Source organism: Apiospora marii, assembly GCF_038362585.1.
Source record: "Apiospora marii strain CBS 49790 chromosome Unknown utg000005l_segment0_segment0, whole genome shotgun sequence".
In the NCBI taxonomy this organism is placed as follows: domain Eukaryota; kingdom Fungi; phylum Ascomycota; class Sordariomycetes; order Amphisphaeriales; family Apiosporaceae; genus Apiospora; species Apiospora marii.
Window position 1 is genome coordinate 1 of NW_027117377.1, and position 526,812 is coordinate 526,812.

Genomic DNA, 526,812 nt, shown 5'->3' on the forward strand with positions numbered 1-526,812 from the left:
ACCCTAACCCTAACCCTAACCCTAACCCTAACCCTAACCCTAACCCTAACCCTAACCCTGACCCTAACCCTAACCCTTCACCGCCACCTCTCCACCATCGCCGCACTTCCTCCTGCTCCCGCCCTAGCGGTTAGCGTGACGGGTTAGCGGCGGGGTGTGTCGCGACGGGTCCGGGCGTGGGGTTGGGCGAGGTTGGGCGCCGTCGGTGGTGGAAGCGGAAGTCCGTCGCAAGTGCGGGTTGATGGGCTGCCTGAATGGCATGGAGTGCGGTCGATGCAGCAGCGTCGAGCGGTCCAGTCGGGCTTCGGCGGGTGTGGCGGCAAACCGCACTTGTCGGTCGTCTCGAGTGGTCAGCGCCGTGTTGGTGCTGGGACGGGTCCAAGGAAGGGGTTGGGCATGTGTGGTGGAGGGCTTCTCGTCGCAATCCCAGCTGTCGATGTGGAAGTTGGGTCGCAAGTGGTTGGTGCATCGGTGGATGGCGTTCGGTCGGTGGCATGTCTGGCAGTTGGTGCAGGAATCGGTTCGCGTGTCTGGTAATTGAAGCGGGAGCCGATTCGCGTGTCAGCTTGGTGGCGGCTCGCACGAGTCAATCGGCCGCAATTGTGGTGGTGTGCAACAGCGCTTGAAGTGGTGCGCGCGATCTCCCGTCGGCTGCTGGTGCCCTCTCGCTTTCGCCAAAATCGCGCATCGGTGTCGGGGCGGGAACAGCAGCTGTCGCGGTTCTGCAATCGTGATCCTGCATTGTCTGTCAATCGAGTCGTCGCGTCAACAGCAAAGTGCATTCCGGCGAGGGGATGGGACGGCTTGTCGTGTCCGTCGACGTGGCCGGCATGCTGAATCCCGCGGACGGCTTCTTGATGGGTCAGCCAGTCGGTCGGTGCATCTTGCGTTGTTGGTGTGCTCTGAGTTGGTTGCGCAGAGCTGTCCTTGTCGCATTGACTTGGGCTGACACTTCGGGAAATGGTTGTTGCGGCGATCTCCAACCCCTGCTGGTTTGCCCCCAGTTCCGCATCCACTGCATGGCCTGGGCTGTCCTCCGACCTCTCCAGCTTCGTCCTTCTGCCCACATGTAGCTCAACATGCCTTTCAAGTAGATGGACGAATCGCTTTGGCCGGAAGTGGCATGTCCCTCTTACCGGTCCACTGGGTGACTGTGTTGGTGGTCTCTCTGGTCGATGGCAATTCCGGCTGACCTTGGTCATGGGTGAGACTGCCAGTTGCTCCACATGCGACAAGGTCCAAATCGGAAATGGCGGCGATGCCATCCCTTGAGCAAATCCGTGAAGACATGCACCCGTTCGAAGTGACGCCCACGTTTGCCATCGTGAGCCGGCCATGCACCGACGAGACACCGACGGCTTGCCTTGTACTAGCCCCTGCAAGCCCAATCTACCGGCTGTCAGTGATGTCCTCATGTCCAAGCCGAAGACCGTAAACCACATGCTCCACGATGATGGCAATAGCCACGAACTGCATGCATGGGAACGCGTCGAGGGACGATGGCTGGGGAACACGGCAGTGTTTCTCTTCTCCAGCGCCGTATCCCCCAATCTGCCAACGTCTAGTGCTGCTTTCGTGTCCATCGTGAAGACCGTAGACCACATGCTCCACGATGATCGCAGTCTGGTAGCGGCACTGTGTGAGGAAAGCTGCGAGTGTCTCTCCCCCTGTGCTCTCTTCCCTGCAATCACGGCAACTTCGGTTCAAGGCGTTGCCAGATGTCCCCATTGGCTGGCACACCTTCGTTGAAAGAGTGTCATCCGTTCGTGGCACGGTCCCATAGGCCTGCATCACTGCCACGAATCTCCGGTGAGCGTCAGCATGGCGCAATGCTCAAAGCTGCCGACAGACGACTTGCTTCATCCCCAAACTCGGTTCACCGCATAGTGTAGCATTTGTGCTGCCCAGTAAAGCGAGATCCACTCCATCAGTGGCACATTGCCTGCTTTCTGAGTGGCACCCCTGACAAGCAATCACCATCCGGCGTCTGCACTCTTGTTCGCGGGCATCGAGTTCAAGCTCCAATCACATCACTCAAGGCCACATCTGAGGTGAGTGGTGCCTCGCAGGTCATGAGTGTCAATCGTCTCCAGTTGCAGTGACTCCTGCTTCAGACTCTCATGAAGCCAACACTGGACAAGCGACACCGCAATAGGCGAGGGGAACACTGCATGCAGGCGGTAGAAGTCGAGGTAGCCGGGCTTGCTGTGAAAAAGGTGGCACTTGGGATGTGATAAGTAGACCTCCAGCTGCGATTTCACTGTGGTGTTCCTCAATTCGAGGAGTGCCCCCGGATTCACTTGAGACAGCATGCTCTACGCTTCGCCCTGAATGGAGACCTGCATGAACATAGGAGAGGTGTTCGACACCAACAGTTGCATTGGGGTCGTCAATGTCGGCAATGACCAGGTTCCAGTCGTCAATGTGCCGAAGACTGTCGCTGTCGAACAGCCTCTAGGCGATCTCGGCCTCGAAAAAGGAAGCGAATGCCGACCTTGGTAGAGCGTATGCCCGTGAGTTGAGACCTGACTATGTGCAAAGGGGAATTTCAGACAGCCCTGCAATGCGAAGTCGAGTCTAGGACAGGCTGTAGCACGTGTGATGCCCAGTCAAGCAAGACCCATTTCATCAGCAGCAGCACATTGCCTGCTATCTGAATGACACCCCTGCGATGTCAGGACTCCTGCTAGCAGGCATCAACTCCAGACTCCCATGTCTGCTGCTTGGCCAGACAAGTGTGCTTGCCCCCAATAGCAGTGACTTTTGCTGCATAACTGGCTCCCGGTCTATGCTCCTTGCTCTCTCTCTAAGTCGTACACTCGCTGTGGACTCCCTGTCACGTCGAGGAGTGCCCTTCTTTCACTTGCGACGGCATCTCCTGTGCTTCGACCTGAACGGAGACGCACATGGTCAGAGCAGAAGTGCTTGCAACTCGACAGCAACAGTTGCAGCACGCCTTCTCCAAACTTGCAGTCTTGGTGTCGATCATAGCAGAGTGCAAGATGCCCCTAGGTCGAGACCTGCCAATGCACCGAGCAAACGTCAGCCAGCCGTGCAATGGAGGAGAAGTCGAGTCCATAGCGGCTCCGTGCCACTGCAGAAGCACCCCTCTTGGTCGAGTTGTCACATCCCCATGTTCCATCTAGGAGTCGTATCTGGAGGGCCCATCTGGCTACAAAGGATATCCGGTCCCAGTGCGCTGCCAGTGTCCTCGTCCGGGACTCGTTTGCCAAACACCGAGGTTGTCTGGGGTGGCGCAGAGTGATCGATCTGGGTTGCATTGTTGCCACCTGAGCAGAATGCAGCCGACCATCATGCCGCCAGCGTGTTGGAGGAGCGTGAATGAGTGGATCTCCAGACAGAGAACCGCCCAGAAAGCCTGTTTCCTCACGGTGAGGGTCGACTGACTGCCAGATTCAGAGGAAAGCGAACGCGGGCCACCAGCTGACTCGCTGCTTCAAGGGACTGGCGGTCTTTGCACTTGGCAGTGAAGCAGAAAATGGGAAGAGCGCTGGCTTCAAGGTCAGACAAGTCAGATCAAGCCATACCAGCCAAAAGTGAAGTTCGGGTGCAAGTATGAGGTTTCGTGCTGCGTCTCAGGTGAGTAGGCGAGACCGAGACTTCCCCATCTCCATCCGATGCAGTCCGGTCCCAGTGGTTGCCAGATCGGCAAGAAGGAAGGCAGCCAAGCGTGATCTCGGTGCAGACGTTCTTGCGGCGTCGAGCCGTCACGGGCGGGAGGACATCACGCGGGGGCGCCATCTTGGTGATGGTTCGTTGGGACGACGTGCCCCTTCTCATGAGGTCTGGCAGTCTCATCTTTGATGCCTCGCAATTGGATCGTGTCTTGCACTGACTGACTTAGACACCAGGAAAGCAGCTTCAGCAGCAAGAGCACCCCAACCCCAGCCGTACCTGGCGACTATAGCGGAACATTGCAAGGTGAAAAGGGGGCAGCATCTTGTGGGGTTTTCGACCGAGGATGGCTTGACAAACTAGAACAGCACTTCTGACATAGCCGCAGGTAGGATCTCCTGGTTGGACATGAGTGGCATTTGGACTTGCGGGATTGAATGGTCCCCCGTGCCTGGATCTCAGTCATCCTCCAGAGCACAATCGGACTGCCACAAATGCCAGTTTGCCAGCAACCGGCATCTACGGACTCACATTTCTGCTAGAGTTGACCTGGCGAACTAAAACAGCGCTCGCCGTCCATTGCCCGATGCTCCAGACTCCATGGCAGAGATGCATGCGATGTTGCATGCTGTGCAATCTACCAGAAACAAGCAAGCTGCCTTGGCTCGGGAAACACCCATCCCGGTCTCTTCTACTGGAGATCTGGCTGTCGACATCATGGTCCATGTGGCCGGACTCGAAAGCGTCTGGATGGAGGCGGGGAAAGGCTTCACGACAGAGATATAGGCACAGTCACATTTCCCCATGGCGCTACAACTGAGGTGGAAGGATCACTCGACAAGGGTTTCGCGCAACCTCTTGCCAGGATAGCAAACTCTAGATCAAGGAATCCCGGCTTGACGCAAACGCTGCCTTCAGTCAGCGTTTCTGGAAAAGGCTCACCTCGGCGGCACCCCGCTTCTGGCCTTGCACTATGTAGAACACAGCGATCCTCTTTGCGTATACCAGATGGTACACATCTCGAGAGAAGTCCGGTGGCTGCCGAGGGTCCATGCCCAACCACTCGAGACCTGTGGCTGCCGATTGAATCGGTGTGGGAGCCCAAGGTCTCTCATCTGGGCCAGATCAGTGCATGCCCCATTCCTAATTGCCATATCCAATCTCATCAGCTTGAGGCGCAATTGGCGGTACATCTCAACACTGGTGACCTGATCGTGCAGCTTGAAGTGCTGCAGGAAGTATGCCGTGTCGCCCTTGATAGGAGAATGCCCAAGTCTTGGCTGACGCAGAAAGCCCCTGAGAAATCCGCAACCACGATTTGGGAGTTGCCCAATAGACCACCCAAGCCTCTTCCATTCGCACGTCTATCCAGCTCCTCTAGTCACACTCTCTGTTGGTCGTTTTCTGCTCTCGAATCCTCCAGTCCTAACTTCTGCTCGGATATCGCGCCCGGACGCATACTCGCGGAAGGGACGGCCTCAGTCGATCGGGAACTGTGGATCGAGGTCGCCTGTCCAAACCAGCTCCAATGACCGGGATCCTTTCTCAGCGCCTTCTTGTCGGTGGCGAGGTGCTGTTGCGGTCGTTCATGAGAGTTGGGCTGACAGCTGTCGAAGGTAGTCCGCACACTGGATCGTGTGGAACGCAGCAATCCCGAGTCTTGGCCGCAGCAACAAAAAGCCGCTGAGAAGCATGCAAGCACGATGTAGGAGCTACCCCACAGACCACTAACTCCAGGCTTCTACATCCATCCTGCTCTTCTAGCACAATCCATGCTGATAGGTCCTGCTCTCGTTGCCGAGTACTCGCTATTCCAGATTGTGCTCGCAAATCCCGCATCACGGCACTCGACTTCGACGGACGGCAACAGACTGGGCGGCTCCGGAGTTGGGGAATGGGGATTGGGTCGAGGTCATCTCTCCAAACCAGCTCAAGTGTCTGTGACCCCATTCCAGCTCCTTGTCGGTGACGGGATGCAGTTGCAGGCGTTCTAGAAACGAAGTCGGTTGCAGGATGGAAGAGGTGGACGGCTGTCGAAGGTGGTCCGCACACTGGATCGTGGGATACGGGGACGCGAGTGTCGGCTTGAAATGATCATGGCCTTGGTGGGAAGCACACCTGGCCGGATCACTGTACTTGTGCCTCCTTGTTTCGACAAGGTGGGCGTTCGCTCTGCTTCTCCATGGGATGGCCCTGATGTAGAGGCTTGGCGAGATTGAGGAACTGCCAATAGTGACTTGCCCCCGGGAAATGGCAAGCGAACGGGGAACCCCATCTCCTGTCTGGATGAGCTCATGTCGAATTCCAAGGGGCAGACATCAGTGTTGGCATTCGCAGTGACGAGAGCTGACAACTCAAAGTGAAAGTCGCAGGCACTGGACATCCAGGGGATTGGGGGCCGCACCAGCAACACGCCAGGAAGCCAATATGCCACGGCAAACTCGAGACATGGTAGCATGGGCAACCGGAAGAGGCCGGAGATGGTCTGGGAGAATCAGGGCACATCCACTGGAGGATTGGTCTCGTCCATCAACCCTAGCTATTCGGCGGCGACAGCTTCACTTTCACGAAACACTCCGCCATTGCGATTAACGGGCCGACCATTGGCAAGCTGCACCGGCATGCTATCAGGCGACTCTACTTGTCACCTTGTCGTACATCTGGAGTCCCTACAACCAGGCCCCGTCCCTTGCCCCCTGTTTTCCCCTGCCCCTGCTCACACGATGCCACGCCGACTCATCCGACGACGGCTGAAACCAGTCCCAGTGTCTTCAATGCGGCATCTCCTGTGCTAGAGTTGCAGTTGGCTGCCTTTGCCACCTCACCCATCATCCTCGTCCCCACAGACTTCAACCTCCCTGCTATCCATGCCAAATCCACCCGCCCCCTCCAAAATCCACAAGCCCACGAAGAGCTTGCTGGTCCAGGGCAGCATGACAGGCGGCCCATGCTTGTGGAGGCATACCCAATTAGCGAGCCAAGGACTTTCGACTGTGGCGATGCAGTGCTGAGTTTGCCCAGTCAGCATTGGAAGGAGAGCACTTTGAACTGCGTGGTTGAGGAGGGGCAAGAGTGGATGTGGCGAGTGTGTGTCTTTGGCATGGGTTTCAAAAGGGTTTGGCTCAGGCACAGGCTTCGGAGGGTCTCGCCTGAGTGGATCAGCAGACTGACGCGACGGTGTCACGCAGCTGCCACAACAAGGGCTCGGCTTTCCAAATCCAAGTTTGGCAGGATGACCCTGTCGCCGAGATGCACAGTGACACGAGTTTGCTACAGCCTCGCAACGGAGTGGTGCCAAAGTGCATGTCCATTTTCGGGATGGACCCATGTGTTGGAACCTGTGGTGGTCGAGGCCATCTGGGGATTCGCAAGGGGTTTCCTCATCAAAGGGGTAGCAGTCTCCCAAGGGTCAAGCAGGTTGCAGTCAAACAGGTTTCAGTCAGGCATATCGCAGTCAAAGTTGCAAGCAATGCAGGGAATTCCAAGGCGATATGCCCATTCAGTGTGTCATCCCACGGTGAGCATCGCGCCCAGCTCTTATCATGGCTAAGCGGCAGTAGGGAATGCAACAAAGCTTGCCGCATTCCGAGGCAGTCTTCATCCCTCTACAGGCGAGTAAAGTGGCAAGTTCTTCTCGATTGCCACCGATTCCAGCTGGGGAAAGACTGCATTCCATCAACGCCTCCATTCTCCATGGGATTTGGGCGTCTTTGCCAGAGAAGGCCGATCTCACGGGCTTTGTGTTAGCCCGCCGGTCTACTCCTCTTGCTACGGACGGCTTTTGTGCTAAGACACTGTCACGGGAGCGAGATCGAGAGCCGTCAGTTTGAGTGTGCATGGGAGACGAGGGGATACGGCAGCACTTAAGTCCATGGACTGGGTTGCTGCCGAATCTGGAACTCAGCGGAACGTCGCCAGCTGGAGGAATTCGGGCAAAGGAGGTCTCTCAGGATGCACGACGTCGCTGGTGTGGCATCGATCGTCGTGCGCAAGCCGCGATGTCCCCTCTCCCTATTTGCCAATGTCTTGATGCAACGAGCTGTCTGCCTGGCTTCTGCGACGCAGGAACTCGGCGCTACGGTGTTCCAACTGTTGGGGCAGCTTAGCCTTGTATTCGGGCTGGGGTGGTTTGCCCATGAAGCGGCAGGATTGCCAAGCCAAACTGCGTTGTGCCTACCTGGCCTTCTTGTTCACCTGGAGCTCGATGCTACCGGCTTTGCCTGTCCCTCAGATGTGTTATTCGTCAACTGAAAAGCCCAGCGCTCATTGGCAGCTGGTCCCAGTCGAGGGCATCTTGCATCACTCTCCCAACTGAGCCGGATGTACAAGTTGACGATGCTCCAATTGGCTTCGGACTTCGAGAGCACAGATAGGTCGCCTGCAAAGGGGGTTTGGCGAGCTTCTATCGGTAGAGGTCTACCTACACTAGAGCAGCTATCCGGTGCAACTTGTCCAACATGGATCAGTTGACCCTCTCAGTAGTACTGCCACCTAATTCACAGACTTGACCATGGCAGATCTAGACGGAGTGACAATTGATCGTAGCTTGGCGGATCTCGCTCAACTGCCTGCCCAATGCCAATACATGCCACTTTCCTGTGCTATCGGTTCACCAGCTCCCTTGCGAGCAGACGACAGCACCCGGATCAATTTCATGCCCCTTTTGGCTCCCTTCAGAGCTACCCCACCAACACCGACGATTGCGGGGTTGCACTAGCTCACCCGACGCCCTGCGTCTGTTGGGTAACAGCGAGACCGCTGATGAGAACCGTGCATGCTATTGTGGGCTTGCCCCTAGGTTGCCGCTTGTCAGCAGCTTTCCCCTTCGCCGCGGCATGATCAGGTTTGCAATCGAATGCAGCAGATTGGCGCAGCTATTCTGCAGCAAGACGTTGAAATAGAAGTGCGCCCGAGCGTCCGGAGCGAGCGCGATGACGCAATGGCGGAGACCGCGGTGGCCATAGCTTCGCAGCCCTGCCAGCCACAGCAGCCAACCCCGGTCAAGCAATGCACTCAAATTGAGCTGGTCGTCGAGAAACAGTGCCGCCAATGACTTCTTCATAGAGGGGATGGCCACCAGCTCTATGCCTTGGGCGGAGCCACGTCCAAGTTGGCGTTGTGAGGAGTCGCATGGGTAGTTCCCCTCGTTTTGCTGAGAGCCCATGAAGGTGGTGCCGCGATTGTCATCGAAGTCGTATTGCACAATAGCCGAGGAAGGCATGCTCACCTGCACCACTCTCCCATGCCCGGGGGACCTTCGCGGTGGACTAGAAGGTGACTAGCGCTGCTGAGACTCGTGGCCTCGGAGAACAGCTGCTGAAGCGAAGTACGGCTTTGAAGTCATCTTCTCATGCCCATACTCGGCGTCATGGTCGTCGACTACCGGATTCCCCGTCGCTGGAACGTGTACACCAAGGAACCGGCGAGGCCTTCACCGTGCACGGCATCGCGGGGTCTCTTGATCCAGCAAGTACATGTACCAGCTCGGCCTCCTGCTCTCCTTCTTCAGGGCGCCGGGGCGTATTACAGGTTGAGACCTGTCTGGTCGGTGTCCGGCTGGCTTTCTTCTGGTCGCGGCGTGGTCTTCAAATAGCCCAGCATCTTCTGTCTTGCTGTCTCACCTCACCCAGCATTTAGAAGCGGCGGACGTCAGTGTTGCATGCGAATTGACTTGCCCGATTTCCACCCAGTGCTTGTAGAGCAGACAGAGACCGAGTTACTGGAAGTCACACTCCCTCCATGCGCCTTGCCACTTCCACAGACGTTGCCGTCGTCGCAAATACCTCGGCCTTCTTCGCCCTGGTGAGCAAAGCAAGCACCACTGCAGAGATGGCGGAGAAGCCGAGAACAGGCCGGTTCTGAGTTGCTGCAGGTGTTCCCCAGCAAGAATGGCTGCAACCAAAAGCCCGGCGGTGAGTGCGAGCTGGTAGGGCCGCAGCAGTTGTTGATGTCGCACTTGAGCGAGACGCCGACATTGCTGTTGTCAGTGCTCATGCGGTTGACCTCGTCGCCCGCCACCAAGCCCCGTCGCCGTGAAGATGGCGGCGCCGCTATGACACCATGAATGCGCTGAACCACTCTCGTTGTAGTACCTGGCCGTTTTGGCGTGGCCCCTGCCTTTGGACTAGAGTATGTCAGCAGCTGGGAAGACGGGTTCCACTCTGCCACAAGAAGCCCCAAAGCGCGCTGCATAGACCAACCCCGGCACCACTCCACCATGGCTCCCTCCCCGAGGTTGACATGCCTGGCTGAAACCAGTGATCAGCCCCTGACGGCGGGGAAGCCGTCCGGGTAGTCCTTCACCCAGGCCGTTCCCCTACCCCGGGTTGGCGGGGGAAAGGACGTCTCCTCTTGTCTTCCCCAGCCCGAGCCTGAGAAATCCGACATCTGTAGGCTCGACCATTCAGCACCATGTGCCAATGTGTCGTGGAGCCTAGTCTTCAGCATGGTCCAAGTCAGCTCCACAGCGATGGAGTTCACGTTCCAGGTTCATTACGGTGCTTCGCCACAGCCTAGAGACACATAGCAAAACAGGAAGAGTAGATGCACTTAAACGCTGAAAGGCAGCCTCGAGAGCGGCAACAAGACTTCAGCCATCAGCTCAAACAGCCACGTCTTCCGGGGTGGCGACTCCTACCGCACAGGCACGACTTTCGACTTTGGGAAGGCAGGCTGACCGAATGAGAGACAGAGGGGCCTTTAGCAGCAGGCCTTCCCCAAATCCCACATTGACAGCTGAGGATGAGACGAGCAGCCACGTGGTGCATGCCTTCAACTGCCGGAGATGGTGCAGACTCATGATGTAAAGAGGGGTGAGTGATACCCAGAAGTCTCGGGGATGTCCGGATATAGCCCTCGAGATTGCCGAATTCCATGTGCAGACTTGTGGTCATCGTGCACTAAAACAATCGCCATCGGGTAGTACGCAGTAAGTGCTCGCCGACCACATCTCTCATGTGCCCCGGCCTAAGCAGCAGCTGGAAATGCCACTGCAGCCCCAGCACCTCCAGAGCTTGCAGCAACTCCGACAATCACAGCAACACTAAGCCGGCCCGACGATCAGCCGCAGCGCAGCGAACCATGGTGGTCGCTGGGAGTTGCTCCTTTTTCCTTCACGGCGGACTGCACAAGCATGCAATCTGCATCCCATCAGCCTATGCTCTCACCACGTCTCCTGACCAGCCAATGGACTTCCTGCTTCATCTGCTTCAGTCTGGCTTTGAAGGTCCATCTGCATTACCCGATGTCGAGGACGAGCCGGGCAACTCACATGAATCCGAGGCTCGCACGGCCAGTGGCTGAATGCCTTGACAAGATCCTCCTCCTTGCCGCCCGCCGCAGCCGGCAACTCCTCCACCTAGCCGGCCAGCTGTAGCTCGACGACACGAGGGCTAACAAGAAGAGCGGCTTATGCCAGTCCCGCGTGCCAAGTGTCTCGCCCACCACCCCGTCGTCTTCATCCTTCGTGGTGAGCGCCTTCTGGAGCTGGTTGCAGGCCGTCGGACTGGCGGAGGATGGCAGCCAAGAACTGGGCTCGGAACAAGAGGGGCAACTCGGGTGGTTGCCATGCAAGGTTGACGAGGGTCCACAAACAGCCGTAGCTAAAGGGCCGGGGAGCGGTGGACTGGCCAGGGTGTCTTGCAAAGAGCCCTTCCCACAGAAGGAACAACTTCTAGACTCGCTTCTGCAGCGCGTCGGGCTGGTTCAGTGGAGTGCAGCTCAGCTCCGGCCAGTCGCCCATGGGGCTCGCCTAGCCGTTGTCGGCCCAGACCTTCGAGAAGCTCGTCATGTAGTCGGCGTTGAACACCCCTCGTGGCTTGCCGAAGTTGGACATGAGCGTCTACTCCTGGGCAGTGAGCATGGGGTCATCTCACCTGGGACCCAGCCCCACGTCCCTGTAAAGCATCTAGGTATCCGCGTGGGAACCTTGGCGAACTTGCCGCCGGGCCTCTCTGAGCAGTACCCCAGCTGCCACTGCGACAGGTTCTGCGGGCGCCTGTTAAGCCGGGCTACGAAGGACTCGCGCAGGACATGCAAGACGGGGTGGGTGAGGGCCGCGTGCAACTGGCAGGGGTGGTCCTAGTGGAGTCCGTTGGAGAACTCGGGGGCGACATCGGCTTGTTAGTTGTCGTTGTGGTCGAGAAGCGGGTCTCGACAGGCAGCCTCGCGACCGCCGTTGCCCGCCGTTGCCCGCCGTTGCCCGCCGTTGCCCGCCGTTGCCCGCCGTTGCCCGCCATGCTTCACGCTGCCCGAGGACGAGGTGGTCCAGGCGCCGGTAAAAGTCCCCGTTGGAGCAGTCGTGCTCGATGATCTTGCGGGTGTGAGCTTCGACCTGGCGGTGTAGGTTGCCGGGCGACATGGCGGTCGACTGCCTCTTGCGGGAGGTCCCGAAGCGGCCCTTGACGAGTGTCAAGGAAGTCGTCGCCCCCACGGCCAAGGTACAAGGCAATGTGAATGGCAATCGGGTATGCCGGGCAGCCCAGGGTGACTTTGCCCCAGTCCCTCTCCGTGCCCTTGGCCACGAAAAAGTAAGTCGCTCCATCACGCCTCGAAGAGCAGGAGCAGGTGCAGGCGCAGGAACATCGAGAAGAAGGCACAGGCATTCTCATCGCCTTGAGCATCGGTGTAGGCCACCTTAGCTCCACCAAACTCCCACCAGAGCTCATGTGCGGAGTTGAACTGGCACTCGGCGAAGTTGCTGGTCCGACGACACCAGCTGCACCTCATCGTTGTGCGGGGCGGTGACACGGCAATGAAACCTTCTCTGATGCTGATGCGGCCACCAAGCCGAGCGGGGCCGCCTGCGACGTGTTGGGCACGTTGCAAGACTTGGAACCCATGGAGGGCAGCTGAGGCGCAGGCGCCGCCCCCGAGGAGCCAGTCGAGAAAGTCGTCGAGGTGACGGTTCCCCACTCCCGATCGTGGCCGGCGTGGTACATGAACATGACTCGCTCCAGGACGTTCTTGAGGGGCATTTGCCGATGCAGGAACATTAGCATGGACGCACAGGCGTTCTGGTCGCCGAGAGCATCGATGTAGGCCACCCTAAGCCCAAGTTCCTGTGCACAGTTGAACTGGCACTTGGCAAAGTTGCTGAACCCCTTGTGGCAGTGGAAGGCGGGGCTGAGGTCCGACGACGCCGGCAGCGACGGGGGGATGAGTCTTCCTCCTCGTTGATGGGCCCGCGATCGGTCTGTCCGAGTCGATTCAGCTTCGATCGTCCACCGAGCCGACCACCACCGCTTGCGACGTGTCGGGCACGTTGCGCGGCTTGGGCGCCATGGAGGGCAGCTGAGGCGTGGCCCATTCTGGGGGCAGACGTCGGGGCAGAGGTGGGGAGGATGGCTGGTGCCCCTGTGGTACAGACGCGGGGTTGGGGCTGCCCACCTCGGCGGGCGCGGCAGGCGAGGGTGGCACGTACAAGGGCTTCATGGTCGCGAGCGCATTGACGCGGCCCGACTGGAGCGGCTTGTCGACGGCCTCAGCGGCCAGCTCGAGCGTCTCGTCGATAGACTGGGTGGGGAAGAGGCTCACTGGCAGACTGATGTGAGGCATGTCCCTGTGGGCGGGCAGGGCCCGGGACGAACGGAGACAGAAGACCTCGTCGTTGGGGGTGCGTGGCATGGAGAAGGAAGGGCGGTAAGGCATGGCGCTGTTGACAAAGGTCCGCTGGAGGTCCTGCTTCGTCACACCCGGCGGGATCTCGTCTCGGACATCGCCCTGAGCCGCTTCTCGATCTGCGTGGTGAACTGCTCGATTACCGAGAGCACGCTGTTGCTGGCATGGAGGGCTTGGCATGTGAACTGGTTTTTGCCCGGGCGGGTCGAGGCGCGGCGGTACTCCTGGTGGGCATGTCACTCCCGGACGCACTCCGGGACGGCATTGCAGTTGTCAGAGGAACCGGGGATTACCGAGCACAGTGGGTTGATGGGGAGATCCAGAGTCCCCATCAGCAGCACGACCTTGAGATACACCGTGCCTCGTTCTCTCGGGCCTGGTGCTACAAGTGGGGTGCATCAGGGGCAAGGTGTTGAGGAGAAGCAGCCGTCTCAAGAGGGGGATCATCAGCCGGGGGCTTTGGAGGCAAGGGCGGGTGCTGACGTGAGAGGCTTGCTGGCAGCATTGAACTCTGCAGCGGTGCTTGGGTTTCTCCTTGGGTGGGAGCTTTGTTGCCGCGGCAGGTGCCGGGACCTCGTCCGAGGAATCCGGGAACTCCGAGGACTCGACGTCGGAGGAAATCCGGACTGGTTCCGTGACCGGCTGACGAGGGGACTTTGGAGCAGAGGTACCGGCACGGAGACCCGAGTCCTGCCACGGCCACCATGATGAACCTGGGCAAGGGGGCTACCGCCAGACTGAAAAAGCGTTGTTGAGTTGGCCACCCCTCAATGGCCGTTACAGTGCATACAGCTACATTGGCTTTACCTCGTCTATGATCAGTCAATGACACTCCAATGCAATGCTCCATAGCCAGTTCCTGGCCATATTGCGGCGAGAGACCAGATGGCAAGGCAGTGACACTTCCACATCAGGTGGATTGGCTTCAGCTCAGCCTTGGCCAGGGAAGGATCCATATCCACCTTCCCGGGGAGCACGCCCTTGCGCATGCTCTTCTCGGGCTTCTCATCCCCGTCTGAACAGTGCGCCTGCGTGCTACAAGGGAAGTGTAGTCTGATCTTCCCATAGCAGATTCTTGCCCGCTATGTAGGAATGGCATACCGCATCTTTCAGCCAGACTTCAGGGATATACATCGCCTAGTCGGTAGCGGAGAGGCAGCAACGTTTAGCAGTGTCGGACTTGGGGCTGTTTCACGACTTGATGGGAGCTTGGCAGCCCATGAAGCAATGACATGTTGCCAGCAGACAGGAGTAGATGCGCCGTGCTCTGAAGGACCTTGAGCACCTGCAGGGGTCGGAACAGCTCCAGCTAAGCACATGGTTCGGGGATGCCGAGTTCCCCATGCAAGTATAGGGTCAAGTGAGGGAGAGCAGAAGGGGCCCATGTTGGAGGCGGCGTCTCGGAAGCCGTGTGTAGATGTCGACTCCAAGACCAACCGTGTGCTGATCCATCCACGAATGTCAACTGTCACGCCCTTCCAGATCTACGATTCAGCCTGCCAGCACTCGGCCTGCTATGGTCGATCACGGATTTCTCTCGAGGGAGCTGCTGGACTACCAGAGAAACTCTCAAGTGCGTTCATCCTACGTGGAGATGCATGACCTGTCGTTGAAATCCCTCCAGCTTCCCAATCTACCCTGCCACCATGACCAAAGGAGCTCCAGGGTGTTTCTGACACATGGAGAATCTGTCTATGGGATCCGCACCTCTTGCTCCCCTTTCTCACTCCACATCCTGCCGCAGCTGAGTCGGTCTGCTCACTTTTTCTTGGCATTCGACTTTTGGGAGGCCAGCAGCTTTGTAGGACGGAGAAAGGGGTCAACGAATCCTTCAGCCGTGTCCAACAGGCTCTCGGAGCATTTAGGGCACCACCTGCCTTACAAAGCGGCGAGACACTCTGCTTAAGGCGACTGAAATAGGGCCGGTATCTCCTTGCAGGCAAGTCCATAGTCGGTTTGGATGCCGGGACCAACAACTGCTCGAGGCGTGATTCAATGCGTTCACTGTTGGGTGGTATTTCGGCATCAGAATCCCGGAAGCAGTGCCGTGCATCAACTCTGTAGAGCTTGCCTGCCTGTAGTTGCTACATCTGAGTGAGTGCCTTGCTGTCGGCAACCACGACCTCTCTCATGTCAAAATGTACGGGTCACTCACACTGTGGCGGATGGATGCAGGCCTTTGAGGTGTTGCACTTCTCTCATGCATCCCCCTCGATGCAGTTGTGAACGTGATAGCTGCCACGGTTCGCGCGAAGAGTTAGCCAAAACCCCAGCCCGGAAAAGCGGCAGCCAACGAATTCGACGAATTTCAAGCAGCGTCTACAACCACAGACAAGCACGCTCGGACATAGAAGATTCTCCAGGGTTTCCAAAATTGCCAGCCGCGTTGCTCTACGCCCCGTGGTCGACGAGATATGGCCGAGTCCCAGATGCAGATGCACGGTAGCGAGTGACACTGGAACATATCTCGACAACCAGAGATCAGGTGAAGACGGGACTACGGGCATTGGGACCGGATGAGAAAGAGCATCCTCGGAGTGTGCCGCACGTAGTACTCTGCCGTTATCGTGTGTTCGCCCTATTCCGATCAGACCCGGCGCGGCCCGGCATCAACTCCGGCGACAACTCCGAACAACGTCGCCAATCAAGCAGACTACACGTGCTCTTTGGGAACACCCGAGAAGAGGCGATGTACTAGAACGCTGCATTCGAATTTGATGGAGTCTTTGATGTCCATTTCGGCTTGCCTGGTTGGTGTTCTCAGGTCACCGAGTGGCGACCAGAAGACTTACATGTTCATGTCGATGTAGTCCTGCCGAAGAGGTCCTACCTGTGGTCTTGCTCAGACTCGGTAGTACTCCAATCACTCGAGGATTCTGGTGCCCCTCGGCCAATTCGCCTCGCTCACTTTGCCTTTCGGGGACTGACTGCGGTGAGGTTGACTGAGGTTCTGGGTTCGACACAAATACAGCTTTGGCCGACTGGTTCAGGTAGCATCTCCATTCGTGCTTTTGTCACTGGTAGTCCTTCCTCTCCCGAAGTCTTCACATCGTATATGCACTTGGTCGGGTCGATGCCCCCACGCACCATCACCAAAGGGATGGACCGGAAGATGCGTGTACTTGTATGCCTGTATATGGGCACCTGCGAAGTGGCCAGCTCATCAGGACAGCTCGAGGCGGGTCGATTTGCTTGGCCCTGATGCGCACCAGTTGACCATCTGTTTCTGGTGGACTTGCTCCGGCCGGCCAAGGCCAGGCTTTACGGTCCTGCTTGGTGACGTCGGGCTACGGGCTACGGGCTACTGGCTGCAAGACGGTCAGTAGAAAGTGGTGGGCTTTCATTAGAGGAGACGAGAGCAATGCCACAGAAGCATATATCTACACTGCTCGAGGGAGGGAGGTGAGAGATAGGAGAGACGACATCACAGCACATCAGGCAGACAGACAGCCTAGGCATTGGCATTTGGACGATGATACAGTAGGAGTACGGCAAAGCTGGTCACAGTAAAAGGAAGCATAGCAAGCCATTTTGTGCTACAGAGCAGTGTGTTCATCCAGATGATGCACAAGTCGAGTTTTCGCATTGGAGATCGTAGGCACAATTGAAGAACGCGCATGATGCATGGCAAGCTGCCTACAGTCCACACTGAAATGGGCGACACCCAAGTGCACTGGCAATTGAACTGCTGCTCACTGTACCCATAGCAGCGATTGTAGCTGTTGAACTCGCAATTGAATGCCCCCATTCTCAGGTCTCCTGCCGCCAATTGCCAGTGGAACCAAACAACCACAACAACACAGGCAGCACAACGCGTTCTGCCAATCTTGGCCAAACCTACCAAAATCGAATGCGATTGAACAGCAAACTGCATCGACTCCTACCACGCTGCGATCAACTCCTACCAAATTCTCGCGCCATCTGCCGCCAACTCCTACCAATTCTCGCGACTGCCACCAACCAACTGCCACTGCCGCCGCCACCACCACCATGTCCCACGAAAACGAATCCGACGTGGGCAGCCTCAGCGACCCCGAGCGCCTACAGCTCCTGCGCGCCCGCTGGCCCGTCTTCGAGAACGAGCCCGAGCCTGCCCCCGGCTACGACGCCTTCCTGGTGGTGCTACGCCACATCTACAGCTTCGTGCCGACCGACGTCCTCCCCCAGTACGGAGAGGAGTCCCTCCAGGTCCTGCAAGTGGCCCGCAAACCCGTCCTCGACGCCAACGCCGGCCTCGTCAAGGAGAGCAAACGCTCCTCCCTCTTTGAGCTCATCGACGAGCCCCAGAGCCACCCAGACCGCCTGCGCTTCCAAAGCCTGGCTCAAAACCCGAACCTCGTGGCCAGATTTTGGTCCCGCTACTACTTCCGGTTGTACAGCCCCACCGTGCTCGCCTTGGCCCCCGGCAGCCAGGACTGGGTTCTCGACGAGCCCTACGAGGCGCAGAAGATCGCCCTCGAAAGCCTATACCGCTGGGACGGCACCCGGCCCCTGGGCGAATCCCTGGGCGCGCTGTTTGGTGTCTTCCGCCACCCCCCGACCGGCTGGCGCTACCTCCGCCTGCCCGGCATGCCGACCATCCTCCGCGTCCTGTACAACCCGAACGGCGACCAACTCATGATCGGACCCGAGTTCCACCAAATCCGCCGCTTCGACCTCGCGGCCAAGGACTGCGAGCCCACCGACGGCGAGAACCAGAGCTTCGAGCTCAAGCAGGTCAAGTGCCAGTACCGACTCGTCGCCGCCGTCGACTTGACCAACGATACCGTCCGCCTCTACGGCATCGACGGCGCCTATATCCGGGCGCCGCCAGACCACGGCCACCTCGTCGACGTCCGAGGAAGCATCGGCGATATCGACCGCCCGTACATGCTCTTCTTCGCCCGCACCGCCGACGACGCGCCGCCGCAAGTGCCGGAAACGCCGGAAATCGTGCTGCCACCCTTCTTGCCCGAAGAAGGTGGGTTTGCACCGACCATGGAGGCCGACGACCCCAATGAAGGTTTCGACGACGACCCCAACGCAGGTTTCGACGACGACCCCAACGCAGGTTTCGACGACGACGCCGAAGACGACGAGCCCCGAGACGATGGCGAAGCTCAGCTGCCCAAACAGCCCGAGGATATTCCCGAAGTCGAAGCTCCGACTTTCACCATGGGCGTTTTCCACCAGTCCGCCCCTGCTTTGGACCTCGAAGACGAGTCCCTCAACATCGCCCTCGGCAACCTACCGGCGCCCGCCAAGTCCATCGCTGCCAACCAGTACGGCGACTCAGACGACGACGAATCCGAGCCCGAGCCCGAACCCGAGCCCGAACCCCAGCCCGAGGCCCAAGATATCGAGATGGGCAACGTCCATCCCGACCGACGCAGCGCAACTGCTCGTCCGCCGTCGCCATCGCACGATAACCGTCGCGATGATCGCCGACCCCGTGAGCGGTCTTGGTCGCCACGCCGCCCATCGCGCCGCCCGTCACCACGTCGACGGTCGCCTTCACCACGACGACGGTCGCCATACCGCGAGGGACCGTCACCATACCGACGAGGACCATCGCCATACCGCCGAGGTCCGTCGCCAACCCCGCCTCCTCAAAGGGCGGATCGCTACCGGCCTGAGCCGCGCCGGCCTGACAACACCCGGTCCAGGCCAATGTACGACTACCGAAACGAGTACCGCGACGACTTCGGACCTCCAAGCGGCCGATACCCCCGGGGCGAGTCGTACGACGATGCATGGGACAACCGCGAGCCCTACCGAGACCGTGGCCCCCCGCCCGAATATCGCGACCCTCGACGTTACCACACTCCGAGATCGTCCGACAACCGCCGCCGCTCCCGCTCACCATCGCGGGACTACAACAGCTACTACTAGAACCAGAGCAATTAAAATCTGTTTGCAACTAATTGTGTTTCTCCCTGTGACATGTTCTTCCACTTGTGCACGTTGTCAATTGTAGATGTGAATGCAGGTAGATGGTGGATGCATGTAAGCTGTGTTGGGCCATAGGCCCTGGGACGTGTAAGTCGACACCAGTTTTGCTGTGCACCGCTTTTTGGTGGTGCACCAGGAGTCGGTGCACCACCAAAATCGGGTTGCCAATTGAGCCGCCAGTGCACCACCGCAACTCTGCCCCAAATGAGATCGCAACCATCATTGGCGACGAGCATGCGACCTTCTCTGAGGTGATTTGGTACGGGCAATTGAATACGACATGGGAAAACACATTTGCATCGAGTGCGACACGGCCGGCAGTAGTGGAAGGGAGATGCGCCGGGATGCATTGGTGGAAGAGTGTGTGGAAAAGTCTGTGAAGGCGGTTTTGGTGGTGCACAACGAGTTTGTGCACCACCTACAGGTGTCGCAAGTCTGTGCAGGTCAATTGGGTGGGCAGGCCCAGTCTGTGCACCACCATAAATCTGGGTGGGGCGCTGCCAATTGGCACCCATTTGTCTGTGAACCCGCATTTGGTGGTGCAACTCGAGTTTGTGCACCACTGCAGTTGTAGGTGGGGACTGCCAATTGCGCCCGCCAACCGCCCAACCAGTCTGTGAAGGTGCTTTTGGTGGTGCACAACGAGTCTGTGAACCACCCAACCCAGCGCCCCGCCTGCCGGGAGTCTGTGAAGGCCAATTCGCAGGTGCACCAACAGTCTGTGAACCACCGCAATTGCAGCGCACTTCTACATATCGCCAATTCAATTGCGCACCCAGCACAAGCTGATGCGACACCGTGGAATCAATTGCATCTCGCATACAGGACCATCGCAAGCACTCAATAAGTAGAAGTAGACCGCAAATGAAGAGACGCATTGGCAAGTAGTGCTGTCAGAGTGTGCGCGACACTGCGACATACCGGTGCAGGCGGTTTTGGTGTCGCAGGTGATGCAGCAATTGAGGTGAACCTGTATTTGGTGGTGCACCTTGAGCCTGTGCACCACCAATTGATTAGGTGCAGCAATTGGGTGCGGCAATTGGGGGTGCAGCAATTGTGTGAACCTGTATTGGGTGGTGCACCAAGAGTCTGTGAACCACCAATTGGCTGGGTGGTGCAGCAATTGGGTGCTGCAATTGAGGTGTACCTGTTTTTGGTGGTGCACCTGAAGTCTGTGAACCACCTATCTGATGTGGGGGTTGGAGCTGGTGCTGCAGCAAGTCTGTGAACCTGCTTTTGGTGGTGCACCAGCAGTCTGTGCACCACCTATTGGAGGCGGGGTGGGGCCGGCGGCGCGCCTAGTCTGTGAAGGCCTTTTTGGTGGTGCACCTCGAGTCTGTGAACCACCAATTCCGGGGGTGGGCCACAGCCATAGTCTGTGAACCTGCTTTTGGTGGCCCTGGCGAGTCTGTGCACCACCCAAATCGGGGGCCCAATCTGTGCACCACCTATTGGGCCTCCCTGCCATGCAAACATCTGCTTCCCCGTCGCGATTGACGATGCTGTGCCCAGAGGCATCGCTAACAGCGGCTGTTCAATTGCAGGCAGCATGGCAAGGTATGCACACATGGTATAGGCCAGGTTCGTGTTCCTAGCGATCATCCCTCTCTGAGATCATGCAATGGCACCAGGAGGCCGAGAGCTGTTCCTCTGGAGTTGCTCAACTTCGGGTGAGCAATGCGCTAGTGTGTTGTTTCGGCCAGTAGCAAGTCGCTGAGCGGTCGGCATGAAGTGCGCCCCTTGTAGGTCTCCTGGCAGACAAGCAACATCCGCAACGATGGGTGTGGCGAAGGTTCGCAGGCCGGCGCCTGATCACCCTGAGGAGCAAGTCGATGAGGAAGAGGATGAAGAAGTTGAGCCACAGACCCATGGTAGACAGACGTCGTATCCCTTCAAGGAGCAACAGATGCCATGTGGGTGTTGCAGATCCGGATGTCAGATAGCTGCTGGAGAACTTGCCAGGTGAACCTGCTGTGGAAGAGATATGCATACCGCTGTTGATGCAAGGGGATGGTCAAGCCCTTTTCTGACGTCCCTTGAACTTGTGTAGCAATGTGCATTCAGCTGTCTCGAGTGAAAGAGGATTCTGCGCGACATCCGACTGGATCTCCGAGCCAGTGATGGTAGTTCCCGAAACAGTGAGTGAACCGAGTAGTCCTTGGGTCGCTACGAACAGCTACTACCCAAAAGGTAGAATCGTCTCTCTTGCAGTGTGACTGGCAGAGCCAAACGTTCAGGGCAAGTCTCGTCTTGCCTCTTTGCCGCCAACACCACCGCCAGCACCACCGCCAACCGCATTCATCAGGAAGTTGCTGAGATAGCTTCGCCACCAATGCAAAGCAAGTACACCAGCTCCATGACCATCCCTGTCAAGGTGCTCTCTCCGTACTTCAAACGGCCGCGAAGGGGAAATGCTGTCCGACCTACATGTGTGCTTCTGGCCCTGCGCCTGGAGAAGACGGGCACTCGGAGCCATTGTGGCATACTACCGACGAGATGGATATGCCAGTGCTCAGGGGCGCACCCTACTCTCACGCCATCGAAGGGTGACTTTCCATTGCAGAAGATCGCCGTATATCGAGAGGCGCATGCTTCCCGTCTGTGCTGAGAAACCGAGCAATTACATATTCGTGGACTGCGATCAAATCCGCGGCACTCCTTGGCTTGACCATGGCTTCAGTTTCTGAGATGGGCACCAAGCGTGGGCTGGTTGCGTCGATGCTGCCCAGGGGCATTGCAACTTCCCCGCCCAAAGGCGACTTGTCACCCCTTCCCGGGCCGAACTGCACGTCACTCGATCGCTGCTGGTTGATGCATCTGACATACTTGTCTTCGTGTCGGAGAAGATCAAGCCTAGCAGCCTTGCCAGGACAGCCCTGCATCATCAGTGCAGAGCCCTACCACTTTTCCCTTTCCGCGCCAAGTCGAGGTTTCGGGTTCGTCCGGGCCGGGCGAGAGGTCCACCAACTTGGAGCATTGCCGGGACTGGTTCAAGAACTGCTAGTATGTCTGGCTCGGCTCTCTCACTCCAATGAACACGGCCATCTTGCGCTTTGGTGACAAAGGGGCACTTCTGATGTCTGTGGTTGCTGAGCCCTATCTCCATCATCGTTCGCTCAAGTCCACTGGCCGTTGCCGAGTTCCTCTCGACAGGCTCCCTGTCTTGGTGACCGCCACTGGGAAGTTTGTGTGGTCCCGGCGTATCTGCAGGGACATCAATGCTGCTCCTGCTTTGCTCTGGTGTCTCGGTCCCCGTCGATGTATGTCCTTCTTGCTGTCAGGTGTGTGCTGTTGACGGATTCGATTGATCGGGCCTGCCCAGGTACGAGTGACTGCCGAAAGGTCGGTGCCGCTACGTCGACTGTCAAGTAAGGGTTGAACACCTTCTGGACGGTCAGACACCATTTCAAAATAATGCAAAGACCCTTGCACCCGCCAGCGACATAGGTGAAGCCGCACCTGCATGCTTCCAGTACAGCGGCAGTGACATGTTGGACGCCATCACGCCCATGAAGTAGTCGGAGAACCCCGCTCAGCTTCGGACACTCAATCCCCGGTGCCCCTTCCATTCCTTGAACTAGTGCGCCGTGGGGGCGTGCGAGGTCGTTGGATCGCCTCTTCAGTGGTGCGGCTCTCATGCTTTCGGACCATGATCCGGAACACAAGCAATCCACTTGACTCAAAAACACTGCTTCCACTCGCCATGGCTGATCCGGCGACGGGGATCCCGGTCGAGGTTTTGGTCGATCCCCTTGGAGTGATCCGGATGACGTACTCTCGGTGTCAACTCTCCTGCCTTCCCTGGCCTTGCTTGGTCTGCATGAGCAGATCTCGAGCTCGAGATCCGATCTCAGAACGTTGGCCACCGTCTTCCGTGGGGCTGCAGTGACCTCTGAAGCTCCTGCACCAACTCGCGATGGTTGCTCTGCGATGCTGGCTGTGCTAGAGGCGGGAGTACTGGTTGTGGGCAGTGAGGTTTGGCCGATGAGCGCAAGGGGTTGAGTCAAAGTTGCCCGAGTGCATGAACCGCCGTGCCCCAGGATGATCATAGAAGAAAGTGCAAAGCCTCGACCCTTGCTCATGCAGCATCGGGCTACCTGCTCTACATGCAAAGCAGTCACTGTGATGCTATGCCACGGGAATAGCCCTTCGTTGGGGATGGGGGAACATACCTCGAGACGGGGAACCGAGTGTGCTGCCTAGCTTCCCTAGCCCTAGGGCTGCAGAGGTTCTTGAGATGTCGTAGTAGTTCTTCGCCGGCCTGGGAGAGGCAGTGAGCCCGGCTCACCAAAGCTCCAGCATGAACCATTTGGCCAGACGCTCTCCATGTTCAGCGTGGCCCCAAATATGCCATCTTCAGGCTGGCAGATAGCCCTGTCGTTCTTGTCACGGTCCAGCACACCAGGAACACCAGGGCCACGATCTGGGACGCAAGTTCAGGAATAGCCAGAACCGGCAACCCGTGAAATGGGCAGCAAAAGACACGTGCAAAGCTGTCACGAAGCCGAAGCTGCATGGGCATGAGTCGACACAGAGGCATGCAAGAGTTTCTCATCTACCCAGCCTTACAACTCGGCGTACCGAGAATCGTCGCAGAGAAATGTGCAGGCGTCTGGCAGCGAGACAATGAGGGAAACAGGTCTCAGGAGAAATGCGAGAAGCAGACGACTAGATGCAGACGATTAAAAGCAGATGACGACAAGTTCCAGGTTTTAGTCGAAGATGCATGTGCATGATGCCGAGACGAAGACAGGCAAGACGCCCCCAGCAGCTCCGAGACTCAGTTCGGAAGACAGGAAAATGCGGCAAAACCGCCCGTGGAGGAACCTGGAGGTGTATTCGGCGGTGAAACAGACGAGAGAAGCAGGTCTCGCATACTCAAAGCAGATGACGAGACATCTCAGGCTGAACCGCGAAGACATTGGGGAATGAGCCATCAACGGCAAAATGGGGATGACGCAAATGCTTCTCAAGAGGCCACGGGGGTCTGGCCTCCTTGTGAGTTTGTTGCAGACGATCCCTGCCTTGATTTTGCATCGTCAGGAGGGTACGGATCAGCGGCCACTCCAGCGCAAAGTTACCGTTTACACACTTACGCGCCCGCAATGCCAGCGTTTCACCCGACGTGACCACGCTCATGACGTTTCCCGTTTATCACTTTCAAGCAGGGGCAAGCCGACATCTAGCCCGTCACCCAGGACGGCAGCCAGAACACCTTGAATCACCAGATCTACTTGCTTGCACTCCATGGGAGGGGACCCGAGAGTCTAACATGGGCTACAGCCGCGGAAGACATGAGTAAGAAATCCAGGCCGTGTAGAGCCCACTTTGAGACACCCGCCAAGACAGTCTAAGGGCTCAAGGCTGACATGGTCTAGTTGGTTTAGCAAGAATGGACAGGGATGCCAGCAAGATCTAGATTGCGGTCCTGAGAGATCTGTAGCAGACCGCGCCTGCTCTATCGACGATTGCAAGTGGGGGAACGATCAACGCAACCAGGCTGCGGATATGGCAGACTGGACAAGACTCCCCATGTGCATATGGCAACCCGTTGCGCCAAGTGAAAGATGGAGCTTCCCCGGATCGCAAAGCACCAGTACGTCCGGATGTCGTTCACACCGACCAGAGATAGACCAGCGAACCAAATGCACGGCTACTATCTGCCGTGTATGTTGCGGTGGGATTGTGCCAAGAGTGATCAATTCCACGAACCCCCTCGTGGCCAGTTTGTCCAGTGCAACAGTGGGCTGGACCTCAGCAATGGCAGAGCTCCATGTTGACACGCCCATCAACCGGTTCCGGTAGCTCTTCTCGACATCAGTGCCATGCCGACGCAGTAGATCCCAGTCTTGTGCACGACCATTGAGCTCGCTTGCTAAACCCCCTGATACGCTGCATCCTGGAATCCCGCAACAGTCCATCGATGCTGATCCCGGCTCCCTGCTGCTAAGTTTGTTCTGTGGGAAAAGTAGCTGCCTCTCCGTATGGCTATTTCACAAGTTGGAGGCTGGTGTGTGGAGGGATAACCAGCCGTCGCATTCAGAAGTGAGCTCTTGGACAGGAGGTGTCTCATGAGAAGTGTTGCTGCTGCAAAGAGGGTAGCCCCGACAGAGCTGGGTGGTGCCGCTCCAAGGCTTGAGTGCACCGGGCTAGTCCAAGAGAGTGCAGACCAGCCCAGGCCAGTCGCACATGGGGTTCGCTTACCATCATCTACCCAGGCCACCAAGACGCCTTCCTGTACTCGAACATCCCTATATTGGATGGCATCCCCTAGACCACGGCCTCCTGGTCCAGGATGACTTGAGATGGGAAGCTTGGGACTTGGCGTTGAGAACCATTTGCCTCATCTTAGACCACAGGGCTTTGTCGTTGCCGTAGTGAAGAGTCCCGTCAGCCTCAAGGGGTGCCAAGGCCTATGGTAGGAAGAGTGGTCCAAGTAGTATCAGAGTCTCAGTCACAAGGAGGGAAATGCCGGCCGAAAAGAGACCAAGCGGAACATGGCAAATGGGATGAGTGAAAGCTCATCAGAGCCGGCAGGGGTATTAGTTGTGGTGCTAGTTGGTGCAGAGTTCCGGCTGACTTGGCATCCTCGGCCCCCTCACAGTCAAAGATGGCTAGGTTGAGCATCACGTAGGCCAGACAGACTTTCGTGTCCGGCTTGCCATGGACGAGGTACCCCAGACGAGGACATGAGTCGAAATGACCAGAGCTGGCCCGAAGCATCCATTGCGAAATCCGGGTCCACGCAACAAACACTCGGGGTCGAGGGCGAAGGCGAGGTCGAGGTCGTGGTCGAGTTGGTTCACTTTGCTTGGAAGGGCTACTGGTACCAGTCCGATTTGGTGGTGCTGTTTGGTCGCCGACAGCGAAGTTCAACTAACGGCAATTCCGAACCCCCTCCATGCCGCCCTGGATGTACTGGTCCCGGAGACCGTCAATGTTCCCGCCCAAAAGTGGTGAAACTGCCGGACTAGCAACAGATGCACACCGCCGACTTCATCCGCCAGTGCATCTGCTTGAAGAACCGCCCAAGCTCAAGTGATGCCGAGACTGACATTGATCACTGGGTAGGTGAAGGGTGTCTTCGATGCCTTGGTTCCTTGAAACCATATCCCCCTGCCCCTGAGCTTTGTCGTACCGTCATCAAATGCGCCCCTCTGAGAGCCAGGATCCTGAGACAACCTGTTCGCCGGAGCCCAACAAGCTGTTTGAGCTCGAGCTAAGACAGCTCTCAGATAGAAGGCTCGGGATAGGAAGTGGCTACCTCCTGATTGGTCTGCTTCAGAAACATCAAAAGCCAATAGCTGGACGGCATGGTAGGACCTGGCCACCCGCCCTTTTTAGGTGCGGATTGGCGTTTGTTTGGCTAAGTGGGCAAGCGTCTCTTCTTCTGTCGCGGCGATGAAACCGGTGCTCTGAAAAGCAGATTGCAATGACCTCGACAGTAGTGAGAACAGTGCCTCAAACACGGACCATGTATGATGTGGTATCCCATGACGACCTACGGCAACTCTACGACATGCATTTCAGCAAGCAAGGCGATCACGGCAAGGCACGACGAAGGCACACAAACAGTGTATGAATTTGGCTCTATTTGATCTACTGGGGGTCGACGATGTCGTCAATGTCGGCAATGACCAGGTTCCAGTCGTCAATGTGGCGCAGACTGTCGCTGCCGAACAGGCGCTGGGCAATCTCCGCCTCGAAAAAGGCAGCCATCTCGACGTCGGCACAGTCGGAGGAGACGAGCTCTTGGAGCCACTGGGTCAGCATGAACCAGCCGTCGCGCATGGACTTGACCACCACGATGTCGGCGAGGTTGGTGTTGGGGCGGGCCACGGAGAGGGTGAGGCAGCGGCCGCGGCGCTGGCCGTGCTGGTCGATGCGGTCGCCCCAGACGAGGTGGACGAAGCGGTTGTCGAGGAGCTCGTTGATGCGCCGGATGTCCTTGGCGACGCAGCGCTTGAAGTCCCGGCGCGGCGGGAACAGCATCATGAAGGCTTCGCAGCCTCGGAATTTGTGGACGCCGGGGAAGAGGCGGCGCCATAGCTCATCTCGAGAAACGGCGGGCATGACGTACAGGGACCGGGGGCCTCGGCTGTATACGAACGTGTACTTACCTGCATCGACAGGCACAGGCCTGGGTGGCTCCTTGGGAGTTGCCACCTTGGGAGATTTGGGGGTCACATTCTTGGCAGACTTGGGAATATCTCCCTGGACTGGCTCAGGAGCAGCGTCACTTTGTTGAGCCGCCTCGCTTGGACGGCTCGGGGGTTCAGTTGCAGTAGGGGCTGCGTCCTCGGTTTGGAGGGTGGTCTTGTTCAGGTCATCGGCGATCTCGTCGACCGGATCGGATGGGCCCGGGGCGGGCGCGGGCTCGATTCTGCGGTCATCGGGGACAACTCGAGGGGGCTCGGGGGGACTGCGCTGGTGATCATCGTAGACGGCCTGCCACTCGACCGAGTAGGGTTGCTTGTTCAACTCGGGGCGCACGTACTGGAACGGGCGGTGCCGAATGACGTACTCGAACATGGTGCGGTCAATGTGCCACTGGTAAAAGTCGACGCCGACGTTGCGGGGCGGCAGTGCTGCTTCTTGGCGCCACTTCTCTTGCACAGCTTTGCGCGCCGTCTCGACCAAGGTGTTGAGGGTGGCGGCCTGGTTGTACTTGGCATCGTGGTTCTTGATCTCGGTGCAGACGTTCTTGCGGCGACGAGCCGTCACGGGCGGGAGGACATCACGCGTGGGCGCCATCTTGGTGGTTCGTGTGCGAGAGTTGTCGGACGGCAGGTTTGACGCTTTTTGCAAAAGGACGATTGGCAAGCTTGGGGCGCGGCAGAGGCAGACACGCTCAAGTCAAAAGGCAGCTGTTTATTGTTGATTGTCCACCCCACCTATTGTTCACCGCGGATGGGGGCCGCCTACGAGGCCTGTGGAATCAGGGCACCTTTCCGCAATTGAGGCGACATTGAACACGCATTCAGAAGGTAGCTATCTGCTAGCAATTGCTTAGTCCCCAGGTGATGCAGTGCCGTTGAACACGTCTACGAAGACTGCTGCAATTGAGGGAGCTTCACCCCACCAGGTCGGCAAGACCCAACACAACAGCAAGTTCATCTCCATAGTTAGCTAGCGATCATGCAAGCCAAAATGCGCAGGATCAATGTAGACCACCAAGTGTAGGCTATCAGGTCCGAAAATGCTGAATGGATCGCATCGGTATCACAAGACTCGCGGAGATGTACTTGATCGACTTGGTCATTTCTGGGGCCCAGCCCAAATGCTCGCCTAGAGCGTCTGTAGTCTCCGTCTGACAGACTTTCATCTCCAGTATCTCGTCTCCTTCTGATCGGCCCCGGATGAGGTTGACCATCAATGTAGAATGCCATTTTCATTCGGGGTTTGGGGAAACGGTTCGGGCCCGGCACTCATCTCCACCCTCAGGCCGTCCAAGTCTTGGTGGGAGTCCTTCAATTCCGATTCCCCCGGCTTCTGGCCCTGCTCATTCACGTAGGGTATCCTGTGACTGGAGATCTCCCTATGCCGAGACGTACTTGGAAACTGCCAAACGTCAAGGCACGACGCCCCAACGCCACCGGTGTTCGAGTCGACAACGACTCACTGTGGGCTGGCCTCGAATTTATACGTCTTACATGACTCTCTCGCACATAGCATCGCTCAATAGATAGCACAGATTTGACGACCTCCAGCTATTGCACTTAGCTTGTCAGAGGAACTGTCCAGCAGAAGAAGGGAAGCTGTTTCGGCTGTGTAAAGGCTATCCGTGAATTAGGCGGCGGATGTGCACACTCATGCTCGAGATAGACACTCCTTTTCAATGCATGCAATTACCATCTTGCCTCCAATTGATGCCCCTGCTATTGGCGTCTGTGGACTCTGAGTCCGCCGTCCCATTCCACCAAGGCAAGCCATGTGGTGAGGTTCGGCCCCATACGAGTCACAATTGCTTGTCCCACCATACCAGTCTCAACTGACCCCCACCGATTGTTCACGACCGATTCTGCCGGCCCAACCCACCATCAATCGGCAAACGCGACCTGCTCAATTTCTGTTCCTCGCAACCTCTTGCGAAACCGAGCGCAGAACACCAACCAACCATCGCAAGAACATTCCAGCGACACCACCGCCATCATGGCCGAACAAGCTGAAAAGGAACGCGTATTTGACATCGCCGCCACTGCCGCCAACCTAAAGCGCGCCACCGCCGCCGCCAACAAGATCGTGCGCGACGAGTATCCTCCCCTTGACGCCAACGACCTGCAACAGTTGGTGCGCCCGCCCACCCTGGATCCCATCCACTGGACCCCGGCCCATCTGGCCGCATCACAAGCCGCATGGCAGGCAGACCCCATGAGACCAGCAATTCTGGATCTCCACGGCAACAACAGCATAGCGCCGCTCTGGCGCTACACCATGCGCTTTTTCCGCAAGTTCCCCGATGAGATCATCGGCGACAACGACCTGGTCTACGACGACTCGTCCAACAGCACCGTGTCTGTCAACGGCCAGGACGTCCGGAGGCCCAACTGGTCGGCCCCGTTTGCCAAGGCCCTCCTCACCCTCCTCTGCCACGATATGTGGCAGGACAACCCCGACGCCGCCGCCATCGCCCTGCAGTACGTCATCAAGTGCCACAACAACGACCAGCGCACCATGCAATGGCCCAAGCTCGGCACCACCATCGACTCCTCCTTTCTCGGCCAGTTCCGCGTCACCATGGCCCTGTCCCCCGGCAACGTCGAGTTGCCCGAGATCCACCGCCAAGTCGACCAGCGCATCGGCAACCGATCCGTGTGGTCCAAGCTGTTCTCGGAGATCGAGGCCCTCGCGTTCCGGGCCGCACCGGCGCGGGCCCCCCTGCGAAGCGCCCCCCTGACCGGCAACGATGTCGGCACGTATACGGTGGCCACGAGTCACCTCAACATCCTGATCAACGCCCTGGACGCCATCAAGGACCGCCACGGCATGAATCTGTTCCGAAGGGCGGAGTTTTTCCACCGCACCGCCGACGCCGCCATGAAGTCCAACGACTTGCCCTCCAAGGCCAACTTCCCCGCCTACAGAGAGCAGGCCCTCGTCGCCATGCGTCACCGCAAGGCCAAGGCCGCCAACGTGGCAGCCGTGCCCGCAGCAGCACCGGCAGCACCGGCAGCAACAACGGCACCCAGCACCGGGGCACCAGCGGCCTCTGCTTCGACCTCAGCAACCGCAGCAACAACGGCGCCCCCTGCCCCTCCCAAGGACCGCCCCACCATCACCGGCGGCGAACCCGAACCCGACGATACCGAGGTTCCCCAGACCATCACCCTTTCCGCGCCCAACTACGCGCTCCCTGCTCGCGGCACCCACGAGGTGTCTGCTGAATTTGCCTCTTTGGACCTGGAATAAGTGGCACATTAGTCCACTAGTTGAATTGATTTTTTCCCATGCTGAAATCCGTTCTGTGTCTGTTTCTCGTAAGCTGAATCGTGTTCTCGTGAACTTCTAAGCGCGTAGTTCCATATAAGAGCAAGCCCATTAGGGGGCTCGGTTGCACTCAATGCTTGGCGATGCCTTGGCATATTTCCACAAAAGCCTCGGGCCGTCCCTCTGTCGCGCACAAGGTAGAGCCCATAAGCACATTCAACAGACGCCATGTGGCGCGCGACGACCTCCTCGGCGATTCGATAGTAGATGAGGGGTATGAGATAACATATCGACGTTACCACCCACCGGGAGAAGTGGCGGAACCCCGGGTCACTTGGAGTTGTCGAAGCGCTATCGTCTGCCACTGTTCTGTAGCACTGAGTGGAGGAAGCAAACAGTCGTTTGGGATGAATCCCGAGATCAGGATTTCAGAAGTCCCGGACCCATACTTGGGATCAACAAATGCTCTCACCAGACTCAACGGACACTTCACATGAAGACACATAGAACACGAGAACAGATGTGACGGCTTCCCGATTTTGGGGAAGCCTAGGTCTTGTATTGCATGTCTACGACTGCTGCATCTATATAAGGCATATTCGAAAGGGGGTGTTTGGCCGGACTATGCCAGCGGACGGCTGTGTCGTCTCCCTCGGGACCGGGATCGGTGTTTCGGGGGCGAGAGTTCGCGGGACCGGACCCGGATACTGTCGAGCTCGTCGCGGAGGCGGTCTCTTTCACGCTGGCACTCGTCCCGCTGGGCCTTGGCTTGTTCAAACCGCTTATAGGTGTTGCGCTGGAGGGACTTTTCTGCCTCGTACCTGCCGGCGAGGTCTCGGTTGATCTCGGAGAACTCGTCCAGCTCGGCGTCGGCCAGCGCCTGCATCGTCCTCAGGCGGTTGATCTTGCAGCGGTCCTTGGCCTTCTCGTCGACGGCGAGGTTGGTCAGCTGGCTGATCTGGATGGCCAGTTCCGCGTGGTGCTCGGTCTGGGTCCTGGCGTGCTCCTCCAGTGACACTGTGAGCTTGGCAATGGCACTTACCTGATCCCCTGGGTCCGTTTGCTGGGTGGTCTGGCTCAACTTCTGGTCAAGACTAGCCACATTTAAGTCGACCTGCTTCATGGTGTCAGCCAGCTCGTTCATCTTGCTTGCTTGCGCAGTTTGCGCAGCCGCGGTCCTCTGGTCTTGTTCATGGTCACTTTTGAGCGACCTCAGGTCTTGGAGTTCTTGGGCGACTGTTGCCCGTTCGAGTACCAACGCATTGCGTTCTTTGGCGGCAATCTGGCGATCGTTGGTCGCGGCCCGGCGTTCATCGGCGGCTTTCTGACGGTCTGCTTTCGCTGCCGCCAGTTCTTGCTTGAGCTGCTGCTCGAGCTGCTCCATGTTGGTGCACATGGAGGCGAAGAAGGTGAGGAGGTTCTTGCCGCACCGTGCGTCGACGGGCATGTCCACCTTGATCTCGCTCAGGTATCGCAGCTTGGTCTCGGCCAGCCGGCGCATCTCGGCGTAGGGGAGTGCGGACGTCATCTTGGTCTCGGTGTCCATGTTGGCGGTTGGTCGAGCTGCAGCGGCGTTTGCAGGTTGGATGGCATCGTGTAGAACTGAAAGCGAGGCTGCAAACGCTTCCTAGACATGCATGTCAGTCGCACCTTCCTCGTCGTATACAGGGAAGGAGCAAATGTCGGGCGCATCGGCGTTTGTCGGCTATACCCGGCATTAGTTGGGTCCGTGCTTTACCCCTGAATGGGTTGACACTGCAAGTCAGCCGCATCAGCCGCGCTGACTTTCACATTTGCAGGCAGTAATGTGCAGTGCCCGCCAAGTTATCCGAGCTGGTACTGCCCTGCCTGATGTCCGTTGGCCCCATTGGCCGTGCCCCCGCGAGGGACCTGAGCATCTTCACGAGCCTCAGTCCAGGAGCACTGATCTTGAAATGCGCAGCTATCGTGGAAACGTGGTGATATAGAGAGTCCTGCAAATGGTGACGACAGCATGAGAGCTCTCCGTCTTTGGCATCATCGAAGGCCAAACTTCGCTAGTTGCAAATCCAGCGGTTTTCCGTACGTGTCACGACCTGAGGACTAGATGCTCGATCTGGGGTCTTGCATCCGGCGGCAGCGGACCGTCACTGCCCCGTTCATGTGACTTGGGCTGCGCCTGGCTGAATTCTGCAGACATCTCATCTTGTTGCCGGTTTGCCAAAGATTGTCTCCTACTATGTCGTGCAGATGGCTGCACTCTATGCTGGCGGGCCCTTTTCAGGGCTTGGCAAAGACTTGGCGCCGATGCGATTGGCAAATTTCTCATCGGCACCACCCTCGATGACACCGGAATCCGTGCAGATACCCACGGTCCGGTAGCCTGCAAAAACAAAATGAGGCCTGATCACTGGCATGCAGGATAGCCCGGCTTTCTACTGTTGCAATGGCATTAACGACCTAGCACTTCACATTTGGAAAACCAGACATTCGAAATCTCTATGCTTGTAGATACGTGTGTCCAGACTGCGAACCTGCGGACCTGCAACTCCTGGCTGACAGCTTGTCAGTCAGTTCAAGAAGGCCATGGCGACCAGGAGGCTTCATAAATCAAGCCCAAGTCGCCGGGAAAGACTGAGCAGCTGTCTCTGCATTAGGATCAACATTGTGAGCGGAAAGAGTCACAGTCGAGCGTGGGCGCGGCATCCAATTTACCGAGTACATCACTCCCTGCCAGTCAACCGTGCTTGGGATTGGGTTTGTCCTGGCATGTGGGGCCGAGACGGGTGAGAGATGGGTTGCAGAGGGGCAATGCAAGGTGCTCCCAGTTCAGCTGCTCACGGTCAGCGCTATCAACCACCCAAGCGTCGGTCCGCCAAGGTTAACTGGGCGATCTCTGAGTAGCCACACTTGTGGAGCTGAGCTGCATCAGAGCAGAATCAGCGGGGGGTTTACAGGGCTGTGGTCATATTTGTGAGATCCCTGCGCTAGCCGACGACGACGAGCAAATCGAGGTTGTGGGCTGTTAAACGAGAAGAAAGAGACCTCTTCGCCGCCAACAGCGCCCTGACACGTGTGCAGTTCAATGCCTGCGCATCGTCCCACGTTGTCTCGCGTCAACCTAACAAGTGGCAAGCATATGGCAGTGGCATCTTCGACGTAGCATCTAGTCACCCGAAATCGAATCCACACTGGACTGACAGGAAAAGGGGCACGAATTCGAAATTCAGTCTGGCTGGGTCTTTGCATGTATCACCTTTAGGCCTACGTGCGGCGCTCTGGTTTCTGCAATGGTGAGCAATGAGTTAACTGAAGAACGAAAGAAGCGACTCTGAGATGTGTCTGGACCTCTCTCCTACGCCGGACCCTAGAGCACCCCCAACTACTGGCCATGGCAGCTTTGATGTTTGAGTGAGGATGCTATAGCTCCCGTTTGCTGCGTGCTCAAAGGCTCTCCCTCGTAGAGCCTGGGCTGGCTGAGCTGCAGGGATCCCGGTACTGTCCCCTGTTCCATTGACTGCCATCGCTCGAAGTGTCATCCTGCCTACTGAGCGTTTGTCGCTCTGTCACCCTCGTTCCCGTCTGAGAAGAACCCAAGATAAAGCCTCACACAGGCTCAGCTAAATGGCACGCCTCGATAGTGCTCGACCATGTTCACGAGACCGGCGCTCCCCTGATGAGACGCAACCTCAGACCGACTTACCACCACGATAGAGCTGCCGCTGCGTTTCTGTCAAGGCACAACCATCGACAGGCCAGTTTTCGGGTTTCCCGGAGAGACGGCGATCCACCCATGACCATGTCGGTTCAGCTTCATGGGCCATCCTGAGAGTGGGGTTCCAAGAGATTCACAATGAGGGGTTTGCAGAAAGGTGTACAATGACTTGCTGGATTGTAGGCAGAAAAGAAGTGATGCTAGACGCATAGGATGACTGCTGTGGCAGCTTCAATGGCTGGGAGGCGGTAACCAATGAAAGTGAAACAGTCGGTGAAACACCAGCCGAAGACAGCTCGAGATCTTCCGAGAAAGACAAGTGAGGCTGTAGATCACGAGCCAGCATGCCCTATGCAGTGCTGCATTCATGACCTACAGTTGCGCCGGTTCCTATGAGTAAGCCGCCGAGAAGTCAATGGGACACGGCAAATCAAGTTGGCGCCGAGACAGCAGAGCCTGACAGGCACAAAGGGCGAAAACGACATCGTGGCAACTGCAGTGACGATGCAACAGTTGCTGGTGACACCAAGTGTTCCACCTTCACTTTCCCAGTCAGTCCCACTCGAGCACCACGCCATCGAAGATTTGACTGAGTAACAAGAAGTCGACATGCTGTGCCATCTCAACGAGTAAAAGAAGCACCTCCTCAGCCAGGGAAGCAGTGTCCACACTCCTCTGGGGCCTAAGTGCAAGCCTAGGAGGAAGCACCCAGACAAGAAAGCTAAAGTCATTGATCGCTTGGTCTATTCGAAAGCCCTCGAGCTTCGATTTCCCCAAGGGGGCCGCCGATGCTAACAGCAATGTTAGAAGCTATTGATCCAGTTTGTCTCGCAACTAGATCTGGCCTTCTCGCACATATCGCCACAGCATGTTCAGACCCCGACCCTCCAGCCTCCAGGTGATCCTCCTGACCCGAGACACATTGCTGAATGAAGAGGGGACGCACTTTGACTGAGTCGCATGAAAAACACTGCAACCCGGAAGGGGGAGCCGAAGAAGAAGAAGAAGGGCAGGGTCTAAGAGCATCTCGAGAAAGGGAAGAAGCAAGAGGACGCGAAAAAGGAGGAAAAGCAAAAGCATGAGCAGAATCGGAAGTCGCAGCAACAGCATGCCCGAAGGTCCTCCGCTCGCTTGCCATCTGTAAAAACGAAGACGGGTCGAGATTGCTCCATGGTGACCATTTGTCGGACGGTGCTGCTTCTTTCATCTCAGAAGCGGTTGATTGCGGCCTTATAGGCACTACTTGTCTTGACAGACCGTTCCTCAGTGGCTCTCCGGGAAGCTGCTTGGACAGTGAGCATCGACTTGGGGGCTGAGGGGCGCGCTACGGGGACTTCTTGCCAGTGCAGTGCTGACTGGTTATCGTGCCATACCTCATCCGTTGTGTTGTGCAGTGAGGTCAGCTTTGCGAAGCTCCTCAGCGCTTTTCTTAGCCAAGCTTCTGCTACTCGCACTCTGTATCTGTCAGGTTCTGGCTTTCCACCCACGAGAAACAGTCCATTACCATGCACGAAATCCCCCAAGACCCCTAGCGAGCAGGCACCACGATGTCGGCTGATTGAAGAACCGAGAGATCCAGGCAGTAGATGCCGAGTCCAATGGGCATACTTGGGCATACCCGTCTTCTTGGCAGCGTATCCAGCACCTAAAGCCTTCGAGACTGTCGCTGTCACCCCTTCCATGCCCGAGGCGTGGGATCTGAGCAGGTGTATCCAGCAGTTGAGGAGACTAAAGCCAGAAGAACATCACACCGCGGGCTCATGCGCTGAACATGGAGTCTGTGTGCCGGTCAGGCCCAAGAGCTTCTCATCTTTTCGAACACCCAATCATCCTTTGCGCTGGGAATCCAGCGGCAGTGACCAAATAAACACCAGACGGCCCCCGGCCATCCACGCAGAGGTCTACAACCTAGCATCGGTCACGGGAGCTGGCGCAACTGTCAGAGAAAGTTGAGAACCTCGCCGACTATTGCCTTCAACGCAGACACTGCTCTCGCGAACTGACGATCCATCCATGCCTGTCTATTGCACTTCAAATGCGTCCGTCGCCAGATTTCCACGTCGGAAGAGCAGCCGTACTCCATACGGACTGATCCAGAGATTCGTGGTGATGTTTGGCACCAGCCGCGACACTGCAATCTGACAATGACTGTCACTCAGGCGGCCCCTTTGGAGTGCTGTCTGGTAAAGGCTGTTTGCCGGGAAGGAGCAACATCGTTGAAGGGCCCTCTGAACGTGATAGTCTGGGGTGTGGTCGGAGACAGATAATATGCCACAATTCTCGCGTGAATGGGAAGTAGGGACAGCTCATTCATCTGCTAAGCCATTCTCCATGCCCTTCTCCGTAGTCTTGGCGCCAAGCCGCTATACAGGGCTATCCCGGCTGTCAGGGCAAGGCTACCAGCACCCAGGATCTAACATCGTCTATCCAGGACTCAGTCTACTTCCAACCTTTACCACCGACAAGAACCATCTCAGTCCCACCCATCTCAACGCACAACCATGGGCACGGCTGCGGATCAACCCCAGTGGCGACGCTCTCTTCTATGACGCATTTTTGGGGCTGCAAGGTAGCTGTGGGGAAGTGCAGTGACATGAAAGAGGGACCCCCTGAGCTCAGCACCAAGTTTTCGGCTTGCACTCCCCGAAGCGATGGCGTCAGGGCTTCACAGAAGAATTCCGAGCCCTCAGTCTGCTAGAACTGGGCGCTGACCAGCGGCAACGTGGGAACTCGGAGATATACACCCAGCCTTTCGTTGGGAATAGCCCGTCTCGACAATGCAGTCAGCGGAACACGTGCCAGGCCTTTGGTCTATCCTAGAAATGGCTGACATTTGTCCGGCGCCACGAGTCTCTGCTCCTGCCAAGGTAGACACCCGTTTAGCCTGTACCGACTCCCGGCAGAGATGAATGGTTGCGTACACCCAACGGTGAGTTACCGCCGCCGGCACCTGCTCCCCGGCCTGCACCACTCGCGACTTGACAAGTTCCCAGCGCCCTTCTGCCCCAACTCCCACCGGAAGAACCCTGTAAGCATCTGAGCAGTCCACTTTGTTGTCCCCAAGAACCGACAAACCTGCCCCCCTACTTCTGCAAGAACGCCAACTGGCAGTCGGTCTGTCTCACCGCGATCACCCTTGGGAAGCTTCCAATCCGTTCCCCTCGTATGGCCCTCAAGCACGCGATGGATGGACCTGGGCCTGTACAGTCTCTCCCAGTAGCAGCCCATCCCGGTGTTTCGGTTACACGAGACGCTGTCTCCCTTGGACATCCGCCACAAATGAGTCTTGGCCAGACTCCAACCGATAGCGACACTTTAGGACCCAGCTTTAGTCTAGGCGCAAGTGGCGCAGGCGGAATTTCGAGCGTCCTGAAGGCACAGAGTGCTGGCAATGCCCAACAACTAGAAGGGATTGCAGCGTTGGCCAAGGGACAGATTGGTACATAGTTGCCTGTCGAGAAGCAATGGCCCCTCGAACCATGAGTGGTTTTCTGCCATGACGGCCACTGACTTCACATCAGCCCAGCCCCTGGTTCGATCATTGCACGCCCAAGCCCCGCCCGCAGTCACGAGAGATGACGGCAGGTTAGGGCTGAACGTGACCCTTAAGCCAAACGTCCCAGGCAGTAGTCCCAGAGTCCAAAAGGTGCAAAGCGCTGTTGAGAGCCATTACCTGAAACCCAACGTCGGTCAAGGGATACCGTGATACACAGATCCAGGCCGAATAGTAATGTCATCTCGACCAACGAGAAGCCTTCTCCACTGCGGCCATTGCCTTCCCATCCTTCGATCAGCCAGGGTTTCAGCCGAATGGAAGCGACATACACATGCAAATTGGCCGACATCAGACTCCCACGAAGGCAAGGGCAAGGGCGATTTTCCAGTCCCCAACACGTTAGTAGATGCCAATACCACCAGCCCTTGAAGTACTGTGGCCTAGACTGAGTCCCGGGGGGCTGGGAAAATGTTCTTGGGAATTGTTCACTGTTGTTAGGGTGTCTAGTCCTTGCAATAACTTGTCTGCCCAGTGTCCTGGCAGTTACCCAGAAGAATGTCATCGATTAGGGCTTTCAAGCGGCGTTCGAAAGCCTAATGACAACGGCTAGTCTCACGGTAAGGAGGACTGGTGAGGATGACTTTCCGTCCAAGATGCCTTGTCCTTTTGCCTTTCCAAAACGGCATACTGGTCCAGTCAAAGTGCCACCATCTAGGAGGGACTACAGAGGTTTGGCAGACAAGTGGTTGACCTTCTCACCGCGGACAGGGGGCATCGAAATCCCACGCTTCTTCAGTCGAGCAGGAGCAGGAGGTACGCTCTACAAACATGGCTGCTGGCGAAGTCTAGCTGTTGCACATCTGTTGGTAGCCCGCCAAACCGATTTAGTTGATCTCATCACGTTCCATTGTGTATAGGTGCCACTGCATCAGGACTGTGGAATGCTGCCGTCGTCCTTTGTGCTTAAGAAAATGTGTTTCCATTTCATGGAAGTATGACAGGACTTCCTTGCTGGACATGCAGTCGAGCCCCTGTTCCTGACGATCTCTACAGCCTTACCAGTAGCCGTGGTTTCATCCTAGGTAAAGTCCACATACATGGGCTGTTGGGTGGTGCATGCAGACTTTGACTACGGGAGTCTCAACCTACATTGAACGATGACCACCGCTTGGCAAGTGTCATGCTTGGTCAGGAAAAACGAGAGGAGGCGATTATTGGTCGACGATTACAGTATGGCGGTGCAGGGATGCTGCTCCCCTCTCCCGACATGAAGACGCGTGTCTTTCCCGCCACGGCAATGGAGGCTGAGGTTTGGCCCCCTTTCGAATGCAACTTCGGCACTGCGTATTTTATGGCTGTCGAGGAATCTCGGCGTCTGCATTCGGGCCTGCATACAGCCTTTTGAGCTTCGAGGCTCAAGAACACGGAGCTCTGGCAATTCTTCCCTTCGGCAGGGACGATGTTAGGGACAGCGAGATCCTCCATGGACTCATATTCTTCTTGGCAGCGTTTTCACTTGTCACCATGGCTTCAGGCACATCCGGCGCCTCTCGGCAGTGAGATCCGTGAGACGATGATGCAGAGCTCGTTGTCTTGAGCAATGTTGCTGCTACGAGGAATTGTCTCCAACTAGACGTCTCAAGGTTCGATAGCTGATTTCACAGCGGCTTGGCCTCTCGGTTTCCAAGTCCAGACTAAGGCACCCAAGCTCCATAGCTGTTCACTGTTGCCCAGATGTTGCCGGTGGCGCTTGGTCAGGGTGAACGACTACGCATATCAGGAACTCGGGGCCATTTCCGGTTCAATCAAGTCGCCTTCCAGATTTCTGCCCCAATTCTACCAGCGTAGGAGGATCCAAGGGCTGCCTGAAATGGCACTGACCTTGATGCAATCGCATCCATGGGAAGTGAGCAGCAACTTCTTGCTCAAGGCCCCTGCTCTGTTCTTGCTCACCGGCTTTGCCGTGGTTGCTTGGCATAACTCAGTCAAGTGTGCGGGACAACACGAGTGAGAATGGCCAAATCACAACATCATCATGCCTTTTGACTCCCAACTAGAACACATCGCAGCCGCGTACATGCACACGAACCGGACGTCCGGCATTCGGTCCGTGGCGGCCGACATCCGCAGACTTCATTTCTGTCGGGGGATGCGGCCATCACGGGAGACGGCTTCAGGCATCTTCTTCTCGCAGGATTGCTTGCGCAAACAGCTGAAATCGAATCCCTCCGCTCCAGGCGACATCGGTGGTGACCGGGGTTGGTAGATGGCGTGGCAAGACGGGGCCTTCTCAGTCGAGGGATGCCATGTCAGAGGATGCATTTTTCCATGCAATACGGTAGCCCAAGATGGGTTTGCATTTGGCCCATAACTAAGCTTTCGCAGGGGGCACTGTTTGGGGCTGCGCGTGACCAACAACTTTCTACCTCGGCGATCAATGCAGGGGTTGACCCACGCGTAGCCTGGATGGTGTCAGACATGAGGGCAACGGCATTGATCATTCGTGCATAGGACTGCACAGACAGATGGCAGGTGTAACTCGGCAAGTAGCAACTCCAAACCATGGCGGATCTCCAACAAGTAGCCAGGGAAGGCAGCAGCAAGTCTCAGTATAGAGAGGTTGACAGTCATCCCCCCCAGCGTAGAGTCCTCTTCCGACTACACGTTCATCTGCTACTTAGGAAGCTTTCCACTGTCAGAACCCGACTTGTCGCCATTGGAGTCCTATTTCGGTCCTTCTCCCCTAAGGCCCCTCCAGGCACAAAGCCATACGATGTGGAGCCAAGTAACGCTTGCAAATGCCGAAACAGGAAGGGGGAGGGCCGAGCTGCCGTCAAGTTGTATGTGGGTGACCATGAGAGGGAGATGCAGGTATTTGGAAGGGCGATTGTGGTCGCCGATGGAGACGGCGTATCGGCACTTGATCATCGGGACCTAGTAGCTCTGCTTCCTAGACACCAAGTTCCCCCGACGTGTACTGGCGTTGGCACGAAACCGTGGACTTGACAGGGCTGCCCAGTAGCTGGATGATTGGCTGATAAACGCTGAGTCCAGTCACCGCCAGCGACGGATGCCTTCCTCCGTGAGGCCGAAGAGCGAAAGTTACACGCGGAGAAAGGCAAGAACGTCGGCTGAGGGATCACAGCGGGCATCTAGAACCATGATGCGTCATGGATCACTGTCGACTAGCAAGACAGAACCAAGCATTGGATGGCTTCCCTATTGGTCAAGCAACGATTAGCCGAGCACTCGGTAGTTGGGGGAACTAATTCGCAGTACGAGGAGGGATTGCTAACCGTCAGCATCACCAACCATCCGGATGGTGGCTTGCTCGCAAGGCTCCAGCGCTGAAACCACTCGAAGAGGGCCAGATGCTGGGGCAGCAAGTGGCGCTCGACTGCTCCGGAGTATCCTATCTTGCTGGATGACCCGCCGAGGAGACGAAGAATCGCCGCGGCACCCGGTATGCCTTCTTGTATCTCGAGGCATTGAGATGATTGTGGCCGAGGGAGCCTGATGGAGATTTCCTTGTACTAGGCCACTATTGGTAAGGCTGGGTCGGATCGTGTAGAGTAAGTTTGACGTCTTGCACTTGTGACACTGCAGCGGCGGCAGGTGCAGGATGTGCTATAGAGGAGGGGAAAACGACAGCGCAAAGAGAGCATCATCTTTCTTCGCTCGGGGGATCGCGGAGTCGTGCTTGTGAAAGGGGGCGGCCACTTGAGGTTCCGGGATACCGTCGAAGCATTCGGAAGGGGGTTGGTTGGAAAAGATGATCAAGGCTTCGGTCTGTTCCATCTCTCGTTGCAGGATTGTGAGTTTGGAAACCAGGTGCCAGCATCGTTGTTGAAGAAACGGTGGCTCACCCTGGGAGGTCGATTTAAGTGGCGACATCGACCTTCCAGTGGGATCGAAAGCTTGCCTCGTTTCCTCTGCGAACCCGAGACTAGGCTTGAAGCGGACTTTGTCTCCCACGCACTGCATCACGACGTGATCTGCGGAGGATCGTCCCACCTGTACACGCAACTGCAATAGAAAAGAGCCAAGGTCAACGTTCTGGGTATCAGGTTCATATTCCACAAGAGCTGGGCTATGGCAGGCCCGGAGAGAAAGTGTACATGGTTTCCCACCCAAGAGGAAGACCCACAACCTCTACTCCCCTGCCAACTTCCGGCAGAAATGGCCTGCCACGTGGGCATGACTTGGGGAAACAGAGGCTTCTCCGACATAAAGATGAAGACCAGCAAAGAACCGCGTGCCTAGGGGCCTTTTGATGGCGAGCCTTCTGAAGCGTGGCGACTATAGTGTGATGAGAACAGCTGACCACTTGCTGGGAAAGGATCTAGTTGGGGTCAGCGCCTCACGATGCAAGTCTCCATTTGTACGAAAAGTCACTAGCCAAACGAACACAGCAGCTCCTACCCCGATACCCTTGCATATGGAAGTGAAAGGGAAGTGGAAGTCTTTAGACCGATGCACCTGCCAGTGATGGGGAAAGGCCGGCGAAACAGGGCTGAGCCCAACACTTTGGATATCACATTTCCGATCCCCCAAGAACTGGATCATGAGAGGCCATGAGACGGCTGTCAGCAGAGACAACCGTGTAATTGGAGTGTCACAGCGTTTATTCGTCAAGCAAATTCACTCACTCGAATGATGAGAGAAGACAAGGCAAGATCGTAATCTTTTTGACTGTCGTGTCCCATGGTCGAACTGGGCTCTGGCTTTCGTCTCATCTCAGGTTTCTCACTTGGATCAAATCAGGAAGCGCAAGTTGTCATGGTACTAGTGCCAGGGATGAGGCGCCAAGGGAAGTTTGACCAATGGCCTACACACTACGCAACGAACAAGGATATAGATGGCAATGGCTACAGTCTCAAGAAGCACCCTACAGTTGAAAGTCACAAGTCACAAGTCACAACGGTCATCATGGAGAAAGCAGCAGCAGTAGATGGGTCTAGTTGTAGTATTAGTCATGACATATCTAAACCCCAGCTTTCAGGGCTCGGTCTGGACTTCGCCGGCGTACTGGAGCCACCAGGCGAGGGCTTCGGGCCCGTCGATGGGCATGGTGATGCCGTTGTGGCCCGTCGGCGTCTTGACACAGCCATTCAGGTCGCTCAGCACGAGGAGATCGGCGTCGACGAGCCGCAGCGTCTGGGCGGCGTGGTCCACCAGGAGGATCCGGTCGTCTGCATCCACGTCTACGAGGCTGTGATTTCCATGGTGCACGCCGACATCGCGGCACAGCCGTCGTACTTGGGCGGCGTCGTTGGTGTCGATCGAGTCCCAGATGCGATGGGGGCGCCGGGAGTTGCGCACCAGCTCTCGCAGTTGCGGGAGCGCGACGAACCGCTGGTGGTAGCGGCGCTCGACGAGGGACGCGAGCTGGATGAGACCGACGCAGAAGAGCTGCGTGTCGAGGTCGTTGGGCACCGTCGGGGAGACGCCGATGGCGCAGCCTAGGAGCAGGTTCACGAGCAGGGGATACACGGACGGGGCCTCTTTGGACAGCTCCTGCATCAGCAGTTCCAGCAAGAGAAACGAGCCTCTCGTCAGCATTCGTTGCGAGATGCGCTCGTACAGGCGGACGGCCAGGTTCGTGGCGCCCATTTCTGCGGTAAAGGGGTAGTGGCGACGGGCGCCGTGATGGGGGCCCCAGGGCTGCTGCACAGTCCACATGGCAGGGACCTCGTCCGTCGTGGGGTAGACCGGGTCGCCGAGCTTGAGCACTCGGAGCAGGTCGTCGGCGTGTGCCGCGCCGAGGTTCGGAACATCGCAGACGTCCACTATAAAGGTGCGCAGGGCGTTGTTGCATTGACTAAGCTCCTTTTTGACGGTGACGGCCTCGGCTTCGAGGGCGTTCGATCGGATCTGGAGGTTGCTATTCTGTCCTGTCAGCGCGGAAACGTTGGCTCGCAGGGCCTCGAGGGTCTGGCCAGCGTTGGTTAGCAGGGTCAGGGCATAGCGATGGGACGTTGAAAGGCGCATGATCTGCTCCTTTTGCTCCTGAATGACGAAGTTCCGGCCAAAGAGATCGGATTCGAGGTCGATGACGCGGTCGTAAACGGCGCGGCGCGAGGCGTCGAGCATGTCGTACTCCACGTGGAGGATGTTGTGCTGCTCCAGCAGAGAAGATCTTTCCTCTTGCAGTTCTCGGATCTCGACGTCGAGCATGGCTCGTTGGTGTAGCAGGGAAGAGCTCTCCTCCTCAAGGGTCTGGATCTGCGTGGTCGAGGCGGCATACTGGGCGCCGAGGTTGGTTTGCTTCTCGAGCAGAGAAGACCTCTCTTCTTGGAGGCTTCGGATTTGTGCGATCGAGGCGTTGTGCTCGACGGTGAGGGTGGTATGTTGTTCGAGGAGGGAAGACTTCTCGTCCTGCAAGCTCCGGATCTGTACGGTCGAGGCGTCTTGTTCGACTTTAAGGGTGTTTTGCTGCTCGAGCAGGGAAGACCTTTCCTCCTGAAGGCTTCGGATCTGTGCGGCGGCAGCATCGTGCTCAACGCTGAGGGTGTTTTGCTTCTCAAGCAGAGAAGACCTTTCCTCTTCCAGGTTCCGGACTTGTGCGATCGAGGCGTTGTGCTCGACGCTGAGAGTGTTTCGTTGCTCGAGCAGAGAGGACTTCTCAGTCTCGAGGCTCTGGATCTGTACGGCCGAGGCATCGAGCTCGACTCTGAGCATGTTTTGCTGCTCTAGCAGAGAAGACCTCTCCTTTTGGAGGGCTCGGGTCTGTTCGGTGGAGGCGTTATACTCCACGGTGAGGGCGGTTTGTTGCTGGAGCAGAGATGACTTCTCTCCCTCAAAACTCCGGATTTGTGCGGTCGACGCGTTGTGCTCGACGTTCAGGGTGTCTAGCTTCTCAAGCAGAGACGATTTCTCCTCTTCGAGGCTTCGGGTCTGGCCGTCCTTGGCTTGGTTCAGCAGCTCTTTCTGCGTGAAGAGCTCGTTGTACTGGTTCGAGAGGGCGTTGTTGACAAACTTCAGGCTATCGATCTCGCTCTTTCCTTGCTTGACCTGGATGCGGCACGTCTCGAGCTCGAGGTTCGCCTTCTGGAGGGTGGTGTAAACGCCATCGTGCATGGCCTTCATCTTGCTCGAGGCTTCCGATTCGGCCTCGACTTGCTTCTGGCAGACGAGCAGCTGGGTTTCCAGCTCCTGGATCTTGTTGTCCCGCTCACGGATGGTGTCGTCCTGGGCCTGTTGGCGGATCCGGCATTCCTCGAGCTCTAGCTCGGCGTTGTCGAGGCCGACTTGGGCATCGTCACGATCGTGGCCGATCTGGGACTGGGCGTCGACCTATAAGCGGCGTTAGTATGCAAAGCTGTTGAATAAGCGGTTACTCCATCTCCTATAAGAAATCGGAATAACATGAACGTGGAGTAAACAGAAAGCCACTTACCAGGTTTTCGTTGCGTGTCTTCAACGCTGTGAGCTGGACCTGCATGTCATCACACTGTCTCTTATAGACATCGCATTCCGCTTCGCTCTCATGCAGGAATTCCCGCAGACGCTCTTGGGCGTTGTCCCGTTCACGCAGCTCCTCTTGGTGAGCAGCTCGTGTGGCGTCTCGCTCGCGTTCGTAGCGCTGTTGGGCGTCCTCGAGGTCCTTCTGGAGGGTCACGACCTTGGCGTCGTTGACGTCGGCCTGCTCTTCCAGTTCGGCGATGCGGTTAGCGCCAGCATTGGTTTCCTCACGCTTCTTCTCAAAGGCCTTCTCCGCAGCCGATCTGGCGAGCTCACTGGCTTCCAGCTTCTTTCGAGCCTCCTCCAGCTCTTGGGTGGGCACCAGGTCCCGTTGGGCCTCGAGAGCGTCGTAGCGCCTCTGGAGAGCAGAGAGCTCCTTGTTGTACAGCAGCACCTTGTGCTCGTCACTCAGGTCACGGATGAGGTTCATGTCCCCGAAGAGGGCGAGGTACGATGGCAGCAGCCGCTTGGCCACGGGCGCTACGGTGGCGGCCCAGTTGTCCAGGTATTGGGGATCGGCAGCTTGGGCCTCCTGGGCGGTTTTGTCAGCACGGGTCATGGTTTCGAGCTTGGCCTTGAGGTCATCATCGAGGCGCTGGTGCAGCGTGCGGCCAACGGAGATGCGGGCGGCCAGGTCGGCAACCTGGTTCTGGACATCGGCATTGGAGCCGAGCCGGGCGGCAATGTCACGAACGCCGTCTTGGCAGCTGTTCAGTTCACGAGTCACGGTTTCAATCTTGGCATTCACGGTCTGGAGCCATTGCGGCAGGTTGGCGGCATTGGGCCGGTTGCGCTGGAACATGAAGGCAGTAGACATTGTGAGGATATCTAGATCTATCAATCTATGGACGGGTAGTCGGCGTGTGGGTGTATTGGCTGTAGGCGATGGACAATGGTGTCTGGTATATGCGCGCGCGTGCCTGGGTGGTTGCGTGGGTGGTCTGGCGAATTGTTTGGTCGGTCAGATCGAATGCTGGTCAGATTGGACTTTGGCAGAATCTTGACTTTGGCTGGCTGGGTTGACTTGGTGTCGGAAGAATTGTGGTTCCGATCCCAGCCTGGCCCGTGCGCGCGGGCCTCATGCCTAACCGCCAAAGGCCTTGGCCAATTGGCGACTCAAATATACCAGATGAGAAGGCAGTTGGTTGACGGCAGTGCACTCCAATCTCTGCTCACCAGAATTGCACTGCATCTAGTCTCTTACATAAAGGGGCTCATGACTGTTGATTTACTATGTCTTGCTGAATGAAGTAAACTGCAAGCTGTCACGTTTCGCCCTCTTCTCTGTGTACTGGGCTGCATCGCAGCAAACTGAGAAAGGATTCCCTCCAGTTGCCTCTTTCGGAAGTCAAGGTGGGATTGAACCAATCGCATTCAAGCTCTGTTTGCCAGCGAAGCCGGGCCCTTGTTGCAAGGAACCTGGAACCCATACCCCCTGAAGGCGAAAGCGCTGCTCTTTGTAGATCCCACCGCTGTCTACAGGGGTCTAAGTGTCTAAAAGGAGAGACAGTTCCGACTTGAGGGACTATCAGATCAATGCATTGTCATTGTAGGGCTTGGAGAGCCGATGCAGCACATGGTGATGCGAAGAGTCAATTGCGGTGGTAAGAGCTTGGGTTCGGGCGCAATTTGGTGGTGCAGTGACGCAGTGGGCCAATTGGTTTAGCAGGCCAGCCTGTGCACCCATTTTCTGTGGTGCACCATGAGTCTTTGCACCACCAATTGAGGCTACTGTCAGCCATAGCAATGCCTGCGCACCAGCAACTCCAGCCCGGATGTCGCATCCAGGTATGCACTCTTTGAAATGGCTTCTTGGCCGAAGATTTCCAATTGGCCCTTGACTGATCATATGTGTAATTGGCTGCTGCTCTTTAAGGTCAATTGGTGTGGGATGCGCAGCCAGCAACAGCAACAGCCAGCATGGGGACTCATGCACAACAATAGATATACCGATAGCTCTGATTGCTCTGCCTGGCATGATGGACTGAATAGTAGCTGGAGATACCCTCAATTGAAACTGTCGCGATAGAAGAGAAGGCCATGACAGATCAGATTGAGTTGCTGCAATTGAAGACTGATGGGCTGGTGGTAGTGCACAGAATGGCTGGGACACTGCCAAAAGAGGTGCACAGGCGTTGGTGGGGATATGCGACAGTTTTGTATGGTGCAAAGACTGGGCTTGCACCACCAAATTGTGGTATACAGGCTGATGCCCACCCAAGCTGGTAGCTACAACCAATTTAGGTGGTGCACAGACTCGTTGTGCACCACCAAAAAGGCATGCACCGGGAGACCGGATGGCCCCAGCACCTATGCCCCACACATGGATTTGGTGGTGCACAAACTGCCCTGCGACACACTGAATGGATGCACAAACTCTCGGCGCCAATTGCTGGCAGCGCACCCAGCTTCAGGTGGTGCACAGACTCGAGGTGCACCACCCAATTGACATGCACACCCTTTTGGCTGTGCGCCAGCATACACTCAGAGCATTGCATCCAGGGCACTAATAGCAAATAAACCATTTGTTGGCAATCCATCTGCTGGATTGCTCTAATAGAAATCTTGTGAGTAAAAATACCTGCAGCATAGCACTGACAGGATCCTGCTTTTCGCATATACACAGTGGCTTAGAGGCGAGTTCGCGGAGATGGGTCAGGTGTATCATAGAATGATTCGACATCTCGAACTTCGCATTGCACAGCTCCCTGTTACTGCCAAAGGCAATTGGCTGGTGATGGAGAAGCATCGGTACCGTCAAAGGGCCGCGGCAGATTGAAGCATGAAGATCACTGCACAAGGACATCCATCCAGAGGATTTGACCCGCTGCATGTGACAGCAAGGGCTTCAAGCGGTGATTGAAGAGGATATGCTGATTGCTAGTACTAGGTTGCAAGTGTCTATCTACACCGCAGTGAGGTCTAGTTCAGCGAACCACCGGGGACCTGGCAAATGGAATTGGAAACACTCTCCCAGAAGCCACCTCGTTCAACTTCATGGCAAAGGGGGCGCAATGGCGAAGAAGCCGTTCCCAAACTCCAACTAACAGACTTCGGACTCCGCAGAGTCCTGGTCCTATCTTCGTTCTCAGACCGTGCATGCGGGAGGCCGAACCCTGTTGGATGCTACAATAGCAAGAGCCAGAGTCTACCTCATGGACCACCCAAGCAGTCTTCGCCGGCCAGAGTGGTACACTCAGCGAGACCAGAGTTTGACGGGCGTCACAGTGGCAATGCAGATGTGTTGTGAAAAAAGGCAGCTGAAGTAGAGCGAATGAAGCAGCACCACCCGTCTCCCTCAAATCACTGCTACGTCTTGTAGGGCTGCGTGTGGATGACGGAAAAGAGAAGCTACTGCAGCCCCAGTAACACCCAGACTTGCATGATGTCATGGTTGGGAGAGGACCAGGAAGTGAGAGATGCCTAGGGAAGATAGATCACTCCTCGCTGGAACAACGTGACGGTGGAAGTCGCTGGTGATAGAAATCGAAGAGAAATCGTGTAGGCTCGTGTTCGACCTAATATGGTCAACTGAAGGTGGCTGAGAGCAGACAAGCCCAAGGGTTGCAGCATATCAGTCCTTGGATTCTGTATCTGGACAGGCCCCACAAACGTGCAGCAGGCATGGTCTTGGAGAGATGCAAGCGCCGAAGTTGGAGACGCGGAATGTGGAAGGAATGGTCCATCCTTGCCGTTGTTTCCAAGACTTCCCACACATATGAATCAAGCGATCTCTCACTACCGACTTCTACTGGAGAGGCCAAGATGTATCTGTCCGAATAGGGCCTATTCTTGGACAGCTACACTGGAATGAGGCATGTCAGTAAAGCCACGAACTAATTGAGGTTGGATGGAACATTAGGAGCATAAGTTCTTCCTTCGTCAGATGATTTGTCTCATGCCAAGTGTCTGCTCAACTATGCGCTATTCCAGGCACAAGAAACACGAGTTTTGGAATAGCTGAGTCGTAGAAAGGAAAGCGAACTAGGACCACTCGTAGCTGGGACTTGATACGATTGCATGTTCCTCATTACGCCAATTATAGACAGGGAAGATCTACATGTCACACAAGCAGTCACGAAAAGAAGGAGCACACCAGGACAATGTGACTAACAAATGTATTAGCCTATCTATGTCCGTTGCAATGCGTTTCCATTGCTGTCAGTAATGGCTCAAAGTTGAGCCGTGGTCCAAAATTAAAAAACGGGGAGCAGGGGTCGCTCAGGAGCCGTCTAGGATCCAGGGTTGGTAGGGCCGGGAGGGGGCGGATGGTGAACTTGGTGGTATCAATGTTCGGGAGAGCCGGCTTGGGCTTCTGCTTGGCCGCCTCCTTATGCTTCTGGCTCCAGTACGTGAAGGAGCCGTTCGGCGGGTTGTCGGACTCGAGGACCGCGTGGTAACTGGCCCAGCTGTCCTGGGCGTGACCCAGTTTGGCTTTGGCGCCGGTGTAGTCGATCGTCGACAAAGCTTCCTTGCCGCCGGCGAGGATGCGGAGGGCGCCTTCTCGGGTCCACGGGAAAGCGAAGTCCTTGGGGAAATGCTCCGGGTTGTTATGGTGTACCTCGCGGGCGAGAAGGTACACGTCGGTATTGGTCCGGATCATGGGCTTTCCGGCGCGGCGGCTGCACAGAATGTTGAATATGGCTGTGGGGTTGAGGTAGTCCATATTCTCACAATCGTCAAAAGTGTGACGACGCGTGTTGCATATGGGGCAACCAAAAATATCGCCGTGCTTCTCGTGGGGCATGCAGCAGTCGATGAGTCTGTGACCAAACCGGCCACAGTTGGCGCACTGTTCGGCCTCCTTGGGAGTTTTGCTTCTGGCGGGGGCGGACCAGGCGCTGTCATGGTTGTGTGGCAGCATCGGCAGGGTCAGGGAGCTGCCATCGGGAGGGGCGGGGACTTCGCCCTCGCTGTGTTCCATGACGAGAACGGTGTACTTGGTATCTTTCTCCCAAGTGTTTTCGATCTCGGTGCTGAGCGTCGAGATGCCCGCGGTGTGGTCAAAGGTCGCCAGAACTCGGCGAGGGACCGTGGGGGTTCGGGGCTGCCAGAGGGCCCGGTTAGGCAGGACAAACTTACCTGACTTGTTCTTGATGACAATGTTGCCATGCTGGTCTTTATCGACCCGCGATTCTGCGGGCCCGACGGTCTGAATGCGTTTAGTGTGCCACGGCTGGGCACCATCAGCGCGCTGGCGCTTGGCAGGTCGTTCATGCTCACCCGGATTGTAGGTGGCATTGGTGTACTCAATTACCGGGAGATTACTCGCATTCTGCGAGAAGATTTGGTTGGCAAGTTGCCCTTGCATAGTGGGCTGGGGCTGGGGCTCGGGCTGGAGCTTGGCCGCAGCCGACGAACTGGCGTCGTCCATGGTCTGATCGTCAGCCATGGTGGCGAACTACACGAAATATGGCGTAGATCGAGCGGTTTGGTAGGTAGGTAGGTAGGCAGGTATGCAGGTATGCAGGTAGGTTTATTGGTACGATGCGTGCGGTTTGCGTGCGGTTTGGTAGGCTGGCTGCTGGCGAATTTGTCGTCAAGTCGGTCGGCGATCGTGTGTTTGCGGATGGCGAGGAACACAAGATTGCGCGTGGGCGCGTGGGCGGGGGAAATTTGTTTTGACCAGCTACTGGGCGGTGAGGGACTACAGGTACTTGGGTACATGCAATTGATGGACTTTTGGCAATTCAGTTCAATTGTTTGCTGCCCTACCTGCGATGCTATTCACTGAGGCCTCACTTTAGGGGGGGCCATCACCACTGTAGTGGGCGTTTTTAGGTGGGGCGCGTGCCAGCGACAGCGAGCTCACAGCACTGTACTGGCCCTTACCCGCTGTACCGGCAGAATAATTGCGATGGATGCCTTGGAATTGTGTTTGGCACTTTCAATTGATGGACTTGTACATATGCGCGTGCTTGAGGCATGGTGATCTCAGACTTCGTGGCCCTCACCCCTTGCATGTCTCCTAATCTCTCTAGGGGCATCGTAGATAGGAAGCCGACAGGGCCCAATGGACGTCGTCCAAAGCTTTCAACTACAAGTTGATGGGGGAGGCTTTTGGCGAGTGCACCTTGATTTTGGACTGCATGACCTACCTGCTCACATATGGCCCAGCTTGTCATATCACCTGGTAGGTCGTGTCTGTATCTCGAGATTCGAGATAGCCACTGGGCATTAAATCATGTATGCAAAGCAAGATGGCATTTCTACTGACTGTGATCGTGTTGGATGACGGCAAAGAGGAAGGCAATGCTTATTGCATGTGACGCTGATGAGACTTTCCTGGCATATACTGACCAAGGTTCGGCCACTGCTTGAGCAGGGACTTCTTATCCTGGGAGACCTTTAGTAAGTTCCATTGAGCAAGTCTCACATATCACATATATATCAGCACCGCTGATGCCATGTCTGCTTGCCGAACTGATTCGAGGAAGCCAACTTGTCCCGGGATGATGAGTGTGTCTTGTGATAGCGAAACGCAGTCTACCATGCGTTTACGTTGCAACTTTCATCTGTTGGAACCTCCCCCAGGGATCATCGTGAGATACCAAGTGCTATGATAGATCCTCGCCGTGGTTGATTTACTGTCCTACTCTATGAACTCGAAGTGTGTGGTCGTGGGCCACATATTGGAAACAAGTGCGCCCTTGAAGCTGTCGCGCCAGCAAGAATGGCAGGATAGATGTGCTACTCTGATGACACGGTTGAACCATGTCTTTCTAAAATAGGGGGTTGAATCACTCGAATGGCATGCTTGAAGCCTGATATATGGCCAAATAGCATGACAGGCAATTCGCACACATGAGGAAGGCGTGCCTGACTTGAGCGCGACCCTTCTCCACTTCTGGCCCCAAACCCATCTCATCGTCGACAACTTCTGCCAAAGAAGCGCCCTCAAAGTCCGAAAACTGCGTGCCCGAAATCGATTGCACAGCAAGAACTGCAATATCTGCACCATCGTCAGCACCGCCGCCATGTCCAACGACGGACTCCCCGACGTGCCGCTCCCCGACGCGCAGCGCGTGCCTCTGATGAGCGGCGCCCGACTCGACATGTACCGCGCTCTGCACTGCGACAGCTACTACCAGCTGCTGCTCCTCATGAACAAACACTCTGCCACCCTGGAGAAGAACCCTGCTAACCTCCAATTCGTCCAGGCTGCCGCCGGCAAGATCCAGAAGGACCGTCTCAACAAGCGCGCGCTCGCCATGCTGCTGCTGTGCATCCCGCCCGCGCTACTCAAGAGCATAGTCACCGGCACCTTTGCCTACGACGTCCTGAACCCCGCTGGGTCCAGACCCTTCACCTACCAGCTTGACAACATGGGCACGTACATCTACGGCCTCGCCATCCAGGGCCGCAACGGCCAGTTTCTGAGCATCTCAGAAATCGAGAGACTGATCACGGCTCTCAACAAGTACTGCAGCGGCTACGTCCGGCAGAAGGCTCACGGCGGCAACCCCACCACCCCTCAAGACAACGTCCTGGCGAGATGGGCCAGCGACATCGATTCGGCCTACGGCTCGCGCCCGGCCAACGCGCCCAACAAGCTCCGGTTCATCGCCAACGACGACGCCCTCAAGCGGGTGGGCGCCTTCATCCAGGGCCTCCAGCGCCGATGCGACGCCATCGCCGCCGCAGGTAAGTCGAAGTCGGTCTTCCTGACCCAAGCCCCCCTGGGCGTAGGATGCTCCGGGAACCTGCCGCACCGTGTGCCCCAGCACCACCCGCACGACTCGGGCCTCCGCCACAGCACCTACACCTGGAGCCTCACCCTCTGCCTCATCAAGAAGGAGCTGTCGCTGACGCCCAAGACGGTCGTCCTGCCGGTCCTCCAGGTCTGGGACAACGACCACCTCCCCCAGTCCGAGATCCTCGTCTCGGCCCTGGCCAGCTCCTACTGCTTCCAGGACGGCTTCAACGTCTGCGGCGCCGGCGGCCAGAACGGCGCCCTCCCCGAGCCTAAGTTGCTCGAGATCAAGCGGTACATGCTTTCGGTGCAGCCGTATTTCGGCCGGAACAGCGACGCGCTGCTCCTGGAGCTCCAGAGGCGCAAGGACTGGGTGACCGACTTCTCCTGCGCCGACGGCTTCGGCAAGCCCGGCGAGGCGATCAAGCACCAGGCCCTCTTGAACATGCAGCAGGAGGCCACCTTTCTCGCCGAGCGTCTTCACAAGTTCATCGCCTACGCCCACGAGCACAAAGACAGAACCATGGCCGCCAAGCTGGACCTGCCCATGGGATCCCGCATGGCGTCCCTCGCCACCGACCTCCTCAATGCCGTGATTGACCCGAGCACTATCGACGAGTTGCCGATCGTGGCTAACACGAAGCCGGAGCCTCCTAAGTAGGAGAGCTAGATACGTAGTGAATAATGCACTGTTATTGACCCAGTTGATGCTTGCCATGACGTGACTTGTTTTGATCTGACTTTGATCTCTGTGATTCGTGTCCGAAGGCATAATGCCATCGTGTAGCCTCCAGAGACTGGTAGGTTGTGACTTGGACAACTCATGTAGGTACTACTGTGCCTGTTTTCAGAAAGGGGTTTGACACTAGCGGCGTCTCAGCCAATTTGAACGTTGATGCTGCGTCTGCCCTGGCTTCGCCTAGCGGGTATGTCGAAGCACGCCTATGTGTTGCACCATCTCGAAAGCGGATGTCTACCCGGCATACCTTGTCCTTCCAAGCTAAGAGTCTGGGAGAGGTACAACTACGGACGCACACCTCTGCTGGTCTTCTAAACGCCATCGAAAGTGTGACAAAGCTTGGCAACTTGCTCTATCCTGCGCACATGGGGCATCGGGTATTGGTTTGGTGGCGGGCAAGCATGATTCGTCAAGGAGGCTGGACTCCCTCATCCGATTTCTTATCCCTCTTCTTCTTGGACTTCATGCCCGCAGGACTGTTGTGACCACTTACTGACAGCAAGTCATGGGTCCGAAAGTAGCATCAGCTCCCAGAGAAGCTCCCAATGCCCAACTCCTGACAACATCCACAGGCATTGGAAAGCCGTAGTCGAACCCCATAGCTGGACCCAGTCAGCGAAACTCGGGGCTGAGACCCGGTCACAGCACGAGAGTACGGGAACCATGATCGTAGTTGGCGTCAAAGTGTTGCTTTGACGTTTCACTTGGAGCTGCTCCCCAGAACACCCTCAAACAAGCCGGTTTAGCTGATCAAGGTGGCCGTCACCATCCTCCGGTGTATCAGCTGAAAATTCAGCTTTGAAAAGTACAGCCGAGGAAACGCAAGTGCAACAAGCCAACAATTCGAACCTCTGAGACTTCGTCCCTTTTCTTCCAATCGATTGATCAGGACTCGGGATAGTCTCGCGTAGACAAGACAATATTAGGATCCGTCTCTGAAGCGGATGTGGACAGTCAACTATAAATGTACGGTGGGGGATTCCCTGAGCTGGCGCGAGGACTATGTATCCTGAAAGGGGGTTACAGTTGTTTGCCAGTTCCCTGGGGATGGTGACACTTTGACTCGACCAGTACGCGCTTCTGTCATTGGACTGAAAGGGTATGGCTTCCTAAACAGAAAGCTCTCGTGGTCCCCTTTCCCGTTTTGGTATCAACCTTCATCCCCTGGCGTGGACTTCCTCATGAGATTTCTTGCACCTTGCGGCGTCCCGATCCTGCAGGCTGCCAGTTGCCTTGGTCCTATCGCAGATATTTCTGCTGCTAAACTGTCTAGTTGCTTGCCTATCGCCCCTCCAGCTGCCAACACATCATCAGCAAACAAGGCTTGCGCCCCCGGCTTATATGGTTCTCTCTTCGCGGGTTACAAGTTCTCCTTCAGTGCATTTTCACAAACACGGGTCCGTTGGTCTTCGGGCGTCACTGTAGGGCAGGCAGTATGGTACTATTAGCTTACGATGGGTTTAGTGCCCTAGGCCACACATCTCGTGATATACTGGCCTGCAGGCAGGATTCGGTATCAGCGCTTGTCCTCGGGTCTAAATGGGGACAAGCCAACAGAATGAATGACGCAAGGAAATCTATTACCAGAGGAAACCCCTCCTCGAAAGTATCAATGTCTATAAACCTAGTAAACACACAGAGCGCGTCCTGTTCGCACTCGCTTCCAGATGCCAAACTTCCTCCACCGCCGGCCTGGTGTATCAGCTTTAATCACGCCGATAGTTGTTGTCCTGCCAATTTACTGCGACGATCTGCTGCAGCAACTTGGCAAACATCGCCCGGAGCACTTGGTAGCTCGTCTCAGGATGTCGGGCGGCGTAGGCCCGTGAGTCGAACGGCTGATCGCCGCTTCCGACGATTGCCTTGGCCAACATGACGACTTCCATGCCAAGGTCGCAGGGTGCAGGGACCCGGACGTCGTAGGGGGCAGGGCCGAACCTCGCGATCCTGTCCTCGCCAAACACCGCCTCAGCAAAGGCTCGGAAGATTTGGACTCTTTGTCGGCGGGCAGGGCCGTCACCCTCGTCAAGGGCGTCGTACATGTCGACATTCACCCTGTGGTTGTCGTTTTCGTCGGGCGTGACGACGAGAAGGCACCACAGACGCTCCTCGGCTGAATCGACGACGGGGATCAAGAATCTGTCTCCGGTCAGATCCTCCATGACGTCGACCCCTCGGTCCAGCAGGGCCGGGCCGGTGACGAAGTTCCAGGGGCCTTTCACAAAACACATCATCAACGACATGACGGCATCCGAGTCTAGGAACCTGCCGGGCTTGAGTGTGTCAATAGCGTTTGAGCTATTGACGGGGCACTGGAGATCCCCGATCCTGGTTCGGTATCCCTTGGGCAGGGCCGCTCTGTTGGCCAGCCAGGAGTCGCCCTTCATGGCGTCCCAGTCGGCTTTGGTGACCTGGGGGAACGAGTAGGGGTTGGTGGCGCGCAGGACACCCGGGACGAAAGCCTGCAGCCGGGGACCGAGACGCAGTTCGATCTGCGCTCGCTGGTTTGCCGGCATGTTGGCCTCGTAGACGAGTCTCAACAGGTCCTCGCCCACCCGCTCCGAAAACTCCAACAAGAAGTTATGGTGCGTATCCGAGAGACGCAGGATTTCAAGGAACGACGCAAGCATGGGCGTATCGAACCTACGCTCCGAGTCGCCGCCGCCCATGACGCCGCGAATCTCGTGGAAAGGGAAAACGGCCAAGATGCCTTTCCCGTAGACGCTGACCAGCATGTCCAGCCGCTCACCCAGGCCGCGAATCGTCTTCCACTTTTCGTGGCGCCTGGGAGTCAGGCCTCCCTGTTCGTGCGTCGCGAACATGTCGATGGCCTTGGACAGCCGTATCTGCTCGGGCTGGCCCTGGCCCAAGTCGAATTCTTCGGGGTTGTTCTCCATCTCGACGACCAGATCGGCCATGCGGACAAAGGCCGAGTGGGCCACGAAAAAGCGGACGACAATGGCCTCGATGCCCCGTTCCGAGAGGCTGTTGTAGGCGACGACCAGTTCCGCCTCGCGTGTTTGGGTCGCGGTAGGACCGCGAGCCATGGGGTAATTCAGCATGTATTGCGCCCGCGCCAGGAGGAACCCAAAGTCCAGCAGTTTCACGGCCGCGAAGAGGCCGCCCTGCATCGTCAACGTCGAACGGCGGCCGCGGAGACGCTTGTAAATCTCGGCTCGGCCGTTACCTCGAAGGATGGCGCCGCAGTCCCGCTCGCTGAGGGTTTGTAGCGTCAGTGTATCGATTTGGTGCTGCTGAGCCGCATTCTCTCCCAACACCATCGCAACGTTGTGCTGAACGGACTGGACATGGCGTTGGTGGCGAACGGAATCGGTGTAGGGGGTGCCGAGGGGTTCCAGTTCCTCTTCTTGGCGGGGCTGCCCGTCAGCGTCATTGGCAACGGCCTCGTCGTCCTGTTGTTGGACGTCTCCGCCAGGGGCGGCGCCCAGGCCTGCTTGTGCAACCGGCCGCATCCAGCCCTCGTCGCAGAGGAATTGAACCACCTGCTCCATGCGCTCGGGGGTGGATCCGGCTCTGATGGCATCTATCATGCCCTCTATGGTGAGGCCTGGATCCTCCAGCTCCTCGATCAACGCGGAGATATCGTGATCTGCCATTGTGGAACCTGGAATAGCGACGTGCGGCACGTCAGTAAACGGGTCTCGAATTGGAAGAAGCAGTGACTTGAGATGCGATGGAAATGAAGTGTGACTCGGAGTGGAAGGGACGAGGAAGTCACGTACCTTGTTCAACGGGAAAAGAGCGACGATTGGATCGACGTTCCTAGGAATTGTAAGAGAGTCACACGTAGATTGTAAAGGAAAAAGAAGAGAAGTTGAATAAACATCGGGAAAAAAGAGCATACCTTGTAAAGAATCTCAAGCGATCAAGCCAAGAATAGCCGCAATCTTACACCTTCGAAAGCAGAACTGCGTACTGGGAGGGGAGGCGTCGTGACTTATCAGAATTGGAAATAGTCAACTGTGAAAGGGAACGAAATGCGCTGGGCGTGGGTTTACCCTCTGCTGGGAGAAGACAAGAGGCGAGGGGAAGGGTGCTTTGTTGACGTGAAGAGGCAGCCAAAGATGCCACAACCTGCGGGGGATGGAAGTTGCAGTGAAGATACTACAACTTGCGGTATCTTGGGTAAGTGTGTCAAATTTGCCAACTGGGCCGCAAATTGGAAAGGCCCTGCCTGGGAGATTGGAGCACTGGAGGGAATGGGTTGCAGGGCTTGAGCTGGCAGGGCGTATTGCTTCCAAGGCGAATTGCTTCCGGGGCTTTGCAAGCAGTTTAGCTCTGGCGGGGCAAAGGAAAAGCAGCTGGTACAACCAGTCTATGAGCATTCCAGCAGGGCATTCGCGACAGCATCGCCGCCAATTAAGTCACTAGCACGAAGATCTTGGGCGTCTCTTGCGCAGACAGGTGGCAGCGAAAGGCAATTGATTGTTTATAACCATGCTAATTAACTATGCTGCTTCACGGGATAGCTGCCTCTCCGTCGGGACACACAGTCATTCCCGGAATGCGTATGTTGTCGTTGCTAGGCTCTTCCGTGTAAGTGAGGCCCGGCCAATTGCTGGCCGGCAATTGGCCCGCCTCAGCGGCGTGGTGGGTTGATCTTATCTTATCTAATCCATCGCCCCACCACCAATGCGGCCAATCAGTGTAAGCGCTGGGCAGATCTCGCTGCAGGCGGCGCTTTGGGGTTTTACGTTTGCGCAATGCATGCGATGCCAAAACGTCGTCGCGTAACGGGGATCATTGAAATGCAACACAAAAGGCCCAATAGAAGAAAATCCCATTGCCTCGAGATAGTTTCAATTGATTGGCGATGCCCTGCCTGCGGTGCATGCATTTTTCATTCGGTGAACAAGAAACGGAGTCGCTACAAAAGCGTGGCTTGACTTCCCGTACTGCCGGGGCAAATGCAATGTCAGAATGACAAAGACGCAGGAAACCGGTTTCTTGAGTGACTGTCTGCATTGACTCATTCGCCTGTCGCCAGCAAGCGTCGGCATTGCTGTTCCCGTGTCGCCGAATCTATGGGAAGAGATTTGGGTGCCCGACTGGAACTGCCCGGCTTGCGGGTGCATATGTGGCGAAACCTGGCGACGGCGGCGCCTGCACGGTTCCTGTCATGAGAAATGGGATCCGGCATCCTGATTTACTATTTGCGAAGAGGGGGAGTCCACACAGCGGGATTTGCGGTCAAATGAACGGGCAGTGGCGAAATCCGAACTGTCCGCATTCCCAGTCGTTCAACACCGGTTTGACACTCGGAATTCCCTTACATCAAGCTCCCCGCTGTTGTCGTACCCTCTGAGCTTCATGGAAAAGAGGCCAGGAACGTTGGAACCCGAAGAACCAATGTGAAAGCGTCTATCTATAGTTGGAAAATTACATATACTTTGGCGGCGTTTTCTCCAGTCAAAACTCGACTGGCTGCATTTCCCATGTGCTCTCACGTCTCTGCGTCCTCTCTGCCCTTGGAAATATACGCCAGCAACCCGTGGTGGCATAAAAGGGCTCGGATTTACTCCGATTCAAGTTGCGGCGATTGCTGGCGGCGATGGCCGGACACTCGATGTTTCCCGATACCGCCACTGTTTTCGGCCGTACTTTCCAGTGTCAGCGGCCGCCGGGCATGGTTGATTACATTGACCCGAGTTACAACTAGCTCCGAGTCGGAATCTTCTTCGCGAAACAGCCGTCCCGGACCGGGCACGTTTTCGGGCACAGGTCGAGCAAAAGACGGACAATGCGCAATCTCAAGCCACCACCAATCATTTCCAATGCCACTCGCTGCTCAGGGACTTCCCGTTTGCCTGGAATGGAGTGGCAAACCATATTTCCCATCCCCAAAGTCCAATTTCGCCAAAACTGCAACGACACATTTCCCAACCTTTCCAGTCTTCCTTCTCTTGTCTGTTGGCTGTCCCTTCACGGCTGGAGTCGTTTGAATGCTATATCGGAACCGAAATGCCATCTGCTCATGTCCGAAAACGCCAAATGGCCGCGGCTCAGAAAAGACATTGAAAAACACGGGGGGCACCGTTTTCTTTATTCTGGCGCCCACAGCGGGTAAAGCAAAGCGGCAATCAGACCAAACGCTAGTGCCAGTCCACTTTCATCCTGTCCTGTAGCCAATTTCTGCGCAAAACGCTGGCGGGAACGAACCTCGCGATGGCGAGGCGGAATCTTTCACGGGCGATCCTGGCTTTGGCAGGAACCAAAACAAAGGCCCCTGTCACTTAAATTGGCCTTCCTGCTTCCTCTGGGCTGGCTTTCATGTTCATTCTGTCTTGACGCGATGCAATTCCGTACCGTTTTGACAAAACTGCAAAGTTTCAAAATCTAGCAACCTCGCCGGGTACAAACACGCGAACCTTTGCCAGACACCGGCCCCGGTCGAACTGCACACTGTCACACAGCCGGAATCTGCTTACGAAGTAGGCAGAAGGCGATATTGTGGCGGCGAGCTGAAGTTCTCAGGCAGAAAGCAAATTCGTGACGGCAAGACTGAATTTTCCCCGGGGGCGATCATGGCTTCAACACCCACCAAAACAAATTTCCGGCGCCGCAATAACCTCGTATTTCGACTCTGCATTACCCCAACTCAACTGCTCATGAGCCTGCCTCAGTCTGAAGTGATTTGGTTTCATTTCGCCCTTACTGCAAAGTTTCGAATTCGGAGCTACAGTCGGGCGGAAATTCAGCCTTGCAAAGCTGCCAACCGTTTGGAAATCACACAGACTCACTCAGCACGGCATTTGGACGCTCCCATGAAGATAAGAAGAAACTTTGACGGCCTGGGGTCCCGGGATTCATTGCGCCGTTGCAGAAAAAGGAGCAGACCCATACGGTCCGTTTTGTATACCGACAGCGCGATTGAAGACGCCACCAGCCTACGGCGGCTTCAATCTATGTTCCCGGCATATCTGCGCCTCTTTGTCTGTGTCAGGGCTATCAGGAATAAAGCCGGAACCATCCCGCGGCCGGTACTAATGTACAAACTCCGCATCATCGAATCCCGCCTTCGCGGTACCATTTCGCCCGGTGCCGGCGCTATTTCGAGAGCAGGTGGATTGCAGGCCTCCTAGTAACGCGGTAGAAGCCCTGTAAATGGGTTTGGCACCGTCCCATGTGGTTGTTGTGCGTCCACGATTGGTCAGACCTTTTGGAAATCGAACGCCCAGTTCCAGGGACTACCATTTGGTGAAACTGACGTATTGTGGATAAAATTCGACTTCCTACGGGATAACAAGCCTTTGATTGGCCACAAACCACTTGTCTCGGATGAATCTGGCCGCCTTTCGATCCGGAAATGCCGCAACTGAGAAAAGGGGTGGCGGCGACAAATTCTGCAACGACGAGCTCCCCCGGGCTGGAATAACTAATGGACACCCGTCAAGGCAATGAGAAATCCCCACAAATGCCCAAACTGTATGCCTCGGGCCATTCTTATCTCGTTTGGGTGGGCGTTTGGTTTTGGGCAGTCAGCCGCGCCGGCGCGCATGCGTTTCTTGTTTTCTTAGATCTAATGGGAACCCTAAAACAACTGCTCTGGCTTGTTTCTTATGCCAAATGAAGAAGATTTGCCATGGTGGAATAGCGGAAAAGGGAATTCTGGCGGAGAGATTTTAGTATTTTCGCTTTCGGAAGCCTATCGAAACACCACGACGGCGACGACGACGACGACGATTGGCAACACATCAGTGATCCCCGGACCGCGATATGGGGCCATTGCAACTACTGGGGAAGGGACGAAGCCATAGGTACCGGGGCTTTCCAGAAAACCCGGAGTCCCGGCGACGCGACCCGGCAGTGTACCAGCAGTGTACCGGCGCTGCACCACCATTTCCATGACAATTGACGATAAACCGACTGACCCCAGACAGAGACAATTGGCCTTTCCAGGTACTCCAGAAACAATGAAGCCGTAGCTGTCGGGGTTTCCCGGAAAGCTCGGGGTCCCGGCAGTGCGCCCGCCAGTGTACCGGCGCTGCACCGGCGCTGCACAGGCGTTTTGACGGCAGCTGACAACATACCGACTGGCCCAGGACCGAGTTTATGGGCCATTTCAGCTACCTCAGAGACAATGAAGCCATATCTATCTGGGTTTCCCAGAAATCATGGAGTCCCCGCGGTATGACCGGCGCCATACCGGGGCCGCACCGGCGTTTCCGGGCGTTCCACGGGTCCATTCACGAAATCACATAGAGAGAAAGCTCTCTCAACCGTTCCGGATACTCAGGAATCTCCAGTTTCAAGGGAGAGACTGCCCGTTTTATTTTGACTTGCCGTCCGCCCAGAAACCGCAAATGACTCGATTTCACGATCGCCACTCCATCCTTTCTCGGTCTGCTCGTCAGGTACCCTGAAACTCACAACATGGACAGTCTCAGATGATTCAAATCCATCTTCAGTTTGCCATTGCGGGCGTCTTCTTTGCCTGGCTATGGAATTACATTCCCACAGTAGCCGCGTACCCCCAGTACAGACACCCATTTCGCAGGCTCAGTGGACGTATGGCGGGTCCCGGCGCCGCCGCCAACATATAGCAATGGATTCACGGTACCCTGGCCATTCCTCTATTGTTTTCACTCGATGGAAATGAAACGGGCGGGCGGTTCGTTGGGAATTGGTCAAGAATGCAAATAGTTTCAACTGAAACACATCCGCGTCGACGCCGCATCAATTGAGCCAAAGCCTAGATTAATTATGGTCTGGCTCAATTGTTCTGGCCAATTTCACTGCTTTCCAACAATTGGGCGTCCGCAATTGCGATCGCGTATTTGGGGCTGCGGTTGGGCTGCGGTTTTGGAGTCCGGACACGAGAAACGCCGGGCGCTAGGGCCACGCCCGAAAACCAGGCAATGGCGTTGCACTACAGCGATATTCCGTGTACGCCGACATTGACGGTGTGATCTTGGACCATTAACGGAATTGGTGATACAATGACAATAAGAATATGAAAGCTTGGGACTGGGACCAATTGAGATTATCCTGGCACTGTTCTGAATGCGTCAGAAACCCGAGGGCCGTCTCCAGTGTGCCGAGGGCGCGAAAGCCAGTTCCAAATACAAAAACTATGAAACCATGCCCAAAATAAGATCATTGCGAGACGGCGGCAAGAAAAGCTCGCTTTCTGTTCAAGCGCATTGAAAAATACGTGGGATCCCATGATCAGCTGGAGGATTGGCCCATTCGTTGCCCAAGAATATACCCGGCCATGTACGGACATTCAGTCGCGGACAAGATTTCTGCTGGCCCGGGAAACAAAGTCATCATCGAAAGCTTGAAGATGTGAGCCAATAAACCCCTTTTTATGCGTAGAATCGCCAGCCGCAATGATGCCCGAGCCGTCCCGGCATTGGCATTGACGGCGGAGGGCGATTCGATCACGGTATATCTTGTGTCACAAAAGGAAGGCTTTCTGCGGACTTGAGATGAAAAGAAGCAGTATTTGGGTCTTTTCCCATGGCCTTGGAGGATAGTCCGATCCGGAAAAGCGAGCGGTAATGGCTGGCAAGTCGTGACGTCGAGTTCTCCGGGCAGCGATGGCCAAACGCTCATGTGCATTATCAGCTTGCGGGTGAGCCTTGCCGCTGTACATGTACCGGAAATGAGAAACTCTCATCTTGAAATATCCTGGAACACCGTTTCCTTGGGCTGCAGTCATGTTTTCGTCTTGTCACGCCGGCGCTTGGGGGAAGTTCGCCAAACTCGCCACAGGAGGACATTTCGTGATATGGACACCGAGAAACCCCGAAACTGGACTACGACAGGACAGAATCGCACTAGGGCATGTGGGGGACGGCCAAAGCCCCCTTGGTATCATCGTATATCGCGTCACCGGCGCTCCGGTCGCAAAACGGGTGATACTTCTGTATCGAACTTGCACCGCACGACTGCATTTCCGCAGGCCGGGTTACAAGCCACTGGCTTCGGTTCTCACTCATTGAGGCTTTCTGCCTGTTCAAAAGGTTCACTGAGTGGTAAATCCCCGCAGATTCATTCGTTTCCGGTCGGAAACAAAGTCTCAGCCCCGGCATTTCGTTTCACCCCCAAACCGTCAAATTCTCATTGGGCGTCACTCGTTCCGCTTCACCGGGTTTCTTGTGTCGCATATCTACATAGATTGTCGTTCTTTTGATTATAGACGTCCCCCAATCCGCATTTGCCGCCCGGTCAAACCAAAACATGCCCATGGAATCTGCCGGTCCGAACACCGTTCGGCGCCGACGCCGCGTCTACGCCGCGCCCTGACCGCGGCCCTCAGTCGTCCGTGGTATGAAGCAAGGGCCAATCCTGCCCAGGATTGAGTATTATATCAAGCTGGATAGCGTCCTGCAGTTGGGAAACCCCCCTTCCCCGGGCGTGCTGAGAAACTGCATATACACCGCTAAAGATCACGACACAACGCCCCAGCGCCACCAAATGGCGCTTTGTCCGGGCTTCCAAGATTCGAATATCGACTGGCATCAAGATCCAATCCCCTGGTTGAGTTTTCGTCGAGTTAACCCGATATGACGCCAGATACGGCTTCACATGTACCCCCTATGGGACGAGTTCTTCTCTGATTGCATCGCCGCTGCCTTTTCCGGCAAGCATCCATGTGTATTATTATTGAAATATATGTGGAAGATCCTTCACGGCCGGCCGTTGCCGAGAAGTTGGCGACAGGGTGATGCGAAAACGCAGTTTTGAAAGTCTGCAATACCGACCCTTCTGCGGCCATGGATTTGACGCCGCTTCTAGCCGCGGCTTTCCATTTTGTCCGCGCCGGAATCGTGATGACTCCAATGCCAAATTTCCACGAAAGAGGAAACCGGGCCGCCAGCGGACATGTGAACATTCGTCCGGCATCTCAGAGCCCGGAGAATCGACATGTTGCAGCCTTGGCTGATAGAACGGCGAGATCACGAAGTTCCGTCAGAACCCAAGATTCGCCAAATCCGGGTTTGCCGTTTTGTCCACAACCAGTCCATGCCCATGGAACAAGACATGATGAGCAGCACTGTACCCGCAGAGTATGTGCCCGGCCGCGGAATGGGCGTCGCCGTCTCCGAATTGCGGCCGGACCCGCGGTTCACCGTTTCACACCCGACACCGAGTCACCCCCGTTGCAATGCGAACCAAGCCCGACAGCGCTTCCCCAACATAAATTCCTGCCAAATCCAGGCTTCCTGTCTCTGCTGCATCAATTTCAAGTGCTGCTTGCCGCGATATCATGTCATACTTGCCGTCAAAATGCACCGTAGACTCGAGGTTTCCGGTGAAGGTTTGCAGTGCAACTAGATGCTTTGAAAGCCCGGGGGATATACAGAAAGAGTCCCCGTCCCTTAAATGGTCGTTTCCCCGTCGCCTGACTGGCCGGGGAGCCATACCGCCTCTCATAAAAGAACAAATCTACCGCGCGATTTGCCGCAGATTGCATTTGCGGAAATTGAACAACTGCGTTTCCCGGACACCGCTGACAATCAACATCAGACTGGTCCGTACGAGTAGAAGTATCGTTGACCCTAAAGAGAAGAGCATAGGTCTCCTCCCCAGCCCGGAACTCCGGCGCCCGTCCGGGGCTGTCCGATTCCGGGAATCGCACAACTACATTCCCCGAACGCCGCCGACAGTCAGCAACTGTCAGAGGCTGTTTCTCATGAGTTCAATCACCTGTGGCCCAAAAAGGAAGAGTGTAGGACCCCTCCCCAGCCTGTTATCCCTTCGCCCGGCCGGGGATGTCCGATCACGGGAACTGCACAACTACATTCTCCGAGCGCTGCCAACAGCCAGTATCTGTGGAGGGCTGTTCTCCGGGGTTCGAACTACATGTGGCCCCAAGAGAAAGAGTGTAGGACTTCTCCTCGACCAGCAATCCCGGCGCCCGGTCGGAGGTGCCCGATCGCCCTGATGCGCCATAGCAATAGCGCAAAACCGTTTCTCGGGAAGCGGTAAGTTGCAATCGATAGTCCATCTCTTTCTGTACCCATGTGGGTGGTTTTCATTGTTTCTAGGCCACTGCAGGCGTTTGTACTTCCGGCGGGACGAATGGCTCGCCGGCTGAGGGGGCGCGTATGCCAAACCAAACGGCGGACCCAAAGCTCAACTTTGATGGACAACGTAATCCACAGCAAGCATGATCTCCTGTCCAAGGATCTAGACCGCTGCGGCAAAGGCGGCGAAATGACGTTGGGGAATGCATCCGTCTGCCAAATCGCATCGTGGCGTTTGGCGGTGGAAACGCCGTTTGCCCTTGGGAAATTCGCCATTCCGATGCTCTCTCCAGTAGAAACGGCAGAATTGGGACCAGGGAACACTGTTTTGGTGCTATTCCGTCGAGATTTCGTGTTTGCCGCATTTGCACTTTCGCACTCGGCTTTCCGCACCGGAATTGAAACTGAACGAAAACCCACCACAGGCCAGGCCAATTGACACCAGTCTGCTCTTTCAAGGACTCCCGGAGATGGAGATACTCTTGAAAGTACGCACTAGGCAGGAGCGGGTCTTTGAAGTTCGGTTTGCCGTACCGGAATATTCGCATACGGCTTTTCACGCGATATCGAAACTCGGCGAAATCTTTCTACAAAGCAGGCCGATTGTCAACATACTGGGTCTATATGACCCATTTTGGTCCAGAGACCCTCACGCATCATCGGGTATGGCCAGAATCTGACTTTGAAATCTCGCGTTTGCCGCCCCGAACTTGTGTACTGCGGATCGAAACACTGCGAAATCTCGCGACAACGCAGGCCAATCAACACCAATCTGGATATTCAAGGCCTCTCGGGGCTGAAGAACGTCATGAAAGTACGTTTGTGGCAAGGGGATGTCTTTGGAGTTTCGTGTCCGCCGTACTGGAACGGTTGCATATACGGGTTTCGACAGTTGGTTGAGACTCGCCTAGAACTCGCGACTGGGTAGGCCGATTGACACAATTTTGAGTAAAGTTGCTCTTCCAGAGCCGGGGATACTCGGGGCGTATCTGTTTTTCTTCAGAGACTAGCTGCGGCGTTTCTTATCTGGATTCTGCTACCGGTGTACAGCCCGGGTTTCTACCCCTGATGGGAGTCGAACTGAATATCGGGACGGCGCATTTCGATTGGCACCATTTTGGGAATGTATATACTGTGGCCGACACTGGCCACTTTGAAGTATCGCTGGATACCAGGGAGTTGCTGTAGGGCTTCATATCTGTGTTCTGCTTCGGGGATATAAATCGGGTTCGTACACCAGATCAGAACTAGGCTGAGAAACAAGACTGCGCACTTCAACCCGCGCCATATTGCGTCTGGATGTACTGTCTGGGTTCATATCCATCCTACAGTATCGATGTTTGCCGGGAGTGGCTGTAGAGCCTCATGTTTTGATTCTGCTGCGTTAGTACAAACCCGGTTTCTACACCGGGTCGGAACAGGGTAATATTTCGCGGCTGGGGATATAGAATCGCACGGTTATGAGATTGAAGGCTCTCCAGTGATCAATGATTGTTATGCAATATTGTTTGTTGCCAGCAGGTGTCTCTGAAATCCCGCATTTGGGTTCCAAAACAGTCACAGAAACCGCGGATGTACAGCAGACCGAAACTGGACCGAATCTCCCCACTGGGCATTCCGATCAACCCAATTTCAGCTCTGCGTATTTCTTGCGGACCCCTCCCACAGTTCATTGCACTTTGCCAAGCCACGGTTAACCGGCTCGCCCGCGTCCGCGCGGCATGTCATGTTCTCATCCGCATCCTTGGGCCGGAGAGTTCCCTCGCGAGTTCGAGCCGCGCGTGCGTCAAAGGCGGAAGTTGACCTAGTACTTCTTTTCCAGGCTGCCCTAGCATTCCATTTTGGTCAATGAGCCGAGCGTGGCGGGGTTCTCAACGCCCGGCCGCGAAGGGGTACACTCCGTCTCTTGGTTGCGGAATGCCGTCTCCATTTCCTGGTAGGATAACTCAGGAGTGGATTTGACGTTATCCAGGTCCTGGAAATTGGCGCTGAGAGCTTTGTGCAAAAGCTTTTGCGGCCAGCATCCAGTTTGAAATGCCGCTTTCCGAATTCTGCAGCGCTGGCCCAAAGCGCACATGGGGCCGAAACTGCGCTGAATATCGCGACTGGGCATGTTTATCGACGCCATTTTGGCTCTGTATGTACTCTCGAGGCTGCAGATCCTTGTGCCACAGTCGGTTTGTCCAGAGATTGTCTCTGGAACCGCGTATGTAGGGTTTGCTGCGTTGGTCGAAACCGCGTATGGGGGCGAAACCGAGCGAAATCCTACGGATAAGTCCGCCAATTGACACCGTCTCAGTTTTGCATGTTCATCCAGGGCTGGAGATACGTTTGGGACAGCGTTTCTGGCCCGTCCACCCGTTTGAAAGTTCGTATGGGGAATCAGCCGCGGTGGCCGAAACCGCATAGAATCGAAACCTCGCTGGATATCGTGACTCAGTGACTCAATCAACATCAAACTACGGCAGAATGCTCTTTCGGACCTTGCAATGCTCATACAAGTTCTATTATAGCCAGGGAGCAGCTTTGAAATTTTATATTTGGATGCAACTCGCTGGCGAAAACCGTCGTCGGTTTCTCGGGGGCGAATATCTCTTGACCGGATTGACCGATCCAGTTGATTTCAGGGCCGGATACTCTCTCGAGGCTGCAGATGCTCCGGCAACATCGTTTGTCGCCAGGGAGTCTCTTGTTTTGGGTTTGCTGTGGTGACAGAAACGGCGCTCTAATTAGTCAGGGGGCGTGGATCTCGGTATTGACTGGCCCGATTGACTTAATTTAAACGATTCACAGTTTTTGGATCATGGACAAGCCGTTCGCAGTTTTTTGCGGCCCAGGGAGTTATGGTTTATCTGATACTTGGGGTGGCTATATGTTGAAACCTCCGCCCCAAACTATCGTGACTTGAAATCTCGTAATGGGACGGGCCGATCCGCGCCATTTTGGGGCTGCGTCATCACATGATCAAGGAGGCTTGCTGGAAACAAAGTCTGGGGCGGGGGTTGTCCGGAAAGTTATGTTTCTGGGCCCAGCCGCGCTTGATGATATTTCGCCCCGGCATTTCTCGGCCGGGATTGCGGCAGGCTTTGTGCTGGAGCCTTTCGGCGCGGGTTAGGTTGGACAGGCAAACGCAGGCTATCCGTGGCCGCAGTCTCGTATCCGGGCTACCCGGGGTTAGTTTCCTAACAAGCCGAAACGATTCCAGTGACGTGTTTTGCGGGCGTGGGTTTGCGTCTGTATTTCAGTTCTCCGGCCCTGGTTCTATGTGTTTCTGCTTCTTGTCCGCCATGACTGCTTCATTGCCAGGCATCCCTCGTCGACTTCTGAGCGGTTGGGGCTGGGGAAATCTCGTGGCACCCGGAACGGGGGATGGGCCATGACAGGCGTTATGGCACGCCAGCAAGGTATCTTTCGGCGGTTCGGTATCAATCAGCAGCTCGCCAGTCGACAGCTAACTAGAAATAGCCAGTTTGGACGGCGTTTCCTCCAAATATGCAAAATAAGATTGCGTCAGATTTCGATTTTCGTATACGATGAAGACAAACACAGAATATCATCCAATCCAAATACTACCACGAATGATGCATAACCTCTAGTGGTTGAACCTTCCCTTGAGGTTCTACGAGTCCAGGCTTCCGGAACTCCCGTGGGTGCTGCAGATATATCGCAATTGCCATCTCCAGTCATCCCGGCGCCAGCCGTTTCCCACATCATGTGACGGGGTTGAAATATGCGCCAGAGCCGGCCACACCTCGTGGAATGAAACCCCAGTCGTGTCAGACCCGTTTGTCCTGATTCTATGCTTCATTTCTGTTATAGGCATTGACTTTGTCGCGGAGCTTGGGCTCGACATTGGAAATACCATGCGGAATCACACTCATTGACCGGTCGAGGGGAAACGCATTTCAGGGGAAATCCGCGGATCACTGGGCTCACTGATAACCGGGTCTCTTTCCGCGTGAAGGTAATGTTGAGCCTCGATGTCTTTTCGCGCCGTGCTTTGAGATAGGCACAGGAAATAACGAGGCTGCGATGCGGGAGGAGTTCCGAAATGCCCACGCCCATTTTCACCAACATACATTCGTCAAGTTCGCACAAACCCACCCGAGCACCCCAATGACAGCACAATCCCACCACCATCCGGGTTTCAACAGCCTGTAATCCACGTGGGCAGTTCTTTCACGCCGGGATGATGCCCCGGGAAAATCAGTTGGTGCCGACGGTTTTCGGTGACAGCAAACTTGAGGATTTAAATTCCCACTCGCACTGGCGAATTCCGGCAACAATTATCCCCATGGCTCCTTTCCTCTTCTCTGGGGGCCCTCAGTTTTGGGTTCATGTCCCACGTTTGAATTTTGGATATATATCTACTTACCTTCAGTGATCGGGCGAAACTTGCCAACAAAGAAAGGTAGGCAGCAATCTCAATCCAGGGGTTTTGCCGCGAGAAATACCATCGGCCCAGTTCCATGCGCCGTTTCCTAGACCCGGGAAACGCCTGGTATCCGAAAAGGAGCAGCAACCCAGAGATTTCGTCTACCCCTGAAGACTTTGGCCTCATGCGGCCCGAAAAGCCCGTACCACGCAAACCCCGCTACCCCTTTGCCGTGCCATGACCGGAAAAGTCGGGATGACACCTGTGGCCCCAAGATGATTTCCAAACCGAAGTTCTGGTATTCGTTCCAATCCATCGATGGGACCAAAGATTCCCCTACAGCGACAACGCCAATTCCCGACCGAAACGGTCGCCCATTCCGCAATATCACGACAAATGCAGGTTGCAATTGGGAAATGCAAACCCCAGTGGCAACAGTGCACATATAGAAAGCCTATGGCCATGGGAACACTGTCACTGCATTGCATTGAGCATTGACTTGCACAGCAGCCCAACTCAATGGCCCGGGCGCCAGGTAAGCCCCAATTGCCCTTTGCTTGATTCGGACTGACTTCTGCCGCAGGATCCTCGACTTTGCCTGCTTTCAACAGAGGTCAGTCCCCCCATCTACTGTTTTGACTTATCACTGACTGCATCACAGCGGCGTCCCTTTCGCATTTCAATTCATAGACAGCCGAGTTCCCTTGCCCATTGACTATTACTTGATCTTGACTGACTTCTGTGGCAGGTTTTCCGACTTTGACCTTCCCCCTCCCCAGCACAGGTACGTTTTCCCTCCACCATTTCGACTTGGCCACAACAGCATGACAGCCGGGCCTTTTCGCAGAACTGTTCACATGTAGGTAAGTTCCCAAGCCCATTGCGAGCACGAACGAATACAACACATGGAGGAGGGGACATTCAATCAAGCTTCTGGTCTTGTAGATCTCCAGCCCGTTGGTCGACGGGAAGGGCGGTCGGTTCTTGGTCGGGAGACTCCCTCTCTGGAATCGTGTTTCCACCCCAAGGCATGGTCGGCCGGTTGCGATAGGCGTATATAGCCCCGTAGAAGAACCACGGAAGCGGTTTCAACTCTTGTACTACCCGAACTGTCGGGTTGCTGCTATTTGATGATTATCCTCTTGTCTCTGGTGCGCGAGAATGTGGAATTTGCGCAGATAGCTTCGCCCATGGCCAGCCCAGCCTCTCCCTCGTGCGTTTAGGCCTAGAGTCGTCGGATAGCCTTCGGCTTATAAGAAAGGCGTAACTTGCTCGGGCTTCTATTGTCGGCGACGACGATCATGCTGGAGCGAATACTGTGTGTTGGGTCTGGAAAAACACTGGCCCTCGCCATCTTCAAGTGTTGGGCATTGATATCCGCCGAGGGGTCTTGGATCTGGAGACGCTGTACTGGCCCTCGCCATCTCCGCCGAGGGGTCTTGGGCATGCTCGACCCGTTGTTCCATCTTTGCTTCCACGTTCCTGTAGCTGACGACTTGCCACCTGTGCAGTTTCCGTTCCCTTTGCGTTTCTGTTATTGGATTTGCTATACCGTCATTCGCGTTCCTCTCACGATGGCCGCGCTCTTTCGCCTTTGCTCTGTAGGTAATCTCCTGCCTTCTCGCATCGTAGACTATTTGACAGTACTGGGTGGCAGATTCCCAGTCCCGCCTTTCTGACGGGGACGCGGGCGGTGCCTATGGACATTCGGAGTTATCACTTGTCATCCGCCAGACCGTCTGGCCCTGCTTCTGCCTTCTTGTGAACATCCCCTCGCGTCAATTAACGTCATCACCAGACTGGCTATTCCATCTACGCAATCTCGAGAGGTGTTACGCACCAAGGTAGGCTCATATCTTGGAACGGACTGGCCCTGCTCCCAGCTCCTTTCTTTCCGGTTCTTCCGATATATACAGCTAGTCGACGGTGTCTTCCCCTTTCTGACGTATCTCTCCCAAAGGCCTTCTCGAGTTCTTTGTACTTTATGTTCGGAAACCTTGGTCTTAAGAGGAATAGGCCCAGACTTTCGACTAGCATTTGCTACGACTTAAGTAGGTGAGTGCTTGAGATTGACACTCGCTTCGCTTCCGTGTATCCCGTTTCCCCGTCCGGGCCATCACTCGCCCGAGCCTTCCCCAGGCGTAATGTATGTTTGTAAACAAGCTGGCCACGGAAGACGAGTAGCATAGCATATCCCTATGCCTCCTGGGGCTGGGAGTTGTCCGCCTTTGCGGTTGTTCCCCTGTCGTTAGGCAGTAAAACAACAGCAACAGCACCACCTTCCCAGGGGCATTGCTATGGCGCCACGGCCGGTGCTCTACCGACCGGTTAACCCTGTCGCGTAGTCAAAGGGACGACGCTGTCGAATCAGAGTCACGGCTGTCGACTGAAGCTTATCACGACCCCCTTGCAAGTGCTTCGTTTTCCATCCTGGCTTTAGCTTGGCCACGCTTTTCTGTCCCTTGGCGGAATTCGAAATACCACGACCTACTTTGAATGTGGATGTCCTTCATGGGTTTCTGGCAACAGGGAGTCATGGGGAATTTCAATTCCCAAATGTTCAAGTCATTGCATCGAGAAGTATAGTAAAAGGGGCATCCCGAAATGCGGTATCTCGGTTGGACTATCGGGCGCCAGCCACTTCAGGGTTCGTTTATCCGTAGCCAGTCAACGGTGGTGCTGCTTTGGCCTGGTAGGTCTGCAGACTCCCTCCATGGGTTGCTGACTCTACCTCCCAGGCTATCGTCGGCGGTTGCGACGGGTGTAGGTAGTTCTGTAAAAGAGCCTCGGCGGCGAATTGACTATTTATGCCAGTTGGAATATCCGATGGATACTTACTGTTGTTTCGCGGTTTTGGGGCTATTCGTTTATGGGGTTTCTGGTGCTTAACCATATACAATTTCGCAGACCGGTTTCCTTAAAGCCAGCATAACCTCTCCCTCGTGTGATTTGACCTGACGTCGCTGTAGGGTCTTTGGGTGGGCGGTACCAAGAGATTTGCCACCTTCTCGTGTGTCTCTTACCGACTACAGCGATCATGGTAGGGTCAAGACCTGTGATGTGCATACTCGACCCGTCGTTCTCTCTTTGCTTCTAGAATCCTCGACTTGAAATGTTGCCACCCTTGTCGTTTATTTAGCCTTCTCGCTTTTGGTGTCGGAATCCCCGTGCCGGGATTGGCACTTGTCTCCATGTCCATGGCCGTATCGGCTTTTGCCTATGCTATGTAAGCAATCTCCTGCTTTCTCGCCTCGCGGTCCATCCGTATGAGTGTGGTGCGGCAGACCTGCACTCTCGCCCTTATCCGAATCGGACACTGGTGCCCTGGTTCGGCTGCGCACGTCGGGTCAGAACAGCTACCTGTTGTCCCGTTGGCGTCGACTCGCCCGCTGTTTGGGACATCGTCGCCTAGCTGCCGTGCTCTTCTCGTCACCCCTATTTGTCCCGTGTACATATTCTTTTCCGGGCTCCGCGGGACCTCGGCCGTCCGTTCACGAGGAGATTTGACGCCATAATTCGGCCATTGACAATCCGAGGCCACGGGCGGCGCAGGGAAATCCAAAATGCTCATTCGATATCAGCTAGACTGCCTGTGGCCCTGCATATGCTTGCTTCTGTACCGCCCTTCGGAGTCAGTACCAGACCAGCCACTCCATCCACATCATTTCGTAAGACAGCATCTCGAGAAGGGATCGTCGCCAGGGGAGATTCCGCGCCCCGTAAATCCCGGTCAACCTTGGAGTGCCTTACTTTTCGTCTCCCTCGGCCATTACAGCCCGTTACCAGTCTTGTGTTTCAGTAGGATCTTTTCTTTCCGCACGTCGTCGCTCGTTCTCTCCGCATCTTGTTCCATAGCCGAATGGCTGCAGACGTTCAGTATGCCGTTTCACACTCGAGGCGATCGCGCGCTGAGGCCATTCTCGGTATCCCCCCTCTCCATTGCTGTCCATCCCTTTTGGGTCGTATATTCATCGCCTCTCAGAGAAGGGTTCCCCCTCCCACGTAGACGGAGGCTTTCCCCTTCTACAGAAGAAGAAAACGTGGTAATATACGTGTACGTAGAGTCATACCTGTGCTAGCCTTTCAGTCAAATACCACAAGAGATAGCGCCGTTGCATCAGCCGAATAGAAGAAGCATATGTTGCTGCTCATGTGTCGCCAAACTCTCCCTGCTCCTAGGCCAGATCGAATATGTCACGGTGTGCTTCCGACGTCTGGTGGCCCTTTTCATGGGCGCCGGCGAGCCGGGAATCGCGGGCGGTTTCAAGCCCCAAATGTCCGAGCCAGCGGATGGGGCAATGGGGCAAAAGGGTCACCCCGAAGTGCCGTATTTCGGCTGGACTAACAGCCGCCAGCCACCTGTCGGACGTGTCATGATAATGCACTCCCGGGTTGACTTACTCGACCATTCGGACAAGGCATTACCTTGCTAGCAGGCTCCTTGCAGGATGGATACCGGTTTTGAGAAAAGAAGACGCTATTCAAAGGTATAGTGCCGATGCTTGCGTCGGACTTGGTCATGTTCTCGGCAGTGATCTAGGCTCTGTAGCAAGCCAAGTGAAACAATACCAAAACCTAGCTGGCTCACGGTCGCGGATGGAAAGCGAGTGCAGTTAGGCTGGGGTGGTTAGAGGAATAGAACAGTTGAGCAAACGAAACGAGGTTCAGTACTTATAACCGACGCGACAGCAACTGGAGCGGTGATGTTGCAGTTGCAGTACGCCGTGTGCTCAGTCCAGGATTCTATACAAGAAGGTCAATGCCCCCTTTCGCTATCTGATAGCACGGGAAACCGCCTGTGATACTCTCACTGAAACCGCATTCGGCATCAAAGGGCTTGATTCCCGGGCACGCCACGGTGCGTAGCTACCAGTAGCAGATGTTGGGTATGACCTCGCCGTCGGGAATACACCCCATCCTATTCGGTGCCAATCGCCTACCCAAGAAACAGGAATAACCAACTCCGACTGAAATGGCGGGAGTGAATGCTGCGGATGACTTTCATTTTCAGCAATGTTGGAACATTTCCGTTTCGGGCATACAAACAAACGCAGACACAATGTATGCTATCCCCAGTCACGATGACCGAATTTGAAGCCTAGCAACAGCGAACGCCAGTATTGGTTTCTGCTGCTGTCGTTGAAAAGCAGGGATAGGAGTATTGTCGATTTCCAGCCAGTTGACGATGACAAAGGAGGCCACATGCGCATATGCCATTGGGACATTGAACGACTCAGAATTCGAGGGCTCTTGCCTATCGCGCCGTCTGTCAGCCCGTCAGGGCGCATTGGTAAGGGGTCTATCCCAACTGCGAGGCTGGTCTTTTTCTCGAACAACACTCGGGTATGTACGGGGTTGCGGCGGGTTTCCAGACCTTGCCAGTGCACGGCGGTGTAACTAGGGCGCAGTATAACTGGAAACCGCCGTGGTGTCGTCATTGTATGCTTTCTTTCCAGGTCTGGTCTGCCGCGAACCGTTCTCTGTAGCATCTCCAGAGGGGCTCAAGAAATCAAGATCGGCTCTAGAGCTTCGTCGGCATGCAACATTTGAGCCATCAACGCGGTCGAGCGGATTATCCGAGACCACCAAGCTCTTCGACGCCGGCCCCAACGAGGGCGCGTCGGCTCGAGAACTGTATAGCCGGCACCAGCGGCATCGTGCCGAGCGCCGTCGCCGGGCAAGCTTCGCCCGCGCCGCGGTATTCCGACTGGCCCCCAACGAAGTGGACACAAATGCACAATCTCTGACTGGCCCCCATCTGCATCGAGCCGGAAAAGCCAAAGGGGCACCCGGCTGGAAGCGCGAGGGCGGGCTGAAGGGGTTCCGAGGCTGGGATAGGACAGGCGTGGCGGCTGGGAGGTTTTAGCGGGCGTCGGCCTCTTGGAGGCTCGACTTGACAAGGCTTGTGGTGCGTCTGGTGTTTCTGCGAATAGTACATATGGCCCTTTGGTTGGAATCTCATGTATTCTCTTCAATATGAAGTCGGCCATTGTAATCACGCAACCGACCAGCGGCACGAGTTTCTCAACCAACTACTGGTCGAAGAGTTGGTTGATTGACGAAACTGGCTGTTGTACAGCCAGTGCGTCAACTAAATACACCGATCTGTGTGTAAACAATGAAAAGCAACTATTGGTAGGGTGGTTGGTTGCCCAACACTGACTGGCAACGGCTTCCCGTCCTTCGACTCCGAAAGCGGCATCGTCGTGGAAAGCGCCCCTCGCTCCAGGGAGCAGCAGCCCCTTCGAGCGCAGCAAGCGCCGCAAAGACCACGCCTGGGGCCGCGTCCCCGAAACCCACCCTTGGCGCCCGGATATTGGCGCTCCCCGAGCGAGACCTAGGCTCGAACAAGCGGTTCTCGAACGAGCTCTCTCCCCAAGAGAAGCTCGAGTACGGCCAACGGGCCTGGATCGGCCGGGGCAAGTACCCATGCCGCCAACAGCTGTGGTATACCCCTTGATCCGCCAACAGATGCAGCAAGCGAAGAGGGCCCGCCGCGGCCACGGCTTCGCCACGCCCACCTGGAGAAGGGATGCGGCACCCACGAGACCGTAGTCCAACACGGAGGCGTCGCCAACCGCCTCATTTTCTTACTGCTCTCCAACATTTCGAGTGCAGCATTCTCCACATTAGCCGAGGCCACGCGCGCCCCTGAGACAACCATACATATGTCGGCAACGAAAGCAACGCTTTCCGCCAAATTTCAACACAGACACCCATGACAGGCCGCCCCGTAACCACATCGAACAGTCCCTGCCAGGGAACCAAGCCTTGGCCTGCAAGAGGGCCCGCTGTCCGTCGTTTCCATGATACCTAGGTTGGAGTTTTGGGGATTGCAAGCAGTGTTCGTGAAGTATTTGCGAGAATGCGTCCAGATTCACCCGGCTTGTATGTGTAGTTGTTATCGTCAATGCTACACAGAAAAGCAAGAGTTGGGAGTAGTATTGTTTTTGACAAGAACAGCACTCGATTTGGCGTCTTGAAAGAGTCTGCAATATGGAATTGAGTATCTATTACTTCTGGCTTCTCATGACCCCTATCTTCACTGGGCTCTCGGATAAAAGAAACAGTCAATAGCGTGACGTACAACAACAAGAGCGCTCGGAAAGGCCGGACGTCCTCCACCACCTCGCGCCGAGTACTGGGAACACTCCTGCTCGTTCGGCAGCGACGGCAACATCGACGACGAAGGATTTACCGGAGGGGGAGACTAGCCCCCTTGTCGGCATAGGTGGCGGCCGCGGCGTAGCTCTGGTCACCCAGGCGTTCCCTCTGACTAGCCTACTCCTAGATGAGCAGATCGGCTTTTGCTCGGTGATCCGGTAGGCGGCGACTGCGACGGCGGCGGTTGCGGCGAGCTTGTAGTAGGTTAGAAGGAGGCGGCATTCGCCGGAGTCGGGGGGCGGGATGACGTCATCCTTGTAAAACCGGACGGCGCTGGTAATCTGGCGTCCCCATCCATGAAACAGGAAGACGCGACAGAAAAAGCCTTGAAGGTTCGTGCAGAGTTACGGCGAAGAAACGCAAAGGGCACGCAAGCCGGTTAGCCTTGACGAGATACAGACACTGAAAGGCAATGAGAAAACGAGTCATCGACAGCAGCACATTTGAATTGGAGGTCAACGCAAACTTGGGAAAACAATCGTCTCCTTTCCAAATGACGGCGGGTTCTACTCTCGTGTTTTTCAAAAACCGGACCAGGGAACATTACTTCAGCGGGAAAAGTCGCCAAATTACACCTGACGAACTCAGTGACATCAACGGTGTGCCCTCCATACCCAACAAAATAGGCAGATACTGAGGGCAATTCTTTACCTGCCCAAATCACAGCCTATCTGGGAGCGAAGAAGTTGGAAAGCAAGCCAAAACTCCACAGATTCATCACGAGCACATCACAAGCAGGGGCACAGAACACAAAGTAGTTCTCAATTGACGAATCTCATTCATTTAGGCCATGCCAGTCCCTTATATGCTCTCTTCAGTGGAGAGCAAGTGTCTGGATTCTCAAAAGTGTCTTCCCTAAACCGTGTTTATCAACCCCGACGGCGACCGAGGACGGTGGCCACAACGTTGGCGATGACTTCGTAGAGGTCCTCGACAGCGTCGTGGAGACGCTCGCCGACATTGATGACCATCTCCTGGACCCTATTGACACGGTCCTGGACTGCGAGCATGCGTTCCATGACATTCACTCCCTCCTGAGTGGCATCGATGCGACGGTGCTGCTGGACTCCTAGTCCGGCATCGGCTCACCGTCCTTGTCTGCCTTCCTTCTCCCAGCGTCGAAGGTAGTAGCAGCTGCCGAAGATCCCGGCCGCCAGCGGCGTTGTCCCACTGGGGTTGGTAGCCAGCAGATTCTCGATTCTGTCCACAAGGCGGATGATGGCGGCGTCGTTTCTCCGCACACGAGTCAGCTCGGACGTTGGGGTGGTCCTGCTTGGTAATCTTCAGGCGGCCAAGACACAGCATGCTCCAGTAGGCGACGCTGCCCTCAAACTGCCAGTTGGCAGACTTGGACGAGACGGTGCTGAACTCGTAGTCAGGCATCGGCTCGCCAGCCTGCTCGGCTTGCTCCCAACATCGAGATTAAAAGACTTCGATAGTTATCTCGGCGTGCCGGCGTAGATCGGATCCCCAGTCCACGTTCAACAACAGCATTGTTGAGGCAGCGCATCAGGTTGCCGCCTCCCCTGGCCCCATGGACCTCGAAGAAAGGGAAGACCGCGATGATTCCCTCGCCGTATACCTCGACGAGTTGGGATATCTAAGTTGGGATATTCCCTCGCCAGCGGATCGGATATCCTTCCATTTCAGGTGCTGGTTGCCGCCCGTATCCAAGAGGGCGAACTGACGGATCGCGTTACTCTTACGCTTCTGATCCTGCTGGCCGGAACCGGGGATGCGGTCAGGGTGTGCGGCACGGTCCAAGGCAATCAGCTCCTGAATACGCTCGAACACCTTGACGGCCAGGTACAGGCGCTTGATGATGTACATGAATCGCGTATTATCAGAGATGTTCATGATGGCGTTGTACTGTTTGACCAAGCGGTGCTGGGGTCGGCGGAAGCGGCAGCCACCGCAGGGGCATTATTACCGGATAGGAAGGCCCGACTCATACTACATCGGGTCGAGGAGAGGAAGTGAGCTCTTCAATCCGGCACGCAGCGCCTTCGTATGGTTGCGGGTGCCTGCGGCTCGGTCCACATTGCTGTCTGTGTATGCCCTCAAGATTCTTGCACAGTTCTTCAAACTCAGCGCATGAATCGGCAGGTGGTGCTGCCACACCGTATCCAGGTTGTCAGACCACAGCTCGCCGTTGTTGGGCAGGCCTCGTATCGCGAGATACTCTCCAACGTTCTGTACATGTCTCTGATGCGCCTCCGTCTCCTCGAATGGCGGGAGCCGCTGTGCGTTTGTCAGAGCACTCGCATCGGACTCGAATGAATTGTGCACAACATTAATAGGGTCCTCTGGCGGGGGGTTTGTATCCTCGGGGACGGGGAGGTGACAGAACTCTGTGGAACGGGGGGGACGGGATTCTGAGGAATGTGGTCGTCCTCGTCGTCGCTAATCTCCATGATGTCGCCTCGCCGGGCATCCTGGGCTTGCTCTCGCGCCCGGGCTTGTTGGTGGGGAGGGCTTGCCGGGCCTGAGGCCGAGGGATTCTCGCCATGGTTGGGCGACGCGGTCCTCGAGCGATGGCTTGGACTTCGGTTTCGACCGCTGTTCTGTGCCCGTGCTCGATCCTGCATATCACTATGATTAGTTAAGCTTCTTCGCTGGCTGGACAGATGGAATCGATAATTACATTGTCTCCACCGACAGGATCGTTCCCCGCGTCGCGACGGTCAACTACTTCCTGCAGAATACCGACGGCGAAGTCGCCGGGGGAATGCTCAACGAACAGTTGAGCCCATTCGACTCGCGTCAGAGGCGGATCGTGGCCGTCTCCAAACGTAAGTTCAATGAACTTCTGCTGCTGTGCGAGAGTCGGCATGATGACTGTGCTGATTAATTGGAGAGTAGTTAGAAACTGAAACGGCGAAAGCGCGAAGCAAAGAGAGGGAAAAGAAACATACCTTGAACTTCCTCAAAATAGAGAAAAGAATGATTCCTTCGTCAATAAGAAGACGGTTGACCAGAGGGCGGGAATGACGTCGCCAAGATGCTGCGTACTGGCTACATCGCGTTAAGAAAGAGGTGCAACGCTTAGAGATGGTGGATGGGAATGGAAGGAATGTGCCACGCCAGATAACAGACGGTGAAATGTGCGTAGACAGGGTAGGTTATAATCAAATTAACCTTGGGTTTCTGGCAAGATAGAAATAAATCGTTATCGCGAAAAAGTTGGAGGAAAAGAGAGAATGCTTACCAGTGTGCTGCAGATAACTATTAATCGTCGAGATGATCTTCTCGAATTGCTGTCACGCACCTAGGCGAATGGAGGAAAGAAGGTTGCTGTGCAACCATAGGTGCCATTGTGGGGGAAGGGAGATGGAGGAAGGAGGATGGAGATGAGTTTTTTTTCGGTAATGGAAGACGGGGGGAGAGACTTATTCATACATTTCCAGGAAATAGGAACTGTGGCACTAACTTATGTAACAATTAGCGATTGTACTGCCGGGAAACGATTAATACCTAGAAAGTTGCTAACTGCTTCCTTACTTGCGCTTCACGTACATTTCACCAGATCGGTTTTGGGGCTATAAAGAACAATTCTCCATAGGCATTGTCGGCGCGAGGTTCATTTAAGTGAGGGCCGGCAATTGGTCGGCAATTGATGATGGCGTCCGCTGTAGTGGGGTAGCTCCGGCGGCAGCTCGCTTGGCGGGGTAGCTCCAGCGGGCATCGAGATAGCTGCAGCTCCCGACTTCAATTCATTCCAGCGAGCGCATGTTCCATGGGGCATTGTTAAAGACCGAAGCTCTGACCAGATTCTGTTCTCACATGCCTCTAGCGGTCGAAGCCATATCCGGTCATGATGACCACGAAGAGTACGACAGTAGATGATAGATGAAGAGAATGCTACTCTGCATATGATGACACACCAATACCTGGACTTGCTTGCTTCTCGTGATGTTGCCAATTGCCTGTGACTTGACTTTTCTGCCGCTTGACTCGGTGCTTGTAGCCAGATTCTCCCGGGATGCGTTCGACCATCTTTCGTCTCAAGGCAGATGGCATCCTTACTAGATGACCAACAGGTATGCAATCCAAGAAGAAGGGCTCGCGCGCCAGGATACCTCCCTGGAAAGGCGTGCCCCTCTGATAAAGCCAAACAGGGTGGTTCCTACTGCCTTGCCGCTGGGTCCTGACTTTCCTAGCTGAGATTCAATCCCGAAGAAAGCTTCGTCAGCAGTCAGGGGCTTTAGCTGTTTATATCAGTTGGGGACACGTTGGCTACCTAGCATAGTAAAAGGGGGCGGCAGTTTGCGGGCGTTTCCATAGCTTGTGAAACCCAAACTCCCTGTGACTTGATATTTTGATAATTCCGTAGGTGGGCGGTGATGGTGCCTCGATTCGCAGGGATGAATGGTTTACAGGGGTCTATGTAGGCAAGGAGGGGGCTGTAACATCACTTGTAGCCCAAGCTTCGCAATATTTTGGAAATACTCATCCGCAAGCGTCAGCCGGCAAGAAGAAAGTAGAAGGACAGCGCGTACCTCATAAGGATGCTGCCGCATGTAAGGACTCCATTTTCGCGCGCTGTCCCTTGCGAAGATGCCTGCGGCTGTGGATTTACCAAGAAGAATGCAGCTTTTCTCCAACAGGAGACAGTGATCCCCTTTTCTACTGGACATCTCACTGCCCTGAGGTAAGTACACCCTGACGAACCTTGGCAAGCACATGACTACCATTTTACTCCTCGTGCTGCTACATTGGATCTTGTGACGCATAGCCGCGTCGTCTGTCTGGAACATTGTTACTACCCAAGCGAATTGCTTCTTAGCACCCTGTTGCGAGAGCAAAGCGCGGCTGAAAGAAGAATGGCATGGCACGACGGCTAGGGTACGGAATTGAGCCAGCCCTTCTGGAAAGTAAACACATGCCTTGCCCTGAGCCCGCGATCATGCAGAAACAGAGTCCTCCATCCTGCAAGCCCTCGCCCAACAGACCGCACCTGTTCCAAGCCTCCTGTATTCTTGTGTCCTGCTCTTGCTGCCGCCTCCTTGTTATTCGAGACCCCTGATACTGTATCCACATCCCCGGTATTCTCAACTTGTGCTCATCTACCGCGCCCGAAGGCGTACTCGGTTTCGGCGGACGGCAGAGGAGGGGGCGGCGTCCATCGAGCGGAAACGGCTTGTCGGAGTCGAGGAATGGCGTCTGAATCGAGTTCGTGCCCCCAAAGCATCGGCTTGTGGTCCTTCTTGTCGTTATTGGGTCGCTCGCCCCCTGAAAATGACTCGGTGGCAGGATAGGGGGGAGTCTTGTCGGCTGTCAAAGGTGGTCCGTGCGCTGGATCGTGGGCTAGGGGGGTGGGAGTGTCGGCTCGAAAAAGCGAACATTCTGGTTTGGATTGCTCATGTCAGTACCGAGAGAAGTTCGCGGTGGGATCGCGAACATGGGCAAAAGCGTACCTGGCAAGACTCGGGTGCTTGTCACTCCTGGTGTGAACAAGTCCGGCGTTTTCTCTACTTCTCTGGGATCGCGACGGTTTCGAGGCCTGGCAACAGTCAGAAACTGTCAATGGGGCTGGGTAGCATAGGAAACCGCGAGCGAACCGCCTTGTGTGAGGATGAAAACAGGCGGTTGGAGAAGTTCAACTTTTGGCTGGGTTGATATGGCCATCAAAGCAGAAGGCAGTGGATTGGCAATTGATGCGACAAGGGATTGCAAAACCCAGGTAAACGGCGGTTTCGTAAGGGGACTTAGTGGTCGGTTCCAGAGGGGTGGGGGCCAAACAAGCAACACACCCGGGAGCTCAGATGCCATAGCAAGATCGAGACATGACAAAACCGCCAGATGGCAGACTCTTCAGTGATCGACGAGAGGAAGGTCAATCTGCAGGACTGGCGGAGAAGAAGATCAAACTGAACGATTCGCGGAGAAGAAGACCAATTTGCACCAACTGATCGAACATCGCCTCTGGAAATTCGGACTGCAACCTCCATCTTACTGTACAGCACTGTCCCTAAGCAGCCTCACTGGCGCCGTCCGCGTCCAACAGCCGCTCGCCCCTCCTCAACTCACCGGGCGACGGCGAGTCCCGATATGCCAGAAGATGCCACGAAGCGGATTATCTATCTACCTGGCTTACCGCACCTACGGCGTTGGCGCCAAAGGGATGGAATGATCCTCTACCTCCCTCGTCTACTCTGCTTCTCAAACCCAACAACACCCCAGAACTATGCCACGAGCCGGAATACGACCTGAACAGGGCAAGGCGCCGACGATGGCGGTTATCTGCCCCATCACCTCTACATACTGGCATGCCTACTTTGCAGACAGACGGCGGTCTCTGCGACTGGAGGCGGCCCCGAACGTGAGCTCCCCGTTTCCTACAGTCTTTACTTGGCGGTGCTGACTCCCTTCTCTCCAATCCTAGTATCTTGCCACTCAATAGCGACTGATCGACCTGGCCGAAGCCTGATTCTCTCCAACCGACTTTTCAACTCAACGCCGCGCCAGGGCCCCCGAGCCCCAAGCGGCGATCCTCTTGGACTAAGACGATACACCGACCTCTGGAGCGAAGGTGCCCTGTGCTACCCTATCGCCACCAAACCTTCTTGACCCCATTCTGCACCCGCTGCAGCGCGCCACGAGTACAAGACTTGAGGCCTGGTCTACACGATTCCGCCGCGCAGCCGCTACCAATAAGCAACCTTCTGGCTGCCTCTTGCCCTACAGCGCCCCAGTACAACAGTTGCTGCGCTCGGCTTCCTGGACGACACCGCCGGCGCCTCCTACTACATGTGGCATACCAGACCGAGGCGTTTTGCTTCACTTTCCTTCGCCGACCCCCAAGCGGGGTGCAACAATCCACAGCAATCGAGCTCTACTTCTTGCAACCCTACATTCGGATCCCTCGCAAGAGCGACAGCGCTGGCGCTATTGACCAGGCCGCTACCCAAATAGTTGGTGATACCGACGGCTGGCAACCCCCTGTGAGCTGTCTCCCTCTCTCGCTGCCACGTGCTCGGCTAACCATTGCTTGACCCTTAGGAAACCCTCCATACTTCCTTTCTTTTTCCCCAGAGACCAGTTCAATTTGCCGCCACCGTCTGCTGTGACCCCTGGGCTGACTTTCTCGCCGTCTTGGCGACCACCTTCCGCTTGGAAAATTCGGCAACTCGTGAAGGAAGATGTTGGTTTCGGTCTTGATCAGACGATGTAAGAATTGGAAGGTGTTTGATGGTCGGCACCCAGCATGCTTCTTCCTTAAGTACCTGCATCACAAAAGCCGCCAAGCCTTCCTTCCTGGACGCCGAGTCTTGTCGGTTGGTACTCACCTTAGCAAGAAACCGCAGGGTCGACAGCATTGCCCAGTAGCTGGGAGAGTGGCTGAGAAGGCTGGCTCTAGATATCCACGGCGACTCCTACATCGTCCGACTGCATAGCATTAAGACTGACTCCTACACCGTTATGCCCGCCACCTCTGCCGGGATCGACACCTGTCTTTGACAAGAACTGTCCAACACCCGTCCCGCCTCTCCGCCCATGTGGCCATGCCACATGGATTGTGGTGGCAACTCAGCCCGTCGGTCCATTCATGTGCCGGCATCTTACTGCGACCCTTGACCGTACATTGGAAGACCTTTTGCTGGAGGTGCCTTGGGGGAGGATGACGGAAATGAGGACTCCAATACCTACAAATCAGCCTCTACGGAGAAGCTTCCTACGCAGCACAAGAGCACGCGGAAAGGAGGGGAATCTTCGCTTAGGAATTGGCCCGTCATCCTCTAGGCAATAACACTTACTGTTACCTTCCCAGCTATTGACTGAGGATATACCATAGTCTGTAGTTGCTACTTTCCCAGTACATACTTGATTAACTGTGCCATCTTCTGCGTCGAATGCCTAGTGCTCTTGCCTTTCCCAAGTATATCACCATCTAGATCTCGAATGTACACCTGCGATCATCAATGGCGTCAAAATTCTTGCTCACGCGCCGCCCAAGGTGAGTCGCTTACAGATGTCAGTGGTGAAATATCCAAACATCTCGGAATCCTTCTTCTGCCTAAACGCATAACCGGAAACAACACTTCCGTGTATGGATCTAGGCGTATACGGTATGATCCCATGCCGATCTGCTTGGACCTTACTGGGGCCGTGGCTAAGACGCCTTTGACGGATGTCTCCCATCCTCGGTATTGCGGTTGCCTGGGCTGCGCATGTGGCTATTTTCCAGATAGAAGACAGGACTGGCAATCGATGGCATTCTTCCCGGCAACCCATGGCTTCTACCTGTTCTTCGTCCACACCTTCCGGGACCAATACGAATACCAGGAGCTTCTCATATACGAGCACTCAGTAAACAAAAGTAAGCAGCAGGATACTGTTACCCATCGGTATCTGGTCGTTATGGACCCAGCTGCCAGAAACCATCTTGGCTCCAGCTACCGACCCTCAGATCAACCAAAGCGACTGGTCGTGTCGAGGATGTTGGGGTTTAAGGCTACACCTTTCAGGCCACCAAGGCCAAGCAGAAGCACCAGAAGATCATTGGGTCGAGCCGGCGGCCGCCAAGATCTCTCGTTTAGTTGTTGAGGTCGGCGAGATCAAGGTCGAGATTTACCGCAACGACGGGATTGATGAGCCGTCGCATGGTAAGCACAATCTCGATGAATATCTCCTTATTTGCCACCCCAGCCGCGCCAAGAATGGAACCAATACAGACAACCTTTTGGCTCCTCTTCGGCTGGTCACCCCGTCTTGTCATATCCTCGTGTTGACGTTAGACCCCGGCTGAGACTAGTTACTGTGGCCATCGTAACCTGCTTCCGTCGTGACAGGACTCTGGAAGACAATGTCCTTGAACCTGACGCGGCCCCTGATTTCCTGCTCATGCGAATAAACATGCTGCATTCCGACGAGACACCTAGGTCCAGAGCCTTGGAGTATTGCTTTCGTTCCCGCAATGAGCAATCAAACGAGTTCAACCCCTGAATAAACACCTCAGCCCCTGAATAAACACCTCAGCCCCTGAATAAACGCCATTGGGTATTATACGAGCAATAACGCCGGATACTGCTCGGGGCTCGAGGGTCAAGTGAGTCCTGAAGACTAAGAACTGTGAAGCTGGACTGTGGTGAGCCGTATAGTAAGAACAACAAGCCATGGTGTTCTAATACACGTCTCCAAATCACTTTATGCTCAGGGGTTTCTATTTATAGAAGCTGTTTTATAGTAGCAAGGCCTTTGAAGATACAGGGCTATGTAGCGACTTCCTTCGAGTTCCAGTCATAAGACTGTCCGTATACGATAAAACTGCCCGGGACCATCACAAGTGAAACTTGACCGTCTCTTGAACAAAGAACCGCCGTACGAGAGAAGAAGGGACTGTGGGAACTTCCCAGTCTTCATCACTGTCCCTGCCCAAGTTTGGGACCGAAGAACGCCCAATTCTCACCTTTCGTTATGGGTATTCGGCTTGGGAGCCTAGAGGGCTCGTAGACAGTATGCAAGCCCGAATGCAGTGACCGGGGCTCATATAACGCATTCGTGAAGTGAGGCTTCATTCTCTCTGGTACCCGTTCGGACACTGGCGGTTGTACTAGGGGCTTGGACGAGTGACCGAACCGCGGCCTCTGTCGGCGTAGCGGGAAAGGTGTGTCAAGCGAGGTAGCAATATTCCTACAAGGCATACCTCTATCTTCGACGAGCCGGCCCCCTTGTTTATTCTATATACTGTATGACCTGGCTTGGCATCCGAGAAGGGCAGAAAGCCTTGCCAAGAATATGGCATTACTGTTCAACTGTGATATGGGAACGGATGCTGGGGGTCGGCTATGCTAGGTTCGCGGGACTAGTGTGTGCCGCTAAAGTGGTACAGTTGTCTGTCAGTTCCCTGGAGATGGTGGCACTTCGACTCGGTCAGTATCCGTTTCTACCATTGAATCGAGGTAGGTATGGCCTTTTGAATGGAAAGCTTTCGCAGATTACTTTCCAGTTTTGGTTTACCAGGGGCTGTTATTGGATTTGCGAAAGCCTAGCTGATGAAGTTCTTAGGAAAGATGTAAAAGACTAGAAAACCACCGTCAACAGCTGTGCGTTAAACAGGGAGTCTCTAGGACGATATACCATGAGAATATTTTTACAGACGTCGATCCCGTCAGTCCTTGTGTACTGCGAGCTTGGCTTCACCTTGCCCCAGTGTAAGTGCTACGGCTTGGGGCGCGATTAACTACCGGGCGTCCGAATGATGTTGAGGCAATGCTAGTTGGGCATGAAGTCATTGCTGTATTGCACTGTCTTCCTGGTATTTGCTCTAGGCAGAAGCTTTCGCGACTATATAAACCCCTGGCGCCAAAGTTTTCAGTGCTTCTCAAGTCTCTATGTACTGAGAATGTTTTCGGGGCAAACGGCACTCACACTGCGGCCAGGCCCAGATGTCGCCACTCCGCCCCTTGGTTGGATTTGCGATTTCGCGACGACTCATTCCTGGTATGCTCTGGAAGGTAGCTTTTGTTGCTACCTTGGCCTAAGTCGAAGCCTTCGCGTACTTGAGGACCAGGCCAGGTGAAAAGGGGGGTAATGAAAGCTTGCCAGTGAGAGCGATTGGGAGCCTTGCTGGTGAAACTCCTTATGAAGAGTTTCATCGCTTACTGACATGCTGCCAACAATGTGGACTCCAGGAGTCCCGTCTATGGCGCGCGTCAGCAGCCCTGCTTATAAAGCGACGGAGTCTTTGGAGAGAAGAGCGCGGGCAGTATTTTGGGCAGCCCATTGCTTGTAAGACACAAAAGCTTCGGGAAAAGGGGCCGCCGTCCTGGGATAAAGCTGTCTCCTACTAAACAATGCCTTGGAAGTGATGCGCGTTCCTCCAGAAGGCATGGAGAGAATGGTGCATTTGTGTTGGTGCATTTGTGGCAGCCCACCATAACACAGCGTCGAGCAAGCCACTTGAACCCCTGTCTTAGCAACGACAAATTACTATTCTGACGATGGATCCCGGTCAGAGGTGATAGGGGCCAGCAGTTGAGTCCTTGTAGTCCATGGTAGTCAGAGGAGTAGCCTTGACTCGGAAACGGCACCGGGCCGTTTTCCCTAGACTCTGAGGGCTTCGTCGTCGACCAGAGGCCACTGGGCGGGCGTGACGCGTCAGCGGAATCAATACCCATCCAGGGGCGGCTGGGCTGTCGCCTTGTGCGCCCTACCGCAGCCCGCGATTGCGGAAATTTCGGGGTTTATTAACAAGAAGACGGCGGTCGTGGGCATCTGTTGGCCCATGACGTCGAGCTTGAACGTCCCGGGCTGGAGCTAGCGTGCTTGGGTATTTACAAATCTAGCGCTCTCCATGCAGTACTCCTCGTAAGTCTATTGGCTTCAGATGGGCATTGTGCCTCGGACCGGGCAGCCCCTAGTCTATTCATTCCATACTGCCAGCCGTGCAAGCAACAATTATCACGGCTTGTCATGGAATCACAATGGGAAGAAGCCAACAGCGCGGATGACGGAATCAATTATCAGAGGAAACCCCTCGAAAGAAGCAATGTTTCTAAGCTTGGTACATAACATCCACACCCCTGAATTTCAATCGCTCGTCTGTATCTAGTTGAAGACGCCCACACGTCCAGCATCCCCCATGTTGCTAATCCATCCGCCGAGAAAGGCGGTGCCGGCGGGAATGTGCCCAGACTGGCTCATCTGCTTGCCAACCTCGCGCTTGGTCGGGCAGACGTGGCGGTCGCCCACGACGAACAGCATGCGAGAGGCGCGGGTGACTGCTACGTTGTGACGTCTGGAATGATGACTTGCAGGTTTCGTCCGTCCTCGTCCTTGATTGGGACATAGCCGAGCATCAAAAGAACCCAGTATGCGGCGCTGCCACGAAACTCCCAGTTGGCTGCTTTTGCAGAGTCGGTACTGAACTCCTAGTCTAGAGGCCGATTGCCATCAGCAGCCCGGCACTTGATGTGCGCCGCCATCTCGTTTGGCCGGGTGGTGGCATGTTGGAAGAGTACCGAAATCGGCACCTTCACCCCCTCTCGGAGCTTGGAAACTTGCGCTTTAGACCCGTAATGGTGTCGGTGGCGGACATTTTGGCGCCAGCAAAAATGTCGACGTCGGCGTGGGGAGTGCCCTTCGTCCAATCGCGTGTGACACATCATTCTTTTGGCAGGCTGTGACCAGTCATGACCGCACCCCGAGCTCTCTGTCTTGCTCGTTGCAGATGTGTTCCTTGGATGGGTGCTTGTAGAACGGGTCGGCAGCGGTCAGCTCGTGCGGGTGCGCCTCCTTCTGCTGCTTCTCATGTTCGACTTCCACAGGGTGGTTGCCGTCGGGCAGCTCGACGCCAGCGAGACCCAGATGGCTACGGAGCGCCGTGAACTGGTCCCTCGAGTTCGACGAGATGTCACCGAGATATCAATGTATACGGGAATGTACTTTGATTCACCGTGTAAAGTGGTGTTGGAAGGGATGCCATATGTGGCCATCTCCTTACGCGGGCGACCTGTTTCTGGGTTGGGACGGAACATTTCTGAGAAGGGAACGTTAGTGAGCAACAACGGTAGATGGGAGAGGTGGGAAAGAACTTACTGATCAGTAGCCAATTGAACTCGTAGGCCTCCTTGTCTTCACGAAACATGATGGGTACATCGACCGACAAGATCTCACCAAAGAAGTACTTGAAGTCTGGACCCTCGCTTAGCTTGGTCGCGAAGAAGATCTTCACGTCGCGGCCCGCCTTAAGCTCTTTACTGAATAAGGCAACACTGGTGTGCGGGTTCACCTTGACGTACAGTATGTAAGCGTTGCAAGGCGAGCGCCCCGGCTCGGTCGGATCGTCAATCGGCCATGGCTATAAAGGTCGTTCTTTGCCTACTTGCTCTTCAAAGATATTCTTCCAGAAATGTAGCGATGTTGTTACTCCAGGTAGTAACGGAACAGAATGGCGAAGCCATTGCCGAACATCTGCAGGCCGCCGAAGATGCCACGCATGGCGATCTGGAAGATGGTCTCGCGCTTTTGCATGTCGTCGACGCGCTCCTCCAAGGTGGCAACGCGCTTGCCAAGCTCCTCGATGACGCGCTCGGCGGTCATGAGGCGCTTGTGCTGCCATTCAAAGTCAGTCTCTTGTTGATTGGAATAGAGGAGGGCGGGGGCTTGGGAGGAAATACATACCACCGCGTCAAGATCATCGACCTCCGCAAGCTGGGGTCGAACGCGAGGTCGGTTCTCGCGCTGGACGTTGCGGGCAGGGCGAGCACGAGGGTTGCGTGGGTCGTAACGCATGCCAACGCGCTGGTGGGCAACTGCAGGCAGGTCAGTAAGGTACTGTAGGCGCGGCTGGGGATCATTGGAATTGACTTACGCTCGAATTCTTCGTCCAACTGCGCGTCGCTGACGACAGGAACAGCGGCCTCTCGGTCACTGTCGTAACCAGCAAGGTCGGCGAGGGGGCTGTTGTCTGACGGCAGCATCATCCGGTGAGCCAACCAGTGGTTGACTCGAAGTTCGTCCCAGTCGGACTCCTGTACCCGGGGGAACTCGTACGGGTTTGTGGTGCCCAGCACCGGCGGAAGGTGGGCCTGGAGTCTAGGCCTAATGATGCCCTTTATCCGGACCCGCTCCCGGCCTGGCATGTCGGGTTCGAACATTAACTTCATCAGCTCCTTGCCGACGTCCCTCGAAAAACTCAGGAAGAATTTGTGGTGGGTCTCCGATATTCGAATGACCTCCATAAACGAATCGACCATTGGAGCGTCGAACATTCTCTCGGAGTTGCCCGTATGCTTCGTAGCTTGAGAGCTTCGGGACATCAAACTTGATGTTGCAGGAAGAAATGATTAACTGGATGCTTCCAAGGGACAAGGGAGACGAAGGATGATGATGAACTTACTGTGCCATGCTGAGACCAAACTCGTCAATCATTGGCTGGTATGGCGTGGCAGGACCCCTCTCGGCTGCCTCGCGGAGAGACTTGCGCGGGCGAGCCATCTGACCCATCTCGACGGCCATGACGACGGAGGGTGCCTTGAGGATGGCGTCAATGACCAGATCTGCGTCCGGGATGTCGCGAGGTGCCGGCTAAGTGTGCGCATAGGACGCATGAGGCCATAGTTCTGTACCTCAATTGTTCGGTATGGCTTGCCGCCAAGGGCAGCACCCAGCTTCGGCGGGAAGTCTTGATTGCCTTGGTCGATTACGCGGTAGAATGGAGCAGACCAGACAACGTCGATGATGGCCTCCGTGGTGTACTTGCCCACCGCACGATCGGACTTGCAATATAGGTACGGCTTTCCGCTGTCGTTCACCAGGAAGCTGAAACGAAGTTTGACGAAGGTTCTGGTTTCTTTTTACAAAAACAAGTTAAAGTCATCGCACTTTTCCAGAGAAAGAAAAAGAAAAGAAGTTTAAGTGAACGGGGGGCATTTGCGATATACAAAGGCAAGGCAAAGGAAAACTCACGTATGACCCAGCACTGGTGGCTATCACCTGGGTTGACAGCCAGGAACGCCTCGGGTGTGTCCAGCGACACAGTCTCGCCCTTGAAGTAGAGAATATCCGGCTCCTCGGACTGTGGCAAGGGTGCTTCGCCAAAGAAGATGAAGACATCCTCCCCCAGTTTCAACTGGTTGGTGTACAGCGACAACTGGAGTCGCTGCAGACATGCGGATGAAGAAGTGGTACGCGTCCATCGGGTCACGTCCCTCGGGACCTGCTTCAACAATCCAAGCCTGGTGGTCGACGTCGCGAAAGTAGACGGCATCGATGAAGTACCAAGCAGAATCGCCCACATGTGCCGTGACGGTGACGCCAGCGAGCTCTGGAGCTCGCCGGTATTCCTGGAGATGAATGTGGTCGCGCGGAGAGCGGTCACCACCCAGGTTGATCGATGGATCTTGTGGGTCATTCAGGTTCCCAGGGACCATGATACGACCGAAGGCGGCTGGGTTGAATACCAAACTGGAGTTCGAATGTTAGCGACATACAATGGAGAAAGGGCAAGAAGAAAAGGCAAGAAGAGGAAATGACAAAAGAAAAGAGGCAAAACTTACTCGGCCATACTGGGTCGGAACTCATCTTGGATGAGTTGGAAGCGCTGGGCAGGGCCGACCTCCACAGCAAGTCGAAGAACACGACGCAAATGGCCCATGTGACGACGATCGACCAGGAGGTTGACAGTGGGGGCGTCTCGAATCGCGGGCACAACAAGATCTGACTTGGGACAGTTGCGCAGCATCGGCCAACCAAAGGTGATAGGCTTGTGGTCGACACGGTTCAGGATCTCGCAGTGGACACATGGACGTCCTGCACCGGCTTCCTCGAGAGAGAGAGGCAACTTGACCTCGTCCCAGGCGAGGACTTGAAAGAAGGGCGCTTCCCAAGTAATATTGACAATGCCAGTGGTGGTTGGTTTATTGCCGGTTCTGGGACCCAAATAAGTATATGGATGGCCATCGTCGTTGGCCTGAAACTCAAAACGCAACACGAGATCGTTGGTCTGATCGAGGCGGCGAGGCACGGTGTTCTGCAGCAGTAGGAGTCAGTTATGCTTCATGTTGAAAGGCATGATGGATTGACTTACATTGACACGCATGGTGGCTCTGAGCGAGGTAAGAGACTGACGACCGGTGGAAGGGAAGTGGTGTATGCGAAAGATCTTGATGTTGATCTCTCAGGTTCAAAAGGTGCAGGGCTTGTTGCAAAAAGTTTGCAAGCTTAAATGAATTGAAAAGATGAAATTGTTGAGGAAGCAAGATGTGCTATGGTATTTTTTATATAGCTTGAAAAATGAATTGTGTAGGCACATAATAGGTGATAATAAGAAGGAATGTATCAATTGCAGCCCTTACAAACCCTTGACGTACAGCCGGTTCAGCATTGTTTTATAACTAGTGCTATTGTGGTGTGTGTTGGAGGTGAGGTGGTGGTACTGTGAAGCTTTTGGTGCTGCAAGCTGAATTATTTATGCCTGGGCCAGCTCAACCAGTGCCTTTCCACTTTGGGTACTTGATCACTATGTTTGATGGCGAGACACTCACCGGTGCATCTCAGTCAGGTATGCTTGCTAGCTGCCTAGTAATATGGCACTATTGTCCACTATCACTGGGCTGTTTTGGCTTCAGTGAGTCAATAGCTCACCAAATAGCTACCTCTAGCCGTTGGTTTCGATGCTCCCGGCGGGGTGTTTCCAGTAATAATAGCTGCTTAACGACTGGACGTATCCTGCGGACTCACCTGGCCGTCACCGGTCTGATGTACGCAGCTCAGAAATGGCATCTTAGCTGTACTCCTAATCGTTTCTGCTCAGTGCACTTTGCAGTCAGGCCCTGTTACGTGAAGTTTGCGCATATATTGTGGGCAGTTGGTGCCGGCCTATTGTTCCTTTCAGCCCCAAACCACTCTGGTGAATTGTACGTGAAGCGCAAGTAAAAAGAACAACTGGTAACTTTCCAGGCATCGATTGCTCTCTGGTAGTACAATTGCCGGTTGTTGGGCATGTTGGCACTGCAGGTTCTGTTTCGTGGAAACGTAGAAATAGGCCTCTTGTCCCCCCATCCTCCATCCCCGAAGCACCTCTCCCCCTCCATCCTCCCATTATCCTTCTTCCCCATGATCGCGCTTATGATCGCACTACAACTGCCCTTCTCCCTCCCTCGCCTGCTGGGTGCATAACAGCAACTCGAGCAGATCATCTCCAAGATTGACAATTATCTGCAGCATACGGGTAAGCAATCTCTCATTTCTCCCAACTGTTTACTCTGGTGTGTCATACGTCCTTCCTTCAACTTTATATACCATTCCCAAATATTCTTACATTTTTCTAACTTTATTAAGGTACGAAGTAATATTTTATTGCTGTTTGTCCTATTATCTACCTACTCGTCTTTATATTGATAAACGTATCAACCCCTTCTCTTTTTTCATCGCAGTCCCTCAGTTACTAACCACTCCTCATTTGATCAGCCGCCATCATGCCGACCGAACGGCAGACCGAGATGTTTTGGGGGCTATTCTATGGCGATAACGATACTCCCGGCCTTACTATGCCGGAATGGGCCGATTTACTTTTCTCGGCTGCATCGAATGCAGAAGGAATCGATCTGGCACAGGGCATGATCGATCTACGCCTTATAGACCATGATGAGTTGTACCCATGGGACGTAAGTAGTGATCTCAGCCATCTAGCTCGCAGAAGAGCGCAGCTAACCATAATGATATGCAGGACCACAATTGAGGGGAGTCCAACAGCCCCTCCCCCTCACCGTCGACCGCCAGCGACGCCCGGAGCCATCGTTCCGAGACCATGGTATCTGGCAACGGTGGGGGCAACGGTGGTGGTGGAGGAGGCAGCCAGTCGTCAGGCGCCAGCAGCAGTAGAAGAAGCTCCTCGTCGTCCAGCGGCAGCCACAATATACGAAGGACAACGTTGATGTGGCGAGCGGCCTTCGCAACCACACCCTGCCACTGCGCGCCGTGGTATCAAACTATCTTTGGCCTTGTTCGATCCAGTCTTCATTATCAGTCAAGCCGCCTTGGCCATCTCCACGGGGAGGGGGGATGGGAGCCAGCATGAAAAGTGGAAGCTTGTCAGAGGGATGGGCGAGGCTCTCAAGTAGCTCGTCGACGAGTATGGCTTCGGAATCCTCGCCATCTTCCCTTTCTATGAGATGCATGGCGCCATAGGGGGTGGCGACTTCGCCCGATGCTTCAACAAGAAGATTACCTGTTCCATTCGGGACATTATCTCCATGCCAACCCTTCTTCACAGTAATGGGCAGGAATGTCGGCGAACATTTGGTGAAGATGTTCACCAGCGACGACATGACGCAGCAGCAGAAGGACGAGCATATTGCCAACATGCGCGTGGTCTTGCAGACTCAGGCTCAGAAGTTCCTCGCCCTGGTAGCGCGAGGAACTACGCATCCCCCGCCCCACCCTGGCAGAGATCAAGGATGTTACTTCCAACAGCTTCCTCGCCCATCGCCTTTATCTACCTCTTGGGTTCCTCGCCCCCTTCAGCGGCGGCGGCGAACAGCGTGTCGAGTTCCCCTGTCATATCATGGACTACCTAGTAAAGATCTCAAGGCGGGCAAGCACCTCAAAGTCTTCTTCGCGACGAAACCGAACGAGCGCCCTAACTTGAAGTATTTTTTAACTGGGTTTCGCAAAAAAAGAAATAGAACCCTTTTCAAACTTCGTTTCACCTTTAAAACGAACGACGTAAAATAATCACACTTCCGAGGACGATGATATACAACTACTTCCTCCTGCCATTCCCGCTAAGCGACGACAAACTGCCGTCACTACAGCAGTCGGTCTGGGTCCTGACGTCAATCCGTCGTAACCAAAACCCCCTCCGGTACGATGTCGCCATATTCGACGCCGTCCACAGAACCGGCACTCGTGCTCGACGGGCAGCATACAAAGCCGAGCGCCGTCGACAAGTGGAAGAACGATTTCAGCAATGGTTCGGCGATGAGAACGTCGAGTTCACTGAACCCGAGTATGTCCATACTAAAGTGGTTGAATGTGACCTCGGAGTGGAAGTGATCAACTTGGGATGGTTTCTTCTCTTGGATCCCGAATGGGGCTACAACCCCCGCAACTACGCCCAGACCCTTGGCCGCGTGTCCCACACGATGTTGCGGGCACACATCATGAAGACACTTCAGGCCCATTTCGCTTCCCACTACTTCACCCGTCGGGCTTAGTAAAGGATCTTGCGGCACCTGGCAAATTGATGAGGTTTCTGGTTCTGGTCTGAGCAATGTGTTATTTGGCGACATGGGAATCGCCTGGCATTTCTGATAGAGGTTGGGGCCCTGGTTCTGGGCATTGGTAATAAATTGCTTCTTTCTTTGCGAACTCGCGTACTTTTCTTGAGATGTGAACACAATGCTTCGTCACTTGGTTTCTCGCTGTGAAAGGACTGCTCCTACTTCCCCGGGAGAGCAGACTATGCACATCTTCGCCTGCCACGGGATAGGATGCTGCTAATGAGAAGCAGCGGCAGAACGGCGGGAAACACCACAGAAGAAAATGCGAAGATGCTGAACTTTGGTAGGTGGCGAGTCTCGGAGCTCATTGCTTCGCCAAGATGACGATAGAACCAATCGGCGGATCTTTGAGCCCTTCTCGTTGCTTTCACTAACCATGCCCTGTACCAGCCGTTCCTACGGTGGAATATTACTAATTGTTCCATTCAAGTGCTATAAACATGGGCGAGTAGCCTGGTTATTCCGGTGTCTATTTGATGTCACTTCTGCCTAGATCTTCTTCGCCCCCGTGACGGCACCCCAGATGTACGCGGTCCAGCCTCCCAGCAACAGACCGATCAGCAAGCCGAAGCAAGCCCGGGAGACGAGTCGATTCCTAGCGGCGTTGGCCCCGTAAAACGCTTGCTTCATCTCCAGCAGCCGCTCGGTCCGTCCGTTGCGCTGCTTCCGGCTCCACTGCAGCGAGCCCATGTCGACGGAGAAGTACGCCAGGAGCACCAGCATGATGGAGACGAAGAGGGAGCAGCCCGCAAGCGCCAAGTAGAGAATGACGACCTTGTCGTAGGAGTTGTGGTCGGCGTCCTGGATGCGGCCAGCCAGGATGCGCACGATGATGTTGATACTGTTGTTCATCATGATCTTCAGCGAGTAGGCGCTGCCGAAGTCGGTCTGGTGGAACAGCGAGGTCCGCATGCTGTCGATGATGACGGTGGGGCTGTACGACGAGACGATGGCGTAGATGCCGAAGCCCGCCGCCGTGCCCTGGACCGCGCCGGCCCACTGCACGAGAGCCATGGCTATGAACGAGCCCACGCCGCCGATGACCACTAAGAAGAAGATTCGTAAGCATGATGCATTTGCTGTTTCAAGAGGGGGTTCACCTACTCAACGTAACGCGCTGTCCGAAAAAGTCGATGAGAACGGCGACGACGGGGACGATGAAGAAGCCGGCGTACTGCAGCAGGGCCGAGTACCAGCCCGCGGTGACGGCGCTGACCTTGAAGCGCTGCTCGGCCATCTCGGTGGCGTTCTGTTTGAAGACGACGGCGGTGCTGGTGGTGAAGAGCGAGTACGCCATGATGGCCCAGAAGGACCAGGGCAGCCGCAGCACCTTGCCGGCCTCGAGCTTCTTGGCCTTCTGTTTCAGCTTCTCGCCCGTCGCCGGGTCGACGACGTTGCCGAACTGGCCGGCCGAGCGGCGCACGAACCACAGGTAGGCGGCGCAGACGACGTTGGTGAAGAGGTTGATGAAGACGGCGATCCAGTAGACCCAGGCGAAGTCGCCGGTGCGGACGGCGATGACGTTGGCCGAGCCCGTGCCGGCGAGGGCGCCCATCTTCTGGATCATGAGCTCGAGCCCCAGCGTCGACGCGAAGCCGCTGCTGGGCGCGAACCACGACGAGAAGACCTGGTACTGCGCGATCTGGGTCGAGATGTCGCCGAGGGCCAGCACGACGCGCCCGCCGATCATGAAGGGGAAGGAGCGCGCCTGGGCCGCGCCCGCCACGAGGACGGACCCCAGCGAGTAGACGAGGTTGCCCCAGAAGAGGGCGCCGGCGCCGCCGGTGCGGTCCGTCAGCAGCCCCGTGGCCAGGATCAGCAGCGTCGTCATGAAGTCCTCGCTGGCCTCGAGCAGGGCGTAGCGCTGGTTGTTGATGTGCAGCTCCCGCTTCAGCGTCGACTTCATGGCCCCCGTGATGCCGTTGCTCCAGCTGCCGCCGAACCGGATCAGGCTCACCAGCACAATGGCCGTCACCTTCCAGCTCCACGGCGGCGGGGGTTTCGCGTCCTCGGGGGAGGCGGTGGCGGCGGGATCGTCTCGGCCGGCTTCAGAGCCCGAGTCCACCGCGACGGACACGTCGGCAAATTTGCCATGCTTTTCGATATCAGTGCCGGGGCCAATCATGGTGCTTTTCGGTGGGCGAGGTGTGGTTCGGATAGATCAGCCGAAGAGTCCCTGGAAGAGTTGGGAGGGGACCTTGTTGCATACATATATACCTAGCTGGGCCGCCGGGGCTCGGGAAACCGCGGGCGCGTGGCCATGGGGGCACTCGGGCCATTAGCGGCGAAGTTTTTGATCTGATAAGATTGTCAACAGCTGATGATTGATTAGATACCCTGCGGGTGCTCCACCCTGGGCGGTGTCAAAACCTGAATGAGGCCTAGTCTTCTCCACTCGCGGCGACCTTCACGATGATTTCATTGTGGGTTTCCGGGCGCCAGGCTCTTGGTATTTGAACCGAGCTGAAAAGACGGGACTGGCCGGGTTTGGGACGCAAGGGTCCCTGGAAATCGTCCAGCTCTCGGATATCTGTCCTCTGGTGTTTGCGCTTTCTGCGCCAATACTTTGGGTAGGAAAAACTGGTCTGATCTCCGTCATGTCATCTTGAACCACTCGTCATGAGCGTCGCTTTTGCTTCCGCGTACGGCTTGGTCCAATGCCCCCGTCATGTGCCCATTAATGTAGCATGCTCCCAGCAGCTTAAACGGGTTGTCGTTCTCACTGTAATGCATGGCGTAGGGTGCGCCATCGCGATCTACCGAAAGCGAATGCTTCCTCTTAGGACAGTTATTTATCGACTTCTTTAGCTGATCGCGAAAAGTTTGCCTCTACCGCTACTACATCGTTCTAGGAGTTTAATGCAAGGTCTATTAAGAAGGTTTTTAACCATCCTAGAACAATTTTAATCTATACAATGTTCCCATTATCGACTACTGAACCCGGAAACTTTTGAAATGACTACATCATGTACAGTCGGATCGAGAAAGGCTTCTCAGCGGTCCCCAAATTTCCAACACGGTCGAAATCCCTCGTGTCTTCTGCTTTGAGAACGCAGACACCAATGCGTTCTGGGATGAACACCTCGAGCAACTTCCGAAAAGATTCGAATCTTCCCGGAAGCGCAGCGAGATTCTGTGTATCGAACGTGTGTTCCCCTTACTCACGCCAGTTCGGGAAACCCGGGGCCAGCTAGATGCTCAACGTGCATGCCTAGCTCGATGGGCTAGCTGAAGCAGGCGCGTAGAGTGTATGTCCAGCTTCCGAATCATCGTGTTCAGCTTGCATGTAGCGCTCTGATTGGACATAAGAGGGGGTTGCTTCGAGTAGACGGGGACGCTGTTGGGAAAAGAAGCCATCCGACACAGTAAAGCAAGATAAGATAGCATGACGGTAGTTTACGCTTAGGCTGTCTATGGCCATAGGTATCGTGAACTGTATCACACTGGCTAATCTGGTTTTGAAATTCACACCACCAAACTTTGGCTAAACGCAAATTGATGACTCTTTCTCCGGTTGGCTTGTATTTATGTCATAACATGACCCGCATGCATAAGCATATGTCTGTACATTCTATCACTCGACACAGAAGCAATACACCATATATACAAAACAACAATAACACGACATCCTCCGAAGCATTCAACAATGAACGATCAAAAGACCGAAGACCAAGCATTTAACCAAGAGAGTCTCTCCACCCAGCCCTACCGCCGTATCGGCCAGGGCTTCTGCGGCAGCGTCTGGAGCTGCCCGCAGTCTCCATCGGCATCCGGCGACTCGAACGCAACGACTGCAATAAAGCGCGAGGATGGCGGCCCGGGACGATCCCTCCGAAACGACTATGACATGCACCAGCTGATCCTGCGGTCCCTTGAGCAATGCCCGGAGGAGCTGCGCGTCTTCACCGTGCCCCAATGTCACGCCTTCATCCCCCAGAGCCACCCCGGATGGGACGACGGCCGCGTGTTGTCCCGGTTCCCCGCCGGATACACCCCTGCAACATCCTCATCTCGGAACGCATCCCGCCCATGCCGGAACCGATCCGCAACCTGCTCGTCGACAAGTTCTGCCCCAAGACGCCCGAGTCGCTGCCGGCGCAGATCCGCGCCGACGAGCAGAACCAAGACTGCCTTATCCGACCCTACCTCGGCCGCACCAAGCACGGCCGCGGAAGATCCCGGGTCTCTTTCTTCAGCCTGCGCAACTTCCCGCTCCATCTCGACCAGATGCCCGAGCTGGGCCTGTCGCCTCTCGTCCGGGACTACGCCGCAGCCATGGCGAAAGCCCTGGCGTTCCTGCACTGGTGCGCCGGGATCGACGCGAACGACGTCGAGTTCGTCCTGGCGCCGCCGCCACTTCCGCCGTCGAACGGAAATCAATCTACACACCATGATACTAGCCGTGCTTTCACATTTTCCTCGCCGGTCCTGGGGCCCCACTGCCTTTGGATCCTGGACTTCGACTGCTGCCGCGCCATGGGCCGGGACGAGGGCGGGGTCGAGCAGGCGGCGCGGGCGTTTCTTCGGAACGATCCGTTTTATCCGCGTCCGGGGCGGGACGGTGATGAGGAGAAGGAGCTCTGGCGGCACTTCCGGTTGACCTTCTTGGAAGCGAGCGAGAGTATCATTGTCAAGGGCGCCGGGAATTGTGTTCAGCTGCGAGATTTGCCGATAAAGTTGATGGACAGGATTGAGGAGCTTGTTGCTGCCAAGAGTGCTTAGTTCTGCATCGTTTCGGGGACTGCTGCGGTTCTAGGGGTGGTGGGAATCAGTGAACTCATCTTGTGTCATCGTTCGATCCTTTGGCTACTTGTGAACTTCCATTGGACGGCCGGCTACTGAGTCAGGGGCTTCTATGGAAAAGGATTGGGAATGTGCATAAGAAGCAATTGAGCAGCGTCTTGGAATTAGCCGAATAACGTTCGCAGTCTATACGTGTCCGCGAGGCGGACTGGGCTGAGAGCTAAGCACGCCAGCCAGTAATCAAGTTGTATTTGCCTGATAGGAACGGGAAAGGGGCAGCCAAACCCCACCAGGCAAGGCGGGCACATCTGGTTGGGCCGAGGGGGCAGCCGAGGTCAAGTTTATAACAGCTAGGCTTCCTTGAATTTCGATACGAATTGTTACTTTGGCCTCTGGCCACGCGTTTTGTGGTAGCCACGCTCGATTGTTGTCAATGGTTTCGCGTCGAAACGGAGATTCGCCTGACAGCGTTGCCCCGGAAGAATTTCCGATGCGGTGAACTTCTTCTGGATTTACAGTACTTACATCCGACCGAATGCCAATCACTGTTGATGAACCCTGCGCCGGGCATCCACTTCCTCGCTTCCGCTGCGGGCGTCGTGCAGACCCCGCGCTATGCCGCAAGAGGCAGCTTGGTTCGGAGTTCGATTTCGGAGTAACGCGACCCAGCCCTTGCCGCGCCACTTTGAATTGATAAAAGCCGAAATATCATCTTTGCTGCACTGTCCGCCATCAATTCCGCACACAGAACCATGAAGGTGCAGCGACTCGTTCTCGGCGGCCTTTTGGGTTTCGCCTGCGCCCAGTTTCCCCCCAAGCGGGAGGGCGTCAAGTGGCTGAAGTCCAAGTTCCACGAAAACGTGACGATTTCATACAAAGAGGTACGAGTAATGCGGCCTCCCTCCTCAAAGAATCTCCTATTGACTGAGGACCCCCACAGCCTGGAATATGCGAGACTACGCCCGGTGTCAAGTCTTACTCCGGTTACGTTCACCTGCCGCCCGGCCTGCTTGACGATGGGAGCGGCGAGGCGCAAAACTACCCCATCAACACGTGAGCCCGCCGGAGCGCTTTTTTATATCTCGTACTCACGGCATTAGGTTCTTCTGGTTCTTTGAGGCGCGCAATGATCCGGCCAATTCGCCACTGGCCATCTGGCTGAACGGCGGCCCCGGCGGTTCATCAATGATGGGACTTCTCGAAGGTAACAATCCTGAGCCAATTGAGAAGCATAATCGCCCGCAGCTAACTTCGCCGCAGAGAACGGGCCTTGTCGAGTGGCCAACGACACCCAGACGACTTACCTGAACCCCTGGAGCTGGAACAACGAGGTCAACATGCTCTACCTGGACCAGCCGAACCAAGTGGGCTTCTCGTACGACGTCCCGACCAACGGCACCTGGGAGCTGGACGAGTACGACGGGGGCTTCCTGGTGGTGCCGGCCAACTTTACCGAAGACGGGCTGCCCGAGGCGAACCTGACCAGCCACTACGGCACCTTTGCCAGCCAGGACCGCGCCCAGACGGCCAACAGCACGGCCCACGCCGCCCATGCGCTGTGGCACTTTGCCCAGACCTGGTTCTTCGAGTTCCCGCACTACAGGCCCGCCAACGACCGCGTCAGTCTGTGGACGGAGAGCTACGGCGGGCACTACGGGCCGGGGATCATGAGGTAGTCTCTGCGCCCAATAGCGATATCACCGCGACACTGACATGATCTCTTGGACAGTTTCTTCCAGCAGCAGAACGAGAAGATTGCCAACGGGAGCTCGGATGAACAGGGGGCGCAGTACATCCACTTGGATACGCTTGGAATCATCAACGGCTTGCTGTGGTGGTTCAAGGAGAAACGAACATCGAGTTTGCGTACAACAACGTGAGATCGCATAACCCCTGGGATAGCAGTTGGCTAATAACGTGGCCTTAGACGTACGGGATCGAGGCATTCAACCAGAGCACCTACGACGAGCTCATGCACAATTGGACCAAGCCCGGCGGCTGCAAGCAACGGGTGTCGGCATGCCAATTCGCCCTCAAGGATCATGACGCCGGAGTTTTGAGCGAAACTGCAGCTGGGAAAAAGACGAACCTCACCGAGATCTGCGGCGGCGTCGAGGACGACTGCTGGGTCGCCACGATCCGGCGCTACTACGCCGAGGACCGGGGCTTCTACGACATCGCGCACCCGCTGCGCGACCCCTTCCCGCCGCCGCACCTGTACGGCTACCTGGCGTCGGCGCCCGTGCTGGCGGCGCTGGGCGCGCCCGTCAACTACTCGGAGCACTCGGCCGCCGTGAGCGGCGACTTTTCGGAAACCTACGACATGCTGCGCGGCGGTTTCCTCGACGCGGCCGGCGCGCTGCTCGACGCGGGCGTGAAGGTGCACTTGGTCTACGGCGACCGCGACTACGCCTGCAACTGGGTGGGCGGCGAGCGGGCGAGCCTCGCGGTGCCGTATGCGCGGGCGGGGGAGTTCGCGGCGGCGGGGTACGAGGCGTTTCTGGCTCCTCCTGTGCCTGACTCTGTGCCGGACAAGGGCAAGGACGACACGGACGAAGAAGGGGTCGTCGCGGGGATGACGCGGCAGGTGGGCAACTACAGCTTCACGCGCGTGTTCCAGGCGGGCCACGAGGTGCCGAGCTACCAGCCGGCGGCCGCCTACGCCGCCTTCACGCGCGCCATGTTCGACCGCGACATCCCGACGGGGTTACGGCGCGTCACGGGCGACTTGGCCACCGTGGGGCCCGCGGACACGTGGCACATTAAGAACGTGCCGCCGCCGTGGCCGGAGGCGAGGTGCTACATCCTCAAGCCGGCGACGTGCACGCCCGGGGTCTGGGATAAGGTGAAAAGGGGGAGGTGGTGGTGGAGGACTACTATGTTGTGGAAATCCTTGACGATGACGACAGCGACGACAACGAAGATGAGGGTGGGCTAGAGGAGGTTCCATTGGATGACGATGTGGAGGGTCGGGAAGTTTTCGGTGAGCTGAGGTGAGATCTGAGGATGAGTGAGATGATCTACTGCCGCCATGGCCTGCCGCCATGGCCAGCCGCCAATCATGTTTGGGGCATGCAAGAGTCGAGTAAATCCAAGCCCTGCCGCTGACGCCAAGCCGGCTTTTGACAGTTGACCTGGAAAAGAACTTAGCCGTGGTATGGAAGCAGTAGAGTCACAGATTGCGCATGGACATTTGCAATGGCAATACATCTTCAATTTCAGTAAATCTCGAGGTTCAATGAGGAGATGACTTCACCAATTATCCCTGACCAGGCCAAGGAACCTTAATTCCGGGATTTGGGCCCTTGCAGCGACCCTGGCTCGAGCTTAGCCGAGGGGTGTAAGCGCTTCGGTTCCGTACCTGGGAAAATGTCCACCGACATCGCCCAATTGTGAACTGCGTCAGAGGCGCAGAGTCATCAATTCTCACCGCATTGGGGCATGCAAATGCTAAACATCCAACAGTCTATCGGCAGTCAATTCAATTGAACCCCCTGGAAATGTGCAGCCGAATCTTAGGGGCAGGCTAAGTCTTTGCCAGGATCTTGGATGCGATGCTAATGCCACTTGCCATACTGATCGCCTGCTTCCGAATCGCGGGGCACAATGACTACGTCGAGCCTTCTCAAAAAATCAATCGGCCACCCCACTGTAATTATCGCCGCTGGGCCCCGCCTTCCCTCGCTCGCATACTCCTACCCATAAAGAAGGAAGCCAAGCGGCATCTTACCTGCCGCCATAATTCGTGACTCAACGACACTTGGTCATTCCTTTTGACAGCTCGGTATAAAGTCAACTCGAGTTCATATCCAAAAAGAGACGCAAGATACGTCTTCCCCAACACCAATTGCTGCTGTACCAAAGCAAGCCTCTATCCTACTTTCCACAACAGCCAGAGTCACCACCAACATCATGGCCGACCACCTCAAGCAGACGTTCCAGCGCTGCAAGGCCCAGAACCGGGTATGCTTTGGGATTCTTCATGCCATTGCCAACCCCAGCTAATCGTTGATAGGCCGCCCTGGTGACATATGTCACGGCCGGATATCCCACTCCCGAGGTCATGCCCGACGTCATGCTCGGTATGCAAAAGGGTGGCGCTGGTATGTTTCTGGATCTATGCTACCTAATCGTGCTGCCGTACTGACAAGCCCAGACATCATCGAGCTCGGAATCCCCTTCACCGACCCCATCGCCGACGGCCCCACGATCCAGACCTCCAACACAGTCGCCCTCAAGCACGGCGTCACCATCGCCTCCACCCTCCAGATGGTCCGCGACGCCCGGAAACAGGGCCTGACGACGCCCGTCCTGTTGATGGGCTACTACAACCCGCTGCTGGCGTACGGCGAGGAGAACCTGCTGAACGACTGCAAGTCGGCCGGCGTCAACGGCTTCATCATCTGCGACCTGCCCCCCGAGGAGGCCGTCTCTTTCCGCAAGTTCTGCAGCAGCGGCGGCCTCTCGTACGTGCCCCTCATCGCCCCCTCCACCACCGAGGCCCGCATGCGCATCCTCTGCTCCCTCGCCGACAGCTTCATCTACGTCGTCTCGCGCATGGGCGTGACGGGCGCCCTCGGCACCCTGAACGCCGGCCTGCCCCAGCTGCTCGAGCGCGTCAAGAAGTACAGTGGCAACAAGCCCGCCGCCGTCGGTTTTGGTGTGTCCACCCGCGAGCACTTCCAGAGCGTCGCCGCCATCGCCGACGGCGTCGTCATCGGCTCCCAGATCGTCACCACCCTCATGAAGGCCGACGAGGGCCAGGGCCCCAAGGCCGTCCAGGACTACTGCGCCTACGTCAGCGGCCGCACGAGCGACCCCCAGACGGAGCTGACGCGCGAGGTGGGCATGGTCGAGGCCATGTCGGGCGCCCAGGAACCCAGCGGCGACAACGTGACGGTCAGCGGCGTCATCACCGAGCACGCCGACAACGCCGACCTCATGGCCCAGCTCGAGGCCATGCACGGCAAGATCCCCGACCGCTTCGGCGAGTTCGGCGGCCAGTTCGTGCCCGAGTCCCTCATGACCTGCCTGGCCGAGCTCGAGGACGGCTTCAACAACATCAAGGACAGCCCCGAGTTCTGGGAGGAGTTCCGCTCCTACTACCCCTGGATCGGCCGCCCCGGCCACCTGCAGCTGGCCGAGCGCCTGACGGAGCACGCCGGCGGCGCCAACATCTGGCTGAAGCGCGAGGACCTCAACCACACGGGCTCCCACAAGATCAACAACGCCCTCGGCCAGATCCTGCTGGCGCGGCGGCTGGGCAAGAAGAAGATCATTGCCGAGACGGGCGCCGGCCAGCACGGCGTCGCCACCGCCACCGTCTGCGCCAAGTTCGGCATGGAGTGCACCGTCTACATGGGTGCTGAGGATGTTCGCCGCCAGGCCCTCAACGTCTTCCGCATGCGCCTGCTGGGTGCTAAGGTCATCGCCGTCGAGGCCGGCTGCAAGACGCTGCGCGACGCCGTCAACGAGGCGCTGCGGTCCTGGGTCGTCAACCTCGACGACACGCACTACATCATCGGCTCCGCCATCGGCCCCCACCCCTTCCCGACCATCGTGCGCACCTTCCAGTCCGTCATCGGCGACGAGACCAAGAAGCAGCTGCAGGAGAAGCGCGGCAAGCTGCCCGACGCCGTCGTCGCCTGCGTCGGCGGCGGCTCCAACGCCGCCGGCATGTTCTACCCCTTCAGCAAGGACCCCAGCGTCAAGCTGCTCGGCGTCGAGGCCGGCGGCGACGGCATCGACACGCCCCGCCACTCGGCCACGCTGTCGGCCGGCAGCAAGGGCGTCCTGCACGGCGTCCGCACCTACGTGCTCCAGAACAGCGCCGGCCAGATCCAGGACACGCACTCGGTCTCGGCGGGCCTGGACTACCCCGGCGTCGGCCCCGAGCTGTCGTCGTGGAAGGACTCGGACCGCGCCCAGTACGTGGTGGCGACGGACTCGCAGGCGTTCGAGGCGTTCCGGCTCATCAGCCAGCTCGAGGGTATTATTCCCGCGCTCGAGAGCGCGCACGGCGTCTGGGGCGCGCTGGAGCTGGCCAAGACGATGCCCAAGGATTCCGATCTGGTGATTTGCCTGAGCGGCCGCGGCGACAAGGACGTGCAGAGCGTGGCGGACGAGCTGCCGACCATCGGGCCCAAGATCGGCTGGGATCTGCGGTTCTAGATGAGTCCGGACCTGGGCTATCTGGAGAGCGATGCGCAGTGGTTTGAAAAGGGGGCATAGAAGCACGTAGAAGCAAAGCACGTAAAAGTGTAGATGAAAGCATTGTCAATAGCACTTGGGAGTTTCAGGCTTGCACGATTCTCGGGAGGCATCGTGTCGGATGCCGGTTTGTACAAGAGTAAAAATATAGTAGTAGTACAATTGCCTCGACTTGATTGCCTTGACTTGACATCCGTCTTTTTGTCTAGTGTTCGCTCTCTACATGCATCTCTGCCGTGTGGTTTGAGAAGTTATATACCAAGTATAAACAGCCTATGCCGTCTTTGCCGGCTCCTCCTTGCCATTGAGGACCACCTCGCCGCCGTCGGTCTCCTCGCCAATCACAAACTCCTCCTCCTGCGCCAGCATGCGGTCCATCTCGCCCATGAGCTCCGCGCTCGGGGCCTCGCCGCCCAACTCGGCCACCAGCAGGTCGTGCGCCTTGGGGGGCAGGCCCAGCGCCTCGCGCTCGCGGGCCCAGCGCTCCTGGACGGGGGCCGACTGCATGACCTTCCAGCGCAGCCGCCAGCCCGCGGGTCCCAGCTCCTTGAGGCGGCGGGCCTTGGCGCCGAGCAGGTAGTTGTCGATGCCGCCGAGCTTGTCGACGGTCCTCAGGACGCCTGTCGTCAGGCGGGTGCGGACGAACATGTGCAGCGAGGGGGACCAGAGGCGCTTGGTGTGGCGGTTGGGCTTCCAGTGGGTGGCGGCCTTGATGTGCCATTTGGCGCTGACGGTGTTGCCGAAGCGGATCTTGGACGTGCCGTACAGGCCGGCGTTGCGCTGCTTGTAGGTGCGGAAGGGGCCGTAGGGGTAGTCGGGGATCTGCTCCTTGGGCACGGTCAGGTGCGTCGGGGTCTGGCGCTGGGCCGGGGGCGTGGTGGTGAAGGTGCGTCGGGAGGATGCGACGACGGCTGTGGCGGCGACTGTGGAGGGTTTGGATGAGGCTGCGGCGAACAGGCATCGCGACGTTATGGGGCGTAGGGACGCCATGGTTGCGGCGGTTTGTTGGAGTGTGTCAATTGGCACGGCGTCGCTGTCTTGTTATCGCGAGGGTCGATCGAGTGTTGGTCGGTCGGGGGGTCTGGCTGCGGCGACGACACACAAGCAACGACTCGATTCGGAATCAATTGCAAGCTCCCCAAAATCTTCAGAGGGATCAATTGGATTGGAATCAAGGACGGCCCGTCAAGCTTTAGGTGGGTCCAGTTCACTTCTACTGAAAGTCCCCCGCCAACCCGCTAAGCTGGAGGGTCTGGGGCCAATCACAATCACCTGACCTGGCGACTCGTTCGTGCCTGGGCTTCAACAATTCATTAACCTACTTCACCGACAAAGAAAGGAAGGGAAATCGAATTGAGAAGCAGATTGAATTTGGCTCTTGATTGAGCTGGATATTGGTCGTCGGAAAAATCCCAGTCAGCGATTTTCGCCATGTTGCCGCCGGTGGACGAGTCGGTCCTGACTGACAACCCGGAGTTCGAGAAACTGTACAAGTCGCTCTCTACCGACATCCTCCATCCCGACGGGTCCACCAAGAAGGACGCCGCCGCCGAGGAGCGCGATGCCGTTCGGCAGGTGAGTAAATGGAACCAGTGGCTTTTTGCCTCTTTGCCTCTTGATGTTGGCATGCACTAACAACTATCACAGGAACTGAAGGAGTACCGCCTGCGGGCAACGCGGCAGCATCTGCTCAAGCAGGCCATCGCCACCGCGACTCCCGAGTCGGCCGCCTCGCAGCCAGTCGCACCCAAGCAGATCCCGCAGCACCAGCGGACGCGGTCGCACCTCACCCGGGCCTCTTCCAATCCGGTTGCCACGGGCGAAGGAGAAGCCGGATCCTCATCTCAGAAGCAACTCCCCCCCTGAGCTGGTCGACCTCCTGCTGCTCCCTACCAGATTTCCTCGAGAAAGCCCCCCGGCAACTTCTCCCGCAGCAGACCCTGCGCCTCCTCCTCAGCACGCCCCCCTTCTCCGACTTCCCCCAGCACCTCGGCCCCCTAACCGCCCTGCTCTCGACCCACCTGACCGCCCAGTCCGTCAGCCTGACCCGGGTCCTGCACCCCACCACCAACGCCTCCTTCCTGCACCGGCACACCGTCAACCTCCCCGTCAGCACCGCCCACCTGACGCAGCAGCTCGCCACCGCCCGCCGCGACCTGACCGACGCCCGCCTCCGCACCACCACCGCCCTCCTCGAGCACCTGGACCAGCACGCCCGCGCCCTCGCGATCCTCGTCCGCGCCCTCGAGGCCAAGCACGGCCCCGCCGCCCACTCCACCGCCCTCCGCAGCCAGCGGTCCTGCCTCGAGGCCGCCCTCTGGGCCGCCAGCCTCCGTCTCCTGCTCGTCGAAACGAAAGGGCGCGTCTACCCCCGCGGCGCCGGCGGCGCCCTCCGGAACTACCGCCGTCACCTCCGCGACGCCCAGATGCGGCTCGAGGACGCCTCGCGGGTGCGAGAGCGCGAGCTGGAGGACTACGGCGTTCGGCCTGGTAACGAAGAAGAAGGTAGTGACGACGAGAACGAAATGTCGGTCAAGGAACGAAGGATGCGGGAGATGGCGCGGATCTGGCACGAGATGGAAAGGAGGCTCGTGGAAATCCAGGCAGACCTGGACAGATTGGGGCGGAGCTGAGTATTTCATGAGTGTACCTGATTTGATTTGCACGAAGAGCGAGCCTTGATACCTTGTACTTATAATTTGCTCATAGCAGAAGGCAATGCCTCGCAATACGAACCACATGATAGAAAGTCACAAGCACAGCCAATTTTGGGAAAGAGATCTTGATTATTGGTACATCGAGGATGATCGCAAGGAGGCCGATTTCTATCTAACCGTCTAGCATGATGAATGGTTCCTGATCCAATGCAGCAGATCCGAATCTAGTAGCATTTCCAGTCTCGTCTCTTTTCCTTGTCTCTTCCCAAACCCGAAACCGAGTATACAGGTACAAAAGATCGCCGTTTCTGTGATGTCGGGGGTATCGTCACACATGATCGGTCGATCGAAAAGAAAACGCCGCCCCTTTTTAAAAGTGACTTCATATATGACATCTCTCATTGGCAAAGGTTCTGATTTCTTGGCAGATCAGCGCTTAACCCTTGACCTTGTAGATGGCCTCGGCGAGACGGCCGACGTTGCCAGTAGTGATACCGGCGACGCTGATGCGGCCGTCCTTGGTGGCGTAGACGCTGTGCTCCTTGGCGAGGGCGTCCATCTGCTCGGGGGTGAGGCCGGTGTAGGCGAACATGCCGATCTGGCTGGTGATGTGGCTCCAGTCGTGCTTGCTACCGAGCTTCTCGAGGTTGTCCTTGAGCAGGGCGCGCATGGTGATGATGCGGTCGGCCATCTCCTTGACCTCGGCCAGCCACTGGTTGTAGAGGGCGGGGTCGTTGAGGATCTCGGCGGCGATGCGGGCGCCGTGGATCGGGGGGTTCGAGTACAGGGGGCGCACGAGGATCTTGACCTGCGAGTCGATGCGCTTCTTCTCCTCGGCGTTCTCAGCAACAATGGAGAAGGCACCGACACGCTCGCCGTACAGGCCCATGTTCTTGGCGAAGGACTGGGCCAGGCAGATGTTGTGGCCCTCGGCGACGAAGTGGCGGACGGCGAAGGCGTCCTTGTTGGTGTCGCCCGATGCAAAGCCCTGGTAGGCCATGTCGAAGAAGGCGTAGTGGCCGGCGGCCTTGACGGCGGCGCTGATCTCCTTCCACTGCTCGGCGGTGGGGTCGACGCCGGTGGGGTTGTGGGCGCAGGCGTGGAAGAGGAAGATGCTGCCCTTGGGGGCGGCCTTGATGTCGGCGACCATGCCCTCAAAGTCGAGGCCGATGGTGTCCTTGTTGTAGTAGCGGTACTTCTCGACCTCGAGGCCGGCGTCCTTGAAGACGGCGCCGTGGTTGGCCCACGACGGGTTGGGGATGTAGATCTTCTTGGCACCGGGGTAGAAGCGCTCGAGGAAGGCGGCGCCGATGCGCAGGGCGCCCGTGCCCGAGATGGTCTGGGTGATGACGAGGCGGTCGAGGGCGGACGAGTCCTTACCGTAGGCGAGCGTGGCGGCCGACTTGGTGAACTCGGGCACGCCCGTGATGCCGGCGTACTCCTTGTTCAGGTTGTTGGACACGATCTTCTGCTCGGCGGCGCGGACGGAGGGGAGGACGTAGGGCTTGCCCTGGTCATCGCGGTAGGCACCGACACCTGGCCATGTCAGTCTCGAGATGTAAACAGCAGGGGAGGGGATGGCTTACCCAGGTTGATCTTCTCCTTGAAGGAGTCGGCCTTGAAAGCCTCGGTGATACCTGTTGTAGCTGTTAGCTTGTGTGGAGAAGGCGAGCTTGCCTGAGCAGGTTGTCTTACCCAAGATGGCCTTTGGGGCGCAGGAAAGTTCAGGTTAGCCATGGTCGGGAAGTGTTTGGTAAGTTGCAATTGAGTTGGAAGCTTACATCCTACAAGCAAATCATGTCAGCGCAACTCAGCACAAGTATATCAAACCCAGCGAATGACGACTCACGGGAGGGCCCTGGGGCACATTGGCCCAGGTCGAGGCGGCGCGGGCGGCCTGGAAGCGGAAGGCAGTGGCAGAGGCAGCGGCCCGGCGGGCAACGACGGCACCGCGGGTTGCGACGCGCAGAGTGGAGAGCATCGTGACGAGGGAGGAGCAGAGTCAATGTGGGATGATGGATGGACAGATGCAAGAAAAAGGATGCAGGTGTATTCTTATAATTTGTCGTGCAATCGTATGACTTGACCGACTAACGGGAGCGAAAGCGGGCTGGGTCAGGACTCAATGGGCCAGATCGGAAGCTCCAGAATAATTAATTCCTCACTTTCGCAGCTCCCATCGAACCATGACAGCACAATTGCCCGCAGGGATCTGCCTTGCAGGGAGCAGAGCTTCCTCTAGCCCGGTCGGGATAGCGTTGATCCGCGCCGTCTCCAGACTCGCGCACAGGTTCTCATTGGCGCGGGTGTTCTCGGGCCCACAGCTTAACCGATCTGCCCCCCAAGAAAAGGCTTGTACCCCGCGGCGTCAATGGCTTATCGCTTATCGCTGCCTGTGAAAGTGGCATTCGATGTTTGACGGCGTGCTACGACTTCACTCTCTGTTACCACCAATATTGGGATGGGTTGTACGGCAATAGTTTTCAATTGACTCTTCCACTTATCTACCTATGAAACTTTCTTGCTCCAGTGTGTTCGAGTTGTCGTTATCGGTTCTTTGAAGGTCGATTCTACTGGGAAGGCCGTCAAAGCATATCTGTTTCTGGGTATCCCTTTGACGACAATACGACTGCTCTAAGTGTACTTACCGTGAATGACCGGCCGGCCGATGTTTGATTTACTACTATGTCTTCTAGTATATCTTTTATGTCAGCAGCATCAACTGGTCCCTAGCAAGTTTGAGTTGAAGGCCGGAATACTCACCTTATTCCCGTCCTCACTTGCTCAAAAGGCGTTTCACCCACATGCTCTCGCCTTACTCCTCGTCGTCCGACTCATGGTCTTCGCCAAAAGGTAAATACTTGAACTTTTCCCGGGGCGCAGGGTAAGGCGAGTCCTCCACCTCCGCGACCAACTCGAGAAGGTCCCCCAGCTTCCGCACGAGCGCAACCACGGACTCCTCCAGCTCCTCGACAAAGGATATCCGCGCGTCGTCGCCGCCGGGCATCGCCACGGGATCCACCAGCTCGCGGACCGGCAGGCTGCGCCGCAGCTTCCCCACGCCCCCCAGCGCCTCGTGCGCGTGCCGGTCGCAGTCCAGGCACTGCTTGCGCAGCCGCCCCAGCGCCGCCGCGAACGGCGCGGGCGCCAGGTACGGCTGGCCGTGCGGGTAGAGGTCGCTGTGGGCGCGGCCCACCAGGAGGGCCGTCTGGGCGAAGGCGTCGAAGGCGTCGGCCAGGGCCCCGTAGAGCCGGTTCAGCTCGTACAGCGAGATGCGGAAGGTCGGGTCGTCCTCGCCCCGCTCGAGCAGCCGGTCCTGCTCCTCGATCATGCGCAGGAGGTGGCCCGCCTCGGTGTCGAGCATTAGCAGGTACCCGGTCCGCACGGGCAGGAGCGCGTTGCGGAAGGCCCAGTACTTCAGCCCGCGGTACAGGGCCGTGTGCGACAGCGACGTGAGGCCGTAGACCGCCCCGGCCGCCGTCATCAGGTGCGTTCGCAAGGGGCCGAAGAGGTGGCATTCGGCGCCCAGGCGGGCCAGGTTCGCCTCCGTCTCGGGCAGCTCTGGATGCTGCTCCGAGTAAGCCACGACCCATGCCATTTCGGCCATTTTGGTGCGCTGGTCTAGATCGTTACCTCCGGGTCGGCCGTGAGCCACAATCCAAGAATTTATCGTGCCGCCGGCCTCGTCCCCGGCGCAGCGCGAGCATGGCAGTCTGGACGCAACGCGCATCACCGGAGGCAAGGCGCGTTGCCTCTGTAGCCGTTTCCACAGCGCGTGGGGCTCCTCGCTCTCCTCATCGTGGCCGCAGTGGGTGGAGTGAAACTTCATGGACGTTTCTTCTTGGGCACGGTACGGAGGCGGAGGGGGCGACCCCGAAGCGTCACTCCCGTCCTCATCACGGTCCGTGGTACGGGGGCGGAGACTATGTGACAGCGGCATTGTGTGAGGAATCCAATCAGAGTCGACAATGTGTTCAACTTCTGCAGGCAAAGACCATGATGGGCAAGCCGATGAGGATTTTTCTGCTTTAAATATCATCCCGGGAGCTATGTTCAGCCAACACAAGCTCTTTCGATGACACCATGGCTTTGTTCATATTCGAAGCACGAGGTGTGCAATACAAAGGACCCCTCCATGCCAGCCTATATTTAGAAACGGAACAATAGTCTTGTTATTCCAGAAAGAACTTGGTTGGAGGCTGCGTAAACGTATTATTCGGCAGTAGATGGAGGCATTGAGGTTATTCCCCTTTCCTCGGCGAGACAGGTAGATGTAAATAACGAAACGAGAGCATGGAGACAACCAACAACCCACTGTCGCTGGCAATATCATGCGAGGCAAAGAGCCTTTTCACTATTACTGTCTGAATGCATACATCTTCTCTCCCGCCCTACATCTTCTTCCAACGCCCCTTCATCTTTTCCCGTACTTGAAATTCAACCCACGATAAACAAATCCGTGATACATTTCCTTTCTCGTTCCATCTTCCGAGCTGCGTTCGTCATCCTGCTGCGTCGTAGGCTCCGTGAGTATATGGCTAGTACTTGTCAGTTACATGGCTCCATATAGAATGCCTGATGCGGTATTCGGACTCACCCATGGCCGGAGGATTGTTAGACCGCCACCGCGTGCATGACATATCCTTCCTTGTCCGTAGCGATATGGGTCTAGGCGTGAGGAATGTGGGACTCAGTCTGAGTGACCTCGGCATGGCCCATACCCTTGATCTTGGGGTCGCGCTTGGCGTGAGGAATGGGAGACTCGATTTGAGTCTCCTCCGTCTGGGCCATAGGCGGCTCGTCACGCTTGGCGTGCGGAATGGGCGATTCGATCTGAGTGACGTCGGCGTTGACGATGGGCGGCTCTCCGCGCTTGCCGTTGGGGTTAGGGTTCCAGTAGCTCTGCTGGACATCGACCTCGACAGTACGCTTTCTGTTCCAGGGGTTGGGGTTGTAGTTGCTCTGCTGGACGTCGACCTCGACGGTTCGCTTGGCGTGGGGGATGGGGGATTCAATTTAAGTCTCCTCGGTCTGGGCCATGGGCGGCTCCTCACGCTTTCGGTTCCAGGGGTTGGGGTTGTAAGTGCTCTGCTGAACATCGACCTCGACAGTACGCTTGTTCCATGGGTTCGGGTTGTAGTTGCTCTGCTGGACGTCGACCTCGACGGTGGGCTTGGACAGGTCGGCCGGCGCCTCGGCCGGGGCGTCCTTCTTGCAGTGAAAGCCGCACCCGGGCCCGTGGATGACCTGAGTAGACTGCGAAGGGGACACCTTCGGGCGGTTCTGCCTTGGGTCTAGGTCGACAGGGAGAGCGGCAGCCGACGCAAAAGCGAGGACCTGGAGGGCGATGGCGGCGGTGAACTGCATTTTGAGGGTGAGGAAGGCTTGGTGGGTGGCTGAAAAGAGTGAGCTGTGGTAGGGACTGAGAAGGATGTTGTGGTGAGTGAGTGCGAGTGTGGGTATTACATTTGGCTTGGGGATGCCTCTTATATAGACCTGAGCAGCTGAGAATGGGCCAATACCATGACTATTTCTTGCTGTTGACGACATGGCAAGACTTCACCGTTTTTCAGACGTGTGAATAGAGGCCGCGTTTGCGTACAGGACTTTCCTCCCTATAGCGTGGTACTGAAAGCCCTCCCATCGCCCTTATCTTGCTACTATAGCAGGGTTTGACAGCTGGTACCATGGAAAGGCTGTTATTACGCGGCATATGCCTTTTGCCTTACAAGCTGTTCGCGCAAGAAAGTTTGTCGCTTGCCCGGTTGTCAATTGCCTCAGCGCGGCGGCGCCACGCTTGCCGAGTTGCATCGGAGTGGGAATTGAGCCTCATCTTCGACCAAATGTGGCGAGTCATTCCGACCAAAGAGGTAAGTGTTTTGAAACGCGGTGAGGTCTATACTACGCGGCTGTATACCCCTGGCCCGTCACCGAGTGCCGAGTCCCCGGTTGCCAGAGCGGACCTCGCGCCGCAACCCCGGACACCCCTTTTGACCCACCCCACCGAGGCTGGTACGCCGGAGCCAAGTCATGACTCGACACGGATTCTAGAACTTCTTTTCAACAACCACTCAATTGCCACGCATACAAGAATGGAGTTGTTATGGGGGGGCCTGGTCAAAAGGGGTTTGACCGCTCCCCCTGGATCACCTGATCAAGGAGGCTTCTGCCATCCAGCCGAGAGCCCATTATCGCGTCTCTCTAGGAGGCATCCTGCAAGTTCCGCAAGATTCTGATAGCGAGAGCCGTAGCCAACCCTCGATTCCCGATGCGCGCGCGCGTCCGGCCGTAGCAGCAAAAGTGCCCAGCCGGCCACCCGCCATCCGCCTGCTGCAGGCCCTTGAACTCGTCCAAGTCCTTCTGGTATAAGCTGGGCTCCATCCCCGCGAACTGACAAGCCGCGATGCGCAGCGCCAGAGCCAAGGGGTTGACGCTGACGCCCACCCGCGCCAGCAACTCTTGCTTAACAACGTCGAGCCTGTCCCGTAGTCGAACGTTCCCGTCGGGGCCACCGCACTCGTCGTACAGCCGCGCGACGAAGTAGAGAAAACTCTCCGGGGTCGTGTAGTGCCGGCTCCCGTACAGGCAGGCGCGGTTCTCGAGGCAGCTGACGACGTAGTCCTCCGTCTTGCGGACGCGGGGGTCCGACTCCAAGCGGCCGAGGCGGTGGAACAGGCGCAGCATATTGCAGCAGACGTCGGGCACCGTGCGCGGCCGGTCGGCGGCGAAGTAGGTCTGCATGATGCCGTCGGGGTCCAGGTTCGTGGCCATGACGTCGAGGACTCGCTCGGCGGTGGCTTGGTGCTGGACCAGGCGCGCGGCGGGTAGGCTGAGGTAGGCCGTGGCCGTGGTGTCGGCGTCGGGCGGGAACGACTTGGTGGTGAAGGAGGGGGCTTCGCAGAAGTAGTTCCAGAGGCCTTTTGACATCAAGCCGTGACCGTGGCCGTCTTGGGAATTTCCAGTGCCGTTGCTTCCAGCGCCGTTGATGCCATTCCCGTTCATTCCATCCCCGGTGGTTCCATGCACCTTGCGAGCGGGATCCTGCAGGACCCCCGACGGATACCGGAGATACACAAGGTCTTCGTCTCCCGTGAGCTCCCAGATCATCAGCTGGGCGAAGTTATCCCGGAGCCGCAGGTCTTGGCCTTCAATCACACTGTCATGGTGCCCGGCATTCGCCTTCATGAATTGTTCGGCGCGCTCGAGGGAGTCTGGCCGCACGAGACCCCAGAGCTCACCGTCGGGAATCCCTTCCTTGTCGTCCATGAGGACTCCTTGAATGCCAAGGGACCGGGCCGCGCAGATGTTCTCCACCGAGTCGTCGACGAAGATCATCTCTCTGGGGTCGTCCCCGATCTCGCGGACAACGTGCTGGAAGAAGGCCAGGTCCGGTTTTCGCATCCCCTCATAGCCTGACGCGAAGCATTTCGTGAAGAGATGCCAGGACAGATCGACCTTTTCCCGGGCAATTTCAAAGTGCTCCTGCAGATACGGTTAGCTGTGTTCCCGGTTTGCCGTCTCGTCAACACACCTTGGAGATATTCGACATGACATAGAGATTGAGATTGGGGTCTTCGGCCTTTAGGTTATGCATGAGCTGAAGCATCCTGTGGTTGGCTACCAGTGATAGTTGCGCCTCGACGAGTGCATTTTCGACGAGGGACGGTGCAAAGTCTAGCATCTGGCCGAATTTCTGACGCCGGGGTCAGCATGTTCTTGTTTCCGCCCGTCGAGGACTTACAACACAAGCCTCTTTGACAGAGAGCTCTCCCCGGTCGAGATCATGCCAGGCAGTCGAGTTCAGTAGGACCGTGAACTGAGCAGCGGACAGGTCGTTGACGCTGGACTTGTCCCACTGTAGCAAGACGCCCCCGAGGTCGAAAATGATCGACGTGTATTTGCGAGGCATGGTGGGCTTTTCCAACAGAATTTGGGAGTTTGTTATGGATAAATCGTGACGAGTTAGCTGCAATGGCTACCTGACTGGCTGTCAATGTTGAGAAACGCTGAAAGTTTCTGGGACACAAGCTACTATAACAGCACACATGTTTGACCGCTATTACATGCGCCTATCGAGTACTTCGGAAAGCAGCTCTTCCAGTCGGATGGCGATCGCCTCTTCGGCCGTAGCAAACACCTCGCGGCCCGTCCTCCGCTTACGGATCATTCCCCTCTTCGCCAGCAAACATCGTGGGATCCAGCCCTTGCTGATAACATACGATAGCTGCAGATGTTTGCAAGGATGCATATGTACCGTTATCCGATAGATACATCCGTAGGAACGGCAGCCTGGCTTTGTCGACCCGTTTGGGCAAAGTGCGTCCGACCGTTTCAGGGGCCCCTGTAGCCCTCGGGCTTCCGCATGCTGTATTAAAAAAAGCAGGCTCTTTCACTATATATGATGTGATCTTAGGTAAGGGCTGATTTAAGCGGTCTAGCCTCGTACGCTAGGGCCAGTCAGCACTAAAGCTTGGATTAGGAAGGAGATGCCAATACCTATATACGAGCCTTGCTTTTAGTGTCGAGTTGCACACATTGACTCGAGCGGCTATCGGCATAGTTGGGGTCTTGGAATGCCCTGTCCCAACTGTACCAAGCACTCGGGCTCGAACTATTGGCAAAGCTGACGGACAAGCTCGTGGCTGACATAAGACGGGTTTGGTTGGACTGGGTCGATTCCAGCCCATTGGGAACGCACGTCAGAGATAAAGGCCAGAGACGCTATAGGTTAACTCCCCGAATACCACCCTGTGGGAGTACCGAGCCTCGTCCTTCCAACTGGGCCAAGCTCAGAGTCCGCGGCGGTGGTGACGCTTGTTCGGGAGCATCGGCTGCGGATGATGATACGACCCTCATCCAATGTCCACCTAGGATAATGATGTGGTAATAACCGGTTACTCCATGGCAGTTTTCATTATCTCAGTGACCTCTTTTTCGTAGAGAGCAAACTTGCCGTCCTCCAGGGTCAACCTGGTGCTACGGGTGCGGATCACTGCATTGTGGCGGGTTGATTTGCCAAGAAGATGAAGAACCAAGCATTCAACGAAGAGAGCCTTGGTGATTTATATTACAGCAATGTCATAAATGGAAATCCACCAGCCATTTCTTAGCGTATGGCCCCCTGCTTGCCTGACCAGACTCTATTTGGGCTGAACATCAGCAGTGAAGCTGACACTCTGGCTCTTCTTCCCCTTGTTGGCCTGATCGAGCTTGACCTGGAAGACAATCGAAATTAGCACGCTTCTACCGACTAGAGCGAAATCACGTCAAACTCACGTTGGCCGCCAGCTTCTTCTGGATATCCGCCAGCTGCGCGTCCTTGTCCGTCGACCCGCGCGCCTGCTGCACCTGGACGAGCATCTCGAACGTGCGGAGCTTGAGGACCTTGTTCTTGGTCTTGCCCACGTCGAGGGCCTGGGCGGCGGCGCCCGACGCGGCGGCGACGGCGCTGTTGAAGGCGGCCTCGGCGTTCTCGGCCGTCTGGCGGGCGGCCACGAGCACGGCCAGGTCGGCCTTGGAGACGGCGCCCGGGTTGCGCATGTCGACGGGGAAGGCCTGGTTCGTCTCGGCCAGCGCGTTGCCGCCGACGCCGCCCGAGATCTGGAACGTGTTGTACTTGCGGAAGGCCAGGGCGCGCTTGTCCAGGGAAGGGGCGGACTCGGCGGGCATGGGAGCGGCGAGGGCCGACGCCGCGAGGGAGAAGAGGACGGCGAAGCTGGAGAACTGCATGGTGGCGATGGAGTGGCAGGAAAAGTCGGTCTAGAAGCGAATAAAGTCGGTACGAGCGAATGGAATCACAGCACAGCTGTTGGAGAAGAGAAACGTCAAGATTAAGCGAAGAAGAAATACCAGTCAAAGCCATCAACATCAGACGAACGCCGAAGATCTTGAAGATCTTATATGCTGTCAAGTTGCGGCGCTAGCATTCTGACAGAGTGGTTCTAGGGGTGGTGGGCCCCGGATGCGACGTTCCAGCAGGGGGCTGAGACGAGCCCCCTTCCCACCTTTTGCAAAGCTTGGCGTGTCTCCCGACGCGCTTAATACGACATCACAGCAGCTCAACCGGGCTCTGCCCATCGCTCTGATGGATCCGAGAATGAAGCTTGAAGACAAGGTTCTTTTTAGAGGAGGAGCTAGACTCAAGACGGGCATTCTTCCTTTCCTGTGGTGTGGAGTCAAGCCGACCCCGGTCTCTACCCGTTCGCCGAATCCCCACCCTTCTGGGCAGCTTCAACATCACAGTTTGCTCCGAATCGTGTATCGCTTCAATCGTGGGTTCGTGAATTCGTAGGGGCTTGCGGGCAGAGTCGGGTTATTGTAGAACCAAGATAGTGGACGGGGTGGCAAAGACGATGTCATGACACGAGGCATATTTCTGCTCCGCTGCTGAACGAGTTGGATCTTCAGTGCCTGGTGCGTCTGCAGCGAATTTTCCGACAGCTGGCCGCTTTTTGCAGCGCCTTGGAATTCAGGGGTTGGCCCTGTGTTGGGCGCCGAGGGTTGCTCGTAGACCATTTCTTCGCTGTTGTCGTCCGGCGGGCAGTTTGCTTGAAGCGTCTTCGCGTGCTTGTCGACGGTACGGGAGAGCTAGTAATGCTTCGGTTCGTCTTGATTGTCCCCGTCAACACGAGCCGACGAGTGATGCAGGCGACGGGTCGGCACAGAGGCTTGGGGAACTCGACGTCGGGATCTCACTGAGAATGCCGTGCCAGTACTGACAGAAGAGAATGAGCCGGCCCTAGAAGACTTTTTACCGGGCTAGTTGATAAAGGCGAGAGAAATAGGTAGGCTTGAGGCTGAACCAAAGTGAGATAGGGGTTCAGCATGGACAGCTGAAGGAAGCATTTATAGAACGAAACCAGAAAGTGGCGGCCAGAGTGTGCCTAATGCAATGCAGCGATTTGTCGAGACTGAGTGTGTGATCTCTTGCTTCGGTTAATCAAACATTCATGTAGCACACTGCGTCCTGTTATCTCGCGCCTGATCCTGACTGGCTGTTCTACTGCAAGCAAACCTCTGCTGTGCCACAGGACTGTCGAACAAGGGGCAATTGGTACCGCCCGCGTGATACAAGGCCCAGTCGTGTTAGGGGAAGGCAAAAGGCAGCGGTATCACAGTTGCAAAGCAAACCACGGAATGAAATGGTTCCAATGTAGCATTCCGTCTTGCTCCGCGGCTTTCAACGGTACTAAGGACTCCGGCGGCCCCAAAGACTCCGGTATCATCATCGACTCCATAGGTTCCATATGCTTCAACGGCATCAAAAGCATAAGCAGTATCAAGGGGCTCCAGTGACATGAGCGGCAGCGGCGGAACCTGCAGCGTGGTGATCAAGCGTGACTAGAACAGACGGAGAAGAAACAGGCCCTTTGGAGCGTCCAGCCCTGTACGGGGTTTGGCCATTCCTGGATAAGAAAAGAACATCAGATCAGGTGTAGAACTTGCTACAACAGCCGCGTGGTGGCCTAGCGCGAACCGAAAGGAAGAAACAGGCCACAAACGTCACCACGCGGCGTCATCCGACGACGACGACGCACGCAGGCCTCTTCCGCAGCATCTTCGCCTGGCCTTGCTGGCAATTTGGACTTCTCTCCTCCTAAGGCCTCTCTGGCGGGGGGAGGGGGCAACCCGAGTCCAGTGCTGTCAGTCGCCAAAACGGGCCAAAGGCCATCTCATCCCCCTGAAATAGAGTAGATAAATACACGCGAGCAGCCACTCTTGAAGGCCTCGAGTCTCTGCCAATACAGTGCTATTCCGAACTCACGTACCCGTATCCGAAGCGAGAAAGAGCAAGCGGGCCGGAGTATCATTGCATCAAGAAAGGCTACTTGCATGTGTAGAAAGAAAAGAAATTGGAAGAGTGCGGGCAGAGGGCGGCTACTTGTACTCGCCAGCCTGGCTTGGAGTTAGACTTTTCCGCCCTCGCTATCTTGCGCGTATCCAGCATTTGGGACGGGGTGGATTCCAACAGACAAAGTTTTCATGAGCACATTTGCTAGGAGCTAACGTTGAGCAAGATACGTCTATTTCCACCTCCCGTCCATAGAATTGCTCAATATCCCTGGCCAAAGACTCACGCAGAGCAGGTTACCCCATTGCATATATTACAAGTGAGGCCAATATACCCAACAAACACACTTGACTCGACGCCTGATTCCCCAAGAGTTCTCTCGCTCTTCTTTCCCATATCGAACAATTGTCGAATTCTACAGGTTGATACCGTGAATCTGACTTACTGCTCCTCTGCAAAAACTTCAGATCAATCATACCGATTCTCCGTATTAGCCCAGCGAGATACCGCCTCCAGCTCCAGAAAGTCCCGCCATGACTTCACACCCCGTCATCCAAAGCCCGAACCCCACCCGGAGCCGTCTTTGCCTTGTACTGGCGACCGTTGTGTACACCAGTCTTCTCGTGGCTTGGTGCTGCCGTGACGACGCCTTCGTCCCCTTTCTTGGGCTTACAACAATCAAATTCTACCTCGACTGGTACCTCGAGCAGTCTTATGACACCAAAGCACACTTGTACGGTTTCTTCTGGGCCGTCATCGTCAACGTTGGCGCCTCGGCGGTCCTGCTCGGCGTGCATTCCCGGATGCGTTTCGAAGACCAGCCGGGAAAATGGGAAATCTGTTGCCCCGACCCAGACCACAGGAGAAGGGGCGGGTATAACGACAAGCGCTTCGGGAAATTCTACCGTGCTTCATGCCTTTGTGCAGGAGCGATGAGTGTCTGTGCAATGGCCCTGTACTGTCTGCTACGGAGCCAGCAGGGTGCCACCCAGTACTTCTTCGCTTGCCAGGGCTTGATGGCCTTCTGGACAGGGTACTGGGTGGAGTGGTGGACCGCTGCTCTGGGAAACCGACTTGCTGCATACGGCTGCTGAGCGTGTCGGACTGTCACAGGCAACGCACGTAGGACGAACCCAGTTTGTTTCTTAGTCAACAAGAGCTGACAGTGGGCTGATAGACCAAGAATGAAGCAGTCGTCAAAGGATACTACCTGTTTTCAAGGTTGGGAGGAAAAAGGAGAGGCGGCAGTTATTCAACTGGCATAAACATGAATCAAGTCACGTAAGCACCCGACGCGAGACACGGGCACCATATGACTATATAAAAGTCAATTTATGGCTGATATCTGATTACATACAAATTAGAATTAGATTTGACCACAAGCCCACCACTTGCTACGAATGGATTCAGGAGTCAAACCCAAACCACCGCGCCCGATGAGCCCGAAGCCCACAGCCCTAGCAAAGTCCCGTCCCCTCAAAGCAGCGAAGGCAGGATCCGCTGCTCCGTGAAAGCCCACAGCAAAGACGAGTAGTCCGTCGCCCACGCGTTGCCGGTGTACCAAGTGCTGCGCTTGCCCTGACAGGCGTAAAGCTGCTGATAGAACCCCCCCGCCAGCGCGGCGGGCGAGACATGCAGCTGCAGGTTGTCGTGCTCCGCCCAGCGGACGAACTCGGTTTGGGTACTGTCGGTCTGGAGCGAGCGGTCGAGGCGGGCGACGGCGTCGGTGACCAGGCGCTGCGCGGCCTGCGACGAGGCCTCGCCGATGACCTTGGTGATCTGGTAGCCGGGCACGCCGACCGTCTCGATCCGCCAGACCAGCGGGGTGCGCGGCAGGGTGTCGGGCGACGAAAGGTTGGCGTTGAGGAAGCTGGTCCGGTCCGTCAGGCCCGTCTTGGTCAGCACGCCGATGTAGTAGGGCACGTTGGCCCACTGCCCGAACAGGCTCTTCTCGGCGGCGTCGAGGTCGAACTGGCCGAGGTTGCCGAGCGTGGGCGGGACGGTGACGAGCAGCTTCTTGGCCTGGACCAGCTTGGGGCCGTCGGCGGTCTTGATGACGGCCGTGACGCCGTCGTCGCCGCGCGCCAGCTTCAGGACGGTGCTGTTGTAGAGCACGGCTCCGACGCCCAGGAAGGCGGCCGCCTTGTCGTAGACGACCTGGTTGCCCTGCTGCGCGACGAGGAAGCCGGACTGGAGGGCCAGCACGTGGGACAGGCCAAAGTTCTGGAGCACGTAGAGGGTGGTGGCCTCGAGCAGGTTGCCGACGCCCTGGGCAAAGGTCCACACGACGGGAACGGTGTCGAGGAGGTCGTACTTAGCCGCGAAGGCGCCAAAGGGGATCAGCAGGTCCTCGGGCACGGGCGCGGGCAGGTCGTAGGCGCCCTGGGCCAGGTAGGGGAAGTGCTGGGCGAGGACGGCGGCGTACTTGGCCAGCAGGGGCGCCATGGCGGCCAGGTCCGGGGCGGTGGCGTTGGGCACGATGAAGCCGCTGCTGAAGTCGGCGATCTTCTGGGGAAAAGGCGACGAGGCCGCGTTGGTCAGCGGGACGCCGAACTTGCCGAAGAAGTACTGGGTCTGGTTGTTGTCGAAGTAGCCCTGCACGCCGTAGTCGACCGGGTAGCCCGAGGCCGGGTCGTAGAAGGTGTCGACGTGGCCGCCGAGCTGGGCGTCGCGCTCCACCACGGCCACGCTCTTGCCGGCGTCCTTGAGCTTGACGGCCGCGAAGGTGCCCGTGGCGCCGCCGCCTACCACCAGCACGTCGCGCTGCAGGATGTCGGCCTCGGCGAACTGGTGCTTGGACCAGCAGCCGGGCGCCGACGGGTAGGCGTAGGCCAGCGAGGTGCTGAGCACCAGCGTTGTGAGGGAGCGCATTATGAGATTAGGGGGTAAGTAGGTTAAAAGAGTGACAGGTTAAGAATGACTTAAGTTGGGAGGGTGTTGGTGGGAGCTAAGGAGCGCAGGATGCCATGTTTTATGTAGGACGCAGAAGATGCAGTCCCAATCGACGCAAGGGGGCGACAGGGATGGTCGCGTCTAGATCGCTCAAGTCTTGGCCTGGATTCTCGAATCTAGCTGGGAGCTGAAGGACTCCCGACGGGTTGGCTCGTCGCTGAAGGTTTGGCGCAATCTCTTTTTCCGGGATGACCGTTATACAGCAATCATCGGGCTTGTCACTGGGATATGCCAAGTAGTAGCACTGCATTTATTCGTTGTCACCTCGATTGCAGGGAAGTTCCGCGCAGTGTTGGCAAACCTAAAACACGAGTCTTGGCCCACGGCCGCCCGCATGCCAAGAGCTGCAAGTCGAGCACTTTAGACAAGCAGAGGCAATCTGCACCCAATGCAAGGGAATGCAAGTTGTCAGCTGAGGTTCGAAAGGCTAGCAATCGATTGGCCTTAGCAAACACCGGAGTCGTGGAAGGGCTGAGCCGGCGCCCCGACTAGTCGGCGTCGAGACCCCTGAAGGCCCCCATTGTCGGGAACTAGCGTCTTTTGCCATGACTCGGTGTCCGGGGAGAGCTGGGTTGCCATCGCCAAGTCTGGCAATTGAACTTAAAAGTCTCAAGGTTTGACTGCCAATATCCTATAGCCATTCTGCCTCCCGCATGATTGGGCCAAATTTCGTCTCATGTCGATATGCTTTTGAAGAGAGTGGTATTGAACTCAGTCAAGATTGTAGCACTATATGATCATCGTTCGCGATAGACACCAAACCTCACATTGTTCCAATCATCGGTACTCTCAACTTCCATCTCCGTCCTCCATCTGGTCCCTGTCGCCTGGCCCACTTCCTCCCACAGCTCCGCCCACGCCCCCGGGTCCAAGACGTACTTCTCCCATCCCTCAACCTTGGGCCCCTGGTTCTGTCCAAAAATCATGACATCCGGGCTATCCGCCCGGAGGAAGCCGACCATGCGTTTCGCCGCCTTGAGCTGGCCCTCGCGCTCGAACAGGTGGAAGAAGGCCGAGGCGTAAATGATGTCGATCTTGCCCCTGAGCACGTCGAGGCGCGCGTCGTTCTCGTCCAGCATGTCGCCCGCCACGTAGGTTGCCCGGCTCCGATCGCGGTCCCCGAAGAGCTCGTGCCCCAGCTCCAGGAACCCGGCGTGCAAGTCGGTCCCGTAGAGCCGGTCGTCCGGTACGCCCTGGCTGGCGAGCTGGCGCACCACGGGGCCGAGGCAGCACCCCACGTCCAGGAACGTGTCCGCAGCTTCCGGTGCCCGCAGTCGCTCGAGGGCGACTTGGTAGCGGGGGTCCTCGAGGGTGGGGACCAGGTTCAGAAACCAGAAGGATTTGAAGCAGCCGTAGTGGAAGATGGCTAACGCTCTGGCTTGCTACTCGCTCTCTCGTGGTCAGCTTGTTCTTGGGAGCTCACGCGCCATGAACGGGGAACACACGATCCTACCGACGAGCTCGGGGATTTGCTCAGGTCTGACGCCGCTGTATTGTTGGAGGAGGCGAAGCGCTGGTTCAGTTTCTGGCGGAAATCTTATTGCTTGAGACATCTGATACTGCGTCGCTTCTGCTTTGTGATCGGGGTTTTCCTGGGAGGTCTGCATGCTGGAATAGTTGAATGCTTTGGCACAAATGGGCCTCGAAGGCGTAACAGGAATGTCAGCATTTGACACGAGGATGCGGGGCTGATGTGAGGGGGTGCTATTCCGTTGCTTACGGCATATAACCCCATGTCAAGCTACAGCCCCTTCTATGCCAACGAGCATTATCGGATGTTTGAAAAGGATAAGTCAGAAATCACTCTTCTCATGCGAAAACAACCTGGTCCTGAGCTACGCCTGTGTAGTAAGCACTTGATCGACCCCAAATGCCTTACTTTACCAGCTTGAGTCGACAGCGAAAGGGTGAGGCTTCGGCGACCCAGCCAAATCCCCAAACCCTCGCCCTTAACTGCCCAAGTAGACCGGACGACTAGGGTTGGGGATCCATCTGGTTCTTCTTACTAGAGGCGGTGATGTGCGTCTTTTGTTCGGAAGTAGGGAGGATTTGTCCTCGTAATGCTGCTACCAGTGTCGAGCAAGCTTTGGCAAGCGTTTCTGGGGAAGCAAGCAGACAGGGGCCGAAGGAGGCGTTGCCAATATAGAGTGCAGGAAGCGAAACCGGATCAAGGTGATCTTTGTAATACCTGAGCCTCACAATCAAATCACCCGTGGAAATACACAGCTACCTACACAGTAAGCAGATGTTGGAATCTGCCCACAGGGAGGTGGAGCGGGAGGGAGGATGCGAGGATGAGGAAGGAGAGAGGAAAGGATTTGCGGGAGGGTGGGAGAGATGGGGTATTTATATGTTTTTTTCCGCAGACGGGCGATGTGGGAATGTGGCCTAATAGCAGTGAATGCAACAAGCCCTAATTAGGTATCTACTGGTGCTGTATTCACTGTTTCCAGGCATCCAGGGCATTCCGGTAGTTAGGGGCCCGGGCGCTGGGAATGGTTCGTGATGGAGGCAAACGGCAGGTCGAGTGGGGTAGGGCCGACCAGGGCAGCTGTTTCCCAGCCGATACTAGGGCAAAGGAAGGCAGCAGTGAAAGGCAGAAGTGGCAGGCAGAAATAGCAGGCAGAAGTAGCAGACAAGCACATGCATCATCACATTGTCACAAGCATGCAAGCACCGAGGTTTCCGTGTCTATAGTTCAGTTCAAGTTCAGTTCAATTGATCTTTGTTGTCACGACAGGAGACCTCGCGAGCCTCGTTGCCCGCTTTGTCCTAACGCTTGCCGAGGAAGAGGTGATCCAGGCGGCGGCACCAGGCTCCGTTCGAGCAGGTGTGCTTGAGGATCTTCCTGTAACCTTCGTTCGCAAAGCGGGTGAGGTCGGCCGGCGACATGCGCGTCCACTCGACCGTCTGGCGTATGCGGAAGGCCTCAACACCGCCTTTAAAGCGCCAGTCCAAGAAGTCGTCCATGTTTCTTCCCAGGAATAAAGCCTTGTGTAACGCGATTCTATGCGTGTGCTTGGGGCAGCCGAGAGTGACACGCTCCGGCACGTTCTTGAGAGGCATGTGGCGGTGCAGGAACAGCATGAGGCTGGCACAGGCGTTCTCGTCATCCAGAGCATCGGTGTAGGCCTCCTAGGCGGGGCCGATCTTCAGCCAGAGTTCCCGTGCGCTGTTGTACTGACACTCGACAAAGTTGTTGAACCCGTGGTCGCACTGGAAAATCGGGCTGAGGTCATCCGAGTCGAGGTCGTCAGAGACCGGAAGCGGCCCGAACAGGACAGCTTGCGACGTGCGGGGCAAGGTGCGCCGAAGGGCCGAGTTGCCAGGCAAGGGAGGCAACTGAGGGGTGACCGGTTCTTGGCGCAGGCATCGCGGCACGGGTGAGGAAGATTGTTGTGCCTGTCGCGAGACGACCGCAGGGGCCGGGTCAGCATCCTCGATGGGAGCCTCAGTCGCAGGTTTGTCTGGGACCGAAGGCTGCTTCTGACGCTTGGCCTCAGCAGAGGAAGCAGCCTTGTCGACGGCCTTTCGCTTGGTGGATGGCTTGGAGGTGCACAGCTGACGATTGTGGTCACTGGCATCAACAGGTGGGACCTGGGCAGCAGAGGTGTTCTCGTGCGGTAGGGAGGCGTCAGGCTGACGCTGGGCTGTGTCCTGGGCAGGGGCAATAGTCGAGGTAGAGGCTGCGGCCTTGGCTTGTGCAGAAGCAGTGCTGTCTGGGGCAGAGCGAGAGGCATGGGAAGATCTGTGCGGCTTCTTGTGACGATGACAACGATGACGAGCGTCCAGGTTCTCGCTGCTTGGTTGGGGATGGGGGGCACCTGGATTGGTCTGTGAAACACGGTGCTTCGCCCGGGAGCGTGAGACACGTTCGTACTGGGGGGGAAGGGGAGTGAGCCCGCCACCAAAGGCGGCACGCCTGCTATGAGATGAGGCGGGATAGAGCTGAGGATGTCAGGACAGAGATTGGAAACCAGAGGGCAGAGGGCCACTTACCAGAACGGGCGATGGAGGCACAGGATATCCTTGCACCATGGAAGCTGGCGATGAAAGCTGGGGCAGACGGTAATCAGAGCCTGACATCGAGTACGGACAAGGGAGACTTACCAATTCTGAGTAACGCTGATCGTTGACCGCCGTGGCAGAAGAGCGCGGGATCTGGGCTGCAAACGGGCTGGGGTGCAAGGCATTCATGTTGAAACCAGAGCCAAAGGAAGCGGCATAGCCGTGGGGGATACCGTGTGCAAATCGGGGATCCATGGCCGGGCTGCCTATCATGGTGTTCTGTCCGTAGCCAGGCATGTTCTATCCGTAGCCAGGGTGATAGCCAAAGGTGCCCGGCATGGGAGCTCCATATTGGAGGCCACCGCTAGGGTACATGAAGACTGGCCCAGGGCCGTGTGCCATGTTGGGATTGTAGGGGGGGAAGCCAAAGGCCGCCGCCGAAGCGTGGTCGTGGGGGACTCGGGCAGGCGGGGGGGCCTGGGGGAATAGACCTGGGTGTGGTTCGTGACCAAGCCTCGAAGAGGGATCGCCGTGGGAAGTGCCGTGGGGAGCATTGGACTGTGCAAAACCAGGCATTAGAAAGGCGAGAAGAGACCAGCGAAGAAGAACGGGTGCACATACCTGGAGAGCGAGTCCTGGGCCAACTGGATTGCCGTTGTACATGGCAGCATCGCTGGAGCTGGAAGATGGGGCAGTGATCTGGCGGAAAACAACAGGGAGCGCAGGTCAGCATCGTGGGCTACAGGAACAGAGAGAGAGGGTAAACTCACGGTCAGGCTATCTTGAGACGCCCCCATGGCATACGAGCTGCGCTGAGAACTGGCCTCGACAGTCTGGCTGGTAGTGCCGGCTGAATCGACAACCTCGCTGTCTGGTGCATCGGACTCCCCCGAGCCCTTGAAGCCCGAGAAGATCTTGGACCACATGAGGAGTGCGGCAGAGAGGGTGGAAAGATGGTATGGTCAACAGAGAGGGTGGAAAGTTGGTATGGATGGTGATACACCGTGCAATACGGGATGAGATAGTCAAGGCTGGATAACGAGAGTATGTTATGCCTGATCTACCTCAAAAAGTTGAGGAGATGTGGAGGGAGATGGAGTTGAGAGAGGGAGGAGAGAAACAGGCGTCGAGGATGCGGGACATGCACTGGTTCTGCTGACATACATTCACAGGGTCTACATGGAGGCAGGCAGGCACAGGAGAGAATGGGCACCTTGACGGCTCACGGCAGCGTAGCGAGGGAAGGAGGGCAGGGTCACAAATCAATTCAGCACACAGAGGCCTCGTACTAGCTATTTGTCGGCAGGTTGAAGAGGAAGCGACGCCCAAACTGGTGCGGGGCGGCGACGTCATTGAAGCCGCTGCGGGTTGGGCGTCCCAAAGATAGGGAAGGCGCCTGTATGACTTTCGCAGACCTGAGAAACCTGATGACGCTTTTCACCCCACTGGCATGGCTGCCACGGAAAGACCCGGCAAAGCATTTGGCAAAGCACACCCGCCAATTGCTCTCCCAGACTGGAACCGCCTGCCTGCGCCTGCCCACGCATCAATAAAATCTGAGGCGGCGTCTGCCTGCCCAGTATTGACTCATCCACCAAAGTAAAGTGACATTGCGTTATCGGAGTGCACAGGGCCCAGGCAGACAAGCAGGAAGGCAGTCCTTCTTCCCACTGGTAGGCAAGTATACTGGTAGACTTGATGTTTGGGATGGCGGGCGTCATGTGACTGGTGAACCAATGGGTGCAACCCACTCTGCGTGCACGGCAAGCCCTGACTTGGGCCTGGCCGACATATTCGTGAGATGCCGCCCCAATTGCCCCAAGCATTCCCCATACTCTGGTGTTGTAGCAGCGGCGAAGGCCATCGTAGACTTTTGACATTGTACCCCATGTGAAATGTGATCATTTGCTCTCCCGGTCATGCAAAAAGTATGCCCCACGCGGTGCAGGCGGCGTAGGGGCCGACATGCAGACAGGGAGCCGTTGCTATGCATCGCCTGGACCAATATTTGGTCGCCGGGCTAGAAATTGGTAGTGCTATCAATAGGCGGCATTGAATTTCCCTGGCCAGGCCGAGATTCGATTGTTCTCTGTGACTATGGCATGGGGCCGGCGGGATAGGGGCAAGGGGGGTTTGCAGATTTCCGGGTCCCGGCCAAAGTGCGCCGAAGCCCACCGGCTACGGCGGCCAGCTATAGCTTATCTAGTACCATTTCCGTGGAGATATTCCCAGTCTATAAGCAAGATCAGCTATGCCAGGCCTCTGCAATCCGATTAGTTCTCTACCGAGACCCTCGGGATTGGGGTGAGATACTTGGCATAGGATACCGTGAAGGGCCGAGCCCGTTGCTAGAAGCGATAGGCTAGGGCAAGGCGACAGGCCTCCAAGCGTCCTGGATCCGACCGCCACGCGCTGAACAAGGCCGAGACTGCTTTCCATGCAGTCGCCGCTGCTTGAGAAGGCACCTATTGGCATGTACATACGGCGCAGAGCCCAGTACGGCAGGCTAACAAAAACGAGACAGTTTCCAAGGTGACGTTGTCATTTCGGCAAGGGACAACAGTACGAAAGGTGAGAAAGAAGCAAGTATGCGATCAGCTGTTTTATCATGAGTGATAGTCAAACGGCTTCTAAATAAGTACACTGGGTCGCGCGTCGACGCAGCAAGACACCGCAAGTCCCAAACCAAGATGCCACGCCAGGAGATCGTGTACTGAACAGCTCCGCGCTTGAAAATGCAACCAGGAAACGCCACCCATGTGTAAAGCCGACTCCTGCTTACCAAGTTTCTGAAAGTAGTGTCCGCTCCCAAGGCGTCATGCAACCGGCGACAGACTCCCACCCAGCGGTTCTTCGGCAGATTGCCAGAGCAAAACGCGGGATATGGCTTCTCGGTAGACAGAGACGATTGCGGTAGAGCTAGTACCCCGTGAGCCACAAGGGCCTATGTCCAGTTGTCGCCGCGACATGTAATGTGCAAGGTTCCTGGTGTATCCGACGGGTAACAGAGTCGTGCAGGCAGTGAGGGACTCGGCCGTGTCAGAATTGACCTGGAGCCGCCTTGTCAGGCCCTGGTCAGCTGTCGATGGACTATGGATGCATGGGGCGCCGCCGCATAGTCCCCATCGCAGATTGAATCTTGACCTGGAGCACGGCCAAAGAGATGCCAATGCTGGGTGTATGCGCCGGGCTGGGCAGTTAAATTGCTCGGTGGCTTGCCAATTGAGCGGCACTGGCTGGGAAAAAGGAAAGAAGGTATTCTCTTGTTCCAATTGGCGTCGCCAGGAACTGATGCTTCTTCATGGCATTGCCCAGCGCTTCATTTGTACAATATATGATTGCCAGAGCCCTGCTACCTCAAACTTTCTCTGCTCCGATCTGTACACAAGGGCTTGAGACCGATGCTATTATAGCCGGACACGAGGGTTCTCTCCCGAGCGAAGGCATGCTAGTTCGGACTTGAAATACTTTTTCTTAGCAGTGATCTGCTTCAAAAAGAATGTGTTTACCGTTCTGGGAACCCAGTTGACTCCGAAACCAAAAGGGGCAAACCCCCCAAAAAAGAAAGTAGTGATGAGAGTGGGATTCGAACCCACGCGGATTGCTCCACCAGGATGAAGATATTAAGGTGACCTTAACCTGACGCCATAACCAACTCGGCCATCTCACCCTATTGCGGTGATATCGTGGTCGGTTACGAGACACTATAATCGCGATTCCAAGAGGGTGGAGCGGAAGATGAAGCGGAGGGCGACGACATCTTCCTATCAATCTGTACCCAACTTTAACGGATAGATACATATTTGTAAGAAATACGATCCCGGTATACATCCTAATTCCCTATTATCAAGCAAAGTCTTCTTCTTCATACCAAGCCCCTGGGATATCCGGAGGCCGATCCTCCACTAAAGCCCAGAAGTCCTCGACGAAATCATCTGTCGGTTCGTTCCAAAGTATGTCCCACTGCAAGAGAAATAGTTAACTGGCAATTCCCTGGGAATGGGCATAAGCGTTTTCACAAGAGTCCAGCACAAAATGACTCGGAACCAAGGACTGTTTCCCGAAGAATTTTGTGGTACGACTCCGGTTAACGTCAAGATAGGAAACGGCGTAGTTGGGATTTTACTTACCTCTTCTACATTTGACCCGATCTTGAACCCATAAAGATACCACCTAAGCTGGTAATGCATTGAACGCCACTTCGAAACTTTGCTATCGCCGTCACTCATCAGCACGCCTGACCGGTGCCAGAGGAAAATGGTTCGAGCAGTCCAGAACGGATTCTTGAGCAGCGCGTTTTCTTTTCGCCCGTACTTGCAAAGGTCGACACCTGCATCCTTGACTATTTGAAGCCACTGGCGCAGGCCTGATCTAGTCGTTGCCTCGAGTTTCAATCTCTTGATATCATACTTCCAATTTTGCAAGTCGAAGACAAGGTGGATCAACGGCGAACCCCAGCCTCTTGGGATGTATACTGTTTGAGATGCCGCGCTTCCACGGCTCAAAAGGGACTGGATGTGAATATTTCTTGTTCTCCGAACAACCTCAGTTGCAAAAGAGGCACAGCTGTGAAGCTGGTGAAATGTTTTCCTATTTGGCGGATAAGAAAAAAGGAATGAGCGATGGGCAACAATCTGGGCCATCGAATGCATCAGGTGGTATCTTGACTTTGACATTTCGCCAACTTGGTTGCATAGCCTGTCAGGGTCCTCTCTCCAGTCCGTGCCGAGAATGCTTTCGATGACACGCACGTCGGGGTATAATAGGGATCTAACCCTGATGAGTCTTGATGTCGCCGACGTTCTTTGATGTCCCGGGCAAGAAAGAGGCTGTAACAATTGGAACAGATGCCAGGATGATGTCAGAGGACAGTTGCAGCAACTGCTCGGGTTTGACAACTCAGGGTCTGGAAGGAGCCCTCCGCGGCTAAGCAATTCCATAAATTGCGAATGAGTCGAGTGTAATTTGTCGTCGTTTCTTGGGTAAGTGCCGATTGATGAAAACAAAGAACTAGTTCAGGATCAGGTAACGATTCCTAGGGATGCGTACAGAACTAGGATTCTTACCATCCTTGGCCGTCCGATTCGTCAATGGAAAGACCCATGTCTATCACAAGCTTCAGAGTTTCCACGGAAGCGCCCATGACACCGTACTGCGTCGAAGAGAGTCAGTCAAGCCAAAGCCCCCAGGCATAGTGTTGTAGACGGATATCTCGGATACTTCGACTACTTACGTGGGCTATGGTGGCACCTTCGACAGTTCGGTCGAATGGCGAAGCCAGGCCGCTGTCAAACAGCCTTCGGAGTGTTCTCACGTCCCCTCTTTGGGCCGCTGTGAAAACGGACGAGTGACGCGACCGCAGGCAGGAGACACGGAAGTTGAACTTCCATCCGCTGTATGACCTCTCGGCACAAAGTTCCCAGGCTTGCCTCTTACCGAGGAGCCACTGCGGCACTTGAAAGCTTGTAGCCCAGCCCTTCGACGGGCGACTGGAATCGAGCGATTTGCATTGGTAGCTCGTAATAACGTCTTCGGCTGCATGATCCCGTCCACTGTCCATTTTGGCAACTGGCTGGTTTTCTTGCGGCGAGGCCATCAGTGAAGTGGCCGGTGGAGATGACTGGGACTGGGCAAAGGCCTTTGCTACAATAATATCCGGTTGTAGTTTCAGCAGGGTTCTGAATCCGCGTCAGCACATGAGTCTACACCGTTAGATCACTGCTTACATCATGTAGCCGTTTTGGGCCGACTGAAGCATCCTCACGGCGGTTTCTAGACGTTTCTCTAGCGATCGAAGCTCATCCTTCTTCAGCATAACCTTCAGATAGGCTAGCTTTCGGCTTGTTCGCCTCGTAGAATTGATTTGGATGGACAAATCGTCCACGAGATCGGTCAGTTTCTGGAGAGCGGTGCGACAGCACTGTGCGCTTTTTCTTGCGGCCGTATCGTTCCACAACAACGGGGGCAGTGCGGATTGGAAGTGCGTCTCGGCTTCCCATATGGCAGGATCCAGACACTCGATTTGCATCATCAGGTCGGCGATGGTCTCCGGGACGTTGTTGATTTCTTCCCAGAGCTTTTTGAGCTTCAAGACTGCTCCGCCTGCCTTCCCCGCGACTTCTGCCAAAGCAATGCTACTGGCAACAGCGCCAAGGACTTCCGCCATTTTGGTTGCTTTCTCGCCTGTTGTTCCACAAAATGCAGCGTAGCAACCGAGGTTTGGGAATGGTGTCGTCGATTCAAGGTCAGCACATGGGATAAGCAGAAGGTGAATTCCGACCGGCCCCTCCGTGCTTAATGAGGAGATATGTTGGATGAGGCCTCCCACGAGGGCGGGGTCAGCCAGGGACGTTCGGGATCGCCGCTTCCATGCATAATCTTCAGTTATCCATTGGCTCGCGTAGCGCCAATGTAACCCAGTAAGGGCGACTCTGGTAGAAGGCGTTGACAGCAACGCTTCGGTCCGTGATTGAAAAGATGCGACCTTCCTGGTGTGACGAACCCCTTTCCCACTTTTACTCTTGGTGCTACCAATCACTAGCCTACGTTGGGCAGGATCCCGCTTCGTACTGCATTGCAGACTATACTGCATCTTGTCGAGTCCCCGATTTAGCTACTAATGTATTGCCCCTTTCTGACTTCGAAGAAAAGAGTTGATAATTTGGTAGTCGTAGAAGCCGACATGGCGTGATAGGTAGCATTATTGTCCCGCCATCCCCGGCCCTAACCGGGTACGTAGAGTTTGCTTTGGGCCTGCGCCGCGATTAGCTCCGGCAGTCCTGGGCAGCAGGCAATGCCGAAGACGACGGCGAAGCCCAGTTGGCCAATCCCGCCAGCGGCACTGATCAAGGCCGTCCCAAAAGTCAAACGATGACAGACGACGCTAATCCCCTGATGGCTACCCGTATTACGAATTCGGGGCAACTCCAACTGTAGTTGACAATAAAAGGCAACGCTTCTGCCGATCGCAAACATCAGCCGAACGACTGCGGGGGCAGCGAACTCTCTTTATGTAAAAAAGGCGATGAATGCCCCTGTACTCTTCAGGTTTTGAACACAAGCCTGACGAACTTGCTGCATCGGACTCAAGTGCAGCAAACCGATATCTCAGAACAAAGGCCATATCACAAATTATTCTGCATGGCTGCTATCCCCGTTCTCCGTGGACAGTTCACACTGACCACACCAGCCGCATCATCAGCAGTAGGCGGGACCGGCATCGTCGTCGCAAGGGACCCCCAGGGTATTCCACCGATCCCGGCGCCTCCTCCAGCAATCATCCCGCCGGTACCGATGCCAGACATCCCGCCCCCTGTTATCCCTACTCCCCCGCCAAGTGTTGCTTCTCCCGGCATCCCCCCACCAAGCATCCCTACGATTACCGGTCCCACGGCGAGTATCTCATCGCTGAACGCGCCGTCAGTCAACACCCCCGCAGCGTCGGTCCAGGCGCCGAACATCCCGAGTCCGCCTACCTCTAGCGGTCCCACTCCGGTTCCGCTTCTGCCGCCGCCACCGCCGGTGGGTAGCGCATCGGAGCTGAGCGCCAGTGCCGCCGCAGTCTGGGCCCTGATCGCCGCGGCGGTGGTTGCTGGCTTGTGGGCTTTATAAAGGGGCGTACCTCCCTGTCATCAACTTTGGGCCTGTAACTAGTCAAGAAGAAACAGACGAATGCTTTTTCGGTGTGAAGAAATGACTCTGGGGTTAGTTCTACAAAATGAGATCATGAGGGTTGGTGTTGGTCACGGGACTGCACCAGGATTATCGGCGGCAATAACAATGGCGTTGTTTTCTCTGATACTTACTTGTAACTATCATAAGCAGTGTTCTCTTATTTTCATTCATGCCACGTCTGATATGTGTCGCCTTGGGTCGAGACCTGTTCGAATTCCGGCTTACTCATCTGGCGGGTAAGCGGCCACCTGTCATTCGTGCTTGGCGGCGGATGGCCCCACCAACGAAGCTATTCTCGATGGTGCGGCACGTCATCCCCTGCCAGGCAGCATCAATTGTAAACACCAAGCCATATGTGTCCAAAGTCGCATTACCATGAGATCTGGCTTTTCTGCCGGTGATATATATGAACCGTATGTACGGCATGGGACCGGAAACAGTCTCTACCCCTTTTCATAAAAGCCACATTGTTTCGTCTTTCCCAGCTGATCAGGAGCAAGATAATCACACCATGCTGCGACCGTTGGCCGAGGAGAAAAGCCCGCCAACCAGAGGTGGGACTCCCGTGCAATCTCCCAGAGTGGGCACTGTACAGCGAGTAAAGTTCTGGGGCACTCTTTTGATCATCCTCGCCAGTCTCGCGACAGTCACCTTTTGGATCCGCTCACGACAATCCCGGGTCTGGACCAACGACGCTGGGTTTGGTCCCGTCATTGGCATAGTATGTGAATCTGAATTTAACCGGTTCTTCTTTCTTCGAAGGAGAAGAAGAAAAGAACTTACCCGTGTGTGAATGGTGAAATTCGAGAGAAGGCACTGACGTTACATAGGATATCGGAAATGTAAGACAAGACGAACATTTATCAATCCCAGAGCTTACATCAACGCGGACAGACATACGCCCGGGTCGGCTACACGACAGGCGACTTTACAAACGTCAAGGTTTTTCAAGACAGCCACGGGAACACGTCCATCCCTACCTGCGTCGCCTTTACCGACACCGAAATACTAGTAGGGCACGGTGCGTATCATCCCTGACCTGCCAAACGAAGAAGTACAGCTGACACACCTTACACCAAAGATGCCCTACAGCAAGCCCGTCTCAATCCGGAACGAACGGTGTGCAACGTCCAGAAGTACTTGTACTTTCCCTGGTCCAGCCGCGAAGTGCAGCTGCTCCTTCCCAACCTACCGTATCCGATATTCGAGGGCGAAAACGGGGGCGTGGCGGTGCAAATGACCATTGCCGGCAAGGTCCAGACGTACAAGCCCACGGAGCTGGTCGGCATCCTGCTGGGGCGGCTCCGAAACCTGGCCGAGACGGCCCTGGGCGAGAAGGTCACAAATGCCGTCCTCACGGTACCCGCAGATCTCGATATGGAAGCCCACACCCCCTTGAAAGCCGCCGCGGCCCTGGCGGGGCTCTCGGTCCCGCGGATCGTCCGGGAGCCCGTCACTGTCGCGATGGCGTACGGCGTGGACCGGACGTACGGCGAGAGGAAGATTGTGGTTTTGGACATGGGTGGCGAGAGCTTGCAGGTCAGCGCCTGGGAGATCGACGACGGCGTTTTCGACATGCTGAGTGTAGTGACCCGTCCCGTCGGCGGATGGCATTTCAACGAGCGCGTGGTGGAACAGTAAGCAGTCATTATCCCGCCGTATCCCTGGAAACCCTGGAATGCAGTCAACCTTTTCTGACCACGCCTTGTCTACCTAGTCTATGGAAGAAATTCAGTCGGAAGAACGGCATCACGGTCCCTGATATCACGGAAGACTCGCCAGGCAAACTCTTCGATGCAGTGGAGATGGCAAAACGGCGGTTGAGCACCAGCATGTCCACCCGAATCGAAATCCCGGACTTCTACAAGTCCCTTTCCCTCAACGAGACGCTCACACGAGCTAAGTTCGAAGAACTCAACAAAGACTTATTTGAGTCGACATTGGAGGCTCTCCAGACATCGCTGGGTAAGTCCCGACAAGGCTGACACGATTGTGTGATGGCTGACTGACGGGGGTTTCAATCAGACAAGACCAAACTAAAGCCAAACGAGATTGACGATGTCATTTTTAGCGGAGGCTCAAGTTTCATTCCCAAGGTAGGTACCCTTTTGATTGTGGTTATACCATTTGGTTGTGGTTATGCCATTTGATTCTGGTTTCAACACTGCTGACCATCCTTCCAGATGAGGTTTGATCTCGAGATGTTTTTCAACAAGAAACACCAGTGGAAGATCGCCGACGAAGCTGTTGTCACCGGGGCGGCTATATATGGCGCACTTCTATCCGGCCATGAAGACAGCGGGGGCTGCCCGGTGGACGTACATCCCTTGAGCATCGGAATAGTATTGACCCCTTCCCCGTGGGCCCCGTTCGGGAATTGCGGACCAGACACTGACCGACTGTGCCCGGATATAGGAGACGGCCGACGGGGTAACTTTTCGGGTCATACCCAAGTTCACCGCGATCCCGACCCGAAAGAGTGTCAAGATCATGGCCCCAAGGCGCCAGGGCGAGGAGTCCAAGGTGATCGTCAATGTGATCGAAGGCGAGCGGTTTTATGCCAGGAACAATCGCCTTTTGGGGGAACTCGATATCACCAGCATCCTGTCGCCGACCGACTCGGCCGAACCAGCCGACGTTTTGAGCCTGGCCATGGAATTAGATGTGAGTGGACTACATTTGAGACCCAAAGGCGTCAGACTAACCAAAACCGGCGGAAACAGGCCAACGGAATACTGGAGGTCATTGCCTTGAACCCGGGTACGTACTCTCGTGAGTGGCGACAGGGCGCCACGTACCCCCGTAGCTAACTTGGACGCAGCGACCAAGAAAGAGACGCGAAGTAAGATCGTAGGTAACCCATGGCGGCCCCCTCGATCTACCCTATTCGTTGCTGACAGGAAGGCGCGCATCCCAGACCCGAGCTTACGATGACGCGCGCGACAACCAACTGGTCGAGTCCATGCTTTCGGACGGCGAGTAAGTTGATTCGTCACAATCGCCACCCAGTATGGGCTTTACTGACCACGCTTGCTCGCACGCTTTGCAGGAAACATGCGGACGTCGAGTATCCCCTCATGCAACAGTACACGAAGATTGTCGATCTCCAGAGCTTCGCGCTGGCTGTGAAGAAAGAGGTCCTGGCGAAGACGGTCTTGCCCGAAGCCGCACGGGAAAATGGCTCGATGAGGTATTCTCTATTCCAGTGCTTGATTTCCCCTTTCATGTGCGGCCTCAGCGCATACGTCTAGACGGGTATCGACTGACACCAAATGGCATTGAATAGGCAAGTTTTGAAAGCGGCGGAGGCGGCTCTGGCCTGGAGGCTGGACAAAGAGTCTATCGTGTCTCCCCTTGATCAAATCGAGGAAGCCAAGTTCACCGTGGAAAGAATGTGAGTTCGCCTGCCCGGCGTGCCCAAGACTTCAGCACGTATTGACCTAATCATCCCTGCAGCGTGGAGAATTTGTTGATTCACGACTTGTCGTATTTCCAATACGATCAGGTTCACAGGATCGGGGGTTCTTCGACAGTTTCTGCGGCAGATACGCGGGATGAGCTCTAGCATGCAAGCAGGGGATTTTGCCAGTTAACAACACAAAGTATTCTTTTAGGTCCAGGCTATTTTTGGATTAAGGGGGCAACTCAAAAGTACAAAGCGACAGGGGGGTTATTGTATTCGAGGGGCCCTATTAAGGATTTCCACATTGTCTCTCATTCATCATTGTTCTCTTCTACTCGCACGAACGCCCTGTTTTACCGTACAAATAGACCATGAGTCCCATTCTCGCCATCTAGTGAGTTCTTGCAGTAACGCGCCGAATGTCCGTCGGTATTGGGCTCCTTGACTCCTCGTACTCGAAGCAAGATCAGCCCCGAAACCATCTTACCTAGCACACCATGGCTGAAAAGCCAAAACAAGAGGCACGGGAGCCACAGTACAGCGCCATGTTCGAAGCCCTGGCGACGACGAGCTTCGAACACGACGAGATCTGCAGCTTGCTGCCGAGCCAGCAACATCTGCCGGGATCCTCCTCTTCGACGGCAAACAGCGGCAGCGCCAACACCACCGGCGGCAACGACGCCTCCAACGGTACAGAGGACTTGCCTTACTCGGACCGCCTCGTAAAGACGGGCAACGAGGACGAGGCGTCGGTGCCGGTCGTCAAGAGCTGGTGGGGCGTTGCAATGAAGTGGGCCCGCTGGGACCGGAAACCCAACGTGTATCGTGCGGTTCGTCAGTAATTCCGGTTATCCTGATCGTCCGGAATACTCACCAGCGTTTATTCACATGCATTGATTATGAAGTGATATTATGCAACCGGAATAGATAGAATAATCAAACCATATTCCACTGCCACTGTGGCTTCGCTCAATGATCATGATACGTTTCCAAGCGACCCCTACTCAAGCCGTTATCCCCGTTTGTCTTACTTCGGTTCAGGATCTTTGCCCAGCGAATTCAGGCCACTCCCCATGACCGCACCCGCATCCTGTATATGAAGACATGGAGTCAGAAAGATGTATCAAGAAGTGACAGCAGCTGCCAGTAGACTCAGTCCGCATTATTAACTCACCATAGCCGCCTGATCCCACCCCGCCGGCACCGTCGTCCCTTTCACCAGCTCCGCGTTGGTCCCGTACCAGAACCGCCCCTGGGTACGCCGCGAGATGATCTCGTCGGCGACGGCATTGGCGTACTCCATGGTGTCCATGCGGGGGATCCCGTCGCCGCCCTGCACGAAGTTCCGGATGGCGGGCTCGATGGGCTTGTAGAGCGAGCCGGCGGGCAGGGCGTAGTCGTCGAAGCCGGCCTGGCCGTTGGACCGCACGGCGCCCGTCACGATCTCCATGACGTCGACGCCGAAGGGGCGCATCTCCTGGCGCAGGGTCTCGGCCATGATCTCGGTGGCGCTTTTGAGGCCGGCGTAGGTACCTAGAGGGTAATAGTCACTAAGTATTGGTAAATTCGCTCAGGGAACGGAAGTAAAGGGAAAGGATAGCAAAGTCTCAGCTACTAACTCATCCACGGAATGTTGAGGTGCCCCGCAAGAGAGGTAATATACACCGCCACCCCCCTCGCCTTGATCAGCGCCGGCGCGAACGCCTGGGTGACAGCCAGCGGGCCCAAGTAATTGACCTCAAACGTCCGCCGCACATGATCCAGGTCCTCGTCGAGCACGGGGCCGAAATGGGCCTGCCCGGCGTTGTTGATCAGCACGTCGAGCCCCCGGTCGCCCAGGACCCGGACGGCGTCCTGAATGTCGCCGGGCTTTGTCACGTCGAGCGTCAGCATGCAGACGTCGGCCCAGGAGCCGACGGCCTGCATCTTGCCCGTCTCGCGCGCCGTCGCGAAGACGTAGTAGTTGCGGTGCCAGAAGGCCTGGGCCAAGGCCGAGCCGAGGCCGCCGTCGCTGCAGCCCGTGATGAGCACCGTCCGCTTGTCGCCGCTCTTGACGTAGCCGGGCGCCTTCGGGTCCCACCTCGGGTCGTATTCGTAGTCATCATCGTTGTTATGTTCGCGCCTAGTGTTGTCTCTTTCACTGGCGAATGGCCATGGGTCGGGAGAAGGCGCATCCGGAGAAGGCGCGTCCGTAGTTTGCGTGGATTCGGGATCCGTCTGGCTCATCTTGTTGATGCGATAGGAGGGGGCTCACGGAGAGGGAAAGGATTGAATGCGGCAAGACAATTGGGCTTAGATAGTTATGTGCGAATGGAAAGATGCGATTTCCGAATGGTATAAGGGCGGCGACAACCCCGCGGCTATTAAAATCGTGTTGGTCCACGTTGGATGCGCCCATGTAAGGGGGTGGTGCAGTCTCCCTGGAACCAAACCCACGAGAAGACCGTGGCCTATGGGAAGGCAGACGGCGCATCTGCCTGGATGGACCCCGCTTCTCCACCAGTGATGCCTGTCGGATGGGGTGTATGGGCACCGCCAAGCAACCAAATCGCCGAAGCGTCAGCACTAGACGTACTAGAGACGATCAGCAATCAACCCAAGTGCGGTAACGACATTGATGTTCGTATACGTTTATATAGCGGTACCATCTACAACCTACAGACTACCATGAAAAGACTGATGTCAACTTACGTTATTCTCCAATACCATCCAGCAACAGTAGCCACGCCAGGCGACACTCACACGAAACCCGAAACCTCCCGCGCCGGAACCGCACTAATCCGCGCCACCAGCTCCCGGAACGGCCTCCCAAGCGCCTCGACCACGACCCCCGCATCCGGCTCCCGCGGCGCCTTGGGCCTATCACCACCACCACCACTACTCCCAGACGACCCCTGCGACGACGACGGCACCAACGAAACCGTATCCTCCCACCCCCCTCCCTCCTCGCTCCCGCTCTCGCTCTCCGTCCCCCCTCCCCGGCCGCCCCCTTCATCCCCGTCTTCCCTGACGCCTTGTTCCCTTTCACGTCGCGCCCGAACCTTACCGGCACCCCCCTCCCGGGCGCCGCCGGCGTGATGACCGTCGAATCCAGCAGGGCGTGCCAGCGCGCCAGGTAGACGCCGGGCCCCTGCATGCTGCGCCGCACCGCCGACTCGCGCACGCCCGCCAGCCGGTCCACGATCTGCTGCAGGTTCCGGCGCGAGGCCGCGTGCAGCGAGCCGAGGTAGTCGGCGTGCAGGTCCAGCACCATCGCGACCTGGTGCTGCGTGTCGCGCGGGAGCGCCGCGTACAGGGCCTGCAGGTTGCCGCTGAGGGCGCCCGCGCCGCCGCCGCCGCCGGACCCGACCGCGCTGTCGACGGCGTGGCCGTTGCTGCCGTTGCTGTGGACGCTGCGGGACCGTGACGGCTTCTCGGGCTTTTGCTGGCACAAAGATAAAGAAGGAACGCCGTACTCGGCCGACGGCGGGCGCCGGAAGCTGGTCGAGGCCTCCTTGACCCAATCGAGGAACAGCTTCTGGATCTCGGGGCAGCAGCTCGAGACCTCGTGCAGGAACTTAAACAGGGAGGGCTTGTGCTTGCGGAGGAGGACGACGTAGTCTTCCACCGAGGGCGGGTTGCGGGTTTTGGACTTGGGGCTCTTTTCTCCCTTGCTCGTCTGGAGAAGATCGCCGACGAACTTCTGGATCAGCGGGACGTATTTGTGCAGGGCTACGCGCGCATGGACTGCCCGGATGATGGGTTCCACTGGTTTCGAGAGGTTAGCATCTCTGTGGAAAGCAATCTTGGCCTGTGACTCACTTGAACCTGACGAGTCCTTCATAATCGAGGTAAAGTAGTCGGGAGTGGAACGGCAAAAGACTTTGATGATCTGTTCTCGATCCCGGGCCGATAAACGCGCCGAGTAGTACTCCTGAAGAAGTGAGTGGTGGGCATGGGTCAGGCCCGCGACGAGGACGGGATCCTTGGCCATGAGGATGGCCGTGATGATGGACTCGTGGTCCATCATGCTGGTCGCACGCATCGACTCGTGCAAGTCGCGCGAGCTGTTGACAAGTTCGTCAATGGCGGCAAAGTGCTTATCACTGGGACGACCCTTAGTCTTCTTGATGGCCTCGGCCGCCTTGCGGAAGTCGCTGGCATCGTAGTCCACAATGATGGAGAGCATCCTTTCAAAATGTCAGTGAGGGAATTTGTCTGGGGGGGCGGTTGAGCGGCATCTACCTTTGCATCAAGTTCATTCCGTCGGCGGCGCCCTGGGTGATGCCCATCCAATTCGTGATGCCCCCTACCGTCATCTTGGAGAGAAACAGCTTGTTCATGGCGTTGATCATAGTCGCGGCATTGCCGAGCCGCAGGGTCTGGGCCACCATGGTGTAAGGATATCTAGCGATAGCGTAGTAAGCGACGACGGCGTATGACGGAAGCAGGGTGCACCATATAAGACAAGAGATAGCATCCAGTGGTCTGCTAGAAGTATCGCGACTCACAGTTTACTGAAACTCTCAATCAGCTTCAACAGATAAGGCCCCTCTGGCGAAACGACAAGAATGTAATGAAGAAACGTGGCCATGTGAATCACAATGTACTCGATCGAGTCCCCAATCTGCTGCGAGAACCGGTCAAAGTCCTGCGACTGCCGGGCAAAGTGAAACAAACGCTCGAGAAGATCCCCGTAGACGGCGTCCCGGAGGCAAAAGTCGAGCGAGGCCTCCAGTTCCGCGGCCGACGTGTGGTCCGGGTCCCAGCGCCGCCCGGGGGGCGCCGCAGCATCAGCATCCGGCAGGGGCACACCGCCGAGCATGCCGCGGGTGACGGCCTCGTGGAAGGCCGAGGCGGCGGTGGCGAGGGTCTTGCGGGTGCCGAGGGCGGCCTTGTCGTAGCTCTCGGACAGGTCGGCCTCGCCGAGCCGCTGCATAACGGCGCGGAACTTGACATTAAAAAAGTCGGGCGGGAAGCCGGCCATGCCCGGCATGGGCAGCACGAGCCGGGTCAGCAGCAGCTGCAGCAGCGGGGTGGCCGACGCCGGGCCGCCGCCCTCGGTGCTGGCGGAGAAGGGGTAGCCGTACCGGGCGATGGCGGTCGGGGTCTTGAAGCTCTCGACCTCCCGGTACGTCTCGTGGTGGGTCAGGATGTCGAACAGGGCCTGCAGCTGGGGGCCGCTGAGCTGGGGGGATTCCGACATGGTGGCGGGCGGCAGATGGTGGCGAGTATCAGTAATCTCAGTGTTTCAACACGAGCGTCGATGCGGTGTGATCGCGTGGCCAGGATCTTAGGTAAGAAGGCGGCATCCCGTGGCTCTCACTTTATACCGGAACAAGGGCCCATGGCGAAATCGGATTCGCTATTGTTTCGAGCGTATTCGCGGAGTGCACATGGCGGACCTGACGTAAGTGCCGGCGTCAACAGGGCGCCACCTGGGCGAATGGCCGTCGAGTTGGGACGGACGATGACGCCGAGTCGGATGCTGAAACGTGAGGCTGTGTGCGACAGGATAAGTTTATTTACCAAGGATAAGAATAGAAGACGGCGAGGGAACGAATCCGATCGAGGCTGCGGTGGCAGTGGTATTTGGATATCCGATGTCAAATGCCAAATGAGATGCAGGGTGAAAACGCCATGGAACGCGCAGCGCAACTGACAAAAGAAAGACCTGTCAAGCCTGACCGTTAACCGTCGACCGTTTCTGGTCCGAAACACTTTTCTAGAACAATGATGCAGTGGACTTGTGACTGCCCCGCAGCGCCCTTAGTGGTGCAACATGCCATGCACAACACTCTGCAGCTCTTCCCACCTGACTGCCCTCGGCGAATATCCATGACGCCTGGCGATTGGCGCCCGCCACTAAAACGCTGGCTCCAATTTCAAGAGACCGGCACCTCACTGCTAAATCCCGGCATTGCAACCCTCTCAGTCCGCTACCAACTGCCAACCGCGTAACGGTCGCTCAACTGCTAATCGGACCCGGCCTTTTCGAGTTCTTATTTACCCGTGGGGAGTTTAGATGCAGCTAGCTAAGTAGGAATACCACCGGCCGCCCGCGGACTCCCGAGGGCCCCTTTTTTCCACCTGTGAGAAACTGCGGCTGGCAGAAGCCCCCCTAGCGGAACGAAAACGAGGTCGCGGCATGCAGTAGGCAAACCACCATCACCGTTACGGTCGGCCAAAGTAGCAGACTTGTCCAAAAGGGGACTGCGAGCGTCGCCCAAAACTGAGAATCAGGAGACGTTCTCTGGTTTATACTGCGCTAGTGGCTGAAGACGATGTCGAATCTGGAATTGCGAACGCGCCACCATTCGGGGTGCTGCCATGTGGAAAAGGGGCGGAAGACCCAGTAGCTTAATTCGACGACGAAAAGATCTAGAAAAAGCAAAGCTTCATATCAGCGTCGAAAGTCCCCGTCAACTGCCCCCTTTCGGCACAGGACCTAGGAATCGCCGTTGATTAGCTGCCAAGTCGAAAGTTCCCGGTATCGCCAACGGCGTTAATAATCACGATTCTTGTCTCCGTACCGATATCCAAGCTTCATATCCCATCATTTCCCAAAAAGAACCAATGAAGAAGTGAAGCAGCACAGCCTGAACATGGCGCACATTCGCCCTGGCTCGCCATTGGCCCGTTGCACAGAAATAGAGTTGGGGGTCCGAGACCCTTTGAAATGGGATAAGGAGAGTTCGAAACGGAACAAACCATGAGGCCGCACGGAGATATTTCTGCTACATCCGCAAAATTCGGATGTCTGGTTCAGCCACGGGGATGGGAGACTGGGAACGAAGTAACAAAGGCACGAGTTAGCCAGGCCGTGGCTGCGCACTCTGTGTGAACGCGTGTGTCGGTGGCCAGCAGAAGTCGCAAGCCCCTTTTAGCCAAGGAACGACACGCCTGTGAGTCCTGAAGAAGGAAGTGACGCAGCCGCGTACGAACATCGTTACGCGTAGACGACGACGAGTACCGCCGGCCAGCGTCGGCTGTGATGCTTTTCAGCTGCATATCATCACAGGCACGGATGCGGAACTCGGCAACTTGTGAATGGCTGGCCAGCTGAATATGCAAACCCCGACGGGAATGACCGCGCCCCTTCTTCACCCCCTTAAGTACTCCGCAGGTTCCTGCGCCCGAGGATAGGGAGGAGCTGTCAGTTGCGTCATAAGTATACCTCCATCCCATAATTATTCCCATGAGACCGTTGACACCCAAACTGAACTTTTTTCTGATACCGCGTCCCGTTTCCACGGCCACGATGATGACAGAATAGAAGCCCCGTCGTCACAAAGCAAAACGAAGCAAAGATAAGGCTGGAGTTTGACATGAGCTCACAGTCGAGCATTTGTTACTATTGCTTCTCTCCCCATCGCCGATGTCTTGTCTGATGGTCAAGAACCGCCCAGTTTTCATCTCCTGTATCTTCAGCCAAAACGCCACCTTCGTAACTTTTGGGAATTTCGAATTGGCGTTTTCTTCTTTTCCAAAATCACCGCCGACGAGAGGCTGATGATTTCGTCATGAGCCGTACCGGTATCACAGCCTCTATCGCCTAACATACCCACATCCGAGAAAAGTAAAGACGAAAGAAGACGAAAGAAGGCGGAAAAGAAAAAGAGAAAGAAAGCAAAACCACGATGCGCTTCCCCCCGCCCTCGGTCATCGCGACCTGGCCGCGGCCCAACTACACCGACCCGCCGACGCGGGGCCCCGAACTGCTCATCACGGAAGTCACGACGCTGACGCTGGCACTACTGTGCCTAGCGCTGCGGCTCTGGGTCCGGGTGCGCCAACTCCATAAAGCCTGGTGGGACGACTGGGTCATGGTGGTCGCGGGCGTCTGCTGTGCCGGCACGACCCTCGACGTGATCTTGGGTGAGTTTCAGCTCTCTCATTTTACATACATCTCGTCTTAGAAGGAGTGGGGGAGCTGGAATAAGAGGACGAACGAGAACATCTCTGTGACATGACCCACGGCTGATCACCACCCGGACAACCCCGACCACAGCCACCAAGCTCTACGGCTGGGACCGCCACATCTGGGATGTGCCCTACCGGATGCTCGTGCAGGGCCGCAAAGTGTCGGCGGCGGGCCAGGCCTTTTTTGTGTTTGCCTCGGGGCTCGGCAAGCTGTCCATCCTCATCAGCTACCTGCGCATCGCCCTCAAGGGCACCCTCTTCCTGCGCCTGACCTGGACCGTCATCGTCGTCAACACCGTCTCCATGCTGGCCTTCTTCGTCCTGCTTTGGGCTCAGTGCAGGTGAGTACAAGAGTGGCATGCCTCAAGTCCGCCGCCATCAGCTGTTTCCCCCTTACTGCGATTTACAATCGGGTTTCAACGATACCGAGTTGCACCGTCAAGCACCGATACTAACCCCCATCCGTACCAACCAGCCCCCCCTCCAGCTACTGGAACCTCAACCGCACCGAGCGCGACTGCATCTCCGAAGTCCCCGGCCTCATGACCCAAACCATAATCACCGTCCTCATCGACCTCGCCGTCTACATCCTGCCCCTACCGACACTCTACCGCCTCTCCCTCCCCCTCCATCAACGCATCGGGCTAATGGTCCTCTTCGGCCTGGGCGCCGTCGTCGTCGCCGCGGGCTGCATGCGCACCTACTGGGTCCACCACGTCGAGCTCGAGACCTACGACGTCACCTGGGAGGGCTACGAGCTCTGGATCTGGGCCGCCGTCGAGGCCAACCTCGGCGTCATCTGCGGCTGCGCCCCCATCCTGCGCTCTCTTGTTTCTGACGGCGGCGAGCGCTACCTCCGCACCCAGGCCAACAAGGACTCGGCCGGCGGCTGGTCCGGGCGCACTGCCGCGGCGGCGGCGGCGGCAGCCAACAACAGTAACCAACGAGGCTGGCTGTTTACCGGCGCCGCTGCCGCTGGGGGTGGTTCACGAAAGCGGGGAGGGGGAGGAGGACCCGGTGCAAGTACGAGCCTCGGTTCCGCGTCCTCGGGCATGGTGGTCAGCCGACCCTACTTCGAAATGGTGCGCATGGAGACGGGGACGTCAGTGCGGAACTCGGAGGCGCTCACTGATGAGCCTGGGCACCCGGGGCCCATTCGGTACATGTACGATTACGAGGAGCAGGACGATACCAGCCAAGAGTCGCTCCACCTGCCGCGACAGCTGCCCGACGAACAGTATGCAGGCACAGAGAGCCCCGAGCTGGCGAGGCCTTCCGAAATATGGCGGCACATTGCATTGGAATATCAAACTGTGGACCCAGAGAGTCCGCAGGTGGAGAGGCATTCGGCAAACTGGCCGCTGGGCCCGCTTCCGTTCGAGCGAAGGGGATCGTGGCAGACGTATTTAGCTTGAAGTGTTTCATTGTTCTTTGTCTATGTAACTGTACATGCAAATAGTACTTTATCCAACCTTGATCCGCTTGCACCAGTCCCGCCCCTGGTGGACCTGGTAATTGCACAGCCAGGGCTCGATGCTCATGCCTACGAAGCCCGCGAGGCAGATGCCCGCGCTGTCACTTACGCTGGTGGCGCCGAGGCTGAACTCGCGCTCCGACGTCGGCACGTTCTCCATGATCTCGGCAAACGTATTGACGTAGACCGCCCCGCCCAGCAGGCCCTCCCAGAAGATCACGAGAAACACGAGGTAGACACTAGGGATGAAGAAGAAGAGCGCATGCAGAGTCAGAAGCACGAGGTTGGCGATCTGCAGGACAGAGGGCAGGTACAGATGGGGAATGCGGATGAAGGCAATGGACGACCGCGAGATGAAGACGCCGAGCTGGTAGAGGAACCCGTAGAAGGGATAGAACGCCCGAAACTCGCTGAACGGCGTTCCCTGCAGCGGGAACAGCAAGGTCGGCGCAACACCCTGGTTGATGCTGTACTCGGCCACGTAGACCAGCAGCAAGGGCAGCATGTACGGAAAGAACAAGGCCTTTGCGCGGCGCAAGTTGGCGTTGAACCTCGCCGCCGCATTGTCCGGTGTACCCGAGAACGCCGTGGCCGCGACCGCCGGCCCCGGAGCCAGCAGGCCAGACGCCGCGTTGTCGGCGGGCAATTCCTCCACGTCTTCCTGCTCCAAGTCCTGCTCGGGCAGGGTCTGGTAATCCTTCCTCGCCTGGCCCTCGCGCAGCGGGCCCCGCGGCAGAATCACGAAGAAGCTGACGAGCATGATGACGGGCAGGAACGCCGACGCCAGCAGGCTGTTGCGGACGCTGAAGGCGAACCAGTCGGTGAGGGCGACGTAGAGCCCCGCGCCCACGAGGCCGGCCGCGCCCGTGCCGCTGCCCCAGGCCGCGAGGCTCATGTGCCCGTAGTAGTGCGTCAGCCCCAGGAAGCTGAGCTCGCCGCCGCCGCTCGTCAGGCTCGCCACCACGACGCCCGCCATCTTGATGCCGACGGACCGGTCGGGCGGCGTGAGGGCGATGAGCAGCATGCCCGCCGAGGAGCCGGCGACGAAGCAGAGGATGCGGACGGCGTAGGGGACGCGGTGGATGAAGTAGGGCGCGATCAGCTTCGTGAAGAAGGACGGGAGGACATCGGCGAGGAGGACGACTCCCTTCGGCACGTCGGAGCCGACGAGGTCTTGGGCGGCGGACAGGATGATGACATAGAGGACATTGTTAATCAGGCCTAGATTGGAGGGAACGCTCGTTAGCAAAGATGCCTCCCGCATTGAATCAAACTGTAGTGTCGCCGTACCAAATAGCCAAAAGGCGATCAGAACCGACGTGTCGGATTTGCGAAAGATGGCACCCAGGCGGGCCCGGTACAAGGCCCAGGAGGAGGACGGCGAGCCAGGCATTGGTAGGAGTCCAGACGATGCCGGAGACCGACTCATTCTGGATGGCGGTGTCGTCGTGCGCAGCCCACCTCTTTCAATCCCAGTTCGTCTGCCGTGGGAAATGAGTGTATCGTCGCAGTGCTGGGAGTCGGAGGATATGGTGTCGCCTAGATAACCACGCGACCGAGAACCGGCAGCGTTTGGGGGTGCATGTGGTGCTTATCAGGAGGTCAGGATGTCGGAAGCACGCGACGCTGATGCATGTGCGTAATGCCACAGGTCCCATGTCATTTAGGTTAGGCCTGTGGGGCCCAGCTGCTCAGTTGCTTCTCGCCCTATTTTTAGGGGCATGCAGCCTTGTGGGCGCTTTGGCGGGGGAGCTGGCGGGCTGAGCCGACTGTCCGCTAAGAAATCAGATGTGAGCTCCTTGTAAACGCAGATGTAGTGGTTTGGAAATCATCGAAATATCATTGCTGTTTTCTTATCTCCTTATCTAACGCAGTAATGCCAATGCAGGTGGAATCCCTCTGGATTGCATATCGTGTGCCGGCAGCACGTCATCATGTTACATTAGCATAGACTGGTCGGACTGTCACATGTCGGTACGGGATTCGTTCATGTCACTATATACATATATACGTAGAAATGTGAGCCCCTGATGAACGTCATGTCGTATGCCTCTGGAATAAGCCGACGGCCGCCACCTGTTCCCCCCGAACGCTAAACGCCAAACGCCCTGCTTCGACTCCGCAAGCCACCAGCCCCTGGCAATAAACGCAGCACAGGATCACCTAGGATTCCGAAGCAATCGTGTTCGCGATGATGGCATTGCACTCGGCCGCCGTCTCAAACACGTGCCACCGTTCTTTCGGGACGTGCTTGAACGCCTTCTCGAACCGTTTCGGCTCGTTCTTGCTCTCGATGCCCAGGGCAGCAATGTCTGTCACCTTGCGGATGAGGATGAGCTTGACCCAGCCCGGGAACTTCCGGTAACTTCACATTGCTGTCAGTTTATCTGCGTCACCGAAAAATGGAAGGGGAACGTACATGTTGCCGTAGGATTCGGGATCCGCTTGTGTCGAGTCTGTCGCACATTGTTAGTAACTGCTCAGAATCTGTCGTGACTTGAGGTAAAGCGAGCTTCTCTCACCGCCAATGCAAATCATCTTCCTCTTGGGCAGCCACTCGTGGATCTTCTTCATCCGGTCCGTCTTGTACTGCTCGGTTCCCAAGGTAATGCTCGACAACAGCCCAGGGATGGACATCCAGCTCGAGTCCCGCAGCACGATGGTGCCGTGGGGGTAGTACTTCTGGCGGAAGTCGCGCAGGAACGGGTAGAGGTTGTAGGGCGACGCGGACAGGTAGAAGAATGGCGCCGCCGGCCCAATCAACGACGCGATGTTCTGGTAGAGCTCGGGCATGCCGGGGCACGGCTGGGGGGTGTCGGTGAAGGTGGATTTGAGAATGCCGATCGGGTCGCTCGTCATCGTAATCTTGATCGTGTCATCGATGTCTGGCGGGTCGCTGGTTAGTCTCAACGAAACTTGAACAACTGCGTTTTGCGCTCGGCCGACTCACCCGATATCACGCTCCAGCCCTCGGGCTCGGCATAGAACGTCTTCATCTCGAGGACGCCATTAGCGCCGTAGGGAACCTCCGCGGTTGCCTTGGCGATCTGCGGGTTCCCCTGCCCCTCCCGCACGGGTTTCGTATCAGTACTGATGCCGTTGCGGCCGCCGGGGCCCAGCTCCAGACGGTCCGCGCCGGCATGGATGGCCTTGACCTTGGTGCCTGGGCGGATGTCTTGGATGAAAGGCAGGACGCGCTCCTCGATCGTGGGGTAGTTCGGGTCGTTGTCGTTGAGGCCGATCTTGTGGGCGACGGCGGTGACGGCTTCGAGGACGGTGCAGGACGGCTGCTGCGCGAAGACGGCCGAGACGAACTCGACCTCCCACTTGCCCGTCTCTGTGTTCTTGTAGGCCGTGTTGTCCAGCAGCCACACGGTGTCGTTGGCCGCCACGTTGCGGTATAAGGGACTGTTGGAGCCGAAGTAGGAGGTGACGTCCATCATCTTCTCCTTGACACCATCGGTGGAAAGGGTGGGCGATCGCGCCTTGACATTTTTCGCGTAGCTGGGCAGGTCGGCCTCGGCCTGATCGAAGCCGCACTGTTTTCGCGTGCGCCGCTGCATGTCGTCGGTGAGGGAGAATTCGGACAACATATCGACTGATTCGAACGGTGGTGATGCTGTAAATGTGGTTATATAGACGCGCCAAGCTAGGTGGCAACTGGAAGGCGAGGTCAGGAAGTGATGTCTCGAGGGGGCGTGACCAGGTCAAGAGTCGCAAATGTAGGCAAGATCACAGGACACAAGAATAGGCAAACAAACGGGTGGAAAAGGGTCTTGGTTATATGGTATTGTAGCGCGCAGCCAACTGAAACAAGAGGGGGACGACTCCATTCAGCCCTGCCCTGCAGGCAGCTGGTCCTGGTCGTTACATCACCACGCCTGTCAGCCAGCGCGGGTCTCGGCCGCGCTCCCCGCTGAATGGTGAGCTCCATCCGTCTAGCAGCTTTTCAGCTCCGCGATCAGCGATCAGCAAGTAGTGGCGGTGCCTGGGGGCCACCCGACTGAACAGGCAGGTTCTGGGCGAGGAATGACTCCATCGCCAAGGGCTTGGTATTGTCTGTGGTGGTGGTGATAATTATGTCATCCGGCATGAGGCCAGCCTGCGATAGGACAGCCTGGCGGCGCTGCAGGAACTTGGGCTCGTTGGGGTGTTTGGGGAGTGGGAATCAATCAAATGCCATCTGCCGCGATTGATGATGATGAAACAGAGATGGTGCACTTTTTAGCGACCAAGATCTCCACAGGGGCCTGAACCGCCTAAACTTGACCACAGGGCCCACCAACCTCCCTGGGCCGAGTCGCTGTGGCGCTGTGGCTTTGTTCTTCGCCATTCGTCAGCGCCGAGTCGTAGCGCTCAAGCCGATGACCTCCTACCTCGTCCATAGCAGCGGCAATATCACCCTTTCGCCATGCACACAAGACACCGTACGGATCTTATCTCATGGTGAGGATCTGGCTTTTCGTCGCGGCCTCTGTACAGAGCCTCTTTCGCTGATATCATTTTGGACAAACCTGTCAGCTTCTGTGTCGCAGCACGCGAGCTCCGACGATGCCGGTGAGGCCCAAAATAATGAGATAAACAGCTTGTTACACATGTTTTTCGTGTAACGTACAGACTAAGCTTCTGCCTATCTCAGCTGGAGTCGATTGCGAGTTGCGTACTCCCCGAATATGACAACGTCCCCTATCTCGAAATGGGAAATCCGGAGAACCATTTCAACGCCACACCAACTGCATATAACACTCCGGCAAGGGATATCTGGGCGAGAGGAGTTATTGATACTAATGCCATGGCCCTTTGACCCCGCATGGTGTTTGCTTCCATCATGTTACACCGAACGTATGGTGAACCGGAGTGATTCGTCGATCGGCGCCATTCTCCCCGAATCTGCATCTTGATCTTACGCCCAGCCAACATGAATGCAAGCCGGCATACAGCCGACATGACCCCTCATTCTCGTAGTAACATTCATCGCCCTTTCCTGGGAACATCGTGCCGTCTTGTGGTTTTGTTGTAGACACTTGCAACTGAAGAACACGTTCTGTGGCACTGATTCATCGAAGTGCCTGTTCAATATCGTGATCCTCAACCAGACATTCTTGACTCGCCGCCATGTCGACCACAGAGATCACCGTGAAAGCCCCGAACGGGAAGGAAATCTCCTTCGACACCGGGCTGTTCATCAACAACGAGTTTGTCAAGGGCAGTTCCTCGGAAACCTTGACCAGCATCGACCCTGCGTAAGTTGCATTCATCCTGAGCAAGTTTCGACAACATAGCTGACTCCCACCAGCACCGAAGAGCCAATCTGCTCCGTAGAGGTCGCCACCGCCGCCGACGTCGACGCCGCCGTCGCCGCCGCCCGCGCCGCCTTCGCCAACCCAGCCTGGCGCGACCAGACCCCCGAGCAGCGCGCCCGTCTCCTCCACAAGGCCGCCGACCTGGTCGAGGCCCACACGGAGGCCCTCTTCACCCTGCAGGCCCTCGACGTCGGCAAGCCGTTCCCGAGCTCGATGGCGCAGGAGGGCCCGCACACGGTCGGCTGCCTGCGCTACTACGCCGGCTGGGCCGACAAGCTGCACGGGCAGGCCGTCCCCGTCAGCAAGAACAAGTTCGGCTACACGCTGCGGCAGCCGCTGGGCGTCTGCGCCGCCGTCACGCCCTGGAACTACCCCGTCACCAACGCGGTCTGGAAGCTGGGCCCCGCCCTCGCCACCGGCAACTGCGTCATCATGAAGCCGTCCGAGTACACGCCCCTGTCGGCGCTCTACCTCGCCCGCCTGTTCCGCGAGGCCGGGTACCCGCCGGGCGTCGTGCAGGTGCTCAACGGCTCCGGCCGGTCGACGGGGGAGGCGCTCGTGGCGCACCCGGGCGTGGACAAGGTCGCCTTCACGGGGTCCACCGCGACGGGGCGGCGCATCCTCCAGTCGGCGGCCGGCCAGATGAAGAAGACGAGCATCGAGGCCGGCGGCAAGTCGGCCTTCCTTGTCTTCGACGACGCCAACCTCGAGCAGGCGGCGAAATGGGCCATCGTCGGCGGCTTCAGCAACGCGGGCCAGGTCTGCAGCGCCAACTCGCGCATACTCGTCCAAAAGGGCGTGCAGCAGCAGTTCCTCGACATCTTCGCCCGCATGGCCCAGGCCTCCAAGGTCGGCCGGCCCTTTGACGCGTCCACCACCCAGGGCCCGCAGGCCTCCAAGATGCAGTACGACAAGATCATGGGGTACATTGAGAGCGCCAAAAGCGACGGCGCCGAACTCGTCTTGGGCGGGGGCCGGTTCGAAGGTGTCGGAGATAAGGGCTACTTCATTCAGCCGACCATTTTCAAGGGCGTCACCCGCGACATGAAGATCTTCAACGAGGAGATCTTCGGGCCCGTGCTTGCGGTGACAACCTTCGAGACTGAGGAAGAAGCGGTGGCTCTGGCGAACGACTCCACCTACGGTCTGGCCGCCATGGTATTCACCGAGAATATCAAGGTGGCCCACCGCACGGCAGCCCGCCTCCAGTCCGGCATGGTGTACATCAACGAGAGCAACAATGTGGATTACAAGCTGTCATTCCGGGGGTCCAAGCAGAGCGGGTTGGGCAGCGAGCTGGGCCAGAGCGGCCTGGACGCCTATCTGGAGGAGAAGGTCATCCACGTCAATCTGGGTTTGGAGATCTAGTGTCCTGAGCGCTATGCTTTGATTATTAGATGCTTGGCTGGTATGTATTGGCTTTTGTCCAACTCTGGCGTCATGGACTGAGCCCACGAGATATGACCGTGTTCTATTCCTTCCTTCCACCGATTGTTACTCGTTGACCGCTGTATTTCCAATGACAAATACCACCCCTAAGACCAATGCCATCATAGTCCCTTATTCTTCTCTTTTTCCGCATTCATGTGAAGCAGGTATTCCCTCGACGAACCTATCGGTTCCAATGCTTTCCGAGTAGTATAATGTTGGAATAAACGGGCAGTCGACCACTGAGACACTGGCATAATCGACGTGAGACACTGGGTTGGGGGAAATCTCAATTTGGGGAAAGGGCGGTTTATTCGCCCCTTTTAACGATACTGCGAACAAGAATGCTGCTAATCGTGTACTCAACTGCGCCAAGTGGCTTTCAGTCCTCTCAATATTGTTCATGGACACTCTGAAATCTCATCATTTCATCGTGTGCTCCCAGTTCTGGTGTTTGAGTTAACCATGGGATGGTAAGTTTCATAGTTTTATGGAACAAGCCAACTGTACGAGTGCCAACCAACACCACTGAAAAAACTTACTTCATTTCTCCTTTTCAAATTCCTGAAAACGTACGACCATCAACGTCAAGCGGGTAGAGATTGAAAAGAGAACACTTCCAGCCTCCTACAAGTTCTGAAACCCAAAAAGTCCGCCCTACTTCGAAACTAGTCTCCCATTTCGCCGCCTTCCAAACCATCCACCCAGTCAACAGCTCGTCATTTGAATCCCACGAGACTTCTTCTCCCCGGCGCATTTTAACCGGATTGAAACTCACACGATGGCAGACAAATCAAGCAGGACCGAGGTCCCCTGGGCCGCTAAGCACCACTGTTCCTGCGATCACGATCCGCTTCCCCGCCGCGAAGATTCGCTTCTTCGTAGCGAAGACCCCCGGCTGCCGCAATGGCGCTTCATGCGGCTCCCCGAGTGCTACAAGGGGCTCGGTGCGGTCAAGGCCAACAACCCGGACTTCTTCATCACCTACCCCGTCGGCGCAATCACCCAGCCCCCGCCAGTAGAGTGGAGCAAGGCATATTGCACCATCGAGAAGACCGAGTTCACAGGCGCCCTTCTTCGTGCGGAAGCAGATTACATCGTCGTCCGCCCTACCCGTCGAGTCAATGAGGCCGTGCAGAGGGCCGCCAACCCAAGCATCTTTCAGTGGTTGCTGGCACCGCTCATCGAAGCTTGGGAGCTGTGGAAGGACTTTCGGGTGGCCACAGAAGGCCGGAGGGAGGTGCGCCGGGTCCTCGCCCACGAGGCGCAGCTGGATTACCCGAGACGCCCGGATAGCAAGCTGAAGTACTACGCCTGGTTCCGCCGCGACCTGCCCGGCACCGACAGGGCTATGATTGTGAGCTGGCAGCAGGTCCAGAACCCGTCGGAGTTCCACACGGAAGTGAAAGCAGAAGACAGGATTTCTGATATGCCGCGGAAGCTATGACCGAATGGCATAGTTGGGCAGCAGAATACTGCGTGAGACATTCACTCTGTCACGGCGGGCGACCGGTGCTCTGTCCAACTGCACCAGACCCCTCCCCAGTTGGAAAAGGACGGCATTGCCAAGTCAGAGTCATGGCCCTCTGCTTGGGCGTATCGCCGATCACAACACACTCCACCGGATCTGCTGCAACGTTCAAATAGCTGGGACGCTCCCTGGTGATGTTTTTGGCGACCACAGATGTAATCAAGTTGATCTGGGCATGTGCAATAGATATTACCATTTTTGTCCATTCCTCTCATGTGCTTGTGAACGCTTGAACAACAGCGTCTATGAACCGTGTTTCCTTAGCATTTAGATGTCCGAAATGAACTCAAAGAACGCCCGTGCAAGTGAGTAATGACGCGAAACGCGTAGTTATTTGCCAGTTGATGCCCTCTTCTGGATCTGGCTGCTTATTCACTGAAGGGGCTTAGGTACTTATTGGAGTCTAACAAGATTTCTGCCATCCAGCGAAAACCAGATTCGTCACAAGGCTTGTGTAGTGTAGTGGCTATCACTCCAGATTCTGATTAACCATCAATATTCTGGCAACCCCTGTTCGATCCAGGGCACGAGCTAGTTTTTTTGCGCTTTTTTTGTTGGTTGAGAATAGGTAGTGTCGCTCAATTGCATTATTATCATAGGCGTGTTTTTCGTTCTCATTTTTCGCTGCTGCAATTGCGAGTAAGATGCCGGACACTCAATTGTTCAAGGCCAATTCTCATTTGCTCTACGGTGTAGCTCGGTGACAGCTGGTGTGACCCCGCAAAAGCCCCAGTCACCGAGCTCCCAGGTTTCGGGCATCAACACCGCTTCAGCGGCCTCTTGACTTGAGATCAACTCCAGTTTTCAACACAACTTCATGATGGCAAGATTTAGACACGATCCCTTCTCAGAGCTGTCTGTCAGCGGCTCCGACTCCGAGAACGAGGAGCCTGTCGGAGCTGCCCCTGCCAAAAAGCAGGCGACAGTGCAGAGCGCCGATGCGACGTCATCGTCGAGGGGTAACGTCACTGTCAGCAATGCCCTGCCGATTGTGTTACCTTGCTTTTGGGAACCTGCTGACCAATTTCGCAATTGACCACAGCAGTCTCCAAAGGAACCACCGCGCATCTCAGCCTCTGCCGCCAGAGCTTCGAGTGCATGGATAAAGAACTGGCAGGACGCGGGGTACCCCAAGGCGCTGCTCCAGCAGGTCAGCCAATCCCGCAACAACCCGGCGTCGAGCTCCGCCGGCGCCATCGCCGGCCTGGAGAACATTCCCATTCCCAACGCCGTGCACAAGGCCATGGCCCTGGCGACCGGCGGCGGATCCGGTAGCAACGGTGCCGGCCCAGCATCACCCGGGTCGCGCCCCGTCTACCTGGTCACTTATATTCAGCACGGCCAGTACGTCGACTTTGAGCACAAGGTCCTGGGCGCCTACAGCAACATTGCGGCGGCGACGGACCATTTGCTGGGGTACATTCCCTCTTACAACGGCATGACCCACATTCTGGAGATGAAGGACTGGCAGCGCGGCCTGGATACGCATTCCTACCACGGCGGGGTCTTTTGGGATGTGAGTACAGATGGCTGCTTGACCATCGTCCTCAAGGAAGAAAAGGGGACGCAGCGGATCGACTGCATACCCCAGGAAATCCGAGACATGCCGCCACCCACTTTGGAGAAGCCAGTGAGGGGAGGCACTTCTGTGCTTTACCCCGATGTGCCGGACGACTGGGTTTGCGAGTTTTGAGTCAATTCGAATGCATTGCCTACTCTATTAAAAACCCAAAGCGATCAGACGTCAATAGATAGACTATATACTGTCTTTTTCATTCATCACGGTGATCGAATCGTGTCAGAACGAGTGTTGATGCTGTTCGAGGGGCTTCGGGCTTTCGGCAGGCCGCCCGCAGCCCGTGTCGAGACGACAACCCCACCATCAGCCGACTGCCCCTCATCCCGCAATAAAGTGCCATGCAGGTACTACTTTTCCCGGGCCAGCTATGATGTAAAGGATGAGACAGGTTGCAACATTCGTCTCCTCCGACGTTTGCCCAATTACTTCCCGTTCTTTTCTCTCAAGTTTTCCAGAAACCCGTTCATGTTCTCATGCAGATTCTTTTCCCCAGCCCCAACTAAAGCAATTGCAGCGTTCAATTCACTTCCCAAGCCAGTCTCCACCACTTACCGGAGTTTCCGGCCAACTTCAGCAGTCACACCCCGCACCTTCACTTCACCCTTCACCACCACCACCATGTCGGCCGCCAAGCGCCAGAAGACCTCCAAGGACGGCGTTCCTTACGAGCTCATCTACTGGCCCGGCATCCCCGGCCGCGGCGAGCACATCCGCCTCGCTCTCGAGGAGGGCGGCGCCACCTACACCGACACCGCCCAGCCCGGCCAGGGAGGCGCCGACCCGGTGCTGTCCATGATCGGCGAATCCAACAAAGGCGACGACGCGAACCCGCCGTACCTGGCGCCGCCCATGCTGCGCCACGGCGACCTGGTCATCAGTCAGACGCCCAACATCCTCATGTACCTAGCGCCGCGCCTGGGCCTGGCCCCTTCTGCCGACGAAGACGAGGACGCCATCTACCGGCTCAACGCCCTCGTGCTGACCGCCCTCGACGGCCTCTCCAACGAGGCCCACGACTGCCACCACCCCATCGCCGTGGGGCTCTACTACGAGGACCAGAAGGAGGAGAGCCTGCGCCGGACCCGGGACTACGTCGCGAACCGCCTGCCCAAGTTCCTGGGGTACTTTGAGAGGGTCCTCCAGGGCCAGGCCAGCGGCGAGGGGCCCTGGCTGTACGGGGGCCGCCTGACGTACGCAGATCTGGTTCTGTTCCATGTGAGTTGACCTACTACCCTGTTTGGAATGACTCGAGAACCCATGACGGGCTAACAAAACGTGTCTAGTGCGTCGACGGCCTCAAGTTCATGTTCCCCAAGGCCATGAAGCTCATGGAGAAGGAGCACAAGGGCGTGTTTGCGCTGTACGAGGCGGTCAAGGCGCGGCCCAAGATCCAGGCGTACCTCGCCAGCGACCGCAGGCAGCCGTACTCACAGGGTATCTACCGACACTACGACGAGCTGGATGTCACTGAGTAGGTGCGTCGCGCATGTGTAAGTAGATAGTAAATATGAAGACCGTCAATCCTTTCCCAATAGAACAGATGTTCAGCAGCTGCCCGGTGTATCGGGATCGAGAGGGACCATCTGGGGCGGTAGTGGGGTAGTTGTCGATGTCGTGAACGGACGATTGAACCCCCGTCCTCCACCGCGTTGTAGAGAGGGGCTGCGTGGCAATCAATTGCAACCCACCTTTGGCTCGCGACACGCGTTGAGCGGCCATTCTGGAAGTCACATTCGCCATCCATGCGACTCCAGGCATTCCCAATCAACTCAACTACTACCATTATCTGTCGCTGTCTCCTTTTTATTTCCCCTCTCTTTCTGGACAATACCTTTTGGCTACTCCGTACTGAGCTTCGCATTTCAGCAAGGCGCGATGGACCTCCAGCGGATGCCGAATGAAGTTCTCCGTATGATCGTTAGCCAGGTAATGGCTCGTCCGAATCCATTCAATGCGACAAGTTACCCCGGCTAACACAGTACGCGATCTAGCTGACGAGCAAGAGAGACCTCACGACCCTTTGCCTGGTGTCAAAAACCATCAACGCTGCGGCGTGGCCTATTCTGTATCAATCTATCAGCCTCGGCCCCGAGGGAATTTTGTATCCCGACGATGTCTCTCACCCAATTCTAGCATGTTTCGACCCAGGAAGACTCATCCAAGCTTGTGTGAGGGGTCGCCTCCATGCTACCCAGTCTTTGGTCATCAGAGCTCCATTCTGTGAAGATAGCCATCGTGGTGCGTCTGAACGCTGCTATCACATTTTGGGGGCGCAGGGGCAGCGTATCGAAAACCAGATAGCGATCAATCTCCTCACGGTGCTCCAAGCTTGCCAAAAGAACCGGTTACGGAGTTTCAGGTGGGCAGCCCGATAACCACTCGACTTGTCTGCTTGTTGTTTGACTCACTATTATCGCAGTTGGGAAGCGGGCGTCTGCCCTCCTCAGGCCATCCTCGGCCCCTTGGGTTACCTGGCTGAAAACCAACAGGAGCTTGCATCCATCCGACTCATCACGTACGGGAACTGTACCAAGACACTGGGCGAGGATATGGTGCATCACCCTGGCGTCCCCTCCCTTGCGCTCCGGAGCTTTCCGGCCCTAAAGGAGCTTTCCTGGGCTGGCCTGTCTACGCATGAGTACGATTCTTTGGCGCCAGCGCTTCGGCAGTGCGCACCCCGACTTACGAAGCTGGAGCTCGACCCGGAGTGGCATGAGTATCTGACCGAGGATTATATGATAGGGTCTAGACCTCGCAGGACTCTACCATTCTTCTCCAAGAAAGTGCTTCGGCTGCACCGTCCGGGGAGCCTCGTGTTTCCTGCTCTCAAGACCCTTTCTCTATCCAACGTCGACCTCAATTCACACAATTTCGCCATCGCTCGCTCCATCGACTTTGCCAACCTCGAGAATCTCCAGTTGCGCTTCTGCCCCGGCACCGAGCGCGTCCTCCAGCATCTGGCCGCGTCTGGATCCAGCAAGCTGCGAACTTTGGAGATCAATCTTGTTTATTCTTATTCGCCACTCCCTGCAAAGGAGCAACAGACGATCTGGATCGCCTTCCTGGAGAGTTTCGAGGGCCTGGAGGAGCTGTACATCAACATTTCGAATGAGGCCGCCGGGCTGACGACGGGCGTCTGGCGTGCTGTAGGTCGCCATCGCAAGACGCTCCGGCAGTTCGGTTACCACCAACGACAACACTTCACGGGTGCATACGGGAATGGGGAATTGCAAGAGGAAGCGTTTGGAGAGAATGGCGTTTCTGCCGTCGACGCTTTGAACGTGGGATTGTCCGAGACGGCCGATCTTGAGGGCGATGGGTCGAACAACCCCCTTTGCCAGTTGGACCTTCGCGGTTTGGGCCTGGGGTGCTCGCCCAAGTTGATGGTAAGCGTTTGAAGCATACCCCCAACCCCTCACGCTCACTTGTCTAACGTGCCGTCACAGATGCCGATAGTCTCCCCCTTCTGCCATAAGAGCTCGCTGCAACTGCTGCATATGAGACGCTCGGGTCTTGACTCCATTCTCGAAGATCCCGATGACAGCCCCATCCCTCTGCCCATCTATAAGACCGAGGACGTCATTCGCTCGGAGCTGCATCCCTTTTTGCAATGGGTCTTTGGACCGCGCGGCATCCGCTCCCTACAATTATTCGTCTACGGCGACTTCTCCCATGGAGGCCGCTATCGGCGATACTGGAAGGTCATGTGCCGCAATGAGACGCCCGAGGCGGCGGCGGCGGCTGGAGACGCGGAAACTCGATTCTATCGCGAGGTGACGGAGGACGACCAAGGCCTTTGGGGTTTACTGAAAGAACATGAGGGACTCGTCTCGGCATTGCCAAATGATGGCCTGTTCGGCGGATACCACCCAGACCCTGGTGGCGCCCAATGACTGCGCACCGAGTCGGCAAAGGTCTTGATGGTGGCAAAGTGTGTATATAACTATCACAGGCTAAGGCAATCAAGGATGTTCACTTTTCGAGGAGACCATTGAAAATACAATATTGAAGCCAAGAGGATGGAGCGAGAACACTTTCTTCTTATATATCTGTCTTTCTTTCTTGTAATAGCGCGAACGAGCAAGTTCTAAATGTGCTTCTTTACCCAAACAATGCAAAACAAAAAACAAGACAAAAACACTTACCCTACAGTATACGAAAAAGGACTTACTCACTTAGGAGGCTTGTGAGGCTCAGGCTGGGCGTCGCACAAGCAGTCCATGTCCCTGAAATAATCGGCACCGTACGAGATGAAGATCTGCTCGCCGGGGCCGATCTCCCGGGCCGTCTGGAAGCGCAGCACGCGCCGGCCCCCGATGACGACGGCCATGCACTTGGCGTTGGGCCGGCAGTGGTGGTTGACGAAGCGGGTGTGGTTGCCCGCGAGGCGCGCGTCGACCCGCATGACGCCGTCCCACCCGAAGACGTACGTCGGGTCCTCGATGGCGCTCCCCCGGCCCTCGTAGGGGACGAGCTCGCCGAGGTACTCGCCCAGGCAGCACAGGGTGGGGAGCGTCTTGCCCGGCCGCACGTAGAGGCCGAGGCCCATGGCGTCGCCGGTCTCCCGGATCTCGACGCGATCCTCCGACTCCTTCGCGTAGGTCCTCCGCCACTCCTTGTAGCAATACTCCCCCCTGCACCGTTCGGGCCAAGAGCCGCAGACTTGGCACAAGTCTCCCGCGTCTTCCGTGAGGCCGTTGCCCAGCACCGCCGCAATGGCCAGTTCGTCCTCGGTAGGCGGCGGCGGCGCCGGCTCGTCATCGTCCGGTATGGCCACCGCGGCCGCCTTCTCCTGCCTCCTGGCCTCCTCGGCCGCCGCCTTCTCCTGCAGCGCCTTGATGCGGCTCGATCGTCGCACGGCCGGGGCGGGCGGCGGCGGCGGCGGCGCGGGCGGAGTAGGCCGGCGCAGCTTTCGGGCTGCCCATCGCGTCCGCTTAATGGTGTGCTCCGTGACGAACCGGGGCGGTTGTTTGTCGCGGGCGCCCACCTTCACGTTTCGGCGCTGCGCGTCCTTGTACCAGAAGTAGGTTGGGTCGAGTTCTGGGGTCTTGGGCCGGCTGCTTCCTTCTCCATTGTCGGGCGCCTCCGGCTGGACGGGAGCGGGCTGGGCGGACGTGGATTGTACTGGCGGAGGCGGGGTTTGTACGGGAGGGGTCTGTACGGGAGGGGATTGTACAGGAGGGGATTGTACGGGAGGGGATTGTACGGGAGGGGATTTTACGGGAGGGGACTGTACAACTGGGGCCTTTACGGGCGGGAGTTGCACGACCGGGGCCTGTACGGGTGGGACCTGAGCGGGCTTGGGATGCACGGGGGGGCGCGGGATGTACAGGTGCGGGCTGTACGGGAGGGGCCTGTACGGGCTTGGGAAGCAAGGGCGTGGGCAGTGCGGCTGCAGCCGTGGGAAGTAGGGGTACGGGCCAAGGTAGTTCAGGCGAGGGCTGTCCGAGAGAGGGCTGCTTAGGCGCGGGCTGCTTGGCCGCGGGCCGTTTGGCTGCGGGCTGTCCGGGAGGCTGTCCAGCCGCGGGCCTTTTGGCCGAGGAGCTTTTGCCTGGGGTTTTAGGAGGTCCCGCCATTGTTTTGATGGTTTCTTGTACACACTTTATGTGTTCCTTTGCGTCTGGGCAGTAAGATACCTGGAACCGAACCGAGTTCCAATGTCGTAGCTGCGAAAAAGGGGTATCAAATCGTGTGTCAACTTCTTACCTGTTCGATACTTTCAAATTGTCAAAGCTGATGCCTGGTTTGACGAATGCAACGGAGAGATTGGACTTCTTATAGTAAACCCCTACTCGCTATTGCTTCTGAAACTATCACTTTGAGCATCGTCGACAATGCCTCGACAGACAATGGCTTGTGTTGCAATTGAAACGTATAACAATATGGTGAGTGGGGTTTACCTAAACAAGGCCATTGTGAATAGCAAGCCATGCTTTGGTCAATAGGGCTTATAGTCTGGAGATAAAGGAGCCTAGTCGCGCTTCTTGTCCCTCGCCCTTTGACTAATTCAACAATGAAAACAAGCGCTGCAAGAAATCACCGTGTCTGCCAAGTCCTAGGATGCAGGGAACCATGAAGCAGCCAACGTCTAGCCAATGCCAATACCGCTCAGATAAATGCCATCGAGACACGTCAGGAAACATAGGTGTAAGTTTTCGTATGACCGGACGGCATAATCTGGTGGGAGCAGCGTTTTCGCCATCAAGGGAATAGGTATATGAGACGTGGATAAGTTGCCTGACACCCAAGAACAGAGCAAGACTAGGAGCAGCTAATAAGCTTCCTTTCAGTACAATACACAGTGTTTTCGTGGGATGAGAGCTTTCGCTATCAAGTGGTCATATAGAGGGAAAGGCTACTAGGGTATCGAGTTCATCTACAAACCCGGCCAATGAGACCATAAATATCTTATATTGTATCTCTTTTATTACCAACTAAACACTAAAAAACAAGATAAAACAGTTACGCTATACTCTATACGAAAAGGCCCTGACTTACCTTACAGGCCTGTGAGGCCCCGCCTCGGCGTCGCACAGGCACCTTCTATTCTGAAAGTAGCCGGCGCCGTACGAGACGAAGATCTGCTCCCCGGCGCGCAGCTGGCGGCGCGCCCGGAAGATGACCATGTGCCGGCGGCCGATGACGACGTGGCGGGCGATGGCGTTGGGCCGGCAGTGGTGGTTAACGAAGCGCGTGTAGTTGCCATGGACGCGCGCGTCGATCTGCGCAATCGCCGCGTACCTGCTGTTGTTGGCGTCGTTGGCGCTCTTGTTGGCCGCCGCCTTCTTTGCGTTGTTGGGCGGGCTCTCGCCGCCCAGGTTGAACGTGTACGACGGGTCGGGGATGCCGCTGCCGCGGCCCGACGCCGGGACCAGCTCGCCCAGGTACTCGCCCAGGCACTCGCCGGGGTCCAGCGTGTGGCCCGGCTTCACGTACAGGCCGAAGCCCATGGGGCCGAGGGTCTGGCGCACCTCGACGCTGCGCGCGGCGTCCCGGGCGTCGGTGCGCAGGAACTCGGCGTAGCACGCCTCCCCGTCGCACTGGTCGGGGAACAGCTGGCAGACCTCGCACGTGAACCCGTCTATGTTGTAGCTGAGCACGGCCTGGACGTCGAGCGTGGACTGGCTGGGGAGTACCGGGCCCGCCGGGACCGGCACCAGGGCCGCCTGGGCCGCCTGTATCTGGGCCGCTTGCTGCTGGCCCGCCGCGAACACCTGCGCTTGGGCCGCTTGGCCCTGCGCCGCCTGGGCTACCTGTGCTTGGGCCGCCGCGTGGCCCGCCTGGGCCACCGCCGCCGCGGGCGCACCGACTGCTTGCGCGGCGACGCGCGCCGACCGCCGGGGCGCACTTCCGTCGGCTTGGAGGGGCGCAGGCCGAGGAGGCGGCGGGGGCCGGTACAGTCGATATCCGGGCCACCTACCCCGTGAGATAACGTGGTCCGTGACAAATATCGGCTTTTCCGAGTTGGCTCCCGTATTTCTGCCCACCAACTTCTTCTTGCGATTCGCGAGCCTGTACTCAAATCGCCTCTTGAGGCCGACCGGATGGGGGTTAATGGGAGCCCTGAGGTTGTTCATTGTCTCTAGTTGTTCGCTTACACAAGTCTCTAGGTAATACTTTACCCAGCACCGAGCCAAACGATCGAGTAAAAGGGGTACCGGCTCGTTTGCTTACCTCTCTCTTTTTCTGGTGACAAGCTGTTCGAGCCAATGCCTGCCTTGGGCAATATGGATGACAGGGTGCTTTTCTTCTTATAAACAGTCCCTGCTCACAATTGTTTCACTAGCTATATTTTGACCGGTCTCGGCATTGAGCCGAAAGGGTTTGAGTCGTAACTAAAACTACTTAAACAAGGCCATTGTGAACAGCGGGCCATAAAGAAGAACAATACTGCTTCGTATCTCTCTCCCTTTGATATGTTCCAACAATGAAACATAAAACATCAACAAGATAATATTCTGGCTAGTCACTCGTTTCGGTCATACAAATTGATATTGGAGAGCACACTGTTCTTGAAAGTCAGCATCTGACTTAAATCGCCCCTGAAGGAAGTAACATCAGCTTTTGATTGAACTGGCACCAATACGACTACTTAGTGAAAACGTAAATACAATTTCGCGCCTGACTGGTTCTGAAATCTACCCAGCGACGTTTGCTGGAGAAACGTTACACAGACGTACCAACCCATATTTAAACACTCGTTTCCGTTTGCAGAAAATATTTCCTACCAGCCCTCCCACCCCGTCGACATTTTGCATTGCAGTTCCCACCAGTCGTTGATGCAAACTCATACAAGAAACCCCCAGTCATGGCTACTCCATTTGATCCGGAGAAACAGCTGGGGAGGGTCTTGAGCTACTATGAGGCGAAATCAATGGCCAACGACCCCTACTACTCCGTCGTCGTGGCCGTCGACGGCGCCTGCCGCAACAACGGCCAACCTAGCGCGCGAGCGGCCCTCGGCGTCTTCTTTCGCAGATGCCGCCAGTGGAACAAGTCCGAGATCCTCCCAAGAGCCGACGCGACCTCCCAGCGGGCGGAGCTGTGCGCGGCCCTGCGCGCCCTCCAGACTGTCCGTGACGTCGTCGCCCACGAGCCCGACTACTCCGTATTAAAGCGGGTCATCCTCAAGACCGACTCGAACTACCTGGTATCCAATATGACTCAGTGGACCCTCCGCTGGTATGACAACGGATTCACGACGGCGCGAGGACTACCGGTGGCAAACCGAGACTTGTTCGAACAACTTGCCGCCTGCATCCTCCATCTGGAAACGAACAAGGGCATCGAAGTCCTGTTCTGGCACGTCCGCCGCGAGCAAAACCGAGACGCCGACCGGTTGGCGAACGTGGCTCTCGACGCCGGCCCCGATGCCTCGTCCATCTGGGACTTTCGAATCGAGCCGCAGCCACGTCGACAGGATGCGGAAGAGTGCTCATTGATACTCAACGATCTGCGAGTCGCGCTCGAAAGAGTGACGTGCCTCGATGTTATGGACGTTCAGATCAAGGCGGAGATTGACAGGGATTAGAGGGATGCTCGACGTGTTGAAAACATTGATATCGATGGCATTAGAACGAGAAGAAGTTTTATTGAATCGGGATTGGTTTTTGTTTGTGATGAGAAAAGGGGTAATTACTGAGCTGGATCTGCGTACTTGAACTCGGTCACTCGTTTATTGGACTACTTTTCCCCAACACGCGCCCTGTTTCTTAGGAGCGGTTGGGTTTCTGTGCACCAAAAAGAGTGTCGACAGGGCATGCCGTGACAAAGTCATGTTCCTCTTCCAGCAAGTTCAGAACATCCCGATCCTCCTTGGTCACTTCCCGATAATACAGCCGGGGCTCCGTTTCCCGCCCACCATCCCCATCTTGTTCTTGTTCTTGTTCTTCCGGGGTCTCGTTCCGGCAAATGATCCTGCAGTGGTCCTTGAACCGCCCGTCGAAGGAGAAGTCGCCGTAGTGAAAGAGGCGGAGGGAGCGGACGCCCCGCGGCCCAAACACCCACTGCAGGAACTTGTGCAAGTCCTCTTCGAACCGGACATAGTCGGCCTGGATCTGCCCCAGCTTCCCAGGGCGATCATACAGGTCCACCAACGGCTCTGACTCGGCCAGATCATTCTTCCAGATATTTTTATTCGCTGCGTCATTGTCCCAAGCGGAATGACCGGACAGCGGCGGCGGCCTGCCGAATCCGAATGGATCCGGCATGAGACAAACCCCTTTCATAGAAGGGACAAAATCTGCCGCAGTAAAAGACCCGCTCGGCCCTTTTCCATCGTCAGACTGGCCTGCATGCTCCCCTCACTACCACTGGATTCGTCGGACTGCTCGTCGTCAAACTCCCAATCGGATTCAGAGCCGCAAAGATCCAAGGGCATCTGCTCCTGGCGCTCGGATGGCGATCCTTTCTTGTCGGAACACGCATCCTTCCAGATCTGCGCCATCCGCGCAAACTCGGGTCCCGACCGTCTCATATGCAGGAGTTGAAGCGAAGACTTCTTGCAATAGGACGCAACGATCCGTTTCTGTCAAATTTGGGCGCGTCAGTCAAATCAGCCATAGACTCACTCAGCCGACTGTCTTTGTGATACGCCGGGGAAACAAAGGCTCACCATCCATTTCGGCGAGCATCCGAGACCGAGAGACTGAAGATCCAGTCTTCCAAGCGGATTTCCTCCCGATTCCTTCCCCAAGTCGGACCGGCGCAAACAGAGGTCGGGCTGATCCCACGGCTTCCACCTCCCCGGCGCCTCTCCCACCTCCCCGTCCTTGGACCTCTGGTGATAGACAAGCCGCCGTAGCGACTGGCGGTGGTGCGCGGCGGCGGCGCGCCAGATCTGCGCCGTCGCGTCCCCGGTCCGCGGCATGGCGAGGGACAGGTCCCGCAGCCCTGCGAAGCTCTGCAGGAAGGGGACGACGCACGTCGAAAGTGCGACGTCGTGCATTTGCAGCGTGAAGGACCGCAGGTTCGCGAGCCGGCGGGGAGAGGAGGAGGAGGAGGAGGCGGCCAGGCGGGCCAGGAGCAGATCGCTGTTGGGGCACGACCGGAGCTCGAGGCGTTCGAGGCGGGCAAGGTCGACGGAGGCCAGGAGCCCCTGCACGTCGCGAGGAGCCTGGAAGTCGACTTCGCACAGTCGGAGGTCGCGGAGGGCGGGGAGCGACAGCGGCACCGGCCGCTGCAGCCTGAACAGCTTGGACAAGAGGGAGTGGTATTGGGATTCATCGTCAGAATCATCCTGACTCAGGCCGGGGTTGGTCGGAGCCCGCGGCAGATTGTAATAAGTGAAGTCGAGATCCAGCATCTCCATTTGGGGAGCTACGCCGGCCAGCGCATCGCTCAGGCTGTACACGTCATCGCCAATTACGCCCGCCCACGAAAGCTGTTTCAGGTTGGCAAAGGCTTGCAGGTCGAGCCCGTCAAACGTGGCCCCGTGCTTTGTTCTGTTGCAACGGGGATCCGTAAAGAGCCGGATGGATTCGAGGCTTTTCTGGTGAGTGTTCAGATGGCCTTCCTTGCCGAGTATCGTAGCTGGCACGCATGCCATCGAGTCCCAACTGCCGAGAGTCAGTTTCTTTGAACTATGGGTTTTCGATTCGTCGTCCAGGCAGCACTGACGTGAACTCGAGCAATTTCCCGTCCGGGCACGCCGCGATGATCGGTAGAACATTGCCGGCTACGCCATCCTCAAGAGCCTTGGCTTTGTTCTTATTGAACGGCAAGGCGACATGAAAACAGCCATTGCCCAGCCCCGCCTTGGACGCCAGAGACCGGGTGTGGCAAAGGTTCCCCTTTTCGCGCGCCGTGTCGATCTCTTTGGCAACGTAGTCCGTGAGGGTGATGGATCTGTATAGCGCAGGCAGCCCCGCGGCGTGGAACCGTTTCGAGACCAAGCCGAAGCTAGTCAAGTCCTTTTGGCTCGTCAACTAGATATAGGCGTTAGCAATCTTGGCTCCTCCAAACGGAGAGCTTGGAAGAAAAGCCGGAGACCTCACCCCATCGGCAACCCTGGCGAGAAGCTCGTGTGGCAGTTCCTGGAAACCCATCTTGGGTCGGGTTTGAAGAATCTCATTTTTACCCACTGTTCCAAAAGAGACGAGCTGGGCCAAAATACAGGAAATCGGTGACTCGAGATATTAAAAAGTAGCCCTATTTCTGCTGGGATCATGACTCGTAGCGAGTACCGCTCTGGTGGGCCCGCCGTGTCGGAACATTTTCGGTCCATCCCGTCCGAGTGGCCCCTTTTACCAGGATGAGAGTGGCAATCTACGGCCTTTGCGAGTAACGAATTTGCTTATTGCTGTCTAATATTCTAAGAGGCTAGTTGATTTGTTACTGAGGAGAGGAAACAGCCTCGGGCAGTTTTTGTTTAGTCATTGGAGACGCCAGTCCCGGATCAACACAGCTAGGTACACATTTTTGAGGAATATCGCGTCTTGGGTAGTTTCTCATAGTAAACTTCCACTTGAGTCCAGCTTGAAATGGTTCAAACGCCAAGCGGCCGTGTGAACAAACCGCCTTGACTATTCCATTTCCCCCAGGGAATAACAACGGAATTAGCTTATTCTACTGGCATAATAGGTGTTCTGTAGACCTGATTGTTCTTCAGGAGACTTCACCGGTGAATTCTCGCAGGAGTTTGACGCTAGCTGCGAGTGTAAAAGGTTGATTCGACGTCTGGACTCGCTACACAAGTCAGGTGATTCGAGTCGGCCGCACGCGTGGTGCGTAAACGCCACCCGGGCACCACAGATGTACCCCTGATACAGCATGGACTGCCGCCCCGGTTGCGATCCCACCTCCAGTTCCCCCAACCCAAAGGCGAGCCAATGCAGATATCGGCTTGGACCCGATGCCGATGAAAAGCGATACAAACCGCCCCGATGTATCATGCGGCGATGATCAAGCCTGCCAGAGAGATTGCTTCACCGAAAAGCCCTCTTCCGATGAATAGCAATCATTGGGCAAACAGTCGGATGCGGGATCCGACACGAGTGGACCAGCGTGTTTTCTGACAGGTAACATAAGCTATCTGTCAAATGTCTCGGAAAGGAGTCGAACATCATTGCTAGACTCTACCATCATGCTTTTGTTTTCTTTTTTTTTCCTTATGTCATGTTTTCTCTGGACAATACCTGCGACTCGGGCGAGATAAGGCTCTCATGCACGCCCGTCCCGCTTCTGCAGACGATGTAACACAGGGTACACCCGCCAAAACGGAAAGGCGGGGTCGGTAATTGCAGGTCAGCCTATGTGACGAGTCAACCCATGGTCAGGCTCCCAGGTCCCCGCGAGAGTGGCCGGTTGGGCCGCCAGGACTGTTGCTGGGTTCGTGCAGGCATTTATGCACATTGATCGCAGAAAGAAGCTGCAACTATAACATCTCGCATTAATCTCCCTTTTTGATACCAAGAACCCGGATCCTGGGTTAGATTTACCCATGCCGAGCGGGTACTGACAGGTTCCCGGACGAGAACTGAGGGGAAGCGGGTGCACTTGCCCATTGATAGGCCCCTTCGATGCTACGTTCTGCCAATCCCTCGACTCCGACAAATTGGTTGAAGACACACACGACAGCGCGATTGGCCATCCTTGTGTGTCCGATAACAATGGCTTCGCAACTAGAGATATCATAAATCGCCGTAGCACGAAAAAGCAAAGTCTGAGTTGCCCTGTCAAATTTGACCAGGGCAATGGCCACGTGCCCAAAAACCCTCCCGTATTCTGTTCAATCGCTCTACATGCTATTCCGGGAGTCTATGTTGCCTGCCGGGAATAACCACTGCGTAATTTCGAGTAAGACGCGGGTCGCCCGTGGCAGCCAGCTATGGGGTGGTAATTGCGACATCAGACCAGGATGGCTACCCGGCACATGTACGCCCCGTATCTAAAGGCGCATACTGCTACCCATCCAGTGGTAAGCCAAAGTCACAAAACCCGAAGTGATGGTTCGGTGAGGCGTGCAAGTGCATGCAGCGTTGCGTCGCGTCTCCAAAAGTGCGACAAGTCCCCCACACTGGGACATGTGCATGGAGAAGAACCAACAGATACGACGTGAGCACTCTACTGGCAATTTCAAGCCGTGAAGAAGTAGCTGAGGAAACTGACAGCTCAAAACTTCAAGGAATGGAACGGCATCGACCTTGAGATGAAGGCTAGGGCTCGGTTTCATGGCGATCGAATGCCGAAACCACTCCAGGTCTATAAAAGGGGCGAGATGGACTCCTGTACCCCGAAATAGATTTGGGGCAAGCTACGCCACAGGTTCTCGTACCTCCGCGCTTTCTTATCAGTTAGAAAACTACGAGATGTCAGAAAGAGCGGTATGTTGGCTCACTGTCTTGCATGCAACCCACCGTTACTAACCAAGCCTGTCTTGAAGAACTCCCGAGACAGACACTCCCGGCGTCACCAACGACACCGGCCAAGACACCATACCAACACCAGAACTGCATCGGGTTCCCAGAATGCCGTGGCCAATGACCAGGCGGTCCAAAATCAAGCCAACATTGCGAGTTCGAACGACGCGTCCGCTGCGCACACTTCCATGCCACAGACCCCTTCCAACCTTTCCTACTCCACAACAGCCCCTTGGATGGTGGACCCGGCGATTACGAACAACGGCCTTGGCTCCCAACACGCTTCGAGTCTACAGTACTTGTCGGCGCCAGATGGGAACTCAAACGTGTGGACAGATGCCACAGCGGACCCCAATCATCAAATCGGTTACAGCTACGGACAGAATGATCAGGCCCAGTGGTCCGCCCTCAACAACTACGCCAACGCACCCCCCAGGGATGACGCATGGTCGCCCTGGGTCATAACGGTTCAAGATGAGGGCGGGAACAGGGGAGTGGGAGAAGGCGAAGACGATAATGGCAAGGAACACGAAGGCTCAAGTCAAAATGGTGTTTAAAAAGGTTTCTTTCAAGTTATAGCCTCAGCAGTAGGATTCAAAAGAAGCGAGTTTTCCATGTTCCCAAAATGTACCTACCCAGTCCCTAAATTTTCAATATTACATGTACGGCAATTATATTACCATAGCCTGAGTCCACTGTTACCCAGGTCACCTGAACTCCTCAAACCGTCTCCGAACCTCCTCATCCCCACCGCTCAAGAACCCCACCGTCCACCGCCAAAGATCCTCCTGCTTCTCAACACCATAACTATCCCGACTGGACCGAATCTCCCGGCGCCCCTCAAAGTACTTCCCCGACACGCCCCGAATCACCCCCTCGCCGTCGTCGTCGTCCCCGACCGCGAGCCACGCCAGCGCCGCCCCCGACACCGCCGGCGGGTGGACATTGGGCGTGCGCGCCAGCACGCGCAGCAGCGGGATCGCGTGCGGCAGGACCCGCGTGAACAGGAACCGCGCCGCCGCGCCCGCCTCGCGCCCCAGCCCCGTCCCCGGCATCAGCCCGGGGTCCATGGCCGTCACCGTGATTCCCCGCTCGGGAACTCGCTCGGCCAGGCGCCGCGCCAGGGCGTAGGTCCAGAGCACGTTGCACAGCTTGCTGGTCGCGTAGCGCTGGCGGCCGCTGTGCGACGCGGCGAGCTCGGGGGTCGGGTGGGCGAGGGCGGCGGCGGTGTCGTAGAGGGGTGGGGGCATGCCGGTGAGCTGCTCCGGGTCGTCTGCGGGTTCGGAAGGTTAGTCGGGGGTCTTGATAAAAGGGTGTATAGAGTAAGCGAATACTGATGCGATACTTACGGGTCCCGCTGGATGTAACCACAACCCGCGCCCCGTCTGCCAAGTACGGAAACAGCAAATGAAACAACAACGCATGCCCGACGTGGTTGATGCCAAACGTGGCCTCGAGGCCGTCTACCGTCGTCTTCACCTCGCCGGGGAACTGCAGGCCCGCGTTCAGCACGAGCGCCCGGATGGGCGGGCGCTGTGCCTCCGCAAAGTCCTCGGCATAGGTGCGGACCTTGGCCAGATCCCCGAGATCGAGGGCCGTGTAAACGACGTTGGACTGGCCCAGCGCCTGGTTGATGGAGGCCGCGGCCTGCTCCTTGTCGGAGCGCGACGAGATGATGACCTGGCTGTCCGGGCACGCGCGCGCGATATCGAGGGCGGCGTGATAGCCCAGGCCCGAGGTGCCGCCAGTGACGATGATGGTGCTCTTGTAAGCCATTGAGGCCAGGGGGCAAATATCTGCTGAGGCGTGTTGGTGATTGAACGGGGAGTCTGCAATGGTGGAATATTCTAAAAGTGGCCAAAAGCAATCGGGACTTCTCATATTATGTTCTTCTCGGTATGGTCATAGGTAAAAGGCCAAGCTCTACAGGTGGTCTATCTTTTCTTATATAATAGTTGCGGACATTGTCTTAACCGCTTGAGTCATAGACCCAGACGGGCGTTTTCCACAGGCGGGCGAAGAACTTCGGCATATTCAAATTTGTGCGAGGGAATCCCAAACGGAGTTAACACGTTCAATCTCCGGCGTGAAATCTTCAACTGTATAGTTGTTCCGAATAGCATGGGTGATCGCGGCACGGGTGTGTTATGTATCCAAAGGTTAGCCCGCATCCCGATTCGGCCGCTGACGGGAACGGCCGCGCGGCAACCCGCGGAACCCGTTCAGGGGTTCCACTAAAGAACAAAGCCACGAAATCGCAGTCAACCACACAGCAAAGCCGACTATACATGCGAATACACTGCAAGTCTAATTTGTGTATGCAAGTCTCTTTCTGACTGAAAAGAGGAGTATTAGACTGCTCTCGGTTTCTCTTCTCTTATCCGCTCGAATTGGCTGTCAATGTCGGGACAACAGGGCGACTGAGTAACCTCTTTTCTCCAAAAGGGCAAAGGAATTGGGATCAATGTCTATTGGCCTGAGAGGTGTCGTTAGATATTTTCCCATATCTGAGTTTGCTTATACTAAAGAATCAACTTTAGTGCAGTCTTTTCTTCTTCCCCTTTTGCTGAGCCTTCCTGGCAGAAACAAAAGTTCGCAGAGAACAGGATTCCCTCAAATGCAGCTTTCCATTTTACGAGAGCGGTCTTGTCCCGCTTAAAGTACAGTAATCCAATTTAAGGTAAGTAACTTTCGGTGTTTATTCATTCCTATTCTAGCGTTTATTCACGTTATCCCGGTGTCTTATCCCAAACGGGCAATGTCGAGCGCGGTTATTAGGGAAAAATAACCGTTTACCCGGGAAATTCTTATTATTCCCTCTTGGGAGATCTTGTTCGTTCCAAAAGAGTGAATGTTTACATCGAGAGTCGATAGCCCAACGTATCGCATTCTAACTGAAGTCCAGATCAATCGGATTCTCGCGGGACGACGCCGGGAAGTTCCAGAACCCCCTAAACGACGGAACCGCACGCTGATTCGCATCCACGCACAAAAACGCCGGACGAGTCTCCGAAACGAGAATGACATCGCCACCGCCGATCCCATCAATTTCCATAGGGTCGTCGTCTTTGTCGTCATCTTCTTCCTCGTCGTCTTTCCACTCAACAACAGGAAGAGCAGAGGGCTGTCTCTTCCGAAACTGCCGACCCGCAAACACGACTTCATCATCGACAGCATCCCCACCACCATCCCACTCCGGCCATGCGCGAGTTCTACCCCCTCCCCCAACGCCCTCTTCTTCATCCGAAACCTCGTCCCCGTCCCCAAACACCACCCCCTGTGGATCCCCCGGGTTCCCCACCACCGTTTCCGCATCCGCCCTCTCCAGCCAGCGGCGCAGGTGCAGGTACAGACACCGCGTGAACCGCGCGGGGAACGCGTTGCCGATCTGGCGCTGGTAGTTGCACCCGCGGAACTCGTACCGGCGGGGGAACCCGTTGAGCGTCGCGTACTCGCGGCGCGTGAAGTCGCGCTCGCCGCTCCAGTGGTGGTTGCCGTAGCCGCCGTTGCAGGTGATGGCACGCAATAACAAACCGGCGTCCGGGTCCCAGGGGACGTCGTCGCGGGTCTTGTGGAAGCGGTGCAGGGGGTCGGACCAGCAGGTGGTGGTGGTGTTGTTGTTGGGGCCGTTGTTATCGTCGCTGTCGAGATCGATGATGTCGATGCTGTGGTTGGGCGGCGGCAGGCCCCGGAGCGACTCGTAGACGGTGCGGTAGGGCTTGGTGACGCCGGGGACGGGGTCCTGGGCGTGGGTGGGCGGTGGGTAGTCCGGAAGGGCCTCCCCGGGACACGCGCCGAGCATGATGAGGCGCTTGCGCGGCGACGGCAGGCCCCAGTTCTCGAGCCGCAGGATCCGCCAGCGCACCGAGTAGCCGTGCTGCGTGAAGCCGAGGAGCAGCGCGTTGAAGTAGTACTCGAAGCGCGGGTCGAGGATGCCGAACGTCTGCTCCAGCGTGAAGAGGCGGGGGCGGAACTTGTGGATGAGCCGATGGCACGACATTAATGCGGCGATGTTCTGCTCGTCGTTCTTGCCGGCGACCGTGTGCGCGGGGGACCAGAACTGGCAGGGGGGCGACAGGTGCAGGACGTCGACGTGCAGCTCAGGCCCGTCGGGGATCTCCGACAGCAGCTCGAAGACGTCCTTGCCGTGCAGCTCCGTCTCGGGGAAGTTGTGGCGGTAGGTCTCGAGCGCGTCCTTCCAGTGGTCGCAGGCGGTCCGGATGTGGAAGCCGGCACATCTGGCCCCGTACGACGCACCCCCGGCGCCGGAGAACATGTCGCCAAATGTATAGCGCTGGCCGACCGGCTTCGCAGGCGGGATTCCTGGGGTTTGCTGAAATCCGAGACCCTCGTCATCGTCTAGCGTCATGGTATCTCGAACCGCGAGGTCCACGCCTCTCACCTTGTCGTACGAGCCCCCCTCGACTTTCCCGCCACGCCACTGATTCATCAGAACCGAGTCACTAACCCGGAACCTGGCCTTTACTTCATCGCCAGAATTGACATGAGCCAGCATAAACTCGGTGGGAACGGCTTTGGGCTTCAAGCGCGCCGCCGCGTCCTTGTACAAAAGACGGTATTTCCACCGGCAGGTCAAGGGTGCACATCGTTCAACGTCGGCCGCGGTACTGTACGTGCCATCGAATCGGTGGTGTGGGAACCTCGCATTGGTAAAGTGGAACTGACGCGTTCCCATCACGTATCGAAGTGGGATATCGATGGCAGCCTGGACGTGGTCGGGCCGGTCGTCATCTGCATCAACCTGCAGGATGAGACAGACCTCGTTGCGGTGCCGGGGCAACTTACCGCGGAGGCAGCGGGTACGGGTGAACGGTAGGCCCCGGAGCATCAATCCATCATCAATGTTGTCGTCACCGGGTCGATACACCTCCTGGACGAGCAGAAACGTCGTATCCCAGAGATCGGGCAAAACCGCTTCGAGCTCAACGAAGTGACCAGGCTTCACCAAGCAGTCCCCGTCGTCAACACGAGAATGCGGGTCGATGGGCTCATTCCGGCGGGTTAACACCTTGGGGGTTCTCTTGGGCGTTGCCCATCTGGATGATCGGGTCACGGGTTCGTCTCCAGTCAAGTTAATCACCTCGGCCACGGCATCCCATAGCTCTGAGGAATCATCCAGATCCGCGCCGAAATCCTCCGTCTTGACTGTTCCCACTGAAGCTGCCCCATTGGACGACTCTCTGGTAGATCTCGGTTGACACTGGTAGTGGGTGGGGTGAAGTATCCTCTGCTCTATGTTGAACTGCTCAGAGTTGAGGGGAGACGACTCGTCCCTGGATTCATCCGGGCGTTCCATTGCCTCAACATGGGCTGACCGCGGATCTTTTGACGAACCGGATGGCGAGAGACTAGAGCACGAGTAAGTGGATTTTGGTATTTTGCGTCAGTCGGAACGGTCGGTGACAGGGCAACAGCAGTAACGGGATAGGTAGCAATGAAATTGATGCTGTGATTGAACCCAGGGAAGACTACGGTTTCATATATAGCTCCAGAAACCAGGACAAACAGTATTGCATTTTAATCAGCACAATGGCTGCTTGGACGGCTGCATCAAAGCGTTGGCATGCATTATGCGCGAATGGCAAGCAAACCTGATGGCAAAGGGCTACGACAGAGTATTCACCGAAACGAATGGGCTCACGTCCATTGGAGAAGACCAAGAGATCAAAGAGAGACCAGCGTTTGCCAAAGAATCCGTGTTGCCTTAATTGGAGCTGTGATGAGGATAATCCATCGCCCAGTTTGACATACTGGCGAACATATTCCCTAAGACCCATCACATAGGTTGATCACAAAACATGATTCATTGTTGATCGCCATCCAGATGCAGGGGCGGATAGTAGACCTTCCAGCACGACTCCGTAAAGCCGGCAGGCGAGGACTTGCACTGATCGCCACCGTAGGTCAGGTTCATATTGTTCCTGTCGGCGTAAGCGTCCCTGGCCTTGTTCACCCACAAAGCCGCGTCTCGGTTGCCGATGCTGGAGGCAGGCGCCCACGATTTAGTATAATTACCGCGTAATACCATCAACGGGATAGGGACCAGGCTAAAAAGGGGGAGAAACGCACAAGAATTGGTTGCGTATACCGCCGTCTGGGCGTGCGGCGCAGAGACCGCAGGTTCTGTGGATGGCGAGTACGGCGCATTCCTCGTCATTGACACAGCTGTTCCATGCCTGAAGGGTCCAGTATCCGTTGTTGGTGAGGAAGTAATCAATGAGCACGTTGCAGTCGGCCTTGGTGATGTCCGGATCATCTGGCGACATCCAGTCGATAATAGGTGCGGCGCAATATCGTTGAAAGTCATCGGTAGCTTTCCAACTGGTGGTGCCGGCAAGGGCGGGCTCGACGTGGGGCACGACGCTGACGGGCGACTCGGTGGGGGTGAAGTTGCCGTAGACGACGACGCCGGCGGCGAGCCAGGCACTGGCCAGGATGCTGACGATGAAGGCAAGGTACTGCATTGTAGGCGACGGGATGGGGATGGGAGTAGACTGGACTGATAGGCTGTTGATGCTGTGGGAATAGAGGAAGGCAGATGGTGTGTTGTGGTTTCTCCAGACCTGAGGACGAACTGTCTCTTTTATAGTAGGCATGGAATATATTTAAAACCTAGTCCGCTCATGTTGGACAAGCATTATCAGTAACAGGTCATGTTAAATAACCCGTCCCAGTCGAGACTCATGTTGAATCAGCCGCGATAGTAACCGCTCATGTTAAAATAGCAGTGATCATTCTGCGCAAATAGTCATGTGCATGACACAAGGCGAACCTAGCGTAATGCCGATGAATCACCTAGACAGGCCGGCTCTGTCCCATCCCAACTGCTATACCAATCTGCCCAAGTAATCCGATCATCACCTAGTCTTGAAGCTCAATCTCCCTCTCGCGCTCGTCGAAGAGCACGTATCTGCCAACGGAAGTAATGTCAGCCTTCGTTCCTAATGATTCTCGTTCGTGACTTGCCGCCCCTCCTCGGCCTCCTTCTACCTCTATACATTGGACGGGCGTACAGTCACAAATTTGGCGGATGCGTCAGTGTAAACTTACTTTGGCTTCCTCTCATCGCTCTCATCCCCACCCTCCAGGTGGACCTCGAACTTGCAGTTGCCGTCACGGCACTGGTACTTGGGCCAAGGACAGGTATGGGGCAGGTAGCAGCTCAGGTCGCGGCAGCGGACGCCCTTGTTGCACTTCCACCGCCTACAGGCCAAGAACCGGAGGACGCCCTTCTCCTTGTCGGTAAGCGCCACGTCGTGGGTGAGGTCGCAAGCTCCAGCGGGCCGTTTGCACCGCCCGGCCAGGTAGTAGTCGTTGCAGAAGCCTCTGCCGTTGCGGCTCTCCCTCTTGTTCCGGAGACTGACCTGATGGGGCGCGTCGTAATCGCCGGGGCCCTCCAGGATGGCGTCGATGCGCACGCGGTTCCGGTTGTAGTAGATTCGGGCGCGGCGCCTATCTTTAAGCAGTTCCCTGACATTCGGGGTCTGGTCTTCTAACGCGGGGCTCGTTATTTCTTTCAAACCTGCGTAGTTGCTGTTGACCGCATCCGCGTTCTCGTGTGGCCCATCCTGAGCCATCTGCAGCGGTGGTAGGGGCTGCTGTTCCTGGGACTGTCTTCTGGGCTGGGCGGTCCCGTGACTCGGCAGCATTTGGGTCCGAAAGACGCCAGGAAACGACGTGATGGGCAACCCGAGCCGAGTGAAGTCGGGACGGGCCTTGTACGACTCGACGAGCGTAATGCGTTCGCCTTGGTCGTCCTTGAAAGGTTTCAGGTCATTGACGTAACCGTCGTCGTGGCTCACTCCGGCCAGGAAGATCCTCCGACACTGCTTGTTCTTAAGGTAATGTTTGAATATAGCTTCATGCAGTATAGACGTTAGCTTACGGTTCCTGGGTGTTCAACATCCGCCAGTTACTGTATTTGGACACGAATGTACGTTTCGACTTACTCCGAATCTTGGAATCTGCCGCCTCTTTGTTCCTCCCAACGTCGATAAAGTCGAAAGAGTCGCACTCAAAATTGAATCGCGACGGGAATTCCACCATTTTGGTGTGAGAAATAATGCCATTGGCACTAATCGTCTTGGCCAGCCCTTGCAAGTTGGCATAAATACGGACCACAATAGGAATGTTAAGAGGCAGCGAGGTCATCTCCCGGAGTTGGGCCCGGATCGCGTCCTTCAGCCTGTCGGCTGCCAGAATAGGGTCGTTAAGTAGTTCGTCGGTGAATATGGCGCCGTCGCCGTCGACCACAACGGCGACGAAGGGGTCGTCGATATAATCATCGTTTAGACAGTTAAGCTACCAGGATGAGGGTGCTGGTCAGTATCCTAGGTAACCTCTCGCTACCAGCGCTCATGCGAAGATTTTGGCAACGTACAAGTTCTTTATTTTCGTCCTGGAGCTTGGATCTTTCGTTTTCGAGAGCATGTAGTCTCTCAAGCTGGGACTTGGCCTCAATTTGAAACTGAGATAGTTTAAAGTTGTCCTTTTCGGACTTGTCGTTAAGTGTTTTGATGTTGTCTTCTAGGCCTTGAATCTTGACGATGTAGTTGTCCAGGTGCTGGATTAAAGACTATAACGACATGAGATCAATCTTTTGTGCTTGCCCAGAAAGGAAACAAGATATGGACGCCCTCCAGACGACAACTGAAAAGAGCAATTTGACATACGGTAATAAATTCGTTGCGAGACTTGTCCAGGTTAAGATAGTCGTTATACTTAGCTTGGACAGCCAATGGGTCATAGCCAGTGGCGACATCCATTGACATTTCCACGTCTGTCATGATGACGGCGAGTATAAAGCTGTTAAATATTTAAAATGTTTTGTTTTAAAAGTTGTCGAGATAAAATGGTATCGAAGGTGTTAGATTCAATTGCCGGGACTTTTCAAATTGTGCTTGTGGTGTTCGTATAGGTATACTGCTGTACGCAATATAGTGTATAAAAAATAAGAAAAAGATGGTCAAATGACTTAAAAATAAAAAGGGGTACAGATTTAGAGTCAAGTCAAGTGGAAAAGGCGGGCTACTTATAGTTGTGCCAAGACTTCTAAGTAAGATTAGACGTTTCATAACATACGACTATAACCGAGAAAACGCAGGGGTCAGGGGTTGTGACGCTTCATGCGTGTCCCACGCTAACGCTATTTGACCGCTATGGTATATCCGTGTCCGGCGACGGATATGAAGAGTTACCTTTCGTCAACTCATCGATGATTCGCCAAGCGTATGTAGTAGGCTCAAAAGGAAATGACCAGTGACTGGAGGTTGGCCATCCCGCAGCCACGCTGCTCTGTCAAATTCATCCCCAATCATCAACCCAGAACCAACCACGTCGCTGCATGTGTCACTGCCTAGGCTGCAGATATTGGCTCGCCAAAGACTCTCATCATTTTCGAAATCGCAGATGTCGTCTTCAGTCTCCGGCTTGATTGACGAAAAGTCCACGTTGAGACCACGACTGCAGAAGGCAGCAACCCCCATCCTTTTCCTACAGACATGGATATTTAATTAGACACGTTGTGGTTGAGAGTATTCTGTTTACTTACGCATCAGACAGTCCCAAATCCATCAGGTCAGAATCAGAGCCGGGAAACTGGAGCAGCTGGTCATTGAACTCCTTCATAATATCATCTTCAGACCCCCCTCCTTCTAGATCCTTCCTACGGCCATATGCGTTGTAATAGGTCGCCCGAGAGCAGTAGCCCCAGTTGGACATGGACCACCGGCGTATTCCCTTGACTCTCTCCTCGCCGCTGCGATCGGCGGACGGCAAGGAGATCCAGCGCCGCATGTCGTCCTCATTGAAATGCTCGAAGTCGAACAAGATGTTGGACAGGTCGATCGAGTTCAGCAGGGGCATTACCTCGGCGTGTACTGTCCGGCAAACGCACGACATGGCCCAGGGACTGTGCCCATCGGGCGCGGAGAAATATGGCTTCCCCTCCCGGGAATGTTGAACCAGGGCACCCTCACCATCTTCACCATAGCCGTCCGCACCGGGCGGGCCTGTCCCAATGAGGTGCAGACGTATGGCGGGCGGCCTGTTGTATTGGTTTTCGTTCCAGCGGACGTCGAAGTCGCAGTACAAGGATGCGATTACTAGTTTATATATCATCAAACGAAGCTCGATGGGAAGACCCAGAAACGAAGCGTCCTTTCTGCCAGTAAAACGCGTCATTGGAGTTATGGTGAGGGAGATGGGAAAAGAGAAAGAAGGTTCTCACACAATGCTTGATCAGATTGGTAGAAGGAATGCAGCAAAATTGTTCAGACCAATGTCTTCTTATATAGCCCCTTGCATTGCCCTTGTCCGTGTTGGTTCCATGATGGGATGCGGGCCGGAATCCCTACCTGTTGGTGGTAGTGTCTGCAGTTGGTTCATTGTAGCCTACGCCCATATTGCTGGCCCCAACTGTGCCAGTGCAACAGTACCCTCCTTGCATGACACCTACCTGTCAAAGCCAGAAAGACTGGCCTCTACTGGCTACCTACATGTGAAGGATGGTAAGCGGAAATAGACCAAAGGGGTCATAGGGGCCAAAAGGGCCAAAAGAGGCGAAATGGCTGGCTATATGGCCAGCATTAAACATGTTGGCGCCATACCCCGGATTGGAGGCTAAATGAACCAGCGTCCAAAGTCGCGGGGGCCAAACTCATCGCGGCATCGAGAGGGCTGAACACAACGGCATGCCAACCGAAGAGTATCAGACCCTCATCGCTGCGCGTGTACCCAATAATAACTGGCACCATCTCAACAAGGATATCACAGTGTTTACAATCTATGTAAGTGTATCACTCAAGTAACAAGTCGAACTCTGGTCAAACACAATCTTGTGGCCCGGAGCTGAGACGGGATGTTCAATTAACTAAACGCCCCAGAAGTTCCAGCCACAGCAGCAGCAGCAGCAGCAGCCCAGCTCGAAAGCTACCCCGCTACCCCACCATCCAAATGGCCCTCAACACCAGCAACAATTTTGTCCAGACATCACCACCACCAACGTCACAACAGCCTCTCTGTCAATTCCTCTTCTCCCGCAAATTCCAACACCCATTCTGGTTTCGACCCCTCTCCCCTCTCACAGTCATCATCGTCGCCTCTTGTCAACCTTACCGCCTAGGAAACCGCGCGCTCATCGAACCCGCGATTGGCAATGCCGACCCTGCAAACCCACTCCGAGGCACCGCACAGCGACCCCTTCACCTTCGCCACCGATCTCCCCCTCGCCGCCGAAGACGAAGCCACCCTAACGACGGCCGACAAGTCCGCCTACCTCGCCCGCCTCCGCGCCGCCGTCGCCGACCACCAGGCGCGCGTCAACGAGGCCCTGACGGCGCGCATGGAGGCCGACAAGATCCGGGACCCCAGCTCCGCGCCCGCGGCCACGACGGAGCCCACCTCGAGCAAGAACAAGAAGCGCAAGAAGAACAACGGCACCGAGACGCCCCAGCAGGGCAAAACGATGGTAGCGGACGAGGACGCCGAGGAACAGAACTATGGGGAGGAGGACGTGGACGAGGACGACGAGGTGTGAAGCTACCCACCCATTCGACCGCGACTTCTTGATAAGAGAGAGAGAGAGAGATAGAGCGATTAGAGTATTTGGCTCACCAATATCCGTTCGGTACTACAGGAAGGAAGCAACAAGAAGAAGAAGGAGAGAAAGACAGCATCGTGATGCCGAGAGCGGAGGCAACATTTGGACACGCGACTCGAGTAGCAAATGTCGCAGGCCGTTGAGTTTCGAGACATCCTGGAAGAACGTTGTTTGGGTATTGTTGAACAACATGGTCGGCGGCATCTCGCCCGGTTTGCGAAGCAGCAGCCATGCCTCACCGCGGCTCGAAACTCGACATCACATCAGCCATCGGCGCACTTCAGAGGACGCCAGCTTTCGTTACTCGCCTTGCCTAATACCCCTGTTGCTCCAGGATACCTGAAGCAAGCAACATTCGCCTTAGTTCTTTGGACGTCGGGGGCGGCCGGAATGTCTCCAGTCGTTCGGTGTCGTTTCGTTATGTTGGTCATAGATAACGTGGCCACCCTCCCTGCCCAATTGAAGCCCCGATGGCTGCTACACGAGAAGATACTTCTACTTGACAGGCATGACGGGGAAAGCGATGGCGATGGACTTCCATTAATGGGCGGGAGAGCGAGAATCCAGCCTCTGATTGGGAGTAAACAGGAACAGTTGCAGTACTGGGACTTGATCGGGGTATGCGGTGTCCAGCCATACGAAGATTACCTGTAGGGTTCTCTACCATGACAAGCTCTACCCATGCTCAATGAACGAAAGAACCATGCTGAAGGAGGAGGCACCGTAACTTGTACTCTAGCCCCTTATTGATACCTTCAAATAGAATGGACGTCATCCTCTGCTGTTATCCAACCATGTGTCCAGCACATACTACCAACCACAAAAACAGTACTCTCCATAAGCTGAACAGAAAAAGACCGGTCCCAGTAGGAAGTCAGGTTGTACACGTATCGTATGTAGACAGATCGGATTGCGTACGGAAACAGAACCAATAACTTCACATTCTCTATACGGGTATTTCCAAATTCCACTCCCACCACCATCACCAACCAATAAATAGGACTTCACCATCCCCCGACCGAACCGTCCTTGCTGCAATATTTACAGAGAGCAGCATCCCCTTAGCCCTGACAAGATGCGAAAACACCAAGAGAACTCGTGAACTCGTCCCACATTCATGCATATAACAACAACCTCCTACTAAGGCCCACCGCGGCTCGCCTATACACCTACACGCCTTGCCCGCTCTTCCGTTTCCTCCACGACCGCTCACTGTCGACTTAATCGTGCCAATGACACCTAGTGTCCCAATCTCAGCAAAAGCTTAAACGCGCAGGAAACAATGCAGATGCAATCCTATTGTTACACCCTTTCCTTCTTCAGGGGAGAGCGACTTTCTTCAAGAACTCCTCCCCCAAGACCCCGCCACCGTCCCCTTCCCCTTAAAACTCCCCCCAGCCGGGCCAACCCCGCCGCCCCCAGTCCGCCCCAGGCAGCCGTAGTGCACGACGGCATTGTCGGGCATCACAGCCACGACGCTGTTGCCGAGCCGCTTGTGGCAGACGCCGCAGACCTTCTCCTCGCCCACCACGACGCGGCGGTTGCGTCCGCCGCCGCCGCTCACGCTACTGCCACCCGGGACGCTATCCTCGCCGAGCAGCAGCGTCGCCTGCGTGTCGACCAGGAGCGTCTTGCGCAACCCCTCCACGATGCGCGACTCGGCCAACCGCGAGTTGGCGGCCCGGATCCGCCCGCTAAAGTACGACTCGAGTCGGTTGGCGGCAAGGTCGTCCGGGATAAGCGACAGCGTCGACGCCGCGGGCAGCCGCGAGCCGTGCTTGGAGAGCAGGTCCAGCGCCGGCTCCAGGTTCGGCTTGTGCGGCGGGGCCGGGGTGAGATAGAGGCCGAGCAGGGTGTGGTAGATGGACGGCGCTCCATCCGGGTCGTCCTGTTGCTGAGGATCTTGCGACGGAGGCAGACCGGAGAATGCCGGGTTGGCTGAAGATGGACGTGAGTTCCGGCGTGCCGAGGGCGAGGATGGCCGGCTGGGCTCGGTTTGAATTTTGTGTATACGATTGCAATACCTAGACACACACATTTGTCAGTTTTCCGGTTCGTCGTGGTTTCTTCAGATGATCCAACTCACTCTTCAGCTTTGGCGTAGTCCTGCATTTTGAAGACGTATATATCCAAGGCCTGCTTATGGGAGCCCATGTTGGAGAGGATCACAGCCTGCGCCTCGTAGAAAGCCGAATCTGTCGCGAACGTTAGTGTCCAGCCTCGACAACGTCAACGCCTTTTGAATACTCACCATCTCTGGGGATAATGCCGTAAGCCCGACTAAGGCTGTACTGCCTGCTTTCCCGCAGGAACTTGACCAGCCGCTCCATCATCGGCGCCTTCTCGCCCTCGTTGCCACCGTGTTCGTCGCCGCCTCCAGCCCGCAGCACATTGATGAAAAGTTCGGCCAGCCTATTGTGGAAGTCCGGCGTCGCGTCGCCTAGCTCGCCGATGATGTGTTCGAGATACCGGATTTCGAGGAGCTCGTCGATGTTGCCCAAATAGTTTACGACCCGTTCGCGGGGCAGCGTCTCGGCATTTTCGGAATCGGCCAAGAACACGTCCATGCCCAGGTTGGGGTCTCGCCGGAGTACCCAATCGGCAAACTCCAGTATCAGATCGATCAGATCTGGGGGAAGAGCCTGCAGGTACATGACCGTCCGTTGAGGGCCGCGCAGTTGACGCGGAATCTCCGAGGGGTTGATGGGTATCGCCAGAGGGTCGTCTGGCTGAGCCACGTTGACGTTGATATCGTTTGCCTTCGCGGCAGACTTCTCGTCTTGGTCATTGGGGTCCTCCGATGCTGTCCCAAACCGCCGCAGCAAAGTGAGGGCTTCGCGATGCAGCTTCTTGCCGTTGAAGAACTCCACCAGGTCGTTGTAGCGGTGGCTTTCGAGAAGTTTCTCGTTCACGACCTTCGGGTCGCAGAAGTTGGCAATGCGGAAGAGAGACGAAGCCAACGCCGGCGTGCTGTACATGTAAGCCCGGAATAGCGCTGTATCAACAATGCTGAAGGTGGTTCGTAACGTTTCGGCTAGTTGTTGGTCGGACTCGGGATCCGCTGACCCTGCCAGTAGTGTGGTAAAAGGATCCTCGGCGGAGCTGACCGAGGGTTCTGTCGAGGAAGAGGTCTGGCGCTTCAGCTTGCCCGTGACGGGGTCGATGTAGCGCTGCAGACGGGCACGCGTGCCGGCAAGATACGACCTGAGCTCGCCCACGGCCGACTTCAGGTCGTCGCCAGACAGGGGCCCATCGTCCCTGGCATTTGCGATTGAGGCAACGTCCGACCCTTTGATGCTGGCAGCATCGTCGTCCTTCAGGTTGGAGGCTGGGCCCTTCTTGAACGACATTATGGAAGCACCATCAGAGTCTGTCTTCTTGTGTCCTCCTCCGCCGCCAAGGGGCCAGTACTTGGAGAAGGCGCCCGCACCCGCTTTCGATGGGGACGCAGCATCAATGGGCTCATCCTTACCCTCACCTCCGTTCACTTTGTTGTCCTCCGTCGGGCCGTCTTCCTCATGCGGGTCGGTGTCGGTTGCCGACGCCGTCGCCACCGTTTCGTCGTCCGCCTGTGCTTCCCACGACATGTCGCCAGCAATCATCCGCGGGAACAGCTTCAAGACTCGCTCGGGCGGTGCGCGCACTTCGTCTTCGTTGAAGAGATCCATGCTCTCCCGGTACCGCTTGGCCTTGAACAGCACCTCGGCTTTGCGCATCTTGACTTCGCGCATGGTCCCGGTCTTATCCTTGAGCAGCGCGTCTTCCAGCATCCCCAGGACACTGATGGCCTCGTCGAGCAAGCCCTGCTGGATGAGGTCCGTGACCTGGGCGTCGTAGTCGGTGGCGTCCATCTTCCATACGCAGCGGTCGCTGCTGATGTGGAAGCCCTTGCCGGCATGGGCCAAGCTGTAGGTCGGCGGCGGAAAGTGCAGCTGGGCAGCACCGGGCAGGTTGATGTTCTGCAGGAGACTAAGGGTGTCGGGATTCCGAACTTCGAGAGCGCCCTTGCTGGGCGGCTGCAGGGCCAGTATGTAGGGATAGCTGTAGCCGATGTTGTCGGGTGCATTTTGCCAGGGGATCTGGCGCTTTTCGATGGGCTTGCCCTCGGCATCGATGAAGAGTGTGTTGATGTCCTTGGCCAGCAGCATCCCGCCGTCCGCCAGCTTGGCAGCCAGCGGCTTGGGCATGTATCCGCCGAGACCCATGTAGCCCATGCTGGCGGCCCCGAATCGGCTCGCCTGCCCCGCAGCGGCAGTGGCGGCGGCAGCGATCTCGGTCGTGGTGGAGGTCTCGACGTCGACGAGGACGAAGCCGGCGTTCATGCCGCAGACGATCTTGGTGGCCGTGGCCCAGGTAACGCTTCGTATGGCTTCGGGGAGGACGATCTCGGTGACGTCGTCGCCCAGCTCGCTCTCGTGCCAGCTCCACAGCAGCAGCCTCCTCTTGACGGCCACGGCGAGCCGGGAGATGATCTCGGGGATGCCCGTGGCGCCATCTTTGACAATGTTGCTGGTGACGGCGAAACAGCTGGCGTTCTTGGTGCGTTGGATGGTCTCGATGAGCTCGTAGGTCTGGAGGTCGTGGAGGGAGACGTGGTAGTTGGAGAGGGAGATGAGGGTGTTGGCTTCTTTGATGATGGCCAGCTGCTCGACGGCGCGCGTGGAGAACTTCTCGACCTCGCGCAGGAGGTCGGTGGGCTTCGAGGACGGCGGGCCGGCTTTGGAGGTCGGAGGGCTCAAGGCGTCGGGGAGGCTGCCGGGCTGGGAGGAGGTGCCGTTGTTGGCATGGCCGTTGTTGTTGGCGGTGTTGTTATTGCCATTGGAGAGGGAGATGTTGTTGAGTCGGTAAACCCGTAGAGAGCCGGTGTTCAAGCCCACAAGCACGCGATCGCCTGAGACAATCGGTAGCACTTCATCAGTAGACGCTCACAAAGAAAAGGAACCAGAGGGCAGCAGCACATACCATTTGCGAGGATGGTCTCGATCTTGGACTTATCCCGCGGCTTGAGCTCGATGATGGGGCGAGCGGTAAAGGCAGAAAGCATGGCGGCGGCACACTTTGCCTCCAGAAGGCTAGGTGGGGATGCACATTAGAGGGAGAATCTCGGGGTTGAACGCATCTCTACCACATCATGCCCATCTGCAATTAATCGGATTGGCAGGTAGGTGTGGTGGTTACAAAAGTCGTGGTTCTTCTGCTTGGGCCTTTGCTGTTTGGTCATCGGGCGGGAGCTGGGTGCATGGATTCAATGTCAGTTGACCTAATCAGAAGCCGAGCCGCTCGAGCTGCGTGGGGAACGGACCCCTGCTGCTTGGACTGGAATGATGATGGCATTAATGCTCCAACCTCCAAGCTTGCATCGCAGCTTTTGATTGGTCTGGTAGCGGAAATGTCAATAACAACAGAATATCAAAAATGAAATATTCCCAAGCATTGGTTTGGCAGTTGGACTAGTAGTGTGCATCTGTCTCATTTTAAGTGCCTGCATGAGGTGTGTCACCGAGCATGTCAAACAGAAAAGTTCCTGCAGCCCTAAAGAGCTACCTCGAGATGCAAATCAATTGATTTATTTTGGCCTGGCAAGCAAAACATTACGCTACCCATCCAAGTCGGTATATTAACCACCAATACGCCTGGAACGCCGTTCTAATTCCAAATCACCAGAAGCTCTATGCCCAGTCTAGTTTCCCAATCTAATGACCTCCAGTCGTCGGGAGCTGTAAAGTGTTAGCTATGCTATGATGCAATGGGGTTTCAAGATCGGGTCAACTTACTCCGAGACCGACCTTGAACGAGTCGTAGATCAACCACTGGAACGCCGTCAGGGTGCCAATCATCACAATGCGGACGGGCAGGCCGTTCCAGAGCCCCTTGAAGCCGATGTTCTGGTAGATCCTGCCGACGGCGGTCATGGCGCCCTCGCCGGGCTTGCGGTCCGCGTTCAGCTTCGAGACCATGACGTCGGCCGGGTGGCTCACCACGGCGCACCCGATGCCGGCAATGTAGCCGCCCAGGAACGAGACGCCGGTCTGCTGCAGCGTGGTGTAGGCCTCCTTGGGCTTGCCGAGTTGCTTGTAGATCAACTCGACCGTCTTCTCGAAGCTGGCGAACTTAACCATCGTATATGGAATCTGTCGGCCCCAGAGCGGGTAGAGCCCCTTGTACAGGCCCGCCACGCCCTCCTTCTGCGTCACCTTGCCCCAGCCCTCGCGCAGCGTGCGGGCGTAGGGCGGGATCGTGGTCTGCATGCGCACCTTGATCGACTCCCAGGGGCACAGGGCGATGTCGGCCAGGAACTCGGCTGAGGCGCTGGCGCCCAGGTAGACGAGCGTCTTGGGCGCGTTCGGGAACAGCTTCTCGCCGTAGTAGTACTTGAAGACCTCGTAGAAGCCGTACTTGCCCGCGCCCTGGAAGGAGTAGCCGACGTACGTGGGCGCCCAGCCCGTGAAGATGCCCCGCAGCCCCTCGGTCGCGTAGATCTTGCGGTACGCCTGCACGTTGGACTTGTAGATGGACGAGTCGACCTGGCGGCGGCACTTGACGAGGTCGAGCGGCGTGACCGAGGTGTGTGTCGGACCGCAGGCTGTTGTTCACGCGCACCCGTCAGCAAATGCCATTCCGTTATCCTGCAACAATCTCAGGCGATGCGACGTACCAATGATACCGCCCAGAGTGCACGCCGCGAAGTAGGTCGGCGAGTACAACTCAATAGTGGACTTGGGCTTCTGCTGGGTTTTCGACATTTTGGCGGAGAATTACGTATTATATCTAAAGAAAACCAGCGTGCGGCGACAATTATGGTGGAGGGGAGGGATTCAGTGTACAACGCGGGAACGACGAGAAGTTAGGCAAGTCGGGACAGGACGAGTCTGGAGAACGGATTGGGTTGTTCTTATATGTGAGAAGAAGGAAATCTATCAAGTTCAGTGTTTGGTGTCCGAAGCATCCGTCACACTGATAGCATGCGGCCGTCCTTGTTCTCAATTGCAGGTCTAGCCAGGCACAACGACGTAACCGCTCGCTCGTTCGCTCTCTGTCGCGGGACGACCAGGGCGGGCTGGGAGCTTGGGAGCTGCGGAGGAAGAGCTACGGTTCGTGGGGCCGCAATGATGAGGTCATAGGTTCGTAGCTGGTGTTGCCGAAACCCCAGACTTGGCAGAACAGACAGCCATCTTTACTGGTTTCAGTGGAGTTCTGGAAAAGAGCCAAACAGCTTCTCGGGGCTGGTTCTTCTCTTCTTCAGCATCCATTTCCATCGCCAAGAAGATTACCGGCTAGAGATTCGCTATTTTAGGATTCGGCAATCATTTGAGCTGATGCCCGGCCGAGTCGGGTCGCGATCGATTATCGCGACCTCCAAAATACAGTGGGTCGGGCCAATGCTAGTGGACGGAATTAGATCCGCCTAAGAGACTGAAATGCCCTGAGATGCCTGTACTGAATGTCCGACTGTGCGATATAAGAATTGTGCAAGCTTGCAAAACCGTCACCCTCAGCAGGCACATAGCTTTTGGGGGACTTGCCAGCGAATGATAAACCCATTGCACCCAATACGATGTTGTAGCAGACGTTGAGAAATCATTGTGGAATGGAAGTCGGCCCATGATTGCTGTCAAACTCGCAGAATATCATCAAAGGTAAAATATCGGGATGCGTGCATGATTGCTTAATATGCAAATGCAGTGGGAGGAGATGGTGCCGAGATAGCGGCTGGCCATCCCCAGATCCCGTCTCACTCGGCCTTCGCATATCCACTAGCCAAAATGCCGTACCAACCCCGACTGGACATTCCCCAATCCATTCAGATTGGTCGATGGGTTGAAAAGGCTGAAATGGATACCCATTGTACTAATTTTCGATGTTATTTAACCGAAATGGTCCACTCGGTAGTCGGCGATTGATGGAGTCGAGAGCATCGTCCGTTTTAGTATACACCCTCGGGGAGCTTTCCGGTCGTGGGGGAGAGGGGAATGGCGTGATCGGAGCAATCCCGAACCAGCAGTGAGCCAACTTACACTTATAAAACATCGTGAACGTGGTTTCTGCATACTCAGAGCGAGCACTCATCTCTTGCCTTACAAACTGGGGTGTCGAGATATTGCCGTCTCGCCAAAATCACCCAAACTCCCCCGTCTCCCAAGATGTCGGCGCCGCCCCCGCACAAGCTCGCCCCCAAGCCCCTGCCGCTGGCGGTCGACTCGCCCAACGGCGGCAAGCGGCCGAACCTGGTCATCTTCATGCCGGACCAGCTGCGGTTCGACTCGCTGGGCTGCACGAGCCCGGCGGGCCACCCGGTGCAGACCCCGCACATCGACGCCTTCGCCCGGCGCGGCACCCTCTTCACCAACTGCTTCACCCAGGCCTCGGTCTGCTCCCAGTCGCGCTGCAGCATGTTCACGGGCGCCTACCCCCACGTCAGCGGCCACCGCAGCCTGCACAACCTCATCAAGCCGTGGGAGCCGAACCTGTTCCGCAGCCTGAAGGAGTCCGGCTACCACGTCGCCTGCCTGGCGCCCCGCGGCGACACCTTCGCGCCCGCGGTGACGGAACTGAGCCTCGACGAGTACGGCTTCCTCGAGACCCCCGAGTTCGTGCCCAAGTTCGGCAAGCGCGAACCCGGCGCGCCCCCGCCCGAAAAGGACGAGAGCATCTGGGGCCGCCTGTTCTACCGCGGCCTCCGCAACGCCCACCAGGCCATGGACTACGACGACGCCGTCGTGCGGAGCGCCCTGACTTGGCTTGAGTGTCCTCCCGCCGACAAGCCGTGGGTTTTGTTCATGCCGCTGCTCTTCCCGCACTGCCCATTCCAGGTCGAGGAGCCCTACTTCTCGCAGTACGCGCGCGACGCCATGCCGCCGATCGCGAAACCAGAGGACAAGACGGGCTACGAGCCCGGGTACATGCGCAACATCCGCGAGCGCTACGGCACCGACCGCGCCACGCCCGAGATCTGGGCCGAGATCAAGGCGACGTACTACGGCATGATCTCGCGCCTCGACGACCAGTTCGGGCGCATCGTCGCCGCGCTGGACGAGTCCGGCCGGTGGAAGGACACCGTTTCCATGTTCTTCACGGACCACGGCGAGTACCTGGGCGACTACGGCCTGATCGAGAAGTGGCCGTCGGGGCTTTCCGACGTGCTGGTCCACGAGCCCCTCATCATCGCGGGCGCCGGGCTCCCCGCCGGCCAGACGTCGGCCGCCATGGCCGAGATGGTGGACCTGATCCCGACAGTCTTCGAGCTGTGCGGCGTCGGGCAAGACTTCCCCCACAACGGCCGGTCCCTCGTGCCCGTTTTGATGGATGGCGCGGCCGAGCACAAGCGGTACGCCTACTCCGAGGGCGGCTTACTCAAGAGCGAGGAGCCCCTGCTCGAGCAGTCGCCCTACCCCTACGACCTCAAGGCCGCGCTGCAGCACGAGGACGCCGCCGTCTGGGTCGGCAAGGCGCTGGCCATCCGCGACCCGACCTGGACGTACGTCTACCGCCTGTACGAGCCGTGCGAGCTGTACCACCGCCGGGACGACCCGCACGAGATGCACAACCTGGCGGAGAAGGCCGAGGTGGCGGACGTGGTCCAGGAGTTCGAGCGGGAGGCGCTGCGGTGGATGGTGGATAGCTCCGACTTTGTGCCGTGGGCGCAGGATAACCGGTTCCCCGAGGTCAACCTGGTCTCGCCGCGGGAGCAGCTCGAGGCGCGGCAGAAGGCGGCTGCTGGTGGTGATGGCAAGTAAAGTTGCCGTATAGTACCGGGCTGGTACCTCGTGAGAATAACCAATATCCAATGATGCGAAGCTAAAAGCACGCCCAAATTAATTCTGCCTTTTGAATCCCAGTTCGCATTGTTTAGTGATTAATTGGCTTGGGTTGGTCGAATGCAGCAGGCTGGTCCAGGAGCACAGCTCAGTGCGAACCATAGGTATTTGCCAGAGTTCGCAAGTCGAAGTCTCGATGAAGGCCTGGCGATTGGTAGAGTAGCAGGAAAACCACCGGGTCCATGACGATCTCAAATGGAAACCTTCGCCAAGCTATTAATTGTAGATTCAGTTCACCCCAGAATTCGACAATACCTGGGGCCCTCTACCATACTCACATCATTGAACCCTGGGTGGAGTTTATCGTAAACTCTCCACCAATTAGCAACAACAAATAAACAGCTAGTTCCCCAATTCAACAGCGAGCATCTCATACGCGTCCAATCACCCTGCGACCCCGCCTTCCCCAGATTCCCAATTCCTCCGGCTTCTTGGTGGCCAGCTACCCCTTTTCAGTCGTAAACGCGACAGGCAAAAGAAGAACAAGAAAGAACAACGGCATCCCACTTCGAAACCGCAATCCAGTACTGCCTGGGAGTCTCAGCGCCCCAGACCCAGTCGGACCATGCCGTCATCGCGGGTTCCTGCTCCAGCAAAACACCCGCCGAGCCCCAGCGCCAGCCGCCCGGCGAAACGCCGCAAGGTGACGGTGGCCTGCCAAGAATGCCGGGACAAGAAGACCAAGTGCGACAGCGCGCGCCCGGTCTGCGGGCCCTGCGCGCGGAAACGGCGGCCCGAGGCGCAGTGCGTCTACCCGGACACCCCGCAGCAGCAGTCGAGGGTCGACATGGTGGAACTCCAGCTGCTGAGGTCGGAGGTGCAGGATTTGCGGCAGATCTTGAGCCAGACTCCATCGGCTCTGGCAGTTGGACCAAATGGAGGTGACCCGAGCAGCGCCGCTGCTCTGCCTGCTAATACTGCACTTCGGAACGGCGCTACCGCTGCCAATGGAGTCCAGTCTTCCACAATGGCGATACCAGTCACGCCATCGCCCGCACCACCGCCACCAGCGACAGTCCCGACCAGTTGGAACGCCACACCCCGCACGACGCCGCTGCCGGGTAGTGGGGACTCCCGCCAGTCCCAGGAATTCGGGACTCCTTTGTCCAGTGGCGTGGGCGACAGCGGGACGACACGCCCACAAGATACACAGGGGCCGGGCGGTTTCATGGGTGCATCGGAAACCTCACCCGACGAGCCTGGGCCTGTCGTGTTCCTCGGCCCGTCCAGCGCGGCCCAGTTCATGCGGGAGGTGCAGGATGTGTCCGCCAAGGAGCGGCGCCACAGCAACTACCGAGCTGTCAACGCCGCCGCTGCCAGCTCTTCCTCATCGTCAATGCCGGCGTCCGTTGCGCAGAGGAAGGCTCTGGGACTGATCCTCGAGTTTCTGGACGCCCAGGTCCTCCCGGCCCCCAAAACGGCGGACAGTCATCTGGCGAAGTACTGGAGTTATGCACAGCCCTTGCATCCAATCCTGCACAGGCCAACATTCATGAAGAAGTGAGAAAGAGTCCCCAGCCACCAAACCCCGTCGCATGTTCGCGCATTTCGCCGATTGACCAAGGGACCTTGCTGATCAAAACTTCGATGGCAGGTATGATTATATCTTTGGGAAAAGCGAAATCCAAGATGGAGATACTCATGGCCAATCTGGCTTCAATACCATCCACGAGGCAAGGGCTTTCCACGTCACCCTGAACCTGGTATTCGCGCTCGGCTGCACCTACCATTTCGCCAGCGGCGGCCCTGTCTCATTCAAGGAGAACGCCTTGGTCTTCTTCAACAGATCGCAAGAATTGCTGAAGGATGCCGATCTGGACCACGGCTCCCTCTCCCTCGTCCAGGCTTTCCTCCTAACGGCACATTATCTCCAGAGCACCGACAAGATCAACAAGTGCTGGCTGACGGCGGGGACAGCTATTCGGCTGGCTCAAGGGATCGGCATTCAACTCGACATGGCTTCCGAGAGCCAAGCCGAGCGTCAGGAGAGAAGGCGGACGTGGTGGGGCTGCATTCTTATGGACAGGTACTTACGTTCACCATTTCATGTTAGAAACAGAGCCGCGCTTACTGACTGACTATCATCCGTGCAGGGTTCTTAGCATGACCTATGGTCGACCGCCGATGGTAATTTGGCCGACGTCGGTACCGCTGCCAGAGTCAATTGACGATGCGCTCCTGCTGCCAGAACCGGGCAGCTGCTCGCAGCCACTTCGGGAGTGTGCCAAATCAGAAGTGGCATTCTTCGTCCAGGCTCTGAAGCTTAGTGACAGTTTGATTGAAGTTCTCAAGTAAGATATCACATTTCTGTACTCCTTCTTACTTTATCCATCAAAATTCGGTTGACTGACCTTCAATATTTGGGTTGACTCCAGGAGTCTATACCGACCCCCAGCTGAGGCATCGACCGAGATAGCTGAAAACATCTCCGAAGGCAAAGACTTTGGAGCCCTGACCTTCATCCTGAAGATTGACGCCAACCTGGCTCGATGGCGGCGTCAGTTGCCCGAACATCTGATTTATCGAGACGACTTTGCTGCAAACTCGGATCCGATCCAAATACGGCAATCATCGTCGCTACACTGCAGGTAAGCGACCCATGTTTCCCCTCTTTTCACGTACCCTGAGCCACGGGCTGACGATCGTACAAAAGATACCTGCATCAGCGGATCCTGCTATTCCGCCCCATCACGATAGACCTGGCCCAGGGTGCATTCCTGCAACCCGAGGGCCTCCGGCACCTCACGGACTTCCAGCTGAGTATGCTGACCGGCTGCATCATGGCCTGCTTGCGCGCTGCCCAGGAATTGGTCAACCTGCTTTCCAAGGGGAACGCCAGCCAGGTGCCTCCGTGGTGGTATTCCATATTCTGTAAGTGCGCTCGGGCCGTATCTTCCCCTAATCGTGTGGCTACTAATCCCACCATGCATGCAGATCTCTACACGGCGGGCACGGTCTTGCTGGCAGTGCTGACCTCACCCACCCTGCGGAAAGTTCAGACCGCCAACATAGACGAGCTCAAGGAAACCTGGGCCCGTTGCATGAAAGGGCTGGCACGTTATGACGACTACGGAAGCGGATTCTCGCGGCGGTGCCGCCATGTCCTGCAGAAGGTCTACGCCGAGCGGTCGGGGGAGCAGTGTTCTGATGTTCACCAGAGTAAGCAAGAATGCAAATTAAACCAAGTTCTTCAGCCACAAATCCTGACTTCCCATTCAGATAGTGACCATGAAAACTCCCACACCAAGGCCCCAGATCAAACTCGGCAACCTGAAGTCGCGCCTGACCTTCTTAACGACGGAAGCTTCGGAGATGTTTGGTTGCCTGTCGGCGGTTACGACTGGCTGAGCAGCCTCGCGGAAGAGGGTTACAGTCACGATCTCGGTCCTTTGAATGGGAATTTCGTTTGACTTTTAGTAATTACCTAATTTGTCTACAAAATCGCAATGCCTCATCACGAAGAAGCCCTACCCCAACGTCCCAAGAACTCCTCCCCCTCCCGCCGATACATCCCCAAATTCTTCAGCAGCGGCAAATCATTCACCGCGAAAAGATAGCAATCCTCCCCTCCGGCCGCCTCGTGCACCCGCTCCGTCCAAGCCGGCACCGCAAACGTGTCGCCGCGCCTCCACTCGACCTCTTCGGTCGTCGTCCCGTCGGCGAGCGTCAGCCGCGTCTTGCCGGCGCCCTCGAAGCAGTGGTACACGAACGAGCAGGACTCCCGCAGGGGCGCACTGGAAGTGCCGGCCCGGACGCGCTCGGCTTGCCCCCCGATGGTGAGGGAGAGCGGGATCTTGGAGGGCGTGGTGGAGGGGGAGATGAGGTTGGTGGGGAGGGTGTAGTGCCAGAGGGCGTGGGGGCCGGGTTCCGCGTCCAGCTGGGCCTGGGCTTGGGACCAGGGGATCTTGAGGTGGGAAATGTCTTCCGAGGGTCTGGGGAGGGGATGTTAACCACTGCTCTTCTGTTCATGGTTTGATGTGTACTTACTCGCTGGGATACCGGCTCTCGGCGTACATCTCGGCAAAGTTGGTGGGGAAGGCCTGGTACAACGGCAGATCCAGCCCGTCGAGCCAAATCATGGGGCCGTCGCCTATTTTATTCATGTCAGCATTAGTAGTAGGCAGCATCCCCATTCCACGACCACTACCCACCTTCGTGCCCGTGGTCATGCCAATCCCAACTCGGCGTCAAAATCACATCCCCCCGGCTCATGTACACCTTCCGCCCCCCCACCGCCGTGAACCCCCGCTCCCCTCGACGATGAACCGCAGCGCGAACGCCGTGTGCCGGTGCGCCGGCGCCGTCTCCCCGGGCAGGATCAGCTGCAGGCCCGCGTACAGGGTGTCGGTCGTGTAGGGCGCGCGCAGGGCCGGGTTGACGAGCATGAGGACGCGGCGCTCGGCCTCGTGCGCGTCGACGACGTCGCCCGCCTGCAGCAGCAGCGGGCGGGCCTCGTCGTACTTCCACGCCGTCACGGCGGCCTTGGGGGCCGGGCGGGGAGGGACCATGGCGCCCATGACGGTCCAGAGCGGGGCTAGGTTCTTGGAGGGGAGGGTTTGGAGGTAGGCCGCTTTGACTTCTTCGCGGGAGCCGCCGCCGGCGCCGGAAGCGGCGTTGGGATCGGCTTGGGAAGACGCCATGATATTTTAGATAGGCTTCACGGGTTGTTGTGGGTTTCCAGGATCTTGGGGCTGATCAATCACGAATACGTCTTGCGTAGGAGAGAGATGCTTGCAAATGAGAAACCTCAACGAATAGGTTGGAGATCAGTAGCGTATGAATGTAGTACTGTTGATTATGTTCTATAGTTTGAAGAGGCGCTTTCTCGGCTACCTTGGCGCGGCAAACTAGCGGCATTAACCAGGATGATACGATCCAACGGTATCCATTCCTCTGAGGAACTAGAATTGCCGAGGAAGCCATCCGCGTAACGGCCCCCCGCTCCTTTGGCCCGTTGGAACAATGGGGGGTTCAATATTGACGATCATTTCTGGGGTAGTGGGGAGAGGGGCCAGGGGCGAGTTCGGAACGCTCCCCGAGGACCCCACGTCCCGCGCTCGGAACCGTCCCGAGCTGTACTCGGAATCATTCCGAGACTTGAAATGCATCAAGTGTGATTCCTCCACAGGGACAATGTGACGATGTTGCGGCGGGATTTCAAGAGCGACCAATGTGCTTCGAACCGATTGATTACCATCGAGACCCTGACAACTAGTCCAACACCGGTTTCATGAAGATGTCTCTTTCCGACTTATACCGGGCAAGACTTTTCGACGACGGTTCGAAGATTAGCCGTCATGCTGTCAAATACAAGAATGGAAAGGGAAACCAAAACATACCCATTATCAAGAAGACTAGTCCGAATCATGCGAATCATGCCGCCGTACTTCCTCGGCACCGTCCAGAGAGTGCAGCCGCAATTCCCACAAAAGTGTTTCTCTTTGGGAAACCCGCTCTGTGTGCCCTCGGTGATCGTGTATATCTTGACATTTTTGTCCGGATCGGAAATGACCATGTTTCTCGATAGGAACAATGCCATCTTTCTGACGTCTTAGTCACACTAAACCTCAACGGTGAGGGTTGAATCGTGGGGGTGGGGGCAGACGTACGATTTGAAACGGGGCGCCGGCGTTCTTTGTACAGTCGGAGCAGAAGCACCTAAGCACCTTCTCCGATCTCCCGATCACCTGGAACTTGATGCTGCCGCATAGGCAGGCGCCCTGGTTAATCTCTGATCCCATGGTGATCGGGAAGGATAGATGAGGCCTCTGAGTACATGAGAATATCGGAAAACGTGACAGTGGTTCAAGGCGATTGCATTATATGCTGGTCAAAGCACAGACTGCCTACGAGAAAGGGGTAAGAAGTTATCCAAAAACCGAGTTTTATGCACGCCGGTAGACTAGTGAAGCTATGACCGTGCCACGAACACGCCCGAAATGGTAAATTGCTGGTGTGGCCCGGTACTACTTGGGACTCCTGACCATTCCCTTCGCGACAATGAAGAATGGCAGTCTGCTTATTCATTGCGGAAGGCATGATGTTCAAATATAGTTGCGTATCTTAGACATCGAACACTCCTCCGACCGGCTAGGACTGGAAAGCCATTTTGTTGCGCAGCTTGCCCAGCTCTTCAATCTCCACTTCGACTACATCTCCGTCCTGGAGATACTTTGGCTCTTTCATCCCCATGGCGACACCAGCCGGCGTCCCAGTCATGATGACGGTTCCCTGCTCGAGCGTGGTGCCCTGACTGACGAAAGCGACTATCTCCTTGACCCCGAACAGCAAGTCGCTGGTGTCCGAGTTCTGCCTCAGCTCGCCGTTGATCCATGTTCGCAGAGCCAGCTTCTCGGCAGCTCCCACAACCTAGACGATTGACTGCGTTAGCTCTGCGTATCTCCAGAAAAAAACCAGACCGGGGAATTGACAATTCGCGACAGTGCATACCTTGGGAGAAACCAGCATCGGGCCCATGGGACACCACTTATCAAACCCCTTGGAGAAGCACCACTGCGGCACCCCGCCGGCGTAGGCGGGGTCGCGCTGCCACCTCCGCGACGAGACGTCGTTGCCGGTCGCGTACCCCGCGACGTGGTCCAGGGCCTGGTCCTTGGGGATATCCTTGCCGGCCTTGCCGATCACGATGCAGAGCTCGCCCTCGTAGTCGACCTGGCCGTCTTCCTGGACCACGACTTTGGGGATGGGGATATCCTCGCCATGGTCTGCCACGGACGCAGACGGCTTGATGAAGACGGAGGGGTACGGCGGTGGTTTCCGGCCGCCCTCTTGGACTGGGGAGGGACAGAGCTATCAGCGTCGCGCGCGCTTTCGGCAGATACGGACGACTTACTGTGCTTGATGTAGTTCAGTCCGATGCACCGAACAATCGGGACATCTGCCGGAGTCAAAGGGCCGAGCAGAGACTTGACTTTCAGTTCCTTCCCGGTAGGGCTGCCTTCGAATGGGCCGGAACCCGAAACTTCGGTCGCAAACAGTTCTCCCTTCTCGAGAAGAGACTGGAGGTCTGCGGCCGCGGTGATCTTTGGTTCACCGTAATGCACTTGGTCGTCGTCGCCAACGAACCGGATAAGTCTGCTCCACGACATGTTTGGACTGGCGACAGCTGTCTCGGTGACAGGAATAGGGCACGACAAAAGACAATTGAAGGTATTCTTTACGACCGCTTCACGACTTGACTTGGCCAGAACCACTGTCCTATATTCCTGTGCCAATTGAATACAAGATCCCACAATCTTAAGTCGCCCAGGAGTGCGGTGCCAATTCCGGCGGGGTCTTGGGTCGCTGCCTCGGAATGCTCCCCGAGGGGCAGATTTATGGGGCGACCAGCTTCCGAGGTCGCATATTTCCGACGCAAGCCCGACCCAAATAAGTCCAGACATTGGCCACCCACGATATGGCACTTGCTTTTCATCCGGATCCGAGTATTGAACACACTATCGAAACCATGGCGGGCCCGTTCGACGTCGAGGATCTCATCTCCAAGCTCACCCCCGACGAGAAGATCAGCCTGCTTTCCGGTGCGTCAGCATCCCTCCCTCCTATCAGCCGATCGTGACGATCTACCTGTATAGCAAAAGATAGAGGTAGGATCTAACCACGGCCCACAGGCAAGGACTTCTGGCAAACCCGGGACATCCCCCGCCTCCAGATCCCCAGCCTCCGCACCAGCGATGGCCCGAACGGCATCCGCGGCCAGCGCTTCTTCAACGGCACGCCCTCGAGCTGCCTGCCCTGCGGCACCGGCCTCGCCGCGTCCTGGGACCGCTCCCTCCTGAAGCGCGCGGGCGCGATGCTGGGCCGCGAGTGCGCCGCCAAGGGCGCCCACGTCTGGCTGGGCCCGACGGTCAACATGCTGCGGTCGCCGCTGGGCGGGCGCGGCTTCGAGAGCTACAGCGAGGACCCCTTCCTCTCCGGGGCCCTGGCGGCCGCCATCGTCGCCGGCGTGCAGAGTAGTGCCGGGGTGGCGGCGTGCATCAAGCACTTCGTCTGCAACGACCAGGAGCACGAGCGGCAGGCCGTCAACTGCGTCGTGAGCGAGCGGGCGCTGCGCGAGATCTACCTGATGCCCTTCATGCTGGCGCAGCGGGACGCGAAGCCGCTGTGCTACATGACGAGCTACAACCGGTTGAACGGGGTGCACGTGAGCGAGAACGCGCGGATGATGCAGGACGTGCTGAGAGGGGAATGGGGATTCGACGGGCTCATCATGAGCGATTGGTACGTTGCCATTGGCATCCCTCCCCGAATAAGTACTATCGAGCTAATGACATCATCCCAGGTTCGGCACGTACTCGGCCGCCGAGTCGACCAACGCCGGCTTGGACCTGGAGATGCCAGGCCCGCCCCGGATGCGCGGCCCGAACCTGCTGGTGTCCATGGGGAACCGCAAAGTCTCGCAGCACGCCCTCAACGACCGCGTCCGCCAACTGCTGCGGCTCGCGAACCGGGTAGCCCCCGTCGGGTTCCGCGACGACGCGCCCGAGGAGGCCGTCCACGACACGCCCGAGACCCGGGCGCTCCTGCGCGAGCTCGCCGTCGCCGGCATCGTCCTGCTCAAGAACGACAATGCGGTGCTGCCGCTGGACAAGACCAAGTCGGTCGCCGTGATGGGGCCCAACGCCCAGCTCGCCGCCTACGCGGGCGGCGGGTCGGCGTCCCTGCGGCCGACCTACACCACCACGCCGTACGAGGGCATCCGCCAGCACGCTTCTGATGTAAGGTACACGCTCGGCGCGCACGGCTACAAGCAGCTGCCGGCCCTCAGCCGGATGAGCACGCGCGAGGACGGCGCGCCGGGCATGACGTGTCGGTTCTACAACGAGCCGCCCGAGGTCGCGGGGCGGGTGTGCTGCGATGTAGTGCAAACCGACCTGTCCGACATGCTGCTCGTCGACTACAGCCATCCGGATATCCGCCAGGACGTCTGGTAAGCGACTTTCGGTGCTTATTTCACGTTATCACAGTGTCTCACTACTTAGGGAAAGAGGAACTGTTTATTCGATCGAGAAATTTCCATTCTTCTCTCTTGAGACATACTGTTCACCCCAAGAAGATCAAATGCTGACACCGAATTGATAGGTACATGGCCATGTCCGGCACCATCACCCCCGCCGAGAGCGGCGACTACCTCTTCGGCTGCTCGGTGCGCGGCACGGCGCAAGTCTTCGTTGACGGCGAGCTGGTGGTCGACAACGCGACGGCGCAGCGGCAGGGGGCGACGTTCATGGGGGCCGGCACGCTCGAGGAGCGCGGCGTCAAGGCGCTCGAGGCGGGCCGGACGTACGCGGTGGTGCTGCAGTTCGGGTCGAGCCCGACGCAGAAGGTGCGCAAGGTGGGCGCGACGGCCATGCGCGGCGGCGGGGTGCGGCTGGGGTGCGCCAAGGTCGTCGACGCCGACGAGGAGATCGCCAAGGCGGTGGCGCTGGCGAAGGAGGTGGAGCAGGTGGTTATCTGCGCGGGGCTGACGGTAAGTATCGACCCCGACAGATCAAGGAACGGGTGAATGAGAAGCTGACACCTCACAGGCGGAGTGGGAGTCGGAAGGCTTCGACCGATCCGACATGTCCCTGCCCGGCCGCACCAACGACCTGATCCGCGCCGTCTCGGCCGCCAACCCGCGCACCGTCGTCTTGATGCAGTCCGGGACGCCCGTCGAGATGCCCTGGGCCGCATCCGATGGCCTGGTGCCGGCCCTGGTGCAGTCGTCGTACGGCGGCAACGAGGGCGGGAACGCGATCGGCGACGTCCTCTTCGGCGCGGCCTGTCCCGCCGGCAAGCTGGTCTACACCATCCCCAAGCGCCTCGAGGACAACCCGGCCTTCCTCAACTTCGGGTCCGAGAACGGGCGCGTCCTCTACGGCGAGGACGTCTACGTCGGGTACCGGTTCTACGAGAAGGCCAAGACGGCGCCGCTGTTTCCGTTCGGGCACGGGTTGTCCTACACCTCATTCGAGCTCGGCGACTTCCAAGTCACTCAGCCGCAGCAGACGCACGACGGGGATAACACCAGCCGTGTGCAAGTGACCCTCAGCGTCAGGAACGCGGGCAAGGTCGCGGGCGCGGCCGTGGTGCAGGTTTACGTTTCCCAGCAAAAGCCGTCCATCAACCGGCCGCCCAAGGAGCTCAAGGGGTTCGAGAAGATCCACCTGGAGCCGGCAAGTACGGGTCAGGTGACGGTGGATATACCGTTGAAGTATGCCGCGAGCTACTGGGACGAGGAGGCGGACAAATGGGTCATGGAGGCCGGGACGTACGACGTCTTGGTCGGGCAGAGCAGTGTGGACGTGGCGTTGGCGGGCAATTTCACGGTGGAGAAGACGAGCTGGTGGTTGGGACTGTGATAGCAAAAGCACCTTATGTAACGTCTGCCTTCCAATTGGAATGACAGTGTGTGTGAAGAAGAATAACTGAACCGGCCTCATGGGATGGAACATCTGATTACTCGGGAGAATCAAAAATGTCTAGTACACATAAAAGCTCACAGGCCACTCGGTGCTAGGGAAATCGTGCAATTGCATTTGGAAGACCGAGAACCTAGCATCTAGGAATTTGGGCATTCATTCATGGTCAAAGTGACAGTAGCTTTCACGATCTAGAATTCACATATAAAGTACCAGCTAAGTCTTCTGGATCGGCACCATCGGCGCATCCCCCACTGTCACCCGCGCATCGTACATGCCCGTATCCTGCACGTACCGCGCCCAGTCCTCCAGCAGCCCCTGCAGCACCTTTGGGAACTGTTTCGCCAGGTTGTCGTTCTCGCCCGGGTCCTTGCTGATGTCGAACAGCTCCCACTCGTCGGACCCCTGCGGCGCCGGGATGAAGAGCGCCTTGTAGTCGCCCCGCCGGATGGCCCGCCGCCCGAACAGCTCCCAGCCCGTCGCGATCTTGTCCTCCGGGTGCACCTTGTCGGCGCCGCCGTCCAGGTACGGCACCCACGAGCGCCCGCGCATAGGCACGATCTCCCGCCCGCGGAAGTTAGGGGCGGGATGGGTGGCTCCGGCCATGTCCAGCATCGTCGGCAGGATGTCCATGCACGTCGTGAACTCGTGCGAGATGGCCCCCGACCCCCCGCGGCGCAGCTTCGGGTACCGCACCACGCACGGGCAGCGGATGCCGCCCTCGAACGTGTACGTCTTGAAGGCGCGCGAGGGCGCCGTGGCGGCCGCTGCCCAGCGCGCGCCGTACCAGACGAAGGAGTCGGCGTTGCCGATGTTGGCGAGGCTGTTGTCGTAGTAGCGGGCGACGACGTCGTCGAGGGGCGACCCGTTGAGGATGGGCAGGGCCTCGAGCGCTTTCCCCTCGGCGCCGTTGTCGGACATGAACAATACAAACGTGTTGTCCAGCTCGCCCGTGGATTCGAGGTGGGCCACCACCCGCGCCAGCTGCTCGTCGATGGTCTGCACCATGGCCGCGTACGTCTCCATCCGCCGCGCCGACAGGGTCCTTTCCTCGTCCGTCTTGGCGGACCACTCCTTGTACTCGCGGCCGAACATGGGGGCCGGCACCACGTCGGGCCCGATGATGCCGCGCTTCGCCATGCTTTCCAGCCGTTGTTTGCGCAGGGCTTCGGGGCCCTGGTCGTACACGCGGCGGTACTCGGCGATGGTCTCCTGGGGCGCCTGCAGGGGCCAGTGCGGGGCGGTGTAGGCCAGGTACCCGAAGAACGGCTTGGCGGCGGCCTCCTCGTCGCGGTCCTTCAGGATGTCGATGAACTTGTCGGTGAAGGTCCGGGTGGAGTAGAAGTCCTTGGGCACCTCCGTCTTGCGGTCGAGGAAGACGCCGTTCTCCATCCAGAGCCCGTCGCTGTTGATGGGCGGCAGCTTGACCTCGCCCGCGTCGAGCTGGGGCTCGTTGTTGAAGTGGTTGCCGCAGCCGGCCAGGTACGAGAAGTCCTTCTCGAACCCGCGCGCCGACGGGCACGTCTCCTTGGTCAGTCCGAGATGCCTGTGATTTTACGTGATTAGGAATGCTAAGTATGTTATACTGCCAATTTGGTCAGTCAGGATACTCACCACTTGCCCGAGATGGCCGTGAAGTACCCGGCATCACGCAGGACCTCGGCGGCCGACGCGACGCGGAAGTTGAGGTAGCCCTCGTACCCCGGCCGGCCCCGGAACTCGGGGTGGTTGCGCATGAACTCGGCCATCTGACCCAGGCCGGCAATGTGGTTACTGCCACCAGCATGTCAGCAGAGATCTTCAATAGACTATGTCGATAACAACTGGATTGACTGACTCTGTGCCCGATAACAGCATCGCCCTCGTCGGGGAGCAGGCCGAGGCCGTGTGGAACCCCGTCAGGGTGAGCCCTTCCTGGGCCAGCTTGTCCAGGCATGGCGTCTTGATCTCGCCGCCGTACGGGCCAACGTCGCTGAAGCCCAGGTCGTCGGCCACGACAATCAGAAAGTTGGGGCGTTTGGACATGGTTGGCAGGGGCTTAGTTTCCGGCGAAATGGTAGCAACTCAAGCTTAGACCCAAAATCCAGCCTCTGCCTGCCCTTGGTAATATAAAGGGACGCGTGATATAGAATGGATCGCCGATAGGTCCAGCGAAGCGCGGCGAGGTGCTGGACTTCCGATTTCCGATTCCCTGTAAATAGCCTATTTCGTAGGCGAGATGGTGCCATTGGTCCAGGGTATGTAGTTAATGGCGGTTTGTTACCCGATCAGCGGACGAGGGTTTTTATCGCCGACTACCGGATCCCAACCCCGCTAGTACGGAATCGTCGCCCGATGCTCCCCAATGGACGGGGTGCGTTCGCCGAGTACCGCGCCAAGAGATGGCATCATCGCAAAAAAGGTGGGAGCTTGGGGGGCCAACCCCGGTCAGACAGCCAGATACTGAGCAGTTCCCTACCATGCGGACCCCATTGTTGACGTTGACGACTGTTACCCCGGATTTTCAACCGCGAGCATGCGTTTTGGTCCACGAATTGCGTGCTTGACGACATTGCTGGGTTAGGTGAGTTGGGATGGCTTGAACCCGGCCGACCAGGTCTAAAGACAGCTAAATGGATCCCAGGTCCTCGGGAGTACCAACTGCTCTCCAGCCCAATATCGCATCGAGTCTCGAGCGAAGCTTTGACACATTGTTTCCAAGGTTGTCTTTGCTCGGATACACCCATTGGCCTCATTGTCGTCGTGCCGTTATTGTAGCTGCTTGCCCCTTGGGCGATTTACCGCCAAGATGGGCAACTTTCTGCGCGACCACAACTACAAGGCGACCAAGCATGTCTCGACCAACCTGGTCCTGGCCACCATGGTCTTGATGACCAGCGTCTTCGCCTACGGCTTCGAGAACTCGGTGCTCTCGACGGTCCAGGCCATGAACGGTAAGTCCCCTAACTTAACATCGTGATTGAAGAAAACAGCAGCAGGCTAACTAACTCGGCGATCAACACAGCCTACGAGCGCATCTTCGGCGAGTACAACGCCAAGACCAAGAAGTACGAATTCACCGTCGACCACCTCGCCTACCTCAACGCGTTCCCCCTGGTCGCCTACGCGTTCGGCGTCATCGTCTTCTCGCAGATCGGCGAGCGCTTCGGCCGCCGGGCCGTGTTCTACAGCATGAACTGCATCTGCATCATCGGCGTCGCCATCTGCTACGCCGGCCGGTCCTACGCCTGGGCCTTGACCGGTCGGATCATCATCAACCTCCACGTCGGGGCCGAGGCCTGGCTGGTGCCCATGTGGCTGGCCGAGATCGTACCGGCCGCCGTTCGCGGTTCCAGTGAGTCGACCAGCTTTCTGATACACACTCACCCCCCAGAACTGACACTGACATTCGCACAGTGGTCGCCATCTACGCCTTCAGCCACGTACTCGCCGGCTTCATCGCCGCCGTCATCACCGACCGAACCAGCAAGATGCCCGGGGACGACAGCTGGAAGATCCCCATCGCCATCATGTTCGCCTTCCCGGGCCTGGCGCTGAGCCTGGCCTGGCTGTTGCCCGAGTCGCCGCGCTGGCTGCTGCGGCAGGGCAAGTTCGAGCTGGCCGTCGCGAGCCTGTACTACATCAACGGCGCCGACAAGGACTACCCCGCGGAGCAGGAGGCGCTGCTCATCAAGGACATGATGGACAATGCGCCGACCAAGGGCAGCTGGGGCGAGCTGTTCAGGGGCACTAACAAGGTAAGCATATGCCCTGACTTAACACGCCTTACCGAGATGCATTCTAACTAACCCCGTTTCCAGCGCCGCACTCTTGGTGGCCTTGTCGCGGCCGGCGCCAACCAGCTGACGGGCCAGGCGTTCGCCTCGACGTATGGCACCGTCTTCCTCAAGCAGATCAACGTCATGGACCCCTTCACGGGCACGCTGATCAAGCGGGCGGGCCTGCTGGGCGGCTGCATCTTCGTCATCACCCTGGTCGAGAGGATCGGCCGCCGCCGCGTCTCGCTCACGGTCGGCACCATGACGGCCGCCGTCCTCATGATCATGGGCGGGCTCGGCACCGTCGCGCGGCCCGCCCGGTCGGTGCAGAACGGGATCCTGGCCATGTCCATCATCTTCCCCTGCGTGTACATGATTGCTTTTGGTTCGACGTGAGTGATTTCGCCCCCTGACCCCCTTGCAGAAACGCTGACCCCTTTGTTGCAGCATGACTGTCGTCAAGGCCGAGATTCCCCACACGTCACTGCGCGACAAGTCCAACATGCTTTTCTGGACGGTCTCCAACCTCTGCAACATCCTGGTCACCTTCACCCTCCCTTACCTGCTCAAGGCGCCGTATGCCGCCCTTGGATCCAAGGTCGGCTTCGTCTTTGGCTGCATTTCTGTGGTCTTTTTGGTCCTGACTTTCTTCCTGGTGCCGGAGATGACTGGAAAGTCAGTACCCCTATCCCACCCCCCAAGGCCCATGTTGAAAACGCAGATGCTAACTCTCTCGCCCAACAGGTCTCTCGAGGAAGTCGACGAGATGTTCGAGAAGCGAGTTCCCGCGTGGAGAAGCAGAGGTAAGACACTCGAGAGGCTGCACTCGGAAGATTGATAATACCCCAAAATGAGTACACACACATACTTACCTCTGGCGCTTCATTAGGTTTCCGGGCCACTGGTCTCGCCGCGGCCGTGACCGACCTGGAGAACGAACACGGTACCGACTCGGTCGTCGATGGCAAGATGGGGTCTGCCGAGCGGATTGATGACTCGCGGTCTGTTCATAAGGGGTCGCCCTGATCTGTCCGCCAAATTTGCCATAGTGATTTAAGCAAGCGACGAGTTTCCTTCCAACATATCCCGGCGAGATGCGCTGCTCGAGCGCTAGGAGCTGGGCATTATTTCATTTCCCATATCTTTACTCGTAGATTCTATCTTTTCTTGGGTAATCATACACGGCCCGCTCTTTACACGGGCATGAAGCCTTCTGTGTCTTATGTGTCAGACCGACTATTGAATCCGGCCCTTTGCTTGCCTGTGATCACTCCAGAGCCAGGCAGTTCTTTGGACAAGAGCCTCGAGAGGGGCCATGCTTTCCCGTAAAGACTGTATTATTCCCAGTGGTGACAACAGGCTGAAACACGTCGGTCGGTAGTCGGTGACAGGGTCAATACCACCCTCCCCTCTCAAAAATGAATGCCTTGGCAGTGTTGCATTGGCATCCCCTGGCCCCTGCCTTTGAACCCCGCAACTACGGAGTCGCCCAAAGCTCCAAGTGGATCACCGACTACCGGCCCTCTTTCCAATCTTCCACTAAACAACGGTTTGCCAAGGTGGGCCTTTTGCTAGCTTCGTTTCTTTGCTGGCCCAACTTGTCGGCCGCGAACCCAAGGACCTGGGAGCAAGCAGCAAGAATGCAGCCTGGCGGCTGGGAGTGGAAGCCGCAACTAAGTTAGACAACGGAAGATCGACCGAGTTGGTCCCGTCGTGGGCCCCCTCTTTTCCCTCCGCACACGGTTTATTTCTGGTCGGTCGGGCGAAAGCCGACTACCTAGACGGCGACGACAAAACCCCCCCCTGCAAGCGCTATGATACGGCTTTTGCTTAGCGGAGGCAACGGGGTCCAGGGGCGGTCAGGGGTAACATGATGCCATATTCTACTGGACTCTTGGGCGTTTACCTCCGGATTATGTAATTCCCGACACGAAGAATTCTCCGGTGGCAGTTTTTATAAGACGACGGCATATAGAGCCACTGAACTTCTGCCAAGCTCGTGCTAGAAGGTTTATTACCGCGTTCGACTGAGCCTGCCGCGACCATGCACGTCACGATCCCCTCCCTCGTCACGCTGGCCTTGACCGGCTCGGCCCTGGCTGCGAAGGATGGCCAGAAGAAGCCCAATGTGGTCATCGTCATGTCCGACGACCAGGACCGGCTGCTGGGGTCCCTGGACTACATGCCAGCGGTGCAGAAGATGATGGGCGACGGTGTCGAGTTCGAGAACCACTACGGCACCATCAGCAACTGCTGCCCCTCGCGCGCCACGTTCCTGCGGGGGCAGGCGGCGCACTCGACCAACATCACACATGTCCGCCCGCCCGGGTAAGTCGCCATCGTTTCTCCGCCGTGCAGCAGATGTGGTGCAGTTTGTTGACAAAAGTTGCGGTCAAAGAGGAAACTACGACAAGTGGCGGATCGCCGGGGAGGACAAGAATTACTTGCCCCATTGGATCAAGAAGGCTGGCTACAAAGCCGAATGTATGTCAGGTTTGTTGACTCTGGGGGCATGAAGTTGACATTTCTCACAGACGTCGGCAAATTCCTCAACGGATATAGCCAAGCAAACTACCACATTCCGCCAAAAGGCTGGGATCACGTGGATGCGCTGGTAAGTAGTTGCAGAGGTTCAAAATCGTTCCAGGACGGCAATACTCACTGCCGAACCAGATCGAGCCGTACATCAACGACTACAACAATGTCGTCATGTCCCAGAACGGGGAGCGCCCGGTCCAGTACCGAGGATTCCACAGCAACGATGTTGTGAGGATCAAGGCGTAAGTCTCGATCAACCTACCAGGGTTTTTCATCTGTTGGCTAACCCGAAGAACAGTCTGGATCGCCTGGATCAACTCCTGACCGCCGAAGATCCCTTCTTCATTGCCATCATGCCTTACGCGCCGCATGTGGCCGGCCAGCAGCCGCCGACGCCCCAGGCTCGCCATGCTGACAAGTTCGCCGACGCCAGCGCCCCGCGATTCGCCAACTGGAACCCGTCCGACGAGATCCAGAAGACCAAGAGTGTTTTTCTGAAAGACCTCAAGCTCATGGACAGCGAGGCGGAGGCTTCGGCGGATCGGCTCTTCCGGGGACGGATCCGGGCTATTCAGGGAGTGGATGAAATCATCGAGGACGTGCTGGCCAAGCTGGAGGAGAAGGGTCAGCTGGACAACACCTATGGTACGCTCTCTACCCGTGGAATAACCGAGAGAGCTTGCTAATCTCAGCCCCTTAGTGATCTTCACGACCGACAACGGGTACCACATCGGAGCCCACCGCCTGCCCGGCGGCAAGGCGCTCCCCTACATCCAGGACACCAACCTGCCCCTGGTCGTCCGCGGGCCCGGCATCCCGGGCGGGGTCAAGTCTAAAGTGGCCAGCGCCCACCTGGACTTTGCGCCGACCTTCCTGGACATCATGGGCCTGGACAAGAGCGAGTGGCCCGAGCTCCTCGACGGCCGCAGCCTGCTGGCCGAGTGGAAGGACCCGGTCCCCGAGGTCAAGCCCGAGGTCGGCTCGGCCAAGGAGATCATCAACATCGAGTTCTGGGGCGACAAGATCGTCGAGATCCCCGAGTACGCGGGCATGAAGCTGGAGAACAACAGCTACAAGACGCTGCGTATCGTCTCCGAGGAGAGCTCGTGGATGTTCCTCAACTGGTGCACCAACGAGATGGAGCTGTACAACATCACGGCCGACCCCTGGGAGGTCAACAACCTGGCCCGCGGCGACGTGACGGCCGAGCACCAGCGCCTCATCAACCGCCTCAACTCGATTCTCATGGTGACCAAGTCGTGCACCAAAGACAGCTGCCGGGACCCCTGGTCGGCCCTGCAGCCGCCCGAGGCCGCGGCCCCGATTAAGTCGTTGACGGCCGCCATGGCGCCCGAGTACGACGCCTTCTACGCGGCGTTCCCCAAGGTGCACTTCGGCAAGTGCATGCAGTACCAGGACGAGGCCAACGAGCAGCCCTTCTGGCCGGCGGGCGCCGAGGACGACCTGGGCAAGGCGTACCGGCAGCCCACCGACAACTGGGTCTCGTCCGACAAGGGCAAGCCGGGGGTCCCGCCCAACCCCGAGCCGGCGGGCGGGGAGGAGCAGCGGCACGCTACCCTGGAGCAGCTGATGGCGGACACGCACGTCTTGACGGATGAGGAGACCGGGCCGCTGGTTCCGGCCGAGGAGGACTGATTGTTTTCTCTTAGAATTGAGCCATAAATAGACGATGTAGACATCTGGAGCCATTGAAGGCCTGTTATCTAGAAGAAGGGCCGAGATTTGGACCAATCAGATGGGGCGCATCTTGCGTGCTGATCTGGTACGTAGCACGCGATGGCGACCTGGCCAATCAGATGTAACGGGCCCGACCCGCTTTCGCTGGCGTGCTCAGCATCAGAGAAGATGGATTCGAGATGGGTTTTCGCCCTTGGTGTGGCACTCTATGTTTGGGCCTGGTATACTTTAACGAGCACCCTGGTGATGATCAAACGATTCTCACGAAGCCTTTGGATATCCCCAAAACTAGCCAGTAACCAATAAAACACTTCTTAACCTCCCGATCTGCAATCCCCAATCCCCACTTTCCCCGCGTTTTCATCCGGGGCTAGGGGATGAAACGCTCCGACGAATTATACTTGGCCAAGTCTTAATGGTCACTAAGATCCTCACAAACCCCTGTTGACCCCGAAAACTCTATCCTCCTGTTATTTTCCAGCAAGGGACGACACCGGGAAGCTGAAACGGCGACATGCCGCCTCCCCGATCGGCCGGCACCTGCGTCCAATGCCGCACCCGTAAAGTGAGAGAGCCTTCCCATAGCGACATATTACCGCCCCCCAAAGCTGACAAGGTGACGTCAAGGTTCGCTGCAGCGGAGGGGGCCCCTGCTGTTCCAACTGCGAGCGCCTGGAGTACACCTGCTCGTTTGCGGTAGCGGCCCAGAGCCAAAGAGGGGATGCCGATGGCAGCTCCCCGTCATCCACGAAGCTGGAGAAGAGGCGGAGGCCTTTGGCCTGCGTGGCGTGCCGGTCTACCAAGTCCAAGTGCACGGGCGAGCGGCCGTCGTGCGAGCCGTGTCGGACGCGCTCGAGGGATTGCGTCTATCCCGATTCGAAGAGGCGAAAGTCTTCAGTCGGGTCCGAGCCTGCGGGCTCGTCTAGCACTATGTCAACGTCAGGGTCTGACACCAATACCCTGCGGCAAAGTCCCCGGACACCACGAGAGAGGCCGGATTGCTCCGACGGAGCACAACTCCCATACTTTACACAGCCGCCCATGGAATCCATACCGGAGACTATTGCTACGTCCGAGCTGTATGCCGAAAGCTACTCCACAGAGGCCATTTCGCCGTCCGCCAGCTCGTTTACAGGGGGAAACAATACTATAGCAACGGGAGGACCTACCACGGAGTCATGCCAAGGCTCGGCGTCGACTTTCGGTGTCGATAGCCCGGGCCCGACCACCACTGACTTCCCCAGAGTCCACGAACAGCTCCAGATTATCAACGACTATTTCCGGCACATCTACGCCCACCCTGGCTCGGCCTTCCTCTCCGAGGTTTCCGTGACCAAGCGTTGCCTCGAAGGATCCATCGATGAGGCTCTATTGCTGGCCATCTGCGCCTACACCGCGAGCGTGCTCCGGTATCCGAGGTACTATCCCGCCCACAGCGCCTCTTGGGTCCAAAAGGCCGAAAACCTCCTGTGGAGCAGCATGGAGAGCCCGACAGTTTTCAGGACGCAAGCACTCCTGCTCGCGGTCTTGTGCCGCGTGGAGACGGGAAACTTCAAGAGGGGTTACATGCTTCTCTCCATGGCATCACGATCCGCCAGTGCGATGAGACTGCAGTACGAGCGGCTCGATCTGGACCATCACAGCCAGGAGGTACGGAGGCGTTTGACTTGGTCCATTATGCTGATCGATAACTACTTCTCCGTCGGCCTGCCGGAATCTGGGACCTGTCCTCCTGACTTCATCTATCTGAAGATGCCGTGCCCTGAGGAAAACTTTCACGGTGACGATATCAACGGAACGGCGCCCGCTTCTCTCGACGGCGTCTCCGAAGGCGGCCTCTTGCAACTCTATATACGCTTGAGCATCATCAGGCGGGACATCCTACGACTCACTCGAAACCTTTCCCTTCAAGTAAATGCGACGCCCCAGATAACAGGGCTGGTCGAGGGCATGCTGAAGTCGCTCCAAGGCGCAGAACCGCCGCCATACAGCGCCGAGGAGCTCAAGAGGTATGCCAGCTCGCGGTGGTTTGTGCGGTACACCGCGGTGCAGATCGGCTGGCATCAGTCGCACTGCGACATATACCGCATTTTTCTGTCCGGATATCGAGAAGCAGCCCCGGTCGATGTGATCCGGGCCTGCGCACCCGACTACGTGGCACAGGCGGCAGCGGCCTGCTTGCGACACGCACGAGCGATTATCGACATCATTCATGCCGTACATAGCCTGCGGTTACCGCTCGTTTTCCCTCCCCGGGACATCTGCATCGGCGGCTACCACGCGTCGCGGCTGCTCCTGTTTTTTAGCGGCTCGGAACTCATACCGAAAGACCAGAATACCACGGCCCAGAGGGCGACTACGCTGGCCAGAGAGACGCTCGCAATCCTGCAACCTCTGTTTGGCTCGTCTGCCATGCTAGGGAAAACGGTCCAGGAATTGGACCGGATCATCACGGCGCACGTCTCGGGTGCACCCGTCTATCCCGGGGAGACATCCGAGCAAGACTCGGGAGGTACCCGAAGGGGTCATCCCCAATACGCCATGACGATCCAAATGCACACGAGCTTAGGGGTTCACAGTGCTTTCAGACAGGCGCAGTTCCACGAAGACGACGAAGATGCCCGTGGAATAGGAACCGGGGCGAACAACATGCACCCCGGGTCCAGCAGTTCGGCGACTATTACTGCTACTACAATCCATCCCAAGGTACCGCCGGGTTATGCCGAGCCCCAAGGAGCGCTGTCTTCCGAACATAGCCAGGAGGGCGTCGGCCTCAGTACGGCAAGCGGCCAGGCGGTTGTTGCCGCCGAGGGTGATTCCGGGGAGATGTCCGCCTTCGGGATCACTCCCGAATCCATGGATTCAAGCTCTCTGAACCTTAACATCTGGGCCGCGAGGGGCTGGCAGCACGATTTCTCTCCCGGGTCGTCGCACGACTGCATTTGACAGAGTACCAAAATGGAAATTTCCTACCCGCCGGATCCTGAACCTAGAATTACGTGATTCGGCTCTTCTGCCAGAATAAAGCCGGCGGCGATGATCTTGATCTTCCAAGTTCGAAGATCTGGACTGCTAGTGGGACGTTCGCCGACTACCGGGGCTAAACCGGAACAAGCTGTCGGATCCACTGGCTGGCAACAGGGGGGCAAAGTAGGTGTTCTTGGCAGTTCAGGGTACTCCACCCTCAACTCCGACCCCGCGGGCTCGACTCCCCGGATCACATGATCCCAGGCTCCTAAGCCGGAGGAGCCTCGTTGGTATTAACCATGAAGATCGCATCGTTTGGGAGAAACCAGCTAGTCTTCGTGACAGAACTCAGCTTTTCCGCGAAGCCCGTGGACTTATACCAGTCATCGTGCTGTAAAACCTTGCAACGGAAACTCAGGTGAACTGTGTTGGCCTGCGCGAGACCCCTGGACCCAAAGACAAGATGGAGTCCAAGCCGCCCCCCAACATCCTGTTCATCATGGCCGACGACCACGCCGCCAAGTCCATCTCGTGCTACGGCGCGGGCATCAACTCGACGCCGCACCTGGACCGGCTGGCCCAGGAGGGCATGCGCTTCAACCACTGCTACGTCACCAACAGCATCTGCACGCCGTCCCGGGCCGCCATCCTGTGCGGGACGCACAACCACGTCAACGGCGTCGTCACGCTCGACTCCAAGATCAACAAGCGCCTGCCCAACGTCGCCAAGCAGCTGCGGGCCGCCACTTTACCATCCACGCAGGGAGGAGACGCGGCGAAAACAGACAACAAGGGCAAAGGCAAGGGCTACCAGACGGCCATGATCGGCAAGTGGCACCTGGGCGAGGGCCGCGACCACGAGCCGACGGGCTTCGACTACTGGAGCGTCGTGCCCGGGCAGGGCGAGTACTGGGACCCGCAGTTCCTGGAGCCGGGCGGCCGGACGACGCGGGTGCCCGGGTACGCGACCGACATCATCACGGACAAGACGCTCGACTTCATCCGGCAGCGAGACAAGTCGCGGCCCTTCTTCGCCATGTGCCACCACAAGGCGCCGCACCGGTCGTGGGAGTACGACGCCAAGCACAAGGATTTGTATCAAGACCCCGTGCGGCTGCCCGACACGTTTACGGATGACTACAAGCACCGGGCCAACGCGGCGAAAGTCGCCAAGATGCGCGTCGCCGAGGACCTGACCTACACGGACCTGGGGCTCGTGCAGCCCGAGGGCCCGGCGGCCGAGGTGGGCGTCAAGATGATCGACCGCTGGAACTGGGTCGACCGCAAGGTGCCCGCGCCCGCCGACCCGCGGGGGATGCGGCCCCTGGTCTGCAAGGAGACGGGCCGGTCTTTCACCTTCGAGACGCCCGCGGAGCTGGCCGAGTTCAAGTTCCAGCGCTACATGCAGCGGTACCTGCGGACGATCCAGAGCATCGACGACAACGTCGGCCGGCTGCTCGACTTCCTCGACGAGGAAGGGCTGGCCGAGGATACCGTCGTCATCTACACTTCGGACCAGGGGTTTTTCTTAGGCGAGCACGGCTGGTTCGACAAGCGGTTCATGTACGAGGAGAGCTTCCAGATGCCGTTCCTGGTGCGGTACCCGCGCGAGATCAAGGCGGGCAGCGTCTGCGACGACATCATCAGCAACGTCGACTTCGCGCCCACTTTCCTGGATCTGGCGGGGGTGCGGGTCCCGACCTACATGCAGGGGTACTCGTTCCGGGCGCTGCTCCAGGAACGACACCAAAGGACTGGCAGCAGGTGGCGTACCACCGCTACTGGATGCACAACGACGTGATCCACCACGCGTACGCGCACTACGGCGTCCGGGACCGGCGGTACAAGCTGATCTACTGGTACTGCGAGGACCTGGGGCTCGAGGGGGCGCGGCCCAGCCCCGGGGGCGAGGAGGGGAGGGATAAGGAGTGGGAGCTGTTCGATTGCGAGAAGGATCCGCTGGAGCTGTTCAACGTGTACCACGACCCGGGGTACGAGGAGGTGGTGGCGATGATGACGCGGAAGCTCGAGGAGAAGATGGCGGAGATTGGTGATGAGCCGGTGCATGACGAGCGGCAGCTGGAGGGATGTCGGAAGGAATGCAATTAAGAAGGTGACTGGCGCGGGTTTGAGAGAGGATTAGGGGTGCGGTGGCTTCGGGTGTTCGGTTGCCGCAGAGAAGGAAGTAAGCAGTACTAACTTACTGGAAGCGACTGTGAAGAAACTCAGGGTGGGGAACCGCCATGTCAAGACATGTCAGCAACGCACAACCCGCTGTTTACCCTGATAACCTGCTATGTTTGTGCATATGTAGCCGGTTGCAAAATCAGTCTCATGGCTTCAGCAGGTATGGTCTTTGACTTCAAGCGTGGTTTGCGCAGTTTGTAACGAGTATCTATCCGCGTTGAAGCATCTTCAACAAGTCTAACCCTATCGCAACACAACATGATGGTATCATCTATCCCCACCACGAGCATTGCTCCAACAGCGCAACTTAAGATAGATATTGATGTTTGCTGCTGCTTTCCCGCGTCACCATGAGTCTGCCATTGGAAATAGCCAAGTCACGTAGAGTGAAACCAGCACATCAGACTGACAAAAGCGCCGGATCGGTTGTGGAGGTTGCCAAAGCATTGAATACAGGCACAAGACGCCAGGCGGGTATAAATACTGACTTTGCTCTTAGCAACTTATCTCGAGACTACTCAACCAAAGACCTAAGCGATCGCAACACTAAGAAAAAGGATACAAACAGCAATCGATAGCAAAGCTCAAGCTTCACCTGCAGTGCAACGACAATATTCTCATATACACGTCTCTTTACTAACTCATCAACATGGCTGGAAACTGCTCCAAGCACGGTGCCTACAGCGGCAATGTTTGTACCTTCTGCGTTAAGGCTAAGAACTAAGTCGGCTCGGCTAGTCAACACTAAACAAGACTGAGTGGTGGGAGTACTAGGGGCGAATTTTGGAGGATCATGCATGACTGTGATCGTGAAGACTCGGTAGAACAACAGGGAATAGTTGATCTAGTGGAACAGAAGGGCGCTTCATCCGATAACGTTTTCTGATAGATCGTGAAATCTTGCCATGGCCGTGAACTTCTAATGACAGGGGTGACCTGAAGAGCTGTTGTATTCCTTCTCTTTCTCCTTCAAGCTCCTCGTTCAGGGGGTGAACAGATAACCGGGGCCTCCGAACCACAAGGGCTATTGCATCTTGGGAAATGAATCGGATTGCAGCAGGCGCCAACCGACGTACATAACACCCCAAAGATTTTGTTTGGCCAACATATGAAGCAAGCCGATACCTGCAAACCTACATGTGCATATTGGGTCTTCGATTGCATGATGTCCCGGCTAGGACCTTAATGGGATTGGTATGGGTTGGTATACGCGGGTCTGGCTTCATAGCAAAGTCTCGGGGCTGAAGGGGTTGAGCTGAGGCTTAGCCGACTCACTGACATTGGCCCTTTCTGCCCTAAGTATCTACCCTATCTGCCCTGCCGCGTCATTCCTGGTTTCCGAACCTGCCACAGCTTCACCCAACTGTTTTGCTCCAGCTCGGATGGCTCTCGGAATTAGTTGTCAACTAATTGATGAAAAACAACCTTCAAGTCCTGCTATCCTCCTATATAACAGTATCCTCGATTGCTGTCTGATTCCCGCACAATCCTTGCCCAGACGGGAGAAACGCTCAACGCCCAACGCCCACCGCCCAAGACTCATGCCCCACTCGTCTGCTTCTGAATCCCCGCCTAATAGAGAATCGTAAATGACAAACAACGACTCGGAGGAGAGCATCAACGACTGGAGTAAACGTCAGTTGACACTGGAATCAACAGTTATTCCAGTGTCAAAACAACAAAAGCGTTGAGGATTACTCCACCGCTGATGTAAACAAACCCCAACGGCAACTTACCAGAACCTCCACTGCATTCAATTCACTTCCACTCCATCATCTCTTCATCATCATTGGATTTTACCATCATGGCATCATTTCCATCGACAACGTGCATCGTCTGCCTCAACCCCAACGCAGCTCTCTGCGCACGCTGCAAGGACGCCAATTACTGCTCCCCGGCTTGTCAAAGGGCCGACTACCCTGTGCACAAGGTCTTCTGCCGTGATTTTCCCAACCATCCCCGCGACCCCAAGAAGCACCGGGCCTTCGTGTTCGAACCGGTCAAGGATGCGCCCCGTATCGTCAACCATTCCTGCGATTACCCGATCCCCACGGGCGACAACTACAACGGCGGGCCCCACTCCGATCTGGCCTTCAAGCGCGTCGCCCGCGTCATCGGCAGCGCCTACCTGAGACTCCCGGCCGACCAATACGATACGCTCGACTACTTCATCTTCACCACCAACGTCCGCACCGGCCTGAAGCTCAAGCACACCCTGGTCCTCTTCTCCCGGAAAGATGGGGGCCTCCAATACGCAGACCGCGGCGGCAAGACCATCGACCCCGGCGTTGATATTCGAATGGGATTCCGGTGCTGGACCTTGAGCAATCTCGTCAGCAAAGCCTACGACCAGACCGAGTACGACCTCTTCGGCCCCTTTATGCTCTGCTCCTTTGGTGCTGACGGTGCGCCGCGGGACACCACCCTCGAGGATCTACGGCATCTCGTCGACTACCTCGGCTTGTGTGAACAGACCAGGGCCGAGGAATGGGCCCAGCACCACCACGCGTTGTGGTTGTCCATGCACGGCGATAAACGAGTCGACCGCTTGATCGAGGGCCGCGTATTTGTGCCCACCCGCGCACACCCCGAGATCGGCTACCCGGACTCTGCCAACATGGGCGGACTGGAGCTGCACTGCGCCAACGACATGATCGTCCACAAGCTCCCAGCCATGACGCCCATCGGCGTCACCCCCGACAGCCCCTTGTGGAAGTCGCAGTCGTGCGGCAGCGTCTCCCCCTTGTCGGTAATGGCCGGAATGCCTGTCCGCCTGGAGCCGAACTGGCGGGGTCCCCAGCACAAGCACCTGTGCACCTCGCCCAACTACTACGCCGCGGCCCTCATGATGCGGCTCGAGCCACACTGGAGCGACGAGGCCTAGGGGACCGTGCCGGAGGAGTGGGCCGTCAGCGCCTCGGTGGGCAACGTCACCCTGATACACCACGATGGCGTCACGCCGGACTTCTGGGGCACCAGCGACCTGATGGGCCTGTGCGCCTTTGCGCTGGCCGAGGTGCAGCCGCGCGTTCAAGACGCCCGGAGGATCGGGACCTCCGAGGCTCGCGCCGCGGTTATGGAATTCATCAAGCCCGCCAACTTTTCACGATATTTCGCCCAGTGGAACTACAAACATGGAAGTAGGGTTGAGACGGTACTGCGGGAATTCGTGGAGCAGGAGCGTCGGGAATGAACGGTTTACTAGAGTAGTAGAGTCAGAGGAACAAACACCAGAAGTATACTTATTATACGAGTGGAATAAACTGATTACTACCAACTCCGAATTACGCCGTTAGAAAATTATCGTGATGGTGATAAGTAACAAGAGTATTTTTGTTTATTCATTAAATACAATATACCGTTCACACTGCAATTTTGCTCCAGCAAGATGCAGCTGTCTCCTATTCTGCTTATCCATATCCTGGGACCAGGTACTTGCCGACCAAACAACAAGGACGACAAAGTTCTTAGCGGTTGAGGAAAACTTGAGTGATATTACCGCTGCTAGCTCTGGCCGCCTGATTGGGGTTTTCGGTGTTGTCGTTTCATTATGTGCACCATTCGGCTTTCACCGTAAAGAAATACCACGATAGTGACCTGGCTCATACGCAACCCATAAGACCTTCGTATCCTCAGTGGTGCTACCGCTTTCGTGTCGCCTTGAATGGCCTGTTCTGGTGTCCAAGATACCAAGGATCATGTCGATGCCGACCGATCCCGCCCACATTTTGAATAAGGCTGCCAGGTGATCTTGCAGGAACCAGCTTTTGTTATCGTGTGAATCATTTACCCATGAGAGTACCATCTTTATTCCTTTCGCTTCTTCCGAGTCCGAGTTCAACACCTCCAGTAGCTGGGCCATAGTGGGAGCTGTTTCATGTGGGAACTGGGCTCGCATGCTTGCAATGACAGCGCTGAAGCCACAAAGCCCTGCCGCCTTCTCGAGTCCTTCGTTTCTTTCGAATGCCTGTTTTCCTTTAATCGTATCAATTTCAGCGTCCTGAATTATACTGTGCGGGGTTAATTGAGCGTTGCTCATTTCTTTTGGAACAGTGGTGGCCACACCAGAGCCGCCAGCACCAGCACCAGCACACGTAGGGCCGGGAGGGACAGGGGCATCGGAGGTAGCAGCAGCGAGAGCAGTGGGCGGTTGGACCGTATTTGGTTGAGCGTTGACTAGATGATGATTGGACAGGGTAATAGATGGCTTGGTCCGGCGCCGAGATTCTTCATACCATCTTGACTCCTTTTCTCCCAGCCTGGTCAGGATATCGTGTTTCTTCTCGTTCCAGTACTCCTCGTCCTTATCCCTCGGACGTCCCGGGAAGAAAATAGGGCGCAGTGAACAGCCAGCACTGGGAATTTCATTTTCCAACTCCTTCAGGACCTTCATGGCTTTGATCCGCTTTCCAAGCTTAGTCCCGCGCCCGAATTCGTGGGCTTTCTGTTCACCGATAGTCAGCTCTTCCATTGGAAGGCCGTGCTCTTCTGCCGTGCACGTCTTGCTCGAAACAAAGAGATTGTGGATCATGCCGACCAGTCCCACCAGCAGGAGATAGCCGGTGTCCCCTTGCAAGCCGGCTACCGACAGCAAAAGGAACACCCAGGCAATCGCGGCGATGGTCGCGAGGGCCCGAGTTGTGTTGTCCGCCATGGCCAGATTCGTCGACATGTCCTCGAGATGGGGAAGAGAGGACGACTCCTTTATGAGGGTGTCTGGCATGATGATGAATACATGCCGGTGCCCATTGCCTCGTGTGAGAGCGTACATTTCGGTGGATTTGTCATCTCGCATGGAGAACTTGGGCCGGTGCATGGAAGTGATAGCGGCAGTCGCCATAGCAAGTCCGTTGCCTATCAGGGTAATGGCAAACACGTACCAGCTTTCCGTACCTTTAACCTTGGCGTTGCGGTCTGCTGATGTCAAAAGGACGGGAATGGCGGCCACGAAGCCTTGTACTAGCATAACAACAGCCCATAGTACCCACAACTTCCTCCTATCCGGATTCAGCATGCCATCTTTTTTGACTTTGTAGACGGTGACCAGTAAACCGGAATTGAGCTTGTCTTTGTTGTTCTTGTCCCTCTCGACTCTCATTTCAAGGTCTCTCATTAACCTCCCAAGCAGCCAGGATTGATTAGAACGCGAGTCGCCGGAGTTGAGAGTAATCACAAAGCCGGAGGTGTCAGCTTTTGGCAGGAAGATACCGTCGCCGAGGGCAGCGACAACTGAGTTGGCGGCGTACGAGACCCAACCGAAACTGAAAGCCACCGGGGTGAAGCGCGACCAACTGGAATCGCATCCTCCAATGGACTGGGCAATTGCTTTTTGCACCACGTCTGAACCCACGAGTAGGAGAACAGCTAAAATGCCTTGCGGGTTTAGGATTTGATTGCGCAGGTCAATAACGTCGTTCTTGGTGTGGGCAAATGGGCCAGGCTCTTCAGCCGAGGCCCGTGGGAGTAATGGGAAAACAGGCCATGCGGATATTGGCGATGCGATGATCAGAAGGACGAGATTCCAGAGGTGAAATGAGCTGGAAGAACGCCCCATGGTTGCTGGCGATCAACCATCTATGGCCCTGCTTAGCTCAGGTGGTGGCTTCGTGCAGCCAATAAGGGCATACAATTGCAACGCCCCTTCTTAGCCACAGTATCCAATGGACCCGGTAGCTGAAAACAATTTCTCCCGCCAAAACCACTGCGGCTGTACTGTGAGAAGTCGTGCGGTAAACAATGGGTTGTTTTGGTGGCCGAGATCGACTGATGTCAATCTCAAGCGGTCGTGACCAGCCGAATGGAGTCGTATTTTGCCTTGGAACCGCGTTAAAACGGATGTGTCGTGGTATGGGAGCGGCAATCGTCTTCGGTATACTATCCTTCCAGTTCAATACGGTATCAACGTCGTCTGGCATGGAATGCAGTATTCGAAATCGCCCTTTGGTAAGTAACAACGAGTGAATCTGGACACAGAACTGTCCAAGTGTTTACTGGGGAAATTCATCTGCCCAGAAATGGGTTGACACGTCACACTCTTATATGCTTGGAAGTCCAGCCTGCCTCCGGACCCAGGAGGCTGCATAACCGAGGGGCGCGTCCCGACCCTGTGCCGCGACCCAATGTAACCTAACAATCTCTCTGTCCATGAATCTCAGCCTGAGTCCAAGACCTTCTATGAGAATATAGTCTTGGGAGGTGATTGGTGGACGAGTGTCGGTGGCTTGTTGGAGACGCGGTAGGTTACTCGCTGATCTCACTCCTGGAGTTGGACCGTGCGCATCCTGCCAGCTGCAATCGGAGTTTGGCGGATTACGAGAGGCAAAGGGCCTCCTCTAGCCGATCTCCCCAATCGAGAATTTTATGGTGCGGATTCTCCTGCAGTTCTTGTGCTTAGAAGTTTGTTCATGCCAGCTTGTCACGACCGTTCCACACTATGTCGAAGTCTTGACCAACTTGGACCTTTCACCATCCGGGGTTCTCTACTACGAAGGCAGTAGCGATTGTATGTGCGAGGGCCACTACAATGCACTCGATTTTATGGGGTTGGCAGACTGTGATGCCACCGAAATCGACCTACTCGCCTCTGAAGAGTCTTCTCACTCCTCTATCGAGCATCCTGAAATATTTCTTCGGCTACGGTTCAAGATCCAGAGGCCAGGAGCATCTGCTGGAGGCAAACCAGGAGTGCCTAGGGGGCAAACATAAACCCCTCAATCAAGCCCCATTGGTGCCTGTACACGTCGAAATGGAGTGCGCTTGCCAGTTCCTTTCGACTTCAGCAATTCTAGAAAAAACTTCATTCGCCGAGAAAGTTGTGTTGGTCCGCCTTCCGACAGATCCAAATGCGTCGTGCCCTCCTGAAACTAGGGAGGTCAAGCTGGGCGAAGGCGGTGACGCGCCGCCGTTTGTCGCAATCAGTCACGTCAGAGCGGCTGGCATCGGGAATAGCCTTGACAACTCAATACCGCGATGTCAAGCTGCCAAGATTCAATCCCTCGCCAGCCAAGCGGCAGGGACAGGAGAACCTGGCGGGACATTCATCTGGCTCGACACTTTTTGTGTCCCGATTGAGAGACAATCTCGAAAACGAGCACTGCGCTCTGTATGGGACATATTCTCGCAATCAGACGCAGTGATCGTCTTGGACCCCACACTACAAGAAAACAACTTCGTGACATCCCGAGAGGCGCTGAGTCGCATCCGGGCCTCGAGATGGAAGAGCCGGCTCTGGACGCTCAAAGAAGGATTCGTTGCGAAGAGGCTCCTTTTCCGATTTGGTACGGACTTCACGTCGCTTGATGAATTATTGAGCCGGATTAGGCAATTTCCCGGCCACGATGACGCTGTGACGGGGTTTTCTTTCTACCCTAGCAAACGAAGCCCTTTGGGACTCGAGGCACATTTACAGCCATACCACATGAAGCGGTTTGAAGATGACATAATGGAATGGAAGAGGACCTGCACATCAGCCGACGTACCTCATGCCATTGAGTCGGATCAGGCACAGCTGTACAGGCTTCTGCGCCTGGGGTTCCTCTCGGCGGCCAAGTTCCGGTGTTTTCTCGACGCCGAGGAAGCTAGAGATATACCCCGTGTCTGCGAAGCTGTAGCAAGGGTATACGGCAAAGAATATCCACAACAATATATAGGAGGCGGTGCTGGTCCCCAGGCCATACGATCTCGATTGGAACAGATGCACGACCTGACGGAGGAGCTTTGGCGCTAAAGAGGGGGGGAGTGGGGGAGGGAGGTTATTTTTTCTCTTTCTTTTTTCTTTTTTATTGATCTCTACCTGCGTAAGACTCATAAACTCTCAACTCTCAATGGTCATATGGGCCGACTCTTGAATACATGAAACTCTATGCCTCCCGGTAAGTGAGAGAAGGGGAAAGCCCCCTAACTCACCCCGGATACAAGGGGGATTGCAGTAAACGAGGAACTCTTTCCGTTTTTACCAAGTAGAAGGTTATTAGACAAGCAGATTCCTAGGTTACGATAGACAGAATCTGATATCTTCTCGTCACCTCTTGAATCGTAGCGTCACTGTAATCTGTGACTCGTCCGGAAGACCCGCCGCGTCCAACATGGCGCCTTCAAACGAGTGACACACCATAGCCTTGAGTGCCTCGTGAGCAAGTAACCGAAAACTCCACGCCCGCTGCAGGGGGCGTCCTACTATCGCCGCCTTGCGACTCCGGGGGAATTTGTGCTCGGCCTCCGTTATCTCCGTCGGGGATTACCATCATGTCACCACTCGAGCTGTCGAGGCCGTTGGTCGCCACCTCGAGCCCCAGCCAATCCAGACAAGACATGGAATGACCTGGTTCTTCGTCATGCAGCGGAGAGTGATCGCGAATGCGAGAAGAGTGACATGGGGGATTTAAAAAGGGTTCAATACCAATCGTTGATTGAAAGGAGCCTTGGCCGCGCCCAATCGTTCGTCCACGGTGGGCGACCAAGTGCCTGTGTTGGAAGAACGAGCGGGCGTCGCGGGGCTCGGCACAACAACTTGATGGGGACTGGAACACAAGGAGCCGCCAGGAGAGTGCTCTATCTGAGTTGTTGACATTGGAGTGCTGGGAGTCAACCCATACAACAGCATGCAACGGGCATGGTCTCACGGGAGTTCAAATTCGACAGAGTGAATATTACGAACGGAGAGTAACAAGAAACGAAGAGAGCCCCGGGGCGCGGCTTTCGGGACAATCTGCCAACGCCTGCATACATGTACATGTCGGACGATCAGACAGGGTCTCCAGGAGTTGACTCGAGTGGGTCCATGGAATAAACAGGGGTTCGGACGATTTGTAATGAACGGTTATTCAGGTGCCGCATGTTCGTGGTAGGGTATCCTTCCACAGGACTTTGTCAAATACATATATCATCTGAACTTCGTCTCTGTCATGGCCCTTCTCACTCTGGGGGTCGAGAAAGCCACTTCCAGTGAGGAAGATCATATTAAGTCTAGTCGCCCCCAATCCAGTCATTTCGCCAGTACCGCCGCATTCGTGCCGCAGTCGAGCAGGATCACGCCCAGAGCAAGCGTTGTTCAGCAACAGCCATCAACGTAGAGCCGCCCAACGACGACAGCACCACAAGTACCCCAGAAATCCCGAGAACGAGGGGAAGCCATCCCTAGATCTCCCCCAACTGCCGGGCGTGACAGCAACCCGGCCGGCCGAAGACGATGGCGGCGTAGCGTACATCGCGGGCTGGAAGGACGACGACCCGCTCAACCCGCATAACTGGACCCTCTGCAGGAAGTGTACCGTCGCCTTCGCCTTGTGCCTACTGACCGTGGCCAATACCCTCGTCTCGTCCGTCGACGCCCCCGAGTACGGCGGCGCCATCGTCGTCCGCTTCCTGACGGGCTTGTTCGGGTCTACGCCCATGACGGCCGCCGGCGGCACCATGGCCGACGTGTGGGGCCCGCTGCAAATGGTCTACGCCATCCCCCTGATGGCCATGACGTCGTACGCCGAGCCCCTCCTCGGGCTCATCGTGGGGGCCTACCTGCCCGTCCTCGGCTTCCGCTGGGCCGACTGGATCTCCTTGATCTTCGCTGGCACCGTCCTGGTCTACGTGTTCCTGTTGCAGCCCGAGACATATCACCTTGTCCTGTTGGAGTAGCGAGCGAAGCACATCCGCAGCCTGAAGAGCGACGGTCGATATCGGGCCGGGGAGCACGCCACGGCGCACACGCTGGGCCGGAGGCTGCTCGTCAACATCTACCGGCCGTTCCTGCTGGTGTCCACGGAGCCCGTCATACTCATCTTCACCTTCTACCTGACCGTCGTCTATTTCGTGCTGTTCACCTTCCTCAATGGATATCCCTTCATCTTGCAGCCTCTGACTTTCATTATTAGGACCGCGCTCCTGGTGGGAGATCTGCTAGCGCTGCCGCTGATCCCGCTTATATACATCTGATCGAAGAAGGCCGCGGCCGCCGGGATGATGACACCAGAGATATGCCTGTGGTACAAGATGCTGGGCGGCTCCCTTGCCCTCCCCGTGTCAATATGGTGGATGGCCTGGACATGCTACGTAAGTCCAGAACCAACGCGCAGTTCTGTTTCTTCTTTCGCTAATCCTCCTCTTCTTCTTCTTCTCCTTAGCCGTCTATCGACATCTGGGTCCCCAACGTCGGGTCCGCCTTCTTCGGGTACGGCCTCGTCACCATCTTCACCACCACCTTCCTCTACACCGTCTTCGTCTACCAGCGGCACACCGCCTCCGCCCTGGCGTTCATGACGTGCGTGCGGTACGTCTTCGAGGGCGCGCTCACCCCTACCTCGGTCCCCATGTACGAGCGGCTGGGCCCGCACAAGGCTCTCACCATCACCGCCGTGCTTGCGACGATTATGGCTCCCGTTTTTGTTGTACAGGTACGGCGCCAGGATACGTCGCATGAGTAGGATTGCGCCGTACTGAGGAGTTGCAGTGTGTTGGGTGGCGTTGGGCTGGGTACAAGGTGCTGATCCTGCTGCTGAAAATGGATTATCACTGGAACTGTGCTGGGGAAACCGCGGCTTCACTTTGTATACATTGCCAGATAGATGCATCTCTGTTACACACGACTGACTCTAGAACGTGTAGATGGTTAAAATACGTGGTAGTCAGAGATCATGCCCCTCCAATCAGGATGTGTCACCTTAAGTAGGTACGGTGAGCTGTATGTGATTGTTCCAGCAATTGTGATTGTACCAGCTTCAGCAATCAAGTGGCCCTAGCTCCCCCAAGCCAAGCTCTGAATTGGTGCAGCACCCTATTCATAGTACCTAATTGAACACAATTCTTTCAATAGTCCCGAGCAGAGTTCTTGACATGTCTGGTCCAGTTGGATGAGCGCGAGTCTTGAATTTGTTGGTGATGACGGACTCCCATGGCTCCCGGAGGAGAGTAGGCGTGCATCCATAGGTGATTCCTATGCAAGGGCATCTGAGGCCTGGATTCGTTCCCCCCTCAACAGACGGCTTGGTGTTCGTAGAAAACTCTGGGGCCTGACGCTGGCCAGCAATTTTTTTTTTTCCCTTATTCTTTCCCCCAGTTGCTCGCTGGCTTCAATATTTGTAATTATTTCACTTATACCATTTGGCAACTTCTGGGCAAAGGCTTTCTATTCCGTGTAGGATGTTTGGTTTGTGATATTGAAGCAGACCCTGGATTCGAATACCACTTTGAACATTGCCAATTGCAATTGCACACCATCCTTACTTGAATTTCCTGATCACCACGTTTCATTTGAACTCCTTTGATTTGCAAATCAGAAGCTGTTGACTCAGGCATGCCAACGCGAAGTTTTTACAATGCCGATCTGCCCACGTATTTCTCGAATTTTCGAATTGTCAAATTGCTGGAAAGATTTCTCTTGGCTTTAGTACTCTGGAAACCACGATAATTAATTGTATGTGGCCTAATCAGCAGCGTTGCCTGTTTGTAGGGACGAAAATAAAATTCTTCCATGTCCGAGTCGGCGTTCAGTCATTTGGCAGTTTCACGCAGTCACAGTTCTCAAAATGTATTGTTTGAGGCCTCCAAAGGGGTATGGGCCTTTGATCATATTCCTTGGGTATCCCAGGATCTACGGAATGGGTATCATGTCGTTTCTATCACAAGTGTGTGGTTCCTTCCCCAACGCTCTCGCTCCCAAAGCAAAAGAAAAACACACAAAGCCTCCTCTCTTTCCGCTTCCCACCAGCACCATAAGGTGCCCTCCAAATGCTCAATCCCAAGCAAACTGGCAAACGTACGCGGTATCTGGAATCAGGTGACTCAATTGTGATTGTTGTAGCCTCAACAATCAAGCGGTCATAGCTCCCAAAGCTCTGAACTGGTACATCAGTAGCAACACCCTATTCATAATTGCTAATTGCAGATTATTCTACCAATAGTCCCGAGCAAACCTTGGCACGTCTGGTCCAGTTGGAAAAGTGCGAGTCTTGGAAATACTAGTCAATTGTGATGACGGACTCCCCGCTTCCCTGAGCAGAGTAGGTGTTCACTCTTGAAAGGGCCCCGGAGGCTTGCGGACTCGTCCAAACCCTCAACCGGCTTGCCTGGTGTTCATAGAAAACTTTGGGATGCACCGCTGCGGCGATCTTTTTTTCCCCCCTTCTGCTATTTTACTTCCATCGTCTAACCATTCTCTTCTTTTTGAAACCTGTTCCTACACTGAGTTTCGTTGGCTTCTGCGCCTGGAATCAACATCGCCTTTGGTTTTTGGTAGATTTTCGAGCTCCAAATTCGAAACACTCCGCGAGCGGCAACGACTGCGCACAGAGATGAAGATATCCAATGTGTTCTACGTCGAAAACTCATGAGCACTACATAGAAAACTAGTAATTGAAGTTGAACTTGGCTTGTTTCGCGTTGAACGGGTACTGTAGTAATTTGCCAGCAGCGGTGACGATTGACACAGCAAATCAATGCCAAATAAAAAGAATTAGCCCACAGCTGTATTCGAACCCTTGACCAGACAACCATCCATACTAAGTTTATGTACTCTCCATTGTCTGACCTGGATTCCATATCATGTCCCGATGCTTGCAAAACACATCGACACCAACGAATCCTGGCATTGCGAGAAATATCGAGGCGAGGCTGCAGATAATTTGCGGTCTCGCCTCGTCAAGAAAGCCCTGGAGAAATCACTGGCCGACAATGCACAGAAAGTCTGCCTCATTGAACCAAAACTGCGAAAAAGCGCCTAGGAAATGGCAATGTTCATCCCCTTGCCGGCCACCTGTGAAACAAGTACCCTGCCGCCTTTCGGTCCTGCCCCTCCTCAACAACATCATCCACCTCAGTTTCTCATGATGATGCCGACTCATCAGACCATGAAGGCCTCGCCTCGCCAAAGAGGCTCTGGGGAAGATTTCTGACCGAGCTGGGCTTCACCTGGGCCATGAATGCCTCATCCATCGCTTCACATCATTGTCATTCAGGCACAGACATTCACAAGCCGCGGAATATTATATAAAAGTCACTTTCACTCAGAAGCACGTGCGATTACTGGTTCATTCAGTCGAATTCATCGCGTGTGCCAGTGAAGGCCATTGGGTATCATATCGCATCTAACGCGCCCATCCACCACGTGAAATCATCATCTCGTCAATCGTCATTATTCATCCTCCCCCAAGCGAAAGCAAGCCTTTGCTCAGGCATCCCAGTCAATCTCGCGAACGCCGATATTTCGGAAGCCTCGCGTGCTCAAACTCTGAGCGTCGGTCGCGAGGCTGTCGGGGTCCTCAGTCAGCTCCGAGATCAGGGCGGACGAAAGCTCGACCGAGTCGGGCTGCACACCGCGCGCAGCAATCGTCGCTGCGTCAATGCTGCTGCCGTCGTTGTCGCCGTCGGGCTTCAGGGTGCCGCCGATCCAGCGGCCGGAGACGGGGCGCAGGGTGCCGGCGATGTCCGCGAACAGCTGGTCGACGAACTGGTCGCGCTTCTCGTTGCGGATCGGGCCCGAGGGCGCGGCACGCGGGTACCGCGGGGCCTGCGGCTGGAAGACTACGACCTGGTACTTCCAGGCCCGGCCGTTCTCGGTCTTCTCGTGCTTGTCGACGATGATGGCCATGCCGGAGCGGAAGCACATCTGCTCCCAGGTGACAGGCAGGGCGAGGTGGCCGTTGGAGAGGGCCATGACGTCGCCGGTCTCGTAGAACCAAGGGGTAAGCAGGCCGAGGACCCGCTGGGTGGCCTCGTGGCGGAGCGCCTGCTTGGCGTAGTCCAGGAACTCGGCCAGGGTGCTGTAGAAGCGGGACTGGTGGCCGGTGACCTTGTACCAGTCCCCGCGGCTCTGGTCGGCGAGGAAGGCCACCGGGGCCGGGTACAGAGCCCAGGACGAGCTCGGCTTGCTCTTGGTGAGCGTTTCGTACGAGAGGAAGCGGCGTACGGTGATGGGGCCGGATTGGTCCGTGGGGTACGTAGGTGCCGTGCCGAGGTTCTGGGGGGTGATGCCGTAGAGGTCCTTGTGGACATCGTGTTGGCAGAGATGAGCGATATTGACGCTGCTCAAATGCACAGGGGGCCAAATGGTGTTCTTGGCGACTCGGATGCCGCTGTTGGTGCTAGGTCCGCTCAGCATCGATCGGCGGCTGGATGGCTGCGGCTTGAGGGTGATCGTGTGATCGTCCCGTTCGAGGGCATTGTCGTTCTCAAGATAACCCAAAAGGTCGTCCAGAGCAAGCATCAGCTTGGACTTTGGGAGGGTTCCGGCAATCTGCATGTCCGAATAATCTCGCTGGCGGGCCTCCTCCAGCGACAGGAGGATGGACTGGACGTCGGCAGCCGAAAGGGGAAGAGAGCGGGTTCATCTCGAGGGCAATGTAAACATAGAAGGCCGAATGTCCACGGAGTCGCGTAAAGACATCATGGCCCCGGGTAGCGTGGGTGACCAGGGTGAACAGTCGTTCCTCGAGAGCGGCAGTGATCTCGTCTAGTGTCATGCCCTGGATTCCCTCATCGTCGTCGTCGCCTACGAGAGCGGCGAAGACGACCTTTGGGTTGTTGAATGCTCTGCCGCGGCCGAAATTCAAGCCGCGAACCTGCTTGGCAGCGTTGTTGATTGCGGTAGAGGTGTCCATGTTGGTGCTATTTCTGTTGGCGATCTCAGATTCTGGTGGCGGTTCTGAGATGTGGGCTGCAATAATTCCTCTGCAGGTTGCATGAAAAAGGTCAAGAAACAGAGAGCATCTAGATTTAGCTGAGCTAGAATTTATTCTGTTCAGGTAACGAGTGGTGTTCGATTGAATGTTTGAGTACCGTTGAATGCAAGCTCTGTCTGCATAGCAACAATCATTGCTGCTAAGACAAATCTCGGGTGCAGAGTGCTATCCAAGGCACTGAAGTCGGTAGCTAGCAGCAGTGCTTATCTACAATAATGCCCTGAATGCTGCTATTCATCCTTCTAGTTACAGGGCATCAGGTACGAGGTTGAAGGGCAGCTCACCCCAATTTCACGCGTAGGCCATGCCACTACTATTCTCAAGTGACGTTCTCATAGAATCCTATAACAGTGCACTTTCAAGGCCTGAGCGTCGCACCAAGCAAGGAGAGCACATTTTCTGTCTATTAATTTATACAGGCTTGAGAGGTCATGGTATCAGGTGAATATCAACTCATGATCTCTATGTTTGCGATTGTGTATCTGTTTTCCTAATTTGATAGAGCCCTTGACTCAGCTCAGCAGTCACAACTCCACGATTGCATGATGCTTTCACGCAGGTATCATATCGGTTTGTTTTCACTGGACAAGTTCCATTTCATTGCAATATAGCCCAACCAGTGCTTTCAATAACCGCCAGAGCTGTGACAGTTTATGCATGATAACGGCAAACACGAATTGCACCCAAACGTCCCACGGAATAGACCCATCGCCATAAAGGACGCGCACTCTGATGGCCTCCTCAGTCATTTCATGCCCCGGGAAGGGATACGGTTTGCTGTGGTCCTCTCCCTGCTGCATCCAGAGCTTCTTCAGGTCGAATCCCTCCTGGCGCGTGAGGGGCTAGAAGTGGATGTACGCATTGTAAGCGAACCGGACCTGCGAGTAGTACTGGTTAGTACTTTGAAACATGTAATAGTACAACGTCAATGTGGAAAATCTCACCCTCAAACGCCCCTCGTAGCCGTCGAAATCCCGTCGTACCCCATACCCCCCAAAGAGAGGCGCCCAATCAGCGTCGTAAACCCAGACCCCCGGCAGCGCGACGCGGTTGGTGAAGACGACGGCGTCCACGGGCGGGAACCCGGCCTTGTCCATGACAAGGAAGTACCGCGGGTGCAGCCCCCGGTCCCACCCGTAGGCTCTGCCGTCCGGCGGTAGGGCTCGGCGGCGTCGGTGCTCCGCGCGGAACGCCGCCGCGCCCTCGGCGGTTTCCGGCGCCAGGAAGGGCGACTGATAACACAGGGTCAGACGTTCCGCCGGGTGCCTCCCGCTGGCGGCCCCCGTCAGGGCCTGGTGCATGATCTCGAGCTCGCACTCGCCGTCGCGGTGGCCGCCGAAGATGCTTTGCTTCAGGAAACGCTTCCAGAGCGGCCGGAAGGACTTGAGAAACGGTGAATCGTCTATCAACTTCTTTCTCGAGGCCGGAGTGTTGCACTCCTTGAGCAGGTAGTCCTCAAGGACCGAGGGCAGCTCGGCCGTCTTGTAATTACAGCACTAACCCGAACTTCTCGCGAATAAAGATGGCGTCGCTTTCTGCCTGCTTGTCGGAGATAGGCGGCGGTTCCTTCCACTCCTCGACGACGACGGAGGTTCGCCTGGTATCCGCGGCAAATGCTTTCACGGGTTCCCCATGTCCCGTCCTCGAGTGTCTTCTCAGGCGGGCCTCGGCGGCTGCTCGACATCTTTCCGCCAGAGCGCTGGCCTCGCCCCAATTGGGAGACGGCTCGCTGGTGGTGGGTTGATGTATTGGTAAGGGAGGCAGAGCTGGGGTCACGGCTCGGTTAGCATGCAAAAGGCAACGAGTAGAGAGTTGACTACTGTTCCATTGCGGTGCGAAATTATCTCCCTAAGTAGAGCTGTCTGCTTAGAATACCATCTCTGCGATTTCCCTGATACCGAAATGCTGCCGCATCCATCTCCGCCAATTCCTGCATCTGGCTATCTCGACCAGCAGTCAATCCTCGCCTTAAGCGAGAAATCCAAGATGGTTATCTATGGTTATCTAGGGACATGAATGCAATGTTGAAGCAAGTAACATAGATCTGCAGTATGTATTCCCGGGTACGTGCAGGATGCAGGACGCAGCCCGACATAAAGCTTCTTTGATGGGTACCAACATGCCTAAACAACAGCCCCTACAGCAAGAGCAGACATGAGTCAATTGGATCCTGGAAAACCGCCAAAGATAGAACCGGTTCCACTGTTTGGTACGGCGACGGTATCCACAGAGGCTAGCTGGATGCGAGGACGTTCCGTCGGTCAGTCATCCAAAAGAAAAGTCGGTCACTTTAGCCCCCAAACTAGGCCTTTTAGCACCCGTAACGCCACCGTAAGTAGCAAGCGGCTACAGAGTCAAGATGGCATCAATTGACTTGGCCACTCCCCGTCGCGTAGTCGCGTAGGAAAAGAGAGTACCTATGTTTTGGAAAACAAGTTCTATTCTTTCATTCGCTGTCTATATGTATCTGCATTTCAATCGTAACTGGAATCCCACGCGATGCCGGCTATCAACACCACTGGCCTTCCCTTCCATCCCAACTCCGTAGCAATGCAATTTGATCGCCGACACTCAATTTAGGCCGCCGCCTTCTGGCTTTGCAGGAACTCCGCGCTGAAAGGGTAGTCGAGGTACCCCTTCTCCTCGCCGGCGTTGTAGAACGTGTCGCGGTCGTACGGCGTCAGCTCGATGCCCTTCTGCACGCGGAACGGCAGGTCGGGCGTCGAGATGAAGTAGCGCCCGAACACGACAACCACTTCATAGTCCTTGTACTCCTCGTCGACGACGGCGCGCGCGCTGGCGGGCGTGAAGCCGCCCGCGATGAAGACGGGGCTGGTGCGGTCCCAAGCCTTGACCGCGAACTCGACCTTCTCGGCCGAGCTGGTGTCGGCCACGTCGAGGTTGCCGCCGACGCGCGACTCGACGACGTGCAGGTACGCCAGCTTGAGCTTCCGCAGGTTCTCGATCAGGTACGTGAACTGGGGGACCGGGTCCGCCATCTTCATGCCCTGGAAGGGGCTCCAGGGCGAGAGCCGGATGCCGACGCGCTCGGGGCCGACGCCGGGCGCTTCCACGACGGCCTTGGCTACCTCGAGGGCGAAGCGGGCGCGGTTCTCGACGGAGCCGCCGTAGGCGTCGGTGCGCTGGTTGCTGACGTCCTGGGTGAACTGGTCGACGAGGTAGCCGTTGGCGCCGTGGATCTCGACGCCGTCGAAGCCGGCGAGCTCGCAGGCGTTGCGGGCGGCCTGGGCGTAGTCCCGGACAAACTCCTGGATTTCTTGGGTGGTCATCTCCTCGGGCACCGTCTTGCCCTCGGCCTCGGGCAGGGGGCTGGCGCCCTTGACCTTGAAGCTCGGGTTTTCGGCCTTGAGGGCGTCGGGGCTGGCGACCCTACCGAGGGCCCAGAGCTGGACCCAGATGAAGCTGCCCTTGGCGTGGACGGCGTCGGTCACGTCCTTCCAGGCGCGGATCTGCTCGGGCGTGTAGATGCCGGGCACGTTGGGGTAGCCGCCGGCCTGGGGCGAGATGAAGGTGGCCTCGGTCACCAGCAGGGTCCCCGGCACCGAGGCGCGCTGCTCGTAGTAGTCCTTGACCATGGGCAGCGGCACGTGGTTGGCGTCGGCGCGGAACCGCGTCAGGGGCGCCATGGCCAGGCGGTGCTGCAGCGTGTTGTTGCCCACCTGGAGGGGCTGGAAGAGCTTGGAGGATTCGGCCATGGTGGATGTGGTGAAGAAGGGGTATCTGGTAAAAGTTCACACGAAGTACTTGCTAAAAATAGAAACAAGAAGAAAGTCGAATGACGTTGTTGGTATAATTGAGTTTCTCTAAACGTGCAGCCAGCGACGGGATCCGGCCGCCTACTTATATATCCGTGGCCAAGTCTTCCAGAAGCTGCGTCGCGGTCCAGTATTCTTTCGAGAAAGTCCCCTTGATTACACAAGCAAGCTCCAGCAAACAGGTCACCGCCCCAGAAGAGAGACCCAGAAGGGGGGCCAGGGGGGATAGTAGAGCCACTGGCCACGCCGCCCCAGTGTCCTACTTAAAGCCGAATTTCTAATCGGAACCAGTGGTGGCCGAGCAAGGCACCGCGGATCCCCACTTCCCACGTCCTCTCCATAACTTAGAGTAGTAGCGAGCGGGATAAATCCCGCAGCAGAGGGGGCTGGAGACTGAAGAGGAAGACACAGGGCTGGCTTGGCACCCAATATCCCAATTGCTTCCCCGCTTGCGCATTTATCCAGCTCGCAAAAGAGTTTCTACTTCAGTCTGTCCAAGCTGCGTGTCCCGTCGCCTCGTTTTCAATACCCACCGCGGAAGCTGTGCTGTGTTGGTTTTTTCAATGGGGAAAATATCGGGGCCGCTAAGAGATCAGATCTGTTGCGCGACTCGCACACACGCAAGAGGCGGACGGGGCGGCGGCACGGCGGGCCAATGACTTACTTGTACAGGCGACGAACAACGAACAAAGCCCGCATTGCCGAACTGACAGGTTGTTCGTTTCAGATATAAGGTTGAGGGAAGCTGCCGTCAATCCCATTAGAAACATAAAAGACAGATGGACGGACTCGTGTCACCGAGATAAGCTCCTATCGCCAATGCCCGCGCATGAGGGGAAAAAAAGTAAAACACGTACATGATGCGGACGCCGAGTGCGGACTTAGTAATAACGACGCGCCCACCACCATCACATCATCTGAAGATGGGGTACATGCCGGATGCAGCTGCAGCCACTGCCGGGGCTGGGCGCAACTCGGAACCGCCCCCAAGACAAATGACTGGCTCCCGAGACAGGTCCGACCGAGATTATTACCTCAGCAAGGCGAAGACGACATCACGCATAGCAAAGGAAGCAAAGGTCCAATGTCACTGAAAGGAACTGGTGACATTCTATATTCCCACGATCAGATAGTACATACTTACACACCCACCTGCAATGTAAAAATCGCACCCCTACACTCCCGCACCCCCAAGCAAGCGATCCCAAGCAAAACCAACCACCCAAACCCCAAATCTCACGCCCGCATCCCTCCCCCATCTGTCTATCTTGCGTCCGGCAATAAATCGACCACGCGCCCAACGATGCAACAACCCACAGTGGAATGCTTGTAGCTTCAAGGAGCAAAGCCATCCCATCAATAACTTTTTAAATCATTAGAACAGAACAAACAGGTCCAAAAAAGCAATCCCGGAGGTCGCGTGTAGTACAAAGAAAAAATAAGAAAAAGACGAGCAAATTTAAAATAATCTTACATGCCCATGACACGCATGGCTCCGTATCCCAAAGTGACGACGACACACAGGGTCATGATACTGGCGGGGATACCGCGGCTGATGAAGTGGTTCACCGTCAGGTACCGCTGGCCCGTAGCATCTTCCTTCATAATGGCGGCTGTACAAGCAGGTAGCGATTCAGTAAGACGTTTCGATTCAAGTAGGCGCACTTCGGGAATAGAAAAGACTTACTGATGTTGGGGAAACTGGTCGTGGGCAGCGCCATGGCGCCCGAGCACATCAAGGCGCAGGTCATAACTAGAATGTTAGGGTGGGGCTCGTCCATGGCCCGGCCAATCTCGGCCACGAGCGGCAGGATGATGAAGGCGGCGACACTGTGGCTGATGAAGGTGGCAAACACCATGGTTAGCGAGGCGAAGACCAGCACGATCGAGTACAGCTCCAGGCCGTCGGTGCCCTCCGAGATGTCCACGGCCACGGTGTGGAGCAGGCCCGACGACTTGACCGACTTGCCGAGCGACAGGCCACCGGCGGCCAGGATGATGATGGTCCAGGGGAAGTTGTTGAAGTCGTCCTTGCTGAGGATGCCGGTGCCGAAGAAGATGACCATGGGGATGATGGCAATCACGCCCATGTCGCCAAACGTCTCCTCGAGCGAGTGGCTCGCGCACCAGAGCGAAATCGTCACGATGCACATGGCCACCGTGAACCACTGCTTGAGCGTGAACTTCTCGCGCACGACCCGCACCGGCATGATGGTGCATCCCTTGCCCGGGTTGAAGGTCACGAGGAGCAGCATCCAGATGCAGAGAAGGGAGACGGTGCCGACAGGGATGACGACAAAGAACCAAGTGCCCCACGACGGTTGGGGGGTCATGTTGTCTAGAGCAATGATGTTCTGCGGGGACGAGATGGGTGACAGCATGCCACCGATGTTGGACGACAGGGCAATACCGATGATGATGGCCTTGGCCATGTTGGAGCCCTGGGGCAGGTTGCGGAGGATGGGCTCGAGGATGGAGAAGCAGAGGACCGGGGCGGCCACGTTGCTAACCCACATACTGGCGAACCCGGCAGTGAACATGCTGACCACCAGAACCGTACGGGGCCGGGTCCCGGCCTTGGCCAGAACAAAGGTCGCCACGCGCTTGTCGATGCTCATCTTGCTGACGGCCGCCGCGATGGTGAAACCACCCAGAAGAAGCATGATGACCGGGGTCCACATGGCGGCAAAGATGTAGGCGGTGGCCTCCTTGGAGTCCAGGCGTTTGTGCGGCTCCTCGTCGGCGCGCGGGATGTTGAGGACGACGGCGAGGAAGGGGATCATGAGGGCCGTCACGAACAGCGGGATCGCCTCGGTCGCCCAAAGCAGACTGGTGAAGGCCAGCATGGCGGCGCAGTTCTGCTGTTCGGGGCTCTCCATCAAGGGCACGTAGAGCAGGGCGATGAAGATGGCGATGACGATCAGGAGGGTGATGACGGGCTTGCCGTAGATCCACGTCGGCACATTGATCCGGCCAATGGGCGTGTGGAACTCCTTGGTGGGCGACATGGGCGGGTCGTCGCCCTGCAGCCGCGACTGGCTCTCGTTGACGCCGCCCAGCAGCCCATGGCCGAGGGTGGCGGCCTCGGAGCGCCGCTCGAGGCCGATCAGCTCGCGCCAGACCGTGTTGCGCTCCCAGACGACGTGCTCACGGAGGTGGGAGCGCAGGTCCTTCTTGGCGAGCTCGAGGTCGCCCTGGGTGGCGGTGTCGGCGTACGTCTGCTCGAGGCGGCCGATGTAGTCCTCGATCTGGGCCATGGTCTCGCCGCGAAAGGGGTAGGCGGGCTCCACGGTGCCGGCCATGTACTTGGCGCGCAGGTCGAGGTCGACAATCTTGTCGAACTTCTTGAGGATCTTGCGGAAGCCCGTGTGGTTCAGCTGGACGTACGACTTGAGCTCGCAGAGCTGCACGTAGAGGCCAATGATGCGCTTCTTGAGCATGATGGACGACGTGTACATCTCCTCGATCTCGGCGTAGTCGGTGAAGCCGCCGGCGATGCTCGTCCGCCGCGTCGACCGGCCCATGTCGGTCGAGGCGCCCAGGTCCGTCGACGCGTCCATGGCCCGGGGGATGGACCGGCGGCGGCCGCCGTGCTGGCTCGAGGTGGGCCGCTTGTTGAGGGCGGCCGTCTCGTCGTCTTCGTCGCTGTCGCTGTCGCCCCCCTGCGTGGAGCGGGCGCCGTGCGAGGACCGCCGGTCGCGGGCCAGCTTGCGGATGTTATCGGCGTCGGACCGGGACATGTTCCGGATGGCGTTGGCGCCGCCGTTCTCGTCGCGCAGGTCGCGCAGCAGGCCCTCCACATCCTCGAGGATTTCCTTCTCCTTGAGCTGGAAGAAGGACGTGATCTTCTCTAGCTCTACATCTAACGCTCGCGAAAAGATGGTCTGGGGGTCGTCCTCGCGGAGGAGCGGTCGTGTCTCGACATCGTTGCCTTGCTGGGGTATGGTCTTCTCTAAGGTGTAGATGCTAGGGGGTATTACGTTAGCTTAGTGACCAGGGCAAACATGTCACGTAAGTGACGTCGGCTTACAGCTTCTTCAAGTTGCTGTAGGCAATGTAGTGGCTGCTCCAATCCGGAACAGCATTGAACTGGATGCTGTGGGAGAACTTCATCTCGTCTTGTTCGTCGAGCCAGCGGCGTTTCCGGTCTCGCTTGGCTAGTCTCCTGGCGTCCCTGTCCGCCCGGTCCTTTTCCTCTTGGCTGCTGGTGACGACGAGGGTGTCTAGCTCGTAGGAGTCGGTATCGTCGGCGGCGGTGAGCGAGGAGGAGGATGCAACAGCAGTAGTAGTAGTACTGGTAGTAGTGGTAGCTTCGTTCCCCCCTCTATGGACGGATGTGCTGATGGACCGAGTCAGTGGGTTGGCGGATTCAGCTCGGTGCGCAGGATAGGTGTCGCGGGAAGAGGAGGGGTCCGGAGTAGACTTTGATGGTGGAATGGTGGCTTTTATCCAAATGGACAGGCGAGAAAAAAAGTCAATCAGAGGTGGTATCGATTCGGAATTGATGTATGCAGACTGGATTGGGTCGTAGGGCCTCTTGGGTCGGTCACAAGTTCAGTCAGTCAGTACACTTAGTTTCTTGGGGCGGCGAAAGGAAGCTAGCTAGCTGTTCCCCAGTCATGTCATGGCAATCAATAGTGAGAATCCGGCTATGATGGAAAAAAAGGGACCGCCCCCATCGGTTCTGCTGGTTGCTGGGTTTAGTGAGTGGAGGATATGAGGCAGCTTAGGTTCCATCCCCGTCAGAAGAGGAAATCGCCAGCTGCAGCGTCCGGCGTTGCAGCAGCAGAGGCAGAGGGCGGTCCAAGAGCTTGTGCGTTGCTTGTGCCACCGTCAGGTGCTGCTTGTGCTTGCTGCTTGCATTGGCGACAGGCGGCCACAGCTTGGCCCATCTCCACCCTTGGCCAGGCTTGGCCAGCCTGGAAGCTTCAGGCCTTCTGGGCGTGGGACCGACCGACAGCCTTAGCCTTCTCCAACCCACCTCGTCCAACCACGACAAAACGTGAACTGTACCTACACGTAGACTTTTGACATCTAACTCAATAAGCCTTATTGAATGGGGATCATTTATTCCGTTCCCCTTCCCGCCCCTTCTCGTTTCCATCATTTTGTTCGTCGGTTGAACGATTTGTGTTCTTTTTCCTGCCCAGGCAGTCCAGACTCCCGAACGACTGACTTGTGATTTGATGGACAATGTGCCCTGAGGGTAGCAGTTAAGGGGCGGTTTGATAATGGCCTGATGAATGCGCTGCGTCTGGCGATTCAGGCCATCTGCAGAGCCTGTTGCACAACCTCCCCCCACACTTTGCACTTGGAGACTCTGGTGCCACTCAGAACGCGTGTGCCCGGCGCCCGCTCTGGCCGCTCTGACAGTGACCGAATCTTGTGGTCGGCGGGTTGTGCCAATGTCACCTCAATTAATCCCATCATGCCCCGTCCATCAAATCAGGGACGGCTGAAGCATATGTCAAAGTATATCATTACCTGACCCGGAGGTTGGTTCGAATCTTCCAACTGATGATGCGCATCGCGGCAGTTCCCGCCGGGGCCATCTTGCATCAAAAATTCGCATATCTCCCTGGGACCGGTCAGGCCTGGCTCGCTTACAGTACATGCCTGCCAACCGCTTCGAAGTTAGCAGGCCTCCAAAATCGATCGACCACCACCCCCCGGAATAATTCTCGTAAGATGACGTAGAGTGCTTGCACAAATACCGAACTCGCAGACCAGGTTGTACGCATCGACCTGCCAGAAACATAAATCTACATAACCGCGTTTGGCCACCGAATAAAAAATAAAATAAAATTCTCCGGGAATCGGCTGCAATATGTGCGTGCAGCCCCGTTTCAGCACACGAAATAGATTGAATCAGTCTTTTTTCAGTTACCGTCAACGGTCATGACGGGGATCCGGGGAGGCAAGCCTGCAGCATCTCATATGCAGACACTGCATCTCGTGTGGGGATGAAACTGGAGAACGGCAGACGGGCGCATCCTCCTTGCTCCATCTCCAGGCCGGTCGCCTGCGTTTCCTTTCCCCCCTCGACTAAGATCATGGTCCAACGACGGGAGCAAGATCTTGATCTCTTCATCTTGACTACGCAGCACCAACCTGCAGGCGTGCATGACTACTTCCCACTAACTTCGAATCGGGCCCCAAGCGTTTGGGCCTCTTGCCTTGACTAAGTAAGGAGGCTCGTCCAAATTTGAGATGGCCAACCGTCACGCATCATGTAAGCGAACTCGGTACTTGCGTTTCAAAAAGCACATGCCGACCGGCCGAGACCGCAACGCCGCAGCATTATTCCCGTCTGCCCGCGATTCCGCCCTCACGAGAAGCGTAAATGTGTAGATGTGTCTTCTTTACTTGTGGTATCATGTTTCAAGGTTGCTAGTAAACAAAAAAAAAACCTCTCGCTGGTAAATCAAAGAGTCAACGTGGCCAGATGCCTCTCGATCTCATAGTCGCTCTGCCGGACCGCCTCGTCGGCCGCCGCCGCGTCCCCCATCTCGCGGTGCCACGCCTCGAGCGCCTTCAGATCCTCGAACCGCTCGCCGTGCTCGCGCTGCTCCGCCGTCCCTGTGATAAAATCCATGGCCTGCCGCCGGAGCGCGATGGCGAGGCCCAGCCGCGCGTTGCTGTACTCGTTGTTGTCGTATCCCCCTGGTTTCTGTCCCGCCCTCTCCCTCTCCCTCTCCAACTCCCAGAAACTCTGATGTATGTTCGCCTGAATAATCAGCAGCAACCGCCTCTGCAAATCATCCATCGGCTTCTCCCCCCTCGCCTTGTCCCTTCCCTCCTCCCGCTCCAGCTCCCGCACCCCGTTCAGAATATGTTCCCCATCTTGCCACCAGTTCCCCATCTCGTCGGCCCTCTTGAAAGCGTGGAAGATAGCCAGGTCCAGTCGCACCTCCTTCGGCAGCGCCGCGCTGATATCCTCGCACACGTGCCACCGTTGTTCGGGCTCTCCCCTGCTCGCGATCTCGCGCTCCAGCACTTCGAGCAGCTCCCGCACCAGCAGCTCGCTGTTGTAGGTGTACCGCCTCAGCGGCCCCGACAGCGACTGCCGGTGCGACGTCGCCAGCAGCAGCCGGCGCAGCATATCGCGCAATTTGCGCGTCGGCGTCCAGGGCGGGGCATTATCTTCGGGGGTGGACGGTGGTGGTGGCGGCAGCATGGCTTCGAGTCGCGGCAGCATGTTGATGACCAAATCCACAAACGGCGAGGAGGCGCAGCTGCCGGGCGGGTACGAACCGATCAGCCGGTCCATGTTCTGGCAGAGCTCGTACAGCCCCGGCACGGAGCAGGAGCGCAGCTGCGGCGAGTTGGCAATGTAGCGCCAGACGATGGGCAGCTGGGTGTTGGGCCCGGCGTACATGGTCAACTGGAGCAGGCGTAACAGGCCGAACATGGACGGGTTCCGCAGGAAATTGCTGACCGACTGGTAACCCGGCCGCATCACCGCGGCGCCGTGACAGGGCGGCGTCTCGTCGGTCACGGTGCTGATGTAGTCGCGCACGTCGAAGAGGCGCACCAGGCGGCGGTGCACCTCGGGCGTCACGTACATGATCTTGTTGGTGTCTCCCTGTCGCACCTCGCCCGTGGCCCAAGCTTTCGCGGCCATGCCATCAAAGCACCGCAGCAGCTGGTCCTGCACCAGGTAGGTGTCCGGCAGTTGTGGCCGGTTATCGTAGAGGGCGTCCTGGAAGTACGCCAGCGGTAAACTCCTCTCGGCCACCGGATGGCTCAGTAGTAATAGTTGTTGGTGCTGCTGCCTGTAGTCTCGGGGTGGCGCGGCCGTCGTCGTTCCCAAAAATTGCGCGTAGCAATCCTGTGCATGCATCATCCCACCGCCGACCGCCGTCCGGACGGAACTGCCACTGCTGCTACCGCGATAATGGTGAGTCGTGTGCTGCATCATACTGCCTTTACTGTTGCTAGTCCCTTCGGCCCGTTCCCTGGTCAATGTACGCCTGTTCTTGCGAAATCCCCATTTGGAGAAGCGGTCCTTGTACATCTTGTCGCTTGCGCCAGCGTTAGTCGGACCCCCGTGTTCAGGCGCGTGTGGCAGTGGGTAGGATGAATGAGGCTTGGTTCTGCTAACCTTGCGTTGAAGCCCCGCTGGGCCATTATCTGCTGAATCTGCTTCAGCGACTTGCCCTGCTGAATGTACAGGTGGTGGAGGTGGGCCTTGTGCGTCTCCCAGATCTCGGCCGGGTACTGCTGGATCGGTCTCCGGGCGGCGGCGGCGGCGGCGGCGGCGGCGGCGGCGGCGGCGGGCGTGGCGCACGGCAGGGCTGCGGCAGGACCCGTAGGTCTTAGTAGCGGGTGGTGGCGTTGCGGCAGGTCTTGCTGCTGCTGCTGCTCATGCTGTGGCCGGCTATACCGGACATCGTACGAGCCGCCGGCATTTTCGGAATAAGGGTATTCCTCTTGCTTCACCGTAGTAATTGGCCTCTTGGCAAAACGCGCCGCCTCATCATCATCCCCCACCCCTCCTCCTCCTCCTTCATGACGCTGAGAATTAGCATTACTACTGCCGTCGTCTGATTTGACATGGTGATCTCCTGCGCCGGCGCGGAAACCCAAACCAGCAGACGACGACGACGATGACGACGGTCTAGGCTCGTCTGCGTTCAGTACAGATCGCCAAAATAGAGACGAAACGGGCTTGGAGTCTGCATCCGAGTCGGACACAGACTTGGCCATGTTCCACGGGAAAGGAAAGCCTTGGCCCTGGCGGCGGTGCTGACATGCGCAAAGCGGGTGTGGGTATCTGCGTGTGGGTGAGGCGAACGCGTTTAGTCAGGGCAGCAGCCGAGATTTGTCAAATGGCGCAACTCGAAAAAAGGAACCTGCCTGCACTTGCCAGGTAACGATTAGTGCTGCAGTAGGAGGAGGATCTAGGCGGATAAAGGATGAAGAGAGTGGTGAGATGATGATACGAAGCAAAGAGTACAGATGAATGGGCTGCGACGGGGTTACATAAGATCAGGGGGGGGGTTCCCAACTATCCCCGCATGCTCCGGGGGTGCACCGTACACCGTCAGACCAGGGTGCCAGCAGGCCACGCTCTCTTAGCAGCAGCAAAAGCCGGCCGCATAAGACGCCAGTTTCCCTCCTAAACTCCTAGTGCCGTCGTGTCTTGGCTGTCGCTAACGGCGTAACCGGGTTCTTCTCGTGGGCTCCTTGCTTGCTCCTTTGTTTACGGCGCAGCAGTGTCAACAATCGGTCTCGCTCGGCCCGTCCAGAGAAGACTGGAGAATGGCTGTATCGGGCAGGTCTGGCGATGATTATGCATGCGACGCAATGACGCCAAGTTGGGCGCAGTGTATATGAATGCATGCGCGGGTAATCGGATTCATAACGTTGTCTTCTTTTCGCATTGGCTTGTGGATTTGGCATGGCAAGTCGACCTCAAAGGATGCTGCAAGTACAGTGGTAGGCAGAGCCTGGTAGGGCCTGGGCAGTGGACAGGAAAGGGCCTGGACAGCGGGGGTTGTCAGAGCCACGCCCACTGAAAGTACCTTGCAAGCTCGTGGTTAGTGGGGCCATTATCAGCCACCTGCAATCTGCCGAGTGGGCGAGGCTAATGTTGTCAAGAAAAGTACTGCGCAGGCAGCAGAAAAGTACGAAAAGTACGGGCTAACGGGGCACATCAGACGGGGGTCAACCGTACCGAAGCAGCGCAGCGAAGACGATTGGAAGGCGTGGCCGGAAACGTGCCTAGGGACATGCCCAGAGCCATGGCCCCCGGGAATACGGATTACCGCTCTTTTGTTAGTGTCTTCATCGCCTACAATGCATATAACGCCTTGCACGCATTCAATCATTCCACGTTGCACTAAAAAGGTCCTCTGCATGGTACCGTACATGCATGCATCGCAGGTTGCACTCTCCCGACGGGAGCTACTTACCGAAAAGTACGGCGGCTTTCCCTTCTTGTCCATGCCATGGGGAAGACACAGCTTGCAACGCCCGGAGTTGCGGAGTTCGCCCGGAAATGCTGGCACACATTAGACTGTCGGCCGATTACCGACGGGCATGACTGTATTGATTCCGTGTTATCCTCAATCCCAATTGGTGTCCTCCTAACCTAACTCATTCGAATGACCGTCCGCCATGAGAAGGTAAGAGGAGAGAGCGCCATGCATACCGGCTTCTGCAGCGGCCGCCAACCATATGCAAGAGTCTCCTTCTGGAATGCCCATTCGCTCCTGTTTTCGCGACTATCTCTGCCTCGGGATAATGTAGACCCCGGCTGATAAATCGTTCATTGAGGGGCATCTACCTGGCTCCCGTTTCGTCTGTGCCAATCCAAGGCCGAACAGCAGTCGGGGCCGTCGTGTTCAGCCAGCCTCTCAAAGTCACTGATTTCCCTATCTGGCCATGCGACGCCGCCGCCGCCATCGCCCGGGATCCCCACATCCTGCAGCTGCGAATGGACGCCTCCTGTGGGGGAGAGAGAAAGACGACCCCAACTTGATCCTTCTGCAGCTGCCGGTACTTGCATGTGGCTTGCTCCTTCGCACGTACTCCCCTCCCTTCTCTGTCACTTATCATATGCATATGGACAGCAAGCAGCGCAGGTCTGCCGTCCAGTCCCTTTCGTTTGCCTGGATGAAGACTTCAGGTTGCACACCGCCTCTCCCAAGATGCCGGCCGGGAGAATCATAGGGATCACCACCAGACTTTGCGCAGAGCCTTATATGACATCCGGCGGTAAGTGTACGCGTGCGGTTGAAGTTGATGGCTGGGATGGAGGGGGGCGCTGACGTTAAGCGAGCTTACGGGCATACTGCAAGAAGCTTAGGCGAAGGAGCCGCTTCCCTGCTGTTGCTGACCCCCTCAACGCCGTATGACTGCCTTGTGAAGGCTGCCAATCAGTGGTCTTTCGCTCGTCAGACATCGCAGCTGTGTCAGTTTCGTTGTTTGGGGTAAAGACCATAGAACTTTTGGCTTGCTGCATCCTGCCATCTGACCGTGCCGGGTAGAAGTTGCTCGTTGTAACAAAGTGAATACGCTGCCTGGCTTCTGGGAATATCTGAACCAAGGGTATATAACTAACTGTGTAAAACCAAAACTCCCAACGTACCCTGCGCTGATTTTTTTTTTTTTTTTCTTCTCCTTTTTCTTATGCATTTTCTTTATTAATCCCTCTCTTTCCCCATTGATACCAGCCCACCTACATGCTCCCGTCCCGGTTCTGGTACGTGACCGTCATGGTCCGCGTCTGGAAGATGGCCTTCTCCGAGTCGCCGTCGCTCTTGTTGGGCCGCGCGTCCCACATGCGGCTGCAGCGGCTGTTGGTGCCCGCGCGCGTCTCGACCGTCTGGACCTGGTCGGGCCGCAGCGCCACGTCCCGCAGCGACCCCATCGGGTAGTCGCGGAACCGGTCGCTGACCCGGTTGTACCACCGGAGGTGCCGGTGTCGCAGCCGGCCCGGGCCCGGGCTCGGGCTCGGCGACAGCCGTTCGCGGTCCCCCTCGTAGTAGGAATCGTAGTCGCCCGTCAGCCGGGGGGCTACGTGGTGGAGGAAGCGCCGGAGCGTCGGGAGGCTGGCGCAGATGATGAGGAGGTTGGCTTCGAGGCAGAGCCACTTTTGCGCACGATCCCGGGTTAGTATATCGATGATCCCTCGGTTGGATATCCGTGTCGGGAACTAGAAGTACGTAGATACGGGACTCACCATAGAAGGGCTCGCCATAGCCCAGGTCTGATCTCGGTCCGCCAAGGCCGGCAGCAGGACGAGGAAGCACATGACCGAGACAGCCACCGTCCCGGCCCCGATCAGGAACATGACGAGCAAGCCCAGCTTCTGCCGCTTCGGCATGACGAATCCCGCCACCACCGGGATGGGGAGGGCGAGCATGACGCCGTCGGTGGCGATGTTGAGGATCGCCGTGGCGAAGTGCAGGGCGTCGTGGTCGATGCAGGTCCCGCCGGCGACGGTGCTGTCCCAGCTCTTGGCGATGGGGTGGCAGCCGAAGATCAGGGCGAAGGCGGTGCCGAGCGTGTAGCCGGCCACAACGAGCATCGTCACGATGACGAACCGGCGGAACCACGGGCCGAGGCCGAGTCGGCGGTAGTAGAACAAAAGAGAGAGTTTCGCCGAGCCGGCGCAAGGGGTGTAGATGACCGGTATCACTAGCCTCATCTGCGTGCGCCGTGGCGGGTTTGGTCAGTAAGTAGGCACCAACAGGGCGATCCCGAGTCTGGGGGGTGCAAGAGGGTGACTCACCATGCTGTAGAAGCGGTGATGCCTGGCGGAGACTTCCCATGTGCGGGCTCCCAGAACCCCAATGGCAAACAAGTAGACCAGCAGAGCCTGTGTGCTTACTGAGGTGATCTATTTGACCGCGTCAGTATTATTACGCCAGCACTTGGATGCAAATTCGGGTCGGGATCGTCTTACCCACGCGAGCACCAAGAATCCTACGCAGGGTCCAGTTAGTCAGTCGAAAATTCATGCGAGGGTGTCAATGGACCTACCATCTTCCAACCGAAACTCCTTCAACAGCACCGATTTCGTAAAGAGCCGCTGCGACATGAACAGCAGAGCCAGGACGTTACCCGCGCCAACGATCCAGTAGGTGGCGACATCTGCATGGCCTTTGGGGTGGTCGAGGTCGACGACGTAGCCCCCGGGGGTGGGCAATACTGTGGCTACTCTATTGGCAATCGACATCTCCTCGTGGGAAACGTGCGTTTCGAGGGCAGTCCGATGGACGTTATTGTCTTCGCTTATAACACAGCCTCGACTGTATTATAAGGCAAGGGACATCCTATTCTCGGGACTAAGGACTAGGGGCGATCGGTAGCTTTCCCAAGAGGGCGGGCGCCGGTGTTATATCCTATCCCGGTGGAGTGATGGCTAGCCCAGTAAGGTCTGCGTGTCCAGGGGGTGGAGGCAGGTCTTGGCCCAAAGCAGAAAGGCTGGAAGAGCCACCAAGAGATTGCAATGAGGACAGCAGTCTCCTCTTAAAGTCTAGACCGGAATCGCTGGCCGAAGTCAAATGAGGCGGCCGTCACTCTTATCAAGTTTCCTCTCCGTGGCACCCCGGGCTCTCGACAATCACGACGCATTGCGACGTTGGCATTTGGGGTTTGCACAAAAAGCCCTCAGAGGCAGTATCACTTATAGTAAACATGAAACTTGTTTATCTAGAATGGGAAACATGGTACTCTGGGGGACTCCGAAATGCGACTCCGAATCGTGCAGCAAGCACGATTGTGGGGTTTCGGTTACATCGATCGCGACTTCACTCCACAATGGGGGAGCACCCTCGCGTGTCGCAACAATGAAACCAGGTCATTGTCCTGCTGGGTGCCATCGCGGGAAATTCTAAAAGGGCAGGTTGCGAGCACACTGCAGGGGGTCTGGACCTGGAAAGCGAGTCTGTATGTCCAACGAGGGGAGAGATCGACAGCAAGAACCGAAATGTCCGCAGACCCTACGGCCAAGATGACGGCATCCACTGGCGACTGGGCTGAAACACGGCCTTGGGGTATTAGGCCAAAGTCAATGTCGCTGGTCACGGGAGGATGCGTTAGGCCGCCTTTAGTCTTTGGCCGGCCCAGGTCGTCGGGTGGTGACACCAAAGCTGTCGTTGAAACCCGAGGCTATCAGGCGCTGTCGGCATATTACCTATTTGCACTGCATATTACACCATTGAGGCTCGGAATCTAGCCCTTTTGCCGGGAAACGTTGGAAAATGTGACGTGGGAGACCCCTGTTCGCAATGATCTCGAATCCCCCCGGCTTTGAGGGAAGTCTCTGACAGGACCAGGGTGGTTGACAAGATTTGCAGCGGGACTTTCTTCACATCTACCATCACCCCTAAAAACAGAACAGGCTCATCAGCCTCGGAGCTGCTGCCTCTCTCATCTTATGTGACACATACAGAGCTTACTTGCTAACACGAATATGGTTAACCATGATTACCGCTTCTAGTTAACCTGCGGATGCAGAGAGGACGGAGGCCAGGGCGGGAAAAGGCTAGCCTTACAGCTGTATGAACGAATTGCCGTATGGAATCATGTTCAATCTCACCCTAGCCGTATTCGGGCTCTTCGAGATTGATGTGGATCGCCCAAGATTCCATAGTGGAGGTCCAGTGGAACATCATAAGTCAGCACCGGAGAGTACTCCGGCCAATTCGACCATCATTGCTCGCCGACCGGGGAATTTCGAGATGGCTGCTGCGACGCTGCATCGTACCCCGGCTGGCAGATCTCGATGCACTCGTCCAACGGCAGGTGGTACTACGTGCTTCAGTGTAACCGCACTTCACATTGCTCACATGTGGCCCTTGCTCGCGACAAATGGTGATGGCCAAGCCAGCGCCGGCAACTTCCACGTTCTACCCACATGGCAATACAGCAACTGTCTTGGCGCCGTCTGGGGTCAAGCGGTGGGCGCTTTTCTGTTTTCTGTGCCAGCATCAGGTCACCAACAGCCCATTTTACATAGTACAGATAGGATGACGAAGCTTTTCGCCAAGGTGGTATTTCCAGCTTTCTGTTACCATAGCAGCACTGTTCTCCCTGTGCATGAATCGTATATAGTCGGTGTGAAGCTGACGGGCTTGCAGCAACCCATTGTCACATATTTCGGTCCAAGCCCCGAAATGCATCAAAGCCGAAACCCCAAGAGACTTGGCTATCTATTTAGCAGACTTCTGTTTGCTACTCCAGTCGTGCGTCCGATCCACCCAGAAAGCCACACTCGTGACACGGCGACTAGTTTTGTCGTTGGCACGATGATGTTGCAATGGCATTAGAGCTCACCAGCCACACAAGTCATGACTGAGTTCTTGGCACGCGAATTGGGACGTGGAAGAAGTGGATTCTATCGCCGCATTTTCATACGACCGAATGCCGCCTCTCGGTGACCCCTTTTCCGTAGTGCCCACGTCAAGAGCTCGGCATTAGCAAAGAAGGTCCTCCACGCTTATACCTCCATGAGCATATATAAAAGCTTGAATTACGACCATGAATCACCATCGTAGTACTGGACCAAAACCCAATTGGTATCATGAAATTGGTATCATGACACGAAATCTCAGTTAATTAAGGGTTTGACCCGGATACTTCATACGCATCTGTCTTAAGTTAGAGATAGCTTTAGTAACCGTTTATGACATTTGCCGTTTAAGCTAGTGGCTGTTAGGCTAGTGGGAGTTTCCGAATAATATGCATATAATAGGTCCATAACCGCGGCTACTGCCTCGTTGGCCAATGCTATCGGCCGGTTGCTTTCGATAAGCATGGCGGTATGCGAAGCCTCGTTGGATGGCCCAGCGGATTATTGTAATACATTGCCTGGCTACATCGATTATCGGGCTTGAATCACGATCGATCTCATTCCTAACTGTTCCAACACAGCGAATTGAGTCCTAGATGGTTCGGGACCCTCGGAATTTACATTTGCCAGAAGCCCACTCAGAGTGGACTATCGGCGCCTCAACTACAACACCAATGCGTTGTATAGCCTGCTCTGAGCCGCAAAGGTCTGCCTCGTTGTCAAATGGAATGGCAGGCGAACACGACACAGCCAAGTGGAGCTCTGGTTGGGAGTCGTACCTCGCGGGTGCCCCCCACCACCGCCCACAGAGGAGTAAACAGCAATCTCTTTAAGACACAAAGAACTCCATCGTTTGGTGGCGGTATAGCCTGCTTGAACTGAATGTGACTACGACCGTGGCGTTCTCAAAGTGACGCTATCTTATGTGATTTGTTACACAGCTCCGCCCATGTTTTACATTTGGTTTTGGGTAGTTACCTGTCATCATTTTATCATACTAGGAAAATATATCTGTATGGTCTTCTCTGCTCTACAGTATATCTAAGTCTCTCATTCATACTCTCGAAAACCTATCGCTTCATTCGCATACACTGAGGCGACAACATAACGAAACTGGACGGCTCTTTTAGAAACCACCACTGGGAGACTTTCCACCGCCCAGGTATGATGTAGAGCGACTGCCGGAGGATGGCCCGATATCTACAAAGGGCAGAGCCTTTATTCTATTCACCGCTTGCCAGTGGGAGAAAGTATTTGGCTGATCACAATCAAGCCCGACTTCTGAATACGGCCTTTTGTTCATTCAAGATGATATGAAAAGATATTAGAACTATGCTCTATATGATACAAGCAACAACTTCAGAGCCAACAATCTTGCCATGGTTAACGTATCTTGAATGGTAAATGAAAGCAAGGAAATCACTTCCCCGTGTCTTTTCTCTTCCTGAACTGAATCACCGGCCCGTCTTGCATGCTCACCATGCAGTCCTTCAACTGGAACTCATCCGCTCTGTCGCGGCCCTCGCATCCCTCTCCGGTGCCCTCTCCTACTCTCCGACGATGGGGATCCAGCCGCATGTCGAATTGCCATATTAGCCGAGCCAGTATATACATCATTTCTTGATACGCCAAGTGCTTCCCGATGCAGCTGCTCCGACCTGCGCCAAAGGGCGTGAATGACGGGGCCTGCCCAGCACCAGCTGCCATGCTCTGGTGGTCCGCCCCACCCTCAATACTGGAGCCCGTGCCATCGCTTGTAAGCCAGCGCTCGGGACGGTAGGAAAGCGGGTCGGGGAAGTATTTGGGATCCCGGTGGAGGCTGTAGTGATTGATGGCAATGTCTATGCCTTCGGGGATGTGTTCTCCGTCGACCAATATCCCTCCGGGGCCCGCCACGCGGGGTAGAGTACTGGGAACCGACGGACTGAGACGCATGGATTCGTCGATGCACGCCGGCAGATACGCGATCCGCTGCAGCTCTCGGCTGGCGAAACGGATGGGGCAGCCCATGTCCTCCGAAGCCAAGGGAAACGCCGACCGGATTTCTCGAGTCAGAAAATCGAGCTTGTCCGGGTTGTGTAGGAGATAGAACAGCGTGCCTGTGGTAGCCGTAATCATACCGTCCGTCCCACCAATGACGAAGAGCGTCGCCTCGGAGATGAGCTCACCGATGGAGAACCCCTCCCCGGTCTGGGGGTGGCGAGAAGCCAGCAGGTGCTGCCAAACGTCCCCTCCGAGGGCCTCCTTATTATTATGTCGCTGGAGAGCCAAGGATCGGCTCAGATCCATCAACTGTTTGACTCCGTCGCTTAGCTCGCGAAACAACACCTGGTGCATGTTGCCGACGAAGAGGCTCTGCATGTGCCCGACGAGATGCATCCCCGCGACGCCCTTGGGTAGATCATGTACCAAATGCCGTCTCTGGGGATTGCGTTGCACGTCCCAGAAGTTACTGAAGATCGCATCCCCCATAATGTCGGCGATGCAATATGCTAGCACGGATGACATGTCCATGCCACCGCTCCAGCCGCCGCTCTCGTCGCTCCTGTTGATGTCCCCACGTATCATGCCCACCAGGTAGTCCACGTGCGGCGTCACTCGATCTTCCAGCGTCTTTACCGTCACCGGAGTCATGGCTCTTGCGTTCACTCGTCGACGAAAAGCATGAATCTTGTGGTCAACGGTTGTCAAAGACATCTCGGCGCCGAAGAAGCGTTTGAAAGCGCTGTAAACCGGCGATTTGAAGGTATTGGAGTTTGTATCGTGCAGGTCCATTGAGGCCCGTGCAGACTTGAACGAGATGCGACTCGGGCCATATCGCACACATTTCCCTGCACGTCGAATTATCAGTGCTCATTCCATTCTTCGGGACCATGCTTCAGGTCTTACCGTGCGTTTGGTGTTGTTTGTGTAGCTCAAGGTGTCGATCTCCGCTTGCGATCCAATACACGATGTACCAATCTGTACAGGCTGCCAGCAGTGGCCCTGGGTATTTGGCAAGCGGATGAAGAACGAGTCTGTAGAGCAGCCGGAGACATATCTACTCAGAACATTGTATCAGTACCATCCATCACTAGGCGACCGGTCTGTGATTGCTCACCATTTCGACCCCCAGCAACGATAACACGCCTACACCCATGGTGATGCTGGGCGGCTCTCTTGACTGAAGAAACAATAGGTAGATAAAGAGTGCTGCAACGGCACTGATGTTGGCGGCGGATAGAGCATGATAAACGGCCATCTTGACGGTACGGCCTGTACGCACTTTGTGGTCGAAAGGTGGGAATGCACGTGAGGGAGAGCGAAGTTAGGACTGGGGATCAGGCGATAGCCTGATAGCCACGGGATGCACGACTTCAAACCCGCGGTCAACAGAGGTGATCGCACTTACCATTCCGACGTTATTGAGTGAGTCAAGTATCCCATGGAGGAAATGATCTGCTCCGGAAGCAACATGTTTTGTGAAGTATATTGTATATTCCTAGGACTCCACTTTCCGATGGTAAGCAATGCTTTTAGTATCCGTCTCGAATAATCTTTGAGTCGGTCTCCATTTCTTGGCATGAGTCCGGGTGCCATAAGCAACAGTGCATGTTTCTCTTTGGGCACGTCTTCGGAGGCTTGGGGTTGTTGCCACTGGCCAGTCTGCTCTGAGACTGACAGTGCTACGCAATTCTGGTGTCACAGCCCACCTTTGTGGTACCCCAGACTGTTACATTGCCTCGTTCAATAAAAATATGGCCTTTGGAGGCCTTCTTGGCTCGGAAGCTGCGGCATAACAAAACACGTCTTGGTGCTACTTGGGATGACGGCTCTGTCGTAGGCTAGAGTCTTGAGGGGGGAAAGGTCTCCGCCCTACAAATGCCTCCGCGTAGCATGCTTATGGAATCTCTAGATACCTGGAATGGACCAGATGATGACGGCTCCAGGAGCGATCAAACGACCTACATGAAGTAGCTTCTATTGGATACTGTCCCTGACAGAAACAAAAGAATCACATAGACCAGCCTATTCCCAAAACCGACCCAGCTGCAGCCGAGACTCGTTCCGTAGATATTACATCATACCATGCCGTTCACCGAAAAGAAAAGTAATATACTATTGCTATCCGTATGTATATAATAACAACCGGATTCATCGTCGGTTCTGCTTTGCCTCACTCAGGCGATCCCGGTCAGCAAACCACTGTTCAACTTTTGAGATACTGGTCGGCGTTCGTCACTGAAGCGTGTTGAGAATTCCGCGTTGCCACACAGGAGCACTATGCACAAACAAAACACTATCCAACGTGCCAAATGCCAAGGTGGCATTCAACAGACTGAGTCGGATGGGCATGTCACTGTAAGTAGCCGAAAGCATTCGCGTCGCTCAGGGCAGAGCTTTGCACGCTTACTTCAAGTCTAGACTCAACAAGGCCAGCGAACGATCTGGTTTCACGCGAAGACAACGTTTCTCTTCACCAAAGGCGACTTCAAATCTGTCGTCTGGCCCCAGAGTCTGTTTGCTTATTCGGTAGCCGTGGCTAGTGGTGGCCGGGAAGGATTGTGGTCCAGAGTGCCACTCATGCTGTTGTGGCTTTGGATCCACCTGCTCGTCGAGGATATCTCTAATCAGCGATTGCCCAAGTCGATTCTGGAGGACAGAGTCAACAAGCCGTGGAGGCCTATACCAGCTGGTCGACTGAGTCCCGCCGAAGCTCAGCAAGCACTGCAGGCAGTCGTACCGTTGACTATGTGTCTCAGCACACTTCTCGGGAGCCTGGCGCCTAGCACAGCACTGCTGAGTCTGATTTGGTTGTACAACGACCTCGATGTCAGCAGCACGGGCCCTTTGATACGCAATTCGGTGAATGCCTTGGGGCTGGGATGTTTCGGCTGGGGCGCAGTCTCTGTGTTGCTTGGTGAGCAGGGTGTTGACGGGGACTCCCAGCAATGTTGGGTTCTTTTGACCACTTTGGCAGTGGCAACGACGATTCATGCGCAGGACTTACCCGATATGGCCGGGGACGCAATGCGGGGGCGCCGAACCGTCCCCCTTGTTCACGGAGAATCGGCGGCAAGGTGCAGTGTATCTATACTTGTGCCTGTCTGGACGGTGGTCTGTCTTATCTTCTGGGATGGTGGATACTGGGCCCGGTGGGTGGCTTTCCCGGTGTCTATTGTGGTGTCTCTGGTCGTCATGACCCAGAGGGGTGTGCAATGCGGCGCCATGGCTTGGCAGCTGTGGTGTATCTGGATCACCACCATCTACGCTATTCCTTTGCTGGCCAAGGTCGCTTAGCAAACACATGCGACAAGGTCATGATCCCTGCACCAGACTCTTCTGGGCAGCACTATAGATACAATTACTGCAACATTATTGGAACGAGACAAATCTATACTTTGCCTAGATCGTACGATGATTGTGAGTTGCGTACCACACAATTTTGGTCAAAATGTGAATGTGGTTGTACGAAGGACTCAAAGGGCAAAGCTCAGCACCGCATCGCCGCAATCCTCTTTGTCCTACGGCCGAAATAGGTCATAATTGAAGCTTGGGAATTTCCACCGCATATATTGATTGACTCTGCAGATAAGCAAAGCCGCAGCCGAGATGTTCGGATAGGGTCCTTGCTATGTGGCGTGGCGGGGTTGATCCGTTTTGGAACCAACAGCACTACCAACAGCGTGTTTGTGATACCCACTCTGGTGTAGCACAGCAGCGAAGGCGTAGTTTCCTACATGTCAGCGCCGCGCTCGTAAGCGCTAACCCAAGCGATCGGCGACTGGTCTCCTCGCTAGGTCCGTCTGGCCTGGTGGGGGTTTGTTGAACCCACGTTGAGCGGCACAGCATCAGCTTCTGATCCAGGCGTTCTTGTGCGTGCTTATTTGCGGCATTACATTAAACCTCGCGCTTTTCATCTAGACGTTGCGTTCGCTCACCATTGCTTTCCCCCATCACGCGACGATTCCCCCCGCTCAGCAAACATGGCGCAAACGAACAAGACCTGGCTGATTACGGGCTGTTCCAGCGGATTCGGCGAGCTGTTTGTTCGGAAGTTGCGGGCTGCGGGCGACAACGTGATTGCCACCGGGCGCAACGCCAAGGTCAGGCTAGCTCACCTCGAGTACACCGGCGCCACGATTCTAGAGCTGGATGTCGCAGCTCCGGTGGATAAAATCGAATCTGTCATGACGGAGGCCTGGGGCCTCTACCCGAACGGCATCGACGTCGTCGTGAACAATGCCGGCTACATCTTGACCGGTCTTTTCGAAGAACTTAAGTTAGTGCACCTGGTGACTGCCCTTCTTTCTCGATTCCCTCGGCTTACAAGTCTACTGCTAGGCAAAAGGAATTGGATGACATTTTCAAGACCAATTTCCACGGTCCTCTCAATATCACCAGAGCTCTACTCCCCAAGTTCCGTGCCAGGGGAAGCGGTACCTTGCTTTACCTCAGCTCCCAGGCTGGTTGGCATGCGGATGCTACTGCGACCGGCTACTGCGCTACCAAGCATGCGCTGGAAGGTATGTTACTCGCGGTTCCTACACGTTTATGGACGACTGGTGTCTTCACGGCTGTATATGTGCTGACTCGGACCGTCAAGCCGCGGTTGAGTGTATGAGTCTGGAATTGGCCACCTTCGCGCCGGGAATCAAGGTTCTCCTGGTAGAGCCCGGGTACTTCCGGACACGAGCGTTTGGGAACATCAACTACGTGCCGACTCGTAACTCGGACTTTGGCGAATATAACGCCGCGGTGCGAGCGGGCGTGGAAAGTCAGCTGGGCAAGGAACCCGGTGACCCTGACAAGGCCGTCAACATCATGATCGACCTCGTCAATGGCACCGGAGTAGCGGCTGGGAAGGAGGTACCGCTGCGGGTGCCGCTTGGCAGTGATGGCTGGGGCAGAATCAAGGCCAAGTGTGAAAACATGCTGGTAACGTGTCAGGCGTGGGAAGAGGTCGCCAAAAGCACCGATCACTCCTAAGGACTTTCACCACGATTAGCAATGGTTGGGGCCTCTTATTCCCCTGATTATGAGAACGCTGCTCTTTGTAAGTCTTTCGTTTCTGTCTGTGGGGCTTATTATGAAGCAAAAAGGAGAGAGAAACATTTCTTCCAATGAAGGATCGATAGCCGAATTTATCCAACCAGGTATCATACAATTCGTGATAATCACTATACCAATAGCAATACGTGATCCTTGATATGTACAGTACGGCATAAACTTGTGGGAGCAACACTTTCAACATCAAGGGGATACCCATGATATTACGTAGACAATGTTGACGAAATTGGCGATCCTAGGATAAATTCTAGTTGCATACTCTTATTTGATCATTGCTCAATGCGACAGCCCTCCCGAAGCTCCTTCAAGACTTGATCAACCACCCCGTCAACAAACTGCCGCTCGTAGTAACTCTGGTTGAAGCAAGCCGACAACGTCAGCTGGCCATTCCAGGTCCAGACATGAAATTGGATATTTCGGCCCAACATCTCCGTCCCGATCCAAAAGTTCTTCACTTGCAATTTGCTCGTTGCATGGGAGCCATACTCCGGCTGAATGCGGGAGTCGATGACACCAAGGCTGCTGAGGTCGGGTGTCTGCGCTGGCGGCCACCCCTCCGGTACCGGTGCTTGGACGATTGCGGAAACCCGACTTGTCAGAGCCTCTTCTAGGTCCAGCAAGCTTATCGTTGCATCCTCGCCTTGACCGTCTTTTGTGCTCCAAAAGTGGGCTGGGTCACGCCGATAAGTGTCGCAGAGGTGATTCGCAATGCCGGCGAAGTCTTTGGTGGTGACGTCGTCAATGCGCACGGGGGGGCCAAGCAAGTACAGGCCACACACTGGTAGCGCTACGTCGGAAGAAGAGGCAGCTGAGATGGTGGGCCGCAGATCAAAAGGGGTGAAGGCTGCGTACGACTTGCAGAGGGGATGCTGCGGAAAGGTCGCAGTGACACGTATAATTGCGGCATGGACCGCGCTTGTCACCGTGTAACCGTTTGTCTTGCATGCCGTAAGCACTTGGGCAGTCGTTTGCATATCCAAACGACCAATCGCGAACCCGGTCCGGTCAGGGATGGCCGCCTCGGAGTGGGGGAGGGCGGGCAATCCGATACTGGGCTGGCCTTGCAGGAAGTCGGCAATTAGGGTGTCGGCTGCCTTAGACACTGCGGGGTCATGTTCCCTCTCCCGAATTGCGGGTCGTCTCGATGAGAACTGGACAATCGACTCCAGGCTGGGGGCAAGAAGACGGTCTTGGGGGAGGAGCAAGGGAGAGGTACTGATCCAGAGCAGGTTTGGGCCCGTGCTCCAACACCATGGTCAACGCTGCCAAGAGCTCGTGGCCTAGCATCACCATGCCCGACCCGTCGACCCGCCAATGGTCGGAGCGGAGGAGAAGTTGCGACGATGACGGGACCCAGTAACAAGTAGCTGTATCCTGCGGGCCGAGGCCGGAGAGCAGTTGATCCATGCTGCATTCTTGGTCGCATACCGTGAACGTCGTTTTAGCCCATTCGTCGAGGTCTAAGCCTCCCAACACCAGGCGGCCAGGTGGTGATTCCTGGTTAGTTTCCGTAGAGTGTGTCACAACAGCACCCAGATGGGGGTGTGCAATTCGGAGGGCCTGCCACGCACTTCGAAGGTGAAGAGCGGGGTCAGCAATGGACTGGGGAATGGCGAGATCCAGAATGAGATGGATGGTCCAGTGACCGCGGTTCAATGGTCTTCCTTGGTCTGCAAGCCATTTGAAGAAGTTCTCCAGTGTACCCAATGGTCGACTTTCGGTCACATTGGGATGGGCAGTTGTTTGCGGCATGGTGCTTCTCGATGGGAAAGACGGATGATTTGAAATGCTATGACGCAAACGCAAGGCTGCAATGCAACGAAGAAGAGGGTCGATGTGCATGTAGTATACATGAAGGAATCAATCATGAATGCATTTTCTGTGTGGCTTTTATATTACTCGTCTCATCTCGCAACGGGGCTGTGGCCTTTGGGGTGGAACTATGATCTGCAGTTTGGAACTGTCTGGTACCATGCAATGCTTACATTAATTTGTTGGATGTGAGGTCAATTCTCAAGGTACTTACTTATTTTGAGGCGGGAATGGTGTGTTGCACAGTATCCTATTTTTGGCCTTCTCGGACTTGGCAAATTGCCGAGAGATTGTCCCCCTACTTCATTTATCGTGGGCAAGCGTTTTCGTTTCCATTGGCCAAGAGAAGAAAAGCTCTCGTCAGCGAAGAGTACTTGAAGATCAGTTAGGATCACGCGGCAGCCCATAAGCCATGTTCAACCTCACCTTCGACCTTTCCAATCACCCTGTGTTGCTGAATCCGACCCCCAATCTTTCCGTTCGGACCTTCACCCTTTCTTCTTCAATGTCGCTGAGATGGCGGCCACTCCCAGTGCAGAGCAGATAGCCTACTGGAAGGCTCATCCTGAGGAGACCAAGGTCCCAGGTATCATTGCTTGCGCTTCCGTAGGCGCGGCTCTCTCAACGGTGTTTGTAGCCCTGCGGCTTGTGTCGCAGAGCTTACTCCAGAGGCGCCTGTGGCTGAGACTCAGCGATTGGTTCATAATCGCAGCTTGGGTAGGTAGACAATTCAACCGAAAGTCTAATGGGCATCGTTATCAGCAAAAGCCTGACCTTTAAATAGGTAGTCTTCGTGGTATTTTGCATCACATTTGCCATGACCACAAAGTACGGAGAAGGCCGACATGTCTTGTATGTGACGGACCTTCACGCACTGCAAATTGTTCGTTCACCCAGTTCCAATGACAGCCGCAATACATGCTTGGCATGGCTCATTTGAAGTTAGGCGACAATCATCGACGAGGTCACTTACTGCTACACCATGGCCTTCATCAAGCTCAGTATCCTTGCTCTGTATGGCACCATCTTCCCATCGCGAAAGTTCCGATACATTCTTTGGTTCATTGGTTGTGTTGTCGTTTGCTGGGCGATTACATTTTCCTTCGCCGGTATTTTTCAATGTATACCCATATCTTATCTATGGGACCAGAACACCGGAGCCTTTTGCATCAAATACGGCGTGTGCTCTCTGGTCGCCGCCATAATCAATATCATCACCGACTTCACTATCCTGGGTCTTCCGATTCCGTTGGTGTGGCGGCTTCATACTCCCCGAAGCAAGAAGATACTACTCACGATTACCTTCGTGGTGGGTGGAAGCGCATGCATTGTCAGCATTGTGCGTCTCCAGTCCACTCTTCAGATAGGATCCACAACCGACGGAAGCTGTGAGTGATTACAGCCCTCAAGAACTCCACGGGCTTCTCTAACATTTTGGAACAGGGGATAACGTATATCCAGGATACCTTTCTGTGATTGAGTTGGCTGTCGGGATCCTTGCCGTGTCGATTCCGACCTATCGGCCCCTTTACAGGCTCGTCGTATATGGTCCGGACGTACCGGGTCAACCGTCAAGGCCACATCAAACATCTAAGGCCACAGGAAGTAGCCAGAACAACCAATCTTTCCAACACCAAAACCCAAGCCGAGGAGTAACCATTTCATCCGACCATTCTCGATTAGATAGTTCTCCTGGTGTGCATGTCACGAACCAAATTGAGCTTGTGACCCATGCTAGAAGGAATGGCAACTGGGTCAAGGTTCCTGGGGAGGAAGCCACTGTCATGGCATGATCACTAGAAAGGGGAAACAAGTGGAGTAGATATGAGTGTAGCAGCCGTCTACGTATTCTGACTATGGGGCGATGAATTTCTGTAAGATAGAGACATTCAAGAGTTTAGGAGGAAGGCATTTGGAATACTTCGTTGCCAATTGTTGCTTGATTTGGTGTAGGCTCAGTTGGGCTTGGCGCTTGCGATTTGCCTATGCAGTAGGAATGTCAACACACTTAGTCCAGAATGATTGTGATTATAGGCTTGTTCCCAAAAGATAAACCCCGCCGTGCTAAGCTTCGTCATCCCTCGCTTCCGCAAAATCAAACAATGCGCACAAGGGCGACCGTGCCGCTAGTTTCTTTTTTTTTTTAGCCCCTTCCAGCGGCGCATCCTCCCGCTAGAACTTGAAACCTCACCACCATAACACAAGGCGGGCATCCCTTCTTTCGGTACATCCTCTTCTTCGAGAGACCCCCGATTCCTCTACTATCATGTTGGTCTACATTGTCGTCTACTTGGTATTGGCCTACGCCGGCTAGACGCTAGTCTACTTGGAGGCCAACGTCCGCCAAGCCCGCGGCCTGGGCGTGCCGGTCGTGCGGCTCCCCGTCGACGTCAACAACCTGCTCTGGATCCTCGTCCAGCCGCACGTCTGGAAGGTGCTCGACCGCCTCCCCGTCCCGTGGTCCGCGTATCCGACCTGCGTCCGCTACGCGCGGCGCGGGTGGTACATGCCCGCCAGGGCCGAGGCGCACGTGCGGCTGGGCCCGGTCTGGGCGCTGGTGACGCCGGTGCAGATCTGCGTGCACGTCGCCGACCCCGACGCCATCCTCGACATGGTGACGCGCCGCGGGGACTTCCAGCGGCCCGGTCCGGAGCTAAGTGAGGCTGCCCCATGTTTTTTTTTCGGGAGAAACGCTCGTGAACTGACAAAACGCCGTAGAACTCCTAGAGCTGTACGGGCCATGCATTTCGACCGCCTCCTGGGAGGAGTGGCCGAGGCACCGAAAACCCGTAGCCACGCCCTTCAACGAGACCCTCCGTCAGGCGCAAGTCATGCTGGCTTTCTGGACCGCGAAATCTGAAGATGGCGGCGGTATCCCGAGCTACCAGGCCGATACCCAAATGCTCTCACTGAATGTGCTCGCCTCCATCGGTTTCGGGTCTCACTACGACTTCCGGGGCTCGGACGAGCCCGCGGTGGACGGCGAGATAGGAGACTACCGTGATTCCCTCATGACGGTCCTCGACAACATCATCCTTCTCATGCTCGTGCCATTCCACGTTCTCACCAAGCTGCCGGGAAAATACGCCTGGATCGGCAACGCCGGGATCGCGTTCAAGAAGCACCTGATCAAGCTACTGGGCGACGAGACGGCAGCGCTCAATGAGGGACGGCCCAGCTCCGGCGCCATCATGCCATCATTTGTGCGCGCCGCCGAGCGACACCATCGCGAGCAACCGTCCAGCAGCTCTATATCATCAGGCGACGGGAAGACTACTGCCAAAGCAAGAGGACTGTCGGCGGAAGAAATCTTTGGGGATCTCTTCGTCATCGACTTCGCGGGTCACGACTCGACGGCCAACATGTCGGCCTTCGCCATCCTGCTCCTGGCGGCGCACCCCGACGTCCAGGCCTGGGTGGCGGAGGAGGTCGAGCACGCGACCCGGGAATACGCCGCGGTCGAGGACTGGGACTACAAGACGCTCTACCCGCGGCTCAAGCGCTGTCGCGCGGTCGTTTACGAGACCCTGCGGCTGTACCCGCCGGTACCGGCCCTGCCATCCGTCACGCGCAACCACCCGCAATCGCTGCGTGTCGGAGACCGGACGCTAACCGTGCCCGTCGGGATCAATTTCGCGGTTAACCTCCGCGCTGTGCAGACGCACCCGGACTTCTGGTCGGACGCGGACGAGTGGCGGCCGTCTCGCTGGATTGCGAGTCCAGAAACGGCCGGGCCCAGAAGTGCAGGAGAAGAAGAGCTGATCACCCCGAGCAAGACCGTGTTTATCCCGTGGGGCGAGGGGCCACAGGCCTGTCCTGGAAGGAAGGTGGCCGAAGTGGAAGAGGTGGCCGTGCTGGCCTGTCTGTTGAAGTCGCACCGGCTGGCGATCAAGAAGAAGTATGATGGGGAGAGTGAAGAAGCGGTGTACAAGAGATTCGAGAAATGCGTCAACGACGTTGATTGCGAAATGTTGGTGAGGCTGAGGGATGGAGACCAGATTACGCTTACATGCACCAAGGCCTGATGATCCTGTACGTTTATCCCATTACACAATATTATTACATATGGATACAGCCTAGGGTGATGTATATTGTCCACTTGCATAACCATGTACCAACACAAACTATTACCCCTTATAAGATGTTTCCAACTTGGTATAAGCACCAGGTGAAGATCTCGCACTAGTAACATCAAAGGTTCTTTGGACATACACTGATTCGGGTGGCGTAATGAGGTGCCCGGGGGTACCATCAGCTAAACCATCGGGATCGTGGGCACATTGCTGGTACAGATACTCGTTCTTGCCCTTTTCGGGCAAAAGACGGCTTAATCCGAGGCCTTGCAGGAAGCTTCGATGGCCATTGGGTGTCCTTTGGGTCTGCTGCTTCTCGTTGAAGACGAAGAGCTGTCGAAAGGATGCAGTGCAGGCGATAATAATTGCTTTGGGGTCCGAGTTAGTCAACACGCTCTGAAGGAAACCCTGGTAAAAAAAAGGAAACACCACTACTCACCCACGGCCATCTCCACATAAGACCAGAGGAACAGCCACTCCGTAGTAGCGGTCTGCTCTCCCAACCCAACACCGAATCCTCGGATAAAGGCGACGCGGATGACGGCGACAACCATGATGATAATGGTCAAGGAGAAAACTCCCAACAGCGCGACCTTTTTATGCAAAGGGATCCGAACATTCCAGAACATCCGGAAAGGTATGGATAGAATGAGCAAATCGGTAATGATATCGATGACCAAGTTGACATAAATGCCCACATCCTGATACCGGACATGCTCCTTTCTGGGGCATTGGCCTGCTCAAGTGGGTCAGTTAGCAGCGGCAATTTCCTCTTTGGGGGGGGGGGCAAACGGCTCACTCATGATATACGTAATGTCGGCCAGCGTGCAGCGAAAGTCAATATCAGCAATGCTGACGACCCAGCCGCACGCGGTGACGGCGAAGACGGACCACCACCAGCCCTTGTTCTGGTTCACCTTAAAGCCGAGCCGGCGGAAGAAGACGAGGAAGGAGAACTTGACGGCCCAGAGGCACGAGGGGTAGAGCGCGCTCCAGACGAAGACGAGGGGCATGAAGGTGGCGTAGGCCGGCACGAAGTCGGCCGAGGGCGGGCGCCGGCCGTACTGCACGTCGTACATCCAGTAGAGGAGGCCGCCCTTGATCTCCCACAGCACGGCCGACAGCAGGAGCATCAGCCAGGCCGCGAGGACGAGGTAGTCGTCCAGACGGAGTCGAGAGTCGGATTTGAGGCGGATCCACACCCGGGCAATCAGGAAGGTCGCGGAGACCGCCGTCACTGCCCAGGTGGTAGCCTTTGAGGATCAGTAAGACGGTCATTTTGGTTACTCATTGGAACCTAAACTTACAAGAAACGTTGCCTGGTCCACCTTCTCCTCGGAGGGGAGCGCATATTCAGCATCAGCCATGCTTGGTAGCTGGAGTAGGTGGATATCAGTGTGTTCGTATATGCTTATATAGCTACTTGGGATCCGATGAGGAAATATTTGAATATGGATGGATGGTGTCACCAAAACCACAATTAGCGAGTGAGAACCGGGCGTCGCCAGGAACTGATGAGATGATGGGTAACAGGGAGTACTTATCTACGCTATCTTGATCTAATGTGTGGCAGTTGCATGTTTGAATGGTTCCATTTGCGCCGTAGTTTTCCATCAATTCGTGGCGGTTGGAGTCACATTTAGACGCCTGGTGCGCCGTGATGGAAAAGGCTTGGGTTGCATTACTGGCAGGATCAAGGTAGATGTTGGTGCAGAGACGAATGCCTTTTCACATTAACCCCACAAGTCTTTCCTGTTGAGATTCTGGGAGTGAGTGATCTCTGGGCTGATCTACTGTGCCTTATGGGCTCATCGCCGAGAACATTTTGCGGATACCGATGCAGAACAGACCCGATATAGCTCAACCGGTAGGGGGCGTGATTGGATCCAGCTGCACGCCTTACGCGCCGTTGCAGATCACAAATATAACACAGGGCTTTCAAAGGCGGAATAGAGATGCAACGTGCGGTGAGGCACAGTGAGCTTAAAGGTAACGCTAATACTGATTGTGGCATAATCCGTGCTGATGCCGGTTTATGACATTGCCCTAACCTAAGAGAGACTCCTGGAGTAAACATAATAGGAAATCCCCAGTGAGTCCCCAGCCCACACAGCAAATGTTCCATACTGGATTTTCCGCGTGGATATCGGCCTGCAGTGATTGCGCTGCTTGATCGTGACAAAGGCGCGGTTGGTAGTTGGAGATGTTGGTTCGATATGTTCTGTTGGTTGCCTGGTTTATTGCGCCCCTTGTCTTGACCCACCTCCATTACGACCCATCCAGCGGCGCACCCCTGAGCCCCAAGCAAGAGGTACAGACTGGGATCTCGTCTGTCGCACTGTACGCAAACATATCCGGAACAATGTACAATATTTGCTTCAGCCTTTATCTCCTTAAGCAACCAGCATTGCTCAAGGACGCGAGAGGTAATGTATCTAGCAATGGATCGGCATGATTATGATTTCTGTGTAGCCTGTTACTTCTTCTCCTTCTCCTTCTTCTTGGCTTCATGCTGCTCAATCAGAGACAACCCCGTGAAGTCCCCATGGGCCGTCGGAAACGTGACCACGTGAAGGCCCGGTCGTCCCAGGCGATACGCAACGGCCCAAACGGCTCGATAGACGCTGTAAGTGCCGGGCCGGTCCTGGCGAAACAACTTGCCCTTTTCCTGATTAAAATACCACTTGGCGGGCCGTTGCTGCACCACACCCTTCCCCGTCAAAAGCGAGGTCCACTTGGGATCGAACCGGTCGACACCATGCCCCAGGTCCCGGTACGCAGTAAAGCGGACGTGCAGATCGCGGCCCCGGATCTCCAGGCTCTGCTCCAGGTCGCAGTGGCAGTGCCTGCAGATTAGGATCTGTGCCAGCTGGCCCCCGCTCGTAATGCTGTTCCAGGCGAGTCCCCGGTCGCCGCGGTAGCGAGCCGGCTGGTAGGAAAGACGTGCTGATGCCTTGAGCCCCCCATCTTCATCTTTTTCTACTCTGAGATTCACCAGGGATATCGTCTGGTGGGGACACATGGTGATGGTCATGTCCTCGGCATTGGTGGTCCCTCGCGCATCTACGCGGTAGCTGATCTCTTGCTTTTGCAGGAAGGTGCGCCAGAAGTACATCTCACTGGACCATGTGTAGTTGTGACTGCTCCGGGTAGTATGGACTTCGCCGCTACAGATGTACGACGGGAGGCTCACTGGCTGGTTGGATGGCCGGCCCTGCCACTCGAGACGCCGGCGGGCCTCGTCCAAATGGTAAAAAGCGAGGTGGAAAGGCATGGATGGGTGCATAGGCTTCAGTGCACCGAACGATCCCGCATCAAAAGGCAGCCGAGTTGCATAAGCGGACTTCAACTCTTCAGGCCACGTCTGAGTGTCACCTGTGACCGCTTGCCCTGGGTAGTAGGCTATATGGGGCAGGAGTGTAGTAACCGCCGAGTACGGCGGTGGTGGAGGTAATAATTGGGAGCTGGGTTCGTCCTGAGCGGCATCTGGCGATTGGTCGGTTGACTTTTTGTCCCTGGGCCAGCATTTTGCGAACAGCTTCTGGAAGAAGCCGGTACGTTTTACCGGCGGACGAGACGCTGCGGGCCGCGGGCGGGGCGTAGACGGTGCGTTTTTCGAATCCGCAATGTACTTCTTGCCTCCATCTTCCATCACCTTCATAGGCGGGCTTGGGGGAAGGAGTGGGTTGTAAAAGGCTTTCGGATTTGCCGCCCTGTGAGCTTCGCAGCCCCTCTGGGACCGGCAAACACAGGGCAGATGGCCATACCAGCTGCCATCTGAGAAGAACGGGCTCGCGCTCGCCCCTCCTTCTTGTCCTGACTGGTCATGTGTTTTCGGCGACGGCATGGTCAATTTATTACTCGAGGCCAGCTCATGCTATTTGGTAAAGCCTGTGTAGACGTATAAAATATTCGAATTGATTGTGAAGGCCAAACAGAGGTCTCAAAGAATTCCCGGAGACAAACATGTCGCTCAGTAGAAACTTGCTCACCCATACGGGAAACAAACCTTGCTGTGTTCAAACCTGGCTAGCCCTGAAGGCTAATGCCACAACATGTCCATTACCTTCTCTACACTTGCTCTAGAACATTCTAGTCTCGGTTATTTCCTGGCTAGCATGCATCACTGAACTTCAAACCCGGCCGTTCCCAACTCCTGACCATTGCGCAGGAGTTTCAAGACCAAACGGCCACTGTCGTCCGCGAACCCCATACGCACGGTGGCGTCGAAACGGTAGAAGATGCTTCGGTTGTCGCTGGCGTATCTCCTGGGGATCTCGCCCCAATTCACCCCTTTCAAGTCGACTCGGAGGTCTCCCACGTGCTCGACCCCTGAATTCATCAGCACGGTGTTTCTCATGTCTCCATTTCTTTATGGTGTAATGAGTGGGCTGTTTGAGGGGGTTGAAGGACGGCTTACCGTCATCCTTGATGGTGCCAGCGGCCTCATCGTTACCACAAGCGTAAAGCGCCACGGTCACCGTGTCCCATCGCTTCGCTGAACAGTTGTCGAGGGTCCAACTCACGGGGTAGTCAACATATTCGCCCTCGTCCATTTCGGATCCCTGAAGGATGCTGTGAATCAGCTTGAACTTCCTTTGACTCGATGCGACTATTCTGCGGAGTAAAGATTGGCTGGAATAATACCTTTGCCATCTGCCAGTGGGTCAACCCATGCTGGTACTCTTGATTATCCCACTTGTCGACTGATCGGTGCATGCCAGGCTTGGTGGCATCTATGTGTCCGTGTTTCTCGGGGTCCAGACGCTCGGGCATGCTGAAGCCGTAGTGATTTCGACACTTGACGGGTTCAGGGTCGATGGCCACGATATCCACCATCGTTTGAGGCTTGGGCTTTGCCGACAAGAATATCGACATGTCGTTGCGTTGCACTTCCATGATGGAGGCTCGGTCCATAATCGACTAAGTAGTAAAGGGGGCGACCGAGTAAAACGAGTGTGTGTCGGACAAACAAAAAATGAGACTAGTTGATGAGAAAAATGCAGGCTTAATACGAGCCTGCAAGTCGGCATGAACCGGATCGCCAGCCCCCCTTGGCAAAATCCGGAGGCTCTGCAGGGTGGGCCGGACTCTCGTACGATAGGTGAGACATAAGGGTCCGAAAGGTGGGAACTTTTCCCTGCATGAGGCCTGCAGGAAGCTGAACGGGCAGGTCGGGTCATACTGCAGAAAGCACCCTTGCCGCTTTTAGCCATGTAAGCCTGGGTTTCGGGCTCGAAGCAGGCCCTGCTAACGCGGTGCAGAAACCAGAACAGTCCATAGCAGGAGGTCGACTGAAATAGGGACTAGTGCGGCATCAACAACTTTCGGAAAAGGCGGGCGGCAAGTGATAGGCGGTCTTTGAGACTAATGGTACAGATGCCTTCTCGTCCAAGACGGGATTCTAGACTCTTGGCAAAGAGACGAACCAGGTAGGCGCCATGATCTCGCAACCTCCTTCAACATTTATTGATTCCCATTTCAGGCGGCCGGGGAGGCAAAGATGACATGGAGGGAGAGAACTGTCGAGGATTGGTGCTCGGCCTAGATACCAAGGTAAGCTGCCAATGCTGTGGCGTCACCAAGCCATTGTGGCTTTTCCTGACCGGTAAAAGCAGCATGCCCCTCTTGGCTGTCGCTTATTTGCTTTTCGATTTTGTCTTGGTTGTTTTCATTCCATATAGCGGCCAACATGATGGATGGGCGCCGTTTTCTAACTGAGCCCATTGCGACGCAAGCTGGGTATTGTCGGGATGTGGATAAGACCCTTCATGTCGAATAATTATGTCACGCAATAAGATCACCAGTTATGGTTCATCACTCCACATGTCTTACTACCGGGTACTGGGTGTATACCTGTCCCCCAATAGTTCCTGAATTCGTAACCAATGAGAGCCGGCCGAGCGAGTTCCCCTTGTCCCCCTTTCAAACCCTCCTCTCGATCTCCACGGCCCCCACCCGCGCCCCCTCCACCTTCTCCTCCTCCGGCAGCCCTTGCACGAGCCCCACCCGCGCCGCCATCTCAAAGAGCCGCGCCTTCTCCTCGTGCGCGGCCGCGTCGCCGAACACGGCGTCCATGTCCTCGAGGCTCTTGCCGCGCGTCTCGGGGATGACAAAGTACGTAAACACGAGCGCGAGCAGCGCGAAGGCGGCGAAGAAGACGTAGGTGCCCCAGCCGAGGCGGTCGAGCATGCCGGGCGTCACGAGCCCGATGACGAAGTTGCACATCCAGGTGGTGCTGGTGGTGACGGCCATGGCCTTGGACCGGTTCCCCAGGTTGAAAATCTCGGACGGCAGGACCCAGCCGATGGGGGCGAAGGAGTAGGAGAAGTTGACGTCGTAGATGTAGACGAAGGCAACGCCGGCCCAGCCCGCGGCCGGGTGGGAGGGCAGGCTGGCGCCGTACCCGCCCAGGATGCCGCCGACGATGACGAGGGAGAAGCAGGTGCCCGCGGCGCCGCACATGAGCAGGGGGCGCCGCCCGACCTTGTCGATGAGGAACAGGGCCGGCAGGGTCGAGAGGGTGTTGACGATGCCGTAGACGCCCGTGGCCAGCAGGCCCGTCGTGCCGCCGCTCAGGCCGAGCTGGGAGAAGATCTGGGGCGCGTAGTATATGATGGCGTTGCAGCCGATGAACCTGGGGAAGTTGCGTTAGTTGTTACTGTGAAGTTGAGAGTCAAAGCACTCACTGCTGGAAGAACATGATGCAGCACCCGATCGCGAGCCGCTTAAACGAGGGCCAGCTGGACACGAGGTCGGCGTACTGCGCCACGTACAGCGCCGCCCCGCCCTTGCCGGGGTGCCGGTCGCGGGCGATGGACTCGTCGAACAGGACCTCGGCCTTGATGGCGAGGTACTCGTCGCGCAGCCACTCGGTGTCCGGGTGGCAGCGGCGCAGCTGCGCGAGGGCCTTCAGGGCTTTTTCTTCTTGGCGGCTCATCAGGCAGTACCGCGGCGACTCCGGGAAGAAGAGCATGCCGATGCCCAAGACCAGAGCCGGGATGATCTGCACCGCGAAGGGGATCCGCCACGCCGCCGGCGACTGGCCCGTGCAGCCGTCGGGCCCGACGTCGCGGAGGGGGTCGAAGGCGGGCTTGGCCGGGGTGCCGCCCGAGTAGGGGATGTCCGGGGCGCACCGGTGGCCGCCGATGTACTGCGTGCCGTACTCGAGCCAGTAGCTGACGAGGATTCCCAGCGTGATGCTGAGCTGCTGCAGGACTACGAGAGTGCCGCGGACCGTGGGGGTCGAGACCTCGGCTGTGTGGATTTGACGACACGTAAGGACTTATTTCACTTTCAAAGGGAGACAAGTGACTTACACATATACTGCGGCACCACCATGGTCAACATCCCCACCGCGAACCCCGCCACCGCGCGCCCGGCGAAGAGGGTCTCGATGTCAGCGCCGCCGGCCTGGAGCGCGGCGCCCACAACAAACACGACGACGGCCAGGAGCATGCTGCCCTTGCGGCCCAGCTTGTCGGAGACGGGCCCGTTGACCAGGGACCCCAGCCAGGCCAACAACAATAACGTCGAGACGAACCAGCCCTTGTAGCCGGCATCTAAATAAACGCGGGGGAACTGCGCCGCGAAGCTCTCCATGGTCAGGACCCCGCTGACGACGCCCTGGTCGTAGCCGAAGAGGAAGCCGCCGAGGGAGGCGAACTGCGATGGGAGTCAGGTCAGCGAAGGGATCCAGTATGGCCACCACGATATAGAGAAGGCGAACTTACGGCGGAGAGGCCCAGGATGTACGGGTTCGCCCGCAGTTGGCGCCAGACGTCCTTGTCCTTGCCGGACGCGCCATTCACGTCGGTCGCCATGGCTGACAAGTATTACTCTACAAGAAGGGAACTAGAAGTGGGCATGGGAATCTAGACCATTGAAACTGTAGGTTCCTGCGCAATCTCCGATTTGAAAAGGAGTGCGCCCGGTATTTATGCATGCAGCCCAATTGTATCAGCATCCAATGCATCTCCTCACGCGATGGCGAGAGTGAGTGAGGGGGGGCTGGGAAATCGCAGTAGGTCACGACTCGCACCCCAGGTTGCAGGGTAAACGCTTTCCCCATTGGACCATTGCTTTCGCCGTCACCCCACGGGGAAGCATCCTGACCCGATAAAACAGCAGGTTGTGCGCCGGGGAAAGTGGAAGCCCTCGCACGATTGCGGAGTAAACTTGCCCAAACAGCGGAGTCGTGATGCGGAGCCAGTGTGCCCGCACGACTGTCGTCCGAGCCAATGGTGCTTGCCCGCTTTCGGGGCGACGCCAAGCCCACCGCGTCGCGCACACCGGCACACGGCAGGACACAGGCACCAAACCAAGGATAAGATCTGAGTGCCAGGTAAAGTCCCACAGCATCTAGCATTGGCGCTTGGGGCTTAGCTTCCGTCGTCATACACGGCATCAGGGCGGTCGGCTCATCCCTAGAGTCGGGCGACGTCAACGGGCTGCTGTTGTCCGTCCATGTTCAACTTAGATGTTTCCTGGCTATACTAGCTAAAAGAGAGCGATCGACTACGATGATTGCTACCACATACTACTTGCACTATTCAGGTGATTGATTGGCGACGATGGCTTCTTCAATGGTAATGGACTTGGAAGCGAACGTCGCGACCTTGCAAGGCCGGATAGATCGCCTACTCGAGCAGCAGAAGTCAGATGGGCGTGGACGAATCCTAGTGGCCCTCGCGGGCGTGCCCGGCTCCGGCAAGACGACGGTATCCTCAGCCTTGCTGGCGTCGCTATCCAAGAACGGCAGAAATCGAGAAGATGTAGTGGTCGTGCCTATGGTATGTTATATGAATTGACTAATCGAGTGAAACGGGGCCCCCATGTTGTTTTTTGCCCTCCTCTTCCTGCTCCATAAGCTGAGATCTGAGCCTCCCCAGGACGGCTTCCACCACACCAAAGCCACCCTAGCCAGCTTCAGCGACCCGGACATGGCCTTCCGGCGACGCGGCGCCCCCTTCACCTTCGACGCCGACGGGCTGCTGGACCTGATCGCCTCGCTCAAGGCGGGGCCGCTGACCGGGCCGGGCGCGGACTCGGAGTTCGTCTTCACCGCGCCCAGTTTCGACCACGCGGTGCAGGACCCCGTCGCGGACGACGTCCGCATCTCGTCCCGGAGCAAAGTGGTCATCATCGAGGGCAACTACACCCTGCTCAACGAGAGCCCCTGGAGCAAGATCGCGGAGCTGGTCGATGAGAGGTGAGTGACCGCTAGCTACTCTCTGGTCCTATTCTATGTATTGCGCGACAGCCAGTTGACTGAGCATTCGGGGCAGATGGTTCGTCGACGTGCCGCCCGAAGTGGCCAAGGAACGCTTGGTCCTGAGGCATCTCGCCGCCGGTATTGAGACGTCGCGGGAAGCAGCCGCCCACCGGGCCGAGGAAAACGATCTGCCAAACGGCAACCTGATAAGATCAAACCTCATTGAGCCCGATGTCCGGATCGTGAACTGAGCCGGAGATGAACCAATTGGCAGAGACCTCAAAGGTTCGGGTCGGGTTCCGGCCAATTGAACGAGTTGAGCAGATCCGCCGACTCGGCCGTCCAGAGCGAAAAGTCCATCGTCGTGGGGTCGAATTGGTTCATGGTCTCGAACGGCATCATCATGTTGTCGGGTTCGAGGGGCAGGAGGTGGTCGAGGATGTCGGCGCAGCGGTTGGCCAGCGGGTTGTCGGCGAGGAGCCGGCGCAGGACGTCGCGGACGAGGTCGATGTCGCTCTGCCACTTGGGCAGTTCGGGCGACTCCTTGTCGCCCAGGATGGCGAGCGCGATGACGAGCGAGGCGTGGAAGATGAAGTAGCTGGGGGGCGCTGTGTCAATAACATGAAACTGTACACGGTAGCTGTCTGCAGAACTTACACTGAATACCAACTCACAAGCCGCGTGTGGATGCAGTTGTTCAGATATTGGTGGATCGACACTACTGTGGAATGGGCAGCATCGACGCCGATGTCGCGGCATAGGCTGTCCTGGTTATTGGGCGCATAGGTAGAGGCAGGCCCTTGATGGCGTTCAATCGCGCGCTTCAGCACTATCTGCCGGAACAGGATGATCTTCAGGTTCCACAGTCGCCACCAAAGCCGGGGCTTGGCAAATAGGTACCACTCCTCAAGACAGGGCACATCTCGGTCAGGTTGAAAGTATGGCGGCAGAGTTTTGGACCAGGCATCCAGGGTGTTGTTGTGTATGAGAGCCTCCTCGACGGAGACGCCCGTAGAAAGAAGGAGTCGGTTCGAGATGTGATTGGAGTGCAGGTGGAAGTCGCTCTGGGCCTTGAGGCCCGAGTAGATGGTCGGCATCTCCGACTCGTCGGGCAATGTGGTCGTCCGAGGAGTCAGCATCTTCTGGGTGTTAGCCATATATCGTAAAGTCGATGTCATTGGATAGACACATAGCACTTACATCGTCACTGATATTGAGCACCGGCTTGGTATCCATGGACTCGCGACCAGGCAGCAGGATTGGTCTGCCAAATGTTGTCGAGGCACCAGAGTCCATCAGGTACAGACCCCACCAGACCCGTCGGCGCATCTCCCGTTGGAGCAGCGTGATCTTCCAATTGGGCAGTTCCCGGTGCAGACCGAGACTGAGAGCCATGCGTATAGCCAAGCCGAGGAAATTCGATCCAGTGTTTGGTTTGTTGCGTTTCTGACTAAGGTTGCTCAGCAGCACCAAGGCTTGAACCAGGGTCAGGTTTGCGCTCTCAAATAGGGACTCGTCTTCGCCGAACGAGAGCGCTTGGTGGTACAGATCGTCATGCAGGCCGTCCTGGTCGTGGTCGAGGCACCAGGCGCCGAGAGCCAAGACGGTGCACTGGAGCATCTGCCAAGAACGCTGAGAGGGCCGCGGGATAATCTCGTGATACTGGGCTCTGAAAGTGGCTTCGTGGATGAACGGGTACGACAGGTGATAGACAGAGAAGTAGGACTCCATGAGTCTCGTCATGACCTGGGTTGAGGCCAGCGATTGCGAGAGTCGCGAGGAAGCGAGCCCAGGGTCGGATAGTCCGGGCGACTCCGGCAGCAATAGAGCAGGGTTGCCCATCCAAAACAGTAGGGACCGCAGGAAGAAGACTCCAGCAGTCGAACCTATAGTTGCGCGTTAGAGAGAGTATTTGGGCAAGGTCTCATCGGACCTACCTAGGTAGCCAGCCCCTTTGGGCTCGACGGACAGTGCAGCCATGCCGTCAGCGATCTCATTGGCGTCTTCTTGCCAATCAAAGCCATCGGCCTCGTCGGGCACCGCTTCCGAGATTTTGGCCGCGCCATCGTCGGGTCCAGGTGTAGTGGTGGGAGCGAAAGGGGTCTGGCCCACGGAGGGCGACTGGGCTGCCGCTGACGGGCTGGCTGAACCTGTGCCGACGGACGCCAAGGCTTCCTCGATGTTGAGGTCCGGCAGTCGTTGCGCAACCAGCTGTTCAAGCTTGTTCATGCGACGCTCGACGCTGGTGAGGTATCTTGAAGAGATATATCAGCATGGGCAAGTCTGAGAGTGTGAGTGGGCAGTCACCCAACTTACACGCGTGTCAGTGGGGACCGGAGTATCCGGCCGCTGTAGTGGCATGCCCTCCGGGTTTGGAGGCACGCGCCGCACGTCGGGCGCTCTCTAGAACACTATACATCACAAATATGAGTATCAGAAATAGTATGTGTTGATGGCAGTCAGTGCGTGCATACCTTGAGTTTCTTTGCGCGGCATGTGTCGCACTGTTCGGGTTCTCGTCAGCAATGCGCGGGTGAAGGCAGCCAAGGGTTCCGGCGGCATGAATCAGGGACTGACCGCTAAGGGGCTCAACGGTGGTGGGGTTGCTGCAGCGTCCATGTTCGCGCCCAGCACCGCTCGCTGTCATCCGCGCTACCTCGACCTCGACGCGAATTGGGTCGGAATCATCCAAAAACAATCGAATCCCCGGGGATCTAAGTACGACACGTGCCCATGCTGGCGGGAGAGACTGTCGGTGTTGATGCAGCAGCAGTCCCAGAGTCTGGCTGGTGGTCTGGTCTTTGGGGGGGGTAATTGAAAAGGGCCTAGATTGTGGACATTGTGGACACCATCCGACTAAGTTTTGGAGGGGTTTTCCAAAGACGTGCACTAGATGTTCTTCCTGCCCACTCACGTGACCCACGGTCGCAACATCACATCATCGGCTCACTCAACGCAGATGTAAGCATGTCGTCCAATTATTCGATCGCATTGGATACGATCTTACTTCCAGTTCTTCGTGGGCTATGTTTTCCTCCAACACAGGCACGACTCGAATCAGGCGACAATTAATCAGGGGCAGCGTCACAAAGGTCAATCCAGATGGAGTCGATAGGGACGATTGTAGGTAAATCTTTTTATACAAATACATATATCAATGCACAGCATCATGATTGGAATGAAACAGATTCCGATGATACATTCGCAGTGATGTCTCCGTCGTCGGCTCTTCAAACCTTCAAATGACGAGCATGGTGTCGCTTGCCGAAGCCCTGGAAGGGGTTTCCGCCTTGAAGACCGTTGGTCGCACCTTGAAATGGATTGCCGCCCTGGAAGCCGCCTTGGTTGCCTCCTTGGAAAGGGTTACCGCCGTTTCCACCCTGGAAGCCACCGTTACCCCCTTGGAAAGGATTACCGCCCTGGTTGCCGCCATTGCCTCCTTGGTTGCCCCCTTGGCTACCGCCCTGGTTCGGGTTACCACCTTGGTTCCCGCCATTACCACTACCCTGGTTCCCACCGTTGCCGTTCTGGTTGCCATTACCAGCGCCGGCGCCATTCCCGGCACCGCTTCCAGTGCCAGATCCCGATCCAGACCCAGACCCAGACCCATTGCCCGCTCCAGCACCACCGCCGCCCCCAGATCCAGAGCCCGCGCCCGCGGCAAAGAGGGCCGGGCCGGGGATCTTGTAGGTAGGGCTCTGCTCGTCGTTGTAGATGTTGTACTTGAGCCCCTCGTCGCTAGCCTTGTACAGCGCCGTCCCGGCCACTCCCGCGGGTGACTCGGTGCCCGACCCCGAGATCTCGAGGTTGACGCACTGCGGGTACATCTGCGCCTTGCCGTCCTGCATGCCCTCGTGCAGGGCGATGAGCTCGTGCCGCAGGACATAGTTGCCCGGCTTGATGCTCGCCGGGATCTCGACGGTCCACTTCAGCCCATTGTCGATGAGCTCGTCGTCGGCCCAGCGGCCGAGCTGCCCGCCGCCCGCGCCCAAGCTCAGCTGCCCGCCCTCGGCGATCTTGAAGAACTTGAGGGTCGTCTTGTCGACGGTGGCGCAGTCGCCGCCGCAGTCGGCGAGATAATCAATGACGGGGCCCTTGTGGGACTCGAGCCACTGGTTCCAGGTCAGCTCGACGGACTCGCCGGCCGCGACGGGGACGCTGAGCTTCGCGTTGGCGGCGTCGAGGTGGCAGATGATGTCCGGGTCGTTGACGGCCGAGGACAGGACGAAGCCGTTGTCCGTGGCGCCGTTGGACCAGGTCACGCTGTCGGGCTGGGGGCCGAAGGGGGCCGCGGTCGGGTCGAAGCCCTTGAAGGTCTGGCCGCCGGCCGTGACGCTCGAGATGTGGCCGTGGGCGGCGACGGAGGCGGCGCCGGCTAGGGCGGTGAGGACGGTTTTTCTGGGGATGGAAGACATGGTGCAGACGCAAAGAGTGAGAGTGTGTAGTTCTGCAGGGGTAGAAAACGTGAAGAGGTATGAGTATCAACTCGAAAATGTGTGGAGATGACCGACTTGCGGGTAAGAGCGAAAGTGACCTCAAGTCAGGAACGAAGGAAGGTAGTCAAAAGAGTGACTAGAAAGAATGCAGATGACTAGTGATAAGTCTGAAGAACAAGAGGATGGACAACATCTCGTGCCAGATGTGGGCGGCTATATAGGCAAAGATCAAAGCATGATACCGGCAGGCCATGGTGGGTGGACAGCCCCGTTCGTCCCACGTAGAGCCTCAAATCCCTTGGGTCACCACTCGGGTAGCATTGTTCTTGCCTTGGCAACGGCATAACCGCCAAATGAGCCATCCAGGACGGTAACATCATGGGGTTGCCAAGAGCAGATGGAGCCTTGGGTCGACAGGCCCATCGAGCCGAGTCAACCGCAAAAAAGGAGTCAGATACGATAATACCATGGCAAAATCGCGACTGGAATGCAAGCGAGCCTCCAATGTCGGTTGGCTGAGCCGCTTCTCAGATAGATGCAGGAGAACCCGTTACCCCGGCACGCCAAGAAAGTTGAGGTAGGTTGAGCCGCGCCTTTGGGGGACCCCTCTCATTTATCTGATGTTCTTGAGCCGCCAAGCGCAACCACCATGCTCAATGCGTTACCCGTAAGCGGTTCGGCAAATTCATCCTTGCTTCAATCATCGCTCGGGTGTGCAACGATTTCCCTCTAGTCGCCAAAAAAAACGACCATATTGGAATAATCGCCGCCGGGATCTGGCAGAAGTGTGCCGTCCCGCCAAGCCGTCCGCCAAGCTGATCCACCCGTTTGAAAGTGCCCCTTACAGGAATAACAGCGTTTCGGCACGTTGCCGTGTCCCGTGCTTTCGCTTCCAAGGACCACCAATGTCAAGTGCCAACTTCATGGGTTTTGATGCTCTAGACATTTGGACGCTCTGCGTTGGGATCTGATGACAAGGTGTCATATATGAGCAGGTACAACCGAACCGATGAGCAGGATCCCAGGCCCGGCGAGGGGTTGGACGACGGGCACTATGCAACGGTATGGGATGAACGCCCAGTCCGTTCTAGGTTTTAGAATATACGACGTCGTATGTCCATGTCATATGACTACTACCCAAACGCCCGTAGGGACAAATCGTCTCGATGTTTCCACTTACTCCAGGTTACAACAGTGGAATTAACGGATACTGCCGGAATAGCACTGTCATTTGGCAAGAACTACTAACATACTAAACAATAGGAAGTGAACTTACGAGAAACATGGTATTCATGAAATCATCACCACCAACGAACACTTTGGTGCAGTGGTAGCACACTTGAATCTATGTAATTCGCTACATGGATGATAGAGACTGGGGTTCGAATCCCCAACGTGTTTGATGTTTTTTGATCCTTGCTACTACTTTAGTGGTTCTTTTGCTGTTATTTTTTCCCCGCGGGTAATCGATAGTGAACTTTGGCTTCTTATTTCGATGCTGTGAAGTGCTGAGCGACTCGACCGAAATCGGAAGCCCTTAGCCTCACACAGCCTTGGTCGCGGTCGTATCTACAGTCTTGTTCTCCGACTCCATCGGAGCCGTACTGTTGTCAACTATCTCGACACCCTTCGGCTCGTCGTGGTAGGTCTTGCGCTCGACGACGGCCTGGATCTCGGCGGTAAGACGAGACTCGCCCTTGCGCGTCTTCCAGGGGACGGGTCCGTCTTTGGCGAACATGAGCTCGACCTCTTCCAGCGTCTTACCGCAGGTCTCGGGGTAGAAAGCGAAGAACCTAAGAAGTAAGTCAGGATATGATGGAACGCAATTCCAGAGGGAAGGAGGAAAAAGTGAAGAGATGCGGGTTTGGGTTTTGACTTACCATGCCGCTGCACCCATGCAAAGCACGCCAAACACGATGAAGATGCGCCACTGGATATTGGCAAAGGCCGGGGGCAGGAACATGCCCAGCGCGAAGTTGAAGACCCAGTTAGACAGGGCGGCCATGGACATGCCGGTGGCGCGGGTGCCGAGAGACCAGACCTCGGCGGCGTAAATCCAGCAGCCCGGCGCGAGGGAGAGGGCATAAACCACAATGAGCAGGTAGGAAAAAGTGATGACGGTGTTGGCGGCGTTGCCCGAGGTGACCTTGAAGATGACGTTGGGGTTGCCGCCGATGCCCTCGGGCACGGGCACGTAGTTGGTGGCCATGGCGGCCCCGACGGCGAAGTGGCAGATGCCCATGCCGATGGCGCCGTAGATGAGCAGGGGCCGCCGGCCCGTCTTGTCGATGAAGAGCCACATGACGCCCGTGAAGATGATGAAGACGGCGTACTGCACGCCCGACGTGATCATGGCCACGTCGCCCGTCAGGCCCGCCATGCTGGCGATGTAGGTCAGGTAGTACACGATGGTGTTGGCGCCGGCGAGCTGCTGCCACGCCTGCACCGACACGCCCGCCATGGTGCGCTTCCACATGCCGTTGCGGAAGAACTTGCGGAGCCCCGGCCCCGCCTCGCGCTCGGCCTGCAGCGTCGTCTCGATCTCCTCGAGCTCGGCGACGACGAGGGGGTCCGCCACGTTGCCGCCGGCCTGGATGCGGGCCAGGACCTCGATGGCCTCGTCGCGGCGGCCGACCTTGGCCAGCCAGCGCGGGGAGCGGGGCAGGAAGGGCAGGCCGATCATCAGGAAGACGCAGGGGATGAACTGGGTGCCCCAGGCGGTGCGGAAGGAGGCGTCGCCGGGGATCTTGGAGCAGGCATACCCGATAAAGTACATGATGAGGATGCCAAACTCGATGGCGAGCTGCTGGATGATGACAATGGACCCGCGCTTCTCGGCCTGGGCGATCTCGGCCAGGTAGACGGGCACCTGGGCCGAGGTGATGCCCACCGTGAAGCCGTTGATGACGCGGCCGGCGATCAGGGTGCCCGCGTCGCGGCAGGCCACCTGCACGGCCGTGCCGACCAGCCAGAAGAGGCAGGCGAACATGACCGAGTCGCGGCGGCCGATCTTGTCCGAGATGGGGCCCGCGACCGCCGAGCCCAGCACCGAGCCCGCCGCCAGGGCCGACCCGATGGCGCCCTGCAGGGCCCCGGCCGGCTTGTGGAAGTAGTCGAGGTACTGGTCGGTGATGACGATGGCGGACATGGACGAGATATCGAAGCCGAAGCTAGAGGTGGTTGGGTCAGCACTGAGGCTTTCGATTTGTCTCCCTCGCCATCGTAGGAAGTGGCAGTGCGAGGGTAGAGAGGAGAAGAACCTGGGTTTACTTACAGCATGCCACCCAACGTGGCAATGATGGCCACGAAGTGGATGTTGTAGATCTTGGGAAAGGTAGGGAGCTTCATCTTGACTGTGTGGCCCGGCAAGAGCGCGCAGATATCGAACTGTTTCCTCTGGACGGGAAACAATACAGATGAAGAAGGGGGACAAGGAAAGTAGCAGCGACACCCTCTCCAGCAGCCGGGTGTCCCCTCTTCATTTATGGCTCAGCTCGGCGCGCGCCATCCCCATCCTCATTCGCTTTCCATCCCATCTCTGCAGCCAAGGGGTGGCAGTCATGAAATATCGACATCTGATTGACGGAGCTGCTGTCTTCGTATACCAAGAGCCAGGGATGCCTCACTTGGCAATACCGCGAGAATGGGAGTCGAGGCCATTCGATTCAAGGCGACGCTCGCGCTGACCTGCTGATACTGATCTCGCAGCAAACGCCAATGCTTCGTCTTCCCATGCCCAGACTCCGGTTGAAGTCGTACCTCATCTCAGCCAGCGCGCCAACTGTTACCCAATGCTTACACCAGCACCCCAGGAAACCCCAGGTCTTGGAGTCTTGGAGTCTTGGAGTCTTGGGGTAGTGAGGGCTAGAATGACTCTAGATAGTCGTCCGAGGCCAATCCCAAAGCGGGAAAAGCTGACTTCACGAATCATGCCGTCTAATGGCTTGGGATTTCTCGGCTCTGCGGGGCATACGGGGATCTGATAGGTGCGTTTAAGTAGAAAACGGCAAGATCCCCTTCAAGTATAGTCGCTCATCTGGTGAATTGAACCTGACGACCAATTCCACATGTTGTCGGTGCACCCTCCAAGCCGCCAGTCCATTGTGGTGTTCTGGGGAAAGGGAAATGGGGATGGTGCTCTGGAGCGTGGGCCAGGCACGTTCCTCACGGCCAGGCAATAGACGAGATGCAAGTCCCTGTGAGAATAGACCGGGTCAGTCTACATATCGAAGAGCTGGCATTCCGGTGCAGTGGCCACGAGTATGCGTCAGAGATAATATCGAATTGGAACAGCGATTGTTTTATAAGTTCCAATTTGTTTATTCCACTGCTGTGATCTGAACAAGTTTCCCTCGTTTGGCAAGCAGAGATCTTGGACGAACGACCCAAGACCTGCTAGCTACTTGGCGAAGATGTGGTGAGCGAGACACATCAATCGTCTCGCCGTCTTGGACCATGCTTTGCATGGATGGGAAAAGTAAAAGTTGACCGCTTATGAAACCGAGGGTATCAAACTGATCGGCATGTTCAATTACAGCCTAAATGACGATGCCAGTTTCAATCTGATATTAGTTCCATGTTGCAGGGGTCCTGGACTCCTGGGTACACCTGTGAGTCCCCCACTCAATTTGGGGAGTAATTGGGACGCCCGCCTACCCTGTAATCACAAGAAACGAGGGCGTGGTGCAGTATGAATCTTGAAATACGTAGGTGGACTGACTGCCCAGGTGTAAGAACTGTATATCGAGCCTTTGACCCGACAAGATGGAAACATCCCACAAAGTTGCGGCGCAGTACATGGATTGTTTATGTACATGTAGGTACCTATGATCGGTTGGCTGTGGAGATATATTCGATGGGTAACAACACACCCTCGCTTGTTACTTACGACTACATTCCTTCAAACCTTATTCTGATGTCGAGAAACGACCAGCCACATATCGAGTCGTATGGGCGGCTTGGAGCCAGCGCAATCAATATAAACAATCTGTTTTGGGGGCCCTTTGCTAGGGCAATGCGAAATGGAACACGAAAGGAGTTCCAGGCACTTGCACCTGCTACTGTTTCGGCTCTGGTCTGCTGAACCGCTCAGAGATTCGGACAGCCTATTGTACACGAACAGCCGGTATTTGAGGAGGCTAACGACTGATGCGGGAGACACCCAAGGCGTGCTTCAAGTGTCAAGCCTTAGTGGCCAGTAATTGGCAAGAAAGGCTCGCCGACGGATGGGAAGCATGATCGCATGTTGTTCTTGCTCCCGTCGAATACAGACCACAACTTGAGTTCAATGCCTCAACTAACAAGACCGGCGAAAGGCGACGAGCAAGATATCGCCATGTAACGTTGTATGTCTTGAGGCACTTGGAGGTTTTTGCCTCACGTGACAGGCAATAAGGGCCTGTTGCCCGTCAACCTTGGCAGCTCGGGTTGCCCATGACACGCGAAATAGCCTCAAGGTTAATGCGGCAAATGAATGCTGGAGTGGATGCCCCTGCTCGTACTTGGCCGAGTCATGGGAGACAAGAGAAGCAAGAAAACAAAAGCAATGGGTTTGTTGGAGATTGCCATGTTTTGTTTTCTTGCCTACTTGTCTCTGTTGTTCGCCCGCCACAAGCCAGCTGGGCCATGGCCATTGGTGGTTGGTTGGTTCAGGCCCGGGACACAGGCGCGGGGCACCAAAAAGCCAGCCAGCCAGCCAGATTTGGATCGAAGGAGGCGTAATCGTTTTCAATCAGCCAATACTTCCCAAACATTCCCGTTGATTGATCCCAAAAGACTTTATCCTTTCTTCTCGTAGTTTCGTATTCTTAGTTTTAACAGGCTTTCAAGCATCCTCGCATTCTTTTCCCTTCCGAGTGACCAACTTTTTCCCATCGTTTCTCCCCATAAGTTGGCAGTGTTTGGCTGACGTCGTCCAAGATGTAACAGTGACCAGCGCTGGTGGACCCTGTTACGTTCTAGTATCAAATGCCCATTGCGAGAGCATTTGCGCCACCAAAGGCCGTCGACAAAAAACCCGGCTCTGTTTTTTTTACATCGACCTCGTCGTCTGCCTTTCGACTTGTTCAGAGGGGTTTTGTAGTAGATAGAAAAGTAGTAGGCAGTCGAAGATGCAGTCGGGTCGCTCACAGCAGCGGGCGCCAGGGAGCTTCTCGCCGCTACCCAACAGCTTCTCCTCCTCAGCCGCTGCGGCGGCGGCTGCGGCATCGGGGAGGGAGCGAGAACGAGAACGAGATGGCCGGCCACCGTCTTCTTCCTCCCAACGCAACCAACTCACGCCCGCCTCGTCTTCGAGCCGACCCCAGATCCGCCGCATCGACACGTCCCCGGGCGACGACAGCACGTCGGCCACCTCGTCGTCTACCTATTTCAATCTGCCTGCGGCTAAAGTACGCAGCCCACAGACCCCAGTGGACGTCACGAGCCCTTCACTCCCCGGTTTCACCGCGCATTCAAACGGTAGCGCCTCTAGTCTGCAAAGCCCCCAGAACTTCTCCCGACCCAACCGAGATACCCTCCCGCCCGGCGCCCGCAATGCCTCGCCTCTGACCCTCCCCTCGTCGACGACCCGCATCGGCCACCATTCCCGCAAGCATTCCCAAACCCAAGGCATGTTCGACACCACCCTGCCCTCGACGAGCTCCTCCAACCTCGCCCAAATCACCACCATGTCACAGGGAAACATACCGCCCGCCCCCGCCTCGGCCGGCTTGTCTGCAAGTCAAATAGCGGCCCAGGCGGCCATGCAGCACCAGTCTCTCGCCGCCCACCAGCATCACAGTCGCAACCGATCGCAAACCGTGCCCTTTCAGGGCAGCGGCGACAACCACGAACCCCAGAAGCGACAGGTCTCGAGGTCTAACGGCCCGACCGCCATCTCGGGAGGGCCACTGAGCCCACCCGCCCTGAGCCTCACCGAAGCGAGTGTGCCCCGAGACGCCCACCTTAATAATACTTCTCACGCTGCCGCCGAAGCAAGATATCACAATGGCCTGCTGGGAAACCAGGCCGCAACTACCGCCGCCAACGTCGCTTTTCCCCGATCCTCGCCGCAGACTTCGCCAGCCTTAGCATCCGAAGAGTACCGGCAACCTGTCCTTCCGGCGCCGATTACGATTCCCGAAAAGCCCCTCAAGCTCGAGAAGTCCAAGGTCAAGCTATTTTCACGGCCCAAGAAAATCGACACCAAGGGTGAAGCGAGCGTCAAACCTCTGCCCAGCCCCAGCAAAATCGGCTCGGCACTCGCCTCTCTACAACGCGGCAATTTCAGTACGACGAGCCTGGCCGAGACGCAGTCTCTCTACAGTCTAAATAACTCCTCCTCGGCCACGATCCGCGCCCTCGACGCCCCGCTGGACAAGGAGGGCGGGGGCAAAGAGAAGGAAAAAAGAAAAGGAGAAAAAACACCATTTTCTCTCGCGATCCAAGCACAAGCTCAAGGATAATGACTACCACCTGCCCCTGTCGTCGGCGGCGAGCAATTCGCGCCCCGTCGACCCCAACGCACCGTCCAGTCTCTACAACTTCAACGTGCCGCCAAGTCCCGGCCCAAACACGTCGAGTTTCGGAAAATCCGTGTCAGGGCTCGACCTCCGACACGGCGGCCGGGCCCTGCGCGAGAAGAGGAAGGAAGAAAAGCAGCAGCTCGGCATGGCCCACGACAACGAGTCCGCCTTCACCTTAAACCCTACAAGTTCGACCTCCGAATGGGCGGGTCCCTCCAGTCTTGGCACCAATATATCCCTGACCCAATCCAACCTCAACTTCTTCGACCCCGTCGACAGCTCCAAATACGGACTTAACAGCATGACTCTCGACGACGCCTGGCCCTACCTCAAGGCCAAACTCCTCGCCATCTTCGAGGGCGAGGACCTGCGCCTGCCCATCGAGGACTTCAATCGCGTCGTCACCATGCACATTCAATTCGCCATCCAGCGACGCTCTGCCCACATCATCGTCGAGGACGTGCGGGAGCTGCTCTCGACCGGCTTCCTGTCGCTCGACTTCGCTCTGCGCCGCACGCCCGAAGACCGACTCATTCCCGCCCTCGCCGAACTATGGGTCTTCACCTTCACCTCCATTCTGCCCTACATGCAGGCCGTCTTCCTGCCGCTCGATCTCGAATTCTCGGGCACCGGCCCCTTGATGACGGCCGACCAAGCCCGCGATTTCTGGGGCGCCATCCTGCCCAACACGAGCAACGACGCGCCGCCACCATACCCCACCGCCACGACAACCCCGGCCACGCCGCCGACCCTCGACATCCGACGACTCGTCCTGCTCTCTTACCGCGACACCCTGATCCTCCCGCGCTACGACAAATTGAAGATGATCTTCTCGCGACTGTCCCTCGAACACCTACCATCGAGCCTCGCAAGCCTCGCGCTGGCCTCACCCCCGCCGCCGAGCGACGCCATCCTCAGCACCAGTCTGCCCCGCGACATGGAGTTCCAGCCTCTTCAACAGCAGCAATCCCAATCTACACCGCAGTCCCAACGACCCGGCACCGCCATGAGCCTCGACCCGTCCGTCGCCTCGTACAATTCGAACGGCTCGACGCTCCTCAACAACATCAACAACGCGGACAACAGCAGCAACCCGTCGCGCTCGCGCGCCATCTCCAACGTCTCGTTCGGCAGCGGGTCCGAGGGCGCGCCGTCGAGCATGCTGCGGCCCTTCACGCCGGCCATCCGCGAGGGCCGCGACCGCAACAACTCGGGCAGCAACGCGAGCCTGCGGGAGATTGCGCAGCGCGACCAGAACGTCGAGCTGGGCGGCAAGCAGGTCACGGACATGGTGGGCCGGATGCTGCAGTGCCTGAGCGTGCTGGCGAGCGTGCAGACGGGCGGGCTGGCGCCCTTCGAGGCCAACGTGGCGTCGTCGTCGGCGGCGCAGGGGGCGGCGGCGGCGAATGCGGCGGCGGCCGCTGCTGCGGCGCAGGGCAGTGGCGCGGGGGGCGGGAACGATGAGGGGAGGAATATGGTCACCGAGCTGGGACGGCTGCTGAAGCTGAACTGGCTCGGCCGCGGGCGCACCGGCAGGAACCGCCGCGGTATTGTTGGGGGGCGCATTAAGCGGGATAACAGCGATATCATGACGGGTGGTGGTGGCGGCGGTGGTGGCTCGTCCATCATCTCGGCGCGTAGCAGTCATAGCGGGCTGAGCGGGCTGGCGATTCAGCATCAGCAGTCGCAGCAGCCGCAGCCGCAGGTGTTGCGGGAGGGCGTGGGGGCGGCTGGTTAGATAGAGAGAGACGTCCTTTTCCTTTGTCTTACTACCGGCGGCTGGTGTTTTCTTACGACTGTTTTACAAATCATGGTTCTGGAGTTTGGGGGACGGGATGGGCATTACTGGACTTCCGAATCACTGGGCGAACGAGCAAAACAGGTGAGCCAGCACTTACTTGGTGGCGACGACGGAACAGTACCAGGAGTCTCTTTTTATTTTGGTCTCTCTCCCAGATTTGCTTACTTGACTTGCACTGGGCGTTGGGGGATGGGGGCAAATAAAATTGTGTCGTTTTGCTACGTATGAAGTACATGATCTTGTTGCGATCACAATCGAATGGAGAAGAGAGAAAGGGCAACAGGGACGACAACAACATCAACACAGCAGCAATTGGATGATTCGAGTTCCGTCATGTCTTTGGGTTTTCGTTGCAGTTTTGTTCAGGGTATTTGGGAGTTTCTATAGATGGGCAATTGATACCCTTACGAGATGCGATTTGAGCATTGGGTGTGACAGCAACGTGCGTGATCATTGGCCATGCCTTCGACAAGGTGACGGACCGTCATTCGTGGGATATGTGATGGAAGGCATTACAAGTAGGCCACTTTGGCGAGCGAGCTCTCAGCAGTGGTATACTGTTACGATACTCGGATAGGGCAGGCGCAAGCGTGAAAGGTAACGTAAAACGCATGATTCAGCAGAAGTTGTAGTGGTAATCGTGATATTTATTATTCTTGCTATTGAAGGATGGCCGCGAAGCCATCGTATCGACCGAAGCAATGAGCTTGTGTAAAAGACCTAGTAAAATCTTGTGAACGTTAGCCAGGTGGTCTGGGAAGAAGCTGGGCAACATGAATAATCGTAAATGATTGATGTCCATCATACATCCAAGGTAAGGACTTGCAACCGTCATTTGCTCTCTATAGGCTCGAAACTGGCGAGAGCTCGAGTGGAAACTGCGAATTAGGTGGAATATTGAATCATATGGACTCGGGTGAGGTGTGCTTGAGAAAGAAAATATCGGCTTACCATTTGTGTCACGACTGAAGGGAAGCGCTGAGACTACAAGGTTAGTGGTGAGTTCAGTTGGTTGCGATGAATGCAAGATTGCTAAACTTCCGAAATGGTCAGTTGGGACTGTCAAACGGATGTTGAGTGTGTGAAGTGTGAGGGTGATCCTCCCTCCGCAACCTGATCGCATGCCAGAGAAGGCAAAGCGAAAAGGCCGTGGATTGAATCAGACAAAATATACTGGCAAGTAACAGGGGCCGCTGTCGCGACGCACCCGAAAATGTAGCTTCGTTCATGGTCGATTCTAGCTGGGAAAAGAAGACATGTTTCTTTGGTTGTCATCAGATGAGGATGTTGGGGGTGGGATGTGTTGGTTGCGCAAAGGCAGGCAGGGGAGAGAAAAAGTCTTACCATTTCAATGACGCGCCGCAGATGGATTGTGCCGTGTCGTGTCGAGAAAGTGCGCCCATGGAATAATCAGGCAAGTCAAATCGATCAATCGACCGATACGGACAATCCGATCTGCGGCAGTCAAGGGACCAGCTCAGTTCAGCGTATGTTGCATGACTGAGTGGTTGGTTGGCGAAGAAGAGAACTGAGGATGTGATCTTGGAGGGGACCTGGTCGGCATTTTGTAGTTGCCTTTGGAGGCTCTGGCAGAGAAAGCAGAAAAAAATTAAAGGTGGGGAGGTCGTGCAAAAGCTTGGGAAAGTGGGAACGTGCGGGTCTCTGGTTTTTCCGATAAGCGAGGAAAACGTGACCGCCTGCCCGGAATGGTTTAGACTCGGTTCTTCCTGAGGGTCTCTGGCACGTCTGTACCTGATGGACACCAACCTCGATGGGGTTTTCGAAGGAGCAGAACGCTCTCGAACGGCCAGGAACCGTCATTCTGGAGATTGTGTAGTTACGTCAGATCTCAATTGGTTCATATAGACACTACCTAGTTTGGTGGCTTACACTGCGAAAAGGTCAGGAAGTCATGCTGGATCTGCATTCGAATCAAGTTTTCGGGAAGAGCTGAGCGGCTTCATACTGCAGCAAGCATTGATGAAGCTGAGGGATTGTCACCTTCCAGACTTATGGTTCATTTGGTTCTCGTTCGATCTTTGATGGTGATTGTATCGAGCTGGAGCACACGCTTCGGCGTTGAGCCTTAACTCCGTTCCTTGCCAACTGCGAACCCAAGTCACCTAACCCAGAGCTGATAACGACCTCAAAGTACCATCCCAGCTTACTAGGGTAGGCCAAACGGATATGCAGGGTTTAATTTGGCTTTCAACGACGGTATGTGATGAAAACCATGTTTTCTCGGTTTCAAATGTGCCATTCCCTTATATCCAGGGGTCTACTTTTGATCATTTGGTGGGTTATCTATGTACTTTTACTTCAAGAGCACGCCATGAGACTCTCACAGTATGGTTGGTCTTAAATCTGTTTCATGATACACGCTCCAAGGTGTCAGCATACAATCATCACTCGAGGTCATGGACGAAAGGTATGTTGAACTTTGGCGACATTTGGTTCGGGCGAAATCAACCTGGCTACCTCGCAGGAGAGCATCAACTGGAGTCGAAAATATCCGTGGTTGGATAACCTATTCTACTGGGAGATCTAAATCGATCATTCCTGTTCGTATCAAGGGGCTCATGTGGTTCCAAATGGTTACTTGCCAACTGGAATGAGGTTCTGATTCGATGGCACACCCTTTGAGATCGGGTTTCTAGAGTTGTCAATGCTGAAATACTATTCATGCATCTGGGACTGTGTGCAGTATGTCAAATTCCCGGATTGCATTAGGTAGTATAAAACGAGACAACCTGGCTGTGGATATCTTCAATGCTCGGTATAGATGGGTGATCTGGGTTGACAATGCTGAAGATCGATTTGATACTGGCTCCCATCCTCGTACTCACTTACATATTCATCGTTAATACCTAGCAGGTAAAGTATGTAACTGGAGAGACACCAAGACAGATATGGGTAAAAGTAGTAGGGTAATATCCTAGGGGAGAGAAGGTCGAGGTAGTGGCTAGGAAACTGTGCGAGTATTTCGTTGGGCGATATGCGTACTTTGGTTGTCCACCGTTGGTTATATTAACATGCTTGAGAATGGGACTTACTGGGACGCAGGTAATGCTATTATATGTATGTACAAAGAGGCCGAGTCACGTGTGTGTCAGTATCTTGATCGTTATCTTGACGTCTTGTGACACAAAAGTTGGATTAGTATGGACGAAGACTTGATGCCTGAGATAGCTCCACAGAAATCAGCGGTTCGATATGGCGAGTACCCGCGCTCTCATTTACCTTTAAGGGTAATATCATGTAGTTAACGGGTTTTGAAACACAAGTTCACTTCAGTTACGGTCCATTGTGCGTGTCGGAAGCTTCTTACAGCACGATCACCATGGCGGAGCCAGCGCGGAATTCTCAAAAACGGGACTGAATAGCATGACCGAGCAAAATGAAAGCGATGTGCCTGGCTGCCGATCAAGATGAACTGGGTAGAATGGACGAATAAAAACCTATACAACTTATCTTCGCCGTAGTATTCGTTGGCTAGGTGGGTAAAGGACGTAGGTAGGCCAATCTAAAGGATGACTTGGTTCTTCAGGTCGCCAGCTACATTTGAACTCGTTCCTGCAATAAAGTGTTTGAGAATAGGAAAGTGATGTTAATCAGACAAGTTGAATACTCGTCTTTCTGTTTGGGTAGTCCTAGACGTGTAGTTGGAGGACTACTCCGCCTCGCAGGTCGAACCGTGACAGGCTAAAAATAGACGGAGCGCCGCCATTGGGGACCAAATCGGCCTGTGCTTGCGAGACTGGCCCGGGAACAGCATCTTGTCTTCACCGAACTCTTCAGCCCAGATCAGCTGCCACCTCTCCAGGCTTCCAGATAACAGAAAAAAGAAGAGCCTGATGCTGCAGAGTTTTCATGCATTATATAAATAGCAGCTCCCGAGTTTCAACTTTAGGGGGGAGGACACATAGCAACACAACCCACCCTTCCCCGTTCACGCGTCTTCTGAAACGGACTCTTCCTCAAGCACGAACCCCCGCGTGGAATCTCCCATAGTCTCGCGTATTCTCTGCCCCGGCGAGTAATGCACGTTGTCCAGCGACCACTACCATACCCAATTATCAACAATCACTGCGGTCCGGCCATACATGGGCCGACGGCCTTTCGGGAACAGCCAGCACTGGACAGGCACAGGGTCTTCCTGATGAGGTGGACTGCAAAGTCGCCCGCTTCTTCCCGCCAGTGGTGCACCTGGCTTTGGCCAACCTACCGCAGGCGGACAACACTTCTTGTTGATTGAAGCCAGCAGCAAGCAACCCAGCGCCCGTCCGGGTGGCGCCCCGCAATTTGGCGCTTCCGCCTGGGGGTGAGGAAGAAGTTTATGCGATCCCTGCTCTGCTTGTACGCGATACTTGCATAGTGCCCGGTCACTGCCGCGCGCTCTGCCGATCCCTTTGAACTGCATCGCACCGCATGGGATCGAAGCTGCCCGTCGCTACATCGTTCGATTCCCGGCCGGTTTACAAGTGATTGCCAAAGAAACCCAACGCTCCGATCGGCTCGATCGCGAAAAATCCCGGAAAAGTCGGGCTTCTGGGCTCGCAGCATCGCGTTGTTTCCATGCCATGAGAGCGAGCTTGGAGAAGGCCTAGCCCACTTGAGGTTAAATATCTCTCTAAGTGCATAACTGCATCAGATTGGTCCATCCTTTTTATCTGCAAGACGGCCTGTCACGCCATCCAAGCTTCCTGAGATTTGATACTCGCCGGCCTGGCCTGCAAATCGGTCGCATAGAACATACGCACATTGCTCCTTACTACCTCTACTATACAGGAAGCTATAGTGGACGTCTCTGTATTACCCCGACACTTCATTGATGCAAATGAAAAACTGGTTGGCGTCCGAATGTATGAGATTCCTTCCAACTGCTTGATATCATATGCGCTTAAAAGCTAGAAGCCTGCATCGGGAATCGGGAAAACAATAATTCTGCCTATCAAAGTGCCGGAAACCGGTATCGGTGTGGAGAGGAATTTCACTCGGGCTGGGGGTCTGACAGTCTGCCCACCCACTTTTCATTCATCACTCGGGTTTGTCATATTCCCACACTTGCAATCAAGAACCCCCCCAGTCGCACTCTCGCATCAGGGCGGACTGGACCCTCCATGCCCCAGTCGCCTTTCCGAGCCGGCCAGTTCCAGTTCCAGTCCCAGTTCTAGTCGTCTCCTCTTCTACGCCAGGCACGCCTGTTACGTGCAGTGGGAGTAGTGGCAGCAGTTGAAGCCAGACAGACCCGATAGACAGATTCCAGATATCGGGAGTACCGTCAGCCCACATCACCAGCTGAGCTGATTGGTCGCTTGGCTTGGGTGATTCTGCAATTGGCGCATGCCTGCCTCATATCTTTTTGCCGACAATATCCATCATTGGAGAAGCCTCAAGACCAGTTGGCGACGGGTACCTACTTTACCTACCTTGCCGGGGCGTTGCTGACACTTGGGCACCGATATATGCATATCTGCTTAACCTAGATAGCGTGGGTGTGTGTGTGGGCGGGCGAAGACAGCGAGAGAGAGAGAGAGGAAAAAAAAAGCAGCCCAATATCTGACACGACCACGCCCTATTTTTTTTTCTCCTGCGATCACCGCCCGCTTTTCTTGCGCCGGTACTGGGCGCATCCAACCCACTCCAGGAACCCAGACACTCTCCCAGACTCCCAGACTCGCTCGCAAGTCCCAGTCAGTCTGCCAGTTCTCGCAGAGATCCCAGCCCGCGAGCCAGACTAGACTCCCAGACCCCCGTCGCTCGTACCTAATCGCTTGACTGCTGCCGCCAATTCCCCCCAAATTGTCTCTCTTCCACTCTGATCCCGTCGGATTCCCTCACCTCACCCTCTCAATCAGCCACTCCAAATCAATCGTCCAATTCGGTCGGGCCCAACATCCCTCACCCACCACCACCACCACCATCCCCCCCAGCCTTTGCCCAGTTGACTCTGCGCAATACTCCCACTCCAAGGGGGACATCATAACAAAATATCATTATCGTTATTGGCAAATCTGATTTTCTGGAGATTGCATCGCAGAATAGTCCTGTCTTTTTCTCGCAATCCCGATCCCGCCTTCTCTCCTGTCGGTCGGGCTTATTCGCACGTACATCAATCCCTTTGCGGTCTAGGCTGGCTGTCGAAACAAGCAGCCCTGCCTGGCGTGTTCTGTAATCGCGCGCCTCCCCAAACCACACAAACCAGCCCAGCCAGCATCACGCATCACCTCTTCCTGGCTCCTCCCGGCTTTCCTTGCCTTTGTTGTCTCCGCCTGGCTACCGTTTGCTTCGCGTCATCCAAGGCAACACCAAGTCTGCCCGCCCCGACTCCCAACGTCGTCCACGCCGACCCTGTTTTGCCCCCAATTCTGCCGTCTTATGCATCAACCCCCCGATCTTGCTGTCGATTACTACTCTCTGTGGACATCCGCGATCACCACCACCCAAAGGATCGGCGTCGCGAAGCCGTTCGTGGCTTGACCCGCGCTCTCGTGTTTTCTGTGTGTTCGCGGCAATAAAGGGACCGCCGTCGCGACAACGCATCTTCCCGACAAATCCTCGAATCCGGGCGACGATTATTGGAGCTGTCTTTGGCGCGTGTCGGTCTTCCCTCCACCACACCCACCGCCGACCTCGACCCCCGAGGGCCTTGCAGACCGTATCATTGGATTGTTATATGAAATAGCGCGGAGGTCTAGGCGTCGGTATCCACGTCGGTGGATAGTCGACGACAAGACACTGTAGAATACGGACCATGATGGCCAGTATGGGACCTGGTGGCGGCTTCCATCCCGGAATGCAGCAACATCCAGGCGTTCATCCAGGGCACCCCATGGCCCCCGGCATGGCTCATAACCCGAGCCAGCCAGGAGCCCAGCCGGGTATGCCTCCGCAGATGGCCGGCCACGGCATGGTCTCTGCGCCTGGCGGTCAGCCCAACCCGGCCGCCTTTATGGGAGGCATGCAGCCCCAGGGCGCCCAGGCGCATGCCTTGCAACACCTCAACCCCAACCAGCAGTTCCAACTTCAGCACCAGATGGCCAGTAAGTTTGCGCCCTCCTCGCCCCCCTCCTTCCTCCTTGCTCTTGTGATTTGTGCCGCCCGCCACTGAATTTGAGCGTAAGTCTTTCCGCCGCGGACACCGGTATGCTAATGGAGGTTCGACTGCCAGTAAATCAAGGGAATCCCGCGCTCGCCGCCCAGATGCAACAGCAGCAGCTCCTGCGACAGCAGCAGCAGCGACAGGCCATGCTGCAGGCAGGTATGTACGGTGGTATGAACCCGCAAAACATGCCCATGGGCATGCCGATGAACCAGATGAACGCGGCGCAATTTGCGGCCATGAGGAGCGGAAACATGCGACCGGTCGGTGTTCCCCCTCACCTGCAGCAGCAGCATCTCGCTCAACAATTACAACAGGGCGGCGGGAATCCCCAGCAGGCACAAGTAAGTTGCAACAGTTTTCCTCGTTATTTTCGACTATTTCCTTCTTGGGTCTCATACGTGGTGTCCGTTTTCTAGATGCTTGCCCAACAAATCGCCATGCAACAAGCTGCAAACCAACAGATGCAACAACATGGTCATCAACCTGGTCATCCTGGGCCTATGAATACTCAATTGATGGCACAACAGCAGCAGATGCTTCAGGCAGCGCAGCAGCAAGCCCAGAACCAGCAACAACATCAACAGCAACACCAGCAGCAACACCAGCAGCAGCACCAGCAGCAGCAACACCAGCAGCAAGCCCAACAGCAGCAGCAGCAGGCTCAGCAACAGCAACAGCAGCAGGCCCAGCAGCAACAAGCCCAGCAGGCCCAGCAGCAGGCCCAGCAGCAACAGCAGCAGCAGGCCCAACAACAACAGCAGCAGCAGGCCCAGCAACAGCAGCAGCAACAGGCCCAGCAACAGCAGCAGCAGCAAGCCCAACAGCAGCAGCAGCAGCAGCAACAACAACAGGCTCAGCAACAACAGCAGCAACAGGCCCAGCAGCAGGCCCAGCAGCAGGCTCAGCAACAGGCTCAGGGCCAAGCCCAGAACCAACCCCCAAACCAGGGGCAACCTCAGCCGCAACAAGGGGGCCCGCAGTCCCAACCCACTTCGCAACCACCGAATTCAACGCCCACCCCGTCGGGAGGACAACCCAGTCAGCCTCCCAGCCAGCCGCCGAATGCCGGGCCGCAGCCCAACCAGCAGCAGCAGCAGGGCCAAGCTCAAGCTCAGGGCCAAGGCCAGCCCGGCCCCCAGCAGAACGCCCAACCTAACCAGCCTCAGGGACCTACGCCGCAGATGCTCCAAGCCGCTCAGGCGCAGCATCAGGCTCAGGCCCAGCACCTGGCCAACAACCTGCAGCAACTCCAGCAGCAGCAGGTGATGAAGAACGAAGGCGCCATGAAGGGGCATTACTTGTTGAAGCTCCAGCAGTTCTGCGAGCATCTCAGTGGCTTCCAGGTACGACCTTACGGCCCTTGAACTGTATATGGCAGAACTCTGCAACTAATGATTGATGTAGGGCGGTGATAACGAAGAGGCCTTGATGTACTGGTCAAACTTCGTCCGGCAGTTCTTCAGCCCCACGGGTGTCTTTCAGCTCAGCTTGTTCATCATCGACAACTCGAATAGCGAGGAATCGACCGAGAAGCCGTACGAGATCCACGTGCCGGCCCTGCCCAGGTTTTTCCACGCACACTTCCAGAGCGGGGTGAAGAAGCTGCAGCTGAACCTGGGCAACGGCACCCGCGATCGGGGCATCGGCGCCACACACGTAGTCGAGAACGAGAACGCCAGCTTTACCTACTGGTACGAGAGCTCCCATGTGGTGTGGACCGGCAAGCTGCGGGCGCAGTTCGACGCGGAGCAGAAGCTCGCGTTGCTGGAGTTCACGACGACGTCGCACGACGAGTTCATCTCGAGGAAGATGGCTATAGACGCCGCCAAGCCCAACCACAACTGGATCAAGGACTGGCACCGGCTGAACTCGTCGGACGCCAAGCAGTCGCCCGAGATGAGCAAAAAGGGCAAGGCGAAACAGATGAAGTCGCCCATGACGGCGCCGCCGGACATCAGCCTTCCCGACTCGGCCGTCAAATCCAACATGGGCATCACGGAGCACGTCTTCCAGTATCTCGAGCTGGCCGAGGTGATTGGCATCATGCAGCCGTTGATGAGCTATTCCGTCGCCAACCCCCAATACGGCCCCTACGCTGCTCTGGAGATGTACAACAACAACAATGCCACGGGCCCCCAGATCGTCATGAACGGTCAGCAGCCGGGCAACGTGCCTGGCGGTCCGGGTCCAGGCCCCCGGACGCCCAGCTTTGGCCAATTCCAGATGGGCGCGTCTCCAGCCGCCGCCCACCATGCACTTCCCGGGTCACCGCATATGGGCAGCCCGGCGACAGGGCATATGCAGGCACCCGGCATGGCGCTGCAGCAGAGCCAGCAGGGAACAAGCTCGAGTGGCCCGAGCGCCAACACCAGCCCTGCCAGCAACAAGCGGAGGAGGCCGTCCACGGTGAAGACGGAGGACGAGAGCGGAGCGCCAACGCCTGCCAGCATGGGTCCGGCCGCGCAGTTGAACGGTGTCATGGGCGGCGCCAAGAAGCCACCGACCCCACGCATGCAGAACCAGAAGCGCCTGAAGACCAACAACTCGTGAAAATGGCCGTCGCAGCAGGTCGAACACCTTGCCGACGAAACCTAGCGGCGGCAACGCCATGGCGGTTCTCTCGGGCAAGCGCACCGCTCGTGGCCGGGGAGAACTGCCATGGGTAAAACCTTTGGACTTTACGTTTTTGCGCTTCTTGTTGTCATTGCATCACGGAGTTTTCTCTTCACCGCCGGGGTGGCCTGGAATTGCTTGCATTGTCCCATGACGGCGCTTGGATCGAGCGTTGGACCGGCGCTGTTCATCTTTTCAACTTGGCGCGTTGTCATCTTGGGGCCTCTTCCTGGTCTTGCAAATGAGAGGACGCGCCACGAAGGTTCCGTTAATACTTGGCGACGTGGGGGCCCGCTGTTCCTGGAAAAGAAGAACCGCGGGCCTCGATCGCCCTGTGTACGATATATCAAGACGGGGGGTTTGGCTCGGCGCACCGGTGTTCCTCAATTTTGGATATTTCTCATCGTACTACTGCTATTCACTACTACTACTACTACTACTACTTACTACCCTGTGTGCCACCTCATTGTCTTCTGCATTGTTTGCGCGCGAGAGAAAGAGAAAGATGAGAGAGCGGGTAGGAGTTGAACCCCCCCGGACGAAAAGTTGCTCGTGAGCGACATAAGAGGCATTTGGCGCGTGGGGATGGGGGCAGACGAGAACGAAGGGCTGTTTTCACATAGGCCAGGTATCTATCTATCTGGGATTTTGGGACATTTACTTTTGGATATATCGTTGTGCATACCCTTTCCATGTATTCAAAAATGATTCTACCTGGGATGCCGCCCCCTGCTTCGTGATCTTCCCCGATAATGATTTGTAGAGTCTGGCGACGGTGAACCTGAATAAATGCCCAGTGAATCGTGCGGGTTATCGTCACCGTCGACGTCACTGCCCTCTGCCTCTGACTCTTCATCGTCGTCGGCGGCGTCTGTCGCGTCACTGTGGAAGACAGCTGGCCGCAACAGCACGATGACCTCGGCGACCCCGCGGTTCTGCGCGACGTCGAGCAGGACGCCGCGGAACTCGTCCTCACCCAGCGTGCTCAGGGGCCGCATCCAGGACGTGCAGAGGGACAGGGGCCCGAAGACGGTGGGTTGCGGCGGCTGGCGCAGGTTGATCCGGATGTCGCAGGCGGCGATGTCTGTCGACGCCAGGGACTCGGCGTCTTCGGGGCTGCCGCTGTCATAGGAGGTAGGGGAAAAGTCGCGTTGGTTGAGGTGGGTGTCGTGGTAGGGGTAGCGGTGCCTCGCCACGGCCGAGGAGAGGGCGCGCTGGAGGAAGGCGGTCGGGCTGTGGTGGTGGCCTGGCGGGAGGGAGGGGGGGATGTGGAGGTAGAGGTGGTCGAGGATTTGGAGTTGGGGGTGGTAGTAGTAGGGTTGTTCTTCCAAGGGGGTGGAGAAGGTGGTGATGGTGGAGGATGCCGATGTCGAGGAGGGGGACGGCGGCGGGGGCTGGGGGCGGCAGATGTAGGCGAGGATGCGGGCTGGGCCGGGGGAGCGGATGGGGGGGAGGAGGGCTTGGAGACGGTCGGTGGTGGAAGGCATTGCTGGTGGATGTCTGAGGCTTTTCGCAATTTCTTGGTGGATCGGTCAGGAGTGCTGTAGTTGGAAGAGAGGCCGTGTTTTCCTTTCTCTCTTGAGGGTCGCAGGACTGGAGTTCGCGACTCGCCCAACGAAGCATGTTACGTTTTGTATGTATGTAGCAGCGATGTCTTTTCACGTTTATTTAAATGTGCAATTGGCTTATGGTTATTAATGGCACTGGATGACTTTGCATCCGAACTTGGTGACTCTGCTTGATAGTTGAATCATCTTGAGTTTTCCTCGGTAGCACCGACGATTTTCTATGTGCGACTGAGATAAGGAAGCGGATATCCAATCCTATTGAATATATCAAATTTGGGCTCCTGTGGTTAGATGGCGAGGTATTTTCCTGCCTGCCTGCCTGTCAACAGCAGGAATAGCATTTGCACCGAGTGAAGAAGCCATCGAAACAGCCAAGACCACCACTACCCTGAACGTCCTGCATCCCCTCAACTTCCCACAAGCCTGCTTGGTTCCTTTCCAACGTTCCTCCAACCCGGGGACGAACACAGCAGCAACAGCCGCATGCAAACCCTACATCCTCGGGTGGGACGCAGTCTGGGGGGGCGTGACCCGGATCTGCGGCAGCGGCGATCGGGCCCGGCAGGGCGACGTCTGCTGCCCCGGAGCCATCAGGGGGTGGCTGCCCAGCGGGTTGGGGGCTTTGTTGAGGGGCGTCATGGGCTGCGGCTGGGACAGCAGACGGTAGGGGAAGAGTGCGAGGCATTCTGAACTCGTTAAGGTTGCCTTTTGTTTTTCTTGTTTGGGTGTGATGGACGGCGATCTCTGCTAATTGCTTAACGGCAAATACACAAGCTTTCAATGTGCGATGTTCAAAATATTGTGCAGTAGAATGGCACAATTGCTGCGTAGTGTTGTATTTTGTTGATATCCGTACTCGAGACTGGCTCTGATGATGCTGGTCGGCTCGAGAGCTTAACGAATGGAAGAAAACGAGCTGAGGGCGATGCTAGCTCGCGTGGCCGGGGCCGTTGAAGGAGTGGTTTGAAGAAAAGGAGCGTGGATTCCCAGGCTCGGGAGTGAAGAGCGAATATGTGAAGAGAAAGTAAGAGGCAGACACTGGTAGACTTGCAGATGCGAGGAGCAGAGAAAAACTCTCCAGTAAGACGTGTGCGAGACGCCTGGCAATATATGCCCCAACGAGTCCCCGGGTGTCCCGTCGTGTTTGCTCAAGGTTACTACTATGATTGGATTGGAATCGCCCAAGCCAGCTAGCCCCTGGCGCGGTTCCTGAGTTGAAACACGTGGATCGGCACAGGGGCCATCCAAGCCGCGGAAGATAGGCTTTACTAGGCCGGCCAGCAATCCGTGCCAGGAGACAGGAAAGACTTTATGCTACTTGCAGTCTGACAGGATCATCGCTGACTAGCCGATGGGGCTTGGACATGGGCTTGCATGGCCTACTGGGCTGAGGCGCTGCTAGCTGGCTAGTCTGCTGCGCTGGACCCGACGCCGGCGCCCAGCTAGGGACGGGCTATCTGACGTCTTGGCTCCCGGGCCGTCAACTCCTGCATATTATATACACTCATTATCCATAAACACAAGTCAGGCGCTTACTGTAGGTGGAGTTGCGTGCATGAGCAATGCCGGTGGGAATGCAGATACCCAACGTTATTCGCTCGTCGTATCATTCCCATTGGGCTCTATGAACCAAGGTGCATGGAATATACGTGGCGGACGGTCTCTAGTATTAAATCGAAGAAGATGCAAAGAGCATGTGATTATTATGTCGAGATGCAAATGGCTTGATGTCCAAGCCAACCCACTTAACCTTCAAATGTTTGATTACTACGATACGACCAAGCCACCACCAACATCAAACTACCCACGCACACACAGTAAGATTCTTATCAGGAATATCAGAGAGGAGAGGAAAGTAAAAATAACCAACAGCTTTGGCTGATTATCTCAGAACTAGCACGACCGTGGGCGTTGCTGCGGTACGCGGGGGCTGGCTGTCACTGTTTCGTCATCCTTAGCGATGACGCGGATCTCGATTTCGCAGGATATTGTTTTTGATACGCCAACAGTAAGTAGTCTAGCAGGTATCCGCGTCTCCGAAATTAGCGATCGGTGCCTGAAAATGAATCGCCGTGGGCAGGTATTTTCTGGATACGACAACTCATAACTGGGGACCATGACTCGATTTCGATCCAACAGGGCACATACAACCGCCCGATACCCTCGAATCACCCAAATACGTAGAAAATGAGAGCAGCATACACGGCATGGAAACTACTCTGAGAGAACCCCGATTGGAAAACACGCTCTACGTGGATTGACGCAAGTCGCCAACTATCGCGGTCGTACTGTTTGGTGTTGTTTTGATCGAGAACTAAACACCACAGCCCTTTTTCGTTTTGAATGCATCATTATGCATTATTTCGCGGAACGGCTTCGTTGCTTGAATCCTCGATCATACGCATACGCTGTCCTCGGCAAGGCTTTCAACGGAGCATTCCCTGCAACGGGATGCTCGGCGTAAAAGGGTCTAGGATTTCTCGGCGGGACACTGGGGACCGAAACTCTTACCGACTCGATTCAGCACCCGGAGGATCCCCCTTTTCCAAACTCTGCCTGGCCTGGGCGAGAAATGCATTTGTGGCGTTCAATGCGTCCTTGATGGCGACGCCGGCATCAAAATGTCTTGATCACGGCAGAGGCAGTGTTGGCCATGGCCCATGGGCCACGTGCGTGCTGAGGTCTAGGAGTGTGCCACTCAGTTAACTGATCCTTCTTGTGCTGTTTGATCTCGACCTTGCCCTGCTGAAACGTGTTCTTTCCAATTCTTTCAAGACCTTCGGTCCTTCCCGTGTAGGAGCAGATGGTGCTGAAGACGCCAACCAGAACTGTACTTTCTACTGATATCGACATTGTGGTCGTGGGGGTTCTCGGGCACGGGCGTCATGGTGGGCAGATGGCGGGAGATGATCTTGGGGCAGAAAGGAGCAGACAAGAAACGAGTAGCGAGCAGAGCGGGTAGCGGGCAGCGAACAGACAGCAGAGGGTACGATCACGGGCGGCTGAGGTCGAGAAGAGAGAGAAGGGGAAATGGCACTGAAGGGATCCAAACAAAGCGGGCAGCGGGCAGTGGTCATACAGCAGAGGATACGATCAAGGGCGGCTTGAACTATTAGCAGCGCGCTGGCGACCTGATTTGGTCGATCCAAGCCGGGGCTGGGACCGGGCCTGGCGCTCTTCTCATGGGACGGGACAGCGGCTGGGGATTAGAACCTTTGTATCATGATAGCTTCAACATTTCCAAAACGAGCTTCAGTCACCCAAGAAACTAGATAATCTTTCTCATGATAAGCATCAGGTTCATTCTCAGATTGCAAAGACGGGGACTGGCTATTTGCGTTTGTGGGTGCCTCTTTTCTCCCCTTTTACTTGGTGAACACGAGGTTCAAGAGACTTTGCACCCCCAGCCAGCCAGCCAACCAGCCAGCCAGCCAGCCAACCAGCAAGCCAGCAAGCCAAACAAACAAACAAACAGACAGACAGGCAGACAGACAGACAGCCAGACACCATGAGCCTGTCGCACGTCGTCCCGGTGTATACCACCGTCACAGCCACCCCCACCATCAACATCTGCCCCGCCCCCGTCACCGTCACCGTCACCGTCACTCCTACGTGAGAAGCTTCGACCGGCCCCTGCGGGACCCCCTCCTGGTGGCAATCTCGTTCTCCGAGATCACGCAGTGTGGCTGATTCCCTCGGTGTCGTCATCCGCGGTCAAGTCAATAGGGTCATCAACAGAGGAGTTCTGTGATGGAGACGAAGCTGGCGGTGTGGCCGGCTGCTCTGCGTGGTCTAACAGGGGAAGGAGGTATGAGAATGAGATATTCATAGATACGTGTGATTATTCCACCGCCAGAAAGGGTGGAACCAACATTTTCAAGAGTGACCACAGGCCAGTTGAGTTGTAACGACTCACTGCTCTTCTCGATGTAAATGGCCAGTGTCATCCGATGATACTCCATCAGAGGAGTGATGAGACGACGAAACTGGAGCACGCCCAGCCCTGAACACTTAAGGAATTGCCCATGCATGTCCTTCAAGGACCAAGGCATAACTTGAGATATCTATTACGGCTTGAAGTGTCTAATTATCAGCATTCGCCACCCGTCACCAACTCATCGGCACGACGTATTTCTTCCAGTACCACCACGTATCCGCATCCCGCCACTTTTGCATGCCGCCCAGCACCCCGTCCGGCCCGACCTTCCAGGCGCCGCTCTCGACCAGCCGGACCCAGACCCAAAGCACCTGTACGAGGCGCACCTCGTGGTCGGCCCCGAACGGCTGGTACCCGAGCTGGAAGAGCGCGTCGTGCCGGTCGCGCCCCTCGATGGCGCCGTGCCTCTGCTCCGTGTTCTCGCCGAACAGGGCCCCGTCCGCCGTGCGGGCATAGCCCCTACTCCCGATGCCGAACGGCAGCACGAGTTTGACGCCGTCCTCGAACGTGTGCCAGTGGCCCTGGTCCGTCTCGGTGAAGTAGAGCCCCGCCTGGTACGAGGGGACGTCGCTCCAAGGCCTGCCGAAGGGCGGCGGGGGCGTGGCGTGGCGGTCCAGGTAGGGGCTCTTGTTGGACGGGGGCGCGTCGTAGGTCAGCTCCTCGGACGAGTCGAAGAGCAGGACCGGGAACTGGATCTTGGGGCTCCCGGGTACTCGGGGCGGCCGTACGGGAACCCCGCGAGCGGGACGTGGCGGAAGGGCTGCTGGAAGGCCATGGGCTCGGCGTCGCGGAGGCGGAGGCCCGGGGCGATGTGGCGGAAGGCCGGGCGGCGGGCCTTGGTCAGGAACTCGGATACGAAGCCGGGGAGCACGCCGGCGGCCTCGAGGTCGATCTCGTCGTCGTCGAAGAGCGTCCTGGTGGAATTGACGTCGGAGGGCGCAAAGCCGGGGATGCGCGCTTCGATGGCGCTCACGAGCTGCTCCCAGACCTCCAGGGTCTCTTCGAGCTGGCGCTCGCTGTAGCCCACCATGGTCCAGGGCCCGATCTTCTCCGAGCGCGTGCGGGTGCCGTCGGGGACGGCCTGGATTTTGCCGACGTCGATCATGTCGAGCCATTGGGCGAGGACGACCTCGAGGGGGTACCACTTCTGCCGCCCGTTCTGGGTGGTGAAGGAGTCCATGATGTCCATCTGCATGATGGCCAGGCTTTTCTTCTGGTCGAAGCTATAAATCACCTTTTGGTAAGCGCAATCCTCGTGCTAACGTAGGTATTCTGGCAGTGGGAACTCACATTAAACCGTCCGGGTGGTGGGTGAATTGGTAGCCGGCCATGTACAGCGTCACGTAGCGGAACCTATCTTTTGGATCCTGCGCCCACCCCGCCTGGGCCCCGAACAGGTAGTCCGGGGACGCGAGCCCGCCGACGTAGTAGAAGAAGTGGTGCCCGTCGTCGAGCGGGTCCCCGGCCCGTTCCAGGAAGGCCGCCAGGTCCGGCGACATCCACGGGCGCATGGCCTCGGCCCGTTTCCCCCAGCGCTCGAACCAGTTGGGGTGCTTGAGCACGGGGGGCGCCGGCTTCTTGAACAGGTGCCACGGGCTGGCGAAGTTGCTGTTGGTGTGGTGGCGGCCGCCGTCGCCCAGGGTGAGCTGCTTCCGGGTCCCGAGGTCGAGAATCCGGTTGTGCAGCTCGGCGCAGCGCTCGTAGTCCATGGGCACCACCTCGTTCTTCCAGTGGTTGCGCCATGTCGCGCAGTACCAGGCGAAGATGATGGCCCAGAACCAGGGGGACCTGGAAAAGTTCGGGAGGGGCGCCATTCGGGTCGGGCCTTAGAGAGAGTGCATGCAGTGTGCCTGAGTAGTAAGCCGACCCAGGGGCAGGCCAATAAGGGACTGGAGGGTATATAAGCGCAGAAAAACGGGCGAGGGTGGATAGCGCCGAGCCCCCCTACTGCTGCCTAGTTTCTGTCCCACCCGGCGGCTCAATTGTTGTTCCGGGCTAGTCGGCCCGGCCACCAGCTCGGGCATCGTCTAAGACGGCACAACCGTCCGTGGAATCAGTTTATGCCGCGGCGACCGGTTTTCTTCTCGATGTTAGATAGTAAGGTGGTAGGTTTACTTACTTTTGGTATTACAGTTCCCCGTTCGAGGGTATTGGATGTGTTAGGGGGCAGGGATACCGTGAAGAGAAAGAAGAAAACAAGATACCGTGAGCACAAGCTTGATTTACGCTGACGACTACTGCGAGGCTGTAGTTATTATTTATTATGGCGACCGGATCAAAAATAAAAATAAAAGGAGGAAGCAGATCACCAACGAAATCAAATTGCCGTCAAAAGGCATTGCAAATGCGTCTCCTATGGTAGGTGTAGTCCAATGGTCAAGAGCTTTAAGGGTTAGTCAGCGTATGTTCCCTGTGGTCGATGGCCCTGTACAGCTTGGCAGACTGCTATCGGCTTCGAGTTGGATAGGTCTTTGAGCAGAGCCCTCGACAATCTATTGTTTATTTTCATTAAGATGGTTTGGCATGAAACTCGTTTTGTTGCTTTTTCTAGAAAAGAAGAAGAGAACCGAGCCAGCGACATGTATTAAGCAAACTCCATCAACTTGTCTGCCAGGAGGACAATATACATTAAACAAGCAGCATGCCCAGCTGTGCCGACGCTTCCTCGCTCTCCCACTGACCAATCCTCCTGTTCTTACTCTCGCATCTAGCGCGCCACCAAGGCCTCCATGGCCTCTCGTTGCGGCGCCGAGAGCAGCGCCCACCGGATCGGGTGGTCTTGGTTCTCGTTCGGCCCAAAGTAACTCTCGTCCAGGAACTTCCACTAGATGAAGTCGAACGCCCAGCTATCCCGGGCCGCGTAGTTGACCATCCATGTCCGCTTCTCCCAGCTCTCGCGCATGCGCTGCGAGAGCAACTGCGGGTTTGCCTCGCCATCATCGTCTACTTGCCTGTTGCTGTTGCTGCTACTCTCCTTTCCCTCCATCTTCTGTTCTTCCCGCTCCAGCACGCGCAGAAAGGTCTGCAGGCGCAGTTCATAAGCGTCCATGAAGGGCCGATATCCACCGGGCCAGTCCTCCGGTTCCCGTACGAGCAGCCACTAGGGCGGGTCGTAGCTGAATTGGGCGGGGCCGCGTAGACGGACTCCCAGCCGATGACGCCCACCACGCGGAGGTCTTTGTCGAGGAGGACGTTGGCCGGCCTCAGGTCCTCGGAGAAGAGTCGGACCCTCTTTGGTGTTGTTTAAACGGTCTGTTGGGCCTCGAAAAAGGCAGTTCTCAGCGGCAAGGTTGGAAGAACTGGCGAGCGACGTATTTGTCGCGGGCATCGTCCTCGTCTAATACGGCGTCGTTGTGCTGCAGGACCAGTTGGGCCATGTGCAAATCAGCTAGCGCACGGTACCACTCGTCCGAGGAGGTGTAGGTTTTAGTTGGCAGGATGCTCATCTGGCCGTATAACAGCTCCGATTTCACCTCGCTAACGTTTGGATCTAAAATAGGCCGCTCTTCGTCGCGTTCTGGGTCCAGGAGCTCTCGGGACATGTTCTGGTGATGGTCGATGTGGACCATGATGATAAAAGGGCCAAGTCCTGAGGGAAACGCGGCGGCCGTGCCGTGATGGTAAACATGCGGAACCGGAATGGTGGTGTGGGCGGCAACGTACCGCATCGTAGCAACTTCATAGCGAATCTTCTCCTCCGGGAACGGAACTACGCCTGCGCCGACTAGTTAATAACTTGGTAGTGCTGAGAGACATCATCATACCTACCTGGGATGGGGACCCTCATCAGAGCAGAGGACCCATCTTCGTACTTCAGGCGATATACGAAGTTATAGGTACCCTTCACCGGTTCATGCAATCCTCGGGCTTCACCCGGTCTGTATTGCAGGATGAGCCTTTTGACCTCTTTACACGTCGTAGCTTTGCGCAGGGTTTGTTCACACTGCTCCACTGCCTCATCGAGCTTCTCCCATATCATGTCATCCTTGTCCATGCAGACATGTCTCAGCTTGGAAGGCATCTTGCATAACGAGGAAAAGTTGCGGCATAGAGTGAAATGAACGGTTGTGGGGGGAACACTAAGGGGTGAGTTAAGTAAGTATCAATGGAAATGCGGCGAGCATGCTTTTTGTCCGAGTCCGCCCTTGCTCAAGTACGTGTGCCTTGGCATTACTACATAGCCGCAGCATCCCCCCTTACCTTGGCTACCTATCACGCAGACCATTCTCCGCTTCTGTACAGCGTTGCGTCGTTGGGTCCCCCCGACTCTCGAGGATCTGGGGTCACCATTTGTTTGAGGGGGCCTCTATTTTCCTCGCAGCTATCCCAAATTTTCTCGCTGAGTCAGAAAGCCACCCCAATTTATTCGCGCTTAATTCATACTATCGCTAATTTCCATGACACCTTTGCCCCATCTCCTCCATCTGCCTCGTCATGGCCCACGCCGCCACCAGCCCGTCCATGGCCGAGCTGTGCGGGCTCGCATGCGCCGGCCCGTAAAAGGGACCGTTCCAATCCGGCCCCAGCTCGACGCCGCCCACGCCCTGAGCCGTTTTTCGTGTGCTGGTGGCTCATTCAGACGCCGGCGATAGAAAACAAAGCAATGTTATTCCACTCGAATGTGACATTGGAAATGTTGACTTAGTGTGACTACTATAGCATCGGCTTGAATCATGACATTGCCTGCAATGCAGTTGTGAGTTTTCTTGAATCATCCAGTGGCTGCTTCCTCAACGGGCTTCCCTTGTAATGTCTCGCCAAATCTCCTGACTTCCCTTAATGCCCAATTTCGGGTCCAATCTTCCCGGTAAACCCAACTAGAAATTCATCATCTTTCAAAATCATTTCATCGATTCAAGTTCATCATGATGATCGTTGCCTCTATCGTCGCTCTCATCAGCGCCAGCGGCCTTGTTGCCGCCGCGGATGGCCCTGTCTGGCCGGACTGCTCAGATGTGAAGCTGTGGAACCCCGGCCCATGGGAGTGGTTTCTCAAAGCAAATTGCCCGGATAACGCCAACAACGTCGTCTGTAGCGAACTGCCGCTCGATGCGTACGTATTTGAACCATCCCCTTGCACGTCCACTCGGGAACGTGGTTCAGTCGGCAGAAATTGACAGTAGAGGGCAGCTGCTTCACCGACATCAACGGCCAGCTCCAGCCTTCAGAAAACGGGGCCGGCCTCCGGAACTGCCAGGGCTGCACTCTTCAGGGGTCCAGCATGTACTGCCAATGCAGAGACCGCGCCAACAACTACCAGGGCACCACGACTGATCTAAGTAAGTCGATCTACCGATCAATCTTGCCGGACATCTAGAGCAGCAAACAACAATATTGAACTCTGCCTATGCTAATCGATAATAACTCGTAACAGACGATACTGTGACGGTCACCGGGGGCGCGTTGAGTTGCTTCGGTCTAACTGCACCATATCTGTGCTAGACACCCCAACAACTAACCGTGGGCTCACCAGTGGTTTGCTGGTTCATACCCGGGAATATGAGTGGCTGCCACGTTGTTGCCGACTGGTCTCCTCGTATGCTCCGTTGAAGGATCTGACATTTTGTAAAAGGAGATCATAGCAGACTTGCCTAGGGATAGTAATAGAAAATATGCATAAGCTGTCTCACCATGTTTCTTGCGAAGTTATTAAGTCTAAACTGCGTTAGGACTTTATATGTGGTCCATATCGAAAGGGTATGAAAACAATGTGTCAGGATAGGTCGGAGTTGATGCTGCAATCATTATACGCCAACAGGATCGTTATCTGGGTGTTTACTTAACTAGTCATCATTGGGTAACAAGAGAGTACGATTGGAATTACGTCAATCTGATTGAATACAAGTTGTGCGTAAAGATGTGCGTATGCAGTGCCATGTTAATTCAATGTGACTGCCTCCCTAGTATTCAACGAGCCTCATAGATGTACATTATTCAATGCAGTTACAACTTCTATTTAGTCAATTAACAATTCCTTACCCGGTGCCACTCTTCTTTTCCTTTACATCCACGTGTTCCGACAGCTTCGACTCAACATCATCTCCGAACCCTTCCACTATACTCTGCCCTCACCACCAAATCTTCTCTCAATCACCATGAAGATCTTCGCTTCCATCCTCGCCTTCACCGTTGGCTTCGCCTTCGCCGACGGCCCCATCGAGAGCACGTGCTCGGAGTGGGAGCTCTGGAACCCCCAGCCCCAGGTTCGGTATCTCCAGGGTCACTGCCTCGACAACAACGGCAAGAGTGTCTGCAGCCATGCCTCTCTGGATGCGTAAGTTCCCCTCCATCAACAGTCTCTGCCTGGGGGTTTCACGTCAAAATGAACACAAGAGAAACTGACAATCATATCTAGCTGCTACGGCGTCGACGACAGCGGCGCCCTCCAGCCCGAGCAGTGGGGCCAGGGCCTCGTCAAGTGCAAGAACTGCAACACCGACCAGCTCCGCCTGACCTGCGACTGCAAGGACAAGAATGGCAACTACGTCACCACCGAGCGTGGCCTGGGTAAGTCGAATGACCCTTCTGCTGTCGAATAACCCTTCTGCTGTCGAATAACCCTTCTGCTGTCGAATAACCCTTCTGCTGTCGAATAAACCTTCTGCTATCCGCAAATAACTGCTTGCTTATGCTAACGAAACCTCTATCAGACGATGCCATGACGAACCACAACGGCTACCTGAGCTGCTTCGGCCTGGACGGCGTCCAGTGCCCCGACTCCAAGTAAGGAAATGCAACCGATTTCCTTCATCGGCTACCGACACTCAGCTAAACAGCATGATGCCATCGAGCGGCTTCTCTCTCTCGTGAATCGGCAGTAACGAGAGCCTGGCACCGTCCGGGAACAGAAAAAGGTCGATTATGAGGCCTAGTAGTGAAGAAAGACCGGCATGAAATACTTTACTGGCATAATTCTCGCGAAATAAAAATCTAAAAATGATGTTCCTCCCGTGACTGACCAGCGATGAGCCTCATAACCAATTGCATGATCATTCTGTTGTTTTTCCTCATTTCATTTTAAACCCGGAGACATAAAACGCAACGCCGCGCGCCGGAACCCACACCCTAAACAATCTGAAATGCTGCCCTGTTTCCTTTTCCTATTTGAACCCATTGTTCGCAATCAAGTTGGTCGTGTTATGCGTGTTCTCCCTCACCGACGCCCCCGTGTCCTCGGCCATGCTGCGGATCCGCGACGCGATGTCGTCGGGGTCCTGCATGCCCTCGCCGCTCATCAGCAGGGCGATGATGCCCGCGACGTGCGGCGCGGCCTGGCTGGTGCCGCTGTAGGTGCTCGTGCCGCCGTTTTTCGACAGGCTGATGACGCTCACGCCCGGCGCGAAGATGTCGACGTCGGCGCCGTAGTCGGAGAAGCTGGCCTTCTTGTCGTCGCTGTCGATGGCGCCGACGGTGATGGCGGAGGGGGCCGACGCGGGCGAGACGGAGGAGGCGTCTTTCTGTATTTTCAGTTAGCCAGTGTCCTTGTTGTTTCTTCTATGGGTTGGTTCTTACGTTGTAGTTGCCCGCGCAGACGACGACGGGAATGCCGTCGTCGTGGATGGCGTCGAGCATGTCGTTCATGGCGTCGACGCGGTCGCTCTGGATGGACATGTTGATGACGGCGCGGCCGACGTTGCGGCGGCGGTACTTGGCGTCGTCGGCCGCCCACTGCATGCCGTCGATGATGCCGGACCAGGAGCCCCAGCTCTCCTTGTCCAGCACTTTCACCGCCACGATCTCGGCCTTCTTGGCCACGCCGTACGTCGCGCTGCCCACGATGCCCGCCACGTTGGTGCCGTGGCCGTTGTCGTCTTCCGAGTTGGACTGTAGACACGTTGGTCAGTTTTTTTTCCCTATGACTTTTCTTCTTCTTTCGCGGTGGCATAGTAACTCACATTCCGATCAATGGCGTTGTACCCGTGGTGCGCCCGCCCCTGAAACTCCGGGTGGTCGACGTAGATGCCCGAGTCGATGACATACACAGTCACCCCCTCGCCGGCCGAGCTGTCGTACCGGTAGTCCCCCTCCTTGCTATCGAGGGGCTGCGACTGCGAGATACGGGCGAGGCTGGCGACGGCGCCCGACTGGCGGACGGCCTCGCTGTTGTCGCCGGCGTGCGTGACGTACGTGTCGTACAGGACGTACTCGACGGCCGGGTCCTGGGCGATGCGGCGGACGGTGGGGTGGTCGGCGCGGACGTGGACGCCGTAGAAGCTGCTGCTGATGTTGAAGAAGTTGAGCAGGAAGTTGGGGTCGGCGCCCGTCACGGCCGAGGCGGTAGAAAGTATAGGGACGGCGGCGGCGCCCACCACCCGGTCGGGGTCCAGGCCCAGCAGGTCGGCGGCCGACTGGTGGCTCTGCCGGATGACCTCGTGGCTGAGGCCCTGCTTGTACTTGATGATGTAGCTGTCGGGCACGATGTGGGTGGCGTCCGGGTTGGCGACGAAGGACAGGCCCGGCGTGGGCGCGGCCTGGACGCCAAGTGGCAGCGACAGGGGCGGCGAGGCGGACAGGAGCAGCAGCAGTGACGCCGCGGCCGTCAGAGTGGACCGGAAGAGGGAGGAAGCCATGGCTGGAACGGTTCGGTGAAGGTTGCAGTTTCAGGAAGGCAAGAGCCGAGATCTCTTGGTGCTGGGCGGGCTGGCTCTCCGGAACAAGAGATTGGAAGATATATAGTGGACAGCCACCGCAGTTAAATCTTCTCAAGATGTATTGCCTTTCTTTTCCCTCCCACGCCCAGTTTTTGTAACAAGAGCCCCCTCCTTCTCCTACCCCATCCTCCTTAGGGACGCGGAAGCCGAAGTATTACGGGGGCGACGGGTAGCAACGTCGCGTCCCTCCCCTCACGGTGTCGATAAGTCCCATAACGCCTCCCAGAAAAAGGCCAAGAACCATCGGCAGTCAGTGTCCCGTGCGGGTTAACCTCAGGTGAGGGTTCCGGGGTAAGAAACCTTCCTTCTACCGGGATACTGACTTGTGTAGATGCTAGAGGAGGAAGAGTGGACCAATAAATGAGGATGGCCAGATTCGGTCGGCTACATGGCACCCCTTGTGCACATCACGGATCAGGGTATATAGCATCACAGTTCACTCGTCCGTCGTTTGTGGTCGGATCCCGCCTGGAGACGCTCGGGATCCAGCTCAATGCAACGTCAGGACCTCTTGACCGGTGTGCATTGCAGGGGAGAGATCATAAGCTGACGTTGTGTAAGATTTGACCCGAAGGATTTCTAGTGGCGAAGCGTAGCACAAGCAGTTATGCTGGTTCCATCGCACCAGAGCAGAGTCGCTTATCTCGTCACCTGCTGCGAAAGGCACAAGAGACAGAGACGGGCGTGCGGGATCCCCCACATTTATAGGACCCCAGGCCCCTGACAGTTGAACAGATTAGTGGGAGCTAATCTGGCAATCGTCCCTCACTAATCAGACCCTGGCCACCCAAGTGCTTGGTACGGGCAACGTCACTGCCTGGCCCCCACGCGCGATTGGCTGGTTCAGGGAGGGGGGGTTCATTTCTGGTCATTTAGCCAGATGGGAAAGTAGTCGGCCTCCCGTTCCGGGTCAGGTCGACGTAGATCACCACCCTGGGCCTGGTGACAAGTGACTGGATATCCACGACCGCCCACTTATCTGGCTACTAATAAGCTTCGTTGCTGCCCAATCAGAGTGGTTTGCTTCTGGTCTCCCGCTCTTGTCGCGAGTTGTGTAGTCTGATGAATGGGCTGGGCTCTCTGCATAAGTAACTGGATGCCGGGCAATCCGTCATATCCAACCGCCTCGAACGGCTGGATGCAGAGCATCGCATCTCGCTGAGTAGACGACACAATGAAGTGACCGGGTCGGCCGAACTGCTGCATGGCAAGAGTTGTAGAGTGTAACCCCAGACCAGGAACAGAAGCGATCGCTGTTGCCGAGCACGTGGTGGGCTCGAGGTTGAAGAAGCTTAGGGCGGTTAATAGGGATTGGCGATTTCTACCCACCGCGATGCACCTGTCCGGGGTGACTGTCGGCGGCTCGGTCAGGGTCAGGGGAGATGAGCGAGTGAGAGAATGAGAGAAAAAAACAAGCACCTACATGGACATGGGCCCCCCTAGAATTTGAAGACCACTTATTACCAGACTCCAATCTTCTGAACGAGACGGCAAAGGCCGGGCGGCGACTCATGCTCGCCATATGCCGGCTTTGGACAGAAAATTCGGCATGTTGACCTCCGTATGGCCATTGAGTTCGTAAAATCTATGAAGAAAAGAAGATTGGCGATCTCAGTATCCCCGATGACGAACATTTTGCTGACTTGCTTTTGTTGTTGATCGTTTTAAGATTACCTGACGGGACTTTCGGGCCATATTGACGATGTTCAGCAGATCCTGCCAATATTCGATGGCGTTGGCGGTGAATCAGACAGAGCATCGAATTATTGGCCAGCCTAGGCCCCAGAAGTCTAGTCTACAGGGGCTCCCGCCAGGGGTTTGGCGGGGGCACTGGCACTGGCAGGTCTTGGCTCTACCGTACTCCACAGCCCGTAGTGGCTGATAATTCAGTGGCTCCAGGCCTAAAAGTGGCCTAAGGTGGCTCACCAGCCAGCAGCGCTTAGCAGGCAATCAGGCTAGACCTGCTTCGGGGTGGCATGTTTGTCGTCACGTCGCATCCAAACCTGGATTCTTGCGCATGCATCCTGCCTTGATTTTGGGCGCCAGCCATGGACCGGGCAATGCCAACTTTTGGCGCACTCCGTGTGTAACTGCCATGGGAATCCCTTCACTTCCCTTTCCCTTCTCATGACCAGACGGCAACCCCAATTGCGAACTGCCGCCCCTTCAATATAACAGTCGATCCGCGCAGTGCATCAACATGACCGAGCCTCAGCCGTCGCAGCAGCAGCCCGTCTACCAGACGCCCGATTGGGAGACACCCAGCCACCCGCCTCGGGCCTCGTTTCTGGACCGACTCAAGGAATTGCCGCGCCGCAAGAATGCGCCTCTGTTCGTTCGTGCCCCCAGCGACGGAACCCAGCATGCGCCCGCCAAAGAAGAAGGGATAGCGCCAGCATCCTCGCAGGCCCCGCAACCGCGATCCGCCCTGCAGCGACGCCTCGACGCCGTCCTGCCCCCGCACCGCACGTACCTAGGCGGCCGCTCGCGCCGGTTCCTCCTGCTCTGCCTCGCGGCCGTCCTGCTCCTCGTCTTCATACTCGCCCTGGCCGTCGGTCTCGGCGTCGGACTGTCCCACAACAAGAACTCGACCAAGAACCTGCCGCTGCCCTCCAACCACGGCGTCTTCACCGGCGACCTAACCTACTACGGCCCGGGGCTGGGCGCCTGCGGCATCACGTCGAGCGACGGCGACGCCATCGCTGCCGTCAGCCACATCACCTTTGACGCCGCGGGCGCGAACCGCGGGGCCGGCGGCAACTCGAATGCGAACCCGCTCTGCGGCAAGAAGATCCGCATCCAGCGGGACTACAAGGAGGGCTCAGGAGGAGGGAACCGTTCTGTCGATGTCACGGTGGTGGACCGCTGCACGGGGTGCCAGCCGACGGATCTGGACGTGACTATCAGCGTGTTCACGCAGTTGGCGCCTGAGGACAGCGGGCGGGTGTTGATGAGTTGGGCTTGGCTGGAGTGAGCCGACCGTTGTTGACGATTTAATGATGTTGATGTTGCTTGATGCGATTATTTGTTTGCGCTTGGTCAGCAGAAGCTACGGCAGCCCGGCAGACTGCCTATTGGCTGCCGGGGGACGGTGCCTTGGCTGGCTGACATTTGGATGATGCTTGATGATACCCACACTGTACACGATAGTTGGTCTAATGATACCATTTGCATTTGCACATTTCCTGGCAAATTCCCCATTGCCCAAGGTGAAAGAACCCGAGATACTTCGGGGATCAATGCATTGAGAAGCCGAAGTAACGGCAGTCTGTCTCTGATCTACTTATGAGATGCTTGTAATCACCCTTCGTTACATCATATGATGCCACCTCGCAGGCACTGATCTATGTTCTCTCCATCCTTGTAACCACATTTCCCTTCTCCCGTGTCCTTTGGTATCTCGGTCCGGCATCTCAAGGCCACAGCGTCGGGAGGTAGTTGATCTGGCCCGCAACGGCCGGCTTGGGAGGCTTGCCACGGAAGCCGCAGTAAGGGCCACCCCACCACTCGCCGCAGCAAATGCGATCATTGTCCCAGTCGACTCGGAGGTCGTCGTCTGCAGTTTCGCCCGCGTTAGTGTCAATCCGTACAAAGGGTGGGCGCCGCGATCAAAGTGGCATTGAAGCTTGTTGAAAAGGGTGATTGATGGATGGAATACACACCCAGATCCTTGATGGCCCAATGTTTGTAACTGCCGTCCTTGACAGAACAGCTGCACATCATGCAGACGTCATCCTCGAGGAAGGTGCAGCGGCTGCAGCGGTCACATCGCTTGTCCATGCCACCGCTGTCGTCGCCAGCAGTCAGCATGAGATCCGGCAAGGCAGAAAGAACATCGTCAATAGCACTTACACTCGTCCATTATCGACAGACAGGAATCCGTCGTCGGTGACGGTGTAGCACCCGGTGAGGTCGATGGAGAGCCAGTCGCGCTTCGCCTCGGGATGGGTGACGTTGCATTTGCCGGTAAAGTAGTAAGGGGCATGATGGCCCAGTCGTCGTCGCAGTAGTCGTACAGCCAGCCGATGCCTCGCTTCGCCAGGGCGGCGTCCTGGGCGGCGGCGGCGACGGGCGTAGCGGCGAGGGCGAGCATGGCTACCATGGCCATCATGGCCGCGATGGCGTTGGCGACGATGGGGTTCGACGGGGTCATGATGAAGACGAAGGCTGGCTCTTTTGGAATCCCGGGATTATCGTGTTTATGGGGGGATTGTAGATGGTGAGAAGATGGATGGTTCGTTTGGGTCAGAGGATGGGAATGAATTGAGGCGAGGGACAGAAACTGCAAGTCGGTGATTATTCGACTGGGCCATCTCTGAACAGTAGGCTCCCGAAGGTAGTGTACGCGTGGTTATTCCAACTGCGTAATACTGAAGCGTCTAGTGTAACTGGTTATTCCAAACGTATTTGGGATTACTTATTCCACACGTATGATCTATTTAGGATTACTCATACTGACACACAAGCAGCTTGACAGCACAGAGTCACTTGTCAACAAGTACCCAGATCAATGCACATAAGGATGATGGGAAACCGACTCGGAGAAGTCCATCATCGGTATTCCTGGCTGGGTGCTTGTCTTGGTCTACGAATTCAGCCTCTATGGGAGAGGTCCTCAAGACAAGTGACGATTTTTCTCAGCCAGTCACTCCCAAGACTGCTGACTCTAAAACAGAATATAAAGCCCGTCAAGCACCACGAACCATTGGACTTCATTGTTGAGAAGGGGGACAATAAAGCGTAGTACCTGTCACGGTGCTGTAACCGGTGCTCTAACCAACCGGCCAACCCGGCCCTCTAAAGGACGACGTTGTCAAGTCAGCGTCTTGACAGTTTATTGAGCTTACCACCACCCCTTACAGTACCGGCGACAAACATTGCGAAACACAAGCGCTCACTTAGTCTTCAGGAAGGTAATTACAAGATCATTATGTGGGCGTAATTATTTGCGTATTAAGTGAACATTTTCATTCTACATCGCCAACCATCGCTAAACTAGGAAAGAAGGATGGTAGGAGGTAATCATCAGGCTGGATTGCCTATCGGGGGGTATCGGACGTGGTAAGCAAATAGGAGAAGTATGTTGGTGTTGAGTCTGTTTTGTTTTTCTACTAGAGCGAGCCGAATTTATGGGATTCGGATTCGACCCGACTCTTTCTGGTCTACCAAAACAAAACACAGTCCCTCCCGACTCTAGAGCATGACGGCGCCCGCGACGGCAACGGCGAAGGCGGCGGTGATGACGCCGCTCAGGGCGTCGAGGGCGGCGGGGGCGGCCGACTTCTTGTCGTCCTTGGCGGCGCCGGTGGCGCCCTGGGCCTGGGCCTGGGTGAGGGTCTTGCAGGTGTCCATGAGGGTCGAGTTCTTCATCATGGCGTCGAGCTGGGCCTGGCCCTTGGCGGCCTTGTCCTGGAAGGCCTTGATCTTGGTCTCGTCGCCCTTGAACTTGGCGTCGAGCCAGGTCTGGTTCTTGGCCATGGCCTCCTGCTTCTGCATCGAGGCCATCTTGCGGCACTCCTGCTTGGTGTCCTGGACGGAGCAGAAGCTGGTCAGGGTGGCGTTGCCCTGCATGGCGGCCAGGTCGGCCTTGGCGGCGGTGGCCTTGGTCTTGAAGTCGTCGATCTTGGTTTGGTTGTTCTGTTTACATCATTAGCATGGAGATATATTGATAGGCTACTGAGATTGGGCTGAGGCTCACCTTGAACTTGGCCTGCAGCATGGTGTCGTTGCCGGCCATGGCGATCATCTTCTCGGCGAACTTCATCTTGCCGCACTCGCCCTTCTCGCGGGCCTCGGCGTTGATGGTGGCGCACTCGCCGACGAGGGTGGCGTTGGCCATCATGGCCTTGAGCTTGGTGTCGACGTCGGCGGCCTTCTTCTTGAAGGCGTCGATCTGGGTCTGGTTGCTGTGGAACTTGGCGGCCAGGGCCGTGTCGTTGGCCGACAGCGCCGTCATCATCTCCCACTTGGCCATCTGGAAACACTGCTTGCCCACGCTCTGCTGGCCGTCGCCCTTCTTGCCGGAGTCCTTGTTGTCGCCGTCGGCGGCGGAGACGGACAGGGCCAGGAGGGCCGAGACGAAGAGGTTGGAGAGCTGCATCTTGATGGAAGGGGGTTGTAGTTGGTAACGGGAAAATAGTCAACAAGGTATATACAGACAAAAAAGTGAGTCGGACCGGCGACGAAGAAGTGAAGATAAAAATAAAAAAAGGTGGTGAAGAATGTAAGAGTCGATAGGATCCTGGGCTAGCCGATGAACTATCAAGGGAAAACCCCAAGCCAAGAAAAGGACGGACGAAGTCGTCTTATATGCAATTGGGCGGTCCGTCTATCGGCTGAGGCTCACCTCATTGTCACTGCGCCTGCCCGCTCAGCCCGCGACTAACCTACTAGCTACATAGCAACCCATGCGGAAGCCCGTTCGTCTCGGAAACGTTTCCCTCGCGCAATCGGTTGACAGGTGGTTTCAGCGCGCCCATGGGTGCCAGTCACCGTCGTCGTCGTCGTCGGCGTTTTGTCTTGGCGCCCCGCCCGCCCCGATGTGGCGGTCCAGCCAAGAGGGATCCCCCAAAATAGTCGCATCGGCGCGACGTGAACAGGGCCATCCCTGCCGTCTTGGCGCAACTACCGAAACATCGGGGGGCAGAGCAGGCACAGGGGGGGAGAGGCAAGCGAACGCGACTCGGCGATGGCATCTTACGGGTTTTATTCACCAGACGATGCGACGAAGAACGAGCGAAGAACAAAGAGGCGGACCAATCAGGGGCGGCGGTGGTGCGTGGAAGTGGCCTTGTTTCGCGATGAAACACCTCAGCACCGACCCCTGGGCAAACCTCGCAACCACCCCCTCAAAGCCAAAAGCCAAAAAGATGGGAAATCCTTGCCTGCCAACGAGCCAATGCGCAAGTGGAAGCGAGCGCCGGCGCACTGCAACGCATGATGGCGACATGGGAAAGCGAGGGAGCTCACGCGATGTTGGCCAGACTCGGGGATCGGCGCGGATCTCCCATTGGCCCAAGAACCTGACGAGATCTGGGGGGCCAACATCACCGCACCAGGATCCGGGATGGGTCGCACACTGATGAGGCGTCTGATTTGCTTCCAGGTTATTGTTTCCTTCTCTTTCTGATCTCGCATCTGGATGGAGGAGGTGCGGCCGCCGTTGGTAATTTGCACCTTATGCCTACTTTATCGATATCGATCAACTGACCTAAGTAACTTGTGGCCTAGCCTCTCAGGCCGGTAGTAGCAGCAGCACCACCACCAATGCGACACCGTTGCACAACGGGCCCGCAGGCCGCGACTCCGGCCCTTCCCAACGAGCCAATGGCCGACCAGCGGTGTCACGAGTTGTCGCTCCCTCCCAATCATCCGAAGAGACCGCCCAGGACTCCTTGGCATTGGAAACGGTGTAAACGTAAGCAAAGAAAAAAGAAGAGAAAAAGCAAATCCAAATGGGTATCCCCAGAAGTTTCACGCACCCAGGGCTCCAACGAGTAAGCATATACTTGTGGTAAAAGCATAACCGCCGGGGACGCGACAACATCTCGCGTGTCGGATCCTGCGGGAAAACCCGAGAATTGTTTACTGTACAGTCAGGCTGGGGCTCCAGCCGACGGTCAAGCCCCCCGACTGTTCCTGGGTTTCAGACCATCCATCGCCAGCGGCTACTGCGGCATCGTGCCATCATGCGAGGCGTGCTTGGAATGGCCTGATGTCTAATTGGCGGGTGGGATATATACCATTGGCCCTGTCCGACCGGTATGGCCTACTCGGGATATTCTATCTCGCTTTGCAGTTCTTCTAGGCCAGGACTTGATCGACGGCAGCTATCATGACTGGTGCATCATTCACAAGCTCGTCAGTGACGATTCTTTTTGCCTCTGCACAGAGGGCTCGCTGAGATGCAGTCAAGAGCCTGCTAGCCATACCAGGACGCCTTCCGGCACAACCCCTTCACTTCAAACTCCCGTCCACGTCATCTCGGGGCTATTCACTAACGGCAACAGCCACCTGCGCATCACGGGGGTCGGCGTCAGAGTGACTCTTCTATGAATAGACGGTCACAGGTGCCTCTAGACCTTCTAGTCTTAAGTAGTACTATTCGGATGCATCCGAGCTTATCTAAAGCTCCTCCTTTGGATGAGCCGGTCGTCCTCTGGCGCTTCCCCGTCCAGACCCCGTCGGTGATGGATCTCTTGCAACTCCTGGGGTACCCCAGAGCGTTGCCCCCCGCGTCTCTTCATATCTTGCAGGGGTACCAGCGTCGGGGGATCGTAGACAAGGTACGCCCCGACGTCCGCGTCATCAACGACCCCACGTGCCTCGTGCTGGGAAGATGGCGGCGACGAGCTGGTATAGCAACGGGTCACTCCGGACCATGATGGATGGAACCGAAGCCGCGTCATTGGGGTTAGGTCGTTCTCGTTGCTGGTGGCATCCCACCGCCGGCTACTCCAAATGTTGCGACAACAAGACTATACGCTCCGATAAGTCACTGTCTGTCCGTTCGTCGGCCATTGCCACGGAGGCGCTGGCCAGCACGACTTCAAACTCCATGACCTTGTCACGAACCCAGCCTGGGGTTTGCGAGGAAAAAAAAGATACCGCCTTCCGATGGGGGATTGCAGTCGGCTCTGACGATGTTATATCAGGGTTTCAGGGGGTGAAAGTGGAAGTGGAATTGCCCAAAAATCACGAATCACCGAGAATCGTAGCCCCTTTTGAAGCACTTACGAAACCTCATTTAGTCGCTAGTCATGTCGGCATCGCGGCCATCGCGGGTTTCGCGACTGCACTCAGTCACTCTCGTGGTATACAGTGAAAGTGGACTTAGGATTGATGAACTCGAGAACCAAAGATCTTGTCTATCCCCTGGCGCCGGTCGAGAGCATCGACCCTGACAACTCACGGTATTGGCCACGGCCTGCAGTCCACCGGTCTGTTCGAACATCTCCTCCAACAGGGTGTGATATTATTGTTCTTGGGCGTCATTTCGAGTAGGTGCCTGTTGACACTAGTTATCTACCTTTTCTTCTCTCTTTCCCTAATCATTCTTTCCCCCAACTCATACCATCCAACTAGGTCACCGTGAAGCATAAGAGCAGACAGACACGCGAAAACCACCAAGCGAACGGTGAAACGTCAAAAATATATTATTCGTCATTGTTATAAATAGTAGTCTCTTTTGGAAGATAGCTGTTGTAAAAGTAAACGCCCACGCTATGCTGAATGACCCGTTGGAAATTGAACCATCCAGTCCAGCCTGTGACTAAGGTATCTCTCGCGAAACGAAAAAGCAACAGCAACAACAACCAACTCAAAACGTTGATGGCGATGATGATGGGAGTCTTGAGAGACCTCATAAAGCAGATCCAAGATACGTCGTAAAACCCATCTCCATCTGTCCCGGTCCGGTCCGCCCATTCCCTATTTCGTGCCCGTAGTAGATGAGACTACTATCGGTAGATCATCACCACCCAAGAAATCGTCTGTTTTCATGTGACGTCGTATATATACACACCTTCTCTGTCTCATTCTCTCTTTCATGTCGATGAGTCCGGCGACAGGTTGCTCAGGCGGCCTTGGCAGTTTCGGCAGTCTGCACATCTTCCATCTTGGAAGGCCCTTCCTCATTGCTGCTGGGTTCCCGGACTTCATCGTCACTGGCCTTCTCAGCCGCGGGTGACGCTTTCGTGTCGATGCCATTGCTGCCATTGATGGCAATCGTAGGCTGACTGTTCTCCTTATCGCCATCGACGCTGCCAGTCTTGGTAACCGAGGAGGCCACCGCAGTCGCCGACCCCGAATTCGACTTCCTCTTCTTGGAGTCGCCAATGTCGAGCACGTGGGCGCGCTGGACCTCGCTCATGGCCTTCCGGATGCGCTCGCGCCGGGCCTTCCCTCTAAGCCGGCTCTGGGGCGCCGCGCCGTCAACCCAGCGAATGGCCGTGATCATGAAGCTGATGCCGTCGTGGCTGCTCTTGCGCCCGTTGTAGGTGCCCCCGAACTCGCGGCTCTGAATGCCGAACCGGGTCGAGCTCGTGTACTTCTCGAGCGAAGGCAGGATGAGAAGCGTGACGTGCAAGTCGCGGTGATGAGGTACCTGTACCGGTCCCGTGGCCGGCGGCGACGTGAGAACCTCCTGGGGGCCATTGTCCGTAGGAGCAGGCGCCGCGGCGTTGCGGCCTTTGCCTTTCGCCGGTTGCACCCGCAGATCCAGCAGGTCAGTGTCGATGTCGTTGGACCACTCTCCGCGGATCCACCCAGCATGGATGCATGCGGCGACCACGTCGCTGTCGTCTGAGTATACATCAGTTCCCCAGATGGCCCGGCGCGTCGTAATCTCCTCGCGCGCCACCGTCGTGAGATGCGCTCTCGGGATCTTCACCGTCAACGTCGAGTTCTCGTTATCCCGGATCATCGCCATGGGCAGCGGGCGCGGCGTCGAGGCGAAGCCGAATCGCGAGGGCGACATGAGCTTGGCGGGTGTGAGGCTGGAGTCGTAGACGACGTCTCCCAGGTGCTTGCGCGGCTTATGAGCGACGCTGTCCAGGACTGCCTGGGAGTTCACGCTTCGTTTCGTTTTCGGGACAATGACGGGCGTCGTATTGCTGGCTTGCTTCGGGGCCGAAGTCGGGGCGGCGTTCCCGTTGGAACGCGGGATCTGGTGGCTGTGGGTGAGGCCGAAGTCCTTGCCCAGACCGGTCGGAGAGGGAATGGGCGTGGTCGACTTCATGTTCTTGAGCGGAGCGCTGCCGGCATGGAGTGGAGAGGTGGTCCTCTCCGCCCCATGGTGGTGGTGATGATGATGGCTAGTTCAACATGAAGAGTTAGCAGGAAGTGAGCAAGGGGGGGCGATGCGACAATGATACGTACTGGTGATGGTGATGATGAGCATGGGTCTTGGGGCGCTTGGTCCGGCCGATCGGGGTGTTCCGGCCGGTGCTGTCATCATCCTCGCCTTTGCCATCAACATCCTTGGCTTTCCGGTTGCGCTTCCGCACGGCCTTGACCGGCGGCTCTGGAGGTCCTTCGTGAGGGGGGTCCACATCGTCTCGACGACCATGTCCAGAGCCGGTGAAGGACATGGTGGCGCCGGAGAGCACTGGGCTCGAGAAACCCAAACCGCTAGCACCGCTTCCTATGCCAGAAAACATGCGGCCGAATTCGCTCTTGATGCCAGGCTCTCCCGCAGGTCCCTGGTGTTGCGGCTGTGCGCCCTGCACCGCCTGTGGCAGGGGTGAGATACGGCCCTTGCGGTTGATCTCGCCGATGGCCAAGAGGCCGTTGTTGGAATGCTGGCGCATCAAAGGGGGTGCCTGGCCATCGTCCATGGGACGGGGCTGTCGCGCAGGCTCGTAGAGCAGGGTGCCTTGTCCACCTCCACCACCATTGTATGCGATCGAGGGCGGAGGGGGCCCTTCTTCGTTCGGTCTCGGTCGATGTTGGTGTTGCGGCGGCGGCTGCTGTTGCTGTTGCTGCTGCTGCTGTTGGTGCGGCGGCATCTGGGCAAACCTGTGTCGCTCAGGGGAGTCGTACGGCTGAGGGGGCGGCGGGCCTGCCTGGCCCTGTTGGGGCATTGGCATACCTTGCGGAGGGGGCCCACCCGGCGGGTATCGCTCCATGGGCGGTTGCGCATGGGCTGGATAGCGGTCGTAGACAGGGCCGTTGGTGACGGGGTAGTCATTTGGTCGCTGGCCGGGGTACTGCTGCTCGTAATGGCCCCGTGGCGGTTGGTCAAAGCCAGGACGCTGTTGCTGCTGCTGTTGTTGCTGTTGTTGATGCTGCTGCTGCTGCTGTTGTTGTTGCCAGGCAGCTGCTTCTCGCGGGTCCATCCTGCCGTAGGGAGGCGGCCCCTGAGGCGGCCCGTGGCCGTTGGGGCCTGGAGGACCGTAATCGACCGGCCGCTGCGCGTGAGGATGATTCGGATCGGAAGACGTCCTTTCCCTCATGCCGTGCTCCCGCATCATATCCAGTTCGCGCTCTCTTTCCATCCTGTCTCGTTCCATGCGGTCGCGCTCCATCCTTTCCCGCTCCGCCATGAACGGTCGCTGTTGTTCTTCGAATCGCGCCCTCTCCATGCGCTCCCTCTCGCGGTACTCGGCCTCTCTGTCCATTTGTTCTCGGATCTCGCGGTCGCGGTCCATCAACCTCCTCTGCTCTTCAAATGTCATGGGCCGCGGCGCCCGCTCGGGGTTGTACTCTTGTTGCCCTGGTCGCATCTCCTCGCGTCGTCCGAACATCTGCTCGCCAGGCTGTGGTTGTGGCTGCGGAGGGGGCCCGCGTCCCATCTCTACCGGCCGCCCAGGCATGCCACCGTAAGCCCTCGGCTGACTGCTCGGCCTCGGGGGCACACTGGCAGCAGCCATCCTCCCGCTCGGGTCTCGCCTGTCGTCGCCGGGACCGCCCATAGGTGGCCCTCGTTGAGGATACGCCTGCGGCGTGCCGAAGCGCGCCACTTCAGGGGTCCCATACATGGCCTGAGGAGGTGAGCCAGCGACGCTACCTCTTTGATCCCTCGCGTCGTACGGGCGGACGTGTTCAGGCGGCGTCTGCGGCCCTCGGGCATAGCCGTTGTACTCGGTCGCATTCTGCATCCTGGGCGAGGCATGCACCGAGCCCGCATACGCAGGCCCGGGCCCGGGCCCAGCAGCACTCGTAGTCGGCGGGGGAGGGAACGCCGTGTGGTTGGACGGGTGGCCCGGTGTCGGTTCTCGGTGGGCAGGGGCACCGCCGCCCAGCATTGCTGATATCGACATACTTCCGCCCGCGTTTCCTGTTCTGGGGATGGAGTTCAGCGCAGGAAGCTCTCGACCCGCGGGGAACGCGCTCGGCGGTCCCAGATTGACCGGGGGTCCTCTCGATGCGGATGGGTGCCCATAGTGGTTCATGGGGTGTCCTGCCGGCGGCATTTGCGATTGTGGGGGCGGCTGTGATTGTTGAGGGTGTTGTTGTTGCGAGGTCGGGGGCGGTGAAGGTGGCGCCATGTTGCGATGGATGGGGTGGCCGCCTAATGACGACGTGCTCGGGTGTCGCGAATGCGAATGTACCGGATGCGAGACGGGCTCAGGGGCATAAGTCGGTCGTGCGGCTTGATGCGCGAAGAAGCCGGGGTCGGACGGGTGTCGCTGGTGCTGGTGCTCATACGCACCGGCCGCCGAACCTGCAGGACTCGTCGGGGGTGGATGCGCCTGCGGATGCGATGCAGGCGGGTAGGGCGAGGGTGTGGTCGCAGGGTTCTGGTGCGGGAAGGGCGAGCGGCCGTAGGGCGGCGAGGCGACGGCGTTGCGAGTAAAAGGCACGCCGATGGGTTGTGGTTGGGGCTGCTGCTGTTGCAAGTGTGGCGGTGGTGGTTGTTGATGATGAAGTTGCTGTCGTGAATCCATGGCGCCGGGAAAAACAAACAAGAATTGTCGCGGTGGATATTCCCAGTCCTTTCCCCCCCAAGGCCAAACCAAACCAAAACCAGGCCCGGCTTCTGGAACCCGACTATGATTTTGCAGGTACCTTCCCTCCTACGTTTTGGCAGCTAAGCTCTTTTTCTCCCCCGTGATTGGGAAACTTGGGGGAACCCAAAACCCGACAAGCTCCAATGCTTTCTTGGTCTCGACCGTTGCTTGTTTCGCCGTCGTCGTCGTCGTTGTTATCGTCGTCGTCGGGTTCAAGTCTCGTAGTAGAGCCGTGCAGGGCCAAAGTCGGGAAGGAAATCGGTCGACGAGTGGTAGGCGACAACGAGAACACGACTCTCTCTCTTGGTCTCATGCACGCGTGCTAGTGTTGGTGGTTTTGTTTTATGGACGAACCCAGCGTCACCAGTCGGGTTTTCCGTGGTCGAATCCGTTTCTTAGGGCGTCTCTCAACGAAACCGCAATTAGGTAGACACGGCAAAGAGGTGCAGCATGCTACGATTATACTCGGTCGGCCAAAGCAAGGGCAAGATGAGCACACAGCTAGACAACACGCGACGACCTCGAAGCTGTTGGTGATACGGAAGGGGAAAAAAGGTAGTAGTAGCAGCAGTGAAATGGGCGAGGATGTCAAAGTGCAATGCAATGTGCGGTATGGGAAAAATCAATAGTGACTTGGCTGGGAAAAAAGACGGGGATTGGGACCAAGCGCGGGAGTCAGTTAGTCTGTCCTGCAAAAGGCGATTCGATGGGCTGCGGGCCCGGCCAAGCACAAGCAAAGCAAGGTAGCCTACATCCATGCAGCGTTGCGCAGCTTTTTGGGGCTCTCCTCTGGGTTTCTCCCCTCGCTCTCTCCCCCCCCCCCCTCGCTCCCCTTCCCTTGCAGAACCTTGAAAAGGTTTGAGACGGGTAGTTCGGCGGCGTGCAGATGAGATGCAGGCTGGCAGGCCCTGCTTGCTGCTTGTGGAGGTAGACAGTAAATGCAGAAGTACCTTTGGTGAGCGGCCAAGAGCACGCCTGCGCCCAGCTAAGCACTCGAGGTACCTAACCTAAGCCTGCAAGCTGGCACAAGCCTAGCAGCAACCTAGCTCCAGGGAAGCAAGAAGGGCGCAAAAAAAGGAGGGATTGGAGGAGGGACAGGCTGGATTGTGTGTGGGTGTGGGTGGGATGGACCCGGTAGCGCGTCAATACCGCATGTACGTACTTGTCCCCTTCGAAGGAATTGATCGTCCTTTTAGCGGGAAACTGCCCAACGGCGCCAACTCAGACGACACTGACGATGCGGCGGCCTTCTTTTTCCAAACGTTCTGCACTCTAAAACACTCCTTGAGAAAATGGACAAAATCTGTCATGATGCGCAGAGATGCGACCACCGTCTCACAACCGAATGCATATGATTTTAAGTGTATGTGTGTATGTATATAGACCCAGGAACCTGTTTGCCGCATCGCAGGTTTGTTGTTGTCAGGAATGCAAGCCGGCGCAAGGTAGCTGATGACTAACATTGGTTCATCCGTGGGCAGCAGCCAACTCAATCAGGCACACACAGACAATAGGTAGATTTATTTTTTTGGCGCTCGAGTTTCCGTACAAGTGTATGCAGAAATGTGTGGCCATGGGACGTGACGGTGTGTGTGTCTGTGACAAGAACGAGATCGCTGCGTGGTCTGTCCTTGTTTGGACGGTTGGTGGAACTCTGTCCGTCCTGCATGCTGTGTTGTACATTTGATGCCATGCCATGCCAGGGCATGCGAGAAAGAGCATTTGAGTATGGAATCGGTTGAGGCTTTGAGGTGAGGCCTGACTTCGTGTACAGTAGCACTTCCCTCTGCGCTTCTCGACTCGTTGCGCTTTCGTCCAGAGCTCCCCCCTCAGCGCGTCAGTCTAGCTGTCAGGTCGTCTCCCAGATTCCGTGATGGTGACAGTGAAGGGGGGGGATGCCGACCGATGCAAGCGTGACCAGAACACAGCAGCACCCGGCTTGGACAGGGATGACCCCAAATTCCGGCTGCAGGTCTTGAACAACAATCGGGGATGTTTACATGCTAATCAGCGACCGAGGTGGGCCGCCGTGGTAATGGTGGGCACCTTGAGACAGGGGTTCCAGAGCTCCCCCCTGTTAGGCGCACTGCAAGCCCAAGGCCAGACAGCCAGAAAGCGGAGCAACCATGTCAGAAGTCTCCAGGCAAAAAAATGACGAATGGCATTCTCGTTGTTTACCTAAAAAAAGGAAACTCTGTGCTTTCGTCGCCGTCACCGTCGTCCACCAGCATGAATCTGCCAATCTAGGGCGGCCACTATATCTCCCGGGCCACCTACTCCGTTTTCATTGTACAGAGCTCTGGATACGTGCATTTCTGAAAACAGAAGAGGTTCGGAGAATAGAGACTCTGAGAAGAGAGGCTCTTCCATCTCGTGCAGCGACGCCGGTCGGGTTGGGAAACACGTCGTCTGTGCTCCCCGGCACAAAAGCGAGTCAAGCATGGCCAGGCACGGACGGCTTGACAAGAAGCCAAATGCTAAATCAAGACGATGGTTGATGGCGATGAAACGCACAAGAGAGACAGGATAATCTCACCCGCACACGCAATTTACGTACATACAAACAAAAGCCAGGATCGAAGGTGACACGAGCGGCAATACACCAGGTCCCTCTGGTGGTGTGGTGGTGGTGTTGGACGCACGCAATGCAATGCCAATGATAGGTTTGCCTGTAGCTGCGGATCATGCATCCATCACGGCACTGTTGGCCTGCTTTTACCCTTACCCTACCTACCCTTGCTGCATCGAGTAAATCCAAAACGGCAATGGGATTGTTTCCATCCAAATGCGCGCGCTTGAGCAGGTAAGTGCCCAACACCTCAGAATAGATACCTGGTTTTGTGCATGGTGTCGCATCACAGCTCTTGCAGCATGCCTTAGGTATCTTAATAAGCCGCGATGCCCTCTTTTCTCAAAAGTCAAGAGCTCCTCTCCATGTTGGGTTGGGGAATATGTGAAGATGATATGACAGGAGCCCATATTCCGTCTTCCGCGCCTGACGCTTACCTGAGTCTGACCCAGCCATGCTGCCAGGGCCACCATTCCCGAACGCCACTGTTTTTCCTTCCTTCCACCTTCGAGGGGACTGGCCACCCCCACTTGGCTTGGTCCCTGAACCGCCAGCGTGTTGGAGCTCTCCCAGCTGGATTCTTTTTTTTTTTCCTGCCTCTCGCGTAATCTGCAATTTACTACAAGTATTTACAGACTTGATACTGACCATCACGCCGGCCTTTTCACAGACAGCACGCTGAAAGATCACCTCACGGAGAACCCCAGGCTTAATAGAAACAGAAACTGTTGTACCGGCCGACACACATTGATCATGAAGCAGCACCATGCGCAACGCTGGTGATGTCTTCGCGTCCTTCTTCGAGACATTCCCACTCCACAATTTAATCTATCACAAGCGGATCCCTGGACAGGGGTTGGACTGGATTGACTGGGAACTGCCAACGCGGCAACCAGGGACCCAACTTTTAGCGAAATGCAGAGGCTCTGTGGCTCTTGCTGCTCCCCAGGGCTGAAAAAGCCAGTTCCTCACCGCAAATTCGCCCACTCCATCGTAAAACAACGCGAACGAGAGAGAGGGAAACGTGCATAGAAGTGGCATGTGAGAAGCTAGAAGCCTGGGACGCTCGTCGAGAAACAGGCAATACAATGCGCCCCCTTCTCCTCCTTTACTGCTGACCGCCACGAATTTATCCACCTGCCCTCCCCTCTGAGCCCGCAACCAATCAGGCAATGTCACGATGACTTGCATGAACCAAACTTGCTATCTCCCCGCTGAACGACCAGTGTGTATCGACAGCACCTCGAAAGTCTCGGTTGCGTCACACGAGAGGTGATCCGCGCCCGTCGATATCCAGATAGGTAGGCAGATAGATTAAACTGATAACGCTACCGACAGCCAGCCGGGACGCTCTCCGGTTGCATGTCGGCCAAGAGATTGGGAAAATCGCCGGGCATCCCTCATGTCCCTCATGTGCCTTATGCACCTGTCTTTCTGCCCCTCGAATTTTGCAGCCCAAATACCCCCACCATCCCACCATCCCACCAACGCAACACAACAGACAGACCTATCAGCCCCGGTGGTAGGAGTCCACGGCCTCCTCAAAGTATTGCGACATCTCGATGCCCGAATTGTGGTAGCCGCACTTGACGTAGAACTGCTCCGTCCGCTCCCCGCAGTTGAGGATGGTCTTGTAGCACCCGACCGCCGCGGCCAGCGCGTTCAGGGCCTGCACCATCTTGAGCCCGAGGCCCTTGCCCTGGTGCTCCTGGGCTATCGAGATCTCCTCGATGTGCCCGCACTTGCCGCGATTGTGAATGCTGTGACCTGGTTAGTGGGAGGGATCCAATATCCCGTCTTCACGTGAGAGGGGAATGGAAGACCAAGCACAGTGAATCAAGGTGAGAAGTAAGTAGGTAAAGGGAACAGGAAACGCACAACTTCTTCTCCGCCACCAGCGCCCCCGTCCCCACGGCGCGCCCCTCGTGCTCGATCACCAGGTAAAAGTAGGTGCCGTTGGACTGGGCCATGTCGTCGTAGCGCTCGCGGTACTCGGCCTCGGTCAGGTCGCCCACCCACGTCAGCACGCGCAGGCAGTCGAGGAACCCCGCGGCGTGGTCGTCCCGCCGCAGCGGCCGCAGCCGGTAGCCTTCGGGGAAGGCATTGGCGGCGTCGGCGGGGATGGTGGAGGCGGGGAAGAGCTCCTCTGGTACGGTAGAGGCAGACATTTTGCGTCGACGGGTCTCGAGGAGATAAAGTGAGCGGAGTGATATGCGCCAGAAAGCTCGGTCGATCGGGGTTTCTATTGTTGATATGACGGTCCGGCGGCGCTTGTAAGATGGCAAGTAGCTGGGGATGCGCAGGTGAGGTTGTTGTTAATTGCTGAATAAGGTTCCCGGGCCGGTTTTGTGTGGAGGTGGGCAACGCGCATTTCGGTTGGCCTTGCCGACGCTACGGCATCTCCACTTGCAGCGCTTGAGGGCATATTATCACGACTAAGATCTACCTGATCTGAAGATCGATCTCGAAATTGTTCAGGGTATACGATTTTCGGTCTCGGTCGGTATCAAAAACCCATCTCAGGTTCATTCAACATCGGCGGGAAAGAAACAGGCACTGCACAAAGCACAAGCAGGACTGGCTTCGCAGTTTCTGTCGTGAGATCGCCATTCCGTACATGTATCGACGGTTTAGTAAGGTGTTCATACAATCTGTAAGCCTGCTGGCCCACCTCATCCTTTTAATCTCCTAGATCATGGCGATCGCTCAAAGCCACGGCTCAACAACTCAGGCCCCCTCTCTCACGATACCAGGGCGCTTTTTGTTACGTTCCGTTTTGATCAGCCAACGACATGTCTGGGATGATATTGTTATTTCCAATCTTGCTACACAGCTAGCTACCCGTCAATCCAGTCGTTTCATCCTGTTGAACCTTTCCCTGAATAAGCCCTATCGAAATCATAGCCAGGAACTCCTGCTTGCGCCTGTCATTATAGCATGATATCCGTATGGCATAGAAAGCCAAACCCAATACATCCAAGCCAGCCCTACATCTCCTACCCATCCCCTACCCCTTCCAAGGGACCCATTCCAATCATCGGCAGTCCGACCACCAGTCGCCTCCCCTGACGCAAGTATACGGAGCCTTGCACTGCGACGGACCCGTGTAGTCCCGACCTCCACACCTAGTTATTGCACACATCATCAGCACTGGTCGTCAATGCCACCTCTCCGGTAAAAAAAAAAAAAAAAAAGAAAACTCACTGTCCCCACTGTGGCACCTGCCCGTCCCCAGGCGAGCCCGTAGGCGTCGGCGTCGGCACCGGGTCAGTCTGCGCGCCCGTCTTAGTGACATACACCGTGGTAGCAGGCATAGTGACCGTAGCCGTGACGGTAGACGTCACTACAGACGTCGCCGCCTCCGTGCAACTCGGCACGTTGTCACCGGGCTTTGATGTCGGTGGAAACGGGCTTACCGTCGTTCGGGTCGTCATCGTCGTCGGCGGCGGCGTGGTCGTGGGCGTGGGGTACGACGCTGGGCTCGTACCGCCGCCGCCACCGCCGCCACCGGAAGTCAGAGCCGCGTAGACGGTGTTGAGGAAGCCTTTGTTGGCGTAGAGCTGGCTCATGTCCCACATCTGTTGGGCGTTCGCAAGTCAGTAGGTTCCCAGATTCGAGGCAATTCCCATAACCAAAGGAAGCGAGAGCTTTCGGGCTACTTACCATAATGCCGCCAAAGCTGGAATACTGCTTCGAGTAAGCAACCACCTGCGCGATCGAATCCGCCGGCACATAACCGCCGCCCGCGCCCGTATTGGCCGGGATGCCGATCAGAACCTTGACGTTCTTGTTCTTGCTCGTCTGCTTAGCCCAGCTGTCCCACGTGTCAAAGTTGTAGTTATTCTGCGTCGCCAGACCCGGACGGAAAGACGAGACGCCGCAGTAGTTGTTATAAAACTGGATCATGACAAAGTCGAGCGGCACGTTGACCAGGATGTCGTTGTCGGCAATGTCCGGGTAGGGGCACTGCGGCGCCGCCGACAGGTAGTAGGGCTTCCCGCCGCTGCCCGAGGAGGCAGAGTCCATGAGCGAGCGCAGCTGCGCCGCAAAGGGCGCCATGTTGGTCGTGGACGACTCGAAGTCGAAGTCGAAGCCGTCCACGACGGCGCTGCGGAACGGCCGGTTGGCCGTGGCCGTGTTGGGGCCGAACAGGTTCCAGATGTTGGTGGCGACGGCCTGCGCGTCCGAGGCGGAGCTGAAGCCGCCTTCGGTGTAGGTCGCGCCGCCTAGCGAGAGCAGGATGGTCTTTCCATTGCTCTGGCAGGTCTTGATGTCTTCCCTAAAAGCCAGTCTCAGTCAGCTATACATGCGCTGTCGCACAGAGCACGGTGGCAAACACCTACTCGAGTTGGGGGCAGTTCAGCAGCTGCGTACCCGCATAGACGGTGCAGTTGTCCCCGGCATTGGCAAAGTTGGTGATGGGGGTCTTGATGCCGTTCAAGAAAGCCAGGGGGATGATGTTGATCTGGGTATCTGGTTTGCTCTCTGTCAGTGAATGTCTCGGGATAGACTGTGGATGATGCTGCGTACTGGCACAATACACGCTCAAGCGCTCCTGGGATTTTGCCTGTCCATAAGAGTTCTGCCCCCAGTAGACTGCAATGTTCGTCTCTGCATTGGCGTTGAAGCCGGCAGACACTGACACTGCCAGAGACAGCAATACCACCAGGGGTAGGACAAGCGTTGCACGAAGCGTCATGTTGTCGCCTCGTTTTTGCGGAACGAGATGAAATAGGGACGTAGAGACTTTAGGGAAGTGCACGCAAATGAATCATTTATGATACGTGAAGAATATCTCCTCGAGACTCGCTCCGTTCTGGCCTGGCAACTGGAGACAATCCAGAAGCCTTCTGTCTCAGCCATGGCTCCCATCTTTAAGTAGTCCCTCAGACATCTCACACAGCCTGCGAGTTCTAGTCCGCCAACGATGGATGCGATGTGGCTGGCTGGCTGCCGTTGGGAATCTGGTGATGCCCGTTAGTGGGGTGCAGCGTTGGTCAGGAATGCGTTGGTGTTGGTCGGGCGGAGGCTGCACGAGACAGTCAAAAGGGAGAGAGACACCATATGAACAGGTGTTCTGGAAGAAAAATACCACCCTGAGACAACCTTTATTTTTTCAGGTCCCCGCGCGTGCTCACGCAGGTACACCACCAATTGCCGACTTGCTCCAACGTAACGTTCCCATGCCCTGCTCGCTTAAAATCCTTATCTACATCCTGGACGTAGATCGCAGCAAGACTAGGGCGCGTGGATTTGCGGTATCGCGCATCCAAGAGAATCGAACTGCTCATCCTCACAAATCCATAGTCGAGCTTCCTTTTCCGATTATCCATGATAGCAGTCTCGCTTTGCGTGCACCCTCCTCCGTCCAATGGTGTTCGTCTGATCACATGAAGTTGCATCTCCCAGCGCCCTTGCCGACTGCCGCCATCCTGTCGGTCGGCCAAAGCTTATCTCCTCGTAGCTGGGAGCTTGATCATCCAAGTCATCCAGCACACCGTAGTGACCGCCCGTGTGGTACGCTAGGGGGTCACGTGCAGCGACCGGTGGAAGCCAAAACAGACTTCAGCTTACGGCATGACGTGCCAGCTGTCAGACCCCAGTGACACCATCAGTAAAAGCACGGACTTTCAGAATGGAATTGTCGACGAAAGGCATGTCAGTACTGGGGATATGCAGATGCTAGGGACAGTTGACAGCTGCGAAATGTCAGTTTGGTTGACCAGGGCCAATTGATGGGAGGTGGATTGATGACATCAGAGATACCTACGGGCTTGAAACCGTCCATGTGGCAATGGTAGCAACATGCCGCAGGCTTATCTAGCAATTCGTGCCATCAATGTATTTATCAAACTGAAATATGGAACCTCATAGGAGTAAGTTAGCCAGTGTAGTGCGCAGCATTGTACCGCAAAAGGGACTCGCTCGTTGGGGAGGATGTGGCTCAGTGATCTGGGGAACACCTGAGATCCAGGCCTTGAGACAATTCGACATGTCGCAAAGATTTATCAACGTATACATATTTCTATGTATAGATCTGTGGAACTAGTAATGAACTGGCCCAGGTGCGGCTGGCTATGCGGTTGTTATGTCTTGATGTCCTCTTCACTACTCCAACCCAACACCGATAAGCCACACAGTGCAAGAACCGCAACTTACAGGGGCGTGCAGATTGGAAATTTCCGTCGGTCTCCAAGGCAGAATCCGGGTTCACTGCCTAATCCTCCTGCATTGGGCTTGCTTTATCTTCCAATCAGAGCTATTATGCTCAGCCTCAGGCGTTTATGCAGGCTGAGCTGTTGTCACGGGTGTGAAATTTCCCCTCCCCTCTTTCTTTTTCCCCCAAACAACTTCCGCATCCTCCTTCTCAGCTGGACAGAGTAGATACAAGTGTGACTTCTGTTCACCCGAGGTTTTCCCTTCCACAGTCTTCTCGCTATGGCAGACCCCCTCTCACAGGCTGCCTCCGTCGCCGGGCTTGTTTCGCTTGGCATCCAGGTCACGACTGGGATCAGCAAATATCTTGATGCCCTAGACTCCCGGGACGAGGAGCTGAGATCGGCCACGCAGCAGAACGAAGCCCTTCGGAACACTGTCACCATCATTGAGAAGGCCGTCGAGAGGCTGGATCAAGTGTCACCTGACGCATCGTCTGCCGCAAAAGAAAACGTCAAGCTCTGCAAAGAATGCCTTGATAATCTTGAAACATTTGTGGCTAGATTGGCAGGTTCTGATGTAGGCACATGGAGATCAAGGCTCAAGACCGGCAAGTTTCATTATGTCTTCGACCGACCCAAGGTCCTCCAGCTTTCTGCACGCGTGAGTCAAACGAACTCCGATTTGCAGCTTGCCGTTGAGGGACTAGGACTATCAACAGTTTCCGCCATTCACCAGTCAGTTACGGATATCCAGAGTGAAGTCCCTGGACTACAATCTGGCATCAGGCTGGTTCGAGATCAACTGCATGCCCACCATCAAGCAAGCACACAGCGAATGGTAGATCATGTCAGGGAGCAGCAATTGACTACCCGCCTTCAAAACGGATACCTTGAAAGAAACCAGGAACAAAATGCAGCTCTCGATGATAGGATGGCTACCGTTGAGAGGAAGACGCATGTGATGGAGGCGATGCTGGCCCTTGTCCTTCTAAACGGCGCTAGTGATGGCTTGCCGGATGACAGTGTAAATTGCTCACTGATCGCCGCCTGAATAACAACTGACGATCGCGAATTCTAGACACGTCCAGCCAGGACCGTCGCTCGCTTCGCTACTAAGCCGGCCGCGTTCAAGGAACTATGCGAGACTGTTTCATCTCACAGTGAACTCGAGGCTACTACCCTTGATGTGATCGACACCCGGTCAACTTGGAACAATACAGGACAATCAGCCCCTCGCCAAGATAGTTCACTGGCATGGAACACCAAGAAACCGACCTCCTGTATATGTGGTCGTAGAATGCAGACAAAGACGAGCCTCGAATACTCTCAGCTTGGCCCTCTGTACTTGTACCGAGAAGTGACTTCCAGGGGTCATTCTCCGTACTGTCCGATGTCCCAAACGTTGGCCCCCAAACAGAAACGGCGGTACGGCCTGCGGTACGCTGGCCTGTTGCAAGCCATAAAAGGTGCGATTGAAATCACGTTCAGCGTGACTTCTGGAGCTGGAGGCTGGAGCGTCAGCCCAGGTTTTCGGTATTACCCAACTGTCAACAGAACTAAAGACCCGGCCTTTCGGATTCTTCGTCTTCTCGATTACTCATTATATCTTAGCGGGAGAATGAAACATCATTCACCCGTCAATCTTCACACTCTCTTCAATAGGGCAATGGAGAAAATCATCTGGCTGCTCGACAATAGAAGGACCTCTCCACTAGCAGTGGATGACTGCAACCGATCTCTCATGCACGAAACCTTCGCGACCTTGGGGTGAGACATTTTAAACACAAAATGGAATCTAGAAAATACAATTTACTAACTCGGGATAGTAATAGACAGGCATGGGGTGTAGGCATGCAAGTATTACCGGAGTTTGTTAGGATGTTGTTAGACAAAGGCGTACCGCCTATTTCATACGATACCTGGGGGTAGTAAGTACTGCATGTTTCCAAGATATAGTATGACAGAGCTAATTCATATTAAATAGCACAGCAGGCTTCGATTATTATGGACGCTCTAACGAATGGTCGCAAACCGAGGAAGCCGTGATGATTATTGTCGAAGCTGATGGTGGAGCAATGCCAATGTCGATAAACAATAATGAATTGACTCAGCCCCGAACTATGTCATTTGAAGTAATAGCACATTTCGGAAAGTCGGTGCCGTTAGCCGAAGGTTTGTACTGTACCTTAGCATGTCTGGAACTTGCAAGCTGACAATCAACAGCATGGGGGTGCGGGCCACTAAGCATCGCGGTATTGCAGGGCGACAAACGAAGTGCCAAGTCTTTATTGGAGCGTTTTCCGAAGGCCCTTACGGAAAAAGACTTGTTAGGCCACACACCTTTACACATGGCTGTGTTTTGCAATACGTTACCGTCGTTTCCTTTCATTCTTGAGGTGGTCGACAAAGCTGATCTGCTACGAAAAGTAGACGGAGATCGGCAGAGTATACTCATTTTGGCTTTGAATCTAACCGGTCGGTTTTGTTGCAACTCGTCATCCTTCCCAGAGTGCACTAACTGCAGTTGCTGCGAGTCACTAGCCATGCTACTTGGCATTGGCGCAGTCTTGAGTTATACCGACCTCGAGTTCTTTAAAATAGAGACTGCATCAGCCAGAGGGAGGAGGACTTTCTTCAGCCATCTTAAAAAACAACGAGAGCAACTCCGGAAAATCGCGCTTCGCCACCAATGGGCTACCCGGAAATGTTTGGGATTGATGCAAGAGACTTCAGTCTTGGACCTGCATGCGTCGACAATCCGCAAGGTGCTTCTAGACAACGGCATTGAAGTTCCAGTGGACCTCGTTCTCACCGCAAATGACACCATACATGTTTATGATCTCATATCGAAGAACGCCCAAATCGCAGAGATGTTGTTCCAGATGGGCTTTCGGGACATTGACTTTGATATACCATATGGAGAACCTCCCCTTACAAAGTCTCCGGAACCGGATTACATCTACTGGCTGATAGAAAGGGGTGCCGATTTGAAGCGTCGAATACGGCCTGTGGTTAACGACCAATACAAGACGTCTGGTATTTTCAGTGCCCACTTCGTAATGTTCAATCTTGGGCATAATATGAAAAAAGGACACACCCAAACGATGGTATCAACTATTGCCAGAATCCTGCCAATCAGTTTGACCGATCACTGCTCTTGCCAATGCTCCACGGATGGTTGCACACCGTTTATTTACATGCTCAAGGGATATTACGGAGACGCAAGTGAACCATGTGGGATCGCAGACATGGATTTTATCAATATGTCCAATGGCCTCCCTATCGGCATCATCAAGTCGTTATACCTGAGTGTTGCGAGATTTGCATGTTTTGAGTCTTTGGATCTTACGCATACATGCTGCGATGCACTCCGCATTGTCTGGTACGGGTGGTCGTATGTGGTCAAAGTTCCGGATGAGGGCGTGGAGATTCAACAAGAAGAGTCCGCGCTTCTTAGCCTACTCGACGAAATGGTCGACGAGCTTGCGGGCAGGATCGACCAGATCACTGGAGATCCGGCGCAACTTCAGGCTTGTTGGGAGAACTACTGGGAGGACTACGTGTATGCAGTACTGAACGAATTGGATAAAGATCAGATGACAGAGGAAGAACGACATGGTGCAGAGACGATTGGAGTGGTGTGGGAAAGTGAAGCCGAAGACGAGACAGTCTGTATCGACAAACCGGTGGAAGATACCATGGAGGTTAAGATCAACCGATTGTTTCGTGAACTGGAGTCGATTGGAAAGGAGATTTAGAGACTTGGTCGGGTTGTTATCACAAGGGCTTGCTGCATAGCGTGGAAGTTTCGTTGAAGGTCCGACAGGGGCTATGTTGTGCTAGATAATAAGTCTAGGGATCGGGCCGGGGCAACTCCGGCCTTGGCAGCATACGCCGCCTCATTTCCGCTGTGGGGCTATTTAGGCAACGGTCTCAGACGGTTCATGATAAATAACGATCCTCTTGTAAATATCAGCGAAACAGATCATCATGACTTCGCCTTTCCATTTTCTGCGCCTTCCGCGGGAGATCCGCAATCTGATCTACGTATCCTTGTTTCGGGAACTCGTCTTTGACCGCAACAACCCAAAAACCCGGCCCAATAAAGAAAAGAAGCAGCTGGATCCGCGGCTGGCCCTCCTGCACGTCTGCCGCCAAATCCACGCCGAAGCCTCTCCCCTGGTCCTACGCCATGCCACCATCTGCTGCAGCGACGCCTCGGACATGCTGCGCTGCCTCATGTCCCTGAACCCGGCGCAGATCCGGCAGCTAAAGTACCTGAACGTCTGCTACAGCATCGTCTGCTTCAACCTGCCGGACCACGTCGCCGACGAAGACGTGAACGAGGAGTGGGAGAACGGCTCCGACTACGAGCCCGACCTCGAGCGCGAGGTCCGCGGCTACCACGTCGGCGCCCTGCTGGGCCTGTTCCCCGGCCTCGCGCTGGACCTGCTCGTGCTCGAGGACGGCATGAGCGCGGGGCTGAGCGCGTGGGAGGCGGCCCACGGCCCGGACCTGGTCGCGTCGCTCTTGCGGGCCGACGGGTTCCGGGAGGTGCGGGTGGACATGCGAGCGGCGGCGGACGCCTTTACGGGGCAGCGGCGCACGGAAGGCGAGACGTCGGGGGGCGTGAAGGAGTTTGAGGCCTACGCCCCGTCCTGGGCGGAGTCGATCCGCGCCCGGTTCCGCGGCCGGCGCGGCTGGAGCGTGGACCTGTACGCCGAGGAGGACTACTGCCCCCCGGACCACTGGGACCGGTTCCGGGAGATGGGCGTCACGGTCCGGGACGGCCTGAACGACCGCACGGAAGCCGGCTGGGCGGAAAGTCTAGACCGCTGCTACAGGGCCGAGAACTACTGGAACTTCAGGGCTTGCCGGGGGGAGGGTCCCTTCGCCGTGCCCGAGGACGGCGACAGGGTGCTCGGATGTATCGATTACTACTATCAAGACACCGGGCCACTCGACGAGGAGCAGGTAAAGGCGGCTTCGGATGGCTTGAGGGAATTGGTCCGGGATGGCGATTACGCCAAGGTCCGAGAGGCGGAAGAAGAGGCAGCCATGAGCGTGGACGGCCCCTATGACCTGGCTTGGTAATAGACCGAATTGGCGTTGCCACTGAGTAATATTTGAAGAATAAGGTTTATGCGATTTATTTGCTATACTGTTCCCAATGCCAACGCGAACCTTAAGTTGGTCAACAGCCACAAGCACCGTCGAGAAGCATCCAAGCCATCTCCGCCGTCATCTCTTCTCCCATCGGAGAAAGGTCTTGCAAGGGCATATCTACAAAATAAAGAAAGACCCGACTTTCCATTACTGTTGACGCCCATACATCCGCTTATGAGACATCAGGAGCTACAGATTCTACTTCTCCGTTTTTAGCCTTCTAATATACCAAACGAACCAACAATGGATACCTCTCAAGAGACCGCCCAGCCTTTGATGCCGGAGCGCCAAACGGTAACGGCATCGAACCCTTTGTCGTCCAGGCACATGACCTGTCTCGGCCTGGCCAACTGGCCATCCTTTAAGTATGGCGGCTTTCTAGCGACCAGTCAAGCGTGGCCCGCGGGCGTCCTGGTAACCCAAGAGCCATTAGGCCATGATACCGCCCAAGATGCGCATCCTCTGCCGTTTGCCACGGCGACTTGTCCTTCGACAATTGCCGTGGATTGCGAGACCGAAACAGGTAACTGCTCCCCTGCCGCCTCCGTTGAAGTTCCTACTCCAGAGGTTGCCAAGGAGCTAAGCCAATCAGAAAAGCTCGCACTGCTGTTTGGACCAACGCCTCAGAAACAACCATTTGAATTCAACTTCCACCTCGGCGGCAACCACAAGCCAAATGTCCAACCGCCGGTGCAAATCCCAGCGACCCCAGTCGCCGCTCCCTTAACGCCGCTGCCACCAGAACCCCAATGCGAACCACGCGCCAATCCACCGACTTATAGACCTCCACCTTGGGTAGTCCCGGCGCCGTTACCAGGGGAAGAAGAATCGCCATACGACAGGATGAAGGTGTTTCCCCACGAGCTCGTGCGCTCCCGCGATCTTGCCGAAAATGCGCTGCGGATGGCCGAGCTGGGGGACCGCATCGTCATGTACACCGACGGCAGCGCCAAGTGCTCCGGCTACCGCAAGGTCCCGCGGACGGCCGCGGTCACGTACAAGCTCCTGTACGGCGGCGCGGACGCGCAGGACACGCCATGGCACGACAAATCGTACGGCATCGTCGGCGTCTACGGGTCGAACGAGGCCGAGGTCATAGCCGTGGCGGAGGCGCTGGAAACGCTGGAGCAGGAGGTGCGCGCCTATGTCCAGAGCCACGCTTCCAAAATAGCTACTGGGTCTCGGCTCCTGGTGTTGCTCTTTAGCGACTCCGACTACTGCCTCGGCATCCTCAATAAGATGCTAATGGCCATACGGACACAAAAGCCCTTTACGGGGCGCGACTCGACGGTGGAACAGCTGAAAGCCAGCCTCCGGAAGCTGGGGGAATACCTGCGTTCCACCGACTTGCAGATCCATCTAGAGTTTCGCTGCATCAAGAGCCACTCGGAGATCGCAGGCAACGACCGTGCCGACCAACTCGCGACCGAAGCGTTTCCCGTGGCTAAATGGTATTTCTCGGGATACCAGGTGCCAATAACGTGCACCAATCACGAAGTGGCCGATATGGATGAAATGACGAAGGGGTTGGAAAATTGGTGGCAACGCCACGCTCATGCATATTCCACAAAGAAACCATCCACAAACGCCAGAAGCACCACAGTAAGGAGTCGATCAGTGACCGACGAATCCAGCGCGGGGCCAGGCGCTATTGAGTCTGTCACGGAAGTGCGCGGGAATCAAGAGGAGCCCTCGAAGAAGGGTGAAGAACTACCAGCTTCGGAATGTACCAATCCCGAGGGCGAGGACACGACTCCTCTTACCCTTTCGGACGTATACGAAATGATTGCGGACTTCAAGAAAGAGTCCAGGAAGCAGCGCAAAAAAGAGCGGCGGCAGGACGAGGAGAGGGCTTTGAAGCTCTTGGAGGCGGTAGAAGAGCTGAAGAGAACTTCACACGTCGCCACTACTACACTGGTGGACAAGGACGAAGGGACAGATTCGAAACCCAAGCCGGAGAAACGGCGAAAGCGGGATGTCCTGGTCGCGACGATTCGCCGCGCTGGCAAACGGCTCCGTGGGTTGGGCCGAGAGTCCAGGTCGATGTGAGATCACATCATGGGTAATTACTTGTTGATATTGGGTCTGACATTTGGACTTGGCCCGAAGCATCGGACCGTATTGAGTCCATATACACATGTATTTGAGATATGTATTGATTAATACCCGTTAGAAACTCAGGTTTTCGACATCTCCCGTTGCTACATGAGCCCATCACATCGCGTTTGCATCTTGTCAATGGTATCGTCAAGCGAGCTTTGCTGATATCGGACATAACGAATTTGATTGATGGCCCCACCTAACTCATCCCCTGCGCCCCACTTGCCCCCAATTGGCAGATTCAGCGAGCTGAGCATTTCTCCAGATGTTCAGCCACGGGGCAAGCGGGATGCAAGAACACGCATCCGCGACCGCATCGCATCCCCGTGGAGGGAGTATGGGGAACTTGTCCCAGGCCGACCCGGGGACTGCCGGGGCTCTCGTGCATTATGGATCTGCTGGAGGGGCGACCGCAATCTCGGATGACGCGGAGGAGCGTGGGACGTGCGAGCAAACGACCAACGGTGGCACTAGCTGCTCCACGATGACGACCGCGTTATCAGTCTTTCTCGGTCGATCATCCTAAATGATTCTTTTTCTACTTCAATCTCGTCGCCATTCTGCCTTTTTATCATCGTTTTGTGCCCCTGAGCTTTGGAATCTTCACCCCACAACTGCCAAGCTTTGACCAAGCTTTGCACTGTATCTTTTTTTGCCCGCCTCAACCTTTGATTCAGCTAGGCCTGTAGCTCTAGCCCCCAGCACCCGAGTGGAGCCTGGAGCGTCGCATCCTCAGGGGGCGTATTCTACCGCCTCAGCGACGCGTATAAGTCCGTCTTCTTGCCATGGCCGACACCACGGCGAAGAAGGGCGGCGGCTGGCTGGCCATGCTGGGGCTGCGATCGAACAAAGAGCCGGACAGGCGGAGGAGGCTGAGCAAGAAGAAGTCGACGGTGGATTTTGCCAGCCCCGACCCGGACAAGCTGGCGGACAGCGCCTCGAGTGGCCGCAGCAGCATGGACTCGGCCGGCAAACAGCCGCCTGCGAGCCCCCAGCATGCGCAAACGACCCAGGCTGCGCGGGCGCCAACACAGCCTCGCCACGTTCTGGACAAAGACACCGGAGAGCGCAAGGACCTGACCGAGATGCTGCACGCTCTCACGTACCGCGAGGACCTCGACGACATCGATGAGACGCACCACCATGGGGACTCCCTCGAGTACGACCCGTCCAAACCCGACGGCACGGCCATGCTGGCTTCCCTGTCGCCCGAGCTGTGGCTGCACGTGGCCGAGTACCTGTCCGCCCTGGACGTGGCCCGACTCTCCTTCACATGCCGCACCATGACGGCGCGCCTCGGCCCGTTGCCGTACCGGCTGCTTCGGGACCCGTCGAACCACTCGGACCGTCTCGACTTTCTGCTCGCCATGGACGCCAAGCTGCCCCGGCACCTGTTCTGCTTCCCGTGCGCCCAGTGGCACCTGCGGATCCAGCCGGGGTTCGAGAGCCTGAAGCCGGCGAGCGTCCTGAACCCGCTATTCGAGTGCCCGAACCGCAAAAACTTCAAGCTCCCGCCGCCGCGGATTCGCATCACCGAAGGCCGCACCCTCCCCTTCACCTTCGTGCAGCTCGCCAAGCGGCACTGGGCCCTGGGGCCCGACTACGGCATCCCGCACCAGTCGCTCGCGCGGCGGTGGAAGGAGTCGTCCCTCTCCGGCTCCGGCTGGTCTCACACCAGCCTGTACCACATCACCGAAAAAGGCCACGTCCTCATGCGCGTCACCTCCCAAATCTTCGTCGAGGGCGGCATGCCCGACGCCGCCAAGCGCAGCCTGCTCTTCAGCCGCGACGACTACACGCCCTACTTCAGCGTCTGCGCCCACTGGAAGGCCGGCGAGCTGACGTCGGTGCCCAAGTGCGCGCTGGACCACCTGCCCGTCGAGGACGCCAGCGCGCGGCGGGACCTGCAGAACCGGCTGCACGGGAGCATGGCCCCACGTCCGAAAGCGGCCGGGTTGGTGCCCACCTGCAACCGCTGCAAGCCCATCCGCCGCTGTCCGCGCTGCCCCACCGAGTACCTGTTCGAGCTCAAGACGGCCGAGGACCGGAGCGTCGCCATAAACGGGGCCGGGCGCTTCAAGCAGGCGCTCATGGTCTCGCGGTGGAGCGACCTGGGCCCCGCGCGGCGGCCGGACGATAAGGAATGGGCGGCCGTCGCGGGCGAGGACGAGGAGGGGGACTACGACAGCTTCGCCGAGATGGGCAAGCGGTCGCTCAACGGGACGTTCGAGGCGGCGTTTACGGATACCGTGCCCGGGCGGCGCATCCTCTCGACGAACCCGAAGAATCTGAAGGAAGACGAGCGGGGAGGGAGCTGGTTCTAGGTTCGACAATTAGGGGGATGCAACTGTGCTATATTTATGTTTCATGATGAAATCCGTAAATCACATACCGATACTTGGCTCGCTCTTGCGGACTATATTTCCAAGAACTTATAAATCAAGTAAACGAGAGCTTGCTCTTTCAGGTAGTAATAGACAGTGACTAAGTGATCACTCTACTCACGGTCAAAAGCCTTCAAGGGCGTCAGTCAGGTACTTGAGAATCTAAACAATCTTGCATTCAGTACGAGGCCCAGCCTATCTGGTTTGAACCCCACCCACCCGTAGATAACCCCGAACAGTAATGACAAAGGCCCTCCCCCCGGACTCCTGAAAACCCGGTCCCTTCAACGCATCCACCCCTAATGCCGACCATTGGGTTCCGCCCAACCCCGATTCTCAGAAACAATAGCCCCCCGTTCCAACAGCTGCCAAGTTCTGCCTTAGCTCTATCTCAAACCCCCCTTGTTGTATTAATTAATAGTTGCCACCGTATCCCCCGCCCCCACCACCGCCGCCCCCCGCGCCGCCGCCGGCCCCGCCAATCGACCCAGCCCCGCCGACACAGACGCTGCCGCCCCCGTTGGCGTAGCCCCCACCGTAGCCACCACCGGCGCCGCCGCCGCCGTAGCCCTTGCCGCCGTGGCCCTTCCCTGGAAGCGAGCGCGGGTATGTCAGTCTCGGTAATTGACAGGTTTAATGGGAAAAGAAGGGGCAGGGAAAGGAGTCAAGTGCGAAAGGGGGCGTGTCTGTCTGGAAAAAAGCAGTGTGGCGTCATGTTGGGGGGCGTGCTTACAAAGGGTATTGGCATCTGGCGCCTGGCCGTCGGCGGAGGCAGCGGCAGGCTGCGTCGAACCGCCGTCGTCTCGGGTGTCGTAGGTGTGGAGGTGGTACACGTCCTCTTCATTGCTTTGCTGCACCGGTCGGTCCTGAGACGGTGGCGGCTGGACAACCTCGCCGGCTCCGGCGGCCTGGGGACGGGGCACGGCAAGGGCGTTGGCGTGGATGGCCAGGAGGAGGGCGGCGATGAGGTACTTGTGCATCGTATCGTGTTGCGTGGCTTCAATATATGGGATCTGGGTGTAGAATGCCAAACGTCAATGATACAGAGAAGATTGGGGGTTGGGTGTTGGAAGGGTTGCTAGAGAGTGGGTGAGAGATAGAGTGTGTATGTGAGTGTTTGTATGCTGGTCAAGGGGCCGTGATCGTTGGTGATGGAGAGAACGAAAAGCAGAATCATCGTGAGGATGAAGGCCCTCTTAAATGTTCTTCAACATGCCGAGCACTGCGCCCGCAAGTATGCATAAGGTGAACATCCGGATCCTTCGCATCGTAGCTTCTGGTCAGTCATCATGATACCCATTGGTGCGCGTAGTAGGCAGTGCCTTCCATGAAGTCATGCACCTTGCTTGTGAGCCGCCAAGGGGGAACCATGGGCAGTGATCGAGCTGCCCAGCAGCCCCCCAAGCTCGCGTGATGCGTGATGTCACGGAGAGCTCCGCCGCCTTCGCCCTCGTCTTCGCAAAGGCACTTTTCTCTTCTTTCTTTGCACGTGGGTGGTCCGCCGCCTTGGCTTGGCTCGGCCCGCACTCGTAAAGGGACGAACGGGGACTGGTCAATGGCCCTGGGCCTGGGCCGCGGTAGCTGAGTGTGGAGGGCCTGCGGGTATAAAGATCCGATCCAATCTTGCTGAGTGAACAATAACATTGGGTTCGGCGCCATCATGATAAGATGCCAGGCAGCCAGGGGGTGGCAAGGGACGAATCCGAAAGAGACGAGGCTGAAACGGAGAATGCCGCCCTCTTACGCGTGTACGAAAACGAGAGCAATGGGCAACCTCTCGTCATTGGGGCGTTACGCCAGCTAGGGTTTGCATAAACCTGCGGTACTCGCTCTGGAAAGCCTGGTTCCGCTGTCCGATCATCGTCTGTGGGATTGGAGACCAATGCCAGGTCCGTGTACCGCTGCTGGGCTGGGCTTTACTATCGGACGATTTGCGCGGGTACCTGCTCCGGCAGCATGGTTTGACGTCATTAAGCTTCAAGCAGTCGCCGGCCAGCAACGTCTCCTCATTGGCAATTGGCAAGCCCCGTGAGGAGAAATGTGCAATTATGCCGAGTCAGTGGGCATACTTGATTGGCTCGGCTCATCGACGCGGTTTTGCATCTGAATGTGCCGTTCCTGGGGCTATCACGGGCTAAGTAATTGGAGGAGGGGAATCGGCATGCTTGGTCGCCTTGAATCCTATTTTGCTTTGGCTGTGGTCTTGGCAAATCCTCGCTAACGTGGCTTCTCTGAGTATGGGAACTCAACCTTATCGCGGCCGGCGCCCGTAGGGCCCGATCACCATCGTGACTGCCGGGTCCTGCACTAACCGAGCCGTAGATACCGGTCTATCCTCAGTTCTTCTGTGACATATTCCGCCGGTTCCATTTGTGTTGGAACAAGCAAGAAGTAAAACACCGCTCAAGAGCCTCCTGCTGAACGGATCCGTCCCTGCGTCATTCACGTAAGCAATCGTAAAGAAGAGATGGCGTAATGTCAGTTTTGAAACCGTGCTTATTCATAGAGTGACATATCCTATAATTCGGATGTATTAAACGCGCGAACCCAAGTTTCAGCAAAATGAGGAAGGGATAAAAACATAGCCATCCGCAGTTTGTTTCTGACGTAAATATAGGCTGAGAGAGAAATGACGTATCACGGTTGCAGCTCATAAACTCCGCGCTGTGCAGTTTCCAGGCAACTAAACGATGTGTGACGTGTCAGACATGGTGATGCTGTCCTGACGACCGCATATGTTCCTCTGCCTCCGCCATCTGCGCCTCCGTCGGCCGCGGTACGATCATCAAGTACAGCACATCCTGTAGCCGTGATTAGCCGATGTCCATCTTAATGGGAAACGGATTCGGGTGGAACTTTGGGGTACTCACATCTTGCAAGAGCTTCCTGGCGCCCTGGATCAAGTGGACAGGACCGATGCCATTTCCTACCCGGCCTCCCCCTCTCCGCAATCCTCCCAGCCTACCTCCTTCCGAGCCTTCTCCCGCATCGCTGCGGCCTGAGAGGCCACGCCGGCCCCCGAGCAGCCCGCCTCTCGACTCTGCTCGGCCACCGCCCCGTCCGCCAAGGAGACCGCCACCACGCCGTCTACCCAGAGGACTTTGGATGAATCTACTCGACAGTTAGTCTTTGGTCATCGGAGAGGGAAAAGCTGCCAGGCGGCGGTGGAAGCTTTGCTACTTACCCTCCTGTCAACAACGCAATGGGATCCCCACTGCTAGCCGGATGGTTGGGGTCCGCGTATCGAGAAGCAAACTGCTCCTGCCCCGTCGAGTTGGCCATGGAGCTCTCGGGGTTCTTGCCCGCCCACTCCGCCCGTGCCCGCTTGTCCATGTACTGCCCCACGAAGTTCCCACCGCGCTTGATAGCCGACTGCTTCTTAGCCTCACCGCCCTCGCCCGCCTCTGCCAGCTCGTCGAGCGCGGGGAACACGAGCGGCGCCGTCTCGGGCCACTCAAAAGAGGAAGCCCCACTCGAGCTCTCGAAGCGGCTGCGCTTCTGGCCCTGGCCCTGGCCCTGGCCCGAGGCCTTGGCGACGGCGGAGTCCATGTTGAACTCGGCCATGGTCAGCACCTCGCCGGCCCGGCTCGGCTTCCACGTCATGAGCAGCGCGACCAGCCCCCGGGGCGCGAAGAAGGCCTCGTTGACCCGGTCGAGGAACTTGTTGGTCTTGGACCGGCTGTGCAGCTCGCTGCTGGCGTCCGTCACCTTCTTGACGGCCACGGAGATGAGGATGGTGAAGGGCTCGGGCACGGCGTTGCCCGCGAACGAGGCCAGGTTGATGGTCTGGATCCAGGGGCTCGGCTCGACCGACTTGTTCAGGTCGTCCAGGAAGTCGAGGAAGGTGGGCTGGTCGATGCCTGCGTCGGCCAGCAGGGGCGAGTAGGCGCGCACGAAGCCCCGGGTGCGGGAGCCGGGGCGCCGCTGCGTGATGACGACGGGGAGCGCGAGGTCGCCGCGGGCCTCGCCTTCTTGCGCGTCGTAGGGGGGCGGGGGGTGGTTGCGGATGAAGGAGTCGGCCAGCGCGGGCGCCTCGACTTCGGCACCGCCCGACGGCTGTGGCCTGTGGTTTGCTAATTGATCTTGGGCCTCATCCAACTCCCATACGGCTTCGTCCATCTGCTGGGACAAGTGCGCTTCATCCTCTATCGGAAGCGTCTCGTCTGCGGCGGTATCGTCGCCCTCGGCACCGCTACTCGAGCCGGCCTTGGCGGCCTTCTTATCCTTATGGTGCTGGTAGCTCTCGGTGGCCAGGCCGATGCCAGTCGCAATCCCGCGCACGAGCTTGCCCACCGGCCCGGCGCGCTGCCGACCGCCATCGGAGTTGTGCTGTCTACGGTTCATGGCTGCGGTAGTAGTTGACTGCTGAATGTGAGTTGAATGTGAATGAATTGAAACCGAGTAAGACGAACGAGTTACACGAAAGGCGCTTGGCAGATTTATAGAGTCTCTGATACTCACTCAGCTGGCGGTGATGTGGTGGCTGAGCAACTCCTACTAACACTAGTGCTTACTGCCCCAGTAATTGGATCGTCAGCGTGACCGAGTCAGGTACCAGCCAGGGTCGGGTACGATACCGAACCCGAACCCGGCGATGCACTTTCAGCCACGACACCTCCAGTCTGCGCCGGACAAATCAACTGCTTTGAAAGTGTCGCCTGCGCCGATATCGTAGAGATTGACTAGTAGTAAGGATACTGTTATGCAACTAATGCGTCGTCAAGATGGGAAGGAACCGGTCTTTACCAGCTAGTCAATTGACAATGGACGGAATAATCCTCAACCAAATCATGTTATCTCAAGGAACAGACAACAACGAAATAGTTTGCAGGCTGGGGAATCTTGCTGTTTATTATCTTTTGAGGCGATGCTGCTATGAGTTTTCCAGCTTTCACAGCATTGCCAAACTATGCGAACTCGGCTGCCCACGGCTTGAGTGCATTGTTCATGCGCGCGAACCTAATTCTTGCCATCTTGAGTTTTCCTGTCCTGTGGCTCCTTCTCCTGAGAATTCTTGTCGTGCGGCTTGTTGTTCTCGACCTCGTTGGTTCGCGGCAGCAGTCCCAGCTCCCCCAATAACTCGAAACCTCTGAGGCTCATGAAATCACAAAGCATCTTAGCCAGAAATTCTGGGCTCTTGGTGGCCACCGCGGCATCGACAAAATCCTGGCGCGAGATTCTGCCCTGCTTCGTCATGTGGATGATCTGAGCCCATTTGTCTTCCAGGATCAAGGTCTTGACCTGATCGAGTCCAATGGGGCGGCCGGCCATTGTGAAGGCTGCTGATGACGAGTTGTCAGTGACGAAAGTATGGAACAAATAAACAATAATTTGAATGATAGACGAATGAGAATTTGTAGCAGGGAAACTGACCTTGGTGCTCTTGTTGAGAGAAAGGGCAAGCGAATTCTTGTCAAATTGAGGAGGGGAATGCGGTCCTACCAGAAAGACAGGAAAGACGGATTCTTGGGTTTCCTGTAACTAAGACGTCAGAAGCTTTAAGAAGATTTTGACATGAGGTTAGAATGAGAGCAAAAAGAGAAGCACTCACCTTTTGACTTGTCCTTTGGGAAAAGAAAAGTGTTGTGAGGATCTCGCAGAAAGAAACTAGTATGTGGTGGCTGGAGGACAAGTCGGTTGACAGTACGAGGTAATCTGGCAGTTCTGAATTTATGTTTGGTGGTTGCCAGATAATCCTTGGCAATCAATAGATAGCTGCGGTACTGTCCCATTCGCAAGGTTCTTGCATTCAATGAAGTTGTTACAATGTAGCTAGCTACTTCCGTTTACTCCTTCAAGCCAGCGAGATCTAGCTGCTTGACTCTTGCATGACAACATCTTGAGACTCGTCGTATTCCGTCTCGGACTCGCTAGTAACCTCTTCCTCCTCCTCCTCGCTGTCCTGAGCCTTGCTGTACTTGTTGCGCACTGCTTCGACAAAATCCGCGCTGATGATACCTTGGGCGACGCATGCATGGATGAACTGCTCCCGAAACTCGACATCGTTGCGGCCAACCAGGTTCTCCGCGTACTGTCTGGACGTGATCTTGCCCTCGTCACGGATGGCCTCGAGCTCTTTGCGGATATCGAGACTGTAAGCCATGTTGCGGACGCTGGTGATAGGATGTCAGTGAGAACATAACAAGTGTTGCATGAGAGAAAGGGCATACCTCGGTGCTGTCGCCGAGAACAATGATGCAAGTGCGTCTTTGGGTGAAAACAGGAATTTCCAGTGATTGGCGGAATGTGCGTGTTATGTATGAAACCAAAAGACTTTTGGTCCAAGAGAGTCTGTGCCGGGATTGGGGTGATGAGGGTTGGTTGTGGTGAGTTCACGGTGAGAAAACAGGATAGGTTGTTGTTGGGGGTGTCACGTGCAATTTTGAGAGCTTGCCGTGTAAGCCAGCAAGCCAGCCAACAAGCCATTGGATAAAACCAACTTCACTGCTCAATCATTTCAAGCAACCCGGTAGGGCTTGAGAGGTGTCAATAGCTAACCCCCGGTAGCGGGCTGTATATTCTTATTCACCTGAGCCACCTAATAACGGGGCAGGCTTAACTTGAAGCAACGAAATGGCCTGCCAACTTGACATTGATAGGAGTCAAACATTCAAAAAAACCCAACGACTGCTTGCTACCCTTTGCGGACCCTTTGATTCGGCTTGACGAGAGTTACCAAAAACAAATGCAAACTTAGTACGGGATTTCCAAGGCAGCATCTTGTGATATCTTGCTGAGTGTGCTCTACCCCGTGCCAACGGTTCCAAGCTTCGAGACTGGAAAGTCGCGCAGTAATCTTTCAGTGGATTCGTGCCAACCACGCACGGACAACACGCTTAATTCAACTGCATGTGTCAAGCCCCTATGACAATATACCGGCCAAGTCACCCCGGGAATAAGCAGGTCTACAGAACACATATTATCCCGGAATTACTATTTTATTCCACTGTGATTCCCGGGAGTAAGTGGCATAATAAAGACGGTTTATTCCTGCGGAGGCGTGAAATATCTCTTTGGTCACGTTCCTATTGAAGAAATCCTACGGTGAGTGTGTAGGGATTCGAACAGGTTTGCTGATGGCTTTGATGGTTTTGGGGGTGCTTTGGTCCTTGGCCACAGTGGACATTTCTGCTGAGTTTAGGCATTTGACCTGCTAATTGCAGTGGCTAGCTGTAGTGAATGGTGGGGTAGAAGGCCTGTGGGACCGGACAAACAGCCCAGCTTTCCATCACCATTGAGCCCGGGAGATGATGCACAAAGCCTGCATGCAGCACAGCTGCAGGGATACACATAACTTATCGTCAAATTGCCCTTAGAGTCTCCCGGTACGAGCAGATAAAACTACGAGTCAATTATTTTTGCAGTCTTGCAATGAGCCAGCATCTCTGCCGTGGAGGAGCTGCTCTGGGGTGCTGTCCCAAAGCGCCGGGTCCTTACCTTATTCCCTTACCAGTAACAGCTGCTGTTACCCCCTCTGATCTTTACCACGTATCTGTGTAAGTACTTTCAGAAGCCGATTAAATGCAATATAATGTATTCCCTCGCGAAGCTGCACCCGACACATTACTAATGCCAAGGGCATAAGAGACGTCTCATTCCATGATCTACAATCCCGGGGTTTCATTCGATCTACCTAATGTTCCGAACAGCATCCTAATTGGCGGCAATAGAAAATTACCCAAGATGACAAGTTTTGGGCCCCCAACCTGCGGCCACCAACCTACAAGGTCCAGGCTAGTGTGCGCCAACGTCAGCGCTGGTTGGGTCATTGATGACAGGGATTGGTTCCCCCATCATGCCATAATTCGGGGCTTATCTTACCCCTTGCAGTAGGAGCATCACCCTAGAGCCCCCTTAGGAAGCATCAACCCAACTCGGTGTAACCCTCCCCACAGCACCCAGCAATCGAAGCCTTTCACGCAACCGATTCTTCCCAACTTCATTGCTAAAATTGATAAGTGATTGATCCCGTATCCTGTCGAACAGCCACCCCTCTCAATATGGGCGCCCAGTGGTCGCAGTTCTTCCCACCAACCCCGGCCTTCACGGATGCGGACGTCGGGTCGCAGGAGGGCAGAGTGTTTCTCGTGACCGGCGGATACTCGGGCATCGGCTTCGAGCTCGTCAAGGTCCTGTACCAGAAGAAAGGCCGCGTCTACATCGCCGGCCGTTCCAAGTCGAAGGCGCAGCAGGCCATCAAAGACATCCAGGATACCATCCCGGACGGCGGGAGCCTTGAATTTTTGTATCTCGACCTCGAAGACCTGTCGACCATCAAGCCTGCCGTCCAGGAGTTCGCGACCAAGGAGTCCAAACTCGATGTGCTCTGGAACAATGCCGGCGTCTCGCAGCCCCCGGCGGGCTCTGTGTCGAAGCAGGGTCTTGAGCTGCAATTGGCCGTCAACTGCCTCGGGCCGTTCTTGTTGACGCAGCTACTCATACCGCTTCTCAAGGCGGCGGCCTCTGCGTCGGCGAGCCCTGGCGCGACGAGGGTCCTGTGGACGAGCAGCCAGTTCGTCGAGCTGTCGGCTCCCCAGGGCGGCATCGTCCTGTCTGATCTCCGGGAGACGCCCCGGGACCAGGCTCGGAACTACGCCAACTCGAAAACGGGCAACATATTCCTCGCGACGGAATATGCCAAGAGGCTCGGACCTGATGGGATCGTGGGTGCGTCCTACAATCCAGGCGCTTCAGTCACGAACCTCTTCCGGCATACGCCGTGGCTGGGTATGGTGGCGCGACCCCTGATGTACCAGCCGCGTCTGGCCGCGTTGACTGCCCTGTACGCTGGACTCTCAGAAGACATCACCCTCGACAGAAACGGGTGCTACATCGTTCCGTGGGGCAGGGTTTCACATAATCTGAGGCAGGACCTGCAAGACGCGACCAAGGATCCAGAGGAAGGGGGAACGGGCACCGCGGCCGAGTTTTGGGCGTTCTGCGAGGAGAAGACGAGGGATTACGCGTAGCAGATGATGCTGCCGAAGAGTCGATTGTTTACCTCTCCTCCATCTTGAACATAGAGATGCCTTCTTCTTTTTTTCTTTGGCTATGGAGTTCCGTATATCCTGCAATATAGTTTTGAACAAGTGGAAATTGACGCAAACTTTATCAATTTCTTTCGTTATCTTCAACCGGTTTCCCAATTGATAAGCTATATGTATAGGAAAGTTTGATCTGCCTATGGTTCGCTCAGATAGTGGCTGGCCCAGAGACCTATTCCCGGCTCTCAAGTCAGATCTATAAATTGATCGAGGGTCCTTGTTTCTTTTCTTTTTTTGTTCTTCTTTTGGCCCGATTCTCCAAATCTCATGTTTCAATAGTCTTGCTTATACCCAATCAAACAACCCATTTACCATGTTTCCATCAAGCAGCAAGTCCCAGTCGCAATCGTCTACCAGTACGTCGAGTCTCGTCTGGTATGGCCATCTGCCCTGCGTTTGTTCTTCCACCAAAGGATGTAATTCCCACGTCGAGTCAGAGACTGACGCCTTCTACAACCCTCTTCTCCCACCAAACGCCCCAGCAAGATTAGTCTGTGATGGAAATCAGTCACGCATCAGTAGAAAGCGCCCAAGGAATAGTTTCGGCAGCGAGTTATCAGGATTATCACGACCCTCTCGATCAAAGGAGCAAGAGGGTTTTTTCCAGGGTGTGTCCAACCGACTCCGCAATCGTTGGTCGCGTAGGTCATCCTCGCCCAAGTCACATATTGAAGCTCAGCATCCTCCGCAAGACCACAGTATGGCCGAAGACGATCCACCCGCCTACTCTCCACCTGCCTACTCTGAGCTCGAACAGTTCACCACACATCTCCAGCAGCCACCGCCCTTCTGGTCCGCGTCGACACTGGAGCCCGGGTCCGACTCCGGCGTCTCCTACTATCCGGGCCACTGCCCAACCATCGACTCGTCGTGGAGCCAGATGTCCGTCAAGATCAACCCCATGGACCCCCGCGTGGTACCCCGGACGATCCTGCCCTTCGAAGAAGCCTCCTTCGCCACGCTCGCGCCCCTCCACCCGTCCATGCCCTACCACCTGGCCTTCTACCACCTCCACTGGGCCCGCCGCGCCATCGAGAAGCGCGACGCGCTCAAAGAAACCAGCCGGCTGATGGAGTGCGCCGGCGAGTCCCTCGCGAGCCCGAACAACCAGGCCGGCCCCCGGTACCAGTGGTCGAGCGAGCTGTACTGGACGACCAAGCTCGTGCAGAAGCAGGAGCTCCGTTACCGTGTCGACGCGCGGGGCACCAACAACTCGGGGATCGACATCACCATGTGCCCCCACATCACCGTGTCTCTGGGCCAGTTGCAGATCGAGAACGGATTCGGCGGTCTCTGGGCGTCGGGGAGTATATCCCACAAGTCGGGCCGGCCACTGGTCGATTGGGATAGCCGGAACGGCAGACTGGCAAAGCTCCATATCTGCCCGATTTGCTACTGCGACCTGGAGCAGAGCTTGGAGGTTCGCGGGAACGAGGTCCACGTCCGCTTCACCGTGTACAAAGATCTGGGTGACGGGATCGACCGGTTTGATCCGAAATGGAGGGCGCTATTGACAGGAGAGGGATCGGGGACGACTCGGCAGCACGCCCGGTACATTGACGGTCCGCAGAAGTACCAAGTCTACTGGCAGGTCTGGCAGGCCGCGTATTTCCTCAAACGGCCAAACCTTCATTTGGTCAGATTCAAGACGGGCTCCGGGGAGGACTTCAACGGGTTGTATAGGATCAATATCACCGATCCCAGGATGAGGGAGGAGGCAAGGGACGTGGTCGCGTGGACAGGAAGCAGCAGTTCATAGCTGTGCAGATGTAAGGTATACCTCACATGTTTGAGTCAGATATTCCAAAACAGTATGGTTTGTATAACCACTCCAACTCAGCCCTAGTCAAAACTGGCACATCACGCCATATGGACAATTCAGGCAGTCTCTACGTATGTGTCTTAAACTCTGGGGCAAATTGTGTTTTTTATTGTGTTAATTTGAAATTATGTTATAAAATTTGAAATTAAACTTTGAATCTTATATATTATATGCGTTCTGGCTAACAAGAAGAGGAGGAATCTGCACTGCGTCGTACTCGTCGTACCATGTAGCTCACCACAGAAGTGCCAAGAGGGTGGTGTCTCTATGTCTTTCACCCGGATGCCTCCATGGTAGGATCGGTCGAAATTTTAACCCTCTGTATACGTGAGGGACACTCGTCGCCATGGAAGCATTTTCATGCCCAAGCATGAAATCTCTGTCAATTTGACGGTCGAAAGGGGGGTATCTCTTTAGCCCTTCCCGGTCTGACGGGAAGCCTGCTCTCATCGTGAAGTGGGCGGCAATGACACGGAGGTAGTGCAGGTGAGTAGCCCAGCCCTTTCCGTTGGCGCACTGCTTGTCGGGGCACCAGGTGATGTGACGCAGCTCGGTGTCTTCTGGAAGCCCGTACCATTCCGGGTTCAGAAGCTGCCGCCAGACGTTGTAGGGGGTCTTAAACTGCGAACAGCGGTCTAACGCCGGCACGTCAAGCTCCAGCATCCTATGGAGACGAGGCCCATGGTCTCCCAGTGTCCAGATATACTCCAGCCTCTGTCCCCGCCTCGAACACACCTTGCAAATGGTCCGATCATCGGTGCGCCGCCATTCCCCCGAGGAATGGTTCAGAGAGAATCCGTATTTCCCGAGCCGTACATCCCAAGTGTGCCCCCTTTGGAAGTCCGACACCACCTCTTCCGCATGATCCGCGAAGTCCCGTAGAGTCTGCAAATCATCGAGGCGGGCGTGGGGGCACAGCAGATCGTTGTAGGTTTCGCCCGCCCTGGCCAGTGCGCTTTCGAGCTTGGCTGCGTCGCCACGCGAGCGTGCCTCCTCGCCGGCCGCACGTGGCTGCAGTGCAGTCCAGTTCCCTTGCAAGACGGTGTCGGTGTCCAACTGGAGCGGCAGGGTCCAGGATACGAAGGCACTGCCTATGACGCCGCGACGGTCGCGTGGAAGTGGGTGAAAGGTGGCCGAAGGCGGGACGGCGGCCGAGCGGAACGGCTGTGGCAGTTCCTGGAAGCAAATATCGCAATTCAGAAGCAGAGGCGAGTACGGCTTTTTGGGTACGTAGGCGCCGAGGGACAGGATCCACTCGCCCAGCCCTTCCAACTTGACCGCATGGTGTGGGCAAATACTCAAGCTGCCCTCGGCCATGATGCAGCGACCGCCCTGCGTATGGGCCCACAGGGCCGAGCTGGCCTTGAGCCACTCGCTGGGGAGAGGAGAAGGCGATCTCCGCTCGTTCTGCGAGAACATGATCCAAGGGTGCCAGTCCTGGCACGCGGTACACCACTGGGTGTCGTTGGCCATCCGCAGCATGATGGTGTCGAAATCAGAATCACCGCCATCTCGTTTAGGGAATCGCGCGTCGATGCAGGCAGAGCAGCACCCGCGCCGACGCAGGCGCTCAGAGACGTCCTCCCAGTCAATCGGCAGCTTGGGCACAGCAAACGGATGCTGCCGTCGAGCCCATGCCTGGGGCCCCAGTGCTGTCGAAACGAATTCATCGTCGGAAAGAACGCGTCGGAGTAAAGAGCAGGTCTGGCGTGCGATATACACGTCGGACCCCTCCAAGTTGCGACATATCCCAAGCAGCAGCTCGTCTGGCAGCTGATAGAGAAGGGAGCCGGCGGTATTTTCCTGGCGTTTAAACCACCAGGACGGCTTTTCGGCAGCCAGAGGATTGGGCCCTGGAGCACGGTATGACGTTTTGGTTGCCGGGGCTTTTGTAACTTTGTAGTCCATGTTGTCGAGTTGAACCTATACAAAGTAAAAAAGAAAATAGAAAAGAAAAACGGTGATGATGTTAGGCCACGGCATGGGTGAGAGGACAGTCAAGTTTCAAGGACAGAGAAAAGGTTCTTTGCCCCATTATCACCAATGCTTGGTTCTCGCTAAGGACTTTGCGACAAAACTGGATCGATTAGACTCAATCTTGAGTTTGCACGAGTTTGATTTCGAGCCACGCCAGACAGTTGGCTGTTTCCAATTTTCAATGGTGCATTTTAACTTTCGTGCATTATTTCCGGGGTTTCCTTCGCATCAGATTGGTCAATGGTTTGGAATGCAGGCCACCAGACGGTATTACATTGGTAAAAGTTCGTGGTCTACTTGATTGGCTCCCATGTTAACCCGGTAGAAGCGTTTTCTGGGATATGTTAACCTCAGGGCGTTGATAGCCTTTTCCACCAATTGTAACAAGCTCAAGCACCATCGGATCCCTGAATTGAGGGTCCGGCTTTGGATCCGGATCAGATCGCGAGGCGGACCACTTGCTACTCAGCCGCAATACGACAAGCCGCATGCCCCGCAGAAGCGGGTATAACGTTGGAATCGTCCCGCAGACGATCATCAAGAAGAGCTCGGCCGTGACCCATGCGAATATCTCAAACGTGGCCCAGGTCAAGTCGTCACGGTTTGCCAGTTCGGCGAGGTACTGGGTCTTGATTCCCGAGCAGATGGACGTCAAGATGTTGAGGGAGAAAACAATACTGAGCTGTATTCTTTCGGCAGTTTTGTTTTGTAGTGACCAAAATATCGTGATCGGAATGATAGCCAGGCTCGCGTCGGCGAACGTGTTGAACGCTGGGGAACTCGTTGGTGGTTAGTTACTAGGAGGCCATTGTATGACAAGGGGAGTCATGAGAGATGGAGACGAAGCACATATACTAACAGCCCGTGAAAGTACCGAAACCCGACATGACAAGCGGGTCGATACAATGACCATCAACACGCTGGTCCCAAAGCCTTCTGGGAGGGCTGCACTGGGCAAACGTAAGGATAGAACAAGACAGCGCGACGACACTCGCCAATGTGATAGTAATGACCCAGATGTACATCCGCTGCCAGCGCATCTCCGTCTGTCGGATAATGGCAAGCAGCAGGGCAGACACCGAGATCTTGCCAGCTGCCACGCCCATGATGCCAAACACCTGGCTGGTCCAGTTGAGGAGCTGGACAGCGGCCATGTTGTCATCGCCGAGCAAAGCGACATGCCAGATGTGACGAGTACCGCCGCGAAAGGCGTAAAGGGTTAAGGCGATGCTCCAGCCAAAGAAACAGAGCTTATCCCAGTTAGTTCAAACGCTTCGACAGTTATCATGCTGAATCTCACCATTGAAAGAACCATGAAGAGGTCATCCCATCCGAATTTCTTCACTTTGGCGCGAAAGCTGATCCGAAGAGCTACCGTGACAAAGGCTAGAGCTGTCAATACCCAAGTCAGGGTCATGAGAGCTGACCCCCTATCCGGAACCACCTCTGGCGGTCCTGTTGCTGCTATAGCGACCATGTTGATGAGCGGGGGAAAGAAGGCCGATATTCATGGCAAAAAGTAGGAATCCACCAGGAACGGTAGCTACATTATGTATGCTGCATATGCAGCGTCCCGATAACCTGGAACCAGCCCCGAAGAGCCGAGAAGATGGAAATGCAAGGGGTCTATCTAATTTCGTTGGACACAGGATCACAAGATCTCTTGCTCCACCGACCCAGCCCACTGGGAACGAGGCGGCGAGCTATCCCAATGCAGTATGCTGTGCATATAGCAAACGCCACATCGTCGGTTTCCAGTCAAATGGTACTCGAGCGGGGCATCTGCCTGGGTCCTGACAATGGGTCTGATTGTCTGCCCATTCCAAGGTATGTGGACAGATTCCCAAATTCTCGTCGCGTCTACTCTGCTGGTCTTCCTACTTCCAAAAGCACAGCCGAAAAGAGACCTGTGTCAAAGTCTGGATCCAGAATGGCCGACCCCCAACTTCTCATTCAGCAGTTAGAACTGCTGATTCAAACACCCGACACGTACGGGACAGAAGAAGAGCGGCATGAGATCAAGCGACTTGGTCGGTTGGCATCCAACGCGCTGGAGGCTCCGTTCGAGACCATGCAGCGACTTGTATACTCAGTGAGTACCGGTTTCCTAATTCCGCTTCCGCAAAACCATCTACCCCATCGCATGACGCGTTCGCTTACCCGACATAGCCATTACCACTGGTCGCTGCCCGGATCGGACAGGACCGCGACCTGTTTTCTACTCTCACGAGAAGCCAGGGCCCAACCGATCTCGCAACCCTCTCCTGTGCCAGCGGGCTCGAGCCGCGCATCCTGGAGTCCATTATGGACTACCTCTGTACCCAGGGCATGGCCGTAGAAACAGAAATGCAGCGATACTTGCCGACCCAGCTGTCGCATCTGCTTCGGGTTCCTATCTTCGACGACGCCGTCACGCACTTGTACGTCAGGTGCACGCCCCGAGACGTTCCTGATATTAACAAGATGTGCCCGCTTTTTAAAGCCATGACAACTGCCTGCCTGGCTTCGCAGCGTTCCATCGGAGTCTCGCAGAGCCCCGAGATGGTTCGGGGTGTTCGTTGACGGCTTTCAAGCTTGGGCAACATACCGACGAGGATTTCTACACCTGGCTCGAGACGCACCCGGCCAACCAGGCCGCCTTTCATCGCTTCATGGAGGCGCAGTTTGCCAGTCTCCCGACCTGGCTCGACGTTTTGAACTTCAAGGCCGAGTTGGGCTGCGGTGATGCCGGACCGGCGGATGTCATGTTTGTTGACGTGGGCGGCGGCAACGGGAGCCAGTGCGCCGGGTTGAGGAAGGCTTGGCCCGATATGCCGGGCAAGATGATACTGCAAGACAAGCCCCAAGTACTCGAGAAGGCCCTGGATGTCGAGGGCATGGAGAAGATGGGCCATGATTTCTTAACCGAGCAGCCGGTGAAAGGTAAGTTTTCTCTATACCATGTTCCTCCTAACGGAAGAAGACCTAGGAACGCACTTGGTAGCTGACCCCCTGGAAGGCTCACGTGCCTACTACTTCCGCCAAATCATGCACAACTACGATGATGACACGTGCATCACGATTCTCAAGGCGCACCTGGGAGCCATGGGTAAACATAGCGTGATCCTGATCGACGACAAGGTCCTGCCGGGCGAGAAGCCGCCCGCCGATTCCCCGGGAGTTGAATACACGGCCGCTCTGAGCCTGGCGATGAAGGTCATGTTCGACTCCATGGAGAGGCGGGAGTCCCATTGGAGGGACCTGCTACAACGGGCGGGTCTCTTCGTACATGATATCAGGAAGTTTACCAAGTTTGACGATGCTGTCATAGTTGCGAGGAAACAGTAGGGTAACTGATGCGATATCAGGCGCAGGTTCTGGGTAATGGCTGAAGACCCAAGCAATCCGAGAGGGGTGGCCTTGAAATGCCCTTGACCGGTCAACTCATCTGTATGGTGCAGGCTACACTTTTGCTGATTGGCCACAACATGCAGCCAAGCGTCCTTGCATGTGTGGTTGCTACCACCCCTTGTAGTCTCCGCTTTCTCTCCGATCTTGCCATAAATACCAGTCACCTAGTGAGGCGTCGATCTCCACTCACGTTTTTCCACAGCCTTCGCCTTCTCAGAATCTTACTCCGGTGATACGATTTGAACATATGCGAACATGACTGACACGTCCAGTCCTGAGGGGCATTCCATCTGTGCTCGATGCCGCAGTGTGCCCTGGGCGAAACTTGCCCGTACAGGGGAACCCGGTCTGGTTGTGACGGCTGTCAATGAAAGTCGGGAGCAGCTGCATCGTTCCAGCTGCTCACTGTGTCGTCTACTCTCGACCATCAAACCGCAGACGGTTGAGCAGGGGACGGCAGAACTGCGGCTATTTTCTACCAGAGACGCGCTCGCATTGCATTCACCATTAAAACACGGTATCGATGGCTATGTAGACGGCAGATGCCTGTCCTTTTCAGAGTCTCAGGATATGTGCGCATGGACAGATGGGTTCCTGGCCTTATCTGATCCAGCGAACCCGCCCGACCACGACTTTCGTCTACTGAACTCAGAACAAGTAGACATCGAGTTCATACAACAATGCCTTGCCCACTGCTGGAAAGCCCATGGGCCGCAATGCAATGCACCAGTGGGCCCTGTGCCGTCCAAGCTTCGCGTCATAGACTGTCAACCCCAAGATCCCAAGGTTGTCGATGCCCCCAGCGGTTGCCAATACGTGGCGCTTTCCTATGTCTGGGGGTCTCCACCGGTCTCAACCGAGGGTGACCAGTCGACTAAAGGATTCCCACGTGTGGTGTTGGACGCCATTATGGTAACGACCATGCTCGGGATGCGGTACCTTTGGGTTGATCGCCATGTGAGTCTACTTGTCCATAAATGGGATATCTAGAGCACTGCTAACAGTATAATCAGTGCATCGATCAAGAAGACGAAATCGAAAAACAGTTCCAAATCCAGCAAATGGGCGAAATATATTCCCATGCAGATGTCGTTCTCGTCGATGCCAGCGGGTCCAATGCCAATTGTGGCTTGCCTGGCTTAGGCAGTGTAAATCGGCCTGTCCGATCTCACCTGCACGAACAAGGTGTCGTCTTTCGTGAGGCAGCTCAACACGTCAGCCGTTTTGTCAAAGAGTCCGTCTGGGCAAGTAGAGGCTGGACGCTCCAGGAAAGCTTCCTCTCACGGCGACGAGTCTTCTTTACGGAGAGCGAGGTATCGTTTTTATGCAACCACACACATTGCGCAGAGTCCTGGAAGGTACCTTTGCATCTCACGGAAATGTCGTCCACTGAACCATTCATCGCTTTTGTGTCCAAATTACGCTTTTCAACTGGAATCTTTGGAGGCAAGCAAAGGGCAACAATGCTCAATGCCATTTTGGAACAATATACAGCCAGGAATCTAACATCCCAGTCAGACGCTCTCAATGCGTGTACTGGAGTTTTAAAAAGACTGGAGACCAGAACAGAAAGTTTCATCTTCGGTGTATTGACAAGCAACTACCACAAAAAAATGCCTTCGATGTGCCTGGCATGGTACCACAAGAATCCAGTTCGCCGACAGTACGAATTTCCAAGCTGGACCTTTCTCGGCTGGAATGGACCAGCAACGATGGGCCTACCCAGTTCCATGGCAGATTTCATGGTCACTGATGACTCGAAACCGTCTAAGTGGCTTAGGAATGAGGAGAGGGTCGGCTTCGATATGCCCACGCCGAGTATCCAGGAGGGGTTTCTGGATAACAGGACTCACCCCCCTCGAGCTCTACCGATTTCGGGATGCATGCTCAATATACGCCTGCGAAGCATCGACAGCTACGAAATGAATCCATCCCCTCCCCTTGATCTACCTCAAACTACAGGTGTTCTGAACAAACCTTGGCCCAAGGGTATCTATGCAGAGCTCGATATTGCCCCCGGCATAAAAGAGCTGAGGTATGCCTATGTGGACTCGGTCGACACTGAACTTGGGGAGTACGCAGGCTTGCAGCTGCACGTATCAGAAAATCCTTATTCATACGTCTGCCCCATATTAATCTTAAAAACTCACAATGGACATCAAGGCGAATTCGAGAGGGTAGGCATTGTCAACTACGATCGATCGAGATGCTTTTGGATGAAGGATGAAGGAACTTACCCGAATCTAAGCTCCGAGCAGATTGAGTATACAGCCAAGACCGTTACTGGAGGCTTTCGCTATTTTCGAAATATTATAGGTTCTAGAGAGTCGATTACTATTATTTAGAGGGGAAATTGTCAACAAGGGCTAGTTTAGTTCAATACCAAATCATTGGGTTCCTATCGCGTGCCATTGATTGACGTGGCCTTCGAAAGATACTCGGCGACAACACCAACAAGATCATGGGTTGTTTGCGCCGCTTTCAACACATTATCACGGGTATAAGGCGAAGCGAAGCGTATGGACATGGTTCAATTCAGGGGCCACCCCGAAGTCTTCCTATTATATTATCTATCAAACGATCACTCACATTATCGAAATCTTCCTCAAACACCTCCCGCACCAGATCCTTGACCTGGTCGGCATCATACTCATGATCCTCTGTCCACGCCTCGAGGGAAGTGACTCCATCTTCCACCCCGTCCACTCGGCGCTCGAGCTCTTCGCTATCCGCATCAAGACGCCGCTCCAGGCTCTCTACTTTGCTGTTCAACGCAGTGATTGTAGCGCGCAGATCAGCGACTTCGCTGACAGCTTGCCTCAACTCGCGGTTCTCTTCCCTCAGCCCCATCACGGTCTTCTCGAAGTGCTCAAACATGGAACGGAAGAGGGACAATTGGGGATTTTCTGGGGCCAACTGCTTCCAGTCCCCACGCATGGATTTGGCCGACGACTGTGTAGAAGGGTCGTCTTGTCCGGGGACATTATTGTCCAGACGCCTTTTCTTATTGGGCGGCGAGCAGGTAAGCGGATCTGGTGAAGAGGCGTCTGTCACGGCTTGGTTGTAGGAAGGAGGCACATCAGATGTAGCAGCGGACGCTGAAAAACATTGCGGTTGCTTCCCTTTTTGCGCCTTGTCGCTGGGTGGATCGTTCAAATCGACAGCAATCCCGCCTTGGCCACGATAGTATCTGCGGACATTGGCTTGATCTGGATCTGCCTTCAAGCTCTGTCGCGTCAAGGCAGCGGAAAGGGATCGGAGGCTGGCGTCTGAGATGGTTCGAAGAGGTATGCTGACGACGATGGTAAACACCGATGCTTGGCCGAGCGATTGAAGCAATTGCAAAGTCGTTTCCGATTGAGTGTTCTTGGGACGGCATGGCCAAGACGGTGCAACAAGAACAGAGGGCTGCGTCATCTCAAAACGCAGGCATCGGGTGTTCGGTCCATCATCTTGCGTCGAGGTTGGGCTCGCGGGTGCCAGGCTTCGAATGCGTTCCGGCGCAAGGTGGAGGTAGAAGTGATAGTGTTTGCAGCCTTCGAGGTCTACCCTTGTTTGTAGCTTGAAGAAAGTCGTGTTTGCAGTGGGACAGTAGCAAAGGCTAAGGGCCAAATCAGGGAGGCTGTGATTTTGCCCATCATGGTCCTGCCATTCTGCGCGCGCCGACCGATGCCAGCAAGCCGAAATCGGTTGAACTGTTTCGGTTCCTTCTGCCTTGTTGTCTGCAGAGATGTGCGATGAATCGGAGTCGATGCTGGTATCGTACGCCGGAGGCGATGGAGGCGGCGCCACGTCGGCCATGGACCGCGACCTGTACTGTCCTGGTTAGCAAAAGCGATGCGCTGCGCGACTGACAAGAAAACTGGATGATACAACTCGGCCCCTCGTCGCCATCATGCGCGCGCAGATAAACAGACGATCGTCCCACCCGCCCAGGCTTCTGGCAGAGGAGCAGCCTTGACTCCCAAGTTTTGTTTCGAGCGAACGGAGGCGGATGGTGTTGAATACGTGTGGGCTGAAGAAACTCGGCCAAGAGAAGAGAGGAAGACACATCACGATGCAGAGCCGGGGGCGCAGTAGCACTGACGAGGAACTCGGTTCCGTCTTCGTCGGCAAGCAAAAGGCAAGCGGACTCGAAACTTCATTCCCCTACCAAGATCCTGGGCCTTTCACCGCCCGAAGACGGTGAGTAGGAGCCAGTAGAATGATCATGGCCGTGTTAATACAGCGCCCACCGGTCTGCATCGTGACTGGCAGAGTTGAGTACCTTATGATGAGATGTCGGGTCGTCGATGCGATGGGTGATGATGGATTGAAGGTATGTGAGGCGGGAGGTTGGGGACTGACTCCAGTCAAATTGATCAGGAGCGCGATTGACCTGAGCGCACAGACCATTACGAGCCATGTCAAATCGCTCGCAATTCCATCAGCCACAACAAGCCACAACTATAGGTATCCACCTTGGTCTCCACCTAAGCCATACCATGAAATAAAATCTGATTGGTCGTTGACGTTTAAGGGGGGATAGAAGGGGATCCAAAGCCGCAAATCACAATACGATGGTGTTACCCTCTATGCGATGTTGAAGACAATCGATAACGTAACTCTACTAGTATCATGAAACAATACACCACTGAACGACTCCTAAGTAATGACGATCGCCTCTTGGCGGTCCAACCGCAATTGAAGGCACGCGTGATTTGTAGGGGTTCTCCTTTCCAGTCAGAGGATAGAAGAGAATTGGCGACAGATCCATCATCCACATCGTCACAGCTCCGTTCTAGTCAAGGAACGACCAGGTCAGTAAGTGCTTGTGGTACCATGCTATCCGCACAGGGTACACATCTTCGAACCAAATGCGAGTTGTTCATCTCAAAGCGAAAAGAATAGTCAATATGACTAGAAGCTCGCACCTACGCGGTCCTGAACGAGTATTTCCTGGTATGACGGTAGATCTGGCCCTAAGTTCCCTCTCAGCGAATGGCATGCCAAATGGGAGTGAGGGAAGAGATACTGTGATACGTAAATGTGACGATGCTTGGCTGCATATTTGGTACCAATCACCTCGAGTTTACCCTTTGCCAGTCACGTGCGCTGACGAGACGGGAGAGACCTCGTACTAACCCCTCCCGAATTGTGCCCTACGGACGACAGTGCTCAAAATTCACTAAAGGATGTTTCATCGAATGCCGCCGAAATGGAGCCATCGACGGCATCGATGATTTCCACTACGAGCACCGCCCGTGCAGGCGCAGCTCTATCAAGAACCCTATTCGAGCTGCTGTCCACCGCAAGCTACAGTCCCAGGGAGGTCTACGAGGTTGCGACAGCTGTGGTAGACCTCTCGGTGGCCCTTGACGACCTCTATCACATCGACGGCGAGTGGAGGTCAATGGGACCGGGGATCAAGATGAAACGCGAGCTCGAGCGACAAGTTGCTTCGGCCCTGGAGTGCATCAACACGCTATACGGGGAGATCCGAGCGCTGATAGATCCCGCCAACGCAGCGGCGCGTCTTCTGTGGGCGTTTCGGCGAGCCAGGTGGCGCTCGCTCCTTTGGGAGGCCGAAATCTACAAAGCTGGTGTATGGACGATCATGACGACTATGTCCTTGGCATGCCGTCTACATTCTGCGGTAGTGTACGTCCCCATCTGATCTACATTCCGTATAGCAACCATTCTGGCTTATACAGTGTGTACTTAGGGACTGCGAGGGTGATCCCGACCGACGTGTCGTAACAACAAGGCAACAGTCAGAGAGTTGGGTGCAAACATGCCATCAATCCATCCGGCTCCTGGTGGCGAATTACGACGAGAATTACGACGAGCGTCAACAGCTGGACCGCGTAGAAGCTGTGGAAGCAGATTCGCAAGCATTGATCGTTGACACCGGGACAGAGTCAAATGCTATGTACTTCACCAGAACCCGCTTCATCGAGGACATTACATTTTGGCTTTATGATCTCGAGTTCTCCTCGACGGCGGAGGGAAGCCGTCAGCATCTTGAATTCAGCGAATTTGCGGTAGGGAAAGACCATATTACAACAATGGAAACCGCAACGTTTCATACCTCTTGCTTTGACTATGGCTCGCAGGGATCAAGATACATTGGTAAACTCCGGTTGCTAATCCGGAGTCCACCGAATACCCCGTCAGTGGTCAACAAGCTCATCTCTCGGTGGACCACTCTGCCGAAACACCATATATATTTGATGGACCCCGAAACAACTCCCGAACACAAAGAAGCTGAACCGGGGCCTGCCTCATCTTCAGGATTATATCTGGATGATGACACAAATTGTCCACCACTCGATGTCCACTTCACCGACGCCCGTGGCCGCAAGTACCGAATACCCTGGGATATAGCAAAGACATGGGTGGTAAGCACCGCCAGTTTACTCGTGCGGTAAAATCCAGCAACATGCTAACTCGTTTGTCATCTACGTACAGGGCATGGAAGGGCTCATCTCCCACATGTTTGCTCGCGTGCCAATGTTCTGGCACAGCGTCGTGAACGGGCGATACGACGTGCTGGGCAAGGGCGGCATCATCATGATGCCGCAGACCTATGACAAACTCATCATGCCGGGCGCCCTCCTCACGATGCGGATGTGGCCCCTTGACGGTCCGCCTTCATCTCGGCCCGGTAGGCCGATGGGTCACCCACCCGCGGGTCCCCCGCCGGAGTCGCGGCCGGGCAGCAGGAGAACGAGACGGGCCGCCAATTCGGGCCGTCCGGTCTATGTGGGTAGCTAGGGCGACGTGTAATCAGACTAGAGATCCAGGGGCGATGGCTCAGAGGCTGAAGATAGGAAAGTCGTAGGGTCACTTTTATGCATGGAGTTGTTTGGGTCGATCGAGTGTACAGAAGAGCGAAATGTGGGACTAGACTGTTTTCCGACAGTTGAGTGAATTGAAGGAGTAAAAATTTTGCCGCAAGATCGAATTTGCGCATATATTATGAACTTAAGTTCCGATTGACCCAGGACTGACACGAAGTTCCTGGACTGGCACGAGTGGTACCTAAATCGGAGAAACGTATTTAAAATATCACAAATACATCCTGTTCAAAAGTCAGATTATTGCGTCGAATGCTCGACTGAATCATTATCTTTCTTATCGCTTTCCTTGCTGTAGATGTCAAGATGGACACCACAATGATGCTCCTGACGACCAATATGATGATTCGCAACAACAGGAGCACAACGCCCTACACTAGATCCCGCGCGAGGACAGACACCTCTTCCACAGCTTCAGACCGCGAGCCGCATCGAATTCGCAAGTACTGCGGGCGCGCCCGAGACTGGGCACGGGAAAAATGGCGCGGGCTCCGACCGCCCAAGCCTCAGGTGAAGCCGGCCTGGTGGCTGGGAATCCAGCACAACCTGGCACTGAGTCCTCTTTACCAACTGCCGGAAGAGATCCTGCTGACCATATGTCGCGAACTTGCGGGCTCCGACGTGTACATTATGCGGCAGACCTGCTCCAATTTCCGTCGCATCCTGTCCACCCCGGAGTTCGTGGAACGGGAGAAGTTGTTTTGTATCTACATTCCGCGGAAGCGGCCCAAGACGGAGGTGCCCAAATCCGGAATCGACTGGCAGGACGTATACGAGAGGCTTCGCCGTCGCCGGTGCTGCATGGCTTGCATTGATGCTCGGCTCCCCCAGCAGATCGGGGGCGATTCCGCGTACGACACCGCCATGCTTCGGCTGGCCAACAGGACCAAGTACTGCACCGAATGCCGGACCCAGCACCCTTTGATCATGTTCTCGAAGAAGCAGCGCGAGGCAGAGGACGGCGGGTCGATCTGCATCATGGCTGAAGGCGGCATCGCTGTCTGTCCCCATCACACCGTTTCTCTGGAGACGCTGCGGGAATGGCAAGACGCGCTTCGGAGCAGAGGCGAGGATGCAAAGCACCAAGCGCCGCCTTGGTTCCTCCGCTGCGACGTGTGTTTCAGCGAGATGGAGGAGCCTCGGCGGTCCTCGGCGGTCCAGCCTGCTGCGACTTGTCTGCTGCCCGAGCTCATGAAGCTGTACGCCCACAAGGATTCCGTTTCCAGCGGCGAACCGATGGTGACTGCCACTCGGGGCGCACTCTGCGTGCAGTGGACCATGCCGATTCCGGTTAGGGAGAAAGAAGCAGTAGCTGTGGGTACGAAGTCGTTGTACTACAGCATAGGCGAACGTGACTCACACGGAGCCGACAAGGTTGAGGAGGCTTTGTTCCAGGTGGCCGAGGCGGGTTACAACGACCTTCTATGCCCCCATACCAGCTTTGACAGTCTCGCCACCTTCCACGAGTACTTGCGGAAAGCTTACAGGGCGGCTCGTGACTTCGAGGACGGATGTGAGTGGACAAACAGATTAGACCCAATCCAGGGGTTTGTACAGCGGTGCAATATGTCATCCTGGGCAGCGCTCAGCGATGGACTGTGCCGAATCTGTTCGAGGCCCGGATATCTTAGGCCATTGTACCAAGTCTACCAGCCATTGCAAAGGTATGAGCATCGTTGGGTCGTGAGCAAACATGGCCTAGCGTTACAACAGCAATTGACGTTGCCCGTGCCTGACCTGTCCGTCCCATTTACCAGTGCCCACGAAGTCTGGTTGCAAATGTTGAGCCCTCGCTCCTACGGACTCAACGGCGACACAGAGCTGCAGCATATCACGTGGTGCCCTGACCGGCGATGCGCGAACGGCAGGTCCTGGGCCACGCACCAGAGGCACTTGGACATCATTAACACGCGCTTCGAGGATGGACGGAGATACAAATACAGCCTACCTTTCTCGGCTCCCCGGACACCATTCGACATTCCTAGACTCGGCGACAACCCGGGGGCCGAGAGCATGTCTTATTGGGAGCGGAAAGAGATGATGCGTCGACCTCATACATTCAGGGGTGTGAGGTTTTCTCCGGTTTCCGACTGAGGAGGTCGGGTTCTGATATACACTATGACAATCTTGCGCTGCATATCCCTAGTGCTTGCTGAATATCGTATAATGTAATAATGTTGGTCTGGGCATCTCTAAGCAAATGTCTATTGTAGCTACCAGTGGAACGCGCACTTCAATATGGGAGATTCAGGCTTGATATGGTCTCCAAAGCTTGCAAACGCTAGTTCAAGAAGGGCGTCATCTCTGGCAGTATTTATCTACTTGAGACGCCCCTAGACACATGGACGACAGCCGACTACCACTGAGATCGCAAGGACGCAACTGTGTTTGGGCGGGCGGATAGCAAACACTCACCCCAGTCAAAGGGACCATGAGTGACATTACAGACCCGCGATGTGGCGGCCCCACACCCAACAGCATACCTGAGCACAGGGCTATACTTCCTGTTTGTCGCGATTTTGAACAAAGTTCCCAGTTGTTTACCTAGTGATAGTTGTCTATATACATCAAAGAGCTTGATCGTTTCAGCCGATGCCCACATGACCGAAAGCTGAACTCGAATCGGCCCCACCCTCGTGAGTGCGAAACATGGCATGATGCCGCTCAAGATATTGTGGCATATCACCACGAAGTCTCTGACTCATCCCATATATCGCATAAGCAGGACAACAGCCCCGACCAACAGCCAGGTGCCACGACGTCCAATGGAAGTCTTCGCGATCGACCCCGATGATTTTGCCCTTATTGACGATGGGCGTTCTTGGTGTGTGTGTGTGTGCCACTGTATTGGATGAACCTTCATGATGGATTGATTATGTCCCTGTTGGATGTATGCCCTTGTTTGGAGTTTGTCCCTGTTTGATGTGTGCCCGCGTTGAGCGTGTGCCCTGATGGATGTGTGCCCCGAAGAATGTGTGCCATTGATGGATGCTGGCCCCGATGGATGTGTGCCCTGATGAATGTGTGCCCTGATGGATGTATGCCATTGATGGGTGTGTGTCCTGATGAATGGTGTGTGCCCTTGATGAAGTATGCCCCCCTTGGATGATGTGTTTTGATGAGCGTATGCTCTGTTCAGACAATATTGATTGGTGTGTGCCCTTGTTGGATGAACGCCATTGTGGAATAGTGTGTTCAAATTGGATGAAGCATGCCCCATGGACTTGTGCCCTTGTTGAACCATGTGTGATGTACCTTGCTTAATCCTGTTGCATGGATGCCCTTTGACGGATGATGTGTTACTGATGGATTGATGGATGATGATGCGACAATCAGTTCTGCTGCTGTCTTGCTTCCTGTGCCGACGTGAGTAGCGTGGTGGCGGTGGTGTTGCTCTCCCGACAACGTTAATAGGCTGTTTGGTGGTCGGTGTAGTGGCTCGTGACCGACGTGGTGTAGTTGCTGCTCTCCCGACAGCACGATCAGTGTGGTTGGTGATCGATGTAGTGGTGGATGTTGCTCTCTCAACAACGAGATCAGTGTAGCTAGTGGTGATCGACGTAGTAGTAGTGTTGTTGCTCTCCCAACAACGCGATCAGGGTGTTTGATGATCGATGTAGTAGTAGTAGTAATGGTAGTAGTGTTGCTCTCCCGACAACGCGATCAGTGTAGATGGTGGTGATTGATGTGGTAGTAGTAGTATAGTAATGTTGCTCTCCCGGCAACGCGGTGAATGTGGCAGTAGACCTCCTCTCTGTGCCAATGTGATTGATGTGGCAGTAATGTGTTGCTGCTGATCATGGAAATGATGTTGCCGTTCATCATGAAGGGTGTGATCTTGTCGAGACGGTTGTCATGTCTGGAACTTGTTGACGTAACTTGGCTACCGGTCGGTGTTGCACTTCGGACAGTCGGGCGGCTGATCGGACTTGTGATTGTTTCTGCAACCCTAGTGTGACGCGGTACCACCCCTACACTGCGGTGAAGTGTACGTCGTGTATGGGCCCCGATTCCTGGTATTATGGGATCCAAACCAGGGGGAGAAGGAAAAGGGGGAAGAGAGAGATAGAGAGAGAAAGAAAAGGAAAAGGGGTGGGGGGTGGTACTCGAGGGGTCCAAACCGTTAGGGATAGATAGAAAGAGATAGGGTGGAAGATATTAGAAGGGGGAAGGGAGTTTACTCAGCGGCGGCGGCGGTGGGAGAAAGGGGTGAAGAATGTGCTCTTGAGTCGAAAAAGTCGTTTCTCGTGCTCGGCCAGGCGACCATGGTCGAAGGTGATGCGCTCACAGCAAGCATCCAGTTACTCCACTGCCAAGAAGCTATTATCCCATATTATTCAGCGATTATTCCACTGCTATACGGTTTGCCATCCATATAATTACCCTGTTATCCCATTGTCTGTTATTCCACAGCTCTTCGATAATCCGACTCTCACACTGAGTTGTCCAAGTGACAGCCAGTTATCCCATTGTTTATTAATATTGATTAGATGCTAATTATGTTAGTGGCCCGAGCCACCGCCGCGGCACTCCAGGCCTCGCGCCGTATCTCTGCCCCTCGCCTCCGGACCCTTGCGCCTATCGAAAAGTACATTCTCCCGGCCCGCCTATTACCTTCGAAGAACATCATCCAGTCAGTGCCGTATGCTTGGTACGAGCACAACGCCCTCTACTTCCAGAAACACTCCATGTTTCTGTGTTGCCTCGGGCTCTTCCTCATGGCCGTCATCAACTCTTACACTACATAAACTTGGCCCAACGTTCTGTCATAACAGTTGGTACGTACCATGATAGTTCAGACTGACATTTGAATGACACGGAATAATCGATATTTGCCAGTGGAATAACCGGTGCACCAATGGAATAATCGCCGGTGGAAGTGAACACCGCATACGTTCTACCCCGTCAGGGGAAGCGTCCAAGGTAATAATAGGAATCGAACCCATGGCCTCGTATGATAAGTATGCAATTAAATATGCTCCTTACCATTCAGACAGATCACTGATTGCCTCCCTTTTTGGACAGGCGGCCAGTCGGGGAGGGGACGGGCGGCAGAGACACTTACAGTAAAGGTGGATCCAACGATTTAACCGACTTAAAACAATAGAGTTGAGTGATTGCCAAATTCTCGAAAGTTTAGGGACTTTTCTCAGTCCTTCATTGGAGTGACATGGGTAGCGTGTCAAGTCATACAGTCAGGGGTGTAACGGCATACATGGCTGCTGCCAAACGTCGCTGCAACGACATTCTGTCATGAGGCCCATGGGTATCTACACTAGGTAGATAGCTCAGACACGTATTCAAAATTGTGACAAATCGGACTACAGATGCTGTTGCTTGCTACACGCGACACCCATTCCGCTGGACAATGACGGGCGCCTACCTTGGATCTCATAGTTGGAAGGTCGGCTTATATAAGACTCGCCCCGTTTCAGTGAATGGCTGCGTAATGGATGCTCGCCCTAGCGTGTAAGCTGCGCGGCGCAGAAGCGTCAACGGCGACGCCAATCACGCGGTAGTGGCGGATATCGAACACGTCGTCTTGAAGAGCGATATCCGCTTCTACCCCTTTCAGTGTCGGACCCTTGTCCGCAAACGGCCCAAGCGAAGCCCAGTCTGAACCTGGGATAGACTTGCCATCCGAACTTCCACTTCCAGGGTCGAGGGAGTTCTTCAGCGGTTTGAGAAATTGCTGCTTGGCGTAACGGGCGATGGCCTCGTTGGTAGCCTCAAAGCCGCTTACCGGTCGTCCAACGCACGCCACCCACTGCTTCGACCCCCTCAGCTTCGTCGGGGACATGAATATCGTGAAGACTTCGTCGCCGATGTTAGCGTTTGGCGGCACAGCCGCTGCTTCGCCGTTGTGGAGGATGGCTAAGCGGAAGAGTTTTGTGCCGTCTGAGATGAAGCCATCGTCTTCCAAGCCGTTCTCGACCTGGAGCAACTTGTTCCAGCTCTTATCCCCTGGTCTTCGTGTTGTACCAACCCCTCCTATGCTACCCATCTCCAAGGCTGATTCGAACGGGAGAAAGTATTGGTGGTCATCGTTTACGGCTGCTCGGTGATGTTTCTCTCCCCTTTCTGACGAGTACCAATTATTGTAGGATTGTAGATGGGCCAGTGATGCGTCGAGAAGCCTATAGACGCTGGACTCGGTCTTGCTTTGGGGATCAAACGGTACCTGCAGCACTTCTCCGGCCGCACGCGCTATCGGCTCGATGTCCGACCCCCCTATCCAACTGGTCGGTACCCGCCCGCTCAGCCTCTCGATGCGTTTGGGCCCGCCCGGCCATAAGGGAAGGACCAAGACCCCGTCCAGATCACCCACCTGCCCCTGGTTCGACAGTGAATCGGGCCTTATGTACTGGGGGGCCGCTCCCACGAACCCTGTGACGCCCCAGTTGCGTATGAGATTGCTCATTGTGTTTTCTCCCTTGCCCTGGGCAGCTTTGTCCATTTTCAAAAACACATCATAGCTTCCTTGGTCAACGGGGAGGGAATCATCATCCTTGAGGGTCTCTACTATGCCTGCCACGTCGGATCACCGAGCCAGAATTCTTCCACGTTGGATACGAGGGTCCACCGAGAGAACGAGTTCTGGAACTGCCCACGCCCTGGTAAACCAATCATTGGTGCAAAGCTCACGGATGGCTGTACCCAAATGTATGTTTTTCTGGTCGGTCTGCGAGTCAACCTGGTCCGCTTCTGGGGCGTTGTTGCCAGAGGCAGGCGCACCCGGCGGGCCCGTGTCGGTACTGGGCTTATTGGGAGGGTCCTCGGTCTGTAACCGGACCCTTTCCAGATTTCTAGCCGCGATGTGGGTGAACAGGAACTGCACACTCTCCTCTAGTGGGCCAAGGTAGATGATGGTGCTGACTGCGCTGCGGTAGATGTCGCCCACGATCCACACTTGGTGGCTTCGCTCCTTGGTGTCCTGCTGATTGATGCACAGTGCATCGGCCCACAGGACCACGGCTCGGGAAGTGTGGCGGACGTCTCGCAGAGCCTGCGCTAGATTGGCAATGATGCCAACGTCACAGCCAGTGAGCGCAATCGATTCGACCGGAACCGGGTTGCCCCAGACGTAGGATAACGCCGTGTAGCGACTAGTAACGTCGCCGGCGAGCTCCTCGAGCGTGACTACTGCCAGAGACCCTCTGAGAGTTTCGTGGTCGTCCGCGGCTGGTTCCAGCTCCAGCAGCCGGAAACTGTCGGCACGCCCAAGGGCGGAGTAGATGCGCGAACGCGGTGGGTGTAGAGTCCACGTTTATACATGGAGATCAACGTAACTTGTGATTGACAGAAGGGGTAACGTGTGTTGATTCAATCTGATCTCGAAGACTTTAGGTCAAATCAAATTTACAGGGATGACGTCTAATCAGGCCACCCCAGGGAGGGGAAAGGGGCAGTGCCAAGCTGTGATCGCTGCTGATGGTTGTCCATTGTACCCTGTCAGGTCGAGTCCAAACCATGTCAGCAACATATCATTGGCTGTTGAAGCGGGAACGTCACTAAATGCATTTGGAAGAGACGGAGAAACGCCCACGCTCTCAATCAAGTCTCGTTTCTAAATACATGAATTTCATGGGATCCCGGTGATACGTGTGTGCTTGGTTTTATTCCATCGTCCAACGCTATCACCTGCTTCCAAGTCTATTTGAATGTCAGACATCAGTATGCGACAGCTACTTGGTCTACGCGGATGCAGTGCTCCCTACAAGCGTCATACTGTCTCGACAACGCCTACCCCCGAATTCATCTCCGGCATGGACATGCTGCGCTGATCCCCCGATAATGACACCGCGCTCATGACCCCCGAGTGCCTCTCCTCGGCCTCGCGCCGCGTGTCTGGGTGCGCGTTGTTGATCATATTGATGATCCTGTTATCACTCTGCATCATCTTTGGCAGGGAATTGTCCTCCTCGAACGGCGTCGGACCCTGCTTGGCCTCCATGTAGGCCACCAGACGAAGGGTCAACTGGTGCTGGAAGGTCCCCACGCGCTCCTCCAGGTTCTTGATCTTATCTGCGTTCCACACGGACGAGATGGCCTGGCCGATGCTGGCCCACGCCGAGGATCCCTCTTTGTCCTCGGGCTGCACCTTGTCGAGCAGATCAATGAGTTCCTCGGTGGTCTTGTCGCAGTCCACTATTAGTTGGTCGAGGGCCTTCTTCCGGTATTAGCATTCATGGGCTCGCTTCATTGGCAACGACAGGGTAAGTGGAGACGAAATGTACTTTTTGATGCTTATGAAGTGGATCGGTGCCATCATGGGATGGCGGCTCCGGTCGCTGCTTGAAGGTCTTGCTCAGTTTGCGCAGGTCGACGGCCGTCTTTCTGAATGCCGTCTGGGACACGGGAGGCTGGCGGCTGTCTTGATACTGACCGATCAGGTTGCGCGCGATGTCGAAGAACTGGGTTGCCGCGGCCGCGACTCCAAGTGCAGTAGTAGGCTCCATTGATCAGCCCTCGATTGATTTAGATTCAGTTTCAGCATCGAATGAAAGTTCTAGCAGTGCCCAATGTGCTGGCGACTGGTGGAATCGTCTCGTGGTTGAACTTCGGTGATTGGCAGAGAGGGGTTCGAAAGGTCGAGAACCACGAGATCGTCACCATATATCTGGAGGGGAACTGGCCGGGGCGAACGTCAATGGTTGCCTCGCTGCCTGCGTCATATAACTCTGGGGCGAATTGGCTGCAGCCCGATCAAATAGATACATCACATTAGGAGGCTGCCGCGCGAGGCATATTAGATCCTCATTCCTGCCGTTCAAGCCACCAAAACCGTCGATCTGCCTAGCTGCACCAAAGATAAGGCATGAACCTGCGAAACCACTCAGCCCTTACCTCCAATGGGTAGCAATGATATGCACTGCTCAGCCACCGCAGCCAATCAACCAGACACCATAATCCTACAGTCGTCATCGTGCCGCCCGGTGTGGTGTGGCTATCATATGAGGAGGATTTGTTTGATCTTTTCAGATGCTGACTGGCATATGCGGAATCGACTGATGCAAGCAAGCCTGATTTGAAACGAGGCGTAGGCCACACCATCTAACCGAGCCAGCGGTCTGGTCCGCAAGTTGCCTCGCGAGTTTCTTATCTACTCCCGTCGTCATTTTAAGGACGACACGTAATATCCAGTGCGCCCCGAGATAGTGGCCCTGCGTAAAATAACATACCTACCATGGTGAATATTGCAGGAACTGGTAACTGCCGGTAAATGGGGGTTTAATGAACAGAGAGCTACCCCACCAGCTACGCAAGTGAAGGTTTTCAGCCCTGTGTAGAGGTATCCCAAACCTGGAGATAAATATCACATTAGCTGATAGTTCAGTCGTATGAATTCTGATGAGACGCCATTCCTGGAAGCCCATCAATCTACGCCCAGATCTGTTTGGAATAAGCTTACTATGAATGAGGTGCAGAAGAAAAGAGAGCGTTGGAGCCGTTGCTGCTCAGCTCAGGGCTACAGCTCGAGCTGTCAACCAATTGTTCCGCAACCTCTTTGCTTACAGGCCCTGTTAGCCCCTTTTACTGATGCTTGATGAATGGCAGCTAACTTATGTAAATGCTCAGCAGCGGGGTAGATTGAAACTGTCGAGTGCTTCGGTTACCATTCTCAATTGCTTCCCGAGGGCTTTCTCTTGCCACCCTATCGCGGCACCTTCCCTCTGGATCACAAGTACTGCTCAAGATCCTCTCGAATATTCGTATCTTCAAATTGGGCATATATTGAGCAGAAACAGTTGAAATGCTTCATTGGATCAAGAGGGAGATGACTTGCTTTCTTTTGTTTAGGCAAACTTGTTAGGTCGGGGACCATGGATTGCGGGGTCGAGTCCGTCCTCCAGGCCAGCTAGTCCCTTTCAACATCGCCTAGCAGCCTGGAACCGCATTCATGCTACCCCTCTTGTCTAAACATCCAATTCGCGCCTGGATCAATTTGTAGCTGCAAGTATGGCACTTCCGCCTGAATCAACAATTGAATCCTAGCCCCAAATCTCAGTTACTTCTCGCCCGCAAAGGCATCCCTGATCGTATTGCACCTATCAGTTATGCTCAACTGAGCCTACCCGCATCTTTAGCTGCGATGGACCAAACCAGAAACGCATCCTACTGGCCCGCCGGCTGGGACCTAGAGCGTCTTATGAACTCGCAAGCGACTGGAGGGCTCAACAACCTCACTGGGGATCACGCCGCCGCCATCCGCGCAGGGCTCATCGCCGACCTGGGCGAACCAGCATTCCAGGAAATCATGAACGAAGTAGACCGGAGGAAGCAGAGCGACGCTGCCGCCGTGACTGGTGCAGCCCCATCTGAACCCCCTTTCATGGAAACGATGCGGCTGCACGAGGCACGCGGGCAGCCTAAGTGGGATTCCTGGGGCTTCGTGGTGTACAGGAGCCCCGAGATCCTCGACGACGCGTATTGGGCGGCCTGCAAGCAGCGGTTCGCGCAGATCCTGGACGAGTCCATCGGTCCGTGCCGCGGGTATCCGGGACTAGAAGAAGTTATGGAGCGGATGCAGAACGACTGGATTGAGGACTTCGACGAAACTTCGGATGGCAGTTGCGCATCCATAGCCCGGTAAGCTGACAACCATTTATAAACAGACTCACTGCTTATTACCGTCTGCTGATGATGTTGCCTTGTGTTTTCAAAGGATCGCTGCCCGTGATGGAAAGCTGAACGATGGTGAGCCGAGGCTGTGGCCGTCAAGCCCTACGCCTGGAATGCACCACGGCCTCTGTCTCTACATCACGCCCGCATCCCTACACTCGATACTGCATTGCCCCCTCCCCTCTGCCGCGCCGTCGCGTGAGCAGAGGAAAGAGATGCCCTTCGTGGTAGCCGTGTCGCTGCATGCCGCGGCCTCCGACGAAAGGGGCAACAGGGGCGTCGAGGAGGAGGAGGAAGATCCCCCCTGGCGAGGTTACTTCAACGTCGCCGTCGAGTCTCTGCTCATGTCACTGTTTCCCATCGTAGCGGATGAGATGATGGAGCCAATCAGGATCGGCTCTCACATCCGCGGCGAGGACGTTTGGGTGGACCACACTCGGTTCGGGGTCTTCAAGCCGGGGCTGGGGTTCGGCACCTGGGATGGCCGGGTCAGACGACTGGGAACTTGATATAGAACAGTATTTGGAAACAGAAACTACTGAATCCTGTATGATGAGTATCCAATATGAAAAGAATACAGTAAATGCTTCCTGTAGCTAAAGTAAATGTTTCTAATAGCCATCACACCGAATCCCCCTTTTCATCGAAGAGTACCTGATGTAAACTGAATTGCGCCCCGTTCTACAACAGCTGCATACGTTTCTCGATAATCGCACTTTATAATGAGCGGCAGTTGAGCTAATCATAGAAGTAGCAGAGCTCCCCCGACGCCGTCGACGCTACTTTGCCAATAGTCGTGGGCGGCCCGGTGTATCCCATGTTAATAATGTCGCCAAGCGAAGCCAGCCGCGACGGAGGGTCGTTGGCCCAGGTCATCTGCCCACGTACTCCATCATCCATCCGTGAGTCCCTCCCTTCTTGGTCCATGGCTTGCCTGAAGTCACCACTCCAACTCGTGAGCACAGAGCCCCATCACTGTTACGGACTCAAAGGGGCTGGGACTCACCATAAAGTCCACATCCGGTCCATCATTCCATGATGCACCCAGTCGCCATGTTATAATAACATGGTAGGCTGTACGTAAGCAGATAAATGTGTATGTATAGAATATCTGCTTCTATCGTATTGAACAACCCCTGCTTACTTTAAGGCTTGAGCTTTGGCAGCTCAGTGGCTGTTTCCCACTGTTGGTAAATTGTACTTAGACATCTTATCCATAATCGCTCATGGGTCTTTCCAGACCGCCCCGCAAATACCACGATCAGTTCCACTCATGGAACCAGATTGCCGTACCAATCGTGAACAACCAAACCATCAATGAAAGCAGTATGACGCCTGGAATGTTCAATGAGCTGCCAGCAGAGCTCTTGGCTGCAATAGTCCAAGATCTCCCGTTGGATGCCCTGCGGCACCTGAGCGCGGCGAACTCGCGCCTCCGCCAATTCTTGATCCCCGCACTGTTTTCGACGATCCGCATCTCCGACCGGCCGGCGGATGAAGACGCCGTCACGAAGGTGTCGGCCAAATACGGCCGTCATGTCCGCGGCGTGCATCTGATAGTGGACCTGGAGGCTCTAGCTCTGCCGTTGCGTGCAGAGGAAGAAGAGGAATCCATGGAGGGCGATGGCTATCGGGCCTCGTTCGGGATGCCCGGCTGGTCCCGCAAGTTCCTGACGGGTCAGACCCTGCCCACCGTGTCGTCGGTCACGATCCAGTTCGCGTTGGCAGCCGGTAGGAGCAACCCCGTGAGACACCTGGACGCGGCGATCGAGGGATCCGACACATGGCGCCTACGCCTGGACGATATGTGGTGAGAGGCCTCCTTTTCGGGTTTTCTTTTTCGTTCCGTTTCTATCACCACCCCCGTCCGCCGTGTGCTGAGACCCGTCGATAGGCTGGCCATGGCCGAGAACCCCGGTATCCGACGACTCGCCGTTAGGAACCTGGTGCTAGTCAAGTCAGCGACGTGGTCCAAGCCCGCGTGGCGCGCGTTTCTCAGCCGCCTCGTCACGCTCGAGCTCGGGCTCTGGGCCGACCAGCCCGCCGTCGACCGCGGGGCCTACCAGTCCTTCCAGTACCACCAGCTCCGCCATTTCCACGGCCCCCTGTCGAGCGAGCCGGCGGCTCTGCGCCGGTTCGCCCTCCTCGCGGCGCTCTCCTCCTACCGTCGCGACTGCCCGATGCACGGAAACGAGAACGATGCCGGCGCAGCCCCGCTGGCGCTGCCGCCGCCACCGTACCTATGGACGGCGCCCGGGGACTGCATGCCGCGCCTGAGCGAGCTGCGGGTCGAGAACTGCGTCGTCGACGCGGGCCTCGCCGCCTTCATCGTGGAGCGGGGCCGGTGTTCCCTGCGTACGGTGGAGCTGGTCGACTGCGTCGCGCTCGTGGACGACATGAACGCCGTCGTCGAGTTCTCCTGGGAGGCCTTCTTCGACGCCACCTTGGCCGCCTTGACCGGAGGAGGCGGCGGCGACCCCCAGTCCGAGATCGTCGCCCTCAAGGAGTTCGTGCTGAGAAGGACCCGGCCCGTCGCGCTGATCGACGAGGGCCGCTGGCGCGGGACGGGGACGGGACACCATTCGCTCCTGGAGGCGGAAGAGGACGAGCGGCGGCGGGCGGGGCGGGTGCGCGATCGCGTCCGGGGGCTGCGGCTACAGGGTGGCGGTGGACGCGCCTTCAACGAGGCGAAGGTCCTTTTCCCGTATGTCGCCTTGCCCGGTATGGGCCCGTCCGTCGAGCAGGAGGGGTTCAATCTGCTCCGCGCCGAGGACGGAGGGGACGCGGCGGCGTGTAGGCGACTGATGGAGGCCGTGAGGGCGAACAGGGATCGTCGGGTGGCAGGCCAGTAGGCGGCACACCCTGTGTACTTGCCAGAGCAGCCGTGGAATCTAAATAGACTCATGTCGCACATCAGCAAGAATTGGTTGATGCATGTTTTGATAGTAATTGGAGATGTGTATCGGTAATTATTGTTGACTATTGCTCGAATAGATATCTCGTAATGATGTCTGGTAGCTTGTCAAGACCTACGCCAAAGAGGAAAGCTAGATTTGATCGATCGGCTGACCAACTAGTAAACCACCTCTCTCGTGCCGCCAGAATTTTATCATCGTCCCGGGGAAAGTATGTTGGGTGACTACCGCCCCGAGAAAGAGCGTCGACCTGGGCATCATACACTATGGTGTTTCCATAGTTCGTTCGTGTGACTCGGCGCTACCAACGCGGGGGCAGAATGCCAGCAAACCATATTGAAGACGACTTTGGTTGGCAGCCTCAATGTAACATCAATTATACAAAGTCCCGATCAATGGGCGGTTAACGTACCAACGTTGACGGTCATCTTCTTGGCAGTGTGCTTTGGGACCTTTGGGACAGCGCAGAGGGCTCCGAGGCAAGGGGGCACACTACCTCCCTAATGCTAGGGTCGAACCACGGCCGAGAGTTCCCCACTATTGACCGCGCAAGAATGGTTTACCATCGGGGGCAACGGGGGCCACTCTCGGCAAAGACAAGTTGGTTCCCATAAGATCCCAGACCCAAATCGAAGTAAGCCGTCCATCGTCAAAAGCCAATTACATTGCACACACATCAACAACCAGTATTAATGCAACGTGCATTATTTGGTGCGACTACTATCAGTCAGCATCGACGTCTACTCCGCTTGCATGTTCTACGCGAAACAGGCTGTTTTGGCGGTTTCAATATTGAAATGCCATTTGAATAGCACTTAGGCAGATCTGGCGTTCACAGGTTACACTTTTGACGTGTCAATTGGACGTGGCGAACCCTCGCTATTGCTGCAGCGTAACCAACCAACGCAATCTACCTGTCGACTCGCCCGTAGCAGCAGGGAAAGGGGTTCTACTAACCGAGTGTGTCAGACCACAATTGCCATTATTGCCGGTATCATGTTTTTGTTTATAACCCCCCTCAAAAAGGATGTGACGACTCTGAGAGGGTAGCATCGTGCCAATTGCCGTGCATATTTCCTTGCATGGAAAACAATTCTCCGGTATTGCTGAAACATGGCACCAGACTCGGCCCTGTTGGCAGGATGCAGAGCTCGGCCGGGTGTATCTCATTTCTGCTAAACTATGCCCCTTGACTCGGCCGACACGTCTGGGCTATGCATGCAATGGAAATGTCAGATAGTTGTTGTCGCGAAGCGTTATATTGAAGTAGCTGTTGTGTGTAATGTTTGTGCCTGGGAGAAGCGCGAGGAATGGTGATGAATTTCCATGACCATGGGGTAGAACATGGGGAGCTGCAGGCAGCACGGGCAGTGCCTGTAGCAAACCGCCAGCGCGACAAGGCCCTTGTGATGGGCCGCCAGCCTTGTGGAGCATGCAGCGAACAAGGGAGGTGGAAAATCTTCAGAAAACTCCGACCTCTCAGCTACCGGGTGCCGACATTTGTTTGGAATGCCGGTTGGAGTTGGAAAACGGAAATGTTGCTTTTTCTTTTTCCTTTTCTCTTTTCGCAAATTCCTTCGAATGTGGTAAGATCAGCTATTTTCCGGAGACTTCTAATTCATGATCCACCCAGCCGAGCGCCCCTGATTAGTGCTTCTTAGGGCGGCTTGGGAGGGTGAACCTACAGGGATGGTGACCTGTCCTGCAGGTGGAATGCTACCCCAGCTCGCCCTAGGTTATTTTGTTGGACCTGCGAGCACACGCGACTGAGCCAACACCACACCATAGCTTTCAGCTGGGGTTTTCTGTCGGTTCTTGGCCTCAGGCCATCGCAGCCAAGCTGCAAAGTCCGTCAATTGGCTGTATGAAAGCGAGTGCTTCATCACTCGATCAATATGCTGCTGTGGATTAAGCTGATCGCATGCGCTCACCTAACATTGCCTACAAACTGTCTCGCGTCTCCAATGCATTAAGCCATTGAAATATTTCGACAGGGCCCAGGATCTTGTCACATCGACTCCCCAGCTCTTTCGGCTATGCAGCTCAACGCTGCGAGCATCAAACCCCCTGGCATGCGGGCACGCGTTTATTGATGCAAGTAACCAATAATGATCTGGCAAGGCTCGAGGACCGTTGGGATATCAGGCGCCATCACTTATCCCCGCCCTCACCCCCTGACCTCGAGCGAGAAACGGCCATTGCCCTTGTACACCTCGCGGGTTAAGGCAATTTGACTTGTCTTCCCCCCTGACATCTGCCCTGACTATCACCACACGCGACTCCCGCTCCGGCGTCCGCGAATTGACATCGCAAACCCTGTGCGGCCCCCCCTTACTTCCTGTGCGGCCCCCCCCTAACTGCAATAGGAAAATAGTTAATAAATAAAATATACGTATACTTTTAGTAATATTTATAATATAAAGATACGCCGGATTTAATCCGTATAAAAAAAAATAACGTAGTTCGAGCTACTAAAAAGAAAGGGCGTAAAATACTAAAAATTATTACGGTAAGGCTCGAACTTACGCCTTTTTTAATTAAATAAAAGCGTATTATTACTATACTATATAACTTTATAAAAAAAGCATTTTAACGGTAATAATAAAATAATATTTTATTTAATATTAAATAATTAATATAGTATTATTAATTAAATAAAAAGTATGGCGTTATAATATTATTAATTAAATAAAAAGGCGCGGCGTTATTAAAAATTAATCGAAAATACGCGCATCGGAAGACTTATACCGAGGGCCGATTTTATACTTAAAAGTACCGAAAAGTATAAAAAATAAAATAATATTTTCCTCCTTTTGTTTTCGGTTAGGGGGGGACCGCACAGGAAGTAGGGGGGGGCCGCACAGGGTTTGCGATTGACATGGAGCAGCTTGCGAGCAGAAGGAACAAGGTAGTATTCTCTAATGTCCCATCGATCGATCATCCTGGGTAACGTCGTTCTAAAGTAATTGATGGTTTCCCCATTTTTGCTCCTCGGCGAAACGCATCTTGAACTTTTTTTTTTTTCCCCCATCAGATCCAAAGTTACCAGCCTGGCGGACCTGTTCCTCTTTCTGCGTTGCCCGCCTCCCTTGTACCGTAGCGCCCCACGAAGCCGTTTAAAGCCCAAGCCACCCGCGCCAGCGGCGCCCCCGAATCTCAACGGTTTCTAGAGCTGCCGCAGTTCGTCCATGTCGCCGCCGAAATCATGCCGACCACTCACGGGGTAGAGACTTTCTTACCCGCGCCGCCGGGCTTCGAGGTCAACTTCACTCACCCTCAACGGCGTGGAGACCTGGAGGTCTACTGGGTCACCGGCTTAGGGAACGTGTTGATGCTTTTCTTCGTCGGGCAACGCTTGTGCACCAAGGTTGCGTTCTCCAACGGGTTGCTGGTGGACGATGGTATGTTTTATTAACATCACTGACAGTTACTCATGATGGGCAGTCAGCTGACAACATTGAACAGGTTTGCTTATTCTCGCATGGGTACGTGCTAGTTACTGAAAGTCATCTGGAAATCATGTACTGACTTTGAACAGCTTGCATCAATCGTCGTGCAAGGCGTGACTGCTAGAAGCTACTCATCAGGGGTAGCAGGCGTGCATGCGTGAGTCCTCTGCCCTTCGACAAGCATTCTGAGATCATCTGAAGACCAAGGATCGAATCACAGGCGCTATTCCTTGGTCACAAAGTATAGCACTGACATCTTGCTTCGACTGGCAGATGGGAGATACCGTTGAGTAGATACGAGTCGTCACAGCTGGTAAGTCCCGGTTGACCTATACATGACGATCAAGATCAGGGGCTGGTTCTCATATTCGCTTCACAGGCAGTCTACATCACGACCATATTACACATCTTCTGCGCCGCCGCCGCGAAGCTCTCGTTATCGATCTTTTACCTGCGCCTGTCGCCGTCGACGTGGTACCGAAGATGCAGCTGGGTAACCACAGGTCTTCTCGGCGTGTACTCGTTCATCATGATATTCTGCATGGCCTTCGCCTGCTCGCCGGTGGCCAAGGCCTGGCGTCCGAATGTGGACGGCACTTGCCTCAATCGGTCCGCGCTGTTCACCGCCGCCGCCTCGATGAACACCTTGACCGACATCATACTCTTTGCCTTGCCGATTCCGATGGTGTATGGCCTGCAAATGCCCATCAAGCGCCGCTTGGCCGCCCTGGGTATCTTCGCTGCCGGCTTGTTGTGAGTGACTTGACCCCTTCTTGGCGCCAGGGGATGGGAAAATACACGTGGACAAGAGCTAACTTGTGACCTTGACGGTAGGATTATCATCGCCTCCCTCGTCCGATTTGCATTTCTTCCAGAATACTTGGAAAGCCGAGACCAGACCTGGACGATGGCCCCGCTGAGCCTTTGGACGTACGTGCTCCTCTAACATTGGCCAGCCGAGCATGACCGAACCCCGTGCTGATCATTCCCAGATCCATCGAAGTCAACCTCTTCGTCATCTGTCCCTCCATGCTAACGCTGTACGAGTTCTCCCACGAGACGAAGCGACGGTGGACCGGAAAACGGCGCCGGCTCTCTTTGGAAAGTCTACCCGTCACCTCGGTTTCGTTGGTGTCGATGACGACGCTGAAGAGCAGCACTACCTACATCACCACGGTCGACTGCGGCGTGCCCGACGACCAACCTCCCCAACGCGACCAGGGTCACCATCATCAATGGAAGAAGTGGAACTTCTTCGGCGGCGCGGCAGCCAACAACATTAACAACAACGATCACCAGCACGGCGAAGAGAACGAGCCGGCCTCTTCTCAGCCGGGGCCGAAGGGCCGTAATGGCAGTCAGGTCTCGATAGGATTGTGCGACGAGGCCGACGTGAAGGTGCAGCGGTCAGCGTCCAAGCTGTCGATGCGGGGCGGTGATGGGGAGGGTGACAGTGAGAAGGGGATCTTGATGACGACCACGGTGACGGTGAAACATGAGGAAGGACCATAAAATGTGAAATGAGTGTACTGGCTGTTATTCAGTTACGATATATAAGGGCGGCAATCGTGTACCATATTCAAGGAAATGGTGGGATTGGTAATCGGTTTGACTAGAAGGCGGGCGGTTCTTAATCTTTTGGGGAATTCTTGAGATGTACTATTACCATTTTGACGGATACGCCGGGGCTCTCGAAACGGTGTTAATCTTAATTGATGACGTGAGCGAGGAATCGAGAGACATGACCAAGTTCCAGTTGCGATGTGATGCCCCTGAAGCTTCAGTGTACGCTCTTAACTCCGAAGGACGACAAAGTAGCTCGGCACGGTGCTGAGCTTCTCACTGTAGCAGAAACCTAGACCCACATCTCCACCGGCGGGGGGCCGTCACGATGATGGGGATACCCCATCGAACCCCACCATCGGACTTAGCGGTACTAAACAAGCCATGACGCCGGATGCCCGGCCTTAGCGGACGTTGCGAGATAGCCAACGTCTAGATAAAACAGCTACACCGTGCCTCACTTCTGTTTTCTTTTGGTTCAATCGAGGTTTCTTCGCCAGCGCGTCTGTAGAGAAATCCTTCAAATTATCGGGACGGAAACCACTCTTATCTCATCACTTTAACCCATTCGTCACAGTACCAACACCATGTCCACCTTCAACACAAGCCACCTCGCCGGCCTCACCCCGCGCGAGGCCGTGGCCGACGTCATCTACCGCGCCACCTCGGCCTTCGACCAAGCCGATGCCACCCTGCTCGACTCGGCCCTGATGGAGGACGCCGTCATGACCGTCGGCGACCGCCCGCCCTTCACGGGCCGGGCCGCCATCCGCGCCGACTGCTGGGGTCCCGTGTCGCGCCTCGACACGGTGCACCTGGCGAGCAACATCCGGGTGCGGTTCCATTCCGACGCCGACGCCAACGATCGGGAGACCGCGAACGAGGCCGAGGCCAATATGGCGACGGTGACGGCTAATTTTCAGGCGAATCACTACCGTGCCGGGGAGGGGATGAGGCCGGATGCCGGGGGGTTCACGACGGGGGGGACGTACGAGCTGGAGTGTGTGAGGGATGATGAGGATGGGGGACTTTGGAAGGCGGCTAGCTGGGTGGTTCACTTGACTTGGGTGTTGGGGGATCCGTCGGTCATGACGTCGGGGGCCGCGGAGGAGAATAAGCAGTAGGTAGAAGCCATCACGAATGGGTACGTTGGCGGACTATGACGGTTGGTGGTGACTATTGTCAGCTGCAGTCCATTGTGAGACTTTGAGGACAAAGGTCTTGTGTCCTCTTGTCCATGCATATCAAGGTATTGTTATCTGCTCCGTCAGTTCGGCACGAGATCTAAGGAACAAGGATGACAATACAAGCCACAAAATTTCTTTTGTCTTCTGCTAGGTATATAAGCATGCTACTTTCAACGGGAATGCAAACTGGAATAATCACACAAACTCCAGTTGAAGGTAAGAAGCCCATCTAAGCGCACCGAAATAACCCTGAAACAATCCCAGTCTGTCGCATCATCATCATGTCCCAGTCCAAGGCAGAGGTGGCGGAGAAGCTTCATCTCTTTTACTCGGCCAATCCCGACTTCGAGGCCGGCCGAATCTCTCGGCAAAAGCCTGAATCTGTGAAGGTACATTCCAACCCCGATTCCTGGTTCCAGCTGACTATCGTGCCGGAAGTGCGTCTGACGCCTCCGGAAGGCAAGGACAGCAATGCCGAGGACGGTATTGGTGAGCAAGGCGGTGAAGCCATAGAGGCCCGGATCCGATTGGCCTTTCTCCTGACCGAGACGGTACCCAACCAGGACGACGACGACGACTACAACAACTACGAGGACTACGACGATGTCGACTACAACTACAGCGAGAACCCCTACGACTTCCCCTACGACAGCGACGATGAAGAGGACATGATTGCGCGCTATCACAGCGATGGCCAGTTTGTCGACGCCATGGCCAACCTCGACCCTGATGACTCCGCTCGGGTCTACCGCACAGCTGTTCAACTGGTGCTCGAGGGCGACCACGAGCCCCTCGCCGACTCTGACGTCAAAGTGGAGATGGCCACCGAGCACATCCGGCAGAAGCTCTATGACATGGTGATGGAAGTCCATGGGGGTAGTGTGATCGAGTTTATGGGGGTGGCCCTCGAGGACCTGGTCCGAGAGCTGAAGAATTGCCTCGCGGACTTGACGCCCGCCTTGTATCTGAAGGCTGTCAGGGAGGCACTGGAGCGCCTTCGGGCGCTGGGACTTGAGTACGCGGAGAGAAGCAAGATTGAGATCAAAGCGTAAGTGGTTATATGAGCCTATCGTGAGGAGGGTGAGCTGGTATAAGAGCGTAAGGATGTAGAGGGAATACAAAGTAGGTAGTGCTGGTAACACTTAATTATGAGAAGAATTCCGGGAACAAAAAATGAAGGCACCATATCCATCAGTGTTGAGTGTGAAATTCTTAACTTAGAAGCCTGGGACTTTTTAAGATCCACGGAGCTCCACCAGGTCTCTTGAAATGCACGGTAGAGAGTGACAACGAGCACGGATTGAGACGGCGTGCTGCCCCTCGAGTTTCTAGGCAGTGCCGGGCACGAGATTGACTGGGCTTCCCGAGTACCCTGGTTACCTCCGTTGACATCCATTAGATCTTGTTTCATGGCACTTGACGACGGTTCATGCGTACGTTAATTACTATATCCCTCCCCTGTTACAATTATCCATGACGACTTACTAAGCATGGATGTGGTTAGACCCACGGAGGTATCATAGTCTTACACGGAGATGCACGTCCCTGCAACGAATACACATCCATAAGGGAAACACACACGCAGGTTTAAGGGGCTTTTACGACCGCAATACACTAAGTCGGCCGAGAAGGCTCTGCTCTTTGGCTGCAATAGCGACCGTGATTTCGAGGACAAAGGGATTGTTCCCTTTGAAACAATTGTATTGTGACTATTGTCTCCTTTCAAGTCTGAGAACCCGGGCATCGAGAACAATAGTTATGGTTACACCTAAAAGATTTCCTTTCTTTACATCTTGCAGTATAATAACCTTAGATTCCGCTAAGATCATCCCATCATTTGCATCACATCTAACTCTAGAAACAAGGAGGCAAGCCCTGGACTACTACTACGCCATGGCTTCTAATTCCAATGTCGAAATGGTAGAAAAGTATCAACTTTGTTACTCGGCAGATGCCTACTTCGGCGCGCGTCCCGCAGCCCCACTCTCGGCGGACGGACAGGTCCAAGTCAGGAAGGCCCAGTATGCCTTCCCGGACGCAAGATTCCAGCTGACGCTAGAGCACGAGGTAAGTCTGTCCGCTCGCCACGGCGTGCTGGAGGCCATGATCCACTTCGCCTTTGTCCTGACCGACACGGCCCCCGTCGACGACGCCGACGACGCCACCACCAGCACGATGGGCGGGCTCCCGATCCATATGGGTCAAGTGGCCCACGTCCACAGCGAAGGCGAGCTGCCCCAGCTGACGGCCGGCCTCGACCCCGCCCAACCGGAGCGGCTCTTCCTGACGGCCACCGGCCTGCTGCTCGAGGGAGATTTGGTGCCCAGCTTCCCGGCCAAGATGCGCCTCGTCGCCGAGCGGATCCAGAAGACGCTGTACAACCTCGTCATGGTGGCCAAGGACGTGCCGCCCGAGGACGAGCCGGCGTTCTGGGGGCTGGCTGAGGACGAGGAGCTGAGGAGGGAGCTCCGGGACTGCCTGTCGGACCTGACGCCGGGCTTGTATCTCGACGTGTTTTGGGCTGCCCTGGACCGGCTGAGGGAGTTGTGCGCGGACTACGAGAGAGGGAAGAAGGAGGCCGAGGCGGGACATGTGTAAATAGTCATAAGGGCCGATATGGGGGATAGAGGGTCGAGTTCGAACGTGGGACAATAGAAGAGCAAATTGTGGTAACCCATTTCCTCACAACATGTATAGTAAAGTAAACATACCACTTGAATCATGCACTCCCGTCATCACCAACGGCGAGAGTGATCGCCTTTTTGGCAACCGTGAAGGGTCAATCATTTATCTACCCTTTGATGTTTCGGTCACTCTTTTCACCCAAATTATCAATCCAATTCTTATGGCGAAGATGCAGGCAACGGCAAAAACGGCCCTTGCGTCTCTACTCGATCGCCATCGCCATAGCGGCTCCTTGATGATCCTTCTCGAAAAACAGGTAATATCGACAGCCCATATTTTGACCGGCACGTTCATTCTTGTTGTGACGTCCGGAACCAGTCGGGCGGAAATGGATACTTCAAGTTCGTTCATTCCGTGCTTCACTATGTGCCTATAAACGATATTTCCGATCCGTGAACTGTCGTATAGATGTCCGAAGAAGGTATTGTCCAGCCACTGGAGTGAGCATTGAGTTGTCCTTAAGTGTTCTTCGTACCAGGCGTTACTGTGCCGGTCGATGTTGGCAATCTTGCACACAGGCTGATACTCGTGGTCAAAACCCAGTCCAATACAGCGTACGCCATCCGGGGCGCCGTCATTCCCAAAGTGGAATCGGATGATGCCGAGAACGGTTTTGAATTGGTTATCTGACATTACTAAACGGCCGCCGGGCGGCAAACGTCTCCTCGGGATCTTGATTCGGTGTGACAGTGGGCCAGAGAGGTCGACTTTGCGCAGCCAAAGGACGTTATAGATACGCTCGGGTGGCACTGCGATGTCTAGTGGAACGATGATACGTTCCGTTCCCGGGGAATACGGTTCATAACCGCGAGGTTGATCCACCCAAACAGAGCTGACTCCAGCGTGGTTTTTCACCCGAGCATACCGGGTCCCATCAGGAAGCTTGGCCAGGAAAAGAGCAAATCGCAGACCTGGAATGGACCTCCCTACTTGCAGGTAAGCACGATGGATTGCCGGGCCATGGACATCCATTTCCACCGTGACATTGAGACCGAATTGGTCGATATAAAACCCTTTTGAATGCCCAAGGCTTATGGCATCTCCACACCCCGCGAAGCATGCAGGCGAGTTAGCGATCAGGCCAGAACATGCGTCTTTCAGATCGTGTCGAAGGCCTAGGTCCCACGCAAAAATAGTTTCATCCGCCGAGCTGGAAATTATCTGCTGCTGTAAACGAAGGAAGGCTCGCTCCTTCTCTCCATATATCATGGGCATATTGACGTCGAACAGACCTATCAAGCTATAAGCTTGATCTTCTACTCTTGAAGTCGTTCGAGCAGCAGCCCAGGACATACGCTGAGCAACGGAACAAGCCTGCGGCGGTCTTTCGTTCTTGAGGACGTCTTCGGGAATGCCCGTTTTTCGCGTAAGGGCTTTGCTCAGGCTGGACTTATCGCCCAGCAATGCCCAATTCGCATCATAAAAACAGACATTTCTTGGCGCAATTAGCTCTTGCAAGGTCCAACCCCTTTGAAACCATTCGCTCTGTTCCATATGCGCCGAGGGGGTCTTGTCGTCGACCGGGAAAGCCATGTCCTGCGCCGGGGAAGCAACGTCTTGTAGGTAGGCGAAGCAGATGGCAGATTCTGCATACCACCTAAAATTAGTGAGCAAAAGTCTGAACATACGCCGCACAGACCTTATAGTTACGCATTACGTCTATTATTTTTTAACTTTAATTTTTTTGCTAAATTATACTATATTTTAATAATAATTAATTTTTTGGTAAGATTTAACGATATAGATTAGTATTTTATATATTAGCCTTTTACGCGGCGTAGTATGCGTAGTTGATAAGGTATACTAAGTATAAAGTTATTAATAATACCTTAAAGTATTACTTTCCACGCCTTTTTTATTTAACCCTTTATAATTTCCTTATTAACCTCGTTATTTTTTAAGTCTTGTATTTAAATGTATTTTTTATATAAATACGACTTTATTATTATTTATACGTGTTCGATAAGGTTTATATTAAGGTTATAAACGGGTTAAAATATTAGCTCGATTTAATAATTAATAAACTACCTCTTAACTAGTCTTAATATATATATAAGAGCGTTATTTTATTAAAAAAGCGCCTTTGATATTTAAAACGCTTTTATTTAAATAAGAATACTTTTTTTAATAATTAAATATAACTTTTATTAAAAAAACCGCTTTTTTTAAAAGTAAAGTCTTTCTTTATAATATTTAAATCGAACCGGCTTTTTAAAAAAATTATTTTAAAGATTATAATCGATATTATAAGCTTAACGTATTTTTTAATGTTAATTATATAAAGGTTAAAACGTTCCTTAAGTAATTATTATATTTAGTTAAAAAGGTTACTTAAATAGGATTAAATCGTAAATTTATTGCTATAGAAACCTTAATATTAGTTAAATTAGCGCCGACGGACGCTGTATATTAAAAGAGATATATTAGGGTTAATTTTTAGTATTTCCCCTTTTAAATATGCTTAAATCGTCGCCGTTAAAGTAAAAAATATCGATAAAAGATAATCTTTTTTATTAAGTGTTAATAGTTAAGCTTATTCTTTTTTAAAAGCCGGTAGATAGTTTATCGAAAAGCTTTTCAACCGGTTAATTTTTCGGTCGTATTTTTTAGTTTAATATTGTAAATACAAGGGTTATTTTATATTAATCGAATAAAGGGAAGCCTTAATTTTATTATTAATAATATAAAATGACCGGATCGAGGGAATTAACGGAAATAATTATATTTATTAAAATATTATACGATTTTATAAATTATAGTTCGGGATATTTAAAATCGGTCGTAAATTTTTTATTTAAGTATACCGTTTATAAATTATTAATAAATTATTAATTTCGTAACTTTTAATAATTAATTTAACGAGCTCTTTTTAGCGGTTAATTTTTTATAAAAAATAGTCTTTAACAATAACGGTAGTATTTTTAATTAATAATTAAAGGTTAGAAATAATTAGGTTAAAATTTAACGCGTTTCGATATATAACGTATTTAAGTAGGTTATATATTCAGACTTTTGTACGGTTATTTTATACATGGAATTAATCGATTCGCTCAACTCTGTGAAATTGGCTTTATCGATACAGCATATGTCGATCCAGATCAAACCGTAGCCTAGCTGCTTGGCCAGCGCGCACGCACCGACGAGTTTTGAAAACCCGGCTTTCGCTCGGACTGTCGAGTCCATAGATAGGACGTCACGGTAGGTGATCTCTTCGCTCCCCCAGCGATGTGAGAGAATGGAGTAGCCATTTCGCAACTCCTGGATCTCCGAATCGAACAGCTCGTGGAACTCGTACGTAGTTGTGTCAATGAAACGCATATTCTGAAATGTGCCCACGAGAACTAAGGTGAAGAGGGAAAGGATGGAACCGAAACTCCAGGCAGATGGCAATCTGACGTGGGGTGATGTGCAATGTGGGGGAGTAAGCAAGAAGGAAAATGGCTGGTCGTGCCAAGGCTGAGAATCTGACCGATGGGGACAGGCCATCTACGCACCGGCTGTCCTTCTTGGCGCTTGATAATATCTGAACGGCCCACATACGAACCGTACGAGCCACAAATCAGCCGACCCCAGCCGCACCGTCACTGGTTGATATGGCTGATATGCAACGCATGCCAAGGAGCACAAAGGGTCTCTTCTTTACAAAGCCATTGACATTGTCGAGGGATATGGTGCATTTATTGATGAATCGAATAACAATGAAGTTCCCTTAAGTCATGGCTCCATTCTTTTGTTATGTAAGTACGAAGCTAATACAAGTACCCTGTAGGTCTCCAGGAGCAGATGCGTAGTACAAACCACACTTACAGAAGTGGAAGGTTCAGATATACTAACTCAACAGGTTTCACTTGAGTTTATTTACTTCGCAATGGCTGGTCCGAACGAAAACTGCCCGGAGCGCTTCCGCCTCTGCTACTTTGCGGACGCCTACTACGGCTCCCGCCCCAGTTGGCCGGCAGAGAACGCACCCCCTACCGTCATTGAGGTACCCCACGATCCCGATTCCCGTTTTGTGCTGACTTTGGAGATCCAGACCAGCCTCTCGGCCCCCGATGCGGAAAACCCGTTCTGCATCGACGAGGGCGGCGCAACCGAGAACGAGGCGAAGCCGACACTGACTGGATACATCGACGCCGCTTTCGTCCTGACCGAGCGCGCACCCATCGCGCCGGGCGGCGACCTAGCCTCCGGGTTCTATGCCGTCACTACGGGGGCAGTCTACTCGCAGCAGTTGGCTCACTACCACTACCATACCGACTACGTGGACCTGGTGAGCGAATTGAGCGAAGATGGAGGCCCCGAGTTCGTCGCGCGCGGCCTCGTAATTGCCGGGGAGTCAGACGAACCCAGCGCTGACGACAAGGCTGCCGTCGTGGGCCATGTCCGGACGATCCTGTCCGGAGTCCTCGACCAGGCCGTAGGGAAGCCGGTCGAGGAGGATACGGGGAGGTCGTGGGGTCGACGAGTGCCCACGTGCTGGAACGGGACCTCGGCGCTGCCTTGGACTCCTTCACGTACGAGATGTACCTCGAGGCCGCCAGTGGCGCCATTGCGCGGGTTCGGGACTTGTGTGAAGGCTACGAGAAACAGAATAGGGTGGCCCCGGGCACGACTCGATACTCGGAGAGAAACCGATTGGCAAGGTAGGTAATTAGGAGGTCGACAAAAGTGTCTAAATCACAGCTCATAACAACCAATGGTTGCTTCGTATACAGACTTTTTTCTTTCTTCTGCCTTCTTCTTTTTTTCGATTCATACCAAGGCTCCCCGGCAGAAACAGTTCTCTTCTTCGCTGAAGGGAAGCATTTTGCTGTGCCCCGCCGCACTATTCGTGGCAATGTACCATTCGTCTACAGCGTTGATGTCACCCCAAGCCTCCTTCACTTGCATTGCCCAGTTGTCAGCCACGGGGCACTGGCGTCTGATTGGGAGCTGACGCCTCGCCACTTCATATTACGCGCATTGCGGGGTACTGATCCAGACACCATGTGTCACATGCATGACCTGATTGAAATTCATTAAAAGCAAGTGTCCCAACCTGGGTGATCGAGGGTCATCCCAGTCTCAAAACTGTGCTACAGGACGCCCGCCTCTTGTGATCGCATCCACACTCCTGCCTTTCTCAAAGCACACAAGAACATGGCAGATACGTATGTCTACTCACCTCTCGACCTATCAAAGGACTCTATACGCCTTCTTCGCCTGTGCAAAGGGAACCCCGGGACGGAGATCCGCTGCGAGCTCCTGGAGAGCTTCCTCAGCGAATCTGAAGGCGTTCCATACGAAGCTCTCTCTTACACCTGGGGCGGCGAGCTGACCAGCAACTCGCCACGAGTTCTCCTCGACGGGGTCGAAGTTCCTATTACCGAGAACCTCTTCGAAGCTCTCCACTCGCTACGACTTGGAAGTCTGGACTGTTGAATGGATTCTGGTACGATCGTACGGGTGGTGGTGATGCACAGTATGGTATATTATTTCATCGTGTATGCATAGTCTATCTAAGTAGGTAGGAAGAGGGGGATCGTAAGATCCCCTTCTTAGCTTAAGATCTAGTGGTCCGTAATTAATTAGTTACGTAACGATATATTTTAATATTAGTAAATTTTTTTTTATATAATACTTTCCCGGATTATACGGGAAAGATAGTATTTTTTTTATTTTTAGTTTTTATATGGGCTATTCCGTATTAATCGGAGCTGCGGTGCTGTCCAAGGTCGCGATAACGGTAACGGCGATAACGGTAACGGCCGTTTTATCTTTTTTCGAATTTGGTATTAACGAGGGTATCGATGTTATATGGCGTATCGGTTTTAATAAAATTATCGGTAGTTATATGGGAATTAATTTTTTTTTTTTAAGTATCGAGAGTTAGTTCGTTTCGAGTTTTAAAAGTTAGTTCGGGAGTTGGCTCGGAAGTCGATTCGAGAGCCGGCTTATCGTTTCTTTAGTAGCTTTTTTTTTTTTGAAAGTTAACCCGTTTCGAGTTTCGAAAGCCGGTTCGTTTTTCGAGGTCGGCTTTTTCTTTTCGAGAGCCGGCTCGGGAGTCGGCTCGTTTTTTAATTCGGGGAGCCGGCTCGAAGGCCGGCTTGTCGCTTTCCGAAAAGAGTTATATTTTAGTTTATTATATAAAAGTTTATTAAGCGTGTACTTTTTAAAGTATTATAAATAATTTTTTTAAAACGGACAGTTTATGGCTTAGAAATATCGTTCCGTTTATTTATTAAAGTTATTTTAAAACTATTTTTTAAAGGATTTATTTTAAAGCTTAGTTATATTTTAAGTTTTGATATAAATAATATAATAATTAAAAAAGAATCGTATAAAGTATATTATAAGTTTGAAAATTGATATTTTAAATAAAAACGAGTTTAAATATTTTAAGCTTAAGTTTTTTAAAAAAAAAGGAAATTAACGTATTTTTTTTATATAAAAAGCGGAATAATTATATATTAGGCGAGGGTTTTTTTAAAAAAAAGGTCGTTTTTAGGCGTATAATATATTATAAATATAGAAAAAAAGGGATATCGTTTAATTTAATTATATAACGGGGGTCAAGGGTATAAAATAATATATAACGAAATCGGTTTGTCGTATAATTTAAGGACTATTTTTTTTAAATCGTATAAATATCGGCGAAAAAAAGGTCTAGATATTATACGATAAAGTTCGTTTCGCTCTTTCCTTTCGAAGCTTTTAGTATAATTATTAATATCTAGGCGTCGATAAAAAAACCGTTTCTTTATTTTTATTAATTTATAGTTATTATATAATTATTAATTAATATTAAATAAATTTTAATATAATCGTATAAATAATAATAATATATAATATAATATATTATTTTATTATATATATATAATCTATTTAGGTAGGTAGAAAAAGGAAGATCGTAAAATCCCCCTCTTAGCCTAAAATCTGGTGGTCCGTAACTAGCTAGTTACGTAACGATATATTCCAACATGGACAGATTGATATGGGTAGATGCTCTGTGCATTAATCAAGAGGATCATCGCGAAAAGGACCACCAAGTTGGTCAGATGCGATATGTCTACCGGAATGCGGAAACAGTGCTCGTCTGGCTTGGTTTAAGCTCGTCAGAAATTGATGATTTAATGGTCAGTGTCATTTTTCTTTCTTCTTCTTTTCTCTTCCCAGTGTCGGTCCTGTCCCTTAATGAACAGAATGTAGTACTGTAATTGCCTGCTGAATATTGGTGTGTCTAGGATATGATGACTGATTGGGGACAACGATCCAACCAGCAGCAGCAGAGGTTATCAAACCTTGAGACTTTATGGTCTGCGAGCACTAGCTTGCTCGAGGGCTCCGGTATCGCAGCCTATGAGGACCATAAGCTGACTCTGGCGAGACTTCTCGAGAGGTCCTGGTTCTGGAGAGTATGGGTCATTCAGGAGGTTGCCAATGCCCGTATTGCTACCATCATCTGCGGTTCCAAGAGTGTCTCATCCCGGGTATTCTCGGCGATGCCATATCTTATGAAATTGCAGATCGATCCGCATACTAAAGCAGTAATGGATGTAATGCCGGGCCCCCTCCGCAAGCAATCCTGGTGGAACAATGATAGGCGACTGATCACATTACTCATCAAGTTCTATGGGAGCCAGGCCACCCATAAGCACGATCGAATATACGCGCTTTTAGGTATCGCATCCGATGCCCCGGACTTGCCTATTACTTACGGATGCCCCTTCCAAGATGTCTTCGCCCAAGTCATATCTCTTTTGACTCTAGGGGATGTGAGTCAGAGCCACCTTTTTGGTGAGAAATCGCCATTCCGATTCGAGACAGTGTTTTCGGGTGTGGCTAAAGCCCATGAACTCGCCTTCCGGGTTTTCGAGAGTGCCTTAATACGTGCGGAGGAGGTACTTGCTAAACACCTGATTAGCGCAATGGTCCTGCCAACCTACACTGACGATGATATTTCAAACTATGCGTGGTATGATCCATACTATCGTTTGGTTTTCGCCTTGTACACCGGGGTTGGCGAACAGAACGATGGCTCACTCACGGTCGTTTTTCGGGAGAGCCTACGACACCACCACTATCTAATATGCACCGACCTTTGCAAAATCTTTGGCTACGTACCAGATAAGTACAAACTAACATGGGTTTCCCCGTTAATGCCCGGATCTGCTTTTCGAATCATCCTTAATCACATACTTGCCGCAGATTCGGCAAGATTGACCTCAATTGCGACCGAAGTTTTGAAGTCAGGTACCGTCCAACAATTGCAGGTGCTGCTGGAGAATAGTCTCGTTAGCGACATGGTTATTAATGACAAGTGGCTCGAGACTTCATTCTCTAACCAAAGTGATGAGATGTTGAAGTTCCTCCTAGAAAGGCGCAAAGCAGCCGGTGTCGAAGGCCTGTCAGCCACGGACATCATGTGGAAGGTGATTTTGGGAAGGTGTCATGTGTCAATGTTGGACACATTAATCGATTGCGGCGCAGATATCCATGCTGCGCGTCCTGGGTTTGGTAGACCTTTGCACCACGCCATTCATTTCGGGCGTTTCGAGATCTCCCAGCTCCTCGCAGAGCGAGGCGCAGACCTGAGTTCGCGCGAGGAAAATGGGGATACACTATTGCACTACGCCGAGCAACGAGACCCCGGGAATAAAAGGGACAGCATCCAACGAATTATCTGCATACTTCTCTTCTACGGAGCCGACGAGTTGGCGGAAGATAACGAAGGCCGAACGCCCTGGCAGCGCAATGCCGGGAATCATCTGGGGACAGAGCGAAGAAACGTTGAGGAGATGCGGGAGCTGTTCGCGGTAGTGGAGGAGGAAGATTTGCATCTATATTTGAGGCTACTACAAGGCAGAGAGGAAGCCGATACAGGGCGTCATCATATCGGGGTGGAAATTACCTCTGGGCTCGCGTTTGTCGATCCATTCTTTCGTTAGAGTTGATGATAAGAAGGAGTATCTAGTATCATGCGCGAGACAGAACAAGAAAACAAGTGCTTGATATGCGGGGCTTAGTAGAAATGTGTAACTGGAGCGCTTGCTTGGGATAAGGCTGCCAGCCATAGGGATCCCTTGCGGAGTTTTGATGTTCCCCTCGTCTCCTCCTTTCTCTTGTATCGGTCCGAACCGCCCTGCTGGGCAGCCAATGAGCCTCGAGCTCCATACGAGGTTGCTGCAGTTGGCCGTCCCGGATGATACTCCAATGCGGGGTATTGCTATCGTGACCATTTCGCGGTCGCTCACCCATGGTAGGTGAAAACTTTCTCATTCTTTCCAAGATACTTGTAGCAGGCTTACCAGTTGCGTAACAGACCGCTATGAGCATGGCCGAGTCATACGTCTACACGCCTCTCGACCAATCCAAAGGCTCGATACGCCTTCTGCGTCTCAGTGGAGGAGAGGCGACTGGCGAGATACACTGCGATATGTTGGACTGTTCTCTCAGCGAATGTCTTCCATACGAGGCTCTCTCGTACACATGGGGCGGAGAAGACCTGCGTCAAGACTCGCCCCTAATCTTCATTGATGGAAAGACGAGCTCAGTGACGCGCAATCTCCACGACGCTTTGCTCGTTTTGCGACACGAGCAGGAAGAGAGGTACCTTTGGATCGACGCTCTCTGCATTGACCAAGCGAATGATCGCGAAAAGGGTCACCAGGTCGGCCAAATGAAGGACGTGTACGAGAAAGCAGAAAGAGTCATCATTTGGCTCGGTAATGGCTCGTCGGAGTGCTCCAAGCTAATGGTAAGCCTTCTGTTCGATGTCGACTGCTGTAAATTACACTAAGCGTCAACCTTCAGGACGCCATGTCTCTGATCGAAACTGAGAACCGTGGTCGACCAATATCTCTTGAGAACCTAACGCTTGCTTGGAATATGATAATAATGAGGCGTGGCGACTCCATGTCGTGGCTTCAGTACCCACTGGACGATTTGATCAAGAGAGGCTGGTTCAGGAGAGTTTGGATTATCCAAGAGGTCGGCAGCGCTCGAACCGCCAGGGTACATCTCGGTGAAAAAAGCATATCCTCGAGCATATTCTCAGCTATGCCCCATGTCATGGGTGTAAAGCCGGACCCGCATGCGCAAGCTATTCTCGACATCATGCCCGGACCCCTTCGCAGAAGTTCGTGGTGGAACTCTGATCGCCGATTCCTGACGTTGCTGGCGAAATTTAATGACAGCCGGGCCTCGTGGGAACACGACCGCATCTATGCGCTACTCGGCGTCGCCTCGGATGCACCCGACCTACCCATCGATTACGGCATGCCGATACAACGAGTGGTCAACCAGACGGTCTCGCTCCTGGCCTTGGGCGATGCAAGTCTCGGTGATCTACTTCTCCATGATAGGACTCGGTCAGCTTACGGGCCAACATTCTCTATAGATCGAGTGTTTAGAGGAATTGCCGGCCGCCGCTCCTTCGTCCGCAGAGTCTTCAAGCTGGCTTGCGATGATGCCGCGGCACCGTTCCTCGGAAGCCTAATTCAGTCACCCTTGATGGACAGGGTTGCAAAAGAGGAGGGCTACTATGGATCGGTAGATTTTGCCACCTCAATCCATCCCGGTTGGAAAAAGACCGTCGAGTACCTCCCAGTCGCACATACATACCCAAGCGACTGGGACAAAGCTGAAGACGACATGACCCGCCTGACGACACTGCTGTGGGATCTATGTAAATCCGGCAAGGAGCATACAGCAGATTATTTGATCCACTACGGAGCTGATGTCAACGCGTATGAGTCAGGGCGAACCCCCTTGCACGCCGCTATTCACTATGGGCGTCCTCGGCTTGTCCGCATCCTTGTGGAAAGAGGCGCACGTCTAGACCTTCCCGATGAGGACGGGCACACCCCGTTGCACCTGGCCGAGCTCGAGGACCGCCGCGATATGGTGGCTTTCCTGCTCACGCACGGGGCTGACGAGCTGGCCGAGGACCGAGAGGGCCGCACCCCGTGGCAGCTCAACCGGTGGAACCGCACAAAGCAGAAGCGACGCACCAGTGCGGAGATGGTATACTTTTTGGAACCTGCCACGGAACCTGACGACCAATCATTGCTCAGAACGATCTGCGAAGCCAGAGGCGATGAGGAGGTTCAGCCTGAGGGACTATCCGATGAGGAGGCCAACCATAACTACACCTGGAAAGAACCTGAACCTTCTGGCGTGGCTTTAAACGACGGCGAAGGGCCAGGGGATCTCACTGCTCCCAGCGAAACCCGACAAGACGATTGTGTTGCTGCTGAAGTCTTGGGTCATGATCGGAGCTTGCCCTTGCGTGGAGAAGGGGTTGTTTGAATGCCTTGGCTGATTTACTTCATGGCAGTACTCTTATGAGCGAAGCGTTTCCCGGACAGGATGCCACTGGGCTGAAAAAATAATTCCTATAGACTGGGTCTACAGCTGGAACGTGTGTTCTTACTATGTCGATCTGGTATACACCGTAATCATAACCTATCAAGGGTACAGGCGAAACTCTTCACATTGTTAGATACCAGACGATGGACCCGAAAGTAAACAAAGTTACATGTGACAAACGAACACATCATGCAGTAAACAGGTTATTCCCCATGAAAACAAGTGGGCATTCAAAGCGGTTGTCCGATTCGGTACGCGGCTTTCTTCGGTTTCTTCAGGGACCCGTCCGCGGCCGTAACGGCTGTAAGGTTGATGCGACTGGAGTAGACGACAAGACGTGAGTAGGTTAGCACCAATTTATTACACGCCGTGAATCATGGTATTGGGAAGAGAGGAAGAGATACTTGCCAGACAGGACAAGTGACCCCGAACTCCGCAAGCCACTGGTCAACACATGTTGGATGGAAGATGTGACCGCAGGGCAGCTTCCGCACTTCGACGCCTTCGTCGAAGTCATCGGTGCAGATGATGCAACTCGTCTCTTGTTCTCGTCTCGTACGTGAGCGGCCGATCGTGAGGCTGCGCACTGGTAGCCAGAGACTTGTAAGGAGACCCCTTGGACTCCGGAAATTTGACAAGGACCTCCTACCGCCGGCTTCTTCATCGGTCGTGGGACCCCGAGATCGTTCTTCTGGTCTGATATTGCTGGAGCTTGGCTGCTGATACCGTACTATGGGGAACGAGTTGACGATGTTGCTGTCCAGCCCGCGGGGGTGCTTTCGAGACGGCCTATTCGTGGTCTCGCGCAGCACGCCCAGCGCGCCGAACGCGCCCGAATTGCATGCTATCAGGAAGATGACGGCGAGCGCGATGGCCAGGGCGATGCTGACGCCCGCAGCGACGCTTCCCGTATTCACCGTCGTACTGGGGTCGGAAGCGGTGGAGTTCGGTGCTGCGCCAGCCATCTGGTCGACCTTATGGCAATGCCGGTAGAAGTGAAAACATCAATAGTATTAAATTTTGGAGGTTACTATCTTTTGTACGCCTCTAAGTCGAGAGAGGATGGAAGATTGGGCGAGGTATTTAAGGAGAGCATCCCCCCGGGCGCTGTTACTCTTGCGAGAGGCGATTCTAAAACCAGCCTCCCGGGCGCCCGGCGTTGCTTCTCTACTTTCCTTACATCATGCCAGCTGGCCAATGTCTCATTGTCCCAAAAATCGCGCTCATATTTTTGACGCCCTATGAGCATCTGGTGACGTTCCATCCGCGGACATGCTCCAGATCAGCGGGCGGAGCGGGAAGAAGCGGTGGCAGACAGGCCAGCGCATTTTATATGGTGAAAGGCGCCCAGATCCAGGAAACTTTCAGGTAAAATTCACGTAATGGAATGCCGATGCGAGGGCGATCAACTTAAATAAGGTGTAACCAAAAGCAATGTTATGAGGCATTTCCTTTTTCGGCGGCAGGCATCAGGAGTTGGGGTCGAGGAGGTTGATTGGGGGGCAATTCGCGCGCGTGGGCCCACTCATTTCTTCGTCAGCGCTGCTGAAAATGCTGCCCCTGAACGTTCAAGTATCGGGTTGCCCATTTGGGACTACGCGGATGAGCAGCTGGATGGAAACCTTTGGGAAAGAAGCAATCTGATTCGACATCTAGAGTTCAATTAATTTGGCAGTTGATGCAGCAAGAAGGTGCATCTTTCTAAATGACAAGCTGCTAGTTGGCGTTGGCATCATCTCGGGTGGTAAACCCAGACGCATCCAGGTTGGATCTGCTTGACTCCGCCTGGGCACTGGTGATGCAAACAAATCGTGGGAGAAAAAGACTGGCCCCCAAGAGGTGAGACTACGCAGCTTGGACTCGTTAGGCACTTTCCAATCCCTCATTGGCTCGGTCATTGCTCCGTGGTGGCATCGCCAGCTCATCGCGCTCTCGCAGGTCAGGCATGACTGCGACCATTTCAAGACAGCTGGATTCATAGCCAAAGTAGAAGGTTGCCGTTATCCAAATATCGTATATGATGGTCATAGTCAAGCTTATTAGGTTTCGTTGTAACACTCACCACATAGTGCAGACCGAATCGCTCGTCAACGTAAACATGCTGTGTTGTGGTGGTTTATTCTTTCGGCAGTGAAGAGTGGACGCTGGCGTCTGCTCATTAATTAGCGGGTATGAAGCGCCGGGAGCTCCCTGGCCTGTAGATAGCTCGAATTCCCAGCAACTGCCGCTACAAAAGGTCCATCCGTCCCAGGAACTTACGATCTGAGCTAAACAGCCGCCCGTTTCAATTAAGCGTTGGTCAATGGAGGACGAATCAAGGAAAACTGTCTATGAACTCACAACTTGTTTTTCATCATTCATTGAATCGCGGAGTGACGACAGTTTTGGTGTTCTTGGCCGCAAACTTGCAGGGGTCGCCCCAACCAGCTGGACCAGAACTTTTGGGAGCTACCGATTGAACGGGATGTAACGTAATTCAAAAGCAGTACCGTCCCATTGCCTTGGATCCGGGGAACGCAATAAGCGTCCCGAAAGCTGGCGATATTTCAGCATGTACAAGACAGAAAACTGCAATTGACGACTTGAAGTTCAATTTAGGTCGTCTCTTGGACAATTATTGTCAGTTGGTTGGACGATTTAGCGAGCATCGCGGCCCGCACCGGTGCACGCTCCCAAACACAACCTTCAGCTCTCTGGATTCGGAAAACATCGTCCCAATCAAGACTGAGAACCGTCCAATCTCGCTCCATATTTGCTTGCCTAGACCACCACCGACAGTAGCGTGGCGTGAACCGACTTCTTCGGCACTTGACCCTCCGTGAGGCTGTAACGACTAAACGCGCCCTATGCAAGTTTTGACGTCCTGGTTGGTGGGATTGGGACTCGTCGTAGGAGATAGAGACATCTCGTGCGATGCGAAATGCAGCCACCCGCGAGGCGTACCGCCACCTCAGTGCAAAACCGCCTCGGACGGCACCTGTTCATCTCATCGTGCCTCCATCGTCCTATGGAGTTTGTGGAAACCTCGCCATATCACACGGAGATGGTCCGTTCCCATCAGGTTAGCAGCTGGGCGCCAAGTGGGACCGACGAGGATTCCTTGGTCATCTCGAGTCAATTTGCTGGGGTATCCGACAACGACTTGATTGCCCAGAGAGAGTTTCCGGATTGCCTCGTGGTGCTAAGTAATGTCGTTCCTGATCTAAAAGATCGGGAGAGCCTTGTCAGAGGCAGGGGTTCCTGCTTTAGTGCTCACTTTAAGTGATGTGGTTCACGAAGCGTGGACCCGATCTCAACGGCGCAAACCCAGCTAGCTGACTCGCTCCCTCGCCAGGAGGGGCGCCCTAATCTCAACCCCGGTTTACTTCGTGTGTTTCAAGTATACTAATCAAAAGGGAGAAACGGATTCGATTCTAGGGAGAAGAAGAACGGCCATGGGGGGTAAACCAACTCAAATACCACGAGCCCGGCTGCGCATCCTTTCTAAATTGGTTCTATCCAAGCCGCCGCTCAGTCACTCATTCCACTTCTACTGCTCCTTCACGTTGCATCGACGCCATTCGTTTTTGACAATTCCAACTTTCCACTTGCTATCCGCAACACTCTACACTCCGCAAATATGCAGATTAACGCCATCCAGCTCCTGCCCCTTGTGGCCTCGGTCGCCTCCGCAGCCTGCGCCGGCCGCCACCTCCAGGGACAACAGCAGCAACCCAAGCCCGCACCCGTTGCTGCCTCTCCCGCCGCCGTTGCCGCTGCCCCGGCTGCCGTTGGCGGGGGTCAGGGCCAACAGCAGGCCGTCGCCGCCCCGGCTGCCCAGAACCAACAGCCAGCCGCCGCCGCCTCCCCGGCCGCCCAGAGCAGCAGCAAGCAGGTCTCGGCCGCCGCCGGCACCTCAGGCACCTCCACCTTCTACGGCGGCAACCTGAATGGCGGCACGTGCTCCTTCTCCAGCTACACCATCCCCTCGGGCATCTACGGCACCGCCTTCTCGGGCTCCGCCTGGAACAACGGCGCCAAGTGCGGCTCCTGCCTCGAGGTGAGCGCCAAGGGCAAGACCATCAAGGTCATGGTGGTCGACAAGTGCCCCGAGTGCGAGCCGGGCCACCTGGACCTGTTCGAGGACGCGTGGAAGGCGCTGTCGCCCGGGTCGTCGGACCCCATGACGACGACCTGGACCGAGGTCGAGTGCGGCATCACCTCTCCCCTGGTGCTGCACAACAAGTCGGGCACCTCGCCCTACTGGTTCTCGATGCAGGTCGTCAACGCCAACGAGGCCGTCGCCAAGCTCGAGGTCAGCACCGACGGCGGCAAGTTGTGGCAGGAGGCCAAGCGCCAGGACTACAACTACTTTGAGAACTCGTCCGGCTTCGGCGCCGCCAAGCAGAGCGTCCGCGTCACCAGCGTGTCGGGCAAGACTGTCGTCGTCGACAACGTCGGTGTCGAGTCGGACTCGCAGATCAAGGCTTCGTCCAACTTCTAAGCGGTTTTGCTTTTGTGCTTCGGTCCACACGTGTTACCTTGATTATAACTTCTTATGTACATATTTCTCAGTTGATAGAGGACATAGAATGAAGCTCGTGTTAGCCACATAAAGTGCTGTTGTGCTCTATGCTTCATATTTGTATCCACGGGCAAGTGAGTTAATTACCGTATCAGGACCTTGTTATTGCGATTGTTTAAGCTGCGAGGCATGAACTCTGAACGTAAAAAAGCAAATACCTTTAGATACTTGCCATTTGAGACTTACAGTAGACATATGCCGGGGATTCTGTATGGGTGACTTTCAGTGCTTCATTGCCACTGTCTGCAGGTTTCGTGTCCACGAGTAAGTTCGGGGCACAGTATACAATACAGCAACACATTGGAACGAAACTATGTGGCTATGGCAATAGGAACACATACAGAAATCTCTCGAGGCCTACGTGAATCACAGGAAGCAGTATTGAGATGGGTGTTTATTAGTGTATTCATGTCGGTGTTGTTGAGCCATTATCGCGAATGTGTCTCTGTACTTAGGAACTCAATGGAGCCAGTACACAAATACACTATGATTCATTCCTTTCGTCCAGCCTTCATATCCATTGGGCACAAGATCATCATGCCGATCCAGCAACGACCCAGCCATTCCGTGCCATCTGATTGATCTGATGCCTTGGCGCCCAAGCAAGCTCCCTTATGAGCTGGGTGGCAACATATCTGTAAGAGAAGAGTCTCGTGCGTTCTGTGACAAATCGTTCGGTGCGGGATGAAATTCCCACTGATGGGGTTGGTTATGGTGCAAGTAACGCAAATACGATCGTGGACTTTGGAGACTGTAGGGTCATGTTACCTTTGCCTAGTTAGTGCAGTTTAGTTAGCAATGGCTACAGTTATAGCCTCATACAAATTAGGCAGTGCTTACCGTGCTTCGTGTAATGCATCTCGTATAATACAGTAGTAGTGTGCCGTAGTTGGTAATCTGGCCACACTGGGAGTTCGCAAGACCTGGGCTTCAATCTGTAGCCATGCGGGATCGCTTCTTCGGAAAGGGTCGTTCTTCCATAGGAGACATCTTCACGGCGAATCCACCTGCAAGTCGGCCCTGCATCTCAACGCTAGAGACATCGAGATGGCGATCGTTGGGGCGAGCCCACCCGAGCTGGCGGCCGATGTGCAAGGCTGCGAGCTCACACACCACGTTCTGCATGTCCAGGTTCTGAACTCGCGCCAGCACCTCCAGCCCGTCGTACATGATGAAAGTCTCGATGGGGTCTTCCCAGTTGATGTGAAAGATACCGGTGAGCTTGCCGTCTTTCATGACGCGGGCGGCCTCGTCGCATGGGATCTCCACGATGTGCAACTCGCGGGCCTTGGCCTTGGCGCCAACGGTGGCCAGGTCCCAGTTGTATCCGTTTAGCGCGCCGCTCGCGGTCGACTTCCACAATCTATTGATGAACGGTTCGGGGCGGCGATTGTTGTAAGACGCATTGTTAGGAGGTTGCTTCTTCGCGCCGCTCTCAGTCGAACGCCATATTCTATGGAGGAAAGGGTCGGAGCCGCGGCGGTCGTATGGCGCAATGTCGGGAGGTTGCTTCTTCTCGCCGCCCTCGTCCTTCTTGAAGGCTCTATCGATGAAACGCTCGGAGGGGCGACGCTTGTAGACGCCGATGCTGGAAAGTGGCTTCTTCTCGCGATCCTCCTCCTCCTTCTTGATGGTGCTACCAGTGTAGTCGCTGTCAGAATCCTCTTGCTTAACCTTGCGGTCCGACATCTCGTGCTTGATGGTGGGGTGGAGGTTCTCGTTAGGCGACATGATGGAGAAGCGGGTGGTAAGTCTACCAGATATTTTGGCGGGGAATGAAATGATATGCCTTTTGCGAGTTGATAATTATGATTGAAATGAATGGCGAGCCTGACGATCGCGTTGGTTTCTGTTGGGGGTGCTTTGTCTGACGCTGAAGAGCAAGTGGACGTGACGATGTTGTTTATCGGTGCGGTGAAGGAATGGAGATGAGACAGGAAGAGAAGAGAAACAGCTGTATCAGAGGATGTGGAGGTATTTATCTGCTACTTGTGCGTAGCCAGTCAATCGTAGGCCGCGAGCTGGATTTCGGGGCTACAAGTAGCTAACAGCTTGCAGCAAGGTGCTAAGGGGCGCATAGAATTGAATACAAGAACGAGGAAATGAACGTAACAATAAGGCAATGTAACCATAGACATTAGGTACACAATAGGTACGAGAAGACGTCAATCTTAAGGGCGCCAATCACGAGGGGAAGAAGCATTAAAACAGGTAGAGATATACACACTTCCATTGTGTACGTAGGGTATCGGCAAGCTTATGCGTATCTTGCGATTCATACCAGGCAGTGCAGTGCCAGACCAAGTTCCTATGCAATGCGCCGATTGCATCCATTCCTGGTGTACACAGTAATTCCTCCACCATCCAGCAACTATCCCATCCGTCCACGCCTGTGCTACCCGTCCATGAATTCCCCCCAAGAGCACGAGATTGTTCCTTGCGATGCTACTGACGATCGCTTAGCCGGAAAAGGTGCTGGGGGCATAGTAGTGAGCCAGTCGGGTAGGTCGTCGGGTTTCAGGCTTGGTGAGGTCTCTTATCATTTCTGGTGCGGATTCAGGCAAAGGTGACTCTTCGTAATATAATAAAAGCATCCATATCCAAGGCGCTGGTGCAGTTTCGCTAGTTAGCATTGATCTTGGGTGTGGTCATGATCAAGTACTTACCAAGGCCAGCGTTCCACATCGTACCTATCGTACATCATCCTTAGGAATCTATGGCTGTCGACCTGCAAGCCATTGTGCCATCTCGTTTTCTTTTGTGCGATTTGGTGTTCTGTTGTTCGTGGTTGGTCTTCGCATCCGCTCTTAGGCGGCACGGGCAGTCTGCTTCATCCTAGTCGGATAAGTCTTGGGGCATGACACCTTGAACACGTAGGAGCCTGAGTACACGCCCGTCATCTGGACGCGGCTAACCTCTAGAGCGTGATCATTCGGGTGGGCCCAGCCGAGAGCCTGACCATAACAATGAGCCGCGATGTCGTAGATGGCTGCCTCCATCTCGGAGTTCTGGATGCATGCCAAGACATCAAGGCTGTCCCACAGGAAGAAGCTGTAGCGCTTCTCGCCAGTCTGGTTGTTGTGGATCAGGCGCGTCACAGTGCCCTGGTCAATGAGCTGAGCCACTTGGTTGGCTGGAAGCTCGATGACTCCGAGATCGCGAGCCTTGGCGATTGCACGGTTCTTCTTGCCGTCCCAATCGTAGGTCTCCTGCTCGGCGCTGACCTCACGCTTGATACCGGGGCTGGAGGACTCGCCCTGGGCAAACTGGTCGGGCAGCTGCGAGATCTGGCCGAACTTGGAGATCAGGGCGGCCTGGGTGGACTCCGACATCTTTCCGTAAGGCATCTTGATGAAGCGGATTACGATTAAGATGACGATTGTTGGTCGAGAGAGATTTGATGCGGAGCGATGGAGATGTTGTGCTGATGACAACAACAGAGGTCTTTTGTATGACAGACTGTTACTTGCGTTGTGTAGCAAGTCTGCGCGAATGATGACAATGCAATCTTGGTGATGGCAATGCAAGATGCGATCAAGGAAAACGCGATAAAGGAGTCGCGATGAAGGGTTGTGGTGAAGGGGTGTGGTGGTGAGGTAAGATGCCGAAACGAGCCTCGATGGAAAATTGTGGTGAGGTTGTTCAATGTCAAGGTGTAGAGATGACAAGATGACAAGAGAGAGAAGACAGTGGTGAGGGAAGAAAGACGTATTTATGTGCTCCCAAATAGAGACGCGGATGGAGGTTGAGGGGTGCTGATGCTGATGTTGTTGAAGAGAGGAGGAAGGAAACTGATGTTGGAGCAAGGCGTCAATTTATGTAGACCGAGAGCTGGGTTTCGGAGCTACAGGTAGCTGATGGCGCGGTGTTTTGGGGTTTATGGAATTGAATACAAGAACAACAAAGTGGCCAGAACGATAAGATAAGTGAAAACAGACATCACAACGAGAGGGAGCAGTATTTGGGCAAGTAGAGGTGTACACAACTGTATTATTTATGTAGAGCATCATCAAGCTCCTATATACCTCATACTGCATCTCATCCAATGCAGTCCAAAAGCTGGCGACTAGGTCGTCATAATTCATGATTCAGGTGCTTCATAATAAAATAACATCATCTGTCACTGGTGTGCTGGTGAAGGTTTGTTAGTTACAGCACTGGATCTGGGTTTCCAGTTGTGTAGATTACATACCGAGCCCAGCGACTCATATCGCATCTATCGTACATCACTTATTCATAGTGCTTTTAGGCTGCCGGTTGCAAGCCAACCTGCCATCTCGTGCTTTTGTTGTGGGTTGTTTTGTTGAGCGTGTCCGGTCGCACTTAGTTGTTGCGGGCGCGGGCTTCTCGCATGCGCTTGACTCGAAGGGCCTGGACCATGTACTCCTCGGGAGGAGACACCTTCATGGCGTAAGCACACGAGTTCAGTCCCTTCATCTGGACAACGCTGACCTGAAGATCTTGCTCGTCCGGGTGGGACCAATAGAGCCGGTCACCAATGTGAAGAGCTGCGAGGCGGCGGACGATCGCCTGCATGTCATCGTTGACCACACGGGCCAAGACCTCCAGGCCCTCGTAATGAAAGAAGGCGTCGAGTTGTTCCTGCTTCCAGTTGGCGTGGAGAATGGCCGTCAGCGTGTCATCCTTGATGACCTGAGCGACTTCGTTGGCCGGAAGCTCGGTGAGCCCGAGACGGCGGGCTTTGGCGGTAGCGCGGTCGCGCTCCTCATTCCACTTGTATTCGGCTTGGGCCGACGGCTGGCGGCTCAAGGCGCGCTTCTTGGTGCCCTGGCCCTCCTGCTTAATCATCGCATCGCTGGATGATCCCTCCTGGACAAACACGTCGGGGAGCTGGGAGATTTGGCCGAAACGGCTGATCAGGCTGGCCTGGCTGGACTGGCTAGGCTCTCCACGAGGCATCTTGTTCAAGTGGGTGACCGACAAGGTTGTGGATGTCTGTGTTTTGATGGGTAAAAATGACGTAGTTGTAATGGTAACAACAGTAGCGTCTTGTGGCAAAGAAGTGTCGTTTCTGCTGCGTAGCAGGTCTGTATGGTGGTGCTGAGAGTGTGCTTAGAGGAAGCAAGTCGCGGTGAAGAGGCGCAATGGTGAGACGCGATGCAGAGGCGCGAGGGATGAATGTGATAAGTAGTGGTGAATTGTTTTGTTTTCCAGATGGAAAGATGACAAGAGAGAACGAAGAGTGGTGTGGAAAAGAAGATGGGAATTCATGTTGATGTTAAGAGGAGGAAGTAGAATGATGCCTGGAGAGAGGCGTCAATTTATGTGTACGTAGCAAAGCTGTTGTGTAGACCGAGCACTGGGTTTCGGAGCGGAGCTATAAATAGTTGATGGCGGGGTGCTTTAGGCCTTATGCAATTGAATACAAGAAGAAATTGACTAGGAAAATGAACAAATGAAACCAGGCACCGCACAGGTAAGACGAGAGGATGTTGTAATGATGCATAATCACGAGATGCAGTATCCCGACAAATAGAAATGTACACAGCTGTATTATTTATGTAGAGAATCCCATCCAATGCAGTCCAGAATTTCCATTTCTATATCTGTTCCTAATATAAAATCATCTCCCCGGCGATCCAGTAATGATCCAATTTCCCCGCCTTTTATACCAAAGCTTGTTTCCTCCGAAGAGCATGAGGGAGACTGTCTCGTACGAAACCACTGGCAACTGCTCGGCAGGGGGAAGGACTAGAGTGTGTGCTGTAGTGAAGTTGCCGGGTGGGACGTAAAACATATCGATTCGTAAGGGTTCTCATCATCCTTGATGTCGACGTAGGCAGACAAGCACCGTCGTAGTGAAGGAGGGGCATCGGTAGCTGATGCGCTGTCGTAGGCCGGTTAGTTACAGTAACAAATTCGGGTGAAGACTTAACTTACCAAGATCAGCGGTTCATATCATATCGTACATCATCTTCAGGAACTATGTGGCCGTCGAAGTGTAAACAAGTCACTTTCCCATCTCGTGTTGTTGTTTTATGGTTTGGTGTGTTTTCTGATTGGCCGCTCTTAGGCGACAGAGGCAGATTCCTTCCGCATCTTCTTGGTCTTGATATGTTGGTTCAGCTGGTCTATAGGCGGCGACATCTTGATTGCGAAGTTGCCTGAATGGACACCCGTCATCTCGACCTTGCTGACCACGAGATCATAGTCGTTAGGATGGAACCACTCAAGCTTCTGGCCGATATGGAGAGCGGCAAGGTCGTAGGCTGCGTTCTCCATGTTGGTGTTATGAACGCGTGCGAAGACGTCAAGGCCGTCGTACATGATGAAGCTGTAAAGCTTCTCGCCAGTCCCAGTCGAGTTGATGTGGTACAGGCCCGTCAGCTTGCGCTGATAATAGGTCTGACCAACTTGATTCTCCGGGAGCTCTGCAATTCCAAGACCTCGAGCCTTGGCGATGGCGTACTTCTTCTCGTGGTCCCACTTGTAGGCTCGCTTCTTGGTATTCTGGCCCTTCTTCTCGGTGCTGGCCTCGCGCTTGATGAGATGGTCGGAGGCTTCGCCGTTGCCGAACAAGTCGGGCAACTGCTCGACCTGGCCGAACTTGGCAGAAATCTGTTCACGAGACATCTTGGCGAAACAGAGCGCGGTGGAAGTTCTGGTTGTGGTGATTTGTTTTGGTTTGTTAAGGAACGATGGAGCGATGTTTTGACGACAACAACAACAATAGTACGTTGTGACTGTCAGGCAAGATGCAATGGAGGGTCGCGATCGAGACTTGCGATGGAGTTGTTTGACGACCAAGGTGAAAAGATGACGTGAGAAAGAGAGGAAAGTGGTGTGGGAAGGAAGATTTATTTATAAGCTTCCAGAGATGGAGATGGAGATGGATGTTGATGTTGAGGTGTTCTGATGTGTTCAGACGTACTGATGGTTGAGAGGAAGAGGAAGAGGAGGAAGCAGAATAGTGTTGGAGGAAGGCGTCTATTTATGTCTCTCCAGAGAGGCGAGATCAGAGGCGGGATCAGTGAATGTGGATTTGTTTGCTGTATTTAGTGATTGTTCTGGTTGTTGCAGTAGAGACTGCTGTAGATGTTGCTACAGAGGTTGCTACAGAGGCCTGGTTTAGTTGATTATAGCAGTGGTTATTCCCCAATTAGGTCGAATCAGTAGAAGCTGGTGATTATTCAATTCCTGATTATTCCAAAAACGGAAAGGCGCCCCACAATTATACGGTACCGAAACAGCTTTAGGGGGGAGCAAACCCCTAAATCCACCACAAGCTCTCGTGACAATCACTTTCGATTCACCAAACAATCCACGGTACAGCTTCAGTTTAAGTCAATCAGATCAGTGAATCGAATCACACTTACTGATCCCGAGCCCTCTGGAAAGGCATAAATACTCCCCTCCTTCCCCAGGTCCCTCCCCGGATCTTCCTCCGCTCCTAATCAACATCAACATCAACATCCACATCCACATCCACATCTCCAGCTCTCCGGACACATATAAATTGCGCCTCTCATCCAGACCAATCTGCTTTCACTTTTGTCACCTTTTTTCTCTTCTCTACCAATCTCTACCAAGCTTCACCGTGAACCTTCACATTGAATTTTCATCGCGACCCAGCGCGTCATCATACCAGTTCCTTCGTCACTTGTCAACCAAAAACAAAACCACTCACACCTCGTCACCAACTCCTACTCCATTCATTCATTCATCACAATGCCTCGTGACGTCAAGGTCAAGCGGGAGGCCCTCGACAGCCAGGCCTCAAGCGCCTACATCAAGAAGGGGGATAAGGACGAGAAGAAGCCTCTCCGACGCATTGCCTCTCAAGCTGCAAGCGACTACACCACCGATGATGACGACCAAGTCGCCATCAAGCAAGAGGACCAGACCGGCATGAAGCGTGCCCGCACCCACCACCCCCGAGCTCGGGTTGCATACAAGTGGGATGAGGCAGTCACACAGGCATCTAAGCACGCCCGCAGCCTGGGAATCGACGATATTCCCGCAATGCAGGTCGGTCGTGTGGTCGAGGCAGGCCAACTGATCGGTCTCTTCGACATGGAAAAGGCCCGCCCGGCCCAAAACTTTATCGTCTACGACGGACTCGATATCCTCGCTCGCGTCGAGGACTTTGAGATGGAGACGGCTGTACACGACCTTGCTAGGCTCTACATCGGCGAGAGACTCGGCTGGTCGCACCCGCATGACCACGAGCTTGATGTGAGCCGCATCAAGATGAAGGGCAACCTGGGAGGCGGATGGGCTGTCAAGATGTTAGTCGAGGATCCAGCAAAGTCGAACCAGGGCCAGAAGAAGCGCGCCCGACGCGCCTAAACACCACCTCAACCATGTCTCAAGATGACTACGATTCATCCACTGGCTTTGGTGAAGAGCGGAAACTGTGGATTCTGCTTGGCATATTGTATTACGAATCGCTGGATATGGTAAGAATACAATTATAATCGTGCTCCAAGATTGCTACCGATGCTAACTCCTTCGCGGCAGATAATCAGCGCGAACTGGAGTGTTCTCCCACGAGGAAAACTGCTGGGTAGAATAAACGCGAGTTTATGGATCATTGCTGGACAGGCAGAACGGACATGTGTATTATAGCAATGAACGCACTAGGCGTCACACAGGACTATGGAAACCTACATAGGGTTGGCAGAGATGAATTCGAGGATACAGACCATCGTGCTGTTTCTCACCGCAATTGATACACATACACACACCTCTCTAGTTGCTTCCGTTAAGTGATTTGCGCATTTTCAGGATTGTAATTTTAGGAACTTCCTCCCTTGCTACAATTTATCTTAATTCTCTGCTTCTCACTGCTTCGGCAATGTGGAAATTGTGGAAAATACAACCTCAATGTGTTGTGCTCGAAGGGTGACTTGGCTAGGAAGGACCCTTTGCCCGTGAATATGAAGGTGCCTGTCCTTCAAGTAGGAGGAATTCAACAACACGAATGCACTTGCATTCGAGCCACCTCTTACTCACGTTATCATGGGCTACGATGTAAAGCTGTGAAGCACTTGGCACATCACCAGAACAAATGAAAAAAAGTCGTTTTTACAAGTCATCCAGGGCAAAGGCTGTTCGTATTTGTTGGGCTATCTCAAGTGCCGCAAGGACCAGCTGTCTCAGTAATCCAATCCTAATCTCAAGGTTCCGCATTCATATGCTGCTTCTCATCCAATAAAATGAATGCCAGAACTTGCCAGAATGGTCGTGCCTGCCTCGGGTCGATCAAAAATGCCCCCATCTCTTGATACGATTCCGTAATGCAAATGTTCGCATTTATCCATTCCCATGTTGTACATAATATCTTACAAGGTTTCCTCCCATAAACCTTAAGCGAATGGCAGCAAGTATCGTGGGCTGCAGTGTGTCAAGTGATCATCGCTGGGAATGTGGACTCGCGAGGAGTGTTGGGGTCGAATGCAAGGTCTGTGACCCAAATGCTGCCCAAGTTTGATTAGCCAGATGCCATAACTCGGGTATCATCTTCTAGTGCACTTACCATTGACAGGTAGACGCCGCTGCATTGCTCAATGCTCAGTGCGTCGCTTCATCTGCTTGCTGTGGTTCTGGTCATCGGCCTGCTTTCGCTTCTTGCCGGGAGGAACCTCGGGGTGGAACATGACAGCCCAGCCGCAGAAGGAGCCCTCGTCATCCTTCATCATCGCGGTAGTAACGTTAAGGTCAATGTCGTCCGGGTGCTGGCTTTGAGCCTTGCGTCCGATGTGCAGACTGGCGAGGTCGTAGAGCAGTTCGTTGATCAAGGCCGGCTCCCAAACACTGGCCAAGACGTCGTAACCGTCGTAGGCAATGAACTCGCGCTCACCGAAGGGATTCGTGTCAATGAAGGAGATCAGCTGGCCATCCTGGAAGACGCGGCCAACGCGAGAGGCGGGAAGCTCGGCGATGCCTTCACTGCGCGCCTTCTCCTTGGCTTCGTGGATGGCGGAGTCCCAGTGGTAGCCAGGGTAGCGAGTCGGGCGCTTACGAGGTGTTGACGTGGTGTTCTCTTGCTTCAGATCCTCTTGACTGAGATCCTCCTGCTTCAAGTCTTCCTGCTTCACGTCTTCGTGCTTGATAGCAGACATAGGAGGGTTGCGACCGAATCGAGGTATCGTGACTGATGGCAGTGATGATTGTTGATGAAGAGGATTGGTAGTTGGTAGTGACGTTGCTTGTTGACAAGAAAGCGGAGAAGTAGAGAAGTAGAGAAAAGCAGATGTGCTTGAGAAGGACGATGTATTTGTATGCTTCCAGGGATGTTGATGGATCTTTATGATTGATGATGGAATTTGATGCCGATGTTGATCTTGATGGAGAAGGGTGTTATGGAACAGGGAGAAACGGAGTCGGAGAAGATCCTGGTTACGTGACTTTGATTGATTATTATGTACATTGAATGCAAGCTCATGCTAGCTACGTGCAGTACCGACCCCGCGGGGTACCTTTCATCTCAGATTTATAACCCTATGCAAGTGAAGGAGCTGTGAACGAATCGTGGCACGCATTCTAGTAGCTTTAGGTACCTGACACCTAATGTGAGCTAGTACGCGAGGCCTTATGGCAATGTGCAACAGGACGTCGGGTAGTAAGTAACCCTTACACATAAGCTGATCTCCCCGTGCTTTGAGTGGACCGCGAAAGAGACGGGCTGCGAGAATAGAACAAGGTTATAACAACAAGTCGAGCCAGTTCTGTTACAGGCTCACACAATTACCCAAGGTCATATTGGGCAGCCTCTCGGAGTCGGGGAGCTCTGCTCTTTTTCCCTTGGAGCTGCTCCAAGGTGGGGGTGTGTATGTTGCTCTTCTCTTCCTGCTTGGCGGTTGTCGACGATGAGGAAGCCAAACCAGCGGCGCGGCGGTCTTTCTGGCCAGTCTACTTCATGTTGTTATCATTTTGCTTAATGGCTGGGTGGGACGGTTTACTTCAATGAACTGCAGATGGGTATCGAACCAAGGCACCGTGGTCTGTTAGAATTGAAGGTCATACAGTCTTGATATGCCAATGCTGGATGAGATCGGCCGCAGAAGGCTGTGGCGGGGCGAAGAAACGTGGGACATTACACAAAAGACACTGGGAAAAAACATATGGGCACTTATTTGATGCTCGAGCTCATTCCATAGTGGGAGTCAACCATTCTCGTAGTAATTCATTCTCGATGACCGTATCTGTCATCAAATACATATCTATTTCTCCCTCCCAAAGTCATGCCAGGCGCCAAAGCCAATCATCCCTCGCGGCTGCAGTATGTCCAAGATTCAGTCCTTTCCAACCTTCTCGGAAGGTTAATTCATCTCATTCGTACAGGACTGCTGAAATTGGTAGTTAGCAGGGTTCTAGATTTTATGAAACTCATCAATCGAAGAAACTTACCTGTCAAGAGCCCGTAGTAAACCGTAATGCTCGTTTGGCACCTAAGCCTTGTTCTTCTTGGGGCGAAGGTAGATCACCCAGCCCTTGGAACGCGCCAAGCTCTTAAAGGTGACGTCGAGCTCGAGCTCGCCGGGGTGCCGGTAAGTGCTGTTCACGCGGCGGCCGATGTGATGCTTGGCAAGGCGCTCAATGAAGGGATAAGACTTGGCCCTGTCTCGGACGCAAGCCACCACGTCGGTACCATCGTAGACAATGTAATTGTCGGGTCCATACATCGGAAGGTTGCAGGTATGGGTGATCTGGCCATCTACAATGACGCGGCCCACGTCGACGGTGGGCAGCGACACGATGCCGGCAGCCTCGGCCTGTTCCTCCAAAGCGTCAAAATTGGCGGCCCAATTGTACGCGGGCGCCTTGCGAGGGGTGAGAACTGGGTGCTTCTTGTCCAGCTCAGTTGCCTCCTCAGCAGTGGTGGGGGAGTTTTTGGATGTGATGATCTTGGTCGACTTGATGGGCTTAGTCGACTTGGCAGAAGTGCTGCGACCGGTGCCCAAGGGCTTGGTCTCGTTGACGGATGAAGGGTCGTTGGAGGGGACCTGCTGGTACTTTCCGAAGCGAGACATGATTGCTGAGTAGAAATGTGGAGGTGCTTTCTACTGCGATGAAGAATGTGGGTATGAAGTGCGATCTTGAGTGTCAAGAAAGCTCAGAATGGTGGATGAGGTTTGGTTCAATTGCTATATAGCAATGGTAGAAGATGGATCACGTGTGGTGTGATGTATGGTGTGGTGGTTCGTTTCACTGTTGAGCTTGAGGTGGTCGTGGTGATATTGGTTGACGACGAAAAGCTGGTTGAAGGAAATGAATGATGAGACTAGAGAGAGAAGATGTTGTGTTGAATGAGTGTGGGTGTATCTAATCTGTTCATCAGACGTGTCAGGTTGAAAGAAGAGAGGAAGAGGGAGAGAATTCTGAATGATGCTGGAGGAAGGTCTGAATTTATGTCTTTCCAGTGAGGCAGGTTCGGAGGCAGGATCAGTAGAATCAGTAAATGTGGGTCTGATTGTTTTGATTGTTACAGCAGATGATGCTGTAGAGATTGCTACAGAGGCCTGTATCGGTAGGTCGAAGGTGGTTGTTACAGTAGCAGGTAATTTTTGATTGGGTCAGACTTATTTCTAGCAAACATGTATTCAATTTGTTCCTGCTCGTTCTGAAAGTGGAAAGGTACCCTTCGAACACAAATCACAGTTTCGACACTTTACATATCTTTCACGTTTTAATTACATCGACGCGTTCCAAATCAGCCGTGTTCCTGAAGGCAAAGTGATTCGGCGCACGGCGCCTTGGAACACAAAACATCATGGTACTTTAGGTATTTTTAATCGAAGATCATTACTACGGGAGTCTATGGCTCTGAATACCAACCATCGTCGTGGATCCTACTCGTGATCTCCAGCATGAGCCATGCTCATGTAGCCGTGCCAGTTGCAAAGAACACACGCTGGAAGTCGGCTGCTGCCCGCCAGTGAGCCAGTCCACCTCCACGTTGCTCAGACGCTTGCTGCTTGCCAGTCTTCTGACCATTATCAGCCAAGCACGTCGGTGATACAACGCTGGATCTACCGCGGTGACATGAAAGTAATTTGACTGCTAGATAGATGATACCAATGGACTCCTGTAGCAATGAGAAGCAGGCAATTAGTAGATCGGGCCCCCATTAGGCGCGTTAGGGAATAAATTGTCTGACGCCATCTTTGCCCAGGTTGTAGACGCCGATAACTTTGCCATCCTTGGTGACATTGCTCAAATGTGATTCAGGCAGAATAGTGGGATCGGGGAGCCCGGCTCTCTCCCTTCGGCGCTGTTCCTCGGCGCTCTAGCTGCTCTTCTGGTTCCAGCTTGGCACCACTGAAGGAGAAGTGAACCATACCAACAGGGCGAGGCTTGGTTTCCTTTGCCACTTCCTCCTTGGCAGGACTGCGGGGTCGATGGCTGCTGTCGGGGCGGGTTAACCTGGATGGGCTGCTTCATGCTGTTGTCCTGTTGCTTGATAGCCGGGTTGGAGGTCTTGCGCCAAGGGACGCGCGGGTACTGGTCGGCCCAAGGTATGGTGGTTAGGTAGAAATGAAACAGAACCTCAATATGTCAACGTTGGGTGGTGTTGGTCACGCAAGGCCATGATGGGGTGAAGAGGAGAGAGAAATTACAGCAGAAACGGCACTGGAAAAATCACATTGGTACTTGGTTTAGCTGAAGCTCAATTCATCATTGCTGTCTAAGAGTCTCGCATCCAGGCATTGGCCATATCTGACATTCCCAAGTCGTCGCTTGATCCCAAAAAGTTCCGCTCTAATGGACAACGATTCCTTGCGACTGCTGTGTGCCAAAATTCCAGCCCTTAACCATCCGTAGAAAACATCGCTTGCGGTAATCCGCCATTCAACGCCAATAATCCAACAATCCAACTTCAATAACGAGTAGCTGGATCTCCTTGTTAGCGGTGTTTTATTTGATAAACTCAACAATCAACTAGACTTACCAATCCAAGCTCAGCAGCATACCGTGAAATTCTCGCGACTAGTTCACCTTGGCCCTCTTGGCGCCAGAGCCTGCCTTGGGGTGAATGTAGATGACCCAGCGCTGGTCATCCTTGGCGCGGGTCAGGTTCTTGTAGTCGACATCGACCGCGACACTCTCAGGGTTCGGGGCGTCCTGCGCGCGGCCAATTTGAAGCTTAGCCAGACGGTTCACGAGGGCAAAGGTCTTGAGGCGGTCGCGAACACAAGCGACGACATCGGTTCCATCATAAATGATGTAGTTGTCTGGGCCATGCGTCGGCAGGTTGATGACGTGCTCAATCTTCCCGTTTTCGATGACCCGGCCGACGTCGAGGGTGGGAATGGCCACGATGCCAGCGGCCTCGAAGTCCATCACCCAGTCGTACTGGCGGTATCGCTTGCGGGAAGGGGTGACGTTGCTCTTCTTCTCCTGCTCGGTGCTGGCGGTGCTGGCGGTAGTTCGCGAGCGGTTCGCAGGGAGGTTGCTCAGCGAGGAGTTCTCCATGTTCTTGATGCACTGGGAAGGCATGGTGATGTTTTTTCGTAGAGATGTGATGGAAAGCTGTTACCGCGGTGGGAGTTGTGATGTGGGAATGAATTGCTTTCTTGGTTCTCAAGAAAGCTTGGTATGATGGATGTGTTTTTTTGTTTTTGTTCTTTGCTATATAGCAAAAGAGTATGATGGAACAAGTGCGTTGTGTGTGGTGTGGTGTCACTGATCAGTTGTGGTGAAGTGATGGGGAGAAGGAGGAGAAGGACAGTCAGGATGAAGGTGGGAGAGGAGGGGTGCATTTATGCCTCCAAAGGTTGTCACAATCAGTAACTGGCTGATCTGCCGAGCGCTGCAATCACGAATTCTTTTCTGTATTTAATGTGATTGTTCGAGATAGCAACCACTTTACAGGTGCATAGGGTGTTATCAGGGTGGGTCCTGCCTATAGCACAGGGGAAAACAAGCAAACTGGTCAGGTCACCTTGTTTTTGATTGGTTCAGATTATTGACCTTACCCGTTTAGGTACTCTTTCTGCAATCTTTTCACTGATATAAAAGGTAGGTACAGTTCACAGGTAAGTTGCCAGTGGTTGTTAGAGCAGAGGCCAGTGGTAAGCTTCCTGTGATCGCGCCTAGGTATTTTATATAAAGCTCTTTTACTATTGGTCCACAGACGCTTGAGAATCAGTCAAAACTACGCTAATCCCCTTTCAGTCTTACAGCAAGTAAAATCATGCTGTACAATTGCCAGCGCCAGGTGCTCGGCGATTGTCCTTCCTCGTCTCGCACATCCCTTCATCAGAAGGCTTTATTTCCTCGCATTCACAAGTCTCCATCGCTTTACCATCTCCATCGGATGCCACCGTTATAAAGCAACAAAACCAACCATTCATTACTACTGAGCATCTCGACCGACACGAGAGACGATTCCCTTCCGCACGTCATCACTCAAGCCACCGAATTTTACATCACCAGTAATTTCATTCGCCATGCGGCGCTACAAGAAAGTCCCGCATCCCCATCGCATTCGGATCTCGGATGACGAGTCGTCCGACGAGGAGCTCATAACAATGCATTACGACAGCGACCCAGGCATCGGCGCCAAGAAGCAAGAGGACGGTGGCATCAGCCCGCCTAGAATTAAGATACGCACCCCCAAGCGCGCCCTTCCTCCCGTCGCGACTCAGCAGAACAGCTCAAGTGGCGTCAGGCCCGTCCTCCGGCCCTCCCAGGCGTCCGCCTCCGCACGTCAGAATGTCGTGTCCCAGGCTTCCGCCGCCGCCCGTCAGAACGTCGTGAGGCCCCGCGTCAAAGTCAGGCCCACGTACAAGTTCGACTACGCCAGTGCCATCAGAGAAGCTAAGCAGGAAGCCAAGCGCGCCGGGGTGGTTGAGGTCCACCGCTCCGAGGTCGACCAGACTTTCGAGGATGGAAGCATGACTGGCGTTCACCACTGGAGCAAGCACGCCGCCTCCCAGAGGTACTTCTTCGCTTTTGTCGGCGATGATCTCGTGGCCTGCATTCCTGAGCTGGGCATGATGAACATCGTCCTCCACGACCTCGTCCTGTTACAAGCTGGCATCATGAGCGACGGCATGAACCCTGCCGAAGTTGAGCTCGAGCACAACTATCACGAGATGGAGGGACCACTTGGCAGCGATGGATGGGCAGTCCACATCCATACCACGACACGCGCCATCAGGAAAGCCAGAACCTACTATCGGCACGCACCATACAGAAAGTGATTGGTATTGTTTCTTTGCTCAGGTAAGTCTCACATATCATATCCCTTTCACATCCATATGAACCATGTTGTCGCTAACTAGAAATCACAGCTTCCCACTACGAATTTTGCTATGTACGAGTTATGGCGTGTGATACGTCACGGTGCGAGAATAGATGTCCTTGTGATGGACTGGATCGTCGGTACACACCAACCGACTTGATTGGGCATCGTTCTATATTGTACGTCGCACCTGGCACAACAGTGGAAAGAAGACATCCTGATTCTGTCAGATACATTAGATGATAGGTAGTACATCTTCTGACAGCAGTATCATCCGAAGTAATGTTCCTCAAACTTATTTTGACATTCGTGATTGTTTAGTTAGCATGCCCACCGTGATTCGTTTTATTTTACGCGACGCTGTGTCGTTGAATGGGGGGCTTTTTGGCGCGGGCGCCTGGCAGTGCAGCGCTTACTTGCGCTTGGGCGGGGCCAATCAGCGGCTGTGTGTCCTGTTTCAGTGGATAAACCCCCGGGAAGGCTGCCTAATAACGCCCCGCATGAGCCACCAACAACCGCTTGCCGCGAGCCAGCTCACCGGTACTGCTAATTTATTGCATTGGGTGCATCGTGTGTGCCAGTCGATCAATAACCGGCTATCGCATCGTTATCCAACACAATCATGGCTGACTTTCAAAACAGAAGCTGTCTGTTCGAGTTGCTCCCGACGGAGCTTCTACTAAAAGTCCTCAGAGGCCTACCGGATCTAACATCCCTTGACAGCGTCCTCCATGCATCGCCAACCGCCTATCGCATCTTTGATGAGTACGCTGTAGAAATCACCGAAACCATACTCGCCTGCGATTACCAACTCGTCGTCACCTACAACCATCGTCCGAACAGAAGTGAAGAGATCCACCATGGCCCCCACGCGGTTGAATCAGGTGTCACGTGCGCCTACATCCGGGTCATGTTCTACATGATGGCCGCCATCCGCTCCGGCCGATTTCCCGTCCACAGCCTATCCGAATTCTGCGAAAAGGTCGTCGATCCCTTCTGGTGGAAAACCACCCGCCGCGGCAGGGCCACGCCCGGCTACTTTATGCCGAAGTCGCTGCCCAAAGATACACTCCCGAAGGTGGTCCGCAGTCTGATAGCGACCTACCGAAGGCTCAACTGGCTATCGATGGACTGCCTAAGGTTCTACCTGGCTCGCTTCGAGTCTACCTGCCCGGCCATCCCGGCCATAACCAAGAAGGCCTTCCTGAGGGGCTGCCGCATGGGGCCGTACATCAACGACGCCAAGGCCCTGGACGAGTTCGGCGGCATACCCATCAAGCCGCGGGACCCCGGCCCGCCCTCCTGGGTCGAAGAGCAGCGCGCTGCGCGGGCCTTTTGGCGTCTGCAGCTCCTGTACGACCTGCGGAGGGCGGCCCGGGCCAACCTCCTCAACACCTGGCCGGCCGACGACGTGGATACGCTGCGCAGCTACGGCCAGACGCAGCTCCTATTCCTCTACGACCCCACGCACGTTCTCAACCCGAATCCCCATCGTCGCCCCGAGAAGGACGAGATATACAGCGCCGCCCAGTACCTGGAGCGGGCGCACGGGTGCCACTGGCCCGACGAGGTGCCAGGTGGCCTACAGGTGTCGCGTGCGAGCGAGTGGTGGCTGCTCCCGCGCCACGAGGTCCGGGGCGACAAGCTGCTGGCCCAGCCGTCGGCGGCGTGCCTGGCCTGGCCGAGACTGGCGGGCCATCTGGGCTGGTGGGAGCTCGCGCGGGTCATGGGGCTCGGGTTCGCGTTCTGGGGCGAGGAGAGGCTGCGGGGCCGGGGGCTGCTGGGCAACCCGCGCCAGATTGGGGACTGGGGGAGCTTCAAGTACGCGTTCGTGTGGCACAGCATGGTGTCGGGGGCAAAACCGGCTACATGCGATGTCTGGGAAGATTGACCCCGCCGCCAAGTCGGGGCGCTGCCGGTGGGTGTTGTCGGCAAATTCCGAGGCTGACCAAGACTGACGGACGCGGACGAACGAGGACTTATTATAAGTGACTTGAGGAAGAACAAGGGGCGGTCAACTTCGTATTATTGGTCAAGCTTACCTATGCTGAAGCCTCCTGGGGTTCCTGACACAAGGTAGCTTGATACACTGCCTGCGGTCGAGGTCCCGAATATTTGCGGCATAATGCAAGTAGGTAAAGTAATGGGGCGTCAAGATTTGCGATCCACTACGTCAAACTCTCTGCGGTCACTGCAAGATATGTTGAGTCTGGGGCTTTCTCGCGGATACACAACTTTGGGGAGGTTGAGCACCCCTGTGGTAATGCCGATGTTATCGGTCTGATTGGGCCGGCTGCTATAAGCCGGTCAACCCGACATTGGTCATTACCTTGGCCAATACTATTTGCAATAAAGACATTGTCCATCCCCGTTCAGCATCGGTGAAGTTAGGTCTTAATAGTAGCGTACCGAAGAGTTTACTACACTGGGCATAGTATACTAGACATCTTAATTAAAACCCGCGGCCCGAGAGCCGCTATCCGCCCTCCCTCGTAAGGAAAGTGGAAATCTGTAATTCTTCATGAAATCAGGCGGTAGCACGCTGCTAGGCCATATATAATCCGAAAGAAGGCTTCATAACATGCGGGATTCGATCTTGAGCCGCATGGTCCAACTCGCAGGCAACGACAAGAAAGTTGAGGAAGAACAACATCGCCTGTTGCCAGCTGAAGGAGGCCTCCGACATGGGTTGGAGCAGCCTCGTGTGGCTCGATCTGATTGGAAAAGAGTCGTGCACTTTTCAAAGTTCCCTGCCGATTTCTCGAGAACTGTTGGTCAACCCTGGTCGTCTCCTCCGCCGGGATCTAGAACGGACATCGACCTCGCAGATCCAACAGGGCCCCCAAAGCCCGCTGGGAAGAATGCTTCTTTTTCTTCTTTTTTCGATTCATACCAAGGCTCCCCGGTAGAAACAAAAAACTTGTGAAGGGCAGATTACGTCAAAAAATAGTCAGCTTAGAAACATGGTATCATACCCGATACCTTCGAAACTCTCCAAAGCATTCCAACACTGGACAGACGGCCCCCAAAGCCTGCGGAAGCGCCATGAAACGTCGGCTGAATCGTTATTGTCGCGGTCGTCGTCCTCGTCTTGGGCGTCCCTGGTATTTTTGCTGATTATTAAGTTTTGGTCATCATGGTGATCGGAGACGTAAATTCCCAATAGTGGCCTGTATTCCTTAGAAGCAAAGCACGACGACCGTGAACTAAGTACAAACGTAATGTAGCAAAAAGAACATCAGGGAGGGAAGGTCAGTCGGCAGTGGGTTCCTCCACTACTTAATCTTGGTAGAGAGATGATTCCACGCTAGCGGTGGGTCCTAACGGCGTACTTGTTCTTGCCGGAATTACCGACAGTGTCCGAGACGCTTCCCAAGTGCATCTTCGGGAAGTCGATTCCGTACAAAGGCGTGGCCGATCTTCATTTACTTGATCCCCATCCCCGCCTGTCCAAAATCTTCCTCGGCTCTCGGGAAGTCCTCGGCCTCGACGGCCGTGTCTTGGCACGTCCACTGGCCCGTGATGCAGGTACCGTTCCTCACCTTGACGCGTTGGCCATGTGGAGGAAGGTCGCAATCTTGGTCAAGATCGGGCCTGTGTCGTTATGTGTCACGTACAAGAACTTGCCCTCCTGGTCAGCAAGCACGCACCAGCTATCGCTCTGATGTCCTGGGTCTTCTCGGGCCAGTATCGGGCGCCCACTCGGGTCCCTTCCTGCTGGCCCCGATATTCAAGCCTTCCAGCCATACCTATACCATGTGGCATCTCGCTTCTTGTTGCCTTGTTCTTGTGCGAAAAGGACCGGTAGAAGGCGGGCAAGCGGGATTAGAGTTTCGGACCACCGTTGCAGAGTCGGCTCCGCCCCGAGACGGCAGGGATCATGACGCGACAATGCCTGCAGGTGGATCCCGCACGCGACAGATTCTGCCCACGCTATTCCAGAATCAAGGTAACAGTCCGATGGATGGATGCTGATCGGATCCAATCTGGTCCGATGAGTGGATGAGCGTCAGAGATAACAGGGTCTCGAAATGAAAAACCACGTTGGTCCAAAAGGTTGTCAAATGACTAGATGATTATTCACGCCTCGTCGCTCAAGAGTGAATAAAGGGGCCCGACTCTCCTCGGCCTAGCCAGCCTCCCAGCTATTTATTCCTGCTCGATTGAAAGAAAAGAAGAAAGGGGGAAGTTGGACAGGCGAACACCCCCGCACCCCCCCGGTCTAGTCGCCCCGAGATGCGACTTGGAAGAGGAAGCCCGAGCGTACGCTCCGAGTCCGAGCGTCCGCTCCAGTCCCGCAACGCGACTATGCACAAGGACGAAAACGGTCCCGTCGTCAAATAAGGAAGGGACTCGCCTACTTCCCAAGAAGGAAACCATCTCCTTCTTCTCTTAACCATGGAGAGGCTCAACCGACAGATTTGACTGACTGGTCACAACCGATGCTTCCGAGATCCGGATCACCCGATTAATACCCGACTACCCGTGTACCGAATCACCGCCCGCGATAACGACATGCCCCCGCCGATTCTTTTCGAGATCAGCGAAAATGCCGTGCGCCTCGCCCAGGTCTTCTACGGCGTGACGATACCGCTGATGACGCTGGCCACCGCGACATTTGTATATCGCATGTTGAAAAGCGCCAGGAGGAAAAGTTTTTGGTCGGATACGTGCATCACAATAGGCTGGGTAGGTCACCTGGGCTGCATTCCTTCTCTCGACGTGTGGGAATGAATGAAGCTAACCAAAGTTCTCTTCATACAACACAGGCTCTCGCCGTCGCGGACTGGGGCCTCCTGATGCCGCAGATGTTCCTGACCCCCGGCGTCAAGGAGACGGCGGCCGTCTTCAACGGCTTCCGGGGCGCCTACCTCGCCATCGCCGTCTGGGGCATGTCGCTGGCCTTCATCAAGGCCGCCATCGGCTTCACGCTTCTGCACATCCGGCAGACCTTCTGGTTCAGCGTCTTCATCTGGTCCAACATCTTCCTGGCCGCCGGCTACGGCTTCGGCAACTTCTGGTTCTCCATCTTCTCCTGCCGCCCCATGCGCGCCTCCTGGGGCGACTTCCCCGAGCCCCCCGAGACCGTCAGCTGCACCGGGCCCGACGCCCAGACGACGGCGGCACTGATCGGGGCGGTTGTTAGCATAAGTACCGATATTAGTGAGTTTGGCGTGGTTGCCATTTTCGATATGAAATAGCCGCTGACTTTTCGTTTCCTTCAAGTGCTGTCCCTGGCCCCTATCGTTTTCCTGTGGAACCTGAACCTGCCTCGGCGCGAACGCATCGTGATCGGCGTCCTGATGTCGCTAGGCGTGGTCGCGGCCGCCACGTCGCTAGTCAAGATCTTGGCGGTCGAGAAGTTTGCTATGCCCGGGCAGGACGCCATCGGGCTCAACATCACCATCAGCACCTGGACCATCCTGGAGCTGATCCTCGGCATCATCGCCGCCTGCACGCCCTTCTGCAAGCCCGTCTTCGAGCAGTGCCTCTGGCTGCTCGGCCTCTCGCTGCACCCGACAGCGGCTTCGAACTCGAACTCGAAGAAACAGACGCCTGTCCGGGCCCAGTACCGCCGCGCCACCGACAACGACACGTTCCAGTCCCAGATCTCGGCGGGGCGGTCCGGGTTCCGCGACGGCGAGACCGACGAGGTGCCCCTGACCAACGGCATCGAGATGCAGGCGGGCCTGGCCCCGCGTCCGGACGCCAACGGAGGGATTTACAAGCGGACCGAGGTCCATGTCAAGAACGAGGAGTTGCGCGAGGACAATCGGGCGGATGGGTGGAAGAAGTATACTCCTTGAAATGATGAGTGGCTTGTAGCTAGCAGTCTAGTAGCGATAATATATTCAATGAACCATGAGCGCTTCGCGCTATGTAGTATCAAGTCGTATCGAAAGATACCGTGTACGCCAACATCCGTCATCAGCTGCCCCGTCAGCGCCAGCTACTCCATCTTCATCGATGCCAGCACCTTTCCCAATCGAATCCAGTATAAACTCCCATCGCCAGTTCTCCTCACTTGGACGCCATTCAATGCGGCACACCCTCCCTTCGCCGGCCACCATTCCCCGGCAAGGCCTCCCTTCCGGCTAGGAGTCCTCTCCCTCGTCGACCCCACCCCCTCCTTCACGCCGTAAGACAAGGGAAGCCACCTCTAGCCTCACCGGCTGGTTGTGATCGGACGGCTGCGACTGCGAGCGGAATTGGCACCGAATGGAGTAAGCGGCTTTCGGTGTTTATTCCTTCCTATTCTAGTGTTTATTCCACGTTAGTCCAGTGTCTCACGGGGGATGGAATAACCGCTTATTCCAAAAATTCTGCTATTCCCTCTTAAAACATTCTATTCACCTTAAGAAGAGTAAATGCTGACACCGAGAGTCGATAGGTCACGCGAACGTTTTTCCTACTTCTTTCTGCTGATCCTTGGCGTCTCTGGTATTAATTACTATAATAGATTTAAGCGTCTCTGGGGCAGAACCTGCGAGGTTCAATATCTGGGAGAATTGCCACGGTTAAAAGAGAGAGCCGCGCCCCCAGGCAGTTGGGGGCGGTTCATGTAGATCCCTTTGGGGGTCAATTTCACCGAGATGGATATCCAATCACGTGCGTAGCTTTAACTCATGCGGTTGGGCTGCACGGCGTACTATATATATCTATCGTCGTATTCTGCCTCCTCGCCCGTACGAAAAGATACGGTGTTACCACATCCTGTCAGAGATTTAGATTGAATGCGTCATTGAAACACGGGCCGCGTACGAGCCTTGTTGTTGTTTCTATCTCCAGCTGGTTATTGGTGCCAGCCTTGATAAGCTGAAAAGCTGCACCTGCTTACTTGCATACTGGTTGGGGGCCCAAATGGTTAGGGGGCAATTGTGAAACCATCCTCGGTGTAATACCTTTCCTGCTCATAATGTGCGATCTATATGTACACAGACTCGCCTACATTAGACAGGGCAGGTTGTCACAACCGTTTTGTCCAGGCAGTCTATCAGCATGAACACAACCAGCCACTGGAGGCTTTCCTGCTCTCTTGTCACTACTAGTCAGCTATCATCCCACTAGACATTGCTTTTCGGATCGGGCCATTAATCGGAAGTAGAACTCCTTGACTTCTTTCCACTATTACTTCTTCTTACCTTTACCCATACATTCCACATCGACTTGGCGTTAATGGAAGGCCCACGGGGAACAGGTTACCTCCAACAAACGAACATTTAAGTGCTTGGTCTACCAGTACCATATACACGTCTTCGTATATATACTGGCAAGTGATCAGACACGATGGATACAGATGATCGGGTTTACTTGGGTGTCTGGACCAACTGGTCCCGAGGCTCTGCCGTCATGGGCGCGACATTGACCACGACTCAGAAGAGTGGTAACATCCTGATTGCGTTCACCGCCATATTTGTGCCTTTTGTCGCTTCCCGGCTCTGGAAGATGCTTTGCTTCGCCTTTCACACCTGCACTTCTAAGAAAGGCGCCCAGGACGCCATCTATCACCAACGACAAGTCGTCCTTCGGAACTCCCCAAGCCCCGACTCGGGCCTTTTCTCCCTCTTACTTCTTGCCTGGACGTGGCGCAAGTTGCACGTCAAGGCAATTCTTCGTCTTCTACCCCTCCTCGTTTTTGCCATCTTGTTCATAGTAGGGTTCACAGTTGCCGGCGGTTACTCCTCCCAGATCACCTCTGCCATGGGCGACGAGGTGTTAATAAAAGGCGACGACTGCGGCCTGTTGACTTGGTCGCTGGACAATACCAACATTAACTCAACTCTTGCGATAAATACCTGGATGGCAAATAAGATGAACGACGCAGCAAATTACGTACAACAGTGCTACACAAATCAGGGTACCAACTTGTTTGATTGCAATCGATTTGTTGTTCAGAGCCTTCCGACTACGTCTGATAGCAATTCTGGATGTCCGTTTACGCCAGGTGTATGTCGCGAGAATGATACAAACATACGCCTGGACACAGGCTATCTTGACAGTAATGATCATCTGGGTCTCAATGCTCCCCGAGAACAGAGGTTCATGTGGAGGCAGGTACTGTCCTGTGCCCCGTTAAGAACTGAAGACTATACAACCAGTTACAGCCACCTTAACAAGACCTTTGTCGGGTACAGTTACGGAGGCCATAGTGCTACCGCCGTTAACAAGACGTCACTTGACTTCACATATTCGGTGCCAGATTTGCAGGCCCAGTACTCGCAGTCGCAAAATACGAATACCGGGCTGAACTTTCGAGTAAGGTACACATAATTTCCAAGTCACTTCCACGATGGTACCAAGATGTGGATAACCTCTGGTATCCATAGATGCTATGCACATATACGGAATATAACTAATAGTTTTATACATAGTGCCCAGTCATCGAGATCGTATAATGGTTCATTGGTCCAAAACGAAAGCACTTTTGTCCCCGGTCATGCTATCGCGTCTGTGGACGGGGACATAATCATTGTCTTCTTATCTGGTAACGGAGTCGTGTTTGCCCAGAAGTCGGATGACACCTGGTATAACGCGACTCGGGCTCGGGGAATCTTGGGATCAGCCCATGCCAAAACAGCTGGTAAAGCATATATGACCGCCGAAGCAGCCTCCCCGCTAGGTTGCAAACAGCAGTTCCAGTGGTGCAATCCAGAGTATGGGGTCCCGGAAGGTTGCGGACCACTCGCAGGTTGGATGGACGCTACGGCTGGCGCCTACCCCCTTTTCAATCTGACTGTGGATGATTTCGATTCCGCAGATGCCTCTGTCCCAGACACTGAACGCGGAAACAGGCTTGACTGGGCTGCGAAAATAAACACCCTGAGCAAGTCCGGTATCTATAATATGCTGATGACATTTGCGGCCAAGGCATTAGCATCCCAAACGTTACTGGCTTCCGGTGTTCAGCTGAGTATATCCAAACAACAGTGGCATCTGGATGTGACGAACTGGTGGAATACGACACTGGCTCTCCATCAGGCTGCCTTTGTTGATACGGCATTAGGGTACAGTCGTGCAGATGCCAACCTGCAAAGTTCCATTGTCATGCCAGGTAACGACCAAGAGCGTCATCTCTGTCAAAGCCAGGTACGTTCATATCAAGCTACTACTTCAGTCTTCGAAGCCTGATCACTTTATATGAGAAGGTGAGCGATGATGTCTTGTTACTTTTGCTAATACGCAAACAGAAAATTCGACACTCTGGGTTTGCTTCATTCAGCCTTTTCGGGCTCTTGTTTACGTTCATCTTGGGAGCACTTATTGTTTTGATGTCGTTCGCTTTGGATCCCATCATGCGCTGTTTGCACACACGACAAAAGTACAGGCAGTACGAATACTTGGAATGGCGGACGAACGGCGCGCTACAACTCCATCGTCTTGCACAGGACGAGCTTGGATATGGCAAATGGAGTGGCTGCACCGATACGGTTCCTGTTACGCGCCCCGAGGATCGACTGGCTGACCTTGATATCGACGACCTTAAGTACCCAAGACTCAGTCGCGGACTCCTGGGAGAAGAGGCCAAGCCCGAAGCAGTCAACAGCCAAACTGCAACAGTGGTCAGCCTGCAGGGTTCCTCCGAAGCGTCAGAGGATACTGTGACTAATGCGGACGCCGAGCATGCCTCCATCGAGCCAGGGCACACCTCCGAGGCTGGAGACGAGTCAAACTTGGTCCTTGGGGCAAATGAATGACCGGAATCGCATAGAGTCTCGATGATATCTATGGAGAATACCGATCAAGTGCCAATGAGGTCAAGTGGACCAGTGCCGGGAAGCGGCCCAGAAGCAAATGCCAGACACCAGAACCCATGCGACCAAGTCAATGGGGCCGAGATACAAAGAGGCATTAGAAAGTAGCACTTATTCAGGCCGTTGAAAAGAAGGACATTCCGCGAGTTGATTTGAACATGGTATTGGCAAGCAAGTAGGGGCATTTGGGCGCGAAGGAGCTGTTTTAGGATCAGGCCCAACTTTAGTCGTTACTTGACATTCTCTTACACCGTCGGTCTCTTTCTAATCTTGAAATAGTTGGATACGTACTATCTACTGTGGTTGGACATAGTGCAATGCAGTCTTTCGGGCTTCGCCCCCTTTGCCCGTTTCCCATACCGGATAAGGCTAGAATAGACTTTATGGTTTCTGGCGGTCCGTTACAACACGACGGTCTTGTTGGAATGGTCTATCAATCATGTTAGAATGAATACTTTGCTGAAGTTGTGCGTGTTGTTGACAAAGTTGACGTGTACGCCATGGGTCGTGGGAAGACACCACCACTCTAGAACCCATGGGAGCCCCTGAAGCGTGCATCAACCAACACTTCCCTGTCTATTTGATTCAAGACACACACAGTGTCTTCTGGTAGGTTAAATACGATAGTTAGATCTCGAACGATTCTTTTGGGTTCCTCAACTGTTCTGATGGCTCAAGGAGCCAATCAGCAGCACCCTCGCCAGCCAACCAGGAAGGCCAATCACCAACTCGGATGAAAGACCGTAAATAACTGAGACCAGGCACTCAGGTTGAAGACAGTACGGCCAAATCGCTGCATCGTCGAACCGTTCGTTTGGAGGTCCCAAGGGGAAAGTGTGCAGACTTGCCGACGCTGGCGAGACTAGTATCCGAGACAGCCAGCTGACCAGAGACCAATGGCCGACGTACAGATATGTATGCATGGTCAGAGACCTGACACGTAGGACGAGTTGATAGAGCTGCACTGCACCCTCTGCCTGCCTCTGCCAACCATATATACCTCTCAAATTGCCCTTTCGGGTATCAAGACGCATGTAGGTGGATGCCCAAACAGCGTTGCAGCCCGAGACACCACCCTCTCCAGAAATGGTTGGGATCACGCAATGGATGGAGGAGAGGCCCCGTCTGCAATCGGATCGCTCCAGTGTTCGATGCTGCATGTAACCGCCGAATCCGACTGTAGTTGCCTTAGTTCTTACACGGCTCCATGCGATATGTATGCATGGGCGACTGACTGACAGGACACGATGCCAATCGCCAGTGGGGGCCGCGGGGAAAAGTGGGAGCCGGCACAGCTCTCATTCGGTGGACGGCGCCGAATGAGAGCGACTGAGGGCCCTCCCGCAGCGCCCCGACTGGAGACGGGCGGGATCCCTCATTTAGCCAGCATGCGGATGGGTTGATGGTGAAGAAGGCCAGGACACCTCCATCTCCGCGTCGTGTGATTGGGATGGGGAAGCCAAAGCCGAGTCGAATATGTGAGCCAGCTTTGTGGCCTGATAACTTCCTCATTGGCTGATTGTCGCACCTATCTGCGTCAAGTCTTACTCAGTCCCAGCCATTTGTTATCTACATCTGACACTGACAGCAGTCCGCTTTCTACCGCTCGTGTGGCCCCTCAAATTTCAACTCCCAATTCTGCCCGTACGACCATCACTCTGTCACATTGGAATTATACACCTCTGGTCAGTAGGTAGCTTGAGTTTGGGATGACGCTGGGAGTCGTTTGCATCATCGGGCGAGGGGGGAAAAGCACTACGGCGGGATCAACCGATGAAACCACCCTGACTTTGCCCACTAATGCACGATGTCTGGCGCTACTCAGTGATAGCGCGATCCTACGAGGGAGGTGCAAAATGGTTTCGCCGTCGGTGCGAAGTTGAAGTTGTCCTGGCAATTGAGGATTTGGTCCCGTATTATCGCTTTTGTCCGAATGTTCGAGTCCTGTGCTTCTTCTAGCTGTAAGTCAACGTGGCTGTTGCTGTGGCAGAAGGGATCTGGCGAAGGACACAGACCAGAAATGCCCTATTTATGGAATATGGCTCCGGGGGGCCCCTTCATCTCGAAATGGGCCTCAAAATGCTCCGAGTGCCCACAAGGAGTGCACCTGCATCATTCGTACATATATCTATTGCTGATCGGATACGAAATACCACTCAATGAGTCCGCTGCCACTTTACCACAAAAGGTCATATTTGCGGTAGAGTGCTGCTCTTCTGACCATGGTGTCGCCCAAGTGGGACGATAAGCGTTGCCAGTTCCAGCGCAGCTCAGCTGGGCCCAGAAGCTTGCACGGCTGGGCTGCAACTCCGGCCGTTAGCGAGCGTGTTGCGGACATTACTTAATTCCAGTTAGCCCTGGGCGTCGGGCGGGCGCCCCAGACAAGCGCTAAAACAAGCAAGCAGCACCCCAGATGTTTCTTTTGACAGTTCAGCAGAAGAAATGGGCGCAAAGTAGAACGCCCATCGCCCTATCACGGTGGGCTTCGTTTGGGGGATGATCCTTCATGCAAGCACTTTGGCAAAACTGGAGGCCGCGCGATTAGCGACCGGAGAGGGGCGATGCACCAATCTCGAGATTGAACATGCGTGTCTGAATTGATTAAAAACTATCAGGCCACAAAAGAACAACGCAACAATCGGCATGTTCTTCACAGGTGAAATCCTTGCATCGAGGAAACAGTTCTCCCAAATATCAAATGTCGATACCCATTCAATAGATTGCGATATCATCTAGGATGGGGATTGTACGCGTACAGTAGGTGATGGCTTTCGGGGCCTGTTGCTAACTTCGCGTTGGTAGCTCGATTAGGACGTTGGTTGCATCCATGGAAACGAAATCACGTTGCGCGTCCAGTCGCAGACAGACTCGCGAGTCGCCAACGCGCGACACCCAAGACATTTGCGCAGCAGGGGTTCGAAAGGTGACGACGGAGATGGGGGTGGAAGAGAGACAGAGACAAGACAGACAGGCCGTGTTCTGCCCAGTCTGCCAGTTTGCCTGCCCCGCCTGCCTCCCTGGTTTTTCTTTCTCGTCACACACTCTGTCAAGATTGAAGGAAGCCGTCACCTCCATTTGCTGTGTGGTTGAGGGTGTGACGGCCAATCACGACTCTTCCCAGAGTTGTGGAAGTTAAACCCTGAGGGGAGAGGTTCAGGTGAACCCCGGTCCCGGGTCCTGCCCGGCGAGCTACAGCTTGTTGTGGCTAGGCGGCTTAAAAATTCAACCCTGGCACCATGCTTAAGCTCCCTAAGCTCTTCCCTGTTCGTCACATCCAAACTGATTTGAGTAGTTGGCTGTCGTGACTCGTTGGTCACAATCAATCACTTCAAGCATCCGGCCTCGTACCCGATAATCAATGGTGATGCCCGGCAATATTGCAATTGAAAAGACGGAAATGTCCGTGTCTACGGTAGTTGCTGGTCCAAAAGTGGTCAGCAGGACGGCTAAATATAGGTAACACTGTAATAATGCGCTAAAACAAATAGATTTTTATCTTTTTTTTCTCATAACACCCCTAATTTAGACTATTTCTAACGCCCCCTAAGCCGTTTATATACTTTTTTTTAGCTAAAAGGGCCGTCGATTAATCGGTTTCGACCCCGTGCTTCTATCACCCTCGTCGCCGACCGGGCCATACACACTTTCGAGCTAGCATTCGAACTAGTTAATATTCGAGCCAGCTAGCATTCGAGCTGGTATTCGAGGAGCCGGCATTCGAGGAGCCGGCAATCGAGCTAGCATTCAAACTAACCTTCGCTCTCAATTAGTATTAATTAGTTACAATTAACGTCGTTTCTCTTTTATTAATATCGATACTATACCGATATCTATCCGTCTCGATAAGGCTTCGAAATTAATAAGTGCTAGCTCGAACGTTAGCTCGTCAAATACTAGCTCGTCGAATGTTAGCTCGTCGAATACTGGCTTGAATACCGGCTCGAATGCCGATTCTTTAAAATACTAGCTAGTAAGTACTTCGAGCCTATCAATAACGATGAAATTGGCCGGAATATAGCGTCCAGGGGGTCGATGTATCCGAATTTTAGTGTGAAAAATCGCATTGTTACAGTGTTACCTATGTTCAGCCGTCAGCAGCACGCTGAGCTCTGTGCGGCCATGTGCTGATGGAACATCGGATCCGTCGACCAGGCAAGAGCAGCGGCAAGAGGTCCTTGGCGTAGCCGATCCCCTTTCAATGCACTGCGTTGAATCCAGGAAAGCTTCAACCGACTTGAGCTGCGAGTTCATGCGGGTGCCGGAAGGTATTGTACTAGTAGGTAGGATCAAACATGTACGATTATTGTTTTATGTGCCCATCAATCATTAGATTTGGATCCTCAACATTGAAATGCAGCCGCTTCCGCTGATCCCGTCGCGTCTTTCCCATCGCATCTTCAGGTACACGCATCTTTTTCGGTCGAGACCACGGATGATGTCTATCTCGATTTTGGATATCGGTAGGTACACGCGCAAATACACAAGTTAGTTGCGCACTAGAAAGAAGGAAACCGTCTGATCCCCGCCAATTGGCTGTTCCTGGATGCAGCAACTGGGCAACGCCGCAGGAACTGTTGGCGCGACAGACAGCTCGGCACACTAAGTTCTTAGCACCCGCGCAGTCTCCATGTTAAACCGATTTGATCACTCCAGTAAACCCATAGAATGCAAGGCGACGCAATTGCGAATTGAAACAAGGCAAGCAGCGATGGAGAGAAGGATCCACTCGCTTTTTCATCTGTGACTCCCGTTGACGTCGGCTACCTGCCTAGCATCCTAGCCCATGGGAAGAAGGCACATGCAAGCTGGGATAGGTCACCTTTGGCTAGCACTTACTGCAGTGCCGTGTAGTGGCTCAGTGGTAGTCCGAGATGGGCTACCAACGACGGGCAGGGTTCCTCGCCATGCAACCTATTACAGGGAAGCCGCTGCAGGAGCTTCAGCACATTCGGCTTGGCTCTCTGCCCAGAACAGAACGGCACCCCTCGACTACGACGTCGGTCTCTCTCAATTACCCACTCGCATCCCACCTCGGACCTGAGCTGTTCTAAAGTTCCTAGAGACCCTTCTGCTGTCATTCGCCTACTGCCCTTGCGCTACTACAACTACAACACCGACTGACCGCTGGGACGTCGACTTCGCTGTCACCTCCATACAGCACGATCCACCACATTGCTGCCCACTTCACTCTTTTCTATTGATTGTTGATTTGCTTCTGCTGACGGGAGCTTTCTTTTCTTGTTTCATTCCCATCTTTATATGCTAGCTATCGCGTGTCCAGGTCTGACATAGAGAAACCGAAACCTTGCCCTCACCTATCGTCAAAAGTGTCTAGCATTAGATCAGGTCCGAATACCGACTACACCAACTTGAATTGCGCATACTTGGGCGGTGTTCCCCTCTTTTCTCTTTTCATCAGTACTCTCGCATCCCACCGGGGAGCTTTCCGAGCTGGCTTATTTTTCTCGACGCCATTCCAATTAGATCGCGCATGTAACGAGCCAATCGCGACCTTCCCGTCTGGACGAGACATTACGGCACATCGGAGAGACATATCATCTTCTCCAGCTCACTACCTTCCAGGTCATACGGCTCGGCGGTCTTGCATCTTCCATTCGTATCCATTCTGTCCCCGATAAGCCTCTGCAATTGAGGCATTGCTGTTTGGTCCGATACAAGCCCTTACCCTCGGTCGCAGGTTCGCAACCTTGCTGCCAATACCGGCAGAGGAGCTCGGAGGTCGTAGCACGTGGCTTTTTGGGCAGTAAGCCTTAAGCGACAAACAGTCTTACGACAGTTCTGATAAGAGCCTCCGCATCGCGTCAACGAACTGAGTCGCGAATCCCGACCAACGCACAGCTATATCAGGCCGTTGATATAGTTGCCCGAGCAACGTCTTGCGCGGAAAAAACCTTGAGTGGTAGTTCGCGCCACGACCACCCCATACTGAACGGCTAACGCAGCGGGCGCTTTTCTAGCTTCCTAGCAACGTCGCTCTTTTGCTCTTTGTTGGTCGCAGGAGGAATCTCCATTACACAGGGTCTTTCGTCACTTCTCAGGTTGTTTCAAGCGATACCCTGGCCAGTGTCTTTGCCCCTGCAGCCTGCCGAATCACCTCTCCAGCCAATCCTTGGCGTCCAGTGGCTGGCTAGCGCCTCTTTCTTAGCACTGACGTGTTTGCTAAATGCAAGTACCACTCTGAAGTACTTTCGTTGGTCTCATTGCTAAGTGGATGCTTGGACACGGCACTCGCTGCTGTTTGATTCATAATGGATGGGAGTACCTGCCCGAGGGAGCTGAGAGGCTCTCGTCACTCTTCCCACCCCCGGGCCTTTTCCAGTTCGAGCATCGCTACTAGCCATTCTTCGAACACCCAGGGTACCTCGAGAAGCACAAACAGCTCCCTATCTCAAACCTCTTCTCCTGGGTGGCCATCGCAGTCTCACCCGGTTCACAAGCACCACCATTCTCGCTGCGCCAGCTCCAACGTCAGTGCGACAAACACCAGGCCGCCTTCACGATTGGCAAGAGAAATGAGCGATGACGCGAGGCCCAACAGGATCCCAGCCATATCCAGCTATCTCCAGGAAAGGCTGCAGCAGGAGAGGCAGGATGGCGCTAGGAACTCCCCAAGGACCAGCACAGGTCGAAACACGCCGACTGGAGGATTCCGAGATGATGATGTGAGCAGCTCGCCCTTGCGGAGGAGCACGACAGCCATGGGACCGCGGCCACGTTCGGCTAGTGGCGACGAGGCCGACAGCCAGAAAGGATATGGCGCCAAAGAAATGGAAAAGGTGAGCAATGCCCCGTTATCATACCAACTGGAGACAGCTGGGGACGTCTACGATGCTAACAGTCTACCCATACAGACTCTGTCGACTTTACACAAACAGAACTTCGACCTGAAGGTTGAACTGTACCATCGAAGGGAGCGGCAGAATGCATTGGAGCAGAGAAACGCCACATTACAGAGGGATCAAGCTGAGTTGATGGAGCTGAACGAGAACGTCTGGTCCGAACTGAATAAGCGCGACGTAGCCCTTAAAGAGGCTATTAGCCTCATCATGGGCTTGGAGAAGAGAGTAGGGGATCTCCTCTTGGAGAGAGAAATGGTACGGCAGGTCGAGGCCGACGGGACGTACCGACACTCGCGCAACGATGAACCCGACCTGGAGGAGCCAGCCGCTTCCACGCCAAAAGCCGAGCGTTTCCCGGGCGCACTCGATGTTGACAACGATAAGGTCTTGGACCGGATGCCCAGTTTCATGTCGGAACGCAGCGAGCATACAGAGAATCTGCGAAACGTCATTCTCAACAACAAAAGCAGCATCTTCCACCTGCGCAAGGTCTCACAGTCCAGCGCTGATCCCAGCGAGCTTGCTAGGATTACTAGCCCCAGCCTCAGCGTACTGAGCGAGAGCTCCTTCACGAGTGTCTACGGCGGCGGCAAGGATAAGATCTTTGCCTCCCCCGCAGCCCCACCCACTGGACTTCTCCGACGATAAGATCGAAGACTTGCCGACTCCAGCCAAGCAGCCGAGCTGGGAGTGCCAAAGAGGCAGCAGTGCATCGAGGACGGGTAATGGCGCTTTCAAGAGCAGTGCCGGCTTTCCCTCGCCGCTCCAGTCGCTCGGCACCTTGGTCGACATGCCATCTCCCCTCCAGCAATTAGAAAGACTGGAGTCGCGACTAGCTTCTGGCGGCCAGATGCGAAGACCTTCCATCGCGAGTCGAGGCAGTAGCAACAGCATCAAGATGTCGCCATCTGCGCGACATTCACAGGCCGCGGCGCAGATTAAGACTAAACAAGAAAAGAGAGAGGCACTTCGACGGGTGATGACATCGACGCCGACCGAGAGGGACTTGGCAGCATCCCGAGCATTACCTCCCACACCCGATACCGTGTCCACCAACACGCTTCGTCGATACCACAACTCGAACGACACCTTGTCGTATGACCATAGAAGTACACCACAGACTAGTGTCTTCGATGCGCGTTCCAAAGCGTCCTCGGGCCAATACTCGCTCGCATCGTCAGTTGACGGGAGAGGAGGTAACGCATCCTCTCAGATTTCCCAACCAGCTTCGACTACCGCCTTCAATAGTCGCCGGGATGAGCCTCTACAACAGCCCAGCGCCAACCGTTTTGCAAATCACAGCCAGTACGCCCACCTCTTACCACCTCGGCCGCACTCGGCATGCGAAACCACATCGTCGCGAGCCAGAGCGGACGATTGGTCGTCGGATTCGGAGGACTCGGATGGTGGGGCCGAGGCCTACTCCGAGGATGAGGATAGCGACTTCGACTACTGGATGCGTGAAGGTTCCAAGGGCGACGATGGAGATCTTGGTATGCCGCCTCATTCTCGCAAAACAGGAAAGCCGTCGCCGGACCTCTTCAGCTTCCCGGACGGTGGCTGGAAGACGGAAGCGGTTTTCGGGGAGATGGAGAGGAGCGGGCTGGTCAGCTCGCCTGCCGCGGGATTGAAACGAGAATCTGTGGACGCAGCGTCAACCCCGATGGCTTACTCGGAAACGGGCACGTTCCAGGCACCGGCTCCCGACGAGGCGGAGGGTGGTATCACACCACCTACACGTAGGTCGAGTCTGCATGCGCGTACGGGAAGTATGACTGCGAGCTCCAATACCATGACCATGACTCCTTCAGCAGGGAAACTTAGGATGAACCCCGTGCGCAAGGTTAGTTTTGGCAATGGGGCGGGACGAGCAAGAAGCAGCAGCATCGACTCCTCGGTGCCAGCGCCCCGTCTGCAACAGCAGCATCAGCCGATGCAGCAACAGGGTCAAGCTGGCGCTCTGCCCGTCTCGAAGCGGAACCAGTATCCCCCGATTGCGGGACAGCCGACGAGATCTAGAGCGTTTAGCGGGCTCAATGGACTCTTCCGCCGAGGCGCTGCTGCAGTCGACGACCAACAGCAACCAGTTGAGCCGTCGCCGCGGCAGTCGAATCGATCGGGGAGGATGAGCGTGCCGCCACCGCCGGCTCGACCGTGGGCCTTCCGGCCGCCCGAGGCGATGGAAGACGACTTGACGAGCGCGACGCCGCCGCCGATCCAACGGAACCGGGCGCCTCCACCGATCAACACCCTTGGCATCGCTGAGACGGAGGAGGTTGGCACGCCGATGACGGCTGGTTCGGATATGGTCCCGAGTACACCGCAGAGCGCCGCGAGCAGGCGATCGAAGTGGTTGGGACTGGGCCGGATGAGCGGGCTCAAGAAGAACGTGGCGTGAGGCAGTGGAGAGGGGTGATGAATTGTATTGATATTCGGGCTTTTGGCATGGCCCAAAGGTGGCGAGACTCCGGGATGACGGCGTGGATTTTTATTTACATTTTTACAAAGACATGCGCAAGCATGGTCGATTCGCATCGAAGCGTGCCATCGTGGAGAGCAAGCAAGCAAGCATTGTTTTGTGTTTTTGGCTTAGGTTACGACACGACACTGATCAAAATTGGGCGTAATGGGGGGTTTGCCATTTTTAGCTGGGGGGGACAGGACAGGGGCTTGGCGGGTTCAATTGGGCCTTTTGGGTCGGTCGGTCGGCGTGTGGAAAACAAACATCAAATTTGAAAGCAAGATTGGCATCCAACAAAAAGAGAAAAGGCTCGCGCTGGAAAGTCAGTACGGTCGCATTAGGTGTACGCACCTAGATATAGAAATATTATTCTATACGTTCTCATGACTACTTACATACTAGGCATTGAGCTGAGTGACTTGGGAACTGAAGTGCATTGTGTGCCTATGTATGCTGGTAGTTAGTTGACCTGGTACTGTACTGGACGCCTGGCCGGATGCGATTAAGTGCCTCAAACACAATGGAACAGGCCACTAAAAACGTCGGTTGAAAGAACTGCCTACGCCTGTCATCTTTGGGTTTTACATTGGTTTTAGGCGACTTCGATAAGTCCAATCGTCTTTTTGAGAATCACTATCCAACGGAATGACCCGTAAACCAGGGCATTCAACCATCGGTATCGAAATTTGAGATTTCGCAATTGGCGTCTGGGGCTGAGTGGGAGCAAACGCGTCCCCGAATTTCTTTTCCCCAGGTCGTCGGTCGATCTTGTTCCCCCACGCTAACGCAGGGACCGATTTGGCCCCAGATCCGGTGACATCACCACTTGGATTCTGTGACAGTTTCGCCAGTCGAGATGCCCAGCGCCCGTTCGACTTGTATTCGACTTGTCTCAAGCACATAACCATTTTCCTTGTGCTTACCTTACATGAGAATTTATATATATGTTTCGAGCTGCATTGACTGTGAGACGACGTGTTTTACCATTCTTGGGAACTGGAAGACAGCTACAGACCATGGCGAGAGCTACAGCTAGCGCAACGACGGCGACAGTGCCGCTGCGACGGAGTGGGAGACACGCCAGCAAGGCCGCAAAGGAGGAAGAGCAAGATGTCAAGATCAAACCGGAGGCAATTGAGAGTCCAAGAGGCGTCGCGAAGCGTATAGCCTCTGCGTCGGCCACCCCCGACCGGCGAGGGAGCAAGCGCGTCAAGAAGGAAGTGATAGAGGAGGACGAAGATTCCCTGGACGACGAGCCACCCACCAAGCGGCGCGCCATCAAAACGGAAAGCCCCAGCCCCAGCAAGACGAAGAAGAACGCAGCATCGTCGACCCCCAAGAAGTCGCAAGACGAAAAGGCCGCCGAGCTGCAGGCCCGGAAGCTGAAGGCCTATACCCAATTCGCCAACGCCTCGCCCTTCCCGGACTTCGCGCGCCCGACACCCGACGAGTGCAAGCTGGCGCACCGGATCCTAGCCTCGCTGCACGGGAATAGGACACGGCCCTCGGAACCCATCACGACGGCGCCCGCCAACCGGGCCGGCTGCGGCGACGCGCCCTCGGTGCTGGACGCGCTGGTGCGCACGGTGCTGTCGCAGAACACGAGCGACCGCAACAGCACGCGCGCCAAGCTGAGCATGGACGAGGTGTACGGGGGGAGCGACAAATGGGAGGCCATCGTCGCGGGGGGCCAGCCGAAGCTGGAGAAGACGATCCAGAGCGGGGGGCTGGCGGCCAACAAGTCGCGGACCATCCTGCGGGTGCTGGAGCAGGCGCACGCGCGCTACGGGAGATACTCGCTCGACCACCTCTTCGAAAAGTCGGACGAGGACGCCATGGCCGAGATGCTGGGGTTCCAGGGCGTGGGGCCCAAGACGGCGAGCTGCGTGCTGCTGTTCTGTCTGCGGCGGGAGAGCTTCGCGGTGGATACGCACGTGTACCGGCTCGCGGGCCTGCTGGGCTGGCTGCCGAAAAATAAGAGCTGTAACCGGGAGCAGGCGCAGGCGCACCTCGACGCGCGCGTGCCGGCCGAGGACAAGTACGGGCTGCACGTGCTGCTGATACGGCACGGCAAGGACTGCGCCGAGTGTAAAGCTGGGGGTCGGAGTACGGGAAAGTGCGAGTTGAGGCGGGCGTTTCGCGGGGCCAAGGTCGACGGGGAGGTCGGGGAGGAGTTGAGGGAGGAGGAGATTGAGGAGGTCAAGGAGGAGGTGCCGGGGGTCGAGACGGATCGGGATGCGGTGGCGAATACGATTGAGATGATGTCCTAGTCGATCGGATGTTTGGTGCAGATGTACGATATAATGGAACAAGATGGATCCAACTAGGCTTGACTCGATAATTTGCCGACTTACTTGATCACACATGATTTATTGCAATGTTTTCGACCAAGTCGCCCGTATTTTATAGGTGACTCCTTCCAACTTGGCAAGCTTGAATGGAAGCCATCAATAATTTGCAACGGGCATCAACAATCGGAAATAACTGTCAACCACATTGCAGTTCAGAACAGTGTTGCCCCACTTCGTCCTCACAGCACACAACACAACACAACACAACAGATACAACAAAACTGAACAACATCAGACTCACGAGAAGCGCAATCGACTTCTTAAATCATCATGGGTAATCCATATCCGAAACGGAATGTCAGAGTACTCATCCTCTACTGGGACAGCGATGCCATCCAGGACCTTCGCATCGACACTCTCGTCGAGCGCCTGAAGTCCACCCTCCGCCACTACTACCAATTCAACGTCACGGTACGAGAACTGAAACAGGACGAGGACGAGTTTCAAAACAATCAGCTCTCCCTCGCCGATGCCATCCTGAACGAAACCGGCAAGATGCCGAAACGGCGCCTGCTGAAAACGGCCGACGGTGAGGAGGCGCGCACCTCTTGCAGTAACATGGCCAAGGACGAAGACGATCTATTGATGCTCCTCTACATCGGCCGCAGCACCCACGACGAAGAAAGCAAGTGCCTGCTTCAACCGATGCAGGACCAGGACCTTGGAAACAAGGTCCAGGTCGACTTCGAGGCGCTCCGCCGGGCTACGCTCAATCGGCTTCACCCAGAGGTTCTCATGGTACTGGATTGCCCTTATCATGGCCCGATACGGCACAAAGATCGGGTGGAGATCATTACCAGCAGCGAGCAGACGGAGGACTTTCAGCTCATGGAAACCCTGGGAGATGTTTTCGATTCAGGTTCCTGGGGCGATGCAGCAGCGCGGCTGACGTCGATTACCCTCTTCGACCGGTTGAAGGAGGCCCTGGCATCGAGCCCTACGTCGCCCATACGATCTGCACTTCCGTCGACTTCCGCCAACAGCGACGCCAGCCGCACCGTCCTCCGACTGGCCCCCACTGAACCCCCTCTCCCGCCTTATGACCTGCCTCATCGTCGTTTTCGAATGCCTCGACCTACTACGGATTCGGCGGCAGAGTCTCCGTCGGTCCCTCCCCCAAAAGATACGAGCGAGCAAGCGGCCAGTCGAGGTTCAGGTCGGGCCCAACGGTTTGAAGAACTCTTTGGTATAAGACTCCTCGCCCTCTTTAAAGAGAAGATCGGAGCGCATCCAGAAAATAACGCTAGCTAAATGAACAGAAACGATTGGATCCCTCAATGTCGCCTACCGGCGTATCGTGGCTAAGCGACTTTCGGTGTTTATTCCTTCCTATTCTATATATAGTGTTTATTCCACATTAGTCCAGTGTCTTACGAGGAATGGAATAACTGCTTATTCCAGAAATTTCTACTATCCCCTCTCGAGACATTGTATTTAACCTAAAACAGTAAATGCTGATACCGAGAGTCGATACCTAAGGTAACCGTCGCCCCTAGGAGTTTTATAACAACATACCGTAATACAGAAGTGAGCAACGTAAACGGGGGACGGTAGTTAAGTATGTGTCGTGTTCTTCATAATATCGTGAGAAATATTAGTTGCTAAATGCGTAGAAATATCCAATTGTGTGAAGCTTATCATCATTCTTGGGAAACACCAACACCCTATTTCCTGACTGCAATCTACCCGATGGCGTCTCTCTAGTACACGCTCGCCACCGGCACCGTAAAGTTGGCCGGCCCCGCGTACGCCTGCACGTTCCCCGTGGGCGACTGCTGGTTCGTCCAGACGATCTGGCTGGCTGGCACGTGGTGGGAGGCGTAGAGGCTGTAGCTGGATCCCTCAAACCAGTACTCGATGTTGCAGGTCGTGTTCGCCGCGTCCCTGCCTGCTGCCTTCGTTTCCATCTCTGATTTAGATGCGTCGTCAGAGTCGGAGGAGCTGGTGACGATGGTCCAGGCCCACGTGTAGCCGTCGTCGTCGCAGGGAGTCCGCGTTACGTTGACCAGCTCCCCGTTGGAGGCGGTCTGGGGCGTCGCGACGCACGAGGTGGCGATGGTGTTGGTGCTGGTGCTGAGGTCGAAGGAGTAGCTGTTGATGTTTACCGTCGGTTAGAGAGGAAATCTTTCAAAGTGAAACTAGATGTAGGTGTATCATACCGGCTGGAAGAAGAGTGTGGGACGACTTCAGCGTAGAGATTGACGATGGTGAAGTCATTAGGCTCGGACGTAGGCGCCGCGGAAGAGATGGAGGACAGAACAAGAAGTAACACACTACAGCACTTCATTTTTGCAAAGTCTGGCTCGTTGTTGAGCTATCACTGCCCCTTTTTGAAGGAGTCTTGTTGTCAAGTATTTTCGTGGGATATGTCAGATGCTTGGATGAGTTTGGTACGGTATTCGACTTCCTCGCCATATGATTCGGACGGCATATTTATAGAACTCAGATTCTCTTCCGTCTCCTCGGCCCCTTATCATGTAGATGATCTGGTGTCAAGTCCCCATAAGTGTCTAGTCCACATAAGGCCACAAACACGTCATAAGGCGACCACACTTATCAGCTGTTATCAGTCCTTGTTTCTCTTCTAGAACCCCTATGGGTTACCACACGAGGTTCTACCGAGTCGTGCAAGATCCAGACTGTGATACGCTTCACATCGGCTCGAACCCAAAAGACGGACGTAGCTACGTTACGCCTGGGGTACCCGCGTGACCATGGACCACACGAGGCGGTCAACCGGAGGGAAGGTTTAGTCGAGGAAGGACCCTGAAAAATCGAAACACCTTTCACGAGGGGAGGAATAGCCAGACTCAATATCACATCATTGTCGGTCGTTGCCATGTTGTCGTTGCACACAGATCCAGGTCATTGTGTGACGGAGTACTGCCCCCAACGTGGTATAATGGGGGATTCCGGCAAGAGCGACTGGCTGCCTGTCTTTGCCTGCGTTCTTTGAGACGTCTGGGTCGCATTTGGAACGAGGAGGCCACGATGGACGTCATACTCGGCTTAGACGATCATGATAGATGAACGAAAAGGTTTTAATTGTCTGATCTGTAGACACCGCGGGTAGGAGAGACCCCAAAACCTCATCACCCCACAACTCATTTCTGAGCCTACACTTATGAATGTGAAGACTAGGATCATCGACCCTGATACATGGCATATTATTCATGTCAAGGACATCGAGATGTTGGAGCTTGATTGTACGGGATGCTCTGTCCGGAGAAACCCACGTATTTGGTTGATATGCTGGGCTCTTGGTTTCAGGTCACGATTGGTCCGTCTACTTTAGGCAGACACGTTGAAGTACCCTGGGCGTACTAACTGCATGTTGATCCCCATGACGTGACCAACTGCATGGGTTCAAGACGCAGGTGGCTTCTCAATGGGAATGTTTATTTCCCCGCGAGACGACACTGCATCCAGAGTGTAGTTATATCAAACCAGCATCAGAAACCATCGCTATAGAGCATGTATTCAGAATAGCTGTAATAGCCATGTCGATTCAACCACTTCTACTGTCGTTAGTCTCTGGGGCGCATGCTCAGGGTGCCGTGTTTGACCACACTGTGGCCTGCTGATCCAGCCCCAGCCGCCCGCCCGCTCATATCGCGATCTAAACAGGACGTGCTCTTCGACGATTCGACTTCGGTACAGGATGTTGACATATGGGTACGCAAATACCTTTCACAAAGTGAATCTTCCTATTACCCCCTCCATAAAGCAAGAATAGGGACTCTCTCTTGACTGACGGGAATCCCAACCACCAACCAACAGCACGGACTTAAAAGGTTTGATTACCAACGCGGCGGGCACCCCATACCAGCCCTCCCAGCTCCTCGTCGACGTGATGTGGGACACCCTGTTCGTCCCGAACGCGTCCAATGACTTGCAACCATGGAAACGCGACAGTCTGCAGCTTTATTACCCGAACAAGACCTCCACGGCCGCGCTCAGCGACTGAGGCCGGCGCTCCGTGGATCGGGACTTAGTTGAGCTCCCCGAGCCCGTCGCTGAGGATACTTCTCGTGTCAACGGAGGTGGAGTAACCAGCTAGCCCTTTGTTGTGGTGGGTGAGGCCTATTCTCATGGAATCTACCTCTGGGTGCTCTGCGACGGCGTCCTCGGCCTTGGCCCGCGATCTGACGGCGGCTACACGCCCGACCGCCTTCTCTCGCCGTGGTCCCGCATGGTGCGCGACCACTAATTGGATCTCGTCTTTGAGCTCGGCGACAACGAGACCCAGCAGAAGAAGACCTTCGCCGTCACGCCGACACGGCGCTCCAGTACGCCTACCCCGTGCGTAAGGAGGGCGGAGATGAAGGCATGTTCGTCCTCAATCTTGTGTCGACGGCAGATTACAAAATCTGCTACAAAGGGTTGGCGCCGCGCGGGGCCGTGGTGCTGGTGACGGGGTTCTTGAATGCATATTACATACAGCGTTTACGATCTGGATGAGTTAGAGGTGCGATGTGAGTCACTTACCCCCACGCCATTGGCATAACAGTTTTCCTACCTTTTCACGAAGCAATGACAGGACTGACTGACAAATAGTAGTGGCACCGGTCAGACACCGAGTCGAGGATGTACATCTAGAGCCGACGTGGACAGGTAAAGTCATTCGCCGGTCAGGGCGTGACGAGCGGGTGGATGTCTGCGAGCATGCAATAACTGCCAAATGTAGTAATACTGCTCACTTACCCAATGTTCCTGTACCAACAGCTGCAACCCAAGTCGTGCCTCGAGACCACCACGGTTGAGTACACGTCCTTGACCGAGTGAGTAGCCCTATAGCGCACATGACCTATGAATATGCATGTCTCGTTCCGTCGCCAACGTTTCGACGGTTCCGATTGCCTATTTCTGGATGGGACCTACGTTTCAATGGCGTATCAAGGTAACATCGGCTCCCATGTTTCAATTTGAACCATCTGCCTTCTTCATCCCGTCATTGCCTGTTTCGACCCAACGACACACATCCGATTGGGGGCCAGGACAAGGTGGAGAGGGTGGAAGCCGGTGTGTGTGGCTGGCAGCAAGGGATAAATGGATGGGTCTTTCGAGCCGCGGCCAGTAGGGACCCAGCCCGACGGCCGCACCCCCTTGCTGCAGCCAACCCGCATCCGATGGGGAGCTAACAGAAAAGTGTCAGCAAAAGATGGTAATGTGACATTGGAGAATGCGAGGCCAAGGTCGTGGGATGTGGGATGATTGATGGTGTTTTTAAATTATCTTGGACGAAATGCGGCCTAAATCACTATCACTTCCTTGTCTCTCTGTTCCGCCCAGTTGGGGCCAACAAGATTGGGCAGCCGCGCTTGGGTGAGGTGACTCGGCGGCTGGGCGGCAATGGATAATTGAAATTGGTGGTGGTGGTGGTGGGGGTCCGACACTCCGACAGTCAGTCAATCACTCTCCAAAAAGCGGAGATGGATCCCAATGTCGGTATCAAATGAGATACGATTATATGAGACAGAAGGTATACTCGGTTAAAGATTCCAATACCTGACGTTTTATTACTATCACAAGTCGTCGGGCTTAATGGGAATGGGGGGAGTAAGCAGGTGTTGCGATAATCAATCGACCGCTACCCGTTAGTACGGATGGGCAGCTACCAGTTGGTTGTTGGTGACCTCACCCCGCATCCGCGCTTACAGCACCCTTGCAACAGCCAGCCTTACCGGGACGACAAGCAACTTTAGCCAGGCGGCCATCACCACTGCATATTGGAAGTTGGTTTCATTGGAAAGGTGTTTCTATTATTGGAAGTGAAGGCTTTTTTAATTGAAATGTAAATGGGTGCTACCACCCTCTATCTCAAGATACAAGTGCCCAATAAACGATGACAATTCAAGTATTGGAAGGTCAGAGTCTTCTCTCTCACCAAGTACCTAATCAGGCATCACGAAGTCAAGTCGAAAGTTCAAGCAATGGTTTAGAAAAATAGTAACAGGTTTTGATTTTTGGTTTGACTGACGTTGGCAAGCACACCTCACCATCTCACGCTCCGCTAGCATCCTCGCTTCTCTCAAGCGACCAGATTGCGGCGGGTGAAAGAAAGGTGGGCATGCTTAATTGCAGCACGTCGGTCGTCGTCGAGCCGAAACGACGACCGCCATGTGCTAGCAACTCTCTCCCATGAGAATGAGAGAGAGTACCCCAACTTTGTCAACAACCGATTAAGGGATTAATACAATATGGTGTAGTTCCCCCATCTTTTCTCATGTTCTTTGTCCCCCAATCCCAACCCCGTACCCAGTACCCAGTATCTCCCTGCTGTCGCGTGCGACCACCAACCAATTTTGACACTGGCAGCTTGACATATCTCCCGTCTGAGCCTCAGGCCGGTCGCAGCGTTCCACAACACCTAAACCCCGATGTATGCAAGTTTGCGAAGGAAAAAGAAGAGAGAAAGAAAAAATCTCAAAAAAGCTGCTTCCCCAAAACGCCAGATCGCTAATGCTCCCCGTAAACCCCGCCTTATGCCCATTTCCCACTTTTGTCCGCTTGATTTTGAGTCGCCTATCCAAGTTTCCCTTCTACAACAGCCTCTTTCTTTCTTTCCTTCTTCCGAGCGATACCTCATCCACGAGGAGACGAGGTAAAGCTGTAAAAAACGTTTGGTAATGTGATACATCTGCTCGTCCTGTCTTGCGACAGACGAGATTGAGCCGCCTGATCATCAATCAGATGGGGGCTTGCTGCTGTTGCGCATGTGGCCTTCTTCTTCCCCTGGCCAGCAAAGCGGTGGTGGTAAAAAAACGTATCCGCACGGTAAAAAAGACCACGTCCGCCCGCCCCTGGTAAACAGAAAAGCAAGAACCAATAAAAATAGCAATTAAAGCAGTAACTTGGAAACATTTGCGCGGCGCGAAACTGAAATCAGAAAACGAGAAGCTTAAACTCCGGTAGGCACCAGTTGAATAGGTGTAAACGATTGGCGACGGCTTTGGTCAAGGCCGGTCGAGATTCCTTCGTGTTGGTTTCGTTGCATTTGTCGTTCATCATCATGCAAAAGTTGAACTGGAGCCGGAGAGATAGAGCAGACAATCCATCATAGTCGACCCGTAAGGCGGTATTATGAGAGAAAGTAAAAGGAGGAAAAGAGACGGAGGTGAAACGGGCGCCATCGTGCGGGAGGTTCGAAGTGGAAACGCGGCCCCATTACTGCGGATATGCCATGTCGAAGTGCATCTCCTCGAAGTTGTCGGTGGCGTCATTGAAGGCCGTCATGGGAGTCACGGTATCGTTGCTCGACACGACGCTGCCGTACTGCGGCGGTGCGTTCATTTGGTTATGCGCCGCCATGTACGCCATGAAGTTGGGGCTCATGGGCGAGCCTGCAAAGTCGAAGTTGGCCGACGAGAGGGGAATGTGGTTGGTGTAAAGCGGCATAGTGTCGGGGTTGATGTTGATGGTCTCGGCCGGGTTGAAGCCGCAGTCGATCTCGGTCAGCACCGTCTCCGGCATCTTGCTGGCGTAGTCATGGTGGACAGAGCCAATGCTAGCAAGCTCCACCTCCGTATGCGGCAGAGGGGCACCGGCACCGTTGTTGGCCTCGTCCTCAACCTCCTCGTCTTCCTCGGCCTCGAGCTCGTCTTGATGCACGTAGATCTCCTTCATCCAGTTCTTGAGCTCAGGCATCGGGGGCCAGTCGCCGCCGCCCTTTCCGCCGCGCTTCTCCTCTTCGCTGCGAGGCCCACCGCCCGACTTGTTCTTGGCTCGCGAAGGCTTCTCCTTGAAGTGGGTGCGGCGCAGATGCGCGGCAGCATTGTAGTACGCGCCGTACTTCTTCCTCGACGTGCAGGCTTTGCACTTGTTGAGGGGGTTGACGACGGGCACGCCGATGGGGAGACCGACCGAATGGGGGTCAACACAGATCCACTTTTTCACGACGCCCTGCTGAGGGTGCTTGGCATCGCGATGGCGTCGGAGCTCATGGTCGCCGCGGAATCCTTCCGGGTGCTCACTGCATTCATTGCAGAAGACCTTGGGCTGCTTGGGCCGCACGTACTTGGCCTTGGTGATGGCTGCCTTGCCGTCCTTCTTGGCGTTTTGCTGCGACTCGCTGGCCTTGAGTTCGGAGGCCGGCTTGGGTTTGAGGAGCGTGCTCTTGCTGCGCGCGTTCTGCTGCTGCAGAGTCTCCTTGGCGCGGGCGCTGAGAGAAGACGCCGACTTGATGCTGCACATGCTGGCGTTGGAGGCGGACCGGGACATGTCTTGCGAGACGAGGAGCGTGTCCATTGGGGCCGAACTAGAGTAGTACTGCCCATCGAGATTTGATCCGACGGCGAGTAAGTCTTCGTCGTGGGGCGCACTTCGTTTCCCGAGTGGGGAGTTGCCGCCACTGCCCATGAGGGAGGTCTGGGGACTCTCCATTGGCGGCATCATGCCAGTGAAGCTTTGCTGGGATTGGATGTTGACTCTGTCCATGGCATGCGAAATCGATGGGTTGCCAAAGGAGCTGTTGTCGCGACTCATGGCCGTTTCCAGGGTAGGTGCCGACGTCATCGAGCCGCAGACCGAGGCGTTGCCGTTGTTGTACTGGGCAAAGTCCACGTCGAATTGGTTGTGCGTAGGCATAGACGAGGGCAGGTAGTTTTCTTCATCGGCAGGAAGCATGGCGATGTAAGCCGCGGGATCCATGATGATGGACTCATTGACAGTTGGCATGTCGGAGCGGTGTCTCCGCATGGAATGCGCTCGATTTATCGGGATGCCATTGGGGTAGGATGTATAGGTGTTGGCGGCGTCCTCTTGGCCCATGTACTCATACATGTTTCCACTGTTGTTTGTCGTCATCATTGTTGGCCCGTTGGGCTTTGGGGGCGGAGTGATTGGGCCGCCGACGAAAGGCCCGGCTCCGGCAGATCGCGTTGATGGATTTGAGGTGGAGCGGTCCATCTGATGCGCCCGGGGAGCCTGTTGAGACATTGTTCTCGGACGTTTCACAATGGGGTGATCTTGGTTGGTTCGTATCTGTAATATCCTGTCAGATGTCTACTCGGGTCTCCATGCGTGAACCTAGTAATAGTTCTTCTCTTACAGATGATCGTGGGGTGTTCTGGACAGCAACATGTTGGGTAGCAATGGGAGCTTGCCCCTGACAACTCCGTCTCGAGGCAGCGTCATCTTGGTCAAAGGGCGCGGCCATGTGCGACGCACCAGATAGCTGGAACTCATTGCAGACGGGGGAGGGTACATCAAGATTACTTGGGCTTGACGACTGGGGTTGCTGGAATTGACTTTGATACTGCCATAACTCCTGCCTTGCTCTATGTGCAGCCTCTACCGCAGCTTGAGTTTGGAAATCCTTCTGTCGTAGTGCTTCCCTGAGCTGTTGAATCTCAAAGTCCACCTCGGGGCCCCGGTTCATCATGGGTACTAAGCAAGATGCAATGCCTAAACCTAGACTGATAGGTACAACAAGTACGAGCCGAAGATGCCGAAGGACTCGAATGAGCTCTCCGAGTGTGACGGCAAGGAGAAGAGTAAAAAGAAAGGCGAGGTGAGGATGATACGGCGGTCGTTCGAGCTTGAGCTGAGACAAGATAAGACGAGATAAAAGACAGCCTCGCTTCTTCCGGATTGACGACGTTGGGATATCTCGAGGTTCAGTATGTATGGTATGGCTGCTCACGCACCAGCAAGGGGTGTGGGTTCTTTCTCCACAGCTGTTCCGGCCGAATCGGTTGGCAGGGTAGGGTTCGCAGGCGGGACAATAGCAATGTTTTGAGGGAGCTGGATGAACAACGGATGCTGGATCAGCGTGAAGCGTCAAATGAAAGACAAGAAGCAAGCAGGTGGAAAGGTCGAGGCCGAGACTGGGACAAGCAAAGGATTATGTACCAGTGAACCCGATGAGGCTTTTGGGCGGGCACACCCATGGAGAGCGGGTCAAAGTCAGGTCAGGTTCTCAAGACTTGACTTGCCTGGGACCCAGTCCCGTAAGGCATGGGTATAACATGGCGGGTACGTATGGGCTTGTACATAGTGTGTATGCAGTCAATTTACGAGGCCTGGCTTGGCTCCGTCAGCTCCAAGGTACCTAGCATGGCTAGCACCTAGGTAGGTACTAGGCAGGCTGCCAGGCTCTAGGGAAGGGATTGGCAGCAGCATTGCAGCTTGCTTGGGCAGGATGGGCAGGGACCGCCGTATTGGATGCCGAGCTGCTAGGTCGGTTAGTGTGTGTGGTTTGGGTCGAAACGGAAATTTGCAAACTGCCATTCCGTAAATGGCTTGTTCGAGAGACGCTGCATGTTCCCACCCTCGTACTGTTAGGAGGGTTACATAGGGGGTGTGGTGGTGAGATGACGAGGCCCACACCCTGGGCTGGTGTCGGTCAGTCGGTTTCGTGGGTTGCAGGTTTGAGAGCAACGGGACATCTTTTGGCCCTTTTGGGGGGCGTGCGTGGAACAGCGTGTCAACGCCGAGTGTGGAGAAACCACAGACGCCAACAACCACTGCACCATCAACATGTCAGCCAATGCCCGGTCGCCTGTGTTTGTGGAGTAGGTTAAGTAGACAGTAGAGCTCCTGTTCTGTACCGACTGTCAGCACTCTGATGCAGAAGAGAGAGGTATGTATCGACGATTGCACACCTCTTTGCTGTCGTGTCTCGGTCAGCATGTATGTGGTTTAGGGTGTTTCTGCCTTCCACAATCTACCCAACCGTCGCTGGATACCACCCCAAGGTGCCATTATTGGAAAAAACGCGAGCGCATTTGCAGCAAATTGGCCGGCTGGCGTGATTGATGGGTGCATGCTCTGTCTGGGTCCTTAGCCTGCTGAAGGCCGTATCAGACAGCCCTTGGCGCTGCAAGATGCGGGATACTTACTACACATCCGTGTGCAGTGTGCAGTCTCCAGTGCAGTGTGTGGTGTGCTGCGTGCTGCGTGCTGTGCGCAGTGTGCTGTGACCAATGCTGCGCCCAAGAAAAAAGCACTGGCAAGTAATCCTACAGGTCAAATTCTACAGTTGTCAAATGAAATGGGCGACAGGGGGTGTCCCCACGCCCGATGCTGATCACGGTGACGCAGCCCGCCAGACTGCTCAATCTAGGTAGTCTGTGTCCTTTCCGGGGGATCTCGCGGTTGGATGACGATGGCTGCTGGATATGCACCGTATCGCATCATGAGAGGAGCACGCTGGCTTGACCGCATGTCGTCAAATGAGATTGAGCGGCCCCCCATGCCTGCCGCTGCCATAGCGGGCGTCGTAATGGTTGCGGCTGTGACCTGTGACTTAACGCCGTTAGGAGTTAGGGAGGGGAACGAATATGAGATGAACGAGATGAGGAGAATCAAGATGAGATGCACTAGAAGGGGAAATGGCATCCCCCAGGCTAGCCAACTGTCAATAACTGGGGAACCCGAATGGCATTAATTCGGCAGTACAGGCCGGCAAGGAAAATAATGTTTCACGATGCCATTGACAATGTTTTGTGTACTCGTGATCCGAAGAAAAGGCTGTTTTTTTTCTTTCATGTTCTTTCTCACTTGCCGTCGGTAGACAGGCTGTGACTAACTGGAGTTTTGGATTTTATTTTGGGATGCCTGCCCTGCTACGGCGGCATGATGATTGACAGGCCCCATATTTGAAGCCTTAGATCCCCCCACTTAGGTCGATCTTGCATGGCCCTACCTGCCCTTACCTACCCTCTCCCGGCCAGCAGTGCTCCGGCGTCCACTGCGGCGTCTTCACTACAGGCCCTCTTCTTCTGGTCTCCTTGACCTGTCCCTGTCGCGCCTGATGGTAGGACTAGTAGGACAATACAACTCATCAGCCGGAATACTGGATTGTTAATGTATGAAATTCCCCAGAGTACCCAAACTTTGGAACAGGACCTTGGAAGAAAACCCTCTAATTTCTTGACGCGACAAGCTAGATCCTGGTGCAGCCTAGGCAGAGCTAGCGAGCTAGTCATATTAAAGCCGTGCTATAATTAACGTTCTACAGGGTCCTCCGTAGATGACCTCGCCATGGGTTGAACAGCTGTCAGTACAGATTGAGAACTAGTTGCGAATAACAGTCCCGTTTCTCCTGATGTGTTGTGAGAAAAACACCTGACTGCCATGGCGACAAGTAGAACGCATACGCAAGTCACGGAAATGACCTCGCCTGGAGGCATCGTGGATTTCATGCAGGCCACCTCTACCGTACATGGACGTACGGAAAGATCAATGGGATTCCAGGGTCTGGTTGCATCAGTGATTGGGTTTGGTTGGCACCGGGGAAAAGCGTCCGTTTCCTGCATGCACATTGCATTGCTCTTTCCTCGGTTTTGGATGCCAATATCCAAAGTCCGTTTGAAAAGGGATCTTGATCATTTGCAGATGGCGCGGCCTATCAGATCATGATAGCAATCTTGAGCATGTACCTAAAAGCAGAAAAAGAAACACATTGCGGGGTCCCAAGTACACGATCTGATCTCACTGACCGACCATTGGTGTTCAGCGAAGATCCATGGAGAGAGGCTTAGCTGCTTCGAGGGAACACGCGGTAAAAAGGCGGCTAGCACCTGCCTGCCTGCTTCTTGCCTGGATACAAGGGAGAGGGAAGCACTTGGAAGAAGCTGTGTCTGCAAGTCTGCTTGCTCTGGCGCAGTGCCGTCATTCGATGCGACTGCTTCGGTGCTTCGAAAAGAAGGAGACTAGAGGAAACGTGCATGCAGAAGCGCATGCATGATAGCAGACCTAGTGCCAGCTGATTGCCTTGTTTTCCCAGCGACTACCAGTCCAAGCAGTCCTTTGTGCGTTGGCATCAGCCAAAGGTGTGGTTGCTATTGGGTATCGGCCGACTGGCCAAAGTGAGGCGGAGATCTGACTGGCCCAAAATCCCTGCCCGACCTGGGCAGCCTATCCCGGGCGCTGGTGGGGTCTTCGTCTCGTCTCTCTCCGTTCTCTCTCCACGCTAGACTTGCTTGGAACCCCCTACCAATACTTCTCTCCCCTGCACAATCAATTGATTGATTGATTGATTGACTGATGCCGCTAATCGATACGGTCAGTCTCAGCGTGTTCAGCATTTGCGTTTCTTCTTCACTCGCCCGGTCTATACGGCGGGATGGAGTCATCGAGTCACACGACAGTAGCAGCCGCCTGGGCACGCTTATCAATGTACGTACGTTTGTTTTCTTTGTTTATCGGGAAAGTTATCGACACATTGCACTGTACGTACCTACATACATACTGTACATGGATGTCGACATACCGTTCGGCGCAGCGGCAGGAGACGAGAACCGCGACGAAACGGAAAGACGGAGAGACGAAGATCAAACGCCAGAGCCGCAAGCAAGCGAGGTGGTAGTCTACCCCGGGCTCCAGTTGGATCTTACCGCAATTTCCCTCGGCGGTGTCACCGAGAAAACGTGACGATGCCACACCAAGAAGGACCCCAAGTGGATCTCACCTTCTTAGCCGTCGGTCGTAGAACCCGATCCTACACTCCGCCATGCTTCCACCACAATTCGGTGTAAGGCAGCATGAACTTGTTGTTGACGCCCAAAACTAAACAACAACAATAGCATGATCTTACACCGTCTTCTGTTGACCGTTTTTCGGTTTGCCCGTCTCGGGCTGCGGTCTACGGGACCGAGTCCCATCCACCACCACTTATCCATGCCTGGGGTGTCTTTACCTGCCGCCTGGGGTACCAGCCAGTGAGTACGTCGCCGAAACATTACGTCGTGGTAGTTTGACATGCCGGGTTCACGAACGGGAAAAGCAAGACCAGGGTGTTCATGAGTCGTCGCAACTCGCCAGGGTAAGGGCAAGGGCAAGAGCAAGGGAAGGCCGGTCGGGACAAATCCCCGGACGATCACGGCCGACCAACGTTTTTTTCCTCTGGGCCCGGGAATGCAAAAAGCCATCGCGTCATCTCATCCGACCTGTCGGATACGCAGCCACACATTTTTCTTTCCCCAGGGGTTCTTGACACCACCACCACGTTCTTTTTTCGTGATAACGAGCCAGGATGTTAACAGCCTCAGGGGCACGTTTTTCTTGAACAGAGTAACGATCTACCACCCTTTACTTCCCATTTGGAAAGATAACGTTCACTGCAATCAGCCACGAATATGACCGATGTTCTCGATCCTGGTTGACAGCGAAGATCGCGCGGGACGCGCAAACTTCATTTGAACCGCCAGGGTTTGTAGCCACGGTGTTCCGAGTTTTGACGTAAGGGTAGGCATGCGATGTCGCTGCTGCAATCACAACTCACATTGATGATGCCCCCCAAATGTACACGATGCTTCCAGAACGCAGTCCGGTGGGGGTTAATTGTCTCATCCGTCGTGATACCCTCGTTTGGCAACGCGCGTGTCAAAAGTAGCAGCAACAGAACGTGGTAGATAGATAGATCAAGCTACCTGGGGACCTACGTAATCGTGTACTTTTCCCAACTGACATCAATGTGCGTCAGGTTCCCCGTGGGACAGCATATCGTGAAGGTTTCGTGCATGAATCTTAATGGCTGCGTGCTATGGCCGTGGCATCCCGGCAACGAGCGATATCGCGCCCGCCGGCCTGTCCTGCCCTACGAGGCCAGGGAAAAAGCCTACCCACCACCACCATTCCCTAGCACCAGCAAGCAGCCGGAAGGGCTGATGTGGATCGCATGGCCGTACGTACGGTCTACCCGGAAGACCCGGTCGGAGCCGACCTGAAAAAGCCCATGACGGCTTCCCGAGTCGCTCTTGCGTAAATATGAGTCAGAAAGCTATGGGTTGGTGCAGATCGAGACAGGGCGGGAACCCGTGTCTCCCAAGCGCACGGCCATGAACCCGGCAAGCACGATATACGGTCTACCTACAAGTACATATTGCGATGACCTGATGACCTCACAGTTGGTTTGCGATCCGATTGCGGTAATGGAAATCAACACAAGGGGGTGTTCATGTAATGGCGCTTGAAGCAAACACCATTGTACGAACGCCCGTGCAGGCACGTAAATACGGAAATAGAGTGGTAAGTACATACTAGGTAGAAGAGTGAGGCTAATCTCGAGACCTGTGCCCACTCGGCGACGGATTGTTGTTGTTATGGTTGCTGTTGCTGTCACTCTTCGAGCTCCAGTCAACTCAGTCCAGTTGATTGCCCATTTGCTAATTACCTTGGCGGATGCTCAAAGTGCTGGCAGACTGGTCCAAGTCTGGTGGTCCAAGTCAAGAGGACATGTAGCGAAAACATCAAGAAAAGTTGCATATGCATTTTTGTAGTGAGTACGAACATATGTGAATGCAGAGGGAGATGTTGCCTGCCAAGTTGGAGAAGGTTCATGTTGACTTAGATTGAGATCTCGTTGCGATTTCAGTGAGATCCGGGGTCACCCCACCAGAGCTTTGCTTGCCTGTAGCTGTAGCTGTCCCTTTTGCCGGGCCGGCAGAAGTCCGGTTTAACCGACAATGATGCCACCTCGACACTTCCAACCCGCCAACCTGACAATCAGCACATCGACGACCGACCGAAGCACTCGTTGCGCACTCAGTATTCTTGTAATCGGGTCGCGAAGCTCATGTGAAGCAGCTTCCTACCAAACGGCATAATGCGCCGTCACATTGCTATCTTGCTGGCTGGTTTGCAGCTCAGCGGAGCTCGCCAGCCGGGCTTCAGCATTCACCACGACCTACTAGCATATCCACAGGTGCGTACACTCCAAAAGACGGCAACTGCATCAACCACATCACCCACCGTTTCATTGCCCCGAAGGCTAACACGAAGGACTCACCCCGACTCTCCATGTAGTTCGAAGTCATCTTTTCCGAAGCCTTCGTCTCGGAAGCAGAAGCCAAAACCCTCCTGGAACGGGCCAACGAGGCCACCCACCCCGAATATGCCGCCGAATTCAGCAACAACAAGGACATCGCGTCCAACGTCCGGGCCGCGGCGCCCTCCCCTGCCGGTGGCAGCGACGACGAGAACGAAGACGGCAGCAACAAAGTCTCCGAGACGTACGAGATCATGAACATGGCGCCGCACCGCTACCTGTGCGCCATCCCCGTGCTCGCGGCCCCGCCGGCCCCCAATAAGACGGCGACGGAGCTGGCCAAGGCCGAGGAGGCGCGCGAGCTCGCCCGCGCCTCGGCCAACGGCTGGGAGCTGATGGGCGGCCTGGACGGGTCGTGCCTCTACTACGTGTCGGGCTGGTGGAGCTACAGCTTCTGCTACGGCGAGGACGTCGTGCAGTTCCACGCCCTGCCCAGCCGCGCCGGCCCGCCCGTGCGGGACCCCCAGAGCCAGGAGTACGTCCTAGGCCGCGTCGCGGGCTCCTCCAAGGCGCCGTCGCCCAAGTCGCGCCGCGGCCGTGGCGGACAAGCCGCCCCTAATAACCCCCCGCCGGCCAAGGGCGTCAACAAGCAGACGAGCGGCCACACGCCCCCGCCCAACACGGAGCTGCAGGTCAAGGGCGACCAGCGCTACCTGGTGCAGCGCCTCGAGGACGGCACGCTCTGCGACCTGACCAACCGGCCGCGCGTGATCGAGATCCAGTACCACTGCAGCCCCGGCTCGACGCAGGACCGCATCGGCTGGATCAAGGAGGTGACTACGTGTTCCTACCTGATGCTGGTCAACACGCCGCGCCTGTGCTCCGACGTGGCCTTCCTGCCCCCGCAGGAGACGCGCGCCAACAGCATCGCCTGCCGCACCATCATCCCGGACGCGGACAAGGCGGCCTGGCACGCCCAGAAGAGCCTCGAGGCCCAAGCCGCCATGGTGGGCGGCAAGCAGCAGCAACAGCAGAAAGCCGCTCCTATGACGATCGGCGGCGTCGTGGTCGGCGCGCGCGAGATGCTGGGCCGCGGCGAGGACGGCAAGGAGGCGGCGACGCTGACGGCGCCGCGGCAGTTCCGCCAGGACCCCGACGCGTACGTCGAGATTGTGGCGCTCGGCTCCGGCGGCGGTAAGGACGGCGAGGAGGCGGCATTTGAGGTGCTGACGGACGAGGAGCTGGAGCGGCTGGCCATCGACCCCGAGGTCATTGAGCAGCTGAAGAAGAAGCTGCAGGAGGTGGCCGGCGACAAGGGCTGGAAGCTCGAGGTGGTCGAGGACCAGGACGGGCAGAACCGGCAGATTCGGGGGGTCATCGATAACGATGAGGACGAGGACGGGGGGCAGGGTCAGAGTCAGAACCAGGGTCAAGGTCAGGGTCAAGGCCAGAACCAGGGTCAGGGCCAAAACCAGGGTCAGGGCCAGGGTCAAGGCAACGGCAATGACAAGAATGATGGCGGCGACGACAAGGGAAGCGAGGAGAAGTTCTTCCGGGAGGACTTGTAGATATCAATTGTAGCCGGCATGGCGAGGCGTTCTAGGATCAATCAGTCCCTCATGGATTAGCTCATAACTCACTCTATTACGATATTCTGCTACGGTTCATTACAGCTATGGTGACTTCTCATTATCTCCGTGGTTCAGGGATTCTGTCTGTCAAGGCTGTTCTTTTGACTTTGGTGTTTGCCCCAAAGGTTACTGCACGTTTCTCCCTGCTTACTTCCTGAAAGTAACCCAATTTCAATCTTTCCCATATGTCGGGTAAGTTTCATGTAGCAAACACTGTTGGTTATTCACACGTTCCAGCCAAAAGTAAGAGATCGCGTTTACTGATCAGCTGTCAGGGGTTGGTGGTGATATTGACTGATGATTCCTTACAGATCAGATTGAAGAGAATTGATGAAGATGACGATTCAAACTACACAGCCAGAATGCGCATAACACCCTCGACCCGACCGGACGTGTATCGATGATTCACTTCATTCGAAACCGCACTCATGCAGGGATAGCCGAAAGTGATGATCAGAGTCGCTCACAGATTGTCCAAGGGCCGGTCGGGTTCGCGTATGCCTTTAGCAGTCTTGCCAGGACAGAGCGATACTCGTGTATAAAGAGAGGCGTTCTTTCTTACCATCTTGCATTTCTTTCCCGTCAACCAGACAGAGCATACAGGCCACTTACTCGCTGGTTTCCAATTCCACACACTCATTTATTCACTTTTTCATATTCGCTCTCTTATCAGACATAGCAACATACACACGCGGGCGCTCGCACATAAAACTCGTATACGCACATTCACTCTTTGACTTACGAGACTCCTCGGAATCTCTCTACACGACCCAACTTGTCTCTCTTCCCCTCGGATACTATTTCATCATGCAGTACCCTTCGCTCCCCACCGCCCTCCTGCTGTCCCTGCTGGCCGCCGGAACCCAAGCCATCCCGACGACGAACGGGCCGCAAGCGCAGCCTCCTCAAGCCCTTCTTCTACCCCGCGCCGTCTCCCCCGACCTCGAGAAGCGCGGCGGCATCGAGCCGTCGACGGCCTACCCGCAGAACTTCCTGTACCAAAAGTACAACTGCGGCGCCGGGCGCGTGCACCTGGACCCGGACGAGCTGTATGACGCCCAGCGCGCCCTTCAAGACGCGACGAGCGGCGCCACGCACCTCCCCGACGGCAAGCGGTGCTTCGTCGCCCGGTGCGGGGACGTCATCGCCTTCTTTTGCGGGAAGGAGCCCGGCGCGTTTCTGACGACCCCGCCGGGTAGCCTGGCGCAGGTGTGGGAGGGCGTCAGCCGGGAGTGCGGGTCGTACCAGGCCGGCCTCGTCGGCTCCGGCAACGGGGTGTACTATTCTGCGGGGTATATCAGCGCGAGCCAGGCGGACGAGCTGGAGAATGATATACCTGAATTGCGGCTGGCCTAGGGCGCCACGTCGCAGTCCAGGCGGTGGTGTGGTCGGATAGGCTTTCGTAAGAGAGGAGCAGGGCTAGAGGGAGAGAGTGAGGTTATCCCGGCGGTGCAGGGGAAAAGGGTGGTTCGTGAAGCTCTTCAGGACGTGGCCAATACTTGATGGGGATTGTGGGACTGGCAGCCAGGGTTCTCGCAGTTTCATGTTTCCACTTCGTTACATTCATTCAGATGAGTTTAGGGTATGAGAGTCCGTAGATATTTTGTCAATCGGATATATGAGCTATTGTTGAGCTACGAGTGTTCGTTAGATGGGGAGCTCTGACAAGACCAGTAGACCACTGTATGCTGCGCCAATCGTCCATACTTCACACATGCGCCGCACATGTATACGCATTTAATGTTATATGCAGGCGCGTGTATGTACTTCTATTATGCAGTCGGCATTGTAGGTATGAAACTGCCCAAATTTAGGGTTTGGGTCGTGAAGGTTGGTATCGACTGGTGCTTTGCGAACCAGCGCATCGGTAACCCGTTGTAAAGCGAACAGGGGTAGTTTACTCCCAACATGTAACAGCGCTCATGTCTCTGATACAACCAACAAGATGAGCATATGGTCTGAAGATTAGAAGATGCGCCTGGTAAAAAGTCCGACAAGTGCGCTCTGATCGCCAGAATCTTGCATCTCAAAGTGGATTTCCATGGGTTGGATGTCATTAATAGGACGCAGTTAGCTCACGGTGAAATGCCATTCAGGTCAAATATGATGTCGATCGTCGCTACCACTCCTACCTCCAGCTACCCAAAGAATGGGTTGGTTAAACTATTTCAGGAACCCATTATGAAGATCTGGCCACGGTACCAGAAGGCATGATATACACAACACCAGATCATCCCGAAAGCCCCAGGAAACATGGACCCAACAAGGGTACATACGAAGATGAAATGGGAGATAGAATGGAAAACGAAATGAGGCATCATGGACGGCTACGCGACAACATTACAGTCTCTTCAATCTCCTTTTTCCAGCTCCCAACGCTCGTACGATAACCCGGTGTATGAGGTTGCCATCGGACTGCTCTGTCTTCGTCGTGACCAAAATGAGTATAAAGATTACTGGCACCTCGCGTATTCAAGCACCAAGAGGAGCGTGACGGGCAACTTGTTCCTTCGTCTACATTCGTTAGCTTCATTGCCGCCCACATTCGTTTGTTTTATTCCCACGGCAAAAATTCGAACCGCCGCATACTTCCTAATTGTCCTACCTTCCGCAACCGCCTGCCTTTCCATTGCCAAACTTCACCATGCACTTCTCGATCCCTGCCATTCTCACCTTACTGCTCGCTGGATCCCAGGCCGTACCAACGAGTCCACCCCCTGCCATCCGGATCCCTCAAGGCCAATCCGACGGCTCCTACCTCGTGCACCACTGGGGCGCCCGCCAAGAACTCCACGAGCGCCTACCCGACCCAACCGACCAGGAGCTTCAAGCGTATGCCGCCGTGAGGCGTGCCGCCGCCGAGGTATCACAGAACGTTGATACCTCGGCCCAATTGTTCAAACGGGACGATTATATCGCCTGCGGCTGCGTCGACCTCGACCACCGGGACTGCGACGACGCCACACACGGCGTCGAACTCTGGGCGGACAAGGTCCACACCATCCAGCCGGACCTGTGCTTCTACAACATCGCGCGGAGCGTCGTGGCCTTCATCTGCGTGCCCAAGGCCAACGGCAACACCATCCCCTTCTCAATCAACTCGGACGACGCCAAACGATCCTGGAAACACATCACCGACAGCTGCGGTCGCTACAAGGCCGGCAGCGAGGGCTGGAAGCCGGCCCACGTCACGGGATACATGACGTCGGACCACGGGGACTACTTTGGGGATGCGTGGAAGTCGCCGAGGACGAGCTGCTAGATCGGCCGGGCTCGTGGGGTGTAGGAAGAGGAACGAAGACGCGGGACCATGGGCAGGGCGGATGGGTGCGAAGAGGGAAGGGGGGATGCCTCCTAGAAAGGGTTGGTTGTGGTGGATAACAGGTTTCACTTCAGTGTATTGGCTTATACCGTCATTTGTCCATTCTTTTCTATACTAATCACTGATATGTAAACAATCTGAAAACACTAAGCTATCTACACTTAGCTAAGTACTTATGCTAAAACCTTTCAAACTCCCCTCCTGAATATAAGCATTGACAATATCAGCGTAGTCCAGCGGCCCCGCCGGCCAGAGCCCGTGCCGCCGGAACCCCCGCCGCTCCTCGGGCGTCTTGTCCGCCAGGCGCTGGTAGCCGGTGAACCAAGTCGGCGCGCAGATGCCCAGCCCGGCGAACCAGTCGGCGCCCTTGTCCACCTCGCCCGTCCAGACGTCCTCGGCCTCCTTGGTGGCCTCGACGACGACCGTGTCACAATCCTCTCCCGCCTCCTTGGCCGCCATCGCCCTAACGTGCGCCGTCTTGACGACGTGCGCCACGAATCGGCCGCCCTGGATGTACGACGGCGTCGACTTGCCCGAGATGCCGATGTTGGACATGGTCTGGAAGAAGAGGTTGGGGAACCCGTTCGTCGCCTGTCCGAGCACGGTGCCGAAGTCGGGACTGGCCCATTTCTCGGCGAACTGTCTCCCGCCCCGGCCACGGTAGCCTTGTTGTTGGACGACAATCTTATCGTCGTCTCCGCCTCCGGCCTTGATGCCCGCGCCCCCCAGGCCCTCGACCTGGTAGCCCGTGGCGAGCACGAGGGCGTCGAGCGGATACTCGCGCGCCTCGTTATCTCCGAGGCCGCCGACCACGACGCCCCGGCGCGTGTACGCCTGCACGCCCTGCCCGTCCGTGTCGACCAGGGTCACGTTGGGCCGGTTGAAGGTCTCGAGGTAGGTCGCGTGGTAGGCCGGCCGCTTGCACCAGCCGGGGTACCACGGCGTCAGCCTGGCGGCCGTGCCGGGGTCCCGCACCGTGCGCGCGATGTGGGCGCGGATGCGGTCCGACACGGGCCGCTCGAGCTGCAGCAGGCGCTCGATGTGCTCCTCGACGCGGCCCGGCTCGAGATCCTTGGCCAGCCGGCTGCCAAACGTGGCCGCGATGGCGGGGTAGTGGGTCCGGCCGTCGTCGACCCAGTTGTCGTCGGGACGGGCGTCGGGGTCGTCCGAGTAGAACTTGTCCAGGTTCTCCATCCGTTTGTACTGCCAGCCGGGCTCCTTGGCCACGCGGGCCCACAGCTCGGGCGTGGTCTTGGACTGCACGTGCGGTCCGCAGTACACGGGAGTGCGCTGGAAGACATATAGGTGCTTGGCCCATTTGGCGAGCTCGGGCACGGCCTGGACGGCTGTGGCCCCGGTCCCGATGATGCCGATGACCTTGTCCTTTAGGTTCACCATCTGCGGATCGTCTTGCGAGCCGCCGGTGTAGTCGTAGTTCCACCGCGCCGTGTGCCAGACGGCCTTCTCCCTCATGAAGTCGCCGAAGCCCGGCAGCGTCGGGGCCGAGGGGTTGGGCACCGGGCCCGGCGTCGCGATCAGGAACTGGGCGCGGACGGTGAAGACGCCGTTGAGCTCCTCGTGCTTGGGACCCAGCTGCCGCTGGAGCGCGACGGTCCAGCAGCGCTGCTCCTCGTCCCAGCCGGCCCCGAGGAACTTGGTGCAGAACATGCCGCGGAGGCCGAAGTGGTCGGCGACCATCTCGGCGTTCTGGCGGATCTCCTCGCCCCGGGAATACCGGTGGGTGGGCACGTGGCCCGTCTCCTCGAGCAGGGGCAGGTAGCAGTACCCCTCGACGTCGCAGCAGAGCCCCGGGTAGCGGTTCCAGTACCAGGTCCCGCCGAAGCCGCCGGCCGTGTCGACGAGGACGATGTCCTGCGCGGCGAAGCCCGCTTGGACGAGCTGGGCCGAGTAGATGAGCCCCGCGTGGCCGGCGCCGATGACGAGAAACTTGATCCGGCTGCCATCCTGCAGGAGGGGCGGCTGCTGGGCCAGCTTGTCGTGGTCGGCCCAGGGGTCGGCGGCAAGAGGGGTCAGGGACGGATCGCGCAAGATGTCGGCGCGTTTGTGGAAGGTCGTGGCATTGTACCGCTTGGAATGCTCAACCTCATATTTGTGTTCGGTTGAATGAGAAACGATGGCCATGGTGGATTGTCTGTATGATGATATGATGGGGTTGAAAGAAAGAGAAAGAGAGATAGAGAGAGAGAGAGAGTTGTCTTGAGAAAACAATCTCTACTCGAGGTCGTATACTATGCCATCTTGATATGCGGTCTGCTGTGTTGCAAATGAACTCCACCTCATGAACCTCGTTCAGTCGACTCGGGGTTGAGTCCCGGGCCAGCAGGGATGCTGGCTTTCAATGCTACTATCTGACTTGCGGGAGTAATGAATCTTCAGCAAAGCAGTCCGCAGTATATTGGTGAGGCGAGCCTGGTTGACAACAAGGGTGCCTAATTGCACGACCGTATCGAAGCATAGGGTTACAAGGGCCGACTCCTCGTGCCGTCGCTTCATAGTACTGGTTTATGCGGGACGACTGGTGGGTGATGCACTGCCAGATTGATAACTTGGTAGTTTATAAGATTATGGCATGCATACCACTGCAATCATTGGCTGTCATCCCTTGTCTCCCTCGTGGCCGGGCGATTGAAATATCCCGTCTCCTAAACTCCGAGAGCCTGGGCCCCCTTGGCCGTTTCATGCGAGCCCTCCCATGGGTCGATCGCCCGGAATTCTATGGTTGCGTCCGGGCCGAGTGTTCTCCACCAAAAAGGCCTTGGTCGGGATTCTTTGGCTACGAGAACTGCGAGATGATCCACTGGTATACAGGTGACCTCGTATCTAGCTACCTACTGCAAATTAGGCCCGAGGTGGCCGCAGAATCCCAAAATGGATATCCACTAGTTTAGCCATGACGTGCTGTTATCTATGTATCAGGTCTGGCGCTCTCCACATCCAACTTAGCAGCCCGCCAGATCTTCGTCTTTTGGAATCATTCCCTTGGGGCTGCTTCCTGCATCATATAGCGAAAAGCATCTCGCAGCCATTACTCGACGGTTCTACACGAAAGGCTTGCCTCTTTGCTACTATACCGCCATCGCAACTATGAAGGAGCACACCCTGCTGAAGAAACTGACCATGGGCAAGGTAATACTTCTTCTGTATTCGTCACAAAAGCCCGGCCGGCTGCTGAGCAGCGAGCATCATACTGACACCATCCCCAGGGCCTACAAATGTCCCTGATGTGCGTCGAAGACGAACCCGTCACGTCCGTCGACAGATACTACGCCGAGCACGTGGCCACGGGCGAGGAGGGCGCCGACACCGTTTACGTCCCGCCACACTGGCACAAGGCAACTCTTCCCTCCCCCCCCCCCGCGGCGTCCCAGCGTGCGTGAATCGCGCGTCGATACGGCTGACCGTGTGAACACAGAAACACGGGGAGTACCACGTCGTCCTCGAGGGCCGGCTGGAATTCACCCTCGACGGCAAGGTCACCGTCCTCCGCGTCGGCGACCCGACGCTCTACGTCCCGCCCAAGATGGTCCACAGCATCCGGAGCTTCCCGGGCGAGCGCATGGTCGCGCAGGAACGGGCCGATCCCCCGGGGACCTATAAGCTGGAGTGAGTAGTAGTAGTGCCAAGTGCAAGTTGCCACCGCGATATATTTGCTAATCATGTGGCGGACGGCTTCCCCGGCCCCCCAACGTACTCAGATTCTTCAACGATGCGCTCTCGACGGGCGCGTTTGTCAACAACAAGGCGCACCTGGTGCGGTCCCTCTACGATGGCGATGGCTACCTACCTCTGGCGTTTGGCATCAAGCCATTGGAGGAAGTGGTATGTGACGTATTCTGCCTCTCTTGACACACATGGCCGCGCCATAGCTGACAGTATCTTGGTTTAGTTCATGTGGATGATTGCCAGTCTCGCGCGGCTCTTCGCTCCGCCCAAAGCAAAACCCCTTGCGGCACAGTCCTGAATCTAGCACCGGAGTTGGTCAGAGGGAGTCGGGGTGATCGGGATATACAATTAAATTCTGAAGTCAGGCAAGGCTAGACTGTAAATAGGTGGTGCAGCTTAGGAGAAGGGTGTAACGTGTATATTTTTTTAGCCAGTTTGGAGGAATAAGTCCCGTTTCTGAAATGCAATCTGAACAACATATTTACTGTCACTGTATATTTGGCAGCAATTTGTCCGGAAAACTTCTCTTTTTAACTGCTGAGTGATTGACTTGTCATTGAACTGAAGGTGAGAAGCAGAGTAGTTGTGTCGTCGCCGGTGGCGCCAATGAGCAACGAATTGTCAGCTAAGGTCGCAGCCCAAGTCAGCTTATAAGGCGGGTCGAGATCCGAGGGAAATCAAAGGGTCCTAGGATCTGGGGAATCGCTAGTCGACTGAAAACTTGACATACGCTAACGTCCGTCGACGACCCCACCCAGCCTACCTGCTTAACATGGGCGATACTACTCCGTACTGACAACCAAAATGGCATCCGCGGTGGGCTTCATAGAAGACCCCATAATACAGGGCAGGGGGAAGGTTAATTCCGACGTCGGGGCCAATCACAGGCGGGGCCGTTGCATACTAGGTGTCCCTGTAATGCGTACAGAGCTTCTTGCCAAGATCCAGCACCCAGCTCCTAGGGACCTTCTACCTTTTACCACCCGCCCCGAATGAGCAATAGGAGGCGTCATCCTTAATCCGTATCAAAGGCGAAGTCAGGGTACAAGGTGGACGGGTCCTTGAATGTATTCGCTCGGTCCCTTCGGGACTCGGACTTACTGGAAATGCCAGAGTATCAACGGGTGAGACAAGCTTGGATGTGCAACTCGGAGGTTCGCGATCAAGAACCTAACCCCGATAGAGAACCAGCGCGCTCTTTGCGACACGGTTAGTATCCCAGATGCCTAAGAACCCTGCCTTTCCAAGAACAGAACCTTAGGTCTGCCTTCTTCGTAGCTGGGCTTCTTCCGCGCCATCGAGATGTCCATCTCTACGGAGCCCTCCCGGAGAACGTATGCATCTTCTGCCACCGCCATGTGCTCACACCACAGGTAATTCCGGTACGCCGTCACTAGCTCTTGGATGAACATGAACCCCCAACGCGCCCCACGCCCGGTGGCAGTATTTGTCGTCCACGAGGTTGGTGACGGCGCCGCACTGGGCCACGATCATGGGCAAGGTGTGCACTCTCGGGTTCGGCTGGTCCTGGTCCACGCACGAGCACTCCTGCGCGATCAAGTCTGTAAGTGTACAACCAGTTCGATCTCAACTCGTATCCCAGGGCTCACGCCTCTGGTTAGTGGTAGTCTGCTACCCAGATACCCAATCTGTCTCTGTTGATATGCCGGCGAAGTCGGAGAAGATGATTTGTCGCGCGTATCATCTTAAAAATACTGTTTCCTGTTCTCGTCGTCGGCGGTGCGTATATACTACCCCTCTCTTCCGCCGATATCCGTTTACAGCACTAGGTCCTTGTTGCCACATCCGTAAGAGAAGACGATGGTGAAGTCCAGCGAGGCGGTACCATTGTCGGTGCTTCTATCGCGACCCTCGACGAGAATGAGGCGCGGGGCTCTCGAGGCTCCTATTCGTCTTACCAATATCCCTCTTCCCCCGTTTGAGGTAATAGATGGCCTGTATGTACCGCCCGAAACGGCGGTTGACGCCTTTCATTTCCCTGACTACTCCCAGCGTACACCCATAGACCCGATTTTATCGCGGCTGGCCACTCCAGACCCGAAAGGTCAAGCAAGGAGAACACTGATGTTGGGCAGCGACTAATTCGGTTAAAGTGTAAACAAGGTGTAGGTGGCCTTAGCCCGAACCAGGGGGGTGCCACATCTGACCATATCGGAACCAACAAGATGGCCATGCGGGGGTGTTATGGAATGCGCATTGCTCTTCACATAACGTCGGTACTGCCACGATGAGATTTTGACACCAACAGCCAACAATCCTACCAATCCAATTTCGCATTTCGCTCCCAATTGAAGCAGCCTTAGGGGATTGAGTTAGGGGATATGTGATAGACCCTGTGCTAGGGAATAACGCCGGCAGATAAGCAAAAGGTCGCTCGTTTCCCTCAACTGTTTTACCCAATTGACCGTCCTCCCTTTCCTTTGAATCATTTCCGCGTTGACATGAGCATTACATTGGTAACTTGACCCTGTACTGGATATTAGATGCTGTTTGCTGCTTCGACAGAAACCGGCCTCACACAGGCATGGCGGATCTTAGGTGATTGGAAATTTGCCGTGCCAAGGAGTTTCGGCTAAGAGATTGGCGTCCGTGTGGCACCAATCTTTCAGGAGGATCGAATTGATGTATAAATACAATAGTCTGTGTTCATATTCCTCACCATCTTGCCTCAGCATGCACTCATTTCCAACTGTCTGTTCATACACTCGTTTCTCGTTACCAGAACAGGAGTTGCTATTTCGCTGAACCCCCCAGCACACGCATTAGCCAACCCATTCTTTTCTCAATTTCTCAATTTCAAACTCATTGGTTCTCCCAAACCCTAATACTTTTCACGCAGAAACGTCCATTTGAGGCACTTTGAACATGCAATTCTTCGGCTCTGTCGCCATTCTGTCCCTGTTGGCCGCCACGTCCCAGGCCGTGCCGACCAACGAGCCACCCCTGGCCCCGCGCATCCCGCGAGGCCAACCTGACGGGTCCTACGTCATCCACAACCAGGGCACCCCCAACGAGCTGCACGAGCGTCTCCCAGACGTACCCGAGAGCTCAGACCTGGAATCTGCCTCCCGCCACACCGAGATCTCACCCCGCGCGGACGCTTTATTCAAAAGAACCGACCCTAGATACGTAGCCTGCGGTTGTGTGAATCTCAACCACGCCGACTGCGACGGTGCTACGCACAGTCTTGAGGCCCAAGTAGGCAGAGGCACACCCGTGTATACGGGTGGTTGTCTATACTCCATCAAGGGCAGTGTCGTGGCCTTTGATTGCCTGTACTATAACCCGGGAAAAGGATATTCGCTGTCCGACGAAAGAGGTTTGCGTGCCACTTGGGGGTCGATCACGAGTGACTGCGGTCGGTACAAGGCCGGCACCAAGGGGGTCAGAGGGCAATACGGCACAGGGTACATGACTTCAGATCACTCGAACTATTTCGGGGATGCATGGGGTTCTTGGAAGACGAGCTGCTAAATGCGCCCCCATGTCACTCCACAGCCTTGCAGGGCGAGGATCATCAGGATGGTGGTTTATTGCGGAAGGGAGGGATCCTGGAGGTGCTGTTTGTATTTATCGTCCATTCTCTACACTCGCTCATGTCCCCTATTCACGTACACAACAATTGCTTATTGAGACGATTTCAGTCAAAGTTGCGCTGTGTTGAAAGCTTTTTGCCCGTCCTTACGAAATCCCAGCGGGGGCGAATGCCAAAGCACAAAGAGCACCACCAACCTGGGAAGTTGAGCAAACTTGATGTGCACGTTTTCGTCAAACATTCCTGCACGTGCCTCATTCCGAAACCAAAGAATTCATGTGACCATCCCATATAACAGCTACTTCGTTACCCCGTTTGGGCGTATAAAGCAGGCCTTGGGACAGACCTCTTGCCTACGATGTCAACCTATCTGCTGCTTCATTTGATGCACAACTACAAAACAGCCTATACATTTTTTTTCTTTCATGATGCCATATCCTCAAGCCAATTATCAGAGGCTAGTATACGGGGAGTACCCCGTCGCCAAGTATCGGTCTGCCTGCCAAGCCGCCGTGAGAATGGCTCTCGTGAAGGAGGCATGGTGGAAGGACATCAACCCAATTACCTTTACTACAGTGGGATCCGGCCACCTGCTCCGCAACAAATCCGTCGTTGTTCGGGTCAAACTTCGCTCCGGCCATGCAAAGGCTAGGCTTGACGTGTTCGCCTTGGAGGACGCGCTCGAGGGGGCTGCGGAGTCGGACATCGACATGAATTGCTGTACGCACAAGTGCAAGACTGATACGTACAGCGTGTGTTTTGAAATAAGTATGGACGCCTTGATTATACTTGCACTGCATAGTAGTTTAAGATCGCGCAGATCCTTGGCTGACAAGGATGCAGGGGACTTTCAGGAAGCCACTCTCAAAAGATGCGATCGCTGGGCCGAAGCCAACTACCGAACATCTCCGCATGACCGCAAGCTACGTAACAGTGATGGGACCAAAGGGAAACATGATGCTCCAGAATCTATCCGTGACTTGATGAACGGAGAGGAACACCCTCTGGCACAGTATTTTGTCTACACAAATCCGAGTTACGAGGGGGTGCATAGTACAGGTGAATATCGGCTGGAGCCCCACGCTAGACACAACAAACTGTACGTGCCTTACAAGCCTGGCGGTAATACACGAGGTTTGATGGAGCTGGCCATGAATGCAAGCCAACTACCCTTCTTGAACCGATATTAGTTGTGTACGCTTATATTATGGTGGAGAGTATATACAAAAACGATGTTTGAATCACTGTATCAAACAGTCAAATAGCAAATATATGCGCCATGTGTGTGCACATAATGCAAACCGGCCTCTGTTTTCACGTGCAGGATACCAAGTATGCCAACCTCCATGTTTGTAGCCGTGATATAACAGCACAACTGGCTCATATCCAAGCGTGTATTTACATTTGGTCCTTCCTCCATTCCCCCTTCTCAAATCTCAGCTTCCTCTCTCTGTGATCATAACACTGCCATCATTCTGTCATCAGAACACCATGCCGTTTCTACGAGCTGAAGCACCCCCGGGAACTCCCGAAGAGGAGACCATCGAGTACCTGCTCGGTCGGAGACACACTCAAGTCAAGCACCGCCGAAAAATCAAGACCTATGGCGAAATAACCGACGAACAACGGGCCGAGACCGGCCTGGTCCAGTGGGGCAAGCGGCGCGACGTCATACCCGGCGACCCGTACGGCCTTTGGCGATCATGGGCGGGAAACCTGAGCCACCATCGAGACGACCGGATGGTATGTAAACCAAGTATACACCTGTAATTCCTATACCGGGAAGCTGACACGGCATGATTGTAGCTCGACATCCTTCCTCCTATCTTCGACAAAGTCATGAGTATCGAGGACGACGACGAGTCCCCATTGCTGTATAAGATCCGATATCTTCTATCAAGACTTTCTTCGTGTAACGACATTTGTAAACTTGCACTTGATGTTTCCACTCGGGACGATGTCTGTGTCTTGCAAGAAACCGAAGAGGAGTTAGTCGTCGAGTTCAGCCTTCTGTCCAAGACCGTTCGTCTGATGCGGTGCTGGGATATCGACCTCAACAAGAAAAACCCGTTCGACAAGACCCAGCGATGCAAGGACGCTGAGCAGGAAATCGACGAACTGTTCACCGAGGCTCCCATGGCGACCGAGGTCCAGCAACTGCTCATGGCACGCATCATCGCGGAGAACGGCGGAAGCCTTCGCAGCATCAACAACCAGCAGCACCAGGTCGACGTGGGCCACAAGGACTTCAGCAAGGATCTCCACGAGCTCCGTTCCGAGGCCCAGGAGCGCTTCTGGCTGCTTTCTACGGAAGCCGAACGAGACGCTCTCCGGCAAGCGGCACAGGACGGCGACGACCAAGTCGACCACATTGTCACGGTGCTCAAGGCCAATTGGCCACGCCACTGGACCAACGGCCGCTACGACCCCGACCTGTTCCGCCACCACCTCCGCGACAAGATCGCGGCGGAGAAGGTGTGGGAGCTGGTGGACGCCGACGTGTTCGTGGTCCTCGACGCCCAGAGCCGCGTCGTCTTCGCCAACGTGGAGGAGGCGGCCCAGCTCCTGTTCGGGGGGCCCGAGATCGTGCCGGCGCTCAACCGCGCCATCGACCTGTACTCCTTCTTCGTGCCGATCCGCGCGCCCGAGGCGCGGCGGCACGCGGTCGACCGGCACATCCGGCGCGCGCACCCGGAGCTGGACCCCGCCCGGGCCAACCTGGCGCAGCTGCAAAACGTCAAGATGGGGGTCGCGCACTACGGCTACTGGAACCCCTACCCCTCGCTCGAGGGCCGGCACGTGTTCCCGTCCGAGGACTGCTTCTTCTCCGGGACCCGCCTGACCAACTACCCGCGCAAGGTGTTCCCGGGGTTCTGCGAGGCGGTGCTCGGCAAGGCCAGCGCGGTGATCCGCCTGCTTCTCGAGAAGCTCGACCCGACCTACTACCGGCTCAGCGGGACCATGTACGATCGGCTTCCCAAGGAGGGCGGCAACCCGATCAGGACGAACGAGGAGGACTTCTTGAGCATGTTTGTTTTGGGCATCAACGCCCACACCCAGCGGCACCGCGACACGTCCGACGTCCGCGGGGGGTACGCGGGGCTTTTCACGCTGGGCCAGTATACAGGTTCGTGAGGGGGCGAGAGTATGTTGTGACCATGAATTCTGCTCTAACGTTTTCATTAGGAGGGAACCTTTGTATTCCCCAGCTGGGTATTAAGGTAAGCCACGTTCGGCGTTCAGTTTGGATGCCCTGCAATCTCTACACATATCAATGTTATTATGATGAAAGAGAAATACTGATGTAGAGAGTTGACAGGTCCCCTACGCCCCCGGCGCCTGCGCCCTCCTACGCGGCGACCGCATGGACCACCTCGTCGCCGACTACACCGGCCCGCGGTACTTCGTGACGGGCACCCACCACGAGAGCGTGCGGCAGTACGCCATGAACCAGATGCCGGACCGCAATTGGGAGCTGCGCAGAATCCCTCGTCGTGGCGGCGGCAACAGCGACGACGACAAAGATGATCTCGAATCTTCGAGTGAGGAGGACGAGGAGGAGGACGAAGACCCCCCGAGCGACGTGGACGATCCGATCCGGTTCCCCCTCGAGACCCCTTGCATCAACGACGGGGCCGACTCGGACGATTCGGACGACCCGCCCTACACCAACTGGAAGTTGCACTGGGGCCGGGCTTTAAATTCGTCGGATAGTAGTAGCTACAGCTAGAGCCCGATGCTTGCTACCTGGCAAAAGTTATTCTTAATCCCGGTTAATCGCGCTAGAATCGTCTGAGAATAAAATAAGAAGCCGAAGCTATCGCGGCTGTTTTTCGAAAGAGTAGGGATTATTTTATTAAAAGTGAAGTAAGAGTTTAGGGAAAACTTTAAAGAATAGTAGCGATCGAGTATTCGTTTTTCTATTTATGGGACGTTAGCTATTAAGTTCCAAAGCAGCTAAAGTTGCATTCATTGTCTGGAAACGCGCAATTGGTGACCTGTGTTGATGCAGTTTGATTTGGTGTCTGGATTATCTGAAGCAAAAGTTCATGGCAGCCTACAACGCTGGTTCTGGACAGCCACCGACATGCTGTACCGAGATAAACTGGTCTATGGTACGAGGACATGGGATCGTTCCAATAGAGCAACATCACTGAACTGCCAAATGTTGTGGTCACACTGACCATGATAGAGTCCATGTAAATCTCTCCTCCCCAAACGTCCCATTTGGAGGTCCTCCAGTACCTTCGCTATCCAACACCAACGGTTGACTGTCGAAGAAGTTGAGTATCGTCATCCGTCTCGTGACAGTTTGAAACGGAGAGAGCGCCTCGCACTGTGTAATGCATATTTCATCGTTTCCGCCAACTCCTTTGCCACTCGTTAACAACCTACCTAGCTCTGCGTCCGCCTCGAATGAGCGAGAGTTGCACGGAGAGATCTACGGATACAACGTGACATTTGGGCTGCTCAGACGATGAGACGGTATTTTGCTAGTGAGGCGAGGGACAACTCACCGCTTCCTGCCAAACTTGATGTAGTAGTACCTCTCAGTAGGATTTTTCAAGTCCAATTTTGGAAAGTCTTCAGTTTTCTCACCGGGGGGCGGGCGATGTTTGTAAATTCACGCAGTTAGGCAAACTCAATGTGACAGGCGGTGAGGGGGCGATATCAAGCAATCACGACTTTTCGGTGACTCATTCTTGAGACTGTTTGCGACCTGGCTAGGGTGCAGCAACACCTCAAGCCAGGTGTTTGCGGTCGCCTTTTGCTGTGCTTGTTGTTGGCTCTGGGCTGAAATAGGGGGGTCAATGTAAAATCAGAATGCGTCGAATATGGATGTTGTGTAACCAACTTAGGTTTTTTGATACAGAAGCACCAAAACGTACACGGCATGGGCTTTTGGATCTTGGGGGATCGAGCAAGATGTACGTGATTGCTTTGGGTCACAGCTCCTTGATCGGCCGGTGCCACCTTATCCGGTCAGCCTTGAATATCCCCATCCGCCCCAAAGATTTGTTATGCAAGATCTTAGCAATGCAAACACGTATCGCTGTCTATATCGACGAATGTCCGAGATACGCCCGAAGCCCCCTGCATGAACAATAACGGACCGGGTCTCGCCCAGGCTTTGATTCCGTCGGTGGTATTGGCCACGGAGCCTCGCCCGGGCAAAGCCTCTTGAAATAGTAAATGGCCGACTTGCGGAGGTTTTATAGATGAGCTAATACCACGCAATCCACCCATATCTACATGCAAGGTCGGAAAAAGACCATCTCGAACATTGTCCATTACGCTTAGGTAATCAATAGGGCCGAATTCAAGGTTGCCAAGACGCACCTGACAATGCGGGACATGTGGGTTAGCGGCACAGCACTAGAGGATCCATAGAGTTCAGCTACCTCGAGTCGACTCGACTTCCGGAATGGCGATGATCCAGCAAATCGAGTCTTGCGAGTCCCGACTCCCGACTCTTTGAGGCTCCAAGCAGGGAAGCTGGTTTTCCAATGGGAGATGAAGTCATCGCCCTTGGCAATTGGCTGGGGGCTATCAAGTGATGGCCTGCCCTATTCTGGCCTCCATCTTGCCTCTCTCAGCTGTATGCACGATGGGCAGACTTGAAACCCAGTCTTATGCAGGTCGGTGATTGGGCCCCCCTCTCGCCATCGAACCATTCACGATGGCGTTGAACCTTGAACCCCATGCCTTCCCCGCATTTCCCATGCAGGAAAAACCCGGCCCAGCCATCCATTCCTCTGCTCGTCCCCAGCCCGCCCAGGGTGATGTCAACGGCTGGTCCGGCCAAAGCAAAGGCCAGGAGACATGCATGCCGTGCCAAGTGGAGAGGGACGAGCAGCAGGCGAGGGCGAGAGAGGGCGAGAGTCAGAAATGCTCGGGTTTCCCTCCATGTTATTTTACACCCAGACACCCTTTTCTCGCTGAAATTCTCGCATGCGAAAAAAAAGGAAAAGACCGTGCCACTGAAACCCAAACTTCCGCACACCACACACAACCAACCGCCTTTTTGCCTTGTGAGAGATCTGACCCCCCTCCGATCCGGCGATTCTTCACTCTCCCAGAATGCAGTGTGACAACACGGACGACCCGGCCATACCCGTCCGCGTGCGGCCCGCTAAATCGCTGTCTCCCACTGCAAGGGTCAAGTGTGAGGAGAGGCTGGCTGGGCCCGGGCTCAGCCGGATTCAAGCCTCGCCCAAATGCTCCAAACGGACCGTCTGTGATCATTGCCGACGAAGGCGTACGTTCTTCTTCATTGCATCAACGCAGCCCTGCCGAGAGCTCTTTTGTCTCTTTTCTCACTCCTCTTTGCACACTCATTATCCTTCGCCATGATGCGTTCAGTACGAGCGAAAGGGCGACTGATGCCTACCTCATTACCTCTTCAGATCTGAGTGGCGAATCAACACCGAGCTAACAATCACGGCTAGGGATACGATGCGACGGTGGTTCACCTTGTAAACATTGCGAGGATGCCTCGCTCAACTGCAAGAGAGAGCATGTACCTCGCAAAAGGGGACCCAAGCGAGGACATGGCCGGGTCATCAACGAGCTTCGCGCCCTGGATGGAAAAGGATCGGCCGAGTCCGAGGGCGCCAGTGGTACAGAGTGAGATCCAATCCCACCCAACACACATCTCTCATTGATCTGTCAAGATCCAATGCTCATCCAACCCAAGCATCGACACGGACTTCTGCATGAACTCGGCCGACACCTCGGTCGTCCCGTCTGCCGCCCCGTCACCCACTCACCAGCCCTTCATCCCGTGGACTGCCGTCACCTCCGACCCCCGCCTGGTGTCGGAGCCGCGGGGCAGCTTCTCGACAGACACCTTCCGCCCGAATTGCCCCAACTACCTGCATCTGATCCCGAGATGCGTTGATCTTTACTACGAGCACATCTACCCCATCATGCCCCTCGTGCACATCCCCACCATCCGCGCCACCATCGCCCGCCCCATGACCGCCTCGGAAAAGAACCTCATCTACGCGCTGAGCGCCCTAACCTCGTTCCACATGGCGGGCAAGTCCCTCTCCCTGGCCGAGTCGTCTTCCACCAGCGGCGGCGGCCACCAGCCCAGCTGGGACCGCGTCGGGCGCTTCTTCCTGGACGAGTGCATCGCGGCGCGGCAGTCGTACGACTTCCCCGAGGACGACTCGCTGGCGGCCGTCATCTCGTCCTTCTGGCTCAGCACCAGCTTCTTCGAGATCAACCAGAGCCGCAAGTCGTGGTACTACCTGCGCGAGGCCCTGACCGCGGCCCTCGACCTGCGCCTGCACGACGACCGCGCCTACGCCGGGTTGTCGCCGGCCGAGCGGCTGTGCCGGCAGCGCGTCTTCTGGCAACTGTTCGTGACGGAGCGCAGCTTCGCCATCTTGCGCAACAAGCCGCTCACGCTGCGCAAGACGCCGAGTTTGCCGACGACGCGGCACGATTACGAGGAGCCCGAGATCCACGCCGGGTTCCTCAAGCTGGTCAGCAGCTACGTGCCCCTGGACGAGAGCTTCGTCAATGCGTGGAACGATGGCAGCGACCCGAGCGTTTCGGCCACGACGTACCTGAACCTGCAGCAGATCTTGGCCCAGCCCCTCGACTTTCTCAGACCGAGGAGGAAGAGCTCGCCGGACGCCGTCCCTATCCCGAACCCTTCCACCACTTCGACAGCAAGGATTTCGACAGCAGCAGCAGCAGCATCATCATCCCCCACCCAAGTCGAAATGAGCAGCGACGACGCAGAAGAGGAAGAAGTCGAAGAAGTCGAGCCCAACCCGACCGACATCCAGAAAGCCGACCTGCTGATGACGCAGCAATGGCTGCGCCTCATCGTGTGGCAGAGCTCGTTCCGGCAGGGCCTGCTCTCGACGGCGGCGCCGCACGCGAGCTTCGGCTTCGGCTTCCCCCTGGCCATCGCCCGCGACACGGCCGCGGTGCTGCAGTCGCTGCCGAGCCGGGCCGTCGAGGTGCACGGCATGGGCATCTTTGAGAAGATCTTCGAGATCGGCGTCTGGTGCGTCAACGTCCTGCATGCCTACGACGCCAATGCGGCCAGCGGGGCGATGCGGCCCTTTGGCGGGGCCATGGACGCGCCCGTCTCCCTTGGAGGAGGAGGTTTGGGAGGCGACGGTGGTGGGATGGACTTTTTGGCCGGCGACATGTCCTTGCTGAGCGGATCGAGTGGGAGGGGCGGGGTGGTCTTGGATCCCCTCGAGTTCTTCGTCAAGACGCTCAGCGCCAGCCCCAACAGCAAGACCATGTACGCCGACAAGCTGCTCCTGTTCGCCGGGGAGACGGCCGGGGGTATGCGCACCAGTCTCAGTCCTTCCATCTCGGTGGCGAGTTCGGTACCGGAGGCGGTTCGCATGCGGCAGTATAGCTGGTGTAGCAGCAGTACTGGGGGCGACGGCGGTGTGCAGTGGGATACTGCCAGCGAGGAGGAGCGCCGCAATCGGGCGGCGTTCGAGGCGGCGGCTTCGCGCAACAACAGCGTGTGGGACTATCCCAGTGCCGTCCAGACGACGATGGGCGACGCGAGCATGCCGGGCTCGGTGATGGCCCTGCCAAGACAAGGGTTGACCATCGATCTCGTCGCGGCGGCGTCGCTGGATTCGGGAGGCTACGGCGGCCTGTCTGAAGATCCCCTGTCCGCGGGACTGTCGGTCGCGTTCTCAGATACGAGTGAGGGGGGAAACTACGGATTCGGGTCCATAGCGGAGGGCTCCAACGCCTTCATAAACGACAGGCCGTATATGGAAACAGAGCAAGGCGGCCGAGGGCGGCCGAATGCTCGTCACAACAACATGCAAGGGGAGGCTGCCAGCGGTCGGCCGATGGGGGTTTGGTGACAGGACCTGCCTGTTTTGTCGAAGATTATCAACTAATTTGGGCCGATGAGAGCGAGGAAGTGTATTTTTATGAGTTTTACGATTGGAAAGAAAACATTAAAATGGGCTTTTTCCATTGCTGCGTGTCCCCCATAGGATTGTGTCGTTTTTCGCTTTCCTTGATGCCAGACACCCAATACCCCTGTCCTGGGATCCTGTCAGATCTTGGCATTTCTTTTGACTCAATTTGGTATGGCGCTGCATTCGCGTACTTTCCCCGGATTGGTGGTCTTGGGTTACACACGTACACGACTTCTCGGCTGTCATCTACGCAGCCGTTTGGAGCTTCCAAGGTCGCCTTTTTTCCCACCACACTGTCAACGTAGGAGCTGCACTTGAATTTGTGGGGATTAGTACCTGATTGACCAATGGAATCATTTGCCGAAAACCTTGCTATGGTGGTGGTCAGAGGGAATGTGGTCGGAGCGAAGAACCAAGCACCCGACTTTCCAAGTAAGACCCAAATCGAAATGCTGGAGAATATGGTATACGGCTTCGGGCTCTTCAACTTGATCGACTACGACATGCGTATCTTTCCCTGTCAGGCTCTACGCTATATGTCCTCGAAGAAGCGATGGTGAAGCTCCTAGCATTCGCCGCCATGGCGGCCTCACGGGCTGGGACCGGAGACAACGCCCAACAACAACAGTCCGACAGCCCCGACTCGAAGTCGGGCCTCCCAATGAAAGAACGGTATGACCAGTCCCCAGACCTGCGGCACGAGAGTTACGACTACACTCCCAGTGATAGTGATAGCAGGAAGGGCGATCGAAGCACCCTCGAATGCGGAAGCGATGATGACAGTGCCACCGATCGGACGCGCCCACAGAACTACCTGCCGCAAGAAGGGCCCCGACCCGCCGACCAACAGCCTCCGCACCGAAAGCCGTGGCTCCCTTACGCTGCACGGGCGCGGCGCGCCGCCGAGCTACGAGGATTCGGTGGCAGCATACCGACGCAGTAACAACGACAACAATAACTACGCTCCGTCTTCCAGGGCGGAGAAACAGGAACCGGCTGCGGCGTTTTCAATCCCGTCTTTCAGATTGCCGGGTGACTGTTCGCCGCTGTCACCAAAGTCTGCGGCCCCGGAGTCTCCTGTATCTTCGTCCGTGTCGCCTGTCTCCCCAGTATCGCCTATGATGCTGGTCGCGGCGCAACCGCCGCCCTTGATCTCGACGGCGCAGGAACATCATCAGCAACATCAATCTCAACAGGCGTACTCGTCCGGTCGACCGATCTTGGCACCGAGTCTAGCCGCCCTAAGTGTCCCCCTTGCCCGGACCACGACCTCGTCTTCGTTGTCCAGCAGCCTGCAGCAATACAGCAGCAACCTCTGCAGTACTACAGCGATGGACAAGGAGTGCGCCAAAGCTCGAAAGATACTGCAATCTTTCTTGGGTATGTGTGACGGCACTCACTGGCGCCCTTCTTACCCTTTTCTCCCCCTTTTCTCTTATCTCTATAACAGCTTCACATGCTAACCAGTCGTGTCCTTCATTAGGAGGAGTCCAAGATACCAAACCCGCAACCAACCGCAGCAGCAGCAAGAGCACCCCCGTGCAGATCCCCGACACCGTCCTGCAGCAAGCCCACGGCCTCGTCATCTACACCGTCATCCGCGCCGGCTTCAACCTGAGCGGGTCTATGGGGTCGGGCGTCGTCCTCGCGCGGCTGCCTTCTCCGGATAATTCGGTCGGAGGTGACACCAGCAGCATTAGCACCAGCAGCAGCGGCTTCCGGCGCTGGAGCGGACCCTCGGCCTTCAGCGTCTACGGCGCCGGCGCGTCCCTGATCGGCGGCTTCGACGTGTCGGAGTCGGTCTGCGTCCTCAACAGCGCCGAGGCCGTGAGCGCCTTCTACCACGGCACCACGAGCCGAGGCGGGGCTGAGCTGGGCAGTTACCAACGCAACGTCGTACGGTTTGGGGGTAAGAGTGGCGGCGGCGGAGGCGGCGGCGCGCTCGCCGTGGCACCGGGTCCCACTGTCCACAGCGGCTCTCCGACGAAAGGAGAGGCGACGCCGCCGATGTGGATCTACAACAAAACGAGGGGTCTCTACATCGGCGGCTCGGTGGACGGTACCGTCTTCAACGAGAAGCGGGACGTCAACGAGTCCTTTTACGACGAGCCTGGGATCACGCCTGACTGCATCCTGACGGGCAGGGTGCGGCCCGAGTTCCAGGGGGCGGCGGGGGCGGTGCTAGGCGGGATCGTCGCGTTGGGCTTCGGGAAGTGGGGGGAGGGTTGATGGAGATCCGGTTGTACGTCGTATTGCATGTCATACCCGATCGTATGGGAGCCTCGCGTCCAGTGTACCTACTACAAAGAATCTACCATTAGAATCGTCTGGCTTCGTTAGGCTGTGAAATATGCGACGGCTTTAGTCTTTACGACGTGGTCCCCCGGAGGCGCATTGGAGCCAACGCAGAGGGTGCCTAATGCTGTAATTGGTTGTATCTTGGTTATTTCTGTCGGGCTAGTGGGCGCGTGCATGCCAGATCATCTATTTAAGCAGCTGCCAAAGCCAATTGGCTAGCCGACTCTCGTATAAAAAATCACTGCAGATTGTGGCTGAAACGCCGTTGAGCTGTGATACGTTCCCAAGTCCTGGCCCTTGACAAATGCTGTGTGATTTGACGCCAAGAGTCCGGAAAGCCGTTGCAGCTGCAGGGGTCGGGTGAGGGGTCGAGATTGTCGCGGCAGTCCGCGACCCGATGCGCTCATAGTTTCGCACAATGACTCGTATTTGACAATACGGGAAGTGGAGGATGGATATTTACCATCACGCCAGCAATTACACTCCAAATTTTGGAAACCTTGAAAACCCTTAAGTGCCGAGTCGGATTTCCAAGCTCGTCTATTGAGTATTACTGTCTGGCGATGCTGAACTTGTCGTCTGTTATCGCCTTAGTGGCAGTGGCGCTGCTAGCTTCTGTCGTGCGTGTATGTGTCTCACCTCTAATTGACTACAGAACCTACTGAAGTAAATGACCGACTGACTGCTCCACCCGCGCGGACTCCAGGCCGTACGATGCCCCCTCTCCAAGATCCCGGGCCCGTGGTACTCGCGGTTCACGAGACTGGTCCTGAAATACCACATCCTCACGGGCCGGGAGATGTACTACATCCACGCCCTGCACCGGCGCTACGGCCCCGTCGTGCGCATCGCGCCCCGGGACGCCGCCGTCTGCGACCTCGCGGCCTTTTCCCAGATCCACCGCGCCGGCAGCCCCTTCCGTAAGGGGCCCTGGTACGACTCGTCCAGCCCCGGCATCTTCGCCGAGCGCGACCCCCGGCGGCACGGCGAGCGGCGGCGCCTCTTCGCGCGGGCCTTCAGCAAGACGGCGCTGCGGGCCAACTGGGAGGTCGTGGTGCGGCGGACGGTGGAGAACGCGGTGCGTCGGATCAAGGCCGAGGCGTTGCAGAAGCCGCAGCAACAACAGCAGCATGAACCCACCGAGCAAGAATCCGACAGCGGCGGCAAGGCCGACATCTTGAAGTGGTGGACGCTCATGGCGACCGACGTCATCGCCCACCTCTCCTTTGGCGAGTCGTTTGACATGGTCGGCCTCGGCCGCACGACGCCCTACGTCAACGCCATCCAGAACACGCTGCTCTCGGCCGGCCTGCGCTGGGAGCTGCCGTGGCTGCACGCCGTGGCGCGGCGGCTGCCGATCCAGGCGGTGCAGGAGGTGGTCAACTGCGAGAGCATCATTGCCCAGAACTCGGACCGGGCAGTGCGTAACCTGCGGGAGTCGGGCGGGGTGCAGAACCTGTTCAGTCAGATGGTGGCCAAGTCCGAGGGCGACGAGGCACAGGAGAAGGAGAAGGACAGGGAGGCGCAGACGCTCCACTTGTCGGATCAGAGCGTCCGGCTTGAGGCTACCAATCTCATCGTGGCCGGCTCCGACACTACGGCGTCGACGATGACGTATCTGGTCTGGGCGGTCCTGAAGAAGCCGCAGCTCCAGCGCCGACTGGAAGAGGAAGTGGCCGGACTATCGGCCGACTTCCAGGAAGCGGATCTCGAGCCCCTGCCTTTGTTGAACAGCGTGATAGACGAGGCGTTGCGACTGTACGGTGCCGCCCCCGGGACGTTGCCACGGTACGTGCCCGAAGGAGGCGCCACGATGGCCGGCCACTTCCTTCCGGCTGGGACGGTGGTCTCGACCCAGGCGTACACGTTGCACCGCGATAACACCGTGTTTGAGCAGCCAGAAACGTAAGTAAAACGCATCGGCCAAAGTATCGTAGGTATCTAACGAGTACTGTCTTTAGCTTTGACGAGGACCGCTTCAGCCGTCCCCAGTCGACAGAGCAGAAGCTCGCCTTCACCCCTTTCGGCATGGGATCCAGGGTCTGCCTCGGTATTCACCTGGCCCGGATGGAGCTGCGGCTGGCGACGGCCGTGTTCTTCCGCGAGTGCCGCGGGGCCAGGCTCAGCGCCGACACCACCGACGCGGTGATGGAGATGGAGCACCATTTTCTCGTCGCGCCGAAGGGTCACTTTTGTAACATCACTCTGGCTCCGGCCTCCTTACGCCCTTGAGACGCATATAGGCACGGATAACGGAACTAATCATTTTTGTCGAGATTGAGGGATCACCATGTTTGCGAAGCCCCTTTTGGTCGATGAGTCTAGATACATTGAACACCATACTGAGCTATAGACTGTGAAGTATTTTGCTGTACCTGACGTAATGCCGTTATCTACCGAGCAACTCTCGGCTTGCCTGAATATCGCTACATTTGGATCAGTGAATCAGACCTACGAGGAATCAAATTCTTGAAAACCCAAACGAGAGTCTATTTCTACTAAGCAATAATATGGGAAACATAAATAGACTGAACCTCACTGGGTTGTGCTGATGGGAGCAGAATAATACGAATGGCCATTGGAAAAGAAAGGATCAACCTATAGCAATGGTTGTATCTTGAGTGTTCATGATCATCAAGTTATGATAAACCAGCCAGGGGTCTTGACCTGTTCCTTAACGAAAGGAGCCAACATCGCTTCCGGCTGGTCGGTCAGGTATCCCAGACGTCCATTCTCCTGGTCCTTCTCCTCGGCCAGGGCCCGTACGATTGTGCTCAACAGCGGCGTGTTGCCGTGCTGAATGAAAAGCTTATGCACGTTCCTCCGCCCCGCGACAAAGAATCTGAGCTCCTCGTTGTTGCACGTGCGCGTGACGTATCGGGTCGGCAACCCAGCGGGATGGGTGATTTTGCCGTCCGCCGCGCTCGTGCGGATCGTCTCCCAGACCCGGTCGTCCCGCAAGCGACTCGCGAGCCCCAGCTCGGCGAAGCTGGCCAGGGCTTTGTGATACACGTGCGTCGCCGCCAGGACGGCTTCCATGGACAAGATCCAATTGACCACCGTCTGTGTTCCAGAGCCCGGGCTGCAGAGGAAGCTCGTCAATATCAGGGAACGCCCGGTCTGGTTCAGATAATGCTTGACTGTGAGTTGGCGGTCGTCGGCAAACTTGGGTAAACTCTTGTAGTCTCCCTTGTCATCAAAGGGGTTTAGTCTACCGGCGTGCTCATCGTCGACGCCCTCTTCGGAGCGGGTGGAGCCCTGCTCAACTCTTTCCAGAGCTGCATTGTCGTTATCTGAGCCGCTCCATCTCAGGTATCCGGCTTTCATTTCGACGGCCATGGCCTCTTTTGGATTGGTCGTGGCGCCTCCGAACGGGGTAGTGACCCATGCGACATACCCATTTGCAGCATAGGCCAGATCCGCTTTGGACACTCCATTGTTGTACCCGTTGTAGCCCATGGATACCTCTGCTCCCGGGAGAATCGAGGCCATACATTGGCAACGCAGTAACGTCAAGGTGAGAACTGTGATCGGAACTGCGAGTTTCTGTATCAGTGACGGTGCGTCAGTGATACTAAAACCCTTCCCGCGTAGGATGGTTTGGAAGATGGTCACGCCATTGGTTGCAATGGAAATGTAATCTCCGGTTCTGAAGAAACGATTCTCTGCGAACCGGCTACAAACTGAAGAGTATAAAGACTCCGCAGCCAAGTAAATAGCGGCCTCAAATAGGCCTGCATCAAGGTCACACGGCACCTATCAATCCCAAATGTCAGTGTTGCTTCGCTAGGGATGAACTAAGCTCACTTGTTTCTAGGCTGTAGTAAAACGAAGCAAGGGGGTAGTCATTGGGGCTTGATGGAACCGCATTTGGCAGTAAAAGGTAATGAACACCGACATGACTTACCGGGGTTCCAAGTTGATTGTAACGTTGCTTCTCGATTTCCGTCAAGATCCAGGTCAAGGCTTGCAAGGGTGTCTGCTTGAGAGGATGGTGTGCGATACCCTCTGCTTCTTTGACACCGGGGTAGCCTTTGTCGACCCAGTTCTTGATGGCATCGGCGATTGAGGAAGCGTCATCAGTTTCCCGATCTGTCCAACCAAAGATATGCATGCATTCCTGGATGTTGGACAGGAATGATGCCTGACATATATCCCTGAGTCGCACCTCTCTTAATTTGAACCCTGGAGACGGTGGATCCATGAAGACGAAGCCTCGCTCAAGGGCTACAAGCGCTAGTCCGGTGGCCAAAGCCCCGACTTTGATGGTCTGGGCCTCGGTTAGACTGTATTGGGATCGGAGCACCTCTCGGGCCATCCTGATTGGGGTAAAGGCAGGGAGCTTCAGGGAATCGGACCCTGAGGTGACGTCAGACCCGAGGACGGAGGTGAGAAGCTCCGTACCAACTTCACGCCACCCTTTGATGACCCAAGTATCAGTGTATGGTTTCGTGGTCGCCATCTGAATTGAAATCTTCACGTTCTTCGCAGGCTCAACACACAAGTCGTCAATGCATAGCTCAACATCTGGCTCATTTAACCATAAGAAGGTGGTCGCAATGAGTAAGCAGCCTGCTGTGCCCTCAAGTGACACATATCTGACTTCCTCCTTTTGTAACAGCCCAAACACAGTCGAGTATATCTCTGCCAGATACTTGTGCTCAACATACTTCAAAGTACGCACAGAGTCGAGCCCCTTATCCTGAAGTAGCGCGAACAAGTTTCGCATCGATTTGATAGGCGCAGGTAGAATAGTGTCGCTGTAGCCAGATACGGCAGCAATCACAGCAGCTAACTGGTTCCGAGAGCAACGCAGCTCGGGCTTGTGGGCCAGCCCCTGAAGCACCAACATATCGTAAATGACGTTGCCAACTTCGTCGTCAGTGAGTAGTGTCTTGAGGGCAGTAACCAACATGAAGGTCGGTACGCATCTGGGGGCATCGTTTCGGACAAAGGTCGCGATGCCTCGAGGCACAAGTCCGATGGTGATCAACAATCGCTTGAAGACCTCGGCTCGGCCGGTGTCGCTCAGTGCCTGGATGCCTTCGCTGATACGCTCTGGGCTGATGAGGATACTAGATCCAAGAGCCTCGAAGGCGTACACTGCTTGCGCCTGAGCATCGTCCTCACGAACAGCCTGGATAAGCCGGCTGATGATGGGGAAAGATTGAAAGACTGTGTTGTCGATAGACCATTGCGTCTGAACGACAGTACCACCGGTGTGTGACATGGCACCGTTCGCATGTGCTCCGAGCGCTGGGTTACTAAGTAGTGATGAAGAGGGGCAGAACGTAAGCAGCCTCTCAAGGGCGGTCGACTTGATGACGACTTGAGGTGAGGCATAATCGAGTATGGCGAAAGAGGGGTAGGAAACGCCACCATATGACAGATGCAAAGACTCGATATGCAATCAAACGTGTTGCGCAGTGCTCAGGGGATCGATTTCTGCTTGCCAATAAAAGCCATAATAGCTGCCCCTCCAACTACCATAACCCAATGAAAGGCCATGTGGCGCTGGTCAGCAGGAACCCCGGTAAGCAATAACGGAGATATTATGGTGACGATCCAGAATGTGCCAGGTCGCCTTAGGTATTCCTTTTGGCAATCGCAATCGGGTCAGTTGAAGAGGCCAAACTCGATGAAATACTTTATAACAATGACTCGGTCCTCCTCCTGCAACATGACTTCGCTTTACATAACACTAGAACGTCCTATATGCGGCAATCTATCAGTTCTTATCCGCAGCCCGGTCAGCTACGTGAGGGTACTCCACGCCACCAACCCAAACCCGGCGAATATCTCGCGTGTTGGTGATGTCGGCAGGGGATCACTCCCCAACAACACCAAATCCGCCCGCCTCCCGGGAGCCACCCTGCCGCGGTCCGCCAGTCCATACCAGCTAGCAGGCTCCTCTGTCGCCGCCCGCAGCGCCTGCGCCGGCGTCATGCCCGCCGCCTCCACCAGGTTGACCAGCTCGTCGTGCAGCGTCGCCCCGAACAGGAACGAGACCCCCGGGAATACATCGCCGATGGCGTCGGTCCCCGCCAGCACGGTGACTCCCGCCGCCACCACCCTTCGCGCATTCTCCCGCGCCACCTTGTAGCCCGCCTGCGCGCGCGCGGTGGCGTTGGCGCCCGTGATCCCCAGGAAGGCGCGCACGCCCGGGTCTGCGGCCGCGCGGCGGTTGATCTCGAGGGTGGCGGTCAGGGTCTGGTTCTGGCGCCGGATGGCGGCGAGCTGGGCCGCGTTTAACAAACCGTCTTGGGGGAGGTGCTGGATGCCGTCGGTGCGGGACGCGATGGCCTGGGCGGCGGGCTCGAGGAAGGAGGGCGTGGGTCATGGTCTTACGACCCAGTTTATGCGTGGCCTTGACGAGCTCGATTTGTGCGTCCTGGCTGGGCCCGCGGGGCTCCGCGATGATTTTGAGGTAATCGGAGCCGTTGCCGAACACGGCTGCGGCCCATGCCGCTGGGTCCTGTGTCGTCTCGTTATAGAGGCCGCTGGGGGCACGGTGCATGTTGATGGCGTGCGGGCTGCCGGGTCCCACCACCGACAAGCCTGCGGTTAGGAACGTGGCCAGGCCTCGGTGTGGCTTCTTTAGCGCCTGGCAGAGCGTGTAGTTCTCGCAGTCAATGTTGAAGACGGTGGACACGCCGTATGACGTGAAGTTCTCGAGGCCGCCGATGGAGTTGACGTGCGCGTGCGAGTCGATTAGACCGGGGATCAGGTAGTGACCGGACCCGTCGATGGTGGTGGTGGTATCGGAATAAGACGCGTTTGCTGCGCTGCCGCTGCATCTCGAGGTGACCTGAATGATGTTCCCTTCATGCATCACCACGTCCCGGGGCCCAGAGAAGTGGTCGCCGTTGAAGACCCGGACATTGGAAATTCGTGTGGTTGTCGGTGGAGGCGGTATCTCGCTTTTGCGTACCAGATCACCGGGCTGGCTGGCCGGGGCTGGGCCAGGCATGCAGGCTTGCGAAGACCCAGCCAGGCTTAGTAGGATGTGTCTTATCTGCATGATAGAGATATCCTTCTGGTATATTTACAAAATAGAAAGTGAAAACTTGTTTCAGTGACTGAAAATCCCAACGACACTCTATACATGTAGCGCAGAGCTCGGAATACCAAACCGGGTCTTCCATTTGACTTATACATGTTGCCAGTAGACGTTTGATTTCATCTAGTTCGCAGCCAAATACGTCAGTCGGCGACCACATAGGGTTGTAATAGTAAGTAAAGTCCAATCCTTATCTCCACTTCCACTGCGGCGCTGGGCTGTGCAATATGGAATAGAAATGGGCAAATTGCATTTCTGTGTGCACGTGCTGTCGAGAATGCTAGGCGACCAATGAAAATGCTTGACCTATGACAGATAGGCAGGTTCCTCGCTTATTTGCATGGAAAACTGGTTTAGCGTCGTTTGCCGATCACTGCCGATAATCTCCAGCTAAGCTTTGCTAAAGGACCCTAGATCGAACCGTCCGATCACAGATCGCCGGGGCGGTGGAGCTAGTCCGGGCTATTTCGGGCATTGTTCACATAGCCACCCTTCTAGGGGTAAACATCGCAGTATTTTTACACCGATGTCCGACAATGAAGCCCATCGTGGACATAGTCTACCTAAAATCGGCGAAGTAAGTACTACTACCAATGCCATTTTTCGCCTCAGAAATGACGCCTCGGGTCTAGCAAATCATTGGAAGCGGTGGTAAGTTGGCCCAAACACAGTCGGTGGTTCGGTCATTTGGCGTGCGACCCCAATTCGCAGCAACTTGGACACGCCACAAAAGTGTCGCATGCAAATAGCATGGGTAACCCTCGGACAGGATGGTTACTGACTCGGGAGGTATGCAAGGCGCGACCAGATGAACTCTGGTAACTCCTTACTCCAATCAGGTGTCAAGGATGAGCCGTATGATATGGCACCAAGCTCCTGATAGAATTGCTGTAGACCGAGGACTTGCATATAATGGTCGTAAGTGTTACAACATTTGGCGAGCAAGTGGTAAGCTCTCTTCGCAGTTGAATACAGACCAACCAGCGGGAGCGTTTCTAGTCTACTGCAAGGCTGAGCGGATAGGCAATCATAGTCGATAAGACAATAAAGAGAAAAGAAAAACCAACACTCAAACCTTGATTATAAACAACATTACCCGCAAGGCTGCAGCTACATTCACGCTAACCAGTGATAGTATCTTCGTGTGAGAGAGTCCACAAGACCCATTTGCGGTTTGAGATCAACGCTAATGGCGTGGGCATTTCCGCCATATCATATGGAAAACATATCTAGTCAATGCCCAGATCGTCGGATGTTCATGAGTCTGATTCATCCTGGTCCTCGAACTTTCTCTTCGTTCCCTTTTCTTCCGATTGATCCAGCCCTGTAGCCTTCGCTCGTTCCTCCAAATGCCCCCGATAGACCTCATAGGACAAGACAGGCTCCGACAGGACCTCGTCCATCTCGTTGTGCAGGCGAGCGGTAGGGTTGCAGCATTCGTCGTGTGTGGGACCATCAGGCGTCGTGCGGGGGCCGTCGCCCATCAGGGAGGAAAAATTGACTATTTGTATCCCCTTGAGTCGCTCGTATGTGGCTTTCACGCTCTCCTTCCTCTCGCGGCCTTGGGCTGGCGCCACCACCTGGTCTTGGTAGCCGCGCATGATGGATCGAGTCACTATGAGGTCGCACGTGGATTTTTCGGCATCTGGTCGTCCCTGAAGGCTACAAAATCGTTCTTCACGATCTTCCTTGATCTCTTTCCGGAAGACGTATAGAAGCCTCGCCACGTACGTATCGCGCGCATCCTCCATATATCCTGGAAGATAGCCAGCTAGTCAGTTCGCGCTTTGTGTTCAGATCTTTTCGCAAGGCTGCAAAAAAAAGTTTTTTTCGGAGGGTCTGTAACTTACTGAACAGGTCGGGAATCTCAGGGCTCATTATCAAGGGAATGCCGGAAACCAGGAACCCTCGGATTCTCCCAGGAGACACTTCTCTCACAAGAAGTTCCACAATTTGTCGGAACACCTCTGTCTCGCCAAGTACCCAGGCAATCCAGACCCGACTATAGAGTCCTTGCAGAAAATCAACGGTGTATTCATGAGGACCCGGACCGGGCCATGCCCGGTAGGGCTCGAGCCACGAAGCGACCCAAGGCCGGAGTAACGAGGGGAATATTTGATACTCCTCGGTGATGACAAGGAGGTCGTAAAGCTCCCATTGGGTGAGCGTCTGAGGAATAGGAGCTCGAGTTCCGTGAATGATACGGAAGAGTAAGTAGTGATAGTAGGGGTCGCCCGCAATCGGGACCTCAAGTTTCCCAAACCAATGTCCGTGGGCCCCTGACAGATGTCCGAGGTACCCATACCGATCGCGCCTCGCTTTTATCAGCGTGTACCATACCGATGAGACGCGCTCAATAGATCCGCAGTCGACCAGAAATCTCATCGACGCATCCTGGCCCTGAATGTGCACGTATAGGTCGCCATGTTCTATCAGCCATAATTCTGTATGCGGGCCATAGGCCGGTGCCCCAAACCTTGCTTCCATAGGCATGATGTTGTGGTAGGCGAATGAAGAGTCTCTTTTCAAAAAGACAGGTGGAGTAAAATACGGTTAGGGGAGGGCACGAAGGTACTCCGCACTGCGTCGGGTTGGCGATTCCAGGACCGGAAACTAATGCATTAGAAGTAGAAGTCAGTGCCGTTTCATAAGCAAGAGCTAAGTCAGGCCACAGGAAATTTACCTAAGAGATTGGACGTTGCTTCCTCAAACCAGAAGGTTCAGTCAGTATCTCAGAACCCTGTCGCAACTTTGCCTTATCGCCCTGCATTCAGTTCATGGAACGTGCTCGTCAAGGCCCCATTGTTTCCCAGTCTTCCGTTATCTTGAGCAATCTGCACTGATACTTAAACGTCACCTGAGACAGAGTTCAGGTCAGTATCTAAGGAATCCTTATTAAAAAGACCTGATGGCCAACGCTGAGAATGTTTCAAAGCCGAATTACATGGTTGAAATCGTGAGGTTGGGCTCCAAAGGGTGGGATGCCTAGGGCACCGGATCGAATAGAATTCGTCCCCATCCCCTCACAAGCCTATTCTACGTTCCACGTGATAAATATGTTAATGATCGCAACTGACATCTGTATCAAAGGGGAGAACAGTAAGACACAAAGGAAAACTGTCACTTGGGGCCGCGTCCAGGCGACAACGGGATCTCGAGGCCACACCAAAACAAGCCACTTGAATTTGATGTAAAGAATAAACCTGCAACAATATACAACTCACAGACGCCGAAAGAAGAAAAAGAAAGAAGATCATATGCACTTATACGCCAGGTTCATCACATACACCGAATAGTGAAAGGTTATATGAGTCGTGCTGTCGTTGACCAAACATTTCGTAAGACTCATTGCTTTTACGTCAGCTACCACTATGGTGTCTGTACCTATGGGATAATTAACAATCCTCTCATTCCTCATAACACAGGCCTCGACGCAATTAGCAGAATCACAGCGTCGCAGCATCACAGTATCTCGTGGGAACCACTCCTGTCCCTCGGTACAGTGCCCGGACGTTCATCACTCTTCCTTCTCCATGGTCACCTGGGAGATGTTGTTTACCTGGGACATGTTGTTTACAGTCCGTTCTACAAATAGCGAGCAAATCCCGTAATCCTGGCCTGTCGTTCCAAATGCTGCAAAAAGCAAGGATCCAGGTCATCCACCTCGGTATATACTTCCAGTTCCTCGTGGAGCCCCAACGTCGGGTTGCAGCGTCCATCATGTGTCTGCCAAGCGGTTGGCAATGATGCACCATCTCCTGGTGCGGTGTAGGTGTTGATTACGATGCTTCTCAGTTGGTCGTAGGTCGCCTTGACGCTCTGGCACCTCTCGGGGAATCCGGCTGGCCCGGCGACTTGGTCGTAGTAGCCCCGGAGTATCGAGCCCGCCACGATAAAATCGCACATGGATCTCTCGGTGTCGGGGCGCTCATTGAAATGGCAGTGCCGTGCTTGGCCAGTCTCACAGTTCTCTAATTGTCGCTCAAAGACGCCGAGAAGCTTGGCAACTCTGGCTTCGCGCTCCCGACGTAGGTAATCTGGTATTGAGTTGGCGACTTGTCGAAAAAACTCACAATAAACAAAGCAAAATCAAACATGCAACTTACCGAATAAGCCGGGAATCTCGGGGGTTTGCGGTAAAGGCTCTCCAGCGAGGTGGAGTTCAGCGCCACCGTTGGTAGGAACCACTTCTTGCACAAGGACAGTCAGAGCCCTATGGAACACTTTCCTATTTCCAAGCACCCAGGCCATCCAGAGCCGTTTATAAAGTCTTGTGGCGTCGTAGGGATCATGCCAATGATGAGATGTCATAATCCAGTCGCAGATCCACGGCCGCAGCAGCGAGAGACGCACCTGATAGTATTCGATAATAGCCAGGAGATCGAAGAGTTGCGATTCGGCGAACTCATCGGGAATGCTCTCGAAGTCTCCGTGCATGATGCGGAAGAGAAGATGATGATGGCCTGGATCGCCCTTGATGCCGACTTCAATCTTCCTTTGTCGGGGCTGACCGGCATGAATTTCGCGCAGATCGTCTATAGCTGACCTCCATCTTTTAGATGCCCTCGAAAGCGCGTTCGAGTCGACGAGGAACTTTTGCTCCTCCTCGTCGTTGGCAACGCCGACCAGAAGGTCGCCTCGTTCGTCAACGATCGTTTCGCGTGCCTCGATGGCCGCGACTCCCGGCCTACCTTCCATGGGCATGGCGTTTTGGAAGGCGAATGAATCCAGTCGTTGAGCCCAGATGACGTGCATGAAGTGTGCGAGGGTAGTTAAGGGCGTGGAAGGGTCTTGGTTGGTGTTGCGAAACTGGAATGAAAGCGAGCAAGAGTGCATGGAAGGTATGAGGTATATTTACCTAAGAAGCATGAGGTATGCTGATGCCTGGGTTCTATGCGAAGAACACTTTAATTACTTTGGAACCACAAATGTACAGCCAACAAATCAGGCTGTCGTCGGAGCTTCACGTCACTCTTGCATCTGGATTACTTCCTCAATGTCCTTTCCACATGCCGTTTCCCCAAGGCAGCCGTTTTCCACTGCCTTTAGCGATCTATTGGCACGCCTATTTGATTAAAGAAAGTGCCCTATTTTGGGGGCCTCGTACTTCTATCTTATTAGCTTAGAATTGAACATTCCCAACACATCTTGTTGATAACCCAATCCATATTGCATGATGGTGGTAAAGGCAAGAAAAAGAGAGCCGTTTGTCATATCTAGTTTTCATTTATTGATCCATAAGCACAGGCAGTACACCTGGAGAAGTGAAGCAACCATTTTCGTGTCATCGCTGAGTGAATGTTGAGATACATCAGCAGAGTAATCAAATCCGACTGGACCTCGTACTAGCTAAAGACCATCATATACATAGAGGGTTTCGCCGAATCGCCATTTGTCGTGAGCTGCGCCTCTGGCGCATCACAGTAGTCATGTGTTGTGGCAGGACTCACATGGCAATTCCACTATCATCTAGATCCTCGGCCTCGTTGTTGTCCATGTCGGCATCCGACTCTGTGTCACTCTCTGGCTCTTTCACGCCTGTGAGTTGGGCCTGGCGGCGCAGGTGCTCTTCCATGCTCTCTTCTAAGAGCAGGTAGCCACTATAGTTATAGCTCAAGCGCATCCGTATCCAAGGACCGGGGTTGCAGTAGTCGTGCGTCCGTCCGTGCTTGTCGAGAATTCCTTCGCTTGGGTAGTTGTAGATCGGGATCGCATTCAACTGGTTGAAGAGGGTCTGGAGGCTTTCCTTGGCTTCGCCTTTCCTAGCTGGCTCCAACACGTGTCTCTGGTATCCTCGGATCAGTGATCCTACAATCGTGGAGTCGCACGTGAACTGCTCCTCATCAGGTCGAGAGTATAGGTAGCAGAACTGGCCGTCATTTACATTCGTCGCCTTGTGAATAACATCGCAAAGCCCCTGGTACTTTTTGTGGTACTCATCTGCTATGAAGCCTTCAGAACGCAGCCAGAATGTTAGTGCCTTGTACTTTCATGAGAGTTGCTCTGCGAGAGCATGCTGATGACTTAGACGAAATCTCACAACTTACCATAGAGACCAGGGATCACTGGAATCTTGTGTGCCTCGCGTACAACTGAGAGACTCACACCGTCAAAAGACAACTCTTTCTCTTCACCAACAGTGACAGCTTGGACGAGAAGCTGGGTAAGATGCCTGAAGAGAGCACCCTCGCCATAGATCCAAGCAACCCAAAGACGTTTCTGTACTCGTGCCAAAATGCCGTCAGTGTCCGGTCCATAATTGATAGAATCGAGCCAATCCCGAGGCCTCGGAGACCAGCCAGTAACCATGGGGCCGACCAGATGGGTGACTCGGTACTCCTCGGCTACGAGGGTGAGCTCAAAGAGGTGCTCTTCGCTGACGCGCTGGGGAAGAGCTCCATCCCCCTTATGCATGATGGAGAGTAACAACTGATGCAGTCGGGGGTTTCCTGTGAGGAGAACGGTTTTGTCTTGCATGGTTGATACAAGAGCCCTCCATTTGTCAGATGATCGTGACAAGGTGCGCGAGTTGACGAGGAACTCTTTGCTGTTGCGTGGGTCCTCGATGTTGACGACAATGACGATCAGGTCACCATCTTCAGCCAGAACCACCCTAGTGACGGCGGTTCCCAATGCCTCCATGTCGTAGACTTGCGGATGAGTCGTTGTGTTCGTAGATTGGGGTCGTGAGAGGGTGTGCATGTGGTGGGATGTCTTAAGTTGGGTATCAAGTAAACCATTTCAGGTTGGTGTTGTAGGATAAAAAAGCTTGGATGCCTCAGGGCCTTTCAAAAAGAGTCGCGTTGCTCATTAGCCAACGCGTAAACTCTTAGGCTTCCCATCTCTTGGCGTGTTTCTTCAACCCTTTTGGTCTGGAACGCGAAACACGTCAACAAAAGAAAGTGACTCAGATCCCAATCTGATCTACTGCATGGGTGCCTCAGCATACATCACATCTGAAATCGTAGAATGCCAACAAGCAGGTCGGTGGAAGAAGTCGGCAGGCGATCGATGACATTGCTAGAACTAAAACGCTGACAGTATCCCACGCAAAGTGGATCAATGATTGTACTGTCTGGGGTGTCTTTGTTCCCAGACAGACTCTTCTTACTTCAATCAGCAGGTTTCAACGGCATTCCGACCTTATCTAAGTAGGCAGAACGATAAAATGCATGGTCCAGTCCTTCCTGCATCAAGCTTGCCACAACAAACCAAGCATCGATATCCTTCCCATATTCATAACTCCGGTCACATGTCATGCTTCCTCTTCATCCGCACGCTCCTGCAGCCTTGATCCGGCATGGATTACAAGCCAGTAAGCTTGGCTTGCCGGACCAGGTGCTGTTCATGTTTCGGATCCAGGACCTTGGCGACACGTGAGAAGATTCGATCCAGCTCTCTATGTATCCCATCTTTAGGGTTGCAGAAGTCATGAGTGTGTCCCGAGCGGCTCATGCAAGTCGCCGTCTCGGGGTAGCTGAATATCTGAATGCCCCTCAGTCTATTGTAGACATCCTCGACCGTATGCCGGAGCTTGTTGTTCAGAGGCAACACTTCTTGCCGGTAGCCATGAACCATCGACCCAAGGATCATCGAGTGACACATGAACTTCTCTTCATCCGAACTGCGGCAGAGCCGGCAATATTGGCCGTTGAGCTTATGATGGCCACATTCGCAATCGTCCAGATTTGAGGGGTCATCGAGATCGTGGCGGAAGTCCTTGTTCTCTATTGCCTTCTCGAAGACTCCGCGAAGCTCCTGAGCTTTGCCCCGGCGCTACTTCTTGATGTAATCTGGTACAAGATCATAATGTCAGCTATGTATAGGTACTGAGTTGTACAGGTGTTGGAGTTACTCATGCTTCATAACTTACCAAGAAGACCAGGGATCTTGGAGAAATCCAAGAATCCAGTACCATCCTCGAAGATGCTCACCTCATCGTTGATGGGTGTTTTCAAGATGCAAAACTGAATCAGTTTTCGGAACGTTTGCTTGTCGCCAAGCATTCAAGAGATCCAAAACTGTCGCTGGAGATTTGATACAAGAAACAAGCTGTCGTAAATAGCCGGAACGCAGTCAGGTACGACCTGGTGATCTTTGATCCATGCTGGAACCCAGGATCGAAGCAGGCTTGTTGCTTGCTATTCACCGGTTATTTCGAGCAGGTCATGGAAGTCCTCCGGGTAAATGTCCTGTGGTACATATTCGGACTTGCCATGCATGACGAAAAAGAGGATTTCATATGATGCGCAGTTACCCTCTAAAGCCAGCATAGTGTATCGAGATTCGGCTGAACCACCTTGCTCGGCCTTTGATACCAGATCACCCCACTTCTCCGATGCTTCGCCCACAGCATCGGAGTAGACGAGGAACTCCTTGCTTTGGACATGCGCATCTCTGCTGGTAATTCTGATCAAGAGGTCGCCATCTTGGTCAATGGCCACTCTAGAGAATTCCTCTCCACAAGTTTCCATGTTTCCGTGTGGTAAAGCAGCTGACTGATTCAAGAATTCGTCGTGAGTGATGTCGTGGAGCAGGAATGACTCAACAAGTTTGCCTGTAAGTTGTGGTCGTGAGAGGCGTAAGAAGAACCTGCAAATGGATGTACAAGTAGCGAGAATTATCAAGGGTTGGTTACGAGGGGAATCCAGTTCGCTTTTGTAAAATAGAAAGCGTGGGTGTCTTGGGACTGAAACGTAAACAGTAATACCTAGACGACGCTGCCTTAGTCCTGGTCCTTTGACCAGGTTTCGTTCCCGAGACGACTGTTCACATGCTGCTTTCTACAGGCAGCCAATTCTCAGTCAGTAGCCAAAGCACGTGCATAAGCAAAGATTATGCCGATATCTACTTTTGCCCGTGTCCGACCCACATTGCGATGTCTTTTGTTAATAAGTAATCAGACACATATCTTGCCAATCATCGCTGATATCTGGGTTACCCTACATCATCCGAGTAATTCTTTTAGTAGACGAGCCACACGAACGCCATACCTCAACGACGAACACCACCCGCTTGATGTACACTTGCTTCCATATCACAACCAACGATCCGCCCAGGGTCCATGGTGGGCCCTAGGCATACTGGGCCATCTTGTGATAAGCGCCAACTCTTTCTAAGGCTGACATCGAGATCCCTGACCTCTGGCCCATTATCTCCTCTAGTGCTTGCTACTGTGCCCTCTTTGACTTTCTTGTCCCTGTAAGTTCTGCCTGGTGGTCCATACAAATCTCCATGCCCGCTTAGGACCTTCGCGGTGCTTGCATGAATCGAAAAAAAAGAAGAAGAAAGAATTGCTTGCCACAATATCCTCTGCCTGCAACCGGATCTGATCGCAAGTGTCGAAGCCAGCATGCTTCTCGCGGTTTCCGACATGCATTAGGTAAATACATAGCAAATACGTTCTTTGGATCTGTCGTTGAGAACACGCTGTCGCACTATCCAGGTTTAACCTCCTCGTCCTGATTGGCATCGAACCCCTGCCAGCCCCTGCCAATGCATATATAAGATATTTCTCCGCAGGCATGGCCTGCTCTCATTTACCCGAGCCACCGTTTTGCCACGTTAGCGCACAAAGCAACGTCACATAGCGACGGGAAATGGAAAATATGTATGGGATGTTGCATTGGCGACATGCACATTCGGCTGTGGAAATGGAACGTATTATTTGCGAAGAGGGGGTATAGTCGCTTAAACGGATGCATGCCAAGGGTGTAGTGCACGACATAGCATCTATGTCACTCCACACCTCCATCACACATTTCTTTTCAATACGAGATAGTACGACCTGTATTTAAAAAGCAAGAAATAGATACAAATACACCTTTTGAATCTCTCACTTTGGCACACTTGTCCTGCACTCCCAAGATACGCGGACGACTGACCCCATATCATTGTCTTAGCAAATATCCCATATCAAAAAGAGCATCATCATGAAGTCCATCACTGGAACAATCTTCCCACTTGCTGTCGCCGGTGCCCTGGCTTCACCAGTTGCACCCGTGGCTGCAAGACCGCCCATTGAGCAGCTCATCGTCAGCGACTTTTTGCGCGACAGTCGATCCGGTAAGGCGGTGGTATCATTCTCGCTGTTGGAACACTCCATCACTTGCCTCAGCAGCGAGCTGGGAACCATCCCATCGGAGCGCTTCACTTGCACCGACCCTGCCTACACCTTCTCGGTCTTGGAGAGTCCCTCAGAGAACAGGTGGACTATGGAGATTCAGCATACGCTTGAGGACGGGTGAGTTCTAATTATCCCCTTGAGCGCTGAATACGGCTCAAACAGTGGAGAAAACTCTGTTTATATGGTGAACCGATGGTGTACCCAATCAATTCTCGTGTAGTCACCTCCAATTCTGGCTGCAAGATTCGCCCGGTGACCAGTGCCCCCAATCAGATATTACAGAACCTGTCTCCAGTTTTTGAGCCGTATTCAGCGCTCAAGGGGATACAGACACCTGCTCGTCTGGTGCCTTGAAGATGTCGCTGACCAAATTCAACTGCAGCACCGAACTTGCTGGCAGTTTCTACGCAGGCTGCAACGGGCCCCTGCCTACTCTCTGTTTTCAGATTGGGACTGCGAGCCTTGCTCTCGTGGCGAGAGAGTAAAGACGGGTGAAGTCTTTTAAGGCTGAACATGAGTGCATGTGACGCAATGATGGAGAAAAGAGCCTCTGAAACAGCCCGTCTAGTGAAAACAACCGCTTGAATATTGACACATGATCCCTTTTCTATATGCTCAGGCAACTTTGTGCTCATTACCACCTATGTAGGTACATATCTTGCCAGCTACCGTAAAGACTAAAGTTATGATACATGAATTGAGAAACTCCCCAGGACAGCAGTCAAGGTTTGACATCCTCCAGTCACCTAGGAAACCCAAAGGTACATCTGCGCTACCTGTTATGCTATCGCAAGATACGATGCAGTGCAAAGCTAAAGAAACCTTGCCCATCAATGGAAAGATCTTCAAGCCAGTGCCACTTCGTTAGTCTGTCTAATCCGTATCCGAGAATATAGGGTAGCTTTCTCGTCTCTTCTTCCTATTCTTCTTCGGTGCAATCTCTCGGGCTTTCATGGACTGCTCGTCTAGGCCTGTGAGCTTGGCTCGATGTTCTAGGTGAGTCTCCATGGTCGGATCCAGGACATTCGCGATATTGTTCATGATGCCATCTAAATTGGCATGTATCCTTTTGGAAGGATTGCAGAAGCAGTGCTCGGTGGTGGATACGTTATAATCTATCAGCGTAGCAAAGCAGTAGATCTTGATTTCGCGGAGCTGTTCGTATATGATCTTGACGCTTCTCCCAGACGGGTCGCAGCTGGCTAGATATGACTTCTTCCGGTGGAAGCCACGGGTCATCGAACCAATGACTATGGAGTTGCACATCTCCACCTCCTCGACTCCCAACAAAACACAAAGGCGACAGAACTCTCCATTGCGTTGGCAGTCGTCACGCGAGCATTCACAGTCGTTGCAGTCAGATTCTTCCGATGCGTCGTGGCTATCAAAGTTCTGGCTGTTCATGTGGCGCTCTATCAGACTCTCGAATACACGGTAGAGCTCCTGGGTTCTGTTGTGGTATTCTCTCTTCAGGTAATCTGTAACAGATTCGTTGCGTTAGCTTCAACTAGCAAGCTTGAAATGAAAGCCCAGGGCTGCGACTCAAGTTTCATTGGACTTCTGAACCTTACCTGAAAGGCCAGGAATCTCGGGCTTCTGTGAAAAAGGAATTTTCTCTATGAAAATGTTGGAGTCCCCATCAATGTTTATTTTTTCGATGATGCGCTTAACGCTCTTCCTAAAGAGCCCCTTCTCGCCAAGGACCCAAGCAATCCAGAGGCGCTTGTGTAACTCCCCTACGGTCTGATTAGTAACTGCAAAGAGTGTCCTGGGCAGGTCTTGATGGGGCGCCAGCCATGTGGCAGTCCACGGCTTCAGGAGATGGGTTGCTTGGTAGTCCTCCGTGATCGTGAGGAGGGCAAAGAGCTGGCCCTTGCTGAGACGGAGCGGAACATCAGCGAACTTGCAGTGCATGATGGAAAAGAGTACTCCATAAGATTCCGCGTCACCTTCGAGGACCATACAAGCAGGCATAGATACGCCAGACCCTGCTTCTCCAGTCATGACCAGCTCCCTGAATTTTTCGGATGATCGAGCTACATCATGGGTGTCAACGAGGAACTCCCGTTTCTCGTCGGAGGCGGTTGGGCCAATGATCTTGATTAAGAGGTCGCCATCTTCGTCCATCACGACGTTGGGCAATGTCTGACGAAGTGTTTCCATCTTTTCAATTGTCAAACCGAAAGAAGACTCAGCAGGCTTGGTAGTCTTGCGCTGAAGTTGTGGTAGAGGCGAAGCAGTGCACGGGTGTATGAATTGTAGACAATGTTGATGGTTTTACACCAGAGGAGTGCTCTGGACTCAGTTTTGAAGGAATACCGTGGATGTTTACCTTGGGACCCAAGACTACTAAACAAAGTGCTGTCCCATTCATGAACCATATTCCTTTGATCCGGTTGCTAAGGCACTTAGACACCCGCCTCATGTCTTAGGCACTCAGCTCCACACTCATAAGCCAAAAGTTTATATCAAGAACACTTCACTTCAGATCCAACACTTGTTTCTAATCTAGCGACTTCTAGGGATCTATCGAATACACTAAGGTAATATGTATGCTTTAGGTCCAACCAATCCAACGGCACGGTGTTCAGGACTCTCCCGCCTCTTCTGAAACAACACCAAGATGCATAAGCTGATAATTTCGTTGGTCTTCCAGCCTGACTTCCACCCCATGCCAGTAACTGGCTCCTCCTAGCACGAGTACTCGCGCATCTGGTCAATTTCGATGAGCCACAAGCCAAGTATACCGTAGTGTCTCGCACACGGAATGTCAGTTCGAGTCCCGATCCTCGTCGACTAACGGCAGCGTCACGTCAGAGTCTGTCTCGATATCTGACTCATTGGCTGCTGAGAGTACATATTCCTCGTTAGGTGCACCATAAATATTGACTGGCTTAATTAAGGCACGCTCGTGGTCCTTATCCAACACTGTCGCAATGCTGGACATGATTATATCCAACCGGTTACGCAGGGAACGTGTAGGATTGCACTCATCGTGGGGCTGGTAGGATGGTGAAGGAGGACTATGAACTTGATATCTTGACAATGTGTTGCTCTTATTCTCTGGCATGATATTAAGATTGTAAATCGGAATTCGAAACATGCCGCGGAATGTGTCATCAAGTGATTTCTCGGAACCAATCCTGGTTAATATTCTTTGACGGCCGAGGAATATTGAACCCATGATTGTAGCGTCGCACTTTTGCTGTTCGTCAACAGACCGGGATTTCAGTTTGCAGAATCGGCCATATGTGCTGTCCATAAACTCATTGAAGACGCTGTGTAGTTCCTGTAGTTTCTTTTCTCGTTCTCTTTTTATATAGTCTTGTGTCAATCCGTAAGGTTAGTGCGATTAATCACGTATTAGTACTATGTAGATCGTGACTTTGGCTTATACGTATTCAAAGATCCAACGTACCTATCAGACCAGGTATTTCTGGCACACCGAACTTGTCAAATGCTTCCGATAGACATGCGTCATTGAAGGTGAGCTCGGACTTGTGGTCGCTATTAACTCGCCTTACAAAAAACCTAGTGAGACTTTGGAATGCTTCTCGATGCCCCAAAGTCCAGACCGTCCAGAGCCGAATCAGAAGAGTCTCAAGATCCATTTCTTGGAGCCATGTGTAATCTGGGTTCAAATATTTCAACCCATCAATCCAATGGGTGAACCAAGGCAGGATCAGGTATGTTACTCCCCATGCATCTGTAAATTTAAGAAGGTTAAAGAAGGGATCCTCGCCATAGCCATCAAAAGAGCAACATAGTTTTTCGTGCATGAGGAGAAAGAGCTTTTCGTGGTGCCAGACGTCGCCCGTGACTTCTATCACATTGCGGCCGGAATCGTCGCGCTTAGGTGGCACAAGCGCTTCCCATATGGGAGATGACTGTGAGACGACTCTAGAGTCGACGAGGAACGTATGGCGCGATTCTATGGAATTATTGTTATCCTTGATATCACGGACAACGATTAAGAGGTCGCCGTCCTCTTTCACGACATCGGTGCCGAAGTTGACTTCTTCGTCCAAAGAATCGTCGGCCATTACATCATCCAGACTATCCATGTCGTTATTCAGAATCGGGTGCAGCCAGAGCTTTTTGTTGGATGACGGGTTTGCAAATGTGTGTCAAATCAAGATATGATAGTCAAATGGTACCGAAATTGAGCCAGGAATTGCCCTCGTCTTTAGGGGGCAGTACGGGATATTATAGTTCATCTCTGTGACCACAAGTTGACCTCTGGGAAGCTTGTATTTGCGGCCTGTGATTGCTTTGTACTTGACAAACTTTTCACAAATTCACTCGGGTAGCGCATGTTGGTAAATTAGAAGACGTCCATCAGTATTCACCTCGCGGTATACTGTGACGAAAGTTTGTTTGGCGCAAAGCAATTATGGTAATTATTTGCGCACTATTAAGACTAACAGTGGTGAACCTTCCAGAGAGAACTAATGTCCATCTATTACTATGTTGGCAAGCTCCTGGTAACGGAATGACCCGTCGAAATATCGCTTAACATCTCAGCGCTTTCGAAACTCCAGACCATAATCCTGTTTTCGGCGGAACTACAACTCATCTAGTTCACTGTCCATTCATAACTCTTTTCTATTCATAATATTCATAAGCCCTACTTTCTCCACAACTACCATTCTTCTTCTGACCTAAGAGAAATATGCTGTCGTTGAAGCAGACATGATTGTTTTGACTGTCATCTTTGCTTTCAATATGCTAGGACGTTTCGCATATATAACAATCACGCACAACCAACGCAACAAAACGCATTTGTGCTGGACGACAAATCATAGCTGTACATGGTGATCCTAGCAGTCGACGTCGTCTGCCACTTATGACTTCTCCGTCTTCTCCCACTTCTTCTTCTGCTCCTTGTTCGTTTGCTTCGCCTCATTTGAGGGTCCGTTTCCGGCTCACTTCAATTGGTTGTTCATCCCTAATAGCCGAGCTCGTTCATCCAGACGCGACTCCAGTTCTTCGCCAAGGTCTACCGCGACGTCAGACAGCACGCCCTCAAGCTGGGTCCGTATCAACGCGGTGGGGTTGCAGCCGCCATGCGTCTTCCCGTAAATGGGCTTGGTGTGGTGACCTGTTGCTTCGGGAAGGCCATATATCTTGATTTTCCGCAGTTCATAGAGATGGTCCTTGAGGCTTTGCTTCACCCCGCCGGGTTTGATCGACTCCGAACCGTTCTTTTCTTTCTCATCGCCAATCGAAATGATGCATTCATCGGTCAAATACGACTTGTATTGTCGGTAGCCCCGTATTATCGATCCCAAGATCATGGAGTTGCACATGGCTTGTTCATCCTTGGACCGCGTACAAAGTTGGCAAAACTGGCCCCATATGTGGTGCTTACCGCATTGACAGCAGTCGTAGTCTTGGTAATGCTCGCCGGGGTGGCGGTCGCTGCCTCGGAAGAGATCGTTGTACTCGTCGCAGCGTCTCATTGCTTCCTCGAAGACCCCGTGGAGTTGTTGAAGCTTCTCTAGCTGCACCCCCCGGACATAGTCTGGCGCCGTTCCTTGTGTTAATGATGAACTTGTAGTCTGGTATAGATCAGTCGAACTTACCCAATAGGCCAGGAATCTCGGGGTCCTCCAACAGGGCGACATCACCCCATCCACCAACAAGCAGGGAATGCTCATTATTGAAGGGTATCTCTTTGATAACATATTGGGTTAACCTCTTAAACATGTTCTTCTCGCCCAATACCCATGCTATCCAAAGTGACTCCCCGAGCATCTTCATGGCCAGTATATCTTCTGCGGGGAAACTAGACAGGAAGCCACTGTCTTGGTATAATGTGACCCAAGTGGCAGCCCAGGGTCGAAGTAGGTGCGTTACTTCATACTCTTCGGTGAGTTGGAGGAACTCATACAGCTCTGGATAGTGGAAGGAATAGGGCACATCTCCAAACTTGCAATGCATAATGGAGAGGATGATTCCAAGGTACTCAGCTTTGTACCGTGTGATGCGTACGACATCAACTCCAGAACTGGCTGATTTGTCTGCGACCAGAGCTTCCCACAGTTTGGACGACCGTCTCACCGTGTTCGAGTCCACAAGAAACTCCTTGGTCTCCCACTCCTGGGTGTCAGTAACTAGAATGAGGAGATCGCCATCCTCGGCCAGAACAACCCTGGTGCTTCGTTCTCCTTGAGGCTCCATGTGGTAGAGTATTGAACTAGCCGAAAGATCTGTTGGTTGCCTTCTCGAATAATGGAACCAAAAATGCTGATGTATGTCTTCTGAAAAGACCTCAGTTACATGTAGCAAGTGGTTGAATCTGCTTACGTTCGGTGGGTTGACAAAGTTAGAATGACCAGGATCTGAAACATTGTAGTTGCTGCCTTGTTGTTTGATTCCAGCCCTTGTTTTCTCTCGCACTTTCATGTCACTGGGGAAACTCTGCAAATCACTCTTTGACGCGAACCTGGTTTCCACGTCATTAGGCAAAACGCGAGCTTGAAAACAAAGCGCCTAGTCTGTATTCATTACTTAAGCAGTTGGTTCTAGCAGGAGCCTCAGTCGTAGCCTGGAAGCATCTCACACCTGACAACTTTCCCACTGACCCACCTATTTTCTCAGAACACCAAGTCAGATAGTACGGATTCCTTCTGCGGGTGCTGAGTCAAAGTATTCAGTACCTTGCCACTTGGCGTCGCCGAGCTACGTTTATTTTATTAGAAGGTTCTGGATTGTGAATGTCAGCTGGACATTCGAGGCGCTAGATAGTAGTTCATAGTGTCTGCCAGGAACCCTTGGTATGAATCGAAAAAAAGGGAAGGAAGAAAGAAGTGGTTCATAGTGTAGATCTCTTGCACCAGTAGTAGCCTGGCGTTGTAGTGGCATAGCAGATGTCACGAAACATTCTGGCACACAGTTCTTTACGATTGCACGCCCTATTATTATACACAGGACGATTTCAGTTCATATGAATCTCTCGCATTCCAGGCATATTATGTATGCATATCCTTCTTTGTACATCTATCATGTACGACAGGCACATCCATCTGCATTCCTTCCAGTTCGGATGACTATCTTTCCCCAATACAACCCTGACTAGACAAAACTTATTTTTCTGTCGCTCTGTATGTCTAGGAGGGTCAATATTCAATGAAGGCGTCCCATACAGCACCTTCCACTAGAGAATCAACACTTATTCAGGCGGTGTCTCGGTCGCGGCCGAGAAACTCGTAGAAATGTCCCCTAGTTGTCTTCAATACTGATGGGCAGCTTGTCAGCGCCAGTCAACTTTGCCCGGGTGTCTAAGAACTCTTCTTGTTCAGCATCCAGGGGACTTTCAATGCTGCCGAGGACTTTGTACAGTGCTCCCTCCATCCGTATCGTAGGATGACATTGATCATGTTCCTCAAGTGGTGCCAGAAGATGAGGTCGGTCTGTGATGTGAAGTATCCGAACGATTAGTTCAAATGTGCCTACATTCCATGGCGAATTGCCTGATGCCTCGCATGATAACTCATAATCATTTTTGAGTTGCCTTGCTTGGCGGCTGTTTTGGGCGCGTGCGATAAGCTTCTGTAGACGTGACTCGCAAGCGGACTGCTCGTCCAATGTAGCCTTGGTGACAATGCATTGACGGTGTAGACCTGCGGCCCAGTCACTTTGAAACCGGTTGTGGACCCCGAGAAGGTCTCTGATGAGAACCTGGCGTGTTTGTATAATATTGCCTGGATTTAGTTCATGTTAGCTGTTCAGTGTTTGATTATGCAATTGGTGGATATCGAAGTAATGTGGATAGATCAAAACAACAGGGAATTATGAACTAACTCAGGAGTCTAGCCATGTGCTCAGCACCTTCGACTTGGCGTATGAGTGGAGTTCCGTTGACCTCGCGAAGCCACGGGTCATCGCTGATGTTTGTATGTTCAGCAAGTCGTGCAGTAAACTGCCGAAGGAATTCCTTCTCGCCCAGTCTCCAGGCGATGTTGAGTCTCACTAGACATTCTTCAAGACAACAATAATGGATCCAGACCGAACGAGGTCCCTCAATCCAGTATTCGTAGTCTTTGACCCAAGCGGGGATCCATGGACGGAGCAAGCGCAATTCTCCAAACTCATCGGCAACGCAAACCATGTGAAAGAGTTGGCGCATCACGACACTGATGTCGGGCGATATGGAGGAGGTTGTGACATCAGGGAATCCAATTAAGGAGTCAGGGACTTTGTCGAAATGACCATGGGCGATATTGAGCAAGAGCTCGTGGGACTTGTAGTCTCCTTCGAGCTGTAGCACCAGGTGGCGGCATCCTTTCCCACACTGGCTAGCCGTGTTTACCAACTCGGTCCACTTCTCAGATACGCGCGACAAAGCCCGAGAGTCGACAAGGAGTGATTTGCTGTAGGGATCATCAAACATCTCGAAGTATGGCCTCGTGTGTGTGATGCGGAGAATCAGGTCTCCGTTCGCATCCAGTACGTCATTGACGAAGTGGGAGTTCGATCCTGCCATCTTAAAATATATTCGGGGTCGCAATTGTAGGGAACGTCGAGGACAGAAAAGCCGGAGAAGCTCGTGCACGAGGCGCATCCAAGACAGTGATGTTGCAAACTGCTAAACGTCGATACCGAATACCAATGTGGCGATCGAATGGCTTGGGTCGCATCAATAAAATCCATTGACCGTAGAAAGCTGTATGGAACATCAAGCATAAACGGCGTGGTCTAGAGTGATGAAGGAGTGGGCAAGTGTGTTCACGTTCCGGGGGGTTGAGTCTAGATAGGCCCAGTAACCTTGAGAAACTTTTGGGGATTTCGCAGGTACACCGTAAGACATAAAAATTCAAGACTCTGGACTGTTTCATGGGATTATGAATATATGTTTAGATCAATTTATCCCAATAACTCTCCTAGCTATCTGCATAATGCGTTTCTTTCTTCTCAGGCACTGCGGTAAGGCCTTAATCATATTACCTTAGAATGATGAGCTGATGTTTTATATATGAGCTAGTTCCTTGAACATGTCTTCAAAGTCAAGTGAAAGATGTCACCTCTTATAAGGGGCCCCCCTTCGACCGAGGTACAGATCTGGCTACACCCAGATGGGTCGCTCAGTAGGAACGCTTTTCACCCAGACAAAGCCCTGTAACCCACCAGTAAGGTGCAGGGAAAGCTCTACTACCTTAAAGGGGTAAGTTTAAATCTGTTATCTTCAGAAAGATCCCTGGAAGCGGGAGTTAAACATTGCCCTGTAAGGTAGTATTTCGATGGAAGATTCCCCGAGCAAGATGTTCCGAAAGATGGAGACGATCTCTCCGATGACCCGCAAATGGTGACGTAATGACGAGGGAGGGCAACCCATATGCGCAACACGCCCGTCGTTCGAATAAGGTACCGGCAGCTCGGCGTCTTGACATTGTTTAGACTTTACGCCACTGTCGGAACACTGCAGATCAACATGAAAGCAACTCTAGCGATGGTTCCTTGGGACTTGGACGAAAAGGGAAGTGCGGACATCTACCCCAACATCTGTGCTAACGCCGAAGGCTGACGGCAAGTACATACATCACATCTTTATCCATGGCTTACGGACGCGTACTCGCATGATGCAATGGATATAGTTATCTCCTAATTCCACCCGGCATCTGCCGTCTTGCACTTCGACTCTCCGGAACGAGATCTTTTCCCCGATATCTTCATCACAACATTCAGACACATATTTCCAGCAACTTCTTTATGAAATTCTTGCAGCAAGAATTCGCTAAATCTAACGAAAGCAATGGAAGCTCCAACCCCACCAATTCCCCCGTCGGAGGCGGAGTGGCCCCCTGCCGCCGATCTCCGCCACATGATGAAGGAGAACCCGCTGCCCACTGTCGCGCCCGATATTTGTCTCGATGATCCTATCACTGACAATGAGGCGGCCACAGAGAGGGCCCGCGATGTCTTGAAGCACCTGAACGAAGCAGTCAAGGCCAGCGATGCCGGCAAGTTGGAACAATGCTTCTTCCCGCAGCAGGCGTACTGGCGCGACCAAATTGCTCTGACATGGCATTTTCGCACCTTTTCCAACCACCAAGCGATTGCTGCTAGTCTTTTGGAGACGTCGGCTCTCCGAGGTGTGGCAGATGTGGGCTTCCAGATGGAAGGCCAAGCACACTTCATCCCGGCTTTGGTAAGGAACCATCAACCAACCGACGATTGCGCGATCTGACATGGTACAGCAAGCGATCGCGTGTCTTTTCAGCTTCCGCACGCGGGATCCCGGGGCAAGATGTAGCGGTAGGGTCATGCTGCTCCCTTGTGCGGCGGAGGGTTCCGAAAACAGCGCCGCCAAACCAGTCGCCTGGAGAATATGGGTCCTGTGCACTTGGATAGAGCAACTGGATCTTCAGCCCGAAGACGAAGCTTTGCTCCGAACCCCCGGTCGAGGACAGCTGGATTCCGCGGCGACGATTGAGACCGACGTTTTGATCATCGGAGGGGGAAATACGTAAGTGTTTTATATTTCACCCTTGGCTGTTGGTATCATACTCCAATGCAGGGGCTAGCTGACATCCATCCCTCCTCTCTTCATCGCCCAGGGCGGTTAATACTGCGGCCCGCCTCAAGGCCCTGAACATTGAGAGCGTCATGATAGAAAGGAACGCGCGCGCGGGCGATAACTGGGCGCTGCGATATGACTGCCTGTGCTTTCACGTTCCTACTTCTGGGTGCGAGCTGGCGTATTTGAGTAAGCCATCACCACCCAGCCATCCAGGGCATGATATCCCGGACATTAGCACTGACATCATCTTGTGTGATTACTTATGAACAGAATACAATACGGAGCTACAGTTTCCCCATATGCTCACCAAGGATGAGCTGGCCGGCCACGTCCAGCGCTATGTCGAGACGTTCAACCTCAACATGATCACAGCCGCCAAGATCATGCACACCCGGTACGACACCAAGGCCAAGCGGTGGACGGTCACGATCCAAACGCCGGGACACTTTACCACGGTCACTAGCAAACACCTAGTCCAGGCGACCGGCCTCGGCTCCCAAAAGCCGTATATGCCGCCCATGCAGAACCCCGAGTTGTTCAAGGGAATCAGTATCCACTCCGGGGGATACAAGAACCCCAAACAACTGTCAGACAAAGGAGTCAAGGTTGGAATGTCTCAGTATACATGATAGATAGCACCTCTTACTAACGAGTGACTCAACCAAAAAGTCCGTCCTCGTGGTAGGCTCAGCCAACACCGCCTTCGACATCATGAACGACTGCCACGCCGCCGGCCTCTAAACCACCATGGCCGCGCGCTCCCCGACCTACCTGCTCCCCGTCGAGTACCTGACCCGCCCCGAGGCCCTGGGCGCGTACGAGGTCCTGGGCGCCGAGGCCGCGGATCGCCTGTTCCAGACGGCGCCCACCGTCGTCGACGCCGCCCTAATGCAACACACGATCGGCCGGATGGCGCTGGCGGACCGTCCCCATCGCTACGAGAAGCTGGCCGTTAGGGGGTTCCCCATCCTGGATAGCGCGTCGCCCGGGGTGGCGTTGAGCCACAACCTGCTCGAGCGCGTGGGCGGGCACTACGTGGATGTCGGGGGCACGGCGTCGCTGGCCGATGGGGCGGTGGGGATCAAGGTGGGCGAGCCGGTGGGGTTTCACGAGAGAGGGTTGATCTTCCGGGACGGGAGTCACGTGGAGGCGGACGCGGTGGTCTGGTGTACGGGGTACGCCGACAAGAACGCCCGCCACACGGCAGCCGAGATCCTGGGCGGCGGCAAAGAAGGCAACGGCGTTCATCCAGGCGGCACGCCAGGAGGAAGTTCTTGCGCGAACGAGAACCTTGAAGTTCTCGGCCCCTACGAGATCGCCAGTCGGATCGAGGCCACCTGGGGTCTCGACGCCGAGGGCGAGATCCGCGGCCTGGCGAAGCGCCAACTCCGACTCGAGAACTATTGGGCCATCGGCGGGCCTGCGAACATCTCGCGGTGGTACTCGAAGCTCTTGGCGATCCAGATCAAGGCTGAGTTGGAGGGGGTCTTGCCTCCCGCGTACCGTGAGACTCCTGGGCGAAGAAAGTAGGGTAGATAGATACACCATGACCGACTGGCACGAGATACAATCATCAGCTCAAGTAGACGTCTCTAGCAATTTGATTTTTTTCATCTAAGTAATATCAGGTTGATTAATCCCAGTAGGTCCCTTATCATAGGTCCACCAATTAGCACTACCCGTCTAAAAAACGCCCCGCCTCCGCAAATTGACCCTCATATCCCGATCCAAGCTCACAATTCCTCTGCACTCAGCCTTCTCCATCCCAGGCCCCCTCTCCGACGGCGTCGTGCCGTCGAGCATAGTGTAGCCCTGGAAGTCGAGGTCAAAGCGCGTGACCACCATGGCGACGGCGGCCAGGATCTCGTGCTTGGCGAAGAAGCGGCCGGGGCAGATGACACTGCCGCCGCCGTAGGGGCAGTAGTCGCCCAGCTTGACCTTGGTCCGCGTCGCCTCCAGGTAGAGGAACCGCTCGGCCCAGAACTCGCGGGCGCCCGGCAGGTCGTTGTAGGTCTTGCTATCCATGGGAAGGGATGTATGGGAGCGAGAGGGTCGAGGCGCCCAGACCGCCTCGTTGATGTGCGACAGCCAGCTCGGCGCCAGCAGGAAACTGTCCTTCCTGAGCGTGTACCCGTCGATGACGACGTCCTCGCGCAGGCGCCGCGAGATGGGGATGCTGGACCGCAGGCGCAGGCACTCGCTGTAGACCGAGTTGAGCAGGGGCAGCTTGACGAGCGCGGCGATGTCGATGTCCGTCAGCGAGCCCGCGAACACGCCCCCTACTCGAAGTTCGGCGCGGATGCGCTGCAGCAGGGCCGGGTCCCGCGCCAGCTCGAACAGGATGTAGGCCGTCATCGGCACCGCGTTGGCGTTGATGGCCCAGATCAGGCCCATGTGCATGGCCGCCCGGCCGTCGAAGCTGATGCCGTACTTCACTAGCTCCGCGTTGCGCTCGCGCACCAGGCGGTGGCCGAAGTTCTCGTCCCATTCGGGGTCGGCGTCCTTGTTTTGCGCGGTCTCGGCGGCTTCGGTGGCTTCGCGTAGCCACATCTTCGTGGCTTCTAGCGTGCGGTCCCGGGCGGCCCAGCCCTTGCGGCACAGGAAGCGGGGCATTCCTTGCATGAGCGTCATGAATGCTGCGTCGTACTCCCAGAAGGTATCAGAGAACTTGACTTGCTTCTGTTGCTTGTTCATGGAGTCCTTCCCGTAGTTCAGGATGCGCGGACCGGCGAGGGTGATTGTCGAGGCATTGAACTGGTACTCCTGCAAGAAAGAATACAGACCCGTGGTGTTCTGCGTCCAAGATAGGGAGTCAAGCTGCTTGGCGAACTCCTGGACGAACTTGCGCGTCAAGAAGTCGACGGCGCTCCGTTCCGTCAGGTTCTTGAGGTAAATGCCGTGCAGGTTGTGCCAGATGCGCTCGTCGCCCCGTTGGTCGTTCAGGGGCACCGATCCGCTCCCGGAGTCGTCCAGGCCGAGCTTGGCCGTGTCGCTCGGCGGCAGGCCCTTGACCTTCTCGGCGATGCGCAGCTGCATGTGCTCGAAGGACAGGCTCCGCGAGTTGCGGAAGATGGCTTGGATGTTCTCGGCCCCGAAGATCAGGTACATGGAGATGGGCCCCAGCCGCATGGTTACGGGGCCATTATCTGGCCGCTTGGATCTAAAAACATCACAACAGTCAACTATCGGACAACCGAGGCGGGGATTATGAGGGCAAGAGGGGGTTCTCGTACAATGTCTTTTCATAGAACTTGTGAGGGTCTGTTACCATAGACCAAGCATTGCCTACATAAGGTATCCAGTACGGTAGGGTGGGCGGCTCTTTACCCCTGAAGCGGGAGTCGTGACCACTGGTCATATGAAACCGACATGATGTGAAAAGGTATGTTGCCACGAAGAGCATAACAAGACTCAATGCAGCCTTGCACAGTGTCTGTACAACCACGGGCAGAGTCGCGCGGATGTCATAGCGGCAGGCCTCGTCGAAGACCGTACAGAGGCTCGCGGGATCCGCCGCGATAGGGATGGACTGATTTGGAAAATCCATGATGTTTGAGTTATTGGACTGACGGGTGTGACACTCGGGGCTCTCCAGTATCAACTTCCAGTTTATCCCTGACAGTGGGACGACATCCAAGCCTTTTGGCATGATTTCGTTCTATATAGCAGATGAACAGTCCCCCATCCCACGGCCCGACACTATCCGTTAGTTCGACTCTTACCACCTTTCAGATCACGCACACACCCTCACCTCAGTCTCGCGAAGAGCGTGGTGTCAGACAGGATGAGCTAACTAACACCTTCTCGGCAAACGAGCCCAATCGAGTAACGACCCCTGTCCATCCAGCTCGGTTCCCAGAGCCATTGAGGTCCTAGGAGTTGGCGCCACAGGGTGCGCAGATGCTGATATACGACTGCCAACACAATTATGCTTACATGGAACGTGGGCTGACGAGAGGAACAAATGACTCACACCACTATTGCTTATGGCGCAGCGACAGAGTCTTATCATGGATCCAACGATATGCACGGCGTGGGTTGAAAGCCAACGCCATGGATCACGTGTATCGTAAGAGGGCCGATACGAAAATGTTTCCGAGAGCCACTCACGTCCAACGGAGGTCACTACAACGACTGCTTACTGGCTTGCGGTCCTCCGACCAGAACCGGCCAGTCGGATCTTGGTTTCAGGGGATGGTGTGCACAACACACATACGTCTAGACCGCTGACATACATGTGCGTGAACAGTCACGTGTAAGATAAGGATTGCACGCTGACCGTAGCATTGATCTCTAGGGGACCCTTGGCTCGAATGACAGCCATGTGCTGCAGGGGCCGGCTGCACTGGAGCGGTGTCACCAAACGTGCAGGGATGGCGAGGTACAGTGTGCCGCCCGCTTACTGCATGACCGAGCTGGCATACCGAGATAACCAAACGTTACAATGGTACTCCGACATTTGCGTATAGTTTTTCCGAAAGTCGCTATGTTGCCCCCTGCTACCTAATACACCACCAATGACCAACGTACCTTTCAGCTACTTGGCTAGCTTGTCGTGTAGGGTCACGCCGCCGCGCTACGCAGCACGCCCTCAGTAATCTCTGTCTTGCCATAAAGTAGTGATAATAGCAGGAGCAGGCAGTCTAATATCAATTCCAAAAGACGCAGTATTTACCAGAAACCTAACCATTCTCTGATCCTAGAAAGCAAAGATGGAGCCAAGCTACAATGCCAGTCTTATCAATGGGGACCTGCGATACGGCCATGCGGGGTTACCCCGGACCTCGACTGTCGTGCGACTGATCGCCACGATCTGCGCGATCGCCATATTGCGATTTGCGACCAAACTGGTCAAGCACCGACGCAGGTTCGCGCGGTTGCAGCGCCAAGGATACGTAAGTCGCCGCTGCACATAACGTATACGGAAATCAAGATTTCCAGTCCTTGGATGAAGCTGACAAGATGCCCGAATCGTTTGACTCGCACAGCCTATGCCGCCGCACAGCTTCCTGCTGGGCCACATCGGCATCGTGACCAAACTCACCAAAAAGTGGCCGCGCGACTTCCACGGCCACTACCTCGCCGCCGAGCTGCGCGACCGGTACCCGGAGCTGCCGCCCGTCTTCTACCTGGACCTGTGGCCGACCGGGCCGGCGACGCTCGTCATCACGTCGGCGGCCCCCGCGGGGGAGATCTCGCAGCAGCAGCCGCAGCTGCCCAAGTACGAGGGCATCGTGGGCTTCTTGGGGCCCATCATCGGCAAGCACGCGCTCGTCGCGATGGAAGGGCAGGAGTGGAAGTACTGGCGCGCCATCTTCAACCCGGGCTTCAACGCGGCGCACTTGCAGACCCTCGTGCCCGGCATCGTCGAGAACACGCTGACGCTGTGCGAGATCCTGGGCGAGCATGCCGACGAGGGCGGGGTGTTTGCTTTGTTTGAGACAATGTCGCGGCTGACCATGGATATGAGCTGCCTGGCTACCTTGTACGTATTACACACTCGGCCGTCTCTCCCAAGCTTCTTGAGATATAGGTATTGCGCATGAAAGATGCATGGGGTCCATATTTAAGATTTAGTGTTTGAAAGAAAACACAGTTGGCGCCATAGTTACCAACGCTAATTCAACGTCACAGGGGCACTCGTCTAAATGCCCAAAGGCAGGGCTGCGAGCTAGTCTCGGCATTCCGCAGCCAGGCCAGCTGGATCCCCGGGCCTAGCGAGTCGAACCCATTCAAGCTGTTCAACCCCGTCCGACCGCTGGTGTACCGCTACAACCTGTGGCGAATGGACAAGTTCGTGTCGGACGAGCTCGAGGCCCACTTCGCCGTCCACGCGGAGGGCCGAAAAGACATCGCGCCACGGGCCAAGCGCAGCAAGGCCGTCGTGGACCTCGCGCTTGAAGCCTACCTGTCCACGCAGCAAGGATCTTCTTCTCCGCCCGGGTCCGGTTCGACGGCGGACGGCAAGGCGGCGCCGTTGGTCATGGACGCCCGGTTCAAGCAGTTCGCCATGTCGCAGATGAAGACCTTCCTGTTCGCCGGCTACGACACCACGGCCAGCGCGGCCGTCTACGCCCTCCACCTCCTCTCGCTGAGCCCGGACGCCCTCCAAAGGGCCCGCGAGGAGCACGACGCCGTCCTGGGCGTCGGCGCCACCCGGGCCGAGACCGCCTCGCTCATCGCCGAGCAACCGCACGTGCTCAGCCGCCTCGCCTACACCTCGGCCGTCATCAAGGAGGCCCTCCGCCTGTACCCGCCCGTGGCCAACACCCGCAACGGCATCCCCGGCTACAAGCTCGTCAGCGAGGGCCAGGAGTTCGAGACCGAGGGCTTCATGCTCTGGGGCGCGCACCAGGCCATCCAGCGCGCCGAGGAGTACTGGCCGTCGCCCAACAGCTTTATCCCGGACCGCTGGCTCGTGGATCCGGGGCATCCGCTCTACCCGCGGCACAAGGAGGCGTACCGGCCGTTCGAGAAGGGGCCGCGCAACTGCATCGGGCAGGAGCTGGCACTGCTCGAGGTGAGGATCATCCTCGCCATGGTCCTGCGCGAGTTCGACTTTGCTGACGCCTACGCCGAGTTCCACGCCCAGAAGGCAGGTGGCCCCGGCGAGGTGAGGGGAGACCGGGCCTACCAGACATTGTTTGGGAGCAGCAAACCGAACAGCGGGTACCCATGCAAGGTGTCGAGGCGGGCGGCCGCCACGCCCCTGCCAACGGCGGCCTAGGACGACGACTAGGCGGGCGTGAGTCAGATACGGATACGAACATGGTGGGGAGATGCTGACATAAGAAGACAAGGCGTTGCGCCGAGGGTCATCTAACATGGGGTCAGCCAGGTACTTACTTACTTACTTGATATAAATACATTTAGGCTAGTGGGTAAGGAGTGGAGACCCTTTAGTTCCTATCAATCCAGGATTTTCTCCGCCAGTTCCTAAAGACTCTTGTCACCCACCTTATCACGGTATCACATCAGCACATACAACTACACAAGCTTCCCTCGCTCCTCTTGCTCCTACCGCAATCATCCCACCTTCCTTCTTTATCGCGTTGGTGGCAAACAGCCCGTAAGACCGCTTGCAACCATGGCGTTTCCCTCTGTCGCCGTGCACCTGTTCCCCCTCATCTCCGTCTTCGGACTCTATGCGGTGTCGTCCTTCTTCGCGAACTCGGGTCTCGCCGTCGCGTTTGCCGAGAGCCAGGCCCAGAATGGTCCGGCGCGCCTGCTCCCCGACGGCCAGACCCCAGTGCTGACGTCGTATACCGGCTTAGCCCCCCTCGACGCCTACCTGGCCAACCTCCAGTACATCTTCGTCCCCGTCGTGGACGGGTCATCGTTGGAGCTGTCTCTGCTCGGTTGGCACTGGGGGAACCTGCTCTTAGCTCTCTTCACCGTCATGCTGGGCGGGAGCCTGAGGTCCGGGCGCCGGAGAGACTTGGTCTTGTAAGTCTTCGTCATTCATCATCCGCATTTGCTCCGGCCGTCAGACACATTCCTGAGGTCGCTTCATTGGTCATGTGACATCTAATCCTCTGGTCGTCAATAGCTTCGCGTTGTGGGGCCTTGCCATCCAGTACTGTGGGTACTTCGTCACCATGCCCGTCTACTGCTACGTACACCTCCTATCATCCTCAAAAGGAACCCCAAACACCACCACTGTTAGGAATGTGTCGGCAACTGCGGCGCGAGTGATCCCAATGTCGGTGCTCGTGGGATACGTCCTCCCGTCGGTGGCCATGTCCCTGTCGTCGCTGCACTCCGGTCAGTCCCGGCAGGTGGCCGTCGCGGTCTGGCAGAACTTCCCGCTCTGGGTCGCCATCTTCCAGTGGGCTCTGACGCCGTCCCCATCTCCTGAGCCTGCTCCGTCCAAGTCGACCTCTGCGCCCGGCAAGGCCTTACCCGTCAACTCATTTGCGCGTATCTACCGTGCCGTTGCCCTCGTCTCCGGTTTGTTGCACGTGTCCGGCCTCGTGCCTGTTGTGCTGGCTACCCTCTACCCCGAGCAGCTGGTCAAGCTATCTCCAATGAGTCTGGACGAGGAAACTCTTCAGGCCCTGCAGGCGGGCAACTTCTTTCTGCCTCCCAAGTGGGACAATCCCGTCCCGATAAGCAGCATGGCGGAGGGGGCGGGGATCTTTCTCAGGTACGATTACTACATCGGCACCGCGGCTGCACTGCTCTGGGCCGGTATGCTCCAGACTGCGCGTGGTCTAGATGGTCTGAGCGGGTGGTTGGCAGGTAAAGGGGTGATGCAGATACTGATGATCGTCATCACTACTGTGGCACTCGGGCCCGGGTTCACCATAGCAATTCTCATGAGTTGAGGAAAAGACCACCCATTCTAGAAGCGGGATCTCTTAGATCATCTGATAGAAGATCACCCCAAATAATATTACTTATTTGTTCAGCACATATACGTAAGACATGCATCTACACCAGCTAAATACGTACGCCGACCTCTGGTTCCACACGTTCCAGCAGCACCTCCTCCAGCAGGGAATGCTCGACCTTGGGCCAATACTCCTCCCTCAGCGTGCCCCGTATCCAGTAGTTCCCATACTCATCCTTGCCCAAGATGGTGAACAGACTCATCAGCGACGCCGGCGTGCTCTCCGTCGTCATGTGCATCTGAACATTGGTCGGCTTCGCCACGCGAGGAGTTGATGCCGACTTATCACCGTTATCCTTTCCCGCGGTCGGTATCAATGCAGCCGAGAAGTCGACGTCGAAGAACCGCGCCTTGAGCCAGTTGGTGCAGACGACCATGTGCATCCCCCCATCCCCAAACAGCGCCGGCAAGCCCCCCTTCTTGTCGAGGGCGGCGCGCTGGAGCTTCAGAAGCGCCTCGACCTGGGGCCATGTGCCCAGCTCCTGGAGGGCCTGGCGCAGCTTGCCCGCCATCTGGCCGAGGGGCTTCTCCGATAGCTCTTGCGAGAGGAAGAAGGCGGGCACGGGCACTAGGGCGTTGCCCAGCATGGCGCTTTTCCTCTCGGCACCCGTGACAAGACCGGACTGCAGTAGGAGGTCCCGCAGGCCCATCATGTTCATGACACAAATGGTCTGGCGGACGGTGCTAGGCAGACGGGCGGCAAGAAGATGGCGCGTCCACCAAGCGCAGAGGACATCGCCGTCGCTCAAAAACGCGGAACGCTTGGACGGTGTCGCCTCGTCTCCAACTTGGGCCACGACGCTCCTAGAGTCCTGGGTTTCGAGCCACTCGCGGAGTGCGGCTTTCCGCAGGCGCTCTACGTAGGGCTTCGGAACGCACACGATGCGCGCCTCTTCCACCGGGCGCCGGCGCCATTGGGATATCCTGTCCACGATCTCGCGCAGGCCGAACATGAGGAACTGGCGGGGGCCGAGTTGGGCTTGGGCGTGCTTGTACTCTTCTACAGGCAACGTGCAAGGCTCTGTTTTCTCGGGTGTCGGCGCGCCCAGCGTGGCCATGGGATCACGCTCCAGCAAGGGCGCCACCTCTTCGTCGCGGCCCTGCAGCGTCAACGACCACGCCTCCAGGAACGCCCTGCGGCCCATGGCGTCGAACAGCACGTGCGACCCGCGCAGGGTGACCAGCGTCGCATCCGCGAACGACACGACGTGGAGGCCCAGCACGGGCGCGTCGTCGGCGCGCAGGTAGTCCGCCAAGCACGTCGGATCTTCCGGTCGGCGCATCAGGGGCACGAAGTCCTCGCCCCGGGCCAGGATGCGCGGGGTCTGGAGCCGTCGGCCCGCCGCGGCCCCGGGCACGCGCGCGCCCAGGGGGTGCTGCTGGATGCGCGCGTCGGGGTGCGACTCGTGGTGGTACGCGAGGGCGGGCCGGGGCTCGGTGTAGCTCGGCGGGACGTGGTAGTCTAATTTTCCGGCGGCCTACGTGCTCGGCAAACACGCACGTTGATTGGTAAGCTAGGGTCAACAGGGATGTTTCATTGACAAAGTTTGCTTCTATTACGAAAAGTCTTGTGTCTCTCTACTAGGGACTCGGAGTTGCTGGTGGTCTTACATTGCGCCGCAGCCTGCCACCCAGCCTCCGCCAACCATCTTGGCGACTCAGGAGTCGCTCCAACGCCCCCCGAAGTTTGGCCGCGTCGAGTTGGTGGTCGAAGCGAAGCATAAAGTGCATGATGGCATTGGTGTACCCGTGGTCCCAGTAATTCACCGGGATCACCTTGTCTGACGCTGCCGGTTCCTTGGTGGCAGTCGTCAATGCGCGGACATGTGTCACGGTTGGTGCGACGCGCCGCTGCAGGAGCAGCAGCGCCTTGTCTCGGATGAGGGCATCCTCCGTGGTGGAGTTGGTTGGCTCTTCGCGCGCAGGAGGAGCTGAAGGAAGCGCGGGATGGTGGGTAGAAAGTCCTATCACCTCGGTTGGCAGGTTGACAGGTTGGTGTGGTGCTTACTGAGAGAATAAGACAAAACACCCAACGAAGCTTGTCAATTGCTTGGTTGGTCCTTGGCTTCACTATATTGATCGGGCAAGAGTCTCTATCTAGTAAGATGAACGACCACATCACATGGCAAGAGGAGGGGCAAACCCTGCCCCCTCGGTGTTCGGTCTAGAACTCCAGAAACCCCGGACGGAGTATGCGACTTGCGCAGAAAGGTTGTTGATAACTGCAGGTCGGGGTAGCTTGGGGGTTGGCTCCAGGTGGAGCGATAAGCTAGTTGCGGGTACACGGGAACCTAAAGTTGACAGATGCTTGGTTCAAGATAAGCGCTTGGCAGCTTGGCGCAGGCCGCATATGCAAAGCGTGCTGGGCGTTTGGGTTGGTCATAATTGCTACCCATTCTACATAAGCAGGACATCCCCCCTCCTCCTGCCTTCCCCCTCCCAGGAAATGCAGCACTCGGGTGCCTCGCTTGCTCAAAGCGGCAGGTGACTGGAAGCTCTCGTCAGCCTTCCAAGGCGTATCGAGTTGCATATGGTGGCTTTATCTGCTGGACGGCGGTCACGCCGGGTGACGTTGGTTTTAAGCAGGCTTGGCGCGTGTTGGTGTTGGTAAGCAGCGAACCGGAAGAGAAAGTTGCACCGCATCATGTTGTCCCAGGTAATAGCTGCTACGGCCGGAACGCACCGAGCCCCATCATATGAGGTCCGGAATAATCTGCTGGCCAATCGGAAGGGCCGTTATGCTGGCAATCTCCTATCTCAGTGGCCCAGGCGTGCCGTCAGCTTATCCCTGCAGCACGAGGCAGTGTACATATGCTTCTCACCAACACCTTAGACAGCAAACATGATACTAAATGAAGAAGCTGAAAGGAAGGACCCGACTTCACCTTTCCTTGGCGAAGCTGATGGTACTTTTCGAGTCGTGGTTTTTCCGAGGACTGCGCGACACGAAATGACAGGGTGGAGGAATCAGGCGCAAACAGGTTGACTGTCAGAGGAATGACTGTGAGCATCTGGATGAGCAACTGATTGCAGGACACTGCTAGGTCGAGCAAATGGCATTCGCATTTCTACAAAGGCTGTTCTGCATCCGGTCTGGTGTCCCTTACCGCACGATAGCGACACGGAGCGACATATCCAGAAGATGAAGCCGCAGCAGTGTTCCGTCATCGTCATCGGCGCCGGAGAGTCCGGTATTGCCGTCGGCTGCCAACTAAAGTCCAAACTCGGAGTGACAGACTTCCGCATCTTCGATCGGCAAGGTGGCATCGGGGGTGCTTGGTATATCAACCGGTATCCGGGAGTCGCCTGCGACATGTGAGTTATCATGTTTCATTATCATTGAATTCAACGAAGCCCGAACAGATCACTGACTTTTTCATTCTTATTCTTCTTACGGACAGCCCGGCCTTGCTGTTCTCCTACTCGTTTGCGCCCAACTATGTATGGACATCACTATTCCCACCCGGTCAGGAGATCCAGCAGTACCTTGCCTCCGTCGCCAGCAGGTACGGTCTTGACGACAACATCGAGCTCAACACCGAGGTGACCGAGGCCCAATGGTTGCCCGAGACGGCCGAGTGGGAAGTACGCGTCACCCGGCTGGTGCCGTTCGCCGGCGACCTCAGCGAGGCCGAGCGGCAGCGCCGGGTCGCGCAGCACGGGCGCGCCAGCGTCTATCTCGAGGAAGAGGTCGTGCGGTCCAAGGTGCTCATCACCTGCGCCGGCGAGCTGGTGGAGCCCAACGGCTGGCCCGCGGACGTCCCCGGCATCGAGACCTTCCGGGGCGAGGTGATGCACTCGGCCCGGTGGCGGGACGACGTCGACCTGGAAGACAAGAATGTCGTCGTCGTGGGGACAGGCTGCACCTCGGCGCAGCTGGTTCCTACCCTGCTCGAGACCAGCAGCAGTAGCAAAGCCGCCACAGAGAAGAAAAGGGGGCGGCCTAGGCACGTGACGCAGCTCATGCGCTCGGCGACGTGGTACATGGCGCGCCCGACGCCGCCCCCGGACTCGTTCAACCGTATCATGACCGCCATCCAGCTCATCCCCGGCCTGGGACGCCTGCTCCGTCTCTGGCTTTTCCTGTACGCCGAGTCGACCTGGCTCAACATCGGCATGGGCGCCCTTGGCATCACCCGGCGCCGCCGTTTTCAGCGCAGCCTCTTGGCGCACATGCGCAAAATGGTGCCCGAGAAGTACCACGCCATGCTCACCCCGACCTTCGGCGTCGGCTGCAAGCGCATCATCATCGACGACGGCTGGCTCGACTGCCTCAGCCTGCACGACCGCTTCGAGCTGACGACGCGCCCGCTGGTCTCGGTCGGCGAGCGGTCCGTCGTCCTGGGCCCCTCGCCGGAGCCGGGCGACGAAAAGGGGGCCGCCGAGCCCGCGACCGAGCCCGCCGACGTCATCGTCCTCGCCAACGGGTTCGAGACCTCGACCTACCTGCACCGCGTCGCCATCCGCAACGGCGCCGGCCGGTCCCTGCACGACGCCTGGCGCGCGCAGGGCGGGCCGGGGGCCTACATGAGCACCGCCGTCCACGGGTTCCCCAACTTGTTCCTGGTGCTGGGGCCCAACGCCGTCAGCGGGCACTCGTCGGCCATCCTGGCGAGCGAGAACGTCGCCGGGTACGTGCTGCCTCACTTCGTGGCCAAGGTGCTGTCGGGGGAGGCGCGCACCGTCGAGGTGAAAGAGGACGCCGAACGGAGGTACACGGCCGACGTGCAGAGGCGGTCGGTGGACAAGGTTTGGCAGGGGTGTCGGGGTGGGTATATTGCGGAGTCGGGGTGGAACAGTTCGATTTGCCCGTAAGTCGCTCCCAGTTGCATCTTCCCTGTCCACCCTTCTTACCCAACGACGTGAGATTGCGAGTCTAATGATTAAAATAGGTACAATCAGATCCATTTCAGTATGATGTGCAAGCATCCTAAGTGGCAGGACTGGGACATTGAGTACACTACATTCGGCAAAGCCCAACTCAAGAAGCCCGGCTATACGACGTACCTATTCGTTGTGGTTGTTGTACTCATGGTGGCCTCTGTGCACCTTTTCCTACGTAATAGATGAGAATAGACAAGTATCTTCGAAGGACTTACTTCGTCGAAGTACCCCAGGACATAAAGAATTGAAGATTCCTAGCCATCTTTTGAGATCTTGTCATCACAGAACTATGCGCTCTTAGGTGTCTAGGAAAGTGTTGCCTAAACCAGAATCACGTGGAAACTGCCTTTCAGAACATCAACATATTCTTTGCCTGGTTGTGTAGCGTCTTGAGAATTCTCGAAAGACTTTTACACCCATCCGACGGATATTTATGTTGACCAAATCGCCCCTTCTCAACGCAAATATCAATATCCGTCTTTTCCTTCCCAAAGTCCTCCACAATGGAAGCTAAGAAAGGCCATTTCGTAAGCGATGTGCTGGATGACGGTGGCGACCTGATTATCCGCATAACAGATTCTTTAGGCGAAAAGTACGACATCACCTACAGTACGTCGTCGCTCGTCGACTCCAGGTCCATGATTCGCGCATCTGACAAATGGGCCAACCTGATCCTCAATGCAAGCAGGTGCGGGCAAGCATGCAATCACCGTGTCATTGCCGTTTCAGGAGAGATCTTGGCCTATTCAACACTCCTGTTCATCATCCATAGCCACTTCCAAATGGTCTCAGGCTCCGTGGAAGATCTGTGCGACCTTTACTATCTTGTTGTGTTGGCTGACGAGCTCGAAGTACTACGCCTGCTTCGACCTTGGATCGGCACTTGGCTCAAACCCCATCAACAGTGGTACGATTCATTGCACTATATGGCGTACACTGACAATGATGAATTTGATACGAGACAGAAAGTTGCTTGGATTCTTGGGGAGAAAGAGTTGATGAACCAGATTCTCATCAGACGTACCCGGATTGCAACCCTCACCAAGGATACACTCACACTTCAGGTTCATGACGCGGAACTGATGGGAGACCCTGACTTCACGCGTAGGTTCTTGCCATCTATGCCGAATATATCCCAACCACGTTTGAGTGCTTACCCAGAGCTTAGAGAAGATGAAAAGCATTCGCGACTCTGTGATCAAAAAACTTCTTGAAACACATCGGCAGTTTCGAGAAGAGTTGACTCGCGGGTTACACTGCGAATGCACTGCCGCTAACGTCCATCCATTCGCAAAGGTTGCTTGTACCTCCGAAATACAGAACACCGTGGCACGTGTGGCAACCCGCAGCCTATACAAGAACAACATTGGGACACCGCCAATCCTCGACTCCATCGATGATGTATACTGTCGTATCATGGCTTTCAAACTGTGCTACGTCCCTGGTACCGGACCCATAATGCATCACGCATGCAATCCCATCGTGCGACTGCGAGGGCGACTCAATCGGGTCATTGAGAACATTCCCAGTCCTTTGGATGAAGAGATGGAGACATACCTGGACGCTCGGGCGAAGCTCCTTGGTCTACTGCCATAAACAGACGGGATAAACAGTTAGAACGTGTTGAGGGGTTGTGACAGCACACGGTGTTCAGCTCAAGGGAAGAAACACAGCGCTGGCGGTGCGAATGAAGAACGCGATCTGGGCCTCTTTTGATCCCTCGGGTCTGGACTCGGCCGGACTCGGACGAGTAGTGCACTCGACCGAACGAGTCTGCGTCTTATCCACCGAGACCCATAGTTAGATGGACAGGGTTGGAATTCCGCCGCGGTCCACCTCCGCGGCCCACCTCTCCTCGGAGTCATACCATTACATAGCTGCCTGCTAAGTCAAGTACTGATACCCCTACATATCTCACGTCAAACTTCCACCGCTTGTGCCCTTTTTTCTTCCTTTTTCCCCTTTTCATATCCAATTTCTGTCCTCCCACACATCTCATCACACCACGATGAGCGAGGGGGTTTCCAACAATCTGGCTGACTGCTTTGCCGCAATCAAAGGTGAGAAGGTCCCGCAAGACGCTCAAAGCCCTGTAGCCAAGGCTTCCCTTATTCGTGGCATTCGACTACACTACAGTTTTGCTACCAGTACGGCCGTCAACAAGCTGTGCGACCAGGTTGCCCAGCTCGCCCGCGCCCGCAATGCTCGCCTGATCATGAGCAATCAGGTGCCCGAGCAAATGGCCGAGACGGAGCGCCCCTACTGCATCTGGCACCCCGACCTGGCTTCGGAGGACACCTATCGCCAGCTGGCGAGACAATATCCCGATATGCGATATCACGCTGGCCGTGCCTGCGCCGCGGCTGGGTATCATGAACTCTACCTCGAGCTGGACCTTCTGCCCGACGTCTCCATCGCCGAGGAGGCCCGAGAGGGTGCGACCGATGGCGGACGCCTCATCTACCAGCAAATCATGAGTCATCCCTGTCGCTACTCTGTCATGGATGACCGAACCCGATTTGTCGAGTTGGATAAGCCCCAATGCCCGGCGTTCCTGAACGGGGACACACAGGTCCGGTGGTGGCTCGAGTCCCGCGTACAGACACCCAGCGGGATCGGCCAGGCGCGCCCTTGGTTCGTCGAGATGGACTCCATCGAGGAGGACCACCGCATCCACGACACCATGTATGACCATCCCGAACTAAACCGGACCCTGCATCCCGAGGAAGTCCGGCTCCTGTACGAGCCGCTCCTTCTGGATCTTCCCACCATGAAGAAAGGCCTGCTTATCGAGATGGCCGCCTACGACGGCAACGTCGACCGCTATACCCGACTGAGACATCCGCTGGATTCATGGTACACCATCGAGCTGATGAGCGTCATTCGAGGCATCTACCACCACTCCATGTTTGCTCGATGGTGGGGCGACCAGATCATGCACAATACCCCTCGGGCCCAAAGCGCCGACGGGGAGATGAGAGACGATAGCGATAGACGAGGATGGACCTACTTGACCTGGATCAAGCAGGCCATCATGGCACGCCGCATCATGGTCAACGCCGTGAACGAACGGGATCTGGACGAGGTCAAGGCGCGCGGCTGGCCGGCGGGCGTACCGCATCCACAGTTCATCTGGTGGCCACACCGCCCGCACGAGCATTGGCTGTGGATGCTGGCCGACTACGACGAGAACTTCACGGAGGTCGCCGCCACTGCCGCCATCGTGTGCGACTACAAGGACCTGTACTTGCACCTGAGGCCGCGGTTTGACAGAGACTTCGCCACCCTGTACCGACTTCTGGCCGCGGCGCAGAAATCGCCCAATCCTTTCTACTCCGAGGAGCTGGGAAAGGTTCCCGGGCTCATATTGTGCGGCATCGTGGACGATGAAGAGTATTGGGTGGATGACTACGAGCCGGCCGGCCTTCCCGAGGGGCCGGGACCGGTCGAGGATAGCCTTTATTACGGGTACGGTCCGTATTACCGAGGCCACGCCGCCCAGAGCTACATGGCCGAGCACGCCGTGTTCAGGAGCTTGGGACTGGATTTTACGCCTCGGTCGGATGCCGAGGAGCAGGAGCAGCAGGCCACGCCCGAGGAGGGCACGGACTAGGAGTGGGACGATTAGGGTAGCAGGGTTTGTACCAAGCATTTCGTAAGGACAACTCATAATAGCAAGTACCAAAGTCCATTTCTCTAGCTTGTCTTCCTGCTAGCCAGATCCCACTGAAGGTATATACACTGTCCAGGGGGTGTTATCATACACCGACGCCGGCATCTGGCGTAGACTGGAGAATCCCACTGCCAGTATGCACACTCTGGCCATCACGTATAAAGCACTCGTAAAGTATAGGAGAAGGTGGTTGATCCACCCCGGGAGCCATATCTTGCGCGGGAACACGTTCGTCTTCGCCGTGGCGTTCAGCTTCTTGGACTCCTTCTCGTCCATGAGCCGAACGAGACTGCAAAATTCCGACGCGAAGGCTTTAGGGAAGTTGACCAACACGGGAGTCTTTTCTCGGTCGCCTGTCTTTTCCGCATCGCCCGTCATGTTGAACAGCTCCATAACCTTGTGCGGGAGCTGAGCAGTCGCCTCGTCTCCGGAGAATATCTCCTGGTAGTAAACCTGCGCATCCTCGCAGCTGGTGTCTTTCTTGGCATAGATGGCCTCGAGTCGCTTGTACACCTGTTGGGCTGCCTGCTTATCCTTCATGTCGCGCAGATGCCAGGAAGCCTCCCGCACGAGGCGGAGACAGTTGGTGAGGAAAACGTGCGGGTCGCCCGACGAGACCGTCAGCTGCGCCACTGGAATCAGCAAGAGCCCAGCAACTGGGCTCGCGGCCGAGACGATGGTGGCAACGTGCCAGAGAATCTTCTCTGGAAGTGTAGGGAACTCGAAATTCCACGCAATGGCGTGCAATGCCCCAAACAAGGCGGAGGTGAGCGCCAGAAGAAAGATGCCGGGGTGGGCCCACTGGTTCTGGGAGATGGGGATGTTGTCGTTCGGGATCCTCTCCACTATGGTCGGGGAGGATCTGTCGGTCTTGTCCGCCTGTCGCTTGTTTCGGAGCACGTCCCAAAACCCATCATACGTCTTCTGAAACAGCAAGTCTTGCCCCGACAGCCGCACGCTGGTCACAAAGCAGGCTTGGAGGCCCTGTGGCTTGGAAAAGTAGAGGAGGTAGATGAGGACGCCACAGACGGCAAATCCGACCGTGATAGTCTCCAGCTGCGAGAAATCAAGGCCCTGGCTCGTTCGCACAATAAGTGACAGGGCAAGCTGCAGGAACTGTAGTGTGGCTAGTAGCTTGATGAACCAATCCTGCTTGGTCCGCTCCCCAATGTCGTCTTCCGTCATTTCGGGTTGGTTGAAGAGGCCATGCTGAGTGTTGGCAATTTGGAAAGCTGTCAGGGGAAATGACGCGCCAAGCCGTTGATAGCGAATGCCGCCCATGTTGGCCAAGAAGCAGTGGGCAAGCGTCCAGCTAGGACCTTCCGTCTTGTTATTGGTTACTTGAGCTTCCGGGTCAGTTCCGCTTCCACGGCCACGTGAAAGTGATAACCACCATGGGAGCTTCACGGAACGGGTTTTCTTTTTGGCCATTTCTTGGAGTGCTTCGATGGCTATCATAAGCTCAAAAAGAGCATGAAGAATCATAAACTCGGGGAAAAAGATTGTGATGGTCATCCATTTGACGCTCCGGGCAAGTCGATACCACTTGCCATCCGATGAGAACGGGCCGGGTACATTGAGATGCTGAACGCTCCACGTGCAAGCAAATATGGTGGTCAGACAGTTTGTGACAAGACTCCATGTCCCACGGCGGCCGTCCTCGG

General features: G+C 55.5%; 214 protein-coding genes across 214 annotated transcripts in view; 104 read left to right on the forward strand and 110 right to left on the reverse strand.

Moving 5' to 3' along the window:
* Positions 1 to 123: 123 nt before the first annotated feature.
* Positions 124 to 1,791, reverse strand: PG985_007877 (uncharacterized protein; the record flags this gene model as incomplete). Its single annotated transcript, XM_066827645.1, has 4 exons — positions 124 to 530; positions 584 to 1,059; positions 1,137 to 1,193; positions 1,394 to 1,791. The coding sequence occupies 4 exons, from the start codon at positions 1,789 to 1,791 to the stop codon at positions 124 to 126; spliced, it is 1,338 nt and encodes a 445-aa protein (XP_066682557.1).
* Positions 1,792 to 3,537: 1,746 nt separating this feature from the next.
* On the reverse strand, positions 3,538 to 3,762 carry PG985_007878 (uncharacterized protein; the record flags this gene model as incomplete). Its single annotated transcript, XM_066827646.1, has 1 exon — positions 3,538 to 3,762. One exon carries the CDS (start codon positions 3,760 to 3,762, stop codon positions 3,538 to 3,540), a length of 225 nt encoding a protein of 74 aa, XP_066682558.1.
* Positions 3,763 to 4,554: 792 nt separating this feature from the next.
* Positions 4,555 to 6,094, reverse strand: PG985_007879 (uncharacterized protein; the record flags this gene model as incomplete). The annotated part of the gene is made up of 4 exons (XM_066827647.1): positions 4,555 to 4,751; positions 5,098 to 5,243; positions 5,509 to 5,626; positions 5,689 to 6,094. 4 exons carry the CDS (start codon positions 6,092 to 6,094, stop codon positions 4,555 to 4,557), a joined length of 867 nt encoding a protein of 288 aa, XP_066682559.1.
* Positions 6,095 to 8,413: 2,319 nt separating this feature from the next.
* On the reverse strand, positions 8,414 to 8,857 carry PG985_007880 (uncharacterized protein; the record flags this gene model as incomplete). Its single annotated transcript, XM_066827648.1, has 1 exon — positions 8,414 to 8,857. One exon carries the CDS (start codon positions 8,855 to 8,857, stop codon positions 8,414 to 8,416), a length of 444 nt encoding a protein of 147 aa, XP_066682560.1.
* A 518-nt stretch (positions 8,858 to 9,375) lies between these two features.
* PG985_007881 (uncharacterized protein) lies at positions 9,376 to 9,700 on the forward strand (the record flags this gene model as incomplete). The annotated part of the gene is made up of 2 exons (XM_066827649.1): positions 9,376 to 9,438; positions 9,464 to 9,700. 2 exons carry the CDS (start codon positions 9,376 to 9,378, stop codon positions 9,698 to 9,700), a joined length of 300 nt encoding a protein of 99 aa, XP_066682561.1.
* A 1,686-nt stretch (positions 9,701 to 11,386) lies between these two features.
* Positions 11,387 to 11,995, reverse strand: PG985_007882 (uncharacterized protein; the record flags this gene model as incomplete). Its single annotated transcript, XM_066827650.1, has 3 exons — positions 11,387 to 11,476; positions 11,563 to 11,700; positions 11,738 to 11,995. The coding sequence occupies 3 exons, from the start codon at positions 11,993 to 11,995 to the stop codon at positions 11,387 to 11,389; spliced, it is 486 nt and encodes a 161-aa protein (XP_066682562.1).
* Positions 11,996 to 12,359: 364 nt separating this feature from the next.
* On the reverse strand, positions 12,360 to 12,611 carry PG985_007883 (uncharacterized protein; the record flags this gene model as incomplete). Its single annotated transcript, XM_066827651.1, has 1 exon — positions 12,360 to 12,611. One exon carries the CDS (start codon positions 12,609 to 12,611, stop codon positions 12,360 to 12,362), a length of 252 nt encoding a protein of 83 aa, XP_066682563.1.
* Positions 12,612 to 12,843: 232 nt separating this feature from the next.
* Positions 12,844 to 13,434, reverse strand: PG985_007884 (uncharacterized protein; the record flags this gene model as incomplete). Its single annotated transcript, XM_066827652.1, has 1 exon — positions 12,844 to 13,434. One exon carries the CDS (start codon positions 13,432 to 13,434, stop codon positions 12,844 to 12,846), a length of 591 nt encoding a protein of 196 aa, XP_066682564.1.
* Positions 13,435 to 13,636: 202 nt separating this feature from the next.
* On the reverse strand, positions 13,637 to 13,960 carry PG985_007885 (uncharacterized protein; the record flags this gene model as incomplete). Its single annotated transcript, XM_066827653.1, has 1 exon — positions 13,637 to 13,960. The coding sequence occupies one exon, from the start codon at positions 13,958 to 13,960 to the stop codon at positions 13,637 to 13,639; it is 324 nt and encodes a 107-aa protein (XP_066682565.1).
* Positions 13,961 to 14,072: 112 nt separating this feature from the next.
* On the reverse strand, positions 14,073 to 14,639 carry PG985_007886 (uncharacterized protein; the record flags this gene model as incomplete). Its single annotated transcript, XM_066827654.1, has 2 exons — positions 14,073 to 14,289; positions 14,374 to 14,639. 2 exons carry the CDS (start codon positions 14,637 to 14,639, stop codon positions 14,073 to 14,075), a joined length of 483 nt encoding a protein of 160 aa, XP_066682566.1.
* Positions 14,640 to 17,244: 2,605 nt separating this feature from the next.
* On the forward strand, positions 17,245 to 19,125 carry PG985_007887 (uncharacterized protein; the record flags this gene model as incomplete). The annotated part of the gene is made up of 1 exon (XM_066827655.1): positions 17,245 to 19,125. The coding sequence occupies one exon, from the start codon at positions 17,245 to 17,247 to the stop codon at positions 19,123 to 19,125; it is 1,881 nt and encodes a 626-aa protein (XP_066682567.1).
* Positions 19,126 to 20,962: 1,837 nt separating this feature from the next.
* PG985_007888 (uncharacterized protein) lies at positions 20,963 to 21,793 on the forward strand (the record flags this gene model as incomplete). Its single annotated transcript, XM_066827656.1, has 3 exons — positions 20,963 to 21,098; positions 21,250 to 21,323; positions 21,380 to 21,793. 3 exons carry the CDS (start codon positions 20,963 to 20,965, stop codon positions 21,791 to 21,793), a joined length of 624 nt encoding a protein of 207 aa, XP_066682568.1.
* Positions 21,794 to 22,069: 276 nt separating this feature from the next.
* PG985_007889 (uncharacterized protein) lies at positions 22,070 to 23,707 on the reverse strand (the record flags this gene model as incomplete). Its single annotated transcript, XM_066827657.1, has 4 exons — positions 22,070 to 22,459; positions 22,512 to 23,287; positions 23,474 to 23,608; positions 23,671 to 23,707. The coding sequence occupies 4 exons, from the start codon at positions 23,705 to 23,707 to the stop codon at positions 22,070 to 22,072; spliced, it is 1,338 nt and encodes a 445-aa protein (XP_066682569.1).
* Positions 23,708 to 26,784: 3,077 nt separating this feature from the next.
* PG985_007890 (uncharacterized protein) lies at positions 26,785 to 27,939 on the reverse strand (the record flags this gene model as incomplete). The annotated part of the gene is made up of 1 exon (XM_066827658.1): positions 26,785 to 27,939. One exon carries the CDS (start codon positions 27,937 to 27,939, stop codon positions 26,785 to 26,787), a length of 1,155 nt encoding a protein of 384 aa, XP_066682570.1.
* A 1,398-nt stretch (positions 27,940 to 29,337) lies between these two features.
* Positions 29,338 to 30,594, forward strand: PG985_007891 (uncharacterized protein; the record flags this gene model as incomplete). The annotated part of the gene is made up of 1 exon (XM_066827659.1): positions 29,338 to 30,594. One exon carries the CDS (start codon positions 29,338 to 29,340, stop codon positions 30,592 to 30,594), a length of 1,257 nt encoding a protein of 418 aa, XP_066682571.1.
* A 640-nt stretch (positions 30,595 to 31,234) lies between these two features.
* PG985_007892 (uncharacterized protein) lies at positions 31,235 to 32,158 on the reverse strand (the record flags this gene model as incomplete). The annotated part of the gene is made up of 1 exon (XM_066827660.1): positions 31,235 to 32,158. One exon carries the CDS (start codon positions 32,156 to 32,158, stop codon positions 31,235 to 31,237), a length of 924 nt encoding a protein of 307 aa, XP_066682572.1.
* A 9,271-nt stretch (positions 32,159 to 41,429) lies between these two features.
* Positions 41,430 to 42,508, reverse strand: PG985_007893 (uncharacterized protein; the record flags this gene model as incomplete). The annotated part of the gene is made up of 2 exons (XM_066827661.1): positions 41,430 to 41,828; positions 42,452 to 42,508. 2 exons carry the CDS (start codon positions 42,506 to 42,508, stop codon positions 41,430 to 41,432), a joined length of 456 nt encoding a protein of 151 aa, XP_066682573.1.
* Positions 42,507 to 43,268, forward strand: PG985_007894 (uncharacterized protein; the record flags this gene model as incomplete). Its single annotated transcript, XM_066827662.1, has 1 exon — positions 42,507 to 43,268. The coding sequence occupies one exon, from the start codon at positions 42,507 to 42,509 to the stop codon at positions 43,266 to 43,268; it is 762 nt and encodes a 253-aa protein (XP_066682574.1).
* A 183-nt stretch (positions 43,269 to 43,451) lies between these two features.
* Positions 43,452 to 44,498, forward strand: PG985_007895 (uncharacterized protein; the record flags this gene model as incomplete). The annotated part of the gene is made up of 2 exons (XM_066827663.1): positions 43,452 to 43,745; positions 43,995 to 44,498. The coding sequence occupies 2 exons, from the start codon at positions 43,452 to 43,454 to the stop codon at positions 44,496 to 44,498; spliced, it is 798 nt and encodes a 265-aa protein (XP_066682575.1).
* Positions 44,499 to 44,587: 89 nt separating this feature from the next.
* PG985_007896 (uncharacterized protein) lies at positions 44,588 to 45,032 on the forward strand (the record flags this gene model as incomplete). The annotated part of the gene is made up of 2 exons (XM_066827664.1): positions 44,588 to 44,617; positions 44,658 to 45,032. The coding sequence occupies 2 exons, from the start codon at positions 44,588 to 44,590 to the stop codon at positions 45,030 to 45,032; spliced, it is 405 nt and encodes a 134-aa protein (XP_066682576.1).
* A 259-nt stretch (positions 45,033 to 45,291) lies between these two features.
* Positions 45,292 to 46,098, forward strand: PG985_007897 (uncharacterized protein; the record flags this gene model as incomplete). The annotated part of the gene is made up of 1 exon (XM_066827665.1): positions 45,292 to 46,098. One exon carries the CDS (start codon positions 45,292 to 45,294, stop codon positions 46,096 to 46,098), a length of 807 nt encoding a protein of 268 aa, XP_066682577.1.
* Positions 46,099 to 49,392: 3,294 nt separating this feature from the next.
* Positions 49,393 to 50,658, reverse strand: PG985_007898 (uncharacterized protein; the record flags this gene model as incomplete). The annotated part of the gene is made up of 1 exon (XM_066827666.1): positions 49,393 to 50,658. One exon carries the CDS (start codon positions 50,656 to 50,658, stop codon positions 49,393 to 49,395), a length of 1,266 nt encoding a protein of 421 aa, XP_066682578.1.
* A 1,585-nt stretch (positions 50,659 to 52,243) lies between these two features.
* PG985_007899 (uncharacterized protein) lies at positions 52,244 to 53,620 on the forward strand (the record flags this gene model as incomplete). Its single annotated transcript, XM_066827667.1, has 1 exon — positions 52,244 to 53,620. One exon carries the CDS (start codon positions 52,244 to 52,246, stop codon positions 53,618 to 53,620), a length of 1,377 nt encoding a protein of 458 aa, XP_066682579.1.
* A 1,784-nt stretch (positions 53,621 to 55,404) lies between these two features.
* On the reverse strand, positions 55,405 to 57,315 carry PG985_007900 (uncharacterized protein; the record flags this gene model as incomplete). Its single annotated transcript, XM_066827668.1, has 1 exon — positions 55,405 to 57,315. The coding sequence occupies one exon, from the start codon at positions 57,313 to 57,315 to the stop codon at positions 55,405 to 55,407; it is 1,911 nt and encodes a 636-aa protein (XP_066682580.1).
* Positions 57,316 to 67,522: 10,207 nt separating this feature from the next.
* On the reverse strand, positions 67,523 to 67,822 carry PG985_007901 (uncharacterized protein; the record flags this gene model as incomplete). Its single annotated transcript, XM_066827669.1, has 1 exon — positions 67,523 to 67,822. The coding sequence occupies one exon, from the start codon at positions 67,820 to 67,822 to the stop codon at positions 67,523 to 67,525; it is 300 nt and encodes a 99-aa protein (XP_066682581.1).
* Positions 67,823 to 75,254: 7,432 nt separating this feature from the next.
* Positions 75,255 to 76,529, forward strand: PG985_007902 (uncharacterized protein; the record flags this gene model as incomplete). The annotated part of the gene is made up of 4 exons (XM_066827670.1): positions 75,255 to 75,412; positions 75,471 to 75,508; positions 75,556 to 75,914; positions 76,209 to 76,529. The coding sequence occupies 4 exons, from the start codon at positions 75,255 to 75,257 to the stop codon at positions 76,527 to 76,529; spliced, it is 876 nt and encodes a 291-aa protein (XP_066682582.1).
* A 1,573-nt stretch (positions 76,530 to 78,102) lies between these two features.
* On the reverse strand, positions 78,103 to 78,616 carry PG985_007903 (uncharacterized protein; the record flags this gene model as incomplete). Its single annotated transcript, XM_066827671.1, has 2 exons — positions 78,103 to 78,267; positions 78,323 to 78,616. The coding sequence occupies 2 exons, from the start codon at positions 78,614 to 78,616 to the stop codon at positions 78,103 to 78,105; spliced, it is 459 nt and encodes a 152-aa protein (XP_066682583.1).
* A 126-nt stretch (positions 78,617 to 78,742) lies between these two features.
* On the reverse strand, positions 78,743 to 79,090 carry PG985_007904 (uncharacterized protein; the record flags this gene model as incomplete). Its single annotated transcript, XM_066827672.1, has 1 exon — positions 78,743 to 79,090. The coding sequence occupies one exon, from the start codon at positions 79,088 to 79,090 to the stop codon at positions 78,743 to 78,745; it is 348 nt and encodes a 115-aa protein (XP_066682584.1).
* Positions 79,091 to 79,186: 96 nt separating this feature from the next.
* Positions 79,187 to 80,066, reverse strand: PG985_007905 (uncharacterized protein; the record flags this gene model as incomplete). The annotated part of the gene is made up of 3 exons (XM_066827673.1): positions 79,187 to 79,582; positions 79,603 to 79,815; positions 79,878 to 80,066. The coding sequence occupies 3 exons, from the start codon at positions 80,064 to 80,066 to the stop codon at positions 79,187 to 79,189; spliced, it is 798 nt and encodes a 265-aa protein (XP_066682585.1).
* A 2,229-nt stretch (positions 80,067 to 82,295) lies between these two features.
* PG985_007906 (uncharacterized protein) lies at positions 82,296 to 82,636 on the reverse strand (the record flags this gene model as incomplete). Its single annotated transcript, XM_066827674.1, has 2 exons — positions 82,296 to 82,540; positions 82,606 to 82,636. 2 exons carry the CDS (start codon positions 82,634 to 82,636, stop codon positions 82,296 to 82,298), a joined length of 276 nt encoding a protein of 91 aa, XP_066682586.1.
* A 2,808-nt stretch (positions 82,637 to 85,444) lies between these two features.
* Positions 85,445 to 85,982, forward strand: PG985_007907 (uncharacterized protein; the record flags this gene model as incomplete). Its single annotated transcript, XM_066827675.1, has 2 exons — positions 85,445 to 85,553; positions 85,612 to 85,982. 2 exons carry the CDS (start codon positions 85,445 to 85,447, stop codon positions 85,980 to 85,982), a joined length of 480 nt encoding a protein of 159 aa, XP_066682587.1.
* Positions 85,983 to 90,094: 4,112 nt separating this feature from the next.
* On the forward strand, positions 90,095 to 90,517 carry PG985_007908 (uncharacterized protein; the record flags this gene model as incomplete). The annotated part of the gene is made up of 1 exon (XM_066827676.1): positions 90,095 to 90,517. One exon carries the CDS (start codon positions 90,095 to 90,097, stop codon positions 90,515 to 90,517), a length of 423 nt encoding a protein of 140 aa, XP_066682588.1.
* A 555-nt stretch (positions 90,518 to 91,072) lies between these two features.
* PG985_007909 (uncharacterized protein) lies at positions 91,073 to 92,090 on the reverse strand (the record flags this gene model as incomplete). Its single annotated transcript, XM_066827677.1, has 2 exons — positions 91,073 to 91,236; positions 91,646 to 92,090. 2 exons carry the CDS (start codon positions 92,088 to 92,090, stop codon positions 91,073 to 91,075), a joined length of 609 nt encoding a protein of 202 aa, XP_066682589.1.
* A 141-nt stretch (positions 92,091 to 92,231) lies between these two features.
* PG985_007910 (uncharacterized protein) lies at positions 92,232 to 92,777 on the reverse strand (the record flags this gene model as incomplete). The annotated part of the gene is made up of 2 exons (XM_066827678.1): positions 92,232 to 92,708; positions 92,766 to 92,777. The coding sequence occupies 2 exons, from the start codon at positions 92,775 to 92,777 to the stop codon at positions 92,232 to 92,234; spliced, it is 489 nt and encodes a 162-aa protein (XP_066682590.1).
* A 1,378-nt stretch (positions 92,778 to 94,155) lies between these two features.
* PG985_007911 (uncharacterized protein) lies at positions 94,156 to 95,895 on the forward strand (the record flags this gene model as incomplete). Its single annotated transcript, XM_066827679.1, has 4 exons — positions 94,156 to 94,344; positions 94,801 to 94,909; positions 94,953 to 95,328; positions 95,427 to 95,895. 4 exons carry the CDS (start codon positions 94,156 to 94,158, stop codon positions 95,893 to 95,895), a joined length of 1,143 nt encoding a protein of 380 aa, XP_066682591.1.
* Positions 95,896 to 96,450: 555 nt separating this feature from the next.
* PG985_007912 (Major facilitator superfamily domain-containing protein 1) lies at positions 96,451 to 98,086 on the reverse strand (the record flags this gene model as incomplete). The annotated part of the gene is made up of 2 exons (XM_066827680.1): positions 96,451 to 97,007; positions 97,066 to 98,086. 2 exons carry the CDS (start codon positions 98,084 to 98,086, stop codon positions 96,451 to 96,453), a joined length of 1,578 nt encoding a protein of 525 aa, XP_066682592.1.
* Positions 98,087 to 99,607: 1,521 nt separating this feature from the next.
* PG985_007913 (zinc finger protein-domain-containing protein) lies at positions 99,608 to 100,683 on the forward strand (the record flags this gene model as incomplete). The annotated part of the gene is made up of 2 exons (XM_066827681.1): positions 99,608 to 99,868; positions 99,901 to 100,683. The coding sequence occupies 2 exons, from the start codon at positions 99,608 to 99,610 to the stop codon at positions 100,681 to 100,683; spliced, it is 1,044 nt and encodes a 347-aa protein (XP_066682593.1).
* A 773-nt stretch (positions 100,684 to 101,456) lies between these two features.
* Positions 101,457 to 103,642, forward strand: PG985_007914 (uncharacterized protein; the record flags this gene model as incomplete). The annotated part of the gene is made up of 6 exons (XM_066827682.1): positions 101,457 to 101,585; positions 101,645 to 101,757; positions 101,805 to 101,908; positions 101,965 to 102,376; positions 102,434 to 102,488; positions 102,632 to 103,642. The coding sequence occupies 6 exons, from the start codon at positions 101,457 to 101,459 to the stop codon at positions 103,640 to 103,642; spliced, it is 1,824 nt and encodes a 607-aa protein (XP_066682594.1).
* Positions 103,643 to 104,616: 974 nt separating this feature from the next.
* Positions 104,617 to 106,875, forward strand: PG985_007915 (Tryptophan synthase; the record flags this gene model as incomplete). The annotated part of the gene is made up of 3 exons (XM_066827683.1): positions 104,617 to 104,667; positions 104,720 to 104,807; positions 104,861 to 106,875. The coding sequence occupies 3 exons, from the start codon at positions 104,617 to 104,619 to the stop codon at positions 106,873 to 106,875; spliced, it is 2,154 nt and encodes a 717-aa protein (XP_066682595.1).
* A 312-nt stretch (positions 106,876 to 107,187) lies between these two features.
* PG985_007916 (mitochondrial 54S ribosomal protein bL28m) lies at positions 107,188 to 107,904 on the reverse strand (the record flags this gene model as incomplete). The annotated part of the gene is made up of 1 exon (XM_066827684.1): positions 107,188 to 107,904. One exon carries the CDS (start codon positions 107,902 to 107,904, stop codon positions 107,188 to 107,190), a length of 717 nt encoding a protein of 238 aa, XP_066682596.1.
* A 441-nt stretch (positions 107,905 to 108,345) lies between these two features.
* On the forward strand, positions 108,346 to 109,547 carry PG985_007917 (uncharacterized protein; the record flags this gene model as incomplete). Its single annotated transcript, XM_066827685.1, has 3 exons — positions 108,346 to 108,489; positions 108,562 to 108,723; positions 108,849 to 109,547. The coding sequence occupies 3 exons, from the start codon at positions 108,346 to 108,348 to the stop codon at positions 109,545 to 109,547; spliced, it is 1,005 nt and encodes a 334-aa protein (XP_066682597.1).
* Positions 109,548 to 110,007: 460 nt separating this feature from the next.
* Positions 110,008 to 111,552, reverse strand: PG985_007918 (aminotransferase class I and II; the record flags this gene model as incomplete). The annotated part of the gene is made up of 3 exons (XM_066827686.1): positions 110,008 to 111,107; positions 111,158 to 111,355; positions 111,414 to 111,552. 3 exons carry the CDS (start codon positions 111,550 to 111,552, stop codon positions 110,008 to 110,010), a joined length of 1,437 nt encoding a protein of 478 aa, XP_066682598.1.
* Positions 111,553 to 112,375: 823 nt separating this feature from the next.
* Positions 112,376 to 112,938, forward strand: PG985_007919 (uncharacterized protein; the record flags this gene model as incomplete). The annotated part of the gene is made up of 2 exons (XM_066827687.1): positions 112,376 to 112,410; positions 112,455 to 112,938. 2 exons carry the CDS (start codon positions 112,376 to 112,378, stop codon positions 112,936 to 112,938), a joined length of 519 nt encoding a protein of 172 aa, XP_066682599.1.
* Positions 112,939 to 114,239: 1,301 nt separating this feature from the next.
* PG985_007920 (uncharacterized protein) lies at positions 114,240 to 114,938 on the reverse strand (the record flags this gene model as incomplete). Its single annotated transcript, XM_066827688.1, has 2 exons — positions 114,240 to 114,560; positions 114,675 to 114,938. 2 exons carry the CDS (start codon positions 114,936 to 114,938, stop codon positions 114,240 to 114,242), a joined length of 585 nt encoding a protein of 194 aa, XP_066682600.1.
* Positions 114,939 to 115,772: 834 nt separating this feature from the next.
* Positions 115,773 to 117,480, reverse strand: PG985_007921 (HAD-like protein; the record flags this gene model as incomplete). The annotated part of the gene is made up of 3 exons (XM_066827689.1): positions 115,773 to 117,053; positions 117,103 to 117,264; positions 117,313 to 117,480. The coding sequence occupies 3 exons, from the start codon at positions 117,478 to 117,480 to the stop codon at positions 115,773 to 115,775; spliced, it is 1,611 nt and encodes a 536-aa protein (XP_066682601.1).
* A 1,231-nt stretch (positions 117,481 to 118,711) lies between these two features.
* Positions 118,712 to 119,300, reverse strand: PG985_007922 (uncharacterized protein; the record flags this gene model as incomplete). Its single annotated transcript, XM_066827690.1, has 2 exons — positions 118,712 to 118,786; positions 118,848 to 119,300. The coding sequence occupies 2 exons, from the start codon at positions 119,298 to 119,300 to the stop codon at positions 118,712 to 118,714; spliced, it is 528 nt and encodes a 175-aa protein (XP_066682602.1).
* Positions 119,301 to 121,895: 2,595 nt separating this feature from the next.
* Positions 121,896 to 122,456, forward strand: PG985_007923 (uncharacterized protein; the record flags this gene model as incomplete). The annotated part of the gene is made up of 1 exon (XM_066827691.1): positions 121,896 to 122,456. One exon carries the CDS (start codon positions 121,896 to 121,898, stop codon positions 122,454 to 122,456), a length of 561 nt encoding a protein of 186 aa, XP_066682603.1.
* Positions 122,457 to 122,838: 382 nt separating this feature from the next.
* PG985_007924 (uncharacterized protein) lies at positions 122,839 to 124,233 on the reverse strand (the record flags this gene model as incomplete). The annotated part of the gene is made up of 1 exon (XM_066827692.1): positions 122,839 to 124,233. One exon carries the CDS (start codon positions 124,231 to 124,233, stop codon positions 122,839 to 122,841), a length of 1,395 nt encoding a protein of 464 aa, XP_066682604.1.
* Positions 124,234 to 125,051: 818 nt separating this feature from the next.
* Positions 125,052 to 125,921, reverse strand: PG985_007925 (porphobilinogen deaminase protein; the record flags this gene model as incomplete). Its single annotated transcript, XM_066827693.1, has 2 exons — positions 125,052 to 125,696; positions 125,760 to 125,921. 2 exons carry the CDS (start codon positions 125,919 to 125,921, stop codon positions 125,052 to 125,054), a joined length of 807 nt encoding a protein of 268 aa, XP_066682605.1.
* Positions 125,922 to 127,086: 1,165 nt separating this feature from the next.
* PG985_007926 (uncharacterized protein) lies at positions 127,087 to 128,595 on the reverse strand (the record flags this gene model as incomplete). Its single annotated transcript, XM_066827694.1, has 4 exons — positions 127,087 to 127,405; positions 127,496 to 128,262; positions 128,314 to 128,370; positions 128,425 to 128,595. The coding sequence occupies 4 exons, from the start codon at positions 128,593 to 128,595 to the stop codon at positions 127,087 to 127,089; spliced, it is 1,314 nt and encodes a 437-aa protein (XP_066682606.1).
* Positions 128,596 to 128,622: 27 nt separating this feature from the next.
* Positions 128,623 to 129,248, reverse strand: PG985_007927 (uncharacterized protein; the record flags this gene model as incomplete). The annotated part of the gene is made up of 3 exons (XM_066827695.1): positions 128,623 to 128,880; positions 128,944 to 129,021; positions 129,093 to 129,248. The coding sequence occupies 3 exons, from the start codon at positions 129,246 to 129,248 to the stop codon at positions 128,623 to 128,625; spliced, it is 492 nt and encodes a 163-aa protein (XP_066682607.1).
* Positions 129,249 to 132,168: 2,920 nt separating this feature from the next.
* On the reverse strand, positions 132,169 to 134,488 carry PG985_007928 (uncharacterized protein; the record flags this gene model as incomplete). The annotated part of the gene is made up of 5 exons (XM_066827696.1): positions 132,169 to 132,285; positions 132,453 to 132,888; positions 133,389 to 133,474; positions 133,556 to 134,000; positions 134,049 to 134,488. 5 exons carry the CDS (start codon positions 134,486 to 134,488, stop codon positions 132,169 to 132,171), a joined length of 1,524 nt encoding a protein of 507 aa, XP_066682608.1.
* Positions 134,489 to 135,462: 974 nt separating this feature from the next.
* On the forward strand, positions 135,463 to 135,933 carry PG985_007929 (uncharacterized protein; the record flags this gene model as incomplete). The annotated part of the gene is made up of 1 exon (XM_066827697.1): positions 135,463 to 135,933. One exon carries the CDS (start codon positions 135,463 to 135,465, stop codon positions 135,931 to 135,933), a length of 471 nt encoding a protein of 156 aa, XP_066682609.1.
* A 574-nt stretch (positions 135,934 to 136,507) lies between these two features.
* Positions 136,508 to 139,561, forward strand: PG985_007930 (ER Hsp70 chaperone BiP; the record flags this gene model as incomplete). Its single annotated transcript, XM_066827698.1, has 14 exons — positions 136,508 to 136,717; positions 136,827 to 136,838; positions 136,891 to 137,017; positions 137,057 to 137,633; positions 137,714 to 137,961; positions 138,022 to 138,092; positions 138,180 to 138,338; positions 138,412 to 138,660; positions 138,720 to 138,756; positions 138,818 to 138,838; positions 138,897 to 138,975; positions 139,046 to 139,186; positions 139,283 to 139,390; positions 139,453 to 139,561. The coding sequence occupies 14 exons, from the start codon at positions 136,508 to 136,510 to the stop codon at positions 139,559 to 139,561; spliced, it is 2,148 nt and encodes a 715-aa protein (XP_066682610.1).
* A 335-nt stretch (positions 139,562 to 139,896) lies between these two features.
* Positions 139,897 to 140,241, forward strand: PG985_007931 (uncharacterized protein; the record flags this gene model as incomplete). Its single annotated transcript, XM_066827699.1, has 1 exon — positions 139,897 to 140,241. The coding sequence occupies one exon, from the start codon at positions 139,897 to 139,899 to the stop codon at positions 140,239 to 140,241; it is 345 nt and encodes a 114-aa protein (XP_066682611.1).
* Positions 140,242 to 140,432: 191 nt separating this feature from the next.
* On the reverse strand, positions 140,433 to 141,625 carry PG985_007932 (uncharacterized protein; the record flags this gene model as incomplete). Its single annotated transcript, XM_066827700.1, has 3 exons — positions 140,433 to 140,489; positions 140,574 to 140,932; positions 141,019 to 141,625. Coding segments are annotated over 3 exons (1,023 nt in total), but the record flags the coding sequence as incomplete, so codon positions are not given.
* Positions 141,626 to 142,143: 518 nt separating this feature from the next.
* PG985_007933 (uncharacterized protein) lies at positions 142,144 to 144,584 on the reverse strand (the record flags this gene model as incomplete). The annotated part of the gene is made up of 4 exons (XM_066827701.1): positions 142,144 to 142,293; positions 142,446 to 143,568; positions 143,624 to 143,785; positions 143,890 to 144,584. Coding segments are annotated over 4 exons (2,130 nt in total), but the record flags the coding sequence as incomplete, so codon positions are not given.
* A 2,434-nt stretch (positions 144,585 to 147,018) lies between these two features.
* On the forward strand, positions 147,019 to 148,716 carry PG985_007934 (uncharacterized protein; the record flags this gene model as incomplete). The annotated part of the gene is made up of 3 exons (XM_066827702.1): positions 147,019 to 147,256; positions 147,390 to 147,642; positions 147,777 to 148,716. 3 exons carry the CDS (start codon positions 147,019 to 147,021, stop codon positions 148,714 to 148,716), a joined length of 1,431 nt encoding a protein of 476 aa, XP_066682614.1.
* A 48-nt stretch (positions 148,717 to 148,764) lies between these two features.
* On the reverse strand, positions 148,765 to 150,168 carry PG985_007935 (BTN1; the record flags this gene model as incomplete). Its single annotated transcript, XM_066827703.1, has 2 exons — positions 148,765 to 149,996; positions 150,066 to 150,168. 2 exons carry the CDS (start codon positions 150,166 to 150,168, stop codon positions 148,765 to 148,767), a joined length of 1,335 nt encoding a protein of 444 aa, XP_066682615.1.
* A 770-nt stretch (positions 150,169 to 150,938) lies between these two features.
* PG985_007936 (uncharacterized protein) lies at positions 150,939 to 152,368 on the reverse strand (the record flags this gene model as incomplete). The annotated part of the gene is made up of 4 exons (XM_066827704.1): positions 150,939 to 151,140; positions 151,195 to 151,231; positions 151,298 to 151,660; positions 151,726 to 152,368. 4 exons carry the CDS (start codon positions 152,366 to 152,368, stop codon positions 150,939 to 150,941), a joined length of 1,245 nt encoding a protein of 414 aa, XP_066682616.1.
* Positions 152,369 to 153,890: 1,522 nt separating this feature from the next.
* On the forward strand, positions 153,891 to 155,446 carry PG985_007937 (Aldehyde dehydrogenase; the record flags this gene model as incomplete). Its single annotated transcript, XM_066827705.1, has 2 exons — positions 153,891 to 154,018; positions 154,072 to 155,446. 2 exons carry the CDS (start codon positions 153,891 to 153,893, stop codon positions 155,444 to 155,446), a joined length of 1,503 nt encoding a protein of 500 aa, XP_066682617.1.
* Positions 155,447 to 156,287: 841 nt separating this feature from the next.
* Positions 156,288 to 156,953, forward strand: PG985_007938 (uncharacterized protein; the record flags this gene model as incomplete). Its single annotated transcript, XM_066827706.1, has 1 exon — positions 156,288 to 156,953. The coding sequence occupies one exon, from the start codon at positions 156,288 to 156,290 to the stop codon at positions 156,951 to 156,953; it is 666 nt and encodes a 221-aa protein (XP_066682618.1).
* A 904-nt stretch (positions 156,954 to 157,857) lies between these two features.
* PG985_007939 (uncharacterized protein) lies at positions 157,858 to 158,730 on the forward strand (the record flags this gene model as incomplete). The annotated part of the gene is made up of 2 exons (XM_066827707.1): positions 157,858 to 158,007; positions 158,080 to 158,730. 2 exons carry the CDS (start codon positions 157,858 to 157,860, stop codon positions 158,728 to 158,730), a joined length of 801 nt encoding a protein of 266 aa, XP_066682619.1.
* A 504-nt stretch (positions 158,731 to 159,234) lies between these two features.
* Positions 159,235 to 160,091, forward strand: PG985_007940 (cytochrome P450; the record flags this gene model as incomplete). The annotated part of the gene is made up of 2 exons (XM_066827708.1): positions 159,235 to 159,831; positions 159,900 to 160,091. The coding sequence occupies 2 exons, from the start codon at positions 159,235 to 159,237 to the stop codon at positions 160,089 to 160,091; spliced, it is 789 nt and encodes a 262-aa protein (XP_066682620.1).
* Positions 160,092 to 161,165: 1,074 nt separating this feature from the next.
* Positions 161,166 to 162,509, forward strand: PG985_007941 (uncharacterized protein; the record flags this gene model as incomplete). The annotated part of the gene is made up of 2 exons (XM_066827709.1): positions 161,166 to 162,002; positions 162,063 to 162,509. The coding sequence occupies 2 exons, from the start codon at positions 161,166 to 161,168 to the stop codon at positions 162,507 to 162,509; spliced, it is 1,284 nt and encodes a 427-aa protein (XP_066682621.1).
* Positions 162,510 to 162,787: 278 nt separating this feature from the next.
* PG985_007942 (uncharacterized protein) lies at positions 162,788 to 164,192 on the reverse strand (the record flags this gene model as incomplete). Its single annotated transcript, XM_066827710.1, has 2 exons — positions 162,788 to 163,891; positions 163,947 to 164,192. 2 exons carry the CDS (start codon positions 164,190 to 164,192, stop codon positions 162,788 to 162,790), a joined length of 1,350 nt encoding a protein of 449 aa, XP_066682622.1.
* A 918-nt stretch (positions 164,193 to 165,110) lies between these two features.
* PG985_007943 (SET domain-containing protein) lies at positions 165,111 to 166,193 on the reverse strand (the record flags this gene model as incomplete). Its single annotated transcript, XM_066827711.1, has 1 exon — positions 165,111 to 166,193. The coding sequence occupies one exon, from the start codon at positions 166,191 to 166,193 to the stop codon at positions 165,111 to 165,113; it is 1,083 nt and encodes a 360-aa protein (XP_066682623.1).
* Positions 166,194 to 166,924: 731 nt separating this feature from the next.
* PG985_007944 (ribonuclease H-like protein) lies at positions 166,925 to 167,647 on the forward strand (the record flags this gene model as incomplete). Its single annotated transcript, XM_066827712.1, has 1 exon — positions 166,925 to 167,647. One exon carries the CDS (start codon positions 166,925 to 166,927, stop codon positions 167,645 to 167,647), a length of 723 nt encoding a protein of 240 aa, XP_066682624.1.
* Positions 167,648 to 167,828: 181 nt separating this feature from the next.
* Positions 167,829 to 168,326, reverse strand: PG985_007945 (uncharacterized protein; the record flags this gene model as incomplete). Its single annotated transcript, XM_066827713.1, has 1 exon — positions 167,829 to 168,326. The coding sequence occupies one exon, from the start codon at positions 168,324 to 168,326 to the stop codon at positions 167,829 to 167,831; it is 498 nt and encodes a 165-aa protein (XP_066682625.1).
* Positions 168,327 to 168,340: 14 nt separating this feature from the next.
* PG985_007946 (uncharacterized protein) lies at positions 168,341 to 170,162 on the reverse strand (the record flags this gene model as incomplete). Its single annotated transcript, XM_066827714.1, has 4 exons — positions 168,341 to 168,643; positions 168,710 to 169,673; positions 169,735 to 170,042; positions 170,112 to 170,162. The coding sequence occupies 4 exons, from the start codon at positions 170,160 to 170,162 to the stop codon at positions 168,341 to 168,343; spliced, it is 1,626 nt and encodes a 541-aa protein (XP_066682626.1).
* A 2,262-nt stretch (positions 170,163 to 172,424) lies between these two features.
* Positions 172,425 to 173,032, forward strand: PG985_007947 (uncharacterized protein; the record flags this gene model as incomplete). Its single annotated transcript, XM_066827715.1, has 2 exons — positions 172,425 to 172,439; positions 172,583 to 173,032. The coding sequence occupies 2 exons, from the start codon at positions 172,425 to 172,427 to the stop codon at positions 173,030 to 173,032; spliced, it is 465 nt and encodes a 154-aa protein (XP_066682627.1).
* A 150-nt stretch (positions 173,033 to 173,182) lies between these two features.
* On the reverse strand, positions 173,183 to 174,251 carry PG985_007948 (short-chain dehydrogenase; the record flags this gene model as incomplete). The annotated part of the gene is made up of 2 exons (XM_066827716.1): positions 173,183 to 173,748; positions 173,825 to 174,251. The coding sequence occupies 2 exons, from the start codon at positions 174,249 to 174,251 to the stop codon at positions 173,183 to 173,185; spliced, it is 993 nt and encodes a 330-aa protein (XP_066682628.1).
* Positions 174,252 to 175,426: 1,175 nt separating this feature from the next.
* PG985_007949 (uncharacterized protein) lies at positions 175,427 to 177,792 on the reverse strand (the record flags this gene model as incomplete). The annotated part of the gene is made up of 2 exons (XM_066827717.1): positions 175,427 to 175,446; positions 175,479 to 177,792. 2 exons carry the CDS (start codon positions 177,790 to 177,792, stop codon positions 175,427 to 175,429), a joined length of 2,334 nt encoding a protein of 777 aa, XP_066682629.1.
* Positions 177,793 to 178,299: 507 nt separating this feature from the next.
* Positions 178,300 to 178,960, reverse strand: PG985_007950 (uncharacterized protein; the record flags this gene model as incomplete). The annotated part of the gene is made up of 2 exons (XM_066827718.1): positions 178,300 to 178,477; positions 178,566 to 178,960. The coding sequence occupies 2 exons, from the start codon at positions 178,958 to 178,960 to the stop codon at positions 178,300 to 178,302; spliced, it is 573 nt and encodes a 190-aa protein (XP_066682630.1).
* A 397-nt stretch (positions 178,961 to 179,357) lies between these two features.
* Positions 179,358 to 181,282, reverse strand: PG985_007951 (uncharacterized protein; the record flags this gene model as incomplete). The annotated part of the gene is made up of 5 exons (XM_066827719.1): positions 179,358 to 179,406; positions 179,547 to 180,354; positions 180,446 to 180,797; positions 180,877 to 181,059; positions 181,169 to 181,282. The coding sequence occupies 5 exons, from the start codon at positions 181,280 to 181,282 to the stop codon at positions 179,358 to 179,360; spliced, it is 1,506 nt and encodes a 501-aa protein (XP_066682631.1).
* Positions 181,283 to 181,699: 417 nt separating this feature from the next.
* Positions 181,700 to 182,678, reverse strand: PG985_007952 (uncharacterized protein; the record flags this gene model as incomplete). Its single annotated transcript, XM_066827720.1, has 2 exons — positions 181,700 to 181,988; positions 182,047 to 182,678. 2 exons carry the CDS (start codon positions 182,676 to 182,678, stop codon positions 181,700 to 181,702), a joined length of 921 nt encoding a protein of 306 aa, XP_066682632.1.
* A 973-nt stretch (positions 182,679 to 183,651) lies between these two features.
* Positions 183,652 to 184,032, forward strand: PG985_007953 (uncharacterized protein; the record flags this gene model as incomplete). Its single annotated transcript, XM_066827721.1, has 1 exon — positions 183,652 to 184,032. The coding sequence occupies one exon, from the start codon at positions 183,652 to 183,654 to the stop codon at positions 184,030 to 184,032; it is 381 nt and encodes a 126-aa protein (XP_066682633.1).
* Positions 184,033 to 185,434: 1,402 nt separating this feature from the next.
* PG985_007954 (uncharacterized protein) lies at positions 185,435 to 189,139 on the reverse strand (the record flags this gene model as incomplete). The annotated part of the gene is made up of 4 exons (XM_066827722.1): positions 185,435 to 186,119; positions 186,182 to 186,290; positions 186,347 to 188,986; positions 189,058 to 189,139. The coding sequence occupies 4 exons, from the start codon at positions 189,137 to 189,139 to the stop codon at positions 185,435 to 185,437; spliced, it is 3,516 nt and encodes a 1,171-aa protein (XP_066682634.1).
* Positions 189,140 to 189,788: 649 nt separating this feature from the next.
* Positions 189,789 to 190,838, reverse strand: PG985_007955 (mitochondrial phosphate carrier protein; the record flags this gene model as incomplete). The annotated part of the gene is made up of 3 exons (XM_066827723.1): positions 189,789 to 189,812; positions 189,870 to 190,678; positions 190,751 to 190,838. The coding sequence occupies 3 exons, from the start codon at positions 190,836 to 190,838 to the stop codon at positions 189,789 to 189,791; spliced, it is 921 nt and encodes a 306-aa protein (XP_066682635.1).
* A 1,398-nt stretch (positions 190,839 to 192,236) lies between these two features.
* PG985_007956 (uncharacterized protein) lies at positions 192,237 to 193,829 on the forward strand (the record flags this gene model as incomplete). Its single annotated transcript, XM_066827724.1, has 1 exon — positions 192,237 to 193,829. The coding sequence occupies one exon, from the start codon at positions 192,237 to 192,239 to the stop codon at positions 193,827 to 193,829; it is 1,593 nt and encodes a 530-aa protein (XP_066682636.1).
* Positions 193,830 to 194,475: 646 nt separating this feature from the next.
* Positions 194,476 to 197,320, forward strand: PG985_007957 (C6 transcription factor; the record flags this gene model as incomplete). The annotated part of the gene is made up of 7 exons (XM_066827725.1): positions 194,476 to 195,410; positions 195,475 to 195,936; positions 196,004 to 196,201; positions 196,286 to 196,498; positions 196,564 to 196,781; positions 196,845 to 197,069; positions 197,130 to 197,320. The coding sequence occupies 7 exons, from the start codon at positions 194,476 to 194,478 to the stop codon at positions 197,318 to 197,320; spliced, it is 2,442 nt and encodes an 813-aa protein (XP_066682637.1).
* Positions 197,321 to 197,364: 44 nt separating this feature from the next.
* On the reverse strand, positions 197,365 to 198,550 carry PG985_007958 (uncharacterized protein; the record flags this gene model as incomplete). The annotated part of the gene is made up of 3 exons (XM_066827726.1): positions 197,365 to 197,842; positions 197,898 to 198,000; positions 198,127 to 198,550. 3 exons carry the CDS (start codon positions 198,548 to 198,550, stop codon positions 197,365 to 197,367), a joined length of 1,005 nt encoding a protein of 334 aa, XP_066682638.1.
* Positions 198,551 to 200,000: 1,450 nt separating this feature from the next.
* Positions 200,001 to 201,019, reverse strand: PG985_007959 (uncharacterized protein; the record flags this gene model as incomplete). Its single annotated transcript, XM_066827727.1, has 3 exons — positions 200,001 to 200,279; positions 200,361 to 200,704; positions 200,764 to 201,019. 3 exons carry the CDS (start codon positions 201,017 to 201,019, stop codon positions 200,001 to 200,003), a joined length of 879 nt encoding a protein of 292 aa, XP_066682639.1.
* Positions 201,020 to 201,378: 359 nt separating this feature from the next.
* PG985_007960 (uncharacterized protein) lies at positions 201,379 to 204,274 on the forward strand (the record flags this gene model as incomplete). Its single annotated transcript, XM_066827728.1, has 5 exons — positions 201,379 to 201,451; positions 201,542 to 202,151; positions 202,213 to 202,860; positions 203,013 to 203,400; positions 203,459 to 204,274. 5 exons carry the CDS (start codon positions 201,379 to 201,381, stop codon positions 204,272 to 204,274), a joined length of 2,535 nt encoding a protein of 844 aa, XP_066682640.1.
* Positions 204,275 to 204,550: 276 nt separating this feature from the next.
* On the reverse strand, positions 204,551 to 206,359 carry PG985_007961 (uncharacterized protein; the record flags this gene model as incomplete). The annotated part of the gene is made up of 3 exons (XM_066827729.1): positions 204,551 to 205,880; positions 205,949 to 206,107; positions 206,172 to 206,359. The coding sequence occupies 3 exons, from the start codon at positions 206,357 to 206,359 to the stop codon at positions 204,551 to 204,553; spliced, it is 1,677 nt and encodes a 558-aa protein (XP_066682641.1).
* Positions 206,360 to 207,122: 763 nt separating this feature from the next.
* Positions 207,123 to 209,118, forward strand: PG985_007962 (general substrate transporter; the record flags this gene model as incomplete). Its single annotated transcript, XM_066827730.1, has 7 exons — positions 207,123 to 207,267; positions 207,339 to 207,668; positions 207,731 to 208,071; positions 208,135 to 208,484; positions 208,540 to 208,767; positions 208,837 to 208,895; positions 208,982 to 209,118. 7 exons carry the CDS (start codon positions 207,123 to 207,125, stop codon positions 209,116 to 209,118), a joined length of 1,590 nt encoding a protein of 529 aa, XP_066682642.1.
* Positions 209,119 to 210,136: 1,018 nt separating this feature from the next.
* On the forward strand, positions 210,137 to 212,286 carry PG985_007963 (Arylsulfatase; the record flags this gene model as incomplete). Its single annotated transcript, XM_066827731.1, has 6 exons — positions 210,137 to 210,420; positions 210,491 to 210,576; positions 210,627 to 210,706; positions 210,766 to 210,872; positions 210,929 to 211,275; positions 211,331 to 212,286. The coding sequence occupies 6 exons, from the start codon at positions 210,137 to 210,139 to the stop codon at positions 212,284 to 212,286; spliced, it is 1,860 nt and encodes a 619-aa protein (XP_066682643.1).
* Positions 212,287 to 212,842: 556 nt separating this feature from the next.
* Positions 212,843 to 215,274, forward strand: PG985_007964 (uncharacterized protein; the record flags this gene model as incomplete). The annotated part of the gene is made up of 2 exons (XM_066827732.1): positions 212,843 to 212,888; positions 212,945 to 215,274. The coding sequence occupies 2 exons, from the start codon at positions 212,843 to 212,845 to the stop codon at positions 215,272 to 215,274; spliced, it is 2,376 nt and encodes a 791-aa protein (XP_066682644.1).
* Positions 215,275 to 215,758: 484 nt separating this feature from the next.
* PG985_007965 (alkaline phosphatase-like protein) lies at positions 215,759 to 217,404 on the forward strand (the record flags this gene model as incomplete). The annotated part of the gene is made up of 2 exons (XM_066827733.1): positions 215,759 to 216,982; positions 217,060 to 217,404. 2 exons carry the CDS (start codon positions 215,759 to 215,761, stop codon positions 217,402 to 217,404), a joined length of 1,569 nt encoding a protein of 522 aa, XP_066682645.1.
* A 1,882-nt stretch (positions 217,405 to 219,286) lies between these two features.
* On the forward strand, positions 219,287 to 220,366 carry PG985_007966 (uncharacterized protein; the record flags this gene model as incomplete). The annotated part of the gene is made up of 1 exon (XM_066827734.1): positions 219,287 to 220,366. The coding sequence occupies one exon, from the start codon at positions 219,287 to 219,289 to the stop codon at positions 220,364 to 220,366; it is 1,080 nt and encodes a 359-aa protein (XP_066682646.1).
* A 102-nt stretch (positions 220,367 to 220,468) lies between these two features.
* On the forward strand, positions 220,469 to 220,675 carry PG985_007967 (uncharacterized protein; the record flags this gene model as incomplete). The annotated part of the gene is made up of 1 exon (XM_066827735.1): positions 220,469 to 220,675. One exon carries the CDS (start codon positions 220,469 to 220,471, stop codon positions 220,673 to 220,675), a length of 207 nt encoding a protein of 68 aa, XP_066682647.1.
* A 375-nt stretch (positions 220,676 to 221,050) lies between these two features.
* Positions 221,051 to 223,036, reverse strand: PG985_007968 (uncharacterized protein; the record flags this gene model as incomplete). The annotated part of the gene is made up of 1 exon (XM_066827736.1): positions 221,051 to 223,036. The coding sequence occupies one exon, from the start codon at positions 223,034 to 223,036 to the stop codon at positions 221,051 to 221,053; it is 1,986 nt and encodes a 661-aa protein (XP_066682648.1).
* Positions 223,037 to 224,923: 1,887 nt separating this feature from the next.
* On the forward strand, positions 224,924 to 227,897 carry PG985_007969 (MFS general substrate transporter; the record flags this gene model as incomplete). The annotated part of the gene is made up of 5 exons (XM_066827737.1): positions 224,924 to 225,097; positions 226,582 to 227,072; positions 227,133 to 227,361; positions 227,416 to 227,526; positions 227,598 to 227,897. The coding sequence occupies 5 exons, from the start codon at positions 224,924 to 224,926 to the stop codon at positions 227,895 to 227,897; spliced, it is 1,305 nt and encodes a 434-aa protein (XP_066682649.1).
* A 2,741-nt stretch (positions 227,898 to 230,638) lies between these two features.
* Positions 230,639 to 232,067, reverse strand: PG985_007970 (uncharacterized protein; the record flags this gene model as incomplete). Its single annotated transcript, XM_066827738.1, has 2 exons — positions 230,639 to 231,757; positions 231,816 to 232,067. 2 exons carry the CDS (start codon positions 232,065 to 232,067, stop codon positions 230,639 to 230,641), a joined length of 1,371 nt encoding a protein of 456 aa, XP_066682650.1.
* Positions 232,068 to 232,773: 706 nt separating this feature from the next.
* Positions 232,774 to 233,832, reverse strand: PG985_007971 (uncharacterized protein; the record flags this gene model as incomplete). The annotated part of the gene is made up of 4 exons (XM_066827739.1): positions 232,774 to 232,789; positions 232,845 to 232,990; positions 233,093 to 233,530; positions 233,650 to 233,832. The coding sequence occupies 4 exons, from the start codon at positions 233,830 to 233,832 to the stop codon at positions 232,774 to 232,776; spliced, it is 783 nt and encodes a 260-aa protein (XP_066682651.1).
* An 892-nt stretch (positions 233,833 to 234,724) lies between these two features.
* Positions 234,725 to 235,864, reverse strand: PG985_007972 (uncharacterized protein; the record flags this gene model as incomplete). The annotated part of the gene is made up of 1 exon (XM_066827740.1): positions 234,725 to 235,864. The coding sequence occupies one exon, from the start codon at positions 235,862 to 235,864 to the stop codon at positions 234,725 to 234,727; it is 1,140 nt and encodes a 379-aa protein (XP_066682652.1).
* Positions 235,865 to 237,394: 1,530 nt separating this feature from the next.
* Positions 237,395 to 241,452, reverse strand: PG985_007973 (SPX domain-containing protein; the record flags this gene model as incomplete). Its single annotated transcript, XM_066827741.1, has 4 exons — positions 237,395 to 237,537; positions 237,612 to 239,890; positions 239,955 to 240,458; positions 241,409 to 241,452. 4 exons carry the CDS (start codon positions 241,450 to 241,452, stop codon positions 237,395 to 237,397), a joined length of 2,970 nt encoding a protein of 989 aa, XP_066682653.1.
* Positions 241,453 to 242,348: 896 nt separating this feature from the next.
* On the reverse strand, positions 242,349 to 244,633 carry PG985_007974 (uncharacterized protein; the record flags this gene model as incomplete). The annotated part of the gene is made up of 2 exons (XM_066827742.1): positions 242,349 to 243,948; positions 244,029 to 244,633. 2 exons carry the CDS (start codon positions 244,631 to 244,633, stop codon positions 242,349 to 242,351), a joined length of 2,205 nt encoding a protein of 734 aa, XP_066682654.1.
* A 2,476-nt stretch (positions 244,634 to 247,109) lies between these two features.
* On the reverse strand, positions 247,110 to 248,612 carry PG985_007975 (uncharacterized protein; the record flags this gene model as incomplete). Its single annotated transcript, XM_066827743.1, has 5 exons — positions 247,110 to 247,523; positions 247,614 to 248,081; positions 248,166 to 248,273; positions 248,340 to 248,359; positions 248,417 to 248,612. 5 exons carry the CDS (start codon positions 248,610 to 248,612, stop codon positions 247,110 to 247,112), a joined length of 1,206 nt encoding a protein of 401 aa, XP_066682655.1.
* A 1,351-nt stretch (positions 248,613 to 249,963) lies between these two features.
* PG985_007976 (uncharacterized protein) lies at positions 249,964 to 250,707 on the forward strand (the record flags this gene model as incomplete). Its single annotated transcript, XM_066827744.1, has 1 exon — positions 249,964 to 250,707. One exon carries the CDS (start codon positions 249,964 to 249,966, stop codon positions 250,705 to 250,707), a length of 744 nt encoding a protein of 247 aa, XP_066682656.1.
* Positions 250,708 to 252,149: 1,442 nt separating this feature from the next.
* PG985_007977 (benzoate 4-monooxygenase cytochrome-like protein P450) lies at positions 252,150 to 253,505 on the reverse strand (the record flags this gene model as incomplete). Its single annotated transcript, XM_066827745.1, has 1 exon — positions 252,150 to 253,505. One exon carries the CDS (start codon positions 253,503 to 253,505, stop codon positions 252,150 to 252,152), a length of 1,356 nt encoding a protein of 451 aa, XP_066682657.1.
* Positions 253,506 to 254,993: 1,488 nt separating this feature from the next.
* On the forward strand, positions 254,994 to 256,010 carry PG985_007978 (uncharacterized protein; the record flags this gene model as incomplete). The annotated part of the gene is made up of 2 exons (XM_066827746.1): positions 254,994 to 255,071; positions 255,135 to 256,010. The coding sequence occupies 2 exons, from the start codon at positions 254,994 to 254,996 to the stop codon at positions 256,008 to 256,010; spliced, it is 954 nt and encodes a 317-aa protein (XP_066682658.1).
* Positions 256,011 to 256,696: 686 nt separating this feature from the next.
* Positions 256,697 to 257,699, forward strand: PG985_007979 (uncharacterized protein; the record flags this gene model as incomplete). Its single annotated transcript, XM_066827747.1, has 3 exons — positions 256,697 to 256,992; positions 257,055 to 257,236; positions 257,317 to 257,699. 3 exons carry the CDS (start codon positions 256,697 to 256,699, stop codon positions 257,697 to 257,699), a joined length of 861 nt encoding a protein of 286 aa, XP_066682659.1.
* Positions 257,700 to 258,049: 350 nt separating this feature from the next.
* On the reverse strand, positions 258,050 to 259,532 carry PG985_007980 (short chain dehydrogenase family protein; the record flags this gene model as incomplete). Its single annotated transcript, XM_066827748.1, has 2 exons — positions 258,050 to 258,950; positions 258,997 to 259,532. 2 exons carry the CDS (start codon positions 259,530 to 259,532, stop codon positions 258,050 to 258,052), a joined length of 1,437 nt encoding a protein of 478 aa, XP_066682660.1.
* Positions 259,533 to 260,108: 576 nt separating this feature from the next.
* PG985_007981 (uncharacterized protein) lies at positions 260,109 to 261,385 on the forward strand (the record flags this gene model as incomplete). Its single annotated transcript, XM_066827749.1, has 4 exons — positions 260,109 to 260,309; positions 260,377 to 260,475; positions 260,539 to 260,980; positions 261,036 to 261,385. 4 exons carry the CDS (start codon positions 260,109 to 260,111, stop codon positions 261,383 to 261,385), a joined length of 1,092 nt encoding a protein of 363 aa, XP_066682661.1.
* Positions 261,386 to 261,858: 473 nt separating this feature from the next.
* On the forward strand, positions 261,859 to 263,617 carry PG985_007982 (uncharacterized protein; the record flags this gene model as incomplete). The annotated part of the gene is made up of 3 exons (XM_066827750.1): positions 261,859 to 261,885; positions 261,907 to 262,249; positions 262,311 to 263,617. 3 exons carry the CDS (start codon positions 261,859 to 261,861, stop codon positions 263,615 to 263,617), a joined length of 1,677 nt encoding a protein of 558 aa, XP_066682662.1.
* A 479-nt stretch (positions 263,618 to 264,096) lies between these two features.
* Positions 264,097 to 265,032, reverse strand: PG985_007983 (uncharacterized protein; the record flags this gene model as incomplete). Its single annotated transcript, XM_066827751.1, has 3 exons — positions 264,097 to 264,401; positions 264,465 to 264,918; positions 264,973 to 265,032. The coding sequence occupies 3 exons, from the start codon at positions 265,030 to 265,032 to the stop codon at positions 264,097 to 264,099; spliced, it is 819 nt and encodes a 272-aa protein (XP_066682663.1).
* A 1,109-nt stretch (positions 265,033 to 266,141) lies between these two features.
* On the reverse strand, positions 266,142 to 267,512 carry PG985_007984 (uncharacterized protein; the record flags this gene model as incomplete). Its single annotated transcript, XM_066827752.1, has 1 exon — positions 266,142 to 267,512. The coding sequence occupies one exon, from the start codon at positions 267,510 to 267,512 to the stop codon at positions 266,142 to 266,144; it is 1,371 nt and encodes a 456-aa protein (XP_066682664.1).
* Positions 267,513 to 267,788: 276 nt separating this feature from the next.
* On the reverse strand, positions 267,789 to 268,564 carry PG985_007985 (uncharacterized protein; the record flags this gene model as incomplete). The annotated part of the gene is made up of 3 exons (XM_066827753.1): positions 267,789 to 267,997; positions 268,086 to 268,240; positions 268,350 to 268,564. The coding sequence occupies 3 exons, from the start codon at positions 268,562 to 268,564 to the stop codon at positions 267,789 to 267,791; spliced, it is 579 nt and encodes a 192-aa protein (XP_066682665.1).
* A 1,026-nt stretch (positions 268,565 to 269,590) lies between these two features.
* PG985_007986 (uncharacterized protein) lies at positions 269,591 to 271,488 on the reverse strand (the record flags this gene model as incomplete). The annotated part of the gene is made up of 4 exons (XM_066827754.1): positions 269,591 to 270,302; positions 270,355 to 270,922; positions 270,985 to 271,330; positions 271,399 to 271,488. 4 exons carry the CDS (start codon positions 271,486 to 271,488, stop codon positions 269,591 to 269,593), a joined length of 1,716 nt encoding a protein of 571 aa, XP_066682666.1.
* Positions 271,489 to 272,238: 750 nt separating this feature from the next.
* PG985_007987 (uncharacterized protein) lies at positions 272,239 to 273,130 on the forward strand (the record flags this gene model as incomplete). The annotated part of the gene is made up of 3 exons (XM_066827755.1): positions 272,239 to 272,457; positions 272,557 to 272,876; positions 272,953 to 273,130. The coding sequence occupies 3 exons, from the start codon at positions 272,239 to 272,241 to the stop codon at positions 273,128 to 273,130; spliced, it is 717 nt and encodes a 238-aa protein (XP_066682667.1).
* Positions 273,131 to 273,158: 28 nt separating this feature from the next.
* On the reverse strand, positions 273,159 to 275,498 carry PG985_007988 (GAL4-transcription factor; the record flags this gene model as incomplete). The annotated part of the gene is made up of 7 exons (XM_066827756.1): positions 273,159 to 273,477; positions 273,537 to 274,021; positions 274,080 to 274,765; positions 274,817 to 275,133; positions 275,196 to 275,290; positions 275,354 to 275,383; positions 275,457 to 275,498. 7 exons carry the CDS (start codon positions 275,496 to 275,498, stop codon positions 273,159 to 273,161), a joined length of 1,974 nt encoding a protein of 657 aa, XP_066682668.1.
* A 611-nt stretch (positions 275,499 to 276,109) lies between these two features.
* PG985_007989 (uncharacterized protein) lies at positions 276,110 to 277,294 on the reverse strand (the record flags this gene model as incomplete). Its single annotated transcript, XM_066827757.1, has 1 exon — positions 276,110 to 277,294. One exon carries the CDS (start codon positions 277,292 to 277,294, stop codon positions 276,110 to 276,112), a length of 1,185 nt encoding a protein of 394 aa, XP_066682669.1.
* A 1,564-nt stretch (positions 277,295 to 278,858) lies between these two features.
* PG985_007990 (general substrate transporter) lies at positions 278,859 to 280,663 on the reverse strand (the record flags this gene model as incomplete). The annotated part of the gene is made up of 3 exons (XM_066827758.1): positions 278,859 to 279,108; positions 279,196 to 280,485; positions 280,590 to 280,663. The coding sequence occupies 3 exons, from the start codon at positions 280,661 to 280,663 to the stop codon at positions 278,859 to 278,861; spliced, it is 1,614 nt and encodes a 537-aa protein (XP_066682670.1).
* A 2,762-nt stretch (positions 280,664 to 283,425) lies between these two features.
* Positions 283,426 to 286,558, forward strand: PG985_007991 (uncharacterized protein; the record flags this gene model as incomplete). The annotated part of the gene is made up of 2 exons (XM_066827759.1): positions 283,426 to 284,609; positions 284,677 to 286,558. 2 exons carry the CDS (start codon positions 283,426 to 283,428, stop codon positions 286,556 to 286,558), a joined length of 3,066 nt encoding a protein of 1,021 aa, XP_066682671.1.
* A 6,895-nt stretch (positions 286,559 to 293,453) lies between these two features.
* On the forward strand, positions 293,454 to 296,276 carry PG985_007992 (PTAB protein; the record flags this gene model as incomplete). The annotated part of the gene is made up of 4 exons (XM_066827760.1): positions 293,454 to 293,664; positions 293,793 to 294,067; positions 294,257 to 295,069; positions 295,131 to 296,276. The coding sequence occupies 4 exons, from the start codon at positions 293,454 to 293,456 to the stop codon at positions 296,274 to 296,276; spliced, it is 2,445 nt and encodes an 814-aa protein (XP_066682672.1).
* Positions 296,277 to 297,049: 773 nt separating this feature from the next.
* PG985_007993 (uncharacterized protein) lies at positions 297,050 to 297,826 on the reverse strand (the record flags this gene model as incomplete). Its single annotated transcript, XM_066827761.1, has 1 exon — positions 297,050 to 297,826. One exon carries the CDS (start codon positions 297,824 to 297,826, stop codon positions 297,050 to 297,052), a length of 777 nt encoding a protein of 258 aa, XP_066682673.1.
* Positions 297,827 to 300,523: 2,697 nt separating this feature from the next.
* On the reverse strand, positions 300,524 to 300,760 carry PG985_007994 (uncharacterized protein; the record flags this gene model as incomplete). The annotated part of the gene is made up of 1 exon (XM_066827762.1): positions 300,524 to 300,760. One exon carries the CDS (start codon positions 300,758 to 300,760, stop codon positions 300,524 to 300,526), a length of 237 nt encoding a protein of 78 aa, XP_066682674.1.
* A 1,254-nt stretch (positions 300,761 to 302,014) lies between these two features.
* Positions 302,015 to 303,658, reverse strand: PG985_007995 (uncharacterized protein; the record flags this gene model as incomplete). The annotated part of the gene is made up of 3 exons (XM_066827763.1): positions 302,015 to 302,533; positions 302,593 to 303,067; positions 303,135 to 303,658. 3 exons carry the CDS (start codon positions 303,656 to 303,658, stop codon positions 302,015 to 302,017), a joined length of 1,518 nt encoding a protein of 505 aa, XP_066682675.1.
* A 1,010-nt stretch (positions 303,659 to 304,668) lies between these two features.
* On the reverse strand, positions 304,669 to 305,865 carry PG985_007996 (uncharacterized protein; the record flags this gene model as incomplete). The annotated part of the gene is made up of 4 exons (XM_066827764.1): positions 304,669 to 304,944; positions 304,986 to 305,075; positions 305,156 to 305,559; positions 305,613 to 305,865. 4 exons carry the CDS (start codon positions 305,863 to 305,865, stop codon positions 304,669 to 304,671), a joined length of 1,023 nt encoding a protein of 340 aa, XP_066682676.1.
* Positions 305,866 to 306,712: 847 nt separating this feature from the next.
* On the forward strand, positions 306,713 to 307,161 carry PG985_007997 (CVNH domain-containing protein; the record flags this gene model as incomplete). The annotated part of the gene is made up of 2 exons (XM_066827765.1): positions 306,713 to 306,897; positions 306,975 to 307,161. 2 exons carry the CDS (start codon positions 306,713 to 306,715, stop codon positions 307,159 to 307,161), a joined length of 372 nt encoding a protein of 123 aa, XP_066682677.1.
* A 778-nt stretch (positions 307,162 to 307,939) lies between these two features.
* PG985_007998 (uncharacterized protein) lies at positions 307,940 to 308,571 on the forward strand (the record flags this gene model as incomplete). The annotated part of the gene is made up of 3 exons (XM_066827766.1): positions 307,940 to 308,118; positions 308,200 to 308,351; positions 308,495 to 308,571. 3 exons carry the CDS (start codon positions 307,940 to 307,942, stop codon positions 308,569 to 308,571), a joined length of 408 nt encoding a protein of 135 aa, XP_066682678.1.
* Positions 308,572 to 308,944: 373 nt separating this feature from the next.
* PG985_007999 (uncharacterized protein) lies at positions 308,945 to 310,414 on the reverse strand (the record flags this gene model as incomplete). Its single annotated transcript, XM_066827767.1, has 3 exons — positions 308,945 to 309,301; positions 309,357 to 309,668; positions 309,740 to 310,414. The coding sequence occupies 3 exons, from the start codon at positions 310,412 to 310,414 to the stop codon at positions 308,945 to 308,947; spliced, it is 1,344 nt and encodes a 447-aa protein (XP_066682679.1).
* A 2,281-nt stretch (positions 310,415 to 312,695) lies between these two features.
* PG985_008000 (uncharacterized protein) lies at positions 312,696 to 313,469 on the forward strand (the record flags this gene model as incomplete). The annotated part of the gene is made up of 1 exon (XM_066827768.1): positions 312,696 to 313,469. One exon carries the CDS (start codon positions 312,696 to 312,698, stop codon positions 313,467 to 313,469), a length of 774 nt encoding a protein of 257 aa, XP_066682680.1.
* A 439-nt stretch (positions 313,470 to 313,908) lies between these two features.
* PG985_008001 (uncharacterized protein) lies at positions 313,909 to 314,648 on the reverse strand (the record flags this gene model as incomplete). The annotated part of the gene is made up of 3 exons (XM_066827769.1): positions 313,909 to 314,051; positions 314,158 to 314,342; positions 314,389 to 314,648. The coding sequence occupies 3 exons, from the start codon at positions 314,646 to 314,648 to the stop codon at positions 313,909 to 313,911; spliced, it is 588 nt and encodes a 195-aa protein (XP_066682681.1).
* A 1,040-nt stretch (positions 314,649 to 315,688) lies between these two features.
* PG985_008002 (uncharacterized protein) lies at positions 315,689 to 316,595 on the reverse strand (the record flags this gene model as incomplete). Its single annotated transcript, XM_066827770.1, has 2 exons — positions 315,689 to 316,132; positions 316,194 to 316,595. 2 exons carry the CDS (start codon positions 316,593 to 316,595, stop codon positions 315,689 to 315,691), a joined length of 846 nt encoding a protein of 281 aa, XP_066682682.1.
* Positions 316,596 to 320,069: 3,474 nt separating this feature from the next.
* On the reverse strand, positions 320,070 to 323,883 carry PG985_008003 (histone deacetylation protein Rxt3; the record flags this gene model as incomplete). Its single annotated transcript, XM_066827771.1, has 2 exons — positions 320,070 to 321,309; positions 321,374 to 323,883. The coding sequence occupies 2 exons, from the start codon at positions 323,881 to 323,883 to the stop codon at positions 320,070 to 320,072; spliced, it is 3,750 nt and encodes a 1,249-aa protein (XP_066682683.1).
* A 4,142-nt stretch (positions 323,884 to 328,025) lies between these two features.
* Positions 328,026 to 328,683, reverse strand: PG985_008004 (uncharacterized protein; the record flags this gene model as incomplete). Its single annotated transcript, XM_066827772.1, has 2 exons — positions 328,026 to 328,275; positions 328,394 to 328,683. The coding sequence occupies 2 exons, from the start codon at positions 328,681 to 328,683 to the stop codon at positions 328,026 to 328,028; spliced, it is 540 nt and encodes a 179-aa protein (XP_066682684.1).
* An 866-nt stretch (positions 328,684 to 329,549) lies between these two features.
* Positions 329,550 to 331,214, reverse strand: PG985_008005 (uncharacterized protein; the record flags this gene model as incomplete). The annotated part of the gene is made up of 5 exons (XM_066827773.1): positions 329,550 to 329,640; positions 329,720 to 330,093; positions 330,179 to 330,794; positions 330,859 to 330,988; positions 331,046 to 331,214. 5 exons carry the CDS (start codon positions 331,212 to 331,214, stop codon positions 329,550 to 329,552), a joined length of 1,380 nt encoding a protein of 459 aa, XP_066682685.1.
* Positions 331,215 to 332,953: 1,739 nt separating this feature from the next.
* On the forward strand, positions 332,954 to 333,724 carry PG985_008006 (uncharacterized protein; the record flags this gene model as incomplete). The annotated part of the gene is made up of 1 exon (XM_066827774.1): positions 332,954 to 333,724. One exon carries the CDS (start codon positions 332,954 to 332,956, stop codon positions 333,722 to 333,724), a length of 771 nt encoding a protein of 256 aa, XP_066682686.1.
* Positions 333,725 to 335,216: 1,492 nt separating this feature from the next.
* Positions 335,217 to 336,431, forward strand: PG985_008007 (uncharacterized protein; the record flags this gene model as incomplete). Its single annotated transcript, XM_066827775.1, has 1 exon — positions 335,217 to 336,431. The coding sequence occupies one exon, from the start codon at positions 335,217 to 335,219 to the stop codon at positions 336,429 to 336,431; it is 1,215 nt and encodes a 404-aa protein (XP_066682687.1).
* Positions 336,432 to 336,663: 232 nt separating this feature from the next.
* Positions 336,664 to 337,767, forward strand: PG985_008008 (uncharacterized protein; the record flags this gene model as incomplete). The annotated part of the gene is made up of 1 exon (XM_066827776.1): positions 336,664 to 337,767. One exon carries the CDS (start codon positions 336,664 to 336,666, stop codon positions 337,765 to 337,767), a length of 1,104 nt encoding a protein of 367 aa, XP_066682688.1.
* A 315-nt stretch (positions 337,768 to 338,082) lies between these two features.
* PG985_008009 (uncharacterized protein) lies at positions 338,083 to 339,888 on the forward strand (the record flags this gene model as incomplete). Its single annotated transcript, XM_066827777.1, has 1 exon — positions 338,083 to 339,888. One exon carries the CDS (start codon positions 338,083 to 338,085, stop codon positions 339,886 to 339,888), a length of 1,806 nt encoding a protein of 601 aa, XP_066682689.1.
* Positions 339,889 to 340,724: 836 nt separating this feature from the next.
* PG985_008010 (uncharacterized protein) lies at positions 340,725 to 342,263 on the forward strand (the record flags this gene model as incomplete). The annotated part of the gene is made up of 1 exon (XM_066827778.1): positions 340,725 to 342,263. One exon carries the CDS (start codon positions 340,725 to 340,727, stop codon positions 342,261 to 342,263), a length of 1,539 nt encoding a protein of 512 aa, XP_066682690.1.
* A 474-nt stretch (positions 342,264 to 342,737) lies between these two features.
* On the reverse strand, positions 342,738 to 343,303 carry PG985_008011 (uncharacterized protein; the record flags this gene model as incomplete). Its single annotated transcript, XM_066827779.1, has 2 exons — positions 342,738 to 342,913; positions 343,057 to 343,303. 2 exons carry the CDS (start codon positions 343,301 to 343,303, stop codon positions 342,738 to 342,740), a joined length of 423 nt encoding a protein of 140 aa, XP_066682691.1.
* Positions 343,304 to 345,503: 2,200 nt separating this feature from the next.
* On the reverse strand, positions 345,504 to 346,667 carry PG985_008012 (uncharacterized protein; the record flags this gene model as incomplete). The annotated part of the gene is made up of 1 exon (XM_066827780.1): positions 345,504 to 346,667. One exon carries the CDS (start codon positions 346,665 to 346,667, stop codon positions 345,504 to 345,506), a length of 1,164 nt encoding a protein of 387 aa, XP_066682692.1.
* A 615-nt stretch (positions 346,668 to 347,282) lies between these two features.
* Positions 347,283 to 347,594, reverse strand: PG985_008013 (uncharacterized protein; the record flags this gene model as incomplete). The annotated part of the gene is made up of 1 exon (XM_066827781.1): positions 347,283 to 347,594. One exon carries the CDS (start codon positions 347,592 to 347,594, stop codon positions 347,283 to 347,285), a length of 312 nt encoding a protein of 103 aa, XP_066682693.1.
* On the forward strand, positions 347,578 to 348,465 carry PG985_008014 (uncharacterized protein; the record flags this gene model as incomplete). Its single annotated transcript, XM_066827782.1, has 3 exons — positions 347,578 to 347,618; positions 347,684 to 347,800; positions 348,168 to 348,465. The coding sequence occupies 3 exons, from the start codon at positions 347,578 to 347,580 to the stop codon at positions 348,463 to 348,465; spliced, it is 456 nt and encodes a 151-aa protein (XP_066682694.1).
* A 1,858-nt stretch (positions 348,466 to 350,323) lies between these two features.
* On the forward strand, positions 350,324 to 351,292 carry PG985_008015 (uncharacterized protein; the record flags this gene model as incomplete). Its single annotated transcript, XM_066827783.1, has 1 exon — positions 350,324 to 351,292. The coding sequence occupies one exon, from the start codon at positions 350,324 to 350,326 to the stop codon at positions 351,290 to 351,292; it is 969 nt and encodes a 322-aa protein (XP_066682695.1).
* Positions 351,293 to 352,067: 775 nt separating this feature from the next.
* Positions 352,068 to 353,126, forward strand: PG985_008016 (uncharacterized protein; the record flags this gene model as incomplete). The annotated part of the gene is made up of 1 exon (XM_066827784.1): positions 352,068 to 353,126. One exon carries the CDS (start codon positions 352,068 to 352,070, stop codon positions 353,124 to 353,126), a length of 1,059 nt encoding a protein of 352 aa, XP_066682696.1.
* A 297-nt stretch (positions 353,127 to 353,423) lies between these two features.
* PG985_008017 (uncharacterized protein) lies at positions 353,424 to 355,097 on the reverse strand (the record flags this gene model as incomplete). Its single annotated transcript, XM_066827785.1, has 1 exon — positions 353,424 to 355,097. One exon carries the CDS (start codon positions 355,095 to 355,097, stop codon positions 353,424 to 353,426), a length of 1,674 nt encoding a protein of 557 aa, XP_066682697.1.
* Positions 355,098 to 355,479: 382 nt separating this feature from the next.
* PG985_008018 (chp3) lies at positions 355,480 to 356,643 on the reverse strand (the record flags this gene model as incomplete). The annotated part of the gene is made up of 3 exons (XM_066827786.1): positions 355,480 to 355,937; positions 356,026 to 356,416; positions 356,467 to 356,643. 3 exons carry the CDS (start codon positions 356,641 to 356,643, stop codon positions 355,480 to 355,482), a joined length of 1,026 nt encoding a protein of 341 aa, XP_066682698.1.
* Positions 356,644 to 357,096: 453 nt separating this feature from the next.
* Positions 357,097 to 360,901, forward strand: PG985_008019 (HET-domain-containing protein; the record flags this gene model as incomplete). The annotated part of the gene is made up of 6 exons (XM_066827787.1): positions 357,097 to 357,258; positions 357,336 to 357,586; positions 357,649 to 358,088; positions 358,135 to 358,489; positions 358,829 to 359,513; positions 359,570 to 360,901. The coding sequence occupies 6 exons, from the start codon at positions 357,097 to 357,099 to the stop codon at positions 360,899 to 360,901; spliced, it is 3,225 nt and encodes a 1,074-aa protein (XP_066682699.1).
* A 190-nt stretch (positions 360,902 to 361,091) lies between these two features.
* On the reverse strand, positions 361,092 to 362,357 carry PG985_008020 (uncharacterized protein; the record flags this gene model as incomplete). The annotated part of the gene is made up of 1 exon (XM_066827788.1): positions 361,092 to 362,357. One exon carries the CDS (start codon positions 362,355 to 362,357, stop codon positions 361,092 to 361,094), a length of 1,266 nt encoding a protein of 421 aa, XP_066682700.1.
* Positions 362,358 to 363,753: 1,396 nt separating this feature from the next.
* On the forward strand, positions 363,754 to 365,312 carry PG985_008021 (uncharacterized protein; the record flags this gene model as incomplete). The annotated part of the gene is made up of 2 exons (XM_066827789.1): positions 363,754 to 364,196; positions 365,063 to 365,312. 2 exons carry the CDS (start codon positions 363,754 to 363,756, stop codon positions 365,310 to 365,312), a joined length of 693 nt encoding a protein of 230 aa, XP_066682701.1.
* A 389-nt stretch (positions 365,313 to 365,701) lies between these two features.
* PG985_008022 (uncharacterized protein) lies at positions 365,702 to 367,489 on the forward strand (the record flags this gene model as incomplete). The annotated part of the gene is made up of 1 exon (XM_066827790.1): positions 365,702 to 367,489. The coding sequence occupies one exon, from the start codon at positions 365,702 to 365,704 to the stop codon at positions 367,487 to 367,489; it is 1,788 nt and encodes a 595-aa protein (XP_066682702.1).
* Positions 367,490 to 370,826: 3,337 nt separating this feature from the next.
* PG985_008023 (uncharacterized protein) lies at positions 370,827 to 371,852 on the reverse strand (the record flags this gene model as incomplete). Its single annotated transcript, XM_066827791.1, has 1 exon — positions 370,827 to 371,852. One exon carries the CDS (start codon positions 371,850 to 371,852, stop codon positions 370,827 to 370,829), a length of 1,026 nt encoding a protein of 341 aa, XP_066682703.1.
* An 84-nt stretch (positions 371,853 to 371,936) lies between these two features.
* Positions 371,937 to 373,854, reverse strand: PG985_008024 (HET-domain-containing protein; the record flags this gene model as incomplete). Its single annotated transcript, XM_066827792.1, has 3 exons — positions 371,937 to 372,603; positions 373,168 to 373,529; positions 373,633 to 373,854. The coding sequence occupies 3 exons, from the start codon at positions 373,852 to 373,854 to the stop codon at positions 371,937 to 371,939; spliced, it is 1,251 nt and encodes a 416-aa protein (XP_066682704.1).
* Positions 373,855 to 375,488: 1,634 nt separating this feature from the next.
* On the forward strand, positions 375,489 to 376,527 carry PG985_008025 (Monooxygenase- FAD-binding; the record flags this gene model as incomplete). Its single annotated transcript, XM_066827793.1, has 2 exons — positions 375,489 to 375,985; positions 376,062 to 376,527. 2 exons carry the CDS (start codon positions 375,489 to 375,491, stop codon positions 376,525 to 376,527), a joined length of 963 nt encoding a protein of 320 aa, XP_066682705.1.
* A 717-nt stretch (positions 376,528 to 377,244) lies between these two features.
* On the forward strand, positions 377,245 to 377,832 carry PG985_008026 (uncharacterized protein; the record flags this gene model as incomplete). The annotated part of the gene is made up of 1 exon (XM_066827794.1): positions 377,245 to 377,832. The coding sequence occupies one exon, from the start codon at positions 377,245 to 377,247 to the stop codon at positions 377,830 to 377,832; it is 588 nt and encodes a 195-aa protein (XP_066682706.1).
* Positions 377,833 to 377,919: 87 nt separating this feature from the next.
* On the forward strand, positions 377,920 to 378,870 carry PG985_008027 (uncharacterized protein; the record flags this gene model as incomplete). The annotated part of the gene is made up of 1 exon (XM_066827795.1): positions 377,920 to 378,870. One exon carries the CDS (start codon positions 377,920 to 377,922, stop codon positions 378,868 to 378,870), a length of 951 nt encoding a protein of 316 aa, XP_066682707.1.
* Positions 378,871 to 382,138: 3,268 nt separating this feature from the next.
* On the forward strand, positions 382,139 to 383,894 carry PG985_008028 (Integral membrane protein; the record flags this gene model as incomplete). The annotated part of the gene is made up of 7 exons (XM_066827796.1): positions 382,139 to 382,334; positions 382,399 to 382,418; positions 382,472 to 382,539; positions 382,656 to 382,695; positions 382,762 to 383,135; positions 383,217 to 383,312; positions 383,375 to 383,894. 7 exons carry the CDS (start codon positions 382,139 to 382,141, stop codon positions 383,892 to 383,894), a joined length of 1,314 nt encoding a protein of 437 aa, XP_066682708.1.
* A 638-nt stretch (positions 383,895 to 384,532) lies between these two features.
* On the forward strand, positions 384,533 to 385,069 carry PG985_008029 (uncharacterized protein; the record flags this gene model as incomplete). The annotated part of the gene is made up of 1 exon (XM_066827797.1): positions 384,533 to 385,069. The coding sequence occupies one exon, from the start codon at positions 384,533 to 384,535 to the stop codon at positions 385,067 to 385,069; it is 537 nt and encodes a 178-aa protein (XP_066682709.1).
* Positions 385,070 to 385,413: 344 nt separating this feature from the next.
* Positions 385,414 to 386,184, forward strand: PG985_008030 (uncharacterized protein; the record flags this gene model as incomplete). Its single annotated transcript, XM_066827798.1, has 1 exon — positions 385,414 to 386,184. One exon carries the CDS (start codon positions 385,414 to 385,416, stop codon positions 386,182 to 386,184), a length of 771 nt encoding a protein of 256 aa, XP_066682710.1.
* An 841-nt stretch (positions 386,185 to 387,025) lies between these two features.
* PG985_008031 (uncharacterized protein) lies at positions 387,026 to 387,730 on the forward strand (the record flags this gene model as incomplete). Its single annotated transcript, XM_066827799.1, has 1 exon — positions 387,026 to 387,730. One exon carries the CDS (start codon positions 387,026 to 387,028, stop codon positions 387,728 to 387,730), a length of 705 nt encoding a protein of 234 aa, XP_066682711.1.
* A 189-nt stretch (positions 387,731 to 387,919) lies between these two features.
* PG985_008032 (HET protein) lies at positions 387,920 to 391,135 on the reverse strand (the record flags this gene model as incomplete). Its single annotated transcript, XM_066827800.1, has 2 exons — positions 387,920 to 389,414; positions 390,828 to 391,135. The coding sequence occupies 2 exons, from the start codon at positions 391,133 to 391,135 to the stop codon at positions 387,920 to 387,922; spliced, it is 1,803 nt and encodes a 600-aa protein (XP_066682712.1).
* A 550-nt stretch (positions 391,136 to 391,685) lies between these two features.
* Positions 391,686 to 392,464, forward strand: PG985_008033 (uncharacterized protein; the record flags this gene model as incomplete). Its single annotated transcript, XM_066827801.1, has 2 exons — positions 391,686 to 392,212; positions 392,239 to 392,464. 2 exons carry the CDS (start codon positions 391,686 to 391,688, stop codon positions 392,462 to 392,464), a joined length of 753 nt encoding a protein of 250 aa, XP_066682713.1.
* Positions 392,465 to 392,956: 492 nt separating this feature from the next.
* On the forward strand, positions 392,957 to 393,238 carry PG985_008034 (HET-domain-containing protein; the record flags this gene model as incomplete). The annotated part of the gene is made up of 1 exon (XM_066827802.1): positions 392,957 to 393,238. One exon carries the CDS (start codon positions 392,957 to 392,959, stop codon positions 393,236 to 393,238), a length of 282 nt encoding a protein of 93 aa, XP_066682714.1.
* A 1,538-nt stretch (positions 393,239 to 394,776) lies between these two features.
* Positions 394,777 to 399,106, forward strand: PG985_008035 (Heterokaryon incompatibility protein 6- OR allele; the record flags this gene model as incomplete). The annotated part of the gene is made up of 4 exons (XM_066827803.1): positions 394,777 to 394,932; positions 395,041 to 396,612; positions 397,119 to 397,553; positions 397,610 to 399,106. 4 exons carry the CDS (start codon positions 394,777 to 394,779, stop codon positions 399,104 to 399,106), a joined length of 3,660 nt encoding a protein of 1,219 aa, XP_066682715.1.
* A 434-nt stretch (positions 399,107 to 399,540) lies between these two features.
* PG985_008036 (uncharacterized protein) lies at positions 399,541 to 400,131 on the reverse strand (the record flags this gene model as incomplete). The annotated part of the gene is made up of 1 exon (XM_066827804.1): positions 399,541 to 400,131. One exon carries the CDS (start codon positions 400,129 to 400,131, stop codon positions 399,541 to 399,543), a length of 591 nt encoding a protein of 196 aa, XP_066682716.1.
* A 2,654-nt stretch (positions 400,132 to 402,785) lies between these two features.
* PG985_008037 (uncharacterized protein) lies at positions 402,786 to 403,649 on the forward strand (the record flags this gene model as incomplete). Its single annotated transcript, XM_066827805.1, has 1 exon — positions 402,786 to 403,649. One exon carries the CDS (start codon positions 402,786 to 402,788, stop codon positions 403,647 to 403,649), a length of 864 nt encoding a protein of 287 aa, XP_066682717.1.
* Positions 403,650 to 404,777: 1,128 nt separating this feature from the next.
* Positions 404,778 to 405,065, forward strand: PG985_008038 (uncharacterized protein; the record flags this gene model as incomplete). Its single annotated transcript, XM_066827806.1, has 1 exon — positions 404,778 to 405,065. The coding sequence occupies one exon, from the start codon at positions 404,778 to 404,780 to the stop codon at positions 405,063 to 405,065; it is 288 nt and encodes a 95-aa protein (XP_066682718.1).
* A 120-nt stretch (positions 405,066 to 405,185) lies between these two features.
* PG985_008039 (uncharacterized protein) lies at positions 405,186 to 405,743 on the forward strand (the record flags this gene model as incomplete). Its single annotated transcript, XM_066827807.1, has 2 exons — positions 405,186 to 405,477; positions 405,730 to 405,743. The coding sequence occupies 2 exons, from the start codon at positions 405,186 to 405,188 to the stop codon at positions 405,741 to 405,743; spliced, it is 306 nt and encodes a 101-aa protein (XP_066682719.1).
* Positions 405,744 to 406,537: 794 nt separating this feature from the next.
* Positions 406,538 to 407,077, reverse strand: PG985_008040 (uncharacterized protein; the record flags this gene model as incomplete). The annotated part of the gene is made up of 1 exon (XM_066827808.1): positions 406,538 to 407,077. The coding sequence occupies one exon, from the start codon at positions 407,075 to 407,077 to the stop codon at positions 406,538 to 406,540; it is 540 nt and encodes a 179-aa protein (XP_066682720.1).
* A 976-nt stretch (positions 407,078 to 408,053) lies between these two features.
* PG985_008041 (uncharacterized protein) lies at positions 408,054 to 408,650 on the reverse strand (the record flags this gene model as incomplete). Its single annotated transcript, XM_066827809.1, has 1 exon — positions 408,054 to 408,650. One exon carries the CDS (start codon positions 408,648 to 408,650, stop codon positions 408,054 to 408,056), a length of 597 nt encoding a protein of 198 aa, XP_066682721.1.
* A 1,110-nt stretch (positions 408,651 to 409,760) lies between these two features.
* PG985_008042 (uncharacterized protein) lies at positions 409,761 to 410,324 on the reverse strand (the record flags this gene model as incomplete). Its single annotated transcript, XM_066827810.1, has 1 exon — positions 409,761 to 410,324. One exon carries the CDS (start codon positions 410,322 to 410,324, stop codon positions 409,761 to 409,763), a length of 564 nt encoding a protein of 187 aa, XP_066682722.1.
* Positions 410,325 to 411,419: 1,095 nt separating this feature from the next.
* Positions 411,420 to 412,040, forward strand: PG985_008043 (uncharacterized protein; the record flags this gene model as incomplete). Its single annotated transcript, XM_066827811.1, has 1 exon — positions 411,420 to 412,040. The coding sequence occupies one exon, from the start codon at positions 411,420 to 411,422 to the stop codon at positions 412,038 to 412,040; it is 621 nt and encodes a 206-aa protein (XP_066682723.1).
* Positions 412,041 to 413,260: 1,220 nt separating this feature from the next.
* Positions 413,261 to 413,725, forward strand: PG985_008044 (uncharacterized protein; the record flags this gene model as incomplete). The annotated part of the gene is made up of 1 exon (XM_066827812.1): positions 413,261 to 413,725. One exon carries the CDS (start codon positions 413,261 to 413,263, stop codon positions 413,723 to 413,725), a length of 465 nt encoding a protein of 154 aa, XP_066682724.1.
* Positions 413,726 to 415,144: 1,419 nt separating this feature from the next.
* PG985_008045 (uncharacterized protein) lies at positions 415,145 to 415,726 on the reverse strand (the record flags this gene model as incomplete). The annotated part of the gene is made up of 1 exon (XM_066827813.1): positions 415,145 to 415,726. The coding sequence occupies one exon, from the start codon at positions 415,724 to 415,726 to the stop codon at positions 415,145 to 415,147; it is 582 nt and encodes a 193-aa protein (XP_066682725.1).
* A 1,732-nt stretch (positions 415,727 to 417,458) lies between these two features.
* Positions 417,459 to 418,211, forward strand: PG985_008046 (uncharacterized protein; the record flags this gene model as incomplete). Its single annotated transcript, XM_066827814.1, has 2 exons — positions 417,459 to 417,486; positions 417,640 to 418,211. 2 exons carry the CDS (start codon positions 417,459 to 417,461, stop codon positions 418,209 to 418,211), a joined length of 600 nt encoding a protein of 199 aa, XP_066682726.1.
* Positions 418,212 to 419,353: 1,142 nt separating this feature from the next.
* On the reverse strand, positions 419,354 to 419,856 carry PG985_008047 (uncharacterized protein; the record flags this gene model as incomplete). Its single annotated transcript, XM_066827815.1, has 2 exons — positions 419,354 to 419,722; positions 419,842 to 419,856. The coding sequence occupies 2 exons, from the start codon at positions 419,854 to 419,856 to the stop codon at positions 419,354 to 419,356; spliced, it is 384 nt and encodes a 127-aa protein (XP_066682727.1).
* Positions 419,857 to 420,565: 709 nt separating this feature from the next.
* Positions 420,566 to 421,834, forward strand: PG985_008048 (uncharacterized protein; the record flags this gene model as incomplete). The annotated part of the gene is made up of 1 exon (XM_066827816.1): positions 420,566 to 421,834. One exon carries the CDS (start codon positions 420,566 to 420,568, stop codon positions 421,832 to 421,834), a length of 1,269 nt encoding a protein of 422 aa, XP_066682728.1.
* A 1,534-nt stretch (positions 421,835 to 423,368) lies between these two features.
* On the reverse strand, positions 423,369 to 423,690 carry PG985_008049 (uncharacterized protein; the record flags this gene model as incomplete). The annotated part of the gene is made up of 2 exons (XM_066827817.1): positions 423,369 to 423,520; positions 423,594 to 423,690. The coding sequence occupies 2 exons, from the start codon at positions 423,688 to 423,690 to the stop codon at positions 423,369 to 423,371; spliced, it is 249 nt and encodes an 82-aa protein (XP_066682729.1).
* Positions 423,691 to 424,458: 768 nt separating this feature from the next.
* PG985_008050 (uncharacterized protein) lies at positions 424,459 to 425,750 on the forward strand (the record flags this gene model as incomplete). Its single annotated transcript, XM_066827818.1, has 3 exons — positions 424,459 to 424,632; positions 424,713 to 425,106; positions 425,170 to 425,750. 3 exons carry the CDS (start codon positions 424,459 to 424,461, stop codon positions 425,748 to 425,750), a joined length of 1,149 nt encoding a protein of 382 aa, XP_066682730.1.
* Positions 425,751 to 427,230: 1,480 nt separating this feature from the next.
* On the forward strand, positions 427,231 to 429,638 carry PG985_008051 (uncharacterized protein; the record flags this gene model as incomplete). Its single annotated transcript, XM_066827819.1, is given in 3 exon segments — positions 427,231 to 428,204; positions 428,223 to 429,030; positions 429,132 to 429,638. The coding sequence occupies 3 exon segments, from the start codon at positions 427,231 to 427,233 to the stop codon at positions 429,636 to 429,638; spliced, it is 2,289 nt and encodes a 762-aa protein (XP_066682731.1).
* Positions 429,639 to 436,228: 6,590 nt separating this feature from the next.
* On the forward strand, positions 436,229 to 438,953 carry PG985_008052 (uncharacterized protein; the record flags this gene model as incomplete). The annotated part of the gene is made up of 2 exons (XM_066827820.1): positions 436,229 to 437,131; positions 437,175 to 438,953. The coding sequence occupies 2 exons, from the start codon at positions 436,229 to 436,231 to the stop codon at positions 438,951 to 438,953; spliced, it is 2,682 nt and encodes an 893-aa protein (XP_066682732.1).
* Positions 438,954 to 440,032: 1,079 nt separating this feature from the next.
* Positions 440,033 to 441,286, forward strand: PG985_008053 (uncharacterized protein; the record flags this gene model as incomplete). The annotated part of the gene is made up of 1 exon (XM_066827821.1): positions 440,033 to 441,286. The coding sequence occupies one exon, from the start codon at positions 440,033 to 440,035 to the stop codon at positions 441,284 to 441,286; it is 1,254 nt and encodes a 417-aa protein (XP_066682733.1).
* Positions 441,287 to 441,637: 351 nt separating this feature from the next.
* Positions 441,638 to 442,618, forward strand: PG985_008054 (uncharacterized protein; the record flags this gene model as incomplete). Its single annotated transcript, XM_066827822.1, has 1 exon — positions 441,638 to 442,618. The coding sequence occupies one exon, from the start codon at positions 441,638 to 441,640 to the stop codon at positions 442,616 to 442,618; it is 981 nt and encodes a 326-aa protein (XP_066682734.1).
* A 449-nt stretch (positions 442,619 to 443,067) lies between these two features.
* On the reverse strand, positions 443,068 to 443,654 carry PG985_008055 (uncharacterized protein; the record flags this gene model as incomplete). Its single annotated transcript, XM_066827823.1, has 2 exons — positions 443,068 to 443,440; positions 443,527 to 443,654. The coding sequence occupies 2 exons, from the start codon at positions 443,652 to 443,654 to the stop codon at positions 443,068 to 443,070; spliced, it is 501 nt and encodes a 166-aa protein (XP_066682735.1).
* Positions 443,655 to 445,028: 1,374 nt separating this feature from the next.
* Positions 445,029 to 445,334, forward strand: PG985_008056 (uncharacterized protein; the record flags this gene model as incomplete). Its single annotated transcript, XM_066827824.1, has 2 exons — positions 445,029 to 445,042; positions 445,148 to 445,334. 2 exons carry the CDS (start codon positions 445,029 to 445,031, stop codon positions 445,332 to 445,334), a joined length of 201 nt encoding a protein of 66 aa, XP_066682736.1.
* A 24-nt stretch (positions 445,335 to 445,358) lies between these two features.
* Positions 445,359 to 445,866, reverse strand: PG985_008057 (uncharacterized protein; the record flags this gene model as incomplete). Its single annotated transcript, XM_066827825.1, has 2 exons — positions 445,359 to 445,662; positions 445,856 to 445,866. 2 exons carry the CDS (start codon positions 445,864 to 445,866, stop codon positions 445,359 to 445,361), a joined length of 315 nt encoding a protein of 104 aa, XP_066682737.1.
* A 2,668-nt stretch (positions 445,867 to 448,534) lies between these two features.
* Positions 448,535 to 450,746, reverse strand: PG985_008058 (uncharacterized protein; the record flags this gene model as incomplete). Its single annotated transcript, XM_066827826.1, has 2 exons — positions 448,535 to 450,349; positions 450,417 to 450,746. The coding sequence occupies 2 exons, from the start codon at positions 450,744 to 450,746 to the stop codon at positions 448,535 to 448,537; spliced, it is 2,145 nt and encodes a 714-aa protein (XP_066682738.1).
* Positions 450,747 to 456,917: 6,171 nt separating this feature from the next.
* On the forward strand, positions 456,918 to 458,647 carry PG985_008059 (misfolded glycoproteins degradation protein; the record flags this gene model as incomplete). The annotated part of the gene is made up of 2 exons (XM_066827827.1): positions 456,918 to 457,016; positions 457,118 to 458,647. 2 exons carry the CDS (start codon positions 456,918 to 456,920, stop codon positions 458,645 to 458,647), a joined length of 1,629 nt encoding a protein of 542 aa, XP_066682739.1.
* Positions 458,648 to 459,517: 870 nt separating this feature from the next.
* Positions 459,518 to 460,066, forward strand: PG985_008060 (uncharacterized protein; the record flags this gene model as incomplete). The annotated part of the gene is made up of 1 exon (XM_066827828.1): positions 459,518 to 460,066. The coding sequence occupies one exon, from the start codon at positions 459,518 to 459,520 to the stop codon at positions 460,064 to 460,066; it is 549 nt and encodes a 182-aa protein (XP_066682740.1).
* A 1,288-nt stretch (positions 460,067 to 461,354) lies between these two features.
* PG985_008061 (uncharacterized protein) lies at positions 461,355 to 461,972 on the forward strand (the record flags this gene model as incomplete). Its single annotated transcript, XM_066827829.1, has 1 exon — positions 461,355 to 461,972. The coding sequence occupies one exon, from the start codon at positions 461,355 to 461,357 to the stop codon at positions 461,970 to 461,972; it is 618 nt and encodes a 205-aa protein (XP_066682741.1).
* Positions 461,973 to 462,197: 225 nt separating this feature from the next.
* Positions 462,198 to 464,174, reverse strand: PG985_008062 (FAD-binding monooxygenase; the record flags this gene model as incomplete). The annotated part of the gene is made up of 1 exon (XM_066827830.1): positions 462,198 to 464,174. One exon carries the CDS (start codon positions 464,172 to 464,174, stop codon positions 462,198 to 462,200), a length of 1,977 nt encoding a protein of 658 aa, XP_066682742.1.
* Positions 464,175 to 465,137: 963 nt separating this feature from the next.
* On the forward strand, positions 465,138 to 466,014 carry PG985_008063 (uncharacterized protein; the record flags this gene model as incomplete). The annotated part of the gene is made up of 5 exons (XM_066827831.1): positions 465,138 to 465,179; positions 465,257 to 465,364; positions 465,466 to 465,656; positions 465,749 to 465,872; positions 465,940 to 466,014. The coding sequence occupies 5 exons, from the start codon at positions 465,138 to 465,140 to the stop codon at positions 466,012 to 466,014; spliced, it is 540 nt and encodes a 179-aa protein (XP_066682743.1).
* Positions 466,015 to 467,208: 1,194 nt separating this feature from the next.
* PG985_008064 (uncharacterized protein) lies at positions 467,209 to 467,659 on the forward strand (the record flags this gene model as incomplete). The annotated part of the gene is made up of 2 exons (XM_066827832.1): positions 467,209 to 467,280; positions 467,507 to 467,659. The coding sequence occupies 2 exons, from the start codon at positions 467,209 to 467,211 to the stop codon at positions 467,657 to 467,659; spliced, it is 225 nt and encodes a 74-aa protein (XP_066682744.1).
* A 943-nt stretch (positions 467,660 to 468,602) lies between these two features.
* On the forward strand, positions 468,603 to 469,211 carry PG985_008065 (uncharacterized protein; the record flags this gene model as incomplete). The annotated part of the gene is made up of 1 exon (XM_066827833.1): positions 468,603 to 469,211. The coding sequence occupies one exon, from the start codon at positions 468,603 to 468,605 to the stop codon at positions 469,209 to 469,211; it is 609 nt and encodes a 202-aa protein (XP_066682745.1).
* A 489-nt stretch (positions 469,212 to 469,700) lies between these two features.
* On the forward strand, positions 469,701 to 470,462 carry PG985_008066 (uncharacterized protein; the record flags this gene model as incomplete). Its single annotated transcript, XM_066827834.1, has 2 exons — positions 469,701 to 470,017; positions 470,078 to 470,462. 2 exons carry the CDS (start codon positions 469,701 to 469,703, stop codon positions 470,460 to 470,462), a joined length of 702 nt encoding a protein of 233 aa, XP_066682746.1.
* A 301-nt stretch (positions 470,463 to 470,763) lies between these two features.
* On the forward strand, positions 470,764 to 473,002 carry PG985_008067 (uncharacterized protein; the record flags this gene model as incomplete). Its single annotated transcript, XM_066827835.1, has 4 exons — positions 470,764 to 471,015; positions 471,079 to 472,399; positions 472,459 to 472,493; positions 472,592 to 473,002. 4 exons carry the CDS (start codon positions 470,764 to 470,766, stop codon positions 473,000 to 473,002), a joined length of 2,019 nt encoding a protein of 672 aa, XP_066682747.1.
* Positions 473,003 to 475,353: 2,351 nt separating this feature from the next.
* Positions 475,354 to 478,133, forward strand: PG985_008068 (C6 zinc finger domain containing protein; the record flags this gene model as incomplete). The annotated part of the gene is made up of 3 exons (XM_066827836.1): positions 475,354 to 475,531; positions 475,722 to 475,899; positions 475,970 to 478,133. 3 exons carry the CDS (start codon positions 475,354 to 475,356, stop codon positions 478,131 to 478,133), a joined length of 2,520 nt encoding a protein of 839 aa, XP_066682748.1.
* A 613-nt stretch (positions 478,134 to 478,746) lies between these two features.
* PG985_008069 (uncharacterized protein) lies at positions 478,747 to 480,422 on the forward strand (the record flags this gene model as incomplete). Its single annotated transcript, XM_066827837.1, has 3 exons — positions 478,747 to 478,921; positions 478,977 to 479,573; positions 479,677 to 480,422. 3 exons carry the CDS (start codon positions 478,747 to 478,749, stop codon positions 480,420 to 480,422), a joined length of 1,518 nt encoding a protein of 505 aa, XP_066682749.1.
* A 632-nt stretch (positions 480,423 to 481,054) lies between these two features.
* On the forward strand, positions 481,055 to 482,723 carry PG985_008070 (uncharacterized protein; the record flags this gene model as incomplete). The annotated part of the gene is made up of 3 exons (XM_066827838.1): positions 481,055 to 481,117; positions 481,198 to 482,396; positions 482,453 to 482,723. The coding sequence occupies 3 exons, from the start codon at positions 481,055 to 481,057 to the stop codon at positions 482,721 to 482,723; spliced, it is 1,533 nt and encodes a 510-aa protein (XP_066682750.1).
* A 402-nt stretch (positions 482,724 to 483,125) lies between these two features.
* Positions 483,126 to 483,950, reverse strand: PG985_008071 (uncharacterized protein; the record flags this gene model as incomplete). The annotated part of the gene is made up of 1 exon (XM_066827839.1): positions 483,126 to 483,950. One exon carries the CDS (start codon positions 483,948 to 483,950, stop codon positions 483,126 to 483,128), a length of 825 nt encoding a protein of 274 aa, XP_066682751.1.
* A 344-nt stretch (positions 483,951 to 484,294) lies between these two features.
* PG985_008072 (uncharacterized protein) lies at positions 484,295 to 485,721 on the reverse strand (the record flags this gene model as incomplete). Its single annotated transcript, XM_066827840.1, has 2 exons — positions 484,295 to 484,309; positions 484,399 to 485,721. 2 exons carry the CDS (start codon positions 485,719 to 485,721, stop codon positions 484,295 to 484,297), a joined length of 1,338 nt encoding a protein of 445 aa, XP_066682752.1.
* A 524-nt stretch (positions 485,722 to 486,245) lies between these two features.
* PG985_008073 (uncharacterized protein) lies at positions 486,246 to 487,461 on the reverse strand (the record flags this gene model as incomplete). The annotated part of the gene is made up of 2 exons (XM_066827841.1): positions 486,246 to 486,806; positions 486,865 to 487,461. 2 exons carry the CDS (start codon positions 487,459 to 487,461, stop codon positions 486,246 to 486,248), a joined length of 1,158 nt encoding a protein of 385 aa, XP_066682753.1.
* A 1,346-nt stretch (positions 487,462 to 488,807) lies between these two features.
* On the reverse strand, positions 488,808 to 490,044 carry PG985_008074 (Nuclear pore protein-like protein; the record flags this gene model as incomplete). Its single annotated transcript, XM_066827842.1, has 2 exons — positions 488,808 to 489,307; positions 489,402 to 490,044. 2 exons carry the CDS (start codon positions 490,042 to 490,044, stop codon positions 488,808 to 488,810), a joined length of 1,143 nt encoding a protein of 380 aa, XP_066682754.1.
* A 1,092-nt stretch (positions 490,045 to 491,136) lies between these two features.
* Positions 491,137 to 492,255, reverse strand: PG985_008075 (uncharacterized protein; the record flags this gene model as incomplete). Its single annotated transcript, XM_066827843.1, has 2 exons — positions 491,137 to 491,606; positions 491,658 to 492,255. The coding sequence occupies 2 exons, from the start codon at positions 492,253 to 492,255 to the stop codon at positions 491,137 to 491,139; spliced, it is 1,068 nt and encodes a 355-aa protein (XP_066682755.1).
* A 742-nt stretch (positions 492,256 to 492,997) lies between these two features.
* Positions 492,998 to 494,193, reverse strand: PG985_008076 (uncharacterized protein; the record flags this gene model as incomplete). Its single annotated transcript, XM_066827844.1, has 2 exons — positions 492,998 to 493,503; positions 493,599 to 494,193. The coding sequence occupies 2 exons, from the start codon at positions 494,191 to 494,193 to the stop codon at positions 492,998 to 493,000; spliced, it is 1,101 nt and encodes a 366-aa protein (XP_066682756.1).
* A 1,499-nt stretch (positions 494,194 to 495,692) lies between these two features.
* PG985_008077 (uncharacterized protein) lies at positions 495,693 to 496,025 on the reverse strand (the record flags this gene model as incomplete). Its single annotated transcript, XM_066827845.1, has 1 exon — positions 495,693 to 496,025. The coding sequence occupies one exon, from the start codon at positions 496,023 to 496,025 to the stop codon at positions 495,693 to 495,695; it is 333 nt and encodes a 110-aa protein (XP_066682757.1).
* A 1,458-nt stretch (positions 496,026 to 497,483) lies between these two features.
* Positions 497,484 to 497,798, forward strand: PG985_008078 (uncharacterized protein; the record flags this gene model as incomplete). Its single annotated transcript, XM_066827846.1, has 1 exon — positions 497,484 to 497,798. The coding sequence occupies one exon, from the start codon at positions 497,484 to 497,486 to the stop codon at positions 497,796 to 497,798; it is 315 nt and encodes a 104-aa protein (XP_066682758.1).
* Positions 497,799 to 498,550: 752 nt separating this feature from the next.
* On the reverse strand, positions 498,551 to 499,840 carry PG985_008079 (uncharacterized protein; the record flags this gene model as incomplete). Its single annotated transcript, XM_066827847.1, has 2 exons — positions 498,551 to 499,155; positions 499,249 to 499,840. 2 exons carry the CDS (start codon positions 499,838 to 499,840, stop codon positions 498,551 to 498,553), a joined length of 1,197 nt encoding a protein of 398 aa, XP_066682759.1.
* Positions 499,841 to 500,447: 607 nt separating this feature from the next.
* PG985_008080 (uncharacterized protein) lies at positions 500,448 to 503,860 on the reverse strand (the record flags this gene model as incomplete). The annotated part of the gene is made up of 4 exons (XM_066827848.1): positions 500,448 to 500,986; positions 501,096 to 501,733; positions 502,607 to 503,213; positions 503,263 to 503,860. The coding sequence occupies 4 exons, from the start codon at positions 503,858 to 503,860 to the stop codon at positions 500,448 to 500,450; spliced, it is 2,382 nt and encodes a 793-aa protein (XP_066682760.1).
* A 1,618-nt stretch (positions 503,861 to 505,478) lies between these two features.
* On the reverse strand, positions 505,479 to 506,165 carry PG985_008081 (uncharacterized protein; the record flags this gene model as incomplete). The annotated part of the gene is made up of 1 exon (XM_066827849.1): positions 505,479 to 506,165. The coding sequence occupies one exon, from the start codon at positions 506,163 to 506,165 to the stop codon at positions 505,479 to 505,481; it is 687 nt and encodes a 228-aa protein (XP_066682761.1).
* A 1,266-nt stretch (positions 506,166 to 507,431) lies between these two features.
* Positions 507,432 to 508,828, forward strand: PG985_008082 (uncharacterized protein; the record flags this gene model as incomplete). Its single annotated transcript, XM_066827850.1, has 4 exons — positions 507,432 to 507,827; positions 507,877 to 508,145; positions 508,237 to 508,385; positions 508,470 to 508,828. The coding sequence occupies 4 exons, from the start codon at positions 507,432 to 507,434 to the stop codon at positions 508,826 to 508,828; spliced, it is 1,173 nt and encodes a 390-aa protein (XP_066682762.1).
* Positions 508,829 to 508,946: 118 nt separating this feature from the next.
* Positions 508,947 to 509,729, forward strand: PG985_008083 (uncharacterized protein; the record flags this gene model as incomplete). Its single annotated transcript, XM_066827851.1, has 1 exon — positions 508,947 to 509,729. One exon carries the CDS (start codon positions 508,947 to 508,949, stop codon positions 509,727 to 509,729), a length of 783 nt encoding a protein of 260 aa, XP_066682763.1.
* A 153-nt stretch (positions 509,730 to 509,882) lies between these two features.
* PG985_008084 (uncharacterized protein) lies at positions 509,883 to 511,746 on the reverse strand (the record flags this gene model as incomplete). Its single annotated transcript, XM_066827852.1, has 2 exons — positions 509,883 to 511,359; positions 511,433 to 511,746. 2 exons carry the CDS (start codon positions 511,744 to 511,746, stop codon positions 509,883 to 509,885), a joined length of 1,791 nt encoding a protein of 596 aa, XP_066682764.1.
* Positions 511,747 to 512,911: 1,165 nt separating this feature from the next.
* PG985_008085 (uncharacterized protein) lies at positions 512,912 to 514,926 on the forward strand (the record flags this gene model as incomplete). Its single annotated transcript, XM_066827853.1, has 3 exons — positions 512,912 to 513,094; positions 513,188 to 513,684; positions 513,834 to 514,926. 3 exons carry the CDS (start codon positions 512,912 to 512,914, stop codon positions 514,924 to 514,926), a joined length of 1,773 nt encoding a protein of 590 aa, XP_066682765.1.
* Positions 514,927 to 515,286: 360 nt separating this feature from the next.
* PG985_008086 (Citreoviridin biosynthesis protein) lies at positions 515,287 to 516,526 on the forward strand (the record flags this gene model as incomplete). Its single annotated transcript, XM_066827854.1, has 2 exons — positions 515,287 to 515,645; positions 515,749 to 516,526. 2 exons carry the CDS (start codon positions 515,287 to 515,289, stop codon positions 516,524 to 516,526), a joined length of 1,137 nt encoding a protein of 378 aa, XP_066682766.1.
* Positions 516,527 to 516,641: 115 nt separating this feature from the next.
* PG985_008087 (Transcriptional regulator sdnM) lies at positions 516,642 to 518,322 on the reverse strand (the record flags this gene model as incomplete). Its single annotated transcript, XM_066827855.1, has 2 exons — positions 516,642 to 518,069; positions 518,203 to 518,322. 2 exons carry the CDS (start codon positions 518,320 to 518,322, stop codon positions 516,642 to 516,644), a joined length of 1,548 nt encoding a protein of 515 aa, XP_066682767.1.
* A 1,411-nt stretch (positions 518,323 to 519,733) lies between these two features.
* PG985_008088 (monooxygenase) lies at positions 519,734 to 521,406 on the forward strand (the record flags this gene model as incomplete). The annotated part of the gene is made up of 2 exons (XM_066827856.1): positions 519,734 to 519,906; positions 520,098 to 521,406. 2 exons carry the CDS (start codon positions 519,734 to 519,736, stop codon positions 521,404 to 521,406), a joined length of 1,482 nt encoding a protein of 493 aa, XP_066682768.1.
* Positions 521,407 to 523,483: 2,077 nt separating this feature from the next.
* PG985_008089 (uncharacterized protein) lies at positions 523,484 to 525,088 on the forward strand (the record flags this gene model as incomplete). The annotated part of the gene is made up of 1 exon (XM_066827857.1): positions 523,484 to 525,088. One exon carries the CDS (start codon positions 523,484 to 523,486, stop codon positions 525,086 to 525,088), a length of 1,605 nt encoding a protein of 534 aa, XP_066682769.1.
* A 99-nt stretch (positions 525,089 to 525,187) lies between these two features.
* Positions 525,188 to 526,812, reverse strand: part of PG985_008090 (uncharacterized protein) — a gene marked incomplete at both ends in the record, with an annotated part of 1,770 nt that continues 145 nt past the window's right edge. The window contains one exon of the mRNA XM_066827858.1: positions 525,188 to 526,812. This exon is cut by the window's right edge and continues 145 nt beyond it. Within this exon, the coding sequence (XP_066682770.1) occupies positions 525,188 to 526,812 (1,625 nt within the window).